Here is a 576,716-nt window from a genome sequence, read left to right as displayed (position 1 = left end):
TGTACTTTTGTCCAACTCTCCCATTTTTCTGCCATGTTGCCTATTTTTCATTAATTTGCAAGAGTTGTTTATATATTCTTTCAATGAGCTGTTTGATACTTACAGTGTAAACTGCTGATCACTTTTTTTGTGGTGGTTTATGATAAAGTATTCCATTTTAAGTTCCTAAACATCAATATTCTCTTTAAAGCTTAGGGCTATTTATTCATTTTTTTGGTGACACATTACAATTTTATTTCATTTTCTTACTTTTAAAGTTGAGGTAAAATTCATACAACATTACATAAAATTCACACAAAACAAACCATTTTAAAGCAAACAATTCAGGGGCATTTAGTATTTTCACAATGTTGTGCAAACACTGTCTCTATCAAAACATTCATCACATATTCATCGCCCCAAAAGAAAACCCCATACTCACTGAGGAGTTACTCCCCACCCCCCTTATTGTTAGGGCTGAATAATATTCCATTGTACATATACACCACAATTTGTTTATCCATTCATGTGTTGATGGACGTTTGGGTTAACTTTCTGATTATTGTGAATAGTGCTGCTATGAACATTCAATAAGTTTTTGTGTAGACAGATGTTTTAAATAATCTTGGGTATACACATAAGAGTGGAATTGCAGGGTCATGTGGTAACTTCATGCTTTCCAAGTTGGCTGCACTATTCTACATTTCCACTACCAATGAATGAGGATTCCAATTTCTCCACATTTTTGCCAACACTCGATACTGTCTGCCTTTTTAATATATCCACCCATATAGGTGTAAAGTGCTATCACATTGGGTTTTTTTTTTAAACATCTTTATTGGAGTATAATTGCTTCAGAATGCTGTGTTAGTTTCTGCTTTATAACAAAGTGAATCAGCTATACATAAACATATATCCCCATATCTCCTCCCTCTTGCGTCTGCCTCCCACACTCCCTCTCCCACCCCTCTAGGTGGTCACAAAGCACTGAGCTGATCTCCCTGTGCTGTGCGGCTGCTTCCCACTAGCTATCTATTTTACATTTGGTAGTATATATAAGTCCATGCCACTCTCTGACTTCGTCCCAGCTTACCCTTCCCCCTCCCCTTGTCCTGAAGTCCATTCTCTACGTCTGCGTCTTTATGCCTGTCCTGCCTCTAGGTTCTTCAGAACCTTTTTTTTTTTTTTTTAGATTCCATATATATGTGTTAGCATACAGTATTTGTTTTTCTCTTTCTGACTTACTTCACTCTGTATGACAGACTCTAGGTCCATCCACCTCACTACAAATAACTCAGTTTTGTTTCTTTTTATGGCTGAGTAATATTCCACTGTATATATGTGCCACATCTTTATCCATTCATCTGTCGATGGACACTTAGGTTGCTTCCATGCCCTGGCTATTGTAAATGGAGCTGCAATGAACATTGTGGTACATGACTCTTTTTGAATTATAGTTTTCTCAGGGTATATGCCCAGTAGTGGGATTGCTGAGTCATATGGTAGTTCTATTTTTAGTTTTTTAAGGAACCTCCATATTGTTTTCCATAGTGGCTGTATCAATTTACATTCCCACCAATAGTGCAAGAGGGTTCCTTTGTCTCCACACCCTCTCCAGCATTTATTGTTTGTAGATATTTTGATGATGGCCATTCTGACCAGTGTGAGGTGATACCTCATTGTAGTTTTGATTTGCATTTCTCTAATGATTAGTGATGTTGAGCATCCTTTCATGTGTTTGTTGGCAATCTGTATATCTTCTTTGGAGAAATGTCTATTTAGGTCTTCTGACCATTCTTGGATTGGGTTGTTTGTTTTTTTGATATTGAGCTGCATGAGCTGCTTGTGTATTTTGGAGATTAATCCTTTGTCAGTTGCTTCATTTGCAAATATTTTCTCCCATTCTGAGGGTTGTCTTTTCGTCTTCTTTATGGTCTCCTTTGCTGTGCAAAAGTTTTTAAGTTTCATTAGGTCCCATTTGTTTATTTTGGTTTTTATTTCCATTTCTCTAGGAGGTGGGTCAAAAAGGATCTTGCTGTGATTTATGCCATAGAGTGTTCTGCCTATGTTTTCCTCTAAGAGTTTGATAGTGTCTGGCCTTACATTTAGGTCTTTAATCCATTTTGCGTTTATTTTTGTGTGTGGTGTTAGGGAGTGTTCTAATTTCATTCTTTTCCATGTAGCTGTCTATTTTTCCCAGCACCACTTATTGAAGAGGCTGTCTTTTCTCCATTGTATATTCTTGCCTCCTTTATCAAAAATAAGGTGATCATAGGTGTGTGGGTTTATCTCTGGGCTTTTTATCCTGTTCCAATGATCTATATTTCTGTTTTTGTTCCAGTACCATACTGTCTTGATTACTGTAGCTTTGTAGTATAGTCTGAAGTCCAGGAGCCTGATTCCTCCAGCTCCATTTTTCTTTCACAAGATTGCTTTGGCTATTTGGGGTATTTTGTGTTTTTATACAAATTGTGAAATTTTTTGTTCTAGTTCTGTGAAAAATGCCATTGGTAGTTTGATAGGGATTGCTTTGCATCTGTAGATTGCTTTGGTTATTATAGTCATTTTCACAATGTTGATTCTTGCATTTCAAGAACATGGTATATCTCTCCATCTGTTTGTATCATCTTTAATCAGTGTCTTATAGTTTTCTGCATACAGGTCTTTTGTCTCCTTAGGTAGGTTTATTACTAGGTATTTTATTCTTTTTGTTGCAGTGGTAAATGGGGATGTTTCCTTAATTTGTCTTTCAGATTTTTCATCATTAGTGTATAGGAATGCAAGAGATTTCTGTGCATTAATTTTGTATCCTGCTACTTTACCAAATTCATTGATTAGCTCTAGTAGTTTTCCGGTAGCATCTTTAGGGTTCTCTATGTATAGTATCATGTCATCTGCAAACAGTGACAGCTTTACTTCTTTTCTGATTTGGATTCTTTTGATTTCTTTTTCGTATCTGATTGCTGTGGCTAAATCTTCCAAAACTATGTTGAATAATAGTGGTGAGAGTGGACAACCTTGTCTTGTTCCTGATCTTAGAGGAAATGCTTTCAGTTTTTCACCATTGAGAATGATGTTGGCTGTGGGTTTGTCATATATGGCCTTTATTATGTTGAAGTCAGTTCCCTGTATGCCTACTTTCTGGAGGGTTTTTATCATAAATGGGTGTTGAATTTTGTCGAAAGCTTTTTCTGCATCTATTGAGGTGATCACATGGTTTTTCTCCTTCAATTTGTTAATATGGTTTATCACATTGATTGATTTGCATATATTGAAGAATCCTTGCATTCCTGGGATAAACCCCTCTTGATCATGCTGTATGATCCTTTTAATGTGCTGTTGGATTCTGTTTGCTAGTATTTTTTTTTAATAAATTTATTTATTTATTTTTGGATGCATTGTGTCTTTGTTGCTGTGCTCAGGCTTTTCTCTAGTTGTGGCGAGGGGGTCTACTTTTCGCTGCGGTGCGCGGGCTTCTCAGTGTGGTGGCTTCTCTTGTTGTGGAGCACAGGCTCTAGGTGTGCAGGCTTCAGTAGTTTTGGCTCACGGGCTCTAGAGTGCAGGCTCTCTAGTTGTGGCACATGGGCTTAGTTGCTGTCCATCATGTGGGATCTTCCCGGACCAGGGCTCGAACCCACGTCTCCTGCACTGGCAGGCAGATTCTCAACCACTGTGCCACCATGGAAGCCCTGTTTGCTAGTATTTTGTTGAGGATTTTTGCGTCTATGTTCATCAGTGTCATATTGGTTTTTAACTTTTTTATTTCCTTGGGACTTCCCTGGTGGCAGAGTGGTTAAGAATCTGCCTGCCAATGCAGGGGACACGGGTTCGAGCCGTGGTCTGGGAAGATCCCACATGCTGCAGAGCAACTAAGCCTGTGCACCACAACTACTAAACCTGCACTCTGGAGCCTGTAAGCCACAACTACTGAGCCTGCATGCCACAACTACTGAAGCCTGCGTGCCTAGAGCCTGTGCTCTGCAATGAGAAGCCACCACAATGAGAAGCCCGTGCACCTCAACGAAGTGTAGCCCCCGCTCGCCGCAACTAGAGAAAGCCTGCACACAGCAACAAAGACCCAATGCAGCCAAAAATAAATAAATAAAAACAATAATAATATGTGAATAAAATTTGTATTTCCGTAATGTCTGCTGTTGTTGAGAATCTTTCCATGTGCTTATTCGCCATTTATATACCTTCTTTGGAGAAATGTCTACTCAGATCCTTAGCCCATTTTAAATTGGATTATTTATTTGTTATTGATTTGTAAGAGAGTTCTTTATATATTCCAGATACACATCCCTAAGATACAGGATTTGAAAAAAATTCCTATTGTGTGCATTTCCTTTTATCTTTCTTGATAGTGTCTTTTGAAACCCAAAGCTTTTACTTTTGTTTGATGAAGTACAATTTATCAATTTTTTTCTTTGGTTGCTTGTGCTTTAGTTGGCATATTTAAGAAAACATTGCCCAATCTGAAGATTTACATCTGTTTTCTCAAAGCTTTATAGTTTTACTTCTTACATTTATGCCTATGATCTATTAATTTGTGTGTATGCTGTGAGATAAGGGTCCAACTTCATTCTTTTGCATGTGGCTATTCAATTGTTCTTAGCACTATTTGCCCATTGAATTTTCTTGGCACCCTTGTTGAAAACCAATTGACCATAAATGTATGAATTTTTTCTGGACACTTAATTCTATTTCATTTATCTCTATGTCTATTCTTATGCCAGTACCACAGAATCTTCATTACTGTAGCTTTATGGTATATTTTGAAATGTGGTAATGTGGAGTCCTCCAACTTTTTGGGTCCTTGAGACTGGCCCTTCCTCACTGAATGGTCTCAGCACTCTTGTCAAAAATCATTTGATCTTATATGTGAGGGTTTATTTCTGGGTTGTCTATTCTGTTCCATATATATATATATATATATATATATATCTTTATGCCAGTACCACACTGGTTTTTTTGGTTTGTTTGTTTTTTAATTAATTAATTAATTTATGGCTGTGTTGGGTCTTCGTTACTGTGCAAGGGCTTTCTTCTAGTTGTGGCAAGCAGGGGCCACTCTTCATCGTGGTGTGCGGGCCTCTCACTATCGCGGCCTCTCTTGTTGCGGAGCACAGGCTCCAGACGCGCAGGCTCAGTAATCGTGGCTCACGGGCCCAGTTGCTCCGCGGCATGTGGGATCTTCCCAGACCAGGGCTCGAACCCGTGTCCCCTGCATTGGCAGGCAGATTCTCAACCACTGCGCCACCAGGGAAGCCCCACACTGTTTTGATTATTGTAACTTTTTAGTATATTTTGAAATCAGGGATGGTGATTTCTCTAGTTTTGGTCTTCTTTTTTCAAGATTTTTTTGGCTATTTGGGGTCCCTTGAGATTTCATATGAATCTTATTTCTGCAAAAACCTCTGTTGGGTTTTTGACAGGGATTGCATAAAATCTATAGATCTCTTTGGCAAGCATTTACCTATTACCAACATTAAATTTTTCAATTCATGAACATAGCATGTCTTTCCATTTATTTGTGTCTTCTTTAATTTCCTTCATCAATATTTTATACTTTTCAGTGTACTAGTCCTTCACCTCCTTAATTAGGTTTATTTCTAAATATTTTACTATTTTTGGTGCTATTTATTGTAAGTGGAATTGTTTCTCAATTATCTTTCAAATTGTTCATTGTTAGTGTAGAGAAATCTGATTTTTGTGTTGATTTTTTATCCTGCAACTTCACTGAACTTATTTAATGCTTTCCTTTGCTGTGCAAAACTTTTAAGTTTAATTAGGTCCCATTTATTTCTTTTTGCTTTTATTTCCATTCCTCTAGGAGAGGGATCTAAAAAATTATTGCTGTGATTTATGTCAAGGCGTGTTCTGCCTATGTTTTCCTCTAGGACTTTTATAGTATCCAGTCTTATGTTTAGGTTTTTGATCTGTTTTGAGCTTATTTTTGTATATGGTGTTAGAGAATGTTCTAATTTCATTCTTTTACATGTAGCTGTCCAGTTTTCCCAGCACCTCTTGTTGAACAGACTGCCTTTTCTCCACTGTATATTCTTGCCTCCCATGTCATAGATTAATTGATCATAAGTGCATGGGTTTATTTCCGGGCTTTCTATCCTGTTCCATTGATCTATATGTCTGTTTTTTGTGCCAGTACCATACTGTTTTGATTGCTGTAGCTTTTCTGAAGTCAGGTAGTGTCATTCCTCCAGCTCTGTTCTTCTTTCTCAAGATTGCTTTGGCTATTCAGGATCTTTTGTGTTTCCATAGAAGTTAAAAATTTTTTTGTTCTCGTTGTGTGAAAAATGCCATTGGTAATGTGATAGGGATTGCATTGAACCTGTACATTTCCTTGGGTATTGTGGTCATTTTAACAATATTGATTCTTCCAATCCAAGAACAGTAGATCTTTCCATTTGTTTGTGTCATCTTCAATTTCTTTCATCAGCATCTTATAGTTTTTGGAGTACAGGTCTTTTGCCTCCTTAGGTAGGTTTATTCCTAGGTATTTTATTCCTTTTTATGCAATAGTAAATGGGATTGTTTCCTTAATTTCTCTTTCTGGTATTTTATTGTTAGTGTATAGGAATGCAACAGATTTTTGTATATTAATTTTGTATCCAGCACTTTATCGCTGAGGTCTAGGAGTTTTCTGGCAGCATCTTTAGGATTTTTTATGTATAGCATCATGTCATCTGCAAACAGTGACAGTTTTACTTTTTCTTTTCCAATTTGGATTCCTTTTATTTCTTTTTCTTCTCTGATTTCTGTGACTAGGACTTCCAATACTATATTGAATAAAATTGGCGAGAGTGGGCATCCTTGTCTTGTTCCTGAACTTAGAGGGAATGCTTTCAGTTTTTCACTGTGAGTATGATGTTAGCTGTGGGTTTGTCATATATGACCTTTATTATGTTGAGGTATATTCCCTCTATGCCCACTTTCTGAAGAGTTTTTTTATCATAAATGGTTGTTGAATTTTGTCAATTTTTTTTCTGCATCTTTTGAGATGATCATATGGGTTTTATTCTTGAATTTGTTAATGTGGTGTATCACATTGATTGATTTGTGGATATTGAAAAATCTTTGAATCTCTGGGATAAATCCCACTTGATCATGATGTATCATCATTTTAATGTATTGCTGGAGTTGGTTTGCTAGTATTCCATTGAGGATTTTTGCATCTATGTTCATCAGTGATATGGGCTTGTAATTTTCTTTTTTTGTGATATCGTTGTCTGGTTTTGCAATCAGGGTGATGGTAGCCTCATAGAATGAGTTGGGAAGTGTTTCTTCCTCTGCAATTTTTTGGAATAGTTTCAGAAGGATATCTGTGAAGTCTTCTCTAAATGTTTGGTAAAATTCACCTGTGAAGCCATCTAGTCCTGAACTTTTGCTTGGTGGGAGTTTTTAAATTACTGATTTAATTTTATTACTGGTGATTGCTCTGTTCATATTTTCTATTTCTTCCTGGTTCCGTCTTGGGAGATTGTACCTTTCTAAGAATGTGTCCATTTCTTCTAGGTTGTCCATTTTATTGGCATATATTGAATAGTTGCCTGTAGTAGTGTCTTATGGTCCTTTGTACTTCTGTGTGTTTTTCATTTCTAATTTTAAGGATTTGGGCCCTCTCCCTTTTTTGTCCTGATAGGTCTGGCTAAAGATTTGTCAGTTTGTTTAACTCTTCAAAGAACCAGCTTTTAGTTTTATTAATCTTTTCTATTGTTTTTTTAGTCTCATTTATATCTGCTCTGACCTTTATGATTTCTTTCTTTGTACTAACTTTGGATTTTGTTTGTTCTTTCTCTAGTTGCTTTAGTTGTAACATAAGGTTGTTTATTTGACATTTTTCTTGTTTCCTGTGGTAAGTTTGTATCACTATAAGCTTCCCTCTTAGAACTGCTTTTTTGTGTCCCATAGGTTTTGGATCATCATGTTTTCATTTTCATTTGTCTCTAGGTATTTTTTGACTTCCTCTTTGATTTCTTCAGTGATCCATTGATTGTTTATTAGCATGTCATTTAGCCTTCACATGTTTGTGTTTTTTGCAGTTTTTTTGCTTATAGTTGATTTCTAGCCTCATAGTGTTGTGGTCAGTAAAGATGCTTGATATGATTTCAGTTTTCTTAAATTTACCAAGGCTTGCTCGGTGGCCCAGCATGTGATCTATCCTGGAAAATGTTTCATGTGCACTTGAAAAAGGCTGCTGCTTTTGGATGGAATGCTCTATAAATATCAATTAAGTCTATGTGGTCTCATGTGTCAGTTTCCTTTAGTACATTCACAATATTGTGCAACCAGTACCTATAAGTTCCAAAACATTTTCATCACCTCAAAAAACACCACATACCCACTGCACAGTCACTTCCATTCTCCCCTATTCTAACTCCTCATAACCATCCGTCTTCTGTGTCTATATGTTTACCTATGGCTATTTCATATAAATGGAATTGTAAACTACATCATCTTTTGTGTATGACTTCTTTCATTTAGCATAGCTTTTATTTTTATATATTTATTTATTTTGTTTATTTTTATTTTTGGCTACATTGGGTCTTTGTTGTTGTGCATGGGCTTTTCTCTAGTTGTGGCGAGTGGGGGCTACTCTTCATTGCAATGCACGGGCTTCTCATTGTGGTGGCTTCTCTTGTTGTGGAGCATGGGCTCTAGGCATGCGGGCTTCAGTAATTGTGGTGCACAGGCTTAGTTGCATCCATGGCATGTGGGATCTTCCTGCACCAGGGCTCGAACCCGTGTCCCTGCATCGGCAGGTGGATTCTTAACCACTGCACCACCAAGGAAGGCCCTAGCTAGCTTTTAACTATTCACCCACATTGTAGCATTTATGAGTACTTCATTCCTTTTTATGGCTGAATAACATTTCATTGTATGTATATATTACAATTTGTTTATCCATTTATCTGTTGATGGACATTTGGGTTGTTTCCATCTTTTGGCTATTATAAATAATACTGCTGTAAAGATCTGTGCTCAGGTTTTGGTTTGAACCCCTGTCTACAATTAGTTTGAGTCTATAGTTAGGAATGGAATTGCTGGGTTGTATGGAGTTGTTTTTAACTTTTCAAGGAACTGTCAAACTGTTTTTACGCAATGACTGAACCATTTTATACTGCCTACAGCAATGTACAAAGGTTCCAATTTCTGCACATCCTTACCAACACTTGTTATTTTTTTCTTTCTTTTTTTAAAAATTTTAGCCATCCTAGTGGGTGTGAAGTGGTATCTCATTGTGGTTTTGATTTTCATTTTCCTAATGACTAATGATGTTGAACAGTTTAAATGTTGGAGAAATGTCTATTCAAGTCTTTTGCCCATTTTTTAATAGAGTTGCTTTTTGTTGTTGAGTTATGAAAGTTATTTATATATTCTGGATACCAAACATTTATCAGGTATGTGATTTGCAAATATTTTCTTCTATTCTATAAGGTTATCTTTTCACCTTTTGATAATCTCATTTGGTGCACAAAAGTTTTTAATTTTGATGAAGTTCAATTTTTTCATCCTCAATAATATTAACAGCTAATTTCTCATCAGAAACCATGGAGGCCAGATGCAGTAGTATTGCAGGAAAATGGGGCATAAGAGGATGGTCATGTCTCAGGTCTCAGGTGAGTTCCTGGGATGGACTGCCAAGAAAGGGTCCCTGGCTTCACGCAGGAAACAATTCAAGAGCAAGCCATAGTAAAGTGAAAGTGAGTTTATCTAAAGTGATACACCTTCAACAGACAGAACGCAGGCCATCTAAGAAAGTGAGAGTGGCCCCGAGGTATGGGGTTGTTAGTTTTATGGGCTGGGTAATTTCATAGACGACTAACAAGTGGGAGGATTATTCCAACTGTTTTGGGGAAGAGGCAGGGATTTCCATGACATGGGCCACTGCCCACTTTTTGGCCTTTTATGGTCAGACTTGGAACTGTCATGGCACCTGTGGGTGTGTCACTTAGCATGCTAATGTATTACAATGAGCATATAATGAGGCTCAAGGTCTACTGGAAGTTGAACCTTCTGCCATCTTGGACCTAATCAGTTCTAACCATGTTTTGTCGTATCCCATTCTTCTCAAGGGCTATGTCATTCTTTTAATGGTTGTGCCCTGCCTCCTTCCATCTTGTCTCAGTATGAGGATATATTCAAGTGCTGAGAGGAAAAAAAGCTTGTCAAATGAAGTATTCTATATCCAACAAAACTATTCTTCAAAAATGAAGAAAAATTAACATATTTTGAGCTATACAAAAACAAAGAATTCATTGGTAACAGACCTACCTCACTAAAGGGGTGACATTAGCAAAAATGTCAGAGTAGATAGTTCCAGGGGCCTACCCCTCAATAGAAACACTGAAAAATCGAGTAAAAATGATAAGAATCAACTTAGTTAGAATTGTTGAAAACAGAGGTTCATAGCAACCAAGAGAAGGCTGAATCAAGAAAAGGTCAACTTTAAAATGGTAGGAAAGCATTGCAACATTTTTACTTGTACTTGACCTACACCCTTTATCAGCTTGGCAGTGGTCTTGAGAAAAGAAGCTTTCATTCCCAGCATGGGACCCTGGTCCCTGGTTCTAGAGGGAGCAGAGAAGCCCTTATTTGCAAAGAATAGTGTTTGTCTGCTTTGACCTGTCTTGTATACTACCTGAAAGACTGATAGAAGGTGCCTGTCTGTTTCATCTAATTTGGAATTCTCTCAGGCCAAATAATTGGCTACACAGATGGCATTCTTCAGAAACATTGTAAGGCAAATGAACAAACTTCTTCAGCCCAGGGCAAAGGATTACAGTTGAGGAAAATAATAAATATGCAAAAGCCTGGGAAGAAAAGCTAGGGAAAGACTTCCTTTGGGAAATTAGGGCTTTCAAAAGTGCCTGTGTATAGTGGGTAATTTGGAAAGACATGCATATAACCTAGGCATGACACATGCTCAGAAAAGACCTGAGAAGATTCTGAGCTTTCATCTCTGGCTGATCTCTAGGCTCAGCACAAACAGGAAGTGAAGGTGAAGGCAGAGTTGTAATTGGCCTGGCTATGCAATAAAGGAGTGCCTAAACACAGAATCAATCTGAGAAAACTGGGAGAAGTTTTTATTTTCCTTTTTTTATTCTTTGGCATTAGGGGACTTTTAGCTTCCTAGCAACTTTTCAAACCCTTATGAACATCTCATTACCCAGTTTTTCCTTTTACACTATTTGGCTGGTCTATTGTTTGCCCCCACTATTATTCACTGCCTCAGGTCACTGCAAATGTAAACAATTGCCTGTAGTTATTCTTGACAAACACCCCCAAAGAAGGCTTTTCACACTGAGCTCTAAGGTCAAATAAAGTTAGTCCTCAAAGCAGGGTTTCCAGGGAACCACTAGTCAGATCAAGTCATGATAATTCTCTGGTAATGGAGCTTTGAAAAATCTCCAAACTTGTTCTGATCCTTCCAGTGGCTGGCAGGCTGCTGGTTTTCACTGTGATTGGGGGCTGTTAGTTTTCAAAGCTACCATGGATCTGGAGAGTGGAGGATGGAACTCGTGCAAGTTAAAACACAACAAAACAAACTTGAAAGTTTTTGCACAGCAAAGGAAAACATAAAGAGAACAAAAAGACAAGCTATGGACTGGGAGAAAATATTTGCAAATGATGAGACTGACAAGGGCTTAATTTCCAAAATACACAAACAGCTCCTACAAGTCAATAACAAAAAAACAAGCAACCCAATCAAAAACTGGGCAGAAGATCTAACTAGATATTTCTCCAAAGAAGACATACAGATGGCCAACAGGCACATGAAAAGATGCTCAACATCATTAATTATTAGAGAAATGCAAATCAAAACTACAATCACGTCACACCAGTCAGAATACCCATCATTAAAAAGTCTACCAATATAAATGCTGGAAAGGTTTTGAAGAAAAGGGAAACCTCCTACACTGCTGGTGGGAATGTAAATTGGTACAGCCACTATGTAAAACAATATGGAGGTTCCTTAAAATACTAAAAATAGAGTTACCATATGATCCAGCAATCCCATTCTTGGGCATATATACAGAGAAAACTGTAATTCAAAAAGGTGCATGCACCTCAATGTTCATACCAGTACTATTTACAGTAGCCGAGACATGGGAGTGACCTAAATGTCCATCGACAGATGAATGGATAAAGATGTGGTATGTATGTATATGTATGTGTATATATATATATATATATATATATACATATACATACTTATAATGGAATATCACTCAGCCATAAAAAAGAGTGAAATAATACCATTTGCATCAACATGGATGGGCCTAGAGATGATCATACTAAGTGAAATAAGTCAGACAAGAGAAAGACAAATATCATATGCAATCACTTATATGTGTAGTCTAAAACATGATACAAATGAACTTATTTACAAAACAGAAATAGACTCACAGACATAGAAAACAAACTTATGGTTACCAAAGGTGAAAGTGGGGGGTGGGGAGGGATAAATTAGGAGTTTGGGATTAGCAGATACAAACTACTATATGTAAAATAGATAAATAACAAGGTCCTACTGTATAGCACAGGGAACTATATGCAATATCTTGTAATAAACTATAATGGAAAAGAAAAAAAATAAACTGTTGGAATGAAAAAAAGATAACAAAGTATTTTTACTGAGATTCAGTAATCTTCCTTGAATAGACAGTCCTTGGCTTTCTGCAGATCTTTGCTTAATTTCCAGAGTTCTGAGAAAACATGATTGTGACAAATTTGGGGGCCAGTTTTCTCAGTTCTTTTATAGAAAAGGGAGTTTTCTGACATTCTTACTCTGCCATTTTCATTGATATCACTCATTCTCCTGTGTCCTTTCACTATGTTCCCATCAATAATCATTTCATTACTTTCTGGCACTATGGGATGTTCCAGCTCATTTTTTACTTGAACTCCCCCAGTATGGAATCAGCCACTATTCCAAGGAGGCTTTGTTCCTATTATTAAAACACACACACACAAAATATAAATTAGCTAAAAATACCCCTGTATATTGGTCCTTCAATAGTCTTTTTCAACATAGCAGGCTGATTTTTAGCTGAAAGTCCAGCAGCACCAAACTCAAATTTTTACATATACAATTGCCTTAAATATAGCCAAAATAAGTTTACTTTCACCTTTTAGAGACTGCCTGCTTTGCATGCCCCATGAAACTGCACCCAACATTAGCTAGCCATAGATAAGATGAATCCTGGGATATAAAAAGCCCCAAGCTGCTGCTGCTCTTTGGAGCTCTCTGAACCAGAGACTCTCCATCTTGCTGCTAAGCAACATCACCTAAACACCTCTCTAATTTCTCTCTCCCCCACGAGTTTCCTTGCCCTCTTCCCCTTCTGGGTGCTGGTGGTGCTGTCTCTGGAAGGTCTCCTGTTGCGAGGGACTTTCTCTCTCGGGCAACCTCTCAAAGTAATGCCCAACTAAAGCTTGCCATGTGCTACTGCCATCCCATGGTTTTGTCTTTTCCTTGATCACCACTCCCCCCACCAAACTTCGAACTCATAACAAGTGGCACTGAATACAAAAATTTGGTTATGATCAAGGAATTGGTATGGGGTCTACCCAGTCAGTAGGACAATCAATTGGCAATTTGATCCTGAATAGTCTTAAGTGGTTGGGACTCAAAATTTGGAATGCCTCTGCAACAATTTGGTTGGAATCACTCCTGTGTACTGCTCTCTACATTTTTCACAGTCTCCTCCTCTGTCTCATTAGCCTAGCCAAGAGGTAGCACCAGTATCTGAGTGCACCCACACTATTAGAACTGACTTTTGGGGTTAGAAACACTGAGTCATCCAGAGACAGATGGTTAGCCCATCTGCCTGGGTCCCCCACTGGGCAGGCAGGGGACACTGTAAGACCTATAGGCTTGGATAGAAAAAAGGGGAGGGATGCACCCCTCTGGACTGAGGGTGGGCTCCCCTAACCCTGGCCCCATCACAGTAGAAGCTTCCCATAGTGGGTTGGTAGTTTGGAGTACTCTGAGATAAGAGAATGTCTTCATCCCTGGTGACTGCTATGGCAGGTAAAGAAACTGATAAGGCAGAGGTGGAGGCTGGATGTCAGGTGGGGAGACACCTTTGCAAGCAGCTAGCATGCCTCTTCTCTTGTGATAATCTATCATGCTGTTATGGATGTTGTCATTCTAGCCCCTCCCCAGTGCTTGGGCTGAGCTGGCTAAAGCATTACTCAAAGGACCAAAGTCAAGGAAGTTTATAGCCCAGCCCTTCCCAGGACCCTGAAGGAGATGGACACCTTGCTGAGCAGATGATCCAAACCACAAGATATGTGTTAGGGCTTGCTCACCGCTGCTTCTCACCCAGGCACTGCCTGGAGAGGAGGCAAGATCCCAAAGTCCCAGGGCAGACCCAATGGAGGGGAGGAACCTGGGGAGACTGACTGGAGCCCTGGAGAGGAAGATGCAGCACAGTGTCCTCCTGATAGTGACTGGGATAATTTACCCTCTGCTTTGTTGGTAATCACCTGCAAAGTAATACAGACAGAGAAGACAAAAGGGAAGGGCCAAGGGGGGCCCCTTCCCTTGTTTGAAGGAGGAGACACATTCACTCCCTTGTCCTGAGGCCCAGTCTCTCCTTTGAAAGACCCTGCCCAGGAACCAAATGAAAAAGGGCTTCCTGGCTGTCTAGAATGTATCTGGCGGGGAGCAAGATTCACCTAACAGGGGCTGCCATAGTATGGGATGTAAAATGGTATCCCAGTAAAGGATCCCACACAATTAGTGTGGAAGGTGGGAATGACCCCCAGAGGTGGCTTTGGACCCTGGTCCATATGTATTTTGTGGGTGTGGAGTTTCATGGCTTGTCAGGCCACCTGCCCTACATTAGGCCTCATAACAGCCTGGCAGATTGTCAATGGAAAATGTTAGCTGAGGCCAAAGATCGCCTCTGCCAGTTGGGGACATTGGAGTGGGCCTGTCAGGCAACAGATGATGTGCATCATGATGACTTGGCAAGTTGACGGAGGCTGAATTGAGTCCTGAGTCCACCCAGTTGTTTCTCAGGGGTGCCCCCTCACAAATAAAAGTCCTCTTTACTGACAATGACGGTGAATGCTGAAACAATTCAAGAGGCCGTACCAGCCCTACACTTAATAGAAGCTCTTGAGAGACAAACTCAGAGTCAAGTTCCTGTTAATTCTACAGCAATATCCTGCCCGGCCTAAAAATTACACCAACAGTGAGGCTGCCCCCATTCTAGGCCAAACAAGCCACCTACAACCATACCTAAATATGAACCCCAAGATGACAAGAGATATTGTGTTGGAACCTAAGGGACAGGGGGTGCCAGTTTGGATGGTCTCTAGAAAATCAGTAAGCAATTACAATACTAAGGTTAAGTTACAGTTGATGACAGGCATCACCTTTGGGGTCATCCCCACCTTCTGTGCCTAACCCTGATCTCTACCAGTGGCAGGGACCTACCCCACATAGGGATCCCACCATCATGGAAGCAGTCCCCTTCTGGCAAACAACCACCTACATTAACCGTGGTTTGGGCTCAGAAATGAACAATGCTGGTGGCTCTGTTGGACACAGATGCCCAAATCTCCCTAATCCCAGGAAGCACTCTTTCCCTAAAGGGACACCTCGAGGAGGTGACAGCCTTGGGAGGAGGATTGATAATGGTTAATTACCAACTTTATTAAAATTGGCCCAGTTTTGCTAAAAAGATGTTTCTATTCTTGTTTCCTCCAAGACGCCCTATTTTTCCATTATTAGAATACACCTCCCTCATGCTGACTTAAAAAAATGCACAACGTGAGAGTTGCGAGTTAAGTTTTATTTGGGGGAAAATGAGGACTGCAGCTCGGGAGACAGTGTTTCAGATAACTCTGAGAAACTGCTCCAAGGAGGCGAGGGGAGGAGCCAGGATAAATAGGAGTTTGGCAACAAAGGGCAGGTAGTCAGGAACATCAAAAGATTATTGTTAATTAAAGAAAACCAGATATCTCAAGTTAAGGAATTTAGCGCTCTTCTACATATGGGAAGATGCAAGAATCTGGGCTCACTGAAATCATTCCTTTGACATGCACCTCAGCTATCTGGGGCCAGTATCCTGTATTTTCACATCCTGAGTTTCCTCAGGGCTCATCGCAGGGAGTGGCTGCAGTCTGATGGCTGCTAGATGGCAGGTATTCTTTTCAGCCCTGAGTTTCCTCAGGGCTCACCGGCTCACATTGGAGGGTTGCAGTCTTTGATCACTGTGACATCCTTTGTTTATTGATATGGCAGGAAATATTCCGTTTATAAATATTCCATTCCATTTATAAATATTCCATTTATCACTCAGCAGCAGGTAACCTCAGGAAACAAGCCTAAGGCTTTTATGCTATTGGTTGGTATCATTCAGTGGGAACAAATTAATCTTCCCTACCAGTACAGGTGATAAATATGTCACAGTACTAGCTAGCTAAGGTAAGGCACTGAAGGATAAGGGGCTATCAGAGCTGACCTAGGTAAGAAGGGATATTGATTCCCACCATCTCACTTTTCAGTTACCTTGTATTTCCAGTGCTTAAAGCCACTACTGATGACTGGAGGTGAAGTATAGATTATAGAAAGTTGAACAAGGCTATTTTCTTTATTAGGGTACCTCTACCATCCTTGCCTTGATGGATGACATTCATAACAACATGGGTAAATTGTTTGGAATTATAGACTTGGGTAACATGATCTATTCAGTAAAAATTTTGCAGTCAACCACAATTCACCTTCTCCTTTGAGGCTCAAGAATATACCTTTACCTGATTACCTATTGAGTTCTTAAATAGCCCTGCAATTACACAAGGGCTTTGCAGCCAGGGCTTGGATGCCTGCCCGACACTTCCATCAGAAACTCAGCTTTGGCGTTATATGGATGACATCCTCCTCATTGGACTTGCCCAAGACTATGTCTCATAGGCCAGTACAGCCATGAGTGAACAACTCACTGACGGGATGGACAAGTATCCCCCTAAAGTACAAGGCCCCTCCTAGTCTATTAAAATGTTAGGTTACATTTACAATTCAGAAGAGTGAACTATCCCCAATCCAGTAAGAGACAAGCTCCTAGCACTTTAATTTCTCACATTGCTAAAGGGATCCAACTAACATTTGGTAGGAACGTTCATTCTGGCACCAACGCATTATTTCCCCCAGTAGTCACTGTCCCCTGTCTTATCAAGTTACCTGTAAGTTTTTCACTTTTCAGTGATCAAAGCTGAAGTTCTTACTGGGGCAGAGAAAATTACCCTATGAACCAAGATTTCTGTTATGACCTGGGTAATGGTAAAAGCTCCCTGTAGAAGTGGATCTGAATCAGAAGTCTCCTTGTTAAAATGGAAATGGTATCTACAGCACTGGGCAGAACTCATACCTACTGTAGTGTTATGCTCTACGAGGAAACAGCCACATATCCTGCCACTCAGGTTAACTTGATGAAACTGCAGAAATGCCTCCACCCTTTGCCCAAGGGGGGCTAAAGGGAAGATGGTCAGCACTCTTAAAACAAGAAAACCAATAGTCATTTTTTACCAGTGGAGTGAACAGTGGGTTTAAGGGAGCCACACAATGGCAGCTGCAGCCTATCTCCCCTATTCAAATACTCCAATTTCCATATATGCAATACTCCTAGCAATGGAGTATTCCCTTGACAAAAACTTTCTTAAGGTTTGTATTTTCACAGATATGTTCCTGGTTGGTGGCTAACAGGCTAAGTACTTGATTGGGACTTTGACAAAATCAGGGCTGGAAAATACAAGGCCAAGACATTTGGGGTAAAGAGATATGAGGGAAAAATAGCTACACTGGTTCCCATTCTACCAAGCTGGGTGCACCATATCTTGGCTCATACTAAGCAAGACATGTAAGAGGCATAATACAACAACAAAGCTGACAAACTAACCAATCCACCAAAACAGGAAGGAAAGTCCCAGAATTTTGTCCCTTCTACCAGTGGGCACATGAGAGATCAGGGCATTTGGGCATCATGGAGTGACAAAAATGGATTGTTAATAGATGAGCTGACCCAAAAGAGAGGCATTTACAAAAAGCCACTGGGTATTGTACCATATGCCAGAAATTTAGATACTGGGCCTACCACATCAGAGGAAAAGTTTGCAGAGAAGGGCCACATCAGAACTTGCAAATCAATTTCATTGTGCCTCTCTCCCACTGAATTTGCCTTAACAATGGTAGTTACCTACACAGGCCTTCTACTGCCTTACCCATGCAAGGCATCAACCTCTGCTAATGTCACTGAGGTGTAAACAAAGCAGCTTTTACAACCTTTCGGAGTGGCACAAGCTAAAAAGTCAGATCAAGGCTCCCACTTCACCATGAAGCAAATGCAATAATGAGCATTATGAAATGACATTACAAAATAACAGTGGTAGGTATCACATAAATACATAAAGGGCTTTTAAAACAAGGGCTGTTGAGAGAACTTGGAGGACAACTGTCTCCCAAGTGGTCAAAAAAGCTACCCATTCTCCTGAGATTACATTAAATCCACACTCCCTGATTACATTAAATTCATGGAATCTATAGCATAACTATACCATATTTAAATTCACAGCAACTGAGGGAACCACCAACAGAGACGCTGCAACCTCTAATGGTGTATACACCTGCATCAGAAACAACACAATGACCAGTTTTCACAGATATGGTAGCTCTAACGTTGCTGCCCACAGCAAAGGAACATCCCGCTCAGTACCTGCACCGTTCCCTTCTCCCTCATAGAAAATACAGAGCCTGACCACTTCCCCCTTGATCCTGATAAGAGCCTGATGTGGACCACTGGCTCTGGGGCCATTCTCAGCCTGAGTTTGCTCATCGTCAGCGAGAGCCAAGCAAACTACCCACACCACTTGGATAGGCTGCCCACATACTTTGTGGAACCAACATGGACCTGATCCTGACACCCAGGAGGTGTAACTAATCACCCTCAGACTGGGTACTAGCACTTGGATGACACTCAGGGGACCATCACTATCCTATAGCTGGCTGCAGACAACCTCAGGCTTTAATCTCTACTCTATTGCTGTGTCCCTTCCTTACCTGAGAAGTTCCTACCCACACCCACTCCATGTCCTTGGCATTCACATCACAGAAAGAAACACAATATGGGTTAGACTGGGGGAACCACACCATTGGCTCTTTGGGTTGGTCAATCAGCACTGAGGCTGGCACTCCTCCTCCTATCTCTACTACTGCTGGCAATAGTCCTCTGGATAAGCTAGACTCTGTGATACCACTTGTGACTTATAGGTGCCTTCTAAGCCCTATAGACCAACTTTAACTTCAAATCAGATGAAACCCACTATTATTAACTAGTGCCATTAAAAAATAGAGCAATGGCCATTACCTATTGAGTCTCATCTAAAAAATGCCCAGATATAGTGTGCACTCAAATTACAACCAGGATGCTCGGGATTGGTACAATCAAATGAAAAACTCTGTAATTCAGAGACTATACCAACGAACCTTATGGGATTATGGAGATAAAAGTATACCTCCTGCTAATCCCTGAGATGATGATAAATATAAACCCTGACAACAATGTATACCCTTACAGTTATTGGCCTCTCTTTCTTTTATTTTTTTCTTTGAAAGTGATAATTGCAAGGAGTGGTAAGATCAATAGACAGGTTTTTTTCAGGTGTTTTTTTAAAAAATTATTTATTTTTGGCTGTGTTGGGTCTTCGTTTCTGTGCGAGGGCCTTCTCCAGTTGCGGCAAGCGGGGGCCACTCCTCATCGTGGTGCGCGGGCCTCTCACTATCGTGGCCTCTCTTGTTGCGGAGCACAGGCTCCAGACACGCAGGCTCAGTAGTTGTGGCTCACGGGCCCAGTTGCTCCACGGCATGTGGGATCCTCCCAGACCAGGGCTCGAACCCGTGTTCCCTGCATTAGCAGGCAGAGTCTCAACCACTGCGTCACCAGGGAAGCCCTGGCCTCTCTTTCTATTCTTTACAATGATCTCTCTCCTTCACCACTATGAGCTTCATTTATTGAGGTGGAAAGAAATTGCGCTAACCAAGTGGCCATGGGCACGTAACCATGGACCTCTTCCTTGGATACTGATCAATATATTCAAGGAAGGCAATGTGTACAATATAATGTTACCTAAGCTAAGGCATGTCTAGGAAATTAGAAACTGGCTTGAGAATGCTCCATAACCTAACCTCCTCACATACCAACTGCAAATTTTATGTACCACTCAGTAGGGGTGGGCTCTACAATAATTGCAATACTGGCTGCCCACAGTGAATAATCATATCTCTTGGGTATTATAGCAGACAATTCTCATGAAAAGCATATTTGATCATATTGATAGAGAAATCTAACTGCTCTCTGCATGGGAGTTTCTCTACCCAACTATTTTCTATCCAACTACTTGCTTCAGCTATTACAGAATTTTCTAGACCTATCAAAACCACCATTAATAAGTACTTGGGAAATATTTGAGGGTAATTTCTGCCCAATCTTATTGTTCTGGGGGTAATTTCTGCCCAATCTTATTGTTCTGGGACCTTATTTTAGAAACCTACATAAAGGCATCCAATCAGAAGAGAAGAAGTAAAACTGTCTCTATTTGCAGATGACATGATATTATATTTAGAAAACCTTAAAGACTCCACCAAAACACTGTTAGAATAAACAAATTCAATAAAGTTGCAGGATACAAAATCATTATACAAAAATCATTGCATTTCCATACACTAATAATTAGCTATCAGAAAGAGAAATTAAGCGCTTCCCTGGTGGCGCAGTGGTTGAGAATCTGCCTGCCAATGCAGGGGACACGGGTTCAAGCCCTGGTCTGGGAAGATCCCATATGCCGTGGAGCAACTAGGCCCGTGAGCCACAACTACTGAGCCTGTGCGTCTGGAGCTTGTGCTGCGCAACAGGAGAGGCCGCGACAGTGAGAGGCCCGCGCACCACGATGAAGAGTGGCCCCCGCTCACTGCAACTAGAGAAAGTCTTCACACAGAAACGAAGACCCAACACAGCCAAAAATAAATAAATAAATAAATAAATTTTTAAAAAAAAGAAAGAGAAATTAAGAAAACAATCCCATTTACAATTGCATCAAAAAGAATAAAATACCTAGGAATAAATTTATCCAAGAAGATGAAAGATCTGTACACTGAAAACTATAAGAAATTGATGAAAGACATTAAAGAAGACACAAATAAATGGGAGTGTATATCATACTCATGGATTGGAAGAATTAATATTGTTAAAATGTCCCTACTACCCAAAGAAATCTATAGATTCAGTGCAACACAATCAAAATCCAATGGTTTATTTTTTCACAGAAATAGAACAAACAATCCTAAAATTTATATGAAACCAAAAAGACTCTGAGTATCCAAAGCAATCTTGAGAAAAGAACAAAGGTAGAGGCTTTTCTGATTTCAAACTATAGTACAAAGCTCTAATAATCAAGACTGTATGATACTGGCAAAAAAATAGACACATGCACCAACTGAACAGAATAGAGAGCCTAGAAATAAACCCACACGTATATTGTCAGTTAACTGATGATAGAGGAATCAAGAATATACAATGGGATAATATAGTCTCTTCAGTAATGGTGTCAGGAAAACTGGACAGCCACAGGCAAAAGAATGAAGCTCGACCACACTATCTTACACCATACACAAAAATTAACTCAAAATGGATTAAAGACTTGACTATCAGACCTGAAACCATAAAAATCCTAGAAAAAAGCGTAGATGGGAGGTAACTTCCTTCACATAGCTCTTAGCAATGTTTTTGTGGATCTGAATACAAAGGCAAGGGAACTAAAAGTAAAAATAAACAAATGGGACTACATCAAACTAAAAAGCTTCTGCACAGTAAAGGAAACCATCAACAAAATCAAAAGGCAACCTAAAAGATGGGAGAAAATACTTGCAAATCATATCTAAAAAGGGATTAATATTCAAAATACATAAAGAATACATACAACACTATGAAGTAATATGAAACAAGAACAAAATAAAAAATAATCTGATTTTTAAAATGGGCAGAGGACCTGAATACAGTTTTCCAAAGAATACATACAACTGTCCAACAGATATATGAAAAGGTGCTCAACATCATTAATCATCAGGAGAATGCAAATAAAAACCACAAAGAGATAGCACCTGACACCTGTTAGAATGGCTCTTCTCAGAAAGACAAGAAATAACAAATGTTGGTGAGGATGTGAAGAAAAAGGAAAACTTGTATACTGTTGATGGAAATGTAAATTGGTACAGCCTCTGTGGAAAAAAAGTATGAAGGTTCCTCAAAAAATTAAAAATAGAACTACCATATGATCCAGCAATCTCACTTCAGGGTATTTATCTGAAGGAAATGAAATCACTATATCAAAGAGATACCTGCATCCCCACGTTCATTGCAGCATTATTCACAATAGCCAGGACATGAAAACAACCTAAGTGTCTATTCATGGATGAATGGATAAAGAAAATGTGATATATATGTATATGTATGTATATGTGTGTATATATATATATATATATACACATACATACATACATACACACATACATACATATATATGAAGTATAATATAATATAAATATATGTATAATGGAATATTATTCAGCCATAAAAAAGAAGGAAATTCTGCTATTTGCGACAACATGGATGGACCTCAAGGGCATTATGCTAAATGAAATAAGTCAGAGAAAGACAAATGCTATATAATCTCAATTATATGTGGAATCTAAAACAAAATCAAAAACCAAAAAAACCCCAGAACTCATAGATAACAGGAAACAGATTCGTGGTTGCCTGAGGTGGGGGGTTGGGGTGGGAGTGGGGGAATTGGGTGAAGGTGGTCAAAAAGTACAAACTGGAAAGTTATAAGATAAATAAGCCCTAGAAATGTAATTTACTGCATGATGACTTAGCTAACAATATTGTATATTTGAAAGTTGTAAAGACAGTAGATCTTAGAAGTTCTCATCACAAGAAAAAGAATTGTAAACTATGTGTGGTGATGGATGTTAACTAAACTTATTGCGGTTATCATTTTGTAATATATACATATATCAAATCATTATGCTGTACACCTAAAGTGAATACAATATTATATGTCAATTATATCTCAATTTTTAAAAAACCTAAAAATCCCACCTTACAGAATATAGAAACAATAATGAAAAGACAAGTAGCAAAGCTAACCTGGGAGGAAATTTATTGGTGTAGTCACAACACCACCTCCCAAGGGGCCACTATGAAAGCTGTTCTAACGTCTGCCCTAGGAAGGTTTGGATACCATGGAGCAGAGGGTCCCACAGTGAAACACAGCAAACTTGTAATAAATAGGGATAGAATTGGGACAAATGTATAATACAATTGATGTCTGCTTTTAGAAATAATTTGGCCCACTTGGGAGGATCCCATATGTGAGTGCCCCATGGTTCAGGAACTAATTTGGTGCATGTCTAAATTAACTTTTTATCAGACTGCTGAGAGTATCTGTGAAACCTATCCCATGTCCATGGGCACACACTGATGCTACTTATTATGGCAGTCAGCAGGAAACTCAATCACTAATGCTCACCAATCTCAACGAGAAGGAATATACAATTGCCCACCAAACCAAATCTGCATACAGCCTTAGCCACAGCAATACATTTGTATGCAGATCTAACTGCATGCTGGGTTAGATTCCTACAACCTGATTTTAGTACACAGCATAACGGCCAAACTCTCCTATAAACCTCACCCATCAAGATGAGCCTCTTCCCTTCACCATTAACATCCAACAACAGCATCAACATCCAACGAATTTATGTGAGGCTTGCCACATAAATGTGTAGACAGTGGTGGGCTAAGCACATAACCCATTAGTTGACCCAGGTGCTGAGTGTGAGGTAGAGAACATTCAAGTCTGTTCGACCATGACATTGTATGCTCCTATTCACACCACTTGGAATTGCACTAAGCTGTGCGAATATACCTTTCCTACAAACACAGAGCATATAGGCAGCAGAGGGAGGCTGGAGGACCTGAAAGAGAATCAAATAGTCTCCCCTATCACAAGCTTCCTCCCACCCAACACTGCAAAGTTTTCCCTGCACTTGAATTTGGCTGAAAATTCCAGTAGATTTTTACTCAGCAGCAGAACATCCCAAGTCCTTGTTTTCACAAGCCACACTAGCCACAGCTCTCCAATGACACAAACGAGCTCTGCTAATAGTCCCCCTGGCACTAATCACTCTAGGTTCACTAACTCTGGAAATAGAACAGCATATGTGTGGGACACTTCACAAAGAAACACAGATAGCCATGTCCAAGGAATTATCCACAGAAATGAAACAAATGGCCCAGGGATTAGAACTCTTGGCTGAATCTCAGTGTACTTTAGGGACCATGGCATTAGACAACTGCATAGCCCTAGATTATTTATTAGCTGTTAAAATGGGGGTGTGTTTGTGTCTGTGCACTTCCTCACATATCTTGCTGCATGTGAGTCATAACACTTACCACGTTTTAAAGATAGCCAGGGACATGTATCAAAGGAGTCATAATGTCACTCTATTAACTAAATTGATTGAACAAGTCAAAATCTTCTCCTTTTCTGATCTATTCTCCTGACTTCCCCCCACTAAGTGGGTCAACTGGCTGAAAATGGGCTTTGAAATGGGCTTTATGCCCTTGTAGGATTTTGGGCATTTAGAATGCTTTATTGCTGGCTGCAGACTCAGACATTACAAAGTTATACACAACTTAGATTATAAAACAACATGGAGCCAGGGGATATATTATTGTATAAATGAGCCAAAGATGTCCCTGTATATTGGTCCCTATGCTGTTTACTTTTTTTTCTTTCTTTTTATTTATGTATTTATTTATTAATATTTTCTTTTTATCTATTTATTTATTTGGCTGCGTTGGGTCTTGAGTTGTTGCTGTGCGTGGGCTTTCTCTAGTTGCGGTGAGCGGGAGGCTACTCTTCGTTGCAGAGCACAGGCTCAAGGTGCTCAGGCTTCAGTAGTTGTGGCTCTTGGGCTCAGTAGTTGTGGCTCACAGGCTTAGTTGCTCCACGGCATGTGGGATCTTCCCGGATCAGAGCTCGAAACCGTGTCCCCTGCATTGGCAGGCGGATTCTTAACCACTGTGCCACCAGGGAAGTCCCATGCTGTTTACTTCTTAACAGCAGGCTGAGACCTCTAGCTCAAAGAGTGATGGTATCAAACTCAAATTTTTACAAATTGAATTGCTTTTTTTTTTTGGCCGCGCCACCATGCATCTTGCGGTATCTTAGTTTCCCTACCAGGGATCTAACCTGGGCCCTCAGCAGTGAAAGTGCTGAGTCCTAACCAGGGAATGCCCCCAATTGCTTTAAATATAGTCCAAATAAGCTCATTCTTAGCTACTTATAGCCTGTCTTCTTCATAAAACCTGTGAAACTATACCCAACATGTGCTAGCCATAGATAAGACTAGTCCTGGGGCTGTAAAAGACCCCAAACTGCTGCTGTTCTTCAGAGCTCTTTGATCCAGAAACTCCCTGTTATGAGCTCAGTCGTGTCCCCCCAGATTTATATGTTGAAGTCCTAACCCTCAGCACCTCAGAATGTAACTATATTTGGAGATATGGTCTTCAGTGAGGTTATTAAAGTAAAATGAGCTCATTAGGGTAGATCTAATCCAATCTGACTGGTATCCTTACAAGAAGAGGAGATAAGGACACAAACACAGACATGCACAGAGGAAAGCCCATGCGAGGACACAGGGAGATATCCATCTGCAAGCCAAGGAGAGAGGCCTCAGGAGAAACCAGCCTGCTGACACACCTGAACCTCCCACTCTCTAAAACTGAGAGAATGAATGTCTGTTGTTCGAGCCACCCAGCCTGTAGTATTTTGCCACAGTAGCCCAAGCAAACGAGTACACTCCCCATCTTGCTGCTGAGCAACATCACCTAGACACTTAAGCCCCCTCTCCAGTTCCCCTCTCACGCAGGAGTTCCTTTGCCCTGTTTCTCTTCTGGGTGGTGGTCCCATGCCACAGCCTCCAGCAGGCCTCCTGCTGTGAGGGACGTCCCTTCTCATGCAACCCATCAAGCACTGCCCAAATAAAGCTCATTGTGTGCTACTGCTATCTTGTGGTCATGTCTTTTATCAGCCTCTAAATCTTTGAGTTTATCTCTATCTCTATCTATCTCTATCTCTGTATCAGCTTTTTTGGATACACGTGTATACATTTCTACTGCAGGTGGTTTAAATCTAGCTAAGCAGATCATTATACCTGAGATCCAAGAGTAATGACTCACTCTATGAGTGTTGAGATCGTCCATAAAGTCATTTCTCAGCCCAGAAGCTCCACTTGTTGCTTATTCCCAGTAATAGTAACCACAGCAATTGCATGTAATGAATGCTTACAATATATTAGATATTGTGCTAACAGATTTATATGTGATATCACAAGAAGACATCACAACAGTCTTCTGAGTCAAGTACTATTATTTCCACTGTACAATTAAAAAATCTAAGCAACTTAAGGTATACATGAAGGTATACAAATATTAGCTAACTTGCCTAGTATTAAACAGCAATATCTGGCAGAATCCATGTCTGTTTGACTGCAGAGCCTAAACAAGTAATAAAGACATGGAACTTAATCCAAGGACTTTCAAGAAGTGAGTCGCATTTGGTCTGCAGTCACCCAGCAAATATATCATGAGAGACTGCTAAGAATATATATTTGAATAGCATGTATCTTTAAACATGAGATTGGTAGATTAGTCATGGCTAAACAGGAATATATATCCAAACCCATAAGTCACCTTGACATGCGTTCCGATTGCTGGATCCTTTCTTTGTCCTATAAGCACATTTCAAAGTAGAACTATGGAGTTTTAGTTTCAAAGAATTTAAAGCTGCAAGGGGTCTTAGACATGATCTAGTCCAGTCCTCACATTATAGCTTTGCACAAACCAAGGCCTAGGAATGGAAATAGACTTGTCTAGTGACCCAGGATGTTAGTAGAAGAGCTAGACATAGAATCTGAGCTCCATTATATAGTAATAAAAATAATAATTATAACAAAATTAATTATAATACTAGCTATTACCATTTGGGGGTACCTGCAATATGCCCTGTACATATACTGTCTTATTTAATCCTTAAAGCAGTCTTTTGATATAGGTATCTTTATCTCTATCTTGATTAAAAGAAAAGAGTTTCTAAATCCAGGATCACATAGGTAATACATGATAAAACCTAGATCTGAATCAAGGTCCCTTATAGAATCAAGATTCTAAGGTTTTCCTACTATAACATTATTTTCAAACTAACTTTTGCCTCAACTGTTATTCATGCTATGAAAACTATAGGAAAATAATTGAAAATGACATCAATGAGAAAAGAACAGGATTAAGACAAATATGTATATTCCACCATCAATATCAGAAAGAGTTCTACAATGGCTAAGCTTTATTCTGATCTCAAGGAAAGTTTGAATGGAAATAATGTATGCACTGCATATTACCACTTCAAGTTGTAAAGATACGGAATCATCTGGAAATAACGACGACTTAGTGTCTCTTTTGTAGGAGATACCTGTTGATTCTCTTCTAGACATTCCATTTTTATCTTCAATTCTATAGTCTTTTTTCTTTTTTGACTTGTCCCAGTGGTTTTTAAATAATGCTTTCTTGGGTCACACAGAGATAACAGAAGGAGACACAGATGTGTTTTGTACTGAAACTTTTCCAGGAGCTCCTCATCTACAGTGGCACTGGTCACCAGAAGGACATTTGAGGAAAATAGCCAGTTGTCTTCTGAAGCTTTCCCCAAAATTTCCTCAAGGCTGCTTTCTCTTTATCGATCTCCCTGAACCGGATATTTAAAGCCTTCTGGAGTTTTTGAATGTGGAGCTTGGTCCTCTTCTCCTCTCCAAGGTTGTACACAAGGGCCTTCCGCAGGTATACAGGATCTCCTGTTTTTATGGTGCTCTTCTTCATTGTGTAACTCATTCCACCCATGTTCAAACTCTGGCAGAGGAGGTTCAAGCTAGGAGAGTGGGACTGCCTGTAAATGTCTCAGTAAAATGATTCTCCTGTGGTTTGGAATATTAGAACCATGGCACCATGGGAGCAGAGACTCACAGAATCTTGGAGCTGAATGGCATCAGAGATCCACTTAGCTCAAACCCTTATATTTATTGATAAGAAGAAGTTTTTAAGCTTGCATGTATTCTTAGTTTAGAAATAGGAATGAATATTTCAATAGACCAGAATGGCATCAGGATGACTGCTGCCATTCTGTGCTTACACTTATGTCTAATGGTAAGTGACTTTAGGTGCTCAAAATCAGGACCACAATGTTTATGGACAAAGAAAAAGAGAAAGTAGATTCAATAGTTCAGTTTAGTTTTTGAAGCTATTTGTCATTTCTTTACATATCCAGTTGAAGTTGCCAAATAATTGAGATTTTTGTCATTTGTCTAGGTATTAGATTAGACTTAAGGATAAGAACTTCCTCATGAAGTGTCTACTTTTCATACAAGAGAGGACAGGAAACAGGAAAATATACACGTGTGCCAAAAAAACCCCACAGAAAATATAAACTAAAAACTAATGAGATGACGGAGATGGGAAGGGGCAAGTGGAAAGGATGGGGAAATGGGAATAGAGGAATAGGAATAGGAAGGGGGACACTGCTTTGAGTATAATGTTTAACTGTTCTTACAGTTAGAAATATGTTAATTTTTATGTGTTCAAAAATAATTAAAATAAAAAAGGATTAGGGTGTGGTACCCCACACTTTTTAATGTGTATTCTAGGATTGAGTAAGGAGTGAATATATTATGGATAATGAGACCCACGTTCTCTCTGTTGGAGAAAGAAACTACAAATAAAAGAAGAAGGCTATAATGTACTCTGTGGTGCTGGATTAGAATTAGAGATAGCAGTATGAAATTATGGTTCTATCAATCAGTGTGAATTTATGGTTCTATGAATCAGATGAATCCATGGTTCTGTGAATCAGTATGCATTCATGATTTGATGAATCAGATGAATCCATGGTTCTAAGAATCAGTATGAATTCATATGAAGAATGGCTCACTAGAAACTCTGGTCTCCAAACATGCCTTAGAGACTTGGGACTTTGTGACTCTCCCCAACGTGACTTGAGCCCCATTTACTCCTAGCCTCAAAATTCTGGAATTCGTAGATAACAGGTTTAATGTCCCCCTCTTTCGGTTTTAGCTATTATTTTCACCTGAGCCTCGATTATGTTATTTTATTCCTTTTAACCTCATTATGAGCAACACATATATAGTTCTTCCAGACCACTTTAGTTGGGAGCAGAAAACCTGAACAATGTGGAATGTTCCTAAGTAGCACATTTTTTTCCTAACAGGAGAATTTTACTAATTTTCTTTTTTAAATTGAGTTATAATTGGCTATTACATTATATTAGTTTCAGATGTACAACATAATGATTCCATATTTGTATATATTGTGAAATGATAACCACAATAAGTCTAGTTAATATCCATCCCCATACACAGTTACAATACTTTTTTCTTGTGATGAGGACTTTTAAGATCTACTCTCTTATCAACTTTCAAATATTCAATATAGTATTATTAACTATAGTCACCATGCTGTACATTACATCCCCATGATTTATTTATTTAATAACTGGAAGTTTGTACCTTCTGACCCCCTTCATCAATTTCACCCACCCAAAACCTCTGCCTCTGCCAACCATCAATCTGCTCTCTGTATTTATGAGCTCAGTTTTGTTGTTGTTGTTTTTTATGTCATTTTGTCCTGTTTTTAGATTCCACATATAAGTGACATTATATAGTATTTGTCTTTCTCTGACTTATTTCACTTAGCATAATGCCTTTAAGGTCCATCTAGTTGTCTCAAATGGCAGGATTTCCTTCATTTTTATGGCTGAATAATATTTCATTGTATATACATACCACATTTTCTTTATCCATCCATCTATTGATGGACACTTGTTTCCATGTCCTGGCAATTGTGAATAATGCTGCAATGAACATAGGGGTGCAGATATCTCTTTGAGATAGTGATTTAATTTTCTTTCAATAAATACCCTGAAGTAGGATTGCTGAATCATATGGTAGTTCTATTTTTAATTTTTTGAGGAACCTCCATATTGTTTTCTATAGTGGTTATACCAATTTACATTCCCACCAACAGTGCATAAGGGTTCCCTATTCTCCACATCCTTGCCAACACTTGTTACTTTAATTTTTTAATTAAAAAATTTTAAATTGAAGTATAATTGACTTACAACACTATGTTAGTTCCAGATGCACAACACAGTGATTCAATATTTCTATACATTACAAAATGATTAGCAGGATAAATCTAGCTACTGTTTGTCACCATACAAAGATATTACAACATACTAACTATATTCCCCATGCTGTATGTTTCATCACCATGACTCATTTATTTCATAACTGAAAGTTTGTACCTCTTAATCTCCCTCACCTATTTCACTCAACCCCCCCACCACATCCCCTTCTGGCAACCACCTGTTTGTTCTCTGTATCTATAACTCTGTTTCTGTCTTCTGTTTGTTCATTTGTTTTATTTTTTAGATTCCACATATAAGTGTAATCATACAGTATGTCTTCCTCTGTCTGACTTATTTCACTTATTTTCACTTATTTCACCTATACCCTCTAGGTCCATCTATGTTGTCACAAATGGCAAGATTTCATTCTTTTTTTAATGGTGAGTAACATTCCATTGTGTATATATAACACATCTTCTTTATCTATTCATCTGTTGATGGACACTTTGGTTGTTCCCATATCTTGGCTATTATAAATAATGCAGCAATGAACATAGGGTGCGTATGTCTTTTTGAATTAATGTTTGTTTTCTTCAGAAAAATACCCAGAAGTGGAACTGCTGTATCATATGATAGTTCTATATTTAATTATTTTGAGGAACCTCCATACTGTTTTCCATAGTTGTTGTACCAATTTACATTCCCACCAACAGTGCACAAAGGTTTCCTTTTCTCCACATTCTTCATAATAGCCATTCTTTTTTTTTTTCCATAATAGCCATTCTAGTAGGTATGAGGTGATACCCTGTGGGCTTTTTATTTATTTATTTTTTTGTATCTCCCTACTAATTAATGATACTAAGTACCTTTCATGTATCTGTTGGCTACTTGTATGCCTTCTTTGGAAAACTGTCAAGATGGAAAACTGTCTATTCAGGTATCTGCACATTTTTTAATCAGATTACTTCTTTTTTTGCTAGTTGTATGAGTTCCTTATATATTTTGGATATTAACTCCTTATCAGATAGATGGTTTGCAAATATTTTCTCCCATTGTGTAGGCTGCCTTTGCATTTTGTTGATTGTTTATTTGGCTGTGCAAAAGCTTTTTAGTTTGATGTAGTCCCACTTATTTATTTTTGTTTTTGTTGCCTTTGCTTTTGGTGTCAAATCCAAAAAATCATCGCCAAGACCAATGTCAAGGAGCTTACTGCCTATGTTTTTTCCTAGGAGTTGTTATGGTTTCAGGTCTTACTTCAAGTCTTTAATCCATTTTGAGTTAAACTTATGTATGGTGTAAGATAGCAGTCCAGTTTCATTTTTTGTTTTTGTTTTTTGCATGAGGCTGTTCAGTTATCCAACACCATTTATTGAAGAGACTGTCCTTTCCCCATTGTATATGCTTATCTCCTTTGTCATAAATTAATTGACTACATATGGGTGGGTTTATTTCTGGGCTCTCTATTTTGTTCCATTGGTATAGGTATCTGTGTTGATGCCAGTACCATACTGTTTTCGTTACTATAGGTTTGTGATAAAGTTTGAAATCAGGACGTGTGAGTCCTCCAACTTTGTTCTTCTTCCTCAGGACTGCTTTGGCTATTCAGGGCCTTTTGTGGTTCCAAACAAATTTTAGGATTATTTTTTCTAATTATGTGAAAAATGCCATTGGAATTTTGAGAGGGCTGGCACTGAATCTATAAATGGCTTTGGGTAGCACAGAAATTTTAACAGTTTTATTCTTCCTTCCCATGAAAATAGGATCTCTTCACATTTATTTTGTGTCATCTTCAATTTCCTTTATCAATGTCATGTAATTTTCACTGCACAGAACTTTCACCCCCTTGGTAAATTTTGCCAAATTATTTCATTGTTTTTGATATTGTTGTAAAGAGGATTGTTTTCTTTGTAGCTTTTTCAGGTATTTGGTTGCTTGTGTATAGAAACAAAGCTAATTTTTGTATGTTGATTTTGTATCCTGCAACTTTGTTTATTAGTTCTAACAAGCTTATTTGGTGGAGTCTTTAGGATTTTTCTATATACAAGATCATATCATGTACAAACAGAGACAATCTTACTTCTTCCTGTCCAATTTGGATGTCTTTTATTTCTTTTTCATGCTTAATTGCTCTGGTGAGGACTTCTAGTACTATGTTAAATAGGAATGATGAGAGTGGATGTCCTTGTCTTGTTCCCAATCTTAGAGGAAGAGCTTTTAAACTTTCACCATTGAGGATGATGTTAGCTGTGAGCTTTTCATATATGATTTTTATTACTTCTATACTCAATTTGTGAAGAGTATTTTTTTTTAATCATGAAAAGATGTTGTATTTTCTCAAATGCTTTGTCTGTATCTATTGATATGGTCATTGACTTTATCTTTCATTCTAGTAAGGTGATGTATTACATTTATTCATTTGCATATGTTGAACCATCCTTGCATCCCAGGCATACATAAATCACACTTGATCATAGGGCATGATCCTTTTAATGTATTGTTGAATTTGATTTGCTATTTTATTTTGAGAATTTTTGTATCTATATTCATCAGGGAAATTGTCCTGTAGTTTTCTTTTCTTGTAGTATCTATGACTAGCTTTGGTATCAGGGTTATGGTGGGCTTGTAAAATGAGTTTGGGTTGTTCCCTCCACTTTAATTTTTTTGTAAGAGTTTGAGAAGTATTGGCATTAATTCTTTAAATTATTGGTAGAATTCACCAGGGGAATCTGGGCTTTTCTTTTGGAGAGGTTTTGGATTACTGATTTAATCTCCCTACTTGTTAATTGGTCTGATCAGATTTTCTAAGTCTTCATCATTCATTCAAGATGCCTTCATCTTGGTTGGTTGTATGTTTCTAGGAATTTATTTCTTCTAGGTTATACAAAACACTGGCATATAATTATCCATAGTAATCTCTTTTGATCCTTTGATTTTCTGTGATATCTGTTCTGTGTTATCTGATTTTCTGTTTTATTGTGTTATAATGTCTCCTCTTTCGTTTCTAACTATTTGAGTCTTTTTCGTTTTCTTAGTCTAGCTAAAAGTTTGTCAATTTTATTTTTTTAAAAACATTTCTTAGTTTTACTGATCTTCCTATTGTTTTACTGGTCTATATGCCATTTATTTCTGCTCTGAACCTTGTTATGTCCTTCCTTTTGCTAACTTTAGATTTGGCTTGTTCTTCTTTTTGTAATTCCTTGAGCTGTAAAGTTGACATTTTTTTGTTTGAGAAGCAAGTATATTTCCTGCTGTTGGATGGAATGTTCTATATATGTCTATTAAGTCCATTTGGTCTAAAGTATAGACCATCAAATAAAGTATATTTCCTTACTGATTCTCTGTCTGGACAACCTATCCTTTGTTGAAAGTGGTGTATTGACACACTCTACTATAATTATATTGTCTATTTCTCCCTTCTGATCTGTATTATTTGCTTAATATATTTAAGTTGGGCGCATATATATTTGTGATTGTTATATCCTCTTGGTGAGTTGGCCTCTATCTTTATACAATGACCTTCTTTTTCTCTTGTTACAGCTTTTTTTCTTATTGAAGTATAGTTGATTTACAATAATGATTTACAATATTGTGTTAGTTTCAGGTGTACAGCAAAGTAATTTGGATATATATATATATATATATTCTTTTATTTTATTATTTTCCATTATAGATTACTACAAGATATTGAATATAGTTCCCTGTGCTATACAGTAAGTCCTTGTTGTTTCTTGTTACAGCTTTTAAACTTTTCTTTGTCTCATGTTACAGTCTATTTTGTCTAATATAAGTATAGCTATCCTGCTTTCTTTTGTTTTCCATTTGCATGAAATATCTTTTTTCCATCTCTTCAATTTCAGTCTATATGTATCCTTGAAGCTGAAGTGATTCTCTTGTAGCAGCATATGTCTTTGATTGGATAATTTAATCCATTTACATTTAGAGTAATTTTGATGGATATGCCATTTTTTTAACATCTTTACTGAAGTATAATTGCTTTACAATGTTGTGTTAGTTTCTGCTGTACAACAAAGTGAATCAGCTATATATATATACATATATCCCCATATCCCCTCCTCCCTCTTGAGCCTCCCTCCCACCCTCCCTATCCCACCCCTCTGGGTGGTCACAAAGCATCGAGCTGATCTCCCTGTGCTATGCAGCAACTTTCCACTAGCCACCCCTTTTACATTTAGTAGTGTATATATGTCAATGCTACTCTCTCACTTCATCCCAGCTTCTCCTCCCCACCCATGTCCTCGAGTCTGTTCTCTACATCTGCATCTTTATTCCTGCCCTGCCACTAGGTTTAGCAGTACCGTTTTATTAGATTCCATATATATGCATTAGCATATGGTATTTGTTTTTCTCCTTCTGACTTACTTCACTCTGTATGACAGACTCTAGGTCCATCCACCTCATTACAAATAACTCAATTTCGTTCCTTTTTACGGCTGAGTAATATTCCATTGTATATATGTGCCACATCTTCTTTCTTCATTCATCTGTCAATGGACATTTAGATGGCTTCGATGTCCTGGCTATTGTAAATAGTGCTGCAATGAACACTGTGGTACATGTGTCTTTTTGAATTATGGTTTTCTCAGGGTATATGCCCAGTAGTGGGATTGCTGGGTCATATGGTAGCTCTATTTTTAGTTTTTTAAGGAACCTCCATACTGTTCTCCATCGTGGCTGTATCAATTTACATTCTCACCAACAGTGCAGGAGGATTCCCTTTTCTCCACACCCTCTCCAGCATTTATTGTTTCTAGATTTTTTGGTGATGTCCATTCTGATTGGTGCGAAGTGATACCTCATTGTAGTTTTGATTTGCATTATCTCTAATGATTAGTGATGTTGAGCATCTTTTCATGTGTTTGTTGGTAATCTGTATGTCTCCTTTGGAGAAATGTCTATTTAGGTCTTCTGCCCATTTTTGGATTGGGTTGTTTGTTTTTTGATATTGAGCTGCATGAGCTGCTTGTATATTTTGGAGATTAATCCTTTGTCAGTTGCTTCATTTGCAAATATTTTCTCCCATTCTGAGGGTTGTCTGGGTATGCCATATTATTAACATTTTCTTGCTCTTTTGTAGTTCCCTTGTTCCTTTCTTCCTCTCTTGCTGTCTTCCTTTGTGAAATGATTTTCCATTATATATGCTGTGATTCTCTTTATCTTTTGTGTATCTACTGTAGGTGTTTGCTTTGCAGTTACAATGAGGCTTACACAAAACATCTTATAGATAAAAAGTTTATTTTGAGCTGATAAAAACTTAAGTTTGATCTCATAAAATCCTATCCTTTTACTTTTTCCTCTCTTATATTTTCAATGTCACAATTTACCTCTTTTTATATTGTTTGTTCATTAACAAATTATTATAGTGTTTTTACTAGAGTTGAAGTCATTAATACGCTACCATATTATAGTGTTAGAATGGCCTGAATTTGACTACATATTTATCTCTACCAGTGTGTTGTATATTTTCATATGTTTTCATGTGACTCACTAGCATCCTTTCATTTCAGCTTGAAGAACTCCTTTCAGCATTTCTTGTAAGGCAGATCTAGTGGTGATGAGTTTTCTCAGCTTTTGTGTGTTTGGGGAAGTCTTTATCTCCTTCATTTTTAAAGGACATCTTTGCTGGATAAAGTATTCTTTGTTGGCAGTTTTTTCTTTCTTCACTTTGAATTTATCATCTCACTCTCTCCTAGTCTGTTTCTGCTGAGAAATCTGATGATAGCCCTTTGGGTGTTCCCTTGTAGGTGATACGCTTCTTTTCTCTTGCTGCTTTTAAGATTCTCTCTAAATATAATCTAACCCAACCTACAAAATAAAACTGATGTTTTGACAGTTTTATTATAATGTGTCTTGGAGGAGATCTTTTTAGAGTCGAATTTCTTTGGGTACCTATGGGCTTCATGGACTTGGATGGCCAAATTTCTTCCCACATTTGGGAAGTTATCTACTATTATATCTTTAAATAAACTTTCTGCCCCCTTCTCACTCTTCTCCTCTGGGACTATAATAATTATTAGGTTACTTCTCTTGATGGTATCACAAAATACATGTAGGCTTTCTTCACTCTTTTTTATTCTATATTCGTTTTTTTTCTCCTCTGACTGGATAATTTCAATGGTCCTGTCTTCTACTTCATATAATCCTCTGCTTGATCCATTCTGATGTTGATGCTCTATTGCATTTTTCATTTCATTCATTGCATTCTTCAGCTCCTTAATTTATTTTGATTCTTTTTATGATTTCTATCTCGTTTTCTTGATTTTTTGAATTGTCTTTTTGTGTTTTCTTGTAGCTCACTGAGCTTCCTTAAAAAGCTAATTTGAATTCTTTATGAACTAAATCACATATCTCCATGTCTTTGGGATTTGTTATTGGAAGATCATTGTGATCCTTTTGTGCCATCATGTTTCCTTGAGTTTTCATGTTCCTTGGAGACTTGTGTTGCTGTCTTCACATCTGAACTATCAGTCACTTCTTTTGGTCTTTGAGAAATGCCTTCCGTTAGCCCTGCTAGGGATTCTGTGGCTTCCTTAGACATTCTGTGGGTATGCTTCACACTTATTCCTTCTTGTGACATTATTAAGCTTGTATGCCTTCCCTCAATCCTGCAATGCACCAGGCTGGGCTTTTGCTTTCCCAAGAGCAGTGCTAAATGCTTAAGAGAGACCTGGGTCTCTCTCAGGTCTGCAGACTCAGGCTGGCTTTCTACATATGCTCATTAGTCATCTGCAAAACCCTGTTCTCTAAACTGTTAGGAGACTGCACAGAGAGCCAACCAAGGAGTGGAAGTGTGTGGGGGTGATGTGTGTGTAGCACTGTAAATACCCATGGGGCAATTGGGGTAATACATGGGTGAGTGGTCCAGCAGCTTGTTGGTGGGTCTCCCAATGGAGTCTGTGGTGTGGTTAGTAGAATCCACATCCCTTTGATACCATCTGAGCCCTAGCTGATGTGCTACCTACTCACCACCCCCCCGTCACGCAGCTCATGACTCAGTTACTCTGGATGGGGCAAGAGAAATAATGTTCTTCTTTGGGAGCTTCCTGCACAGCAGGGTAAGCTGAGTGCTCACTTACACACCCTCACTCTCCCCCAAGGGAGAAATCATGGGCCAAGAAGGGCTCTCTCTTTGCCTTAAACTGTGATTCTTTGGAGGAGGGGTGACACAGGTAAAGTCTTAATTGTTCCTCTTATCTTCCCCAATGTATTCAATCTTGGATTATTTTGCTCCAACAGTGTGCCAGAGCTTCTTCACTGGAAACCTGGATTCTCACAAAGACTCTTTTATTGTGGGTGATTATCTAAGCCACTGTTCTCCAGGGGCTCTTGGACCATGGCCAAGAGGAGCTGGAGCTGGAACACAGGCCACTTCAGGGTCCACAGCTGGACCAAGGTCTGTATGCCCATTACTGGATACACAAGTATGTGAGACTCCTCTCTGGCCACTTGTTGTTTGGTGCTGGATTCCACAGCTCCCACAAAAACACTTTTGTCTATGGACAGATGCCCAATTGTTATTGAGAGTGGGATATGATGAGGGACAACTTATTCGACCTTCTTGTTGATGTCACTTCTTGTAGGCTGCTGTTAAAGAAAAAAAGTATTCTGATTTTTATTATAGATAGTAAGGAACTCCTTATTCAGGACTGTTGGAATGGACGTCAATATTATTTCAATAGGGGAAAGTGACTGGGATCATCTATGAACACAAAAAGGAAAAGTGGCGATTTATAGCCAAGGAGCAGGTTGAGGGGTCAGTGGGTAGAAATTACTGGGAAGGTGGAGTACTTTTTGCTAAACTAATCTAGCAGAATTTTTGATGAAGGGAGGCCAGAGTGATCAGACATCACTTGGAGGATGGTGGGGGAGGAAGAATTTGGTCATATATCAAGGGTGATCAAATATGGAGGATTCTGGCTAAACTGATTTGACAGGATTCTTGATAAAACTAGGCAATGCAAAGATGGACACAGAATCCCAAAGTCAGGACCTAGTTGAGAAGAGGGTTCAGAGGAGCCTGACTAAAGTTTGGTTAAAAAAGGAATCTTTGCAACTAGAGATTATCATAATAAGTGAAGTAAGTCAGAAAGACAAATACCATATGATATCACTTATATGTGGAATCTAAAATATGACACAAATGAACCTATCTACAAAACAGAAATAGACTCACAGACATAGAGAACAGAATTGTGGTTGCTGAGGGGGAGGGGGTTGGGGGAGGGATGGAGTGGAAGGTTGGGGTTAGCAGATGTAAGCTATTATGTATAGAATGGATAAACAACAAGGTCCTACTGTATAGCACAGAGAACTATATTCAATATCCTATGATAAACCATAATGGAAAAGAATATAAAAAAGAATGTATATATATATATATATATATATATATATAGCTGAATCATTTTGCTGTACCACAGAAATTAATACAACATTGTAAATCAACTATACTTTAATAAAAAAAATAAAAATAAAGAAAAAAAGAAAAAAAAAGAATCTTTGTCACTGCTCAACTGAGTCTCCCCATTCTGTAAGAGATTGCATTGGCCTGTCCTTTTAGAGGGTGTCCCTGGCAAAGAGTCCAGGTGTCTGTCTCAGGTGCACTATAGGAACCCACTGGGTTCATCATGGGGTGCTCTCATGGAAGCCATGGCACACAAAAGAGCTTAAATGTTGCTTGAAGGCAAATTTTTCTGTTGTTGCTTAAGTTGCTTCTGTTGCATTTCATACTTCAATACAGTAGAGTATAAGGTATCCCATTGATGAAGACTGGTGGCTCAGTGTTTAATGAAAAAGGGAAAGGGTGTTAAAGAAAAAATAATATTCTAACTTTTAAACAAGAAAATTATTCATGACGCTTGTTAAAGAAGGGTAAGACTTTATTCAAGGGGGACCATCACAATGGTTGTAGGGACCACTGCAATAGGGTCTTGAAGTGGCAGGTGGAGAGACTGGGCTTAATTTTGAATATAGCATGGGTAAGTAGGGATTTATACCCAAGGAGCAGCGTGTGGGTCAGTGGATGGAAAACTACTAAGAGGAACATCAGTGGTAAGGGGTTTCTGGCTAAGCTTACCTAACAGGATTCTTGCTAATGGCAGGCTTGGGTAATCAGACATCACCAGGAGAGTGGTGGAGAATGAGGAACCTAATTAGATATCCAGGGTGATCAGATATCAAGGCTGGGGGATTCTGGCCACACTGATGTGGCAAGATTCTTGCTAAAATCAGACAATGCAGATAGGAATATAGAAGAAAGCCTAGTTGGAAAGTTTAGGGGAGCCTAATAGAGTTTGGTCAAGGTAAGAAGCTTTGTCAAAGAGAAGGAGCACTTCATTCTCATTCCCCCTAAGACAGCTGAGGAGGTTTATCAACTGATTTGAGATTACAGATCTCCTGCTTGGAATCTCCTAAGTGCTGCTGCCCATTAGCATGCTAAAAGTCTCCTAATCAAAACCACACTGTCACAAAATCAGGATGCCACAACCACTGCTCTCTTGGATGTGGACCCTGGGCCCTCTAAAGTTGACTGGGACACCCTAGAAAGGGAGGCCACCGCTTGCAGCAGGGGTCACTCAGGACCACTAGGACACCTAAAGAAAGAAAAAAAGGGGAAAATGGCTGGGGACAGAAAGGAGACCAAAATGAGAAGAAAAAAGATAGAAAAAATTCTACACACCTAAGGTACAAGCCATTCTAAAAATTTTTGTTTGTAAAAAAACAATAAATCTTACCTCAGTTTGGTTCCCTGGAATTGTCTTTGCGTCAGAGTTTTGTGAGCAGGATGTTTTCTTTAAAAAAGAACTGGGAAAAACAAAAAAAGGGAGCATCATTGGGCTGAGTAGAAATCAGACTCAGGTTCCCAAACAGTTTCACTGGATCTAATGTGCAGTCATAGGGCTAAAAATTAATTCTTGATAGAATTGTCTTCAGGCTGATTTGTCCCTTGCTTGATTTGGCCACTGGATATGAAGCCTATCCAGGGAGAGATAAAAATTGGCAGGGCACTGTGTATAGCTCAAGCAACCCTAAGGGACCAGCAGCCAAAGCTGTCTTCCAACAGCACATCAGCAACCAGTAAAGTAGGTACTTTGCTGAGACAGGATCTAGGTTGCAGGTGCCAGTATTCTACAGAGTCCACCCCATACACCTTGAATCCTTTTTTTTTTTAAATAGTTATGAATTACTCTTTATTTATTCATGGAAAGGTATTTTATTTTAAATATAACAGTGTATACATGTCAATCCCAAGCTTCCAATCTATCCCTCCCCCCCACCCTTCCCCCTGGTAACCATAAGTTCATTCTCTAAGTCTGTGAGTCTGTTTCTGTTCTGTAAATAAGTTCATTTTTGTCATTCTTTTAGATTCTGCAAATAAGCGATATTATATGATATTTGTCTTTCTCTGTCTTACTTAACTTAGTATGATAATCTCCAGTTCCATCCATTTTAATTTTCATCCTGAGGGTGGGAGAAAAATGTGCATGTTCAGGTTGTGGGAGTTGTGTGTGTGTGTGTTCAAGATAGTGTGTCTGTCTGTGTGCACACTTCAGGTTGGCAGTGTGTGAAAATGGGATTTGAGGGGCTATGTATACATTAAGGAAGCTTGAAATCTCCTGTTTGTGGTGGGGTTGAGGGTATGTATGAAGGTATATGTGAAGGTTCTTGTGGGTTATGTTGCAAGCTAGAGTTTGGGTGGTTTATGTGAATATTCAGACTGTAGGGAGAGTGCATGTGTATCTGAGGAGGGTAAGGCTATGTGAAATACATGTTGAATTCTGCTGGGATAGGGTATGTGTGAATTCATAGCTTGTGAAGGTTTTATGCATGTATTTGAGAAGGCTAGGATGACATATATATGCATTTGGGGATGGGGATTGGTGTGTCTATGTGTATTTGGGTCATGTAAGGTTCTAGATGTGTGTATTTTTAACTATAGGGAGTTGGGGATGCATATTTTGGGAGTTTTGAGGGGATGTGGGTGTGTGTGTGTATTTTGGGGGCTGAATGGTTGTATCTATTCTGAGTCCAGCTGGGTGTGATAGGCATTTTTCCAGAGTATTAATATATTGTATGTTTATATGGGTGGAGTTTGGAGGTATGTGTGAATGTATGTGTGTGTGAGCATGTGTATGTGTGGAATGTAGTGTTTTCTATGCTTTGGTATGTGGGGTATGCTGGAGTATCCAATGTAACAAATAATTCAGTGACTTCCAACAACAAAGGTTTGTTTCTCATTTATGTTTCATATCCTCCATTGGTTAGTTTTAGATTGGTTCCCTGTCCTCTTCACCTTGGATCTAGATGGATGAAGCAGCCCCATCTGGAACAGCAACAGAGGGGAATGTGTCTTATCAGAAGTTATACATGGCATTTTCACTCACATTTTATTGGCCGGAGTAAGTTACATGGCTACACCTGAGTTCAACTGGGTGGTATGTATACTCTCTTAGACAGAAACACCACAGAAAGGGGCAGTACATATTCTTCTTAATGATACAGTCTACCACATTGTGTCTGTTCAGAGCCTGTTCCTTTGCTGTGTGTGTATTTTGCTAAGGAGTATGAGGAAGCTAAGGGCAAATGTGTTTAGGTGTGTAAAGGCCAATGTATGATTAAGGCCACATTGTCACGTGTGGGTTGTTTCATAACAGATTTGTGGCTTCACATCTGGGGAGGTGAATGTTTGGGTTGAGTGTTGTTCAAGTGCTCTATATCCTTATTGAGCTTCTAACCATTACTGAAAGTGCAGTGTTGAAGTCTACTCACATTGTAGAGCTGTCTATTTCTCCCTTCAATTATGACAATGTTTGCTTCATATATATGGGAGCTTTGCTGTTTGTTGCACATATAATTGTAATATCTTCCTGTTGGATTGACTTTTATCATTATATAATGTCCTTCTTGCCTCTTTTTTATTTTTAATTTTTAATTTTAATTAATTAATTAATTTATTTATGGCTGTGTTGGGTCTGTTTCTTTGTGAGGGCTTTCTCTAGCTGTGGCAAGTGGGGGCCACTCTTCATTGCGGTGCACGGGCCTCTCACTATCGCGGCCTCTCTTGTTGTGGAGCACAGGCTCCAGATGCGCAGGCTCAGTAATTGTGGCTCACGGGCCCAGATGCTCCACAGCATGCGGGATCTTCCCAGACCAGGGCTCGAACCCGTGTCCCCTGCATTGGCAGGCAGATTCTCAACCACTGTGCCACCAGGGAAGCCCCCTTCTTGTCTCTTGTTACAATTTTTTTTTAACTAAAGTCTATTTTGTCTGATATTAGTATAACCACCTCTGCTCTCTTTTGATATTTGCATGGAATATCTTTTTCCATCCTTTGAACCTATTTGTGTCTTTAGGTAGGTGAGTCTCTTGTAGAGAGCATGCAGTTATATCCTGTTTTGTTTTTTTAAATCCACTCTGCCAGTCTATGTCTTTTGATTGCAGAGTTTAACACATTTACATTTATAGTAATTAGTGTTGGTGAAGGACTTAACTGTTGCCATTTTATTTGTTGTCCTTAAGTCTTATAGAATATTTTGTCCCTTATTTCCTCCATTAATGCCTCCCCTTGTGTTCAGTTAATTTTTGTAGTAACACGTTTGGATTCTCTTCTCATTCCCTTTTGTGTATATTCTATAGATATTATCTTTGTGGTTAACATTGGGGATGTTATAACATTCTAAAGTTATAACTATTTAAAATTCATACCAAACCAATTTTGATCACATAAAAAAACTTTACTCCTTTACATCTCTGCCCCCCCTTTATTTTATTGATGTTGTAAGTTGCATCTTTATATACTGTGTACCTACTAACATATTTATAAATATATTTTATGCTTTTGTCTTTTAAATCCTGTAGAATAAAAAGTGGAGTTACAGGCTCAAATGACAAAGTAATGATTTTTATATTTGCCCATATATTTACCTTTATGGGAGAACTTTATATTTTCATATGGCTTCTAGTTATTGTCTAGAATCCTTTAATTTGATCTTGAATGACTTTAGAATTTTTTTTAGGGCAGGCCTAGTGGTAATGTATTCCCTCAGGTTTTATCTGGAATGTCTTAATTTCTCCCTCATTTCTGAAGGATAGTTTTGCCAGATATAGAAATTTTGGTTCACAATTTTTCTTTCTGCATTTTATCAGCATTTTAGTAAATATATAATCCCACTACTATATGGACTGTGTAAGAGTCCTGCCAAGAAATCTGCTAATATTCTATTGAGGATCCCTTGTATGTGCTGAGTCACTTTTCTCCTGCTGCTTTCAAGAGTCTCTTGTTGCCTTTGTCTTTTGACAGTTTGATTATAAAGTGTCTCACTGTGAGTCCCTTTTTGTCCTACTTGGAGTTGGTTGAGCCTCTTGTATTTCTATATCCATGCATTTCCTCAAGTTTAGGAAGTTTGGGGTGATTATTTCTTCAAATAATCTCTCTGACCCTTTTTCTTTCTCTTGCTCTTCTCCTTTAAGATCCCCATAATGTATATATTAGTCTGTTTGATGGTATCCCATACATCCCTTAGACTCTGTTCACCTTTATTTTCTTATTTCTCAGATTCAATAATTTCAAGTGACCTGTATTCAAGTTCACTGATTCTTTCTTCTGCCTGTTGGCATCTGTTTTTGAACTCCTTTAGTGAGTTTTTCAATTCAGCTACTGAATTTTTAGATCCAGAATTTGGTTTTCTTTATAATTTCTCTTTGTCAATGTTCTCATTTTGTTTATATACTGTTCCCCTGATTTCCTTTAGTTCTTTATCCATGCTCTCCTTTTTGCTCTTTGAGAATATTTAAGACAGTTATTTTCAAGATTTTTCAGGGACAATTTGTGGATATTTATATTGTTTTCTTAAATGGGCCTGAAAGTATGTTGGTATTAAAGGAAAAAAAGTTTGAAATCTAAGGAGAAAAAAGCTTATCTGTGGAAAATTCTCCCAAGTATTAGGTCATCAGATGTGTAAATCTGTAAGCTACATATTTGGTTTGAATATCTTCCCAGTCAAAACAGAAGTTTTAACCTGTACTTATTAATGCAATAAACACACACACACACTTACTTTTTGAAAATCAGAATGCCTATGTTTGTAGGATAAAGACTTCTGGCAGTACTACAGTGATTCCATTTGTGTATGAAGTCACACATTTTATAAGCCCAACATAATGGGCTCTATCTTAGGGTATCTGATATTTGCTAGCATAATGAAGTCTAACAGTTTCCTATAAAAGAACAGAAAATTGACCACTTATATGAAATTAGCTGAAATCCTGTAGCTAATAAATGAAATAATTTTGATAGGGTTTTTCTTAAATTTGACAACAATCCCAAAATTTTCCATAACATTACCACTAATGATTTGTGAAGCTAATGAATTTTCTATGCCACCTATAATAAACACAGTCAAGCATGACATCAGAATCTATTTTCTCTATAGAAAAAAAAAAAAACCCTGCAAACTTACTTTCAAATGAGAACCAATCAAAGAATAAGCAGCCATTGAAGTATAGAAAAATATATTACAGAATACACTAGACAATTAATATAAACATTATGGTATTTTATATACTTTGTGATATTTCTGTAGTTTTCAAAACTTTCTTAAATATGTAATTCATGAAAAGAGGAACCAAGATGGCAGAGTAGAAGGACGTGCTCTCACTCCCTCTTGCGAGAACACCAGAATCACAACTAGCTGCTGGACAATCATTGACAGGAAGACACTGGAACTCACCAAAAAAGATACCCCACATCGAAAGACAAAGGAGAAGCCACAATGAGACGGTAGGAGGGGCGCAATCAGATTAAAATCAAGTCCCATAACTGGTGGGTGGGTGACTCACAGACTGGCGAACACTTATACCACAGAAGTCCGCCCACTGGAGGGAAGGTTCTGAGCCCCATGTCAGGCTTCCCAACCTGGGGGTCCGACAACGGGAGGAGGAATTCATAGAGAATCAGACTTTGAAACCTAGTGGGAATTGATTGCAGGACTTTGACAGGACTGGGGGAAACAGAGACCCCACTCTTGGAGGGCGCACACAGAATAGCGTGCGCATTGGGACCCAGGGGAAGGAGCAGTGACCCTGGGGGAGACTGAACCAGACCTACCTGCTAGTGTTGGAGGGTCTCCTGCAGGGGCGGGGGCTGGCTCTGTTTCACCGTGGGGACAAGGACACTGGCAGCGGAGGTTCTGGGAAGTACTCCTTGGTGTGAGCCCTCCCAGAGTCTGCCATTAGCCCCACCAAAGAGCCCAGGTAGGCTCCAGCGTTGGGTTGCCTCAGGCAAAACAACCAACAGGGAGGGAACCCAGCCACACCCATCAACAGTCAAGTGGATTAAAGTTTTACGGAGCTCTGTCCGCCACAGCAACAGTCAGCTCTACCCACCACCAGAGCCTCCCATCAAGCCTCTTAGATAGCCTCAACCACCAGAGGGCAGACAGCAGAAGCAAGAAAAACTATAATCCTGCAGCCTGTGGAACAAAAACCAGATTCACAGAAAGATAGACAAGATGAAAAGGCAGAGGGCTACATACCAGATGAAGGAACAAGATAAAACCCCAGAAAAAGAACTAAATGAAGTGGAGATAGGAAACCTTCAGGAAAAAGAATTCAGTATAATGATAGTGAAGATGATCCAGGACCTCGGAAAAAGAATGGAGGCAAAGATCGAGAAGATGCAAGAAATGTTTAACAAAGACCTAGAAGAATTAAAGAACAAACAAACAGATATGAACAATACAATAACTGAAATGAAAACTACACTAGAAGGAATCAATAGCAGAATAACGGAGGCAGAAGAACGGATAAGTGACCTGGAAGACAGAATGGTGGAATTCACTGCTGTGGAACAGACTAAAGAACAAAGAATGAAAAGAAATGAAGACAGCCTAAGAGACCTCTGGGACAACATTAAACGCAACAACATTCGCATTATAGGGGTCCCAGAAGGAGAAGAGAGAGAGAAAGGACCAGAGAAAATATTTGAAGAGATTATAATCGAAAACTTCCCTAACATGGGAAAGGAAATAGCCACCCAAGTTCAGGAAGCACAGAGAGTCCCATACAGGATAAACCCAAGGAGAAACACACCGAGACACACAGTAATCAAATTGGCAAAAATTAAAGACAAAGAAAAATTATTGAAAGCAGCAAGGGAAAAATGACAAATAACATACAAGGGAACTCCCATAAGGTTAACAGCTGATTTCTCAGCAGAAACTATACAAGCCAGAAGGGAGTAGCATGATATACTTAAAATGATGAAAGGGAAGAACCTACAACCAAGATTACTCTACCCAGCAAGGATCTCATTTAGATTTGATGGAGAAATCAAAAGCTTTACAGACAAGCAAAAGCTACGAGAATTCAGCATCACCAAACCAGCTCTACAACAAATGCTAAAGGAACTTCTCTAAGTGGGAAATACAAGAGAAGAAAAGGACCTACAAAAACAAACCCAAAACAATTAAGTAAATGGTCATAGGAACATACATATCGATAATTACCTTAAACGTGAATGGATTAAATGCTCCAGCCAAAAGACACAGGCTTGCTGAATGGCTACAAAGACAAGACCCATATATATGCTGTCTACAAGAGACCCACTTCAGACCTAGGGACACATACAGACTGAAAGTGAGGGGATGGAAAAAGATATTCCATGCAAATGGAAATCAAAAGAAAGCTGGAGTAGCTATACTCATATCAGATAAAATAGACTTTAAAATAAAGAATATTACAAGAGACAAGGAAGGACACTACATAATGATCAAGGGATCAATCCAAGAAGAAGATATAACAATTATAAATATATATGCACCCAACATAGGAGCACCACAATACATAAGGCAACTGCTAACAGCTATAAAAGAGGAAATCGACAGTAACACGATAATAGTGGGGGACTTTAACACCTCATTTACACCAATGGACAGATCATCCAAAATGAAAATAAATAAGGAAACAGAAGCTTTAAATGACACAATAGACCAGATAGATTTAATTGATATTTATAGGACATTCCATCCAAAAACAGCAGATTACACGTTCTTCTCAAGTGAGCACGGAACATTCTCCAGGATAGATCACATCTTGGGTCACAAATCAAGCCTCAGTAAATTTAAGAAAATTGAAATCATATCAAGCATCTTTTCTGACCATAATGCTATGAGATTAGAAATCAATTACACGGAAAAAAACGTAAAAAACACAAACACATGGAGGCTAAACAATACGTTACTAAATAACCAAGAGATCACTGAAGAAATCAAAGAGGAAATCAAAAAATACCTAGAGATAAATGACAATGAACACACGATGATCCAAAACCTATGGGATGCAGCAAAAGCAGTTCTAAGAGGGAAGTTTATAGCTATACAAGCCTACCTAAAGAAACAAGAAAAATCTCAAGTAAACAATCTAACCTTACACCTAAAGGAACTAGAGAAAGAAGAACAAACAAAACCCAAAGTTAGCAGAAGGAAAGAAATCATAAAGATCAGAGCGGAAATAAATGAAATAGAAACAAAAAAAACAAGAGCAAAGATCAATAAAACTAAAAGCTGGTTCTTTGAGAAGATAAACAAAATTGATAAGCCATTAGCCAGACTCATCAAGAAAAAGAGGGAGAGGACTCAAATCAATAAAATTAGAAATGAAAAAGGAGAAGGTACAACAGACACCGCAGAAATACAAAACATCCTAAGAGACTACTACAAGCAACTCTATGCCAATAAAATGGACAACCTGGAAGAAATGGACTAATTCTTAGAAAGGTATAACCTTCCAAGACTGAATCAGGAAGAAACAGAAAATATGAACAGACCAATCACAAGTCATGAAATTGAAACTGTGATTAAACATCTTCCAACAAACAAAAGTCCAGGACCAGATGGCTTCACAGGGAATTCTATCAAACATTTAGAGAAGAGTTAACACCTATCCTTCTCAAACTCTTCCAAAAAATTGCAGAGGAAGAAACACTCCCAAACTCATTCTATGGGGCCACCATCATCCTGATACCAAAACCAGACAAAGATACTACAAAAAAAGAAAATTACAGACCAATATCACTGATGAATATAGATGCAAAAATCCTCAACAAAATACTAGCAAACAGAATCTAACAACACATTAAAAGGATCATACACCACGATCAAGTGGGATTTATCCCAGGGATGCAAGGATTCTTCAATATACGCAAATCAATCAATGTGATACACCATATTAACAAATTGAAGAATAAAAACCATATGATCATCTCAATAGATGCAGAAAAAGCTTTTGAAAAAATTCAACACCCATTTATGATAAAAACTCTCCAGAAAGTGGGCATACAAGGAACCTACCTCAACATAATAATGGCCATATACGACAAACCCACAGCAAACATCATTCTCAATGGTGAAAAACTGGAAGCATGTCCTCTAAGATCAGGAACGAGACAAGGATGTCCACTCTCACCACTATTATTCAACATAGTTTTGGAAGTCCTAGCCACAGCAATCAGAGAAGAAAAAGAAATAAAAGGAATACAAATTGTAAAAGAATAAGTAAAACTGTCACTGTTTGCAGATGACATGATACCATACATAGAGAACCCTAAAAATGACACCAGAAAATTACTAGAGCTAATCAATGAATTTGGTAAAGTTGCAGGATACAAAATTAATGCACAGAAATCTCTTGCATTCCTATAAAATAATGATGAAAAATCTGAAAGAGAAATTAAGGAAACACTCCTATTTACCACTGCAACAAAAAGAATAAAATACCTAGGAATAAACCTACCTAGGGAGACAAAAGACCTGTATGCAGAAAACTATAAGACACTGATGAAAGAAATTAAAGATGATACCAACAGATGGAGAGATATACCATGTTCTTGGATTGGAAGAATCAATATTGTGAAAATGACTATACTACCCAAAGCAATCTACAGATTCAATGCAATCCTTATCAAATTACCAATGGCATTTTTTACGGAGCTAGAACAAATCATCTTAAAATTTGTATGGAGACACAAAAGACCCCGAATAGCCAAAGCAGTCTTGAGGGAAAAAAACGGAGCTGGAGGAATCAGACTCCCTGACTTCAGACTATACTACAAAGCTACATTAATCAAGACAATATGGTACTGGCACAAAAACAGAAACATAGATCAATGGAACAAGATAGAAAGCCCAGAGATAAACCCACGCACCTATGGTCAACTAATCTATGACAAAGGAGGCAAAGATATACAATGGAGAAAACACAGTCTCTTCAAGGAGTGGTGTTGGGAAAACTGGACAGCTACATGTAAAAGAATGAAATTAGAACACTCCCTAACACCATACACAAAAATAAACTCAAAATGGATTTGAGACCTAAATGTAAGACCGGACACTATAAAATTCTTAGAGGAAAACATAGGAAGAACACTCTTTGACATCAATCACAGCAAGATCTTTTTTGATCCACCTCCTAGAGTAATGGAAATAAAAACAAAAATAAACAAATGGGCCCTAATGAAACTTCAAAGCTTTTGCACAGCAAAGGAAACCATAAACAAGATGAAAAGACAACCTTCAGAATGGGAGAAAATATTTGCAAACGAATCAACAGACAAAGGATTAATCTCCAAAATATATAAACAGCTCATTCAGCTCAATATTAAATAAACAAAAAACCCAATCCAAAAATGGGCAGAAGACCTAAATAGACATTTCTCCAAAGAAGACATACAGATGGCCAAGAAGCACATGAAAAGCTGCTCAACATCACTAATTATTAGAGAAATGCAAATCAAAACTCCGGTGAGGTATCACTTCACACCAGTCAGAATGGGCATCATCAGAAAATCTACAAACAACAAATGCTGGAGAGGGTGTGGAGAAAAGGGAACCCTCTTGCACTGTTGGTGGGAATGTAAATTGATACAGCCACTATGGAGAACAGTATGGAGGTTCCTTAAGAATCTAAAAATAGATTTACCATATGATCCAGCAATCCCACTACTGGGCATATACCCAGAGAAAACCATAATTCAAAAAGACACATGCACCCCAATGTTCATTGCAGCACTATTTACAATAGCCAGGTCATGGAAGCAACCTAAATGCCCATCGACAGACAAATGGTTAAAGAAGTTGTGGTACATATATACAATGGAATATTACTCAGCCATAAAAAGGAACGAAATTGAGTCATTTGCTGAGCCGTGGATAGATCTAGAGACTGTCATACAGGGTGAAGTATGTCAGAAAGAGAAAAACAAATATCATATATTAATGCATGTATGTGGAACCTAGAAAAATGGTACAGATGAGCCAGTTTGCAGGGTAGAAGTTGAGACACAGATGTAGAGAACGGACATATGGACACCAAGGGGGGAAAACTGCTGTGGGGTGCGGATGGTGGTGTGCTGAATTGGGCGATTGGGATTGACATGTATACACTGATGTGTATAAAATTGAAGACTAATAAGAATACGCAGTATAAAACAAACAAAGAAAACAACTAATACTAAACTTTCATTGGGTTATTTGTATGGAAATATGTTAATATAAATGTTTCAGACATTACATGAAATTTCAAAAAAAAATATGTAATTCATTGTGATTTATTTTCTTGTTATAGACATTCATAAGCAGAGGTAATTTTGTACCTATTTTGTCTTCTTTTATTTAAAGGGTTTCCCTTAAAACTCTGTAAGCATCAAGGCCTATAGAGTTTTGGACATCACTGACATGTTCCCTGGACTAAGTTAGTTTACCTGTGTAATCCTAGTCCGAGGAGGAGGTGGGTTTCTCAGAGAAACAAACATGCAATACCCATCACTGCCATGGGAACATGAACTCACTGAAGATTAGGAGAGTGGCAATAGCTCCTGGCCTGCAGTAGCATATATTTACTAAGACTTTCTACTGTTTAAATGAATTAGCTACTGCTGTGTAATAAAGTACTACAAACACTTGATGGCCAAAGCAACAACCACTTATTTAGCTCCTGAGTGGCTCTGTTGATCTGGGCCAGGTCCAGCTAATTTTGGATAGGCTGCTGGTGCTTCTGCATCAGCCATCCAGTGGGCCAAAAGTTGGCTGGTTTAGGATGGTCTCAGCTGTGATGACTCATCTCCACTCATCTTCCAGGTAGTCAGTCTCTCATCCTCTAGGAGGCTAGCCTGAGTGTTCATATGGTAGTTGGGTAGGTTCCAGGAGAGAGAACAAATCACATGGGGCTTCTTGAGACCTGGATTCAGAACTGACCATCACTCTTCTGTTGCATTCTGTCAGCCTAAGCAAGCAGATGTCTCTCCTTTCCCTAAAGCAGTTAAGGAACACCCTGGTAAAGGAGACCCAGCATCTTTGACAAATTTGATGGTGACCCTTTGCTATTGGCCTGAATTGACAGTGGGAGATACTACCATGGCAATACCAATGAGGATGTAGAGATTCCAGAATGGCAGAAACCAAGAGGCAGCACTTAATTATCAGTGGGAAGGTGGATATAGTTACATAATACAGCAGTGCAAGAGTGGTTACCAAGTACCTTGACCTTTGGATTGTATAACAGTGGCTACTTTGTCATAGTGTCCCTAGGGGCAAGGTAAATGTAGAGCACACTAGCATTTCTTTAATTGCATGATACTGGCTCCTCCCCTAGTATACAGAATTCGTGTCAGTTCACAGACACACAAACCAATCAATGAGGGGACTGTTGACTGTTTTTCCTATCTGAAGAAAAACATGGTAATACCAGTGTGTGCGTGTGTGTGTGTGTATTCTCCTATTTCCCAAAGGTTGTTGAAGTTATTATTCAGAGTAACTGTGGGGATGGGGAATATGAAGACTCTTCAAAGCCTCCATAAACCCAATCTGTGTATAGCCCCAGCTCCACAATGTATAAGTGGGATAGATGTGGGAATAGATGCTGCAGAATCCTCACACTGATCTTCAAACTTGTAGAGTAAGAGCTATTTCAATAGAAAGAGCCAAGTGGAAACCCTGGAAACTGACATTTTAGCCAAAACAACAACTCAGAAAGAATAATGCACTTCAGGAGGATTTACTGAGATTAATGCCAGAAGAGTCATAAAAGATGTAGTGGTAGTAGTCTCCATCATATTCCTTTTCCATTTATGACCCTTGCAAAACCAGAAGAATCATAATGGATAACAGTAGTCTGCTATAACAAAGTATGGTAGTCTCAATTTATAACTTCTATGCTGAGTGTTGAATCGTTGCTAAAAGACATCTACCAAATTCAGACACTTAGTATGTGGTGTTGACCTGGTGATCACATTACTTTCCATTCTCATTAATGAAGAGGCTGGGCTTCCCTGGTAGCGCAGTGGTTAAGAATTCGCCTGCCAATGCAGGGGACACGGGTTCGAGCCCTGGTCCGGGAAGATCCCACATGCTGCGGAGCAACTAAACCCGTGTGCCACAACTACTGAGCCCGCATGCTGCAACTATTGAAGCCCACGCGCCTAGAGCCCATGCTCCGCAACAAAGAGAAGCCATCACAGTGAGAAGCCCATGCACTGCAACGAAGAGGAGCCCCCGCTCACCGCAACTAGAGAAAGCCTGCGTGCAGCAATGAAGACCCAATGCAGCCAAAAATAAATAAATAAATAAATAAATGTATTTATTTTAAAAAAAAAGAGGCTCATGAGCAGTTGGCTTTTTCATGGGAAAACAGAAGTATACATTCATTGTCTTGCCAGGGGCCCATGTTAACATTCTTGCTCTTTGTCACATATAGTTCACAGGGACCTTGACTTTATGCAGAAATACCACAACAGTCCACAATAATATCAAAATCTTGATTGGACCTGGTGAACAAGAGTGACAAACAACTCAGATGCCCTAGTAATTTACATTTGAGTTTAGCTGATCAGTAGGGCTGCCTTAGGCTGACTCTGTCTCTCAGCTGAGGTCACTGCTTCTCTCAAGGCAACCTTCTGCACATGAATTTCACCTTCTGTGTTCCAGCAACCCTCAGTGCTCCTCCTCACTTTGGTCTTGGAGTTAGCAATAGCTCCACAGGTACAAGTTCTGGGTGTATCACTATCTCTTGTTTGTTTCCCTACCTCCTGCTCACACATTTAAAAGTTCCTGTATTAAACCCTCATAAGTTGCCTGAAGTATCCCATCTGTACTCTGCTAGGACCTTGGTGGGACATGTCCCAGTGGTTGGAAATTCTCAGGAGAGAATATTTTCTCAATTCACCTATAAGGGATGACAGCTTTCCATGTATGGAAAGTCTACGTATGTCTCTGTCTTGGCCTCCCAATTTCACATAGGTCTCAATGTTTGTACTGTGTCTTTTTGTACTGCAGTCTTTTAAAGTTCAGCTGTGGGGTTCTAAAGTAAAATGCTTTAGTTTTTGCTTATTTTCATGGATTCATAATCACAGGTGACTTTGATTACTTGCAGCAATTAACTCTGAAGGATTCAGAGGATTTTCCTCTCAAACCAGCCCCAGTCTGAATTCAAAATACTAACCTCCCTCCCCCATATACTCTCATATTCCTTAGATTGAAATTCTATTATGGTATGTTTGTTTGCTACCTTTATCTCCATCTAATTAATACTCTGCCCAGGATTAGAGCAAATGTTTCTTACTACTCTTACTCCACAATGCCAGCTGAAGTGTCTTTTTCTGATCCATAGAAGGCAGTTTTTTCCTAATACAGTTAACATAATTATTCTGGGCTTGCCAATCAAAATCTACTACACCTAGAATGATGAGACAAAATTTACTTCATTTTTTACCATAACACATTTTCAAAGAGTACATCACCAGAAAATTGTGTCCAGTTTTTTCTTGACATAGCACACTCTATGCTCACATCATCATGTCTGGCTTTGGATATGTAGCTGCAGACAGAAGGGACATCATCACCAATGGGGAAACAGGCATGCAGCTGGTTCTATTACCAAACATATAAAGCAAAGGTTGGACAGAGATATAGCTAACGTTGGAAAAACCTGACAAGCCTATGCTTAATTGGCTCACTCTTGGATTTGGATTTGAATACATGAATTATCTGAGAGGGTATCACTGCATTTTTAATCTCAGGAGGGACTGAGATAATAAAGGCACCCAAGTTATAACTCTGCCCGGAGTCTTGAGTTCTGTCTGATTTGAAAGGTTCTCTGGTTCATCAATTATGAAAGAGGATTTTCACCAAAAATGGCTTTCTGTTTGTGTCAAGGCTATTCAGAGAATGTTATAATTATCTATTTTCCAAAACTACTCAATTGACAGATAAGTGGAACAACTAAAACCGAACTATTTTTGTTATCCAAGATTGTTTTTCATTTTTAAATTTGTATATTTTCCTAAATATTTATAACTAAGGTATAGAGTATAACACAAGAAAATTAGTTTTTTAATCCCTTAAAAATATACATTAACAGGTATCTAGGACCCAAACAAAAATGTAGGCCAAATATACACAATTGTGGAATTTTAAGCAATATTTAAGGAACAGCAGTTAGATGCTAATTACACTTCATAAAGTCAGGCTGATCAAATATGCCTTCCTTGGGTCTCATGGATGTACAGGCCTAACATTAGGTCTGTTGTATTATTTTAAAACATTTCCCCTTGGCGCTTTAACATTAACGAGGTATGATCACAGCACTTCTCAGTATGATACACTGGCCCTGAAGGTAAGTGACAGACCTGCCAACTGCTGACTGCCAACTGGCAAGTGGTGGTGAGAGCTAGAGTGTGAATCCTGGCTCTAGCACTCACTTGCTGAGTGACTTCAGACAAATGATTTCCATCTGAGGCTCAGTTAAAATATTAAATATGTACTTTATTTCTTGTAGAACTTTTGAATGACTAGTATGGTACTAAGCTAGGTGCTGGGGTTCCACACGAAAGTCTCAGTTTTGTCTTTATGAGGCTTGTGGTAAAGGAGAAAGAAACAAATAATCACAAACACACATAATTACAATATGTGATTGGTTCTATAAAGGCAAAACATAGCATGCTATGTGAGACCATAACAAGGACAGTGAATTATAATTGTGGGTGCCATGGAGAAAGTCTTCTAAGAAAGTCATAACTAAGCTACAGCATGAAGAATAAGGAAAAGTGAGACCAGCACAGTGGTCAGGAGCAGTAGTCCAAGCAGGGGCCAGAGATGTGAAGGGTCTGATGGGAACATCATGTTCTTGAAGGAACTGGAGGGAGGTCAGTGTGACTGAAGCACAGACGAAGATACCAAAGAACAAGGCTGTAGACATTGGCTGGGCCTCATCAGCCATTATAAGGATTTTTAAAGAATCTTAAATGCAAAGGAGATCCTTCTTGGGCTTTTAAGCAGGGGTGTGAAATGATTTGAATTGCACTTTAAAAACCTCACTCTGGGCCCTACAGAAAGGATAGATGGCAATGGAAAAGGAAGGACTTTGGGAAAGACAGTAAAGAGCCTGGGAAAGCAGTGTAACTCCAGGTGAGAAGTGATGACTGAGAATTTTTCAGACTGTATGAAAATACATGAATCCTTGAGAAAGAGCACAAAAATTATCAAAAATGTGAAATAAAAATTGTACATCTTTTAAGATTCAGAGCACCAAAGGCAAAGGAGAATTTTTAAAAATAGAAGAAAGCATATGAGTAGTAATCAATTGCATTCTTATATACAGCAAAAAAACTAAACAGATTTTTAAAAAGATAGTATTTATAATGACAAATACTATCAATATATTAATTATATACACGACACAGAATAAATTTAATAAAACTTGTGAAAAAATAAAACTTCAGTGAGACATGTTAAATAAAAATTAGATAACTGTTAATTATATATATGTATGTATATATATATATATATAATTAACATATAATATGTATGTGTGTATATATATATATATATATATAACTATGGATGGGAAGAAAATGTCATAAAGATGTCAACTCCCAAATATAACCATATAGGCAATGCAATTTCAATAAAAATAATGACAAGGATTTTTATGAAAATTCCAAAGCACATATTAAATTTCTTATGAAAGATAAAGAAGCCAAACATAGCCAAGACAGTTTTGAAGAAGAGCAAGGCAAAATTCAGTGTAGAAGGGGCATGTTTTAAAGTTTAATAAGTTTTGATAGGCAATAATGTAGCAAAGATAGGGGTGAGATAAGAGAAGAGAATAAAAAATACGCAACATAATCACAATCATATGGAAATTTGATATATGACTAAGGTGACACTGAAGATAATTTGGCGAAAGAATGGATATGCTAGAGTCAAGACGGCGTACTAGGAGGACACGGAATTCACGTCTCCTCACAACCAGGGTACCTACCAGGCACCGGTGGGGGACCACAGACACCTAAAGGGAAGGTAGGAACCCCCAACGACCGAGTAGGACACGGGGAATGGGGGGAGTGAAGGGGGAGAAGTGGAGGCGAGACAGGACTGGCACCCCTGAGGGGTGGCTCGGGGAGGGGAAGGGATCCCATGCCCGAAGGGGGAAATTGGGGAACCATTGGGAAGGCAGAGGATCAAAAGGGAGTATGGCCAGGTTTCCCCTGCCCACTTGGACCCCCAGGAACCTGTTGGGATCCTGGGCCTGATCCTCTGCCCACCTAGACCCCCTCCAGCCACGCAGGCCCTGAGGGAGTGGGAGGGAGGGAAGGGGGAGAAAAAGTAAAGGCTGGAGCTCCAGGACTGGCACTCTGAGTGGTGGCTGTAGTTTCTACACCCAGCGGGACCCACCTACAGTTAGGGGTCCAGCGGTGACAGGGGAGACCGTAGGGGAGGGGCACAAAGGAACAGAAGGGAATGCAGCCAGTGCTTTCCCTGTCCACTTAGGCACCAGGAACCCTGTTGGGTTCCCAGGCCTAATGCTATACCCTCAGAGCCTCCCTCCTGCCATGCAGAGCACAAGCCCCACCCCTACATCCCCACCCAGGGCCCTACTTCTACACTTGGAGAACCCCTCCAACGAGCTGGGCCTAAACCCCACACACACACTCTCACTCAGGGACCTACCTCCAAACTCCGGAACACCACACTCCAGAGGCCCTCTCACCTTCTGTGCAGGTCCTAAGCAGAGGCCCGGCCCCATGCTTGAAGGTCGCCCCACCTAGGCCCCATCCAATGCTCAAACGTAACCCCCCCACCTGCCTAGGTCCTGCCCCACCAAAAACCACACCCCTGCCTAACTTCCACCCCTGCTTAAACTCCGCCCCCATAGCCAAGGCTTTTTTTTTTCCCCCCTCTTTTAGATTGGGGTCCTATTTTACCTTGTTGATTCATTGTTGATTCTTTTATATTTTTATTTTTCCTAATACATCTTTTATTTTTCTAATTTTATTTTATTCTTTATACTTTGTTAGTGTTCTCTCCTTTTGGCTTGCCACCCCCCCCCTTTTGTTTTCTTTTTTCTGTTGTGGTTTTATTTTACCTTGTTGCAGTTGTTTCAAATGTAGTTTTATTTTTCCTAATATATTTTTTATCTTTCTAATTTTATTTTGTTTTTTATTCTTTGATATTGTACTGCTCTTTTTTTTCTTTTTTTCTTCTTTTTTTTTTTCCCTCACCATGAAGCTTGCAGAATCTTGATTTCCAGGCTGGAGGTGAGGCTCAAGCTCCTGAGGTGGGAGCTCTGAGTCCAAACTGCTGGGCTAACAGAGAACCTCAGACCCCAGAGAATATCAATTGGGGTGAGGCCTCCCAGAGGTCCTCATCTCAGGACCAAGACCCAGCTCTATCCAACTGTCTGTAAACTCTAGTGCTGGACGGCTCAGGCCAAACAACCAGTAAGACAGGAATACAGCATCACCCCCCCCCCAAAAAAAAGAAATGACAAAAAAATTTGTTACAGACAAAGGAGCAAGGTAAAAACTTACAAGACCAAATAAGTGAAGACGAAGTAGGCAACCTACCTGAAAAAGAATTCAGAGTAATGACAGTAAACATGATCCAAAATCTCGGAAAAAGAATGGAGAAAATAAAAGAAACATTTAACAAGGATCTAGAAGAACTAAAGAGCAAACAAATAGTGATGACCAACACAATCACTGAAGTTAAAAATACTCTAGTAGGAATCAATAACAGAATAACTGAGGCAGAAGAACGGATAAGTGAGCTGGAAGACAAAATGGTGGAAATAACTGCCAGGGAGCAGAATAAAGAAAACAGAATGAAAAGAATTGAGGAGAGTCTCAGAGACCTCTGGGACAACAATAAACGCACCAACATTCGAATGATAGGGGTCCCAGAAGAAGAAGAGAAAAAGAAAGGGTCTGAGAAAATATTTGAAGAGATTATAGTTATAGAAAACTTCCCTAACATGGGAAAGGAAATAGTCAATCAAGTCCAGGAAGCACAGAGAGTACCATACAGGATAAACCCAAAGAGAAACCCACCAAGACACATATTAGTCAAATTATCAAAAATTATTTTCAAAGAAGAAATATGAAAAGCAGCAAGGGAAAAGCAACAAATAACATACAAGGGAATCCCCATAAAGTTAACAGCTGATCTTCCAGCAAAAACTCTGCAAGCCAGAAGGGAGTGGCAGGACATATTTAAAGTGATGAAAGGGAAAAACCTACAACCAAGATTACTCTACCTAGCGAGGATCTCATTTCAATTCGATAGAGAAATTAAAACCTTTACAGATAAGCAAAAGTTAAGAGAATTCAGCATCACCAAACCAGCTTTACAACAAATGCTAAAGGAACTTCTCTAGGCAAGAAAAACACAAGAGAAGGAAAAGACCTACAAAAAAAACCCCGAAACAATTAAGAAAATGGTCATAGGAACATACATATCGATAATTACTTCAAATGTAAATGGATTCAATGCTCCAACCAAAAGACACAGACTGGCTGAATGGATACAAAAACAAGACCTGTACATATGCTGTCTACAAGAGACCCACTTCAGACCTAGGAACACATACAGACTGAAAGTGAGGGGATGGAAAAAGATATTCCATGCAAATGGAAATCATAAGAAAGCTGGGGGCTTCCCTGGTGGGTCAGCGGTTAAGAATCCACCTGCCAACGCAGGGGACACAGATTCGATCCCTAGTCCGGGAAGATCCCACATGCCACAGAGCAACTAAGCCTGTGAGCCACAACTACTGAGCCTGCGCTCTAGAGCCCATGAGTCACAACTACTGAGCTCACGTGCTACAACTACTGAAGCCCACACACCTAGAGGCCGTGCTCCGCAACAAGAGAAGCCACTGCAATGAGAAGCCTGTGCACCACAAGGAAGAGTAGCCCATGCTCGCTGCAAATAGAAAAAGCCTCTGCACAGCAAGGAAGACCTAAAGCAGCCAAAAATAAATAAACTAATTTTTTAAAAAAAGAATATTTGACATTGTAACATTTAAAATATTTAGGGCTTCCCTGGTGGCACAGTGGCTAAGAATCCACCTGGCAATGCAGGGAAAACAGGTTCAAGCCCTGGGCCGGGAAGATCTCACATGCCACGGAGCAACTAAGGCTGTGTGCCACAACTACTTAGCCTGCACGCTAGAGCCCGTGAGCCACATCTACTGAAGCCCACGTGCCTAGAGCCTGTGCTCTACAACAAGAGAAGCCACCGCAATGAGAAGTCCGAGCACTGCAATGAAGAGTAGCCCCCGCTCGCCACAACTAGAGAAAGCCCATGCACAGCAACAGAGACCCAACTCAGCCAAAAATAGGAAAATAAATTAATTAATTTAAAAATATAATATTTTTTAAAAAAGCAAGCTAGAGTAGCAATTCTCATATCACACAAAATAGACTTTAAAATAAAGACTATTACATGAGACAAAGAAGGACACTACATAATGATCAATGGATCAATCCAAGAAGAAGATATAACAATTGTAAATATTTATGCACCCAATATAGGAGCACCTCAATACATAAGGCAAATGGTAACAGCCATAAAAGTGGAAAACATCAGGAACACAATCATAGTAGGGAACTTTAACACCCCACTTTCACAAAAGGACAGGTCATCCAAAATTAAAATAAATAAGGAAATACAAGCTTTAAAGGATACATTAAACAAGATGGACTTAATAGATATTTATAGGGCATTCCATCCAAAACCAAGCAAATACACTTCTCAAGTGCTCATGGAAAATTCTCCAGGATAGACCATATTTGGGTGACATATCAAGCCTTGGTAAATTTGAGAAAATTGAAATCTTATCAAGTATCTTTTCTAATCACAATGCCATGAGACTAGACACCAATTACAGGAAAAAAATTATAAAAAATACAAACACAAGGAAGCTAAACAATACACTACTTAATAACCAAGAGATCACCGAAGAAATCAAAGAGGAAATCAAAAAATACCTAGAAACAAATGACAATGAAAACACGACGGGCCAAAACCTATGAGATGCAGCAAAAGCCGATCTAAGAGGGAAGTTTATAGCAATACAATCCTACCTCAAGAAACAAGAAACATCTCAAATAAACAATGAAACCTTACAACTAAAGCAATTAGAGAAAGAAGAACAAAAAAACCCCAAAGTTAGCAGAAGGAAAGAAATCATAGAGATCAAATCAGAAATAAATTAAAAAGAAATGAAGGAAACGATAGCAAAGATCAATAAAACTAAAAGCTGGTTCTTTGAGAAGATAAACAAAGTTGATAAACCATTAGCCAGACTCATCACGAAAAAAAAGGGAGAAGACTCAAATCAATAGAATTAGAAATGAAAAAGGAGAAGTAACAACTGACACTACAGAAACACAAAGGATCATGAGAGATTACTACAAGCAACTATATGCCAATAAAATGGACATGCTGGAAGAAATGGACAAATTCTTAGAAAAGCACAACCTTCCAAGACTGAACCAGGAAGAAATAGAAAATATAAACAGACCAATCACAAGCACTGAAATTGAGACTGTGATTAAAAATCTTCCAACAAACAAAAGCCCAGGACCAGACGGCTTCACAGGTAAATTCTATCAAACATTTACAGAAGAGCTAACACCTATCCTTCTCAAACTCTTCCAAAATATAGCAGAGGGAGGAACACTCCCAAACTCATTCTACGAGGCCACTATCACCCTGATACCAAAACCAGACAAAGATGTCACAAAGAAAGAAAACTACAGGCCAATATCTCTGATGAACATAGATGCAAAAATCCTCAACAAACTACCAGCAAACAGAATCCAATAGAACATTAAAAGGAACATACACCATGATCAAGTGGGGTTTATCCCAGGAATGCAAGGATTCTTCAATATATGCAAATCAATCAATGTGATACACCATATTGGCAAAATTGAAGGATAAAAACCATATGATAATCTCACTAGATGCAGAAAAAGCTTTTAACAAAATTCAACACCCATTTATGATAAAAACCCTCCAAAAAATAAGCATAAAGGGAACCTACCTCAACATAATAAAGGACATATATGACAAACCCAAAGCCCACATCATTATCAATGGTGAAAAACTGAAACCATTTCCTCTAAGATCAGGAACAAGGCAAGGTTGCCCACTCTCACCACTATTATTCAACATAGTTTTGGAACTTTAAGCAACAGCAATGAGAGAAGAAAAAGAAATAAAAGGAATCCAAATCGGAAAAAGAAGTAAAACTGTCACTGTTTGCAGATAACATGATACTATACATAGAGAATCCTAAAGATGCCACCAGAAAACTACCAGAGCTAATCAATGAATTTGGTAAAGTAGCAGGATACAAAATTAATGCACAGAAATTTTCTGCATTCCTATACACTAATAATGAAAAATCTGAAAGAGAAATTAAGGAAACACTCCCATTTACCATTGTAACAAAAAGAATAAAATACCTAGGAATAAACCTACCTAAGGAGACAAAAGACCTGTACGCAGAAAACTATAAGACACCGATGAAAGAAATTAAAGATGATACAAACAGATGGAGAGATATACCACGTTCTTGGATTGGAAGAATCAACATTGTGAAAATGACTCTACTACCCCAAGCAATCTACAGGTTCAATGCAGTCCCTATTAAACAACCAATGGCATTTTTCACAGAACTAGAACAAAAAATTCCACAATTTCTATGGAAACAGAAAAGACCCCAAAGAGCCAAAACAATCTTCAGAAAGAAAAACGGAGCTGGAGGAATCAGGCTCCCAGACCTCAGACTATACTACAAAGCTACAGTAATCAAGACAGTATGCAACTGGCACAGAAACAGAAATAAAGATCAATGGAACAGGATAGAAAGCCCAGAGATAAACCCACGCACATACGGTCACCTTATCTTTGATAAAGGAGGCAAGATTATACAATGGAGAAAAGACAGCCTCTTTAATAAGTGTTGCTGGGAAAACTGGACAGCTAGATGTAAAAGAATGAAATTGGAACACTTCCTAACACCATACACAAAAATAAACTCAAGATGGATTAAAGACCTAAATGTAAGGCCAGACACCATCAAACTCTTAGAGGAAAACATAGGCAGAACACTCTATGACATATATCACAGCAAAAGAAATGGAAATGAAAACAAAAATAAACAAATGAGACCTAATGAAACTTAAAAGCTTTTGCACAGCAAAGGAAAGCATAAATCAGAGAAAAGGCAACCCTCGGAATGGGACAAGATATTTGCAAATGAAGCAACTGACAAAGGATTAATCTCCAAAATATACAAGCAGCTCATGCAGCTCAATATCAAAAAAAACAAACAACCCAATGTAAAAATGGGGTGAGGACCTAAATAGACATTTCTCCAAAGAAGATATACAGATTGGCAACAAACACATGAAAAGATGCTCAACATCACTAATCATTAGAGAAATGCAAATCAAAACTACAATGAGGGGGCTTCCCTGGTGGCGCAGTGGTTGAGAATCTGCTTGCCAATGCAGGGCACGCGGGTTCGAGCCCTGGTCTGGGAGGATCCCACGTGCCGCGGAGCGGCTGGGCCCGTGAGCCACAATTACTGAGCCTGCGCGTCTGGAGCCTGTGCCCCGCAACGGGAGGGGCCGCGATGGTGAGAGGCCCGCGCGCCGCGATGAAGAGTGGCCCCCGCTTGCCACAACTAGAGAAAGCCCTCGCAGAGAAACGAAGACCCAACACAGCCAAAAAAAATAAATAAATAAACAAAGTAAACAATGCCTTAAAAAAAATTCTTTAAAAAAAACTACAATGAGGTATCACCTCACACAGGTTAGAATGGCCATCATCAAAATATCTACAAACAATAAATGATGGAGAGGGTGTGGAGAAAAGGGAACCCTTTTGCACTGTTGGTGGGAATGTAAATTGGTGCAGCCACTATAGAGAACAGTATGGACGTTTCTTTAAAAACTAAAAATAGGGGCTTCCCTGGTGGCGCAGTGGTCGAGAATCTGCCTGCCAATGCAGGGGACACGGGTTCGAGCCCTGGTCTGGGAAGATCCCACATGCCGTGGAGCAACTAGGCCTGTGAGCCACAACTACTGAGCCTGCGCGTCTGGAGCCTGTGCTCCACAACAAGAGAGGCCACGACAGTGAGAGGCCCGTGCATCGCGATGAAGAGTGGCCCCCGCTTGCCGCAACTAAAGAAAGCCCTCGCACAGAAACGAAGACCCAACACAGCCAAAAAAAATAATAAATAAAAAATAAAATTTTTTAAAAATTAAAAAAAAATTAAAACAAAAATTTACCCTTATATCCTTTTAAAAAAAAAAAAAACTAAAAATAGAACTACCATATGACCCAGCAATCCCACTACTGGGCATATACCGTGTGAAAACCATAATTCAAAAAGAGTCATGTACCACAATGTTCACTGCAGCACTATTTACAATAGCCAGGACATGGAAGCAACCTAAGTGTCCATTGACAGATGAATGGATAAAGAAGATGTGACACATATACACAATGGAATATTGCTCAGCCATAAAAAGAAACGAAATTGAGTTATAGTGAGGTGGATGGACCTAGAGTCTGTCATACAGAGTGGAGTAAGTCTGAAAAAGAAAAACAAATACTGTATGGTAACACATATATATGGAATCTAAAAAAAAAAATATGGTTCTGATGAACCTAGGGGCAGGACCGGAATAAAGACACAGACATAGAAAATGGACTTGAGGACATGGGGAGGGGGAAGGGTAAGCTGGGACAAAGTTAGAGAGTAGCATTGACATATATATACTACCAAATGTAAAATAGATAGCTAGTGGGAAGCAGCTGCATGGCACAGGGAGATCAGCTTGGTTCTTTGCGACCACCTAGAGTGGTGGGATAAGGAGGGTGGGAGGGAGTCGTAAGAGGGAAGGGACATGGGGATATGCGTATGCATATAGCTGATTCACTTTGTTACACAGCAGAAATTAACAAAACACTGTAAAGTAATTATACTCCAATAAAAAGTTTTAAAAAAAAAAGAATGGATATGCTATATTTGGAATTATGTCCTCCTGATGAATTGATCCTTTTTTGTTTAATAAGGTTTTTTTAAAATAAATTTATTATTATTATTTTTTTAAATTTTTGGCTGTGTTGGGTCTTCGTTGATGTGTGTGGGCCTTCTCTAGTTGTGGTGAGTGGGGGCTACTCTTTGTTGTGGGGCACAGGCTTCTCATTGTGGTGGCTTCTCTTATTGCGGAGCACTGGCTCTAGGCACGTGGGCTTCAGTTGTTTTGGCACACAGGCTCAGCAGTTGTGGCTCGTGGGCTCTAGAGCGCAGGCTCAGTAATTGCAGCACACAGGCATAGTTGCTGCATGGCATGTGGGATCTTCCCAGACCAGGGCTCAATCCCATGTCCCCTGCACTGGCAGGTGGATTCTTAACCACTGCTCCACCAGGGAATTCCCTGTATTGATCCTTTTCTCATTTGAATTATATCTTTTTTTTTTATAATACTCCTTAACTGGAGATTACTTTTTCTAATAAACCACTATAATTTTCTAAGAAAAAAAAAAGAATGGATATGTTAGGGGTTTTAAACACTGGCTATGCATTTAATTCAACTGGGGAGTTTATAAAATAATTTCCCAGCCTCAGCTCAAAATCACAGACCTTGAAATAGGGAAAAGACTGAAGGTTTATGTTATATCAAAAATTTAATGCAGTTATTCAGCCAAAGAGACGATTTTCAAAAGTGAACACAGAGGCCAAGGGTTCAACTTCTAAGAATGGTGAAGTAACAGGTAATTTTAAACAATAAACACACTGAAAATGACTAAAAAATGATACAGAATTTTTTTTTCAGAATATTTTAAAATCTGTTGTGAAGGAGAAGAATGTTCTAGAGGTATATTCCAAGAGCCTAACTTTTTTTTTTACCTGTAGAAAAAAAAGAATTTACCAATTCTATAAATGGCAGCAAAAAAACCTGAGGAGAAACCTGAGGAACTGATATATTAATGGAACTAACATATAAAAACTGATGTTAAAATCCTCACAAAGGAGAAGGCCCTTGTAAACCATGGAATGGCTATACACCATGGGTTAGGATAAGTGGAAAACAACCCAGCTTACACAGAGATTAAAACCCAGCTTTTAATCATCTCAATCTCTTATTGGACTAAGAAGATTGGAGGTTACTAGTGCCTGAGTATCCTTCCAGAATCAACTATAAATCCAAATTCCCTATTCAACTTTCCAAAACCAATTTCTAGTATTCAAACAAAAATAACCAGATATAAGAAAAGACAATATCCAAATAACCCAAAACAAACAAAAAGACCTTTGAAACAAAATCAGAGATACAGATAATGAAATAACTATGCATGTATATAAAGTAAATGTCCTTAATATTATTTGAATAATTAAAATGTAAGATTGTAATATTCCATTGTATATATGTACCACATCTTCTTTTACCCATTCCTCTGTCTATGGACATTTAGGTTGATTCCATGTCTTGGCTATTGTAAACAGTGCTTCAGTGAACATTTGGCTGCACATATCCTTTTGGACCATATTTTTCTCTGGATATATATACAATGGAATATTACTCAGTCATTAAAAAGAATGAAATAATGTCATTTGCAGCAACATGGAAGGACCTAGAGATTGTCATATTGAGTGAAGTAAGTCAGATAGAGAAAGAGAAATATCGTATGATATCCCTTATATGCGGAATCTAAAAAGAAACGATACAGATGAACTTACTTACAAAACAGAAACAGACTCACTAACTTAGAGAACGAACTTATGGTTACCAGGGTGGAAGGGTGGGGGAAAGGGATAATTAGGTAGTTTGGGATTGACATGTACACACTGCTATATTTAAAACAGATAACCAACAGGGACATACTGTATAGCACAGGGAACTCTGCTCAATGTTATGTAGCAGCCTGGATGGGAGGGGAGTTTGGAGGAGAATGGATACATGTATATGTATGGCTGAGTCGCTTTGCTGTGCATCTGAAACTATCACAACATTGTTAATTGGCTATACTCCTATATAAAATAAAAAGTTTAAAAAAATCAATAAAATAAAATTTACATGAAAAAGTAAAAAAAAAAAAGTAAGATTATAATCTAGGGCAGAGAATCCAGCAGAATTCCCAGGCTTGAAAAATATAACTTAAATTACAAACTCATTAAATGAGTTTCACTTCAGATTAGATACTGCCAAAGAGAGAATGAAGTGTTCTAGAACAGTGCCTCTCAAAGTTTGGGCAAATCACAGCAACATAAGCATCAGCAAAGAGCTAAAAAGAAGTGCACATTTTAAGGCCCCACCCCAGAAGTACTAATTGAGAATTATGAAGGTGGACCCAGGAATAAACTTTATCAAGATCTGGTGATGAAGAATTCTGGGAAGGCTTGGATGGGAAATTGTGCTTAACTTCAGTCAATTTCAGCTCTTAGCATAGTAGCAATTATCCATCCCCCACCCCCAGCCACATGGCAGGCAACTGTGCACATCTCCTGAAGCAGCTTGTACACAGCTTGTGGGAGTCAGGGTGGGAAAAAAGGATCCTATGCTCCAAATATTAGGGACCTGTGCTCTGATTTCTGATTGCTGCTTCTGATCACAGAGGTGCAGTCAAAGAAGTCAGTGGCCATTTTTGTTGTACCTACCGTAACTGTTACAAACCCCTCCCCCTCCAGCTAAAGTAACTTCCATGGGATATAAAGGGCCAGTACCTTTTCTTTCCCCCTCTTCATTTTTCTACTTTTCCCCTTTTAGGAGACATTAAGACACTCAAAAACAACTTCAAATATGGGGAAAACTAGAAATGCCCAGGAAAAGTTGCAGACTAAGAAAAGACCTGAGAAGAACTAAAGTTTACACCTCAGGCTGATCCTTGCCACAGAGACAGTCTACAACAATAAAATAAACAAACAAGACAATAACAAAAAAAGCAAACCATGGGGGAGGGAGAGAATCTGATATTCTGAGTTACAACCTCATTAGATTCAAATAGCCAGTATTCAATAAAAAATCAAAGAGCATACAAAGAGACAGGAAAGTATGGCTAATTCAAAGGAAAAAATACGTTAACAGAAACTGTCCCTGAAAATGACCTGATGGCAGACCTACTAGACTAAGACTTTTAAAAAACTGTCTTAAAGGTGTTCAAAGAACTAAAGGAAGACATGGGGAAAGTCAAGAAAATAATGTGTTAACAAAATGGAAACATAAATATAGAGAAATGAAACCTAAAAAGAGACCAAACACTAAATTCTGGAGCTGAAAAGTACAATAAATTAGATGAAAAATTCACTAGAGGGATTCAAAGGCAGATTTGAGTAGGCAGAAGAAAAAATCAGTGAAATTGAATATAAGACAATGGAAATTATTGAGGTTGAGGAACAGAAAGAAAAAAGATTTTAAAAAGCAAACAGACCCTAGGAATACCCTAGGAGACCCTAAGAGAACCCTAAGAGAACTATGGGACACCAACAGAAAGACCAACATACACATCATGCAAGCCCCAGAAGGAGAAGAGAGAAAAAGGGGCAGAGAGAATATGTGAAGAAATAGTGGCTGAAAACTTCCTAATTTGATGAAAGTCATGAATATAAACAGTCAAGAAATTCAATGAACTCCAAGAGACCCACAATGAAATAAAATAAGACCCCCATCGAGACACATTATAATCAAATATTTGGAAGACAAACACAAAGAGCAAATCATGAGGGGAGCAAGAGAGAAGTGAATACTAGGGATCACATACTAGGGATCCTCAACAAGATTAGTGGCAAATTTCTCATCAGAAACTTTGGAGTCCAGAAGACAGTGGGCTTGTATTTAAAGTGCTAAAAGAAAAAAAAAAACCTGTCAATTCAGAATCCTAAATTCAGGCAGAATCCAATTTAAGCAAAACTGTCTTTGAATAGTGAGGGATAAATCAAGATTTTCCCAGATAAACAAAAGCTGAGTGAGTCTGTGACCATTAGATCTGCCTGAAAAAAATGCTCAAGGGAGTCTGCAAGGTGAATCAAAAGGACATTGGACAATAATTTGAAACCATATACAGAAATAAAGATATCTATAAAGGTAAATACATGGGCAATTATAAGAGCCAGTAGTATACTTTTTAAAAATTTCTTGGCTGTGTCACGCAGTATGTGGGATCTTAGTTCCCTGACCAGGGTTTGAACCCATGGCCCCTGCAGTGGAAGCATAGAGTATTAACCACTGGACTGCCAGGGAGGTCCCAAGAGCCAGTAGTTTTTTAACAATGGTTTATAACTGTATTTTTTGTTTGCTAAAAAAACCCCCCAAAAACAAAAATTAATATGTTTAAAAAAAATTAACATAAAAGCTATTATTACTGTACCTTATTTTCTATATAACTCAGGAGACTAATGCATTTAAATCATTTGTTTGGGAGCACACAATGTATAAAGATGTAATTTTGTGATATCTACAACCAAAAGGGATGGGAATGGAGTTGTAAAGGAGCAGAGTTTTTATATGTTATTGAAGTTCAGCTGCTATAAATTCAAATTTGCATGTTATAACTTTATGATTAAATGTAATCCCCATGGCAACCACAAAGAAAATACCTACAGATTATAAACAAAAGAAAATTTACAAGGAATTTAAACATCTCACTGTGAGAAAACCCAACTAAACGCAAAAGAAGTCAGGAATGTAGTCAATGAGGAATGAAAAAGCTGTAGGGCATATAGAAAACATTAGTACAATTACAGAAGTAAGTCCCTGCTTACCAGTAATTACTTTAAAGGTAAATGGATTAAATTCTCCAATCAAAAGATAGAGATTGGCAGAAGAGATAAAAATACATTACCCACCTATATGCTGTCTACAAAAGACTCACTTGATATCCAAAAACACAAACGGTTTGAAAATAAAAGGATGGAAAATGATAGTCCATGCAAACAGTAACTAAAAGAATGCAGGAGTGGCTATACTTATATCAAACTAAATATACTTTAATCAAAAAAGTTTACAAGAAATAATGAAGGCTACTATATATTAATAAAGGCCCAATGCAGCAAGATGTAACAATTATAAACAATTATGCACCTAATGACAGACCATTGAAATACATGAAGCAAAAACTGACTGAATAGAAGGGAGAAATAGACAATTCTGCCGTAATAGTTGGCGATATTAATCCTGCTCTTAAATAAAGGATAGAACAGCCAGACAGAAGACAAGTAAGGAAATAGAGAACTTAACACAATAAACCATTTATATCTAATAGACATATACAGAACACTCCTTCCAACAACAACTGCACACACGTTTTTCTCAAGTGCACATAGGACATATGCCAGGGTAGACCATATGACAGGCAACAAATCAATTCTCAAGATTTTAAAAAAGATAAGTATCGTACAAAATATCTTCTCTGACCACAATGGAATGAAGTTAGAAATCAATAACATAAAGAACACTGGAAAATTCACAAAACTGTGGACATTAAATAATACACTTTTAAGTAATCAGTGAATCAAAGAAGAAATCACAAGGAAATTAGAAAATACTTAGAGATAAATGAAAACAAAACACAACATACCAAAACCTATGGATGCAGCAAAAGTGGTGGTAAGAGGGAAATTTGTTAAATTAAAAAAGAAATTTCTTGAATCAACAATCTAACTTTACAACTTTAAGGAACTATAAAAAGAATGAACTAAATCCAAACCTAGCAGAAGGAAGGAAATACTAAAGATTAGAGCATAGGTAAATGAAATAGAGAATAGAAAAATGGAGATAATCAATGAAACCAAAAGTTGATTCTTTGCAAAACGTCAACAAAATTGACAAATCTTTAGCTAGATGGACTAAAAAATAGAAGACTCAGATTGCTAAAATCAAAAGTGAAAGTGGGGACAATACTCCTAAATCTACAGAAATAAAAAGGATTACAAGAGAGAACTATGAACAATTTTATGTGAACCAATTGGATAACACACATAAAATGGACAAATCCCTAGAAAAACAAAACCTACCAAGACTACATCACACACAAAAAGAACAATCTGAAAAGGATCAGCCATGATGGTAGAGTATAAAGACTCTGAGTTCACCCACTCTCACAGGCACACCAAAATTTAAATTATTTACAGAACACCTATCAAAAAGACCAGAACCTACCAGAAAAGAGCCTCTACAAAGAAAGATATGAAGAAGGAACCACAACTAGGTGGGTAGAAGGGGTTAAGTGGTGGTATAGTCAAGACCCATACCCGTGGGTGGGTGACCCACAAACTGGAGAATAATTATAATTGAAGAGGTTATCTCCAAAGAGTGAGTGGTCTGAGCCCCACATCAGACTCCTCCACCCGGGGGTCCCAGAACATTTGGCTTTGAAGGCCAGCAGGACTTAACTTTGGGAGACCCAGAGGGCTGTGGGAAATAGAGACTCCATTACTAAAGGGCACACACAAAATCACATGCTACAAGATCCAAGGCAGAAGCAGTAATTTGAAAGGAGCCTGGGTCAGACCTACCTGCTGATCTTGGAGAGTCTCCTAGAGAGGCAGAAGGCAAGTGGAACTCACCCTGGGAATACAGACATTGACAGAAACTACTTTTGAGAGCTCATTCTACTACATGGACACCAGTACTGATAAGTACCATTATGGAATACTCCCTCTAGCTTATTAGCCTCAAGAACCAACCTCCAACTCCACCCCCTGCCCATCTAACAGCCTGTAGGCACCAGCACTGGGATGCCTCAGGCAAAGTATTAACTGGGCAGGACACAGCCCCACCCACCAGCAGACAGGCTGCTTTAAGAACCCCATAGCCCATAGCTACCCCTGGACATGGACCTGCCCTCCAGAGGGCCCAGAACCTGGCTTCCCACACAAGTGCACAGACACTAAACCTAGGACCCCCAATGCCCTGCAGTCAGAGACCCTGGGACCGAGCTGTGTGCACCAGAATGCAGGCACCAGCCAGAGAATCTACAGCCCTGGCCGTCAGCAAGCCTGCTTTAGCTTTGGGACCAACCTCACCCACCAGTAGGTGGACACTGACCCCACGGCAACTGTACTCCTGCAGCCTATGGACCCAGCTCACATACCAGCAGGCCTGCACTGGCCCTCAGACTGGCTGGGCCCAGCTGCATCCAGCTTCCAGCCACCACAAGCTTCAGGACACCTCAAACCCTGAAATCAGCTGTGTCAGGAACCAGCTCAACCCACCAGCAGTCCAACACCAGCTCTGGGAACCCTGGGCCCTGCAGCCAAACTCCATGTCCCAGCATTAACCCTAGGACCTGGCTTCATCCATCAGAGGGTAAGCACAGGCTCAGGATCACCTGGACACTGACTCCACCCGCCAGGAAGCCAGCACTAGCCCTAGAATCCCCCAGGGTTCAGCAACTAGCTGCCTCATGACCTGGCCCTGCCAACCAGAAGCTGGCAGCCTCCACACAAGGTAGGGCTTGGCAACCAACCATACTGGGGGCCAGCCAAGCCTACTAGACTGCCCATTAGTAGTCAGCCCAACACAACAGAAGGACCTATGCAGCCCACATAGGCAGCAGCCCTAGAGCATATAGCTTTGGTGACCAGAGGGGAGCACACCGCTGGGATGCATAGGATGTCTCCTACAAAAGGCCACTTCTCCAAAGTTGGGAAATGTAACCAACTTAACAGATAAACAGAAATAAAAACAGGAAGTTAGGCAAAATGAGGTGACAGAGGAACATATTCCAAATGAAAGCACAAGATTAAAAACCCAGAAGAAAAACCAAGTGGAGAAAAGTAATCTACCCAAGAAAGAGTTCAAGGTAACAATTGTAAAGATGATCGAAGAAGAGAAGAGAAAAACGGATGAACAGAGTGAGAAGAAATAGACATTGTTAACAAAGAGAAAACATAAAGAACAATCAAAGAGAGATGAAGAATACAGTAACTAAAATAAATACACTAGAAGGAATCAGCAGTAGAATAAATGATACAGAGGAATGGATCAGTGAGCTGGAAGACAGAGTAGTGGAAATCACTGATGCTGAACAGAGAAACGAAAAAGGAGCAAAAAAAAATTAGATGGTCTAAGAGACCTCTAGAACAACATCAAATGTACCAGCATTCACATTATAGAGGTCCCAGATGGAGGAGAGAGAAAGGGGCAGAGAATGTATTTGAAGACATAACTGCTGAAAACTTCTCTAACCTGGGAAAGGAAACAGACTTTCAAGTCCAGGAATCAGAGTCCCAAACAGGATCAACCCAAAGAGGACCACACCAAGACAAATTGTAACTAAAATGGCAAAAAAATAAAGATAAAGAGAGAATATTAAAAGCAGCAAGGGAAAAGCAACGAGTTACATACAAGGAAACATTCATAAAGCTATCAGCTGACTTCAGCAGAAACTCTGCAGACCTCACGGGGAGTGACATGATATATTTAAAGTGATGAAGGGAAAAACCTACAACCAAGAATACTCTACCCAGCAAGACTCTCATTCAGATTTGATGGAGAGATTAAAAAAGTTTTACAGACAAGCAAAACCTAAGAGTTCAGCACCACTAAACCAGCTTTACAAGAAATGTTTAAAGGATTTCTCTAAACAAAAAAGAAAAGGCGACACTAGAAACATGAAATTATGAAAGGCTAGACCAACAATAAGAACTTAAGGGATACACAAAAAATTAGATGTAAAATATGATGTCAAAAACAGTTATCGTGAGAAGAGGGTAAAAATGCAGAGTAATTTAAAAGTGTTTGAAATTAAGAGATCAACACATTTTTAAAATCATTTATACATATAGAGTTCTATATACAAAACTTGTGGTAACCATAAAACAAAAATCTATAATTGACACATGCCCAGAAAAAGGAAAGGAATCAAAATAGAACACTAAAGACAGTCATCAGATAACATGAGCAGAGAGAAAATAAGAAAAAAAACAAAAAAGAACCACAAAACAACCCAAAACAATTAACAAAATGGCCATAAGTGCATACATATCAATAATTACTTTAAACATAAATGGACTAAATGCTTTAATCAAAATATATAGAGTAACTGAATGGATATAAAAACAATACCCACGTACATGCTACCTACAAGAAACTCACTTCAGATTTAAAGACACACAGACTGAAAATGAAAGGATGTAAAAAAGTATTCCAGGCCAATGGAAACCTAAAGAAAGATGGGGTAGCAATACTTATATCAGACAAAATAGACTTTAAATCAAAGATTGTTACAAGAGACAAAAAAGGACATTTCATAACGATCAAGGGAGCAATCCAAAAAGAATAACAATTGTAAAGATATATGCACCCAATATGAGACAATCTAATTAACTAAAGCAAGTATTAACAGATATAAAAGGAGAAATTGACAGTAACGCAATAATATTAGGGGACATTAACTGCTCACTTACATCAACAGATCATCCAGACAGAAAATCAGTATGAAAAACCAGGCCTCCAGGCCTTATATGACACATTAGACTAGATAGACTTAATGGATATATACAGAACATTCCAACCCAAAGCATCAGGATACACATCCTTTTCAAGTGCACATGGAACATTCTTCAGGGTAGATCACATGCTGGACCACAAAACAAGTCTTGGTACATTTAAGAAAATTGAAATCATATCAAGCGTCTTTTCACACCATAAGGCTATGGCACTAAAAATCAACTCTAAGAAAAAAACTGCAAAAAATGCAAACATGTGAAGGCTAAATGATATGCTACTAAACAACCAATGGATCACTGAACAAATCAAAGAAGAAAGTTTTAAAAACACCTGGAGACAAATGAAAACAAAAACACAACGATCCAAAATCAATGGGACACAGCAAAAGCACTTCTAAGAGGGAAGTTTAGAATGACACAAGCTTACCTTGGGAAACAAGAAAAATCTCAAATAAACAACCTAACCTTACACCTAAAGGAACCAGGACAAGAAGAACAAACAAAACCCAAATGTAGTAGAAGATCAAGGCAGAAATAAGTGGTATAGAAACTAATAAAACAGAAAATGAAACTGAAAATGAAACAATGAAATTAATAAAACAGAAAACTAATAAAATGAAACAATGAAACTAATAAAACAGAAAACTAATAAAATGAAACAATGAAACTAATAAAACAGAAAATGAAACAGAAAATGAAACTAATAAAACAGAAAATGAAACAGAAAATGAAACAATGAAACTAAGAACCGGTTCTTTGAAAACATAAACAAAATGGATAAACCTTTACTCAAACTCATCAAGAAAAAGAGAGGGCACAAATCAATAAAATTAGAAATGAAAAAGAAGTTATAACCAACACCACAGAAATAAAAAGAATCTTAAGCAATTACTACAAATATGTATTTGTCCAATAAAATGGACAACCTAGAAGAAATAGACAAATTCCTAGAAATGTGTAATCTCCTTGAAAACATAAACAGACAAATTACCAGTAATGAAATTGAATCAGTCATTTTAAAACTCCCACAAACAAAAGTCCAGGAACAGATGGCTCACAGGCAAATTCTACCAAACATTTAGAGAAGAGTTAACACTTATTTTTCTCAAACTATTCCAAAACCTGAGGAGGAAGAAAGGCTTCCAAACTCATGTTAGGAAGCCAGCATCACCCTGATAACAAAACCGGAGAAAGATATCACAAAAAAAGAAAATTACAGGCCAATATCACTGATGAACATAGATGCAAAAATCCTTAATAAAATTTTAGCAAACCAAATCCAATGATACATTAAAAGGATAATACACCATGGCCAAGTGGAATTTATCCCAGGGATACAAGGATGGTTCAATATCTGAAAATAAATCAATATGATGCACCATATTAAAAAATTGAATAGTAAAAAACATATGGTTATCTCAGTTAATGCAGAAAAAGCTTTTGACAAAATTCAGCATCCATTTATGATTAAAACTTCAGAAAGTGAACTTAGAGGGAACACACCTCAACATAATACAGGCCATATATGACAAACCCACAGTTAACGTCATACTCAATGGTGAAAACCTGAAAGCTTTTCCTCTAAGATCAGGAACAAGACAAAAACGCCCACTCTTGCCACTTTGATTCAACATAGTATTAGAAGATCTAGCCACAGCAATCAGAAAAAAGAAAGAAATAAAAGGAATCCAAATTGGAAAAGAAGAAGTAAACCTGTCACTGTTTGCAGATAACATGATAATATACATAGAAAATCCTAAAGGCATCATGAAAAAACTACTAGAGCTCATCAATGAATTCAGTAAAGTTGCAGAATACCAAATTAATATACAGAAATCTGTTGATATCTGTTGATATCAGAAAGGGAAATTAAGGAAACAATCCCATTTACAATCACATCAAAAACAAAAAAGTACCTAGAAATAAAACTACCTAAGTATGTAAAAGACCTGTGCTTGGAAAACTATGAGATACTAATGAAAGAAATAGAAGATGACACAAACAAATGGAAAGATATATCATGTTCATGGATTGGAAAAATTAATATTGTGACAATGACCATACTATCCAAGGCAATCTACAGATTCAATGCAATCCCTATCAAAGTAACAATGAAATTTTTCACAAAACTAGAACAAATAATTTAAAAATTTCTATGAAAACACAACAGACCTCTAAATAGCCAAAACAATCTTGAGAAAGAAGAACACAGCTGGAGTTATCACACTCCCTGACCTCTGAATATGCTATAAAGCTACAGTAATCAAAAGAGCATGGTACTGGCACAAAAACAGTCACAGAGATCAATGGAACAGAATAGGAAGCCCAGAAATAAATCCACATACTTGTGGTCAATTAATCAATGATAGAGGAGGCAAGAATATTTAATGGAGAAGAGACAGTCTCTTCAATAAGTGGCGCTTGTAAAACTAGACATCTACATATAAAAGAATGAAATCAGAACTTTTTCTCACACCATATACAATAAATTCAAAACAAATTAAATAATTAAACATAAGACTAGAGACCATAAAAATCCTAGAAGAAAACATAGGCAGAACACTCTTTGACATAAATAGTAGCAATAATTTTTTGCATATGTCTCCTAAGGCAATGGAAGTAAAAGCAAAAATAAACAAATTGGACCTAATTAAACTTAAAAGCATTTGCACAGCAAAGGAAATCATCGACAAAACAAAATGACAAAAAAACAAAAATATAACATACTGAATGGGAGAAAATATTTGCAAATGATATGACTGATAAGCAGTTAATATCCATAATATATAAACAGCTTGTACAATACTGAAAAAACAATCTGATTAAAAAATGGGCCAAAGACCTCAATAGACATTCTTCCAAAGAAGAAATACACATGGCCAATAGGTACATGAAAAGATACTCAAAATCACTAACCTTTAGAGAAATGTAATCAAAACCAGAATGACTTCCAATACTATGTTAAATAAAAGTGGTGAGAGTGGGTGGTTTTGTCTTGTTCCTGATCTTAGAGGAAATGTCTTCAGCTTTTCACCATTGAGTATGATGTTAGCTGTGGGTTTGTCATATATGGCCTTTATTATGTTGAGGTATGTTCCCTCTAAGTTCACTTTCTGGAGAGTTTTTATCATAAATGGATGTTGAATTTTGTCAAAAGCTTTTTCTGCATTAATTGAGAGGACCATATGTTTTTTCATCTTCAATTTGTTAATATGGTGTATCACATTGATTGATTTGTGGATATTGAAAAATCCTTGCATCCCTGGAATAAATCCCACTTGATCATGGTGTGTGAACCCTTTAATGTATTGTTGGATTCAGTTTGCTAATATTTTATTAAGGATTTTTGCGTCTATGTTCATCAGTGATATTTGCCTGTAATTTTCTTGTGATATCTTAGTCTGGTTTTGGCATCAGGGTGATGGTGGCCTCATAAAATGAGTTAGGAAGTCTTCTTTCCTCTGCAGGTTTTGGAATAGTTTGAGAAGGATGAGTGTTAAGTCTTCTCTAAATGTTTGGTAGAATCACCTGTGAAGCAATCTGTTCCTGGACTTTTGTTTGTTGGGAGTTTTAAAATTACTGATTCAATTTCACTACTGGTAATTTCTTCCTGGTTCAGTCTTGGGAGACTGTACATTCCTAAGAATTTGCATATTTCTTCTAGATTGTCCATTTTAATGTCCACTTTAATACTTGTTTGCAGTAGTTTCTTATGATCTTTTGTATTTCTCTGGCATCGGTTGTAACTTCTCCTTTTTCATTTCTGATTTTATTGATTTGGGCCCTCTTCCTTTTTTGTTGATGAGTCTGGCTAAAGTTTTATCAACGTTGTTTATCTCTTCAAAGACCAGCTTTTAGCTTCATTGATGTTTTCTATATCACCTCACACCTGTCAGAATGGCTATCAGCAAAAAGAACACAAGTAACAAATGTTGGCGAGGATGTGGAATAAAGGGAACCCTTGTACGCTGTTGGTAGGAATGTAAATTGGTGCAGCCACTGTGGAAAACAGTATGGCAGTTCCTCAAAAAATTAAAAATAGAGCTACCATATGATCCAGCAATTCCACTCCTGGGTATACAACCCAAGAAAAGGAAAACACTAATTTTAAAAGATAACATGCACCTCTATATTCATAGCTGCATTATTTACAATAGCCAAGATGTGGAAGCAACCTAAGTGTCCATCAACAGATGAATGGATAAAGAAAATATGGCATATGTATACAATGTAATATTATTCACCCATAGAAAAGAATGAAATCTTGCCATTTGCAACAACATGGATAGAGCTGGAGTGTATTATGAAGTAAGTGAAGTAAGTCAGACAGAGAAAAACAAATACTGTGTGTTATCACTGTGACATGGAATCTAAACATAAAACAAATGAATGAAAATAACAAAACAGAAATATATGCACAGATACAGAGAAGAAACTAGTGAAGAAACTAGTGATTACCTAATCACTAAGAAACTAGTGATTACCTACCTAGAGAGAAGGGGGGAGGGGCAAGATTAAGGTAGGGGATTAAGAGATACAAACTAATATGTATAAAATAAATAAGCTACAAGAATATTGCACAGTACAGGGAATATAGCCAATATTTTAAAATAAATATAAATGGAGTATAATCTGTAAATATGTTTAATAACTATGTTGTACACTTGAAACCAATATGATATTGTAAATCAACTATATCACAACTAAAAAAAAGAAAAAAAAAAAACGGGGTGGTGGGGGTTCCCTGGCAGTCTAGTGGTTAGGATTTGGTGCTTTCACTGCCATGGCCTGGGTTCAGTCCCTGGTCAGGGAACTGAGATCCTGCAAGGCACGCAGCACAACCAAAAACAAACAAACAAAAAGGTATCTAGAGGTAAATTCATACACCTCTCCCCCAAAAAAGATACAGACAATCAGAACTCTAAGTAGTAAGGAGACTGAATCAATAATCAAAAATCTTCCAAAAAAGAAAAGCCCTGGACCTGATGGCTTCACTGGTAAATTATACCAAACATTTAAAGAAGAACACTAATCCTTCTCAAACTTTTCCAAATAATTGAAGAGGAGGAAACACATCCTAATTCATTCTGTGAGGCCAAAATAACCCTGATACTAAAGCAAGACAAACACTATAAGAAAACTACAGATCAATAACCTTTACAAACATTGGTGCAAAAATCCTCAAGAAAATACTAGTGAACAGAATTTAGCATATATTGGAAGAACTTTACCCCATGACCAACTGGGATTTATTCCTGGAATTCAAGGATGCTTCAACAAACAAAAATCAACCAATATGCCACATCAACAAAATGAAAGAAAAAACACACGAACATCTGAATGATGCAGAAAAGTCATTTAGCAAAATTCAACAGCCTTTCATGATTAAAACCCTCAACAAAATAGGAATAGAAAGAAAGTACCTCCACATAATAAAAGCTATACATGAAAAACCCACAGCCATCGTAATTCTTAATGGTGAAAAACTGAAAGCGTTTCCTCTCAGATCAGGAACAAGGCCAGGATGCCCACTTTCACCACGTCTATTCAACATAGTACTGGAAGTTTTAGCCAGAGCAATTAGGCGAGAAAAAGAAATTAAAGGCTTCTAAATTGGAAAGGAAGAATTAAAATTATCTTTGTTTGCAATTAATATGATCTTATATCTAGAAAACCCTAAGATTCCACATCAAAAAAGTTAGAACTAATAAATGAATTCAGCAAAGTGGCAGGATATAAAGTCAACACACAAAAATCAGTTGCATTTCTATGCACAAGCAGTGAGCAATTTGAAAAAGAAAAAATTTTTAAACCCATTTACAATAGCATCAAAAAGAATAAAATACTTAGGGATTAGTTTAACCACAAAAGTGAAAGATTTGCAAAATGAAAACTACAAAACATTGCTAAAAGAAATAAAAGAAGACATAAATAAATGGAAATACATCCCAGTTTCATGGACTGAAAGACTTAATATTGTTAAAATGTCACTATTACCCAAAGTTATCCACAGATTCAATGCAATACTTATCAATATCCCAAAGATATTTTTGCAAAAATAGAAAAAAACCTAGCCTAAAATTCATATGGAATTTCAAGGGACCTCAGACAGCCCCAAAAAATCTTGAAAAAAACAAAACTGGAGGGCTCACACTTCTTGGTTTCAAAACCTATTACAAAGCTACAGTAATCAAAACAATATAGTATTGGCATAAAGACAGACATATAGAGCAATGGAGTGGATTACAGAGATCAGAAATAAATACATATACAATCAAATGATTTTTGACAAGAATACCAAGACCATTTAACGGGTAAAGGGTAGTCTTTCCAACAAATGGTGCTGTTGAAAATGGATATACACATACAAAAGAATGACATTTGATCCTTACCTAACACCATATACAGAATTGACTCAAAATGGAGCAAGAACATAAATATAAGACCTAAAACAACAAAACTCTTAGAAGAAAACACAAGACAAAAGCTTCATGATATTTGATTTGGTAATGACTTCTTAGAGAACAATGAGTACTGACAATGATGTGGTGAAATTGGCACCCTTGTGCACTGTCAGTGGGAATTTAAAATGGTACAGCTACAATGGAAAAAAGTATGGAGGTTCCTCAATAAATTAAAAGTAGAATTACCATATTACCTAGAAATTCCACTTCTGGGTATATACTAAAAACAAAGTAGGGTCTTGAAGAGATATCTGTACACTCACATTCCTAGCAGCATTATTCATATTATTTAAAACATGGATGTAACTCAAGTGCCCATTAAATGAGGAATGAATAAGCAAGATGTGGTATATACTTACAATGGAATATTTCGTTGTTTTATTCTAAAAACTTCCTTTTTAGGAAGGAAATTCTGTAATATGCTGCAACATAGACAAACCTTGAATACATTATGTTAAGTGAAATAAACCAGTAACAAAAAGACAAAAACTATATGAGTCCACTGATATGAGGCATTTACAGTAGTCAAAATCAAAAAGACAGAACATATAATGGTGGTTGCCAGAGGCTGGGGGAATGGAGAAGTTGAGTTGTTTAATAAGTATACAGTTTCAGATTTACAATGAAAAGAGTTATAAGGATGGATGGTGGAGATGGCTGCACAACAATGTGAATGTATTTAGTACCACTGAACTGAATGCTTACAAATTATTAATATGGTAAACTTTATGTTAGATATATATTTAACTCAATAAAAAAGAAAGGTTAAAAAAAAGAAAGGAAAAAAAAGAGACATCACTGAAAGCTAACATGAAACAAAGCTGTGTCTGGGTCCCAGTCTGCATCCCGTCTGGGTTTGCTGGCATCACAGAAACCCATCTGGGTACTTGGCAAGTTTGAGAACAGGATGTGGGCACCTGTAGGAAAGTTCAATGTGTTCATGACAAATGCTTCCCTGCCACTTGGAAGGGCACCACACATTGGGTATAATGAATTAAATGGTGCCCCCACTGAATATGTCCATGTTCTAATCCCTGGAACCTGTTAGTGTGACCTTATTTTGGAAAAGGGTCTTCGCATATGTAATTATATCAAAAACTAATTTGCAATCATTCTAGATTATCCAGGTGGGCCCTAAATCTAATGACAAGTGTCCTTATAATAAGAGGAGAAGACACAGACAGAAAGGAGGAGAAGGACCATGTGAAAATGGAGGCAGAGATTGGAGTGCGCAGCCACAAGCCAAGGAATGCCAACAGCCATTCGCTGAAGTTGGAAATTGCAAGGAAAGGAATCTTTTCTAGAGTCTCCAGAGAGATCGTGGCCCTGCAAACACCTTGATTTTGGACTTCTGGCCTCCAAAACTGTGAGAAAATAAATTTCTGCTCTTTTAAGCCAAAAAAGAAAGAAAGAATGGCTGATACCTTCCCAATCTGGGGAGAGAAGATTTGGACATACAAGTTCATGAAGCTAATAGGTCAACACCAAATATCAACCCAAAATGATCTTCTCTAAGACACACTATTAAAAAACTGTGTAAAATCAAAGACAAAGACAGAATTTTTTAAACTGTCAAGAGAAAAACAAACCCTCACATAATAAAGGAACCCCCAATAAGGCTATCAGTGGATACTCAGTGGAAACCTTGCAAGCGAGGAGAGAGTGGGATGAAAAATTCAAAGCGCAGAAAGAGAAACACTGCCAAAGAAGTTTATCCAGCAAAGCTATCTTTCAGAAACGAAGAAGAGATGTTTGTTCTCAAACAAAAGCTGAGGGAGCTATTCTACACTAGACCTGCCTCACAAAAAATGCTGATAGGATTTCTTCAAGCTGAAAGGAAATAACGGTAATTACTAACATGAGAACATATGAAAATATAAAACATTCTGGTAAAGGTATGTATATAGACAAATTCAGAATACTGTAATATTGTAATACAGTGTTGTGTTAATCACTTTAGTATAAAGGTTAAAGGACAAAATTATTAAAAATGACAATAATATTAATTTGTAAAAATATACAATATACAAAGAGGTAAATTTTGACATGAAAAACATAAAATGTGGGGTCGGGGAGTAAAAGGGTAGCATTTTGGTATGCAATTGAAGTTAAGTTGTCATCAACTTAAAATAAACTGTTACATCTATGTTTTATGTAAGGTTCATGGTAACCACATAGCAAAAACCTACAATAGATACATAACAGTTAAAGAGAGAAGAATCAAAGCTTACATTACAGGAAATCATCAATTCACAAAGAAAGCAAGAGAGGAAGAAAGAACAATGGAATTACAAAAGAGTCAGAAAAATATTAATAAGATGGCATTAGTAAGTCCTTACCCATCAACAGTTATTTTAAATATAAATGGATTAAATTCTCCAGTCAAAAGACAGAGGAGCTGGATTTTTTTTAAAAAAAGATCCAACTAAATGCTCCCTACAGAAAACTCACTTCAGATTCAAAGACACATACAGACTGAAAGTGAAGGGAAAAAAAAATATTTCCTGAAAATGCAAACAACATGAGACCATGGATAGCTATACTTATATCAGACAAACGACTTTACTTAATTCTTTTAACATTTTTATTGGAGTATAATTGCTTTATAATGATGTGGTAGTTTCTGCTGTATAACAAAGTGAATCAGCTATACATATACATACATCCCCATATCTCCACCCTCTTGCACCTCCCTCCCACCCTCCCTATCCCACCCCTCTAGATGGACACAAAGCACCGAGCTGATCTCTCTGTGCTATGTGCCTTCTTCCCACTAGCTATCTATTTTACATTTGGTAGTGTATATATGTCCATGCCACTCTCTCACTTCTTCCCAGCTTACCCTTCCCCCTCCCCATGTCCTCAAGTCCATTCTCTATGTCTGCATCTTTGACAAAGAGACTTTAACTCAAACACTGTAACAAGAGACAAAGAAGATCATTACATAATGATAAAGGGGTTGATTCACCAAGAGAATATAACAATCGTAAATTCATATGCACCCAACATTGGAGCACCCAAATATATTAACAGTGAAGAAGGCAGAAATAGACAACAATACAATAATAGTAGAAGACTTTACTATCCCACTTTTAACAATGAACAGACCATATAGACAGAAAATCAATAAGGAAACACTGGACTCAAACTATACCTCACGCCAAATGGACCTAACAGACATATGCAGAATATTCCATCCAAGAGCAGTGGAATACATATTCTTCTCCAGTGCACATGGAACATTCTCCAGGATAGATCATATGCTAGCTCACAAAACAATTCTCAGCAAGTTTAAGAAGACTGAATTGATACCAAACAACTTTTCAAACCATGACGGTATGAAACTAGAAATCAATTAACAGTAGAAAAACTGAAAAACTCAGAAATATGTGGAAATTAAACAGCACACTCTTCAACAACCAGTGGGTCAAAGAAGAAATCAAAACAGAAATAAAATATCTTAAAACAAATGAAAATGGAAACACAACACACTAAAACTTATGGGAAGCAGCAAAAGCAGTTCTAACAGAAGTTTGTAACAATATATGACTATGTTAAGAAAAAATAAATATCTCAAATAAACAACCTAACTTCACACATCAAAAAATTTAAAGAAAAGAACAAACTACACCAAAAGTTAGCAGAGGAAAGGAAACAACAAAAATCAGAGCAGAATCAAATGAAATAGAGACCAGAAAAACAATAGAAAAAAATTGAACAGCACATTAAAAGGATCATACACTATGATCAAGTGGAATTTATCCCTGTGCTGCAAGGATGGTTCAACATATGCAAATCAATAATTGTGATACACCACACTAATAAAATGAAAGATAAAAATAATATAATCATCGCAATACATGGGGAAAGAACATTTGATGAAACAAAATATCCTTTCATGATAAAAAAAAAAAAACTCTTCACAAATTGAGTATAGAATACGGGTCATATTCAACAATCCTACAGCTAAAATCACACTCAAGAGTGGAAGGGTGAAAGCTTTTCCTCTAAGATCAGAAACAAGAAAACAAAACAAGGGTACCCAGAGTGGCACCACACATATTCAACATGATACCAGAAGTCCCAACCAGAGAAGTCAGGCAAAAATAAGAAATAAAAGGCATGCAAATCAGAAAGAAAGGAGTAAATCTGTTTGCAGATTTATGATCTCATAGATAAAAAATCCTGAAGACTCCATCAAAAACTGTTAGCACTAATTTTTAAAATTCAGTAAAGTTCCAGGATACAAAAATCAACATCCAGATATCAATTGCATTTCTATACACTAGCAACCAAATATCTGAAAAAGAAATAAAGAAAACAATCTTATTTATAATAGCATCCAAAATAATTAAATACTTAGGAACAAATTTAACCAAGGAGGCAAAAGATCTGTACACTGCAACTATACGACTTTGATGAAAGAATGTGACAGACACAAATAAATGGAAAGATACCCCATGTTCATGGATCAGAAGAATTAACATTGTTAAAATATCCACATTACCCAAGGCCATCTACAGATTCAATGTCATTCCTATCAAAATTCCAAGGGCATTTTTCACAGAAATAGAAAAAACAATCCTAAAATTCAAATGGAACCACAAAGACCACGAAAAACCAAAGCAATCTTGACAAAGAATAAACAAAGCTGGAGTTACCACACTTCCTGTTTTCAAACCTTATTACAAAGTTATAGTAATCAAAAGAGTATGGCATAAAAACAGACACATAAAACAATGGAACAGAGTAGACAGCCCGGAAATAAACCCACACATATACAGTCAATTATTATTTGACAAGGGAGCCAAGCATACTCACTGGGGAAAGGATAGTCTCTTCAAATAATGGTGTTAGGAAAACTGGATATCACGTGTAGAAGATGAAGCTGGACTCTTAACTTACACCACTCACAAAAATTACCTCAAAATAGATTAAAGACATAAACATAAGACCTGAAACTGTAAAACTCCTAGAAGAGAACATAGGGTAGAAGCTCCTTGACATTTGTCTTAGTGATATGACATCAAAAGCACAAACAACAAAACAAAAATTTAAAAATGGGACTACATCAAACTAAAAACCTTCTGTACAGCAAAGAAACAATTCACAAAATGAAAAGGCAACATATGGAATGAGAGTAATATTTGTAAACAAACTAATAAGGGGTTAATATCCAAAATACATAAGAAATTCATTTAACCCAACAGCAAAAAACCAAGCAATTCAATTTAAAAATGGACAGAAGATCTAAATAGACAGTTTTCCGAAGAACACATATAAATGACCAACAGGTGTATGAAAAGATGCTCAACATCAATAATCATTAATGAAACACAAATCAAAACCACAATAAGATATCACTTCAAACCTATTAGAATGGCTATCATAAAAAAGACAAAAGATAAAAGTGGAGGAAAAGGAATGCTTGTACACTGTTGGTGGGAATGTAAATTGGTACAGCCATTATGCAAAACAGTATGCTCAAAAAATTAAAAAGAGAACTACCATATGATCCAGCAATCCCACTTCTGGATATATAGCCAAAGGAAATGGAATAAAATTACTATCTCAAAGAAATATCTGCACTCCCATATTCACTGAAGCATTATTCACAATAGCCAAGTTATGGAAACAACCTTAGTGTCCATCAACAGAAGAATGGTTAAAGAAGATGTGACAAATATATCTATATATATAGATATACACACAATGGAATATTATTTAGCCAAGAAAAAGAATGAAATCTTGCCTTTTGAGCAACATGGATTGACCATGAGGGCATTATGCTAAGTGAAATAAATCAGAAAGACAAATACTGTGTGCTATCACTTATACATGGAATGTAAAAAAGCTGAAACTCACAGAAACAGAGTAGGATGGTAGTTGCCAAGGTCTAGGAATTGGGGGAAATGGGGAGATGTTGATCAAATGGTGGAAACTTCCAGTTATAAGATGAATAAGTTCTGGTCATCTAACGTACAGCATGGCGACTACAGTTAACTATAATGTATCATATACTTCAAAGTTGCTAAGAGAGTAGATCTCAAATGGCTTAACCACACACACACAAAGGTAACTGTGTGAAGGAATGGAAAAGTTAACTGACCATACTGTGGTAATCATTTTGCAATTATGTATGTGTAGCAAATCATCACATTGTATACCTTAAACTCACTCAATGTTATATGTTAATTATTTCTCCATGAAGATGGAAAACAAAACAAAACTGCAGTCCACCATTGTTCGCTTAGTTGATCAGACTGGCATCCCAACACAGTCTATTGGAGGAAGCCTCCCCTCACTCACTTTTGGGAGAAGCCTCTGCCTTGTATGTTAACTAGTTATTCTAGTCACTCCTAGAGTCACCAGCCTAAAAAGCAGGTATGTTGATCTCAGACAAAAAGAGACTGATGAGATGAATCTGTCCTGGCTAAGGTGCCAACTAGTGAATTATAGCCTTTTCAGACCTATACTATAGCACCTTTAAGTTACAGAAGGAGCTGAGAAGGACCTTAAGGACTACTCCTTCAAGATCCTATAACAATTTAAGTTGGAATACAGCATATGGTAGACACAGCACAAAGTGGCAGCAGCCAAAGTGCAAATGCACCAAGAACTAACAGTGCCTTCTTAGGCAGAACTTGCTGTGTGGTAAAATCAGTTAGAAAGCCAAGAGCAGCCCAGAGGTGGCCCCTCCATTGAACACTTGAGTCGTTCTGCTCACTGTGCCAACTGTTCTAAAATTATGTCCAGGATTTAATTTACGGAGGTGACCAAGTGATGATACAGAGAGGCCAATGCCTTTGAAACTCATTAGTTACATTTCCTGAAAGAAGGGGACATGCAACACCACACAGGGCTAGTGGGTAAGTACCAGGTTTGGTCAGGAGGCAGAAGTAGGAACAAGGAGAAAGCCTATGCCAGAGCGTTTATTGGAATTTTGACAGAAAATGTAAGGGAGGGCAGAGTAAACAATTTAGGATTGCTTAGTTTGAATAATTCTGGTGGGTTTTAGGCTATAGGTGTGGTCCCTAGTTGCCTGGTACCTGACCCTGGGACATTTTAGGTCAGGGGAAATATTGGCTTAGTGTGTAAGTTAGATAAATGGGGTAATTGGGGCTCTAGACCCCAGACTGGTTGGTTGATTTGCATATGAAAGACAAGCTCCCAGAGAGCCCTTTGCTAGCCCAGTGTGGGGCAGTCTCTCCCTGGCCAGACAGCTTTTTAAGGTGTCAAAACATCACAAAATACAGAAAATGAAAACTTGATTAATACACAGCTGCTGCTCTACATGGCCGTTTGTCCACCAGGCTCACTCATCTCAAGACCCATATGCCAGGACCACACAAATGCTGAAGGAGTGTGAATCTGCCTAGGTACAGACACCCTGAACCCATCTGCACGAAGAGGGGCCAGAAATCATCAACATTTATGGGGATTCTTTGGCCCTAGAGAATGGACCAACTCTAAAAATAGAGTTACCATGTGATCTTGCAATCCCACTCCTGGGCATATATCCAGAGAAAAGTCTAATTTGAAAAGATACATGCACTCCAATGTTCATAGTAGCACTATTAACAATACCAAGACATGGAAACAACGTAAGTGTCCATCAACAGATGAATGGATAAAGAAGATGTGCTATTTATATGCAATGGAATATTACTCAGTCATAAAAAGAGAATGAAATAATGCCATTTGCAGCAACATGGATGGACTGAGAGATTATCATACTAAGTGAAGTAAGTCAAACAGAGAAAGATAAATATCATTTGATATCACTTATATGTGGAATCTAAAAAAAAAGATACAAATGAACTTATTTATGAAACAGAAATAGATCCACAGACATAGAAAACAAACTTATGGAACCAAAAGGGAAAGGAGGGGAGGGATAAATTAGGAGTTCAGAACTAACATATACACACTACCATATATATAATAGATAATCAACAAGGACCTACCATATAGCACAGGGAACGATACTCAATATTTTGTAATAACCTGTAAGGGAAAAGAATCTGAAAAGAATCACTTTGCTGTACACCTGAAACTAACACAACATTGTAAATCAACTATACTTCAATAAAAAAAATACAATGCTTCCTTTGGAATTTTCCTGAAGGTCAATGACCAGTTGGTATCTTTACTGTGCATTGGCAGGAGGTTATCTTAACCCATGAACTGATTATTTTGCTATCGATGAATAGAAAATTTAGTCCATACATAACAATTTTTTAAAAAGAGACAATTTATTTTTTTAAATATTTATTTATTTATTTGTTTGTTTGTTTGTTTGGCTGTGTCAGGTCTTAGTTGCTGTGTGCAGGATCTTCGTTGCGGCATGCGGGATCTTTAGTTGTGGCATGCGAGAATCTTTTAGTTTCGGCATGTGGGATCTAGTTCCTTGACCAGAGATCGAACCTGGGCCCCCTGCATTGGGAGCGTAGAGTCTTAACCACTGGACCACCAGGGAAGTCCCAAGACAATTTATTTAAGAAACTGACAATTCGTCCTTATCGTTTTGAGTGCAATTTGAATCCACCCTCACTTCTAAATTCCACTGCCACTTACTTATTGTGAGTCACTTCACCAACCAGAACAATTACTGTGATCCCCAATTCCACTCTTTCAATCTTGCAGTAGTGCCTCAGCTCAGCTTCTAAAACTGCCATTTTCTTGTTTAAAACCTTGCCTGGGAAACTGTCCAGCTACAGATTGTAATGGTGACCACCTGAATCTGAATCTCTTCAACCTTCCAAACCAGAAGATCAACAATGACAAGTAAAACAACACAAATAAAGAACACTAATAAAATTACTATTGGCCGTACTTTAGATATACTAGGGTACAGAGAATACCACGAACTTCTAATTATTTACAAGTAGAGAAATGAAAAACAAGTTTCAACAGGCTCTCATTGAGACAGGCCTGGGACCTGGGACCTTTTGCTGCAGTGCTGCAATGCTTGCACCTGGACAAACCTCTCCTCAAGCAAAAAAATACAAAGAAACTATAAGGGGCTAAAGATAACTGCATGCATGCGCAGTTGGGACAAATTATGTACAAAAGATACAAAAAGAACAAAAAACCTCCCTACTGTCATTTCTGAAGACCTAGGAGCAAAAAAACAGGGTGTCCGGAGCAAAAGCAGGGTACTGAGCACGCCCCCTGCACTCAACACCACCAGAGGGGTGGACAAAACACTTAAGCCACCCCTCTGGCCCGACCCCTGGACACCCCCTATGCTCACCCCATATAAAGAACCAGCTCACTTCCCCCCCACCAAGTGAGCAAGTGAGCAAGGGAACCGGTAACTTGTTCTGACTCCCCACTGCTGCAGCAGGGGCCCCAATAAAGCCTTGCCTGAATTTCTTGTCTGGCCTCTAGTCAATTTCTGTTTATTGAGGAAGGCCAAGAACCCTGGTCGGTATCATCATGGCTGGTAAAAGTCTACAGGCATGAAGAATGAGGGAAGGCGAACTTAAGAGATTCTGTGAAAAAGAAAAGTGGAACAGAAGATGCAGATAAAGATAGACAAAATCACTTCCAGAAAGTGAGATTACAAGAGTAAGTGTCAAAATGTTAAACACAAGTTGAAGAGTTGTCAATTTCTGGCATCAGCTATAAGAATTGGGCTTGAAAGTAAGCAGAACTCTAGGTATTAGCCTTTGGGAAGCATTGCTTCTTGGGGGAGAATCTGCCAAATGGAGAAGTGGTGGCAGTGAAAAGAAAGAAGGAAGAAAAAGGAAGAAGTAAAAGTTAAGGATCCTACAGAAACCAAAGACAAACATGTCACACCACCTCTCCTCTCTTTCTGCCGCCATCCCAACCATTACCAACATAATCAAAAATTTTAAATGCATTTGAAAATACTGGTAAAAGAGGGCACTCTTACACGAGGAAAATTATCAACAAAAAGCCTAGGATTGAAAAAAAATTAACTCAATTCAACATAAAGTACTACAAAAAGTAAATAGAAAATTCAAATTAAAATATTTCCTGTGATAGATATTCTTTCCAAAAATTAGTAAGGGAGCAGAAGAATACTGTAACAAACTTCTAAATTGAATTAAATATTCATAAACAAGCAATTAGTTTTAAAACAATAAGTTTTTTAACATTGAATGCATGCATTGAATCAGCAATTTTAAAAACTAATGACAAAAAAGGACAAAACACACAAAAAATTCAATGAAAGTCAATCAAGTTCAGAAAACGAATTGAAGAAAAAGACAAATTCCACCAGGGAAGGAAGAACAAATTAGAGGGTGCCCAAGAGAGTACAGATTGGAATAAAATTTTAATAAGGGACTTTGAGGAAAGGCAGGAAGACAACCAAGAGAGTACATCTGAGATTTTTTTCAAAGAGTAAAAATGTTTAAGGAGAAAGTGGATGAAATGCCAGGCAGGCAAGAAAAAAAAATCTGATCTTTATATAATTAGAGTTACTAGAAATGAAAAAGAAACACAACAGAAATAAATATTGATATTTAAATCTGTAAGGCAAGAAAACTATCTGGAAATAAAAGATAACTTAAATTGACATGTTGAGAGGGCCTACCTTGTACCCAGGAAAATGATTCAAAAACAAATCACTTTGAGAAACGCGTTAGTAAAATGACTCTAAGGAAAAAAATCATCAGGTCCTCTAAACAAAATAATCAAATTACCTATAATGAGAAGAATATTAGTCTAGCACCAGCCTCTCAAGAGCAGCATACAATGCAAAGCAACAGTGGAACAGCATTTTCAAAATATTCCATAGAACAAAAGTTACCCAAGGTTTTTATATTCAGCCAAGCTGCCTTTAACGTATCAAGTCTATAAGTAAACAGTTTCGACTGTGCAAGAACCCAGGGACTATTGTGCAGGTGAGTCATTCATGAGGAATCTACAATAGGATGAGCTCATGTCAACAGCACACACTGAGGAAACCTTGGTAAATGATTGCTGGTGATTATTTAACATATTTAATTGTAAATCAAATACTAACACAAGAGTAGGGTAATGGGTGAGAGAATAGTGTTTAATTGTTACATGTTCCGAGTATGTGGAAAGAATTCCATTAAAAATGGGAGGAGAAGAGAGGGAGAAGAGTGAAATTTGAAAAAGGTAACTGACTGTTGTATATATGAGTGTCAGTGAGTACCATTTAAAACTGACAGACTAGATAGCAAAAGCTTTTTAAGAAAAAGGAAAATTAAGGGCACTGTAACAGGTATACATATAAAGAGTACTTAGAACAAAACAGAATCTAAAAACCTAATAAAATAATAAAAGGATATTTTGTTATATTTATTGTAAATAAAGCATATCAATTATAGCATAAAATAATATGTCAGAATTGAAACAAAATGTACTTGTAACATTAAAAGTACATGGGCAAGGGAAAAAAAAAAAAAGAATGCACCAACTTGATCGACCAGGGTCAAGGCACAAATACCAAGGCCCACAGCCCCTGAATGCCCCACTCAAAATTCTCATAGAGTCTCCCATACACGTACGCACTGATGCCTGAATATTCTTACTTCACACACACACACACACACACACACACACACACACACACACACACACACACACCAGTGATAAATGCTGATGAATGCTTAATAAAATGCTTTCCAAGGGCAGGTAGGAAAGCTTTGATTTACGGAGCTTCACAACTTACCTGGTGTAACTATTCTCAGCATGACTAATTTCAACCTGACGTCACAGAGCTGGGAAGAGATATGCACCATTGACTATACCAAGCTAGTACGGGCCAGTTCCAGCACACCCTATCCCCTTTCATGTGAATATGTGCACACAGTCTGACTGCACCCTGAGTAACACCCTGAACTCTCACCCCAAATATACAAACAAAACCACACTACATATCTCCAGAACATATCTCAGAACATACAATCTTTCATATACACTAAACACACCCATACAACTGCTACCTGAAACCTGAATGTACATACAAAACACCTCTCACTACCTGATTTTTACACAAAACCACTCACCTTGAATGTGCTCAAATACCAACATATGCAACCAACACACTACCTGTATATTCACAACAAATAACCTCTAGACACATAGGCTCTCAAAAAACACCAAGTATACAGTTGTTTCATGAACCACCAAAAAAATACCCACACACAATCCCACAGCCCCAAAATACATATACTCCACAATTCCTGAACACACAACCTATACAGCCTCTCTGTTTCCAAATACATACACTGAAGCTCTCCCATATCTCAGAATACACACCCCGTAAGCCCCATGAACCTAAAGACACACACACAGGCACAAAACAACCAAACTTACCAAATATATACAGGACCATCCCACGAACATTGAAAATACACATATAAGCAACTCCACCAAGTTCTTCAACCAGTACATTCCAGAAGTGACACAAAGAGGATCCCTGAATACTTTAATACACACACAAAGCCCTTATGCACACTCTCATAAACTAACCATGAACATACACCCCTCATGCTCAGATACATACAAGACACAAAAACACCAACAATCCCTCAACTGTAGCTACTATACACTCATGACCTCCACACACTCATGGACACACACACCAGCAAATATTCCCAATCTCTAAATATATATATCCCCCCAAACACTATACATCATCCTTACATTTCCAGAATCCAACATTACCACCACAATCCCCAAACATTTCCAAACACAAAAATCCCAGCATTCCGGGAAACCACTGTGACCATTTCTGACAACCTCAAACCCTATGAATTCACCCATGCCCTGATGGATATACACACAAACCAGTACACACTCCTAAGACACATGGACACATCTCCAGCATATCATATATAAATACACATAAAACCCCTTCCAAGTCCCAAATTACACATCTTAAACCTCCATACCCCTAAATACTTACTTAGAACCATATCATATATTTCCAGTACCAATAAATTCTCTCATTCTCCTGTATACACATAACTCCATTACTATATCAACACAAAAATACTCACTTCCAGATACAAATAACCCCCAATGAAAAATGTAAACACATACTCTAGTAAATATTCATCTAATCGGCTACGCTCCTTGAATACACACACAAACTCAACATACATGTTTCTCACCACAAGCCCCAAATATACCCCCAGTTACTCAGCATACTACACATATGGAAATATACCAACCTATAACCAAAAATAAACATAAGGCTTCACACTATCTGCATATACATAATCCCACACTCCCAAATACTCACACTGAAATAACACCACCTGCTTCCAGAACACAGATTCATATAAACCCCACACCAAACAACACATTCATATGCACATATACATTATACCACCAGTCCCATAAAATAGTCTTAAACCTGCCCTCACACACCCCAAAACACACAATTCCTGAAAACCACCAAAAGAAACGCACATAATACAGCATGCCCTAAATATACAAATGATCCCTCTACATTTCAAAAATAGGCAAAACACATGACCCTACACCAAAAGTAATAAACACAAGTACTTTTTCCAACTTTTCCACTATGTACACGCAGCTAACCCTTCAAAACCCACCATCAGACACGCATTTCTAACATGCTGGGAGAAAACACACAAATAAACGCACATTCCCAAAGTCTTACACTACAAATACATAACCCAAACAACTTGACTACATCTGAATTACATCACAAACCCTCTACATAAACTCAAATACATCCACTCTCACAACAACACACTCATGTCTTCCACTTAACCCCAAATATCCACACAGACATCACCAACCCACAAATACAAATACACTACTCAGATTCTCACCAACTCCATAAATACACAAATAAACCTCACGCCAGGAATTCATGGAAACACATTCCCAATAGACTCCCAAATAATGATATACATAAAACCACCCACTGCCCATGAGGTCCTACAATCCCTGGAAGATCTACAAATACGCATATACAACATGACACTTCCAGATACACATAAACACCCACAACTCCCCAACTGCCAAAAACAAGGATGTAACTTCTTAATATCCTTAAATACGGACACTGAACTCCAACAAGCCACAAACGCACATATATGTAATTCACACTACAAACACACCCACACAGTACTTTCACAACCTCAGAATACAAACATAAACTACCTTAAGCCCCATACGCACCTGCAGTGGTGTGTCATCAAGCAAAGCCTTAATAACCTGAATCAGCACTCCCTAAAGAAATGTGGAGATATATACCATATAATTAATTTTAAAGATATAATGGATGTGTGCACATAATTTACAAATAACTTAAAATGTACTCTATTCTTCACTGTAAATTCTATATACCGAATTGATTCTTACCTAATCCTTTCGTTGATTTTTGCTGAACTTTTGCATCACCAGCCAAACTATGCTTGCAATTCCGTCATGATCTGAGAGTATCAGACTACGAATAAACGCTTATTGTTAGATTCAGGAAACTTACTCCTCTCATTGACAAAAGAGTACAGTTTGAACATAAGTGTTGATTGATATTTTTATGTTAAAAAGTTACTAGTGAAGCTGTGAGGGTGTTCGCTAGATCTTCACTCATATTCCAGTGACCTGAGCTACACCTTTGGAACCAGATGAGGGTTTTCAACTCGCAAGAACTCCCTCTAGCTTTTGTACTCTTCAGAACGCGCAGACTAGAACGGCACCTGTTTAATAGCTCGCACACACTACTTACCCCCCACTGTAGGCCCCGCAATCACTGAACCCTTCATGCAGCCGGCTCCCCAGTGGAGCCAATAACCCTGGGGTAAACCCCTCAAGGGAATCGAGCTCTATGGGGGCGTGAATCCACATTGTGGGGAGTCTCCTTACACGGACAAGGGCACAAATAACCCACAGGGTGAACACCAGCGCAGAGCGGTGACACCTGAGGGGTGAAAAGTCCCCGTACCCCTTACCTCAGGGTTCCTGGAATTGACTCTCAAGGCCGCCATGACAGGCCCCGCCCCCGCCGGACTGCCGTTGGGGCCCCACCCTCCGCACTCGCGCATGCGCTCCTGTCTTCCGGAGCCAACTGCCCCAACAGACGCCAGGAGCTGTTGGAGGACGGCGGTCCGCGTGCCTGAGAGCCCCGCCCCAGTGGGCGTGCGCAGGCGTGCGCAGGCGTGCAGGCGCGGGGAGCGCGGGGATCTGTTCCAGGAGGTCTCTGCAGGAGAGGAGAGAAATGCAGGGTCGGGCACGCTACGGAGCATCTCTGGCGACGCTCCTCGCCGGGAACCTTCGTGACGGTGTCTTCTTAAAACCAGCTCTTGTGAGATGTGCACTCGTGATTTTTCTATTGCACACCTGAAACCCATGCACTTAGCTACAAAGAGTTCTGGAGAGCTCCGCTCTAAGCACAGTAGCCTCAAATTGGGGCAAGTGCTTTCATGCCCTTTGGACTGCACTTCCTTGGTTCTTGTTTATGCCTTTCAAAAAACAGTAGGTCCTTTTTCCTAGCAAGCCTGAAGTTTCCGTTAAAGAACAATTCTAGCAAAGAATTCAGACCTGGGAAACACTCTTAAGATACTGTCTCCTGACTCCGTTCCTAGAGTTTTTCCAAACGCATTTACTCTACTAGAATATTTTTTCTCAGTGTATTTAATACATGGAGGTTTTTCAATAAATGTTGATTCACAGGTGTTTCCTTTGTACGGTTTTTTTTTTTTTTTTTTTAAATAACTTTGAGAGAGAGTGGACAATCTGGGCCAATTTCAACACAGCAGGTAGTATGGGAACAATTTTCCTTTCCCTCCCTCCTTTTTTGTAATATCTTGCAGACTTTCAGTTGGCATTAAAAACAACAACAACAACAAAAATAGTAGCGGGATCAACTTACTGACCTGACTTTGTAATACTTCCCAAAGAAACTTCAATCATCAGGTCCTCTTTCTGGTCAATTGCAAGATTAGAGCATTTCTCACTCAACAGGATGCCTCTGAAGACCCCTCACATCTAACAGCACTAAGCGCCTCCAAGTGCACAGACTTGAAAACTCCACAAGACACAAACATGGTATCTCTTCATTTCTTTAATGTTTCGTGATTGAGTGGAAGATGAACTGTCTTCTGAGGCTTGTGATGCATGTCCAGAGTTGTTTTTTCTCAGTAGTCAATGCCTGCCCGCAGCCTCTGTGCAGGAATAGTCAGAGATCATGATCCAGAGGACTTTTAGATACTCCCTTCTGTGACTGCTCTTCCCAAATTACATTTGGGCTAATTTGATTATCTCTGTCCCTGGGGTGTAGGATTTTGAAGTATTACAAAAGTGATTGCAGAATTGGGACTGGCTAATTTTTGCACAGCGCAATTTTTGTATCAGTGGCCTTGAGAAGAGTCCTTCAAATACTGTATCAGAATTATGAGTGAGAATCTTGTAAATAATTGGTTGAATGACTGAACAAAGGGAGGAAGCAACAAGGAAGCCTGCCTTTCTCGAGTGCCTGGGTACAATATTTTGCCTCACCATCCCTCTAGTGTGAAGTTATTGGTTGACAATCATTTAAGTTTTCCTTCATTATAAAAGCTCCAGTACTGACCGATATTCCCAAATTGTTTATTTTTTTCAGTCCCCAAGAGGAGTTTCTTTAGATATAAAGTTCACCATGATGTTGCTTGAAATATTCTCACCTTATCTTCTCATCTTCTTTTGAGTCAATTTTTCCTGACAAGGGGCAAGGAACTTCTTAAGCACCAACAGGAGTCTCTTTCACACTGTGGAACAGTCCTTCTAAACCTCTGTTTCCTTCCAACACCCTACAATCAGTAGGAGTTGTACTGCTGCTACAGCAGTGAGTGAATCTCGTCTCCCAAGAGATTTGGTTGCCATCCTCTGAGGTTTTCAGCCTTCATCTCCCTTGACAAGTTTCCTAACAGTCCTCTCCTCTCACAACACAAAACACAAATACTCTTTCATATCATTTTGATAGTGTTAAACTGACTGACATGGATTCTCAATATGAAAAAAATAATCAAACAAGTTTTTTAAAAGGAATGCTACCATGATTCCCGTGCAGATGGGACCATATGCAATGATGAGGCCTAGATTCTAAAGAGCAAGGGTAAGAAATGCAGACAGGAAATTAACAAACTTGTAAGCAGGGCTTGCAGGCTAGGATTTAGATGGAAGTGGGTTTGTCTGAATGGGGATTGGTAACTGGTAGATAAACTCTTGGCATTGTGTCAAAGTGCACATCCATTTCATGGGTAGAGGATTTTTAACACCTAGAAAAACCAGGGCTCTAGGATGTTTAGTCCCTTTACCATAAGGAAAGAGAAAAAGATTTTCTGCCTTCTTGTTCCTTACTTCTGTCCTTACCCCTACTAAGCCAAGATATTCAGTGCTTATATGATGGCTCTTCCAAATCCATTTCATCCAAAGAGCCTGCAGATTTTATGTATGTTTACAGTTGTGTTTTCTGCTGGAGCCAATGTGCACACTTGAGTCTCTTTACTCCAAGTTCTCTTTCTCATAAAGATGAGTAACTAATAATAGCTTGGTATGTTTATACTTTCTTGGTAGTGTTGCCAGATAAAATACAGATTTCAAGTTAAATGTAAATTTCAGATAAACAGGGAAAGAATTTGCAGTAAAACTATGTCCAAAATTTGCATGGGACACCGTTATACTAAAAACGAATTCATTGTTTATGTGAAATTCAAAAATCAAAATCAGTTAGGCATTTGTTATTTTTCTTTGCTAGATCGAGCCACCCTATTCTTTCAGGTACTTTGAAATGTAAGAGACTGTAGAAATTCTTGTTCTAGGAATCTAGTGCAGAAACAGAGGAGCCACGATACCCATACAATCATTGGAAATATCCTCAGATATATTAGAACATATATGAAATTTCAACTAGAAAAAAAAATGAAGGCATTTTTAAAAATGAAAACAGATTGCCTTCGTTTTTAGTTGCATGGCGTATCCCTGGAAAGATTTTAATGAAACAGGTAACACTGGTTTCCTCCGGGAAAGAGGTGGGAGGAGGACTCGCCACTGCATATTCCATTTTGCACAATTTAATTTTGAACCATGAGACGGTGTTGCTCGCTTAAAATATTATACTAAAATCATTTAAAAGGTAAAAAACTAAATCTTTTACAACCATGGAATACTATGAGAAAGACATTTAGTGAATTCTGGTCTTGGACATGGGGGCTGCATGACGGTTTTTTGATGGACGGGGGCTTTCCAGCACAAAGGATCATTAGTAAGGCTGGTCCTGCTGGATGTTGGTTGGAGCACAAGGACCACTCCCTTAGGAGTGATGTACATACAGCAGTCAAAGACACTGGATCTGCTGAGACAATCCTAATTTCAAATACTCAGTTCCATGTGGCCATAAATACCCAAGTGTTTATCAGACTAACAGTCCTGAATTTTGATCAGAAAGTCTAGTCTCTGTTGAAGTAAGTCAAGAGCCAGGTAGGAAGCAGAGTGTGTTGAGGGACACAAAACTAGGTTGATGGAAAAAGAAGTGAAAGGAAGGGACCGTCAAGTCCAACCTCGGTGCCGTGAATCAAAAAAACAGTCTATAAACTGCGTAAAGAGGCACACGCCAATTGTGTTGCCACTGTGTGAGGTGGAAGGAACTTCCGGTTCTTGCCTACCTGCCAGAGCCCTCGTGGAATGTCTCCCCACCCCCACCCTACCCAGACCCACGTGCCCTCTGCCCCTCCCCCACTGCAGAATGTTTCAGCCACATTCTACTGTTATGACTCAAACCTGCCCCTCCTTCAGTTGGATCCTGAGCGTCTGTTGAAGCAGGTCACTCTCTGGGTCCTGGTCTTGACTTTTCTCATTGAGGCTACCAGGCAGCAGTAGTCCGTGCCCAAGGCTGCAGGATGGCTTCAGAAGGAGGTAAGCCTATAGGCTGGGGGTGTGTTCTCAGAGACCCTGCCATCCCTCACATCCTTCGGGTTCACACGTGACACTTCATGGTGGGCACACAGTTGGACTGAAGTAGAGGGAGAAGAGAGCACTGGACACACGAGGACATTTCACCTGGGGAGACTGGGGAGCCTGAAGAAACCTGAGACTGCACTGGGGAGGAGGGGTCATTGGAGGTGGATCAAGAGGAATTGCCCTGGCTATGGAGAAAGGATGGCAGCAGGCAGGTTGATTCTTTCTAGAAGGGAGACAAGCCACTTTGAAACGTGTGTGTAAGGATGTGTGTGATGTCCTGGTGGTGACACAGGGAGGGTCATGAGGAAAGCCTAGACGTGTCTTGTGTTCCTGAGGCACCTGAAGCTTGCCTCACCATATCTTTCTAAGGGATTTGAACAGGAGCATACTGTATCTAAGGGGGCCGTGGGGAGAGATGGTCTTGGTGAGAAAACTATTCAGTGGGGCTGTGTGTGGCCACACCTGCAGTGAAGTGTCCTCTCCGAGAGCTAGGCAGGAGGTTACTCTAACTGCCGCAGCCCACACCTCGTCCACTCCTCCCAGCCCAGAGCTCACTTCTCAGTTCAGGCAACTGTTGCTTGGGATTCAACAGGGGATGGGCAACCGTGTAACTTCAGCCAAGATAGGGCTCAGGTTCCTGAGTTGCTCTGAATTGTTCTTCCTTTTGTGGAATCGCAGTACTTCAGACCTACTTGATCTCGTCCAGTATCTCATGGTGGACCCTCAGGCTGCCTTGAGAGGAAGAGTTTGTTCATATTTCCTGTCACTCCTTCATGGACAGGGGACAGATGTGGAGTGGGGTTGTTTCGGGTGGAATGTCTGTGAAGGCTGCTTCCTCTTTTAAAGGGGAAAGGAGTGTAGCCCAGGGGCAGGAAGACGATCTTCTGTGTTATTATTAAACGTCCTATGACACCTGTTCTGGTTAATTAGGTGCACCGTGGTGTGTACCTTGTTCTCCTGAACAGGGATGTGATCCAGACAACTTGATCGCCATGGCAACTGGCTTCTGCCTGCTTCTCAGATTGTCTTTCCGTTATTGGGAGCTGGAGGGGGAAGGACCACAGGCGGTCTGTAGTCCCATGACCAATGTAACATGACAATTCCCTGGCCCTTGTTTAATCCTCTGCAGCCATCACTGGCTGTGAAATGACAGAATCTAAGGGACACGTGCCTACTTCTCACACACCACTCCCCCCACCCCCGCCTCCTAGGAACAGAACTCCTGAGTGATGACAGTGACTCTGGGCACTGGGGAGGGGGTGACAGGACCTGGCCCATGTTACGTGTCTGCTGTGGGTTGTTCTGAGATGCAGGTGCATTCTGGGCCAGTGTTATGGGTTTGCATCAGGATTCCATTAGAGAGATATTTTCCAGCATTTTGTTTTGTTTTGTGAGGCTAGGAAAGAAAGAGGGGATTTCTACTGAGCATCAGGAAAAGGAGGACTGAGGAGGAGGTGGGGCCCTAATATTTTACACAATACCTGTCCACAAAGGGCCTTTGGGTGCCTAGAACTTACCTTGGAGAAGGTCCCTACCTGCTAGTATGCCGGCTGAGGGGCATTTCTCACAGAGCGGATGTCCACACAGTTCCAGATCTTGGGAGACAGCCTGTGAGGCTTCGGTGCCAGGGGGTGCCTTAGGGAGGCTCTCCAAGTCAGTGCTTGCTGAGGCGATTTCTTCTCGGCAGACAGGGGTCAGGGACCTTGGTGGATGGGCGCGGGGTCACCAGTGGAATAATTCTCAACTGGAGGTCAGGGCATGAAAATCACTTGAAGACATTTGCACGCTGCACAGTTTCCCTTGTCCAAGTGTCCCTGACCTGTGGAGATTTACACTCTGATGCCACAGAAAGCCTCAGTCCCACTTGCCCATTCTCCTCCTCCATTCACTCCTTTCCTTTGCCTCCACAGCATGGCCAGTGCTGGGAACGGATGTGACCATGAACCCCGGTGCCTCCTTGTCTACTTTCACGGCAGTGCCCTTCCCTCCACCCACTCCTGGCGCCCAGCACCGGCCACCCTGGCAGCAGCACCTGCCACGTCCCATCACCCCAGCATTCCCTCCTGGCAGCAGCCTGCTGCTGCCAGCTTTCCCCAGGACGCCTTTGGTGGCTAATGGTGGCCGTGGCCCCAGTGCCCCTGGGGCTTGCAACCTCACTGTCCAAGTCAGGTCACAAGGGAGGACAGTGGAGGCCCCCCAGACTCAGACCTTTGTCGTTACTCAGGCCCCCCTCAACTGGAGCGCTCCAGGGGCCCTCAGCAGGAGTGCTGCATGTCCTGCACCCGAATTCATAGCAACCCCTGTGATGGGGACCGTTGTGACTGCTCCAGCTGTTGGAGTTAGTCAGGCTGGCAAGGGAGGCTGGACCCCAGGCTTTCCTCCTCAAGCGCCACCACCAGCTGCCCAGCTGGCCCCTATCATTCGCCCAGTGAACTCTGGGCCATGGCCACATGGCACTTCCAGGGAGGGCCGCCTGGCCACCAACCAGTCCAATGCCTCGCAGGATGGCTCCTCTAACCCCCAGAGAGAGTACAGTAACTTCCTACGTTGGCAGCACATCAAGCCCCTGGCCCGGGGACACTTTCGCCTGAGTCCTGATGCAGAAGCTTTTTCCTGCTTTCTCATGTGAGTGAACGCTCAGGGGGTCCTGAGCTTATGGGAGCTTTTAGATAAAGAGGAACTGGGGATGGACTCGCACGTTAGGTTTCTAGGGCTACTGGAAGGAAGGTGTGAGGGCGATGTCCATGCTATGAGAGGGCACATTGTCGGTCACATGGGTGGGCCTGCCAGTCCGTGACATCAGGACTGAAATGTGCCCTATTTCAACTGGCCCCACCACCCTGTGAGTCTGGCCAGCTTGCTCTTCCATGATTCTCATGGTAATATGGACTGAAGACTTGCAGTCAGAGAGGGTCGTGGTGTAAGGTGAGGAGCCAAGGAGTGGATGCCGCACTCTCCTGTGGTGCCGTGTCCTTCATACAGGACTTGAGCGTACATGGCCAGGGGAGGTCACTTCAGAGGAGGGGGAGGAGCGCGGGGCCCAGGAGGGCGCTTTATGCATGCCTCCACTTCGTTGTGGAGAATTCCACGAGGAACAGGGTGATGGTAGAGCTCTCCTAAGGGCGTGGGCTCTCTCCCACTAGAGTTGTGAGCCTGGCAGGCATTTCCATCCTAAACCTCCGGTCCCTCGTAAAAAGGGGACAATTACACTTCACTCAGAGGACTGTGCAGAAGACACCTTGGGCTAATCTATGAAGTGTTAGCATATTGCTTGGCACATGCCATGCCTCATTGATGATGATGATTTTTATTATGAAAATGCAGCCTTGAGGATGAAAAGAGCTCCCCAAGGCACAGTGTCCCAGCTCTAGCCTGGGAGTGGATGGTCATCCTTGAGTGAGTGTGAGGCGGTGACAGCAGTGGCCGGGAAGGCTTGTCTTTGCCCTCCCAGACGCCCGCCTCTCACCCTCCTGTTGCTCAGTCATTCTGGGTTGAGTGATGTGTGGTCCACATGGGCGGGTGGGGTCAGGCAGGTGGGGGCTGGGCTGGGCCCGGAGACTGACCCCGAGGGCTTACAGCCCAGTGCTTCGATCCGTGGCCCGCCTGAATCCCACCATGCTGCTGGAGGAGGGACTGCGGAGGGCCGTGCAGGAATGGCGGCGCTTGAGCAACCTTGACCGGATGATCTACTACAAGAGGGCGGAAAAGTGAGTCAGCGTCCTGGGCCCAGGGGCTGCGTGGAGGGTGAGGCGAGTGGGTGAAGGCAGGGTCCGGCCGTGGGGGTGCTCATCAGAGAGGACAGAGGAGAAGGGCTGTCACCCAGCACAGGGTCCCCGCAGCCCAGGGGCCCTACTGTCCCCCAGAAACCTCTCCCTCACCTTGAGAGTTTGAGACTTCTGTCCTTCCTCCACCAGGAGCTCTGCCCTCCTCTGATTTTGACCTACCCTTGCCTTGACATGAAGGTCTCAGGACGGGGCAGGGTGAAGCTGTGAGTCCAGTAGGGGTCCAACTCCGGCCATATGGGCTGGGCCGGGGAAAGAGCTCCACCCGCCAGCCTGCTGCTTCCTTAGTGGTGGGTGGCTGGCGGCCGCTAACATAGATTTGGGACCACCTCTCCTCATGAAAAGTGCCCTGAGTGGGTACCCTGGCATCCCTGAAGAAGCTGGGGAAGCCACCTGTCGTCGGCCCAAGGGTCTCCGGCCCTTCCAGTGTTTGCTCCATGGTAATCCCCTTGGTTTATGAAACAAAAGCAAACAAACGAGCGCCTCTCAGAGGAAGGGAAGGCCTCTCCTCTAAGCTCAGCATCCACATCGTCCAGCCTCTCCTGGGCCCTGTCTCCAGGTCTATGTTCCAGGAGGCTCAGTCCTAGCCCAGGGTCCTGGATTCGGGCAAGGACCCCTGTGGGGAACACATGCCTGTTCCAGCCTCTGGCTGTCAGCCCTTCATGTGGTTCTGGATGGGGACGGGGGCATGAGAAGGGTGCCCCCTGGGTCAGCCATGTGTCCCGTTGACCTGGTTCAATTCAGAGACCTGGGTCTATGCTGTTGAATGCCCTCCAGTGCTGGTGAGGCAGGAAGGGTCCCAGATCTTGTTATCACTTCCAGGAGCAGCTCTCTGCTGTGGACAGCACCTCACAGGGCCTTGACGGCCCCAAGGCACATCCTCTCCCAGTGCCTCATTCTTGGCTGCCTTTGTTGGGCTCCAGAACCCAGGCCTTTTTCTCAGGGTGGCCTGTGCCTCCGTCACCCCCCAGGTTCATGGAATTTGCAGCCGAGGAGGAGACACACATTCAGCATTTGCAGTGGATGCAGTGCGCGCAGGACCTGCCTCCTCCAGCCCCACCGAAGCTGGATGCTCGGGGGCCCCCAGCCCCGAAAGTGGGCCTTCAGCCAGGCACCCAGCTTCCCACTGGAGCTGAAGGCACAGGTAACAGGGGCCTAGGGTTGGCCACCGTCCCCATGTGGATCCTTTTCTTTCAAGACAGGGGCATTGGTCTTTCAACCAAAACAGCCATCGAGGCGGGGGGGTGGGGTGGGGTGGGGTCTCAGCTGCCCTTTGTCACTACGGGGTATTGACTTGGTCAGTTTTGTAACTCCTCTCACACCTCCCTGTCAAAGGACCCCACACTAAGTCTGCCTAAGAAGAGGGCTTGATGGGGAGACCCCTAGAAAATTGGAGGTTCCCCACTCCCTTACTTGTGACTCTCTTAGATGACCCCCTAACCTCCCCTCTCCAACTGTGCATGAGGTTTCAGATGGTCCTGACCCCTCCCACACCCACATCAACGTCCCCCAAACAATGCCCTCACCAACGTGCGCTCGGTGGTCAGGAGGTGGACCAGGAGTCCCTCACCTTCCTTCCCTTCCTCCTGCTCTGCCTCAGCCTGTGCTCCCAGGATGTCCGGCCCCAGGGCCCAGCCCTCGCACCCGAAGCCACACAGATCCCAGCGGAACCCGGAGCACAAGGCGCCCAAGGAGATTCCCCCTGAGGCTGTGAGGGAGGATGTGGACAGGATGGAGGCGCTGGTGGGGCCCGTCCACTCAGCCCCAGGCAAGTCACATGCAGAATGTGGAAAGGACGGAAATGAGCTGAAGCAGGAAGAGGACGACACCTACTTGGACCCGTGTCTCTTGAGCTACACTGACGAGCTGCGTTCCCGGGAACACTCTGTCACCAAGGTAGGCTGGGCCTGGAGCCTGGGGTCTACAAGATGCCAGGGCATGGAACTCTCGGCACCCAAGATCTGGGTTCTGCTCAGGCCGATGGGACTTAAGCTCAGCTCCTTGTTCCTGAGCCTGGTGTTCGGGGAGGTTTACGTAGATGTATGTGTGTATATGTTTGTGTCTGTGTGTATGCCTTTGTGTGTCTGTGTATGTGCTCTTTTGTGTGTGACTGTGTATGTGCATGTGTGTGTGTGTGTGTGTGTGTGTGTGCTGACCATCTCCGCCTTGTGGAGGAGAGTGGGGGTGGGTCTCTGCTTTTCACTTTCCCTCCTGGTCTTCTTGTGTCACAGGCCACTCCTGGCCAAGGATGCTCACAGCCTCTTCTTTCTGTCCGAGGTGGAGGCAGTCATTCACCCTCGATTCCCGGCAGAATTGTTTTCCCCGGACCCACAGCTGGATGTCTTGGCCCTTGCTGAGGAGCTGAAGCAGGAGGAAGGACTCACCCCTGAAGAAGTGAGCCAGGGGAGGGAGAGGGACACTTAGGGAGCCAGGGGAGGGGGGACCCCAGGTGATCCAGGGGACAGGGGAAACCAGGTGGCCCAGGGGAGCCAGAGGAGGGAGGGATCGCAGGTAGAACAGGGGAGACAAGGGACACCCAGGAAGACCAGGGCACGGAGGGACCCCAGTGAGCAGGGGAGAGCTAGGGCCCCAGAACAGGAGGCCCACATGGCTCTGTCCGTCCCTTCCCTGCCTCGGAGGCCTGGCATGGGGAAGGGCCCTCTCTGGGGTGGGTGCAGCGCAGGGTGATAGGAAGGAGAGGATGGGGAGCCGGGAGCGGAGGGAAGGACACACAGCTGGGAATAAGGTGCAGGAGGATGGCAGGAATGCCACCGTGTCTGTATTTGGAGTCTAGTCCTGAGGTCACCCGTCCCCTCCTCCCCGCCAGGGCCATTGTCCCACTGCCCAGTGCTCCTCCTCTCACACGTGCGCGTGGAGCCGTCACTGTCCTCCTCCCTCCTACCAGCTGGTGCAGAAACAACTCCTGGCCTTGAAAGAGGAGGAAGGTGGGCCGGCAGCCCCGAGCCACAGTGCACCCGGAATGGGCTCAAGTCCATCTGAGTCCCACGACGGCCAAGGTGCCCAGAGGCACGACCAAGACCGCCATCGAGGGGTCAGTGATGAAGCCTGCCCAGCAGAGATTGATGTTGAGGCTCTTCATAGGCCCATCCGAACAGACACTGGCCCGTTCGTGCTCAGAGTCTTTGTTCCCTGTCAAGGACGTCAGGAGGTCTCTCCATTCCGGGCCGGACGGCCCTCCCCTCCCCAGGGTCAAAGGCGCACTGGCCCTCTACTGGGACCCAGGGATGCGTCTGTTCTCAGAGAGGCGTCTCCTGTTCGGGAGGCCCGAGGGCCCAGGGACGCGTCCAGTGAGGACGAGGAGGAGCTCCCCAGCCTGGCCTTCCTCTTTGCCTCTCCGCAGAGCCTGCCGCCTTGCGGGCTGTCCCAGAGTCCTGCCCCTGCCTCAGGCCTGGCCTCCCGTGGAGGTTGCGGGGCCCAGAGTGCTCCCCAGGCCCCCTCCCCTCAGAGAAGAGGCCCCAGCCCAGCTCCACCAGCCGCTCCCAAGTCGAGCAAGCGGGCTCTGTGTGGGCGCCCAGCCGCTGCTGAGAAGCTGTCCATCCCCGGGGCTGGCCACGGGGTCTCTAAGAGGCCAGCCTTGGCTCTGGGGCTGGCTCGCCCCTCACAGCCGAGAAAGAGAAAGCGTGACCCATTTGTCACAGGGAAGAGGAGGAAGAAGAGGAAGCACTGCAGCCAGTAGGGAACAGCCGGGCCGGCCCTCCAGGGCGAGCCCCCCAGGGCGGCCCCCAGGGGAGCCTAGGGGCTCCTCCTCACCCCAGAGCTGATCCTGGGATTGTGGGGGGTTAGGGAGGTGGGGGAGGTGGGTGTGGGCAGGACCTTTGGAGTGATGTATGAAAATTGTGAATAAAGATAGTTTTGGTGGGAAATGCTCTCAGGCCACTGTCATCTTCTTCGTGTGGAGCTGCTCCGCAGAGAGCGATCCTGAGAGGAAGGAAGGGTGAGGGAGGTCACAGGAGCTATGGATCTACAGGTGGCCAAACCTTTCCTCCACATAGACAAGGACTCATCACGCTGCCCCTGGGAACGCACAGCTCTCACTTTCCCCAGGGACCCCCTCACCATCCCCTTTTCTAAAGCCTGCTTGGCTAGGGGCCTTCTGGGGCATGTGTACCATCTTCTGCATCCCTGAACCGTCTGGGGAGGGAGAGCTGCTTTTGTGCCTCTCAGCCCTCTGGACACTAACCAGTTTCTAGGACGGAGCCTGGAGACGGCCTTTGTCTTTATGGAGCTGCTCTCTGCTTCCCTGAAGTGGCCAGGCGATGGCGCTGGGGTGACCCTCCGCTCATCCAGGGTTTCCTGTGTGGGTGGCCTGACCAGAGAGGAAAAGTCTTGGCCATGGGGACAGGACTGTCTGCCTCGTCATAGCGGGAGCGTTCTCTAGTCCCACTGGGATTATTGCAATGTGGAGAGTGGTTAAGGCAGCTACCTCTTAATCCCAGTGAGGATGCAACGAGGGGAATGGGCGCGGGGAAATTCATGGGGCACCCGTTACAGGTGTGTCTAAGGGAAACGACAGTTGGGCCCCTTTGTGGAACTTGTGGGATTTCTGTGCAGCAGCATCTCTTTCAACTGAGGGAGGAGGACCCATCTGGCTGTGGCTGTGGGGACTGGCCTTAGGGGCCTAGGGGTGTGCAAAGACACCCCAGAACTACTGTCCCTTCCCTTTCCACCCATGGCTGGACATGTGTGTGTATTGGTAACAACACTGATTTGTATTCCCATAGAAAACTGTTCCTCCTGACAAACTATGACCGTGTTTCACAAGAACAGCTTGCTCACAGGGGCAGCAGGGGTGGGGGAGAGGTGTCTGTGGCCCCAGATCTGGGTGGGAGCTGGGATCCATGCTGAGGAGTGTGGAGGCCTCAGTCACCGTCCTGCGGTTGCCGGCAGAGACTTCGAATCATCAGAGCAGGGGAAATGACCCGCTCATAAGGGTGAGACGAGCAAACAATGAGGGGCAGGGAGCAGACCCCTGCTGTCTCCCTGAACTGCCCCCCGTCGCAGCCTGCTTAGCCCCCGTCATGGCCTGTGCTGGCCCACCTCTGAAGCCCCTTCCTCCTAATGCACTCAGATGCTCTGATCCTTTGTGGACCCGCCCTGGGCCTCACCCCCCCTTCCCTGCTGGCCAAAGCCTCTTCTCCCGGTTCTGAGTTCTGATTCCTTCCCCAGGACCCAGGCGGGGGTTGGGACAGCAGAGACTCCCTAATTCTCCCTCCTCCTCCCTGAGATCTTGACAATCACCTTTGTATGTTTCTATGATTTTAACTACTGTAGATACGTCATGTGAGTGGCTATGATATGTCCTTTGATGAGTGGCTTATTTCACTTAGCATAATGTCTTAGAGGTTTATCCATGTTGTAGCATGAGACATGGTTTCCTTTTATTTCAAGGAAGGAAATATTTCCTTGTGTTTTTAGACCCGCATTATCCCTTCATCTGTTGATGGACATTTGGGTTTCTTCACGTCTTGGGTATTTTGGATAATGCTACGACGAATGTGGGTGTGCAAATATCTCTTTGAGATCCTGCTTTGAATTCTTTTGGATACATACCCAGAAGTGGGACTGCTGGATCACATGGTAGTTATATTTTTAATTTTTTGAGGAAACTTCATATTGTTTTCCGTAAGGGTTGTCCCATTTTACACCTCTCACCAACAATGAGAAAGATAGCCACCATCAAGAACTTGGTATATGTCCATCTTATAAAAATGTTTATGCTTTTAGCAGAGCTGTAGATAATCAAAATTATGTATAATAACAATATTTTTGGTTATATATGGTGTCATGTAAATCATATTGCTTTTGGCTTCTTCTTTCAACATTCTCACTTTAAGAAAAATGGATATATTAGATGTTCTTTAATTTTTAATTATTTATAATTTTGCATTGTATGCATACATTAAAAATAATTTATCAGTTCCCTTGTTGGTGAACTTTTATAAATTATAATGTGACAGGGTAATCAGTTCCAGAGGAAAAGTTTTTCCTTTCAGAACTTTGAGTATTTATTGCATCGAATATGGCTTTTGTTACTGTTTTTTTCAAATTATGCCATCAATACACCCTTTCATGGTGGGTGATCAGTTTCCTTGCTAATTGTTTTTTGGAAGACTGTCTGTTGTCTTTTGTGTTCTCCAGTTTCTTGACGTGTGATTAGTTTCAGGTTAAAAAAATGTATCCTCCATGTGATCTATTTTGCTTCATTCACTGATAATACACATTCTTCATCTCATCTAGAACATAATATTATCTTTTTCATATGTTACTTCTACTCATTCTCTCCTGTCTCTACTTCTAGAACCCTGGATATATGTATATTAGACCATCTTATATATTCTCTGTGTCTTCATCAGCTTGGACGGCTATAACAAAATGCCATAGACCTGGTGGCCTGAAAAACAGACGGTAATTTCTTAACAGTTCTGAAGGTTGGAAGTCCAAGATCAAGGTGCCATATTCAGTTCCTGGTGAGAGCTCTCTTCCTACTTTTCAGATGGTTGTCTTCTTACCGCGTCCTCACGTGGCAGAGAGAAAGAGGGATCTCTCTTGTGTCTTTTCTTTTAAGGGCACTAAACCCATTATGAAAGCTCCATTCCCATGCCCTAATTACCTCCCAAAGGCCCTGTCCCCAAATACATTGAAGGGTAGGGCTTCAACATAAGAATTGGTGGGGGGGATATACGTCCATAGAATTCTGCCCCTGGTACCCAAAATTCGTGTCCTTATTGTATGCAAAATACATTCATTCTATCCCAACAGCCTCAAAAGCCTTAACTCATTCCAACATCAACTGCAAAATTTAAAGTCCAAAGTCTGATCTAAACACCATCTAAATCACATATGGGTGAAACTGGAGGTCCTATTCATCCTGAGGCAAAATTCCTCTGTAGCTGTAAATCTGTGACCCAAACAAGTTAAGTGTTTCCAAATACGATGCTGGGACTGGCATAGAATAGACAGCCCTACTCCAAAAGGCAGAAACAGGAAAGAAGGAAGGGGTGACAGTTTCCAAGCTAGTCCAGAGCCTAGCAAGGCCAATCCCATTAGATCTTAAGGAACGAGAATAACCCTCTTTAGTTTGATGCTTTGCCCTCCAGGCCCGCTGGGGTGGCAGCATCATCCCCACAGCTCGGTGGGGCAGCCCCACTCCTTCAGCTTGGTGGGGTGCCACCCACACTGCAGCTCTCTGTAGGGCCCCCACCTACACCATGACTCTCTGTGAGGGCGACAATCTCACACTTTGAAACTGAGGCCCCCTGGGCCTGTGGTGGGATTGACAGACCCGATGACCTCGGAATCACCTTTGGGGTCCTTCTTCCCTTTTCGTCAAGAGGAGTACACATTCACAGCCAAATGGCTCTAGTCTCCCATTCTGTAGAATCCAAGAATTCTGACAGCCTTCCTCATTCTGCCTGGCTTTCTCTGTCCCCTTTAGTTCCAACTGGCAGTGTCCCTTCTCTACTCCTGGCCTCTGCTGAGATGACTAATTAAATTAATATCACACCTATGATCTCTTCTTCAAAGGGTTGCTCAGCTGCACCCTTAGAGTTTCTTCAGAACAAGCTTTCTCACTTTCAAATATGGATAGGCTGAGAAGTTTCCAAATCTCTAAGTTCTGATTTCTTTTTGCTTAACAATTTGGTCTTCAATTTATCTTTCTCCTGATGTGTTTTACTAGGAGCGGTGATGAGGAACCAAGCTACGTCTTCCAAACTTTGTTCAGAGATCTCCTCAGATGAATATTCAATTTCATCACTTACAAGGTCTACCTTCCCCAAAACGCTAGAACACAGTTCAGTCAAGTTCTTTGCCACTTTATAATAAGAATTGCCTCTCCTCCAATTTCTAATAATGTGTTCCTCATTTCTGTTGGAGACCTCACCAGAATAGCATCTAACGTCCATATTTCTATCTGTTCATGATTATTTCTGTATTCTCTACAAAGATGGAGACTTTCTCTCCAGTGTGCCTCTTTGCTTTCTGAGCCATCACCAGAATCACTTTTAATAGGTATAGGCTGAAAGGACTTTATGGCGATTTCAGCTCTTTTTTAGCATGCACTTCAAATCTCTTTCAGCCTTTACCTACTATCCAATTCCAAGGCCACTTCCACATATTTAGGTATTTGCTACTTCTTGGTACTAAAATATGTCTTAGCTCAAAGGGCTATAACAAACTACAGCAGACTGGGTGGCTTAAACAAAAGACGTATATTTCTCACAGTTCTGGAGGCTGCAAAGTCCAAAATCAAGCCACCAGCAGACTCTAGGTCCATAGATTTCTCATTCATAATTTCTGACCGTTTCTTTTCTGTGCTACATTTTAGCTAATTTTTCACATCTATCATCCGTGTCATCCACTTCCTCTTTATCAGTATCTGATCTAACTTTTTCCCACTCCCTTTGATATACAGATGTGTGATGTTTGTATGTTGAATTTCATCATCCACTATAAAATATTCAATTTCAATGGTCAAGATTTACTAACATAAATCATTTTTACTGTTGAAGACAGAACATTCTTAACTGGAACTGGCACTGTTAATACAAGTGTATGATAGTGAATACAAGCCCAACTAGTACAGTTTGGTGCTACTCCTTGATTTGGGTTAAGGTGCCAGCACTTCTGCCACCTTTGCTTTTGCACCATCAGTACCTATGTCAACACAATTGTTCCAGAGTAAATCATGAGATTAAAAAAGTTTCACCAACAGTTTGAATATTACAGCATCATGTTGTTTGTGATCAAGCGTGAAGATCGTCAATATTATCTAGTGCTGGTACTAGACAAATTCAAGGAAAACGGCAAACCCAGTCACTTTTTGTTTCCTTTTCCATGTGAAAAGCTGTAAGCAACATGTTTTTGCCCTTTAAAGGGCTCCTATGTCTCTGTTTAAAATATTCCATTCCTCTCTCTCTGTTTTCAAATTCATTAATTGATTTATTTGTTTTTAGCTGCGTTGGGTCTTCGTTGCTGTGCGCAGGCTTTCTCTAGTCGCGGTGAGCAGGCTTCTCATTGCGGTGGCTTCTCTTGTTGCGGAGCACGGGCTCTAGGCGCGCGGGCGTCAGTAGTCGTGGCACACGGGCTCAGTAGTCGTAGTTCGTGGGCTCTAGAGCGCAGGCTCAGTAATTGTGGAGCACGGGCTTAGTTGCTCAGCGGCATGTGGGATCTTCCCAGACCAGGGATCAAACCCATGTCCCCTGCATTGGCAGGCGGATTCCCAACCACTGCGCCACCAGGCAAGTCCCAATTCCTCTCTCTTTAAACATAAAGTGATTGGACTTAAAGCAGTGCTTAAAGTTTACCGGTACTATACTCCTTGTTCAAAATTGCTCTGTGGCATAAGCCACAATGCAGTGAATTGTTGACACCTCCAAATCCCAGGGAGGCCCCTGAGTGCTCTCTCAGGAGGAAATTGAGGTCAGGTGTATCTGATGGCCTGTGTGCTCTCTGTGCTTCTGGTGATATGTGGGGGCTTTCAGGTGAGTGCAGTGGGTAGACTCATGGACTCTTAGTCTTGGCTGGGGGAGACAGCACTGTCGGGTTTATGTTTCCACATTTGCCTCCTTTTGTGTTGCCTTTCTCCCAGTTGCATTTAGCCTGATGAGAGGGAAGGAGGAGATGTCGGTAGCTGGGCAGGTGGTTCTCCAGGAGCAAATGTCAGGGACGGTTGTGTGGGCAAGATCCCTAGGCCCCGTCCTGGCAATCTTGCTGTGCACTGAGCAGTCCAGATGAATCGGGTCCTTGGCCAGAAGTCCATGAAACTTTTGGCAATCTGGGCAAAATTTGGGATCTGAGGATGGGCTCAGAAATTTCAGCAAGGATTTGGCGGTATCTTACCCTCGGGCTGTTTAAGAGCCCCTGGTTTTGAATGGCATGAAGCACCAGAGAGCCTTTGATCACATTCTATACAGCTGTCCTGTGTGTGGCCCTCCAGCAGCAAACCTTCTCTGCTGTGACCTCAGGGCAGGCCCCATTCCCCCCCACCCCCACCCCCGAGGCTCCTGCCCTGTGAAACACGAGGGTGTAACGCAGGCTGCTTGTCAGTGCTTGGCTCCTGGCTTGCCTGACGCAAAGGATGGAGCATCTGTTCACCTTGTGCGGGTGCCCTTCCCAGAATCAATGGGCTCACAGCCCAGACATTTATGCTGAGTCTGGGGGCAGCTGTGCCCTGAGAAGCCATGTCTTGTCACATGGCCCAGGGAGCACCTCCTCAACAGACCACACTTATCATATGGGCCTCCTGCTCTTGTGCCCTCTTGTTTTGTTCTGAGGCAGGTGGTTGTGATGGCCAGTACTGTGGGGTCTTGTGATCTCAGAGCAGACACTGGAGGCTGACTGACCCCACAGAGGTGGACAAGGATGTGGGCTCAGGCGATGGGTCCTTTCTTGGGTTTCTGCCTCTCCTCCCTGACTCCTGACCCTTGCTCTCAAAAGCTCACCTTTCTGTTGTAGTTGCCTCACCAGGGGGCAGTGATGGGCTTTGCCCCCGCTGAACTATACCCTCGGGGTAGGTGGCCACAGCCTGGCTTGTCACACACTGGGGAAATCCTACACTGGGGAAGTCAGGATTGTGCCTTGCTGGGCTTGGAACCCAGGTAGAAAGGTAGATGGTGTGGGTCTGAGGGACTGATGCCCCAGCCCCAGGGCAGGTGACTTCTCCTGGGAGAGGTTGCCCATGGCCCCCTTTGGCCCCTCGACCCTGCAGAGGTGCTGATACACGCCCGCTGCAGGCCACAGCCTCTGTGCATAGGATCTGCCCCAGTATCACATGAGAAGCCGGGGCCAGGAGCCTCGCTCTCTCGGAGAGCAGCTGGTCATCCCACACTGAGGGGCGTCTTCTCGGACACAGGGCCCATAGCTGACCTGTAACTGACATATGGACTCTGCCCTGGGCTTTACCCCTGAATTTACCTCCATTCTTGTCTCCTGTCTCACGGCCCCTGCCTTTTCCCCCAGACACCGAGATCTCCAGGCTTGGGTGGAGTATGGCATGTTGTCAAGCTCAGTGGTGTCCACCTCACCAGCCCACTGGAATCAAGCCCCAGGGAGCCTTTCAGAGAGCAAGACCAAGGACTTTAAGAAGACTACGGTTAATGTTAAGGAGCAGAGATTGTAAGATGAGGAATTTCACTAGTGTTTTTCAATCCGTAAGAAGAAGGAAATAGAAATTGCAGAATTGAAACTTGCACAGACATCAAGAAATAATAGTTTACAGGCCTCAAGAAATAATAGTTTAACAAATACCCCATTCACAGAATCAAGGAAATGAGCACCATCCACAGGGTGTGCAAAGGAGGTGCCTAATCCCAGGAGCAGCATGGCCACGGCTCGGCTGAGAGCGAGGCATGTGCTGGGCAAGCTTTTGTATGTAATGTTCACCAAAGGGAACCTTGGCCAGTGATACCAGGGAAAGGCTATCATGGTGAAGGCCCACTCATCTCCACCACCCTCAACTTGAATCCAAGTATTGGCTGAAGAAACAGACTTGACAGAGACTTTGGCCACCTGGCCTGGGTTCTCCCTACAAAATGTCATGTTCCTCCAAGAACAGGGCAAGGAGTCACAGTTGTCCGAATCACAGACGGCATATCTTAACGGTACAGCTATTACAAAGTTGCACCTTTGTTTGAAGGGAATTGTTACGTGGTGGGTAGGGAGTGATGTGTTCCAGGGAGGATTTGGGCCCTCTGGCTTGCAGGTGACCCTCTTATCAGACAGGGCAATTCTGCCAATAACTCATCACTGCCTTCATTCCTCAGGTGGTAGGGATACAAAAGGATTAAAAGGGGTGCGGGCAGAGGACAGCCCTCACTGACAGCACAGAGCCATCACCTACTGTCTCCTCAACTCCTCTGCCCATATAGCCACCGAGGGTGCCAGCTGCTGGCGTTCACAGCAGCTGTTGATAGCACACCATCATCCAAGGAGTTCTTGAGCACCAACTTTGCACTACTCAGCAGCATAATGGAGAAATCAAGGATGGTCCATGGAAATAGCTAAGGGTCTTGTTTTAGGGCAAACGAGCTTATTCTGCAATATGTGCTTCTTAGTTAATTGGGGTTCGAATGTCCTTTCTTGTATGAAATGATGTTGATAATGTTTGAAAAATAAAAGGTTGGCCACCCCATGAGAAACTATGCTCTTATCTGAGTGGGGTTGGGGAGCAAGAGGGAGTAATGAAAATTTTGGTTGTTGAAGTAGTGACAGGGCAGGGCTAACTTGTTCAAGACTGCCTCCCTGCAGGAGGAAGGCCGGCCTTCCTCAAGACTTCATGGACACTACCCATAGCCAGGGCTTAAGGCTGTCATAGCTGGTGACTCAGCCATGGGCCTACTGAGCAATACAGCTGCAACCGCAGCTTGGCTCAGCCCTGACCAGCAGGAGAGAGGCTGGGCCTCCCTCAGCCTGACTGCTCGTTCCATGGAGAGGGACTGGACCTGGGTCCTGTGTGTCCCAGTGCTGGTCCTAGTTCCTGCCCACACGGGACCTGGGCTTCCCTGATTCTGCAATATAAACACCAGAGCCCAAAGTTTGGGTCCCTCTCCTGGACCCTGGATCCCTACTGGATCCCTGTGTGCTGGCCCAGAACAAAGTGTGCAGTGGGGACCCACAAACTCCCCACTATTCCTGTGACTGTGAACTGCCCCTGAAAAACATGGCTCCAGCAGCCAGGGTTACATATTTTTAGGGAACTCTCTTATGGTTACAAGTGCAAAAGACTGAGAACTACTATGTAAAACTAATATTTGAAAACTTCACTCCAGTGATATTTGAAGAACCTCTATAAAATAACTAAACAAACATAATCGCATTTTATTCCACTGTGTCCACAGTCTAAGCTTTAAATTGTATAAAAATGAGAACGAGAAGTAGAATGCCTCCAAACATTTGGAAATTAAGATGCACACTTCTAAATAATCCATGGTTAAAGAGGAATTTCAAGGAAAATTTTTAAGATAAATAGAACTGAGTGAAAATGAAAATACAACACATAAAATGTGGAAGGATCCAGATAAAACATTATTAAGAGGAAAACGAATGGCACTAAATGCTTATAATAGAAAAGAGGGAAGGTCTCAGATCAATAATCTAAGCTTTCACACACGGAAACGGGAAAAAAAATTGCACAATAAAATCAACACATGAAGAAGGCAGCAAATAACAATACACTCTGATCAACTGGAGTCTATTCTCGGAACACAAGCTTGGTTTACTATTCAAAAATCATCAGCGTAATTTGCCATATTAATAGATTGAAGAAGAAACTCTACATGGCCACATCAATTAATGAAGAAAAAGCATTTGATGAACTTCAACACACATTCATGTCAGAAACTCTCAGGAATAGAAGGGCTCTACTTCAACCCAGTAAAGAATATCTACAAAAAACCGACAGTGAACATCATACTTAATGGTGAGAGAATGAATGTTTTCCTCCTAAATTCAAAAGAAGGCCAGAATGTCCTCTTTCATCTCTCCTTTTCAACTTAGTACTGTAGGTACTAGCCAGTGCAGCATGGCAAGAAAAAGAAAGAAAGACACACAGATTAGAAAGGAAGAAATATTACTGTCCATACTCATGGATAGCATGACTGTCTGCATAGAAAATCCCAAGAAATCTCTAAGAAGCAATTAATAAGCGGCAATTACTTTAACAAAGTCTCAGGATACAAGATCAACACAAAAACATTAGTCATATTTCCAAATATTAACAATGAACAACTGGAAACCAAAACTAAAAACACAATGCCGGGGCTTCCCTGGTGGCGCAGTGGTTGAGAATCTGCCTGCCAATGCAGGGGACACGGGTTTGAGCCCTGGTCTGGGAAGATCCCACATGCCGTGGAGCGACTAGGCCCGTGAGCCACAACTACTGAGCCTGTGCGTCTGGAGCCTGTGCTCTGCAACAAGAGAGGCCGCGACAGTGAGAGGCCCGCGCACCGCGATGAAGAGTGGCCCCCACTCGCCACAACTAGAGAAAGCCCTCGCACAGAAACAAAGACCCAACACAGACAAAAAGAAAAAAAGAAAAATTAAAAAAACAACAACAACACAATGCCATACACAATGCTTCCAAAACATGACATATTTGATTATAAATATTTTAATAGAGGATCTGTAGGATACAACCAAACAAGACCTAAATCAATGGAGAGACATATCGCATTCATGGATTGGAAGACTCAACATAATAAAAGGTCAACTTCCAACAGAATTTTTTTGTCAACATGGACAAGCTTATTCTAAAATGTATGAACAAAAGGTAAAGGCAAAGGAACCAGAATAAGTAAAACAATTTTGAGAAAGCAGAATATAGTTAGAGGATATTAAGACCTACTGTAAAGCTATAAGTAAGACAGTGTGGTATTGGTGGAAGGATAGATACATAGTTCAATGAATAGGATAGAGAATACAGAAATAGACACATGCCAATACAACAAACTGTTTTTTTTTTACATAAGTTAAAAAGCGATATAAAAAGCAAAATCTCTAGTCCTTATAATAACCCTAAAAGGAACACAAATCTGTTAAATGACTAAGCAAGACCATACAGTTAGTGGCAGCACCAGAATCAGAACACAGGTCTACCTACTCTTGCTATGACTGAGCCTCTTCCTCTACATCTCCTAAATGTCACTCTGAGTTGAAGAGGGGAAAGAAATGGGAGACCACCGTGATGCCACATCCCTGTGCTTTAACCAGTATGTTTCCTTTATATACTGGACCATCTAGTTCAGATTTTATTTGAAGCAAGTTTTGGCTTGCTTCAGTATGTATTTCATTTTCTATTTATCACCCTCTTTCATTCATGGCAGACAGGCTCTAGAGGTCCTGAGAATGTCTGAAACAAAGAATGCTATAAAACACCTTAGTAACTCTCGAAAATGCTAAGTGGACCCTGAATCAAAACTTCAAGTTTCAGAGAACTTACAGCCACTAACGATCTGCAAAACAAACAAATAAACAAACAAACAACCCCACACCCTAGCAACTCTCAACCTTGGATCAAACTACAATATGTTGGAAGAGGTATTACTGAAAAGAGCTTGAAAGGGCAGCCTAAAAGGCAGAGGGTACAGAACATGGGCCATGTCCCTGTAAAGGGGACATGGTTCATAATATTGTGAATCAAGGGGCTGGTTCACAATACTGGTTATGATGTTCAAAACTGTCAATCAAAGAGAGGTGCATTATTATATATTTGCTTGTTGCTATTGCTTTTCTGATTAGAAGATACAGAGTCACTTTAGGTAACTTCCATTTAATTTAATATTTACTTTCATTTTATATCCAGGTCACATTTTCTACATTAAAATATAATCATGCTGACTCCCCCCACCCCCTATACCCTCAGAGAACAAAAGTGAAGAACTTTACACAACTTGAAAGAAAGATGGAATGCACAGAGAAGTTGCTACTGCACCCAAGTAACAAAGAACACAGAGAGACCAAGCAGTAGACATGTCAGAAGTGCACAGAAGACAGCTCAGGGCTCGCAGCAGGAAGGAGGAGGAATCAAAAGACTAAAGCTTTTAAATGCTATCACTTGTGCCACAAGATTACCCTGAAAAGGCAGATAGGTCAGAAAGCAGGACCAAATAGGGGATTTTCCAAAGGCTGCTATCTAACAGAGTTTAAAATATCCATAGATTATATATATATATAAAAGATTCCATACACAGAAGAGCTTTCTCTTCCCCACCTTGCCTTTAGCATCCGGTCAACACTTTAGAAACTTAAAACCACTGTTAGCATGTCCGAATGTAGAACCGATATAGGTTTTTTCTTTCTTAAAAAATTGTATCCCAACTCTTTCCAACCAAGAATTCTATTAATTATTTTCATTATGATTCCTCTGCATGGAAACCCAGTAAGGGATCATCAAGACAGGGCATCTCACTACTATCAGATCAATGCCAGTTGGGCAAAAGCTGCATGATTCTGTGTTACTCAGAGGGAGGGAGAACAGTAAGACACAGGAGTTGAAACTTATCCGCACCAAAGAGGAAAAGGAAACTCCTTTTCTAACCTATTCATTAAATAGGAAACAGCAGGTGGACAGGAAAAGCCATCTGCTTAGAGCAGACCCAGAGGCACACCAAAGTCTAAAAACAAGCGCTCAGGAAAGCGTCTCGGCTCGGAGAGGAAGCGTCTTTCAGACCCTATCTTGTCCCTAGTTTGGAGATCAAAGCATTGTAACTTCAGATAGTGATACTCTGGAGGGGGTGGACAGGGAAGGTCTGAGAGACCCAAATAATGAGGACACTAGGCAGCTAACTACACCACTACGTACAAATACACACATCAGTAAGAAAACTTCACCTCCAACCCTCAGCTACTTTAAACAAAGCACTGCAGTTCCAGGTTTTCGGAACAGGGGATATTTTAAAGTCTGTTAGCAGTTTAAAACATTGCAACACTGGCACAATATGTTACCTATTCTTTGTTTTTAATTACAGGGTAACACAGTAAACTCCAACACAAAGGTGGGGATGGGGGAGTGCAAAAGGAATAAAGAAAACAGAACCAGTATTTCACAAGAGCATCGAGCCAGCGATGAAGTAGCAGCTAATGCTTTGCAGAGTCTCGAGGGTAGAATTCGCTCAAGGTGCTCTGAGGGATTCTCTTCAGCATTTCTTTGGGGAAGATTCGGAGCAGTTGCCAGCCAATGTCCAAAGTCTCATAGACAGTGCGGTTTTCCTAAGGACCTTACAAAAAATTGAGATTAGATGAATAAAGGCCAACTACTTCCAACTTATCAGCGTTATTCAAAATTTATTGTTATGGGTCTAGCACTGTGAGCATGAAGTATAAAAAAGAGACACAAAGCAGTCAGGTCTCCCAGGACTGGATGTGACCAAATGTGGAAATGAGGGTCTAGACAGTAAGTACCCCTGGGAATCAGAGAAAAGGGAGAAAGCCCGCAGGCGAGACGTTGGGCGCGTGCGTGCGTGCGTGTGTGTGTGTGTGTTTAACAACGGGCGGGATCTAAAAACACTCCACGGAATAATGGCAACTAGACCCAGAGTTTTGTCCAGAGAGTAGTGAGAAAAGCAGTTTCCCAGCAACACAGGCTGACCTGAAGGAGGCTAGTACAGATACTTAGAAGGCCTTAAATGCCGATTAAGCACCTGAATAGGTCCACGTGAAAGTTTTCAAACTTGCTATTGCTATTATTATTTTTAATAGCAGAATCATTCTTATCCTGCAAATAAATCTCATTTTCTAACTAAGGAGTTAGAGTGGCTAGAGTTCTGCATTCTTTTCTCTACCAGAATAATTTTTATCTTTTTAAGATATTAAGGTTCTGCATAAATTTTTTTTTTTTTTTTTTTTTAGAAAACCCAACAATCATATGTTCTGGGGATTTTAATGGTACTTAAAAAATGTATCACACAAATAGAAAAGTGCACAAATCCTAAGTGTGCAGCTGATGCATTATTCCAAAATAAACTCATCGTTTGTAAGTATCACTGAGGTCAAAAATAGAGTTTACCAGCATTAGCAGGGGTGGCAGGGAAGAGACCAAACAAAACAGCTTGAAAGCCCTACACATGCTATGTAATAAAAACCATTATAGACTTTTTAACAGAAGGACAATCAATAAAATTAATACTAAATTTACCCCGGCAATGGCACATAGAGAGTCAGGGAGACTGGTGAAGATGCTGGCACTAACAGCCAAGGATGATGGGACAAAGGCCTGGACTAGGTCTTGGGACACAAAGAGTGGTCAGAGATCAGCAGCTTCAACATCGCCCAGGAACTTGTCAAAATACAGGCTCTCTGGCCCCACCCACACCTACCGAATCAGAATCTGCACTTCAACAAGATCCCTGGTAGGTTCAAAAGCATATTCAACTTTGAGAAACACTGGCCTAAGTTTTTTTAATAGGAATGAAAAGAGAACAGGATAAGATGTTTCAAAGGAGAACAATGCAAATTAGCAAATATTTGATGACTGGAGAATAAATGAAGAGGCTTAAGAATGCCCAATTCCTGAGCTTGGGCTAACTAGGGTAATGGTCATGCCAGAGGTAGACAGAAATTGAAAAGGGAATTGCTAGGCAGGTGGTCAGTTGGGAAAAGACTTTGGTTCTCACCACGCTGAGCCAGAGAGGATGGTGGCATAAACACAGGCTTCCTAGCTGGAGATGTGGGATTAGAGCTTCAGAAAGAGGGTAAAGGCTCATACATAGCAAGTTAGTCATCAGCATAGGGGAAAAAAAGCACAGAAAGAACAGGTAATGAAGCCTTTGGGAACATTAACAATTAAGAAGCAGGAAGATAAGAAATCAGGAGGATGAAAACAGAGGGACTGGGAAAGTCCAAAACCCCCAAAGCCAGAGGAGAGCATTGCAGAGAGGTTAAGAGCGAGGAGAAGTGGCAATGGAGGTAGGAGAGCAGAAGGCCGGTTGTAAGGAAGATATAAAATAAGACAGGAGCTAAATAAATGGATAAAGAAATTGAAGGTAGAAGGGAAGGAACCAGAGGGCTAAGAACAAAGACATGGCAGGCGGCTGGAAGAACCTCTTCTCTAATCAGAAGGAAAATTGTATGGAGACCAATGTAAATTCTCTCAGACTAGGAAAGAAGTCCTCAAAACTACATATGATGCTGTTTCTATTCATAGGAAAATAGTAATCTTACCCTGAGCAATGAAGTTCCTCTCAAACTTCTGCAGAAATTCCAAGTAAAGCACATCATCTGAGGTAAGGGCTTCTTCTCCAACTACGGCTTTCATGGACTGCACATCCTTACCAATAGCATAGCATGCATACTAAAGAGAAAAAAAGGTTTACATGAACCTTTATAAATGGTAACGGTACTCTGGGCATTATAAGTGTATTGCTGTAGCTATCTTCACAGTATTTCACATTATTTCCAAACATAATTCACATATGCAAGTATTGGAAAGACTTTATTATACGGCAGTCTCACTAAGGAAGGAGTCTTCAGGCATGCAATACATAGACATTACTAACACTCTACAAAAAATACACTCCCTCAATATATCAATGAGCTTCCATTTTGTAGAGCATTTAAAAATCACAACTTACGCAATAGGAGAAATCCATCTCTAAATTCTATTCAAAAAAAAATATCTGGGTTATCAGTAGGTTTATTTATCATTTCTACTTTAAGGTCAAATGTATTTTTCTTTAATTATGCTTGGTATACAATCTCAGGACTATAGAAACCAAGGATTTCATAGAATATACACAGCTGTATCCCTTAGCGTTCTGGTGATTGCCTAATATGTTAAACAAAAAATTAGTTGGAATAGTCTTTCAGAAATACTCTATAATAAAGGTTACTAATAAAAACTTAATCGTCTTATGCCTTTTTTATTTAAAAACTACCTCATACAGCATTAGAGGTGGGTTTCAAGCATGTGATCTTTAATCTTTGTCATGAGCAGTTATCCTTATGAAAAAGACTGTTTGGCTCTAATGAATGTTTCTGTATTCCAGTATTCTATATTATATATTCTATATTAAAATTCTACTTTGATGGGGGGAGAAGAAAAGTGATATGGAAGAAAGACAAGAGGTATAAGACAGCAGCATGAACTGAGAAAGTACTCATTTCTTTAAACACAATCCTGGAGAAAACATACGTACCAGCTGGTTAGATACATCGGCGTGATCCTTTCTGGTCATACCTTCTCCAGTAGCAGACTTCATTCACCGAGACAACGAGGGCAGCACATTAATAGGCGGGTAAATCTTGGGTAAAAGGGGAAGGGGGAAAATATTATATTTAAGTACAAAATTCAAGCTTTACTGGTAGTAAAGGAGGATTTTGAAACTCATTTTTATTGCTTAAATTGCATAAAACTGCTACATTTGTTTCCTAGATGATTCCTAATATCTCTTCCTGGTAAGAAAAGGGAGTAAGAAACATTTTACAGGTTAAGATTTCTTTTTGAGAATCAAATCCAAAAAGTAAAATCTACAAAACAGTACAAGATTCTATTAAAAAACTGAATTTTCAACATCTGCCTACAATAGCAAATCCAAATGGTCTTCTGAACTCTGACTCATAAAATCACACATAAAAAGATTAACAATAATTTCACCTAAAAGCTGATATCAGAAGCTGGCATCTACTAAAGAACCAATAAAAAATCTGTTTTTGATTTTTCAGTCATAAAAAAGAATGAAATCTTGCTGTTTGCAACATCACGGATGGACCTTTAGGGCACTATGCTAAATGAAATAAGCCAGACAGAAAAAGATAAATACCATATCATCTCACATATATGGGACCTTAAAAAACAAACAAAAAAATGTCAAGCTCACAGATAGAGAACAGACTGGTGGCTGCCTGAGGCAGGGGATGAGTGAGCCAAATGGGTGAGGGACGTTAAAAGGTACAAACTTCCAGTTATAAAATGAGTAAGTCATGGGGATGGAACTTTCACAGCATGGTGACTATGTACGTTAATAATACCGTATTGCATATTTAAAGGTAGCTAGAAGAGTGGCTCTTCAAAATTCTCATCACAAGAAAAAAAGTGTTGTAACTATGTGAGGTGGTGGATGTTAAGTGGACTTATTGTGGTGATCACTCTGCAACATATACAAACATCAAATCATGACATTGTACACCTGCGACCAATGTAATGTTACGTCAATTATACCTCAATTAAAAAAATTTTAACAATAAAAGACAAAGAAAAAACTCTGAAAAATCTGTTCTTGTATTAATAACAAAAGTGTGTGTGTTTAACAACGGGTGGGATCTAAAAACACTCCACGGAATAATGGCAACTAGACCCAGAGTTTTGTCCAGAGAGTAGTGAGAAAAGCAGTTTCCCAGCAACACAGGCTGACCTGAAGGAGGCTAGTACAGATACTTAGAAGGCCTTAAATGCCAATTAAGCACCTGAATAGGTCCACGTGAAAGTTTTCAAACTTGCTATTGCTATTATTATTTTTAATAGCAGCATCATTCTTATCCTGCAAATAAATCTCATTTTTTAACTAAGGAGTTAGAGTGGCTAGAGTTCTGTATTCTTTTCTCTACCAGAATAATTTTTATTATTATATATATTATTATTATATGTGACCTGGAGGGAGCCACTCACTCTTTGAGACCTTGTTACAGGGAAGAACCAAATCTGACTACACGGTGGATCTGTTTCTTTGACTTTAACCTTTGCCTTCCGCTGCTTTTGTTCACTAAAAGGATACTGTCTGTACATAATGGCCTGCCTCGGGGAACCCTATTCCTCTGCCTGAATGTTAAACCAAAGTGCCTTTGTTCAGGGAAACATATGGACTCTGCCCACCTGTGGATGGCTGCAATTAAAAAGAAATTAACACATCCCCTCCCTGAGGCTGGCCATTCCAGGGGATATTCGCAAAACTTATGGCCCTTTTACTTTACCTCCTCATCTCCTCCCCATCTCTGTGCTATAAAAGAAACTGGCATCCAAACCCCGATAAGATGGTTATTTTGAGACTTTAGTCCGCCGTCTTCTCGGTCTGCTGGCTTTCCGAATAAAGTCGTATTCTTTCCCTCAATGCGTCATGTCTGATTTACTGCCCTGTCGTGCGGCAAGCACAGCAAGCTTGGACTCGGGAACAACCTTCGTTTATCCGGATGCGGGTGCTTTGTACCAGGTGAACTCTAAAGTTTTCCCTTCTGTAGATAAGGTTACCTCAACACGTTCCAGAAGGTAAAAGAATAATCTCTCCTTCTGCTTGATTAAAGTAAGCAAACATCTACCTAAAGTGCACTTAAAATATTTGCTTTCCAGACATTTATGTAATATATTCCGCCATGAAAATCTCAAGTTGTGGTCAATGTGTTGGAAAAAGTATGCATTTAGTATTTCCAGTTTGGGTTTATGGCCTCTTGGTGGAAGCAAGTCAGGAGAGTCAAAAGCAGAAAGAGATAACCATCTCCGTGTGTCCCACCACCTTCTCCTACAGCAAGAGGGAACCCACCTGCCCCATGGCTGAGCACAACTACACCACACAGGAACTCACAGCGCCTGGCCCTGAAATCATCCGAAACCCAGGGCCAATGCAGATCTGTGAAACTGGGTCCTAAATGCTGCTTTTAATTGACATGCTTTTGTTATCTGTATTGTTTAGACAGCTGCAACGTAAGCATGATAGAAACATTGTTGAAATCAAGTCTTTTTCAAACACATGGCTAAAGATATAGGCTTTTACTTTTTTTTTTTTTCCCTCCTGCTTGAAATATTATTAATCTAGGATGGAACACAGCTCACCCTTCCTGTGCAGCAAAAGTACAGCTCAAGTTTCTCAATACTCTTTCTTTCCCAATCTTTCTAAATGATCAGGAAGAAAACATTTTAGAAGACATCTGGGAACACATCTTTTGTGGCAAAGATGTTGAAAACAGAGAAAAAGTCAGAAAAAAATTACTTCCAATGACATCAAGACCGTATTTTGAAATTGTTACCGACCAGGGTTCTTGGCGTCCTTAAACAATAAAAATTGATCAAAGGCCAGACAAGAAATTCAGGCAAGGCTTTATCGGGGCCCCTGCTGCAGCAGGGGGGAGCGAGAACAAACAACAGGTTCCTTTGCTTGCGTGCTCCCTAAGCGGGGGCGAGCTTGCTGCTTATATGGCAGTGGTCCCCAAACCTTTTTGGCACCAGGGACCAGTTTCATGGAAGACCATTTTTCCACGGACCGGCAGGGGCTGGGGTGGGGGGATGTTTCAGGCAGTAATGTGAGCGATGGGGAGCAGGAGATGAAGCTTTACTCGCTCCCCTGCCACTCACCTCCTGCTGTGCAGCCTGATTCCTACCAGGCTGCGGCCTGGGGGTTGGGGACCCCTGTTATATGGCGTGAGGGCAGGGGTGTGTCCAGGGGTCGGGCCAGAAGGGTGGCTTAGGTGGTTTGCCCACCGCTTAGGTGGTGTTGTGTGCAGGGGGCACGTGCAGTACCCTGCTTTTGCTCTGGGATCTTCAAAAGCGGCAGTTGGGTTTTTTGGTCTCTTTGTATCTTTTGTCCAGAATTTGCCCCAACTGGGCGAGCACGTCGTTATTTTTAGTCCCATACAGTTTCTTTGTTATTTTGTTGCTCGAGGAGAGGTGTGTCGAGGTGCAAGCACTGCAACACTGCAGCAAAGGGCCCCAGGTCCCAGCAAAGGGTCCCAGGTCCCAGCCTGTCTCAAAATCAATATATGGCTGTTGAAAACAATACTAGAACACTGCAAATAAAAGTATGTTATTTGATACATGGCACAAATTTAGTTCTGACAAATGAATTGGCTTCTAAACTTCAAGAGTAACACAAAAGAAGAAAATGAAGTATGGTTAGTGTTATTAAGGAATGCCTCAAAGGAGTGCTGGGTAGTGGGCATATTCTATTAGCAGCTTCAAGGAATTAAATAAATTAATGAACTTAAAGGAATTAAAGTATTTAACTGTGAGTCTAGACTGTTTCAGGACTACTGGGAGAATAGCACTAATCCAGTGGCCTCCTGTATATGTTGAAAATAGTAATATGCAAATTGGGTCATTTGTACAAAATTTAGGAAGATTTCTCATTAAGAAGTTCCATTGACTTAAAGTGATACCAATATGTGTTTAGTTCAACATTAAACTACTTCAAATGGTAGGGAATTCCTTTAACCTACTGTTATGTTGAAGCCCTAACCCCCAGTACCTCAGAATGTGACTGTATTTGGAGAAAGGGTCTTTAAAGAGGTGATTAAGGTAAAAGGAGGCCATTAGGGTGGGTCCTAATCCAATCTGACTGGTGTCCTTACTAGAAGAGGAAATCTGGACACAGAGAAGCACCAGGGAAGTGTGCACACGGAGGAAAGACCATGTGAGGACACAGCAAGAAGACAGTCATTTGTCAGCCAGGGAGAGAGGCCTCAGAAGAAACCAACCCTGCCAACACCTCGATCTGGGACTTCTAGCTACCAGAACTGTGAGAAAATAAATTTCTGTTGTTTAACCATCTGAATGTGTCATTTTGTTACTGCAGCCCGAGGAAAATAATACTCTTAGCTTCTGGATTGGCCTGTGGTGGCCTTGCTGAGTGACTTGGATCGGTGAGTCCCTTACGGCTCAGCCACAATCCGTTATACTCATGACCCTCAGGGTCTCACAAGGTTTGTATGCTAGGTGGGTGCCATGTTCGCTACCACTCTCTAAGTCTGCCTTATTTCCAAAGTAGTTTAAGTTTCTCCTCAGACCATCACTGACCAGTCTAGTTCTGGCAAGCAGAAGGCACTCGGTGGCATTGTTGAAATTCAGGAAGTTTTCAAGTTTAATTGTGTCTGCCAGTTGAATTCCCGGAAGAGTATGTGTCTGAGAAGGACCACGATGGTACCTCCTAGCTAACTCAGACCATCCTTAACCACATTCCACACCGTCCGTGCCTAACAGACACTTGTTCACTGACTCAATTTTCAGGGCCAATTGGTCATTTCTAGGCCTTTCCATTCTTTCCAGCGCAGGCTCCTTGTTTTCTCCTATAGAGAGGGCCAGTTCAGAGGTGTCCTCTATGAGTCATCGCTCTTAAGGACTCAGGGAAATTACCCTGAGTCCTTATTTTTGAAATGTGGCATCACTTATTTTTGAAATGGGACAGATTAAGCGCCTTACTAGGGAATGACCATTTCTTAGGTAATGAATGAAGGGCCTTGGTCGTGCCCTCCTCGGGAGCAGAGCCTCCAGAGCTTCAGAAGGACTTGGTGTGTTCTGTCCACCTTAGCGCAGGACCATGCTGGTATTTTCATGTAAGAAACTAAGGGTGTTAAATGAGATCATCTTATTAAAATAATAGAATATAAGATTGAAGGTAAGAAAGACTGAAGGAAAGGAAGAAAAAAAATCAGAACCAAAAGAGATAACAGTGATAACATCCGCAGGCCTGAGTCACCATCCTGAGAAAGGCTTGCTGGTGTCTAGGCACCTGAATTTTGGGAGGGCTTTCACCACTCCCAGAATTGATAAGAGTGGCTCACTGCTGCCTAAGATGTTTATGCAAACAATGTGGTTGGTGCTGAACACTTGCTTTCCTTCTGGAATCTGGGATTTTGATATGTACCAGGGAGGGGGTGCCTACATGACCATCCCCCATAAAAGCCTGGGCTCCTAGGCTGAGGCTAAGCTCCCCTGGTTGGCAACATTTCACACATGTTGTCCTCATGGCTGGAGGACTTAAGCGTGTCCTGTGTGGTTCCACTAGCAGAGGACTCGAGGGAGCTTGCCTCTGGTTTCCTCCAGACTTTGGTCCACTTGCCTTTTCCTTTGTTGACTGTACTTTGTGTCCTGCTGCTGTAATAAATCACAGCTGTGAATATAACGCTAGGCTGATTCCTATGAGTCCTTCCAGTGAATCATGGAGCCTGGGAGTGGCGTGGCGGACCCCAATACAGGAGTGATCACGGAGAACTGCCAGAGGCAAAGAACCCAGAGTGGAATGCAGCCTGGAGACATTCCCTATAGGACACAAGTCACCTCCATGAGAACTGCACAGAACAAGCTCTTAACATAGCGTCCTCCTTTCCACCTGTCACAGATGGGCCTTTCATAATAACAGGAGATCTCTTCTGCATTTCCACACTTTCAAAACAATCACAGGTCACAGGAAGACGCGTGACACAACATACTTATATATTCCAAGCGCTTTATCTAGTAACAGGGCAACTCTACGAGGCTTTCTCAAGATTTGGCTCTTTCGGTGATTTCATTGCTTCTGAGAATGAGATTATTATCTTGCGCTCAATAAAACATACAAACAAATAAATGTGTTAATGTCTGTAGTAACTGTTAGATTTGGGTAGACTAGTATAGGCTATGTGTGGTAGGATTAATTCTTAGATTTGCCAAAGTCCAAAAGAAGAGAACCAGGTAGGCATCAAACTTCACACTTGTCATCACAAGAAAAAGAATGTGTAACAATGTGAAGTGATGTTTGTTAACTAAACTTATTGTGGTAATCATTTCACAATATATACATACATCAGATCATTACGTTGTACACTTTAAACTTACACAGTGTCATGTGTCAATTACATCTCAATAAAACTGGAAAATAAATTTCACGCTAATGGTAGACATCTTGAACAAAAATTCCATTTTTAAATAATTTGTGAGGAAGAGTGAAAGCCACTGAACAATTAAACCCTTCTGAGACGTTCCGTATGGATTTTTAACCTCTTTCAAGAGGCTAACTGTCCATTTTAATATTAGGGAAAAGTAGACAATCCTGCAACAGTGGAATGAAAAATTCCTCCATTCAAAAGTTTCTTCTCAAATCAGAATATTTAGATTTATCCTACACTATGTTTGTAAGGGAAACATACTATCACAAGATTTTGCTCTCCTTTATGCAAAAAATAGTAGCTCTCTTACAGTGTTTGTCACAATTCCGATTTCAGAGGAAGTGTTAACTTAAATAGGATTTAGCCAAATATGTTTAAAAATAGGTCAAGATCGGGACTTCCCTGGTGGTCCAGTGATTAAGACTTTGCCTTCCAATGAAGAGGGTGCAGGTTCAATCCCTGGGCAGGGAGCTAAGATCCCACATGCCTCAGGGCCAGAAAAGCAAAACAGAAAACAGAAGCAATATTGTAACAAGTTCAATAAAGACTTTAAAAATGGTCCACATCAAAAAGCTCTTTAAAAAAAATATGTCAAGATCAAACAGCTGTTTTGAAACTAATTGTGTATTTAAAGCTGTTTTGGTAGTTTTAGTGACAAAATAGAGATGCTTTTTTCTCAGCATTTTAAATTTGAGTTAGCAATACTGTTAAACCAAAATGATTAGGGTCATATGGTTCACACTGTAATTTCAAAATTAACTCTTACACAAGAGAAGTTAATCTTAGAATAGGACAAAGAAATATATATTTGAAAACTAAGTTTAAGTAAATGTGAAATAAGTCCTTTGCAACATATAATTGCCATTTCCTAAGAAAAGTAAAAGGCTGTGTGTTAGTCAGAGCAGAGGTAAGACAATTCTCCATGGGTTTCTCACATTTCTGCACATCTTACAAACAGAAGCACCGACAGCCCTTTATTCTCAGCTATCTTTCCAAGGATGTTTAGATAGAAAACAGCCTTGTAAGATAATGTCTTCTTCCAGAGGTAAGGGCAAGCATGCTTACCTCCCAAAAGATTCTGATTCCCTGAACTCTTGTCTTATAACCCACTGTGTGTGCAGGCATCCATCCGGGCCTATCCACACAGCCCCTGTGTGACTCAGGGTCAAGGAGAACCAAGGCAAATATTCGGATGCCCATGCTGGCTGCAGTGGTTTATGAGTAACCAAGTAAGTAATAGAGTCCTTTGTTTCTGACCCATAAGTCTTCTGTCTTCTACCTGCATCCATGGAAAACGGCAGCTTAACTTGTTGCAAATAGGGCAAAATCTCAGATACTCCAAAGTTCTGCATGGAAAGATTAAAGTTCATCTCTCAGAAGACTTACTATAGAATGCATATGAAAAGGTCTATGACTAAATAATCTATTTATTTCAGGTCACTATGCAAATATTTATATATTTTAACATATTGATCTGCTCAATATGTTAAAATATATATGTATGTTTGTGCTCTTTTGTTTTTTATTGATGCATGATTAGAAATTCTTCTTTGTTTCCTTTTTAAAAATGGTATGTATTGCATTGTTTTTTGATAGAAAATAACAATGAAAAAAAATGTAGTCTGTGGTCTCACTAGTCAGAAAATCCCTGGTGACATAAAAAATAAATAATAGACATAGGCACACTTGGCTAGAAAATTCAAATAGTACAGAAAAGCTTAAAGAACACAGAAGCCACTCTTTCCCCCAGCACCAACTTAACCATTTTTATGGTTTATTAAAATTGTCTGGGCTTCCCTGGTGGCGCAGTGGTTGAGACTCTGCCTGCCGATGCAGGGGACACAGGTTCCAGCCCTGGTCTGGGAAGATCCCACATGCCACAGAGCAACTAGGCCCGTGAGCCACAACTACTGAGCCTGCGCGTCTGGAGCCTGTGCTCCGCAACAAGAGAGGCCGCGATAGTGAGAGGCCCGCGCACCGCGATGAAGAGTGGCCCCCGCTCGCCGCAACTGGAGAAAGCCCTCGCACAGAAACGAAGACCCAACACAGCCAAAAATAAATAAATAAATAAATAATTAAAAATGAATATCTGCTTAAAAAAAAATTGTCTTTTGCTTCTGCATTTACTGCTTCCCATAAATCCTTTCTTTTCAGATTTTCTGGTAGGAAACTCCACAATCTAAGACAGGGAAGGCATCAGGTTCCTGGTTTAGGCACGGCGGCCACCATCCCTCTGCCATGAGATCCTTCTCATCATTAACAATGTTCTAGGGAAGCTGCAGCTTAGGTTCCAGGCACTGGGGGAAACGTAAGCAAATACTTCCTCCTTCCTCTTCCCAACAGGGAAGTGTGCTGGGCCCACAAGACTCCAGTCCCTGTCACCTGGGGACACCCTCCCCTTTTCTCTTCCAAAAGGGAAAGAGAAAAAGATCTACCATGGCCATAGTTAATCTTCTGAAGAGCAGATCAGGAGCTTATTTTTGCTTTAACCATTTAGAAGCAGGATCAACTGAAGTCACTATTGTGAACTGATTACCATTCATTTTTAATTAAAATGTGACATAATAAAAAGCACGCATCTCGTTAACTATACGTCACATTTGCTCAGCTCTAAATTTTGCTACACCATATTCTATTCATGTAATTTCAGTCTTTGAGTTTGTTTCTGCAGTAAAATTTCCACCTACATAAAATTTTACAGAATTGAAGAAACATGTTATGTGTACAGCCAGATCTTTATCATTTCGAAATGTTTATATCCATACTTCAGTATGCTTTGATGATCTTATTTTTAACCTCAGAGTACAGGTTGGACTCTTTAGATATGCAGATTAATCTATGATCTTGTGATTTCAGAGTCACAGGCAATGATGGTATCATTCACCAACCAATTGCTAGTGTCAGGAAGCAGACTTTTCTTCTGCCCTATTAGGTTTAGTAATTAGGGGCCTGCAAATTAAAATGACAAAAGATAGTTTAACAGGAGAAGAAGTTTATTCATATATATGGGAGCTAACAAGAGAAGTAACTATCTCACTAAATGTTTAAAGTTAGAGGTTTATATATCTAACTTAGCAGAGAAAAAGAAAGTGGAAGAAAGGACTTCTATTCTTTTAGAAGAATAAATGAACGATAAGTAATTTTGTGATTATTTTGTGTCTGCACGTTCAAGGGGTCTTTCCTTCTTCTATGCGAATCTCCCCAGAGAGGGGATTTGTGGTAGGTTTACTCTTGATTTCTCTCCTGGGAGTAGACCTGTCTTGAAGAGGGAATCATAGAAGCCTCATTTCTCAGAAATGTCTGCTTTTAGTCAAATAAGGAAAGCTCTTTCTGCATCTGTTGATTCCCAAATGTTTTGAGATTAAAATAATCTCCATACCAACTCTGAGGGTCCAACTGGGTCTCTAGGCATTCCTCCCTATATGTCCTCACTTGTAATGCTGTGAGGCAGTGCCTACTCTACCTTGTACAGATAAGGAAACTGGCTCAGAAGGACTCAGTTACCTGCCTCTGGTGAACAGCTAGCCAGTTTCAGAGCTGGATTATTACAAGGGACATCTGAATCCATAGCCCAGCCTCTTAGCCCTTTGAGACATGATCACTCAAGAGATCTTACAGGGCTTCCCTGGTGGTGCAGTGGTTAAGAATCCACCTGTCAAGGCAGGGGACACGGGTTCGAGCCCTGGTCCGGGAAGATCCCACATGCCGCAGAGCAACTAAGCCCGTGGGCCACAGCTACTGAGCCTGTGGGCCACAACTACTGAAGCCCACATGCCTAGAGCCCGTGCTCCGCAACAAGAGAAGCCACTGCAATGAGAAGCCCGTGCATTGCAACGAGTAGTCCCCGCTGGGTGCAACTAAAGAAAGCCCATGAGTGGCAACAAAGACCCAACACAGCCAAAAATAAAATAGAACAACAACAACAAACGTTTAAAAAAAATAAGAGAGATCTTAGAGCTCATGTGATCCAACCCTCTTTATGCTATTGAAGAAATTTGTTTACCTCACTGTCAATCACTAAATGGGGGGTCTTGGACAATTTTCTCAGCCCATTTGTGTCCCGGTTTTTCCATCTGTAAAATGATTACAGTATTCACTTCAGAAGCATGCTTTGAGGAACAGTGCCAGGCACATAGTAAGTGCTAAGCATCTGCTCTTATTATTATTTACTTTATAGACATCAACGCATTCTTAGAAAATATTCCGAGACTAAGTGTACAGAGTAAAACATGTAAATCATCTCTTACCCACCTGCCCACCCTCTTCCCAGGGGTCACCATCAGTGGATGTGTTTCTAGTCCTTTACCATCATAGTCATACATATTTTTAATCTGTGCACTCATGAGCTGTCTTCATGCATTTTAACAGAAATGGAATCATATTTTGCAAATTATTCTCCAACCTCCTGTTTCCATTTAAACCACTCAAGTCTTATAGATCTTTCCATGTCAGAACATCTCAGTGTTGCTCATTCTTTTTTAACAGCTGCATGGTGTTATACTGAATGGACTTAAAATGATGTACCCTTCTGATACTGATAAGCTTCTAGGCAGTTGTGGGGCTTTTGGTTTTGTTTTTCTCATGTAGCTAGACAAGCTCTTAGTGATTAGACATGTGGAAAAGCTAAAGAGAGCATGTTGTTCCAGAAAAGTTCACATTAATATACAGCAGAGACTCTTCTCTCATGATCGGCTTCGTGTCTCTCCAGCTCTGATAGATAATATCATCTAAACAAACATTTGGGGTTTTTTTTTTTACCCATTTCTAGTGGGGCTGCACTTTTGGTTCCCTAACAACTTGCAGCTTCTGATCTGGGCAGAGTGAAGAACAAAAATAAAGGTGATGGTGGAGCTTGTGCCTAGGATGACACCCACTGGACTGAGATAATGAAACAGCCACTGAATGAGGCACGTTTGACCCTGGGGATGTCAGAGGTTTCTAAGGGAGCTTTTAATGGGCTAGTATCACAGGGTCACTTTTTAAAAACAGGTTCTACTTAAGTTGGACTGCATCTTTCTGCATGTTTCTTTCTACCATCCTAGTTTCCTTCCAAACCAACGGGATGACAAACCATGCTACAATAACATGAACATGTCGGTTTACATGAGGGAGTAGGGAGTTTACCCTTATCTGGGGAATTCTGAAATAGAGACTCCTGGAGGCACTATTTCTACCTGAATGTTTTGCACACTGCTAACTAATCACTTCTTAACTGCATGAGAGAGGAGTTTTTCTATGTACCATTTCAAATCAGAATCCGATGGTATTTTACCATTAGGCAACAAAAGATCATCAGTTTCCAAAATTTAGTGAAATTTACAATAATTGAAAAAAAATTTTGTGCTAGCAAAAGTATCCAAGAGAGAAGAATCCAAGCCAGGAGCAAAGACATTATCAAATTATTCATGAAATAATAATGATAATGATGTTGTGTGTTTGTGGAGAGCTTCCCATAAATGACGCCCTGAGCCAAGCACTTGGCTTAGATCACCTCACTTAATTGTCTCGACAGCGTAATCACTCTCACCTAAATATGAATTCAATCAGTCTGACTGGTTGAAATGCAAGGAAGAGTTCACTGATGTTCCCTGGTTTATAAAGAAAACTGCTTGTTATTACTTCTCTTCTGGATTATTTCACAGACATTAGATCGAAGTTTTAGAAGAAAATTCCCCATTTTAGTTGAGCAGATCTTCCCATGTGTTTATCATGTCTTAGCTATAAAAATTTCAGAAGTGCAAATATATAATGTAATATAATATACTCTTTACAAATAAGTAAAAGCAAAGATTTATCTCATTCACAAAAATGCTAAAAAAGCAAGATAGCAGAATTAATGCTTTAAACTTAACACCTGACTACTACAGGCTACTACAGATGAATAAACGTCTATAGAAGACAAACTACAGGGACTCCCCTGGTGGCGCAGTGGTTAGGAGTCCGCCTGCCAATGCAGGGGACACGGGTTTGAGCCCTGATCCACGAAGATCCCATGTGCTGCAGAGCAACTAAGCCCGTGCACCACAACTCTGAGCCTGTGCTCTAGAGCCCGCAAGCTCTGCAACATGAGAAAGCCACCGCAATGAGAAGCCCGCGCACTGCAACGAAGAGTAGCCCCCGCTCGCCTCACTATAAAGAAGGACTATATGATGAACAGCATCAAATTTATAATCACTGGGCAAACCATGAGGTACGATTTGAAATATACTAGAAATGGTCAGTGTCTTTCAAAATATCCCTTCTAGTCTTCCCCATAGTGTCGAAGGGGCCACCATGGCATTGAAATATTGATTTACTGTGAATCTCAAAGACTTTTCAATCTTAAAAAGTGTCTTTCTGAAATGGAACTACCCTTTGTGGCATTCTTTTTTTTAAAAAATTAATTAATTAATTATTTTTTAAAATAGATCTTTATTGGAGTATAATTGCTTCACAATACTGTGTTAGTTTCTGTTGTACAACAAAGTGACTCTTTTAAGTCAGGGTCTCTCATCCGTTTATTCATCCAACAATATTACTTGAACCACAATTGCCAGCAGGCGCCGTGTAAGGCTCTGAAGAGGATGGGAGACAGAGGCAGAGCTTTCCTAGGAAAGCTCACATTTTCACCTCCTTTATTCTCACCTGAGAGCAGCTGACACAGAAAGAGCAGGAGAAAATGTTGATGTCTGAGTAGGTAAGAGGGAAAGGACAGAACACTCTCTTTGACCGCCTTACTATGAGCTGCCATGGGCTGGCTCTGTGGACAGAACATAAAACATGTGGCAAGACTGTGCTGGGGTAAGTGGTTTCTACATGGACTATTTCTAAGACAGTGTTATGCTCTTACAATTTCTCACTTTCATTGTATAACTGTCTCTGCTCTGAGTACATTTCAGAGAAAAATCTTAGGTGAGCATTCAAGTAAAGCAATGAAAATGTACTGCAGTGTGACCAAGTGGGTATTTTAGCGATTTATAATTGTGCCTCTAACATATAAAATGCTCTACACTTCACAAGTTGGACTTGTTAGGAGGCAGATAAATTCATGAATGTGTGCAGTCTCTATTATATTTCTATCCTGGACTATTTTTCTTAAAGATTTTTATAGCTGCATAGGAGGTGATTTTAAGAAAAATACTTTGACTACTTTTTTCATGTTAAATACTCACTACAAATATTGTAGGAATATTCAAAGATAGAATTCTCCTGTTCACCTCCTGTCTTGAAGAAGCTTTTACTTTGTGTTTTTGAGTGACATAAAGTCTCTTTGACTTTGTGTTTGAAAGTGACATAAGTGTGGTTAGGTGTCCTGATACAAGGATGGCATTTTCGGTTCCGTGCCTGTCTCTCAAAGGTTCAATGAAGCACAGAGGAGCAGGTGACTTCCTTACTGTTTCTGTGTGGGCTCTGCCTGTCCCATCACTGAGTCTGCCTGTCATCCTCGTGCAGATGGGCAGGCAGTTTACAGGCCCCATGGGGTCTGTGTCCTGGTTTCAATGTTGGACCCATTAGGAGAGCCCTGGGGGACCACATGAGTTGCCCGCAGGGTCCTACCTGAGCTCAGGGGAGCAAAGGGGGAGATTGAGGGCAGTGAGAGCTCTCAGCACCGCTGCCCCTGGGCTCCCTCCCTGGAGGTAGTGATGAATGCCCAGACCTAAGAGCCTTCTGTCCATGTTTGCTGCCCATATAAACTTAGTGAGGCAGTGATGAATTTGTGGAGAAAACAATATTTTTTTAAGTCCAAAGAACTAAATTAGAGTTCCTGACCTGTTGTGATTCCAACTTTGTATACATCTCTTAATCTCCATGAACCTCCATTTTTCTGCGCAAAAGAGAGGTAACAGTGATTGCCCTGACTACCTCCACGATGGAAGATGTATTGGTGTTTTCCGTACAATGAAAAACTATACAGGAGTTCCATGGCCGACGGTTTGTAGAATGAGGCAAGGTAGAATAAAAACAGTGACAGAAGGAACAAAAACAGAAAGACGGGGTGTTCTTTTCTTTTAAACAATAATGAATTCACTGAGGAGTCTGAAAAGCTCCAGGAGCTGGGTGCTGCAGAGCCCAGCGGACACCATGGAAACCTCAGCGGGATGTCCAGTGTTTCAATGTTGCATCACCGTTAACTAATAGGAAGCCAGTTTCCTCTCCCTAACTTTCGGAGAACTAAGGATTGTATATTTTGGAAAATAAGGTTGAAAATGAGAATAAAGAGTGAAGATGATTGGATTGTAAATTTTTTTTTAAATTTCCTATTTTCCTGCTGCCTCAACACCCAGGGGACCAGGTGCGTGGGTGTGCCCAGGCTGCTTCCTGCCGCAAGATTCCCTTTTTGCCCTCCCCGACTGTGACCTAGACATTCCAAGAAACAATGAAATCTCCTCAAGCCTTGTTTCTGCTCCACCCAGACTTGCCCAAGGTCCTCACTCTCTCTCGACTCCCCACCTGCTAGGTGGCTGCTGAATGGTGAGGTGCGCCCTGTCTTCTCCTCTAGGACCTGTGAGTATAATAAACCCTGTAATTTCTTCTGCAGAAATATTGCAGTGGCCCTTAAAGACCCTACAGGGGGGACTTACTCCCCCATTTACAATGATACTGGCAGCAAATGGAATTTTAATTCCAAATGTATGTAGTTTGGGAAAGCTAGATGATTTCCTATACAGACTATCTAGAAGGTTCTGTTGGCTCCTAGACACCCAATAAGCTATTAGAGAGTCTGCTTCCTGGACCTTGGCTCACAATAGCTCAGTTTCTCAGGCCCCATCTTTATTTTCATTCTCCCCATTTACACTGGCGCTTATGACTGTCAGCCATGGTTTATGACTAATAAAACCCTATTGTGTAAAATGCACTAGAGTGAGGACCTTGCACAACAGGTGATTTAGGCATAAGAAGCTATCCTTCTGCTATATTCTTTTAAAATACTGAATCATTTTTTAAAACATGAATTACAAGCTGTCAGGCATGTCAGTCATGCACACGCAGATATGCAACTAAAACTGTACAGGTGTATCCCTCAGATTGTTTAGTGCTTAGAATTTATTTTTGAAAGACATTTTGTGCTAAGTGAATGTAATCTAACATATAATTTTGGTATGTTTTACGAAAGGGACAATCATACTTCTCATTATTATCATTTAATTAATACGAAAAGAGTTAGTTTGGCTTTTGCTCAATTTTGAATGTGATTTTTAAATCTCATTTTATTAATTTAGATGAACTATAGAACTATGGGGGCTTCCCTGGTGGCGCAGTGGTTGAGAATCTGCCTGCCAATGCAGGGGACACGGGTTCGAGCCCTGGTCCGGGAAGATCCCACATGCCGCGGAGCAACTGGGCCCGTGAGCCACAACTACTGAGCCTGCGCGTCTGGAGCCTGTGCTCCGCAACAAGAGAGGCCGTGGTAGTGAGAGGCCCACGCACCGTGATGAACAGTGGCCCCCGCTTGCCGCAACTAGAGAAAGCCCTTGCACAGAAATGAAGACCCAACACAGCCATAAATAAATAAATAAATAAATAAATAAATAAATAAATAATAAATAAAATTAAAAAAAAAAAAGAACTATAGTATATCATAGTATCAGCAATTCAGAAATCCTCAATGCAGTTTAACTTTCAACCTGTTCCAGGAGGATTTAAGGGCATCATAATGTCCCAGGGCTGTAAAAATTTGCTTGTGGATGTAGTAACCATACGCTTATCTCACATACAACTTTTCAGTCTTAGAATTAATGGTTTTTGTGAATTAAAAATTATTCTGCAAAAATTAGCATAACTGTCCTTGCCTTTAAGCATCACTCTGGTGAGCTGGTATTAGGAATCATGAGAAGAAACTTGTATCAACCCTGCCCCCCACCACTGGTTAAACTACAATATGCTCTATACACCGTGAATCACTTCTTTTAAGAAAGTTATCTTATGAGATGGCAGCTGCTTATACCTGGAAATGTAGAAAATACTTCACTCACAACGTTTACGGAGACTAACTGATGAGGAAACACCCACGGCAGAGACAAATGAGACGGAGCTGTGCGCTCAGGGATGCACGGGCTGGGATGCAGGAACCGAAACTAGCACCAAGTGGCCCCTGACCTGACGTGATTCTGCAGGGAATTGCAGCAGATACGTTTGCTGGGAAATCAGGCAACGCTCAAGGAGGAGGAGGCTGCAGATTTGTAATTTAATAACGAGGAATTTAAACTGTTGCCACAAGAGGAGGGGCATTTCTGGTAGAGCAAACCTCCATGCAGAGGCCTGGACTTGGAAGAAGGCGGCACACTCTCCGGACAAGCAGGATGCTGGGCGGAACTTGGCTGAAGTTTAGGAAACAGGATGGTGAGAAGAGTCTGGGGAGTCAGGTCAGGGCCACTCTGTGAGGGGCCCTGAGTGTGAGAGTAAGGAAGGGAGACCGCAGTCCCCAGGCAAGGGGGTGCCCAGGGAGGCACGGGGGAGAGGGGGGCATATGCCCACCTTCTCTGGGGGAAGATGCCTCCCCTCTCCCCAGGCCCCACAGGGGTGGGAGGCGAGGCTGGGGGATTTGCTTCAGAACACAGACGGGAATCTACTGTTATAGACTGTATCTGAAATGAAGAAAATTAGTAATCAGTAAGGAGTTAAAATAGAGATCATTTCATTTGGAATTAGACAAATCCTTAAAAGGTGCTACATACACATGGAAGTTCATTTATCTTCTGGTGCTGAGTCAGGTTTTGGTTTTAGTTTTGTTTGTTTTCCCTTTTTTCTAACCAGCCACAATGAAATCAGGGCTGGGGTAGAGTTCTCAGTAGCAGTGACTGCATTCCGGAGGGAGGGGCAGTGAGCAGGGTCTCACCTCCTCGCCTCGATGCAGCTCACCGAGCTCTCAGGGAGGAGGGCGAGCTCCCTGCCGTCTTCCGCGGTCCCGAGCCCTCGTCCTTCTCCAGCCCGAGGTCAGAGAGGTGAGCGGTCCCTCCTTCCTCAAGGGCACAGCCCTGCCTTCCCCTCCTCAGGAGTGTCTCCTGGGATGAGCCCTGGGTGTGGGGCCCTGAGAGGCTGCCCCCGGCAGCTCCCTGCAGTACTAAGGCCTCCTCCCAGCGTTTGCCAGCAGCTTCCGTGCTGGTGCTTGTTAGGGCTGCTGGGCTGGGAGGACGTGACCCACAGAAATGTGTCATTTAGTGAATCCACAAAGTGGCATCACTCAGCCCGGGTTGTTAGGATCACGTCCAGATGGCCCTCAGGAAACATCTGATAGAAATTGGTAAGTGTAGGTCACCTGAAATGCACCTAGAGAGAGGAGATCCTGGGGCAGGGAAGGGCTTAGGGGACGGCAGAGCCAATGATAGCCAGACACAGGATAAGATAAGGCCTGGGTGGGTCAACAGGGAGACATTAGATGAAGTCATTAAGGGAGCTCAGGGTCAGGTCTGGTTTCTAACTGTGATACTAATTTTTTATCAAATCAAACCCTGGCCATGTACTTCCTATGTGGAGTGAAGGCTGCCTTAGAAACTGGCATGTTTTTATATCTACAGTACTTCTCTCACTTCCTGAACAAGTATTGGCCTGGGAGCACGTCAGTACCCTTTATTTTTGTGGGGTGTCCAGGCATGCAGTGTTCCATTTCCAGCAGCATCGGGAGAGACTGACACCACCCTCAGCAGAGGGAGCAGAGCTGTGTTTGAGGGGAAGCATCTCCAGTTATACAAGGTCAACTGGTTCTCTGTAAAAAGTGACAGTGTCCACGTGCAGTCCTAAGGGCCCTTTTATCCATCACACATGACAGGTTGGCAGAGTAAAGACTCTTTTCTTCCAGCACTGACGAGAATATGTTCCTGTTTTGATTTAAGTACATAACCAGAAACAGACTAAAAAGGCATTATAGAAACTATAGAAATGAGTCAAAGATCTACAACAACCAAGCGAACGCACCATCAAAAAATGTCACATTTAAAAGGGTAGGAAACCTGTGGCATTTTTTAGTCACTTTTTAGTGCAGCTTGAGGAAAGTGGCAGCCAGATCCCCAGCCCCCTTTTGCAAACCTGAGAGAGAGCAGACTGATCTGCAATGTTCTAACCTGTCTGTGGGCTGCCTAAGGACTGGTCTTTTGACACCTAACTCAGAGTTCAGACAAACAAAAATGGCTCAGATCTCAGAATAAGGGAGCCATGGGAAGCAGCGGGTATGATTTGTAAAAACGGTTGCAAAGGTAACTATAGACCCACAGACACCAAGGACAAGAGATTACTGATTGAGGAGTACAATAGGACAGCTAAGGCCCCAAGAGTAAGCAAGAGTGAGACTCTTAGAAAAGCAAGACATTTAAAAGCAGATGTATAAATAGGAGAACTGGGGGAAAAAAACACACGCACTGGTCCAGAGACAACACAGGTCTGAAAAGACCCTAAGACATCACATTAGGCTGATTACAAAGGTCTTCCCCTGTGTAGAGCAAGTATAAGAAGACTGGGAGAGGTGGCTGTTTTTTAAAATGCCCAGTTTTCAACAAAAGATCACCAGGCATACAAAGAAACAGTAAAACTAGGCTCATTCAAAGGAACAAAATAAATATCCAGACACCATACCTCAAGAAACAGGTTTTGGACTTACTGGAAAAAGATTTTAGAACAACTATCTCATGTAAGCTCAAAACGTTAAAGGAATACACCAACAAAGAACTAAAGGAAATCAAGAAAACAATGAAATGAAAATGAAAATGAAAGCACAACTTACCAAAACTCATGGGATGCAGGGAAAGCAGTACTTAGAGGAAAATATAATGTAAAAGCTTACATTGAAACAGAAGAAACATATCACAATCAGCCACCTAACCTTACACCTTAAGGGACTAGAAAAAGAAGAACAAATTAAATTGAAAGCTCAAAGAAGGAAGGAAATAATAAAGATTAGAGCAGAGATAAACAAAGAGAGACTAGAAAAACAATAGAAAAAATCCATGAAACCAAGAGTCTGGTTCTCTGAAAATCAACAAAATTGACAAATCTTTAGCTAGATTGACTAAGGAAAATTAAAAAAAGACGACTCAAATAATTGAAATCAGAAATAAAGACAAAGACATGGCTACATATTTAACAGAAATAAAAGGATTATAAGAGATTACTATGAACTGTACACTAAAAAACTGGATAATCCAGGTGAAATGGATGAATTCCTAGAAACACATAACTTACCAAAACTAAATCAAAAAGAAACAGAAAATTTGAATAGACCTAGTAAGGAGATTTAATTGGTAACCAAAAGTTTCCTGGCAGAGAAAAGCCTTGGACCAGATGACTTCATGGATGAATTCTACCAAATATTTAGAAGAACTAAGAAGAACCAACACCAATCCTCTCAAACTCTTACAAAACTTAAAGGAGAAGGAACACTCTCTAACTCATTCTGAGGCCAGCATTTCTCTGATACCAAAGCCACATAGACACTACAAGAAAAGACAACTGTAACCAACATCCCTTATAAACAATGATGCAAAAATCCTCAACAAAATACTGGTAAATCAAATTTAGCAGCATATTAAAAGGATTATGCACCATGACCAAGTGGGATTTATTTCTGGAATGCAAGGGTGGTTCAATATATAGAAAACCAGCAATGTCATATACAGTATTAATAAAATGAAGGGGAAAAGCACAGGATCATCTCAACTGATACAGAAAGAGCACTTGACAAAAGTCAGCACACTTACATGATAAAAGCACTCAAGAGACTAAGAATAGAAGAAACTACCTCCACATAATAAAAAGCCATATATGAAAAACCCACACTGAACATGATAATTTTTGGTGAAGGTTGAAAGCTTTTCCTCTAAGATCAGGAACAAGACAAGGATGCTAGATTTTGTCACTTCTGTTCAACATAATACTGGAAGTCCTAGCCAGAGAAATTAGGCATGAAAGACATCCAAATTGTAAAGTAAGAAGTAAAATTATCTCTGCAGACAACATGATTTTATATGTAGAAAACCCTAAAGATCCACCCCCCCCCCAAAATTGTTAGAACTAATCAGGGAACAATGTTTCGGGATACAAAATCAAAACACAAAAATCAGTTGCAATTCAATACACTAGTAAGGAACAATCCAAAAATAAAATTAAGAAAGCAATTCCATTTACAACATTATCAAAAAGAATAAAATACTTTGGAATAAGCTTAGTCAAGGAGGCAAAAGACTTGTACTCTGAAAACTACAAAACATTGCTAAAAGAAATTAAGGACACAAATAAATGGAAAACCATTCTGTGTTCATGGATTAGAAAACTTAATATTTTTAAGATGTCAATGTTTCACAAAGTGATCTACAAATCATTTTCAACAAGGGTACCATGTATTCAGAAAGGACAGTCTTTTCAACAATTGGTGCTGGGAAAATTGGATATTCACATGTAAAGGAATAAAATTGGACCCTTACCTTACACCATATACAAAAATTAACTCAAAATGGACCAAAGTCCTAAACATAAGACCTAAAACTATAAAACACTTAGAAGAAAACATAGTATAAAAATTTCATCACATTGGATTTGGCAATGATTTCTTGGATATGAAACCAAAAGTACAGACAACATAAGCCAAAATAGATAACAATATAACATATAGCTATAAATGCTTACATTGAAAAAGAAGAAATATCAAAACATAACAACAGAATTTAAAACTTGGATACATCAAAGAACATTATCAACAGAGTGAAAAAGGCAACCAATGGAACAAGAGAAAATATTTGCAAATCATATATATGATAAGGGGTTCACATCCAGAATATATAAAGAACTTTGTACATCTCAACAACAAAAAAATCAATCTGATTTTAAAATGCACAAAGTACTGCAATAAACATTTATCTAAAGAAGATACACAAATGCCCAATAAGCACAGAAAAAGATGTTTGTTAGGGAAATACAAATCAAAACCATAGTAAGATACTACTTCACTCCCTTTAGATTGGCTATATATTTTTTTTTAATGGAAAATAAGATGTGTCGGCAAGGATATATAGGAAACTTCGTGCACTGCTGGTAGGAATGTAAAACAGTGCAGCCACTTGCAAGACCGTTATGGCAGTTCTTCAAAAAATTAAAAATAGAATTACCATATGATCCAGCAATTTCACTTCTGGGTATATATCCAAAAAAGTTGAAAGAAGTGTCTCAAGGAGATATCTGTACACTCATGTTCACAGCAACATTATCCACCATAGCCAAAAGGTGGAAACAATCCAAATATCTACCAACAGATGAATGGATTAAAAAAATCTGGGATATACATACAGTGGAATATTATTCAGCCTTAAAATGAAGGAAATTCTGACACATGCCACCGAATGGATGACCCTTGAAAACATTAAGTGAAATAAGCTAGTTACAAAAGAACAAAAATTATATGATTCCACTTATATGAGGTATCTAGTCAAATTTCTAAAGCCAGTAAAATGGTGATTGCCAGCGCCTGGAGAAAGAAAGGAAATGGGGAGTTAGTTTTTAATGGGTAGCAAGTTTCAGTTTGGGACGATGAAAGAAGTTCTGATGGATGCACTTGGAGGGCATTGTGCTGAATGAAAGAAGTCAGACAGAGAAAGACAAACACTGTATGATATTACTTACACGTGGAATCTAAAACCTATAACAAACTAGTGAATATAACAAAAAAGAAGCAGACTCACAGATATAGAGAACAAACTAGTGGTTCCCGGGGGGAGGGGGGCAAAAAAAGGGTGGGGAGTGGGAGGTACAAGCTATTGGGTGTAAGAGAGGCTGCAAGGACGCATTGTACGACACGAAGAATATAGCCAATATTTTGTAATCACTGAAAATGGAGTGTAACCTTTAACAATTGTATACAAAATATACACAGTAAATATTAGTTGTTTTACCTCTCAAAAAAATTCTGAAGATGAATAGTGGGGTGATAGAGACACAACAATGTGAGTGTACTTAATGCCACTTAAAATACTTCAAAGGGTAAATTATATGTTATGTATATTTTACCACAAGAAAAATTTAAACAAAGTAAAAGTGCATTTTCATTTAGGTGAAATGTTAGCAATGAGACCCAGACTGATACAATGAGAAACAGAAAGTTTCCTGCCTATGAACTCCCTGTGGTACTGGGAAACTCTACTCGTCCCAGCCACTGCTGCAGATTTCCTGGGCACTCTGGGTGGGTGCCACCACGCCCACCCTCAATTTCATGTCAGTGACACAAAGTCCATTGCGACTGTACCTTGTTTGGTGTCACGCGGTGGCAGGACAGGACAGGACAGAATTTCTCAGTTCTTACCAGGGAATATAGTCATCATCAACTTCACACAGTGAGAGTCTCAAATTGCCCACAATCTTATCTAGCTCTTGCCAGCAGGAACACCTTTTTTATCTTAAGGTAATGAACTCTGAATCATTAATACAAATCAAGAGCTGAACGACGGAAAGTTACACACCCATGATTCAATCAAGATAAACGCCGAGAGGCCACGTGCTCCCACCCCCTGTGATTTGGATGCTTATATTACCCAGCTATGATGAGCGAGCCAGTTCTGACTGAAACTGCTTCCCACTGAAAACGGGTAGCGGAAAGTCTCCCAGGAGATTGTCTGTTAGGCAGCTTCCCCACTGTTTCTTGGGGAACACAGTGCAGTAAACAGATCATCTCAGGGGGCTGTCAAATAGACAAAACAGGAGTGAAGGTAACAAAATCAGCCCTTAGCTAACAACGTAAACTGGCATTAAGAAGAAGAAAATGGGGATTGAAAGAAAAGTGTTACTTGAAAGTAATAAAGCCAAAATCAGGAGAAAAAAGCAGAAAGCAAAACCAAAGTAAGTGTAAATGAGAAAATAAATTAAAATGAAATTTGAAAATGACCTAACAACTTTCTAATAGAGAGAAGTGAATCCAGTCAAGCTCTTCAGGCTCCAACCTGGAGGCAGGTAAAGTGAGGTGTGAACAATCAAGGCCACTTGCTTCTGTTCTGCAGGTGACAGCTGAGCTAGGACCCTTACCTGTGCACCTCTCCCCTGCATCCTCCTTTCATCCTTTCTCCCCTTCCCTGGTTGATTCTGGGCCTAAGGTAGTTCTTGAGGACCAGGCATTGGGTTCAGATCGATTTAGAGAATAATATACATCTTGATGCATCTTGAGGGCTTCCTATGACTGAGGAAAGGACCAGTAAAGGACAAAGACTCAGGAAAAACTGATGCTCAGAGAGGTTGTGTCCAGATAAGAGGGCAGAAAAGCAAAGCCTGGCCTGGAACTGCTCTGTCTCTCATTTCCCTGAACCAAGACGCCCCAGGTCGTGAGCTGAGCAAGTCCACACCCCTTTAGGAAGCAGGGAATGCGTTTTGTCCAACGCTGAACTCCTCATCGCTGGCTTCCAAACCTGGCAGGAACATCTGTGTCTATTCTACATCTCACTCCCAGTAGGGAGACAGAATTCACAAAGGCACCAAACAATCCAGCATCTTTGTTTCTATGTGGAACCTTGAGCAAAGATGGCAGATCCCTAAGAACAGAGCCACAGCCTGGGCTGGGACAACAGCAAAACCACAGCACATAGGTGTCCATTCAGGATCCTGAGGTCAGCAGTTCTCCAGGTCTTTTCTGACCACTGCCCTTGGGTGCACCCTCACCTCCTAAACCCAGCCCTAAGGTGACCCAGACTTGCCTCTGCCCCACCAAGAACACGATTGCATTGTAAAGTCTTCCTCCCTCTCATCCTCTCTTTCTTCTGTGTGCTCTGGGAATCTATCTCACTGCACGTAATTAATAATAATAATAATAAACAGGAAAATAAAGGGCTACTTCAATCATACCTTAGAATATTCCAGAGTAACACAGAAATTGACCATTGTGTAACTCTGAGCCTCAGTTTCTTCGTCTGTAAAATGAAGACACTCAGGGAGAAAGATTAAATGATATGATGCACCTCAACTGCTTAAAACCATGCCTGGCTCACAATAAACACTCAGTAAACGTCAGACACCAACCACGGTTCTTCACCTTGACACAAACTCCAGCCTCCCTTTCTAGATGCCACTCCTTGTAGTACTCAGGGGTGTTGTTTGCTCATTTTCTCACATTCCATTTGCCTTGGTGTCCAGAGCATTTCTTATCAATTTCTCATCAATTCCAGATTAATCTTCTTCCCTTACAAAAAGTGGGCACAACAAACAAAATGAGAAAGTGCCTCTTTTCCTTTATGATAAGCATCGTTTGACTATAGCCACCTCTGTCCTTCCAGGCCACTGTCATGTTCACGTTGAGATATATTGGAGTTCTTACTCCGGAACCTGTGAATGTGAACTTATTTGGAAATCTGGTCTTTGCAGAAGTCATCAAGTTAAGATGAGGTCATGACAGTGGACCCTAATCCAATATGACCTGGGTCCTTACAAGAAGAGAAGAGACATGCACAGAGGGAAGATGAAATAAAGACACAGAGGGAGAACACCCCATGACAGTGGAGGCAGAGATTGGAGTGATGATCTACAAGCCAAAGAACTCCAAGAATTACTGACAACATCATAAACTAAGAGAATGACCTGGAAGAGATTCTCCCGAGACCCTTGCCCTGCCCATGCCCTGCCAAGACACTGATTTTGGACTTCCAGCCTCCAGAATTATGAGAATAAATTTCTGTTGTTTTAAGCCCCTCATTTTCCAGTACTTTGTTACAGCAGCCCTAGGAAACTCATACAGGGAGAGATTTAATTCCTTTCAGTTTAAAGGTGCCCTGTACTGTTTGACAGGGGAGGGTTTTCAAAAGACCCTAGATATCACAGTCAGGTTCCTTTAATAAGTGACTCATGTATTTATTATTTATTTAATCTAAGGATAGAAAACTTATTGGCGATGTAATTCACTGACCATTTCACTTATTATTACTTGGGTATATATGGATGAAAAAGTGTTGCCACAGTAATTTTGCATTCCATTCTGACGATATTTTTTGGTAACTCTCAAATTTTCTTCCAATATGTAGGAGCTTTTCCTATGTCTGAATTTTCCATCAGTGGGAACTTTAGCTAATAAAGCATTTGCTGCAGCATACACAAGAGCTCCCCAGGGATCTCTTTCCACTGCTCAAGTGATTTTTCTCTTCTCTCTCTTCTAAAAAAGAAGGATACTGAATCATTAAAATGTTCAAAGCTCTGAGAGGAAGATAAGCCATTCAGGTTGAATGATTAAGAACATTAAAAAAACACAAAAGAGAAGGCAGGAGTTCAAATCCAAATAAACTTCATTTGTCTAATGCACATCAAACATTATTTATTTTGAACTTCTCTCCCTTGGCCATAGCTGTAGTGTGAGGCTAAGTTCTGGTATTTCCACCACCTGCCCTTCTTCTTTCTTATGCACAGCTCCTTCTAGAAAAATGCCCTGACCTTCGACTCTTCTTCAAAACTGCTCTTCCTTAGCTCTTAACTGATCCCTCCTCAAGGACAAAGTGAAAGGTAGAGTATGCCAATAAAATAAGCAGAGGTTTTCAAGCATACCACAGGGTAATTGGGAAAATGACTGGAAGATGAGTCATGTGCTTCAGGTCCGGAGCTCACCCTATAGGTATTTAGGGTGCATGGCAGACAGATGCACTCCTGTCCATGCATCCAAACCAATGTAATATAATCTCAGAGACAGCTTATCCTTTTATTTTTTTTTTTTATTTTATTTTTTTTAAATTGAACTGATTGATTTTATCCTTTTTTTAAAAAATAAATTTATTTATTTATTTTTGGCTGTGTTGGGTCTTCGTTTCTGTGCGAGGGCTCTCTCCAGTTGCGGTGAGCTGGGGCCACGTGGGCCTCTCACCATCGCGGAGCACAGGCTCCAGACACACAGGCTCAGTAGTTGTGGCTCACGGGCCCAGTTGCTCCGCAGCATGTGGGATCCTCCCAGACCAGGGCTCGAACCCGTGTCCCCTGCATTGGCAGGCAGATTCTCAACCACTGCGCCACCAGGGAAGCCCTAGCTTACCCTTATATATGCCAGAAGAAAGCCACCTCACCATAAAACTCTTAGAAGAGAACATAGGCAAAACATTCTCTGACGTAAATAGTACCAATGTTTTCTTAGGTCAGTGTCCCAAGGCAATAGAAATAAAAGCAAAAATAAACAAATGGGACCTAATCAAACACACAAGCTTTTGTACAGTAAAGGAAACTATAAACAAAATGAAAAGACAACATACGGACTGGGACAAAATATTTGCAAATGATGCAACCAACAAGGGCTTGATTTCCAAAATATACAAACAGCTCATACAACTCAATAACAACAACAACAACAAAACCCAATTGAAAAATGGGCAGAAAACCTAAATAGACATTTCTCCAAAGAAGACAAACAAATGGCCAACATGCACATGAAAAGATGTTCAACACTGCTAATTGTTAGAGAAATGCAAATCAAAACTACAATGAGGTACCACCTCACACCAGTCAGAATGGCCATCATTAAAATGTCTACAAATAACAAATTCTGGAGAGGGTATGGAGAAAAGGGAACCCTCCTACGCTGTTGCTGGCAATGTAAACTGGTGCAGCCACTCTGGAAAACAGTATGGAGGTTCCTGAAAAAACTAAAAATAGAGTTGCCATATGATCCTGCAATCCCCCTCCTGGGCATATATCAAGAGAAAACTATAATTAGAAAAGACACATGCACCCCGATGTTCATTACAGCACTATTTACAATAGTCAAGACATGGAAACAACCTAAATGTCTATCGACAGATGAATGGATAAAGAAGACGTGGTACACATATGCAATGGAATACTACTCAGCCATAAAAAGCATGAAATAATGCCATTTGCAGCAACACAGATGGACCTAGAGATTATCACATTAAGTGAAGTAAGTCAGACAGAGAAAAAGAAATATCAGATGCTATCACTTCTATGTGGAATCTAAAATACAACACAAATGAATTTATCTAGGAAACAGAAACAGACTCACAGACATAGAGAACAGACTTGAAGTTGCCAAGAGTGAGGAGGGCTGGGGGAGAGATGGATTGGGAGTTTGGGATTAGCAGATGCAAACTGTTATATATAGAATGGATAGACAACAAGGTCCTACTGTATAGCACAGGGAACTATATTCAATATCCTGTGATAAAACATAATGGAAAAGAATATGAAAAAGAATGTGTATATATACATAACTGAATCACTTTGCTGCATGGCAGAAATGAACACAACATTGTAAATCAACTCTATTTCAATCAAATTAATTTTTAAAAAAGAAGAAAGTCACCCAAAAAGGTTTTCCTTAAGTTGAAATAGTACTTACTCTTATCTATATCATCTAAAAGCCTGTATTAGGAATATATTCACTGTGGAAATGACTTAGAATCTACTTACATGAAGGAAACTTAAGTCTAAATCCCAATTTGAGCTGAAAATCTCAAGTAAGTAATGAGTATATTTTTTATGTTTAATAAAAAGGCCATATAAATGGTTTGACTTCTAACAGTTAGTACACAGATCTTATATTTGACATAATTTAGGTCGAGTGTATAATTTGGGAAACAAGATCAGCACAAAAGCACCATGAAAGAGAAAAGACGATAACTGAAAGCATTCCAAACACCAGCACAGAGAGACTGAGCGTCGTATAGTTCATGGTCATCCAGAAAGACATCTGAGAAATGGCACCATTTTGGAAGCTGTTCACGTGGCAGAGACACGGCTTAGTGAATACTGCCTCGGTTTCCCATGAACCTCCCTATGTGCTACAGGTAATGCAAAGGGTCCAGGACGGATGATGCTGCAGGCAGTGGGCTGCCTTAGAGGATCGAGCACCACGCTCGGGGGATTCACTGCTCTTGTAATGAGAAGATGCAGACCTGCTCCTTGCCTGGGGGAGGCTGGCCTCTCATCTCTCAGGCCTGCTGTTTCTCTAGCACATCCTTAGAATGGCCTGGATAAAATGCAGCTAGAGCCTTCACTCTTAGCCTATCTAGAAAGAGCACACAAGCACTCAGGGTCCATGTGGATTGCATCTCCCCACATATCTTGAGGCTATTTCAGTGGGTAAGGGAAACACTATTTAGGGGAGGATGCAGAGAAATTGGAACCCTTGTGGAAATGCAAAATGGTGCAGCCACTATAAAAAACAATATGAAGGTTCCTCAAAAAAAGTAAAAATAGAATTAGCATAATAAGCAATATCATCATCAGCATAATAAGCTCCAGCAATTCCTCTGCCGGGTATATGTCCAAAACAACTGAAATCTGGATCTTGAAGGGATATTTGTATACCCATGTTTATCACAGCATTATTCGCAATAGCCAACAGGTGCAAACAACCCAATTGCCCGTAGATGGATGAATAGATCTCTTAGTCCATTCAAGTTGATATAACAAAATACCACAGACTGGGTGGTTTACAAACAATAGAAATTTATTGCTCACAGTTCTAGAGGCTGACAGTCTGAGGTCAGGGTGCCAGTAAGTTTGGGTGAGGGCCCTCTTCTGGGTCTCAGACTTTTTTTTTTTTTAATTTAATTAATTTATTTATTTATGGCTGTGTTGGGTCTTCATTTCTGTGCGAGGGCTTTCTCTAGTTGCGGCAATTGGGGCCACTCTTCATCACGGTGCGCGGGCCTCTCACTATCGCGGCCTCTCTTGTTGCGGAGCACAGGCTCCAGACACGCAGGCTCAGCAATTGTGGCTCACGGGCCTAGTCGCTCCGCGGCATGTGGGATCTTCCCAGACCAGGGCTCGAACCCGTGTCTCCTGCATTGGCAGGCAGACTCTCATCCACTGCGCCACCAGGGAAGCCCTGGGTCTCAGACTTTTGTTGCATTCTCTCATGTTGGAATCAGGTAGGGATCTCTCTGGAGCCTCTTTATGAGTCACTAAGCCCTTTCTTAGTGGAAGACTTAGTCACTTCCCAAAACCCCCTACCTACTAATACTATCACCTTAAGGGGTTAGGATTTCAACGTATGAATTCTGGTGGGATACAAACATTCAGACCATAGCAACTGATAAACAAAATCTGGGATATACATACAATAGAATATTATGCAGCCCTAAAAAGAAGGAAATTCTGTCATGTGCTAATAATATGGATACTCAAGGACATTATGCTACTTGAAATAAACCATCACGAAAGGACAAATACTGTATGATTTCACTAATATGAAGTATCTACGGTAGTCAAAATCATTGAAACAGATAGTAGAGAGATGGTTGCCAAGGGCTGAGGGGATGGGGGAGGGAAATTTGTGTTTAGTGGGTTTAAGTTTGCTTTACAAGATGAGAAAGATCTAGAGATCTATTCCACAACAATGTGAATATACTTAACACCACTGAACCGTACACTTAAAAATGGTAAGGATGGTAAATTTAATGTTATGTTTTTTTTACCACACTTAAAAAACTATTTTGTATTTCCTTTGCTTTTTTTCCTCTAATCCTTTCAAAACCTGGTATTGAATTGAACAGCAATATACGCATGTAGTTTAAAAATACCATTCATCGCGTACTCATGGCATATCTTTACCCAAAATGAGAAATGCTATTAATAATTTATCTTGTATGCTTCCAGAAATAGTCTATATATATTTACATGCACATATACGTATATGTTCATCTTGGAAATTTCTAATGGAAGCACAATAAATACATCCCTTTTCCTAGCTGTAAAAAAAAAATGTTTCTTAAATCTCATTATGAATAAATGCATTTGATAATCTTGTACACATGAAACTTATATAATGTTTTAAACCAGCGTTACCTCAAATAAATAAACAGATCAATTAATTAAATAACCTCATTGTTTTCAAAGGAATGAATTCCATATAATACTATATTATTCCATAAAATGGAGTATCGTAATTTCTTTGTGTTCACCTATTGCCAGAAAACTGGATCTTGACTGTAAACAATGCACTTAGTTTTCTTACAGGCACTTTCTGTGCACCTCTGAGTGTTCCTGTGGGACTAACTCCTAGAAGTGGAATTGTTACTTGGTGTAGACGATATATTGACAGGACTTAAAAGCATTACTCCTTTTGGGCTGTCATCTTCAGCGCTCTAAATAGCGGGTGCTTTTGAACACTTAAGTTTATAGAAATTGTCCTCCAAGGACGTGCATAATGCTGTGATGAACATGGGTGTACAAACATCTCTTCAAGATCCCGCTTTGGGTATATGCTTTGGGCATATCCCCATCTTATGCCATTTTATGCTCCTACCAGCACTGTCTGAGAGTGCTTGCTTCCCATGCCCTGAGGAAGAGGATCCCCATCCTGTATCATCACTTTATTCACCTCCAACATGAATCCTCTCTACTGTGCTAAGGTGGTTTGAGTGTGGGCCCTGCAGCCAGACAGCTAGGGTTCAAATCCTTGTTACATCACTAACTAGTTCTGTGATTTGAGGATAGTGAACTTGAACTTTTCATGCCTCAGTGTCCTTTTCTGTAAACTGGGCATAAGAGGGCTGTTGTGAGGATGTGTTTAATAAATATGTATAAAGCGCATGAAGCAGTGTCAGGCACTCACTAAGTGCTCAGTATAACACTTCTTATTGGTTTAATAGTTTTCTTTAAATTGATTCTCTTTTTAACCTTAGTTTTATGCTAAATGCTATGTAATAATATCATAGATCAGATGTATACTATCTATATCTTATTCTGAAAGACATCAAATTACATGCATACATTTAAAATGAAAAGAAAGTTTTTCTAGGACACAGTTTGAAAAGGACTGTCCTAAGCAAGAGTATTAGCAAAGGTTTTGTGGAGTTCAAGTGGGAGAGGTTACATTGTATCACACTGATGTTGTAATTTTCATTTCTTCATACTGAATCCGTACATCATACCTTAAATAGATACAAAGTGGACTAGACCAGGGGTAAGCAACCTAAACCCAGAACCAGCTGGCTGTGTGGCTTTTTAAATAAAGTTTTATTGGAACACTGCCACACTCGTTCATTTACATATTGCTTCTGGCTACTTTCACACAACAGCAGAGTTGAGCAGTCACAACAGAGACTGCATGGTCTACAAAACCAAAAATATTTATTATCTGTCCCTTTATAGAGAAAGTTGGCTGGCCCCTGGTCTAAACCAATATTTCTCTCTGTCTGAGACCCTTAAACATGCTTGAACAGCATCCAGCTTCTCAACTGCTGCCCTAGTCTTAGCCACTCTGAAAGTTTGAGGTTTGCTGATGAGAAATTCTCAACATCTCAGAGTTTTGAGACTGTGATATTAATATTAAAAAAAGTACTCAAAGCCTGTCTTCCTGTTTTGCAAAATTTTTAAATTTCATCATTGCTTTTGTCTATACAAATATATAAAATGTGGTCTGCATCAAAGGCAGAAAATTGTTCTAAGTGTTAAGTGGCATAGGACTGCAGAGTGCAGAAACCATAGGAGTTATCAAGGGCTGTGAACACAGCAGTGCTCTAAACACTCCACCTCTGCTGTGGGCCATTTTCGCAAGATCCCAATTAGTTTGGTACCAAACCACTTGAGTCTTTTATGTCAAAACAACAGACCCAGGAAATCACCCATGAATAGCCTGAAGTACATAACCATATCTGTGCCTTCTGTACATTTACATTATGTGTGCAAATTGTAGAATTTGTAGACTTTGACTGTCGTTCCCTATGAGACCCACTATTAGTACAACATCCTATGACGCTAAGCTGCCAGAACTGCAGTCACGAGGAAGAATTTCCATGAAACCCTGGTGAGATGCTCCCTGGGCTGTCCTGCCTTCCACCTTCCTAAAACTTGGCTCTGCAGCACTTCCTTTCAATGAGTCTGCTGCCGGAGCACCTTTTTTGGTAAAAATTCACTTTTTCCATCATTTACTTTTCTTGATCAAAAACAATACTTTTGCCATCTCCCAAATGAATAAAAAAGTCTACTTCTAAAGCTATTTCCCCCACAACTCTGCCATACTCTGTTCATATTACTGTTTAAGATTTACCTTTTTCATAAAATATATCCTAATTTCCATATATCTCTAATAACACCACTTCTGGAACTACTTCATTCCAGGAAAAGTAAAACTGTAATTTGTAAGATGTCTCAAGAGTTGCTATTTATCCTGCTGCATATTTAAAATTCTACTCACCACCACACCCCTCCCTCCCAACCTGATAACACCTGGCAATTCAAATGAGCAAAATCGTTACTTTTGCAAAGCAATAAAGTAGGTACAAAGGATATCAGGATAAACAAGCTGTAGCCCCTGATGCCAGAATTGATGTGAAATAAGCACGAGGTGAATAAATATGGCAAAAGAAAAGTAATACTTGAGAAATAAAAATGAAAAATCCTAGGAGTAGAAAAAGAAGGGCGTGTCTACACAATTTTAGTACAGAGTAAAAGGGATTTGAGTGAAGGTTTTCAAGTTGGGAAGGATTGTAATCGACAAATGGAAGGAAGGACGCTCCACACCCACCGAATGCAGCTGACCCTGGCAAGAGGCAGTTGTTACTGGATCCTGGGTTTCCAGGGACCCATCGGTTACTTTGTGGTAGCAGCTCAGGTGTCTCATTCACTTCTCTGCCTCAACCTTTTCAGCTGCTCTGAGAGTTTTCGACAGACCAAATCCAGCTTTTATCTCTATTGTCACTGAGACCTGCAATGAAGGGCAAATGGAACCACCTCTCTCTCAGGTTCAGTAGGGCATCGTCCTTGTACAACTTTGTGGGGAAGAAGTGTTAAGCCTCTTGTTACACTTAGGCTTGGCACCGAAAGCCTCCCATCACACAAGCAGCATCACACAGTTGGCTAAGTTTTCACTTAACTAACCATCTGGGTTGAGGTCTGTTTGAGAACAGCAACTTTTCCTTAACTCAATCTAACAACTCCTTATTGAGAATCTGTTATAGGCCTGGCCCTCTGAGGAGATTAATCCCTGACCTAATGGCTCTCAGAGCCCAGAAGGGGGAAGACATGTACAGAAAATTCAACTGTGGTCCACAATGGTAAGTGCAATCAACAAGACTGTCCATGGTACAAAGTCACTGCCTCGGGGATCAATGCGCTTGACGTAATGAGGTGAATGGTTAGGAAGGAGAGGGCCGTGTCCCTGACAAGGCCAAGTACATGGAAGAGATCGATACAGAATCATTGAAATGCTGCTCCTATTCTGCCCAAAACCACCCAGACTCAGAGCCAAACTTGAAATCGGCAAGCCTGGAGCTGGCACAAGCCTCAGACAGCCAAGGCACACTCTGCAGACCCTTCTTTGCAACCTCTTACCTGATGTGGTAGGATGGACCCTTCTTTGCAACCTCCTACCTGATGTGGGGCTTGGCTCTGTTGAGTCATCAACTCATTAGCAATAAATGTATTAACCTAGACCTGAAATAAACCAACATATATTTAAATGACTGAATTAGCAGGAATCTCTGTCAAGAGAATTTCCGCTCCTTCTACCAATAGAGCTTCACACTTAGCAGAGTGTCTGCTTCCTTATGTACAAACCCTCCTTATCTCTGAGTCCAGTTTTTCTTATTATGATTTGACACTGTTCTTATCCCTCTTTATTCTGAAACTACACAGTCATATGATCTTTCTATTTATACCAAGTAAACGTAATTCTTTTAAACCTGAATCCAATATTCTTTATTAATTTGATTATGCAATATTTCAAACATCCCCCCAAAACAGATATGCATGTACTGATAATCTAGATTTATTTTAACAAGGTAAATATTTTGCCATATGTGCATCAGCTCTTTCTCTTAAATAAATGAAGTGGTGCAGGTATAACAAACAGTCCCCTTCCCAACCCCCATGCTTCCAGTATTTCCGTGTCTTTTTTCTGCCCTGCAAATTTGGGGTAACCTTTGTTGCTCTCTTAGAGCACTGTGAGATTGTTGTGAATCTTTCAATACAATATTAATTAGCCTTATTAATTAGTCTACTTGGTGTTCTAGGTTGGAAATGATCTAGAGAAGAACAAAGGTTCAAACGATTTGCTATGTCTATTTTATATTCATTTAAGGACCTACTGCTACCTATTTTTCAAGGCGAAAGAAATCTATTAAATAGAATTATTTATACTAGAACTTATGTTTATTTCAAGTAATTTCTTTTCTTATTTTTCTCAAATATATTTTGCCAGTCCTTTCCTAGAAGAATGCCTTTTTCACACAAAGGGCCTGCGTAGGAAGAAAAATGCACTTAAATTCTAAGTTTAATTCAATGCATTTTGAATAACAATTTCCATCTTAAATTCATAAAGGATATAACTTCTGAATTAGAGTTCTGATGAGTTTTTAATAGGAAGAATAAACTCCTAATGAATGCAGAGTACAGCGATTCAGGAAATATTATAGTTCTCAAAGATAGGACTAACTTTAACCACTTGATTGTTATTCACTGATAACAATGAGAAAATACCTGGGCTCCGCCCCCCTAGGTTGGTGACTATCAGGGAGAAAGAGGGTGTCTTGCAGTCAGAGGGCACTGGAGCAAGCTTCCTGAGGCCCTGTTACAGAGAGCATCACCTGTTCAGGCTAACACGTGCGTGGGATAAGCTGCATCCTAGAGCAGGCGGCACAGTCTCCTCTGATCCAGGCAGCTGGAGGATAGTTAAGGGGCAAAACAATTTCCCCCACAGATGGGACTTGGTTCATCCCAGTCAGTGCTTCTCACAATCTAGCTTGTACTGGAATCCCCTGCTCATCTTGTTAAAATGCAGATTCTATTCAATAGGTTGGGGTGGGGGCTGAGATTCCATATTTGTATCAAGATCCCGGGTGATGCTGCTGGTCCGTAGGTTACATGTTGAGTAGCAGGACTCATAGCAATCTAGGTCCTTTAATTCATAGAGAAAAAAGGAAGGCGAGGAGTAGAAAGATAAGATGTATACGAAGAGGAAAGCAGAGAAATAGAAAAGAAAGCAAAAGGTCATGGAGAGAGAGTGAAAGAGAGAGAGAGAGAGAGAGAGAGAAAGAACAGGAAATTTGATAATATGGCCCTCCCAGCATCCCTCCCTTCTAAGTGCCCCCATTAGGGTGGACATCAAGTCTTTACATGGCCCCACCCCCCAATCCAGGGGCTTCGGTGCTAAGTGTAGGGTGGCCTGGGAGCCGTCCTGATCAGATCAGCTCTTCACAGGTGGTGAGATCTGAGACTCCCCTCAGCCAGAGCCAAGTAAGTCCGAGCATTTCCTCAGATTTTTGAACCAATATAGGAAAATGAATGCCAGAAGCTAATCCACAGAAGGCACAGGGCAGGGCTGCCTCTTAGTTACAGCCATTCCAGAGACCCAGCTAAATCCTCCCCTTCTCCGTGTGCTCGGATTCCCAAACTACCTAGACTGATTCAAGTGGATTTTCTAGAATTTGTAACAATACAGATAGAAGAGGGATATAGGGGAAAATGGAGAGAGAAGAGAGAAATAAGGAGAAAAGTATTTAATGAAAGGTGAAAAAATAGATAAGGAAAGAATAGAAGGATAGAGGAGAAGAGGGAGAAATAGTAAGGAGATGAGAATGAAGACAAAGTATTGATAAAATAGAAGAAAAAACACCCAGGAATTGCAGGAGGAAAGGTCCCCATGGCCAATAGGGACCCAGTGGTCCCTGGGCCCGATAAGCCTCAACAGAGGACACCATTGCAGTGGACACCATTAGGCACAGTCTCCCGAGAGGAGAGGGGGGTATTGGCCTGGCTCTCATTGAGTCAGCCCATTGTTCCCAAACAACTGGAACGGGGAGGGAGGAGAGACAGAGTCAGGGCAGGCAGGTGGTCTGGGAAGGACAAGGCTTGCTAGAGGGTCCCAAGAAGACCAAATAGGTGCCCAGGAGGGTGGTGATGGAGCTGCCCCAACACCCCTCTAGAATACTGCCAGTGCTCTAGGCTGCCCACTCATAGACCTCTCCTGCCCACCAGGGATGCTCACAGACCCAGACTCAGAGCAGGACAGTGGTTGGCGCCCACACCTCTCCCCAGCCTGGTCCAGAGGCCCCCAGGGAGCTCAGAGCTCACATTAGCTTGCAGGTAAGAATCCTGGTTCGCAAGGGCTGCCCCACAAAATTCTTGTAATGAATCTCAGAGTCACAGTAGATTGATGTAAGTGTTGGCTGACATATTCTCAGGGAAACAGTAGAAAATAAACATTAGTGAGCTCTGTCAGTGATCACTGATCTGCTGCACTGCTCACTGCAATGCTGTTCTATGATCCTCAGCGTCCTAAGACTCTGGCCACTTCCTGATTTAGTTGGGCTGAAGTTGCAAACTCATCTTCTAAGTCCTATGGACGTTTAGCACCAAGCTTGGTCAAGCCACCTGGTTTACTAAATGACCGATATAAACCATGATTGTTCACATCGTATAGGAAATGCACCCCTTCTAAACTTGTTCAAACAGTGATACTTCTTCCACTACATTTCAAGTGAGGACATTTACTCTGCACATCAAAAGAGTTTGTATGTCCTGAGATGTAGTGCATCCCTTGGTGAGAGATGGTGATGCCTTTTCTGTCATGTAAGACACATGCCTATATTTCCATTTAAATAAAACCCTTTTGGAATGTATTTCACAGATCTGAGTATTTGTTTAATTTTTTTGGTTATTTTCACATAGAAATCCCGTTCAGCCATGGAAGCAGTCACTCATTAAGAAAAAATATTAAAGTGGAACATATCACCAGTGAAGAACATAATTTCTTGTTTTAAGAAAGTCAATTTGGATAACTAACCTTCAGTAACTGGACCTGCAGTCCTCAAATCCTTTAGTCAAAGACTCTGTGGCCAGCCATGTCTCAATTTTATAATTTTGAGAATTTAGAGAGGTATACATTGCATTTCACATATTAATTAATATTCCATGGCAGACATGTGGCAAAGCATATGGACAACTTGCCCAAAGTAACATAAGTAAAGATCTTCTGTCTTATTATCATCTCATGTCCATTTTCAGTAAGCAGTTAGGATAGACCTTTTTCTCAGAGTTTTCAGAATTTGGAAAGAGTTAACATGTATTAGCGGACAGAGTTAGCACAGACAGCAGATAGACCCAGAAGAACAAGAAAAGTCACTTAAAATAATTATGACAGGGAGAACATCCACAAAACTTTTAAGGCCAGAGAAGGAGTGCTTGATTTGGACTTTCTTATAAAAGTAGAAGGAGGCTTCCTGAGAAGAAAGCCAATACACAGTCTTTCTTGCTGGGGGTCAAGGTTACATCAGCGAGGCCACAAGCTGGGGACACTGCTGTGGGTGAGAGCTACACTAGTGATGGCGGGGCAGCAGCCTCTCAGGGGGGACACCTGTGACACACCAACTGCGAGCAGGTGCTCAGATACCCCTGCAACATGACTTCATATGACTCTGGAAAACATCTTCAGATCCAATGAGAAACGTGTTTGCTAGGAAAGGATACCAAATGCATTAAGAAAAAAAAAATCAGAGATGTATAAATACAGTGGGGTGGGCAGAAAGGCCTCAAAGATGTCCAGGCCCTAAAGAAAGGAACTGTGAATATGTTACTTTGCATGGCAAAAGGGACTCTGCAGATGGGATTATGGTTAGGAAGACTGTCCTGGATTACCCAAGTCGATCCAGTCTAACCACATGAGCCCTTAAAGTAGAGGACTTTCTCCAGCTAGAAGAAGAGGAAATCAGAGAGGTGCAGCAGAAGGAGAACAAGAACAAAGAGCGATTTAAAGATGAAAGGGACTTGACCCCCTGCTGCAAGAACAGGCCACACAGAAAGCATAAGGGATGTGGGAAACCTCTAGGAGCAAAGACCAGCCCCCAGCTGGCAACCTACAGGAGATCAGTGTCTCAGTCCTACACCCACAAGGAAGTGCGTGAGTGTGTATGCAGAAGCATCAGGAGGGCAGTCCTGACTGCTGCCCTCTGAAAGGCCTGCTTGCAAGGCTGGCCCATTCCCAAGACTCTAATGAGAAAGGTGGCTTACTGTGCCTAATGTTTGCTCAAACACTGTGGTTCATACTCAGTACCTGCCTTCCTTCTGGGAGCCTGGGATTTTGTTACACGCAAGGCAGAGGGTGCCTACATGACCAGCCCCCAGTACATGAGCTCAGCTGGTTGGTAATATTCCATGTGGGTTTCTATAACTCACTGCTGGGCGATTAAGCTAGTCCCGTATGACTTCCCTGGGAGAGGACTCTAGAAACCTGCGCCTGATTTCCTCTGCGCTTCACCCCAAGCACCCTCTTCCTTTGCTCATTTTGCTCTGTGTCCTTTCACTCTGCTAAATCATAGCTGTATGACTACACACTGGTCCTGTGAATCCTCCCAGCAAATCATGGAACCTGGGGAAGGTTCTGGGAATCTCCAGACACCTTGAAGGACAAGTCTTCCCCAGAGCCTCCAGGAAAAATGCCTTAAGCAGAGAACCCAGCCAGGTCTACTGTACTTTAGACCTACAGAACTATGACATAATAACTCTGTCTTGTATTAGGTCACTAAATCCATGAAAATGTGTTAAAGCAGTGATAGGAAATTAAGTAAATGGCACCATGAATAAACATATTACTTTCACTAATGAAGAGTATAATATCTCAAGGACATTTTTTAAAATCTTAAATTCATTCTCAAGTTAACATCAGCAATTCATATCTAAAACAACCACGTGAAGAAGGGGTAGAACCTCTGGTAAGGTGTATGGTTGATTTTTAAGAGCAGCTGACATTTTGTGAGAGGTCTGGAAAGCAGCCAAACCAGCCCAATCTTTTTAAAGAAACTGTGAGGATAATGTCAGAATCATCCACTAGTGTGATTTACTGCTGTCAATGCCAGTTGTGTATAGTCGGGCCCAGATTAGGAGATGAATTCACTTAACCCACGGTGGTGCACGCAGAAGATGTGAGGATCTTCCACTCATTCGTTTTAATTCAGCAAACATTTACCAACGTGCTCGGCCCCAGGCACCATGAAGTGCTGGGGACACAGGGAGGGATGCAAGCTCAGCAGGAGTGTAAGGCAGGCCACTTTACCCATGTTTATTGTGTGATAGGATGGATAGGATTGAGGGGTCCACTTCTGTCCTCACCTGCATGATCTAGGGTTAATAATGCCATTATATTCTTGACCCTACTTCCCCAAGGGTGCCTGACCTTTAAAGAAATCAGCAGAGGGTGATGCTTACATATGATTCCTCTCCAACCTGCTTAACTAAAAACAAGAATTGTTAGAGTTGCTCAATCAAATGGGATTGGAGTGGGGCAAAAATATGAACCTTAATTAATACAATGAAGAATAAGTAGGCATTAACTATTAGTTAACTAATTTTGAAAAATAATATTTAATTTTGAACAAAAGTTCTCTATGTAAGTAGATGTTTCATTAAGCTTTAACTCACTTAAGCAATATTGACCTTAACCCTGCTTTGGAATTGGTGTTCTTAGAATAAGCACAACATTAATATCTGCTTCGGATCATACACATGGCAATTACTTGTTTGGAAACCTTAGGTCAGCCAGCCCTAAAAACACTCACATAGCCCTTCCCACTTTGTTCTTTTATCTAGTATTAGACAACTAACTAGTTTTTCTTGATTCAATTTGCATCAACATTTATTGACTAACTAATAAAAGCTCCAGGGATAAGAAATTAAGTAGACCACAATCTATTAAGTTATAATAAGTTACAGAGTTCTAAGGAAATTCAAATGAGGGCAGTTTGTTACACAACGAATATTATCATTTTGTTGCCTGTTACTTTTATAGATAAGCTATGTGCTAAGACATAACGGCTTTTTAGTTGACAATTTTCTTCTTACTCTGACAATTAAGAAAAAAAATTTCTTAAGTTATACAACATTCTTAGCCTAAATTAAATGGAAGATACACTGTGTATTTTTTATTGTGGTAAGATATACATAACAAAAAGTTTAGCATTTTAGCCACTTTTAAGTGTACAGTTCTGGACATTAACATTCACATTGTTGTGCAAACATCACCACCTTCCATCTCAAGAACTTTTTCATCTTCTCAAACTGAAACTTTGTCTCCATTAAAACACTTACAGTCCATTACTCCCTTCCCCTGGCTCTTGGCAACCATCTAAATTATATTTTTAAGAAGAAGAAAAAAGTAATTTCTTCTCCACCTGGTGAATCTTCTTCAGGCCACACCCCATCAGCCAATTGCAAACCTGCTGCAGACCTTTACAACACTCTACTTTTAGAGCTTCTCATTCAGAGCAGACTGTGATTTAAAGATATGAAATGCTAAATATAGAATAAATTACATAAATTTTAATATTCAAAAAGTTAAGCAAACAAAATTTAATTCTTCTGAAAGAAGCATGGATATGTAATCAGAAGTAGAAACTATGTCACTGATGTAAAATAGTTATGATTCCAAAGAATCCTAGGGATCTATTGTCCATAAATTACAAGGGGCCACATGGTGCCCAAGTTCCTGTTGGAGCAGGAACTCAACATATCCCTCAACAAGTCCTCCACAGAGAGACTCTCCATTACATCTATTTTTACATGTTCAGGGTCTTTCAGAAATTTCAGTTTATCAGAGGGCACAGAGAAAATGAATTTGCTTTATTTAAAAATGCTGAGGCAATATAAACTATTGTGTTTGTTATCAAACAAAAATAAAATCAGTCGTATGTGACTTTATTTATTCCTTAGACTTCACACTATTTAAAGGAATAATGGGAAGACATTTCCAATATTTCCCTACATTATAAAATTGTTTTACTTATTTCATAAATTAGCCATGGACGGTGTATTCTGGAACGTCACATGTGGCTTACATTCAGTGGAAACATTTTCAAGTAACTTAGGAGGCTCTGGTTCTATACTTGATCTGACAGATGGGCAGCAACATGCAGTAACTGGCATAATTCATACTCCGACAGACTGCTTTTCAATAAAGCACATACCCAGATGCTTTCCTCTCGTCGATATTGCTTCCAGTTCCTCCCGCCATCGCTGAACATCAGGAGGTAGCTGGTCACCCAGTCGGAGCTCCCGTATCCTCCCTGGGTGGCCACAGCTGTGACCTCCATTCTTTCTCCAAGGTCAATCTGCAGCCACTGGTATTTATTTGACACAAGGGGAGACCAGACACCAGCTCCTTTTTGTGGGAATAAAAAGAAGAAAACCGGTAAAGACAGAGAAATCTTTGAAATCTATATTAACCTGTAAGAATGGGGTCATAAATAAGATTTATGAAAATCATAGTTTCAAATTCTGCATTATATAATGCCTCAGAATTATACAAACACACTCACATACACATACACCAACACAAAATAAAAACGCAGGTTAAATGTAAATGGATGAAGCCTATATTAATTGTTTTGTTTCTTAGTTCATAACCCCTTACTCTCTGGTATTGGGGTGTCCCGCTAAGTGAAATTGCTTAATGTAATAGGTGGACAACTAAACACCATGCCATTACATCAGTGCTTGGAACTAGTGTCGTTACTGGCTTCAATGCATGACTTGCCCTTTGTTGGACATAAACAAAGGGCAAACTTTCCTTTGTTGGAAAATAACAAACTTTCCTTTGTTGGAAAATAAAGCTAGAAAACCTTAATTCTGGATTCCCAGCATGAGGAAGTACAATGTTGAATGTTGGGATAACAAAGATGGCTATGGCATAGCCCTACACTCATGGTGCTTACAGACTCATAGGAGAAGCAGACATTTCAAAGAACAATTTGAAATGCAATATGGGAGGGGTGGAGGTGAAAGTGACTTCTGTGCAGGGAGGGAGAGTTCTAAAAAGTCAGCAAGGAGGGTGAGCGAGAACCCAGAGGAAGTGAATGGGGAGGAGTTTCTCAGGTATTCAAGACAATAGGCGCAGAGTGGAAATTACTGTGCTTTGTTTTCTCCAGTGCCTGTGAGACACCGAAGAATTAGAGATACCTGTGAATGTATTATTGATATATTTTGTTCTTCTAGTTTAACAGAAACATGAGTTTTGAATTTGGATTTAGATGTCATATTAAATTTTCTGAATTTAAATTATTATGCAATATAAAAATTGGGAAACAGGTTTGAAATGCATTCTGGAACTGATATTTTGCTAATTATCCATGTCTAGAAAACACAGTGTCATGTAAACAGTCCTAAACACAAAAAAACTAGCTTTAAAAACAATTTTCCCCATTGTCCTGACATCTAATTTGAGGCTCTCATAATAAGGTCTGACACTTTAGACAACATTTATTATCTTTTTTATTAGGGGCTATTATTAACATCCATGTCCTGTTTACAAAAGCTGTTACGACCAAGTACATGTCAGGAGGTGTGTGACATGGTTACAAGACAGCTCAAAGGAAAATGGAAGTGGAGTGCTTACGTCAGGGTGTGGAGGTGAAACTAGCAAGTGGGCACGTCTGTTGCTTCACTATGTCCTCCGCTAACGGCACTACGTGTATAACCCTTAGCAAAATTTAAAGCTTACAAATTCTTTAAAACTCAAATTCTTTCTAAGATTTCCTCATTTCCTGCAATCTTTATTCCAAAATTTCCTCTCAACCACAAGCACAATGTCTTTTCCTTTGATCCACATCTTAAACATGCCACAACTCTGGCTGTTCTGTAATGCATTATTAAACTTTTTATTTTGAAATAATTTCAGATTTACAAACGAGTTGCAAAAATGGGATAGGGAGTTCCTGTCTACTTTTTACTCAGTGTGTCCTAATGTTAATATCTGACATCACCATGGTATTTTGATCAAAACTAAGCTATTAACACTGGTACAATGGTAACAAAACGACAAACTTTCTTTTGATGTCTCCAGTTTTTCCACTAACTCCCTTTTTCTGTTCCAGGATCCCACATTGCTTTTAGTCACCTTGTCTCCGTAGTGTCTTCCAACCTGTGATAGTTTTCAGTCTTTCTTTGTCTTTAATAACAAGATTGATCACCACCCAACACCTCCCTGCTACTTCTACTGATTTGTGCAAAGGTCCCATCTAATGTTTGATGAATGATAAGTCCTTCTGGGTTCTAGCTGAGGGTTAACTAACAGTCCCAAGTAACATTACTCTGCAACTGCCTGTAATTTTATAATAATTGCCAAAAGAAGTCAGAAATTAGGTGTTGGCTTTTAGCTGATCACTTTAACTTAAAGGTTCTACATTTGAAGTTTTATATGAATCAGTTTCAATCTCTGCGAAACTGCTAAATGTCCTGTATTCTTAGTATCAAGGTTGTAAAGAATGTACTGAAGATACTTCTTCTTTTTGCATTTCACAATCTTTCTCTGTCATCTTTAATCTCTCTTGAAGCGGGAAGTATTATCAACACGGGTACCACATGGACAGAAATGCAACAGAGTAAAAAGCATCGGCATGCTTCCAGCATCTGCCCTGGGACCAGCCTCTCCCACAGATGCAGCCACGTCTCTGTCAACCACTCTTCACCATCTGCAGGTAATCAGCCTTGAACATTTCATATTCCTTACCTGTGGTGAGAAGGTGCTACTGGTATGCAAATTAAGCTATCTGATTAAGTAGGTACTCTGATAAAGTAATGAAACTGCAGAATTCCCTGTGCTGCAAAGCAATTCATTTCAGCTGGGTAACACAGCCACGGCGTAATCCCCAGACCGCTGTAGGGTGATGATGTTGAATTACTGTGCATTCGCCCATGCACGCAGTCCACCGGGGTAGATGCCCTTTTTTCTAATGACTGGAAAAAGTGGGAAATGCACAAATGTAACCTGAGGACTGTTAGGGAGCCCCGAACAGTTTTACTGACGGGTAAGGGAGATCACTGTTCTGTAATGGAAAACAAAACAAAATACACTGAAACATTAAAGTGGGTACGCTTGAGCACAGCCGCCCCACCAGCTCTTAGCTGCAGAGCAGTGGTTCTGAAACTGATCAGCCTGCATTATTCAATGTTGCAAATCTTCAGTAAATTCCCCCTGGGAACCAACACCCCCTGAAACAGAGCCCAGGGATTTGCAATTACTGTTTTGGAGTCACCAGCGCTGAACCCACAAGAAAGGCACTTGCCCTCCCACCCAGCTCTTCCCCTGACCACACCACAGACTGTCTTTTTCCATTGTCACCGTCCTGTCTCCTGCCTCAGCCCCTTAGTTGAATAAAGTGTCACAATTCATACAAAGGAAAACATGTCCAGAGGGTCTGACTTGCACAGAACAAGGTTCCACAGCTTAGGACACTGAACACAAAACATCCCTCCCAGCAAAGTGTGATAGGTATGCTTTAGGGCTGCAATGAGAATTCAACAAGAAGCTGTCTGTGTTAGAGCATCTAGCACAATACTTTCTCTCCCACACACGATCGCAAGACGGGAGACAGTCATGGTGAAAGAGGGGTGACATCCAGAGTGTGGGGCATTGCAGTCTTTTCATTACTGAATGGCCCGTTACCTGCCACTTTATACTAGATAAAGGAGAGAAAATGAGGAAAGCCAAAGCTTGTCACAAGCATGTGATGTGTTCAGGACCCTCCCAGATGCTCTAAGTGCTACCTCACAACTCCTCCATGCACCCGGCAAGTGGGACGGGTGTTACAGTCTCTGCTTTGCAGACAAGCAAAAAACAATCATTTTAGGTTTGGGTTTGGGTGAGGGTATTTTATAAAAGCTTAGCTCCCTTTTCATTCTCTACCCCTTCTAAGAACATATCCCTGTGATTTGTCAGTTATTCAGTATTGTTTGCTTATCAATACCAGACTGTCTTTTATAGTGATATACTGGCAGATATATTGGAAGGTTTCTGTCTCTAGTTATCCCTGCGTGATTGTTTCCCCCCCCCCTTTCGTTGGCTCAGACACAGGCAGTGACTTGTGTCTTTGGGGAGAGGAAAGGCTGAACAGGCCCTTCTCAGCGAGGGCCTTAATTATTCTGGTCACTGATCAAGATGAAAATGACCCCTGCCCCTGGTGGTCACGGGGCATGCACTGTCATAATGAGTGTCAGCTTTGTGCAGAGGGGGAAATTACCCAGAGGTGGAAACTACCCAGAGGTGAAAAGGAGAATAGCTCATGCCTTCTTCAAGTTGGAACAAGGTCCAGAGCAGAAAGATACCAAAGGGAGCAAAGTCAAGTGGGATAATCTGAAGTGAACAGACTAACCTATCTCCAGGGCATCTAAATGTCAAGCAAGTAAATGGCTAAATTGAAATTGTAACCACGGGAAGTTTCCCTCCAAGATCTTCATTACATTGTCTCAAATGGGAGCTCATCAAGCTCTGTGTATTTCTTTCCTCACTTAAATGCATCTTAATTCACAGAAAACTCATTCCAGATTCCAGGCGGGGCTGGGTGAGTGGGGAGAGGGTGAGATAAGCAGGAGTAACAGATGTTCCCAGGAAAAAGGGGCCATAGGGCGGCAGGCCCTGGGGATGCTCCCTGACTATCCCACTCAGAGATCTCTGGGATTTATATATTGGTGTTTTTGTCACAACCCTGCCTACATTGCTGAGGGAAATTTAATAAGCATTTGCTCCAGCTCTGATTTCTTAAGGAGCAATTCCAACTATCTACATATACCATTTCTGGCTATCAGGATGTAAAAAATGCAGAAATCCTCCCTCTGGACCTGTCTAGGTAACCTCTGATTCCCTTTCTGCTGTGCTTCCTGCAGTCTGCTAGCAGCCTGAGCAGGAGACAACAGGTAGCTTTCCAAAAACTGCATCCATAATGAAAAAAATCACACAGAGCTGCCTAATTGTAAAACAGATTCCTGTACTAAATGCAGACATACCCTATAATGGTTTTGTAAACAGACAATTTAAAATTAAATAAAAAATAAGTGTATACTTGTTAATTTGTGATTCAAATTAAATGCCAGTGATATTAAAGAAAAAAAGTACAGTGTGACTGTTCACACGTGACTCCCTTAAGTTCTGTGTGCAGTGTCCCGAGGGACAACTTTCAATGCCCTTGGCAATTAACATTCATCACTGCAGCTCTTTCTGCATAAAATAAACAAAAATCCATTGCTACTGTGTGTTTTGTTTTGCTTCTCTCATAGACACTCCTGACCAAGTTTTAAAGAAACACACAGTAGCGAGGCATTCAGATCTGAGTTGATCTCAGGCTTTGCAGTTCTTATGTGTTTGAAGTTCTGTATTGACAAGACTATAAGATGATTTTGCTCATTTCTCACCTTAGAAATAAAATACAAATTGCCCAGCAAGCCTATAAACCATCCGAACATGTACTAAATACCTCATTCATGACTGAGTAAAATGTATGACCAAGTTTATTTGTGCATCTCCCGTGAAATCTTCATGTTAATGAGAGATGCAGCTCTGAGATCTGGTCTAATTCTATAAAAGCATCATTGTGCATCTTTCAGAGGCCCCCTGAGTTATTCAGAACAGATATGATTCCAGATCATTGTTGAGGCCACTCAGAATAGCTGCATCTCCCTCTGACATGTAGAGAGCAGTGGGGAATCCAGGATGCCCAGAAGGGCAGGAGGCCAGGCGCTCTGCTCCAAGGCCCCCACCACTCCCCAGGGACACACCGTTACTCTTCTTAAGGCAAGAGCTCCTTTTTCTTTTTAATTAAATTCAGTGTAGGATCATGTCAGGAAATGCAAGGGTGACATGCTTAGAAAGAAAACCATGAGTACTAAATTATCCATCCATACTTGACTGCTCAGTTAGCCAGAAGCCTTTGGAAAAAAAGTCCATTGATGGTAAAACTTACATTTTCTTTAGTGATGTTATGTAGCTGAATTCATTACAATTTGTAAGCACACTGTGGAAGCCTTGGATAAAAAGAGATATGTACAGACGAGCTGCTATATAAAATAGAGTGGTAAAATGAGAATGCAAAAAGGATGAGGTCTGAGCATCACAAAATGTAAATACTACTGACAAAGATGCATTTTTTGGGGGGTAGGCATTCATCCCCAGCAAAGTATGGCATTATTTTGTGTCGGAGAAAAGCCTGCTCCACTGGATTTCCTTGGAGGAAACATGGCAACAAGGGAAGAGTCTACTGCAAGGATCACAGGACAGAGAGAACAGGGAACCCCTGAAATACCATCTTCCAGTCAGCCCCTAGTCCAGAAGCTCCTCATTAATGTTCAGAGCAAAGGTGGGAGTAGCTGACCACAGGGTCCACTGAGATATTCCATTAGCCTTTGCTACTGGCTGTGGTCTTCCTGGACCAGTCTCTGTGCCACAAGTTAAACCAGAAGTTCAAGACTCCTGTGTGCTTTGATCATTAGTGATCCCAGATGCCTCATGAAAGGTTGCTAATTGAACCTCACCCCTTTGGCAGGATTGAAGGTCACCTCACTTGTTACGTCTTTCATCAGTGACTCCAAACAAGAAAAAGGGAATATCCCTACAAGAGGCAATGTAATTGCATTGGATGAGTAAAGCAGTATGTAATGGGATAAAATATATCTCCATAGGGATGCCAATAATATTTATTAAAAGTGGAGTAAACAAAGACATCATGGTGTATGTCAAGGATACATACTGTTAAATAAATAACGTTCATGAACATTTTTGTATATTATACATGATATAAAAGTGATTACTTTGGAAAAGAACAGAGTGGAATTTGCTAGACAACTATTTTTGAATTTGGATAGTGCTTAGAAGGGCTTCCACGTATCTTTTGGGAAGTTGCCAAGTACGTCATAGGCAGTACTTACTTTTGGAAAAATACTATGGCAAAATTGTGGCCACCATAAGATACTTACTGGGCAGATAATAAACACAGACATAATTTTGCAAGGATAAACTGTTGTGTTTTTCATTCCTCTCCGGTAAATCCTGTTAGCCGGTGATCATTATCCCATGAAGCCCTAGCGAAGCCAGGGAGGGCAAAGACCAACTAAGAAAATAGGAAACAGGACGTGTGATGTCTCCCTCTTTGGCAGGAAGAAGAGATGGGAACCCAGACGATCGTGGGAAAGAGAGGAAATGGAGGAAGGGTAAAAGGTGGTGGGAGGGTGATTCAGACACCTTGCTCAGGAGCGAAGTCCCAGGGGGATCAGAAAAGTGAGAGGAATAAGCAAGCTGTGGAAAGGCTTTGTCTTGGCTTCCATTTGGAATTTTGGGAGATCACCTTGTAGGGGGCTGTGTAGTCATTACTAATGGTTGCCAACTATTTCCCTTCTTCTACCTTCCAGGCACTTGGAGGATTGCGATTTCCACGCCCCCTGGTGGTTGGGTGGGGCTATGTGACCAGCTCTGGCCAACAAGCTCTGAGTGGAAGTGATAGGTTACTTCTGGACTAAACTGCCAGGACAAAACCATTTGACGATCTTTTTCCCCTTGGTATGGTGAACCAGACTGCCCACAGGCCATCAAAAAGGGGCACAGAAGTGAGATGAGAGTCTGAACAGAAGGTCAACTTGGCAAAGGCAAATTAAACCTGTAACCAAGGCTGCTCAGGCTGGAAACCAAATGAGACTCATGGTCAGGCTTCAGGGAGGTAAGAAGTGACATCGTAAAGATCCCGGAAGGAACAATGACCTGTTCCCTGGGAACACGGTCTTACCAAGAGGTAAGTCCGCCACAGGCTTCAGGAGCAGGTGCCAAGTAACCCTCAGCGTTAAAAGCAGACAAACTCCCTTCAGCAGATAGCAAGGAGCTGAGCCGCAACGTGAGAAGCCCCACCATCCAGCTCCATGAGGGCACCAGCCCTTCTGTAAACCCAAACACTGTCTTGGAAAGAAGCAGGAACAAAGAAATCTGAGCATCCCTGGAAGATGCTCACCCATTCAAAAGAGTCCACTGAATCCAAAAGAGACTGAGGATTGCCTTATTCTGGGGGTAGTGCTATAATTTGGGCTACTTGGTAGAGAGAAATGACAACATTGCCTCCCTGAAGGTTGTTGACAACGCTGAAAAACACGTTTGGTTTGTTCTGGTTTGTCTCATCTAGCATCTTAGGTTCTATGGAGGTAACCTGGAGACTCCAGACCTTGAAAAGGACCATGGGAAAATCTGAGCAGATGAGTTCTGTGTGACAACTGTACGGCAGGGTCTGCACGAACCCTGGGATTTGGGGGCTTCTCCTCTCACATGCTACCATCATGCCGTGATTTAATAAAGTTGCCTGGTCACCAAGACAGTGCTCTGTGCTTTAGTACATGGGTGTATTTTACATGGATGCTATTACATTTGGCCTGTCCACTGCACTCAATACCCACAGTTGCATCTGCAGGATCATTTGTTAAGAAAAATCGGAAAAAGAATGTGTCTTGGCCCTAATAGGTCTAAAAACTTTTAGGAAGCACAGATAAACAGAATGAAAAATCTGACATCCAGAGGCAAAAAGTCCCCAGTACATTCATATGCCTTTATAAAAATCTGGTTTGCAAGCCCTTTTATTGCCATCTGAATTGCTCAGACTAGTATTTGGGAATACTGACCAGTTCTACCAGGCACCTAGCCTGTGAATAAAAGATAGAAAGACTGGAGAACTACGATTTTAAGAAAAAATATGAGGGACAAGTTTATTATTATAAGATTTGCATCAAACATTTTTGATGTATTCAGTAATATTCTGATTTATATCAGGAGTTGATATACGTCTAGATATTTTAAATTATTATTCACTCTTTCCATTTTCTAACATTTCTTTGTAAAAAACAGTGAATTTTACATCATAGCTTATTTGGGATATTGCAGAGTCCAAATAATCAGACGTTCCAGGTTATAAGAAAATATTTAGTGTCTGATGCCCAGGCCTAAGCATTTTCTCCTAATCGAATCATGTGTATTTATTTCCTGCTAAAACCTGGAGTATTAACTTGTACTAGTAAATGTACTTCCTAAAGTGAGAAATAAATATCTTAACGCTGAGAATTGTTGCTAATATGCTCAGCCATCAATTGTATTGGGAGCATTAGACAAAATCTTTCCTGGCTCCACCAACACATAAGTCTGTTGTGAGGAAATATGATCAATGTCTCGGTACGGGAAAGGTGAAGAATTACAAAGAGAAAAGAAAACATCCAGTCAGTTCAGCTTGTCTCCATCTACTTTCTGTTTGCAATACACAATATAGTAATCTGATATGCCATTTTTGATCAAGTTAAATTTAAAGCAGTCTCATTTGCACTGTCAGTGATGAGTGGCTTGCCGCATTAGAGGGCGTGATTTTCAGCATCTGGGCCACGAATGGAGTTGTCCCTCTTTCTGGGGATGATTGTTTATGCAAGCACTTTGGGGGAACAAAAAAGGAGAACAAAATGTGTGTACACTTCCTCCTAATCAAACTCAATCAGCTCTGGCCAGACCACTCATCTCACCACCACGCCTGAGGTGACTAAAGAGGACACGTCACGTGGCTAAAAAGAACATGTTCTCCGGAGTTGGAAAGCAGCATCTGAAATGCTAAAGCCAGTTTCATGAAGGGTCACCTACAGTAACAATAATTGTAAAAACAAAAGGTTATTTTCACATGCAAGATCTAGAATGAAAGTCCAGCGTGGTTTAATCTAAGGTAGTTTTTTTACTTTGGTTTTGGTTTTTTAACTTTTGTTTTGAATAAACTTGGATAAACTGCATAAAGTTCATTTAGGAGATTTTTGAGAAGAAAAAAATGAAGTCAGTATTATAGCATGTTCTTATTTAGAATACACAGATTTCAGCAATCTTGATTTTATATGAGAAATATTAGGTCACTTGTAATTCTAGGAAATATCAATTTAATATTGATGGAAACAAATTCAGCTAATATGAATATTCAAACCCAATTTGACTGTAAAGATGTAAAGCTTCAAGAACTTTACATTTTTATCTAATGGCATCAATTTTCTTGAATAGGTAGGTATATGAATACATGTACGTGTCTGTGGTTTACCCCTTAAAAAAAATCCATCAGTTCAGAAAAATTATACATTCAGGCATTTCCAGTAATTTGTGTTTCTCTGTATAAAAAGGTAAGGTGTATGACCTCAGAGGGGATACTTTGTTAAATGTATTATCTGGAACCCAATCCCAGACTTCAAAATGGGAATGCTAGAGGAACCAGACTAGAAATTTCAAAAGTAAACTCCAGGAGCACTTAGTCCAATGTTGAGTGATGATACTAGCCCATTACTATCTCTACAATAACCAACACTTCCATTAGGGAGCTCACAGAAAACACTGGCAAACAGGTGGTAACATGCTCAGGAATCATGGTTTTCAAAGATGCAAGGTCTGCATCTCTCTGCTTTGGCCCACCTGTCCCTAGAAACGCCTGGATCCCTCCTAACTTCTCTGCTCATTCCTCTTAATATCCTTCATAGACTTCTTTCTTCTATTTATTGCAAAGTCTTTTCTAAGAAATATTTTACTACTTTTCATAAATTAATAGAAAACAAAATAAATACATAAACTGCATAAGTAAAAAATATGTAAAAGAGAAAACATGAAATGTGCAATAAGTTCTAGTCAATTAATTAACATTTGTTATGTGTTGAATCAGTGAAGTACTTTAAAATCATAAAATGCCTTAAAGTTTGAATTATTTGGCTTTGGGGGGTTAGACAGTGGGTCAAATTTATATATATGCACACACATACAATCAAAAATTATGTATAGACTATTCTCTTACTACCTTTATGTATCAGGTAGATGAATTGATCAGCTGCTATGTATAAAGTTCTTGGTGGAAGCTGTGATATTTGAGACATTTCTAATTCTTAATGAACATTCTAGAAGCGCAATGCCTTATGGGCAAAATAAGAAACTAGGGGTGTAAGACAGACCACCTTCTTTAAAACTTCCAAATACCACAACACAGACCAAGGAAATTTTAACCATACAATCAGGGAGTCGAACATGATTTTCCTCACTAGATCATACACAAAATATTCCAAAAAGCTAAAACTACTATATATGAAGAATCATCGCCCTCATTATATTCATCCACATTTCATACTATCCACATTTTACATCATAATCATCTAAACTAAAGTGAACTAATATGTTCTCCAGCATTTACCAAGGCAAAGGAGATGTCAATAAAGACTCTGGGATGCTGGCTTTTAACAGAAAACACATATAGATAATCCTTCAGAAGGAATATTGATAAATTGTGCTGTCTAAAGCATGCTTTAGAAATGGGTCTGAAATCAGGTGGTAATATCTAGGGATATTTAGTGAAATGTACACTATATGCAATCAGAGTAGCAACAACCATGAAAAAGAAACCCTCATCAGTTGATTGCCACTCTTAAAATAATTAATTTAAATTTGCAAAGAGAGTAGTTTAAATATAAAAGATAAGCTTTGTACTTACCATTTTATAATGATGGCTTATAATATTCTGAGTTATTAGTTTTTTAATTAAATATAATGGAAATAAGTTCATCTTAAGCTTCAGGATTTTCCCTTCTAATGTTTATAAACTTCCCAGTGCCACCATATTGATAGCACTGGAGGCCTGAATCATAAAGATACTCTACACATGCAAATTAGAAACACAACACACAAGCCCCTCGGGCCTCTTTAAACTAATTAAATATGGCTTATTTAGTTTTTACAATTTTAGGGAAACCACTGGAAAGTTTAGATGTTAAGCTGATATTAGAATAACCGCCAGACCGAAAATGGGTAATTTGATAACTGATCTCATTGAAATCTGGTTTCAATGAGAATATATTTTTACTGGGGTGCTAAAAATGATTATGAATGATGCTTTGAGGAGTAAATATCTGGCCACAAAATGCTTTTTCCTGGGAAAAGACCATGAAGGTGGACAAATAATGGACATGCCTTCCCATCCTGAGCTCACTGAATTTCTTCACCTGTGTTCTTACTCTTCCCTGCCAATCTATTTGATCACTTACTAGGTTCCCAAATTTGATCCTTAAGGACACAGTAAAGTTCAAGCTAGACTTTAACTCTGATCTTAGAAATGTCAAAGAAAGGGAGGAAAACACTCAATTCCTTAGTAGTATCTCCAGAATTTACAGCAGTGCGTTTACATGGGACACAGTTAATTTTAACTTTTACTTTCTGAATTCATCTTTCCTTTAAAAAATCTATCCCTTAAAGCAGTAGCAAAACAAAAGCAGAAATAGAGACACAGACGTAGAGAACAAATGTATGGATACCAAGGGGGAAAGGGGTGGGGTGGGAGGAATTAGGAGACTGGGATTGACATATATACATTATTGATACTATGTATAAAATAGACAACTGATGGGAACATACTGTATAGCACAGGGAGCTCTACCTAATGCACTGTGGTGACCTAAGTGGGAGGGAAGTCCAAAAGGGAGGGGATATCTGTATGGGTACGGCTGATTCATTTTGTTGTGCAGTGGAGGCTAACACAACATTGTCAAGCAACCATACTCCAATAAAAGTTAATCAAAAAAAGTAGCAAAGCATTTGAATTTGAAGTGTATGTATTCACTTATTTAATCCACTGAATTAGTATTTGTGCAATAGAAGAGGTAATTCACTCGACAACATTCAAGTAGCAAAAATGGACCTTTCCAAAAAGTAAGTCATTAACTCCCTTCCCACTAATAGGAAGGGAATCTTTATTTTCAGTAGCAGCCTTCACCTGGTCTCCTCCCAGGCCAAGTCCTGGGAATGGAGTCATTTTCCCATGACATCCTTTGGCAGCTTCACATCTTCCAAACATCAGGCTTCCCCAGTGGCTGCAGCACTGGCTCCTTCTTGTGTTGTTGTAGTTATTCATGACCAGCGCACTTGACTAGTCACCCTTCTGTCGCCGGTCCTAAAACTAAAAAGGGATGATAACCCTGGAAAAAATCTAGACTCCAATAATTCCCTTCTCATAAATCTTATTGATGATCATTTGCTGGCAATCAATAGGGAAGGAAGATATCAAAACAAACCAAAAACTGGATCATAAGCAAGAAGAAAGCTAGCAGAGGAATACTAGCAGATACGATGAACCTGCTGCTTTCTTCAGTTTCATTAAACCCAATATAATTAATTTTTGACCTATAAGAAGGAATATGAACTAAAAATGAAAATAATTCTCTCTGGGAAAGAATCAGGGTGGATTGACAAGAAGACAGCTGCAGACTCACCGTCTCTGCGATTAAGGCTTGCGAAGCCAGGGCCGTGGCTGCTGGACCGCTCTGAGGAGCTGCTGAAGGAAGCCCGGGCCAGGGCAGACGCCAGAGGAGCGTCACCGCTATCTGGGGGGAAACACCACGTGCGGGTTAATACACTGATTAAAGCTTTCCTGTCCTCTCTTCCTCTCTTCTTCCTTCCCTTTTACTTTCCTTTCCTTCCTGTTTCCCTGCCACCCTCCCTTCTCTTCTTCCTTAATTTCCTTTCTTTTTAGTTAACAGGCTAGGAAAATGCTAGAGCCTGTGGCAAACATCAGTCTTGATCAGAGGTGTGTTAGTAAACGTTGAACAACAGGCTCTTAAGGAAAATTAAAAACCCTGATTGGTAGCATTTGCCACTTTCCATGGTGTAAATACTCGTACCATGGCCAATTCAAAGCTAGCAGCGTGATGTCACTGACCAGGAAGTTGGAAAAAGAATCATTATATAGTATTTTCACCACGCAGACACAAGGTATGTAAATAACCTCAAGAGCACTGATAACAGCAAGATGGCATAAAATAAAGTAGCAAGTGGTGAGTTTTCAGAATGTATTACTTTTGTTTTAATATGATTTAATTAATTATGTTTATATAATTTAATTTTTAATAATGATTGTATTTTCATGCAAAATTCATGAAAAGTTAATGATTGGCTCTTGCTAGCTGCTAAAAATTGGTTCCAGCACATCACTCCTAAATGGGAAAATATTAAAAGTATTTTCTTGAAAAATAGAAAGAACACTTTCACAGACACCACTGTTTCTACTGAACATTGCACTGAAAGTCCTATCAGTACGTAAGAGAAAATTTAAAAATTAAAAGCACAAAATTGGCTAAAAAAGAGCAACCGTTATCGTTTCCAGATGATATGATTATGGAGGTAGAAATTCTGAAAGTCATTGGCTAGCTTAACAATTCATTATACAAAAGCTGATAGTATTTCTAAACTTATCCATAGTTAGAAATTAAATTAAATAGAATAGCAAATACTAACAAAACATATAAAGTATCTAAGAATGAATCTTACAGAATTTGCAGGACATTTATGGAGATTATTATAAAAATTGTATTGAAAGACATTAAAGAAAAACTACAGAAATTCAGACTACAATGATTGCAAATAGGAAGACTACTTTTAAGGTACTGGTTTTCCCTAGCTTGATCTAAAGATTCATTAGAAGTTCAATCAAAGCTCAGGAGGGTTTTTCACAGAACTTGAAGCAGTGAACCACACAGCTCAGGGGTTCTTAACATGTGGTACAAATATGATATAGGGGGTCTGTTGAGATGAATAGAAAAAAATTACATCTTTATTTTCACTAACCTCTAGCTAAAATTTAGCATATTCTTCAGTCACAAATGTAGACAAACCAGACTATATTCACCAGTGCCCGTGCATATGTTACCAACATAAGTTACAGATATTTTAATAGCAATCGTTGTCACAGACATCTAGAAATATTGTTTATGGTCCCCTTTACTTCAAAATAACAGTATTTATTAAAGTCACCACTAGATCTTGTTTTTGAATGCGCTAATAACTAAGAAGACACTATGTTACAATTTCTAGTACATTGATATCAGCATTTCAATATAACTATTTACTTTGTAACCCTATGTATACATTTTATGCATTTACAAGCATTGCTGTGAGAAGGGGTCAGGCTTCAGCAAAGTGCCCGAAGGGTCCTTGGCACAAGGAAGAGCAAAGAAGCTCCCGTTGTGAGTGTGTGCACTGCAAGTACAAAGCTGTTGAGACATTACTGGGGCATTATTAGCCATTCAGAAAATTCCAGAAGATTGGGATCATCCACAATCCACAGTCAGCTGTGCTAACTCAAATGTTAACGTGACAATTTCTCAGGGGACAATTTCTCTGCCTGTTGAGCAGACCAGGCCTGCATCATTCCCCCTTTAGGTAAAGGGGTCCCAGGGATCTAAGTAACCTGCTCAAAGTCACAGAGCTGGTTGAGGCTAAGTGAAGATTATCTCCATCAACTGTTTAGCTTGGGAAGCCTGCTCCTTTCCCAGCCTCTCCCACCCGCCCCAGCACGGCTTCCTTTCTGAGTCTCCCCAGAAGCTCCCCACTCAGTCCCCTCTGCTCACATCTTTCTCATCTCACCGTACTGGGGTCTCTCCTTTCTGGGTTGGAAACAGTGAGGACCAAGTGTAGATTCTGGAGCCAGACAGGGTGTGGGCATGACATTTACCAAGCTGCCTACTCTTGGGAAGTCACTGGCCCTCCCTAAGCCTCAGTTACCTCATCTGTACAATGAGGATGTCACACAACTGAATCACACAACTGGACAAAGGGGAATCACACAATTCATAGGGTTTCTATGAGGATTAATAGTGTTTGCTTTTATTATTTTCAGTAGGGTAAGACAAGTCATCACATAAGTTTCTTCAAAATATTCTATAAGGACGTTTTCCCTATAGAGAGATATAGAAGGCAGCATTCAACGTTCCAAGCCATATTCTCATTTTTTATTCTTTCCTCAAAAGAAGGCATATGAATCTTAGTCTTTAAAAAAAAAAAAAAAAAGAGTAAGATGTACTCGCTCTTATGAAGTCATCTTTGCCTTTGAGAAACAATTTTAAAAGTGATCATTTTCTTTACAACCCTAATTGGTTGTTCCAATTCACTTCCACACAGTCAAATTTGAGAATGCACGTGATCAAAAAACGTGACCAGGTCCAATAAGGTACTTGGAAAAGAGCGGCTCTGTGTTTGGACAGTGTTTTCAGTACATTCACTGTGTTTTTAACTAAATTACGTTCAAGTAAGGTGAAGTCTCAGATGCCACCCAAAAATCTCCTTCACCATTGTTTTCAATCTGAAATGTCTATATTTTATACTACGATTCCTGGAGCCAAAATTGTGAAGACACAATTTAATTTTCTTTTTCTGGAATCATTAAAAAATATTTGATTGCCACTGAATATTATTCTTATCAATAGTCTGATACATACTATTTCTATCCAAAAAAAAAAAGATGAACCCTGAAATGCTTCAAAGCTACAACAATTATTCATAAATAATTGTTTTTAACAAACGAGATGGCAAAACAACTGAAAAGTACAACTATTTACCACTTAGGGGGAAAATGAGGTGAGTACAAGTAATAATCTTGTAAGAATTAACAAATGAAAATAGGCAGATAATATTACAGTTCAATAGGCTAAAGCAAGTTTATTTCTCTTCATAATAACACTCATATTAATAAGAAATTATTCTATGAAATAATCTCAGTTTTGAAATGCACTTATTCCTTCAAAAGTTCAAATGTACTCAGAAGCTCAAATGTTCTCAGAAAAGCTTAGGAACTCTAAAGGGAAACTGATGATCCATTGTAACGTGTCTTATAGAAAATACAAACACACCGTAATTGTTCATGATTTATGTATGATTCAGATCAGAGTGCTCGGAACATCCTTGTGTGCATGCTTCTATAATAAGTTCTTATCTACTAAATGAGCAAACATTGTCTCAGTAGTTGTACCTATTGTAACATCATTTTAATCAATGGCCTATTGTTTGTCCTGCCAACAGAACAGCTTTATACTGAAATTATTAAACAATATTTCAGCTTCTGTTTTTAAAAATTATATATATATTCTTTTCTCCAGGTAAAATCTTAGAAATTTGGAACTTCCCATAGCTGGGGAAAACATAGTTGCCTTAATCCTCTCAATCTAAGTGACACTATCTGAGTGTTTTCCAGACCCTTGACCTCCTCCTAAAACTACTTAAATCTACCCCCTCCATAAATAAAAAACAGTCCCAGACAAACCTCTTTGGATTACTACAGCTCCTTGGTGATGCATGCTCTTAGTTTCTTCAGAACTTTCAAATCCAGTTTATACACAACTGTATATAAATGGCATCTTTTCAATATGCATTATGTTCTAAAGTAGACTAAAAATTCCTTAGCAAAGAAAATGTCACTTTACTGAATTCACTGATGAGCTCTAGTAGTTATCTGGTAGCACCTTTAGGATTTTCTATGTCTAATATATCATCTGCAAACAGTGACAGTTTTACTTCTTTCTTTTCCAATTTAGATTCCTTTTCTTTTTCTTCTCTGTTTGCCACAGCTAGGACTTCCAAAACTATGTTGAATAAAAGTGGTGAGAGTGGACATCCTTGTCTTGCTCCTGATCTTAGAGGACATGCTTTTAGATTTTCACTGTTGAGTATGATGTTAGCTGTAGGTTAGTTGTATATGGTCTATATTATTTTGAAGTATGTTCCCTCTAGGACCCTTTCTGGAGAGCCTTTAATCATAAATAGGTGTTGAATTTTGTCAAAAGCTTTTTCTGCATCTATTGAGATGATCATATGGTTTTTATTCTTTAACTTGTGGTGGTGTATCACAGCCATTGATTTGCAGATACTGAAAAATCCTTGCATCCCTAGGATAAATCCCACTTGATCATAGTGTATGATCCTTTTAATGTATTGTTGGATTTGGATTGCTAGTATTTTGTTGAGGACAGATGAATGGATAAAGAAGATGTGCTACCTATATACAATGGGATATTACTCAGCCATTAAAAAGAATGAAATAATGCCATTTGCAGCAACATGGATGGACCTGGAGATTATCATACTAAGTGAAATAAGTCAGACGGAGAAAGACAAATATCTATTAAAAAATTTAAAACAATAATTCAAATAATTATTTTAATAATATAATAATAACCTTCCAAAACAGAAAGCACAAAGTCCAGAGGGCTTCCCTGGTGAATTCTGCCAAACATTTAAGGAAGAAATCATGCCATGTCTCCATAATCCCTTTTAGAAGATAGAAACAGAGGAATACTTTTTAACTTATTCTATGAGGCTAATAGTACCATAATACCAAAACCAATCACAGATATTACAAGAAATGAAACCTACAGACCAATATTTCTCACGAACACAGATGCAAAATCCTCAACAAAATATTAGCCATCAAATCCAACAATGTATAAGAAGAATTACAGGGACTTCCCTGGCAGTCCAGTGGTTAGGACTCCATGCTTCCACTGCAGGGGGCCCGGGTTCAATCCCTGGTGAGGGAACTAGGATCCCACAAGCCACACGGTGTGGCCAAAAACAAAATAATAAAGTAAAATAAAATAAAAATTTTAACAGATTTTTAAAAAATAGAAGAAGAATTACATACTGAAACAAGTGGAATTTGTCCCAGGTATTCAGGGCTGGTTCAACATTCAAAAATCAGTTTATGTAATCCATCACATCCACAAGCTAACAAAGAAAAATCACATGGTGCTATCAATAGATGAAGAAAAGCATCTGACAAAATCCAACACCCATCCATGGCAAAAACTCTTGGTAAACTAGGAATAGAGTTGAACTTTCACAAATTGATAAAGAATATCTACTGAAAACTTACAGCTAACACCACACTTAATGGTGAGAAACTGGAAACTTTCCCCACTAAGATCAAGACTAGGCAAAGATTTTCCCTCTCACCACTCCTTTTCCACATCCTACTAGAAGTCTTAGTTAATGCAATTAGACAAGAAAAGGAAATAGAAGGGATACAGATTAGGAAAGAAATGTCTTTGTTATGGATGACAAGATCATCTATGCAAAAACTCCTGGAACTAATAAGTGGTTATAGCAAGGTCACAGGATACAAGGTTAAAATACAAAAGTCAATTGTTTTTCTATATACCAGCAATGATCAAGTGGAATTAGGAATCTGAAACACTATGCTATTTACATTAGCACCTAAAAAATATAAAATACTTAGGTATAAATCTAACAAAATATGCATGAGATCTATATGAGGAAAACTACAAAACTCTGAGCAATTAATCGAGGAAGAACTAAATAAATGGAGAGATACTCCATGTTCATGGACAATACTCAATATTGATTGTCAAGATTTCAGTTTTTCCCAATTGATCTATAGATTCAAGGCAATCTCAATCAAAATTCAAGCAAGTTATTTTGTGGATATCAACAAACTGATTCTAAAGTTTATGTGGTAAAGCAAAAGACCCAGAATGGCCAAAACAATATTGAAGAAGAACAGAGTGGTAGGAATGACACTACCTGATTTCAAGACTTACCATAAAGGTACAGTAATTAAGACAGTGTATTGGCAAAAGAACTGGCAAATAGATCAGTGAAACAGAACAGAGAGCCCTGAAGTAGACCTACACAAATATAAGCAATTGACCTTTGACAAAGTAGCGAAGGCAATACAATAGAGCAAAGATAGTCTTTTCAATAAGTGGTAATGGAACAAATGGACTTCCATAAGCAAAAACGTGAATCTAGACACAGACTTTTTACCCTTCACAAAAATTAATTCAAAATGGTCCACAGATCTAACGGTAAAGCACAAAACTATAAAACTCCTTGAAGATAACATAGGAGAAAATCTAGATGAACTTGTGTTCTGCAAAGACTTTGTAGATACAAAGCCACGATCCATGAAGAAAAGAACTGATAAGATGGACTTTATTAAAATTAAAAATTTCTGCCCTGCAAAAGACAGTCAAGAGAATGAAAACACAAGCCATAGGATGGGAGAAAATATTTGCAAAATACACATCGAACAAATGACTTTGATCCAAAATATGCAAAGAACTCAAACTTACCAATAAGAAAACAAACAACTCCAATTAAAAAATGGTCCTAAGCTGACTTTAACAGACACTTCACCGAAGAAGATATACAGATGAGAAAGAAGCATATGAAAAGATGCTCCACATCATATGTCTTCAGAGAAATGCACATTAAAACAACAATGAGATACCACTACACTCCTATGAAAATGGTCAAAATCTGGAACACTAATGACACCAAATGCTGGCAAGGATGTAGAGCAACAGGAACTCTCATTGGTGGTGGGAATGCAAAATGGTGCAGCCTTTTTGGAAGACTGTTTGGCCGGTTCTTACAAAACTAAACATATTCCTACATGCAATCCAAAATCTGTTCCTTGGTATTTACCCAAAGGGGTTGAAAACTTATGTCTACACAAAAACAGGCACAAAAATGTTTATAGCAGCTTTAATCATTAAACTCCAACACTTGGAAGCAACCAAGACACCTTTAGTAGGGAATGGATAAACAAACTGTGGTACATCCATATAGTGGAACATTAGTAATAAAAAGAAATGATCCATCAAGCCATGAAAAGACACAGAAGAAACCCAAATGCATATTACTAAGTGAAAGAAGCCAGTCTTTAAACGCTACATACCATACGATTCTAGCTATATGATATTCTGGAAAAAACAGAAGTGTGAAGCCAGTAAAATGATCAGTGGTTGCCAGTGTTTAGATGGGAGAGAGGAATGAATAAGAGGAACACAAGTGATTTTAAGAGCAGTGAAACTATTCTGTACGGTAATATAATGCTGGATACATGTCATTATACATTTGTCCAAACCCACAGAATGTACAACACCGAGAGTGAAACATCAACTATGGACTTGGGGTGACTATCATGTGTCAGCACAGGTTCACCAATTGTAAAATAAACAAAGTATCAACACCACTCTGGAGAAGGATGCTGGTAATGGCAGAGGCTAAGCATGTGTGAGGGAAGGGGGTATATGGGAAATCTCTGTACTTTCTGCTCAATTTTACAGAAACCTAAAACTGCTCAAAAAATAAAGTTTATTTTTAAAAAAGGGCAGGAGGGCTTTCTCTTTATCAACTACCCTGAGCATTCACTTAAAAATAAGTGCTATGATTTAAATAACTTACTGAGAAAGAAGAGAAACTTTCAGGGTTTTTTTCCCCCAGTTATACATCCTGGAGCCCATTTATAAAACTTAATTCTATCCCTTCATGGTTTTAAAATTGTGCAAGGGTGTGTGACTCTACCAGCCTTCAGAGGAATCAAATATCTGGAGGGAGAATGGTTGTAGTTTTTCATGGATTGTCCTGCTTCAGCACCCTAAGCAGACAAGGATTTAGACCTGTTTTAAAGGTCAATTTTAATTATCCCAATTATTATTCACTCATGACTGCTGAAAAATTATATTCGACAAAAGGAACAGATTCCCAGTGGTGGGAGTGTTTCTAAAATTATAACTTGTGCCAGTTTAATGAATCATACTGCTTCTCATACAGGAACAGCACTTTTTTTTTAAAAAAGAACCACTATTTATCTTTATTTCTTCAGCTTCTATCACAGTGCCTGGCACATGGTAAGCATTTGACAAATGTTTGCTGAATTAAATTGATCACAAGTCCGAGAGCAACTTTCTTAAATCTCCATATCTAAGTTATATTTCAACCCTGACATATATTGAGCTTAAAACATTGAAACAGCCAAGTTCATCCTAACAGAAAAATCATGCGGTCTTAATTTCCAGGCTGGGTGTGGGGTAGGTATGTGATAGTGGGACCCAGGAAAATATAGATAGAGAAGAGGGGTTCTCACTAATAGGAAGGGACTGCCAATGAAGTATTCATTTCAGAAGGCCTTCTCATTCCTGCTTAAACAGGGCATGTCAGTAAAATTCAGCAATCCAACACACTCAGATATTTTTCAAAAATAATTCACAAATGGAAAGATGAGAACATGTCTGTGTTAGAAGTAACATCTCTAGATTTATCAAGATTGTATAATTTTGTGCAATGAAATTCAGGGGAGAAATAGACACAGCAGTTTTTCAGACACTGATACCCAAGGGGCAATTCCCCATCCCTGCCCCTGAAATTCTGATTTAGTGAGAGGATTTATTTATGTACTTAAGGCAGACACATTCTGTTCTTCAGAGAAGGAAATGTACAACACTCGGGACAGGAGCTGAGCGATCTCTGCAGTGGATGAAAACCTCAACTGTGCCAGGAGAGACCCTCAACGTGGCCACCAGGAGTGTGCACTAAATTGCAGTTTTCATATGAGTAGCCCTGGTATCTGTATTAGGTTCTGTGGTTATTAAACCAGATTTGGAGAGTTGGGCAGTGTAAAAGACATACTTTCAAAAATCTGAAGCCCTATCACGCTAGTGCCCAGAAAGATGCACTTGGGAAACTCAGCTGTTGACTCATATTAGTATTGATATTACTTTAAATATTTAGTTTAAAAAGACTTTCACTATCCATAGCTCATTAACTGGAAAACTTCCTTGCTTGTATATAAATCTGAAATATCCATTTAAGGGGCAAAGTCTAATATTCCACACAACTTACTCAAATTGTTGAAATAGTCACAAAGCAATGAAATATGCAGTTTTGGGGTGACGTCAGTATCATGATAGTATGAATCGTTCCTTTTTTCTCTCTCTCCTTTGATTTACAACTATTAGGACGTCCATAACCAGAAAAAAAAAAAAAGCACCTATCCACAGCATACAACGACATCCAAGAGATCCATCCACCTGTGCATCCAAAGTGGGTGGATTGGACCATGGAGTAGGTAGCAGGGATTGAGGTAAGTGGCTGCAGAGCTGGTGGCAGGAGGCTGTGACAGCACAGAAGGCGGCTGCTGTTCTGGCAGCGAGCCAGCACCACCTTTCTGGCAGAGGAGCTGGAGGATGAAGGCAGTGACTGGAAGTCTGCCCAGCCACGTGTGTTACAGCTGGCGGGACCAGTTGCTCTCTCTGAGGAGAGACTGCAGTGAATGGGCAGAGGGAAAGGAAAGGTAAGTAGACAGACAAAGAGAACTGAAGTAAAATGTCTCCTGCTGTCTGCCCCTGGAGGCAAGGGGACCAGCCACCCAAGGACCCCTGGGACACCGCCCCCATCCCAACTTGAGGATACCTCTACCAGGCCATGGACACCCACAAAGCCCCAAGTGCTAAGTACACACACCTCCCCCCTGCGCCCACATTCTGCCACCACGCGTTGTTTTTGTTGTTGTTGTTGTTGCTTTGTTTTAACTGTGTGGGTTCCCAATCTTAGAAGCCGCTAGTTAACGCTGGTAAGAGAAACCAAAAACTTGTGCCATAGCGCCACCTTCTGGAAAGGAAGGCTCCTAACTGCCAACTTGTTGCATTCTTAGGATCAAAGTAAACAAAGTCTTACCTAAATAAAAATGGTGTTCCATTTTTTATTTAGGGAATCATGGTAATAGGGTATCGCAAAAAAAAGCAAGACAATTTTCCAGTAGCCAAACCCAAAGGTATGGAATATTGTGATCTAACTGATAAAGAGTTTTAAATAGCTGTTATGAAGAAATTCAATAGAAAACTCATAAAGGCAATGCAATGATATTAGGAATGAAAATAACAAGCACAAGGAATACTTTACCAAAGAGATTAAAATTCTAAAAAAGAATCAGACAGATTTCTGGAGCTGAAGAACTCAATAAATGAGATAAAGAATGCATTACAATGCACTGGAAATAGAGCAAATCAGGTAGAAGAGGAATTAGCAAGCTCAAGGATAGAAATATAGAAATAATTCAGGTGGAAGAAAAGAGAGAGCTAAGATTTTTAAAAAGCGAAGCCTATGAGAAATATCTGATTCTATTGGAAAGGGAAACGTAAGAATAATGGGCATCCCAGAAGGAGAAGAGAGTGGGAAGGGGACAGAGTTTATTTAAAGAAATAATAGCTGAGAAATTCCCAAATCTGGGGAAGGGATGAATATACAGATCCACGAAGCTAACAGAATATCTTGTTATCTCATCACAAACAGACCTCCAAAACACATTTTAATGAAGCTGTCAAAATTCAATTATAAAGAAGCAATTTTAAAGGCAGCCAGGGGGGGGAAAAAAAAAAAAGACAGCAACCTACAGACGTACCCCCATTAGGCTACAGTAGATTTCTCAGCAGAAACTTTGAAGGTCAGGAGATAGATAGTGGAATGACACATTCAAAATATTGAAAGATAAAAATTTCCATCTAAGAATATGTGGCAGTTATCCTTCAGATATAAAGGAGAATTAAAGCCTTTCCCAGACAAACTAAAGCTGAGGGAGTTTACCACCACTAGATCTGCCTTATGAGAAATGTTGAAAGGAGCTCTTCAAGCTGAAACAAAAAGACAAAAGTACACAAAACTCTGATTAAGATGATAAATACTCATAATTAGAATACTGTAAATCTTTTCTAGAACACTATATTAAATTCTTAACTATAATATAATGGTTAAAGTAAAAGAGCATTAAAAATAGCTATAGATACTACAACCTGGTGATGAAATCACAGCATAGAGATCATTTCTAACATTAAAAATATAAAAGGGGAAGAGTAAGCAGATGAAACCTTTATAGGTGAATGAAGATAAACTGGCATCAGCAGGAAAGGGGCTATTTTACCTGTATGATGTTTTATGTAAACTTCATGGTAACCACAAGCAAAAATCTAGAGCAGAAACATAAACATAAAAAAGGGGAGAGTGAGCAAATCACCATGGAAAACCACCAACTTATAAGGGCAGACAGAAAGAGAAGAAAAAAGGAACAACAGAGAGACAAAATAAGCAGAAGGCCAAAGATAAAATGGCAATAGTAAATTCTTACATATCAATAATCACCCCTAAATGTAAGCAGATTGAACTCACCGATCAAAAGGCACATAGTGGGTGGATGGCTGAAAAAACAAGGTCCAACTCTATGCTCTCTACAGAAGACTCATTTCAGCTCTAAAGGCACATAGGCTCAAAGTGAAAGGATGGAAGATGATATTCCAAGCAAATAGAAATGAAAAGAAGGTGGGTATAGCCATCCTTGTATCAGACAAAACACACTTCAAGCCAAAAAAGGTAAGAAGACACAAAGAAGGTCAGTACAGGGGTCACTACATCAAGAAGATATAACAATAATAAATATGTACGTTCCCAAAACCTGATCACTGAAATATACAAGTATGTAATCATAGATATTAAGGAACAAATAGACAACAATGCAGTCATTGCAGGAATTTCAATACCCCACTATCAGCAATGGATAGATTGTCTTGACAGAAAATCAACAAAGAAAAGTTGGACTTGAACCACACCTTCGAACAAATGGATTTAATAGACACATATAGAATATTCCTTCCAACAGTAGCAGAACACACATTCTTCTCAAGTGCACATAGAACATTCAGGCTGGATCATATGATAGGTCACAAAACAAATCTTAGCAAACTTAAGAAGACTGAAATCATATCAGCTATCTTCTGTGACCACAATTGGTATGAAACTAGAAGTCCACAACAAGAGGAAGATGAGAAGATCTACAAACATGTGGAAAGTAAACACACGTCGAAACAACCATTGTGTCAAAGAAGAAATCAAAAGGAAATAAAAAATATCTCAAAACAAATGAAAATGAAAACACAACATATCAAATATCATGGCATGCAGCAAAAGCAGATCTGGGTGGAAAGTTTATAGCAATAAATACATTACGATGTTAGAAAAATCTCAAGTAAACAACCTAACTTTAGACCTCAAGGAACTAGAAAAAGAAGAAAAAATTAAGCCCAAAGTTAGCAGAACTAAGGAAATAGTAAGTATCAGAATGCAAATAAATGAAATAGAAACCAGAAAAACAATAGAAAGGATCAAGGAAACTACAAAATGTTTCTTCAAAAAGATAAACAACATTGACAAACCTTTAGTTAGACTCAGGAAAAAAAAGAAGAGTCAAATAAATAAAATTAGAGATGAAAAGAGAAGACATTACAACTGATACTACAGAAATACATAGAATCATAAGAGACTACTATGAACAATTATATGCCAATGGATTATACAACCTAAAAGAAATGGATACATTTCTAGAAACACACAACCTACCATGACTGAATCAGGAAGAAATAGAAAGTAGGAACAGACCAATAATGAGTAAAGACACTGTATCAGTCATTTAAAAATTCCCAACACAGAAAACTCCAGGACCAGAAAACTCCCCTGGATAATTCTACCAAACATTTAAAGAAGTAATACCAATCCTCCTCAAACTCTTTCAAAATATTGAGGGGGAGAAAACACTTCCAAACTTGTTCTGTGAGGCCAGTATTACCTTGATACCAAAGCCAGATAAGGATACCACAAGAAAAGCAAACTATAAACCAGTATCCCTGATGAACATAGGTGCAAAAATTCTCAACAAAATATTAGCAAACCAAATTCAAGAACACATTAATAGAAGTATATACGATGACCAAGCGGAATTTACTCCTAGGATGAAAGGATGGGTCAACGTATGCAAATCAATAAATCCAACACATCACATCAATAAAAGAAAAAATAAAAATCACATGATCTTTTCAATAGAGAAAGAAAAAGCATTTGACATAAAACAACATCCTTTCATAATAAAAACCCTTAACAGACTGGGTATAGAAGGAACATACTTCAACATAAAGGCCATGTATAACAAACACAAGGGTAACATTATACCTGATGGAGAGAAATGGAAAGTGTTTCCTCTGAGACCAGGAACAAGGCAAGGATGCCCAGTCTCACTGTTCTTCTTCAATATAGTACTGGAAGTCCTAGCTAGAGCAATTATGCAAGACAAAGAAAGAAAATAGATCCAAATCAGAAATGAAAGAGTAAAACTGTCAGTATTTGCTGATGATATGATTGAATATATAGAAAATCCCAAAGAATCAGCCAAAAAACTATTGAAATTAATCAACAATTTCAGTAAATTGGCAGGATACAAAGTCAACGTACAGAACTCAATTTCATTCCTCTACACTAATGATAACGCATCTGAGAAAGAAATAAAGAAAACCATCCCTTTCACAATAGCATCAAAAACAATAAAATACTTAGGAATAAATTTAACCAAGGAAGTGGAAGATCTGTACAATTAGAACTGCAAAACTGCTGAAAGAAATCAAGGACACCAACAAATGGAAAGACACAAACAAAATCAAAGAAATTGAAGACACAAACAAATGTTCATGGATCCAAAGAGTTAATATTGTTAAAATATCAATAGTTCTAAAGCCATCAACAAATTGAACATAGTCCTCACCAAAATACCAAAGGCATTCTTCACAGAAATAGAAGAAACAATCCTAAAATGTGTGTGGAACCACAAAAGACCTCAAACAGCCAAAGCAATCTGGAGAGAAAAGAGCAAAGCCAGAGATACCACACTTCTGGATTTCAAGCTGTACCACAAAACCATAGTAGAAAAACAGTATTGTACTTGGGGGGAAAAAAGACAAATTGACCAACGGAACAGAATAGAGAGCCCAGAATTAAACCCTGGCATATACGGTCAACTAGTATTCAACAAGGAAGCCAAGAATACCCGGTGGAGAAAGGATAGCCTCTTCAACAAATGGTGCTGCAAAAATTGGAGAAACATATGAAGAACACTGAAAGTAGACCCCTATCTCACACCACTCACAATAATTAACTCAAAATGGGTCAAAGACTTAAACATAAGACCTGATGCCATAAGAATCCTAAAAGAAAATGTTAGGGGAGAAGTTTATTGATATTGGTCTTGGCAATCATTTGGTGGGCATGATGCCAAAAGAACAAACAATAAAAGAAAATAATCAAAACATGGGACTACATCAAACTCAAGAGCTTCTGCACATCAAAAGAATAAATTAATTAACAAAATGAAAAGACACCCTACAGAATGGGAGAAAAATTTTGCAAACCATTTATCGAATAAGTGATTAATATCCAAAATATATAAGGAACTCAGTCAACTCAATAACAAACAACAAACAATCTGGTTAAAAGATGGGAAGAAGAAGTAAATAGTCATTTCTCCGAAAAGGACATCAAAATGGCCAAGAGACACATGAAAAGATGCTCAACATCACTAATCCTAAGTGGACTGCAAATCAAAATCACAGTGAAACATTACCTCACACCTGTGAGAATGGCTATCATCTAGAAGACAAGGACCAACAGATGCTGGTGAAGATGTGGGAATGTAAATTAGTCTAACAACTATAGAAAGCAAGATGGAAGCTCCTCAAAAAATTAAAAGTAGATCTATCATATACTCCAGGTATTCCACTTCTGGGTATACAACCAAAGAAAATGAAAATAGGATTTTGAAAAAATATACGCACTCCCATGTTTATCACAGCATTACGCACAATAGCCAAGATACGGAAACAACCCAAAAGACCATCAGTGGATGAATGGGTAAAAAAATATGTGGTATACATACACCGTGGAATGTTATTCAGCCATGAGAAAGGAAGAGATCCTCCCATTTGCTACAACATTATGCTAAGAGAGTAAGTCAGATAGAGAAAGACAAGTACTGTATGATGTCACTTACATGTGAAATCTAAAAGTTAAACCTGTGAAAAACAGAATAAAACGCTGGTTACCAGGGACAGGGACAAGAGGGATGGTCTCCAAGGGTACAAACTTGTAAGAATTGGTAAATGAGCCATGAAGATCTAATGAACAGTATAATAAATAGACAGTAATACTGTACTATAATTATATATAACGTGATCATGTGTATTATAATTATATAATGTGATATTACTTCAGCAATCACATTAACAATATATAAATGTATCAAAGTAACATACTGTATACCTTAAACATATGCAATGTTACAAGTCAAATTTACTCAATAAAAAAGTGTGCAATTTTATATTTTTCTGTTCATACATTGTTCACGTGAATTACCAAATTACTGTAATTGCCAAAATCACATAATTTTCTTCTACAAATGTTGCTGCTATATAAGTTGCTTCATGGAGCAAGGACCTAAGAAATTTTTTTTTTTTTAATTTATTTTTGGCTGTGTTGGGTCTTCGTTTCCGTGCGAGGGCTTTCTCTAGTTGCGGCAAGCGGGGGCCACTCTTCATCGCGGTGCACAGGCCTCTCACTATCGCGGCCTCTCTTGTTGCGGAGCACAGGCTCCAGACGCGCAGGCTCAGTAGTTGTGGCTCACAGGCTTTGTTGCTCCGCGGCATGTGGGATCCTCCCAGAGCAGGGCTCGAACCCGTGTCCCCTGCATTGGCAGGCAGATTCTCAACCACTGCGCCACCAGGGAAGCCCCCTAATAAATATTTTTTGAGTGAATAATTTATTTTGAAACTTTAGAGATTTTTTTTATCCTTCAATTTTCTCCACTAAAAATTGGAGACAAAATTATGTATTTCTTTCTGTATTATATGATTGTAGAAGAGTTAAAAACTGCTGCACAAATTTTTTAAAAACCTGTGATGAACATGAAAGGGTTAGATGTTCCTTTATATTTATAGGTGTGCTTCTTCTAAAAGTCCATGTAACTTTAAAAACTTACAAAATTTAACAAAAAAATAACACCTATACTATAATATTTCATCCATAAATACTATAACAATTGTTAAAATTTTAGGACAAGATTTAAGTTACACAAGAAGTTTTTACACTATGTTTGGTAATTTGGGCATTTTCATTGGAAAACATTTAAAATAAAATAACCAACATACTCCAAAGCTAAAGATTCACTGCTTTGTGGTAGAATGAGAAAAGAGAATACACATCATTGCAAAGAAATGTGTATTTGGTGCTTTAAATAATCAACTGGGAGTTTCAGAAAGCTTGTCTAACTAGGATAAAACTCCATTCATACGCTGTCTTGCAATTTGGAAATACTTTCCTTTTGTCCATCCATCCCTCCTCCTCCCACCCTCTCCTTCTTCCTTGTCTTCCTCCTTTCCTCTCTTCCTTCTTTTCTCCAAGATATTCAACAGGGGACAGTTGTCAAAAAGATGTTCATAGCTAAAGGCAGCAAGTACAATCAATCCATTCAAAGCACAAGTACCTGTTAATGATCCCTCCATAAAATACCCCTTTTCTCATTTTGCCAGAGGGGAAAAAAAACAAGACAGTAACTTCTTTGTAGAGTTCCAAGAATATACACAAAATATATAGGGGAAAAAGGAAAATTTTATATTTTAGAATTTGGATCCAAATGACACCTAAAGTTTTAAAACAATTAATTCCTGGTAAATATTTTCAGCTTTAATCTACTGAGGTACACTATTACAATATAGCATTGCTGTTTAATGTAATGTTTACCTAAAAATTATTTAATTATTAATAGCAACAGTTCACTGAAAACTTGGGTCTCTGACCAAAAAGTCTCCATAAAACAATCATTATGTTTAATTGTTCATGTTTATTCAAAAATACAGGCCACTGCTGTTACAAGAGTAGAAAACCCAATCATTTTAGGAAGTGTGTGTGTGTGTGTGTGTGCGCATGCACACGCATGCGTGCACGCACATATTGAACAAGTAAATAAAAAATTAGATTACTCTTGAATAAAGCAGGGCATTCTCAGGTATCTCATTAGATACATATATAAAGATAAAATAACTATTTGGACGTGAAAACAAAGACTATTACAAGAGACAAAGAAGGACACTACATAAAGATCAAGGAATCAATCCAAGAAGAAGATATAAAAATTGTAAATATTTATGCACCCAACATAGGAGCACCTCAATACATAAGGCAAATGCTAACAGCCATAAAAGGGGAAATCAACAGTAACACAATCATAGTAGGGGACTTTAACACCCCTCATTCACCAACGGACAGACCATCCAAAATGAAAATAAATAAGGAAACACAAGCTTTAAATGATACACTAAACAAGATGGACTTAATTGATATTTATAGGACATTCCATCCAAAAACAACAGAATACACTTTCTTCTCAAGTGCTCATGGAACATTCTCCAGGATAGATCATATCTTGGGTCACAAATCAAGCCTCGGTAAATTTAGAGAAAATTGAAATCATATCAAGTATCTTTTCCGACCACAACGCTATGAGACTAGATATCAATTACAGGAAAAAATCTGTAAGAAATATAAACACATGGAAGCTAAACAATACACTACTTAATAACCAAGAGATCACTGAAGAAATCAAGGAAGAAATCAAAAAATACCTAGAAACAAATGACAATGAAAACACGATCACCAAAAACCTATGGGATGCAGCAAAAGCAGTCCTAGAGGGAAGTTTATAGCAATACAATGCTACCTCAAGAAACAAGAAACACCTCAAATAAAAAACCTAACCTTACACCTAAAGCAATTACAGAAAGAAAAACAAAAAAACCCCCAAAGTTAGCAGAAGGAAAGAAATCATAAAGATCAGATCAGAAATAAATGAAAAAGAAAGGAAGGAAACAATAGCAAAGATCAATAAAACTAAAAGCTGGCTCTTTGAGAAGATAAACAAAATTGATAAACCATTAGCCAGACTCATCAAGAAAAAAAGGGAGAAGACTCAAACCAACAGAATTAGAAATGAAAAAGGAGAAGTAACAACTGACAATGCAGAAATACAAAGGATCATGAGAGATTACTGCAAGCAGCTCTATGCCAATAAAATGGACAACCTGGAAGAAATGGACAAACTCTTATTAAAGCACAACCTTCCAAGGATGAACCAGGAAGAAATAGAAAATATAAACAAACGAAACACAAGCATTGAAATTGACACTGTGATTAAAAATCTTCCAACAAACAAAAGCCCAGGACCAGATGGCTTCACAGGGGAATTCCATCAAACATTTAGAGAAGAGCTAACACCTATCCTTCTCAAACTCTTCCAAAATATAGCAGAGGGAGGAACACTCCCAAACTCATTCTACGAGGCCACCATCATCCTGATACCAAAACCAAACAAAGATGTCACAAAGAAAGAAAACTACAGGCCAATATCACTGATGAACATAGATGCAAAAATCCTCAACAAAATACCAGCAAACAGAATCCAACAGCACATTAAAAGGATCATAAACCACGATCAAGTGGGGTTAATCCCAGGAATGAAAGGATTCTTCAATATACGCAAATCAAACAATGTGATACACCATACTAACAAATTGAAGGATAAAAACCATATAATCATCTCAATAGATGCAGAAAAAGCTTTCAACAAAATTCAACACCCATTTATGATAAAAACCCTCCAGAAAGTAGGCATAGAGGGAACCTACCTCAACATAATAAAGGTCATATATGACAAACCCACAGCCAACATCTTTCTCAATGATGAAAAACTGAAACCATTCCCTCTAAGATCAGGAACAAGACAAGGGTGCCCACTCTCACCACTATTATTCAACATAGCTTTGGAAGTTATAGCCACAGCAATCAGAGAAGAAAAAGAAATAAAACGAATCCAAATCGGAAAAGAAGCAGTAAAGCTGTCCCTGTTTGCAGGTAACATGATACTATACATAGAGAATCCTAAAGATGCTACCAGAAAACTACTAGAGCTATTCAATGAATTTGGTCAAGTAGCACAATACAAAATTAATGCACAGAAATCTCTTGCATTCCTATACACTAATGAGGAAAAATCTGAAAGATAAATTAAGGAAACACTCCCATTTACCACTGCAACAAAAAGAATAAAATACCTAGCAATAAACCTACCTAGGGAGACAAAAGACCTATATGCAGAAAACTATAAGACACTGTTGAAAGAAATTAAAGATGATACAAATAAATGGAGAGATATACTATGTTCTTGGATTGGAAGAATCAACATTGTGAAAATGACTATACTACCCAAAGCAGTCTACAGATTCAATGCAATCCCTATCAAACTACCACTGGCATTTTTCACAGATGTAGAACAAAAAATTTCACAATTTGTATGGAAACACAAAAGACCCCAAAGAGCCAAAGCAATCTCGAGAAAGAAAAACGGAGGTGGAGGAATCAGGCTCCCTGACTTCAGACTATACTACAAAGCTACAGTAATCAAGACAGTATGGTACTGGCACAAAAACAGAAATATAGATCAATGGAACAGGATAGAAAGCCTAGAGATAAACCCAAGCACATACAGTCACCTTATTTTTGATAAAGTTGGCAAGAATATACAATGGAGAAAAGACAGCCTCTTCAATAAGTGGTGCCGGGAAAACTGGACAGTTACGTGGAAAAGAATGAAATTAGAACACTCCCTAACACCATACACAAAAATAAACTCTAAATGGATTAAAGACCTAAATGTAAGGCCAGACACTATCAAACTCTTAGAGGAAAACATAGGCAGAACACTCTATGACATAAATCACAGCAAGATCCTTTTTGACCCACCTCCTAGAGAAATGGAAATAAAACAAAAATAAACAAGTGGGACCTAATGAAACATAAAAGCTTTTGCACAGCAAAGGAAACCATAAGCAAGATGAAAAGACAACCCTCAGAATGGGAGAAAGTATTTGCAAATGAAGCAACTGACAAAGGATTAATCTCCACAATTTACAAGCAGCTCATGCAGGTCAATATCAAAAAAACAAACAACCCAATCCAAAAATCGGCAGAAGACCTAAACAGACATTTCTCCAAAGAAGATATACAGATGGCCATGAAACACATGAAAGAATGCTGAACATCATTAATCATTAGAGAAATGCAAATCAAAACTACAATGAGATATCATCTCACACCAGTCAGAATGGCCATCATAAAAAAATCTACAAACAATAAATGCTGGAGAGGGTGTGGAGAAAAGGGAACACTCTTGCAATGTAAATTGATACAGCCACTATGGAGAACAGTATGGAGGTTCCTTAAAAAACGAAAAACAGATCTACCATATGACCCAGCAATCCCACTACTGGACATATACCCTGAGAAAACCATAATTCAAAAAGAGTCATGTACCACAATGTTCATTGCAGCTCTATTTACAATAGCCAGGACATGGAAGCAACCTAAGTGTCCATCGACAGATGAATGGATAAAGAAGATGTGGCACATATATACAATGGAATATTATTCAGCCTAAAAAAGAAACGAAATTGAGGTATTTGTAGTGAGGTGGATGGATCTAGAGCCTGTCATACAGAGTGAAGTAAGTCAGAAAAAGAAAAACAAATACCGTATGCTAACACATGTATATGGAACCTAAAAAAAAAAAAGAATGGTCATGAAGAACCTAGGGGCAAGACGGGAAAAAAGACGCAGACCTACTAGAGAATGGACTTGAGGATACGGGGAGGGGGAAGGGCAAGCTGGGACAATGTGAGAGAGTGGCATGGACATATATACACTCCCAAATGTAAAACAGATAGCTAGTGGGAAGCAGCTGCATAGCACAGGGAGATCAGCTCGGTGCTTTGTGACCACCTAGAGGGGTGGGATAGGGAGGGCGGGAGGGAGGGAGACACAAGAGGGAAGAGATATGGGGGATATGGGGATATATGTATACGTATAGCTGATTCACTTTGCTATAAAGCAGAAGCTAACACACCATTGTAAAGCAATTATACTCTAAAAAAGATGATAAAAAAAATGTCCATATTTGCAAAAAAAAAAAAAAAAAGATACAATAGCTATTTGGTATTATTTTCACAAGGTACAACTAAACATTTCTTTAAAAATTTTTCTGAAGAGGGTGTTTTTTTCTCTTTCTGTACAAAACTTCCAAACTGTGCTGGTGTACAGCACTCATGTCAAATAGAAGGTGAAACATTTTAATTCCGCAGCAAGTGGAAATTAAAAATTCACAGAATTTGTTGAATTATACCAGGTATGGAAATGGTCTTCTCTTTCGTAAACCTGACTATATGTATATTATACATAAGACTACATATAAGCATTATATAAGATTCTAGAACTTAAAATTAGTTTATAAAAGATACAAATCTGTTAACCTAAAAGGAACTCCAGATTTTTATAGAAAATTCATGATAAGATCCAATTTCATTCTATTTAAAAATCTGAGAAATCGACAAATATTTTAATCACTTACAGGAAAATGTTTCAGTTATTTATCAGCAACAATAATTGGTGGAAGTTTCTATGTATAATAATAGTAAGATGTTAAGGACATGAATTATATTGTGTCACCGAAATCCACCCAGTGGTGCTACTCATCATCCTTAACAGTTTTCACAGGTCTGCTTCCACAAGCCAACAGTAGTCTATAAAAAAAATAGATTGGGTAAAAAAATCCCCATGCTTAAACAGCCTCATACACCTATTCTAAAGTACAAACAAACTTTCACTGTTTAACCAAGAATATTCTCACTATCAGATGAAAGAACAATGAATGAAAAAACATGCAATCATATTAAAACATGAAACAGAAAACAGGACTTTTTCTGAGGAGGAAAATCAGTTTCATGATTTTGAAAAGCACACAAAATATCACATTTAATTTATTTTCTACTGATCATCCTTCTATTTATAACGCAGTACTTTATCTCAATTTTTAAACAATGTCCATGGTTAAATTCTACTTATGTCTCAAAGAACATTAGCAAGATTTTAGTCTCCCTCTTCATCCTCTCCACTCATGTTTTACGATGGTTTAAATAATAGTTTCTCTTTAAAAAGTTATTTTCCTTCAGAACTTATACTTGTTTCTATATTTCTTTTTGCTTCTTGTATTACAGCTCTGCTGAAGTTAAACTAGCTCTCATTCCATTATAGCAAATAAGTTTATATCATCATTATTTTTGGTGGTTTAAAATGTGACCATGTTTCTAGGTGTTTTTTTTTAAATTATTGTTTTCCATTCATCTAACTCAGCACAATATGAGCTTTTATAAGTGAGATACATTATTGCTTTTCAGTTTTAAGAAATTTTATTTTTATGTTACTAATTCTTTTAAATTTATTGAAACTGGTTTTATGGTTAAGTAAAAATGTAAATATTCCACATGTAATTGAAAAGCCTGCATAATATTTTCTAACTGTTATATATATATCCTTAAAATCAAAGTTGGAAATAATTTATTCAAATCTCTATATCCTTATCACTTCATTTTATTTTATTTTATGCTTATTTGTCTCTTTTTCTCAGTTATTTTCTCCTCCCCTCTCTTCTTCCTTTCTGTTGAACAGACTGAAATCTACCCCAATCCCATTCCATTTTTCCTACTGGTTTGAAATGTATATGTCTTATTACTCTTCTTTAAGTGGTCATCCTTAAAATTTTACACTGCATTCTGCTGAACAATTTAACAAAGTCTAAAATTAAACAAAATAACGCAGGGACCTTAGAATGCTTTAAGTCTGGTAAGCCTTTTCCAACTATATTTTCAATTGTTCACTTAGATTTATCTTGTCTTCTTCCTTTGAATTCCATCAACTTCATAAAGATGTTGTTGTACAAACAGCTTTATTACCGTTCAAATATGTGATTATACCTGAGGACCTGCCATTTGTTTCTAGCTACTAGATTATAAGTACTCATAACTGCCCTCTGTAATAATTTTCTTTCTTGCTAAGTATATCCATTAACACTTCTTTAGTGAAGGTTAATTGGCCTTAAATGCTCTTTGATTTTATATTTCTGTGAACGGCTTTATCGTACCTTCATTCTTCAAAGAGAAAGAAAGAGAAAGTCAATGAGTCTACAATTCTTGGTTGGTAATTATTCCCTCTCAGAACTTGAACAGTTCTTGTCTCTGATTTTGTTTGTTTATTTGTTATACTTATCTTTTATCTGCTTTTAACATCTCTTGATTCTGGTGTTCTACAGTTCCAATATAAAGTGTTGTTTTGGGTGGGAATTTATTTTCCTTTGTATCACTAGGGATTTGAGAGGTTTCCTGAATCTAAACATTGGTGACTCTCTTCAATTCTGAACAATTCCCATAGATTATCTCTTAAGTATTTCTTTTTCCCACATGCTCTTCCTTCTACAACTCAGATCAGATACAAAAATCAGTCACTTTACCCTGTCCCCTAACCTGGCTTTCATATTTTCCATCTCTTCATCTCTCTGTGGTGCATGCTGGTTATTTATTTCAAATGTGTCTTCTAATTTGTTGAGTCTCTCTTCATCTGTGTCTAATCTGCTGTTTCAGCATTCACTAAATTCTTTATTTCAGTGATTACATTTTTCATTTCTCAATACTACTCTTTTTCAATTCTACTTGATCATTTTGATAGTCTCTTATTCTTTCCATTCTTCTACTCTTTTCTTTATACATATAAAACAAATTTTATATCCTAAATCTATTTCAATATATACATTTATTTTGGTCTAATTCTGTAGTTTATTATTTCTGATGATTCTTCCTCTTGCATTTTATGTTTTTATTTTTATTGTGAGCATATGTTTCCTGGAAATGGATCTGTAAGAGCCTAGATGACTATATTCAACAGGAAGACAAGACATGGAGAGAAAGTGCCAGAAGTAGAGGGAGGGGTAACTGAAAGTCCTGATGGAAGAATGCCAGTGTAGCTAGGTGGTGGTTGTAGTTTAGGGTCAGTTAAAGGAGGGACTAGGAACAGTAAGTGAAGGGAAGGGACCTTTCAAGGAATAAATGTGTGTGTGTGTGTGTGTGTGTGTGTGTGTGTGTGTGTGATGTGAGGGAAGGTTCGAAAATCTTTACCCAGAAAAGCAATATCATCAGGTAAGTGGTCTTTAGAAAGATTATTCTGGGAGCAGAATAGCAAATGGATCAGAAGGAGTTGAGGTAGAGACAGGAAAATCATGAAGACAACAATAGTAAATGCCAGAGATTTACAGGGTTTGAATAAGTCAGTGATGGGATGACTGAAGAAAAGGGGACATGAGAAAATTCAAGAGATGGGGCTAAACCTAACCTTTCACAATCAAACAGTAATGCTCTCTTTCCAAGGATCCACACCAAAGTTTTCATAACCATTCTAAGTGAGATGACATTCCAAAGCATACAAAATATGTTTGACTTGGACACTAACACTCATTTCACTATCATAAATGTCAAACAACCCATATTGATGGTCAGATACTATATGTCTTAGAAGACTTCATAAAAAACAGCCAGATAACAAGCAGTATATGTTTCAGGAGCATATTGTCTTGATCTGGGGAGTCCTTTTCAGCTAATGGAAAAATATATAAAACCGAAAGAAGTCAAAGTTGCTAGTGACAATTTAATCCAAATAGCTTAATCTGAAAAGCTTTATTGCTTAGAGAGATATAATATTACAGAAAGCTGAAACATATCAATGTACTGTTAGAGTTTCTAATTCTATGACATAAACTTATTTTTAAATATTCTTCTTTTGTAATATTGTCTTAATCTTGCAGTATTAGTGATAATACTTTGAATAATGGAAATACCCAGTATAAATGCCTTTCCCTAAAATTCCTTATCTGATTATTCTACCCAAAGTCATGGACCAAAGTCACATTTCTGATTTTACACTTGAGATCAACAGGAGCAATAGTAATGGCTAAAATTCACTGAGGACTTACTATGTTCCAGGCATTATTTATATATATTAATTAATTTAATCTTCATAACAAGTCTATGAGATGGGTTATAATTATTACTTATATTTTTGGAGACAAGGAAACTGAGACACAGAAAGGATAAGCAAATTACCCAGGGTCACACAGCTGGCATTAATCAGTGGAAGCAGAAACCTAATCCAAACATTCCTTTCATAACCACTCCACTCCACTGCCTATCTGAAAGTGTGACTCATTATGTTAGTACATCTTGTTGAATTTTATAGTTTTATGCTGTTTGAAGGAGTGCTGCTGGAATCATCTTCATTTATACACCTCCACTGGGCCCTTCTATGTAATTCTGAAAATACGAACGATCTTTGTTTGAAAATAGAGGTAGTCTTTAAGTGATAGCATGTGCATTTTGTCATGCCTTTGAGCTAGCTAGTCATAAAACTTCTCAAAGATAGTAACAGGTTTTGTTGACAATAATGGCCAGCCATAAACAGACTCAGAAATGCCTCACCCTAGACCAGGGGGTCAAGTCTGCAAGCACAATGGGAGCTTCCACTTGATATTGCAGGTTACTGGACACAGAGTCCATGGTTCTCACTCCCAGAGGCAGCTGTGACCCAAATGAATTTAGCCTCATGGGTGTCAAGGAGACAACTGGACACCTACACTGAAGTGCAATGGCCACCTGTGCACCTGCAGGCCCTCTGCCCTGATGTGCAGTGAGCCTTTCCCACCTGGATTAGATGCTGCTTCCAGTATCAGGTAGACACTGTGAACCAGGCTTGTGGAGAATGCCAATTACACACTGCCCCCAGGCACCTCTGTTTCAGGCTCCTCCTGAATATGGAGCCTTGCTGAGATCAGACTTGATCAAGATCTCCCTAGATAACAGTCATCTTGCCTAATAATACCTGCCAGAAGGCCTCCTCTTTGCTGCTTGTTGGTCTTTGGTAGTTCCCCTGACACCTGGCCTTTTCAAGCTCTCCCTCAGGGCTTCCCAGCAACTTTTAGAACAGGCACCATGCTTTTTATCAAAGCCTTGGGTCAGAAGTTATGTCAGGCATTTTCCTACTGGAAGAAAACAAAACACTCAAAATCAGCCAATGGATCTTTCCATGAACAAATCAGTTGGCTAGTAGAGAGCTCAGGGATAGTCACATAAAAATTCATTTTTATTAGGCCACCTAAAAAATGATTATAAAATACACAGGGAGATTCTGCAGATATTCTATATACCTTCAAGGTAGCATATTTAAAATATATTAATTTCTCCATTTATTTGGTACTTACTGAGTACCATCAGCAAAGCACTGCAGGAACAAAGAAGCGTGATTCTGTTTTCAGGAAGTTTAAAATCTGATTAAGGAGGGAGACATGTAACCAAGCATCTGTTCTATGAAGCCAGTAAGAGCCTGAAAGCTAGTGCTTTTCATAATAGGTGTTAAACTAATTACCTAAATGGATTGTGCATTTTGCTTTCTTGTCAAAGTGATGCAGTCAAAGCACCTGGTCAAGGATCAAGTTGCAATCACTTCCTGGCTCCACCACTGGTCATGAGGGCCAACCTTTCCTGTCACAGTAGCTGGATAAGAGCAGTCACAACACAGACAAAACAGTGGAAGTCAGATCTGGGGATCTTGCTGGATGTTTGGGGAAAGAGAATCATTCACCTTTTTACTTATCCAACAAATATGTATTGAGAACCCACTGTCTTCCAGGACCATCCCTGTGCTCTGGGGATTAGGAAGTAGGAATAACAACAAAAAAGAAAGAGGAAGTCTCTGCTTTCTTGGAGCTTGAGTTGAGGGAATAAACAAATAAATACATGCTTAGTGCTTCAGGGTAATAAGGACCAAAGTCCAAATAGAGGAAAGCATTCTCTCTACCACTGTGATTAGGAAGGTCGACCTTGGACATGAAGCTACCAAGCAGATTCCTGCCTGAGCATCAAGCTGACACTGGGAAGACAGAGCGGAAACATGAAGAGAGGCTGATCCTGATGGCACAGCCTCATCTGGATCTAACCTTGCCTGAAATGCAATGATGTGAACCAACAATTCCCCGTTTTGTTGAAGTCACTTGCCAATACCCCAGTCCTTCACACTCCCATTTCTTATTACTCCACATAGAATCAAACAACCATTAAGTCCTGAAAGTGTTCTTTGTGTGCAGTGTCACTTTTTCATTCTCACTGCCATCCTCCCACTTCAGTCCCTCTTACACCTGGGAAATGGAATAACAGTGGAAGACCTCAGGGGGATGGATCCCACAGGAAGTAGTGAAGGAGGAAGGACACCTCTTTGGCTGGCCAAATCCACGCAAGTCAACCCAGGAAGTCATTCGGCATCACCTCCATCTAAGAAAATGGAAGAAGATGCTCATGAAGGCTCTGGGCATGTTGATGCTGGGGGTTGGCAAGGAGGCCTTGGGAGGGTGGGTAAGCCAGTCTCATCCCTAGGGAATTGGGATGGTGATTAAGATACAACATATGTCCTTTTCATGCTCAAATGCGCAATAGCCTGCAGGATGTATCTTCCCACTCCTGCTTCACCTTGCAGCAATATTCATGAGGAAAAGGAACTTTTCCTAGGCAAACATGCAGCCTATCTTCCAACAAATGAATCCTATCACTTAGAAGAAGAACAAGTGAAATCAGTCCATAGCGATGCAAATCTCCCAAAGATCAGGTTTTCAGGTTTCTTAAAATAGATCAGTAGTTCATCATGACAAAAGAATAGTAAATAATTATGATCCAAAATTTGTTCTTCTAAACTGGAAAATCAATATTATGTTTGTTAACCTTGTACCATAGTTCAAAATAGATCATTTGACTTACCTCTAATAGGTAACTGACTCTGAGATCTGTCAATTCTACTGTGTTCTATGCCAGAAAAAATATTTTTCAGAAATGTTCCTTGTCACTTTAAGAAAGCAAAGAGTAATTTGGCGTTTGCTCCCTTAAACTCTCTTATACGTACCTTAACTAAACTCTAGTCAACATATCCTCTTTCAGTCCCCCAATTTTTTTAACCCCTCGCGATGACGGCATGGTTCACACCATAGAAAAGGATGTGCTCTGAAATGTCAAGGCTCACAGGTTTTCCTATCGGAACTTCTGTGAATCGAGACTTCCCTGGTGGAGTAGTGGTTAAGAGTCCGCCTGCCAATACAGGGAACACGGGTTCGATCCCTAGTCCAGGAAGATCCCACATGCCGCGGAGCAACTAAGCCCACGCACCACAACTACTGAAGCCCTTGCGCCTAGAGCCCATGCTCCGAAACAAGAGAAGGCACCTCAATGAGAAGTCCGCGCGCCACAACAAAGAGTAACCCACGCTGGTCGCAACTAGAGAAAGCCCGTAGCCTCAGTGCCGCCATGAAGACCCAACACAGCCAAAACTTAATGAATGAATTAATTAATTAAAAAAAGAAAACTGCCATGAATTAACACAACGTTGCAGAGAAGCCTAAGAATCACAGACACACAGCAGCTAGCCAGCTTGGTGACTTTACACAGCTATATCTTTCTTTTTAGGTTGTATTATTATACTTTTAGTGTATAGCCATGTCCTTATTCTCAAGTTTCTGATCATCAAAGACACAGCAAACGCAAAGCTATATGACAAATCCTTAATTTTGATAATCTCCAAACATTTGAACAGATGTCTATAGAAACATATTATTTTTCTTACATCAGCCAAATCTGAGACATTAAAATAGTTAACAGTTCTTAAAATATTTTCTTCCATAATAGAAGTTTATATTAAAATTACTTTCTTTGACCTGAATCAAATTACTGAATTATTTTCGCATGCTAATCAGATTCCCTTTATTATATCTACTCGCCTTTAAATCAAAATCCTACCAGCCATTCCTTAGAACTGTAGTAACAGGAACCAGGACCTGGCAAGGCCTCAGAGGCAGGTTAAGTGCTGCTGGTTCTAACGGTGGCTGCACAGCAATATCCTAGAACACAAAACCCCTCCGACACGTGAAGCCAATAGTTTCAACTGGGCTTCAACTGGGTCAGGGCAGATGGCTTTGTATTTCCTGATTGCTCACATGCTCAGAAATCCAAAGTGGAGAATATCCGTTCTGCATGGTAACAAGTAAGAAATAGCTCAGTCCCACGTAACTGGATCGTCACCTAATCCAATCTGTGCCTCTCTTACAACTATTGACAGTGGTTTTTAATTCCTTCAGCAGCTCTCTCTACCCAACCTGCCTCCCTTAAGACACACAAACATACGTACACACACATGGTTCATTCTGCCACTTCTCCCACCAATTCACCACTCCGAGGAAGAGTGTATTTAGCTTAACTTTATCAAGCTCTTTGGCTGCCTGAGGATTTAGAAATGTTAAAATAAAAACTAATTACAACCTTGAGAACTGCAGGTGGCACCTGGTCTTATGTCTCAAGGCAGCAGGTCGCTCCTGCATCATCCAAGCAGCAATGTCACTGCTTGCTCCTAAGCTCCAGAGAAACCCTCTGTTGGGTCTCGAACACCCCAAGTAATGAGATGCTACTGAAACGAGCATGTGGGGACCCTAGGTCTATGCCACAGCGTTAAGTGGCTTCTGAGGTTATCGAAACTGCCACTGATGCCAAACAAGGTTCACCAGCCCCTTCCTCCCACAGTGGTCCAGTGAACACGTGGCATAAAAATTCCTTCTCCACAGGTGACAGCCACTAAGGCCAGAGATGGAACCACAGGTGATACAACTTAGGAACACATAAATTTAAATATCTGATACACCATTTACCATATCCCTAAAATGACTCATCCGAAAGGATCATATTTGCCAGTTTAAAAAACAAACTTTTTTCAAGTTTCTCTCCATGAGTTAGCTATAACTAGCACATCCTCCATGAGTATCTTTTCCTGATGTACTACCGAGTAAAAACTTAATAAAAGCCATAGCCTAGATAAAATATATCATTTTTTCATTTGTGATTAACAGCCTTGGAGGGAGGTTTTTTTTTAAACTGGTCCATTAAACGGGCATATATTTAAATAAAAATTATATAGTTTCTAACTTTAAACTACTCAAAATTTCAAGTACTTTATGTTTCAATTCTATTTCAAATCAGTACACTGAAAATACCCATTACCTGGAAACTAAGGAGAATATTTTTATTTTTTATGGCGAGCCAGACTCCCTATATTATTATTGAAAAGTAAAGTTTCTAATGAACCGGAAAGGACATTTATTGTAAAGCAACACTCAAACTAAGCGCATGTATTATCACACAAGGTTATGTGTACACCTACCAGACATGTGCAATCTCTATCTCAAAGCATTATTTTCAAAAAGTTAAAAACACAACACGTACAAATATAGAACAAATGCATGCCAAAGAATCATAAACTCATTAATGACTAATCCAGTAAAAGAGCATTTTGAGAAACTAGGAATTTACAGGCATTTATAGAAGAATATTAGAATGAGATTGCTAGGTTACCAAAAAACTGATCAATGTCCTACAGGGCAATAAAACCTTTGTAGTTACCATATGTACCTGAAAAAAAAAAAAAAAAGAAATCATCAATTTCAGCGTCTAAACTCCAATGAAATGGTAAATGACCAAGTCAGACATGGGTGCATTCTTCTAGGAAATTAAACAATCACGTGGGCCTATTAAACAATGTTCCTGCATAATGTCAAAAGGTCACTCTATCATACCCTCTCTTTTTTTAACTTTTTATTTTACATTGGAGTCTAGTTGATTTACAATGTTGTGTTAGTTTTTACAGTATTTACAAGTTGTGTATAACTTTAATTAGCACACAGATTTTAACCTTATGCCATAGAACTCAAACTGGAAGAAACAAGTATGATATTTTGAAGGAACGTATTACATATGGTTCCCTGCCTCTCAGAAATAGGTAGACAGGGCTTCCCTGGTGGCGCAGTGGTTGAGAGTCTGCCTGCCAATGCAGGGGACACGGGTTCGAGCCCTGGTCTGGGAAGATCCCACATGCCGCGGAGCAACTGGGCCCGTGAGCCACGACTGCTGAGCCTGCGCGTCTGGAGCCTGTGCTCTGCAACAAGAGAGGCCGCGACAGTGAGAGGCCCGTGCACCGCGATGAAGAGTGGCCCCCTCTCGCCGCAACTGGAGAAAGCCCTCGCACAGAAACGAAGACCCAACACAGCCAAATATAAATAAATAAATAAATAAACTTCTAAAAAAAAAAAAAAAAAATAAGAAATAGGTAGACATAAATAATTCAGTTTTTAAAAGTTATTCAATATGATGCAACAGAGCCTATAGCAATCAGCACCGCAACGGGCCCCAGGTAGGCAGATTGAGTGGGGACACTTTGGAAGTTACTCTGAAGAACTTTGTATGTTGAAGCCAAGCCTTTAAAGGCTCTGAAAAGTTAAGTGGGGAGAAGATCCAGAGGTTAATTGCATATTTGTTTTTCAGGATTAGAATTAGAATTGCAGGTACACCCTGGATCTATTCATTCCAAATTGTTTGAACTCTTTTATACTTTTATAAGTATACTTTTATATTCAAATTCTGATTTTGTTTTAAAGGGAAAAATTCAAATTCAAATTTGCTCAGTTAATTGAGATTTTTGTCAGTGAATATGTCCTTTATTTAGTACTCTTGAATGATTTGGGGTTTATTTTCCAAATCAACTCAAAGGAGCAGACATTCTTGAGCTCCAGTCTTCTCCCCAGAACAGGCTTTCAGGCGTGGGAGGGTCACTGATAATGTGGCTTTAGGGTCATTTTGTTTGTTTGTTTGCTTAAAGAGTCTCCCCCAGTTGCATAAGCTTCAGGACCCTCACAGCTCTAGCCTTGCCTGTCACTCTGTGTTGATAGTCACATGGACTTTGTAAGTTTTTTTGGAGAAAAAAATGTTGTTGTTTTCCCGAAGTTTTCAAAAATATTCTGACCTCAGTATTTCGGGAAGTTTATTCAAATATGATTTTTTTTAAAAAACGGTCCGTTTACCAGTTTGTTGAAGACTCTTTCCAACAAGTCCAAGCTCCAGTGCTTACTAAATACCTCTCTCCGTATTCTATGCTCATTTTCCCTAACATGTTTCACTGAATCACGAATGGATTCCCCATTCACCTGCTCCAGGGGCACATCTTCTGATAGGCTCCCTCCCTAAACCAAGGAACATATTACATATGGTCTAATGCCTTTCAGAAATAGGTAGACATAAGTAATTCAATCTAAATATCAACCAAAATACTGACATTTTCTTATTCAGATTATATCTCTTCTTCCTCCCCAAAGATCTGAAAATTCATAAAGAAACAGCAGATTCACAGGGATAATCCTGATTAACTTGGAGGATTCGACTCACTCTAGAAAACCACTAAGCACACTATTGAGACAAAAAGAAGCCTGCACCAATTAAAACAGTAGCAGGATTTTAGTCCATATTACCCAAGGTGAAAACTTCTTTATGGACTGTATTGTCTTAGCACACATGGCATTACTTGAGATTGACTGTGCTCACATAGCAATAGAATATGTTGATGACACTTAGCAACTAATTACAAAGAATCTGTGCCCATTGAAATGACAGGAGTTCTGACAAACAATACCCTTGAGAAGAGACATTGGATAAACACACTATTAGACATTCACTTAAATCAATTCTCACGATTTTATACTTCTTAGCAGTTGTAGCATTATGTTCAGTTCCTCCATTCTGCAATTCATGTATTTTTATACCAAATTCTTAAGGTTAATCATGTTATTGGGTTAGGATAATTTATACAACAAGTGTCTCACTATTATACTGTGTATGTTATTTTTCTTTTCAAAGAATAATATTGTGTGATAATATCTATTAGAGGATCATATTAATAAACTTTCATTAAAGATGATACAGTAACACTTTAGCACATTAGGAGCCACTGCTCCAGTGAAGAAAGGATTCAAATCTGATACAAATCTTCAAATTGAGGTGCTAATATATTTGCCTAGATCAAGCACTAGGTATTACATGAAGAGCACATGTTTGTCTCCCATGCTGGCCAACAAAATGGGCTTGATCTGCTCCCCCAACCAAGGGCAGAGACCTCTCATACATATGCAGGACATAACAGGGAGGAGACATTGTTGGATAAAAACAAATCCTGATTACCACTCCTAGAACAGTGATTCAAGTTGTGTGCCCCACCTGCAGTGGGCCAGAAATACATCTTTTATTCTCACAACAAGAAGGGCACTTTTGACAGGGGAAGGAAACAAAAGAAGACTTCTAGAGAAAATTACAAGTACTGAGATTTAACAAGGTGCGGATGAGTGTGTAACACTCGCTAAATTGAACCCCTGGGTCTACAAATATCATCATTTACGTCAAATAATCACCATCAACAGCGGCTGAAATGTCTAACACTGGCTTCAGTCCTTTTCAGAGACTTCAGTCCTTTTTCTTTTCACTGGGGAGTAGAGTTAGGGAGGACAGCAGCTACTAGCTATAGCTGGTACTTTACTTATATGGGGAAAATAATTCAGCTGTAAATTAACTTCCAATTGTGTTGTTCCTTAATCGGGAAAGAGTGAACATTACTCCTCAAAGTGACATGCGATCCAGGAGACAGATTTACAATAGTAAATATGCAATCAAAATACTGACATTTTCTTATTCAGATTATATCTCTTCTTCCTCCCCCCCCCCCAAAAAGATCTGAAAGTTCATAAACAAATAGTAGATTCACAGGGATAATCCTAAAACAGAGAGCTACTGCCCTCTTCCACTTGTGGCTCATGGTAGGAAGTGAGCAAACCAACCACTGTCTGCACAACAACTTCTGGAAAACAGGGCTCTAACTTGGAATCTATATTCTAACTTTCCTCTTGCATTCCATTTAAGAGGATAACTCCATTAGAATAACACTTTCATCTTGACTAAATACAAAGAGTTCTAGAAGGCAGACCAAGTAGAGATGCACAATTTTTAAATATCAGGTCCTAGAGGATGCTGTCCATTCAACTTGTTTTATCTTCAAAAAGACAGAGAATAAGAGAAAAAAAAAAAAAGCCCATGTTTTTGGCTATTTAGAAACATTACTCTCGCCCTGTGTAGACTCCTCCTGACTTAAAATTTCCCATTAATTATAAAGATTCATGTCAACACATGGATAATTTCTGAGATGTCAAATGTTTCAACCAAGTCCTGTATGAGAGTATGTCTTATGCCAGAACCTCACCCAGGTTGACACCCCCCCGCCCCCCGTCTGACTAATTTACTACTGAGAACCAGTTGTAAATAGAGGAAAAATGTCACTGTATCCTTTTGGGGAGAAGATCTTTACCTTTTTAAAAATTTACATACAGTTCTCATTATTTTATCAGGGCTCAAGAATATTTCATTTTTGTTAGTTTTAAAGTCTTGTCTGAAAAGATTACTTGAGTTCTTAAAACACTTCTTAGGAATAAAAGGTTAGCGATCAAAAGACTTGAGCAAATGCTGGTGTTCGTGATTTCTTGTTGGTAGCCTAAATCCCATCCTGCTGGCAAACTCCTCTTTAGAATTTCTCAAATGATGGGACAGGACTAAAAGAACCCTCTACCTTGATTTATGTAGTAACAAATTTCAAATATGGGTTTGAAATACCTTGCTTGTATATACATCTACACATACAAACAAACACCTCCCAAATATTGGAGAGTTAAGGAAAAATCCAATTGGTCAAATTAGCTAATCTAGACTATAATAAGATTCATTCACCATTACTTCTACTGCTACAAAGGATACTGTCAAATGAGATTAGCAAGCAATTATCAAACACAGTTTGTGTACCCTCTATGAATCTTTAAGTCTGCAAAGACATTTAAATATATACTTGACACTTGAACAACTATAGTAGCCAGCTTTGCGGTGATCAAGGACTCTATAGTATCTAAAATGTTCTTAGCCATGCAAATTTACATAGGTACTTTTAACTTACTGAACTTTTCATCAGAGTACTAAACACATCTAAATAAAACAGAGGCTGAAAAGTGAAAACTAGCATTGACATTTGAAGAGTCAGCCAGAGACCCAGACGAACTGAGCTTAGAGATATATTCAATTCAGAAAAGGATATCTGCCTGGAGATTCAGACATGGAGCACCTCAGAGCATGTGACTCTTAAAAAAGATGCTCAGTATGAAGAACATGATACCTCTGTGGATTTCAGGGAATAAAATACAAACAGAAAATAAAGAAATATCAAAATAACTGATCTTGCAATATCCTGTAATCACAACTAAGGAGACAAGAAAGGCAGCACAGCACTCTGCTTCTCTGATAAGGGAAGGATTTTTGAAGCCATGTTTCCTTTAAGTAAGAGTGACCTCTGGTGACTTTTTAATTGCACCTCAGTGTACTATGTTAAATTATTCTACAATTCTTTTATACTAGCAAATCATTTAGTACTACATTTTTAGTTTCTTAGCAAAGTGATAAATGCTTTACTGCAGGACCTAAGGATTTCATGTAAATGCCTCCATTTTAATTAATTCATGGAAATTGTGCCCAAAGCTAAATTAAAATTCTGTCTGAAACACGGGGCAGTATTTTCTTAAAGGAGACTAAGGCTCATTTTCAGGAGTGACTCGTATAATATGGCATTAAATGAGCTGATACTAAATGATGACAACACAAACTTATCACAGCCTCGGGGCATATATGGATGAATGCTGGAAGGGTAACTATTTGTACAATATGCTTTTCACTTTAGCACAAACTTCCTGGTAAGGGCAGAGTTCCCCAGCCCACCCCACCCCCAGCAGCAAGGTCGGTTTCTAACATGCCTACTAGCACTTGCTTGAAATGCATAATAGCTTGCCTTACTCCCTACAACCTGATTTTTAAAAAATTCTTGAGGGGGATGGGGTGTGGATGTAGGACTAAGGGGGCTTTCTTCCAATCCCTCAAGGAAAGAAAAGCCCTATGATGGAGATTTCAATCTGAATAACACTTCGAAAACTTTTTCCGATTTCCAGATTAAAATGCCTTGAGGTCGGCTGAATCAATTTGGCTAGCAACTTTAGATCAGACTCACATTGCCAGTCCAGAACTGAGAGGTTAATACATCTTCACTGAACCAACAAAATGAGAAACACAGCACATCACAATATACAAGCATGTGCACTTGCAAATGAACCTGAATGGCAGGGTATGTTTTTCCTGTAAGCAAAAGCCTTCTAATTCTGAGGGGTCGATCCTTCTCGTAATTCTGCGGACTCACCAGGTTTGCCGCCTGGGCTCTGCTGCGGAGCCTGCCCGCCGCTGCAGCGCCCGACTTCTTGGTACCCGATTCCGCAGGGCGCCGACTGCAAACATCTACGCTAATGCAGGACCCGGCCAGGTCGGCCAACGATTTCCTTTCTGACATAAATCCTGCAAAATGTATTCATAGTAAAAAGAAATAAATGACATATTGGCATGCTCTTCTCTCCTCATCTCCTGCTATTCTCTCTCTCTGGTCTCTCTCCGCCTCAATATTCTCATGCTAATTTTAGGTTTTACTAGAACTTGAGCTTTCTCAATGAATATTCAAAACAACAGCACACAGACAAAATTCAGCTCACAGACAAGTCAAAACAGGCTTTGTGTATTACAGACTTGACAAGTGGAAAAACCATTGTAAACCATCCTATCCAAGCGTTGGGACTTCGCGATGTTTTTTAAATGCCTCATTTTCAGAAGCAGACCAGTGATTCCATTTGTAAAATTCAATTATTTTTTTTAAAAAACACGAATTCTCAGTTGACAGTATAAGTTTTAAAAGATTTGCTGTACTCACATGTATTCCCTGCTGCTAATGTACTCCAGGGCTGGGCAGACAAAAGAAAGAGCATCCTGAGACAGGCTCCCGCGGCGGAGTCCATGTTCACAGTCGCCGGGGCTCCCCACCCCAAAACCCAAGGTGTCCAGACAGCTGCTCTGAGCCGGAGTCTGCAAGCTCCCTCCCGCTCGGGGTAGCTAGCGCTCCCTCCTCCGGGCTCGGCGAACCCGCGCAGCTGGCGGGGCGGGAGCCCCAACCTGCAGCCACACCCCCACCCCCACCCCCACCCCCACCCGCTCCCGCCGCGCTGCGAGCTCCACGCGTCCCGGGCGCGCCTGGCGGTGGCGGGAGGAAGTGCGAGTCAAGTCGGTGAAGGTCTTCAACCTGCGCTCGCTCCGAATCCGAATCCGTGGTCCTAGATCCTTCACGGGCAGGTTTCCCACTCTGAACAGCTGAGCAGTTCAGTGGACTTCAGTCTGAGACCGAGCTTCACCACGCTGATGATGCTTGAGCATTAACACCGATGCTAGGAAAAATGTGAGTTTCTTTTTTTTTGGTTGAAAAGAAGTTAGGACAAGTAACTAACCCGGTTTGAAGAAAATATTTACATGTACTGAGAACTGTTGTAAAAAAGACTGCTTTTGTTTTCTCAACTCATTTAATGATTCATATTTAAAAATAAAAACCTAAAGAACCGGGCTTCCCTGGTGGCGCAGTGGTTGAGAGTCTGCCTGCTAATGCAGGGGACACGGGTTCGAGCCCTGGTCTGGGAAGATCCCACATGCCGCGGGGCGGCTGGGCCCGTGAGCCACAATTACTGAGCCTGCGCGTCTGGAGCCTGTGCTCCGCAACAAGAGAGGCCGCGATAGTGAGAGGCCCGCGCACCGTGATGAAGAGTGGCCCCCGCTTGCCACAACTAGAGAAAGCCCTAGCACAGAAACGAAGACCCAACATAACAATCAATCAATTAATCAATAAAAAAACATAAATCTTAAAAAAATAAAAAAAAACCTAAAGAACCTTATTATGGTAATCATTTCGAAATATATACGGTTATATATACAGTGTTATGTGTCAAAATACATCTCAATAAAGCTGGAAAAAATTAAAAAATAATTAATTAAAACACCGACCCGACTTCTACTATAATGTCAGCATTTTATTATGTATATTCCTACTTGGAGATTTGAGAATTGTGGTCAGCAGATATATAAAACTAAAAACTGGCATCCTGGGAGAAGGAATCTTACTCCAAATAGCATCAGGGAAGTGACCTTATGTTAAGTAGGTAAATTGAATACACTTAATTGAAGAATGAAGAGTTTTGAATCAACTTCTATATACTGTATGTGTATTCCTTTCCATTCAAATTCTTTAATACAACTACCCAAAAGTTCATATTGAAAAATGATGGAATATAAAAGGCATCTTAAATAAATAAATAAATGGATAGATAAATAAATGGATAGACAGATAGGCAGATAAATAGATAAATTGTTTCAGAGTATACAGATAGAGGCCTGATGGCCCATGAAGGAAGAAGGATTTCAAGATCCATGACCTTGAGGTAAGTCACATGGCCTCCTCTACTTCCTAAAGAGGCTGCCAGCAGATGTAAATGAAGGAGGTATGAGCATGGCATCACTAGGATCAATACTCTCCTAAAACTGTGACCAGACTCATGACAAATGTGCTGAGACTTAGGAACAGTGTCCAGGCATTCTTGCACCATCCAAAGTGATCAGAATATGAAAGTAACTTTAACCTTGAGTAGGGCATTATATGCCTGAGAACAAAGCAGAAAAGCTGTTTTTATTATTTCTATTCTGCAACCTGGGTAAAAAACAAAAACAGGAATAGAAAACATAAATAGCTTGGCAAGGCCACAGAATTTACAAGTAGAATTTGACCCAAATATGTAGATCCTGATCCCAACTTTCCAGCTTTCTCCACTCCTACTCAGGGCCCCTGGGAATCAGGAACTCTTCCCACCCACCCCATCAATCAGCAGTCCCGGGAAACACTGAGCAAAGCTTGCTCGGAGGGTGCATTTAGAACCTTGAAAAAAGCCACAAGCGGTAGAGTGACCTTCATTTATTAGTCAGACATTTTCCTAGTGCCTAATACATGTCCCAGAACCTGAATATGGTATTTCTAATTTTTAAAGCAAATATAAATTAATGATTTACATTGTCTAATATTTTTTAAAGCCTATACAACAGACAGTCTGTGTGTGTGTGTGTGTGTAATCTAAATAAATGGTCACAGCATTCCTTTGAAGTAAATGTTACTCTGCCCATTTAATGGATAGACAGACTAACCTCAGAGAGTTTAATGGATGTGTCACAAAGCAAGCCAGACTTGGACCAGGTCAGCTGAGCTCTGAAACCCCTTCTCACTGGCCCTCAGGTCTCTGAAACAGAAAAGTTGTCACCTGGGAAAACTCTATTCAGTTGTTCATGGGAAATCCATTTAAAATGGGTTAGAAGGCGCCTCAATAATTGATGTCAATTAAAACCAAAAAGGACAATGCTGGTAAATTACTTGAGCAGACATTCAGGATGGATTTTCCAAGTCAGAGATGAAACAGCCCACCAGGGATTGAGATTTGCAGGCAGATGTCCTTGTGCAGTGCACAGCATTGACCACTGGACAGCACTGGGGCTATTACATGATCTTCCAAGACAAGGGCAGCCCCAGGTGAGGAGGCTTGAAGAGACCAGGCAAAGCAGGGCCCAAAGCAGGGACTTGCTAGCAGACAGCTGAGGCGACTCCTGGTTTTACCCCTTTCCAGCTGCCTTCTTTCGCTGGAGACTTCGTGGCTTTGTGCTTCACTTTTCTTGTTTGTAGAATGGTGATGATAGCCAGTCATAGAGCCATTATGAAATTACAGGCCTGAAACCCCCACAAAGGGATGGAAACTGCTGAGCATTCCACGTACCAGCCCCAGAGCTGCCCTGGGAGTTGGTACCCACCCGTGAGACCCCCGGCAGCTGCTCAGCATCTGTGATCCTCAGCTTCGTTGTCTGTTTCATAAGATAATAGAAGTCTTACCAGCAGAGAACTGATCCAAGGGTTACAGGAGAAAATGAATGTCAAGTACTTAACACCATGCTCATCCACAGGGCGCTGGATCAGGTAGGCTGATGCTAGAGCTCCAGGCTCAGAGGAGAAAGGATGCCTAATGGGACCGCCAAGGCCTCCAAGCTAACTCCCTGCAGGCCAGGGGCAGTCCGCTGCATTCTGTGACCTGTTTCCACAGCCCTTTGCTCTTTTATGTAAGAAAGATGACAGATAATCAGCAAGGACCTACTGAATAGCACAGGGAACTCTACTCAACATTCTGTCATAATCTATATGGGAAAAGAATCTGTAAAAGAATGGATACATGTATATGTGTAACTGAATCACTTTGCTGTACAACTGAAACTAACACAATATTGTAAATCAGCTATACTCCAATATAAAATTAAATTAAATTTTAAAAAATCAAAACAAAGGAAAGGTGAAGATCTTGCACATTTCTATAAGTGATGATTCAAACCCCACAAATCACGCACGCGCATATATGTATGTGTCTGCAGAGTTCACACCAAACACAAAAGAGAACTTGAAATCAGCACACGTCGCAAGTAAAAGACAAGAAATCAACTTCCGATGTTCAGAAGTGTGTGGACCCTCATATGTGTAAGTGCAGACAGGCTGCCTAGGAAAGTATATTCTAAGTGAAACTACACCCTTGGCATTTCCTGACCAAAGTCTTCTGTTTTCCTGCTCACCTGGGAGCAGTCTGTGCACTCAGGATTCCCTACCGAGAAGAGGAAGGATCAACTCACCCCACCCGAATGAAATCCTTTCTCAATGCTCTCCATAGATCAAAACATGACTCCATTCATTTTTCTTCTTTATTCAGCAGTTTTCTCCCTGTAAATTATTTCTGCGTGTTTTATCTAAATCTGGGAATACATTTAACTTTACTCTTGTAATGGGAACAGATTTATCATTAAATCCTCTGAAAGAACACTGTGAATAAAATATAATAGTATTTCTATTAGGAGTCATTTTCCCCATAAGCCCCCAGGCAACAAATCCTGAAGAACAATTATGGAGAGACAGACTGCAGGAAGAAGAATTGTCACATGTGTGATAAAAAACACACTGCACGGTGTCTTTGCAGGTTATCTCTGATGAGCTATGTTCCCTATAACTAGCCCTTGGAAGCCCTGGTTTTAACAACCAAAGGATCATGCATCTAATTACATAAAATCTCAGCTAGAGAATAGTCAGCCTCATATTGTTACCCGAAAAACTAGGTTCGCCTCTTGGTGGGTGTCGAGCCAAAAGACACAACCAAGACAAAGAGTGAGAGAAGGAAGGATTTGTTACTTGCAGCAAGTAAGTAGACCACCAGGGATCTTTCCCAAAGCAGTGTCTCCCCAAACAGCAAAACTGGGGAAGTTTTAAGCTAAGGGTACATGTATATTCATGAAAGGACTTGGGAGGTAGGCAGAGTCCAGGCTTTAGTTGATTGAAATCCGGAGGATCAGAAAAGGTCAACGCCATCATCCCTTAGGTTCCCTCTGACCTGGTGGTTGAGTGCTTCAGGCTCATCTTTACCATGGAAACAGAACTGGAAGTCTTTACAACTGATACATTATTACTAGTGCTACTTCTCTTGCCTGATAACAGTCAGCATTCTTGTTTTCCCTTAAGATCCTTAATTACTGAGACCTGTTCAAGGGCAAGCACTCTGGCCAGGCTTAGATCACAAAATGGCTTGTACTAAATTAATAGGTGTTCTCTTATGTCCAGAAAGCCATGCCTGGTTTTCTTTCTCCATAGACCCCCTACCTTATCTGCTTATAATATTTCTTTCCAATTCAGCCCGTTTCAACCCAGGAGGACTTTTCGGGACTAACAAACACTGGTATCTAAGATAGAACAAACCACAACTAAGAACTTGAAGTATAAAAGCAATACTGCATGGTATTTCCAAAAGTGCTTAATAAACATTTCACAGGATTGCGCATAAACAACACACTTTTCCTGACATTCTGGCACAAGTAGAATCAGAGAGGCTTAACGTTAAAATGAAGTGCAGAGCCAGCTGTCCAGCATTCTACCCAATTCAAGCACCACAGTCTCCAATATCATCTTGCACACATGTCCACTGATGGCAGCAGCTGAGGTGCATACATATAGAGAAAAGGGAGATTCTAGAACTTCCTTCTATCATATCACAAAGAAGGATAAATTCACAGAATCAACTACATGAGTGTCCAGGAAAAAAAATTCTTTTTTTTTTTTAAACTTTTTAAATTGAGATATATTATACCCTTTAAACAAAATTTCTAATTTTATGAAAGGCATAAAAGGTCACAATTTTTCTTTACTTCTTTGGGGTAGGAAGAGGGAGGCAGAGTTGAGTGGATCCTTAAAAGTCCTTTTCTAATTTAAAATTAAAATCAACATCTGATCTTGACCTAAGAATTTTTCTATTGAGGTATAATTGACATAGAACACTATATTAGTCTCAGGTGTACAATTCAATGATTTGACATTTGTGTGTATTGCAAAATGAACATCACAGTAAGTCTGGTTACCATCAATCACCATACACAGTCACAGATTTTTTTCTTTCTTCTTGTGATGAGAACTTTTAAGATTTACTTGCAGCAACTTGTAAATATGCAATACAGTATTAATAACTATATTCACCATGCTATACATTACATCCCTGTGGCTTATTTATTTTATAACTGGAAATTTGTACCTTTTGAACCCCCTTCACTCATGTCACCTACTTCCCACCCCCATCCCCACCCCCCCAGTCTGGCAACCAACTATCTCTTCTCTGTATTTATGAGCTCCTTTTTTTTCTTTTTAAGATTACTCATATAAGTGAGACCATAGGTTATCTTTCTCTAACTTATTTCACTTAGCATAATGCTCTCGAAGTCCCTCCATGTTGTCACAAATGGCAAAATTTCCTTTTTCTTAATGGCTCAATAGTATTCCAGTGTGTGTATCACATTTTTTTAGCCATTCCCCCATCAATGAACACTGAAGTTGTTCCCATGTCTCAACTATTGTAAATAATTCTGTAATAAACATGGGTGTGCATATATCTTTTGGAGTTAGTGTTTTCATTTTCTTTGTACAAATACACAGAAGTGAAATTGCTGGATCATATGGTAGTCCCAGTTTTGATCTTTTGAGGAAACTCCATGCTATTTTCCATACTGTCTGTACCAATTTACATTCCCACCAAGAGTGCACAAGTGTCTCCTTCTCTCCACATCCTTGCCAACACTTGTTATTTCTTATCTTTTGATGATAATCATACAAACAGGTGTGAAGTGATATCTCATTGTGGTTTCGATTTGCATTTCCCTGATGATTAGTGACGTTGAGCATCTTTTCCTATACCTGTTGGTCAACTTTGGAATGTGTTCTTTGGAAAAATGTCTATTCAGATCCTTTGCCCATTTTTAATTAGATTGTTTGTTTGCTATTGAGTTGTGCGAGATCTTTATATATTAAATATATTAGATATTAGCCCATTATCAGATACATGATTTGCAAATATTTCTCCCATTCAATTGGTTGCCTTTTCATTTTGATGGTTTCCTTTACTGTACAAAAGCTTTTTAGTTTGATGTAGTCTCACTTGTTTATTTTTACTTTTATTGCCTTTGCTTTTGGTGTCATATCCAAAAAATCATGGCCATGACCAATGTCCAGGAGCTTACCGTATATGTTTTCTTCTAGGAGTTTTATGATTTCAGGTCTTAAATTCAAGTCTTTATTCCATTTTGAGTTAATTTTTGTATGGTGTAAGGTAGTAGTCTAGTTTTATTCTTTTGCATGTGGCTGTCCAGTTTTGCCAACACCATTTGTTGAACAGACTGTCCTTTCCCCATTGTATATTCTTGGCTCCTTTGTGATAAATTAAGTGACCATATATGTGTGCGTTTATTTCTGAGCTCTCTATTCTGCTCCATTCATCAATGTGCCTGTTTTTATACCAATACCATACCATAGTTTTGTAATATAACTTAAAATCAGGAAGCATGATGCTTCCAGCTTTGTTCTCTCTTAAGATTGCTTTGCTTATTCAGGGTGTTTTGTGGTTCCTTACACATTTTAGGATTTTTTTGCTCTGTTTCTGTGTAAAATGCCATTGGAATTTTGATAGGGATTGAATTGAATCTGTAGATTGCTTCTGGTAGTATGGACAGTTTAACAATATTAATTCTTCTAATCTTTGAGCCACAGAATATCTTTCCATTTATTTGTGTCTTCTTCAGTTACTTTCATCAGTGTCTTATAGATTTCAATGTACAGGTCTTTCACCTCCATGGTTAAATTTATTCATAGGTATTTTATTCTTTTGATGCAATTGTAAGTGGTATTGTCTTATTACTAGCATATAGAAATGCAACCAATTTTTGTATATTGATTTTGTATTCTGCAACATTACTAAAGTTGTTTCTTAGTTCTAACAGTGTTTTTTTGGTGGAGTCTTTAGGGTTTTCTATATATAATATCATGTCATCTGCAAATATTGACAATTTTACTTCTTCCTTTCCAGCTGGGTGCTGCTGATTTCCTTTTTTTTTTTTGCCTAATTACTCTGACTAGGACTTCTAATACTATGTTGAATAAAAGTGGCGAGAGTGGGCATCTTTCTCTTATTCTTGATCTTAGAGGAAAAGCACAGAGTATGACATCAGCTATGGGCTTCTCATATACGGCCTTTATTGTGTTATAACCAATTTGAGTTTATTGCACAGAATTGAATCTAAATTCAACCATAAGCATTTTCATGATTATCATTAAAAGTCTTTTTAAATTGAAAACAAGACTGAGAACTCGTAATAGTGCTGGTTAATTAAAAAAATACACCCTTAAGGATTAAGTTTATTCCATAATTCCAGTGATATTTTTTTAGGCTGAAGTACTGATGAATGAAGTACTCCAATGTAGAGGAATCTTGAAAATACTCTGAGTGAAATTAGTTAGTCATAAGGAACCATATATTATATGAGCCCATTGATATGAAATGTCAAAAAGGACAAACCTATAGAGACAGAAAGTAGATGAGTGTTTGCTTGGGGCTGTGGGACATGGGACACTTGTAGGCTAGAAAAAGAAAGATTTCTTTTTTTGGAAATTGATAAAATTTCCAAAATTTTTTTTATCAATAAAATTGATAAAATAGATTGTGGAGATGAATGCACAACTCTGTGAATATACAAAAAAACAACTGAATTGGACACTTTAAGTAGGTGAATTGTACAGTAGGTGAATTATATCTCAAAGCTGTTTTTAAAAAGGAATACAGAAACTCTAGAAAAACATTGAATCCATTGACATCTACTTTACCACACTATTCCAAATAGAAATGTAACTGAAAAATGGGAGTTCAAAAACATAAGCAGCAATATCCGTTATTTACTGCCATAATCATGCTGTGAATCAACCAGAAACCTCAGTGGCAGACACCACTTTACTGAGCTCAGGGGTCTCAAGACCACACTCTTGGCTCAGCAGGTGTTCTGGTCTCCTGCGCACCTGCCTTGGGGAGGCTGTTGTCCGCTGATGGAGAATGGCCCCATCTGAGATGACTGGACTTGTGTATCATTGCGCAGCAAACAAAGCCAGGCACCTCTCACCGCGGTGGCACAGAACTAAGAGAAGAAGCAGAAAAATACAAGTCTGTTCTGATCTTCGTGTGTCACATCAGCTGGCATTCCATTGACCGAAGTAAATCTCATAACCTAACTCGGGATCAAGGGGTCGGGAGAACAGATTCTGCCTCTTCAGTAAAAGGAGCTGAAAAGCCATGTGTCAAAGAGGGTGAATCCAGGAGCGTGAAGAATGAGGACCATTTAGACCTCAGTCTCTGCCCAGCACAGGGTATTCGTGATGGAAGAAAACTCAGCAGAAATTAAATATTTGCCATCTGGCAGCTTCACTTTCTCGCCATTTTCACTTAAAATTGTATCAGAGGGCTTCCCTGGTGGCGCAGTGGTTGAGAATCTGCCTGCTAATGCAGGGGACACGGGTTCGAGCCCTGGTCTGGGAAGATCCCACATGCTGCCCAGCAACTAGGCCCGTGAGCCACAACTACTGAGCCTGCGCGTCTGGAGCCTGTGCTCCGCAACAAGAGAGGCCACGATAGTGAGAGGCCCGCGCACCGCGATGAAGAGTGGCCCCCGGTTGCCGCAACTAGAGAAAGCCCGTGCACAGAAACGAAGACCCAACATAGCAATCAATCAATCAATCAATTAAAAAAAAAAAAGACTCCTCATTTCCTCCTCTTCCCCTTTAAAAAAGAAAAAAAATTGTATCAGAAACTTTGAAATATCTTTCTGTTTCATCTTGATTTAGATAATAGAAACATTTAACAGTTTTGTAATTTAGCTCAAATAATGGCTGCATAATTCAAGTAGATTCAAAAGCAAATAGAATCTAACTTATAATAGCAAGTTTTGATATAAATGCCACTGGATGATACTGTGAGTATGTGACATGAGCTGGATGACTTGCTTTTTAATTATAGGAACTTTTAGCTTTTGCAAAGATAACTACTTTTTAAAATGCTTTTCTAGATGTTCTTGTCTTACCACAGAAATACATTCTTATATGTACATGTATAATTCGCATAGAGAAGTGTTAATAACAACTCCCTACACACACACACACACACACACACACACACACACTTCCATTGCTCTATTGTTATGTCATTGACATAACTGATGAAAACTAGTTTCCTTCATGTCCATACACACACTTATAGGATTAGGTTCATTTTCCTTGTATTGTAATTACAATATGATGTTATTCCTCAGCTTGAACTAGATTAAAATTTTGCATTTGTATTTTTCATTTCCATGTGGAAAATGAAATCTTATTTTTGCCTGTCAGTCTAAAACCACTTTGAATCGTAAATTGGTCTCCTATGGTAAACCTTTAAGACCTCTTTTTTTTGTTGCTGTAACCTTTTCTACATGGTGGACTTTATTAGTTACATTAATTAAATAACAAATGCCCACCTTATTGAGCTGGGTATGCTTTAATCCACAGGCACAAATCAAAAGAAAGAAATGATTATAACATTAGAGTTAAAAAACAAAAAGCTTTGGTTGATTTTTTGGTAAAGAATGGTTGAAAAGGAACCTAAAGTCGTTCCTTTACTTGAAGGCTTAAGTAATTGTACCTGCCAGGTAATAGACGAGAGGGACGCCTCTCACTTACCACCCCCTTTTGTGTGTTTCAATTACTGGGAAGGTTAATGGTGCTGAACAGCTGAGGTATGAAGGCACCTTTCATTATCTTCCCCATCAGAAGTCCCCAGAGCCCGTTCACCTTCCCTCGTGTTTATGGGAAAAGACACAGTGTTCTCTCACAGCCCAGAGTACATGAGAACCAACTTCTCACAGCCTGGCAGATCTTTGCCAACATTTTCTGGAAAATAATTCTGCCCCTTTCAGAGCCAGCGTGCAATGTAAGTTGAACTCAAATACCAACATCGTTTAGAATGACTGAAATAATACCTTGATCTTGTGACTTGTATAGTCTCATTCTTCTAAATTTTAACTTTAATGATGCTTATTTATTAAGCAAGTACAGAGGATATGGGCAGAATTTTTCTTTGAATATTTTACATTGAATGAATTGAAATAATTGGGATGTTAAAGGACTAGGGAATGATAATGAACATGTATGCACTGAAGCATTTACTCTGTACTAGGTAGGTTCTCTTCTGTATCATATCATAATGCCACCAAACATTAAAATTTAAAACAATTTATAGGTGTCCCTTTAAGACCCCTCCTCTCTGAATATCGTCCTCCATGTTGACTCCATCAGGATTCACTTACCTAGAAACAATAGGTAACCTGTGACCAGGGCAGATGTTCAGGGAATGGAAAGGAAATTACGGCTCCACCAAACCTCTCTTGCACAAGTACAGATGTGTTTGTATTTAGCCTGAGACAAAAACTTTGTTCCTTTTCCTTCATTATTGTTCCTAACATGCAACAAAGGCAATTGTAGGAAAGGCAGTGTGGCCCTAAATTCCCCCTCAGCTGATCTTTAAGAACTTCAGACATTTTCCAAAGAAGATTTTGATCTAGGGAAGGACATCAAGCTCCAAATTAAGGTGGAATATGTGGGAAAAGGGTCACTGGGATAGGGTTGCCAGGTAAAATACACCATGCCCAGATAAATTTGAATTTCATATAAATATATAGTTTGGGAGACATACTTACAATCAACAAATATAAATCTGGCAACTTATTTAACATTGCACTGTACCATACAGATGGCAGATGATTTTAGAAAGGAGGGTCATGGGGATATAAAAAAAGAATGTGAAACTCAGAGTTTTTTCTAGGGTAAGGGTCAACAAACTGGCATGAGGTCCAAATCTGCTTTGTTCCTGTCTAAACAATGTTTCATTGAAACACTGCCACACCCATTCATTAAGTACAGTCCAAGGCTGCTTTCACTCTGCAGTGGAAGCGTTCAGTAGTTGCAGGCCCACAGAGCCTAAATATTTACTATCTGGCCCTTTAACCAAATAATAAAAATTAAAAAGTCCCAGTTAAACTGCTAAAATTACAATTGTCATTCTAAATACTCACTATTTCCCCTCTCTGATGAAAGGCTTCTTTCCATAGGCATGCCTGATATGATAAAGCTGAAAATATGTAGGCTTTTAAATAAATAATATTATTCTACTCAATGGATTTAAACATAAGGCAATATTGTCACTTCAAGAAAAATAAAAAGAGCTTTGAGAATTTTTTCCATATGTCCACATTTGTGTTTCACAACTCCAGACCACCTAATGCAAACTTTCATTTCTCAGCAAAATGAAGCAGAGGATATTACAAAAGACTCAGCGATGTCAAATCCAGCCACCAGTTAGATCTTCCAATTTTCAGTACAACATTTCCTGCCAGATGTGGCTCAATGTGGCTTAAAGAAGCAATTGTTTAATTCTCATGTGGAGAACTATTGTTCTGGAAGAATGAGGGCATTATAGGATTAATCTCCAAGTAGTAAGAAGAAAAGCTAGGTTTACAAACTCTGTATGACTCTGTATGTGCCAGTGAGTAGCTGGAAGTAAGCGTTCTATTGGAAGATAGGATTTTGTTCCTCAGGAAACCAGCACACTCCTGGGACCCTGGGTTGAAGCCATTTGATGGGTGGATAGCATGAGAAAGGTCTGGCAACCAAAGTCACCCCATGCTGCTGATGCAGACGGCTGGCAGAGACAAGATAAAGTTCACACAGTCACTTGAGGCTTTAAAACCTAGTCTGCAAACGAAAAGTAGAGAAGAAAATTCTATTTCTAATCTACCAGTGAAAGATGTGCATTTCATTTTCAGATTATGAAAGTATCGAAGGAGAAAGGCTGTGCTGTCATGAGTGACAGTGCCTCGGCCGCCAGGACTCCAATGATAAGTGAGAGTGAGCCCAGACTACTGCCAACGCCGTGGCCAGAGACGGAAGAACACACGGGGAGGGGTTTCCTAATTGTGGATGGTAAATAACCCTGCATACAAATCCTCCAAGCCACGATCTGGGTAGTGTATTAGAGCAAAGAAGTAACAAAGAAAACAGGCAGGTTGACATTGAGGAGAGAGGACCAAATCAGTTTCAATAGACTTGAGGCTCTGTGGACGTAGGGAAGGAGACGGTACAGAGCCCAACAGGATAGGAGACAAGGAAGGCGTTGGAGCTCTGCTCCTCACCAGAGCTCTCTAAATCTCAGTATCCACATTTTTTAAAAAATTTATTTATGTTTATTTATTTTATTTTTGGTTGCCTTGGGCTCGTGGGCTTTCTCTAGCTGCGGCAAGCGGGAGCTACTCTTTCTTGCGGTGCGCAGGCTTCTCATTGCGGTGGCTTCTCTTGTTGCACAGCACGGGATCTAGGCGCGGGCTTCAGTAGTTGTAGCTTGCAGGCTTAGCTGCTCCGCAGCGTGTGAGATCTTCCCAGACCAGGGCTCGAACCCGTGTCCCCTGCATTGGCAAGCGGATTCTTAACCACTGCGCCACCAGGGAAGCCCTCAGTATCCACATTTTTAATATGAGAATAAAATCACGTGTATTTTATAAAAACACTTCCTGGAAAATGGTCACGGCTAGAAATATCATGAGACTTCAATAAATGGCTTATATTTATAATTACTAACAGAAATAAATACAAGAATCTAATAAGAATATGTTTTATAACCTAATGCATTTTGGATCACTCATTTCTATCCCAAAGATTTAATCTATACCACCGTGGTCTCTAAGCTGTAGTTTATATTATGTTTGCCGCGAGTTGCTGTGACCAAATGTTACTGTTTTTAGTCCTATAGTTCCTGTAGTTTCTTGTTGCAGTGTTACAAACTAATGTTTCCCAAAAGTAATTTTTGTATGAATAAACAAATAAAAGTGAGAAGCACTCCTATGAAGCCCTTATTAAATATTAAAGGATAAACAGTTCTAATTTAAAAATAAAAGAATTATAATTTTAAGTGCAAATTTGACTAATTGTGCTTTTCAAAAGCTACTGTCAAATATTTTTCACAACAGTTAAGTCTTAAGTTATGATAAAAATATTCCCTGTGAAATCACACCTGACAAAATGAACCCTAATAAAGTATAATATCTCCTATCTAAACACATTCTTAAATAATTATTTCAATTTAAAATAAAGAAATTATCAGATTGGGTTGGAATTTGTCAGTTGGTTATCTCTCCATGAAGCACCGCTAAGTTTTTTAAACCTCCATCAGCGAGTGAGAACACCACCTTGGCAGAATCTTAGCAGTTATCAGAAGCAGGAGTTGTGGGAACATATTTACAAGATTAGGGGTCTGAACTCCAATGGTTTAAGGTGGATTTTCAAGATGGGAATCTGACTGGGTTTGGGCAAAACTCATGACATAATAGTTTTGATTTTGTGCTACAAAGGCAACTCAGTAGAGAAAAGATCGTCTGTTCAACAAATAGTCCTGGAGCAATTTGATCCTTGTGTAAACAAAAAATAAATTTTCATTCATATCTCACACTTTATACCAAAGTTAGCTCAAAATGGATTGTAGACCTAATTGTAAAACCTAAAATTATACAACTTTTACAAGAAAACATAGGAGAAAATCTTTGTGACCTTGGGTTAGGCAAATATTTTTTTGATATGACACTAAAATCACAATACATAAAAGAAAAAAATCAATCAACTGGACTTCATCATGATAAAAATGTCTGCTCTTTGAAAAAAGCATTCACAGTGAAGAAAATCGAAATAGGAGCCATGGACTGGAGAAAATACTTGTAAGTAACATATTTGATAAAGAACTTGTATCTATAAAGAACATAATAAAGAACTCTTAAAACCCAATAATAAGATTTGAACAAACCAAGAAGAGATTGAATTAGTGATCAAAAATATCCCAACAAAAAAGTCCAGAACCAGATGACTTCACTGGTAAATTCTACCAAACATTCAAAGAAGAATTAATATCAATCCTTTTCAAAATTTTCCAAAAAATGAAGTGGAAACACTTTGAAACTCAGTTTAGGAGGCCAGCATTACCCTGATACCAAAACCAGAAAAGGATGCCAAAAAAATAAAATCAATAAATGGCTCATATAATTACTAATAAAAATAAATGCAAGAATCTAATAAGAACATGTTTTATAACCTAATCATTTTGGATCACCTATTTCTTTCCCAAAGATTGAATCCCTGATGAACAGTAAATATAGATGCAAAAATCCTCAACAACACATTAGCAAACAAGATTCTACAGTAATTAATAGAATCACATACCTGAGCAACTGGGATTTATTCTAGGGATGCAAGGATTGTTCAATATCCACAAATCAATCAATGTGACACACTGCATTAACAAATTGAAGGATAAAAATCATATGACCATCTCAATAGACGCAGAAAAAAAGCACTTGACACAATTCAACATCCATTTAAGAAAAACTCTCAACAAAATGGGCATAGAGGGACCATACCTCAACATAATAAAGGGCTTATATAACAAGTCCACAGCTAACATCATACACCATGGTGGAAAGCTGAAAGATTTTCCTTTGAGATCAGGATCAAGACAAGGATGCCCACACTTTTATTAACCAAGGAGGTGAAAGACCTGTACACTGAAAACTATGACATTAATGAAAGACGTTGAAGAGGAAACAAAGAAAAAGATATTTTGTGCTCATGGGTTGGGAAAATTAATATTGTTAAAATGTCCATACTACTCAAAGCAATCTACAGGTTCAGTGCAATCCTCATCAAAATTTCAATGGTATTTTTCACATACATAGAACCAAAAATTCTAAAATTTGTATGGAATCACAAAAGACCCCAAATAGCCAAACCAGTCTTGAGATAGAAGAACAAAGCTGGAGGCATCATGCTCCCTGATTTCAAATTATATTACAAAGCTATAGTAATCAAAACTATGATATACATTGGTATAAAAAAAAGATACATTGATTAATGGAACAAAATAGAGAGACCAGGAATAAACCCACATGTATATGGTAAATTAATTTGTAACAAAGGAGCCAAGAATATACAATGGGGAAAGGACAGTCTTTTTAAGAAATGGTGCTGGGGAAACTGGACAACCACACGGAAAAGAATAAAACAAGACCAGTGTCTTCCGCCATACACAGAAATTAACACAAAATAGATTAAAGACTTGAATGTAAGCCCTGAAACCAGGCTTCCATAAAACTCCCAGATGAAAACATAAAAAAAATCCTTCTTAACAAGGATCTTGGCAATGATTTTTTTGGATATGACACCTAAAGCACAAACAACAAAATAAAAAACAAACAAGTGAGTCTATATCAAATTAAAAAGCTTCTGAGCACCAAAGGAAATAATAAACAAAATGAAAAGGCAACCTATGGAATGGGAAAAAATATTTGCGAACCACACATTTGATTAGGAGTTAATATCCAAAATATGTAAGGAACTCATGCAACTGAATAGCAGAAAAGTCAAATAATCCAATTAAAAAATGAACAAAGAATCTGAAAAGACATTTTTCCAAAGAAGGTATTCAAATGGCCAACAGGTAGCACATAAAAGATGCTCAATATCACTAATTACTGGGAAATGGGAATCAAAACCACAAGGAGATATCACTTTACACCTGTTAGTATGGCTATCACCAAAAACATAAGAGATAAGCATTGGCAAGAATGTGGAATAAAGGGAACCCCTCTGCACTCTTGGTGGGAAAGTAAATTGGTATAGCCATTGTGAAAAGCAGTATGAGGTTACTCAAAAAATTAAAACTGGAACTCCCATGGGATCCAGCAATTCCACTTCTGGGTTTTTAGACAAAGAAAATAAAAACAATAACTCGAAAAGATATATGCACCCCCATGTTCATTGCAGCATTATTTACTATAGCCAAGATATGGAAACAAAGTGTCCACTGATGAATGAATGTATAAAAAAAATGTATATATACACAATGAAATATTATTCAGTCATAAAAAAAGAAAGAAATCTTGACATTTGAGATAACATGGATGGACCTTGAGGGCATTAAGTTAAGAAAAATATGTAAGATAGAGAAAGACAAATACCATATGATCTTACCTATATGTGGAATCTAAGGAAAACAGAAACAAACAAATAAACAAAACAAGGTTATAGATTTAGAGAACAAATTAGTGGTTGCCAGAGGTGGGGGATGGTGGTATGCATGAAATAGGTAAAGGGGATCAAAAGGTACAAACTTGCAGTTATAAAATAAATAAGTCATTAGAATGTCAACTACAGCACTGAGACTATAGTTAATAATACTGTATAGCATATTTGAAAGTTGCTAAGAGTGTAAATCTTAAAAGTTGTCAATACAAGAAAAAACAATTTTGTAACTATGTATGGTGACGGATGTTAACTAGAATTATTGCAATGATCATTTTGCAATATATACAAATTTTGAATCATTATGTGTACCCCTGAGACTAATATAATGTTGTGTGTCATTATACTTTAATTTTTTAAAATAATAATGCAAATTTAAAAACCCACCTTTTGAAAAAGTGGCCAAAAATTTTGAATAGACACTTTACCAAAGATATATGTAACACAATTTAGCACATAAAAAGCTATTCTATATGATAGTCATTAGGGAAATGCAAACAAAAGTCACAATGGTATTCTTCTACACACCTGTTAGATGGCTAAAATTAAAAAGATTAATGACAGCAAATGTTTTATTTATAATGCCTAACCTGGAAACAACACAAATATTTATCAGTAAGGGAAAGGATAAACAAATTGTGGTAAATCCCTATAGTAGAATAGTCGATAATAAAAATAAATACATTATAGATAAGTGCAAGAATGTGGATTAATTACATGATAATTATGCAGTGGAAGAAACCAGGCAAAAAACAATATATACTGTACGACTCTATTTATATAAAATTCTCTATGCAAATTAACCTGATGTCTAATGGCATCATGTCTAATGGTCAGTTGATGGGAAGAGCAAAGAGGGGTGGGAGGGCAAGTTTATAAAGGAACAATAAAAATCTTTGGGGAGGGCTTCCCTGGTGGTGCAGTGGTTGAGAATCTGCCTGCCAATGCAGGGAACATGGGTTCGAGCCCTGGTCTGGGAAGATCCCACATTCTGCGGAGCAACTGGGCCCATGAGCCACAACTACTGAGCCTGCGCGTCTGGAGCCTGTGCTCCGCAACAAGAGAGGCCACGATAATAAGAGGCCCGCGCACCGCGATGAAGAGTGGCCCCCACTTGCCGCAACTGGAGAAAGCCCTCGCACAGAAACGAAGACCCAACACAGCCAAAAATAAATAAATTAAAAAAAAAAATGCCACCTCAAAAAATGCCACTTTGGCATAAATATGGTTTTGAGCTGAAAGCAACTGAAAATCAGCAGATGCAGGAAGAAATCTTCCCTCCCCTTTTCTCCCTAAAAGCAGGGCATGAATTTTCCCTGAGACCGGGGCCCCCCTCTCACGAACCAGGAAGAAGAGAGTGACTCTTGTCACCAAAGGTGGAGAATGGGCACTGAGGTGAGTCTACATAAACAAACCTTATGAAAATAGCGCTTATCTCCCATCAGGTTCCCCATATATTTCCTACTCACTTTCCTCCAAACCCCCTTTCCTTTCTTAAAAATGGAATCTAAGCCCCCAAGTCTAACTACTTCTTTGAGTTTCACTTCCTTCCTGTTGGACTCTTTCACACAGAAAATATTAATTAAAATAATTTATGTTTTTTCTTCCATCATTCTGTCGTTTGTCAGTTTACTTTGCAGGCCCCTACGAATAAACCTAAGAGGGTAGAGGAAAGAAATTTCCTCTCAGACATCAGCAATGAAGGGGAAAAAATGTTTTAGTGGTGACATGGGAATGAACTTTGGAGTTGGTCAAATCATCACAATGGTCACATCAGTCATCTATGCTGAGCAACCCTCCCTTGTCTTGTCCTGCCTCTATTTCTCATGGTATCTGGTAGCAGCACTGCAGTGCCCAGCAATGTCATGAGCTCTCTCCAAGGTGAGGCCTATATGCAGATATTATTTTATAAACTATTTCCAGAATCTTGTTCAAGGTAAAACCATACAATTCATGTTCTAAGTTCGAAGGCAGCTCAGCTCACAGAGAAGACCTTTGAGAAAGCACAACATGCTTACGGGTCTCTGGCATGGTATCAATGTCAGCCTCTAGACTGTGTCAAAAGCAATTCTGCACTCCCTCGTATTGACCAAACATGGGTAAAATACCTCTTCTGGTGCTTCCTTCTCTCTGATGATGTAGCTACCTGGGAGCCTGTAAGAACTCACTAATACTATGCTTTCTAAGAGCAGTTTCTGCTCTCACTCAAAATTGTATAGTTTTTCTTTAATCATGTGGATAGCTTCAAGATTAGTTTTTTGGTTTTTGGTATTTTTTACAATGGGATAACTTGATACTATATCTGAGAATACCCTTCCCAGTAATTCTAGTCTCCTTGACATCAGTAAGATACAGAAGAGAAAAACCTTTGTAAAATGGTGTTAAGGAAAATTATCCAAAAGCCTGAAAAAAACTAAAGGGACTTTTGCCTGTTCTTTCTTAGTTATGCTAGGGTTTGATTATCAGGCCTGCCTGCGGATTATCTGAATCTCTAGGCATGTACCTTTGCATCTTTGTTTAACTTGTTATTTACTATTGATAAAGGTATGCTGTAATTCTGAAGGAGTTGATGTTAATTTGTACCTTGATTTCTGTCAGATAGCAATACAAATAATGTCTGTTCAGTAGGGATGCAAATCATTCCTTTCTGATGGAAAATACAATTTCCAAAATTCAGAATGTTAGCTGATTTTCCCTACAGAACATTAGCTATTTTTTATCTAAAATCAGTAATCCTATTTAAGAATTCTTCCAGCTACTCGAAAAGCTTCTACCCCATTTAGTTGTTTTGAATCAGCACTACCATCATGCCAGTTCTCTTATTAATGGGTTCATTAAATCTGTGCCATATACTCATTTTACATTTGCATGAGAGTCATGAGTTTAATTTATGAAAATGATACTTGGACAAGGAGCAATTGTGAGTAGCACAATGTGCACCAGTCAACAAACCATGGGCACACAAAGTAAGGGCTACCTGCATGGACATACACACCAAAACACCGGTCACTTTCAAACAGTATCTCTGCTATCTTTTCCCTGCTTTTATTTGGGTTCATAAGAGCTCAGATTTCCCAATATCTAGTAGATATGTTAAGTTTCTCTGTTAAAAATATATAGGCTTATATTTGTTTTAAGCTCATATATTATTTTTAATCAAAATTTTGGACTCTGCCCTTTTCCATAGGATAGTTAGTGCCTAGTGATTTGAGGGTGGGTCTGATAACAGGCTCCTATCCAAAGCTGAGATTTATTCTGGAAAGTTTAAGCCTGCAGCTCCATACTGTAGGTGTCCTTACACCTACAACACTGAGGTGTCCTTACTCACCACCACCTCCCTGCCCTGCTTGTTCCCGCTGTCTGCCTGCAGAGAACCTGGGGAGAACCTCCACCACTGCCCCACTCTTCCTTCTTTTTGGTCTTCCCCCTTACTTGGGGAGATTGCTTGTACACTTCTGCTTTTCCTTCTCCCTTCCCTTTGCCCCTCTTTTACCAAGTCTAATCATACTCCTTTGATGGGACTATTTCCCTTGCAATCAACTTCATTGCAATTGTTTTGATTAGTGGTTATTGGCACCATTCCCCTATCAAAAAGAACTAATCAAACACCTGACCTGGTGGGTGGGGATCAATTCCACTATGATGAGCAAAGGAGAGCTGAGAGGACACTGATTTCATAAATGTACTCGTGAATGTTTTAGTTATAAAGAGTTTTGTGTCCCTATACCGTTTAGTAATTGTAGGCCTGTGAAACTGAATTTTCAATTAACAAAAACTCTGCATTGTTCAATTCAAAGGATATGTTCTACTTACTATTTTGTACCAGAACAAATGTTGAACTGGCACCAAAGATGAATGACACATCCTACCAGCCCTCAACGAGGTCACAGTCCAATGGAGTTGATAGGCATGTACATATAACATGCAAGATTTCTTTTATAAATATTGCAGAGGTATAAACCAGGTGAAATTAAGGCATAATTAGGGAGAAACACATGATTTAAGAATCTCAAAAGGCTTACCGGGGGCATTACATTTTATTTTATGATTATTTTATTTTAATGAAGTCCTGTTGCATTTTATATTGAGTTCTATGATCCATTTAATGTATATGAAAAGTCTAAGGTCTTTGTCTAGATTCATTTTTTTTTTTTTTTGCATGAAGTTGTCCAGTTGTTCCAGCACCAAAATTACACACGGAGAAACAGACAATCTCAATAGGCCTGTATCTATTAAAGGATTTGAAACTATAATTAATAACCTGCCAAAAAGAAAGCACTAGGGCCAGATTGGTTCACTGGTGAATTTTAACAAATATTTTAGGGAAAATGTATGCTTATTCTCTGAAAATAGAACTAGAATGAATACTTTCTAACTCATTCTATGAAACCAGCATTATCCTAACACCAAAAGCATACAAAGCATTACCAAAAAAAGGAAAAATTCAGACAAATGAATATAGTTGCAAAAATCCTGAACAAAATATTAGTCAATCAAATCCAACTATGTATGAACAGAATTATACACCATGAGCAAGTGGGATTTATTCCAGGTATACAAGGCTGGTTCAACATAAGAAAACCAACTAGTGTAATTCATCATATAAACAGGTTAAAGAAGAAAAACTAGATGGTCCTATTAATAGATACAGAAAAAGCATTTGACAAATGCAGCATTCATTCATGACAAAAACGTTCAGTAAACTAGAAATAGAAGGGAACTATTGCAACTTAATAATGAGAATTTACAAAACACCTACAGCTAATGTAATATTTACTAGTGAGAAACTAGATGCTTTCTCAGTAAGATTAAGAACAAGGCAAGGGGGCTTCCCTGGTGGCGCAGTGGTTGAGAATCTGCCTGCTAATGCAGGGGATACGGGCTCGAGCCCTGGTCTGGGAAGATCCCACATGCCGCGGAGCAGCCAGGCCCGTGAGCCACAACTACTGAGCCTGCGCGCCTGGAGCCTGTGCTCCGCAACAAGAGAGGCAACGATAGCGAGGGGCCCATGCACCGCGATGAAGAGTGGCCCCAGCTTGCCGCAACTGGAGAAAGCCCTCGCACAGAAACGAAGACCCAACACAGCCAAAAATAAATAAATAAATAAATAAATAAAAAAGAACAAGGCAAGGATATCGCCTCTTAACACATTTTTTCAACATTGTCCTAGAATTCACAGCTGATATAATTAGACAAAAAAAGGAAATTAAAAGTATATAAATTGGAAAGGAAGAAATAAAACTGTTTTTGTAGATGACATGATCATCTATGTAGGAAATCTCACAGAATCAACAAAAACTTTGAGAACTAATAAGCAATTATAGCAAGGTTGCAGGATACATTTTTCACATATACAAATTCATTGCTTCCCTGTACACCAGCAACGTACAACTGGGTTTTCAAATTAAAAACACAATATCATTAACACCCAAAAATGAAATACTTAGGTATAAGTCGAAGAAAATATGTGTAATATCTATATGAGGAAAAACTACAAACCTGTGATGAAAGAAATCAAATAATTTAAATAAATGGAGAGATACATGTTCACGTATAGGATGATCAAAATTGTTAAGATGTCAGTTCTTCCCAACTTGATCTACAGATTTAATTAATCCCAATCAAAATCCCAAGTGATCTTGTGGATATTGACAAACTGATTCTAAAGTTTGTAAAAACCCAGAATGGCTGACACAGTATTGAAGGGAGAGAACAAAGTTGGAGGATTAACATTACCCAAAATCAAGACTTACTATAAAGTTAACAGTAATCAAGACAGTGTGGTATGGGCAAAAGAATAGACAAATAGATCAATGGAACTGAATAGAAAGCCCAGAAACAGACCAAGACATATACAGTCAACTGATTTTGACAAAGGAACAGAGGCAATATGATGAACAAAGATAGTCTTTTCAACAAACAATGTTGGAATAACTAGACATCCACATGCAAAAAAAAAAAAAACAAGTGAATTTAGAAACAAACCTTACACCTTTCACGAACATTAAGTGAAAATAGAGCACAGACCTAAATATAAAACACAAAGCTCTAAAACTTCTGGAAGATAACATGGAAGAAACTCTTCCAACTCTACAACACTCTGGAAGAGGCAAAACTAGGGAAACACTAAAAAGATTAGGGGTTGCCAGGAATTAGGGACAAGAGAGGAATGATGAACAGGTAGATTACAAGAATTTTTAGGGCAGTGAAACTATTATGTATGAGATTGTAATGGTCAATACATGTCATTATACATTTATCCAAACCTATAGAACGTACAACACAAATAGTGAACTCTAATGTAAAACTTAATTAACAACAATATATCAGTATTGGTTCATCAATTGTAAAAATGTACCACTAATGCAAGATGTTAATAATTGGGGAAAAGGGAATGGGGCGTTGGCAGGAGAATCGAATAAATGGAATCTCTATATCTGCTTAATATTTCTGTAAACCAAACACTGCTCAAAAAAAAGTTTCTAATTAAAGAAATAGTGGCAGAGAGAGTTGTAGATTTGTAGCAAGGTGCTGATTCATGAAGGTTTTAGAGATTTAACAAAAATGCAGTAAGTGATTGCTTAGGGCTAGGAGGCTTGTGGGGATAGTAGGGTGATAGGTATGGGATTTCTTCTTGAGGTGACAAAAATGTTTTAAAATTAACCGTCGTGATCACTGCACATATCTGTGAATATACTAAAAACGACTGAATTTTACACTCTAAATGGATGAGTTATAATCATATGTGAATTATATCTTAATAAATCTGGCTAAAAAATTAAATGGCCTAGATCTGTGTTATTAAATTAAATAAACAGCACTTAACAGTTTTTCTATAGCTGAAGTGTATGCTGTAAGGTTCTAACATATGACTTCTTCCCAGGAAGTCAATAATGTTTAAAAGTATAAAATTTCAGAGTTAATATCAATTTTTTACAGAATTCAATGACAAGAGAATCACAGATGCAAGGGCCAAGAGCCATTAAAATAGTTTCCTTCCAGATCACGGACTAATGAATACGATTTCCAAATGTCAATATTGATGACATGGAAAAGTATACACTATTCATTTGGAGTGAAGCTGTCAGCATTTCTTTTTGAATGAAAACGATGACAAAACCCTCTTCCCCAAACACACACGTACAAATGCCGAAGAGTGCATCCTCCTTCGTGAAGCTACCAACTCAGCAGCCTTCAATGAAGGGCATACAAAAGATGGAGCGCACTACAAATATCCATTGTTGCCACCACCTCAGTAACAGAGGAGTGGCTTTATCATCGGAAGTAATCGAAAGAAAGAAAGAACAGATGGACGTCTGGTTTATGGGGACTCACACAGAAAGCGTCACCAGAGGTGGACGGCTTGCCCCGGATAGAAATTAGGTGTTAGAAAGAGGGAACATGAGCGCAACAGAGAGGAAGACGGTTTGGAGAAGGGATGCTCAATTATTTTATTCGGTTGTTTTATTTTGTGATATATGTCTGACAAACCGATTGCATAGAATTGCATTCTCTTACTGAGTGAAACTAATGAGTGTAATTATTTTAAATTGAGGCTATCTTATAAAAAAGCTGAAGAACTCGGGGGCTTCCCTGGTGGCACAGTGGTTGACACTCTGCCTGCTAATGCAGGGGACACGGGTTCGAGCCCTGGTCTGGGAAGATCCCACATGCCGCGGAGCAACTAGGCCCGTGAGCCACAATTACTGAGCCTGCGCCTCTGGAGCCTGTGCTCCATCCGCAACAAGAGAGGCCACGATAATGAGAGGCCCGCGCACCGCGATGAAGAGGGGCCCCGGCTCGCCGCAACTAGAGTAAGCCCTCGCACAGAAACGAAGAACCAACACAGCCAAAAATAAATAAATTAATTAATTAATTAAAAAAAAAAAAAAAGAAAACCCCAAACATGATAAATATCAATACAAAGAAAACCAAGCCTGGGCACATCATACTCAGATTACTGATGAGTAAAGATAAGGAGAAAATCTTTAAAATATCCAGAAAATAAAAGACACAACACATACAGAGGAACAAAAAAAAAAAAAAAAAAAGGCTGAAGAACTAAAACCAAAAAAAATGATTTCTTTTGATTCTTTTAAAATATCCTACGAAAAGCTAGCTTTTAATAGGGACTTTAGATCGCTGTTATTTGGGGTATTTTGTACACTCTCTTCTATAGTTTCTAATTCACCTCTCTTTCATCAAGTGAAAAATCACATTTCATTGTACTTGTACTCCATTTGTTCTCCATATAACATCTTCCCACCCTTGTTTTAGTATTATCTAAGATCTTGGGAGATTTCAATCAAAAACATGTGGATGATTTTGGACTCTAAGCTTGGAGCATCCACCAATTATGTTTGAATTCACGAGACTGAAATAGCTATTGGCAATAGTGTAACCAAGAGAGGAGATCCCTTCTTACACCTCACACATGTACATTTCACATGAGTGCCTTTACTGTAGCTTTATGACAAAGATGTTTAACCACCTGGCAATTAAAAAACAAAACACTCTGGTGCTCTAAATTCTTGTCATATTCTTCAAACTTACTGTCCTAAAAATATTTGTATAAACAACTGAATTTCAAAGGCATATTTTTAAAAGCTTTCTTATTATATATGCATATAGATCAACTTCTTAAACACTGTAAGCTGTAAGATGGAAGAATTTCTGCATCTAAGTGCATGCTTCTTTTCTTAGACATATTTGCACAATCATTGCAGGCTCCAATTGATGGTGCTCCTGAATGCAAGTTCCCTATAAGGTAAAATTCAGTTTCCTGTACTTCATTCCTATAATCTATAAATATTGAAATGATGTAACTAGAAGGTAAGTTCATTTAAAAATTTAACTAAATTATTTTTGTAGCAGATTGAATATTGTTTATTAGCATATATATTTTAAGGCACTGACTTACATAGGAATGATTCCCGGGGTGAAAACATGCATGTGATGTTTTAGAGAATAAAACAAAATTATTTTTATAACATATGTATATATATATAAATGCATATATTAGCCAATATCCATTTGTAAACCTTTATTCTATTCAAACTTAATACTCCACTTCCAAAAAGATATGTCCATGTAAAGTTGATAAAGTTCACCTCTTAAAATATGTCTATGTTTAAAAGAAATAAAGGTGCACTATACACCAAATTCTGTTATTTAAATTTGTATTTCATATATAAATTGGACTACACTGCATTATGTAATACTCCATAGGTACTGAATAACTAATAAAAACTAAAAATAGTATTTATCTAGATGATATTATTGACCAGAAGGTATGTCCTGGATTATTATAAATATTTCAAGAGGAGGAGGATTATCTATAAAACCTTTTTCATCTGAAGTCCTGGGTCTTATGATATAGATAGAACTTTATCTAAACATGTAGAGTTTCCTGATTTCCTTTGAAGAAATCAGTAAGAAACTCTTTGAAAAGAAGAAAAAAACAAAACAAAACAACAAAAGCAAGGGGCGCTCAAAGTCAGCTTGAAACAATAAACCTCGGCGGCAAGTCCCCAACTCCTGGGCGCCCGTTCAGGGCCCCAGCGGTGACCCGTGCTCACATCAGCGGAGGCGCCAGCAGAGCCGAGCCCGGGACGCCAGCCCACCGCTCGGACCTCACAAACCAGACGGCTTCGTCTAACGTTGGGAAACTGCGGAATCTCTCAGCAGCGCTGAGCGGGGCGGCAAGGAGACGAACTCAGGCTTCACACCAGGGAGCTCTGAGAGGAGGGACTAAACGCGCGACCGCGACAGCTCAGGCCGAGAGCCCAGAGGAAAGCTGTCCCCCAGGGAGCCCCCTCCCCTCCCGGCAGGACCCCGCCGCTCCGGAGTCTCTTTACCTTGGATTTCCCGGTCCCAGGAGCGGCCGGCGAGGCCACCCCGTCGTGAACAGGCTCCTGCAAAACACAACGAAAGCCAGCCGGTCACATGCGGCTGTGCGGACCCCGGCGGGCGGGGAGGGCAGGCGGGGAGGGGCGATGGTCCCTCGGCCCCCGGGATCACGCGTTACCTCCATGGCCACCCGCTGCCCGCACTTCCGCCCGCCGCCTCCCACGGAGCCCCGCCGCGGGTAAAAGGTCGCGCTTCTCCGCCGGCCCCGCCCCCGCGTCTCCAAGGCCGCGGCCCGGCGGCGCTTCCGCTTCCGCCTCCGGAGGTGGCTCCCCGCGCGCTCCGCCTCGCCCCCGGGCCGGCCCGCGATGGGGCGGGGCGTGGAGGGGCGGGCCCGTGGGCGGGGCCCGGCGCGCCACCAGGGCAGTGGGGGGCCCGGCCCCTCCTGGGAGGGTAGGGCGTTGTGGGATCGCGCGCGCTCAGGCGGCCGACCTAGTCTCCTGTCCCCTCACCTGTCCCCTTAGCTGTCCCATCTCCTGTTCCCTCTACTGTCCCTCACCTGTCCTATCTCCTGTCCTCCTGTGCCCTCAGCTGTCCCCTCAGCCCCCCTCAGTTCCCCCAGAGGCCCTTAGCCTCGGAACGGGCGCGTGGCTGTGCCCTGCGGCTGCAGGAGGCCGAGGGGACGAGGCGCAGCTGTTCCTGAGGCGAGTGGGTGACCGCAGAGCGGGAGCGCTGTCCCGCCTGGCAGCCTGGACGCCGGCCCTCCTCTTGGACGGTGAGTAGTCCCGGCGCCCAGCCCCGCTCCGGGTGGACGGGCGGGTTGGGGACCTGTGCTGACACTGCCTTTCGTGGCCGGTAGCTCTTTCTTTGAGCGGGACTGAGGAAACAGGCCCGAGTGGGGGGACGCTGGCCGGGGGAGGGAGGCGGCCTGGGGGCCCCCGCCCGGTGGGGACGGGCGGCGCCAGGATGGTCCGGGGCGAAGACGTGCTGCCGCAGCCGGTGCCTCCCCTCCGCTCCGTGAGCCACCAGCCTGGCACTGGCTGTCACTTGTCACGCCCTGACGCAGGTTGTGGGATGAAGTTTGCCAGTTTGGGGAAAGGATCCCCCTGCAGTGAGCTGGCTTCGGAAAATGCCCGTAAATCTGGACACTGGGCGGGGTTGTAAAATGAGTGACTTTCCTCGGGACTAGAGAAATAGTCTCAGACAGCTTTTTGGAAAAATCACGAGTAATTCGTGAAAGCCACCAAAGTTCTCAATGTTTACATGGCAGTGAATACCGTTAAGGAAGAGTGACTAAATGCGTTGGCAGGTCGTGTTGGTGAAACTCGAGACTTTGAGCACCTTTTGGAGAAAAAGAGGACTTTCTGTTGCCCTCTCTCCATCTAGTCCGTTGCCTTGTATATATAGTCATGCATTGCACTGCATGAAGACTTAATTGAATCTATGAATTAATTGATACAGAAACCAATCAGCAGGACAGAACCTAAGATCACTGGTCATTTTCTTCTGGGTTTTGAGGCAACTTAGAACTGAGACTACAGGGATTTTGTTGTATCTATTAACATCAAGGACGTTATAGCATTTGTTTTTTCCCTTCCAGTATGGGATCCAGGCTAGAATCAGGTTTTGCATTTAATTGTCACATCTGCTTAGGCTTCTTTAATCTGGAACATTTCCACAGCCTTTCTTTGTCTTTTATAAAATGGACCGAAATTTTGACCAAAATTTTGGTCAAATTTTGGACATTTTTGACATTTTATAAAAGAAAACCAAAAAAAGCCCCCAAACAACCGAACTCATAGATACAGAGAAGAGATTGGTGTGGCAGAGGCAGGGTGTGGGAGTGGGCAAAATGGGTGAAGGGGGTCGAGAAGTACAAACTCTGATTTATGAAGCAAATAAGTCCGGGGGATGTTGTGCGCAGCATGGTGACTACAGTTAATAATACTCTACTGTATACTTGAAAGTTGCTAAGAGAGTCGATCTTAAAAGTTCTCATCACAAGAAAGAAATGATGGATATTTACTAGACTTATTGTGATGATCATTTCTCAATACATGCAAATATCAAATCATTATATTGTACACCTGAAACTAATGTTATATGTCAATTATATCTCAATTAAAAAAGGAATAAGAAATTTGGCAAAAAAAAAAAAAAGCAAGGGGCGAGTTAAAACAGTTTATGTTGCTCTTTGTTTTACTAGATCTTATTTAATTTAAAATCAATTTGAAATCTCTAGTAATATGTAATGTTTACTTAAGTAGAAGCAATTAGACAAATAGTGTTTTCAGTACAGATGTACCCAGCCACTCTGATAATTCATTTTAAAGACACCTTAAGATAATAGGCTGAGATTTCCAAATAGATTTAGTTACAGGAGGGCTGGCTAACAAAGTCACTTCTAAAAGTTTGTGCCCTGATATTACAAACACCAATATAAAATATTGCCTATTATCTTTAGATCTCAATTTTGCATTAAGTTTTGGATGTATAACTGTAAAAAGCAACTTTATAATTCAGTGGTATTTGGGGGCAAACTTAATAATATTTTTTCCAGAAAAAGATATAATGGAAGCAAAAAATCTCTATTCAATTGGAATTTTTAAATTTTAGTCACAAAATTAATAGAGGCACATAGTTTAAAAAGTCAAATAGCACTAAAATGTTTACTTTGAAAATTAGCTTTTCACAGAAGCTGTGGAACTTGGGCAAGTCATTTACCTGTCTGTGCTTCAGCTTCCTCATCTGTAAAATGGGGATAATAATATGTCAGATTCACAGAGGTGCTGTGAGGATTAAATGAATTAACGCATGTGAAAGACTTGGTACAATGCCTGGCCATAGCAGGATCTTTATAGATTCAACTATTATTATTACTGTTCCCACCCTCAGAAGTAATCGTCTCGATTCCCATAAACAGTCTCTGTCTCTTTCAGAACAGAATTTTTCCTCCTACTCTCAATTAAATGTAAATCTGTTTGAGGGGAAGCACAGGATATGCATTCATATTTAGTTGAAGTTAAAATTTCAAAATTTGGAACACATCTACCTGATTCCTTTTTCTCATCCTTCTTGATAGAATATGGAATGTTTGTTTTCCTGTTTATCTAATCCAAAATATTCAAAACACTTTCAAGGTCTGTAGAGAACAGACTTGTGGTTGCCATGTGGGGGGGTGGGGGGAAGTACTGGGAGTTTGGGATTAGCAGATGCAAACTAGTATATATAGGATGGATAAACAACAAAGTGCTACCATATAGCACAGGGAACTATATTCAGTATCCTGTGATAAACTGTAATGGAAAAGAATATGAGAAAGAATGCATATATATATATATATATGCGTATATATATATACATATACATATATATATATATATATATAAAACTGGATTACTGTGCTGTATAGCAGAAATTAACACAACACTGTAAAGTCAACTATACTTCAAGAAAATAAATTAAAACAAAAAACTCTTTCAGGGTCTGAATAATAATCATCTTTCAGAATTGAGCCTGAATTTACAGCTGGACTTACACATATATCTTTCTATCTCAAAATATATTTTATAGAGGTAAGTCATTGTCTCAGTTTTTGTCATTACTTATAAGCTTATGTTTTGATAGAGTTTATATGGAAATACCATGTGGCATAACTGCCTATTTCACACCCTAGGAGGTGGGAAGGGTATAAGGACTCATCATCGACCCAGATTCTCATCTGATTCAACTAATTGGCATTTCAGTCTCACAAGCAACATTTGAAATTTTTATTGCAAGGAACTAATGGGATGAAGAACAACACAAGTAATCCAATCAAATAAAGGCATCTGCTGGAGTGGGATCCCAGGGTCCCACCCCACAGCTTTTTATGGAGAATTTTGTTTTCATGGAAAGGCCAGAATTCCCTAGGGGTGGAGTTTCATGGTCAGAAAGTAAAGAAAAACCTCTGTGTATTATTAATATCAACACACAAAATAATACAACTGCATTACACATTTCTCAATTTAGAATAAGGATAGCATGTATGAACATGTTTTGGGAAGGTTATTGAAATTCTCTAAATCACTTTGATATCCTTAAGTTTGTTAAGGCATTTATCAAAACTCCACAAGAACAGAACTCTTCTTTGTTGCTTGAGTCAATAAAAATCTGACTCAACTTCTATTTTAGGTCTCAGATTTTTAATAGAGTAAACCAGGATTTCCTTCGTAATGAAACTACAAGGCCTGCACTATACTGCAATTCAGTAAACTCTGAATTATAAATGCTAAAATTCCTCTTGACAGTAAGGAGTAGCATAATTCTTTGTTGGGAGCAACATTATTGGACAATTTTTCTTAAGAAACGGAGAATTTATTAAAGCATCTTATGGGCTCACAGAATCAATAAGAGGCTGAAGGACTGGGCTTGGGAAATAAGTAGAAACCAAATACCCCTGGATCAAGGGTGGGAGTGGGTGAGGGGACAGGACCATATTTGCCTTTTGGTTGGACCCTGCTGCCCCCTTTATTTTTGCCTGTTCAGGACCAACCAAGAGCTAACAATCCTCTTATTTTTAGTTTTTTTTGAGGAACCTCCCCTACTTCTGGGTATATAGTTAATGGAATTGAAATCAGGATCTCATTAAGATTTCTGCACTCCTACATTCACTGCAACAATATTATTCACAATAGCCAAGATGTGGAAGCAACCTAAATGTCCATCAACAGACGAATGGTTAAAAGATATGTGAGATATATATAATGGACTATTATTCAGTGTTAAAAAAGAAGGAAATCCTGCCATTTGTGACAACATGAATGAATGTGGAAAAATTATGCTAAGTGAAATAAGTCAGACACAGAAGGACAAATACTACATGATACCACTTACGTGAGGGATCTAAAATCGTCAAATCACAGAAGCACAGAGTAGAATGGTGGTTGGCAGGGGCTGAGGGGAGGGGGAAAAGAGAAGGTGTTAGTTAAAGGGAACAAAGTTCCAGTTATGCAAGATGAATAAGTCCTAGAGATCTTCTGTACAGAATAGTGCCTCTGGTTAGTAACACTGTACGTGCTCTTAAAAATTTGCTAAGGGGATAGATCTTACGTTGTGTTCTTATCCCAAAATAATAATAAGAAGAAGAAGAAGAAGAAGGAGAAGAAAAAGGGTGGAAGAAAAGAACAACAACCTGCTTAACACTGAGTGCAGGTCACAGCCCCACTCTCAGCTGCAGGTGAAGTGGTTTCCACAGTAGCAGGAAACACGCTGCCTCTCAATAGGAAATCACATCTGGGTTAATTCCGCAGAGTCAGGGGCGGGTGGGTGCTGGACAGTCGAAAAATAACAAGCACAGTTTCCCAGATTTACATCTATTCATGTACATGAAACAGGCTGGGACCTGGGAGCCTTTGCTGCAGTGCTTGCACCTGGACAAATGTCTCTTAGAGCAACAAAATGCAAAGAAACTATAAGGGACTAAAAATAACTGCGTGCATGCACAGTTGGGGCAAATTCTGGACAAAAGATACAGAAAGACCAAAAAAGCCCAACTGCCACTTCTGAAGAGCTAGAAGCAAAAACGGGGGTCGGGAGCAAAGGCTGGGTTCTGCGCATGCCCCCTGCACTCAGCACCACCAAAGGGGTGGGCAGACCACCTAAGCCACCCCTCCGGCCCAACCCCGGGACACACCACTACCTCCCCCCCATATAAGGAACCAGCTGCCCCCACCCCCACCCCCAGGAAGCGAGCAAGGGAACCTGTTGCTTGTTCTCGCTCCCCCTGCTGCAGCAGGGGTCCCAATAAAGCTTTGCCTGAATTCCTTGTCTGGTCTCTGATCAATTTCTATTGATTAAGGAGGCCAAGAACCCTGGTCAGTAACATACACACTTCAAATTCCAGAAATTGTAAGTCTTGCTGAACACAATTCTCTTTCAGATAAGGAAGGGTACCACCCACTCACCAAAGGCAGAAAACCTCAAGTCTCTGCATCCAGCCCCAATCCTAGGGTCTCTGGATGTTGTCTAATCCTCCTCTAAGATGGTCACAGGCACATCTACATCATCAGAAACCCACAGAGTAATGGTGAATGTAACCATCACTATAGTGGTCTGTATAAAATGGTCTGACAAGGGAAAGGAATGGGGGAGGAAAATGAGTTATGGAGCATGGAAGGAAACGTGTAGGCATGTGCTTCTGCATCATTCGTGATACTGTGACGTCCCTCAGCCACTCTCTGCTCCATGGTCACCTTGTTCTCAGCCAGCACCAGGCTCATTGGTGTCTTCACCTGGTGACATGATCCAGACCTTCATTTCTGAAGGAACTGAGACCTTCACAGCCCAGCCAATGTGGTGTTGTTGCCTCTTGAATTTTCATAAGATATAGATGTAGGGAGGCAGGACACAAGATCCCTTTGATCATCAGAAAGGATTTCTCCCACCCATCTCATAACACTTTTTTCCCAGCTTGCCTAGTGATCAGCAGAGCCCAGGATGCCAGGGGCAGCATCAGCTTTAATTCAGGGAGCCACTGTTGTGCCAGCTGGTGGACGCATCCCTCCTATGGGTCAGACCATCTCTAAGTAATCAGAGTCGTCACTTAGTGACAGGAAGAAAAGGGTTTGTAAGCAGGTCATTAAATGGTTCACAAGTGAAAGTGGAAGTGTTCACTAGTTCAGAAGAATAGTCAGGTCCTATAAAACAACGTGTCATAGAAATCGTCAAGATGTATATATACACACTACAATATATAAAATAGATAACCAATAAGAACTTACAGTATAGCACAGGGAACTCTACTCAATACTCTGTAATGACCTATATGGGAATAGAATCTAAAAAAGAGTGAATACATGTATATGTATGACTGATTCACTTTGCTGTACAGCAGAAAGTAACACAACGTTGTAAATCAATTATACTCCAATAAAAATTAATTAACAAAAATAAATGATACCAATCAAAAAAAAAAAGAAAAAGATGTGACCCAGGGTACTGCTTCTGCCACTGAAGAGCTCTAGCTCAGCTGCCCTGGACCCATCCATATAGCTGGACAGGCCATTGCTCCTGCCTGCTGTGGTGCCCCCCTCCCCCAAGAACTCCACAACTGCAATCACAACAATAAAATCCGACTGCTTCTTAATCTTTTCCCCACTGTTTCACGACTCTCAGTCTTGGGTTGCAGGATCCCAGTGGCTGAGCCCAAGGTTCAGGCCCTCACACTGGCTGCCAGGGGCACCAAGAAGGGGAATCTGCTCCCTTCATTCATTGTCATTCTGAATGAGTTGATACACCTAATCGTTGTATTTTCATGTCTTCCCAGAAGAAAGCTGTCAAGGAACAGGCTATTGTAAACAAATTCTATTTAGAGTATAATTGAAGAACCAAATTAAAAAAAGAATCCTAAGCTTCAGTTAAATAAATAAATAATAAACACATACATACATATGTACATACATCAAAAGAAGAAGAGAACGTAACAGTTTATCCTCCAACTGACACATGAATACATTCCTTACTCTCAGCAGGTTCATAGAAGCAAACAGGGACCCCTGAGAGACTCAGGCCCTGTGCTCTCATTTTCCTTTTTAGTGCCGATGAAACAGACTCCAAAGTGCTCACATGGTTAATTATTGGCAGAACTAGACTGAAGATGCCACACTAAATATTGAGCTTCCTGGGAACACCATCCAAGCCTTACACATCCACCGCAAGTCACACGGTGCCTGTCACATAGTAAGCCCTAAATATTTTGTACTAACTGACCGAGTCCACACACTTTCCAATATATTAAGCTTTATGTACCTCCATTAATAAGCATTTCACAGTTAAGGATTGAATTTTAGACTTCCATTCCCCTCATCTCCTTAATTCCATGCTAACTGAAAGATAGCACCTTGAGAACACAGGAATTCTAGACATTCTGGTGATTCAAGTCATGTTGCAAAAGCAGAATTGTTGCAGGTTTTTTTCCTTCCTCAAATAATACTTGGCACAGAAAAAGCACACGGAGGCAGCACACTGCATTTTCCCCTGCCAGCAGCTCGCTCATGGAGCATCTACTCATGAAAACACAATTTTTAAAATTTATTTATTTATTTTATTGAAGTATAGTTGATTTACAATGTTGTGTTAGTTTTAGGTGTACAGCAAAGTGATTCAGTTATACATACATATATATATATATATATATATATGCACATATACATATATATGTTCTTTTGCAGATTTTTTCCCATATAGGTTATTACAAAATATTGAGTGTTTTCCCTGTGCTGTACAGCAGGTCCTTATGAAAACATTTTAATACCCAGATAGATAACCACTTATAGGTATTACGAGGATACCATTCAAAATAGGGAACAGTAAGTGACTCCTTCACATTAGGTCAGGCAGAGTTTTCTCATTTACTTTTTAAGTGGTTTTTATTGATTTTGTTTTGTTTTGTTCTGTTTTATTTTGCCTAAGAACTAGTGGGACAGAATCATTGAATGCGTAAGCTGAAAGGACTCTGGACCAGTCCTCTAATGGAACAGATGAAGAGAACTCACCCAGAGACCAAGGACCTGGCCAGCACTCCTATCCCAGGGCTTTATCACCACCACACATGGTCTCGGGGACCACGTTCATTGAATGCCTACCACTTGGTCTGTATCATATTTGATTTTACAGAGAAATAACAGTCACCTTTTCCTCCCTATTGCAGAAGGTATTCTTGTGACTTTGATAGTGAGAATGCATTTAAGGAACATTTTTAAAGCACATCTTTCCAAATGCGAATATGAATATGTGGATGTTTTTGGTCTTGTACATTCAATAATATGAAACTACAGTGACTGAAAGAGTATAACTAAAGTAGGAAAGAACACTCTCTTTTCTCCCTAAAAATGTGTCAGAATCATTGCGCTTATAAAAGCCTGGAATCCCAAAAGTCATTGATGAAACATATGATTGGGATAGCTCCAATTAGATACTTTCTAAAATAGTTTTCTTTCCTCTTTCTCAAGTATTTTAAGCTACAGAGAAGCTCCTTAACTGTAATAGGGTTCATTGAAGACTGACTCTTCAGAGCTGAGCAGAGCCCAGGCTGCCCTCAAGCGCATGTGTGGGAGAGATGCTCTCAGTTCAAGGCAGGCTCTCTGTGCCCTGAAATCTGGCTAAAGCTGCACAGTGCTACGAAGACAACTTGTGAGGAAAGAGCGGGGAGTGTGCAGGAAAGCAACAGAGCCTGGCTCTCAGGGAAGATCACGGTACAGGGGCCAAATAGTCTGGGTTGGGCCTGGTCCCCAGTCCCCAGCAAACTTGGAAACACCACGAAATCACTTCAGAGTCTCTCAAACAATATGTCACTGTGAAGTCTTTAAATTCTATACCAGCTCTGTAACTCTATTTTCATCGCTTAATCCAGGGGTCCCCAACCCACTGTGCGAGGCCTGTTAGGAACCAGGGGGCACAGCAGGAGGTGAACAGTGGGTGAGAGAGAGAGAGAGAGAAGCTTCATCCGTTGCTCCACACTGCTTGCATTACCACCTGAATCACGCCCGCCACTGTAGCTCACATTACTGCCTAAACCATCCCCCCTGCTTCCGTGGAAAAAACTGTCTTCCACGAAACTGGTCCCTGGTGCCAAAAAAGTTGGGGACCGCTGGAATCGGTTTGCCACAATTTACCATGTAACCTCTTGTAATTCTCATTAGGTTTCAGCAGCTTTGGACTTGTCACTTACCTTGACATCGGAGCTCTACAAAATTGTCTAAATTAATGAAAAATTCCATAGAGCATGATATCACGTATCTTAAGAGACTGCCTTTCTGTTAATGTTATTCATTGGCTACTAGACTTATCTACCTGTGGTTAACCTATCTCAAAAGTTAGCAAATATTATTCAGCAGAAACGAATGTTTCTAATACAGTGTGTCAAAAATTACATGAAATTTTCCCCACGATATAGTCCCTAATACAATTTTTGCTTCTCTTATTATGTTACAAATGATAAAATGACTGCCTGAAAGTTGAAGTTGTCTTGAAGAGTTTAGCACCCTCAAAAAAACACTTCTATATAGACTTTTTCTTATTTGAACACATTACTTTTTTTAATGGTTTCTTCTGAAATAAGTATAAACTGACAGGAAGTTGCAAAAATAGGACAGTAAAGCCCCAAGTAATCTTCATCCGGTTTTCCTAATTGGTTACATTTTATGTAACAATAGGGTACTATCAAAGCTGGGAAATTGACATTGCTACAAGGTATATGTGTGCCACATTATCACATGTGTTGCCACCACCAAGATCAAGATACATAACTGTTCCATCACCACAAAGATCTCCCTCCTGTTACCCCGATATATAGTCACACTTACCTTCCTCCCACCCTGGCCCCCATGCACCATCCCTAAAACTTGGCAACCACTTATCTGTCTCCTTCTTTGTCATCTTGAGAATGCTATATAAATGTATTCATATAATATGTGACCTTCAAACACCAACCTCAAATGTTGGCTTTTTTCACCCAGCATGTTTTTTGAGATCCATCCAAGTACTTGCATGTATCAGTAGTTAATCCTTTTTACTGTTAAGTAGTGTTTCATAGTATTAATGTACCACGGTTTGTTTAACCATTCACTTATTCTAGAACATTTTTATTGTTTCTAGTTTGGGACTATTACAAACAAAGCTGCTAGAAACAATCATGTAGAGATATTTGCATGGACATAAAATTTAATTTCTCTGGGATGAACGTATATGATACTTTTGAACATTTTTGGAAAACCAGTGTATATAATTATGTTGTTCTGTTGCTTCTTATGTCACTGAAAGAAAAGGATGAACTTGGTGATTTGAACTCCCAGCTCAAGTGCCACATAAATGACCATGTGCCCTGAAGGAGACCACTGTCTCCTGTAGCTACAGGGCTGCAAATCAAGCACAGAACCTCATCGTGCAACTGGTTGAATTACAATGCAAGTTGAACTCCCAGTTTTGAAGGGCATCTACTGTTGAATCAATGTGAGGGCATTGATTGGGAAAGAACTGGATCTTATAAGTTGGGATGGGGACCTGTGGGAAGATCCTGATGAAGCTGGGGATATTGAGCCCCTAAACTGTGATGAATCTTTTATCACCAGTGGTATTGGCCTCCCCAGCCCCAGCAGAGATGGCTTCCTCAACCCTAGTGGAAGCGGCCTCTCTACATACAGGGTATCAGCCTTTCCATCTCCTTCTGAGAGGATTAACCCTGCATTGCCTGAGGAAAGGGTCATAGCCTCCCCTGACGCAATTGTCATGTAACATAATTATTAGTCTCCTCAGGACCCACCCCTACCACCCCACCTTACTTCTGGACCTTTAACTAGACTCAAGCTCAGCAGGTCCCTAAAGGTGGGATACAATCTGTGACTCATGAGGAAGTGCATTACATTCCAAAATAATGACTTCCATTTTCTAAGTTACACAGACAAAATCTTGGGAAATGTCTGGGAATAAGTACTAAAGGTGTGGGAAAATGGAAGAAGGAATTCCTTATAAGGTTGAAGGAGGCTGAATGTATGGGCTCACTAAATAGGGCTTCTGCATTTACTGTTGCAGCTTGAGGAATTAGAAAGGGCTCTAGCAGTTTTGTTGGTTGGTTGGCTGAAACATAGGCCAAAAGGTGGCCCCCCATGAGTACCCTGGAAATGCTGGACTTGCCTCAGTTTAAGCTAGAGAAGAACTTCAGAGGCTTAGGGATAGAGGAATGTTAGAGTAGATTTGTCACTTAAAACCTGCTCACCTGACTGGGGGGTTCCAGAAGTTTTACCTTCCATCAGTAGTGTGAGGAATAAATCTATGAGGGGATCCCCAATATCCTTTGTGGACAAAGAATGTCACCTGCCATACCAGTAAACAAAGGATCTTGCAGCCACCAAGCCACCAGCCACTGCAGCCACCCCTGATAGTGCACCCTGAGGGGATTTAAGATGTAGAAAAACAGGATACTGGCCCTAGATAGTTTAGGTGCATATCAAAGGAATAATTGTATTAAGCCCAGATTCTTACATCTTCCCATACATAGAAAGTGTTAAAATCGTTAACTTGAGATGTCTGGTTTTCCTTTAATTAGCAGGAAAGTTTTGATGTTTGATTACTTGGGTTTTTTTGGCAAAACTCCTATATATTCTGTTTCTCTTTGGAACTGTCCCCAGAGCTATCTGAGAGGCTGTATCCCAGGCTTAAGTCCTCAGTTAGGTTCCAAATGCAACATAATTTTCAACTCTTAAGTTGCGCATTTTTTTTCAGTTGACACCTTGAATACTCTACGGTTGCTTTCTCTGTAGATCAGACCTCACAGTGGGAAATGCAGTCACTGCATTGGGAAACCTAAATGCAAAGAGGGTAATTGAATCCTGAGGTGGTAGGGGCCAAGTGACAATATTCAACCACTGAAGGCAAAGTGGACATGGTTACCTTAATGTACAGCAGAGTCAAAGCAGCAATCAGAATAGTCTGACTCATGCTGACTTACGGTGTTGATTAATTGATCATGGTGTTCCTAGAAGTGAAATAGATAGGAAGCCTACTAAATTTGTACTTCTCTGTATAAGCAGAAAAGTTCTAGGTCAAGTGAATAAAAGTCGAACCTAAATCATAAAAACAGAGAGTCACATCCCTTCAGTACATTCCTAGACATGAGCCAGTTTATGGATCCCGAACCCCTGGAATGAAGGAGAGGCTGGGCCCCATTGAGGAAGGACCCCAGTGCACTCTGAAAGTTTATACTGTCAATTCTTGCCCCAGCCTTCCCCAGAATGATGTTTGGCATTTTACCAGAGTAACTGTGCATTGGGGAAAAGGAAATTATTAGACCTTTTGGGGAAGAACTGACTCTGGCTTTGAAATGATACAAATTCCAAGAGACCTAAAACATTGCAGGGGCCCAAAAGTCAGAGTAGAGGTTATGGAAGTCAAGCGACTAATGGAGTTTTAGCTCAGTTCTGTCTCACCATGGGCCCAATGGTTCTCCAAACCAATCATGTGGTTATTTCTCCAGTTCTGGAATGTATACTTGGTATAGACATATTTAGCAGCTGGCAGATTCTCCACATTTGTTCCCTGACCTGTGGAGGGAGGGTTATTATGATGGGAAAGACGAAGTAAAAGCCAGGAGAACTGCCTCTACCTAGGAAAACAATACATAAAATTTAATACCACATTCATGGAGGGACTGCAGAGATTACGGCCAGCATCAAGGACTTGAAGGAGGCAGGGGTGGTGATTCCTACAACATCCTATCTGGCCTGTGCAGAAGAGAGATGGATCTTGAGAATGACAGTAGATTATCATAATCTTAACCAGGTGGTGACTCCAATTGTAGCTGTTGTTGCAGATGTGGTTTCATTGCTTGAGAAAGTTAACACTCACCCTGGTAAATGGTATGTAAGTATATGGATTTGGTCTGGAAAATGCCTTTTTATCCATCCCTGTCCATTAGGCCCACCAGAAGCAGATTGCTTTCAGCTGGCAAGGCCAGTAATACACCTTCACTGTCCTACCTCATGAGTATATCAACTTTCCAGCCTGATGCCATTATTTAGTTTGCTAGAAAATACACCTGACTCTCCCTTCCATAAGATATCACACTGGTCTATTACACTGCTGACACTATGCTTGTTGGATCTAGTGAACGAGCAGTAGCAACTACTCTAGGTTTGTTGGTAAGGTATTTATGTGTCAGAGGACAGAAAATAGATAAGACAAAATGCCATGGCCTCCTACATCAGTGAGATTTCTAGGGGCCCAGTGGTATGAGCCATGTCAAGATATCCCTTCTAAGGTGAAGGATAAGTTGTCGTCTCTGACACCTCCTACAACCAAAGCACAGGCACAGCTCTTAGTGATTTCTTTGGGTTTTGGAGGCAACATATTCCTCATCTGGATGTGTTACTCCAGACTTTTTAATGAAGTGACTCCAAAAGCTGCTAGTTTAGGCTGGAACCCAGAACAAGAGAAGGCTGTGTAACAGGTCCAGGCTGCAGTGCAAGCTGCTTTGCCACTTGGGCCATAAGATCCAGAAGACACAACGGTGTTGACGTGTCTGTGGCAAATAAGGATGCTGTCTGGAGCCTCTTGAAGGCCCGCATAGGTGAATCAAAGCACAGGCCTTAAGAACTGTGGAGCAAGGCCCTTCCATCATTTTGGTAACTAGTCTCCTTTTGAGAAACAAGAGGTCTGCTACTGAACTTTGTAGAGACTGAACACTTAACCTTGGGCCATCAAGTTACCATGTGACCTGAGCCGCCCACCATGAACTAAGTGGTATCTTAACCACCAAGCCATAACAGAGGCCATGCACAGCAGCACTCCATCGTCAAATGGATGTGGTATATATGTGATCAGGCCAGAGCAGGTCTTGAAGGCACAAGTAAGTTCCATGAAGAAGGAGCTCAAAGGCCCACAGTCCTCACTTCTGCTACACTACCTTTTCTCTCCCAGCCTGCACCTATGACGTCAAGGGGACTTCCCTACTATTAATTGACGGAGGGAGACTCAGGCAGGCCTGGTTTACAAATGGTTCTGCACAATATGCAGGCACTACCCAAAAGTGGATAGCTACTGCCCTCAGCCCCTCTCTGAGACATCTCTGAAGGACAGTGGTGAAAAGAAATCCTCCCAGTGGGCAGAACTTGAGGCCATGCACCTGGCTGAGGGAGAAACACTTGGAAGGAGAAATGGTCAGACACGCTGGGTGGTCAGGAATTGAAAAAAGCATGACTGGAAAGTTGGTCATAAAGAAAATTGGGGAAGAGGTATGTGAACAGATTTCTCTGAATAGTTGAAAAACATGAAGATATTTGTGTCTCATGTGAATGCTCATCATCAAAGGGTGATCTCAGCAGAGGAGGATTTTAATTCTCAAGTAGATAGGATGACCTGTTCTGTGCAGACCAGTCAGCCTCTTTCCCCAGCCACCCCTGTCATTGCCCAATGGGCTCATCAACAAAGTGGCCATGGTGACAGGGACGCAGGTTACGCATGGGCTCAGCAATATCGACTTCCACTCATCAAGGCTGACCTGGCTACAGCCACTACTGAATTCCCAATCAAAAAGAATCAACCAGCAGCAGAGACCAACAGTGGGCCCTCAATATGGTGTTATTCCCCGGGTGATCAGCCAGCTAGTCAGTGGCAGACTGATGACACTGGACAGCTTTCATTGTGCAAGGGGCAGTATTTTGTTCTTATTGGAATAGACATTTGCTCTGGGTACAGATTTGCCTTTCCTGCATACGTCACTTCTGCGTAACTACCATCCATGATCTTACAGAATGACTTATCATTGTCATGGGATTCTGCAAGCATTGCTCAAGATCAAGGAATACATTTCACAGCAGATGAAGTGAGGCAATGGGCCCTTGGAATTCACTAGTCTTACCTGAAGCAGCAGGCTGGATAGAATGGTGGAATGGCCTTCTGAAGACTCAGTTACAGGGCTGGCTATGTGACAATACCTCTGCTTGTCCCAGGGCAAGGTTCTCCAGAGGGTTGTATATGCTCTGAATTGGAGTCCAATATATGGTCCTCTTTCTTCCATAGCCAGGATTCTCGGGTCCAGGAATTTTAAGGGACAAAAATGAGAAGAGTTATTTTCAACTCTTCAGTATTATCCCTAGTGACCCACTATCAAATTTTTGCTTTTTGTTCCTGTGACCTTATGCTCTGCTGGTCTGAGTTCCAAAGGGGAAAATGCTTCTACCAGGAGACACAGCAATGATTCCAAAGAACTGGGAGTTAAGACTAACACCCAGCTACCTTGGGCTCCTCATGCCTCTGAATCAACGGACAAAGAAGGAAAGGAAGGTGTTTGTTGATACAAGGATACTACTTGCGGACTACTCTTCCACACGGAAGTAAGGAAAAGTGTAACTGGATATAGTAGATCGCTTAAGGCATCCCTTAGTATTACCATGTTCTTTGATTAAGCTCAGTGGAAAACTACAACAACCCAGTCTAGGCAGGGCTACTAATGACCCAGACTATTCAAGAAGGAAGGATTTGGTCACCCACCAGGGAAGAACCACCATCTGCTGAGGTGCTTGCTGAAGATAGAAAGAATACAGAATGGGTAGAAGAAAGTAGTTACAAAGACCAGCTATAACTGACCACTTACAGAAACCAGGACTGTAATTGTCATGAGTACACCATTTTTTTTTGCTATGAATATATTTGTGTTAAGTGTGTATTTGTTTTTTCTCTCTCATATTCCCTTATTATGTAACATGAGTTGTATTGATTTTATATCATAATATGTAAGTACTCTTAATTTTACATTATAGTACTTTAAGTTATATCACAAGGATTTACCTCCTCTTCTGGGGATAGGGTTAGTGTATTTTGATTGGACTCAGAATTGTTGTATCATATTAAGTGGAATTAAGACCTTGTTATTGTCTTATTTGGGGATTAAGTAAGATTTGAGGAGATGCATATGGGTGTCATGTTGACACAGGGTCGACTTGTGATGATTAGTTTCATGTGTCAACTTAACTGGCTATGGGGGACCCAGATTAACAATTATTTCTGGGTATATTTTGTGAGGGAATTTCCAGGTGAAATTAGCATTGAAACTGGTGGACTCAGTAAAGTTGATTGCCCCCCCCCCAATGTGGGTGGACATCATCCAGTCTGTTGAGGGCTTGAATAGAACAAGAGCTGGGGGAAGGAAGAATTTGCCCCTTTTTCCTGCCTCATGGTGTGAGGTGAGATATTTCATCTTCTCCTGACCTCAGACTGGAATTTATATCACCACCTCCCCTGGTTCTCAGGCCATTGGACTAGGATTGAATTATATCACTAGCTTTCTGGGGTCTCCAGCTTACAGATGGCAGACTGTGGGATTTCTCAGCTTCCATTATCATAAGAGCTAATTCCCTGTTACAAACACATGCATGTATTCTATAGGTTCTGCTTCTTTGGAGAATTCTGACTAATACAACATGTATCCACCACTGTAATATCACACAGAATACTTTTACTGACCTAAGAATCCCCTGGGTTCCACCTATTCAACCTACTCTTCCCTTCCTCCTCCCAAACCCCCAACAACCACTGATCTTTTTACGGTCTCCATAGCTTTGCCTTCTAAAATATCACATAGTTAAGAATTATACAGTACGTAGCCCTTTCAGATTGGTTTATTTCACCTAGTAATATGCATTTAAGTTCCTCCATGTCTTTTCATGGGTAGTTTATTTCCTTTTATTGCTGAATAATATTCCATTGTATGAATGTGGAACAGGTTTTTGTTTGTTTGTTTGTTTTTAATCCATCCATCTATGGAAGGGCACCTTGGTTGCCTCTAATTTTTGGCAATTATGAATAAAGCTGCCACAATCATTCATGTGCAGGCTTTTGTATGGACGTAAATTTTCAGCTCTTTGGGGTATATACCAAAGAGCTTGATTGCTGCATTTTATGGTAAATGTATATTTACTCTTTTATTAAACTGCCAAACTGTCTTCCAAAGAGTCTGTACCATTTTGCATTCCCTACAGCGATCATGAGAGTTCCTATTGCTCTGCATCCTCACCAGCATCTGGTGTTGTCAGTGTTCTGAATTTTTGTCCTCTTCATAGCTGCATAGTGGTTTCTCATTGTTGTTTTAATTTGCAGTTCTCCAAACACATAAGGTGTTGAGCATCTTTTCATATGCCTATTTGATATTTTATATCTTCTTTACTGTGGTGTCAGTTTAGATTTTTTGTCCACTTTTAATCAGGTTGTCCTCTTTTTTTAGTGGTAAGCAGTAAGTGTTCTTTGTATATCTTCATACCAATCCTTTATCTGATTTGTCTTTTACAAATTTTTTCTCCCCATCTATGACTTGACTTCCCATTCTCTTGATATTCATATCTTTTTAAAGTTTTTTTTCTTTTCTTTGTGTGTTTATTTTGAATAATGTATATTGCTTTTTGTTCAGTTAACTAATTCTTTTCTGCAATGTCTAATCTACTGTTAATTCTATCCAATGTACTTTTAATCTCAGCTATTTTAGTTTTAATCTCTAAAACTTTGATTTGCTTTTTAAAAAATACCTTCCTTTACATGTCCAATCCCTCCTGTAGCTTCTTGAAAATATGAAATATAATTATAATATCTACTTCAGTTTTGTTGTCTACTAATGCTTTAATTTTTCTATTTCTGGGTCAGTTTTAATTAGGCTTTTTTTTCCCTTCATTGTGGTTCTATATTCCTGCTTCTTGATATACCTGGTAATTTTTTTATTGGATGACAGTCACTGTAGATTTTCCTTTTCTGGTGCTAAATATTTTAGTGTTTCTGTACATATTCTTGAACTTTGTTCTGGGATGCAGTTAAATTACTTAAAAATAATTTTATCCTTCTGAGTCTTGCTTTTAAGCTTTTTAGGTGGAACCCAAGTAATGTTTAGACCATGTTAAGTTTTTCCCCACATTTCAGGATTGAAAACTATTCTGAATACTCATGTATTAAACAGTTTTCCATTCTAGCTGGGAAGACCAGGCTTTCTTTTTTTTTTTTTCCCTTTGTGAGTGTTAAGAACTTGTTCCTTCTGATACATCCAGGTGGTTCTTTCCCTGCCATGAGTAGTGTTCTTACATGCATATGCCCATCTGTACTCATAGGCCTCTGTAACCTAGTTTCCATTCACCTATCCTGCTTCTCATCCCTTCATTCACTCTTCCACATTCACAGTGGGGCTTGTTTAATTTCTAGAACAAGCCTGACTCTTTGCACACAATTTTTATTGCTTCTGCTTAGAATGTGCTTCCTCAGCCTGGCTTGACTGGCTCCAAAATGGCATTCAACTCTGAACAGGAATATCACCTTTTCTTATGCAAGTAAGGTTCCCCAATTTTCTCTCAAACACTGTTTCTTGCCTTCAAATCATTTTGAGATTCAAAAAAACTTGTTCATGTGTTTTTTAAAATTTTGCTTGCCTAGGCTATCTTACCCAGGAGTTGATAACTACATGGGGACAGAAACTCTAGAAAAGAGATAATTTAAGGATGAGCTTTCTTTATTCGTCATATTTTATACTGTTAGAAGAATGAGGCTAGCAACTGAATTCTGTCCCCCCAAAATTCATATATTCAAGCTCTAACAAAGTGATGGTATTTGGAGATGAGGCCTTTGGCAGGTAATCAGATTAAATGATGTCATGAGGATTAGGCTCTATTAGTGCCCCTATAAGAGGAAACCAGAGAGTTTTTTCTGTCTCTCTCCACCACGTGAGGACACAGTGAAAAGACAGTTGTCTGCAAGCCAGGAAGAGAGCCCTCACCAGGCACTGAATTGGCCAGCACCGTGATCTTAGACTTCCAAGCCTCTAGAACTGTGAGTTGTTAAAGTCACCAAGCCTATAGTATTATGTTATGGCAGCTTGAGCTATAAGAGTACTAAATGGAAGAGACATGGAGGAACCCTAAACACATATTGCTAAATGAAAGAGGCCAAACAGAAATAGATACATACTGTATGATTTCAGCTATATGACATCCTGGAAAAGGTAGGGCACTTAAACTATTCTGTATGATACTGTAATGGTCAATGCCTGTCATACGTTCGTCAAAACCCATAGGATACACAACAGAGTAAATTGTAATGTAAACTATGGATATTAGTTAATAGGAATGTATGGACTTTGGCTCATCAATTGTAAAAAAATGCCCCACATTAATGCAAGACGTTAATAATAGGGGAAACTTTGGTTTGGGGAATAGATGTGAGGGGGTGTATGAGAACTCTATACTCTGCTCAAATTCTCTTTAAACTTAAAACTACTCTAAATATAGTCTACCAATTTATTTAAACAAAATAAATCTAAGTTGCCTCATCATATTGTGAGGTTATTACCATCTTACAGTTTTTCTATTTGACCTACTTCTTTAATGTTCATTTCTATCTTCTTTTATCCTTGTAAAAAATATATCAAATGTTTTGTACTATTTCACCTCCCAGCCTATTATCTTTTTAGCTATATGTCTTTCACAAACTTTCATTGGAAACTACATTAGATATCCTTGACTTATTACACTCCATGCCCATTACTATTTTCACCACCTCCCTAGTAATGCTTGAACCTTTGCTATGACCCATTGTCACCTCTGGACAAATAGTTTCTGCTCTATTTTCTGTCTTCTGTCCTTCTGGGCCACTTCTATCTACCATCATTACCCAAAGAACTGACTTGACAGATTCTATATGCCAGTGTGTAAGACTTGCAGTGTTTTAAGAAGTATCCCAACTTCATGATGATGATTTGGGGTCATTACCAAAGCACTCGGGATCATACATATTATTTTAAGGTAGTTTTATAGGACAACGCACATTGGTATTTTCCTCCTATTAACAGACTAGGAAACTGTGGGTTGATCTGCAGCTATTTTGATTAAGAAAGCAGGATATGAACTCTGCTTCTTTGCTGGGGTACTTGGCACTGCTCCTTCTCTTGCTGGGACATATTTTGCGCCTTTACAGCCTGGCATCTAGGCGTCCTGATCAGACTAATGTTTGGCTTTATTGGATACGCTGACCAGTCTGATTGATATTCTGGTACGTACAGGGTACTTGGTCATGGTTGCTCACCTCTGAACCTCAGCTTCATCACCTGCAAAGTGCAACTAATAGCACACCCGCTTTGTGGGGTTTTTATGGATTTGGCAAGCGTCATAGTGCCTGGCACGTGCTAGAGACTCAGGTGATGCAGTAATTACCCAAATTTGCATTTTCAGTGGATCCTTCCCACCTGGAGAAGGTGACTCACGGCCTTGGGGGAGGAAGAGCAGGACAAACAGCAAGGGCAGCATGGGCCAAGGCAAGGAGGTGAGAACTGACATGCAGGGGGGCCTCATGCTGGTATCACCAGAGGGCCCAGAGTGAGCCAGGATGTGGGGAGAGACTGGCCGGTCAGTAAGACCAGGCCAAGAAGGGCCGTGTGAGGGGGCTTAGCTTTTACCTTGTGGTAGAGGCCATCCAAAGCAGAAAGTGGAAGATGGGTAGGTATAAACTTCTCCCTTAGGAATTGTCCTCGGGGTCTGTTTATCTCTTGGCAGGGTCCGTTCAATGAGTTGGCCCCTCCAGCACATTCTAGAGAGGACTGGCCATGTCTGACCCTCTGGAGATACAGCCCTGACCTCCTGGCCACCTCACTGAGGAGAGGGCTCATGGGGGAATCAGCCTCACTCTGCATCTGTCCACCAGTCCTGCACCCTGGACTCCAGGACCACTCACTTGCAAGAGACACATCCAGCTGCCAGAGGAAGTGACATTTCCTGACTCATCTGGCTAAGAATGAGCAGAGTATTGCTGACCATTGCAGGGGAGTAGCTGCCACAGAAGATCAGGATGGGTCCAAGCCATAGAAGATCAGAAGGAACAAAGGTCAGTCTACGTGGGAGTTCACATGGGCGCCTCACAGTCACCAACATGCCCTCGAGTTTCCCTTCCAGCCCAACACACACTCCACCTGCCCACAGTCACCTGTGCCACCATCACACAGCCCCACAGAGCTCCAAACATCCTCAAACACACAAACTCCCTACCTATAAGCAGATGCCTGTGTGCCCAGAACTCTCCTGCACCAATATACATGCACTACAAACCCCAATAAAATCACAGCCACAGTCTTGAATACAAAAACACACCCCCAACGGCCCCCGATAATCAAACACCTAAATCCTCATATCCCACAAAAATCCACCCAACCCCATATAACCCCCCAATGCAAACACACAAACCCTTCAACAATAGCCAAATACATCCAAACCAAACTCACATACTTCTTAATATAAGACACAACCCCCCAAATCCAAATATAACACATACAGTCCCCCCACAGCTGTGAACATCCACGTATGTACAATGCCTCAGAAGCTGAGACAAACACAAAATACCATCAGAGAGACACAATGTTTCCAACCTTCTCCTAAATACTCCCCCCACAACACATGATGAACTCACACCCCCAATACAAACATACACCCATCTCCCTCTTGAGATACTATAAACAGCCTCTGTCACATCCCCTGATTATACACACACAGTTAGCAACCCCAATTTACACTGAAAACCCCAATCTCTGCAAATTCCTCCACACCAAAAATACACTCCCTAAACTCTTACCCTACAGGATGAGCATATGTATAACCCCTATACTCTGAATACACACAGATCCAACACACAAAACATTAAAATGCGTACCCTTACCTCTTCTCAAATGCCTGCACACACAGCCTCAAAACACCCAGAACCAGCCCCACCACCCAGCCGCACCATGCTACACCAACCGTACACTCATAAAGGCACTCAGGCCCCTCATCTCTCCCCAGATCACACATACACAGTCTCTACACAGCTTTACTATTACCCCAAACCGTCCTATACCCCAAACATACATCCATGAGCTCCCCACACAGCCCTAACCCATGACAGAGGCAGCTCTACCAGGGGCATCATGGCACCCCGAGCGGGGAAATGCCGCTGAGGTAAGTGCCTCCTATGTTGCTGCAATTCTTGCTGCTGTTGCAAATCATCCCTTGACCCCACCGAGGCTGACTGGGACACCCTAAACGGGAAGTGGCAGCATATGAGTCAGGGAAGAGGAAAACTCCCTTCCAGGTATTCCCTGTCACCATCCATTGCACCAAAACATCGGATGACCAGCATGAACAAGAAACAGAGACATGTAACTATACCATGATAGAAATGCAAATTTTTCTAGAAAACATTTCTCCAAGGGAAGGGGGAGAACTGTGTTCCCCCTAATTATAAAGCCATGCTGTTACAATTCATAGAAACGTCAGATACAGTAGAACAGGCATTGGACTGCATCCATGTTGTAGCTAGATATGAGAAAGATAATTTTTCTGAAGCCCCAAATCTCGCTTGCCAGTAAAGGCACATGGGCCCCGCTGCCCCATCGGCCAGGAACCTAACAGAGGACCCTTAAGGGATATAGGGACTTCTGGGACCCTTATTGGTCTCCACCAAGGGGTGGTGCTTTCACACAGCTCCATCCTTCATGGGATGACTAACAGACCTCCCTGTATTGGCAGCTCTGGAGATCGGGGTCCGTAATGACGTAACCCTGGGACAGCCCAAGCACAAGGTAGAAATTTTTGCTCAGGCGTTACAGACTCTTCAGCAGACTGGAGTGATGGGCAGCTGTCACCTCTCCGAATCCTGTACCCTGACCTCTGCCAAGGCCTCTGCCTTAGGGACCTGGCAGATCCCTGGAGCGTGGCCCTCCTCTGGGACAACTGCCCATTTACTTCTCTAATTATCCTTGGGACACACATAAACAACTTTTCTCATGGCTCTCATTGACAACTGGAGCTCAAATTACAGTGCTTCCTGGGAAACCCTCCAATTATAAGCAAGGGCCACACGTTAGATTACAACGCATAATAGTCAGGGGAGTGGAAAGCATTCAGCTCCCATTGACTGTCACTACTGAAACAATCTTTATTAAAAATCTTGTAGTGGTGGTAGCCCCTTTGGCCCTACCCTTTCCCGGTACAGCTATGGATGCCCTGATGTACCGCAACGCCATTTGGAACAAACCCAAATCCCTGGTCTTCCTGGTGGAAGCTGAATATTGGGAGCCCATAAGACTGCCACCTAAGACAGTAAATATCCCCCAATAACATGTATGACAGGGGGGGGCTGTGGGATTGCAGCCCAAAATTCAAAATTTAGGACAAGAAGAAGTCATTAAACACACCATTTCTCCTTTTCAATTCCCCCATTTGGCTGCTATTAAAGCCTGCTATTAATGAGTGGCGCCTTATAAGCAACTACGGAAATATCAATGCTGATCCCCACTATTAAGGCTCCCATTTCCAACACTGTCCAGTTAATTAAGGATATCCAAAGGGCTCCAGGGAATTACTTTGCTGTGACAATCTAGCTATTATGTTCTATTCAGTACCAGTTATTGAGGAGTCCCAGCTGCAGTCTACTTTTACTGCAGAAGGCACCCAGTATGCTTTAACCCGTCTGCCTACTGGCTATCTTAACAGCCCAGCTATTGCCCACAGTCTTTGCTGGCAAGACCTGGTGTCCCCTTGCACCGTCTGGCACTATACTGATGTTCTAATCCAGAGCCCCTCAGGAGATTGGTGCACGAGGCCCTAACATGGTTGGTGACCCATCTATAACATACAGGTGGGCTACTGCCCCACAGAAAATTCAAGGACTGTCCACAACTGTTAAATTTCTGGGCATTAACTGATCCTTTAAAATCCAGGAAGTTCCTCTTGCAGCTAAACCTCAGCTGTTAACTATTCAGCTCCCCAACACACTATAGCAAGCCCAACTCGTCTTACTTAGGTCTCTTCACACTTCGGAGGCAACAAATACCACACTTGTCCATCATTCGTAGACCCATTTATGCAGCCACGTACAAACCCTTCACATTTTACTGGTGAAGAGCTAAATAATAAGCTTTATAGCAGGCACAAAGGTCAATTAGTCAAGCCCTCCCACTGGTTCCCCCTGGCTGCTCCTTCTGGGCTGAGAATGGACTATGTGTCCCGGAGCCTTTGGACTAACACAGCTCCTCCTAGCTGCCTGTGGGCTTCTGGACCAGACGGCTGCTCTCTACACCACTACACCCCCTCAGAACCGATTTGGGAACTGGTTCGTTGGTTTTGGTCTTGGTTTGGTGTGCACTGATGCCAGAATTTGCTTGCGTCTTTTGCATTTTGGTGTACACAATGGGAAACACTCCATCTACCCTGAAGGAGAGCCCTTTGGGGCCTATATTAGATAAATGGGTGAAACCTAGCCCTGAGCCTATGACTAAGAAACACATGATATACTATTGTAATAGGGTGCGGACCCAAAATATAGGATCAGAAGGGCGATAGCCCCTGAATGGCTCACTCAAATTTTATAGGATCTCGCAGTTACAAGTGTTTTGCAAAACAGCAAGCTGCACCGGCAGTTGTTCCAACTGCCCACCCTCCCCCCATGCCGCCATCATATTCACCACCTCCTGTTTCCCCTACCCACGGGGATCAAATAGAAGTTTCTGTGTTAACCCCCAGAGCACAGGAGCCTGATTTAGTATCACCATCTAAGACTCCACAGACCACCCAATTTGGACCAGGAGCCACTTCCACAGCAGGGCAATTTCCCTTGTGCTGACATCCTATAGGAGGCCAGGCGACGCCCTTGGACTTGAGGCGTCTATTCTAATTTCCCCACAGGAGCCCCAGGGAACTTTGACAGTGGGGAACGAGTTGATTGACTCTCCAATAGATACCACTCCCCAAACCCTCCCTGTTTATCTTAAGAGGCTTGTAAATATTAAACAAAGGGGAAACAAAGTCATCCTAGGAAAAACTTGCCTGTATCTTTGAGATGCAAATGTCCTTTCTGGTCTTCTCAGGAACCCTCATCTCTGCCATCTTTTTAAAATGCATCTTTTTAAAAGAGGGTAAAGTAATTTAGAAATTGACTTATCAAGGATAAATAAAAAACCTAAGTGTCTTTTCTGTAATAATTCAGCCATCTAGACAAGTGAGTTTGATTTTTTCCATCTGTCAGAAACCTAATTTGAATCCAACCTCTTTTTGTAAACAGATGGGTTTCACATGGCTGTACCTGACTCCCTGCTGAAATTTGGAAATGACAACTATGACGTCTCTGTATGTTTGTGTCCTTGTATGTGTCTTTGTCTTTGGATAACATTGCTGAGGTGGATTTGTGGATGAGCTCTATTTAATTGGCTTAAAGAAAAGTGAGCACTTACAAACCAAACTATTCTAAATACAAGAGAAATTGAGCTAAATGAGCTTCAGGTTCATGTGAACTGGGAAATATTCAGTATTAATTAAGACCTGGTATTAACGTTCGTTTGTTGATCTAATTAATATAGACATGCTGTTAGAGTCATCAACATTAAGTATAATACTTTTATTGTGCCTAGGTTTACTATAAGCTAAATAAAATCTTGTTATATCTATTGCAAATTTGTCAGCAAGGAAATAACCTGATGTGAAGAAACTTTTAAGGAAAGAAAATGCAAATGAAATAAGAGCTTTAGGTGAACTTTTTAAAATACTTATCCTTTAGGAAGGTCTATCTAAAATTAGTCTCTCCAGATATTTGACCACTTGAAAGTCAGAATTGTGCTAAAATAAGTGACAGAAGTTTTATGGAAAGTGGACCCTGAAAAAAAGAGTTCTGTACGTGGTCAGGATTGACTAAGTTTAAAATAAGTGTAATTGAGTAAATAAATTTTAAAAGTAAGCTGGTGCAAAACTTGAATTTCGCTTTTCTCTCTGTTAAGAAGACAAGGTTTCTTAAGATTTTGGACTGCCTTTGATAACAGATTTTAAGTTTTTCTACCTTTTAAGAGATCTGTTCTGTACTTGCCTTTGAAATCTTTTATTGTTACTTTGGCTAACTGAATAACTATTGTTTCACAGTGACATGTGATCCTATCTGACAGTTTTAAACCCTTTTCTTATTTTTCGGACAAAACTTCCCGAATCAAATTATAATGAAGTTCCTTTGAGCTCTAGCTAACTTTGGGGTGCTTCAAAGGGCCCCTGAAACACCCCCAAAGAGAGATATTAACTAATTAGGTTGACTTGGTATGTTGAATTACACGGGAAGTGTTGTCAAATAAGCAATAAATCTTCTTAGGTTATATTGTATGCCAAATGATACAGGTATTCTACAGATTATATGGAGTTCCTAAAATTTGGTATGCCCTGATAAAATGTTACCAGTCAGAATTCTCTTTATTATCTGAAAGTGCTGCATGTCACCGCAGTAACCACGTTACTTTGTCAATTGCATCGTAATCAGATTTAAACGTGCCTTCTCTTTGTTTCTTTTCAAGTAGCCAAATGTATGTCTCAGCCCACTCATCTTTGTAAAAATAGACATAGAAGTCTTTCAAATGCTGTTTTAGCAGGAAGTTACTGATGCGTATGTGCCATTTACAGTGATTCTGTATATACTCCCCAGCTTCAAAAACACTTAGAACTGCTGCTGTGGTTTCTGGAAGAGTCAGTTGTTGGTTCCTCAATTACATCTGTGCAGCTCGGGTCTGAGTTTTTAAAGAATAGTTAACTTTTAAAGAAGTTTCTTTATCAAAAGAGCAGTTTGAGTTATAGCCATGGTTTTTGCTGGGTTAACATTGGCTTCAGTTAAATCGTTTCAATTATAAAGTAAGTATAACTATGGTGAAGAAGCTTGTCTCATTTTAAAATGCTGAATCACATTTTATTTCTTGAATTAATGCGATAGAAACGTCAAAATTCCGGACCACTGGAATATGCCAACTTTTTTGTTTTGGGGTTGTGTGTATAGTTTTTGTTGTGCTGATTTGTTTGCTTGTTTTTTAAAGAAACGGAAACTGCTATGTCTGCTAGTGGAAGAAAATGCTTTGTTTTGCTCTGAAGATTCTGAAATTATTCAGGCATATCGTGGTTCATAGATTACAAAGAATAATGCTAGTTAAATGCCAATGAACTATTTTTACTCTTTTTATACGAAATGTACAAATTTCTGGGGGGTGGTGGTGATGGTGGCAGCGGTGCCTCTTACTACCTTATGTAAAACACTTGAACATTTTTATCAATATTGCCATCATCTGTTTAATAGTCCAGTATATTTTCTCAACGTGTTTACCTAAAGTTGTATGGAATGACATAATAAGCAATAAAATCTGGATTACACCCCCCCCCCCAAAAAAAAGTGCCTTCTTAATTCTTTCGTCATTGTACACAGTTATGGTATCACTCTGATGCCTTTGCAAAAATGCTTCCTCTTCAAGAAGATTTATAGAAGGGACCTTTGGATAAATACAAGTTTCTGGTTTTCAGACCATAAAGGTGAACTGGGTAAGATCTTGAAGAATTCTAATGGGAAACCTGATGGCTTCATAAAGCTGTTAACAAAAACGATTAGTTGCACATGACTGGGTAAACTGGTGACTATGGTTATAATTTTTATGGTTTCTATCTGAAAAATGACTGCTTTAAATCTGTGTTTTCCAGGTGTAAGCAAAAGTCTCCCCTTAAACTAATTATGACTTACAGTAATTTGTTAAATTATACCCTTGTATGCAGAATTGAAACATTTATCTTTTTCTCTCTACCTGGTTGATCCTGCCAGTAGCGTATGCTTGTCTCAAAGATGAAGCCGTGCATGTCTAAGTATGCACTGCTGGTACACTGAAACAGCGGATGGCTCACTAACTCAGTTATGGTACCTCTGGTCGCTCACCATTGCAACTGGATTACAAATAGTTATACTGCTCATTGTTCTTTGTTTCCAGATTGTTTGCTCTTTGTGTCTCCCTGCTGCACTGTGTCTTTGTTAACGTTACTAGCTGCATTACTTATATCCTGTCTATTTTATAAGATTGGTGTCTCTTACAGTACCCAGTATGTAACCAGGCCTCCAACAATACTTCTATGGCTAAACATCTTGAGGAAATAGATCACATTTATAACATAAAATAATTGTAATAGTGTGATTCTAGGTATGGGAGGAAGCAACAAGGGAAAATGTCTCCTGGATCATAATTAGATAGAGGATCCAGAGGATCTTTAATTATCAATAGAGCCTAATCCAAAAACTAGCACCTGGAGTGGCATATCAAGCATTCTTCCCTGACCTGGGATGAGCCTCCCAGCACCGTGGGACAAAATTTGATCCTGAAATGTCTCCCAGATATTGGTCAAAATCCTGACCAAGAGGAGAGGATCTGAGAAATGGAATATTGCCTGACACATCAGTCATTAGCGATTGCAGCCCTCCAACGTGAGCCGGTGAGCCCTGACGAAACTCAGGATATGAGAATATAGGATACAGGCCCCGGGTAGCTGAGGTACATATCAAATGAATGATTTCAGTGAGCCCAGACTCTTGCATCTTCCCATACATAGAAAACTGCTAAATTCCTTAACTTGAGACGCTGCTTCCCAGGCTTGAAGCTCTCAAAATTCCCATCAAATAGATCATAACTCTCAACTTTTAGGCTGAGAATATTTTTTTAAGGCTACAGGTGTAAAGGAGACACTTTCCAGAGAGGAACAACAACAAAAAAAACAACGTTTGGAACACTGGCACCGATGGTGGACACTCCCAGAAAGTTCCATCTGACGAAGCAATTAGAAGGGCCGTCACCCCTTCTTTTTCCACAAGACTGTGGAATGGACATTGACAGTAGGGAATTGTAACAGGGAGGAGCCAAATCTGACTACACGTTGGATCTGTTTCTTTGACTTTAACCTTTGCCTTCCGCTGCTTTTGTTCACTAAAAGGATACTGTCTGTACATAATGGCCTGCCTCCGGGAACCCTGTTCCTCTGTCTGAATGTTAAACCAAAGTGCCTTTGTTCAGGGAAACATACGGACTCTGTCCACCTGTGGATGGCTGCAATTAAGAAGAAATTAACACATCCCCTCCCTGAGGCTGGCCATTCCAGGGGATATTCGCAAAGCTTATGGCCCTTTTACTTTACCTCCTCATCTCCTCCCCATCTCTGTGCTATAAAAGAAACTGGCATCCAAACCCCAATAAGATGGTTATTTTGAGACTTTAGTCTGCCATCTTCTCGGTCTGCTGGCTTTCCGAATAAAGTCATATTCCTTGCCTCAACACCTCATCTCCGACTTATTGGCCTGTCGTGCGGCAAGCACAGCAAGCTTGGACTTGGTAACATCTTTACTCAGGACACGGTGTCACAAAATGGGACATTGTTTTCTGTTTCTTTGTTTTGTTTTTGTGTTTTGTGTTTGTTTTTGTTTGGGGCTGGACCACGTGGCTTGTGGGATCTTAGTTCCTCGACCAGAGATCGAACCCACGCTCCCTGCAGTGGAAGCTTGGAGTCCTAAGCAATGGCCTACCAGGGAATTCCCATGGGACACTGTTACCTTGCAGTCATGGTCCTCACCTTTGTGAGACAGAGGTAGTAGTGTAGCAGGATTGAGAACGTTGTAAAGTTTAAGATAAAGATTAGGTGGTGAAAGCAGGATTTCACAGGAAGTGAATCTAGTGACACTTGCAGTGAAACGTTGTCAATTCAGAGTTAAGAAGACTGTGGACAATGTGTGGAATTTGCAAATAAACTTCATTTTCTAAAGTCAAATCTGCCAAGGCTTCCACTAAATTTGCAGTTGTGGCTATAACCTTAAGACAACTGAGATAGCCATAAGCAACTGACTCAAGTTGCATGCTATAATAGGCAAAAGGCCTATGTTTACTACCATGCTCACATAGTTCCGCGGGGCCTGATTATGCCATTCATGCACAAATCAAGTAAAAGGTTCTGAATAACCTAAAGTTAATCTATTAGGTAGAGATCTCTTTGCTAACTTAAAAGGGCTAATATATTTTGCCTGCAGTGGAGATCTCACCTTAAAGTTTCCGGATCAACCTGAACCTGATCATTTGGGTAACCCTAAGGCAGGCAGCTCTTGCAGTGCTTGTTTTAGCCTTATAAAAGCCTGCTTATGTTTATCTTCCCAAGCAAAGGATTCAGGGACTAAATCTTTAATAAGTTCATAGAGTGGAAGAGGTAACAGAGAAAAATTTGGAACCCAGAGCTTGCAATAACCAGCTAAACCTAGAAATCCACAATGCTAGCACTTAGTTGTGAGTCTAGGAAGTTCCTGTATCAGCCTAATTCTCTCTGGAGATAGCTGAATTCCTTCAGTGCTTAGATTATGTCCTAGGTAATGAACAGTATCTAGAGATAATTGTAATTTTTCCTTTGTGTTCTTTGTCAGCTAACTGTTGCAGGAAATAAATGGAATCTTTTATGCATGCCTTATGGAATCTTTACAGTAGCTGAGTACAGCAGGAGGTTATCTCCATATGGTAAAAAGGTTGATTTCTCAGGGAACTAGAGGGTACTTAAATCTTGGTGAAGTACTTGGGAGAAAAAAGAAGGGGTCCCAGTGAACCCTTGAGGCATAAAAGTGCAGGTATATTGTTGATTGTTCCAAGTAAAGGCATATAGATATTGGCTGTTGGGTCTCCGGGATGCTGAAGAAAGGTGAACAAAGGTCTCCAACAGTAAACCATTCCAAGTCAGTTGAAACTTGTGACAGAAGGGTGGCTAGGTTTGGAACAACAGGAAAACAGGGAATAACTATTTTTATTAACAGCTCCCAAGTCCTGGACAAATCGCCATCCTGCCAGGTTTCCAACCAGGCAAGATTGGCATGCTGCAGGGACGAGTACAGGAATGACTACCTCCCGGGAAATTAAGTCTTCTACAATAGGTGTGAGACCTTGTATGACCGCAGGCTTTAATAGTTGTTGAGGAAACCTAGGGAGAGGTTTAGCTACACCTATCTGAATCTTTATAGGTTTGCATTTTTTTATTCTTCTGATGTTAACACTGTCAGAAGTAGCCCCCAAATTTGCAGGCATCTCCACCAAATTAGAGAACTTGTGCTGAACTTCCTCTTTTATGTCCAGGACAGATTGTAAGGAACATAAATAATCAGGTTCAGGTTGATCAGGAAACTTTAAGGTGAGATCTCCACTGGAGGCAAAATGTACTGACTATTTTAAGTTAGAAAAGAGATTTCTACCGAATAGATTAACTGGGGCTATATTGCATAGCAAAAAGGAATCTTGGTTGAGATAAAAATTCTCTCTGAACTTTATTAGGTACTCCCACTATGGAAACATCCTCTTGACTCAGAGGGACCTGTTGTTCTTTGAGGGTGGGATTTAGAGTAGAAAGCACAGCTCTGGTTCGGGCTACGGATAGGGTGTTAAAGGGTTAGGTAATTATGTTTACAGTTAGGGTTAGGGTTTAATGTAGATTTCAAAGTAAAATATGAGAGTGGGGTTTAAAGTAGAAAGCATAGCTCCAGTATCAACTAAAATTTGGCAGTTTTTCATCAATTTTCATTCTATTTTCCTCTGGGCTGTTTAAGGTAATTGCTGGTAATAGTTTACCAGAGAACCTCTGGAATTCTGCCAACTAGGGGAGAGGGTCATGGGGGGGCCCTCCCTTTGAGACAGATATGAGAGCATTTGTGAAGAGTTTGCATAGCACCTTTGAGGACACCTTTTTGTCCAGTGTCCTCACTGATTACAAATGAAACATTAACTTTGGGTCATCGAATTGATCATGGACCCCTAGGAGGTTGTAATGGGGGAGGCCTAGGTGTTATTTTGTGTCTCCTGCCTTAGAGCTGTTGTAACTGTAAGGCTATGAGCTTGGTGGATTTCTGTTTGTGACCTTGCTCCAAGGTCCTTTCAAAATGCTCAGCTATAGTCAGGAGTTCAGTCAGGCCTACAGCCTCCCAGCCTATTTTCTGCCCTTTTATCAATCCACTAATCTCAGAAGATAATCCATTTACAAAGAGGGCAGTTAAAGTAGGCTGAGTGGCCTTTTTATTGCTTGGAACCCCAAATGCTGTAAAAAGAGAGCCTACAAACTGGCTGGAAAGTCTTCCACAGATTCACCCCTCTTTTGTTTGTATGAGTGAATAACAGGCCAATCATTATTAGGCCAATTAATAATAGACCAAGTGTGAGCAGGGAAGATTTTAGGAATAGCTTATAAAAGGTTAGTTGTTATTCTGCAAGCCTTTTTAGGTTGAGGATCTTGAATATCATCCTAGGGATTATGTCATTTTGCTTCCCGCGTCCATTCTGGGGCTTCCCCCAGTCCTACCAACATGTGTACAAGTGGATAAAGATCTAGCAGTTTGGGGACATAGGCCGTGACAGTGACTCTAAATTCTTCAAAAAATGTTGGGGGTTCCTCCCTAGGTTTAGAGAATTCTTTGACTATAGCTCTCAGTTCAGTCTTTGACCAAGGGGTAAAGGACACCTGAGGGGGCTCACCTGCAACCTCAGCTAGTTTTACTTTAAATGGCAATTGTTAAATATTCTCTTGGGAATAGAAAAGTATTTCAGACAGAAAATGAGTAAAACAAGAGTACTCAGGTGAAAAAGGAAAGGGGGGGACAGTAGGAGTTAAATCTCCAGTCACATCCGTCCTATGGTCTTTTGTTTCAGGTACCTTTTTTCTCTTTAATTTTTCATTAGCTTTTTGTTTTAAGTCTCTAAACGAAGCTATTTTGGAATCTTGAAACCTTCTGTAAACTTTTACATACCAATTAAAGCAGGCATCTCATTCTCCCTGTCCAATTTGGGAACCCTTGCTCTCTAGTGTTTTCCTTAAATGAACAATCTTGTCTAACTGGAACATTCCCCACAATGACCACTGTAATTCTAGATCAATATTAGTATAATTTTGCCATCTTTCTAAATATCTACAGCCTCCAGGACCATAGTTCTCAAATATAAAATAAGCAGGTGTGCCAGAAGCTGGCATTCTCAACTCTTTGGTGATAAAGGATCTCATTTCCTTAGCTAGCCTTTGTCAACCCAAAAGAACACACAAAAGAACTGCGCCTTAATATATCAGCAGTAACAAAGAGATGTTACTATGTCCTGGCCAAAAGAAGGCCTGGTATGCACCACCACCAATTCCCAGGGATCCCTGGACTGAGGAAAAAGATCCAACCAGCAAATCCCAAGGAATGGGGACTGCAAACTGATGCCTAACAAAATGGAGAACTATAGCCGCCACCAACAGTTCCAAGCATGGAAACTGAGGGCTGATTCCAAACAGATGGGGAAGTGCAGACTACACTGCCAGCAGTGCCCAATGTGGAATCCAGGGAACAAAATTAGGGGCTAGGGTTTACCACTCAAAAATATACTGGCAATAACCAAGAGATGTTACTGTGTCCTGGGAATTTCCCTCTGAAAGGCTAGGGGTTTGGCCTCAGGGAGAATCCTCTACCAGCCAAACTGACCTGCCCTGTAAAGGAAAGCCAGTTAGATTGCGAGCACAAACTCAATCAAAGAGAATGGAGCTCAAACCAAGAGGAGCTTACCAACAACCTTCAGGAATGGCAAGAAAGACAGTGAACTCAAAGGAGTTGTGGGCACCACACCTGTTTCTCCTCGTCCCAAATGTTATCAGAAATTTGCTTCAGATCCCATCACTGCCACCAATATATTTATCTTTTTCTTTTTAAAAAGATAAGCAATTAATCATAAAATCATCCTGTTAGCAGGAGGAATCATAAGAGTGGATTTTAGAAAAGTGCACATACATATTTTTATACAGAACATTTCCGGAGGGATACATATTAAACTGTTAGTGGCCACCTCTGAATGCCACTGATGTATTAAAAAACAAAATTTAACTGAGTAAATTTGAAGATTTACTTTGAATTTTGAATAAATTTGCTTTATTAAACGATTCATGAATCAGGCAGCATCTCATCTGATAGAAAGGGAGATACTCCAACGGGTTACACAACATGGAAGGCTTTTTGTTTTTTGGCCACGCCACATGGCATGTGGAAATCTTAGTTCCCTGACCAGGGATCGAACCCATGCCCCGTGCATTGGAAGAGCAGAGTCTTAGCCCCTGGACCACCAGGGAAGTCCCAGAAGGTTTTTAAAGTAAAGAGGGTGGGACAAGGAAAGAAAGTCATCATCAAGGGAAAAAATGAAAGTTCACTGGAGGAAAGTGAAACTTCAGGTGACAATGGCTTCTCATTGGCTGAACTGCGTAATTTTCTATTAGCTATTTCTATTTTCTATTTCTTGTTGCTGGCCAGGAAGGAAGTCTTCCCTCCTCCAGCTGGGGTAGTAAAGTGGTTGCACTTCCTGTTTGGTGTCAGTAAATGACCTCTTCCTGTTGGGGTAATTGATGATGAGTGACACGGCATGAGAGCTCCCTCTACGGGCCTTCCAGACTCCAATTCTAGTTGAGGTTTCCTTTTGTTAACATTCACAGCATGTTTTATTGGCAGGAGGATTCACAATGAGGGAGAAAAGGCCACAAGACTCACCATAAAGAAGGCTCAGAAATTCCTGGGTGGGTCCAAGGGAGGCACAAGGTGGCTGTGGGGTCAGCTGGTGGCCACAATGATCACATGGTTCCATCTGATGGGTTTGCAGCTCGATGTGGAATAGTGAATAAAAGGGTCAGTTCATCCTATCAGAGAAACATGAAACTGAGATAAGCTTCCCACTGCTGGAAGCATCTTGAGCCTTCAGAAAAGAACAGAGAACATGTCTAAAGGGTTTGGGAACATCAGAGTCATATATCCTCAGAGTGGGACTCCCCAGGCTCTCCAGGTCTCAGTCCCCAACTCTCCCTCAGGGACAAAGCCTCCCCACCTCTGTCCTTGTCAGCTCACTGATCCCTAGAGGTCCTGCCTATCCCTGAGGACTTAGGTTTCCACGGAGACAGGTTGGTTGAGACCTAGTGATACAGTTGACCAGCCTGAAACGCAACAGTTCCCACCACCCTGGGGCAGTTGGGCTCAGGGACACGTGGCTCTGGATCCCATGTGGAGGGTGTTCTTGCACGTCAGCTGTGCCCCAGAAGAGCCAGTAACGCCTGTAGCTGTCCAACTGATTCTCAGGGTATTTTCCTGGGAGAGCCCTTGGTCATCTGACCTCGTATCCAGGAAGCCCCGTGACTTTCTGACTGCTGCCTGTCACGCCAACAACACACCTGAGAAGGTTCTGCTCTGCATGGCCATCTGTCCTCCAGCCCCCCCCTTCTAGGGACCCGGATGCTAGGACCACACAAATGCTGAAGGAGTGTCCACCTGCCTAAGGTACAGACACCGCTGTATCCATCTGCATGATTTCTACTGGGAATCAACAACATTTATGGGGATTCTTTGGCCCTAAAGAACAGACCAACCTGATAGAAGCAATGCAATGATTCACAATTACCAGGGTCAATGCACATATACAGGGGCCCATAGCCCCAGATGCCCCACTCACAATTCACATGGGTGTCCCATACGTACCCACCGATGCCCAAATATTCTTGCTTCATACATACATACATCCAAACACGCACAACAGTGGTGTGCTGGTAAGTGCTAAAAAACTCTCCGAGAAAGGTGGGAAAGACTTCACTTATGCTATCTACATGGTATAAATATTCCCAGCATGACCAATTGCAATCTACCCACTTGCCATCACTGAACACAGAGCTGGGAAGAGATATGCACCATTGACTATCCCAAGATAGTATGAACCAGTTCCAGCACATCCCATACCTTTTCCTATGAATTTGTGCACACAATCCACTTACACCCCAAGTAGAACCCTCAACCCCCACCACAGATATATAACCAAAAGGATACCACATATACATATGTGTTTGTACATATACATATATATATATATATCCTGAACACACACGTACATTTCTACCCTCACCCTGAATAAATACACAAACAGACCACCTCTTACTACCTAAATTTTTACAGACGAAACCTTACTCACCCTGAATATTCACATTCCACTCTCACAACTATATATACACACACAACATGGGCCTGAAAACAAACACGTGCAACCAATATGCCATCCAGATGTACACACTGAGTACCTAAACACACAGGCTCACCAAGTACACAACTGTCTCATGTGCAACCCAAAAAAGACCCATATGCAGTCCCACAGCCCTAAAATACATATACTCCAGGATTCCTGCATACACACATAACCTACACCGTCTACTGGTTTCCAAACACACAAACTAAACTCTCACATCCCCCAGAATACATACCCCAGAAGCCCCAGGAACTGAAAAACACACACAGCCACAAATAACCTATACTTATTAAATACAGCTGACCCTTGAACAGCTTGGGGGTTAGGGCGCCAACCCTCCATGCAGTGGTTCTGCATCCATGGATCGTGTAGTAGTCCTGTAGTATTTACTGGAAAAAAAATCCACTAGAAGTGGACCCGTGTGGTTCAAACGTGTGTTGTTCAAGGGTCAACTGTACATATAAGTCCACCTCACTAATACTGAGAACACACATACAAGCAACACCACTAAATTCTTCAGGCATTACATTTGGAAATAGACACATAGAGGACTCTAAGCCTCCTGATATACTCACAAATACACACACCCACAAACTACTCATGACTATACACCCCAAATGCTCAGACACACTCAAAACAGAAAAACACCGACAACCTCTGCAGTCTTACTAATATACATACACAATTCTCACACACCTATGGACACACACATGCAAATATTCCCAAGCCCTGAACATACAGATCCCCTCCCAAACACTATACATTATGCTACCTCTCCAGAATACAAGCTCCCCACCACTACCCCAACATATAAACTGTATATGTGTGGGGGGGTGTTTATATATATATATTTCTACCCTCACCCTGAATATATAGACAGACCACCTCTTGCTCCTACCAAACACATGTATAAACACCCTAGCATTCTCCAAAGAAATACACTTTGAATACTCCTAACAACTCCATACCTTATGAACAAACTTTGATAATGCATGAACCTGATGATGGACACACACACAGATTAGAATACACAAGTAAGATACATGCAAGTATCTCCAGCAAACCATTTATGAAACAACTTCCGTATATCAAATTATCCCTAGCTATTAGGAGCCAGCTCACACATATGCAAATACTAACAAATACCCGTATCACATATTTCTAATATATAGAAATGCAATTGTCCAACTTCCCTGTAGAAACATAGAACCCCACCTCTTTATCAGATACACATATACTCACTTCCCAAAATACATACGCTTAAGAGGCTCCTACTGAAAATTACAAATGCACAGCCTCAGCAAATGTTCCTCCAAGTGGCCATGCCCCTTGAATACACACACAAACTCATTGAACACATAACTCTCCACAAGTCCCAAATAGAACCACAGTTACCCAGAACACTACAAATATGCAATAATATCACCCTATATGCCCTTTGTTCCAAATACACATACAGTACCACACTACTGGCATATACATAACCCCACATTCCCAACCTCTCACACACAATTAACTCTGCCATCTTGCAGAATACAGAATCATACAAACACAACATACCTACATATACAACATCCACCAGTCCCAGAAAATAGTCACAGACTTGCCCTCTACACATCCAAATATACGTAGACAGCTCCTGAAAATGCACACAAACACCCCATAACCATACAACATGCCCTGAATACACAAATGATCATCCTATATTCCCCAAATATACAAAATAAACAGACTGGACACCCAAAGTAATATACACCGCTACTTTTCCTGACATTGCCCTTATGCATATGAAGATAATCCTTCCAAATCCACCATTAGACACACATAAATCCCCAAATTCATGGGTGATAAAAACACATGTAAACATAGTCCCCAAACACCAAATTACAAACACCTAACCACCAACTCCTTGAGTATGCCTGCGTCACATCTCAACACCCTCCAAGTACAACACTCACTCTTACACACTCTCACAAAAACACAGGCATGACCTCCCTTCAGACACAAACATCCACAGACAAAACCAACCCACACCTTTGACTACATATCAGATTCCCACCAACCAATTAAATATGTACAGACCCCATCTATGCTTGCAAATCAATCATGATTTGACATCAGACTACAAATACATGTTTACTACCACATTCAGCAAAGTTGCTCCCATCACTGACAAAAGAATGCAGTTTGGACATAAGTGTTGATTGATGTTTTTATGATAAGAAGGAAGACACTAGTGAAACCATGAGTGTGTTCCTTCGATCTTCACTCATTTTCCAATCACCTGAGCTACACCTTTGGAACCAGATGAGGGTTTTCAACTCGCAAGAACATCCCTCTAGCTTTTGTACTCTTCAGAACGCGCAGCCTAGAACGGCACCTGTTTAATAGCTCACACACACTACTTACCCCCCACTGTAGGCCCCGCAATCACTGAACCCTTCATGCAGCCGGCTCCCCAGTGGTGCCAATAACCCTGGGGTAAACCCCTCAAGGGAATCGAGCTCTATGGGGGCGTGAATCCACATTGTGGGGAGTCTCCTTACACGGACAAGGGCACAAATAACCCACAGGGTGAACACCAGCGCAGAGCGGTGACACCTGAGGGGTGAAAAGTCCCCGTACCCCTTACCTCAGGGTTCCTGGAATTGACTCTCGAGGCCGCCATGACAGGCCCCGCCCCCGCCGGACGGCCGTTGGGGCCCCACCCTCCGCGCTCGCGCATGCGCTCCTGTCTTCTGGAGCCGAGCCAACTGCCCCAACAGACGCCAGGAGCTGTTGGAGGACGGCGGTCCGCGTGCCTGAGAGCCCCGCCCCAGTGGGCGTGCGCAGGCGTGCGCAGGCGTGCAGGCGCGGGGCACGCGGGGATCTGTTCCAGGAGGTCTCTGCAGGAGAGGAGAGAAATGCAGGGTCGGGCACGCTACGCAGCATCTCTGGTGACGCTCCTCGCCGGGAACCTTCGTGACGGTGTCTTCTTAAAACCAGCTCTTGTGAGATGTGCACTCGTGATTTTTCCATTGCACACCTGAAACCCATGCACTTAGCTACAAAGAGTTCTGGAGAGCTCCGCTCTAAGCACAGTAGCCTCAAATTGGGGCAAGTGCTTTCATGCCCTTTGGACTGCAGTTCCTTGGTTCTTGTTTATGCCTTTCAAAAAACAGTAGGTCCTTTTTCCTAGCAAGCCTGAAGTTTCCGCTAAAGAACAATTCTAGCAAAGAATTCAGACCTGGGAAACACTCTTAAGATACTGTCTCCTGACTCCATTCCTAGAGTTTTTCCAAACGTATTTACTCTACTAGAATATTTTTTATCAGTGTATTTAATACATGGAGGTTTTTCAATAAATGTTGATTCACAGGTGTTTCCTTTGTACGGTTTTTTTTTTTTAAAATAACTTTGAGAGAGAGTGGACAATCTGGGCCAATTTCAACACAGCAGGTAGTATGGGAACAATTTTCCTTTCCCTCCCTCCTTTTTTGTAATATCTTGCAGACTTTCAGTTGGCATTAAAAACAACAACAACAAAAATAGTAGCGGGATCAACTTACTGACCTGACTTTGTAATACTTCCCAAAGAAACTTCAATCATCAGATCCTCTTTCTGGTCAATTGCAAGATTAGAGCATTTCTCACTCAACAGGATGCCTCTGAAGACCCCTCACGTCTAACAGCACTAAGCGCCTCCAAGTGCACAGACTTGAAAACTCCACAAGACACAAACATGGTATCTCTTCATTTCTTTAATGTTTCGTGATTGAGTGGAAGATGAACTGTCTTCTGAGGCTTGTGATGCATGTCCAGAGATGTTTTTTCTCAGTAGTCAATGCCTGCCCACAGCCTCTGTGCAGGAATAGTCAGAGATCATGATCCAAAGGACTTTTAGATACTCCCTTCTGTGACTACTCTTCCCAAATTACATTTGGGCTAATTTGATTATCTCTGTCTCTGGGGTGTAGGATTTTGAAGTATTACAAAAGTGATTGCAGAATTGGGACTGGCTAATTTTTGCACAGTGCAATTTTTGTATCAGTGGCCTTGAGAAGAGTCCTTCAAATACTGTATCAGAATTATGAGTGAGAATCTTGTAAATAATTGGTTGAATGACTGAACAAAGGGAGGAAGCAACAAGGAAGCCTGCCTTTCTCGAGTGCCTGGGTACAATATTTTGCCTCACCATCCCTCTAGTATGAAGTTATTGGTTGAAAATCATATGAGTTTTCCTTCATTGTAAAAGCTCCAGTACTGAGCGATATTCCCAAACTGTTTATTTTTTTTCAGTCCCCGACAGGAGTTTCTTTAGATATAAAGTTCACCATGCTGTTGCTTGAAATATTCTCACCTTATCTTCTCATCTTCTTCTGAGTCAATTTTTCCTGACAAGGGGCAAGGAACTTCTTAAGCACCAACAGGAGTCTTTTTCACACTGTGGAACAGTCCTTCTAAACCTCTGTTTCCTTCCCCAACACCCCACAATCAGTTGGAGTTCTACTGCAGCTACAGCAGTGAGAGAATCTCGTCTCGCAAGAGATTTGGTTGCCATCCTCTGAGGTTTTCAGCCTTCATCTCCCTTGACAAGTTTCCTAACAGTCCTCTCTTCTCACAACACAAACCACGAATACTCTTTCATATCATTTTGATGGTGGTAAACTGACTGACATGGATTCTCAATATGAAAATAATAATCAGACAAGTTTTGTAAAAGGAATGCTACCATCATTCCCATGCAGATGGGGCCATATGCAACGATGAGCCTAGATTCTAAAGAGCAAGTGTATGTAATGCAGACAGGAAATTAACAAACTTGTAAGCAGGGCTTGCAGGCTAGGATTTAGATGGAAGTGGGCTTGTCTGAATGGGGATTGGACACTGGTGGATAAACTCTTGGCATTGTGTCAAGGTGCACATCCATCTCATGGGTAGTGGACTTTTAACACCTAGAAAAACCAGGGCTCTAGGATGTTTAGTCCCTTTAACATAAGGAAAGAGAAGAAGATTTTCTGCCTTCTTGTTCCTTACTTCTGTCCTTACCCCTACTAAGCCAAGATTTTCAGTGCTATATGATGGCTCTTCCAAATCCATTTCATCCAAAGAGCCTGCAGATTTTGTGTATGTTTACAGTTGTGTTTTCTGTTGGAGCCAAGATGCACACTTGAGTCTCGTCACTCCAAGTTCTCTTTCTCATAAGGATGAGTAACTGATAATAGCTTAGTATGTTCTAATTTTTTGGTAGTGTTGCCAGATAAAATACAGATTTCGAGTTAAACATAAATTTCAGATAAACAGGGAAAGAATTTGCAGTAAAACTATGTCCAAAATGTTGCATGGGACAAAGTTGTACTACAAATGAATTCATTGTTTATGTGAAATTCAAAAGTCAAATTCAGTTAGGCATTTGTTACTTTTCTTTACTAGATCGAGCCACCCTATTCTTTCAGGTCTTTGAAATGTAAGAGACTAGAAATTGTTGTTCTAGGAATCTAGTGCAGAAACAGAGGAGCCACGATACCTGTACAAAGACAATCATTGGAAATATCCTCAGATATATAGGAACATATATGAATTTTCAAGTAGAAAATAAAATGAAGGCATTTTAAAAAATGAAAACAGATTGCCTTCGTTTTTAGTTGCATGACGTATCTCTGGGAAGATTTTAATGAAAGAGATAACACTGGTTTCCTCCGGGAAAGAGGATTGGGTTGACAGGGGAAAGAGGTGGGAGGAGGACTCGCCACTGCATATTCCATTTTGCACAATTTAATTTTGAATCATGAGAAGGTGTTACTCGCTTAAAATATTACACTAAAATCATTTAAAAGGTAAAAAACTAAATCTTTTACAACCATGGAATACTATGAGAAAGACATTTAGTGAATTCTGGTCTTGGACATGGGGGCTGCATGACGGTTTTTTGATGGACGGGGACTTTCCAGCACAAAGGGTCATTAGTAAGGCTGGTCCTGCTGGATGTTGGTTGGAGCACAAGGACCACTCCCTTAGGAGTGATGTATATACAGCAGTCAAAGACACTGGATCTGCTGAGACAATCCTAATTTCAAATACTCAGTTCCATGTGGCCATAAATACCCAAGTGTTTATCAGACTAACAGTTCTGAATTTTGTTCAGAAAGTCTAGTCTCTGTTGAAGTAAGTCAAGAGCCAGGTAGGAAGCAGAGTGTGTTGAGGGACACAAAACTAGGTTGATGGAAAAAGAAGTGAAAGGAAGGGACCGTCAAGTCCAACCTCGGTGCCGTGAATCAAAAAAACAGTCTATAAACTGCGTAAAGAGGCACACGCCAATTGTGTTGCCACTGTGTGAGGTGGAAGGAACTTCCGGTTCTTGCCTACCTGCCAGAGCCCTCGTGAAATGTCTCCCCACCCCCACCCTACCCAGACCCACGTGCCCTCTGCCCCTCCGCCACTGCAGAATGTTTAGATTCAAACCTGTCCCTCCTTCACTTGGATCCTGAGCGTCTGCTGAAGCAGGTCACTCTCTGGGTCCTGGTCTTGACTTTTCTCATTGAGGCTACCAGGCAGCAGTAGTCCGTGCCCAAGCCTGCAGGATGGCTTCAGAAGGAGGTAAGCCTATAGGCTGGGGGTGTGTTCTCAGAGACCCTGCCATCCCTCACATATTTTGGGTTCACACGTGACACTTCACGGTGGGCACACAGTTGGACTGAAGTAGAGGGAGAAGAGAGCCCTGGACACACGAGGACATTTCACCTGGGGAGACTGGGGAGCCTGAAGAAACCCGAGACTGCACTGGGGAGGAGGGGTCATTGGAGGTGGATCAAGAGGAATTGCCCTGGCTATGGAGAAAGGATGGCAGCAGGCAGGTTGATTCTTTCTAGAAGGGAGACAAGCCACTTTGAAACGTGTGTGTAAGGATGTGTGTGATGTCCTGGTGGTGACACAGGGAGGGTCATGAGGAAAGCCTAGACGTGTCTTGTGTTCCTGAGACACCTGAAGCTTGCCTCACCATATCTTTCTAAGGCATTTGAACAGGAGCATACTGTATCTAAGGGGGCCGTGGGGAGAGATGGTCTTGGTGAGAAAACTGTTCAGTGGGGCTGTGTGTGGCCACACCTGCAGTGAAGTGTCCTCTCCGAGAGCTAGGCAGGAGGTTACTCTAACTGCCGCAGCCCACACCTCGTCCACTCCTCCCAGCCCAGAGCTCACTTCTCAGTTCAGGCAACTGTTGCTTTGGATTCAACAGGGGATGGGCAACCGTGTAACTTCAGCCAAGAGAGGGCTCAGATTCCTGAGTTGCTCTGAATTGTTCTTCCTCTTGTGGAATCGCAGTACTTCAGACCTACTTCATCTCGTCCCATATCTCATGGTGGACTCTCAGGCTGCCTTGAGAGGAAGAGTTTGTTCATATTTCATGTCACTCCTTCATGGACAGGGAACAGATGTGGAGTGGGGTTGTTTCGGGTGGATTGTCTGTGAAGGCTGCTTCCTCTTTTAAAGGGGGAAGGAGTGTAGCCCAGGGGCAGGAAGACGATCTTCTGTGTTATTATTAAACGTCCTATGACACCTGTTCTAATTAATTAGGTGCACCGTGGTGTGTACCTTGTTCTCCTGAACAAGGATGTGTTCCAGACAACTTGATCGCCATGGCACCTGGCTTATGCCTGCTTCTTAGATTGTCTTTCCGTTATTGGGAGCTGGAGGGGGAAGGACCACAGGCGGTCTGTACTCCCACGACCAATGTAACATGACAATTCTTTGGCCCTTGTTTAATCCTCTGCAGCCATCACTGGCTGTGAAATGACAGAATCTAAGGGACACGCGCCTACTTCTCAGACCCCCCCCAACCCGCACTGCCTCCTAGGAACAGAACTCCTGAGTGATGACAGTGACTCTGGGCACTGGGGAGGGGGTGGCAGGACCTGGCCCATGTTACATGTCTGCTGTGGGTTGTTCTGAGATGCAGGTGCATTCTGGGCCAGTGTTAAGGGTTTGTATCAAGATTCCATTAGAGAGCTATTTTCCAGCATTTTGTTTTGTTTTGCGAGGCTAGGAAAGAAAGAGGGGATTTCTACTGAGCATCAGGAAAAGGAGGACTGAGGAGGAGGTGGGGCCCCAATATTTTACACAGTGCCTGTCCACAAAGGGCCTTTGGGGGCCTAGAACTTACCTTGGAGAAGGTCCCTACCTGCTAGTACGCCGGCTGAGGGGCATTTCTCACAGAGCGGATGTCCACCCAGTTCCAGGTCTTGGGAGACAGCCTGTGAGGCTTAGGTGCCAGGGAGTGCCTTAGGGAGGCTCTCCAAGTCAGTGCTTGCTGAGGCGATTTCTTCTCGGCAGACAGGGGTCAGGGACCTTGGTGGATGGGCGCGGGGTCACCAGTGGAATAATTCTCAACTGGAGGTCAGGGCGTGAAAATCACTTGAAGACATTTGCACGCTGCACAGTTTCCCTTGTCCAAGTGTCCCTCACCTGTGGAGATGTACACTCTGATGCCACAGAAAGCCTCAGTCCCACTTGCCCATTCTCCTCCTCCATTCACTCCTTTCCTTTGCCTCCACAGCATGGCCAGTGCTGGGAACGGATGTGACCATGAACCCCGGTGCCTCCTTGTCTACTTTCACGGCAGTGCCCTTCCCTCCACCCATTCCTGGCGCCCAGCACCGGCCACCCTGGCAGCAGCACTTGCCACCTCCCCTCACCCCAGCATTCCCTCCTGGCAGCAGCCTGCTGCTGCCAGCTTTCCCCAGGACGCCTTTGGTGGTTAATGGTGGCCATGGCCCCAGTGCCCCTGGGGCTTGCAACCTCACTGTCCAAGTCAGGTCACAAGGGAGGCCAGTGGAGGCCCCCCAGACTCAGACCTTTGTCGTTACTCAGGCCCCCCTCAACTGGAGCATTCCAGGGGCCCTCAGCAGGAGTGCTGCATGTCCTGCACCCGTATTCATAGCAACCCCTGTGATGGGGACCGTTGTGACTGCTCCAGCTGTTGGAGTTAGTCAGACTGGCAAGGGAGGCTGGACCCCAGGCTTTCCTCCTCAAGCTCCACCACCAGCTGCCCAGCTGGCCCCTATCATTCGCCCAGTGAACTCTGGGCCATGGCCACATGGCACTTCCAGGGAGGGCCGCCTGGCCACCAACCAGTCCAACGCCTCGCAGGATGGCTCCTCTAACACCCAGAGCGTGTACAGTAACTTCCGACGTTGGCAACACCTCAAGACCCTGGCCCGGAGACACTTTCACCGGAGTCCTGATGCAGAAGCTTTTTCCTGCTTTCTCATGTGAGTGAACGCTCAGGGGGTCCTGAGCTTATGGGAGCTTTTAGATAAAGAGGAACTGGGGATGGACTCGCACGTTAGGTTTCTAGGGATACTGGAAGGAAGGTGTGAGGGCGATGTCCATGCCATAAGAAGGCACATTGTCGGTCACATGGGTGGGCCTACCAGTCCGTGACATCAGGACTGAAATGTGCCCTATCTCAACTGGCCCCACCACCCTGTGAGTCTGGCCAGCTTGCTCTTCCATGATTCTCATGGTAATATGGACTGAAGACTTGCAGTCAGAGAGGGTCGTGGTGTAAGGTGAGGAGCCAAGGAGTGGATGCCGCACTCTCCTGTGGTGCCGTGTCCTTCATACAGGACTTGAGCGTACATGGCCAGGGGAGGTCACTTCAGAGGAGGGGGAGGAGCGCGGGGCCCAGGAGGGCGCTTTATGCATGCCTCCACTTCGTTGTGGAGAATTCCACGAGGAACAGGGTGATGGTAGAGCTCTCCTAAGGGCGTGGGCTCTCTCCCACTAGACTTGTGAGCCTGGCAGGCATTTCCATCCTAAACCTCCGGTCCCTCGTAAAAAGGGGACAATTACACTTCACTCAGAGGACTGTGCAGAAGACGCCTTGGGCTAATCTATGAAGTGTTAGCAGATTGCTTGGCACATGCCATGCCTCATTGATGATGGTGATTTTTATTATGAAAATGCAGCCTTGAGGAGGAAAAGAGCTCCCCAAGGCACAATGTCCCAGCTCTAGTCTGGGAGTGGATGGTCATCCTTGAGTGAGTGTGAGGCGGTGACAGCAGTGGCCGGGAAGGCTTGTCTTTGCCCTCCCAGACGCCCGCCTCTCACCCTCCTGTTGCTCAGTCATGCTGTGTTGAGTGATGTGTGGTCCACATTGTCGGGTGGGGTCAGGCAGGTGGGGGCTGGGCTGTGCCCAGAGACTGACCCCGAGGGCTTACAGCCCAGTGCTTCGATCCCTGGCCCGCCTGAAGCCCAGCATGACGCAGGAGGAGGGACTGTGGAGGGCCGTGCAGGAATGGCGGCGCTTGAGCAACCTTGACCGGATGATCTACTACAAGATGGCGGAAAAGTGAGTCAGCGTCCTGGGCCCAGGGGCTGCGTGGAGGGTGAGGCGAGTGGGTGAGGGCAGGGTCTGGCCGTGGGGGTGCTCATCAGAGAGGACAGAGGAGAAGGGCTGTCACCCAGCACAGGGTCCCCATTGTCCTCCAGAAACCCCTCCCTCACCTTGAGAGTTTGAGACTTCTGTCCTTCCTCCACCAGGAGCTCTGCCTTCCCCTGATTTTGACCTACCCTTGCCTTGATATGAAGGTCTCAGGACGGGGCAGGGTGAAGCTATGAGTCCAGTAGGGGTCCAACTCCGGCCATATGGGCTGGGCCGGGGAAAGAGCTCCACCCGCCAGCCTGCTGCTTCCTTAGTGGTGGGTGGCTGGCGGCCACTGACATAGATTTGGGACCCCCTCTCCTTATGAAAAGTGGCCTAAGTGGGTACCCTGGAATCCCTGAAGAAGCTGGGGAAGCCAGCTGTCGTCAGCCAAAGGGTCTCCGGCCCTTCCAGTGTTTGCTCCATGGTAATCCCCTTGGTTTAAGAAACAAAACCAAACAAACGAGTGCCTCTCAGAGGAAAGGAAGGCCTCTCCTCTAAGCTCAGCATCCACATCGTCTAGCCTCTCCTGGGCCCTGTCTCCAGGTTTATCTACCAGGACTCTCATTCCCAGCCCAGGGTCCTGGATTCGGGCAAGGACCCCTGTGGGGAACACATGCCTGTTCCAGCCTCTGGCTGTCAGCCCTTCATGTGGTTCTGGATGGGGACGGGGGCATGAGGAGGGTGCCCCCTGGGTCAGCCATGTGTCCCGTTGACCTGGTTCAATTCAGCGACCTGGGTCTATGCTTTTGAATGCCATCCAGTGCTGGTGAGGCAGGAAGGGTCCCAGACCTTGTTATCACTTCCAGGAGCAGCTCTCTGCTGTGGACAGCACCTCACAGGGCCTTGACGGCCCCAAGGCACATCCTCTCCCAGTGCCTCATTCTTGGCTGCCTTTGTTGGGCTCCAGAACCCAGGCCTTTTTCTCAGGGTGGCCTGTGCCTCCGTCACCCCCCAGATTCATGGAATTTGCGGCCGAGGAGGAGACGCACATTCAGCATTTGCAGTGGATGCAGTGCGCGCAGGACCTGCCTCCTCCAGCCCCACCGAAGCTGGATGCTCGGGGGCCTCCAGCCCCCAAAGTGGGCCTTCAGCCAGGCACCCAGGTTCCCACTGGAGCTGAAGGCACAGGTAACAAGGGCCTAGGGTTGGCCACTGTCCCCATGTGGATCCTTTTCTTTCAAGACAGGGGCATTGGTCTTTCAACCAAAACAGCCACCGAGGCGGGGGTTGGGGGGGTGGGGTCTCAGCTGCCCCTTGTCACTACGGGGTATTGACTTGGTCAGTTTTGTAACTCCTCTCACACCTCCCTGTCAAAGGACCCCACACGAAGTCTGCCTAAGTAGTGGACTTGAAGGGGAGACCCCTAGAAAATTGGAGGTCCCCCATTTCCTTACTTGTGACTCTCTTAGATGACCCCCTAACCTCCCCTCTCCAACTGTGCATGAGGCTTCAGATGGTCCTGGCCCCTCCCACACCCACATCAATGTCCCCCAAACAATGTCCTCACCAACGTGCGGTAGGTGGTCGGGAGGTGGACCGGGAGTCCCTCACCTTCCTTCCCTTCCTCCTGCTCTGCCTCAGCCTGTGCTCCCAGGATGTGCGGCCCCAGGGCCCAGCCCTCGCACCCAAAGCCACACAGATCCCAGCGGACCCCGGAGCCCAAGGCGCCCAAGGAGATTCCCCCTGAGGCTGTGAGGGAGTATGTGGACATCATGGAGGCGCTGGTGGGGCCCGTCCACTCAGCCACTGGCGAATCAGATGCAGAATGTGGAGAGGATGGAAATGAGCTGAAGCAGGAAGAGGACAGCACCTACTTGGACCCGGGTCTCTTGAGCTACATTGACAAGCTGTGTTCTCAGGAAGACTTTGTCACCATGGTAGGCTGGGCCTGGAACCTGGGGTCTACAAGATGCCAGGGCATGGAACTCTCAGCACCCAAGATCTGGGTTCTGCTCAGGCCGATGGGACTTAAGCTCAGCTCCTTGTTCCTGAGCCCGGTGTTAGGGGAGGTTTACGCAGATGTATGTGTGTATATGTTTGTGTCTGTGTGTATGCCTTTGTGTGTCTGTGTATGTGCATCTGTATATGTGCTCTTTTGTGTGTGACTGTGTATGTGTGTGTGTGTGTGTGTGTGTGTGTGTGTGTGCTGACCATCTCCGCCTTGTGGAGGAGAGTGGGGGTGGGTCTCTGCTTTTCAGTTTCCCTCCTGGTCTTCTTGTGTCACAGGCCACTCCTGGCCAAGGATGCTCACAGCCTCTTCTTTCTGTCCAAGGTGGAGGCAGTCATTCACCCTCGATTCCCGGCAGAATTGCTTTCCCCAGACCCACAGCTGGATCTCTTGGCCCTTGCTGAGGAGCTGGAGCAGGAGGAAGGACTCACCCCTGAAGAAGTGAGCCAGGGGAGGGAGAGGGACACTTAGGGAGCCAGGGGACTCCAGGGGAGGGGAGACCCCAGGTGATCCAGGGGACAGGGGAAACCAGGTGGCCCAGGGGAGCCAGAGGAGGGAGGGATCGCAGGTAGAACAGGGGAGACAAGGGACACCCAGGAAGACCAGGGCACGGAGGGACCCCAGTGAGCAGGGGAGAGGTAGGAACCCAGAACAGGAGGCCCACATGGCTCTGTCCATCCCTTCCCTACCTCGGAGACCTGGCATGGGGAAGGGCCCTCTCTGGGGTGGGTGCAGCGCAGGGTGATAGGAAGGAGAGGATGGGGAGCCGGGAGCGGAGGGAAGGACACACAGCTGGGAATAAGGTGCAGGAGGATGGCAGGAATGCCACCGTGTCTGTATTTGGAGTCTAGTCCTGGGGTCACCCGTCCCATCCTCCCCGCCAGGGACATTGTCCCACTGCCCAGTGCTCCTCCTCTCACACGTGCGTGTGGAGCCGTCACTGTCCTCCTCCCTCCTACCAGCTGGTGCAGAAACGACTCCTGGCCTTGAAAGAGGACGAGGGTGGGCCGGCAGCCCCGAGCCACAGTGCACCCGGAATGGGCTCAAGTCCATCTGAGTCCCACGCCGGCCAAGGTGCCCAGAGGCACGACCAAGACCGCCATCGAGGGGTCAGTGATGAAGCCTGCCCACCAGAGATTGATTTTGAGGCTCTTCATAGGCCCATCCGAGCAGACACTGGCCCGTTTGGGCCCAAAGTCTTTGTTCCCTCTCGAGGACGTCAGGAGGTCTCTCCATTCCGGGCCGGACGGCCCTCCCCTCCCCAGGGTCAAAGGCGCACTGGCCCTCTACTGGGACCCAGGGATGCGTCTGTTCTCAGAGAGGCGTCTCCTGTTCGGGAGGCCCGAGGGCCCAGGGACGCGTCCAGTGAGGATGAGGAGGAGCTCCCCAGCCTGGCCTTCCTCTTTGCCTCCCCGCAGAGCCTGCTGCCTTGCTGGCTGTCCCAGAGTCCTGCCCCTGCCTCAGGCCTGGCCTCCCCTGGAGGTTGGGGGGCCCAGAGAGCTCCCCAGGCCCCCTCCCCTCAGAGAAGAGGCCCCAGCCCAGCTCCACCAGCCGCTCCCAAGTCGAGGAAGCGGGCTCTGTGTGGGCGCCCAGCCGCTGCTGAGAAGCTGCCCATCCCCGGGGCTGGCCACGGGGTCTCTGCGAGGCCAGCCTTGGCTCTGGGCCTGGCTCGCCCCTCACAGCCGAGAAAGAGAAAGCGTGACCCTTTTGTCACAGGGAAGAGGAGGAAGAAGAAGAGGAAGCACTGCAGCCAGTAGGGAACAGCCGGGCCGGCCCTCCAGGGCGAGCCCCCCAGGGCGGCCCCCAGGGGAGCCTAGGGGCTCCTCCTCACCCCAGAGCTGATCCTGGAGGATGTGGGGGGAAGGGAGGGAGGGCAGGTCCAGCAGGGCGGGGAGGGGAAGTGCGATTGTGGGGGGTTAGGGAGGTGGGGGAGGTGGGTGTGGGCAGGACCTTTGGAGTGATGTATGAAAATTGTGAATAAAGATAGTTTTGGTGGGAAATGCTCTCAGGCCACTGTCATCTTCTTCGTGTTGAGCTGCTCCATAGAGAGCGAACCTGAGAGGAAGGAAGGGTGAGGGAGGTCACAGGAGCTATGGATCTACAGGTGGCCAAACCTTTCCTCCACATAGACAAGGACTCCTCAGGCTGCCCCTGGGAACGCACAGCTCTCACTTTCCCCACGGACAGACTCATCATCCCCTTCTCTAAAGCCTGCTTGGCTAGGGGCCTTCTGGGGCATCTGTACCATCTTCTGCATCCCTGAACCGTCTGGGGAGGGAGAGCTGCTTTTGTGCCTCTCAGCCCTCTGGACACTAACCAGTTTCTAGGATGGAGCCTGGAGACGGCCCTTGTCTTTATGGAGCTGCTCTCTGCTTCCCTGAAGTGGCCAGGCGATGGCGCTGGGGTGACCCTCCGCTCATCCAGGGTTTCCTGTGTGGGTGGCCTGACCAGAGAGGAAAAGTCTTGGCCATGGGGACAGGACTGTCTGCCTCGTCGTTCTCTAGTCCCACTGGGATTATTGCAATGTGGAGAGTGGTTGAGGCAGCTACCTCTTAATCCCAGTGAGGATGCAACGAGGGGAATGGGCGCGGGGAAATTCATGGGGCACCCGTTACAGGTGTGTCTAAGGGAAACGACAGTTGGGCCCCTTTGTGGAACTTGTGGGATTTCTGTGCAGCAGCATCTCATTCAACTGAGGGAGGAGGACCCATCTGGCTGTGGCTGTGGGGACTGGCCTTAGGGGCCTAGGGGTGTGCAAAGACACCCCAGAACTACTGTCCCTTCCCTTTCCACCCATGGCTGGACATGTGTATGTATTGGTATCAACACTGATTTGTATTCCCATAGAAAACTGTTCCTCCTGACAAACTGTGACCGTGTTTCACAAGAACAGCTTGCTCACAGGGGCAGCAGGGGTGGGGGAGAGGTGTCTGTGGCCCCAGATCTGGGTGGGAGCTGGGATCCATGCTGAGGAGTGTGGAGGCCTCAGTCACCGTCCTGCGGTTGCCGGCAGAGACTTCGAATCATCAGAGCAGGGGAAATGACCCGCTCATAAGGGTGAGACGAGCAAACAATGAGGGGCAGGGAGCAGACCCCTGCTGTCTCCCCGAACTGCCCCCCCTCCCAGTCTGCTTAGCTTCCGTCACAGCCTGTGCTGGCCCACCTCTGAAGCCCCTTCCTCCTAAAGCACTCAGATGCTCTGATCTTTTGTAGACCTGCCCCGGGCCTCACCCCCCTTCCCTGCTAGCCAAAGGCTCTTCTCCATGTTCTGAGTTCTGATTCCTTCCCCAGGACCCAGGCAGGGGTTAGGACAACAGGGACTCCCTGAACATGACCCCTACACCATCAGCATGCAAAACTGGGGCCGCAGGCTTCCGCAGGTGGCATGGCTCTCTGCTGGACCCTGCAAAGAGCTTGGAGAAGAAAGGGGCTCATGTCTCTCCACCTCCACTAATCTGTAGGTCAGCCTCACAGGTCCTCCTCTGTCCAGGTGGGCAGCACATATGTGCTCCCAGCCCTCCTTGACCCTTTGTGAAAGAAAGTTTTTGCAGCTCAGTAGTCTATTAGTCAAGGTGTCTCAGGGCTTGTTCCTTTTGAAGCCCTACAGGAGAATCTGTTTCCTTTCCCTTTCTGTCTTCTAGAGGCTGCCTGCATTCCTTGGAATTAGTCCCTTCTTCCATCTTCAAAGTGCATCACTTTAATCTCTGCTTCCCTCATCACATGGTCTCTCCAACTCTGACTCTTCCTGTGTCCCTCCTATACAAATCTTTGTGTTTATATATAGCCCACCCAGAAAATTTATGATAATCTCTTCATCTCAAGAGTTTTTACTTAGTCACAGCTGCAAAGTCCTTTTTTCCATACAAGGTGACATTCACATATTGTCATAGGAGGGGTTAAACACGGACCTTTTTGGGGAACCGTAATTTACCCTACTAGAAGAAATCCACAAGAATACCTACCATCAGAATCCACATGAATAACAGACTATGACCAAGTGGAATTTATTCCAGGGATGCAAGCCTGGTTCAATGGTAAAAAATCATCAATGTAATCTACCATATTGAGTCTAAAGGAACACATACTGTCACACCAATTAATACAGAAAAGGCAGTTAACGAAATTCAACACCCATTCATATTAAAAATGCTCAGTAAACTAGGAATAGAAGGTCACTACCTCAACCTAATAAAGAACATCTACAAAAAACCTACTTCTAACATCACATGAAATGGTGAAAGAATGAATGTTTTTCCCTGAGTTCAAAAACAAGGTTAGAATGTCCACTCTCATCTCTTAGTATTCAATGTAGTACTTTAGATTCTACTTAGTGTAGTACAGCAAGAAAAGGAAAACAGAGGCATACATATTAGAAAAGAAGAAATACAATTGTCATTATTTACAGATGACATAATTGTCTACATAGAAAATTCCAAGGAATGTATAAGAAAACTCATAATAAATTATAATAACTTGCTTTAGCAGGATCTCAGAATATAAGATCTATATGTAAACATTAATACACAACATTGATCATATTTCCATATACTAGTAACAAACTGAACGATAGAAAACCAAAATTTAAAACGTAGTAAATAGGTTCCAGTTCAAGGTGGCAACATGGGAAGATCCTGAACCCACCTCCTCCCGCAAACACACCAAATCTACAGCTACATATGGAAAACTTTCCTCTGAAAAAAACTAAAAGATGGTGGAGCAACCCCTTCACATCAAGAAAACCAGAGGGAAACCACATCAAAACAGGTAGGAAAGGCTGAGACACAATTTTTCCATAAATCCCATCCCTGGTGTGGAGACACACAATCAAGAAGGAGCTCAAAACCTGGAGCTTCTCCCTGAGAGGTGAAGGGTTTGGACCCCACACTGGGCACTCCAACTTTTAAGGCTGGCACCTGAGAGATAGACCCCCAAAACATCTGACTTTGAAGACCAACAAGGCACATCCCATGAGACCCACAGGGCTGTGGTGAACTGAGGAACAGCTCTTAAAGGGCCTGTGCACAGACTCACCTGCCCCAGGGCCAAGTGCAGAAGCAGCCCTTTGAAAAGCACTCTGACTTTTTGTGAAAGAGACTCACTTCCCAATTTTAAAGCATTAATCTGAGGAACAGGGGCCTGCTGGAATACTCCCCAGGGACAGAGGCTGGCGGGTGCCATCTTCCTGCTCTCTCTCTGCCTTGATAAAGCTGAAAGGTGCCATCTTTTTCCCCCTTTTCCCTTTCCTGCAGGTGACAACTTTGTGCTCCAGCCAGCTGGCTCCTTCTTCCCTGCTCTTCCTCTGTCTTGCTATATATATATTTTTTTCTTCTTCTTCTTTTTCTTTTTTTCTTTTCCCTTTTCCCCTTCATTCAGATGGTGTCATCTTTGCACTCTTCCCACCGCCTCACTCCAGCCAGTAAGCATCATCTTCACACTTTCCTTCTGATGTGCTCCAGAGAGCCAGAATCTCCAAGACGGGAGATCCCACTTTTGTGGCCTCCACTCAGGGGATGCTCCTTGATCACCTGGCTCTAGAGGCCAGGAGGGATCTCTTTTCTGCATCCCATGGGACTGTAACAATTGGAGAGACAGTTCTTGGCAGGATACCACCCCCAGGATGTACCACTACACATCAGACTGAGACACAGTCCCAGCCTTTACATGAAAAAGGCCTATTTGCTAGTAGGGACAAGACTTAAGAGCAGGCTTCAGGTTCAGCACACATCTAGAGGTTACGGATGTGCTCTCAAGGAAGGTAGGCTGGGGGTACCATCTTTCCACCCTCACTCTGCCTTACTACAGTTCACTGGTATCTCCCAGAATGGAGCTTGTACACTTATCTGAAGCCCTGTTTTCTTGTGACTGCTCCCCAGGGAATATCTTCAGATTGCTTGCTTCTGGGGCCCAGCAAGGCTTACACTTGCAATCTCACAGGACTGAATATATTTGCATTCTTTAAAAGCTGTTACCAAATTGTCTGGCTTCCTATCAACCTGAATCTAGGTGCTGACTGAGATCCTCCAGTTTGGGATGCTCACTGGTCTTGGCACACCCTCAACTGCTGGGAGGGTGTGCCAAGTCTATTAAAAATAAACTGCTTAGACAATCACAAAGGTTTGAGAGGCAACCAAGAGTAGACAGCGTTAAATGACAAGGTTCATCTGTCATACAGCTCTTCAAGACTGGGAGATGTGACTATTGCACTTAATGCGTAGAAACCAACACAGAGAGTCAAGCAAAATGAAGAAAGAGAGGACTATACTCCAAAAAAAGAACAAGATAAAACCTCAGGAAAAAATCTTAATGAAATGAACATAAGTAATTTACTTGATAAAGAGTTCAAAGTTATGGTCATAAAAGTGCTCACTGAACTCAGAAGGAAAATGGATGAAAACAGTGAGAACTTCAACAAAGAAATAGAAGATATAAGAAAGTTCCAAATAGAAGTCACAGAACTGGAGAACGCAATAACTGAACTTAGAAATACAGTAGATGAAGCACAAGAAAGAATAGGTGAACTCAAAGACAGGTCAGAGGAACTCATCCAATCAGAGAATAAGGAAGAAAAAAGAATGAAAATAATTAATATAGCTTAAGGGATTTATGGCACATCAAATGGAATAACATTCACCTTATAGGAACTCCAGAAGGAGAAGAGAAAAAGGGGCAGAAAACATTTGTAGAAATAATATCTGAAAACTGTTCCTAACCTGGGGAAAGAAACAGACATCCAGATACAGGAAGCCCAGAGAGCTCCAAAGCAGATCAACCTAAAGAGATCCATACCAAGAAATATTAAAATTAAAATGTCAAAGTTAAAGATAACAAGGGAATCTTAAAATCACCAAGAGAAATACAACTTGTTACATACAAAAGAACTTCCATAAGACTATCATCAGATTTTTTAGCAGATATGTTACAACTCAGAAGGGAGTGGCACAATATATTCAAAGTGCTGCAAGAAAAATCTTTCCAACCAAGAATACTTCACCCAGCAAATACTTCACCCAGTTATATTCAGAACTGAAGGAGAGATAAAAGAGTTTTCCAGATGACTAAACGTTAAAGGAGTTCATCACCACTAATTCAGCCTTACAAGAATTGTTAAAAGAACTTCTTTAAGCTGAAAAGAAAGGCCGCTAATTAGTAACAAGAAAACACATGAAAGTATAAATCTCACCAGTAGAGGTAAGTGTGTATCGTAAAGGTAGTGGATTAATGAATTATAAAGCTGTATGAAGGTTAAAAGACAAAACTCGTAAAAAGACTTATAATTAAAATAATTAGTTAAGGGATATACAACATAAAAACATGTAAAATATGTCATCAAAAACATAAAATGTGAGGAGGGAGGAGTAAAAACTTTGACCTATAGAATGCATTCAAACTTAAGTTGTTATCAACTTAAAATAGACTGTTAAAAATATAAGTTGTTATATGTGAGCTTCATGGTAACCACCAAGCAAAAACCTAGAGTAGATGCACAAAAGATAACAAGAAAGGAATCTAAACATACAACTAAAGAAAGTCATTAAGCCGCTAAGGAAGAGAGCAAGAGAAGAAAGGAACAGAGAAATCACAAAATAGCCAGGAAACAATTAACAAGATGGCAATAAATACATACTTATCAATAATTATTTTAAATGTAAATGGACTAAAGGCTTTAATCAAAAGACATAGGGTGGCTGAATGGATTAAAAAAGAAGACCCATCTATATGTGGCCTATAAGAAACTCACTTCAGAGCTAAAGACACACACAGACTGAAATTGAAGGGATGGAAAAAGATATTCCATGCAAATGGAAACCAAAAGAAAGCTGGGGTAGCTATCTATAATTATATCAGAAAAAATAGACTTTAAAACAAAGACTGTAACAAGAGACAAAGAAGGACATTACATATGGATAAAAGGGTCAATCCAATAAGAGTATATAACATTTGTAAATATTTATGCATCCAACATAGGAGCACCTAAATAAATAAAGCAAATATTAATAGGCCTCAAAGGAAAAATAGCAATACCATAATAGTACGGGACTTGAGTATCGTACTTACATCAACAGATATATCATCCACACAGAAAATCAATAAAGAAAGATTGGCTTTAAATGACATGTTAGATCAGATGGATTTAACATATATATATAACATTCCATCCAAAAGCAACAGAATATACATTCTTCTCAAGTACACATGGAACATTCTCCAGGATAGATCATATGTAAAGCGAAAACCAAATCTTAACAAATTGAAGAAGATTTAAATTATATCAAGCTCCTTTTCTGACTACAATGGTATGAAATTAGAAATTGATTACAAAAAGAAAACTGGAAAATTCACAAACATGTGGAGAGTAAACAACAAATTCCACAATACAGTAAAATGGTCATCTAACATGATCCAGTGAGATTTATTCCTAGGATGCAAGGATGGTTCAATATCTGCAAATCAATCAATGTGATATACCACATTAACAACTTGAAGAATGAAAATCATATGCTCCTCTCAATAGATGCAGAAAGACTTTTGAGAAAACTCAACATCAATTTATTATAAAAACTCTCAATGAAGTGGGTATAGAGGGAGCATACCTCAACATAATAAAGACCATATATGACAAGCCCACAAATAACATCATATTCAACAGTGAAAAGCTGAAAGCTTTTCCTCTAAGATCAGAAACAAGACAAAGACGACCACTGAAGTCCTAGCCAGGGCAATTATGCAAGGAAAAGAAATAAAAGGCATCCAAACTGGGAAGAAAGAAGTAAAACTGCTACTATTTGCAGATGACATGACACAATATATAGAAAACCCTAAAGACTCCATCGAAAAACTGTCAGAACTAATAAATGAATTGAGTAAATTTGCAGGATATAAAATCATTATACAGAAGTATGTCACATTTCTACACACTAATAACAAACTAACCAAAAGAGAAGTTAAGAAAACAATCCCATTTACAATTGTATCATAAAGAATAAAATAAGAATAAATTTAACCAAGGAAGTGAAAGACCTGTACACTGAAACTACAAGGCATTGATGAAATAAATTGAAGAAGACACAAAGATACCCCATGCTCATGTATTGGAAGAATTGATATTATTAAAATGTCCATACTCCCCAAACAATCTACAGATTCAATAAAACTCAATCAAAATTCCAGTGACATTTTTCACAGAAACAGAACAAACAATTCTAAAATTTGTATGGAACCACAAAAGGCCCTGAAGACCTTGAGAAAGAAGAAGAAAGCTGGAAAATGCATGCTCCCTGATTTCAAACTATATTACAAAGCTATAGTAATCAAAACAGTATGGTATTGGTATAAAGGGAGACACATATCAATGAAAAAGATAGAGAGCCCAGAAATAAACCCATTCATATATGGTCAATGAATTTACAACAAAGGAGCCAAGAGTATACAATAGATAAAGGACAGTCTCTTCAATAAATGGTGTTAGGAAAACTGGACAGCCACATACAAAAAATGAAACTGGACCAGTATCTTACACCATACACAAATTCAACTCAAAATGGATTAAAGACTTGAATGTAAGACCTGAAACCATAAAAACTCCTAGAATAAAACATAGGCAGTAAGCTCCTTAACATCAATCTTGTCAATGATTTTTGTTTTTTCTTTTTGGGATTTGACACCAAAAGCAAGGGCAACTAAAGCAAAAATAAACAAGTGGAAGTACATCAAACTAAATAGCTTCTGCACAGCAAAGGAAACCATCAATAGAGTGAAAAGGCAACCTAGTGAATAGGAGAAAATATTTGCAAATCATCTACCCAATAAGGGGTTAATATCCAAAGCATGTAAAGAATTCATACAACTCAAAAACAAACAAAAAAATTCCAATTAAAAAATAAGCAGAGGATCTGAAAAGACATTGTCCAAAGACGATATACAATTGGCTAACAGGTACACAAAAAGATGCTCAACATCATTAGTCATCAAGAAATTGCAAATCAAAACCACAATGAGGTATCACCTTATACCTGTTAGAATGGCTATTATCAAAAGCGAAGAAATAATAAGTGTTAGCAAGGATAGGGAGAAAAGGGAAACTTTGTGCACTGCTTGTGGGAATGTAAATTTGTGTAGCCATTATGGAAAACAGCATGGAGTTTCCTCAAAAATTAAAAATAGAACTACCATATAATTCAGCAATTCCACTTCTGGGTATTTAGCCAAAGAAAATAAAAATGCTAACTTGAAAAGATATATGCAACCCTATGTTCATTGCAGCCTTATTTACAATAGCCGAACTATGGAAACAACCAAAATGTCCAGTGATGAATAAATGGATAAAGAAAATGTGAGGTATCTATATATATATAATGGAATATTATTCAGTCATAAAGAAGAATAAAATCTTGTCACTTGTGACAGCATGGATAGACCTTGAGGGTGTTATGCTAAGCAAAATAAGTCACACACAGAAAAACAAATACTGTATGATCTCACATATATGGAATAATGAAAACAAACAAAACAGACTCACAGATACAGGGAACAGTTTGGTGGTTGCTGGAAGTGGGGCATGAGGAAGGTGGGCAAAAAGGCTGGAGGTAGTCAAAACATACAAACTTCCAGTTATAAAATTAATATTATAAATCATGTGGATGTAATGTAAAACACGGCAACTCTAGTTAAAAATACTGTACTGCATATTTGAAAGTTTCTAAGGGAATAAATCTTCAAAGTTCTTATCACAAGAAAAAAATTGTAACAATATATGATGGTGGATGTTAACTAGACTTATTGTGGTCGTAATTTTGCAACATATAGAAATATTGAATCATTATGTTGTCCACTTGAAACTAATATAATGTTGTATGTCAGTTATACCTCAGTTTAAGAAAAATAAAAAGTGCTACAAATAAATATAAATAAATAAATGTATACAATAACTGCCTTCAAACTGAGATGTTTAATATAAATGGTTAAAAAATGTAGATCTGTATAATGAAACCTACAAAACTCTGATGAAAACAATTAAACAAGTGGTAAAAAAAAAAAAAGTACAGAGGCATATTATTTTCATGGATTGGAAGACTCAATATGGTAAAATATTAATTCTTCCCAAATTGATCTGTAGGTTTAAATGCAATTCCTATCAACTCCCAACAGGTTTTTTTTGGTCACAATAGACAAGCTTATTCTAAAATTTATATCAAAAGTTAAAGGAAGAAAGATGGCAGCAAAATGATGGTCTAGGAAGTTTCAAACTCTCGTTTCCCTACAGAAACATTCAAAACAAAAACTAATCAGAAGCTTCTAAACCAACTCTGTAAGAGCTCTGGAAAATCATCAAAGGTTTCCACAGCCAAGCAAATGCCCAATTGGAAAAAATCATCGCCAAAGAGATAGGAAAGTTTTGTGGCCATTTACCTACTCTTGTTCCACTCCTCCCAACATAACAGTGGTCTTAGTCTTGAGCCAGCAGCAGCCTGGTTTCCAGTTCTCCAATTCCAACTGGTTGGAGCAGAGTAGACCTTATTTACAAATTATTGTGTACCACTATTCCAACCTGTCAGGGGGAAAACCGAAAGCCTGAAAGCCTGAAGCAAGATGCTCTTGTCTGTTTTGCATAACACAGAACACAGAAAAATGGCAGGTGCTACTTGTAAAGCTACAAGGCAACTCTAAATGACAAGACGCTTGGGTCAAGAGATTCTGGGTGGAGAAATATAATAGACCATTTAAAGCCCAAGGTAGAAGCTGGAAGTGAGACTATTTGGGAAATTAGGACTTTCAAAGCAGCCTGTATGCAGGGGAATTTAGAAAGCCACACGCAGGGCCAGGCATGACATGCTCAGAAAAGTCCTGAGAAGGCCTCAAGCTTTCACCTCAGGCTAATCCCTAGGCTCAGAGCAAGCCTAGCTAAGTGGTGAACAAGGACCCCAGCACAGAGCCAATCTGCCGTAATTGGTGGTGGCTGTTCCCTCTTTTTACATGTTTTTATTTATTATTTCAGCTCCTAGACTTCAAGGAAATCTCCATCAGAAAAAAAGCTGGGGGGCTGGAGTCAAGGTGGCAGAGTAGGAGGATGCAGAGTTGGCGTCTCCTCACAACTAGGACACCTACCAGGTGTTGGTGGGGGACCTCGGACACCTAAGAGGACTGGAGGAACCCCTGAGTGACCCAGTAGGACATGGAGGGAGGGAAGGGGAAGGAGAAGTGGAGGCCAGATGGGACTGGAGCCCCTGAGGGGCAGCTGGAGGAGGGGAGGGATTCCCATGCACAGAGGGGCCCATTCACAACGAGGGGAACAACAGGGACAGGGAGAGACCCTCAGGGGATTGGAGGACCAGAAGGAAATGCGGCCTGCATTTCCCCCCACCCAGTGGGCCTCGGGGAGCCTGCAGATCCCAGGCCTGATGCTCCACACGACAAGGCCCCTTCTGGTCGCACTGAGCCTAGGCCCAGCACACCCCCCCCCCCCCGCCCACCCAGGGCCTTTTCCTTTCCCATGTTAGGGAAGTTTTCAACTATAATCTCTGCAATATTTTCTCAGACCCTTTCCTTTTCTCTTCTTCTTCTGGGACCAGTATAATTAGAATGTTGGTACGTTTAGTGTTGTCCCAGATGTCGCTGAGATTGTCTTCAATTCTTTTCATCCTTTTTTCTTTATTCTGCTCCTCAGGAGTTATTTCCACCATTTTGTCTTCCAGATCACTTATTCGTTCTTCTGCCTCAGTTATTCTGTTACTGATTCCTTCTAGTGTATTTTTCACTTCAGTTATTGTGTTGTTCATCTCTGTTTGTTTGTTCTTTAGTTCTTCTAGATCTTTGTTGAACATTTCTTGTATCTTCTCAATCCATACCTCTAGTCTATTTCCACGATTCTGGATCATCTTTACTATCATTACTCTGAATTCTTTTTCAGGTAGATTGCCTATTTCCTCTTCATTTATTTGGTCTTGTAAATTTTTACCTTGCTCCATCATCTGTGACATATTTTTTTGCTGTCACTTTTTTTTTTTTTTTAATGAGTGGGATTTTGTTCCTCTGTTATTGATTGTTTGGCCTGAGGCTTCCAACACTGGAGTTTGCAAGCTGTTGGGTAGAGCTGGGTCTTGGTGCTGAGATGAGGACCTCTGGGAGACCGCACTCTGATGAATATTCCACGGGGTCTGAGCTTCTCTGTTAGTCCAGTGGTTTGGACTCAGAGCTCCCACTGCAGGAGCTTTGGCCTGACCGCCGGCTCGTGAACAAAGATCCCACCTTCGTGGTTCTTTTGTGAATAAGGACACTCCAAACCTAAAAGGTCATTATTTTCTGCTGGGTTCTGCCTCCACTGGGTTCCACCTCTGCTGGGTTCTGCTGGAGCAAACTATCTTTTAATAGTTTTGGTGAATTTAGCACATGACTTCAATTCCTCTCCATTCCCCAAACACAGACTCACTCCCTCTGCTCATCTCTAGAGAAGTCTGCAGACCTTTTGTGCTGCCCATCAGGTCTGGCCCCACCCCCTGTCCCTTTGGACTCACCACACCACACATGGGCCCATGCTCCAGGAACCTAGGGTGGCCTGCTCTCGGCTCCTTTTGTTTTAACTTGCATCAGATGTCAGAGGATGGTGCTTTTGGTTGCCTTACAACTCTCTTGGGGGGTGCTTCCTTGCCTAATTTCATTTAATCTTTACAATAAGCCCACAAGTTTAGAAATCACTTGATTGCAAGTGACCACAATCTCATGCACACTATCTGAAGCCAAAAGCAGAGGGGTTTCCTAGGAGACAAAGTGACAGAGATAGCCTCCCCATGCTTGGAGTAGCAGAATGATGTCTCAGACCTAAAGGTACCCTCTCTGTACCTTCAGAGCTGCCTGAAGCACCATCTCTACTTCTCAGAGCAGCTGTCACATCCTCCTGGTTCCACGTGTTCCCTTTACTTGCTCATGACCCCAGCAGGACAGTCCCTAAAATGCAGCCTTCACTCCAGGAGTTCCCTAACCTTCTGGTTCTGACCATCTCGGTCCTGGTATCTCTGGTTCTTGATTTTGGTGTCTCTAATGTGTTCAGCCCAAATAAGGTCACACTTCCTCTGAATACATGTGCCCTGATCAAGTCATCTGTGTCTGGAGTAGAGGGAGAAGTGTTTCATGTTAAGAATAGGGAATGTGTTAGTGACAGCTGAATTTTCTAAGGAATGAGAAGCACCAAGAGGTAAGTGTGTAGGAGGAAAATATAAGTTCTGTTCAGCCAGTGAGGTAGATAGTGCATTTATTCTTAGTTTATAGGTACAGAAACAGACTTAGAAGGTTCAGTAGCCAACCCAAAGCCACTACACAATGGCTTAGCCTTCATAGAGACCAAGAATGTATGTGTATACGTGTGATTTAGGGAAATGGAGATTTAGGTGTGTTTAGTGTACAATACATATATATGATATATATCTATATATGTATTCTATCTCTAAGGCTTTCTTTGGTCTACCTGGATATGCAGATAGGCAGAAGGGCTCAGGGGCTGCAGAGAACTGAGTGCTGCATGCAAGTACAGGGAGAGAATTTCATGGATATGTTTCTTCTTGAAGGGAAAGTATGTTCAATGCATTTGACATTGGCCGATTGCATGTGGTTCTACAAAGGAAAACAGGCTGGACAGCATAGTGACTATGAGCCTGGGTTGGAAGCCTGATACTGCCCTGGGCCAGCTCTGTGACTTCAGAAAAAAATACCTAATGTCTGTGTGTGCATCTGTTTCCTCAAGTGAGCATGAGTAACATAATGCCTAGACCACAAAGATTGTTAATGCAGACTAAACAAAGTAATATTTGCAAAGTACTTAGAACCTTGCCCAGCACATAGTAAGCACCATAAGTGTATGCGGAAGAAAACCAGAGCAAAAGATATCTTTCCTTCTCTCTTTGTCTCAGGAGAGATTCATCTTCTCTTTCTGTCTCATTTAATGTTTGAAGTTCATCCTACAATCTTACAAATAACTTTTTAACCTGACTCCCTCTTCCTAGTCACAATAACCCTTTGATTTAACATTCTTACTGGGAACTATAATAGAAAACGTTTTTGCATTGGGATAGGTATATTATTTTTCGTGTACTACCTCCTTATTACATTTTGTTTCTGTTATTCAGAAGTCAACATGAGTAGACTGAGAAAGAAAGTTCTTGTCTACTATCCAAAAGTAGCTTAGAACTGAATTATGTTCCATGTCTAGTTAACATCTCAATAACTCAATAACCTTATTAAGCCAATCTTTTGTTTTTTGTTTTTTGTTTTGTTTTGTTTTTAAACATCTTTATTGGAGTATAATTGTTTTCATTGTTGTGTTAGTTGCTGTTGTATAACAAAACGAATCAGCTATACTTATACATATATCCCCATATATCCTCCCTCTTGTGTCTCTTTCCCACCCTTCCTATCCCACCCCTCTATGTGGTCACAAAGCACGGAGCTGATCTCCCTGTGCTATGCAGCTGTTTCCCACTAGCTATCTATTTTACGTTTCGTAGTGTATATAAGTCCATGCCACTCTCTCACTTCGTCCCAGCTTACCCTTCCCACTCCCCGTGTCCTCAAGTCCATTCTCTACGTCTGCATCTTTATTCCTGTCCTGCTCCTAGGTTGTTCAGAACCATTTTTTTTTAAAATTCGATTCCATATATATGTGTTAGCATACGGTATTTGTTTTTCTCCTTCTGACTTACTTCACTCTGTATGACAGACTCTAGGTCCATACACCTCACTATAAATAACCCAATTTCATTTCTTTTTATGGCTGAATAATATTCCATTGTATATATGTGCCACATCTTCTTTATCCATTCATCTGTCGATGGACACTTAGGATGCTTCCATGTCCTGGCTATTGTAAATAGAGCTGCAGTGAACACTGTGGTACATGAATCTTTTTGAATTATGGTTTTCTCAGGGTATATGCCCAGCAGTGGGATTGCTGAGTCGTATGGTAGTTCTATTTTTAGTTTTGTTTTTTTTTAACATCTTTATCGGCGTATAATTGCTTTACAATGGTGTGTTAGTTTCTGCTTTATAACAAAGTGAATCAGTTATACATAAACATATGTTCCCATATCTCTTCCCTCTTGTGTCTCCCTCCCTCCCACTCTCCCTATCCCACCCCTCTAGATGGTCACAAACCACCTAGCTGATCTCCCTGTGCTCTGCGGCTACTTCCCACTAGCTATCTGTTTTACGTTTGGTAGTGTATATATGTCCATGCCACGCTCTCACTTTGTCACAGCTTACCCTTCCCCCTCCCCATATCCTCATGTCCGTGCTCTAGTAGGTCTGTGTCTTTATTCAAGTCTTACCCCTAGGTTCTTCATGACCTTTTTTTTTTTTTCTTAGATTCCATATATATGTGTTAGCATACGGTACTTGTTTTTCTCTTTCTGACTTACTTCACTCTGTATGACAGACTCTAGGTCCATCCACCTCACCACAAATAACTCAATTTCGTTTCTTTTTATGGCTGAGTAATATTCCATTGTGTATAAGTACCACATCATCTTTGTCCATTCATCTGTTGATGGACACTTAGGTTGCTTCCATGTCCTGGCTATTGTAAATAGAGCTGCAATGAACATTTTGGTACATGACCCTTTTTGAATTGTGGTTTTCTCAGGGTATATGCCCAGTAGTGGGATTGCTGGGTCGTATGGTAGTTCTATTTGTAGTTTTTTAAGGAACCTCCATACTGTTCTCCATAGTGGTGTATCAATTTATATTCCCACCAACAGTGCAAGAGGGTTCCCTTTTCTCCACACCCCCTCCAGCATTTATTGTTTCTAGATTTTTTGATGATGGCCATTCTGACTGGTGCGAAATGATATCTCATTGTAGTTTTGATATGCATTTCTCTAATGATTAATGATGTTGAGCATTCTTTCATGTGTCTGTTGGCAATCTGTATATCTTCTTTGGAGAAATGTCTATTTAGGTCTTCTGCCCATTTTTGGATTGGGTTGTTTGTTTTTTTGTTATTGAGCTGCATGAGCTGCTTGTAAATTTTGGAGATGAATCCTTTGTCAGTTGCTTCATTTGCAAATATTTTCTCCCATTCTGAGGGTTGTCTTTTGGTCTTGTTTATGGTTTCCTTTGCTGTGCAAAAGCTTTTAACTTTCATTAGGTCCCATTTGTTTATTTGTGTTTTTATTTCCATTTCGCTAGGGGCTGGGTCAAAAAGGATCTTGTTGTGATTTATGTCATAGAGTGTTCTGCCTATGTTTTCCTCTAAGAGTTTGATAGTGTCTGGCCTTACATTTAGGTCTTTAATCCATTTTGAGTTTATTTTTGTGTATGGTGTTAGGGAGTGTTGGAATTTCATACTTTTACATGTACCTGTCCAGTTTTCCCAGCACCACTTATTGAAGAGGCTGTCTTTTCTCCACTGTATATGCTTGCCTCCTTTATCAAAGATAAGGTGACCATATGTGCATGGGTTTATCTCTGGGCTTTCTATCCTGTTCCATTGATCTATGTTTCTGTTTTTGTGCCAGTACCATACTGTCTTGATTACTGTAGCTTTGTAGTATAGTCTGAAGTCAGGGAGCCTGATTCCTCCAGCTCCGTTTTTCATTCTCAAGATTGCTTTGGCTATTCGGGGTCTTTTGTGTTTCCATACAAATTTTGAAATTTTTTGTTCTAGTTCTGTGAAAAATGCCAGTGGTAGTTTGATAGGGATTGCATTGAATCTGTAGATTGCTTTGGGTAGTAGAGTCATTTTCACAATGTTGATTCTTCCAATCCAAGAACATGGTATATCTCTCCATCTATTTGTATCATCTTTAATTTCTTTCAGCAGTGTCTTATAATTTTCTGCATACAGGTCTTTTGTCTCCTTTAGGTAGGTTTATTCCTAGATACTTTATTCTTTTTGTTGCAATGGTAAATGGGAGTGATTTCTTAATTTCACTTTCAGATTTTTCATCACTAGTGTATAAGAATGCCAGAGATTTCTGTGCATTAATTTTGTATCCTGCTACTTTACCAAATTCATTGATTAGCTCTAGTAGTTTTCTGGTAGCATCTTTAGGATTCTCTCTGTATATTATCATGTCATCTGCAAACAGTGACAGCTTTACTTCTTCTTTTCTGATTTGGATTTCTTTTTCTTCTCTGATTGCTGTGGCTAAAACTCCCAAAGCTATGTTGAATAATAGTGGTGAGAGTGGGCAAACTTGTCTTGTTCCTGATCTTAGTGGAAATGGTTTCAGTTTTTCACCATTGAGGACGATGTTGGCTGTGGGTTTGTCATATATGGCCTTTATTATGTTGAGAAAAGTTCCCTCTATGGCTACTTTCTGCAGGGTTTTTATCATAAATGGGTGTTGAATTTTGTCAAAAGCTTTCTCTGCATCTATTGAGATGATCATATGGTTTTTCTCCTTCAATTTGTTAGTATGGTGTATCACGTCGATTGATTTGTGTATATTGAGGAATCCTTGCATTCCTGAAATAAACCCCACTTGATCATGGTGTATGATCCTTTTAATGTGCTGTTGGATTCTGTTTACTAGTATTTTGCTGAGGATTTTGCATCTATGTTCATCACTGATATTGGCCTGTAGTTTTCTTTCTTTGTGACATCTTTGTCTGGTTTTGGTATTAGGGTGATGGTGGCCTCGTAGAATGAGTTTGGGAGTGTTCCTCCCTATGCTATATTTTGGAAGAATTTGAGAAGGATAGGTGTGAACTCTTCTCTAAATGTTTGATATAATTTGCCTGTGAAGCCATCTGGTCCTGGGCTTTTGTTTGTTGGAAGATTTTTAATCACAGTTTCAATTTCAGTGCCTGTGATTGGTCTGTTCATATTTTCTATTTCTTCCTGGTTCAGTCTCGGTAGGTTGTGCATTTCTAAGAAATTGTCCATTTCTTCCAGGTTGTCCATTTTGTTGGTATAGAGTTGCTTGTAGTAATCTCTCATGATCCTTTGTATTTCTGCAGTGTCAGTTGTTACTTCTCCTTTTTCATTTCTAATTCTATTGATTTGAGTCTTCTCCCTTTTTCTCTTGATGCACCTGGCTAATGGTTTATCAATTTTGTTTATCTTCTCAAAGAACCAGCTTTTTGTTTTATTGATCTTTGCTATCGTTTCCTTCATTTCTTTTTCATTTATTTCTGATCTGATCTTTATGATTTCTTTCCTTCTGCTAACTTGGGGTTTTTTTTTTGTTCTTCTTTCTCTAATTGCCTTAGGTGCAAGGTTAGGTTGTTCATTTGAGACGTTTCCTGTTTCTTAAGGTACGATTGTATTGCTATAAACTTCCCATTAGAACTGCTTTTGCTGCATCCCATATGTTTTGGGCCGTCGTGTCTCCATTGTCATTTGTTTCTAGGTATTTTTTGATTTCCTCTTTGATTTCTTCAGTGATCACTTCGTTATTAAAGTAGTGTATTGTTTATCCTCCACGTGTTTGTATGTTTTACAGATCTTTTCCTGTCATTGATATCTAGTCTCATAGCTTTGTGGTCAGAAAAGATACTTGATACGATTTCAATTTTCTTAAATTTACCAAGGCTTGATTTGTGACCCAAGATATGATCTCTCCTGGAGAATGTTCCATGAGCACTTGTGAAAAATGTGTATTTTGTTGTTTTTGGATGGAATGTCCTATAAATATCAATTAAGTCCATCTTGTTTAATGTATGATTTAAAGCTTGTGTTTCCTTATTTATTTTCATTTTGGATGACCTTTCCATTGGTGAAAGTGGGGTGTTAAAGTCCCCTACTATGATTTTGTTACTGTCGATTTCCCCTTTTATGGCTGTTAGTATTTGCCTTATGTATTGAGGTGCTCCTATGTTGGGTGCATAAATATTTACAATTATTATATCTTCTTCTTGGATCAATCCCTTGATCATTATGTAGTGTCCTTCTTTGTCTCTTGTAATAATCTTTATTTTAAAGTCTATTTTGTCTGATATGAGAATTGCTACTCCAGCTTTCTTCTGATTTCCATTTGCATGAGATATCTTTTTCCATCCCCTCACTTTCAGTCTGTATGTGTCCCTAGGTCTGAAGTGGGTCTCTTGTAGACTGCATATATACGGGTTTTGTTTTTGTATCCATTCAGCCAGTCTGTGCCTTTTGGTGGGAGCATTTAAACCATTTACATTTAAGGTAATTATCGATATGTATGTTCCTATTCCCATTTTCTTAATTGTTTTGGGTTTGTTATTGTAGGTGTTTTCCTTCTCTTGTGTTTCTTGCCTAGAGAAGTTCCTTTAACATTTGTTGTAAAGCTGGTTTGGTGGTGCTGAACTCTCTCAGCTTTTGCTTGTCTGTAAAGGTTTTAATTTCTCCATCAAATCTGAATGAGATACTTGCTGGGTAATCTTGGTTGTAGGTTTTTCTCCTTCATCACTTTAAATATGTCCTGCCACTCCCTTCTGACTTGCAGAGTTTCTGCTGAAAAATCAGCTGTTAACCTTATGGGGATTCCCTTGTGTGTTACTTGTTGTTTTTCCCTTGCTGCTTTTAATATGTTTTCTTTGTATTTAATTTTTGATAGTTTGATTAATATGTGTCTTGGCGTGTTTCTCCTTGGATTTATCCTGTTTGGGACTCTCTGTGCTTCATGGACGTGATTAACTATTTCCTTTCCCATATTAGGGAAGTTTTCAAATATAATCTCTTCAAATATTTTCTCAGTGCCTTTCTTTTTCTCTTCTTCTTCTGGGACCCCTGTAATTCAAATGTTGGTGCGTTTAATGTTGTCCCAGAGGTCTCTGAGACTGTCCTCAGTTCTTTTCATTCTTTTTTCTTTATTCTGCTCTGCAGTAGTTATTTCCACTATTTTATCTTCCAGGTCACTTATTTCTTCTTCTGCCTCAGCTATTCTGCTATTGATCCCTTCTAGAGTATTTTAAATTTCATTTATTGTGTTGTTCATCATTGCTTGTTTCCTCTTTAGTCCTTCTAGGTCCTTGTTAAATGTTTCTTACATTTTCTGTATTCTATTTCCAAGATTTTGGATCATCTTTACTATCATTATTCTGAATTCTTTTTCAGGTAGCCTGCCTATGTCCTCTTCATTTGTTAGGTCTGGTGTGTTTTTACCTTGCTCCTTCATCTGCTGTGTGTTTTTCTGTCTTTTCATTTTGCTGATCTTACTGTGTTTGGGGTCTCCTTTTCACAGGTTGCAGGTTCCTAGTTCCCGTTGTTTTTAGTGTCTGTCCCCAGTGGCTAAGGTTGATTCAGTGGGTTGTGTAGGTTTCCTGGTGGAGGGGAGTAGTGCCTGTGTTCTGGTGGATGAGGCTGGATCTTGTCTTTCTGTTGGGCAGGTCCACATCTGGTGGTGTTTTGGGGTGTCTGTGGCCTTATTATGGTTTTAGACAGCCTCTCTGCTAATGGATGGGGCTGTGTTCCTGTCTTGCTAGTTGTTTGGCATAGGGTGTCCAGCACTGTAGCTTGCTGGTCGTTGAGTGAAGCTGGGTCTTGGTGTTGAGATGGAGATCTCTGGGAGATTTTCGTCGTTTGTTATTACGTGGAGCTCTAAGGTCTCTTGTGGATCAGTGTCCTGAAGTTGGCTTTCCCACCTCAGTGGCACAGCCCTGACGCCTGGCTGGAGCACCAAGAGCCTGTCCTCCACACGGCTCAGAATAAAAGGGAGAAAAAATAGAAAGAAAGAAAGAAAGAGGGTAAAATAAAATAAAGTTATTAAAATAAAAAAATGTTATTAAAAAAATTTTTAAAAAGTAAAAAAAAAAAAAAAACCAAAAAAAAAAAAAAAACGGATGGACAGAACCCTAGGACAAATGGTTAAAGCAAAGCTATACAGACAAAATCTAACACGGAAGCATACACATACACACTCACAAAAAGAGGAAAAGGGGAGAAAATAATCTGTCTTGCTCCCAAAGTCCACCACCTCAATTTGGGATGATTCGTTGTCTATTCAGGTATTCCACAGATGCAGGGTACATCAAGTTGACTGTGGAGATTTCATCCGCTTCTCCTGAGGCTGCTGGGAGAAATTTCCCTTTCTCTTCTTTGTTCGCACAGCTCCTCGGATTCAGCTTTGGATTTGAACCTGCCTCTGTGTGTAGGTCGCCTGAGGATGTCTGTTCTTCGCTCAGACCGGACAGGGTTAAAGGGGCAGCTGATTTGGTGGCTCTGGCTCACTCAGGCCCGGGGGGAGGGAGGGGTACAGATGCGGGCGAACCTGCGGCGGCAGAGGCTGGCGTGACGTTGCTCCAGCCTGAGGCGCGCCGTGCGTTCTCCCGGGGAAGTTGTTGCTGGATCACGGGACCCTGGCAGTGGCGGGCTGCACAGGCTTCCGGGAGGAGAGGTGGGGATAGTGACCTGTGCTCACACACAGGCTTCTTGGTGTCGGCAGCAGCAGCCTTGGCGTCTCATGCCCGTCTCTGGGGTCCGCGCTGATAGCCGCAGCTCGTGCCCGTCTCTGGAGCTCCTTTAAGCAGCGCTCTTAATCCCCGCTCCTCGCGCACCAGGAAACAAAGGGGCAAGTAAAAGTCTCTTGTCTCTTCGGCAGCTCCAGACTTTTCCCGGACTCCCTCCCGGCTAGCTGTGGTGCGCTAACCCCTTCAGGCTGTGTTCATGCTGCCAACCCCAGTCCTCTCCCTGGGATCCGACTGAAGCCCGAGCCTCAGCTCCCAGCCCCCCGCCCGCCCCAGCGGGTGAGCAGACAAGCCTCTCGGGCTGGTGAGTGCTGGTCGGCACCGATCCTCTGTGCGGGAATCTCTCCGCTTTGCCCTCTGCACCCCTGTTGCTGTGCTCTCCTCCGTGGCTCTGAAGCTTCCCCCCTCTGCCACCCACAGTCTCCGCCCGCGAAGGGGCTTCTAGTGTGTGGAAACCTTTCCTCCTTCACAGCTCCCTCCCACTGGTGCAGGTCCTGTCCCTATTCTTTTGTCTCTGTTTTTTCTTTTTTTCTTTTGCCCTACCCAGGTACGTGGGGAATTTCTTGCCTTTGGGGAGGTCTCAGGTCTTCTGCCAGCGTTCAGTGGGTGTTCTATAGGAGCACTTCCACGTGTAGATGTATTTCTGATGTATCTGTGGGGAGGAAGGTGATCTCCGCATCTTACTCTTCCGCCATCTTCTCAAAAATCTCCAATCTTTTGTTGGTGGGCACTTGAGTTGCTTCTATGTCTTGGTTATTGTAAATAGTGCTGCTATGAACATTGGGGTGCATGTGTCTTTTTGAATTAGAATTTTCATTTTTTCTGGATATATACCTAGGAGTTGAATTGCTGGATCGTTTGTAGTTCTATTTTTAGTTTTTAAGGAAACTCCATACTCTTTTCTATAGTGGCTGCACCAATTTACATTCCCATCTACAGTGTACAATTCCCTTTTCTCCCCATCCTCTCTAGCATTTATTATTTATAGACTTTTTGATGATATCCATTATCTTTGGCCACTTCTTAAAAAGGCATCAGGTGATATATCCTTATGCTTCTTGGAGTAATGAGATTTCTCAGCCAGTTTCCTGCACATAGGTGGTTGGGGCACAAGGATTGTTTTATGTCTCAAAATAAATGCTTTTTTTTTTTTTAGCACAGGTTGATGACCTCTTTTAATAATATGACTCTAACAAAAATCTTACTCAATTTAACTTTCTTTCCAACTTGATTCCAGTCAGCTCCATGTGTCAACAGACATGCCCGTGGTAACTAGAAATAAATTTCCTCCCATACACTTACCTTTCTCTCATCTTATGTCATTCAGAATATAATCAGGAGACAAAACCACACCATTAATTTAAACATATATATATATGTTGTTATGTAAGAAAAAGAGAGTTAAATACTGAAAGGGTAAAAGAGTGCTAGAACAAGGAGTCTGGTGCACAAAAATAGGACTGTGCTGTAGTGATCAGATGGTGTCCTCCCCAGAGCATCTTACTTTCAATGAACTTATTCAGACAAATAATTGGTTAGGTTGCAGTGATTTCTTTTTGTGTTGGCTGAGGTAAACTGGCCAGATCATGCCCACACAAGTTATATTTAAAGGATGGAAATTAATTGGAATTGCGTACAGAAGACTTTAATTATTCCAGGAAGTAAAAAGCACTGTATTTGGGTATTTAAACATATTCACTCTTGATAGTTTTTTGTTCTGTTTATTGGAAAGAAATATTGGTGATATTTCTAGAATAATGGCATGAGGAGCTTATCAAATCCTCTTCCTGAAAAGCAATGATAAAACTGGACAAAATTATCAAAAGCAACAATTCCAGGACTCTAAAAACTGACTATGGTATCAGTAAATTGAGAAGTGCTTATTGAAGTAAAAACAAAAATAACAAAAAAACCCCTACTAAACCTTGAGCAATAACAGTGGGAGTCTGTGGCATTATTGCCTGTGTCAGTTCTTACCACCACCCCCTTCCCTGGTTCCATGAGCAACAGTAGTTCTGCCAGGGTGGGGCAAGCTGTGAAAATCAGAAGTTTACTGCTGAAGAGGTCTGACTTGATTTGGAACAGAACTCTAGATACCCAATACCTTTGGTCATTGTCAGAAAGCAATTTTGGTGGAAACCAATGAGGAATGGCAACATTGCAGGTAGTATGAAGTCATGATGTTAGTTGAGGTTAACAGCAGACTGGCAGACTAACCAAAAATTTAACAGAAAAATCCCCACAATGAGACCACTAGAGTGGGCCATAATAAACTCCCACATGTCCTTGGTGGTCTGGATGTGTGAACACATGTGTAAGGCTGCATACATGCTGGGAAAAAATTGGAGACAACCTTAGCTATCTACACATTCCTGGCTGAATGTAAGCTTATGTGCAGGCATGGGGGAGACAGGGTGGTGTCCAATAGAAAATAAAAGCTAGAAAGACTAGCAAAAGCTAGCAAACTTGAATTCTGAATACATTCTGCATCCCACATACAGATACACTGGGAAAGGATGGAAACCTTACTGATGGAAAGTGTTTTAGTGTAAACATTTTCAATTGACTGCTAAGCTATGCTGACACAGGGTTAACCCCGAAAAAGATAGGGTTACCTAAAAATAAGAATTTTAAAAATTAAAAATCTGAACAGAGACATCAGCAGGGAGACAGATATCATATAATTAATTTAGGTATATTTTTGAAAAGAAGAAACAGCCACAAATCTGAGAGGTAGGAGGAGGCATATCAGAATACAGAATTGCTGTAATATTTTTTCTAAAATGCTTAATTTTCAACAAAAAACATTAGGAGACAAGAAATTGAAACCCATAAAATAGAAACTGCATGGGCTCTAGATATTGGATTTAGCAGACGAAAACTTGAAAACATCTATTATAAATATGTCTAAAAAAAAAGAGAAGGGAACCATGTTTAAAGAATTTAAGAAAAGTATGATGGTAATGACCCACTGAATAGAAAATATTAATAAAAGGATAGCAATTATTTTAAAAAAGAACCAAGTAGAAAGTCTGTAGTTGAAGGTTTCAAAAATGAAAATTTTTAAATTCACTAATTTCAACAGAAGATTCAAGACGACAGAAGGAAGAATAAATGAACTTGAAGATAGATTAATAGGAATTATCCAATCTGAAAAATAGAAAGAGAAATAAATGAAGAAAAATGAACAGACTCTCAGAGAGTCATCAGACATATTAATATATGCATAATGGGAATCCCAGAAGGAAAGCAGAGGAAGAAATGGGTAAAAAAAATTTTAAGAAATAATAGCCAAATTTTTTCAAATTTGATGAAAAATAATAATATAATAAAACCACAATGAGGCATCACCTCACACTGGTCAGAATGGCCATCATCAAAAAATCTACAAACAATAAATGCTGGAGAGGGTGTGGAGAAAAGGGAACCCTCTTGCACTGTTGGTGGGAATGTAAATTGATACAGCCACTATGGAGAACAGTATGGAGATTCCTTAAAAAACTAAAAATAGAAACTACCACATGACCCAGCAATACCACTACTGGGCACATACCCTAAGAAAACTGTAATTCAAAAAGAGACATGTACCACAATGTTCATTGTAGCACTATTTACAATAGCCAGGACATGGAAGCAACCTAATTGTCCATTGACAGGTGAATGCATAAAGAAGATGTGGCACATATACACAAGGGAATATTACTCAGCTATAAAAAAGAAATGAAATTGAGTTATTTCTGAGAGGTGAATGGACCTAGAGTCTGTCATACAGAGTGAAGTAAGTCAGAAAGAGAAAAACAAACATTGTATGCTAACACATATATATGGAATCCAAAAAAAAAAAAATGGTTCTGATGAACTTACGAGCAGGACAGGAATAATGACACAGACATAGGGAATGGACTTGAGGACATGGGGTGGGAAGGGTACGCTGGGATGAAGTGAGAGAGTAGCACGGACATATATACACTACCAAATGTAAAATAGATAGCTAGTGGGAAGCAGCTGCATAGCACAGGGAGATCAGCTAGGTGCTTTGTGACCACCTAGAGGGGTGAGATAGGGAGAGTGAGAAGGAGGCACAAGAGGGAGGGGATATGGGGATATATGTATACATATAGCTGATTCAATTTTTTATATAGCAGAAACTAACAAAACATTGTAAAGCAATTATACTCCAATAAAGATGTTAAAAAAATTAATCTAAAATTCAAGAGACCCAACATACACCAAGTAGGATCAAAGAAATCTGTATCTGGACATATCAAATCAAAGATAAAGACCAAGAGAGAATCTTGAAAGCAGCAGGAGAAAAAAAACTTATCTTACATAAAGGAACAACATTCCAATTAATAGCTGGCTTCTCATTAGAAAAAAAAAAAAAAATGGAGGACAGTGAGATAAAATACTCAAAGTGCTAAAAGGAAAAATCTGTCAACCAAGAATTCCATACCCAGTCAAACTATCCTTCAAAATGAAGTTGAAATAAGGGTATTTTCAGATTAACAAAGACTGAGATAATTCATTGCTGGCAATCTTGCCTTATAAGAAATACTAAAGAAAGTCTTTCCATATGAAAGAAAAGGATATAGGATGTTAAATCAAATTTACAGGGGGAAATAAAGAGCAAGGAAATGGTAAATATAAGGGTAACTGTAAAAGACTGCATAAATATATTTCCCTATCCTTTACTAACTGAATTAAAAAGGTTAAAGAATGTATAAAGTTTAAATTAAAATATTGTATTGATGATATATCATAGAGATGTAATAAAAATGACAATAACAGCACAAAGGAGGGAAAGTTAATGGAACTATATTGGATGAGTTTCTCTATTACCAAACTTAATAATCTAAAGTAGATTCGGGTAAATTAAGATGCACAGTGTAATGATTATAGCAACTATGATGGTTAATCTTTGTGTCAATTTTACTGCACTACAGGGTGCCCAGATTAAACATTATTTCTGGGTGTGTCTGTGAGGGTGTTTCTGGGTGAAATCAGCATTTGAATCGGTGGACTCAGTAGACTGCCCTCCCCAGGGTGGGTGAGCATCATCCAACCTGTTGAGGGCCTGAATGGAACAAAAGGCAGAAGAAGGAAGAATTTGCCTTTTTTTCTTTCTTATTTGCCTGGTTGAGTTGGGACATTGGTCTTCTTCTGCCCCTAGACTGGGATTTACACCATTGCCTCCCCTGGTTCTTAGACCTTCAGACTCAGGCTGAAATTATACCACCGGTTTTCCTGGGTCTCCAGCTTGCAGATGGCAGATCATGGGACTTCTCAGTCTCCATAATCATGTGAGTCAACCCCTCATAATAAAAATCAATCTCTCTCTCTCCCTCTTCTCTCCCTCTCTCCTGATTCCTATTGGTTCGGTTTCTCTGGCGAACCCCAACTAATACAGCAACCACTATGTAAGTAACTGAAAATACAGCTACAAAATCAACAAAGGAATTAGTAGGGCACAATAAAAAAATTTATATAGTGGAAAAGAAAGAAGTAGAGAAGTGAAAGTGTTACCAACCAGTGTTCTTGCCCTCCTTAATCAATAGAAAATGATAAGAGGCCAGACAAGAAATTCAAGCAAGGCTTTATTGGAGCCCCTGCTGCAGCAAGGGGGGAGCCAGAACAAACAACAGTTTCCCTTGTTAACCTGCTCCCTGAGGGGGGGGCGAGCTGGTTCCTTATATGGGGGTGAGGGTAAGGTTGTGTCCAGGGGTTGGGCCAGAGGGGTGGCTTAGGTGGTTTGCCCACCCCTTTGTGATGTTGTGTGCAGGGGGCATGCACAGTACCCTGTTTTTGCTCCCAACCCCCTGTTTTTTCTCCTGGCTCTTCAGAAGTGGCATTTGGGCTTTTTTGGTCTTTTTGTATTTTTTGTCCATAATTTGTCCCAACTGAGCATGCACGCAGTTATTTTTAGTCCCTTATCGTTTCTTTGTATTTTTTGGCTTGAGGAAATGTTTGTCCAGATGCAAACACTGCAGCACTGCTGCAAAGGGTCCCAGGTCCCAGCCTGTCTCATTTCCCTCTGAGAGACTCTACACCCTTATTCTTAAGGGGTGAGGGGCCAAAGGTCTCTTCTTTTGAAACTTCTTCCTGCTGGACAGGGTCTGCAGACCCTAGCCTACCCTAGAGGTATAGAAATCCCTTGCTGACTGTTCCAAGGACCTGTAGGGAGCTGGGCCACTCTCCACTGGAATGGGCTGAATTCCTTGAGCCCTCATGAGTCTTCCTTCAAACTGTTAGAGCCTAGAAGACACAAACTTAACCAAAAAGTTAAACAAACAAGGGCTAGAAAGAACAACAATAGCCACTAAAGGGTCTGGAAAGGGCAGGAACCAGGTTAACTTTGGGAGGGCTTCTTTTTTTCTTCTTCTTCTTTTTTAACTGTTGACCAGACAGTGGAGGCAATATCGCCCCTGTTGAAATTGTGAAGCCACTCTGCCTGGGTGTATATTTCCTTAATATTAACCGTTACCTGTCCTGTCACATTGATCCATGTGTAACAGGAAGTATTAGTTAACCAAGTGCAGCAGGAAGTATTAGTTATCACACAAGCTCCATCTTGTTCTGCAAGACAAAAGCCAGACAATTGTCAAGAACTGCATCAGCCAAGGAAAAAACAGAGGTTCCAAGTCTTGTTAAGGCTTCAAATAGGAGTCCAACCCACTACATCATTTTACTTACCTGTCGATGGTGCCTATCTTTTGAATAGGTATCTCAGATTTTCCACTGACTCAGAGGTGTATTGTTCTTCGGTTGTGACCTGTGGGGTTTCTGGAGGTAAAACTTTAGTGTGGACAAATATACGCAACTAGATATATATCCCTTGAAGTTTGACAGCAGTAGGGGTGGCTAAAATTACTTTATAAGGGCCCTTTCATCTTGGCAATTGTTGGTCTTTGGGGCACCCCCCTTTCCATGTTTTAAGAAGAACTTAGTCCCCAGGGTTTATTTGTGAAGGAACTGCTCCTTCCTCTGTATCTTTAGTGGGAGCTGACAGTGCCTTGTGAGCATAATCCTGGATTGCCTTCTGAACTTGTTCTAGATTAATAATATCTCAGGGTCAGGTTCACTTCCTCGTCTGATAGAACATCAGTAGTAAGAAAAGGCCTCCCATAGGTCATTTCAAATGGGCTAAGCCTCAGACCACTCCTGGGGGCTACACAGACCCTGAAGAGTACAATAGGAAGCAAGTTGGTCCAGGGTTCATGAGTTTCTTGGCAGACCTTTGCTAAGGTTTTCTTTATTTTTTTAAAAATATTTATTTATTTACTTATTTGTTTCTTTATTTATTTGGCTGTGCTGGGTCTTAGTTGCTGCCTATGGGATCTTTGCTGTGGCATGCAGGATCTTTAGTTTTGCGGCATGCGGGAATCTCTTAGATGTGGCATGCGGGATCTAGTTCCCCAACCAGGGATTGAACCCAGGCCTGCTGCATTGGGAGCAAGGAGTCTCAACCACTGGACCACCAGGGAAATCCCACTAAAGTTTTCTTTAAAGTATTGTTCATTTTCTCTACCTTCCCTGAAGACTGAGGGTGCCAAGAAGTGGCTTGTAGTCTATCCCTAGGGCCGTTGTGAGCCCCTGTGTGATTTTGGCTATAAAAGAGGGCCCGTTATCACTCTGGAGGGACTTTGGAAATCCAAACTGAGGAATTATTTCTTCTAAAAGGGACTTACACACTTCCATGGCCTTTTCAGATCGGGTGGGAAAGGCTTCAACCCATCCTGTGAAAGTATCAACAGACACCAGAAGGTATTTATATCCTGATCGTGAGGGCATTTGCGTGAAATCTAACTGCCAGTCTTCCCTCAGGCATGTCCCCCGGCATTGAATTGGCCTGAGTAACGAAGAGGGGAGTAGATAGGTCTGTGGGTTATTAGGGGCACATAAATTCCAGGCAAGCATTACTTGTTTTATTGTTCTTTTAAGCTCCTTCCCTGAAAAAGCCTTTTGCATCAAGTCCCATAGTGCACCCCTCCCATAGTGGGTGGCATCATGTAAGCTCTTAGTGAGTTTCCATTGTTGGGCCTCAGGGATTAGCACCCTATCCTCCTTTCTATACCAGCCTGTGCTTCCTTGCTCATAGCTCCATTTCTCAGAATTTTCTTGTTCCTGTGGGGAATAGTGGGGGAGCTAGGGAGTTCAGGGAGCCAATCACTAGGGCCATAACTTGTTCAGGTTCCTGCAATCGAGCTGTCTGTTTTGCAATTTGATCAGCTTTGCTGTTCCCTTGGCTAACAAAAGGCCCCTCCCTGTGATGGCCCCTACAGTGGACTACTGCTACCTAGGTCGGGAGCTGCGCTGTTTCTAAAAGAGTCAAAATCAAATCTTTATGTTTTAGGGGGGAACTTCTAGCGATTACCATTCCTCTTTCTTTCCAAATGGCAGCATAAGCATGGAACACATGGAACCCATACTTAAAGTCAGTAAAAATATTTAATTTCTTATCCTTCCCTAATTGCAAACTCTCGTTAAGGCAATTAGTTCAGCCTTTTGGGCTGATGTCTGGGGTGGCTGGGCCTTGGCTTCTATGACTTCATCTAGGCAAACTATGGCATACACCACCTTTCAGTTTACCATTTCTACAAAACTGCTCCCATCAGTAAACCATTCGACCTCAGGGCTGTCTAGAGGCTCATCTAGAAGATCAGACCTACTGGAGTAAGTTTGTTCTATGGTCTCTATACACTGATGCAATAAGTCTCCACTCTTGACCACTGGAAGCAGAGTTTATGGGTTTGGGGTTTGACACACCTTTAAGGTAATGTTGGGGGCGTCCATTAGGAGGGCCTGTTATTTTGTTAACCTTCCTCCAGTCAATCAATGTCCTTTGACTTCCAGCACAGATTGTACCTGATGAGAGGTTAACACATCTAAATGTTGTCCCAGGGTGAGCTTGGAAGACCCATTAACTAACAGGGCTGTGGCTGCTACTGCCCGCAGGCAGCTTGGCCATCCCAGGGCCACTGAGTCCAGTTGTTTTGAAAAGTAAGCCCCCTGTTCTCTGATCTGGTCCCAGCTTTTGGGTCAGAACTCCTAGTGCTATCCCTGACTTCTCGTGAATGTATAGGGTAAAGGGTTGGTCCAAATTTGGAAGCTCCAGTGCTGGTGCTCTACTTAATTCAGTCCTTAGAGTCTCAAAGGCCCACTAGTGGTCCTTATTCCATTGAAGGGGTTCTCTTTCTTCTCCCTTTAGAGCCTCATAGAGGGGTTTTGCTATAAGGCCATAATTTGGAATCCAGACACAACAGAACACAGCCATCCTGAGAAAGCCTCGAAGTTGCCTCTTTGCGGTTGGAGATGGTAATGCACTAATTGCTGTTTTTTGACCTATGGCCAGGGCTTGTGCCCCTGGGGTCAAAACAAATCCTAAATATTGAACCCACTGCTGTGAGATCTGAGCCTTTGTTGGAGAGACTTTATATCGCCTTTCTGCCAGAAAATTTAGGACCCTAATGGTATTTTGATCTGAATCTTGTTCGGTCTCACTACTTATCAATAAATCATCAACATATTGCAGCAGAGTTCCCTTCTCAAGGCTCAGTTCCCTCAGTTCCCTTGCTAACGTGTTTCCAAAAGATGGGGGCTGTCCCAAATCGCTGAGGAAGCACTGTTCACGTATACTGGGTGGCCTCCAGGGTGTCAGGGTCCCTCCATTCAAAGGCAAAAAGTATTGAGACTCAGGATGTAGAGGAATACAGAAAAGTGCATCTTTGAGGTCCAAAACAGAGAAATACTGGGTGCTCCCTGGCACTTGGGTGAGGAAGGTGTATGTGTTTGGCACCAATGGGTGAATAGGGATGAGTGCCTCATTCACTGCTTGTAAGTCTTGCACAAACCAAAACTCCCCATTAGGCTTCTGAATGGGGAGGATCGGGGTGTTGCAAGGGGATTGGCAGGGCCTAATGAGTCTGTGTTTTAGGAACTTGCTGAGCAGCAGTTGGATTCCCCTCAGGGCCTCAGGCTTTAAAAGATCTTTTCCAGGGGTATTTTGCCCCAGGCTTTAACTTTATGTTTATTGGGGGAACAGGTTTTGCCCTTCCTGGCACTGAGGTATCCCAAACTGCAGGATCTACTTGTTCCCTAATTTCTTGGGGAATGTCTTGGGGAATATTTTGATGACCAGCAGGTGGGTCATCTGGGGCTACTAACAGATGCATTCTCTGCTTGAATTCTCTACCTCCTAAGAATATACTAGCTCTTAACTTATTTAGCAAATCTCTTCTGAGGAGGAGGACAGGGCATTCTGGCATATACAAAAAGGAGTGAATAATAATAATGGACCTGACTCTGTGGGCAAGGGGAGATGTAAATCACCTTACCTTTGGCTGTCTATCAACTCCTGTCACAGTACAGTCTCTGTTGGAGAGGGGGGCAGCTGGCCAAGTCAGAACAGAGCAGGTGGCTCCAGTGTCTACAAGAAATTCAGTTCTCCTACCTGCCACATCGAGGTTGACCCGAGGCTCTGCTGGAGTGATGAGGATGGATCGAGTGGGATCTGGAGCTGGGAAGGCACTCAGGCTCCATCAGTTGGTGTGCAGGAATCTCTCATTGGAGAGAATTGTAAGGACCTGGGGCCAGTCAAGTTTGCCCCTTAGGTGTCTCACAGGAAAGCGCTCAGGACATTCCCCCTTCCAGTGCCCCGCCTTCCAACAAAAGGCATACTTGTTCGAGCCCAGGCAGCTTCTTGGCAGTCTGTCCAGGCTTCTTGGCCCTCCAGCGTCCCTTCGAGATGGTGGGTGGATCAGAGCAGCCAAAAGTTGTGTTTTCTTTTTTAGCCTCTTATCCTTATTGGACTCCTCCATTAAGTCGCGGTTGTTATAGACCTTGAAAGCCTCCTCTACCAAGGTTGACAGTGGGGTTTGGGGCCCACACTCAAGCTTTTGTAATTTTCTCCTGATAATCAGGAGTAGCCTGGGTGATAAAATTCATGGCCAATAGTGTCCTCCCTTCTGTGGACTCACGGTCTGTACTGGTGTACTTCCTGAATGCCTCTGTCACTCGGCTCAGGAAGACTGTTGGGTTTTCATCTTTGTCCTTTGCAACTTCTCGGACCTTATCATAATTTACAGGCTTCACCATACACCTTTTCAGTCCTTCTGATAGACAAGTCATGTAATGCCTCATCCTAGCCTGACCTACCTGATCTTCATAGTCCCAGTGTGGGTCATGTTCTGGGACTGGATCCCCACCCACCTGAAAAATTTGGCGGTGTGGATTGGTGGCCAATAGGCCATCTGAGTGTTACCTGGCCTTTCTCAGTATACGCTCCCTTTCATCTGGGGTGCAACAGTAGGCCAGAATAACCATGATGTCCTGCCAGGTGAGAGAGAATGTCAACCCCAGCCTGATAAATTCGTCCCTAAACTTGTCAGGGTCCTCTGAGAACCTGTCAAAATTCTCCTTACAAATTCCTAAGTCTCTCATTGAGAAGGGGACATGCACTCCAGTAGTGCTTCAGTTTCCATCAGCTGATTCCTGAAGGGGTAAAGGCCTTGTGGGGCAGAGGTGGGGGCTAACTTTGAACCTGATCCTGGGCGACAGGAAGTTCCACTACGAGTTACCCTGGAGGGACTAGTCTCTCCCTCCTGGGGCGACGGAGGATATAAAGGGACATAAGGAGGCAGAGATTGGGATTGGTCAGAGGGACCCGGAGAAGTAGGTGGCTCCGGAGGAGTAGGTGGCTCCGGGGAAGCAGGTGAAGCTTGGTTTCCCCCCTGAGAGTCGGAGAAAGCTAGAAGGGGATCATTTAAGATGTCGGGAGTGTTTCTGATTCCCCAGGCTTTTGATTACAGGAGACCCATAGAGCGGGGTTTTGGTAAAGGACCATGAAGGTTTATTTTGGGGGGTGGGGGCAGCCCCATGTGGTTTGTGGGATTTTAGTTCCCCGACCAGGGATCGAACACATGCCCTCAGCAGTGACAGCTCAGAATTCTAACCACTGGACCGCCAGGGAATTCCCAGGACCATGAAGGCTTGAACATACAGAGCCTCAGTCCATTTTCCTGTCCTGCAACAGCAGAGATCCAATTGCAACACGGTATTATAGAGACCCATTTTCAGACCATTTTTCTCCATTCCCCGACTTATACAAGGGCCAGGCAATGTTACAATAGAGTTTAAACGTTTCCCTTTTCAGCCCGTCTATTTTGAAAGTTTCCAATTTTTAAGGATACTCTCCAGAGGTGTTTCTTCTGGCTTAGAAGAGGATCATCCCATGTTGATAACATGCAACCGAGAAAAAGTGCTCCTAGAAATGAAGTCCAGTGTCCCAGAGACATTTACCAGGAGGCTTTTGTCCTATAACGTTTCCCTATGCTGGGGGTATTCCTCGAGTTTGAGCATCTATAAAACCTAGGATGTGGGCTGCTTGGAAGTGGCCACCCAATAGGTGATCTGTAACAAGGTATGGGCTGCCAAGGCCTTGAGTGAAAGGGGTCCTAGAGGTGCAAAAAAGGAACTCCTGGAGGAATTGGAGTTGGGTGCAATGGAAAATGCCATTGGGGTCAGGACCTAAGGGCCTACGTTGGGAGTATTCCCACAGGGGATTTTTTTTGGACATAGAATAAGGTGAGAGACTAGACAGCAGAAAAACCTAAAACTCTTTCCCCTATCTGTATGACAGCTATGATAAAACTGGGGAGAGCCTGATGATTCCATCTGACACAGGCAACAATGAGTTTAGACAATGTTTCCCATGTAATTTTTTTTTTAATATTTTATCTATCTATCTATCTATTTATTTATTTATTTATTTATTTATTTATGGCTGTGTTGGGTCCCCGTTTCTGCGTGAGGGCTTTCTCCAGTTGCGGCAAGTGGGGGCCACTCTTCATCGCGGCGCGCGGGCCTCTCACTACCGCAGCCTCTCCTGCTGCAGAGCACAGGCTCCAGACGCACAGGCTCAGTAGTTGTGGCTCACGGGCCCAGTCGCTCCACGGCATGTGGGATCCTCCCAGACCAGGGCGTGAACCCGTGTCCCCTGCACTGGCAGGCAGACCCTCAACCACTGCTCCACCAGGGAAGCCCCCCCATGTAATTTAACACACCAAATGAACCCAATTAGTTTAGGATCTCTCTTTGGGAGGCTCCAGGGCCCCCATGAAGCATCCCAAAGTTAACTGGAAGTCAAAAGAATTTCAATTAGAATTTGATATTTGGGAAATCTGTCAAAAATTTCCAAAAGTTTTAAACCATCCAGTCAAATAGAATCATAGGCTGCTGTGAAACAATTATTCCTTGAGCTAAGGTGAAAAAAAAAAAAAAGGATTCCAAAAGTAAATGCAGATCACTTAAAGGCACAGAAACTCACACACTCTGTTATCAAAAGGAGAATTCGAGGAAATCTTTGTTCTCTTATGAGAGAAAGAAACCAAATCCAGTCTTATATCAGCCTACTCTTGGTAAAATCCAGTTACCTAATTAAATTTAATCCAACCTTAGAAAATTCCAACCACATAAAACATTCTCTTCTCAGTGTTCCTTTTCTGCAAATCTTCTGTAACTTTGTGTAGCCATATTTTGTCCCTTCTTTTTTCCATTCAGAAATAACCAGCTGTAGGACAAAATCACATTTTTCCATTTAACGAAATACATTTCCATTCCACATACCTTCTTTTCTGAAAGCACACATCTTACCTTCCTTATGTCACAATGAAATGTCTTTTACATTAGCATTCCCTGATTGGAATATCCCATAAACTCTTGGGAAGATCCCATGTATCTTCCCAAAGCACAATTTCTTTCCTTAATGTGATGTAAGATATGTGTCTAATAAACCCAAACATCCTTACTTTCCCTCTCACAAGAAAACAAAAGTAGGTAAATTTAGACCTGTTTAGCAATTGATGTTCCAATATTTCATCTTATTTGAAACGGCCTGGATACTCAATGGATTCCCATCATTTAACTTAATTTAGTTTCAAGTTACCAAAATTTGGAGGGACTGTTCTAGATGGACATTTTGAAAACATGATTATTCCCATTGAGTTTACTAAAAAGCTCTTATCCAGTTATATTTACTTAAAAGTTTAATCATATCAGGTTATTTTCCTTGCTAACAGATTTTATCACAGAAACAATACGCACTTATTGACTTCCAGTAACCCTAGGTAGGATAGAAGTATTATACTTAATGTTGATAATACAGACAGGTCTGTATTAATTAAACCCACAAGCTTAAGCCACACAAGTTAATTTTTACAAAATCAGAGATCTCTTAGTTTTCCTGCTTGAATTTAAAAAGGTCTCTTTTTTTCCCTCACTCTGGGGGACTACAGATGGATCAGGGAGTCCCTGAGAGTCCAGGCAGAATAGTTACATTGCAAAGGCAGAGGAGAGAGGTGCAAGCCCCTCTCTTCCTTTTTTTGTTCTTTAAAATCCCACTATGTAACCCAAGGCTGGAGTCGAGTCTCAGACAATGTGGGATCCGTTTGTATTTCAGGGTTTAAGAGCTTCACCATGCCCACAATGTTAGCAGAGACTTGTAGGAGCAGTTGGACAGACAAAACTCATAAAACAAAGATACCAATGACAAAAACTTAGACACAAACAAGAAGTTTTCAGGATAAAGGGGATGGGAGTGCAGGTATAAGGACCAAGGGAGAGGTAAAGGGAGGAGGGACAGAAAAGACTGTAAAAGAGAAAGAGAAAGAGAGAGATTGCCATTTCAACCTGACCCTGCAGTTGTCTCTTCAGGCACCAACCTGCAAGCTTTCAGAAAGGGCCACTGAAGGAGGGTGCACCCTGTCCACTGCCCACCGGGGTGATCGAGCCTGGAAACCAGACAGTTGTATTTCATCTGTAGGAACCTAATCCACAGGTGGGACTCTCACCCATGCATACACCAGTTTATAGAAATCTGCTGTAGCACTGCAGCAAAGGGTCCCAGGTCCCAGCCTGTCTCAAAAGTGGGGGGAAAGATAAGAGACATACAGAAAACAAATACCAAAGTGGAAAATGTAATTCCAACCATATCAATAATCACATTGAATGTGAATAGATGAAACAAAGTTAAAGACAAAGATTGATAGACCATATTTGAAAAGCAAGGTCCTTAAAATATAGTCTCTAAGAAGTGGAGGAAAGAAAGGTGGGAAGGAAAGAAGGGGAAAAGAAAAAAAAGAAGGTAGGAGAGAAAGAAGAAATTAAAGGCATCCAACTTTAAATGGCAGAATTCGAACTTTTATTACAGAGGACATGATCCTATGTGTTAGAAAACACCAATGATCCCACCAAAACAAGATACAACAAAACAAAACAGACTAGAATGAATAAACAAGTTTAAGAAGGTCACAGGAAACATTTCTTATAAAAATAAATTTCATTTCTATATACTAAGTACAAAAATATGAAAAGGAAATTAACAAAATGATTTCATTCACAGTAGCATGGAAAAGAATAAAATACTTAGAAATAAATTTAAGAAAGAGCTGCAAGATCTGTACACTGAAAACTACAAAACATTGCTGAGAGAAATTAAAGATCTATATAAACAGAAACATTTCTTTTTCATAGATCAGGAGACTTCATATTATCAAGAAAGCAATTCTCGGACTTCCCTGGTGGTGCAGTGGTTAAGAATCCTCCTGCCAATGCAGGGGACACAGGTTCGAGCTCTGGTCCAGGAACATCCCACATGTCCCGGAGCAACTAAGCCCATGAGGCACAACTACAAGCCAGCGCTCTAAAGACGGTGAGCCACAGCTACTGAGCCGTGTGCCACAACTACTAAAGCCCACGTGCCTAGAGCCCATGCTCCACAACAAGAAAAGCCACCACAATGAGAAGCCTGCACGTTGCAACCAAGAGTAGCCCCCACTCACCACAACTAGAGAAAGCCCACACGCAGCAACGAAGACACAAAGCAACCAAAAATAGATAAATAAATAAATAAATACATAAATAAATTTTTGAGTAAAAAAAAGAAAGCAATTCTCCTCAAATTGATCTATAAATTCAATGCAGTCCCTGTGAATATTCTAGCAGGCTCTTTTTGTGTAGAATTTGACAGCTGATCCTAAAATTCATATGGAAATGCAAAAGATGCAGAATAGCCTAAACAGTTTGGCAAAAGAATAAAGCTGGAGAACTTTCACCACCTGACGTCAAATTTTACTATAATACGTATTAATCTAGACAGTGGGTTTCAGGCACAAGGAAAGGAATACAGTTCAATGGCACAGAATTAAGAGTCCAGAAATAAAACAATTTTTATTATGAATTGATTTTCAACAGAGGTCCCAAGACAATTCAATACAAGAAAGACTAACCTTTCTTTTTTTAACCAAGGAAAGGTGCAGGGATAAATGGATATCCACAGGAAAAACCCAAAGCAAAGAAACAGAAACTTACATCACACTAGACAAAAATGAACTAAAACTTGATCACAGATCCACATGTAAGAAACAACCCCTAACATTTCTCAAAGAAAACATAGAAGAAACTCTTCATGATCTATTAGATATAACATCAAAAACATGATCCATACAAGAAAAGATTAGTAAATTAGACTTCATCAAAATTAAAAACTTTTGCTCTTTGAGCACCACTGTTGAAAGAATGAATAAACAAGCTACAGACTTGGAGAAAATCTTGCAAATCACATATCTGATAAAGAACGGGATCTTGCCGTTTGCAACAACATGGATGGACCATGAGGGTATTATGTTAAGTGAAGTACGTCAGACAAAGGCAAGTACTGTATGATTACACTTATATATGCAATCTAAAAAATAAAACAAATGAAGAAACCTAACAAAACAGAGACAGAGTTATAGATACAGAGAACAAACAGGTGCTTGCCAGACGGGAGAGTGTTGGGGGAAAGAAAGCAACAGGTGAGGGAGATGAAGAGGTACAAAATTTCAGTTGCAAAATAAATGAGTATGAAATGTACACTGTGGGGAATATAGTCAATAATTATGTGATATATTTGTATGGTGACATATCATAACTATACTTATCATTTTGAAATGTACAGAAATAACCAATCACTATGTTGTGTAACAGGAACTAACATAGCATTTCATTGTACATCAATTCTACTTCAAAAACAAACAAATTCATAGGAAAGGAGATCGGATTTGTGGTTACCAGAGGCCGGAGATTGGGGGAGGGAGAACTGGTTAGCTGCAGTCAAAGGTACAAACTCCCAGTTATGCGATAAATAAGTACTAGGGATGTAATGGACAACATGATAAATATAATTAACACTGCCGTATGTTATACATGACAGTTGATAGAGTAAATCCTAAGAGTTCTCATCACAAGGAAAAATTTTTTTTTCCATTTCTTTAATTTTGTATCTATGTGGGATGATGGATGTTCACTAAATTTATTCTGATGATCATTTCATGATGCATGGAAGTCAAATCATTATGCTATACACCTTAAGCTTAAAAAAATTTAAAAAAAGAAAGGATGGACCTCAGTTAATATTAATGTCTCAATATTGGCTCACTAGTTGTGACAAATGTGCCATAGTAATATAAGATCTTAATATTAGGGGAAAGTGGGTGAGGGGGATCTTGGAACTCCTTGTACTGTCTTTGCAACTTTTTCATAAATCTAAAACAAAAAGTTTATTTAAATATAAATAAATAAATAAATTTTAAAAAATGTACAGAAAGTTATTGAATTGTCCCTTGTATAATAATAAGTGAACTTCATGGTATATAAATTATATCTTAGTAGAGTTGTTTAAAAGGTTATGAAGAAGGTCAGGGTGGGCTGAGGGCTGGGCTGAGGCGGGGTCAGGGCAAGGTCAGGCAGGGCCAGGCTGGGGTCAGGCGGGAGTCAGCAACCCTGGCAATGGGCACGGAGGCGTGGATCGCCCAAGGCCGAGGCCAGCCTGTGGCCCTTCTCTGGCTGCTGCTGCTGCTGCCCGTGGCCACCCGGGAGCTGCGAGGGTCCCCGGCCACGGCCACGGCCGCCCCCGGCTGGGCTCCAGGCGCGGGCGGAGCGGTGGAGGGCAGCGCTCCGACTCCGGAAGCGCAGCGGTTGGCCCCGGGAGCCACAGGTGCGTTGGGGCCTCTGTTGAGGGCGGAAACGGCCTAAACTGCAGGGCCTGAGGGGGCCGGCTGTGACCAGGGCCTGGGTGCCCTGAGTCACTGAATTTCATCTTTTCTCTGCCCTGGCCAACAACCAGGCAGCCCAGAGACCCCCTCAACACAGGTGGGTCACCGACTCCCCACTGTGGAGCCTCTGGGTGGGAAGTGCCTCTGTGGGACTGTGGGACCTCTGTGGGACTGTGGAAGTGGGGACATAGCAGGGTCTGACCCTGAGGCTGGGTGGCTGGGTGGAGGAAAGCACCAGGACTGATGAACGAGTGGCCCTGAGTCCAGGGCCGCGGGTCTCATTCCCCTCCGTGAGGCCCTGGGAGCGCAGGCCCTAGACCAAGATGCCCGCTCTCAGGGGGCCTGGGCACACCCCCTGCCCTCCCAGGTGTGAGTCCTAGAGCCAGGGCTGTCTTCATTAGCCCACTCCCTCTTCTTTTAGAAATGTAGGATCCTGAGTCAGAGAGGGGGAATGACTTTCCCCAGCTCACACAGCACCACAGACTGCAAATCTCCCTCCCTAAGACACCGGGGTGACATGGAGGAGGCACAGGCCCTTAGAAGCCATGATCTTGAGCAAGTAATGTTGGCAACTTCTGAGACCTTTAGCTCTTTGATCTACAAGAGTAGGCATTGAGGTGTGCTAGTTGAGGGAAATAAGGTCTGTGACGTGCCCAGCCCTTGGCAGCCTCACTCGGGGATGTCCTTCTCCCTGCAGATGCTGCTGTGAGCTGCTGTGGCTACCTTAGGTCCCCCCTTGCCCCATCCCACCAGACCTCTGGGTCCTCATCCCCACAGGGCTTGCTCTGTCCAGTTCTCAGGGGCAGCCAGTGAAAGTAGAGTCCAGGTAGCGCTGTCATTTTGGCTAGGCCACTGGACGCTTGGCCTTGGTTTTCCCATCTATGAAGTGGACAGGGCCTTCCTGGTAGTGGCATTTGGGGTACTACTAGTGTCTCTATCGTAGGTGGCAGGGGAGTCTCCACAGTGTGTGGGAAGCCCAAGGTGATGGGGAAGATCTACGGTGGCCAGGACGTGGCGGCTGGCCAGTGGCCATGGCAGGCCAGCTTGCAGTACCAGGGCTCGCACGTCTGTGGAGCTGTCCTCATTAACTCTCACTGGGTCGTTTCCACTGCCCACTGCTTTCTGAAGTAAGTCCTCCTTCCAGGGTGCCAGCACAGGCACTGGCAGGCGAGGGGGACATGGGGGAAGAGGAGAAGAGGGGTGATGGGCACCCCACGTCAGCTCCTCTGGGCTTTTCTCTGGGGCAGTCTGTGGCCTTCAGATGCATGTCATTCCTGCCTTTGGCCTGTGTACCCTCCACCTGGACTGGCCTCCTTGCTCACCTGCTCAGACCCGCCTCATGCTCTGCCATCCGCCCCTGTGCCTGTCCTTCAACACAGATGTGCCTCAGGAGAGTGGCAGTGTCCGTCCTGGCTGCCGTGCGGTGTGGACCCATCTCAGATCACAGCTTCCTCTGAACGTCCCCACATTTCCAGGTGTCAGATTCTAGGCGGGGACCTGGGGCCGCGTGTCTGGCCAGCAGCTGGGCAATTCTTCTTATTCCTCCTGCACAGCTGTGTGCCCAGGAGGAGTCATGGCCGCCGGTGTGCGTTGTGGGGAGCCATGGTGCCAGGCTGCACAGGAGGGAATTGGGGCTCCCTGGGAGAGTGACATTGCTGCTCAGGGGTCTAATTCCCCTGGCCGTCCTGGGCCTGGCTCAGTGCCTGGGTCTGAACAGATGCGGAGGGGTCCCCAGGGAGTTGGGGCATCACAGCCCAGGTCTGGGAGCTGGAACTTTCGGAGCTTAGAGTCCTATTGGCGCCTGCTCCATACGACGATCCATGCAAGCCCCTTTGTGACATCAGGGGTGGCAAGTCCCCACCTCACCCTGTCTCCATCCTGTCACAAGAGAAGGCCCAACATGGGTGAGAAGGGCAGATGCATGGGCTGGGGGTTCCGGACAAGGGCTATGCAGAGCGAGGGGCTTGCTGGAGGGGAAGGGTTTGGGCAAGGGGAGCATGAGGGGGTCTCCAGGTGGATGAGCCATGCAAACAGTCAGGGAGGTGGGAAGTTTCAGCACCTGTGTTCAGGGAACAAGGCAAGGTTCTGTTTCCTGCACTCATTTGCTCATTTATTTAACAAATCTTTTGTGAGTCCTTATAACTAAGTGGAGAAGCAGCCCTTGGGCAGGAAGGTGTTTAAAGAAAGGAGAGGTCAGGAAGAGTGTGGGGCCAGAAGGTGGACTGTAGGGAGTCTTGGGAAGGGTAAAGTTAGAGCTGGGATTGAGCCAGAACTCCTCCGGTGTACAATCAAAGACCTTCATTTGATATGCCACCAAGGATCTTTCCAGCACAAGGATTCAATGCTCCTCTGATTCTAGTGTGTGATGGAGAAGCCGTGTGTCTGAGGTTGTAAGTAGAATAGCAATTAGCCCCAAGAAAGAAGGACTCCTGAACGCTAGAAATGGGGAGATAAAAGCTGTCTAGCATCATGTGGGGTAGAGGCCTGTGGGCAGTTAGATGAGGATGCAGGGAAAGAGCTAGCCCACACGCAGAGATGACGGTGACAATGTGCCCTCTTCCTCCAGAAAATCTCACGCCCCGGAGAACTACCGGGTTCTGTTAGGAAGCACCCAGCTGCACCAGCACACCCAGCACACCCGAGAGATGTCACTGAGCCGGATTATCATGCACCCAGACTTTGAGAAGTTACATCCCTTCGGGAGTGACATAGCCATGTTGCAGCTGCTCTTTCCTGTGAATTTCACCTCCTACATCATCCCCGCCTGCCTCCCAGTCCCTGGCATGCAGCTACCCAGTAACTCATCCTGCTGGATAACTGGCTGGGGGATGCTCAACGAAGAAAGTGAGAGGGTGTAGGAGAGTTGGGTTGGGGGCAGATGAGGGTGGGGAGGAGGAAGGGGAGAAGGACAAAGGAGGGAAGAAGGGAGGTGTGGCTCCTCCTGAGGGGTCCCCAAGCAAAGAGGCACTGGACCCTGGCCCACTAAGCGTCATTTCTAGAGGAGTGGACCATTCTAGTTCTAGTTCTGAAAGTGTGTGACTGTAAAGCTTCAGTGTTCCCTAAGTGCAAAGGTTTACACTGAAAGTCTGGGAATCTTTGACTTTTGGAATCAAGATTCTGGGTTCTTGAAGTCTTTCTGGTTCTGGATTCCAAGGTTTTAATCAACCATGGATCTGAGATGACTTGATTCAACTCAAAGGTCATGCTTGGGGCCTGGTCCATTGCAGGCCACTGACAAACAAACACCCTGATTTCCCATTGCCACAAGAGGAGCTTGGGAAAAGTGGAAGGAAAACACACGTACGACTTCTGACCTCTGAGCCTGCCTGATGAAGTTAGAATGATTATGACTTAAGAGTGTTTCACTCTCTGAACCTCAGTTTGCTCTTCTCCCAACGCAGCTCAGCTATCTACTTTGGAAGCTTGTTAGGTGCACTGCATAACGCAGGAAAAAAATTATGTTTTTTAAGATTGAAAGAGGAGAAATGTAGGCAAAGACTTATGAGCCAGAGTCTTTATTAAAGAAAGGAGTATTTATGGTTGGGGGAAATGCTTATGGTGCAAAATTAAGGGGAAAAAGAATATATATTTTAATTATTTGTAGGGTCATAATTTGGTACCGTGTTTCTCAACAGAGGTGCTACAGGCATTTTGAACAGACCCTGTCTTCATTGCGTGGGATGTGCCAGCATCCCTGGCCCTTGCCTACTAGTATGTCATGAACACTCCCTAATCATAGGACAAACAACCAGGTTCCCAGCATTCTCACACCACATACACAACACATACACACCACATTTCTCACACACACACACACACACACACACACACACACACACAGACTGTTCCTCCTTGAGGACAGAAACCCTGTCTTTCTTGTTTTAATATCCCAGCCTGTGGCCCGGGCAGGGCCAGGCACCTTGTAAGTACCCCACTGCTGCCACCCTGGTCCTATAGACCATAATTGCTTGCCTGTACCTCCAGACTGGTCTCTGAGATCCCACCCTGTGTGCTATACTTTAGTCTCCACATAGCTGTCTGAGTGTTTTCTTTAAAGCAGGAGTCATGCCAGTTCCCTGCTCATTACCCTCAGTGCCTTCTCATTTATACCTAGAAAAAAGTCGTAACTCCCTGCCTTGGCTCTCAGGCCCTGTGTAATGTTGGCCCCAATTCCTCTCTGCTCATCTCCTACTACATCCCTCACCCACACCATCCCAGCCAGCAGGCCTCCTTCCTGCTTGAAAACGCCAAGGCCATCGCCACCTCAGGGCCTTCACCTTGGCTGCCTCCCTGGCCTCACTCGCTCTCCCTGCTAACCTTGGCATGACTCACTTCTTTACATGTACACCTCAGCTGCTCCTCTGAGGAGTTTTACTTGATCATATGAGCTAAAACAGGCAACCTCTAATAGCATATGTCCCTGTTTTATTTCCTTTACACCACTTATTAGATCTAAAACAATTCTACTTATTTACTTCATTTACCCTGTTGATATGAAAAGCTCAGCTTCCCTGTACACCAGTGCTAAATAGAATCTTGGAGACAGAGTTTTGGGTGAAGTAGAAAAGGATAGCTTTATTACTTTGCCAGGCAAACGGGGACACAGTGGGCTCCTGCCTCGAAAAACTGTGTCTCTACTTGGAGAGGATAGTGAGAAGTTTCATAGTAATGGTTCAAAGAGGGCATGATCAGCTCTTGGACGTTCTGCTGATGAGGTGGGGGTGAGGTAAGTAAGAGTCAGCATCATCAACCTTCAGGTTCCAACTGGTCTGGGGTCTACATGCTTGTGGGCAGCACACCATTGTTAATCATTAACTTCTCCCACCTGGAGGGGGTTTCAGTATCTGCAAAACAGCTCAAAGAAATTGTTTTGTATATCCATTGTTGGGGAGCCAGGACCTTGCCCCAAGGCTGCACTGTGTTTCTCTTGACTGTTTCTCACTGGTCTCGCATCCCCTCCCTTCCCTGATTAACAACTGCTTGAATCTGCCCGTTGGAACTCAGAGAAGGTCATGGAGGATGAATGAAGTCTATTTCCTGTAATCAAAGAAATGGGGGACACAGAAAGCCTTTGTGCCCAGGAGCCCCTCAGGCCCTGCTCGGTATCCCTGTCTCCCCCAACTAAGAATGTTCCTGTGTATCATTAGTGTCTAAAAGATACTGAACACAAGGACAGAGGAATAAATGAGTGATTGGATGAGAGGGTGGATGGGTGAAGGGTAGGTGGGAGGATGAGTGGGTGGAAGGAAAGATGGGTGGGTGGGTGAAAGGATGGTAGGCAGAGATAGTTGGAGTGAGTGGAGATGGATCAAAAGATGGGTAAATGGGCAAATGGATGGAAGCGTGAGTGGATGAATGGGACATGAGGAAAGAGGAAAGATAGGTAGATGGATAGAGGAATTGGTGGATGGATGGAAAGGTTAATGATAGACAGATGGAGAGTGGATGGGATGGTCTGTGAAAGGGTAGGTATGTTGGTGAATGGTTGCTAAGCACCACTGAGTGGCATGTGTTGGTGGGATTTGCCTTTTTCCTTTGTAGAATAGGAGAGGTGTGGTCTATTGCTATGAGGGAGGTGGAGGGAATAGGATGAGTTTGGAAAAGTTTGAGAAAAGGGGGAGGGCTTACTAGGCATAGGTAGAAGACTGAAACAGTGCTGAAGGCTCAACTGTGCTGAGAAAAGTCCATGTTGAAGTGGTGAACAGTAAGGCAGAGTAGCCTGTAGCTAAGCCACAGCACCCTTCGCTGATTTCCTCCTTATCCTCGCAGCGCCTCTGCCCGAACCCTTCCATCTCCAGGAGGGTAAGGTGGGCTTCATTGAGAACAAGTTTTGTAATATATTTTACGGACTTAGAAAAGGCAAGAACTTCTCCGTGCATGAGGACATGCTGTGTGCTGGGGCCTTCTCGACAGGAAAGGCCATCTGCCAAGTGAGTAAGGTCATTTCTGTTCTTCCCTTGCCTGTTCTCAGGGCCTCAGTTTCCCTAGGGGAGGGGCTGTGTTGCCTCTACTGTCTTTGTGGAGACCCCTGGGACTTCCCATTTCCTCCCTCCACATGTCTTCCTGGGCTCAATTCCTTGGCAGTGTCCCCCAGGATAGCCCCTTCCTAAGCCCCTTGCACATAAGGGCATCTACTGGCAGCACCCTCAAACAGCATCTTTTTATGAGGCATACCTTAAAGTTTTTATTTAAGTATAACATACATACAAAAGAATCTATTCATGCTGTTTTCATAAGTTGGATGAACTTTCACATAGTTACGCAACAGATGACCAATACCCCAGAGGTCCCACTCACACCTCCTTCCTATCACCAACACCCAACAGAAACCGCCATCTTCACTTTTGACAACTTAGATTAGATTCTGAATGTTCCAAAAATAGAATTTATTTCCAGTTGTCAATCTTTCGTGTCTTTATATTTGTGAGATTCATCCAAACTGTTAAATGTAGTTATAGTTTGTTGAGTCTCATTGCTCTACAGGACTCTATTGTGTGAATTGAATTCTATGATCAGTTCTACTCTTGATGGGTATTTTAGAGGTTTCCAAGTTTTTCATTTCATTTCACTTCCAAATATTTTATCTTCTATTTCACAGAAACCCTTGAGTAGAATTGTTGAATTAAAAGGTATGTGTATATTCAGCTTTGGCAGATATTTCCTAACAACATCTCCAAAGTGGTTGCACTTCATTCCAGCAGTGGATGCGAGTTTAACATTTATTTATTTTATTTATTTATTTTCCTCATTTTTTTTTTTTGCTGTGTCGTGTCTTAGTTGCACCACAAGGGATCTTTGCTGAGGCATGCGAGATCTTTCGTTATGGTGCGCGGTCTCCTCCGGTTTCTCTCTGGTTGTGGTTCTCAGGCTTCTCTCTAGTTGTCGTGTGTGGGTTTTCTCTCTCTAGCTGTTGTGCGTGGGGCTCCGAAGTGCATGGGCTCTGTAGTTGTGGCATGCAGGTTCTCTTGAGGTGCACGAGCTCATTAGTTGCGGCACGCTGGTTTAGTTGCCCCCGCGGCATTTGGAATCTTAGTTCCTCAACCAGGGATTGAACCTGCGTCCCCTGCATTGGAAGACAGATTTTTTACCACTGGATCACTAGGGAAGTCCTGGATGAGAGTTTATATCCTCGCCAACACTTTGCACTTTCCATCTTTTCTCATTTTGATAGCTTATGGTGGTTTGCATGTCCCTGATGACAAGGTAAATGTACTTTCATATGTTTATTGTCATTGGATATCTTCTCTAAAGTTTCCCTTCAAGATTTTCCCCCCTCTCACTTTTCTGTTGGGTTGTCTTCTTTTCCTTTAGGGGCTCTTTGTGTACTTTTACATATTACAGGTATGAGTCCACTGTTGGATATTTGAATTGTAAACATTTCTTTCCTCTCTCTGTAATGCCCAATTTTAGAGGTGGGCAAACAGGTCCGGAGAGGGAAAGTAGCTACCCTAAAATAAGGCAGCACAACCTGGTCCCCCGTATTCTGACTCCAAGCCTAACCTGACCTTCACCATATCCGCCTCAGGGCCCAGCCTCCCAAGCTGGCATCATGTGTGGAGCTCTTGCATAGATGGCATTGTGGAGTGGAGGGGAGAGTATTAGGGTTCTGGAGTTAGAGACACTGCTCTGCCCTGAAGGTCTTTTCACTTTCTGAGCCCATGTCCTCATTTATACTGTAGGATTCTGAGGCCTCCTTCATGGGATTGTCGAAAGGATGGTGTAGTGGGTTGGATAGTGTCCCCTACATTTGTAACCATCTGGAGTCTCAGAAAGTGACCTGATTTGGAAATAGGTCTTTGCAGATGTGATTAGCTAAGAATCTCGAGATGAAACCATTTTGAATTTAGAGTGGGCTGAGGGATAGACAGAGAGGTACTTGATTTCAGACTTCTGGTTTCCAGAACTGTGAGAAGAGAAATTTCTGTTGTTTTTCTAGTGACCCAGTTTGTGGTAATATGCTTTGGCACCCCAGGAAATGCACACAGGAGGGATGGGATGCGCCTGGTCCTTGAGAAGGCCTCACGGACAGCTGTTTTCACGGCAGCCCAGTGGAGCTGCTGAGCCAGAGGGAAGAAGCTCGGCCACCTGCCCTCCTGGTAGGAGGTAGACCCAGCTTTCTTGGTTCCCAGTGCACAACCCATGGCTGTCTGGCTTGGGCCGTTGTTCTCACAGAGTCAGCTGCACCTGCAGGTGAAATAAAGGGCTGAGTCCCCCGAGTCCCCATCTGGCTGTCACCGTAGACCTCCCTTCCAGCCTGCAGAGGTCATGGCCATGGAGTTCAGGGCCGGAGCCCTTTGTCTGCTTGCCTGCTGGACATCCATTCTGCCTCTTGACCCCACCCCCTCTCGTTTCTCCCCAGGCTGAGGACACCATTGAGCTGGACACCCAGGAGCCCCAGCACATGGCCCCTCCTGCCCCCCTTAGCCTTTCAGTCACCACAGCCTGTCTGAGAGGTTCCATCTAGATTCATCTTCTGTCACATGCCTGCTCTGGTCCCCAACCTCCAACCGGGGCTCTCTTCTCTCACTGAAGTGCCCTCCCCCAGCACAGGACACCCAGAAACAAGTCTCAGGAGAGACAGACCCCAGGAGCACTCAGTGCTCAGACTGTGGGGCAGGACAGACCTGGGTCCAGTCTTCAGTCTGTAATGTAGTGATTATGACCTTAGATAACCCGTGAAATGGGGTTGCTAACGGCCTCCACTTAATAAGGTCCTTATAGAAGATTCAGTACTGTGCCTGGCATTCAGTAGGTGCTTAACACCTGCTGGCTTTCAATCTCCTGGCCTGGTCTGCCTCCCTCTATCTGGATTGTACCTGTTCTTCTGGGCCTGTCTTAGACCTGTCCTCTCACCCAAGGTAGAATTCATTGCTCTGGCCCTGCCCAACACACACACACACACACACACACACACACACACACTGTTTGCTGCGTGTCTTCAGTAGTGCAAAGTGCAGCTCACTTTGCATGGGATACATTAGTGTTGGGCCTTCCTCTGCCTTCTGAGAACTCCCCAGGGGCTAGGAGGCTATTGGAGCCCTTCCCATCTCCCTCGGACTGGCCCAGAATCCATCATAATATGGACAACCACATGGCTCATCTGCACGAATCCCTGAGGCCTGGAGTGGACAGGGACCAGGCCTTCCCTGGCCTTGAACAGCTTGGGGTGGGTACACTGTGGGGAAGGCCAAGGGCACCCCAGCTAGGGAGCACAGAGGCACATTCCCAATCTCCAAGAAGACCCCATGTATGACTTTCTTGGGTCTGCGGTGACAAATCACCTCAAAGTGGGTGGCTAAAACAACAGAACTTTATTCTCTTACATTTCTGGAGGTCAAAAGTCTAAAGTCAAGGTGTTGGCCGGGCTGGTTCCTTCTGGAGACTCTAGGGGAGAATGTTTTCTTGCTTTTGCTAGCTTTTTCGAGGCCGCCAGCATTCCTTGGCTCATGATCCCTTCCTCTGTCCCCAAAGCACATTGCTCCTACCTCTGCTTCTGTCATCACATCTCCTCCTCTGACTCTGACCTCCTGCCTCCCTCTTTCCTCATGAGAATCTTTCTGATTACATTGGGTCCACCCAGATAATCCAGGATAGTCTTCCTATTTCAAGATGCTCAACTCCATCACAGCTGCAGAGTCCCTTTTGCCACATAAGGTAACATAGCCAAAGGGTCCAGTGATGAGGATGGGCATCTTTGAGGGTTATTTTTGGCCAGCTACACCATGTACCCTTCTCTCTCCTTCAAGCCGCCACTTCCCCCACCCCCTCCTCAGCTGGAGATCTTCTCATTTCACTGAGAACGCCAAAGCAATCAATCAGCCTAGAGCCCATTCATCTTGCCAGCCCCACCCTAGCATCTTCCATCTCTCCTGAGCCTCATGGCCCATCCCAGCCAGTCTGTCCTGGAGCTCTGGGTGCCCAAAGGCTCTCCTGCTAGGTGTGGTGGTACCTCAGTGGTAGAGCTCCAGCCGGAGGGATGGCCAGAGGCAGGGAGTGCGGCCATACCTAGACAGGTGTGGACGCTGGGAAGACACTTTCTTGAGGCCTCCCATGATCATCCTGGGAAGGGAGTTCCTGTGCAGGGTCCTGGCTGCAGCCACTGGCTTCCCAGTGTTCATGTGCATACGAGTCCATCTGTGCTCACCTGCCAGTGAGGGTTCAGGATATCTGGGCAATGCCAGGATTGGAAAGAACTTCCACTGAACCCTTTGAATGGCATCTAGTCCATATTGGATATGTGCTAAATGGGAAATTTACCACATTACCATGGGTTAGGAAGGCTGGGGCGGGTGCATTGCGAGGCCTCCTGGGATCCCGATGGCTGCACAAGGACTCTGTGTCAGGCATATTGGTAGGAAGGATGACTAGAGCATTGCTTCAAGGCTTATTGCCAGGCCACTAAGTCCTGAGTCAGCTAAGCAGAAAGGAGACACCAGGCTCCAACTGCTGGAGGTCTGTGGACATCTTGGGCCAGGCTGGCCTGGTCTCCTACACAGAAGAGAGCAGTGTCATGTGGGTTTGGGGGGCAGTGAGTTGGGCCCCTTCAGACTGTGGAGAGCGGGAGCATGGGGGTGGGTGAGGAGGGTGCTGGAAGTCGACTCTAGGAGCAGAGGTCTGAGGACTGCCAGCCTGCACCTCAGCTCACAGCCTGGCTTCGGGCCTCCTCTCTCTCTTTCCCACTCACTCTGCTAGACCTGCCACATTCAACAGCCCTCTATGCTGCAGGCTGGAAGCCCCATCCTCAAGGCCTGGGTCATGTACTCCAGTCCAACTCAATTGTCCCGCACTCTGGGAACTTCCCTCTACCTCTGTGGGGAGCTGGTCCTTGTTCCTCCATATCCCACGAGTGATGGTTCTTTACTTTGGGAAAGATCCTTACTCCCTTGTACTACAGACACCTGGCAAAATGTCTTACTTCCTATTAAAGGCTGAATTATGCCCCCCCCCAAAATACATATGTTGAAGTCCTAACCCCAGTACCTCAGAATGTGACATTTTTTTTTTTGGTTGCACCATGCAGCATGTGGGATCTTAGTTCCCCTACCAGGGATGGAACCCGTGCCCAATGCAATAGAAACGTGGAGTCTTAAACCCCGGATCTCCAGAGAAGTCCCCAGAATGTGACTTTATTTGGAGTAGAGCTTTTAAAGAGATAATTGAGTTAACATGAGGTCGCTAGGGTAGCCCCTAATCCAATATGATTGGTGCTGTTATAGGAAGGGAGAATTTGGACACAGAAACACACAGAGGGAAGACAATGTGAGGACACAGGGAGAAGATGGCCATCTATCAGCCAAGGAGAGAGACTTTAGACTTCTGGGCTCCAGAACTGTGAGGTGATAAATTCCTCTTGTTTAAGCCACATTGCCTGTGGTATTTGTTATGGCAGCTGGAGCTGACATATCCTTCCTCTGAAGGCCTGTGCACCCCCATGGCAGGAGTGGTGTCTGCAAGTGAAGACATCTTTCTCTCTCCCCAGCTGGACTCCTTCAGTGTCCTCACTCCTGCTTTCCTCCTGGGATAGTCTCCCTGCCCGGTCCTGTTTCCTTGTCCACGGAGTCAGACAACAGACCTCAAGGGAAAGGGTGAGTGCTGAGGATCACGGCGGGCAATAGGGCCCCAAGACAGGAGCAAGATGACTCTTTCATTAGTTTGTATTTGTTTTTTTCATGCTTGGTTTGTGGGGTGGCAGCAGTTGGACAGGAAAGCGAAGAAGGGACCACTGAAAGGTGATGGGGCTGCGGGAGGGGAGAGGCAGAAGGTTCCAGCGAGGAGACTGGGCCCTGAGGCAGAGAGCAAGAGCAGAGGGGCTTGGGGGATCACTGCAGGGCTTTCCATACGGCCCCAAGCATGAACAACAGCAGGGGCCAGCTCTGTGGAGGCACAAAGGCTGTGCCAGGCCCAGGCGAGCCCGCAGCCTGCAGAGTCTGGTATGGAAACAGGGCCTGAGGACGAGCGGACGTGGGCTCAGGGAGAGGTGTGAGTCTCTGGATCTCGACGATCCAGTCGGTGAAGTAGGTGACGTTGGTGAAGATGCTGGGGTAAATGGGATGACGGCAGTCAAAGCCCCAGCTGGACAGCCCCATCAGAACCCAGGCACTGGCGAAGTCACAGACGAGGGGCCCCCCGGAATCGCCCTAGGAAAGAGATGGGAGTTCATGTGGGTGACTGAGCCAGGTCTGAGAAGACCAGGTAGCAAGGTGGGCTTATGAGTCTCTGCCATCCAGGCTCACTCAGGTGCACCTCTGTGAAAGTCCCAACACCAGCGTCCCACTGCCGAGCAGCCCTGTTAGGCCATGTGGGCAGGCAGAGGAATCGCGCTACAGGACGTTCCTGATTGACCCTCGGGACCATCACTGATCTAAACCTGTCAACATGTGGGCCTCTGTGCCCAGCGAGGTCCTGGTGGTCCGGGACGGGCACTATCCAAGGCCGAGAAGGGGCAGCTGCACCATAGGGCCCAAGAGAGCTGCTCTGTGAGGAAAGCCTGGCCAGCTACAGCTGCGTCAGTCCCCAGCTCTTGCAGTACCCTGAACTGCAGCAGCATGTGCCCACGTGGGTCCTCCTCCTTTTTCATTCATTTAGTTAGGCCTTTAATTTTTCTCTCAACTTCTTGGTTGAACATTTTCAGAAAATGCCCATACCCAGGCGCGGTGGAGGCAGCCTGTTTTGCTCGGGGAGAAGATGGGGGTCCCCAGAAAGCTGCTGGAGTCCTAAAATGCTGTCAGGGCAGGACAATCTGCTTGGAATTCCCCTCACTCATCAGCCAGGAGAAGGTCCCATCCTTGGGGGTGGGGGGGGGGGGAGCGGGGGCCGTAGCCACGCCTGCTGCTCCTCCACTCACCGGTCCAACACGCACATCCAGCATCCAGGGCAGCCTCCGCCTTTGGGCACAGCGGCGAAATGACAAGCCTCCTCTCTTGCGGTGCTTTTGTAAATAAGCCAATTAGCCTGCCATTGTCAGATGTGACATGTGGAAACAAGCCATGGAAGGGACAGGACAGGAAGGGAAGGGCACTTCATAGGGTGGAGGCACAAAGCTTTCCTGTGCTGAGACTCCAGGCAAGAAACAACCTAACTTTCTGATGCAGGAGAAGGGGGAGCAGTAAGTGCAGACGAGGAGAGGAGGGTTGAGCCAGGTGGGGGGGAGGAAGAGCAGTGATGTGTGCGGAGCAAGGGGGATAGATGGGACATGGGGTCACAGGGCCTTATGGTGGGGTGTTAGAATTGACCCCCATGGAGAACTGTCTAGGTTATGTCTAGCACCTGGATCACTCTGGTGCTGTGTGGAGAATGAACCAGTTGGGAGGTAGCTACAGGAGGGAAGGTGAGAGATTACTGATGGGGAGGGGCCAGGGCAGTAAGAAACAGTCAGATTTGGGGCAATATGTTGAAGGAGGCAACAGGACCTTTCAAATCTGAGCCTTTCTCACCAACCAGGGAGGAACTGCAGAGGGGAAGCAGCAGGCTGAGCACGGAGCCCTGGGGTCTCCAGCATTTAGAGGTGGGAGGGGAGGGGACCAGGTGCACAGCAGAGTAGCTGGCTAGTCCTGGTGCCCAGGAAATGGGAGTGAGACTTGCTGAAGTGCTGAGTGAGAGGAGGACTCAGGTCCACAGGTGGCTCTGGCAAGAACAGGCTCTTGGGGATGTTGGTCATGTGGCTCTGGTGGCACATTGGCGACACTCCTGGGTGGAGTGGGTTAGATTCAGTGCTGCTGTGAGTCTTTTGGGGAAGGAAGGCAGAGAAACTGGGCAATTGCAGGCGGGAGAGTGCTGTTGCACGTTTACACAGGAGCCAGGAAAGAGGGAGACAGAAGACGTGGAGCAGGAGAGCCTTTGGGCACCCAGAGCTCCAGGACAGACTGGCTGGGATGGGCCATGAGGCTCAGGAGAGATGGAAGATGCTAGGGTGGGGCTGGCAAGATGAATGGGCTCTAGGCTGATTGATTGCTTTGGCGTTCTCAGTGAAATGAGAAGATCTCCAGCTGAGGAGGGGGTGGGGGAAGTGGCGGCTTGAAGGAGAGAGAAGGGTACATGGTGTAGCTGGCCAAAAATAACCCTCAAAGATGCCCATCCTCATCACTGGACCCTTTGGCTATGTTACCTTATGTGGCAAAAGGGACTCTGCAGCTGTGATGGAGTTGAGCATCTTGAAATAGGAAGACTATCCTGGATTATCTGGGTGGACCCAATGTAATCAGAAAGATTCTCATGAGGAAAGAGGGAGGCAGGAGGTCAGAGTCAGAGGAGGAGATGTGATGACAGAAGCAGAGGTAGGAGCAATGTGCTTTGGGGTCAGAGGAAGGGGCCATGAGCCAAGGAATGCTGGCGGCCTCGAAAAAGCTAGCAAAAGCAAGAAAACATTCTCCCCTAGAGTCTCCAGAAGGAACCAGCCCGGCCAACACCTTGACTTTAGACTTTTGACCTCCAGAAATATAAGAGAATAAAGTTCTGTTGTTTTAGTCACCCACTTTGAGGTGATTTGTCACCGCAGACCCAAGAAAGTCAAACACGGGGTCTTCTTGGAGATTGGGAATGTGCCATCATCACCTCGGCTCTTCCCCTCTCTGCTCCCTAGCTGGGGTGCCCTTGGCCTTCCCCACAGTGTACCCACCCCAAGCTGTTCAAGGCCAGGGGAAGGCCTGGTCCCTGTCCACTCCAGGCCTCAGGGATTCGTGCAGATGAGCCATGTGGTTGTCTATATTATGATGGATTCTGGGCCAGTCCGAGGGAGATGGGAAGGGCTCCAATAGCCTCCTAGCCCCTGGGGAGTTCTCAGAAGGCAGAGGAAGGCCCAACACTAATGTATCCCATGCAAAGTGAGCTGCACTTTGCACTACTGAAGACACGCAGCAAACAGTGTGTGTGTGTGTGTGTGTGTGTGTGTGTTGGGCAGGGCCAGAGCAATGAATTCTACCTTGGGTGAGAGGACAGGTCTAAGACAGGCCCAGAAGAACAGGTACAATCCAGATAGAGGGAGGCAGACCAGGCCAGGAGATTGAAAGCCAGCAGGTGTTAAGCACCTACTGAATGCCAGGCACAGTACTGAATCTTCTATAAGGACCTTATTAAGTGGAGGCCGTTAGCAACCCCATTTCACGGGTTATCTAAGGTCATAATCACTACATTACAGACTGAAGACTGGACCCAGGTCTGTCCTGCCCCACAGTCTGAGCACTGAGTGCTCCTGGGGTCTGTCTCTCCTGAGACTTGTTTCTGGGTGTCCTGTGCTGGGGGAGGGCACTTCAGTGAGAGAAGAGAGCCCCGGTTGGAGGTTGGGGACCAGAGCAGGCATGTGACAGAAGATGAATCTAGATGGAACCTCTCAGACAGGCTGTGGTGACTGAAAGGCTAAGGGGGGCAGGAGGGGCCATGTGCTGGGGCTCCTGGGTGTCCAGCTCAATGGTGTCCTCAGCCTGGGGAGAAACGAGAGGGGGTGGGGTCAAGAGGCAGAATGGATGTCCAGCAGGCAAGCAGACAAAGGGCTCCGGCCCTGAACTCCATGGCCATGACCTCTGCAGGCTGGAAGGGAGGTCTACGGTGACAGCCAGATGGGGACTCGGGGGACTCAGCCCTTTATTTCACCTGCAGGTGCAGCTGACTCTGTGAGAACAACGGCCCAAGCCAGACAGCCATGGGTTGTGCACTGGGAACCAAGAAAGCTGGGTCTACCTCCTACCAGGAGGGCAGGTGGCCGAGCTTCTTCCCTCTGGCTCAGCAGCTCCACTGGGCTGCCGTGAAAACAGCTGTCCGTGAGGCCTTCTCAAGGACCAGGCGCATCCCATCCCTCCTGTGTGCATTTCCTGGGGTGCCAAAGCATATTACCACAAACTGGGTCACTAGAAAAACAACAGAAATTTCTCTTCTCACAGTTCTGGAAACCAGAAGTCTGAAATCAAGTACCTCTCTGTCTATCCCTCAGCCCACTCTAAATTCAAAATGGTTTCATCTCGAGATTCTTAGCTAATCACATCTGCAAAGACCTATTTCCAAATCAGGTCACTTTCTGAGACTCCAGATGGTTACAAATGTAGGGGACACTATCCAACCCACTACACCATCCTTTCGACAATCCCATGAAGGAGGCCTCAGAATCCTACAGTATAAATGAGGACATGGGCTCAGAAAGTGAAAAGACCTTCAGGGCAGAGCAGTGTCTCTAACTCCAGAACCCTAATACTCTCCCCTCCACTCCACAATGCCATCTATGCAAGAGCTCCACACATGATGCCAGCTTGGGAGGCTGGGCCCTGAGGCGGATATGGTGAAGGTCAGGTTAGGCTTGGAGTCAGAATACGGGGGACCAGGTTGTGCTGCCTTATTTTAGGGTAGCTACTTTCCCTCTCCGGACCTGTTTGCCCACCTCTAAAATTGGGCATTACAGAGAGAGGAAAGAAATGTTTACAATTCAAATATCCAACAGTGGACTCATACCTGTAATATGTAAAAGTACACAAAGAGCCCCTAAAGGAAAAGAAGACAACCCAACAGAAAAGTGAGAGGGGGGAAAATCTTGAAGGGAAACTTTAGAGAAGATATCCAATGACAATAAACATATGAAAGTACATTTACCTTGTCATCAGGGACATGCAAACCACCATAAGCTATCAAAATGAGAAAAGATGGAAAGTGCAAAGTGTTGGCGAGGATATAAACTCTCATCCAGGACTTCCCTAGTGATCCAGTGGTAAAAAATCTGTCTTCCAATGCAGGGGACGCAGGTTCAATCCCTGGTTGAGGAACTAAGATTCCAAATGCCGCGGGGGCAACTAAACCAGCGTGCCGCAACTAATGAGCTCGTGCGCCTCAAGAGAACCTGCATGCCACAACTACAGAGCCCATGCACTTCGGAGCCCCACGCACAACAGCTAGAGAGAGAAAACCCACACACGACAACTAGAGAGAAGCCTGAGAACCACAACCAGAGAGAAACCGGAGGAGACCGCGCACCATAACGAAAGATCTCGCATGCCTCAGCAAAGATCCCTTGTGGTGCAACTAAGACACGACACAGCAAAAAAAAAAAATGAGGAAAATAAATAAATAAAATAAATAAATGTTAAACTCGCATCCACTGCTGGAATGAAGTGCAACCACTTTGGAGATGTTGTTAGGAAATATCTGCCAAAGCTGAATATACACATACCTTTTAATTCAACAATTCTACTCAAGGGTTTCTGTGAAATAGAAGATAAAATATTTGGAAGTGAAATGAAATGAAAAACTTGGAAACCTCTAAAATACCCATCAAGAGTAGAACTGATCATAGAATTCAATTTACACAATAGAGTCCTGTAGAGCAATGAGACTCAACAAACTATAACTACATTTAACAGTTTGGATGAATCTCACAAATATAAAGACACGAAAGATTGACAACTGGAAATAAATTCTATTTATGGAATATTCAGAATCTAATCTAAGTTGTCAAAAGTGAAGACGGCGGTTTCTGTTGGGTGTTGGTGATAGGAAGGAGGTGTGAGTGGGACCTCTGGGGTATTGGTCATCTGTTGCATAACTATGTGAAAGTTCATCCAACTTATGAAAACAGCATGAATAGATTCTTTTGTATGTATGTTATACTTAAATAAAAACTTTAAGGTATGCCTCATAAAAAGATGCTGTTTGAGGGTGCTGCCAGTAGATGCCCTTATGTGCAAGGGGCTTAGGAAGGGGCTATCCTGGGGGACACTGCCAAGGAATTGAGCCCAGGAAGACATGTGGAGGGAGGAAATGGGAAGTCCCAGGGGTCTCCACAAAGACAGTAGAGGCAACACAGCCCCTCCCCTAGGGAAACTGAGGCCCTGAGAACAGGCAAGGGAAGAACAGAAATGACCTTACTCACTTGGCAGATGGCCTTTCCTGTCGAGAAGGCCCCAGCACACAGCATGTCCTCATGCACGGAGAAGTTCTTGCCTTTTCTAAGTCCGTAAAATATATTACAAAACTTGTTCTCAGTGAAGCCCACCTTACCCTCCTGGAGATGGAAGGGTTCGAGCAGAGGCGCTGCGAGGATAAGGAGGAAATCAGCGAAGGGTGCTGTGGCTTAGCTACAGGCTACTCTGCCTTACTGTTCACCACTTCAACATGGACTTTTCTCAGCACAGTTGAGCCTTCAGCACTGTTTCAGTCTTCTACCTATGCCTAGTAAGCCCTCCCCCTTTTCTCAAACTTTTCCAAACTCATCCTATTCCCTCCACCTCCCTCATAGCAATAGACCACACCTCTCCTATTCTACAAAGGAAAAAGGCAAATCCCACCAACACATGCCACTCAGTGGTGCTTAGCAACCATTCACCAACCTACCTACCCTTTCACAGACCATCCCATCCGCTCTCCATTTGTCTATCATTAACCTTTCCATCCATCCACCAATTCCTCTATCCATCTACCTATCTTTCCTCTTTCCTCATGTCCCATTCATCCACTCACGCTTCCATCCATTTGCCCATTTACCCATCTTTTGATCCATCTCCACTCACTCCAACTATCTCTGCCTACCATCCTTTCACCCACCCATCCATCTTTCCTTCCACCCACTCATCCTCCCACCTACCCTTCACCCATCCACCCTCTCATCCAATCACTCATTTATTCCTCTGTCCTTGTGTTCAGTATCTTTTAGACACTAATGATACACAGGAACATTCTTAGTTGGGGGAGACAGGGATACCGAGCCAGGGCCCTGAGGGGCTCCTGGGCACAAAGGCTTTCTGTGTCCCCCATTTCTTTGATTACAGGAAATAGACTTCATTCATCCTCCATGACCTTCTCTGAGTTCCAACGGGCAGATTCAAGCAGTTGTTAATCAGGGAAGGGAGGGGATGCGAGACCAGTGAGAAACAGTCAAGAGAAACACAGTGCAGCCTTGGGGCAAGGTCCTGGCTCCCCAACAATGGATATACAAAACAATTTCTTTGAGCTGTTTTGCAGATACTGAAACCCCCTCCAGGTGGGAGAAGTTAATGATTAACAATGGTGTGCTGCCCACAAGCATGTAGACCCCAGACCAGTTGGAACCTGAAGGTTGATGATGCTGACTCTTACTTACCTCACCCCCACCTCATCAGCAGAACGTCCAAGAGCTGATCATGCCCTCTTTGAACCATTACTATGAAACTTCTCACTATCTTCTCCAAGTAGAGACACAGTTTTTCGAGGCAGGAGCCCACTGTGTCCCCGTTTGCCTGGCAAAGTAATAAAGCTATCCTTTTCTACTTCACCCAAAACTCTGTCTCCAAGATTCTATTTAGCACTGGTGTACAGGGAAGCTGAGCTTTTTGTATCAACAGGGTAAATGAAGTAAATAAGTAGAATTGTTTTAGATCTAATAAGTGGTGTAAAGGAAATAAAACAGGGACATATGCTATTAGAGGTTGCCTGTTTTAGCTCATATGATCAAGTAAAACTCCTCAGAGGAGCAGCTGAGGTGTACATGTAAAGAAGTGAGTCATGCCAAGGTTAGCAGGGAGAGCGAGTGAGGCCAGGGAGGCAGCCAAGGTGAAGGCCCTGAGGTGGCGATGGCCTTGGCGTTTTCAAGCAGGAAGGAGGCCTGCTGGCTGGGATGGTGTGGGTGAGGGATGTAGTAGGAGATGAGCGGAGAGGAATTGGGGCCAACATTACACAGGGCCTGAGAGCCAAGGCAGGGAGTTACGACTTTTTTCTAGGTATAAATGAGAAGGCACTGAGGGTAATGAGCAGGGAACTGGCATGACTCCTGCTTTAAAGAAAACACTCAGACAGCTATGTGGAGACTAAAGTATAGCACACAGGGTGGGATCTCAGAGACCAGTCTGGAGGTACAGGCAAGCAATTATGGTCTATAGGACCAGGGTGGCAGCAGTGGGGTACTTACAAGGTGCCTGGCCCTGCCCGGGCCACAGGCTGGGATATTAAAACAAGAAAGACAGGGTTTCTGTCCTCAAGGAGGAACAGTCTGTGTGTGTGTGTGTGTGTGTGTGTGTGTGTGTGAGAAATGTGGTGTGTATGTGTTGTGTATGTGGTGTGAGAATGCTGGGAACCTGGTTGTTTGTCCTATGATTAGGGAGTGTTCATGACATACTAGTAGGCAAGGGCCAGGGATGCTGGCACATCCCACGCAATGAAGACAGGGTCTGTTCAAAATGCCTGTAGCACCTCTGTTGAGAAACACGGTACCAAATTATGACCCTACAAATAATTAAAATATATATTCTTTTTCCCCTTAATTTTGCACCATAAGCATTTCCCCCAACCATAAATACTCCTTTCTTTAATAAAGACTCTGGCTCATAAGTCTTTGCCTACATTTCTCCTCTTTCAATCTTAAAAAACATAATTTTTTTCCTGCGTTATGCAGTGCACCTAACAAGCTTCCAAAGTAGATAGCTGAGCTGCGTTGGGAGAAGAGCAAACTGAGGTTCAGAGAGTGAAACACTCTTAAGTCATAATCATTCTAACTTCATCAGGCAGGCTCAGAGGTCAGAAGTCGTACGTGTGTTTTCCTTCCACTTTTCCCAAGCTCCTCTTGTGGCAATGGGAAATCAGGGTGTTTGTTTGTCAGTGGCCTGCAATGGACCAGGCCCCAAGCATGACCTTTGAGTTGAATCAAGTCATCTCAGATCCATGGTTGATTAAAACCTTGGAATCCAGAACCAGAAAGACTTCAAGAACCCAGAATCTTGATTCCAAAAGTCAAAGATTCCCAGACTTTCAGTGTAAACCTTTGCACTTAGGGAACACTGAAGCTTTACAGTCACACACTTTCAGAACTAGAACTAGAATGGTCCACTCCTCTAGAAATGACGCTTAGTGGGCCAGGGTCCAGTGCCTCTTTGCTTGGGGACCCCTCAGGAGGAGCCACACCTCCCTTCTTCCCTCCTTTGTCCTTCTCCCCTTCCTCCTCCCCACCCTCATCTGCCCCCAACCCAACTCTCCTACACCCTCTCACTTTCTTCGTTGAGCATCCCCCAGCCAGTTATCCAGCAGGATGAGTTACTGGGTAGCTGCATGCCAGGGACTGGGAGGCAGGCGGGGATGATGTAGGAGGTGAAATTCACAGGAAAGAGCAGCTGCAACATGGCTATGTCACTCCCGAAGGGATGTAACTTCTCAAAGTCTGGGTGCATGATAATCCGGCTCAGTGACATCTCTCGGGTGTGCTGGGTGTGCTGGTGCAGCTGGGTGCTTCCTAACAGAACCCGGTAGTTCTCCGGGGCGTGAGATTTTCTGGAGGAAGAGGGCACATTGTCACCGTCATCTCTGCGTGTGGGCTAGCTCTTTCCCTGCATCCTCATCTAACTGCCCACAGGCCTCTACCCCACATGATGCTAGACAGCTTTTATCTCCCCATTTCTAGCGTTCAGGAGTCCTTCTTTCTTGGGGCTAATTGCTATTCTACTTACAACCTCAGACACACGGCTTCTCCATCACACACTAGAATCAGAGGAGCATTGAATCCTTGTGCTGGAAAGATCCTTGGTGGCATATCAAATGAAGGTCTTTGATTGTACACCGGAGGAGTTCTGGCTCAATCCCAGCTCTAACTTTACCCTTCCCAAGACTCCCTACAGTCCACCTTCTGGCCCCACACTCTTCCTGACCTCTCCTTTCTTTAAACACCTTCCTGCCCAAGGGCTGCTTCTCCACTTAGTTATAAGGACTCACAAAAGATTTGTTAAATAAATGAGCAAATGAGTGCAGGAAACAGAACCTTGCCTTGTTCCCTGAACACAGGTGCTGAAACTTCCCACCTCCCTGACTGTTTGCATGGCTCATCCACCTGGAGACCCCCTCATGCTCCCCTTGCCCAAACCCTTCCCCTCCAGCAAGCCCCTCGCTCTGCATAGCCCTTGTCCGGAACCCCCAGCCCATGCATCTGCCCTTCTCACCCATGTTGGGCCTTCTCTTGTGACAGGATGGAGACAGGGTGAGGTGGGGACTTGCCACCCCTGATGTCACAAAGGGGCTTGCATGGATCGTCGTATGGAGCAGGCGCCAATAGGACTCTAAGCTCCGAAAGTTCCAGCTCCCAGACCTGGGCTGTGATGCCCCAACTCCCTGGGGACCCCTCCGCATCTGTTCAGACCCAGGCACTGAGCCAGGCCCAGGACGGCCAGGGGAATTAGACCCCTGAGCAGCAATGTCACTCTCCCAGGGAGCCCCAATTCCCTCCTGTGCAGCCTGGCACCATGGCTCCCCACAACGCACACCGGCGGCCATGACTCCTCCTGGGCACACAGCTGTGCAGGAGGAATAAGAAGAATTGCCCAGCTGCTGGCCAGACACGCGGCCCCAGGTCCCCGCCTAGAATCTGACACCTGGAAATGTGGGGACGTTCAGAGGAAGCTGTGATCTGAGATGGGTCCACACCGCACGGCAGCCAGGACGGACACTGCCACTCTCCTGAGGCACATCTGTGTTGAAGGACAGGCACAGGGGCTGATGGCAGAGCATGAGGCGGGTCTGAGCAGGTGAGCAAGGAGGCCAGTCCAGGTGGAGGGTACACAGGCCAAAGGCAGGAATGACATGCATCTGAAGGCCACAGACTGCCCCAGAGAAAAGCCCAGAGGAGCTGACGTGGGGTGCCCATCACCCCTCTTCTCCTCTTCCCCCATGTCCCCCTCGCCTGCCAGTGCCTGTGCTGGCACCCTGGAAGGAGGACTTACTTCAGAAAGCAGTGGGCAGTGGAAACGACCCAGTGAGAGTTAATGAGGACAGCTCCACAGACGTGCGAGCCCTGGTACTGCAAGCTGGCCTGCCATGGCCACTGGCCAGCCGCCACGTCCTGGCCACCGTAGATCTTCCCCATCACCTTGGGCTTCCCGCACACTGTGGAGACTCCCCTGCCACCTACGATAGAGACACTAGTAGTACCCCAAATGCCACTACCAGGAAGGCCCTGTCCACTTCATAGATGGGAAAACCAAGGCCAAGCGTCCAGTGGCCTAGCCAAAATGACAGCGCTACCTGGACTCTACTTTCACTGGCTGCCCCTGAGAACTGGACAGAGCAAGCCCTGTGGGGATGAGGACCCAGAGGTCTGGTGGGATGGGGCAAGGGGGGACCTAAGGTAGCCACAGCAGCTCACAGCAGCATCTGCAGGGAGAAGGACATCCCCGAGTGAGGCTGCCAAGGGCTGGGCACGTCACAGACCTTATTTCCCTCAACTAGCACACCTCAATGCCTACTCTTGTAGATCAAAGAGCTAAAGGTCTCAGAAGTTGCCAACATTACTTGCTCAAGATCATGGCTTCTAAGGGCCTGTGCCTCCTCCATGTCACCCCGGTGTCTTAGGGAGGGAGATTTGCAGTCTGTGGTGCTGTGTGAGCTGGGGAAAGTCATTCCCCCTCTCTGACTCAGGATCCTACATTTCTAAAAGAAGAGGGAGTGGGCTAATGAAGACAGCCCTGGCTCTAGGACTCACACCTGGGAGGGCAGGGGGTGTGCCCAGGCCCCCTGAGAGCGGGCATCTTGGTCTAGGGCCTGCGCTCCCAGGGCCTCACGGAGGGGAATGAGACCCGCGGCCCTGGACTCAGGGCCACTCGTTCATCAGTCCTGGTGCTTTCCTCCACCCAGCCACCCAGCCTCAGGGTCAGACCCTGCTATGTCCCCACTTCCACAGTCCCACAGAGGTCCCACAGTCCCACAGAGGCACTTCCCACCCAGAGGCTCCACAGTGGGGAGTCGGTGACCCACCTGTGTTGAGGGGGTCTCTGGGCTGCCTGGTTGTTGGCCAGGGCAGAGAAAAGATGAAATTCAGTGACTCAGGGCACCCAGGCCCTGGTCACAGCCGGCCCCCTCAGGCCCTGCAGTTTAGGCCGTTTCCGCCCTCAACAGAGGCCCCAACGCACCTGTGGCTCCCGGGGCCAACCGCTGCGCTTCCGGAGTCGGAGCGCTGCCCTCCACCGCTCCGCCCGCGCCTGGAGCCCAGCCGGGGGCGGCCGTGGCCGTGGCCGGGGACCCTCGCAGCTCCCGGGTGGCCACGGGCAGCAGCAGCAGCAGCCAGAGAAGGGCCACAGGCTGGCCTCGGCCTTGGGCGATCCACGCCTCCGTGCCCATTGCCAGGGTTGCTGACTCCCGCCTGACCCCAGCCTGGCCCTGCCTGACCTTGCCCTGACCCCGCCTCAGCCCAGCCCTCAGCCCACCCTGACCTTCTTCATAACCTTTTAAACAACTCTACTAAGATATAATTTATATACCATGAAGTTCACTTATTATTATACAAGGGACAATTCAATAACTTTCTGTACATTTTTTAAAATTTATTTATTTATTTATATTTAAATAAACTTTTTGTTTTAGATTTATGAAAAAGTTGCAAAGACAGTACAAGGAGTTCCAAGATCCCCCTCACCCACTTTCCCCTAATATTAAGATCTTATATTACTATGGCACATTTGTCACAACTAGTGAGCCAATATTGAGACATTAATATTAACTGAGGTCCATCCTTTCTTTTTTTAAATTTTTTTAAGCTTAAGGTGTATAGCATAATGATTTGACTTCCATGCATCATGAAATGATCATCAGAATAAATTTAGTGAACATCCATCATCCCACATAGATACAAAATTAAAGAAATGGAAAAAAAAATTTTTCCTTGTGATGAGAACTCTTAGGATTTACTCTATCAACTGTCATGTATAACATACGGCAGTGTTAATTATATTTATCATGTTGTCCATTACATCCCTAGTACTTATTTATCGCATAACTGGGAGTTTGTACCTTTGACTGCAGCTAACCAGTTCTCCCTCCCCCAATCTCCGGCCTCTGGTAACCACAAATCCGATCTCCTTTCCTATGAATTTGTTTGTTTTTGAAGTAGAATTGATGTACAATGAAATGCTATGTTAGTTCCTGTTACACAACATAGTGATTGGTTATTTCTGTACATTTCAAAATGATAAGTATAGTTATGATATGTCACCATACAAATATATCACATAATTATTGACTATATTCCCCACAGTGTACATTTCATACTCATTTATTTTGCAACTGAAATTTTGTACCTCTTCATCTCCCTCACCTGTTGCTTTCTTTCCCCCAACACTCTCCCGTCTGGCAAGCACCTGTTTGTTCTCTGTATCTATAACTCTGTCTCTGTTTTGTTAGGTTTCTTCATTTGTTTTATTTTTTAGATTGCATATATAAGTGTAATCATACAGTACTTGCCTTTGTCTGACGTACTTCACTTAACATAATACCCTCATGGTCCATCCATGTTGTTGCAAACGGCAAGATCCCGTTCTTTATCAGATATGTGATTTGCAAGATTTTCTCCAAGTCTGTAGCTTGTTTATTCATTCTTTCAACAGTGGTGCTCAAAGAGCAAAAGTTTTTAATTTTGATGAAGTCTAATTTACTAATCTTTTCTTGTATGGATCATGTTTTTGATGTTATATCTAATAGATCATGAAGAGTTTCTTCTATGTTTTCTTTGAGAAATGTTAGGGGTTGTTTCTTACATGTGGATCTGTGATCAAGTTTTAGTTCATTTTTGTCTAGTGTGATGTAAGTTTCTGTTTCTTTGCTTTGGGTTTTTCCTGTGGATATCCATTTATCCCTGCACCTTTCCTTGGTTAAAAAAAGAAAGGTTAGTCTTTCTTGTATTGAATTGTCTTGGGACCTCTGTTGAAAATCAATTCATAATAAAAATTGTTTTATTTCTGGACTCTTAATTCTGTGCCATTGAACTGTATTCCTTTCCTTGTGCCTGAAACCCACTGTCTAGATTAATACGTATTATAGTAAAATTTGACGTCAGGTGGTGAAAGTTCTCCAGCTTTATTCTTTTGCCAAACTGTTTAGGCTATTCTGCATCTTTTGCATTTCCATATGAATTTTAGGATCAGCTGTCAAATTCTACACAAAAAGAGCCTGCTAGAATATTCACAGGGACTGCATTGAATTTATAGATCAATTTGAGGAGAATTGCTTTCTTTTTTTTACTTAAAAATTTATTTATTTATTTATTTATCTAATTTTGGTTGCTTTGTGTCTTCGTTGCTGCGTGTGGGCTTTCTCTAGTTGTGGTGAGTGGGGGCTACTCTTGGTTGCAACGTGCAGGCTTCTCATTGTGGTGGCTTCTCTTGTTGTGGAGCATGGGCTCTAGGCACGTGGGCTTTAGTAGTTGTGGCACACGGCTCCGTAGCTGTGGCTCACCGTCTTTAGAGCGCTGGCTTGTAGTTGTGCCTCATGGGCTTAGTTGCTCCGCGACATGTGGGATGTTCCTGGACCAGAGCTCGAACCTGTGTCCCCTGCATTGGCAGGAGGATTCTTAACCACTGCACCACCAGGGAAGTCCGAGAATTGCTTTCTTGATAATATGAAGTCTCCTGATCTATGAAAAAGAAATGTTTCTGTTTATATAGATCCTTAATTTCTCTCAGCAATGTTTTGTAGTTTTCAGTGTACAGATCTTGCAGCTCTTTCTTAAATTTATTTCTAAGTATTTTATTCTTTTCCATGCTACTGTGAATGAAATCATTTTGTTAATTTCCTTTTCATATTTTTGTACTTAGTATATAGAAATGAAATTTATTTTTATAAGAAATGTTTCCTGTGACCTTCTTAAACTTGTTTATTCATTCTAGTCTGTTTTGTTTTGTTGTATTTTGTTTTGGTGGGATCATTGGTGTTTTCTAACACATAGGATCATGTCCTCTGTAATAAAAGTTCGAATTCTGCCATTTAAAGTTGGATGCCTTTAATTTCTTCTTTCTCTCCTACCTTCTTTTTTTTCTTTTCCCCTTCTTTCCTTCCCACCTTTCTTTCCTCCACTTCTTAGAGACTATATTTTAAGGACCTTGCTTTTCAAATATGGTCTATCAATCTTTGTCTTTAACTTTGTTTCATCTATTCACATTCAATGTGATTATTGATATGGTTGGAATTACATTTTCCACTTTGGTATTTGTTTTCTGTATGTCTCTTATCTTTCCCCCCACTTTTGAGACAGGCTGGGACCTGGGACCCTTTGCTGCAGTGCTACAGCAGATTTCTATAAACTGGTGTATGCATGGGTGAGAGTCCCACCTGTGGATTAGGTTCCTACAGATGAAATACAACTGTCTGGTTTCCAGGCTCGATCACCCCGGTGGGCAGTGGACAGGGTGCACCCTCCTTCAGTGGCCCTTTCTGAAAGCTTGCAGGTTGGTGCCTGAAGAGACAACTGCAGGGTCAGGTTGAAATGGCAATCTCTCTCTTTCTCTTTCTCTTTTACAGTCTTTTCTGTCCCTCCTCCCTTTACCTCTCCCTTGGTCCTTATACCTGCACTCCCATCCCCTTTGTCCTGAAAACTTCTTGTTTGTGTCTAAGTTTTTGTCATTGGTATCTTTGTTTTATGAGTTTTGTCTGTCCAACTGCTCCTACAAGTCTCTGCTAACATTGTGGGCATGGTGAAGCTCTTAAACCCTGAAATACAAACGGATCCCACATTGTCTGAGACTCGACTCCAGCCTTGGGTTACTTAGTGGGATTTTAAAGAACAAAAAAAGAAGAGAGGGGCTTGCACCTCTCTCCTCTGCCTTTGCAATGTAACTATTCTGCCGGGACTCTCAGGGACTCCCTGATCCATCTGTAGTCCCCCAGAGTGAGGGAAAAAAAGAGACCTTTTTATATTCAAGCAGGAAAACTAAGAGATCTCTGATTTTGTAAAAATTAACTTGTGTGGCTTAAGCTTGTGGGTTTAATTAATAGAGACCTGTCTGTATTATCAACATTAAGTATAATACTTCTATCCTACCTAGGGTTACTGGAAGTCAGTAAGTGCGTATTGTTTCTGTGATAAAATCTGTTAGCAAGGAAAATAACCTGATATGATTAAACTTTTAAGTAAATATAACTGGATAAGAGCTTTTTAGTAAACTCAATGGGAATAATCATGTTTTCAAAATGTCCATCTAGAACAGTCCCTCCAAATTTTGGTAACTTGAAACTAAATTAAGTTAAATGATGGGAATCCATTGAGTATCCAGGCCGTTTCAAATAAGATGAAATATTGGAACATCAATTGCTAAACAGGTCTAAATTTACCTACTTTTGTTTTCTTGTGAGAGGGAAAGTAAGGATGTTTGGGTTTATTAGACACATATCTTACATCACATTAAGGAAAGAAATTGTGCTTTGGGAAGATACATGGGATCTTCCCAAGAGTTTATGGGATATTCCAATCAGGGAATGCTAATGTAAAAGACATTTCATTGTGACGTAAGGAAGGTAAGATGTGTGCTTTCAGAAAAGAAGGTATGTGGAATGGAAATGTATTTCGTTAAATGGAAAAATGTGATTTTGTCCTACAGCTGGTTATTTCTGAATGGAAAAAAGAAGGGACAAAATATGGCTACACAAAGTTACAGAAGATTTGCAGAAAAGGAACACTGAGAAGAGAATGTTTTATGTGGTTAGAATTTTCTAAGGTTGGATTAAATTTAATTAGGTAACCGGATTTTATCAAGAGTAGGCTGATATAAGACGGGATTTGGTTTCTTTCTCTCATAAGAGAACAAAGATTTCCTTGAATGCTCCTTTTGATAACAGATTGTGTGAGTTTCTGTGCCTTTAAGTGATCTGCATTTACTTTTGGAATCCTTTTTTTTTTTTTTTTTTCACCTTAGCTCAAGGAATAATTGTTTCACAGCAGCCTATGATTCTATTTGACTGGATGTTTTAAAACTTTTGGAAATTTTTGACAGATTTCCCAAATATCAAATTCTAATTGAAATTCTTTTGACTTCCAGTTAACTTTGAGATGCTTCATGGGGCCCCTGGAGCCTCCCAAAGAGAGATCCTAAACTAATTGGGTTCATTTGGTGTGTTAAATTACACACCAATGGGAAACATTGTCTAAACTCATTGTTGCCTGTGTCAGATGGAATCATCAGGCTCTCCCCAGTTTTATCATAGCTGTCAAACAGAGAGGGGAAAGGGTTTTAGGTTTTTCTGCTGTCTAGTCTCTCACCTCATTCTATGTCCAAAAAAAAATCCCCTGTGGGAATACTCCCAACGTAGGCCCTTAGGTCCTGACCCCAATGGCATTTTCCATTGCACCCAACTCCAATTCCTCCAGGAGTTCCTTTTTTGCACCTCTAGGACCCCTTTCACTCAAGGCCTTGGCAGCCCATACCTTGTTACAGATCACCTATTGGGTGGCCACTTCCAAGCAGCCCACATCCTAGGTTTTATAGATGCTCAAACTCGAGGAATACCCCCAGCATAGGGAAACGTTATAGGACAAAAGCCTCCTGGTAAATGTCTCTGGGACACTGGACTTCATTTCTAGGAGCACTTTTTCTCGGTTGCATGTTATTCAACATGGGATGATCCTCTTCTAAGCCAGAAGAAACACCTCTGGAGAGTATCCTTAAAAATTGGAAACTTTCAAAATAGACGGGCTGAAAAGGGAAACATTTAAACTCTATTGTAACATTGCCTGGCCCTTGTATAAGTCGGGGAATGGAGAAAAATGGTCTGAAAATGGGTCTCTATAATACCGTGTTGCAATTGGATCTCTGCTGTTGCAGGACAGGAAAATGGACTGAGGCTCTGTATGTTCAAGCCTTCATGGTCCTGGGAATTCCCTGACGGTCCAGTGGTTAGAATTCTGAGCTGTCACCGCTGAGGGCATGTGTTCGATCCCTGGTCGGGGAACTAAAATCCCACAAACCACATGGGGCTGCCCCCACCCCCCAAAATAAACCTTCATGGTCCTTTACCAAAACCCCGCTCTATGGGTCTCCTGTAATCAAAAGCCTGGGGAATCAGAAACACTCCCGACATTTTAAATGATCCCCTTCTAGCTTTCTCCGACTCTCAGGGGGGAAACCAAGCTTCACCTGCTTCCCCGGAGCCACCTACTCCTCCGGAGCCACCTACTCCTCCGGGTCCCTCTGACCAATCCCAATCTCTGCCTCCTTATGTCCCTTTATATCCTCCGTCGCCCCAGGAGGGAGAGACTAGTCCCTCCAGGGTAACTCGTAGTGGAACTTCCCGTCGCCCAGGATCAGGTTCAAAGTTAGCCCCCACCTCTGCCCCACAAGGCCTTTACCCCTTCAGGAATCAGCTGATGGAAACTGAAGCACTACTGGAGTGCATGTCCCCTTCTCAATGAGAGACTTAGGAATTTGTAAGGAGAATTTTGACAGGTTCTCAGAGAACCCTGACAAGTTTAGGGACGAATTTATCAGGCTGGGGTTGACATTCTCTCTCACCTGGCAGGACATCATGGTTATTCTGGCCTACTGTTGCACCCCAGATGAAAGGGAGCGTATACTGAGAAAGGCCAGGTAACACTCAGATGGCCTATTGGCCACCAATCCACACCGCCAAATTTTTCAGGTGGGTGGGGATCCAGTCCCAGAACATGACCCACACTGGGACTATGAAGATCAGGTAGGCCAGGCTAGGATGAGGCATTATATGACTTGTCTATCAGAAGGACTGAAAAGGTGTATGGTGAAGCCTGTAAATTATGATAAGGTCCGAGAAGTTGCAAAGGACAAAGATGAAAACCCAACAGTCTTCCTGAGCCGAGTGACAGAGGCATTCAGGAAGTACACCAGTACAGACCGTGAGTCCGCAGAAGGGAGGACACTATTGGCCATGAATTTTATCACCCAGGCTACTCCTGATTATCAGGAGAAAATTACAAAAGCTTGAGTGTGGGCCCCAAACCCCACTGTCAACCTTGGTAGAGGAGGCTTTCAAGGTCTATAACAACCGCGACTTAATGGAGGAGTCCAATAAGGATAAGAGGCTAAAAAAGAAAACACAACTTTTGGCTGCTCTGATCCACCCACCATCTCGAAGCGACGCTGGAGGGCCAAGAAGCCTGGACAGACTGCCAAGAAGCTGCCTGGGCTCGAACAAGTATGCCTTTTGTTGGAAGGCGGGGCACTGGAAGGGGGAATGTCCTGAGCACTTTCCTGTGAGACACCTAAGGGGCAACCTTGACTGGCCCCAGGTCCTTACAATTCTCTCCAATGAGAGATTCCTGCACACCAACTGATGGAGCCTGAGTGCCTTCCCAGCTCCAGATCCCACTCGATCCATCCTCATCACTCCAGCAGAGTCTCGGGTCAACCTCGATGTGGCAGGTAGGAGAACTGAATTTCTTGTAGACACTGGAGCCACCTGCTCTGTTCTGACTTGGCCAGCTGCCCCCCTCTCCAACAGAGACTGTACTGTGACAGGAGTTGATAGACAGCCAAAGGTAAGGTGATTTACATCTCCCCTTGCCCACAGAGTCAGGCCCATTATTATTATTCACTCCTTTTTGTATATGCCAGAATGCCCTGTCCTCCTCCTCAGAAGAGATTTGCTAAATAAGTTAAGAGCTAGTATATTCTTAGGAGGTAGAGAATTCAAGCAGAGAATGCATCTGTTAGTAGCCCCAGATGACCCACCTGCTGGTCATCAAAATATTCCCCAAGACATTCCCCAAGAAATTAGGGAACAAGTAGATCCTGCAGTTTGGGATACCTCAGTGCCAGGAAGGGCAAAACCTGTTCCCCCAATAAACATAAAGTTAAAGCCTGGGGCAAAATACCCCTGGAAAAGATCTTTTAAAGCCTGAGGCCCTGAGGGGAATCCAACTGCTGCTCAGCAAGTTCCTAAAACACAGACTCATTAGGCCCTGCCAATCCCCTTGCAACACCCCGATCCTCCCCATTCAGAAGCCTAATGGGGAGTTTTGGTTTGTGCAAGACTTACAAGCAGTGAATGAGGCACTCATCCCTATTCACCCATTGGTGCCAAACACATACACCTTCCTCACCCAAGTGCCAGGGAGCACCCAGTATTTCTCTGTTTTGGACCTCAAAGATGCACTTTTCTGTATTCCTCTACATCCTGAGTCTCAATACCTTTTTGCCTTTGAATGGAGGGACCCTGACACCCTGGAGGCTACCCAATATACGGGAACAGTGCTTCCTCAGCGATTTGGGACAGCCCCCATCTTTTGGAAACACGTTAGCAAGGGAACTGAGGGAACTGAGCCTTGAGAAGGAACTCTGCTGCAATATGTTGATGATTTATTGATAAGTAGTGAGACCGAACAAGATTCAGATCAAAATACCATTAGGGTCCTAAATTTTCTGGCAGAAAGGCGATATAAAGTCTCTCCAACAAAGGCTCAGATCTCACAGCAGTGGGTTCAATATTTAGGATTTGTTTTGACCCCAGGGGCACAAGCCCTGGCCATAGATCAAAAAACAGCAATTAGTGCATTACCATCTCCAACCGCAAAGAGGCAACTTCGAGGCTTTCTCAGGATGGCTGTGTTCTGTTGTGTCTGGATTCCAAATTATGGCCTTATAGCAAAACCCCTCTATGAGGCTCTAAAGGGAGAAGAAAGAGAACCCCTTCAATGGAATAAGGACCACTAGTGGGCCTTTGAGACTCTAAGGACTGAATTAAGTAGAGCACCAGCACTGGAGCTTCCAAATTTGGACCAACCCTTTACCCTATACATTCACGAGAAGTCAGGGATAGCACTAGGAGTTCTGACCCAAAAGCTGGGACCAGATCAGAGAACAGGGGGCTTACTTTTCAAAACAACTGGACTCAGTGGCCCTGGGATGGCCAAGCTGCCTGCGGGCAGTAGCAGCCACAGCCCTGTTAGTTAATGGGTCTTCCAAGCTCACCCTGGGACAACATTTAGATGTGTTAACCTCTCATCAGGTACAATCTGTGCTGGAAGTCAAAGGACATTGATTGACTGGAGGAAGGTTAACAAAATAACAGGCCCTCCTAATGGACGCCCCCAACATTACCTTAAAGGTGTGTCAAACCCCAAACCCATAAACTCTGCTTCCAGTGGTCAAGAGTGGAGACTTATTGCATCAGTGTATAGAGACCATAGAACAAACTTACTCCAGTAGGTCTGATCTTCTAGATGAGCCTCTAGACAGCCCTGAGGTCGAATGGTTTACTGATGGGAGCAGTTTTGTAGAAATGGTAAACTGAAAGGTGGTGTATGCCATAGTTTGCCTAGATGAAGTCATAGAAGCCAAGGCCCAGCCACCCCAGACATCAGCCCAAAAGGCTGAACTAATTGCCTTAACGAGAGTTTGCAATTAGGGAAGGATAAGAAATTAAATATTTTTACTGACTTTAAGTATGGGTTCCATGTGTTCCATGCTTATGCTGCCATTTGGAAAGAAAGAGGAATGGTAATCGCTAGAAGTTCCCCCCTAAAACATAAAGATTTGATTTTGACTCTTTTAGAAACAGCGCAGCTCCCGACCTAGGTAGCAGTAGTCCACTGTAGGGGCCATCACAGGGAGGGGCCTTTTGTTAGCCAAGGGAACAGCAAAGCTGATCAAATTGCAAAACAGACAGCTCGATTGCAGGATCCTGAACAAGTTATGGCCCTAGTGATTGGCCCCCTGAACTCCCTAGCTCCCCCACTATTCCCCACAGGAACAAGAAAATTCTGAGAAATGGAGCTATGAGCAAGGAAGCACAGGCTGGTATAGAAAGGAGGATAGGGTGCTAATCCCTGAGGCCCAACAATGGAAACTCACTAAGAGCTTACATGACGCCACCCACTATGGGAGGGGTGCACTATGGGACTTGATGCAAAAGGCTTTTTCAGGGAAGGAGCTTAAAAGAACAATAAAACAAGTAAGGCTTGCCTGGAATTTATGTGCCCCTAATAACCCACAGACCTATCTACTCCCCACTTCGTTACTCAGGCCAATTCAATGCCGGGGGACATGCCTGAGGGAAGACTGGCAGTTAGATTTCACTCAAATGCCCTCACGATCAGGATATAACTATCTTCTGGTGTCTGTTGATACTTTCACAGGATGGGTTGAAGCCCTCCCCACCCGATCTGAAAAGGCCATGGAAGTGTGTAAGTCCCTTTTAGAAGAAATAATTCCTCAGTTTGGATTTCCAAAGTCCCTCCAGAGTGATAACGGGCCCTCTTTTATAGCCAAAATCACACAGGGGCTCACAACGGCCCTAGGGATAGACTACAAGCCACTTCTTGGCACCCTCAGTCTTCAGGGAAGGTAGAGAAAATGAACAATACTTTATTTATTTTTATTTATTTATGGCTGTGTTGGGTCTTCGTTTCCATGCGAGGGCTTTCTCTAGTTGCGGCAACGGGGGCCACTCTTCATCGCGGTGCGCGGGCCTCTCACTATCGCGGCCTCTCTTGTTGTGGAGCACAGGCTCCAGACGCGCAGGCTCAGTAATTGTGGCACACGGGCCTAGTTGCTCCGTGGCATGTGGGATCTTCCCAGACCAGGGCTCGAACCCGTGTCCCCTGCATTGGCAGGCAGACTCTCAACCACTGCACCACCAGGGAAGCCCGAACAATACTTTAAAGAAAACTTTAATGGCATTTCCCTGGTGGTCCAGTGGTTGAGACTCCTTGCTCCCAATGCAGCAGGCCTGGGTTCAATCCCTGGTTGGGGAACTAGATCCCGCATGCCACATCTAAGAGATTCCCGCATGCCACAAAACTAAAGATCCTGCATGCCACAGCAAAGATCCCATAGGCAGCAACTAAGACCCAGCACAGCCAAATAAATAAAGAAACAAATAAGTAAATAAATAAATATTTTTTAAAAAATAAAGAAAACCTTAGCAAAGGTCTGCCAAGAAACTCATGAACCCTGGACCAACTTGCTTCCTATTGTACTCTTCAGGGTCTGTGTAGCCCCCAGGAGTGGTCTGAGGCTTAGCCCATTTGAAATGACCTATGGGAGGCCTTTTCTTACTACTGATGTTCTATCAGATGAGGAAGTGAACCAGACCCTGAGATATATTATTAATCTAGAACAAGTTCAGAAGGCAATCCAGGATTATGCTCACAAGGCACTGTCAGCTCCCACTAAAGATACAGAGGAAGGAGCAGTTCCTTCACAAATAAACCCTGGGGACTAAGTTCTTCTTAAAACATGGAAAGGGGGGTGCCCCAAAGACCAACAATTGCCAAGATGAAAGGGCCCTTATAAAGTAATTTTAGCCACCCCTACTGCTGTCAAACTTCAAGGGATATATATCTAGTTGCGTATATTTGTCCACACTAAAGTTTTACCTCCAGAAACCCCACAGGTCACAACCGAAGAACAATACACCTCTGAGTCAGTGGAAAATCTGAGATACCTATTCAAAAGATAGGCACCATCGACAGGTAAGTAAAATGATGTAGTGGGTTGGACTCCTATTTGAAGCCTTAACAAGACTTGGAACCTCTCTTTTTTCCTTGGCTGATGCGGTTCTTGACAATTGTCTGGCTTTTGTCTTGCAGAACAAGATGCAGCTTGTGCCATAACTAATACTTTCTGCTGCACTTGGTTAACTAATACTTCCTGTTACACATGGATCAATGTGACAGGACAGGTAACAGTTAATATTAAGGAAATATACACCCAGGCAGAGTGGCTTCACAATTTCAACAGGGGCGATATTGCCTCCACTGTCTGGTCAACAGTTAAAAAAGAAGAAGAAGAAAAGAAGCCCTCCCAAAGTTAACCTGGTTCCTGCCCTTTCCAGACCCTTTAGTGGCTATTGTTGTTCTTTCTAGCCCTTGTTTGTTTAACTTTTTGGTTAAGTTTGTGTCTTCTAGGCTCTAACAGTTTGAAGGAAGCCTCATGAGGGCTCAAGGAATTCAGCCCATTCCAGTGGAGAGTGGCCCAGCTCCCTACAGGTCGTTGGAACAGTCAGCAAAGGATTTCTATACCTCTAGGGTAGGCTAGGGTCTGCAGACCCTGTCCAGCAGGAAGAAGTTTCAAAAGAAGAGACCTTTGGCCCCTCACCCCTTAAGAATAAGGGTGTAGAGTCTCTCAGAGGGAAATGAGACAGGCTGGGACCTGGGACCCTTTGCAGCAGTGCTGCAATGCTTGCATCTGGACAAACATTTCCTCAAGCAAAAAAATACAAAGAAACTATAAGGGACTAAAAATAACTGCGTGCATGCTCAGTTGGGACAAATTATGGACAAAAAATACACAAAGACCAAAAAGCCCAAATGCCACTTCTGAAGAGCCAGGAGAAAAAACAGGGGGTTGGGAGCAAAAACAGGGTACTGTGCATGCCCCCTGCACACAACATCACAAAGGGGTGGGCAAACCACCTAAGCCACCCCTCTGGCCCAACCCCTGGACACAACCTTACCCTCACCCCCATATAAGGAACCAGCTCGCCCCCCCCTCAGGGAGCAGGTTAACAAGGGAAACTGTTGTTTGTTCTGGCTCCCCCCTTGCTGCAGCAGGGGCTCCAATAAAGCCTTGCTTGAATTTCTTGTCTGGCCTCTTATCATTTTCTATTGATTAAGGAGGGCAAGAACCCTGGTTGGTAACACTTTCACTTCTCTACTTCTTTCTTTTCCACTATATAAATTTTTTTATTGTGCCCTACTAATTCCTTTGTTGATTTTGTAGCTGTATTTTCAGTTACTTACATAGTGGTTGCTGTATTAGTTGGGGTTCGCCAGAGAAACCGAACCAATAGGAATCAGGAGAGAGGGAGAGAAGAGGGAGAGAGAGAGATTGATTTTTATTATGAGGGGTTGACTCACATGATTATGGAGACTGAGAAGTCCCATGATCTGCCATCTGCAAGCTGGAGACCCAGGAAAACCGGTGGTATAATTTCAGCCTGAGTCTGAAGGTCTAAGAACCAGGGGAGGCAATGGTGTATATCCCAGTCTAGGGGCAGAAGAAGACCAATGTCCCAACTCAACCAGGCAAATAAGAAAGAAAAAAAGGCAAATTCTTCCTTCTTCTGCCTTTTGTTCCATTCAGGCCCTCAACAGGTTGGATGATGCTCACCCACCCTGGGGAGGGCAGTCTACTGAGTCCACCGATTCAAATGCTGATTTCATCCAGAAACACCCTCACAGACACACCCAGAAATAATGTTTAATCTGGGTACCCTGTAGTGCAGTAAAATTGACACAAAGGTTAACCATCATAGTTGCTATAATCATTACACTGTGCATCTTAATTTACCCGAATCTACTTTAGATTATTAAGTTTGGTAATAGAGAAACTCATCCAATATAGTTCCATTAACTTTCCCTCCTTTGTGCTGTTATTGTCATTTTTATTACATCTCTATGATATATCATCAATACAATATTTTAATTTAAACTTTATACATTCTTTAACCTTTTTAATTCAGTTAGTAGAGGATAGGGAAATATATTTATGCAGTCTTTTACAGTTACCCTTATATTTACCATTTTCTTGCTCTTTATTTCCTCCTGTAAATTTGATTTAACATCCTATATCCTTTTCTTTCATATGGAAAGACTTTCTTTAGTATTTCTTATAAGGCAAGATTGCTAGCAATGAATTATCTCAGTCTTTGTTAATCTGAAAATACCCTTATTTCAACTTCATTTTGAAGGATAGTTTGACTGGGTATGGAATTCTTGGTTGACAGATTTTTCCTTTTAGCACTTTGAGTATTTTATCTCACTGTCCTCCTTTTTTTTTTTTTTTTTTTTTCTAATGAGAAGCCAGCTATTAATTGGAATGTTGTTCCTTTATGTAAGATAAGTCTTTTTTCTCCTGCTGCTTTCAAGATTCTCTCTTGGTCTTTATATTTGATTTGATATGTCCAGATACAGATTTCTTTTGATCCTACTTGGTGTATGTTGGGTCTCTTGAATTTTAGATTAATTTTTTTAACATCATTATTGGAGTATAATTGCTTTACAATGTTTTGTTAGTTTCTGCTATATAAAAAATTGAATCAGCTATATGTATACATATATTCCCATATCCCCTCCCTCTTGTGCCTCCTTCTCACTCTCCCTATCTCACCCCTCTAGGTGGTCACAAAGCACCTAGCTGATCTCCCTGTGCTATGCAGCTGCTTCCCACTAGCTATCTATTTTACATTTGGTAGTGTATATATGTCCGTGCTACTCTCTCACTTCATCCCAGCGTACCCTTCCCACCCCGTGTCCTCAAGTCCATTCTCTATGTCTGTGTCATTATTCCTGTCCTGCTCGTAAGTTCATCAGAACCATTTTTTTTTTTTTTTGGATTCCATATATATGTGTTAGCATACAATATTTGTTTTTCTCTTTCTGACTTACTTCACTCTGTATGACAGACTCTAGGTCCATTCACCTCTCAGAAATAACTCAATTTCATTTCTTTTTTATAGCTGAGTAATATCCCATTGTGTATATGTGCCACATCTTCTTTATGCATTCATCTGTCGATGGACAATTAGGTTGCTTCCATGTCCTGGCTATTGTAAATAGTGCTACAATGAACATTGTGGTACATGTCTCTTTTTGAATTACAGTTTTCTTAGGGTATGTGCCCAGTAGTGGGATTGCTGGGTCATGTGGTAGTTTCTATTTTTAGTTTTTTAAGGAATCTCCATACTGTTCTCCATAGTGGCTGTATCAATTTACATTCCCACCAACAGTGCAAGAGGGTTCCCTTTTCTCCACACCCTCTCCAGCATTTATTGTTTGTAGATTTTTTGATGATGGCCATTCTGACCAGTGTGAGGTGATGCCTCATTGTGGTTTTGTTATATTATTATTTTTCATCAAATTTGAAAAAATTTTGGCTATTGTTTCTTAAAATTTTTTTTACCCATTTCTTCCTCTGCTTTCCTTCTGGGATTCCCATTATGCATATATTAATATGTCTGATGACTCTCTGAGAGTCTGTTCATTTTTCTTCATTTATTTCTCTTTCTATTTTTCAGATTGGATAATTCCTATTAATCTATCTTCAAGTTCATTTATTCTTCCTTCTGTCATCTTGAATCTTCTGTTGAAATTAGTGAATTTAAAAATTTTCATTTTTGAAACCTTCAACTACAGACTTTCTACTTGGTTCTTTTTTAAAATAATTGCTATCCTTTTATTAATATTTTCTATTCAGTGGGTCATTACCATCATACTTTTCTTAAATTCTTTAAACATGGTTCCCTTCTCTTTTTTTTTAGACATATTTATAATAGATGTTTTCAAGTTTTAGTCTACTAAATCCAATATCTAGAGCCCATGCAGTTTCTATTTTATGGGTTTCAATTTCTTGTCTCTTAATGTTTTTTGTTGAAAATTAAGCATTTTAGAAAAAATATTACAGCAATTCTGTATTCTGATATGCCCCCTCCTACCTCTCAGATTTGTGGCTGTTTCTTCTTTTCAGAAATATACCTAAATTAATTATATGATATCTGTCTCCCTGCTGATGTCTCTGTTCAGATTTTTAGTTTTTAAAATTCTTATTTTTATGTAACCTTATCTTTTTAGGGGTTAACCCTGTGTCAGCATAGCTTAGTAGTCAATTGAAAATGTTTACACTAAAACACTTTCCATCAGTAAGGTTTCCACCCTTTCCCAGTGTATCTGTATGTGGGTTGGAGAAGGTATTCAGAATTCAAGTTTGCTAGCTTTTGCTAGTCTTTCTAGCTTTTATTTTCTATTGGACACCACCCTGTCTCCCCCATGCCTGCACATAAGCTTACATTCAGCCAGGAATGTGTAGATAGCTAAGGTTGTCTCCAATTTTTTCCCAGCATGTGTGCAGCCTTACACATGTGTTCACACATCCAGACCACCAAGGACATGTGGGAGTTTATTATGGCCCACTCTAGTGGTCTCATTTGGGGGATTTTTCTGTTAAATTTTTGGTTAGTCTGCCAGTCTGCTGTTAACCTCAACTAACATCATGACTTCATACTACCTGCAATGTTGCCATTCCTCATTGGTTTCCACCAAAATTGCTTTCTGACAATGACCAAAGGTATTGGGTATCTAGAGTTCTGTTCCAAATCAAGTCAGACCTCTTCAGCAGTAAACTTCTGATTTTCACAGCTTGCCCCACCCTGGCAGAACTACTGTTGCTCATGGAACCAGGGAAGGGGGTGGTGGTAAGAACTGACACAGGCAATAATGCCACAGACTCCCACTGTTATTGCTCAAGGTTTAGTAGGGGTTTTTTTTGTTATTTTTGTTTTTACTTCAATAAGCACTTCTCAATTAACTGATACCATAGTCAGTTTTTAGAGTCCTGGAATTGTTGCTTTTGATAATTTTGTCCAGTTTTATCATTGCTTTTCAGGAAGAGGATTTGATAAGCTCCTCATGCCATTATTCTAGAAATATCACCAATATTTCTTTCCAATAAACAGAACAAAAAACTATCAAGAGTGAATATGTTTAAATACCCAAATACAGTGCTTTTTACTTCCTGGAATAATTAGTCTTCTCTACGGAATTCCAATTAATTTCCATCCTTTAAATGTAACTTGTGTGGGCATGATCTGGCCAGTTTACCTCAGCCAACACAAAAAGAAAGCACTGCAACCATAACCAATTATTTGTCTGAATAAGTTCACTGAAAGTAAGATGCTCTGGGGAGGACACCATCTGATCACTACAGCACAGTCCTATTTTTGTGCACCACACTCCTTGCTCTAGCACTCTTTTACCCTTTCAGTATTTAACTCTCTTTTTCTTACATAACAACATATATATATATGTTTAAATTAATGGTGTGGTTTTGTCTCCTGATTATATTCTGAATGACATAAGATGAGAGAAAGGTAACTGTATGGGAGGAAATTTATTTCTAGTTACCATGGGCATGTCTGTTGACACATGGAGCTGACTGGAATCAAGTTGGAAAGAAAGTTAAATTGAGTAAGATTTTTGTCAGAGTCATATTATTAAAAGAGGTCATCAACCTGTGCTAAAAAAAAGCATTTATTTTGAGACATAAAACAATCCTTGTGCCCCAACCACCTATGTGCAGGAAATTGGCTGAGAAATCTCATTACTCCAAGAAGCATAACGATATATTACCTGATGCCTTTTTAAGAAGTGGCCAAAGATAATGGATATCATCAAAAAGTCTATAAATAATAAATGCTAGAGAGGATGGGGAGAAAAGGGAATTGTACACTGTAGATGGGAATGTAAATTGGTGCAGCCACTATAGAAAAGAGTATGGAGTTTCCTTAAAAACTAAAAATAGAACTACAAACGATCCAGCAATTCAACTCCTAGGTATATATCCAGAAAAAATGAAAATTCTAATTCAAAAAGACACATGCACCCCAATGTTCATAGCAGCACTATTTACAATAACCAAGACATAGAAGCAACTCAAGTGCCCATCAACAAAAGATTGGAGATTTTTGAGAAGATGGCGGAAGAGTAAGATGCGGAGATCACCTTCCTCCCCACAGATATATCAGAAATACATCTACACGTGGAACTGCTCCTATAGAACACCCACTGAACGCTGGCAGAAGACCTCAGACCTTCCCAAAGGCAAGAAACTCCCTACGTACCTGGGTAGGGCAAAAGAAAAAAAGAAAAAACAGAGACAAAAGAATAGGGACAGGACCTGCACCAGTGGGAGGGAGCTGTGAAGGAGGAAAGGTTTCCACACACTAGAAGCCCCTTCGCGGGCAGAGACTGCGGGTGGCGGAGTGGGAAGCTTCAGAGCCACGGAGGAGAGCGCAACAACAGGGGTGCAGAGGGCAAAGCGGAGAGATTCCCGCACAGAGATTCCGTGCCGACCAGCACTCTCCTGGAGGAGAGGCTTGTCTGCTCACCCGCCGGGGCAGGCAGGGGCTGGGAGCTGAGGCTCGGGCTTCGGTCGGATCCCAGTGAGAGGACTGGGGTTGGCAGCGTGAACACAGCCTGAAGGGGTTAGCGCACCACAGCTAGCCGGGAGGGAGTCCGGGAAAAGTCTGGAGCTGCCGAAGAGACAAGAGACTTTTTCTTGCCCCTTTGTTTCCTGGTGCACGAGGAGAGGGGATTAAGAGCGCTGCTTCAAGGAGCTCCAGAGATTGGCGCGAGTCGGGGCTATCAGCGCGGACCCCAGAGACGGGCATGAGACGCCAAGGCTGCTGCTGCCGACACCAAGAAGCCTGTGTGTGAGCACAGGTCACTATCCCCACCTCCCCTCCTGGGAGCCTGTGCAGCCCACCACTGCCAGGGTCCCGTGATCCAGCGACAACTTCCCCGGGAGAACGCACGGCGTGCCTCAGGCTGGAGCAACGTCACGCTGGCGTCTGCCGCCGCAGGTTCGCCCGCATCTGTACCCCTCCCTCCCCCCGGGTCTGAGTGAGCCAGAGCCACCAAATCAGCTGCTCCTTTAACCTTGTCCGGTCTGAGCGAAGAACAGACGTCCTCAGGCGACCTACACACAGAGGTGGGTCCAAATCCAAAGCTGAATCCCAGGAGCTGTGCGAACAAAGAAGAGAAAGGGAAATTTCTCCCAGCAGCCTCAGGAGAAGTGGATGAAATCTCCACAGTCAACTTGATGTACCCTGCATCTGTGGAATACCTGAATAGACAACGAATCATCCCAAATTGAGGTGGTGGACTTTGGGAGCAAGATAGATTATTTTCTCCCCTTTTCCTCTTTTTGTGAGTGTGTATGTGTATGCTTCCGTGTTAGATTTTGTCTGTATAGCTTTGCTTTAACCATTTGTCCTAGGGTTCTGTCCATCCGTTTTTTGTTTTTTTTTTTTGGTTTTTTTTTTTACTTTAAAAATTTTTTTTAATAATATTTTTTTATTTTAATAACTTTATTTTATTTTACCCTCTTTCTTTCTTTCTTTCTTTCTATTTTTTCTCCCTTTTATTCTGAGCCGTGTGGAGGACAGGCTCTTGGTGCTCCAGCCAGGCGTCAGGGCTGTGCCACTGAGGTGGGAAAGCCAACTTCAGGACACTGATCCACAAGAGACCTTCCAGCTCCACGTAATAACAAATGACGAAAATCTCCCAGAGATCTCCATCTCAACACCAAGACTCAGCTTCACTCAACGACCAGCAAGCTACAGTGCTGGACACCCTATGCCAAACAACTAGCAAGACAGGAACACAGCCCCATCCATTAGCAGAGAGGCTGTCTAAAACCATAATAAGGCCACAGACACCCCAAAACACCACCAGATGTGGACCTGCCCACCAGAAAGACAAGATCCAGCCTCATCCACCAGAACACAGGCACTCCCCTCCACCAGGAAACCTACACAACCCACTGAACCAACCTTAGCCACTGGGGACAGACACCAAAAACAACAGGAACTACGAACCTGCAACCTGTGAAAAGGAGACCCCAAACACAGTAAGATCAGCAAAATGAAAAGACAGAAAAACACACAGCAGATGAAGGAGCAAGGTAAAAACACACCAGACCTAACAAATGAAGAGGACATAGGCAGGCTACCTGAAAAAGAATTCAGAATAATGATAGTAAAGATGATCCAAAATCTTGGAAATAGAACACAGAAAATGTAAGAAACATTTAACAAGGACCTAGAAGGACTAAAGAGGAAACAAGCAATGATGAACAACACAATAAATGAAATTAAAAATACTCTAGAAGGGATCAATAGCAGAATAGCTGAGGCAGAAGAACAAATAAGTGAACTGGAAGATAAAATAGTGGAAATAACTACTGCAGAGCAGAATAAAGAAAAAAGAATGAAAAGAACTGAGGACAGTCTCAGAGACCTCTGGGACAACATTAAACGCACCAACATTCGAATTATAGGGGTCCCAGAAGAAGAAGAGAAAAAGAAAGGCACTGAGAAAATATTTGAAGAGATTATAGTTGAAAACTTCCCTAATATGGGAAAGGAAATAGTTAATCACGTCCATGAAGCACAGAGAGTCCCAAACAGGATAAATCCAAGGAGAAACACGCCAAGACACATATTAATCAAACTATCAAGAATTAAATACAAAGAAAACATATTAAAAGCAGCAAGGGAAAAACAACAAATAACACACAAGGGAATCCCCATAAGGTTAACAGCTGATTTTTCAGCAGAAACTCTGCAAGTCGGAAGGGAGTGGCAGGACATATGTAAAGTGATGAAGGAGAAAAACCTACAACCAAGATTACCCAGCAAGTATCTCCTTCAGATTTGATGGAGAAATTAAAACCTTTACAGACAAGCAAAAGCTGAGAGAGTTCAGCACCACCAAACCAGCTTTACAACAAATGCTAAAGGAACTTCTCTAGGCAAGAAACACAAGAGAAGGAAAACACCTACAATAACAAACCCAAAACAATTAAGAAAATGGGAATAGGAACATAAATATCGATAATTACCTTAAATGTAAATGGATTAAATGCTCCCACCAAAAGGCACAGACTGGCTGAATGGATACAAAAACAAAACCCGTATATATGCTGTCTACAAGAGACCCACTTCAGACCTAGGGACACATAGAGACTGAAAGTGAGGGGATGGAAAAAGATATCCCATGCAGATGGAAATCAGAAGAAAGCTGGAGTAGCAATTCTCATATCAAACAAAATAGACTTTAAAATAAAGATTATTACAAGAGACAAAGAAGGACACTACATAATGATCAAGGGATTGATCCAAGAAGAAGATATAATAATTGTAAATATTTATGCGCCCAACATAGGAGCACCTCAATACATAAGGCAAATACTAACAGCCATAAAAGGGGAAATCGACAGTAACAAAATCATAGTAGGGGACTTTAACACCTCACTTTCACCAATGGAAAGGTCATCCAAAATGAAAATAAATAAGGAAACACAAGCTTTAAATCATACATTAAACAAGATGGACTTAATTGATATTTATAGGACATTCCATCCAAAAACAACAAAATACACATTTTTCACAAGTGCTCATGGAACATTCTCCAGGAGGGATCATATCTTGGGTCACAAATCAAGCCTTGGTAAATTTAAGAAAATTGAAATTGTATCAAGTATCTTTTCTGACCACAACGCTATGAGACTAGATATCAATTACAGGAAAAGATCTGGAAAAAAAATACAAACAAATGGAGGATAAACAATACACTACTTTAATAACGAAGTGATCACTGAAGAAATCAAAGAGGAAATCAAAAAATACCTAGAAACAAATGACAATGGAGACACGACGACCCAAAACCTATGGGATGCAGCAAAAGCAGTTCTAATGGGAAGTTTACAGCAATACAATCCTACCTTAAGAAACAGGAAACATCTCAAATGAACAACCTAACCTTGCACCTAAAGCAAGTAGAGAAAGAAGAACAAAAAAAAACCCCAAGTTAGCAGAAGGAAAGAAATCATAAAGATCAGATCAGAAATAAATGAAAAAGAAATGAAGGAAACGATAGCAAAGATCAATAAAACAAAAAGCTGGTTCTTTGAGAAGATAAACAAAATTGATAAACCATTAGCCAGGCGCATCAAGAGAAAAAGGGAGAAGACTCAAATCAATAGAATTAGAAATGAAAAAGGAGAAGTAACAACTGACACTGCAGAAATACAAAGGATCATGAGAGATTACTACAAGGAACTCTATGCCAATAAAATGGACAACCTGGAAGAAATGGACAGATTCTTAGAAATGCACAACCTGCCGAGACTGAACCAGGAAGAAATAGAAAATATGAACAGACCAATCACAGGCACTGAAATTGAAACTGTGATTAAAAATCTTCCAACAAACAAAAGCCCAGGACCAGATGGCTTCACAGGCAAATTATATCAAACATTTAGAGAAGAGTTCACACCTATCCTTCTCAAATTCTTCCAAAATATAGCATAGGGAGGAACACTCCCAAACTCATTCTACGAGGCCACCATCACCCTAATACCAAAACCAGACAAAGATGTCACAAAGAAAGAAAACTACAGGCCAATATCAGTGATGAACATAGATGCAAATCCTCAGCAAAATACTAGCAAACAGAATCCAACAGCACATTAAAAGGATCATACACCATGATCAAGTGGGGTTTATTTCAGGAATGCAAGGATTCCTCAATATACGCAAATCAATCGACGTGATACACCATACTAACAAATTGAAGGAGAAAAACCATATGATCATCTCAATAGATGCAGAGAAAGCTTTTGACAAAATTCAACACCTATTTATGATAAAAACCCTGCAGAAAGTAGCCATAGAGGGAACTTTTCTCAACATAATAAAGGCCATATATGACAAACCCACAGCCAACATCGTCCTCAATGGTGAAAAACTGAAACCATTTCCACTAAGATCAGGAACAAGACAAGTTTGCCCACTCTCACCACTATTATTCAACATAGCTTTGGAAGTTTTAGCCACAGCAATCAGAGAAGAAAAAGAAATCCAAATCAGAAAAGAAGTAAAGCTGTCACTGTTTGCAGATGACATGATAATATACAGAGAGAATCCTAAAGATGCTACCAGAAAACTACAAGAGCTAATCAATGAATTTGGTAAAGTAGCAGGATACAAAATTAATACACAGAAATCTCTGGCATTCTTATACACTAGTGATGAAAAATCTGAAAGTGAAATTAAGAAAACACTCCCATTTACCATTGCAACAAAAAGAATAAAGTATCTAGGAATAAACCTACCTAAGGAGACAAAAGACCTGTATGCAGAAAATTATAAGACACTGCTGAAAGAAATTAAAGATGATACAAATAGATGGAGAGATATACCATGTTCTTGGATTGGAAGAATCAACATTGTGAAAATGACTCTACTACCCAAAGCAATCTACAGATTCAATGCAATCCCTATCAAACTACCACTGGCATTTTTCACAGAACTAGAACGAAAAATTTCACAATTTGTATGGAAACACAAAAGACCCCAAATAGCCAAAGCAATCTTGAGAATGAAAAACGGAGCTGGAGGAATCAGGCTCCCTGACTTCAGACTATACTACAAAGCTACAGTAATCAAGACAGTATGGTACTGGCACAAAAACAGAAACATAGATCAATGGAACAGGATAGAAAGCCCAGAGATAAACCCATGCACATATGGTCACCTTATCTTTGATAAAGGAGGCAAGCATATACAGTGGAGAAAAGACAGCCTCTTCAATAAGTGGTGCTGGGAAAACTGGACAGGTACATGTAAAAGTATGAAATTCCAACACTCACTAACAGCATACACAAAAATAAACTCAAAATGGATTAAAGACCTAAATGTAAGGCCAGACACTATCAAACTCTTAGAGGAAAACATAGGCAGAACACTCTATGACATAAATCACAAGATCCTTTTTGACCCAGCCCCTATAGAAATGGAAATAAAAACACAAATAACTAAATGGGACCTAATGAAAGTTAAAAGCTTTTGCACAGCAAAGGAAACCATAAACAAGACCAAAAGACAACCCTCAGAATGGGAGAAAATATTTGCAAATGAAGCAACTGACAAAGGATTCATCTCCAAAATTTACAAGCAGCTCATGCAGCTCAATAACAAAAAAACAAACAACCCAATCCAAAAATGGGCAGAAGACCTAAATAGACATTTCTCCAAAGAAGATATACAGATTGCCAACAGACACATGAAAGAATGCTCAACATCATTAATCATTAGAGAAATGCATATCAAAACTACAATGAGATATCATTTCACACCAGTCAGAATGGCCATCATCAAAAAATCTAGAAACAGTAAATGCTGGAGGGGGTGTGGAGAAAAGGGAACCCTCTTGCACTGTTGGTGGGAATATAAATTGATACAGCCACTATGGAGTACAGTATCGAGGTTCCTTAAAAAACTACAAATAGAACTACCATACGACCCAGCAATCCCACTACTGGGCATATACCCTGAGAAAACCACAATTCAAAAAGGATCATGTACCAAAATGTTCATTGCAGCTCTATTTACAATAGCCAGGACATGGAAGCAACCTAAGTGTCCATCAACAGATGAATGGACAAAGAAGATGTGGCACATATACACAATGGAATATTACTCAGCCATAAAAAGAAACAAAATTGAGTTATTTGTGGTGAGGTGGTTGGACCTAGAGTCTGTCATACAGAGTGAAGTAAGTCAGAAAGAGAAAAACAAATACCGTATGCTAACATATATATATGGAATCTAAGAAAAAAAAAAAAGGTCATGAAGAACCTAGGGGTAAGTCTTGAATAAAGACACAGACCTACTAGAGCATGGACATGAGGATATGGGGAGGGGGAAGGGTAAGCTGTGACAAAGTGAGAGAGTGGCATGGACATTTATACACTACCAAACGTAAAACAGATAGCTATTGGGAAGTAGCCGCATAGCACAGGGAGATCAGCTAGGTGGTTTGTGACCATCTAGAGGGGTGGGATAGGGAGGGTGGGAGGGAGGGAGACACAAGAGGGAAGAGATATGGGAACATATGTTTATGTATAACTGATTCACTTTGTTATAAAGCAGAAACCAACACACCATTGTAAAGCAATTATACGCCGATAAAGATGTTAAAAAAAAAACAAAACTAAAAATAGAACTACCATACGACTCAGCAATCCCACTGCTGGGCATATACCCTGAGAAAACCATAATTCAAAAAGAGTCATGTACCAAAATGTTCATTGCAGCTCTATTTACAATAGCCAAGACATGGAAGCATCCTAAGTGTCCATCGACAGATGAATGGATAAAGAAGATGTGGCACATATATACAATGGAATATTACTCAGCCATAAAAAGAAATGAAATTGAGTTATTTATAGTGAGGTGTATGGACCTAGAGTCTGTCATACAGAGTGAAGTAAGTCAGAAGGAGAAAAACAAATACCGTATGCTAACACATATATATGGAATCGAATTTTTTAAAAAAATGGTTCTGAACAACCTAGGAGCAGGACAGGAATAAAGACGCAGATGTAGAGAATGGACTTGAGGACACGGGGAGTGGGAAGGGTAAGCTGGGACGAAGTGAGAGAGTGGCATGGACTTATATATACTATGAAACGTAAAATAGATAGCTAGTGGGAATCAGCCGCATAGCACAGGGAGATCAGCTCCGTGCTTTGTGACCACATAGAGGGGTGGGATAGGAAGGGTGGGAAGGAGACACAAGAGGGAAGATATATGGGGATATATGTATAAGTATAGCTGATTCATTTTGTTATACAACAGCAACTAACACAACAATGAAAACAATTATACTCCAATAAAGATGTTTAAAAACAAAACAAAACAAAAAAAAAAAAACAAAAGATTGGCTTAATAAGATTATTGAGTTATTGAGATGTTAACTAGACATGGAACACAATTCAGTTCTAAGCTACTTTTGGATAGTAGACAAGAACTTTCTTTCTCAGTCTACTCATGTTGACTTCTGAATAATAGAAACAAAATGTAATAAAGAGGTAGTACACAAAAACTAATATACCTATCCCAATGCAAAAACGTTTTCTATTATAGTTCCCAGTAAGAATGTTAAATCAAAGGGTTATTGTGACTAGGAAGAGGGATTCAGGTTAAAAAGTTATTTGTAAGATTGTAGGATGAACTTCAAACATTAAATGAGACAGAAAGAGAAGATGAATCTCTCCTGAGACAAAGAGAGAAGGAAAGATATCTTTTGCTCTGGTTTTCTTCAGCATACACTTATGGTGCTTACTATGTGCTGGGCAAGGTTCTAAGTACTTTGCAAATATTACTTTGTTTAGTCTGCATTAACAATCTTTGTGGTCTAGGCATTATGTTACTCATGCTCACTTGAGGAAATAGATGCACACAGACATTAGGTATTTTTTTCTGAAGTCACAGAGCTGGCCCAGGGCAGTATCAGGCTTCCAACCCAGGCTCATAGTCACTATGCTGTCCAGCCTGTTTTCCTTTCTAGAACCACATGCAATTGGCCAATGTCAAATGCATTGAACATACTTTCCCTTCAAGAAGAAACATATCCATGAAATTCTCTCCCTGTACTTGCATGCAGCACTCAGTTCTCTGCAGCCCCTGAGCCCTTCTGCCTATCTGCATATCCAGGTAGACCAAAGAAAGCCTTAGAGATAGAATACATATATAGATATATATCATATATACGTATTGTACACTAAACACACCTAAATCTCCATTTCCCTAAATCACACGTATACACATACATTCTTGGTCTCTATGAAGGCTAAGCCATTGTGTAGTGGCTTTGGGTTGGCTACTGAACCTTCTAAGTCTGTTTCTGTACCTATAAACTAAGAATAAATGCACTATCTACCTCACTGGCTGAACAGAACTTATATTTTCCTCCTACACACTTACCTCTTGGTGCTTCTCATTCCTTAGAAAATTCAGCTGTCACTAACACATTCCCTATTCTTAACATGAAACACTTCTCCCTCTACTCCAGACACAGATGACTTGATCAGGGCACATGTATTCAGAGGAAGTGTGACCTTATTTAGGCTGAACACATTAGAGACACCAAAATCAAGAACCAGAGATACCAGGACCGAGATGGTCAGAACCAGAAGGTTAGGGAACTCCTGGAGTGAAGGCTGCATTTTAGGGACTGTCCTGCTGGGGTCATGAGCAAGTAAAGGGAACACGTGGAACCAGGAGGAAGTGACAGCTGCTCTGAGAAGTAGAGATGGTGCTTCAGGCAGCTCTGAAGGTACAGAGAGGGTACCTTTAGGTCTGAGACATCATTCTGCTACTCCAAGCATGGGGAGGCTAGCTCTGTCACTTTGTCTCCTAGGAAACCCCTCTGCTTTTGGCTTCAGATAGTGTGCATGAGATTGTGGTCACTTGCAATCAAGTGATTTCTAAATTTGTGGGCTTATTGTAAAGATTAAATGAAATTAGGCAAGGAAGCACCCCCCAAGACAGTTGTAGGGCAACCAAAAGCACCATCCTCTGACATCTGATGCAAATTAAAACAAAAGGAGCAGAGAGCAGGCCACCCTAGGTTCCTGGAGCATGGGCCCATGTGTGGTGTGGTGAGTCCAAAGGGACAGGGGGTGGGGCCAGACCTGATGGGCAGCACAAAAGGTCTGCAGACTTCTCTAGAGATGAGCAGAGGGAGTGAGTCTGTGTTTGGGGAATGGAGAGGAATTGAAGTCATATGCTAAATTCACCAAAATTGAAGTCATATGCTAAATTCACCAAAACTATTAAAAGATAGTTTGCTCCAGCAGAACCCAGCAGAGGTGGAACCCAGTGGAGGCAGAACCCAGCAGAAAATAATGACCTTTTAGGTTTGGAGTGTCCTTATTCACAAAAGAACCGCAAAGGTGGGATCTTTGTTCACGAGCCGGGGGTCAGGCCAAAGCTCCTGCAGTGGGAGCTCTGAGTCCAAACCACTGGACTAACAGAGAAGCTCAGACCCCGTGGAATATTCATCAGAGTGCGGTCTCCCAGAGGTCCTCATCTCAGCACCAAGACCCAGCTCTACCCAACAGCTTACAAACTCCAGTGTTGGAAGCCTCAGGCCAAACAATCAATAACAGAGGAACAAAATCCCACTCATTAAAAAAAAAAAAAAAGTGACAGCAACAAAATATGTCACAGAAGAAGGAGCAAGGTAAAAGCTTACAAGACCAAATAAATGAAGAGGAAATAGGCAATCTACCTGAAAAAGAATTCAGAGTAATGATAGTAAAGATGATCCAGAATCGTGGAAATAGACTAGAGGTATGGATTGAGAAGATACAAGAAATGTTTAACAAAGATCTAGAAGAACTAAAGAACAAACAAACAGAGATGAACAACACAATAACTGAAATGAAAAATACACTAGAAGGAATCAGTAACAGAATAACTGAGGCAGAAGAACGAATAAGTGATCTGGAAGACAAAATGGTCGAAATAACTCCTGAGGAGCAGAATAAAGAAAAAAGGATGAACAGAATTGAAGACAATCTTAGAGACATCTGGGACAACATGAAACGTACCAACATTCTAATTAAACTGGTCCCAGAAGAAGAGAAAAGGAAAGGGTCTGAGAAAATATTGCAGAGATTATAGTTGAAAACTTCCCTAACATGGGAAAGGAAAAGGCCCTGGGTGGGGGGGGCGGGTGTGCTGGGCCTAGGCTCAGTGCGACCAGAAGGGGCCTTGTCGTGTGGAGCATCAGGCCTGGGATCTGCAGGCTCCCCGAGGCCCACTGGGTGGGGGGAAATGCAGGCCGCATTTCCTTCTGGTCCTCCAATCCCCTGAGGGTCTCTCCCTGTCCCTGTTGTTCCCCTCGTTGTGAATGGGCCCCTCTGTGCATGGGAATCCCTCCCCTCCTCCAGCTGCCCCTCAGGGGCACCAGTCCCATCTGGCCTCCACTTCTCCTTCCCCTTCCCTCCCCCATGTCCTACTGGGTCACTCAGGGGTTCCTCCAGTCCTCTTAGGTGTCCGAGGTCCCCCACCAACACCTGGTAGGTGTCCTAGTTGTGAGGAGACGCCAACTCTGCATCCTCCTACTCTGCCACCTTGACTCCAGCCCCCCAGCTTTTTTTCTGATGGAGATTTCCTTGAAGTCTAGGAGCTGAAATAATAAATAAAAACATGTAAAAAGAGGGAACAGCCACCACCAATTTCGGCAGATTGGCTCTGTGCTGGGGTCCTTGTTCACCACTTAGCTAGGCTTGCTCTGAGCCTAGGGATTAGCCTGAGGTGAAAGCTTGAGGTCTTCTCAGGACTTTTCTGAGCATGTCATGCCTGGCCCTGCGTGTGGCTTTCTAAATTCCCCTGCATACAGGCTGCTTTGAAAGTCCTAATTTCCCAAATAGTCTCACTTCCAGCTTCTACCTTGGGCTTTAAATGGTCTATTATATTTCTCCACCCAGAATCTCTTGACCCAGGCATCTGTTCATTTACAGTTGCCTTGTAGCTTTACAAGTAGCACCTGCCATTTTTCTGTGTTCTGTGTTATGCAAAACAGACAAGAGCATTTTGCTTCAGGCTTTCAGGCTTTCAGTTTTCCCCCTGACAGGTTGGAATAGTGGTACACAATAATTTGTAAATAAGGTCTACTCTGCTCCAACCAGTTGGAATTGGAGAACTGGAAACCAGGCTGCTGCTGGCTCAAGACTAAGACCACTGTTATGTTGGGAGGAGTGGAACAAGAGTAGGTAAATGGCCACAAAACTTTCCTATCTCTTTGGCGATGATTTTCTCCAATTGGGCATTTGCTTGGTTGTGGAAACCTTTGATGATTTTCCAGAGCTCTTACAGAGTTGGTTTAGAAGCTTCTGATCGGTTTTTGTTTTGAATGTTTCTGTAGGCAAACAAGAGTTTGAAACTTCCTAGACCATCATTTTGCTGCCATCTTTCTTCCTTTAACTTTTGATATAAGTTTTAGAATAAGCTTGTCTATTGTGACCAAAAAAAACCTGTTGGGAGTTGATAGGAATTGCATTTAAACCTACAGATCAATTTGGGAAGAATTAATATTTTACCATATTGAGTCTTCCAATCCATGAAAATAATATGCCTCTGTACTTTTCTTTTTACCACTTGTTTAATTGTTTTCATCAAAGTTTTGTAGGTTTCATTATACAGATCTACATTTTTTAAACATTTATATTAAACATCTCATTTTGAAGGCAGTTATTGTATATATTTATTTATTTATATTTATTTGTAGCACTTTTTATTTTTCTTAAGCTGAGGTATAACTGACATACAACATTATATTAGTTTCAAGTGGACAACATAATGATTCAATATTTCTATATGTTGCAAAATTATGACCACAATAAATCTAGTTAACATCCACCATCATATATTGTTACAATTTTTTTCTTGTGATAAGAACTTTTAAGATCTATTCTCTTAGAAACTTTCAAATATGCAGTACAGTATTTTTAACTAGAGTTGCCGTGTTTTACATTACATCCACATGATTTATAGTATTTATTTTATAACTGGAAGTTTGTATGTTTTGACTACCTTCAGCCTTTTTGCCCACCTTCCTCACGCCCCACTTCCAGCAACCACCAAACTGTTCCCTGTATCTGTGAGTCTGTTTTGTTTGTTTTTCATTATTCCATATATGTGAGATCATACAGTATTTGTTTTTCTGTGTGTGACTTATTTTGCTTAGCATAACACCCTCAAGGTCTATCCATGCTGTCACAAGTGGCAAGATTTTATTCTTCTTTATGGCTGAATAATATTCCATTATATATATATATATATATATATATATATATATATATATATATATATATACACACACATATATATATATATATACATACACACACATATATATATATATATCTCACATTTTCTTTATCCATTTATTCATCACTGGACATTTTGGTTGTTTCCATAGTTCGACTATTGTAAATAATGCTGCAGTGAACATAGGGTTGCATATATCTTTTCAAGTTAGCGTTTTTATTTTCTTTGGCTAAATATCCAGAAGTGGAATTGCGGAATTATATGGTAGTTCTATTTTTAATTTTTGAGGAAACTCCATGCTGTTTTCCATAATGGCTACACAAATTTACATTCCCACAAGCAGTGCACAAAGTTTCCCTTTTCTCCCTATCCTTGCTAACACTTATTATTTCTTCGCTTTTGATAATAGCCATTCTAACAGGTATAAGGTGATACCTCATTGTGGTTTTGATTTGCAATTTCTTGATGACTAATGATGTTGAGCATCTTTTTGTGTACCTGTTAGCCAATTGTATATCGTCTTTGGACAATGTCTTTTCAGATCCTCTGCTTATTTTTTAATTGGAATTTTTTTGTTTGTTTTTGAGTTGTATGAATTCTTTACATGCTTTGGATATTAACCCCTTATTGGGTAGATGATTTGCAAATATTTTCTCCTATTCACTAGGTTGCCTTTTCACTCTATTGATGGTTTCCTTTGCTGTGCAGAAGCTATTTAGTTTGATGTACTTCCACTTGTTTATTTTTGCTTTAGTTGCCCTTGCTTTTGGTGTCAAATCCCAAAAAGAAAAAACAAAAATCATTGACAAGATTGATGTTAAGGAGCTTACTGCCTATGTTTTATTCTAGGAGTTTTTATGGTTTCAGGTCTTACATTCAAGTCTTTAATCCATTTTGAGTTGAATTTGTGTATGGTGTAAGATACTGGTCCAGTTTCATTTTTTGTATGTGGCTGTCCAGTTTTCCTAACACCATTTATTGAAGAGACTGTCCTTTATCTATTGTATACTCTTGGCTCCTTTGTTGTAAATTCATTGACCATATATGAATGGGTTTATTTCTGGGCTCTCTATCTTTTTCATTGATATGTGTCTCCCTTTATACCAATACTATACTGTTTTGATTACTATAGCTTTGAAATATAGTTTGAAATCAGGGAGCATGCATTTTCCAGCTTTCTTCTTCTTTCTCAAGATTTTCAGGGCCTTTTGTGGTTCCATACAAATTTTAGAATTGTTTGTTCTGTTTCTGTGAAAAATGTCACTGGAATTTTGATTGAGTTTTATTGAATCTGTAGATTGTTTGAGGAGTATGGACATTTTAATAATATCAATTCTTCCAATACATGAGCATGGGGTATCTTTGTGTCTTCTTCAGTTTATTTCATCAATGTCTTATAGTTTCAGTGTACAGGTCTTTCACTTCCTTGGTTAAATTTATTCTTATTTTATTCTTTATGATACAATTGTAAATGGGATTGTTTTCTTAACTTCTCTTTTGGTTAGTTTGTTATTAGTGTGTAGAAATGTGACATACTTCTGTATAATGATTTTATATCCTGCAAATTTACTCAATTCATTTATTAGTTCTGACAGTTTTTCGATGGAGTCTTTAGGGTTTTCTATATATTGTGTCATGTCATCTGCAAATAGTAGCAGTTTTACTTCTTTCTTCCCAGTTTGGATGCCTTTTATTTCTTTTCCTTGCATAATTGCCCTGGCTAGGACTTCAGTGGTCGTCTTTGTCTTGTTTCTGATCTTAGAGGAAAAGCTTTCAGCTTTTCACTGTTGAATATGATGTTATTTGTGGGCTTGTCATATATGGTCTTTATTATGTTGAGGTATGCTCCCTCTATACCCACTTCATTGAGAGTTTTTATAATAAATTGATGTTGAGTTTTCTCAAAAGTCTTTCTGCATCTATTGAGAGGAGCATATGATTTTCATTCTTCAAGTTGTTAATGTGGTATATCACATTGATTGATTTGCAGATATTGAACCATCCTTGCATCCTAGGAATAAATCTCACTGGATCATGTTAGATGACCATTTTACTGTATTGTGGAATTTGTTGTTTACTCTCCACATGTTTGTGAATTTTCCAGTTTTCTTTTTGTAATCAATTTCTAGTTTCATACCACTGTAGTCAGAAAAGGAGCTTGATATAATTTAAATCTTCTTCAATTTGTTAAGATTTGGTTTTCGCTTTACATATGATCTATCCTGGAGAATGTTCCATGTGTACTTGAGAAGAATGTATATTCTGTTGCTTTTGGATGGAATGTTATATATATATGTTAAATCCATCTGATCTAACATGTCATTTAAAGCCAATCTTTCTTTATTGATTTTCTGTGTGGATGATATATCTGTTGATGTAAGTACGATACTCAAGTCCCGTACTATTATGGTATTGCTATTTTTCCTTTGAGGCCTATTAATATTTGCTTTATTTATTTAGGTGCTCCTATGTTGGATGCATAAATATTTACAAATGTTATGTACTCTTATTGGATTGACCCTTTTATCCATATGTAATGTCCTTCTTTGTCTCTTGTTTTAAAGTCTATTTTTTCTGATATAATTATAGATAGCTACCCCAGCTTTCTTTTGGTTTCCATTTGCATGGAATATCTTTTTCCATCCCTTCAATTTCAGTCTGTGTGTGTCTTTAGCTCTGAAGTGAGTTTCTTATAGGCCACATATAGATGGGTCTTCTTTTTTAATCCATTCAGCCACCCTATGTCTTTTGATTAAAGCCTTTAGTCCATTTACATTTAAAATAATTATTGATAAGTATGTATTTATTGCCATCTTGTTAATTGTTTCCTGGCTATTTTGTGATTTCTCTGTTCCTTTCTTCTCTTGCTCTCTTCCTTAGCGGCTTAATGACTTTCTTTAGTTGTATGTTTAGATTCCTTTCTTGTTATCTTTTGTGCATCTACTCTAGGTGTTTGCTTGGTGGTTACCATGAAGCTCACATATAACAACTTATATTTTTAACAGTCTATTTTAAGTTGATAACAACTTAAGTTTGAATGCATTCTATAGGTCAAAGTTTTTACTCCTCCCTCCTCACATTTTATGTTTTTGATGACATATTTTACATGTTTTTATGTTGTATATCCCTTAACTAATTATTTTAATTATAAGTCTTTTTACGAGTTTTGTCTTTTAACCTTCATACAGCTTTATAATTCATTAATCCACTACCTTTACGATACACACTTACCTTTACTGGTGAGATTTATACTTTCATGTGTTTTCTTGTTACTAATTAGCGGCCTTTCTTTTCAGCTTAAAGAAGTTCTTTTAACAATTCTTGTAAGGCTGAGTTAGTGGTGATGAACTCCTTTAACGTTTAGTCATCTGGAAAACTCTTTTATCTCTCCTTCAGTTCTGAATATAACTGGGTGAAGTATTTGCTGGGTGAAGTATTCTTGGTTGGAAAGATTTTTCTTTCAGCACTTTGAATATATTGTGCCACTCCCTTCTGAGTTGTAACATATCTGCTAAAAAATCTGATGATAGTCTTATGGAAGTTCTTTTGTACGTAACAAGTTGTATTTCTCTTGGTGATTTTAAGATTCCCTTGTTATCTTTAACTTTGACATTTTAATTTTAATATTTCTTGGTATGGATCTCTTTAGGTTGATCTGCTTTGGAGCTCTCTGGGCTTCCTGTATCTGGATGTCTGTTTCTTTCCCCAGGTTAGGAAAAGTTTTCAGATATTATTTCTACAAATATTTTCTGCCCCTTTTTCTCTTCTCCTGGAGTTCCTATAAGGTGAATGTTATTCCATTTGATGTGCCATAAATCCCTTAAGCTATATTAATTATTTTCATTCTTTTTTCTTCCTTATTCTTTGATTGGATGAGTTCCTCTGACCTGTCTTTGAGTTCACCTATTCTTTCTTGTGCTTCATCTACTGTATTTCTAAGTTCAGTTATTGCGTTCTCCAGTTCTGTGACTTCTATTTGGAACTTTCTTATATCTTCTATTTCTTTGTTGAAGTTCTCACTGTTTTCATCCATTTTCCTTCTGAGTTCAGTGAGCACTTTTATGACCATAACTTTGAACTCTTTATCAAGTAAATTACTTACGTTCATTTCATTAAGATTTTTTCCTGAGGTTTTATCTTGTTCTTTTTTTGGAGTATAGTCCTCTCTTTCTTCATTTTGCTTGACTCTCTGTGTTGGTTTCTACGCATTAAGTGCAATAGTCACATCTCCCAGTCTTGAAGAGCTGTGTGACAGATGAACCTTGTCATTTAACGCTGTCTACTCTTGGTTGCCTCTCAAACCTTTGTGATTGTCTAAGCAGTTTATTTTTAATAGACTTGGCACACCCTCCCAGCAGTTGAGGGTGTGCCAAGACCAGTGAGCATCCCAAACTGGAGGATCTCAGTCAGCACCTAGATTCAGGTTGATAGGAAGCCAGACAATTTGGTAACAGCTTTTAAAGAATGCAAATATATTCAGTCCTGTGAGATTGCAAGTGTAAGCCTTGCTGGGCCCCAGAAGCAAGCAATCTGAAGATATTCCCTGGGGAGCAGTCACAAGAAAACAGGGCTTCAGATAAGTGTACAAGCTCCATTCTGGGAGATACCAGTGAACTGTAGTAAGGCAGAGTGAGGGTGGAAAGATGGTACCCCCAGCCTACCTTCCTTGAGAGCACATCCGTAGCCTCTAGATGTGTGCTGAACCTGAAGCCTGCTCTTAAGTCTTGTCCCTACTAGCAAATAGGCCTTTTTCATGTAAAGGCTGGGACTGTGTCTCAGTCTGATGTGTAGTGGTACATCCTGGGGGTGGTATCCTGCCAAGAACTGTCTCTCCAATTGTTACAGTCCCATGGGATGCAGAAAAGAGATCCCTCCTGGCCTCTAGAGCCAGGTGATCAAGGAGCATCCCCTGAGTGGAGGCCACAAAAGTGGGATCTCCCGTCTTGGAGATTCTGGCTCTCTGGAGCACATCAGAAGGAAAGTGTGAAGATGATGCTTACTGGCTGGAGTGAGGCGGTGGGAAGAGTGCAAAGATGACACCATCTGAATGAAGGGGAAAAGGGAAAAGAAAAAAAGAAAAAGAAGAAGAAGAAAAAAATATATATATAGCAAGACAGAGGAAGAGCAGGGAAGAAGGAGCCAGCTGGCTGGAGCACAAAGTTGTCACCTGCAGGAAAGGGAAAAGGGGGAAAAAGATGGCACCTTTCAGCTTTATCAAGGCAGAGAGAGAGCAGGAAGATGGCACCCGCCAGCCTCTGTCCCTGGGGAGTATTCCAGCAGGCCCCTGTTCCTCAGATTAATGCTTTAAAATTGGGAAGTGAGTCTCTTTCACAAAAAGTCAGAGTGCTTTTCAAAGGGCTGCTTCTGCACTTGGCCCTGGGGCAGGTGAGTCTGTGCACAGGCCCTTTAAGAGCTGTTCCTCAGTCCACCACAGCCCTGTGGGTCTCATGGGATGTGCCTTGTTGGTCTTCAAAGTCAGATGTTTTGGGGGTCTATCTCTCAGGTGCCAGCCTTAAAAGTTGGAGTGCCCAGTGTGGGGTCCAAACCCTTCACCTCTCAGGGAGAAGTTCCAGGTTTTGAGCTCCTTCCTGATTGTGTGTCTCCACACCAGGGATGGGATTTATGGAAAAATTGTGTCTCAGCCTTTCCTACCTGTTTTGATGTGGTTTCCCTCTGGTTTTCCTGATGTGAAGGGGTTGCTCCACCATCTTTTAGTTTTTTTCAGAGGAAAGTTTTCCATATGTAGCTGTAGATTTGGTGCGTTTGTGGGAGGAGGTGGGTTCAGGATCTTCCTATGTTGCCACCTTGAACTGGAACCTATTTACTACGTTTTAAATTTTGGTTTTCAATCGTTCAGTTTGTTACTAGTATATGGAAATATGATCAATGTTGTGTATTAATGTTTACATATAGATCTTACATTCTGAGATCCTGCTACAGCAATTTATTATAATTTATTATGAGTTTTCTTATACATTCCTTGGAATTTTCTATGTAGACAATTATGTCATCTGTAAATAATGACAATTATATTTCTTCTTTTCTAATATGTATGCCTCTGTTTTCCTTTTCTTGCTGCACTACACTAACTAGAATCTAAAGTACTACATTGAAAACTAAGAGATGAGAGTGGACATTCTAACCTTGTTTTTGAACTCAGGGAAAAACATTCATTCTTTCACCATTTCATGTGATGTTAGAAGTAGGTTTTTTGTAGATGTTCTTTATTAGGTTGAGGTGGTGACCTTCTATTCCTAGTTTTCTGAGCATTTTTAATATGAATGGGTGTTGAATTTCGTTAAATGCCTTTTCTGTATTAATTGGTGTGACAGTATGTGTTCCTTTAGACTCAATATGGTAGATTACATTGATGATTTTTTACCATTGAACCAGGCTTGCATCCCTGGAATAAATTCCACTTGGTCATAGTCTGTTATTCATGTGGATTCTGATGGTAGGTATTCTTGTGGATTTCTTCTAGTAGGGTAAATTACGGTTCCCCAAAAAGGTCCGTGTTTAACCCCTCCTATGACAATATGTGAATGTCACCTTGTATGGAAAAAAGGACTTTGCAGCTGTGACCAAGTAAAAAATCTTGAGATGAAGAGATTATCATAAATTTTCTGGGTGGGCTATATATAAACACAAAGATTTGTATAGGAGGGACACAGGAAGAGTCAGAGTTGGAGAGACCATGTGATGAGGGAAGCAGAGATTAAAGTGATGCACTTTGAAGATGGAAGAATGGACTAATTCCAAGGAATGCAGGCAGCCTCTAGAAGACAGAAAGGGAAAGGAAACAGATTCTCCTGTAGGGCTTCAAAAGGAACAAGCCCTGAGACACCTTGACTAATAGACTACTGAGCTGCAAAAACTTTCTTTCACAAAGGGTCAAGGAGGGCTGGGAGCACATATGTGCTGCCCACCTGGACAGAGGAGGACCTGTGAGGCTGACCTACAGATTAGTGGAGGTGGAGAGACATGAGCCCCTTTCTTCTCCAAGCTCTTTGCAGGGTCCAGCAGAGAGCCATGCCACCTGCGGAAGCCTGCGGCCCCAGTTTTGCATGCTGATGGTGTAGGGGTCATGTTCAGGGAGTCCCTGTTGTCCTAACCCCTGCCTGGGTCCTGGGGAAGGAATCAGAACTCAGAACCTGGAGAAGAGCCTTTGGCCAGCAGGGAAGGGGGGTGAGGCCCAGGGCAGGTCTACAAAAGATCAGAGCATCTGAGTGCTTTAGGAGGAAGGGGCTTCAGAGGTGGGCCAGCACAGGCTGTGACGGAAGCTAAGCAGACTGGGAGGGGGGGCAGTTCAGGGAGACAGCAGGGGTCTGCTCCCTGCCCTCATTGTTTGCTCGTCTCACCCTTATGAGCGGGTCATTTCCCCTGCTCTGATGATTCGAAGTCTCTGCCGGCAACCGCAGGACGGTGACTGAGGCCTCCACACTCCTCAGCATGGATCCCAGCTCCCACCCAGATCTGGGGCCACAGACACCTCTCCCCCACCCCTGCTGCCCCTGTGAGCAAGCTGTTCTTGTGAAACACGGTCATAGTTTGTCAGGAGGAACTGTTTTCTATGGGAATACAAATCAGTGTTGATACCAATACACACACATGTCCAGCCATGGGTGGAAAGGGAAGGGACAGTAGTTCTGGGGTGTCTTTGCACACCCCTAGGCCCCTAAGGCCAGTCCCCACAGCCACAGCCAGATGGGTCCTCCTCCTTCAGTTGAACGAGATGCTGCTGCACAGAAATCCCACAAGTTCCACAAAGGGGCCCAACTGTCGTTTCCCTTAGACACACCTGTAACGGGTGCCCCATGAATTTCCCCGTGCCCATTCCCCTCGTTGCATCCTCACTGGGATTAAGAGGTAGCTGCCTCAACCACTCTCCACATTGCAATAATCCCAGTGGGACTAGAGAACGCTCCCGCTATGACGAGGCAGACAGTCCTGTCCCCATGGCCAAGACTTTTCCTCTCTGGTCAGGCCACCCACACAGGAAACCCTGCATGAGCGGAGGGTCACCCCAGCGCCATCGCCTGGCCACTTCAGGGAAGCAGAGAGCAGCTCCATAAAGACAAGGGCCGTCTCCAGGCTCCGTCCTAGAAACTGGTTAGTGTCCAGAGGGCTGAGAGGCACAAAAGCAGCTCTCCCTCCCCAGACGGTTCAGGGATGCAGAAGATGGTACAGATGCCCCAGAAGGCCCCTAGCCAAGCAGGCTTTAGAGAAGGGGATGATGAGTGGGTCCCTGGGGAAAGTGAGAGCTGTGGGTTCCCAGGGGCAGCCTGAGGAGTCCTTGTCTATGTGGAGGAAAGGTTTGGCCACCTGTAGATCCATAGCTCCTGTGACCTCCCTCACCCTTCCTTCCTCTCAGGTTCGCTCTCTGCGGAGCAGCTCCACACGAAGAAGATGACAGTGGCCTGAGAGCATTTCCCACGAAAACTATCTTTATTCACAATTTACATACATCACTCCAAAGGTCCTGCCCACACCCACCTCCCCCACCTCCCTAACCCCCCACAATCGCACTTCCCCTCCCCGCCCTGCTTGTCCTGCCCTCCCTCCCTTCCCCCCACATCCTCCAGGATCAGCTCTGGGGTGAGGAGGAGCCCCTAGGCTCCCCTGGGGGCCGCCCTGGGGGGCTCGCCCTGGAGGGCCGGCCCGGCTGTTCCCTACTGGCTGCAGTGCTTCCTCTTCTTCTTCCTCCTCTTCCCTGTGACAAAAGTGTCACGCTTTCTCTTTCTCGGCTGTGAGGGGCGAGCCAGGCCCAGAGCCAAGGCTGGCCTCGCAGAGACCCCGTGGCCAGCCCCGGGGATGGGCAGCTTCTCAGCAGCGGCTGGGCGCCCACACAGAGCCCGCTTCCTCGACTTGGGAGCGGCTGGTGGAGCTGGGCTGGGGCCTCTTCTCTGAGGGGAGGGGGCCTGGGGAGCTCTCTGGGCCCCCCAACCTCCAGGGGAGGCCAGGCCTGAGGCAGGGGCAGGACTCTGGGACAGCCAGCAAGGCAGCAGGCTCTGCGGAGAGGCAAAGAGGAAGGCCAGGCTGGGGAGCTCCTCCTCGTCCTCACTGGACGCGTCCCTGGGCCCTCGGGCCTCCCGAACAGGAGACGCCTCTCTGAGAACAGACGCATCCCTGGGTCCCAGTAGAGGGCCAGTGCGCCTTTGACCCTGGGGAGGGGAGGGCCGTCCGGCCCGGAATGGAGAGACCTCCTGACGTCCTCGAGAGGGAACAAAGACTTTGGGCCCGAACGGGCCAGTGTCTGTTCGGATGGGCCTATGAAGAGCCTCAAAATCAATCTCTGGTGGGCAGGCTCCATCACTGACCCCTCGATGGCGGTCTTGGTCGTGCCTCTGGGCACCTTGGCCGGCGTGGGACTCAGAAGGACTTGAGCCCATTCCGGGTGCACTGTAGCTCGGGGCTGCCGGCCCACCCTCGTCCTCTTTCAAGGCCAGGAGTCGTTTCTGCACCAGCTGGTAGGAGGGAGGAGGACAGTGACGGCTCCACGCGCACGTGTGAGAGGAGTAGCACTGGGCAGTGGGACAATGTCCCTGGCGGGGAGGAGGGGACGGGTGACCCCAGGACTAGACTCCAAATACAGACACGGTGGCATTCCTGCCATCCTCCTGCACCTTATTCCCAGCTTTGTGTCCTTCCCTCCACTCCCGGCTTCCCATCCTCTCCTTCCTATCACCCTTCACTGCACCCACCCCAGAAAGGGCCCTTCCCCATGCCAGGCCTCCGAGGCAAGGAAGGGACGGACAGAGCCATGTGGGCCTCCTGCTCTGGGGCCCTACCTCTCCCCTGCTCACTGGGGTCCCTCCGTGCCCTGGTCTTCCTGGGTGTCCCTTGTCTCCCCTGTTCTACCTGCGATCCCTCCCTCCTCTGGCTCCCCTGGGCCACCTGGTTTCGCCTGTCCCCTGGATCCCCTGCGGTCCCCCCTCCCCTGGGGTCCCCTGGCTCCCTGATTGTCCCTCTCCGTCCCCTGGCTCACTTCTTTAGGGTTGAGTCCTTCCTCCTGCTCCAGCTCCTCAGCAAGGGCCAAGAGATCCAGCTGTGGGTCTGGGGAAAGCAATTCTGCCAGGAATCGAGGGTGAATGACTGCCTCCACCTCAGACAGAAAGAAGAGGCTGTGAGCATCCTTGGCCAGGAGTGGCCTGTGACACAAGAAGACCAGGAGGGAAAGTGAAAAGCAGAGACCCACCCCCACTCTCCTCCACAAGGCGGGGATGGTCAGCACACACACACACACACACACACATGCACATACACAGTCACACACAAAAGAGCACATATACAGATGCACATACACAGACACACAAAGGCATACACACAGACACAAACATATACACACATACACCTGCGTAAACCTCCCCTAACACCAGGCTCAGGAACAAGGAGCTGAGCTTAAGTCCCATCGGCCTGAGCAGAACCCAGATCTTGGGTGCTGAGAGTTCCATGCCCTGGCATCTTGTAGACCCCAGGTTCCAGGCCCAGCCTACCATGGTGACAAAGTCTTCCTGAGAACACAGCTTGTCAATGTAGCTCAAGAGACACGGGTCCAAGTAGGTGCCGTCCTCTTCCTGCTTCAGCTCATTTCTGTCCTTTCCACATTCTGTATCTGATTCGCCTGTGGCTGAGTGGACGGGCCCCACCAGCGCCTCCATGATGTCCACATACTCCCTCACAGCCTCAGGGGGAATCTCCTTGGGTGCCTTGGGCTCCGGGGTCCGCTGGGATCTGTGTGGCTTCGGGTGCGAGGGCTGGGCCCTGGGGCCGGACATCCTGGGAGCACAGGCTGAGGCAGAGCAGGAGGAAGGGAAGGAAGGTGAGGGACTCCCGGTCCACCTCCTGACCACCGACTGCACGTTGGTGAGGGCATTGTTTGGGGGACGTTGATGTGGGTGTGGGAGGGGTCAGGACCATCTGAAGCCTCATGCACAGTTGGAGAGGGGAGGTAAGGGGGTCATCTAAGGGAGTCACAAGTAAGGAAGTGGGGAACCTCCAATTTTCTAGGGGTCTCCCCTTCAAGCCCACTACTTAGGCAGACTTCGTGTGGGGTCCTTTGACAGGGAGGTGTGAGAGGAGTTACAAAACTGACCAAGGCAATACCCCGTAGTGACAAAGGGCAGCTGAGACCCCACCCCCCCGACCCCCCGCCTCGGTGGCTGTTTTGGTTGAAAGACCAATGCCCCTGTCTTGAAGGAAAAGGATCCACATGGGGACAGTGGCCAACCCTAGGCCCCTGTTACCTGTGCCTTCCGCTCCAGTGGGAACCTGGGTGCCTGGCTGAAGGCGCACTTTCGGGGCTGGGGGCCCCCGAGGATCCAGCTTCGGTGGGGCTGGAGGAGGCAGGTCCTGCGCGCACTGCATCCACTGCAAATGCTGAATGTGCATCTCCTCCTCGGCCGCAAATTCCATGAACCTGGGGGGTGACGGAGACACAGGCCACCCTGAGAAAAAGGCCTGGGTTCTGGAACCCAACAAAGGCAGCCAAGAATGAGGCACTGGGAGAGGATGTGCCTTGGGGCCGTCAAGGCCCTGTGAGGTGCTGTCCACAGCAGAGAGCTGCTCCTGGAAGTGATAACAAGATCTGGGACCCTTCCTTCCTCACCAGCACTGGAGGGCATTCAACAGCATAGACCCAGGTCGCTGAATTGAACCAGGTCAACGGGACACATGGCTGACCCAGGGGGCACCCTCCTCATGCCCCCGTCCCCATCCAGAACCACATGAAGGGCTGACAGCCAGAGGCTGGAACAGGCATGTGTTCCCCACAGGGGTCCTTGCCCGAATCCAGGACCCTGGGCTGGGAATGAGAGTCCTGGAAGGTAAACCTGGAGACAGGGCCCAGGAGAGGCTGGATGATGTGGATGCTGAGCTTAGAGGAGAGGCCTTCCTTTCCTCTGAGAGGCACTCGTTTGTTTGGTTTTGTTTCTTAAACCAAGGGGATTACCATGGAGCAAACACTGGAAGGGCCGGAGACCCTTGGGCTGACGACAGCTGGCTTCCCCAGCTTCTTCAGGGATTCCAGGGTACCCACTTAGGCCACTTTTCATAAGGAGAGGGGGTCCCAAATCTATGTCAGTGGCCGCCAGCCACCCACCACTAAGGAAGCAGCAGGCTGGCGGGTGGAGCTCTTTCCCCGGCCCAGCCCATATGGCCGGAGTTGGACCCCTACTGGACTCACAGCTTCACCCTGCCCCGTCCTGAGACCTTCATGTCAAGGCAAGGGTAGGTCAAAATCAGGGGAAGGCAGAGCTCCTGGTGGAGGAAGGACAGAAGTCTCAAACTCTCAAGGTGAGGGAGGGGTTTCTAGAGGACAGTAGGGCCCCTGGGCTGCGGGGACCCTGTGCTGGGTGACAGCCCTTCTCCTCTGTCCTCTCTGATGAGCACCCCCACGGCCAGACCCTGCCCTCACCCACTCGCCTCACCCTCCACGCAGCCCCTGGGCCCAGGACGCTGACTCACTTTTCCGCCATCTTGTAGTAGATCATCTGGTCAAGGTTGCTTATGCGCCGCCATTCCTGCACGGCCCTCCGCAGTCCCTCCTCCTGCGTCATGCTGGGCTTCAGGCGGGCAAGGGATCGAAGCACTGGGCTGTAAGCCCTCGGGGTCAGTCTCTGGGCACAGCCCAGCCCCCACCTGCCTGACCCCACCCGACAATGTGGACCACACATCACTCAACACAGCATGACTGAGCGACAGGAGGGTGAGAGGTGGGTGTCTGGGAGGGCAAAGACAAGCCTTCCCGGCCACTGCTGTCACCGCCTCACACTCACTCAAGGATGACCACCCACTCCCAGACTAGAGCTGGGACATTGTGCCTTGGGGAGCTCTTTTCCTCTTCAAGGCTGCATTTTCATCATAAAAATCACTATCATCAATGAGGCGTGGCATGTGCCAAGCAATCTGCTAACACTTCATAGATTAGCCCAAGGAATCTTCTGCACAGTCCTCTGAGTGAAGTGTAATTGTCCCCTTTTTACGAGGGACCGGAGGTTTAGGATGGAAATGCCTGCCAGGCTCACAAGTCTAGTGGGAGAGAGCCCACGCCCTTAGGAGAGCTCTACCATCACCCTGTTCCTCGTGGAATTCTCCACAACGAAGTGGAGGCATGCATAAAGCGCCCTCCTGGGCCCCGCGCTCCTCCCCCTCCTCTGAAGTGACCTCCCCTGGCCATGTACACTCAAGTCCTGTATGAAAGGAGACGGCACCACAGGAGAGTGCGGTATCCACTCCTTGGCTCCTCACCTTACACCATCACCCTCTCTGACTGCAGGTCTTCAGTCCATATTACCATGAGAATCATGGAAGAGCAAGCTGGCCAGACTCACAGGGTGGTGGGGCCCGTTGAGATAGGGCACATTTCAGTCCTGATGTCACGGACTGGTAGGCCCACCCATGTGACCGACAATGTGCCTTCTCATAGCATGGACATCGCCCTCACACCTTCCTTCCAGTATCCCTAGAAACCTAACGTGCGAGTCCATCCCCAGTTCCTCTTTATCTAAAAGCTCCCATAAGCTCAGGATCCCCTGAGCGTTCACTCACATGAGAAAGCAGGAAAAAGCTTCTGCATCAGGACTCCGGTGAAAGTGTCTCTGGGCCAGGGGCTTGAGGTGCTGCCAACGTCGGAAGTTACTGTACACGCTCTGGGTGTTAGAGGAGCCATCCTGTGAGGCGTTGGACTGGTTGGTGGCCAGGCGGCCCTCCCTGGAAGTGCCATGTGGCCATGGCCCAGAGTTCACTGGGCGAATGATAGGGGCCAGCTGGGCAGCTGGTGGTGGAGCTTGAGGAGGAAAGCCTGGGGTCCAGCCTCCCTTGCCAGCCTGACTAACTCCAACAGCTGGAGCAGTCACAACGGTCCCCATCACAGGGGTTGCTATGAATACGGGTGCAGGACATGCAGCACTCCTGCTGAGGGCCCCTGGAGCGCTCCAGTTGAGGGGGGCCTGAGTAACGACAAAGGTCTGAGTCTGGGGGGCCTCCACTGGCCTCCCTTGTGACCTGACTTGGACAGTGAGGTTGCAAGCCCCAGGGGCACTGGGGCCACGGCCACCATTAGCCACCAAAGGCGTCCTGGGGAAAGCTGGCAGCAGCAGGCTGCTGCCAGGAGGGAATGCTGGGGTGAGGGGACGTGGCAGGTGCTGCTGCCAGGGTGGCCGGTGCTGGGCGCCAGGAATGGGTGGAGGGAAGGGCACTGCCGTGAAAGTAGACAAGGAGGCACCGGGGTTCATGGTCACATCCGTTCCCAGCACTGGCCATGCTGTGGAGGCAAAGGAAAGGAGTGAATGGAGGAGGAGAATGGGCAAGTGGGACTGAGGCTTTCTGTGGCATCAGAGTGTACATCTCCACAGGTGAGGGACACTTGGACAAGGGAAACTGTGCAGCGTGCAAATGTCTTCAAGTGATTTTCATGCCCTGACCTCCAGTTGAGAATTATTCCACTGGTGACCCCGTGCCCATCCACCAAGGTCCCTGACCCCTGTCTGCCGAGAAGAAATCGCCTCAGCAAGCACTGACTTGGAGAGCCTCCCTAAGGCACCCCCTGGCACCTAAGCCTCACAGGCTGTCTCCCAAGACCTGGAACTGGGTGGACATCCGCTCTGTGAGAAATGCCCCTCAGCCGGCGTACTAGCAGGTAGGGACCTTCTCCAAGGTAAGTTCTAGGCCCCCAAAGGCCCTTTGTGGACAGGCACTGTGTAAAATATTGGGGCCCCACCTCCTCCTCAGTCCTCCTTTTCCTGATGCTCAGTAGAAATCCCCTCTTTCTTTCCTAGCCTCGCAAAACAAAACAAAATGCTGGAAAATAGCTCTCTAATGGAATCTTGATACAAACCCTTAACACTGGCCCAGAATGCACCTGCATCTCAGAACAACCCACAGCAGACATGTAACATGGGCCAGGTCCTGCCACCCCCTCCCCAGTGCCCAGAGTCACTGTCATCACTCAGGAGTTCTGTTCCTAGGAGGCGGCGCGGGTTGGGGGGGTCTGAGAAGTAGGTGCGTGTCCCTTAGATTCTGTCATTTCACAGCCAGTGAAGGCTGCAGAGGATTAAACAAGGGCCAAAGAATTGTCATGTTACATTGGTCGTGGGAGTACAGACCGCCTGTGGTCCTTCCCCTTCCAGCTCCCAATAATGGAAAGACAATCTAAGAAGCAGGCATAAGCCAGGTGCCATGGCGATCAACTTGTCTGGGACACATCCTTGTTCAGGAGAACAAGGTACACACCACGGTGCACCTAATTAATTAGAACAGGTGTCATAGGACGTTTAATAATAACACAGAAGATCGTCTTCCTGCCCCTGGGCTACACTCCTTCCCCCTTTAAAAGAGGAAGCAGCCTTCACAGACAATCCACCCATAACAACCCCACTCCACATCTGTCCCCTGTCCATGAAGGAGTGACATGAAATATGAACAAACTCTTCCTCTCAAGGCAGCCTGAGAGTCCACCATGAGATATGGGACGAGATGAAGTAGGTCTGAAGTACTGCGATTCCACAAAAGGAAGAACAATTCAGAGCAACTCAGGAATCTGAGCCCTCTCTTGGCTGAAGTTACACGGTTGCCCATCCCCTGTTGAATCCAAAGCAACAGTTACCTGAACTGAGAAGTGAGCTCTGGGCTGGGAGGAGTGGACGAGGTGTGGGCTGCGGCAGTTAGAGTAACCTCCTGCCTAGCTCTCGGAGAGGACACTTCACTGCAGGTGTGGCCACACACAGCCCCACTGAATAGTTTTCTCACCAAGACCATCTCTCCCCACGGCCCCCTTAGATACAGTATGCTCCTGTTCAAATCCCTTAGAAAGATATGGTGAGGCAAGCTTCAGGTGCCTCAGGAACACAAGACACGTCTAGGCTTTCCTCATGACCCTCCCTGTGTCACCACCAGGACATCACACACATCCTTACACACACGTTTCAAAGTGGCTTGTCTCCCTTCTAGAAAGAATCAACCTGCCTGCTGCCATCCTTTCTCCATAGCCAGGGCAATTCCTCTTGATCCACCTCCAATGACCCCTCCTCCCCAGTGCAGTCTCAGGTTTCTTCAGGCTCCCCAGTCTCCCCAGGTGAAATGTCCTCGTGTGTCCAGTGCTCTCTTCTCCCTCTACTTCAGTCCAACTGTGTGCCCACCGTGAAGTGTCACGTGTGAACCCGAAGGATGTGAGGGATGGCAGGGTCTCTGAGAACACACCCCCAGCCTATAGGCTTACCTCCTTCTGAAGCCATCCTGCAGGCTTGGGCACGGACTACTGCTGCCTGGTAGCCTCAATGAGAAAAGTCAAGACCAGGACCCAGAGAGTGACCTGCTTCAACAGACGCTCAGGATCCAAGTGAAGGAGGGACAGGTTTGAATCTAAACATTCTGCAGTGGCGGAGGGGCAGAGGGCACGTGGGTCTGGGTAGGGTGGGGGTGGGGAGACATTCCACGAGGGCTCTGGCAGGTAGGCAAGAACCGGAAGTTCCTTCCACCTCACACAGTGGCAACACAATTGGCGTGTGCCTCTTTACCCAGTTTATAAACTGTTTTCTTCATTCACGGCACCGAGGTTGGACTTGATGTTCGCTTCCTTTCACTTCTTTTTCCATCAACCTAGTTTTGTGTCCCTCAACACACTCTGCTTCCTACCTGGCTCTTGACTTACTTCAACAGAGACTAGACTTTCTGATCAAAATTCAGGACTGTTAGTCTGATAAACACTTGGGTATTTATGGCCACATGGAACTGAGTATTTGAAATTAGGATTGTCTCAGCAGATCCAGTGTCTTTGACTGCTGTATGTACATCACTCCTAAGGGAGTGGTCCTTGTGCTCCAACCAACATCCAGCAGGACCAGCCTTACTAATGACCCTTTGTGCTGGAAAGCCCCCGTCCATCAAAAAACCGTCATGCAGCCCCCATGTCCAAGACCAGAATTCACTAAATGTCTTTCTCATAGTATTCCATGGTTGTAAAAGATTTAGTTTTTTACCTTTTAAATGATTTTAGTGTAATATTTTAAGCGAGTAACACCTTCTCATGGTTCAAAATTAAATTGTGCAAAATGGAATATGCAGTGGCAAGTCCTCCTCCCACCTCTTTCCCCTGTCAACCCAATCCTCTTTCCCGGAGGAAACCAGTGTTATCTCTTTCATTAAAATCTTCCCAGAGATACGTCATGCAACTAAAAACGAAGGCAATCTGTTTTCATTTTTTAAAATGCCTTCATTTTTTTTCTAGTTGAAAATTCATATATGTTCCTATATATCTGAGGATATTTCCAATGATTGCCTTTGTACGGGTATCGTGGCTCCTCTGTTTCTGCACTAGATTCCTAGAACAAGAATTTCTACAGTCTCTTACATTTCAAAGCACCTGAAAGAATAGGGTGGCTCGATCTAGTAAAGAAAAGTAACAAATGCCTAACTGAATTTGACTTTTGAATTTCACATAAACAATGAATTCATCTGTAGTACAACTTTGTCCCATGCAACATTTTGGACATAGTTTTACTGCAAATTCTTTCCCTGTTTATCTGAAATTTATGTTTAACTCGAAACCTGTATTTTATCTGGCAACACTACCAAAAAATTAGAACATACTAAGCTATTATCAGTTACTCATCCTTATGAGAAAGAGAACTTGGAGTGACGAGACTCAAGTGTGCATCTTGGCTCCAACAGAAAACACAATTGTAAACATACACAAAATCTGCAGGCTCTTTGGATGAAATGGATTTGGAACAGCCATCATATAGCACTGAACATCTTGGCTTAGTAGGGGTAAGGACAGAAGTAAGGAACAAGAAGGCAGAAAATCTTCTTCTCTTTCCTTATGTTAAAGGGACTAAACATCCTAGAGCCCTGGTTTTTCTAGGTGTTAAAAGTCCACTACCCATGAGATGGATGTGCACCTTGACACAGTGCCAAGAGTTTATCCACCAGTGTCCAATCCCCATTCAGACAAGCCCACTTCCATCTAAATCCTAGCCTGCAAGCCCTGCTTACAAGTTTGTTAATTTCCTGTCTGCATTACATACACTTGCTCTTTAGAATCTAGGCTCATCATTGCATATGGCCCCATCTGCATGGGAATGATGGTAGCATTCCTTTTACAAAACTTGTCTGATTATTATTTTCATATTGAGAATCCATGTCAGTCAGTTTACCACTATCAAAATGATATGAAAGAGTATTCGTGGTTTGTGTTGTGAGAAGAGAGGACTGTTAGGAAACTTGTCAAGGGAGATGAAGGCTGAAAACCTCAGAGGATGGCAACCAAATCTCTTGGGAGATGAGATTTTCTCACTGCTGTAGCTGCAGTAGAACTCCAACTGATTGTGGGGTGTTGGGGAAGGAAACAGAGGTTTAGAAGGACTGTTCCACAGTGTGAAAAAGACTCCTGTTGGTGTTTAAGAAGTTCCTTGCCCCTTGTCAGGAAAAATTGACTCAGAAGAAGATGAGAAGATAAGGTGAGAATATTTCAAGCAACAGCATGGTGAACTTTATATCTAAAGAAACTCCTGTCGGGGACTGAAAAAAAATAAACAGTTTGGGAATATCGCTCAGTACTGGAGCTTTTACAATGAAGGAAAACTCATATGATTTTCAACCAATAACTTCATACTAGAGGGATGGTGAGGCAAAATATTGTACCCAGGCACTCGAGAAAGGCAGGCTTCCTTGTTGCTTCCTCCCTTTGTTCAGTCATTCAACCAATTATTTACAAGATTCTCACTCATAATTCTGATACAGTATTTGAAGGACTCTTCTCAAGGCCGCTGATACAAAAATTGCACTGTGCAAAAATTAGCCAGTCCCAATTCTGCAATCACTTTTGTAATACTTTAAAATCCTACACCCCAGGGACAGAGATAATCAAATTAGCCCAAATGTAATTTGGGAAGAGTAGTCACAGAAGGGAGTATCTAAAAGTCCTTTGGATCATGATCTCTGACTATTCCTGCACAGAGGCTGCGGGCAGGCATTGACTACTGAGAAAAAACAACTCTGGACATGCATCACAAGCCTCAGAAGACAGTTCATCTTCCACTCAATCACGAAACATTAAAGAAACGAAGAGATACCGTGTTTGTGTCTTGTGGAGTTTTCAAGTCTGTGCACTTGGAGGCGCTTAGTGCTGTTAGACGTGAGGGGTCTTCAGAGGCATCCTGTTGAGTGAGAAATGCTCTAATCTTGCAATTGACCAGAAAGAGGATCTGATGATTGAAGTTTCTTTGGGAAGTATTACAAAGTCAGGTCAGTAAGTTGATCCTGCTACTATTTTTGTTGTTGTTGTTGTTTTTAATGCCAACTGAAAGTCTGCAAGATATTACAAAAAAGGAGGGAGGGAAAGGAAAATTTTTCCCATACTACCTGCTGTGTTGAAATTGGCCCAGATTGTCCACTCTCTCTCAAAGTTATTAAAAAAAAAAAAAAAAAACCGTACAAAGGAAACACCTGTGAATCAACATTTATTGAAAAACCTCCATGTATTAAATACACTGAGAAAAAATATTCTAGTAGAGTAAATGCGTTTGGAAAAACTCTAGGAACGGAGTCAGGAGACAGTATCTTAAGAGTGTTTCCCAGGTCTGAATTCTTTGCTAGAATTGTTCTTTAGCGGAAACTTCAGGCTTGCTAGGAAAAAGGACCTACTGTTTTTTGAAAGGCATAAAGAAGAACCAAGGAACTGCAGTCCAAAGGGCATGAAAGCACTTGCCCCAATTTAAGGCTACTGTGCTTAGAGCGGAGCTCTCCAGAACTCTTTGTAGCTAAGTGCATGGGTTTCAGGTGTGCAATGGAAAAATCACGAGTGCACATCTCACAAGAGCTGGTTTTAAGAAGACACCGTCACGAAGGTTCCCGGCGAGGAGCGTCGCCAGAGATGCTGCGTAGCGTGCCCGACCCTGCATTTCTCTCCTCTCCTGCAGAGACCTCCTGGAACAGATCCCCGCGCGCCCCGCGCCTGCACGCCTGCGCACGCCCGCGCACGCCCACTGGGGCGGGGCTCTCTGGCACGCGGACCGCTCCTGGCGTCTGTTGGGGCAGTTGGCTCGGCTCCGGAAGACAGGAGCGCATGCGCGAGCGCGGAGGTTGGGGCCCCAACGGCCGTCCGGCGGGGGCGGGGCCTGTCATGGCCGCCTCTGGAGTCAATTCTAGGAACCCTGAGGTAAGGGGTATGGGGACTTTTCACCCCTCAGGTGTCACCGCTCTGCGCTGGTGTTCACCCTGTGGGATATTTGTGCCCTTGTCCGTGTAAGGAGACTCCCCACAATGTGGATTCACGCCCCCATAGAGCTCGATTCCCTTGAGGGGCTTACCCCAGGGTTATTGGCACCACTGGGGAGCCGGCTGCATGAAGGGTTCAGTGATTGCGGGGCCTACGGTGGGGGGTAAGTAGTGTGTGTGTGCTATTAAACAGGTGCCGTTCTAGGCTGCGCGTTCTGAAGAGTACAAAAGCTAGAGGGACGTTCTTGCGAGTTGAAAACCCTCATCTGGTTCCAAAGGTGTAGCTCAGGTGATTGGAAAATGAGTGAAGGTCGAAGGAACACACTCATGGTTTCACTAGTGTCTTCCTTCTTATCATAAAAACATCAATCAACACTTATGTCCAAATTGCATTCTTTTGTCAGTGATGGGAGAAACTTTGCTGAATGTGGTAGTAAACATGTACTTGTAGTCTGATGTCAAATCATGATTGATTTGCAAGCATAGATGGGGTCTGTACATATTTAATTGGTTGGTGGGAATCTGATATGTAGTCAAAGGTGTGGGTTGGTTTTGTCTGTGGATGTTTGTGTCTGAAGGGAGGTCATGCCTGTGTTTTTGTGAGAGTGTGTAAGAGTGAGTGTTGTACTTGGAGGGTGTTGAGATGTGACGCAGGCATACTCAAGGAGTTGGTGGTTAGGTGTTTGTAATTTGGTGTTTGGGGAATATGTTTACATGTGTTTTTATCACCCATGAATTTGGGGATTTATGTGTGTCTAATGGTGGATTTGGAAGGATTATCTGCATATGCATAAGGGCAATGTCAGGAAAAGTAGTGGTGTATATTACTTTGGGTGTCCAGTCTGTTTATTTTGTATATTTGGGGAATGTAGGATGATCATTTGTGTATTCAGGGCATGTTGTATGGTTATGGGGTGTTTGTGTGTGTGCATTTTCAGGAGCTGTCTATGTATATTTGGATGTGTAGAGGGCAAGTCTGTGACTATTTTCTGGGACTGGTGGATGTTGTATATGTAGGTATGTTGTGTTTGTATGATTCTGTATTCTGCAAGATGGCAGAGTTAATTCTGTGTGAGAGGTTGGGAATGTGGGGTTATGTATATGCCAGTAGTGTGGTACTGTATGTGTATTTGGAACAAAGGGCATATAGGGTGATATTATTGCATATTTGTAGTATTCTGGGTAATTGTGGTTCTATTTGGGACTTGTGGAGAGTTATGTGTTAAATGAGTTTGTGTGTGTATTCAAGGGGCATGGCCACTTGGAGGAATATTTGCTGAGGCTGTGCATTTGTAATTTTCAGTAGGAGCCTCTTAAGCGTATGTATTTTGGGAAGTGAGTATATGTGTATCTGATAAAGAGGTGGGGTTCTATGTTTCTACAGGGAAGTTGGACAATTGCATTTCTATATATTAGAAATATGTGATACGGGTATTTGTTAGTATTTGCATATGTGTGAGCTGGCTCCTAATAGCTAGGGATAATTTGATATACGGAAGTTGTTTCATAAATGGTTTGCTGGAGATACTTGTATGTATCTTACTTGTGCATTCTAATCTGTGTGTGTGTCCGTCATCAGGTTCATGCATTATCAAAGTTTGTTCACAAGGTATGGAGTTGTTAGGAGTATTCAAAGTGTATTTCTTTGGAGAATGCTAGGGTGTTTATACATGTGTTTGGTAGGAGCAAGAGGTGGTCTGTCTATATATTCAGGGTGAGGGTAGAAATATATATATATAAACACCCCCCCACACATATACAGTTTATATGTTGGGGTAGTGGTGGGGAGCTTGTATTCTGGAGAGATAGCATAACGTATAGTGTTTGGGAGGGGATCTGTATGTTCAGGGCTTGGGAATATTTGCATGTGTGTGTCCATAGGTGTGTGAGAATTGTGTATGTATATTAGTAAGACTGCAGAGGTTGTCGGTGTTTTCCTGTTTTGAGTGTGTCTGAGCATTTGGGGTGTATACTCATGAGTAGTTTGTGGGTGTGTGTATTTGTGATTTGTGAGTATATCAGGAGGCTTAGAGTCCTCTGTGTGTCTATTTCCAAATGTAATGCCTGAAGAATTTAGTGGTGTTGCTTGTATGTGTGTTCTCAGTATTAGTGAGGTGGACTTATATGTACAGTTGACCCTTGAACAACACACGTTTGAACCACACGGGTCCACTTCTAGTGGATTTTTTTTCCAGTAAATACTACAGGACTACTACACGATCCATGGATGCAGAACCACTGCATGGAGGGTTGGCGCCCTAACCCCCAAGCTGTTCAAGGGTCAGCTGTATTTGATAAGAATAGGTTATTTGTGGCTGTGTGTGTTTTTGAGTTCCTGGGGCTTCTGGGGTATGTATTCTGGGGGATGTGAGAGTTTAGTTTGTGTGTTTGGAAACCAGTAGACGGTGTAGGTTATGTGTGTATGCAGGAATCCTGGAGTATATGTATTTTAGGGCTGTGGGACTGCATATGGGTCTTTTTTGGGTTGCCCATGAGACAGTTGTGTACTTGGTGAGCCTGTGTGTTTAGGTACTCAGTGTGTACATCTGGATGGCATATTGGTTGCACATGTTTGTTTTCAGGCCCATGTTGTGTGTGTATATATAGTTGTGAGAGTGGAATGTGAATATTCAGGGTGAGTAAGGTTTCGTCTGTAAAAATTTAGGTAGTAAGAGGTAGTCTGTTTGTGTATAATTCAGGGTGAGGGTAGAAATGTACGTGTGTGTTCAGGATATATATATATATATATATATATATATATATATATATATATGTATATGTACAAACAGATATGTGTATGTGGTATCCTTTTGGTTATATATCTGTGATGGGAGTTGAGGGTTCTACTTGGGGTGTAAGTGGATTGTGTGCACAAATTCATAGGAAAAGGTATGGGATGTGCTGGAACTGGTTCATAGTATCCTGGGATAGTCAATGGTGCATATCTCTTCCCAGCTCTGTGTTCAGTGATGTCAGGTGGGTAGCTTGAAATTGGTCATGCTGGGAATATTTATACCACGTAGAGAGCATAGGTGAAGTCTTTCCCACCTTTCTCGGAGAGTTTTTTAGCACTTACCAGCACACCACTGATGTGCGTGTTTGGATGTATGTATGTATGAAGCAAGAATATTTGGGCATCGGTGGGTACGTATGGGACACCCATGTGAATTGTGAGTGGGGCATCTGGGGCTATGGGCCCCTGTATATGTGCATTGACCCTGGTAATCGGGAATCATTGCATTGCTCCTATCAGGTTGGTCTGTTCTTTAGGGCCAAAGAATCCCCATAAATGTTGTTGATTCCCAGTAGAAATCATGCAGATGGATACAGGGGTGTCTGTACCTTAGGCAGGTGGACACTCCTTCAGCATTTGGGTGGTCCTAGCATCTGGGTCCCTAGAAGGGGGGGCCTGGTGGACAGATGGCCATGCAGAGCAGAACCTTCACAGGTGTGTTGTTGGCGTGACAGGCAGCAGTCAGAAAGTCACGGGGCTTCCTGGATAGGAGGTCAGATGACCAAGGGCTCTCCCAGGAAAATACCCTGAGAATCAGTTGGACAGCTATAGGCGTTACTGGCTCTTCTGGGGCACAGCTGACGTGCAAGGACACCCTCCACATGGGGTCCAGAGCCACGTGTCCCTGAGCCCAACTGCCCCAGGGTGGTGGGAACTGTTGCGTATCAGGCTGGTCAACTGTATCACTAGGTCTCAACCAACCTGTCTCCGTGGAAATCTAAGTCCTCAGGGATAGGCAGGACCTCTAGGGATCAGTGAGCTGACAAGGACAGAGGTGAGGAGGCTTTGTCCCTGAGGGAGAGTTGGGGACTGAGACCTGGAGAGCCTGGGGAGTCCCACTCTGAGGAGATATGACTCTGATGTTCCCAAACCCTTTAGACATGTTCTCTGTTCTTTTCTGAAGGCTCATGATGCTTCCAGCAGTGGGAAGCTTATCTCAGTTTCATGTTTCTCTGATAGGATGAACTGACCCTTTTATTCACTATTCCACATCGAGCTGCAAACCCATCAGATGGAACCACGTGATCATTGTGGCCGCCAGCTGACCCCACAGCCACCTTGTGCCTCCCTTGGACCCACCCAGGAATTTCTGAGCCTTCTTTATGGTGAGTCTTGTGGCCTTTTCTCCCTCATTGTGAATCCTCCTGCCAATAAAACATGCTGTGAGTGTTAACAAAAGGAAACCTCAACTAGAATTGGAGTCTGGAAGGCCCATAGAGGGAGCTCTCATGCCGTGTCACTCATCATCAATTACCCCAACAGGAAGAGGTCATTCACTGACCCCAAACAGGAAGTGCAACCACTTTACTACCCCAGCTGGAGGAGGGAAGACTTCCTTCCTGGCCAGCAACAAGAAATAGAAAATAGAAAGAGCTAATAGAAAATTCCACAGTTCAGCCAATGAGAAGCCATTGTCACCTGAAGTTTCACTTTCCTCCAGTGAACTTTCATTTTTTCCCTTGATGATGACTTTCTTTCCTTGTCCCACCCTCTTTACTTTAAAAGCCTTCTGGGACTTCCCTGGTGGTCCAGGGGCTAAGACTCTGCTCCTCCAATGCACGGGGCATGGGTTCGATCCCTGGTCGGGGAACTAGGATTTCCACATGCCATGTGGCGTGGCCAAAAAACAAAAAGCCTTCCATGTTGTGTAACCAGTTGGAGTATCTCCCTTTCCATCAGATGTGATGCTGCCTGATTCATGAATCGTTTAATAAAGCCAATTTATTCAAACTTCAAAGTAAATCTTCAAATTTACTCAGTTAAATTTTGTTTTTTAATACATTGGTGGCATTCAGAGGTGGCCACTAACAGTTTAATATGTATCCCTCCGGAAATGTTCTGTATAAAAATATATATGTGCACTTTTCTAAAATCCACTCTTATGATTCCTCCTGCTAACACGATGATTTTATGATTAATTGCTTATCTTTTTAAAAAGAAAAAGATAAATATATTGGTGGCAGTGATGGGATCTGAAGCAAATTTCTGATAACATTTGGGACGAGGAGAAACAGGTGTGGTGCCCACAACTCCTTTGAGTTCACTGTCTTTCTTGCCATTCCTGAAGGTTGTTGGTAAGCTCCTCTTGGTTTGAGCTCCATTCTCTTTGATTGAGTTTGTGCTCGCAATCTAACTGGCTTTCCTTTCCAGGGCAGGTCAGTTTGGCTGGTAGAGGATTCTCCCTGAGGCCAAACCCCTAGCCTTTCAGAGGGAAATTCCCAGGACACAGTAACATCTCTTGGTTATTGCCAGTATATTTTTGAGTGGTAAACCCTAGCCCCTAATTTTGTTCCCTGGATTCCACATTGGGCACTGCTGGCAGTGTAGTCTGCACTTCCCCATCTGTTTGGCATCAGCCCTCAGTTTCCATGCTTGGAACTGTTGGTGGCGGCTATAGTTCTCCATTTTGTTTGGCATCAGTTTGCAGCCCCCATTCCTTGGGATTTGCTGGTTGGATCTTTTTCCTCAGTCCAGGGATCCCTGGGAATTGGTGGTGGTGCATACCAGGCCTTCTTTTGGCCAGGACATAGTAACATCTCTTTGTTACTGCTGATATATTAAGGCGCAGTTCTTTTGTGTGTTCTTTTGGGTTGACAAAGGCTAGCTAAGGAAATGAGATCCTTTATCACCAAAGAGTTGAGAATGCCAGCTTCTGGCACACCTGCTTATTTTATATTTGAGAACTATGGTCCTGGAGGCTGTAGATATTTAGAAAGATGGCAAAATTATACTAATATTGATCTAGAATTACAGTGGTCATTGTGGGGAATGTTCCAGTTAGACAAGATTGTTCATTTAAGGAAAACACTAGAGAGCAAGGGTTCCCAAATTGGACAGGGAGAATGAGATGCCTGCTTTAATTGGTATGTAAAAGTTTACAGAAGGTTTCAAGATTCCAAAATAGCTTCGTTTAGAGACTTAGAACAAAAAGCTAATGAAAAATTAAAGAGGCAAAAGGTACCTGAAACAAAAGACCATAGGACGGATGTGACTGCAGATGTAACTCCTACTGTCCCCCCCCTTTCCTTTTTCACCTGAGTACTCTTCTTTTACTCATTTTCTGTCTGAAATACTTTTCTATTCCCAAGAGAATATTTAACAATTGCCATTTAAAGTAAAACTACCTGAGGTTGCAGGTGAGCCCCCTCAGGTGTCCTTTACCTCTTGGTCAAAGACTGAACTGAGAGCTATAGTCAAAGAATTCTCTAAACCTAGGGAGGAACCCCCAACATTTTTTGAAGAATTTAGAGTCACTGTCACGGCCTATGTCCCCAAACTGCTAGATCTTTATCTGCTTGTACACATGTTGGTAGGACTGGGGGAAGCCCCAGAATGGACGCGGGAAGCAAAATGACATAATCCCTAGGATGATATTCAAGATCCTCAACCTAAAAAGGCTTGCAGAATAACAACTAACCTTTTATAAGCTATTCCTAAAATCTTCCCTGCTCACACTTGGTCTATTATTAATTGGCCTAATAATGATTGGCCTGTTATTCACTCATACAAACAAAAGAGGGGTGAATCTGTGGAAGACTTTCCAGCCAGTTTGTAGGCTCTCTTTTTACAGCATTTGGGGTTACAAGCAATAAAAAGGCCACTCAGCCTACTTTAACTGCCCTCTTTGTAAATGGATTATCTTCTGAGATTAGTGGATTGATAAAAGGGCAGAAAATAGGCTGGGAGGCTGTAGGCCTGACTGAACTCCTGACTATAGCTGAGCATTTTGAAAGGACCTTGGAGCAAGATCACAAACAGAAATCCACCAAGCTCATAGCCTTACAGTTACAACAGCTCTAAGGCAAGAGACACAAAATAACACCTAGGCCTCCCCCATTACAACCTCCTAGGGGTCCATGATCAATTCGATGACCCAAAGTTAATGTTTCATTTGTAATCAGTGAGGACACTGGACAAAAAGGTGTCCTCAAAGGTCCTATGCAAACTCTTCACAAATGCTCTCATATCTGTCTCAAAGGGAGGGCCCCCCCATGACCCTCTCCCCTAGTTGGCAGAACTCCAGAGGGTCTCTGGTAAACTATTACCAGCAATTACCTTAAACAGCCCAGAGGAAAATAGAATGAAAATTGATAAAAAACTGCCAAATTTTAGTTGATACTGGAGCTATGCTTTCTACTTTAAACCCCACTCTCATGTTTTACTTTGAAATCTACATTAAACCCTAACCCTAACTGTAAACATAATTACCTAACCCTTTAACACCCTATCCCTAGCCCTAACCAGAGCTGTGCTTTCTACTCTAAATCCCACCCTCAAAGAACAACAGGCCCCTCTGAGTCAAGAGGATGTTTCCATAGTGGGAGTACCTAATAAAGTTCAGAGAGAATTTTTATCTCAACCAAGATTCCTTTTTGCTATGCAATATAGCCCCAGTTAATCTATTCGGTAGAAATCTCTTTTCTAACTTAAAAGGGTCAGTACATTTTGCCTCCAGTGGAGATCTCACCTTAAAGTTTCCTGATCAACCTGAACCTGATTATTTATGTTCCTTACAATCTGTCCTGGACATAAAAGAGGAAGTTCAGCACAAGTTCTCTAATTTGATGGAGATGCCTGCAAATTTGGGGGCTACTTCTGACGGTGTTAACATCAGAAGAATAAAAAAATGCATACCTATAAAGATTCAGATAGATGTAGCCTAACCTCTCCCTAGGTTTCCTCAACAACTATTAAAGCCTGCGGTCATACAAGGTCTCACACCTATTGTAGAAGACTTAATTTCCCGGGAGGTAGTCATTCCTGTACTCGTCCCTGCAGCATGCCAATCTTGCCTGGTTGGAAACCTGGCAGGATGGCGATTTGTCCAGGACTTGGGAGCTGTTAATAAAAATAGTTATTCCCTGTTTTCCTGTTGTTCCAAACCTAGCCACCCTTCTGTCACAAGATTCAACTGACTTGGAATGGTGTACTGTTGGAGACCTTTGTTCACCTTTCTTCAGCATCCCGGAGACCCAACAGCCAATATCTATATGCCTTTACTTGGAACAATCAACAATATACCTGCACTTTTATGCCTCAAGGGTTCACTGGGACCCCTTCTTTTTTCTCCCAAGTACTTCACCAAGATTTAAGTACCCTCTAGTTCCCTGAGAAATCAACCTTTATACCATATGGAGATAACCTCCTGCTGTGCTCAGCTACTGTAAAGATTCCATAAGGCATGCATAAAAGATTCCATTTATTTCCTGCAACAGTTAGCTGAGAAAGAACACAAAGGAAAAATTACAATTATCTCTAGACACTGTTCATTACCTAGGACATAATCTAAGCACTGAAGGAATTCAGCTATCTCCAGAGAGAATTAGGCTGATACAGGAACTTCCTAGACTCACAACTAAGTGCTAGCATTGTGGATTTCTAGGTTTAGCTGGTTATTGCAAGCTCTGGGTTCCAAATTTTTCTCTGTTACCTCTTCCACTCTATGAACTTATTAAAGATTTAGTCCCTGAATCCTTTGCTTGGGAAGATAAACATAAGCAGGCTTTTATAAGGCTAAAACAAGCACTGCAAGAGCTGCCTGCCTTAGGGTTACGCAAATGATCAGGTTCAGGTTGATCCGGAAACTTTAAGGTGAGATCTCCACTGGAGGCAAAATATATTAGCCCTTTTAAGTTAGCAAAGAGATCTCTACCTAATAGATTAACTTTAGGTTATTCAGAACCTTTTACTTTATTTGTGCATGAATGGCATAATCAGGCCCCGCGGAACTATGTGAGCATGGTAGTAAACATAGGCCTTTTGCCTATTATAGCATGCAACTTGAGTCAGTTGCTTATGGCTATCTCAGTTGTCTTAAGGTTATAGCCACAACTGCAAATTTAGTGGAAGCCTTGGCAGATTTGACTTTAGAAAATGAAGTTTATTTGCAAATTCCACACATTGTCCACAGTCTTCTTAACTCTGAATTGACAACGTTTCACTGCAAGTGTCACTAGATTCACTTCCTGTGAAATCCTGCTTTCACCACCTAATCTTTATCTTAAACTTTACAACGTTCTCAATCCTGCTACACTACTACCTCTGTCTCACAAAGGTGAGGACCATGACTGCAAGGTAACAGTGTCCCATGGGAATTCCCTGGTAGGCCATTGCTTAGGACTCCAAGCTTCCACTGCAGGGAGCGTGGGTTCGATCTCTGGTCGAGGAACTAAGATCCCACAAGCCACGTGGTCCAGCCCAAAACAAAAACAAACACAAAACACAAAAACAAAACAAAGAAACAGAAAACAATGTCCCATTTTGTGACACCGTGTCCTGAGTAAAGATGTTACCAAGTCCAAGCTTGCTGTGCTTGCCGCACGACAGGCCAATAAGTCGGAGATGAGGTGTTGAGGCAAGGAATATGACTTTATTCGGAAAGCCAGCAGACCGAGAAGATGGCGGACTAAAGTCTCAAAATAACCATCTTATTGGGGTTTGGATGCCAGTTTCTTTTATAGCACAGAGATGGGGAGGAGATGAGGAGGTAAAGTAAAAGGGCCATAAGTTTTGCGAATATCTCCTGGAATGGCCAGCCTCAGGGAGGGGATGTGTTAATTTCTTCTTAATTGCAGCCATCCACAGGTGGACAGAGTCCGTATGTTTCCCTGAACAAAGGCACTTTGGTTTAACATTCAGACAGAGGAACAGGGTTCCCGGAGGCAGGCCATTATGTACAGACAGTATCCTTTTAGTGAACAAAAGCAGCGGAAGGCAAAGGTTAAAGTCAAAGAAACAGATCCAACGTGTAGTCAGATTTGGCTCCTCCCTGTTACAATTCCCTACTGTCAATGTCCATTCCACAGTCTTGTGGAAAAAGAAGGGGTGACGGCCCTTCTAATTGCTTCGTCAGATGGAACTTTCCGGGAGTGTCCACCATCGGTGCCAGTGTTCCAAACGTTGTTTTTTTTGTTGTTGTTCCTCTCTGGAAAGTGTCTCCTTTACACCAGTAGCCTTAAAAAAATATTCTCAGCCTAAAAGTTGAGAGTTATGATCTATTTGATGGGAATTTTGAGAGCTTCAAGCCTGGGAAGCAGCGTCTCAAGTTAAGGAATTTAGCAGTTTTCTATGTATGGGAAGATGCAAGAGTCTGGGCTCACTGAAATCATTCATTTGATATGTACCTCAGCTACCCGGGGCCTGTATCCTATATTCTCATATCCTGAGTTTCGTCAGGGCTCACCGGCTCACGTTGGAGGGCTGCAATCGCTAATGACTGATGTGTCAGGCAATATTCCATTTCTCAGATCCTCTCCTCTTGGTCAGGATTTTGACCAATATCTGGGAGACATTTCAGGATCAAATTTTGTCCCACGGTGCTGGGAGGCTCATCCCAGGTCAGGGAAGAATGCTTGATATGCCACTCCAGGTGCTAGTTTTTGGATTAGGCTCTATTGATAATTAAAGATCCTCTGGATCCTCTATCTAATTATGATCCAGGAGACATTTTCCCTTGTTGCTTCCTCCCATACCTAGAATCACACTATTACAATTATTTTATGTTATAAATGTGATCTATTTCCTCAAGATGTTTAGCCATAGAAGTATTGTTGGAGGCCTGGTTACATACTGGGTACTGTAAGAGACACCAATCTTATAAAATAGACAGGATATAAGTAATGCAGCTAGTAACGTTAACAAAGACACAGTGCAGCAGGGAGACACAAAGAGCAAACAATCTGGAAACAAAGAACAATGAGCAGTATAACTATTTGTAATCCAGTTGCAATGGTGAGCGACCAGAGGTACCATAACTGAGTTAGTGAGCCATCCGCTGTTTCAGTGTACCAGCAGTGCATACTTAGACATGCACGGCTTCATCTTTGAGACAAGCATACGCTACTGGCAGGATCAACCAGGTAGAGAGAAAAAGATAAATGTTTCAATTCTGCATACAAGGGTATAATTTAACAAATTACTGTAAGTCATAATTAGTTTAAGGGGAGACTTTTGCTTACACCTGGAAAACACAGATTTAAAGCAGTCATTTTTCAGATAGAAACCATAAAAATTATAACCATAGTCACCAGTTTACCCAGTCATGTGCAACTAATCGTTTTTGTTAACAGCTTTATGAAGCCATCAGGTTTCCCATTAGAATTCTTCAAGATCTTACCCAGTTCACCTTTATGGTCTGAAAACCAGAAACTTGTATTTATCCAAAGGTCCCTTCTATAAATCTTCTTGAAGAGGAAGCATTTTTGCAAAGGCATCAGAGTGATACCATAACTGTGTACAATGACGAAAGAATTAAGAAGGCACTTTTTTTTGGGGGGGGGGTGTAATCCAGATTTTATTGCTTATTATGTCATTCCATACAACTTTAGGTAAACACGTTGAGAAAATATACTGGACTATTAAACAGATGATGGCAATATTGATAAAAATGTTCAAGTGTTTTACATAAGGTAGTAAGAGGCACCGCTGCCACCATCACCACCACCCCCCAGAAATTTGTACATTTCGTATAAAAAGAGTAAAAATAGTTCATTGGCATTTAACTAGCATTATTCTTTGTAATCTATGAACCACGATATGCCTGAATAATTTCAGAATCTTCAGAGCAAAACAAAGCATTTTCTTCCACTAGCAGACATAGCAGTTTCCGTTTCTTTAAAAAACAAGCAAACAAATCAGCACAACAAAAACTATACACACAACCCCAAAACAAAAAAGTTGGCATATTCCAGTGGTCCGGAATTTTGACGTTTCTATCGCATTAATTCAAGAAATAAAATGTGATTCAGCATTTTAAAATGAGACAAGCTTCTTCACCATAGTTATACTTACTTTATAATTGAAACGATTTAACTGAAGCCAATGTTAACCCAGCAAAAACCATGGCTATAACTCAAACTGCTCTTTTGATAAAGAAACTTCTTTAAAAGTTAACTATTCTTTAAAAACTCAGACCCGAGCTGCACAGATGTAATTGAGGAACCAACAACTGACTCTTCCAGAAACCACAGCAGCAGTTCTAAGTGTTTTTGAAGCTGGGGAGTATATACAGAATCACTGTAAATGGCACATACACATCAGTAACTTCCTGCTAAAACAGCATTTGAAAGACTTCTATGTCTATTTTTACAAAGATGAGTGGGCTGAGACATACATTTGGCTACTTGAAAAGAAACAAAGAGAAGGCACGTTTAAATCTGATTACGATGCAATTGACAAAGTAACGTGGTTACTGCGGTGACATGCAGCACTTTCAGATAATAAAGAGAATTCTGACTGGTAACATTTTATCAGGGCATACCAAATTTTAGGAACTCCATATAATCTGTAGAATACCTGTATCATTTGGCATACAATATAACCTAAGAAGATTTATTGCTTATTTGACAACACTTCCCGTGTAATTCAACATACCAAGTCAACCTAATTAGTTAATATCTCTCTTTGGGGGTGTTTCAGGGGCCCTTTGAAGCACCCCAAAGTTAGCTAGAGCTCAAAGGAACTTCATTATAATTTGATTCGGGAAGTTTTGTCCGAAAAATAAGAAAAGGGTTTAAAACTGTCAGATAGGATCACATGTCACTGTGAAACAATAGTTATTCAGTTAGCCAAAGTAACAATAAAAGATTTCAAAGGCAAGTACAGAACAGATCTCTTAAAAGGTAGAAAAACTTAAAATCTGTTATCAAAGGCAGTCCAAAATCTTAAGAAACCTTGTCTTCTTAACAGAGAGAAAAGCGAAATTCAAGTTTTGCACCAGCTTACTTTTAAAATTTATTTACTCAATTACACTTATTTTAAACTTAGTCAATCCTGACCACGTACAGAACTCTTTTTTTCAGGGTCCACTTTCCATAAAACTTCTGTCACTTATTTTAGCACAATTCTGACTTTCAAGTGGTCAAATATCTGGAGAGACTAATTTTAGATAGACCTTCCTAAAGGATAAGTATTTTAAAAAGTTCACCTAAAGCTCTTATTTCATTTGCATTTTCTTTCCTTAAAAGTTTCTTCACATCAGGTTATTTCCTTGCTGACAAATTTGCAATAGATATAACAAGATTTTATTTAGCTTATAGTAAACCTAGGCACAATAAAAGTATTATACTTAATGTTGATGACTCTAACAGCATGTCTATATTAATTAGATCAACAAACGAACGTTAATACCAGGTCTTAATTAATACTGAATATTTCCCAGTTCACATGAACCTGAAGCTCATTTAGCTCAATTTCTCTTGTATTTAGAATAGTTTGGTTTGTAAGTGCTCACTTTTCTTTAAGCCAATTAAATAGAGCTCATCCACAAATCCACCTCAGCAATGTTATCCAAAGACAAAGACACATACAAGGACACAAACATACAGAGACGTCATAGTTGTCATTTCCAAATTTCAGCAGGGAGTCAGGTACAGCCATGTGAAACCCATCTGTTTACAAAAAGAGGTTGGATTCAAATTAGGTTTCTGACAGATGGAAAAAATCAAACTCACTTGTCTAGATGGCTGAATTATTACAGAAAAGACACTTAGGTTTTTTATTTATCCTTGATAAGTCAATTTCTAAATTACTTTACCCTCTTTTAAAAAGATGCATTTTAAAAAGATGGCAGAGATGAGGGTTCCTGAGAAGACCAGAAAGGACATTTGCATCTCAAAGATACAGGCAAGTTTTTCCTAGGATGACTTTGTTTCCCCTTTGTTTAATATTTACAAGCCTCTTAAGATAAACAGGGAGGGTTTGGGGAGTGGTATCTATTGGAGAGTCAATCAACTCGTTCCCCACTGTCAAAGTTCCCTGGGGCTCCTGTGGGGAAATTAGAATAGACGCCTCAAGTCCAAGGGCGTCGCCTGGCCTCCTATAGGATGTCAGCACAAGGGAAATTGCCCTGCTGTGGAAGTGGCTCCTGGTCCAAATTGGGTGGTCTGTGGAGTCTTAGATGGTGATACTAAATCAGGCTCCTGTGCTCTGGGGGTTAACACAGAAACTTCTATTTGATCCCCGTGGGTAGGGGAAACAGGAGGTGGTGAATATGATGGCGGCATGGGGGGAGGGTGGGCAGTTGGAACAACTGCCGGTGCAGCTTGCTGTTTTGCAAAACACTTGTAACTGCGAGATCCTATAAAATTTGAGTGAGCCATTCAGGGGCTATCGCCCTTCTGATCCTATATTTTGGGTCCGCACCCTATTACAATAGTATATCATGTGTTTCTTAGTCATAGGCTCAGGGCTATGTTTCACCCATTTATCTAATATAGGCCCCAAAGGGCTCTCCTTCAGGGTAGATGGAGTGTTTCCCATTGTGTACACCAAAATGCAAAAGACGCAAGCAAATTCTGGCATCAGTGCACACCAAACCAAGACCAAAACCAACGAACCAGTTCCCAAATCGGTTCTGAGGGGGTGTAGTGGTGTAGAGAGCAGCCGTCTGGTCCAGAAGCCCACAGGCAGCTAGGAGGAGCTGTGTTAGTCCAAAGGCTCCGGGACACATAGTCCATTCTCAGCCCAGAAGGAGCAGCCAGGGGGAACCAGTGGGAGGGCTTGACTAATTGACCTTTGTGCCTGCTATAAAGCTTATTATTTAGCTCTTCACCAGTAAAATGTGAAGGGTTTGTACGTGGCTGCATAAATGGGTCTACGAATGATGGACAAGTGTGGTATTTGTTGCCTCCGAAGTGTGAAGAGACCTAAGTAAGACGAGTTGGGCTTGCTATAGTGTGTTGGGGAGCTGAATAGTTAACAGCTGAGGTTTAGCTGCAAGAGGAACTTCCTGGATTTTAAAGGATCAGTTAATGCCCAGAAATTTAACAGTTGTGGACAGTCCTTGAATTTTCTGTGGGGCAGTAGCCCACCTGTATGTTATAGATGGGTCACCAACCATGTTAGGGCCTCGTGCACCAATCTCCTGAGGGGCTCTGGATTAGAACATCAGTATAGTGCCAGACGGTGCAAGGGGACACCAGGTCTTGCCAGCAAAGACTGTGGGCAATAGCTGGGCTGTTAAGATAGCCAGTAGGCAGACGGGTTAAAGCATACTGGGTGCCTTCTGCAGTAAAAGTAGACTGCAGCTGGGACTCCTCAATAACTGGTACTGAATAGAACATAATAGCTAGATTGTCACAGCAAAGTAATTCCCTGGAGCCCTTTGGATATCCTTAATTAACTGGACAGTGTTGGAAATGGGAGCCTTAATAGTGGGGATCAGCATTGATATTTCCGTAGTTGCTTATAAGGCGCCACTCATTAATAGCAGGCTTTAATAGCAGCCAAATGGGGGAATTGAAAAGGAGAAATGGTGTGTTTAATGACTTCTTCTTGTCCTAAATTTTGAATTTTGGGCTGCAATCCCACAGCCCCCCCCTGTCATACATGTTATTGGGGGATATTTACTGTCTTAGGTGGCAGTCTTATGGGCTCCCAATATTCAGCTTCCACCAGGAAGACCAGGGATTTGGGTTTGTTCCAAATGGCGTTGCGGTACATCAGGGCATCCATAGCTGTACCGGGAAAGGGTAGGGCCAAAGGGGCTACCACCACTACAAGATTTTTAATAAAGATTGTTTCAGTAGTGACAGTCAATGGAAGCTGAATGCTTTCCACTCCCCTGACTATTATGCGTTGTAATCTAACGTGTGGCCCTTGCTTATAATTGGAGGGTTTCCCAGGAAGCACTGTAATTTGAGCTCCAGTTGTCAATGAGAGCCATGAGAAAAGTTGTTTATGTGTGTCCCAAGGATAATTAGAGAAGTAAATGGGCAGTTGTCCCAGAGGAGGGCCACGCTCCAGGGATCTGCCAGGTCCCTAAGGCAGAGGCCTTGGCAGAGGTCAGGGTACAGGATTCGGAGAGGTGACAGCTGCCCATCACTCCAGTCTGCTGAAGAGTCTGTAACGCCTGAGCAAAAATTTCTACCTTGTGCTTGGGCTGTCCCAGGGTTACGTCATTACGGACCCCGATCTCCAGAGCTGCCAATACAGGGAGGTCTGTTAGTCATCCCATGAAGGATGGAGCTGTGTGAAAGCACCACCCCTTGGTGGAGACCAATAAGGGTCCCAGAAGTCCCTATATCCCTTAAGGGTCCTCTGTTAGGTTCCTGGCCGATGGGGCAGCGGGGCCCATGTGCCTTTACTGGCAAGCGAGATTTGGGGCTTCAGAAAAATTATCTTTCTCATATCTAGCTACAACATGGATGCAGTCCAATGCCTGTTCTACTGTATCTGACGTTTCTATGAATTGTAACAGCATGGCTTTATAATTAGGGGGAACACAGTTCTCCCCCTTCCCTTGGAGAAATGTTTTCTAGAAAAATTTGCATTTCTATCATGGTATAGTTACATGTCTCTGTTTCTTGTTCATGCTGGTCATCCGATGTTTTGGTGCAATGGATGGTGACAGGGAATACCTGGAAGGGAGTTTTCCTCTTCCCTGACTCATATGCTGCCACTTCCCGTTTAGGGTGTCCCAGTCAGCCTCGGTGGGGTCAAGGGATGATTTGCAACAGCAGCAAGAATTGCAGCAACATAGGAGGCACTTACCTCAGCGGCATTTCCCCGCTCGGGGTGCCATGATGCCCCTGGTAGAGCTGCCTCTGTCATGGGTTAGGGCTGTGTGGGGAGCTCATGGATGTATGTTTGGGGTATAGGACGGTTTGGGGTAATAGTAAAGCTGTGTAGAGACTGTGTATGTGTGATCTGGGGAGAGATGAGGGGCCTGAGTGCCTTTATGAGTGTACGGTTGGTGTAGCATGGTGCGGCTGGGTGGTGGGGCTGGTTCTGGGTGTTTTGAGGCTGTGTGTGCAGGCATTTGAGAAGAGGTAAGGGTACGCATTTTAATGTTTTGTGTGTTGGATCTGTGTGTATTCAGAGTATAGGGGTTATACATATGCTCATCCTGTAGGGTAAGAGTTTAGGGAGTGTATTTTTGGTGTGGAGGAATTTGCAGAGATTGGGGTTTTCAGTGTAAATTGGGGTTGCTAACTGTGTGTGTATAATCAGGGGATGTGACAGAGGCTGTTTATAGTATCTCAAGAGGGAGATGGGTGTATGTTTGTATTGGGGGTGTGAGTTCATCATGTGTTGTGGGGGGAGTATTTAGGAGAAGGTTGGAAACATTGTGTCTCTCTGATGGTATTTTGTGTTTGTCTCAGCTTCTGAGGCATTGTACATACGTGGATGTTCACAGCTGTGGGGGGACTGTATGTGTTATATTTGGATTTGGGGGGTTGTGTCTTATATTAAGAAGTATGTGAGTTTGGTTTGGATGTATTTGGCTATTGTTGAAGGGTTTGTGTGTTTGCATTGGGGGGTTATATGGGGTTGGGTGGATTTTTGTGGGATATGAGGATTTAGGTGTTTGATTATCGGGGGCCGTTGGGGGTGTGTTTTTGTATTCAAGACTGTGGCTGTGATTTTATTGGGGTTTGTAGTGCATGTATATTGGTGCAGGAGAGTTCTGGGCACACAGGCATCTGCTTATAGGTAGGGAGTTTGTGTGTTTGAGGATGTTTGGAGCTCTGTGGGGCTGTGTGATGGTGGCACAGGTGACTGTGGGCAGGTGGAGTGTGTGTTGGGCTGGAAGGGAAACTCGAGGGCATGTTGGTGACTGTGAGGCGCCCATGTGAACTCCCACGTAGACTGACCTTTGTTCCTTCTGATCTTCTATGGCTTGGACCCATCCTGATCTTCTGTGGCAGCTACTCCCCTGCAATGGTCAGCAATACTCTGCTCATTCTTAGCCAGATGAGTCAGGAAATGTCACTTCCTCTGGCAGCTGGATGTGTCTCTTGCAAGTGAGTGGTCCTGGAGTCCAGGGTGCAGGACTGGTGGACAGATGCAGAGTGAGGCTGATTCCCCCATGAGCCCTCTCCTCAGTGAGGTGGCCAGGAGGTCAGGGCTGTATCTCCAGAGGGTCAGACATGGCCAGTCCTCTCTAGAATGTGCTGGAGGGGCCAACTCATTGAACGGACCCTGCCAAGAGATAAACAGACCCCGAGGACAATTCCTAAGGGAGAAGTTTATACCTACCCATCTTCCACTTTCTGCTTTGGATGGCCTCTACCACAAGGTAAAAGCTAAGCCCCCTCACACGGCCCTTCTTGGCCTGGTCTTACTGACCGGCCAGTCTCTCCCCACATCCTGGCTCACTCTGGGCCCTCTGGTGATACCAGCATGAGGCCCCCCTGCATGTCAGTTCTCACCTCCTTGCCTTGGCCCATGCTGCCCTTGCTGTTTGTCCTGCTCTTCCTCCCCCAAGGCCGTGAGTCACCTTCTCCAGGTGGGAAGGATCCACTGAAAATGCAAATTTGGGTAATTACTGCATCACCTGAGTCTCTAGCACGTGCCAGGCACTATGACGCTTGCCAAATCCATAAAAACCCCACAAAGCGGGTGTGCTATTAGTTGCACTTTGCAGGTGATGAAGCTGAGGTTCAGAGGTGAGCAACCATGACCAAGTACCCTGTACGTACCAGAATATCAATCAGACTGGTCAGCGTATCCAATAAAGCCAAACATTAGTCTGATCAGGACGCCTAGATGCCAGGCTGTAAAGGCGCAAAATATGTCCCAGCAAGAGAAGGAGCAGTGCCAAGTACCCCAGCAAAGAAGCAGAGTTCATATCCTGCTTTCTTAATCAAAATAGCTGCAGATCAACCCACAGTTTCCTAGTCTGTTAATAGGAGGAAAATACCAATGTGCGTTGTCCTATAAAACTACCTTAAAATAATATGTATGATCCCGAGTGCTTTGGTAATGACCCCAAATCATCATCATGAAGTTGGGATACTTCTTAAAACACTGCAAGTCTTACACACTGGCATATAGAATCTGTCAAGTCAGTTCTTTGGGTAATGATGGTAGATAGAAGTGGCCCAGAAGGACAGAAGACAGAAAATAGAGCAGAAACTATTTGTCCAGAGGTGACAATGGGTCATAGCAAAGGTTCAAGCATTACTAGGGAGGTGGTGAAAATAGTAATGGGCATGGAGTGTAATAAGTCAAGGATATCTAATGTAGTTTCCAATGAAAGTTTGTGAAAGACATATAGCTAAAAAGATAATAGGCTGGGAGGTGAAATAGTACAAAACATTTGATATATTTTTTACAAGGATAAAAGAAGATAGAAATGAACATTAAAGAAGTAGGTCAAATAGAAAAACTGTAAGATGGTAATAACCTCACAATATGATGAGGCAACTTAGATTTATTTTGTTTAAATAAATTGGTAGACTATATTTAGAGTAGTTTTAAGTTTAAAGAGAATTTGAGCAGAGTATAGAGTTCTCATACACCCCCTCACATCTATTCCCCAAACCAAAGTTTCCCCTATTATTAACGTCTTGCATTAATGTGGGGCATTTTTTTACAATTGATGAGCCAAAGTCCATACATTCCTATTAACTAATATCCATAGTTTACATTACAATTTACTCTGTTGTGTATCCTATGGGTTTTGACGAACGTATGACAGGCATTGACCATTACAGTATCATACAGAATAGTTTAAGTGCCCTACCTTTTCCAGGATGTCATATAGCTGAAATCATACAGTATGTATCTATTTCTGTTTGGCCTCTTTCATTTAGCAATATGTGTTTAGGGTTCCTCCATGTCTCTTCCATTTAGTACTCTTATAGCTCAAGCTGCCATAACATAATACTATAGGCTTGGTGACTTTAACAACTCACAGTTCTAGAGGCTTGGAAGTCTAAGATCACGGTGCTGGCCAATTCAGTGCCTGGTGAGGGCTCTCTTCCTGGCTTGCAGACAACTGTCTTTTCACTGTGTCCTCACGTGGTGGAGAGAGACAGAAAAAACTCTCTGGTTTCCTCTTATAGGGGCACTAATAGAGCCTAATCCTCATGACATCATTTAATCTGATTACCTGCCAAAGGCCTCATCTCCAAATACCATCACTTTGTTAGAGCTTGAATATATGAATTTTGGGGGGACAGAATTCAGTTGCTAGCCTCATTCTTCTAACAGTATAAAATATGACGAATAAAGAAAGCTCATCATTAAATTATCTCTTTTCTAGAGTTTCTGTCCCCATGTAGTTATCAACTCCTGGGTAAGATAGCCTAGGCAAGCAAAATTTTAAAAAACACATGAACAAGTTTTTTTGAATCTCAAAATGATTTGAAGGCAAGAAACAGTGTTTGAGAGAAAATTGGGGAACCTTACTTGCATAAGAAAAGGTGATATTCCTGTTCAGAGTTGAATGCCATTTTGGAGCCAGTCAAGCCAGGCTGAGGAAGCACATTCTAAGCAGAAGCAATAAAAATTGTGTGCAAAGAGTCAGGCTTGTTCTAGAAATTAAACAAGCCCCACTGTGAATGTGGAAGAGTGAATGAAGGGATGAGAAGCAGGATAGGTGAATGGAAACTAGGTTACAGAGGCCTATGAGTACAGATGGGCATATGCATGTAAGAACACTACTCATGGCAGGGAAAGAACCACCTGGATGTATCAGAAGGAACAAGTTCTTAACACTCACAAAGGGAAAAAAAAAAAAAGAAAGCCTGGTCTTCCCAGCTAGAATGGAAAACTGTTTAATACATGAGTATTCAGAATAGTTTTCAATCCTGAAATGTGGGGAAAAACTTAACATGGTCTAAACATTACTTGGGTTCCACCTAAAAAGCTTAAAAGCAAGACTCAGAAGGATAAAATTATTTTTAAGTAATTTAACTGCATCCCAGAACAAAGTTCAAGAATATGTACAGAAACACTAAAATATTTAGCACCAGAAAAGGAAAATCTACAGTGACTGTCATCCAATAAAAAAATTACCAGGTATATCAAGAAGCAGGAATATAGAACCACAATGAAGGGAAAAAAAAGCCTAATTAAAACTGACCCAGAAATAGAAAAATTAAAGCATTAGTAGACAACAAAACTGAAGTAGATATTATAATTATATTTCATATTTTCAAGAAGCTACAGGAGGGATTGGACATGTAAAGGAAGGTATTTTTTAAAAAGCAAATCAAAGTTTTAGAGATTAAAACTAAAATAGCTGAGATTAAAAGTACATTGGGGGCTTCCCTGGTGGCGCAGTGGTTGAGAATCTGCCTGCCAATGCAGGGGACACGGGTTCGAGCCCTGGTCTGGGAAGATCCCACATGCCGCGGAGCAACTGGGCCCGTGAGCCACAACTGCTGAGCCTGCGCGTCTGGAGCCTGTGCTCCGCAACAAGACAGGCCGCTACAGTGAGAGGCCCGCGCACCGCGATGAAGAGTGGCCCCCACTTGCCGCAACTAGAGAAAGCCCTCGCACAGAAACGAAGACCCAACACAGCCATAAATGAATGAATAAATCAATAAATAAATAAATAAAAAAATTAAAAAAAAAAAAAAAAAAAAAAAAAAAAAAAAAAAAAAGTACATTGGATAGAATTAACAGTAGATTAGACATTGCAGAAAAGAATTAGTTAACTGAACAAAAAGCAATATACATTATTCAAAATAAACACACAAAGAAAAGAAAAAAAACTTTAAAAAGATATGAATATCAAGAGAATGGGAAGTCAAGTCATAGATGGGGAGAAAAAATTTGTAAAAGACAAATCAGATAAAGGATTGGTATGAAGATATACAAAGAACACTTACTGCTTACCACTAAAAAAAGAGGACAACCTGATTAAAAGTGGACAAAAAATCTAAACTGACACCACAGTAAAGAAGATATAAAATATCAAATAGGCATATGAAAAGATGCTCAACACCTTATGTGTTTGGAGAACTGCAAATTAAAACAACAATGAGAAACCACTATGCAGCTATGAAGAGGACAAAAATTCAGAACACTGACAACACCAGATGCTGGTGAGGATGCAGAGCAATAGGAACTCTCATGATCGCTGTAGGGAATGCAAAATGGTACAGACTCTTTGGAAGACAGTTTGGCAGTTTAATAAAAGAGTAAATATACATTTACCATAAAATGCAGCAATCAAGCTCTTTGGTATATACCCCAAAGAGCTGAAAATTTACGTCCATACAAAAGCCTGCACATGAATGATTGTGGCAGCTTTATTCATAATTGCCAAAAATTAGAGGCAACCAAGGTGCCCTTCCATAGATGGATGGATTAAAAACAAACAAACAAACAAACAAAAACCTGTTCCACATTCATACAATGGAATATTATTCAGCAATAAAAGGAAATAAACTACCCATGAAAAGACATGGAGGAACTTAAATGCATATTACTAGGTGAAATAAACCAATCTGAAAGGGCTACGTACTGTATAATTCTTAACTATGTGATATTTTAGAAGGCAAAGCTATGGAGACCGTAAAAAGATCAGTGGTTGTTGGGGGTTTGGGAGGAGGAAGGGAAGAGTAGGTTGAATAGGTGGAACCCAGGGGATTCTTAGGTCAGTAAAAGTATTCTGTGTGATATTACAGTGGTGGATACATGTTGTATTAGTCAGAATTCTCCAAAGAAGCAGAACCTATAGAATACATGCATGTGTTTGTAACAGGGAATTAGCTCTTATGATAATGGAAGCTGAGAAATCCCACAGTCTGCCATCTGTAAGCTGGAGACCCCAGAAAGCTAGTGATATAATTCAATCCTAGTCCAATGGCCTGAGAACCAGGGGAGGTGGTGATATAAATTCCAGTCTGAGGTCAGGAGAAGATGAAATATCTCACCTCACACCATGAGGCAGGAAAAAGGGGCAAATTCTTCCTTCCCCCAGCTCTTGTTCTATTCAAGCCCTCAACAGACTGGATGATGTCCACCCACATTGGGGGGGGGGCAATCAACTTTACTGAGTCCACCAGTTTCAATGCTAATTTCACCTGGAAATTCCCTCACAAAATATACCCAGAAATAATTGTTAATCTGGGTCCCCCATAGCCAGTTAAGTTGACACATGAAACTAATCATCACAAGTCGACCCTGTGTCAACATGACACCCATATGCATCTCCTCAAATCTTACTTAATCCCCAAATAAGACAATAACAAGGTCTTAATTCCACTTAATATGATACAACAATTCTGAGTCCAATCAAAATACACTAACCCTATCCCCAGAAGAGGAGGTAAATCCTTGTGATATAACTTAAAGTACTATAATGTAAAATTAAGAGTACTTACATATTATGATATAAAATCAATACAACTCATGTTACATAATAAGGGAATATGAGAGAGAAAAAACAAATACACACTTAACACAAATATATTCATAGCAAAAAAAAATGGTGTACTCATGACAATTACAGTCCTGGTTTCTGTAAGTGGTCAGTTATAGCTGGTCTTTGTAACTACTTTCTTCTACCCATTCTGTATTCTTTCTATCTTCAGCAAGCACCTCAGCAGATGGTGGTTCTTCCCTGGTGGGTGACCAAATCCTTCCTTCTTGAATAGTCTGGGTCATTAGTAGCCCTGCCTAGACTGGGTTGTTGTAGTTTTCCACTGAGCTTAATCAAAGAACATGGTAATACTAAGGGATGCCTTAAGCGATCTACTATATCCAGTTACACTTTTCCTTACTTCCGTGTGGAAGAGTAGTCCGCAAGTAGTATCCTTGTATCAACAAACACCTTCCTTTCCTTCTTTGTCCGTTGATTCAGAGGCATGAGGAGCCCAAGGTAGCTGGGTGTTAGTCTTAACTCCCAGTTCTTTGGAATCATTGCTGTGTCTCCTGGTAGAAGCATTTTCCCCTTTGGAACTCAGACCAGCAGAGCATAAGGTCACAGGAACAAAAAGCAAAAATTTGATAGTGGGTCACTAGGGATAATACTGAAGAGTTGAAAATAACTCTTCTCATTTTTGTCCCTTAAAATTCCTGGACCCGAGAATCCTGGCTATGGAAGAAAGAGGACCATATATTGGACTCCAATTCAGAGCATATACAACCCTCTGGAGAACCTTGCCCTGGGACAAGCAGAGGTATTGTCACATAGCCAGCCCTGTAACTGAGTCTTCAGAAGGCCATTCCACCATTCTATCCAGCCTGCTGCTTCAGGTAAGACTAGTGAATTCCAAGGGCCCATTGCCTCACTTCATCTGCTGTGAAATGTATTCCTTGATCTTGAGCAATGCTTGCAGAATCCCATGACAATGATAAGTCATTCTGTAAGATCATGGATGGTAGTTACGCAGAAGTGACGTATGCAGGAAAGGCAAATCTGTACCCAGAGCAAATGTCTATTCCAATAAGAACAAAATACTGCCCCTTGCACAATGAAAGCTGTCCAGTGTCATCAGTCTGCCACTGACTAGCTGGCTGATCACCCGGGGAATAACACCATATTGAGGGCCCACTGTTGGTCTCTGCTGCTGGTTGATTCTTTTTGATTGGGAATTCAGTAGTGGCTGTAGCCAGGTCAGCCTTGATGAGTGGAAGTCGATATTGCTGAGCCCATGCGTAACCTGCGTCCCTGTCACCATGGCCACTTTGTTGATGAGCCCATTGGGCAATGACAGGGGTGGCTGGGGAAAGAGGCTGACTGGTCTGCACAGAACAGGTCATCCTATCTACTTGAGAATTAAAATCCTCCTCTGCTGAGATCACCCTTTGATGATGAGCATTCACATGAGACACAAATATCTTCATGTTTTTCAACTATTCAGAGAAATCTGTTCACATACCTCTTCCCCAATTTTCTTTATGACCAACTTTCCAGTCATGCTTTTTTCAATTCCTGACCACCCAGCGTGTCTGACCATTTCTCCTTCCAAGTGTTTCTCCCTCAGCCAGGTGCATGGCCTCAAGTTCTGCCCACTGGGAGGATTTCTTTTCACCACTGTCCTTCAGAGATGTCTCAGAGAGGGGCTGAGGGCAGTAGCTATCCACTTTTGGGTAGTGCCTGCATATTGTGCAGAACCATTTGTAAACCAGGCCTGCCTGAGTCTCCCTCCGTCAATTAATAGTAGGGAAGTCCCCTTGACGTCATAGGTGCAGGCTGGGAGAGAAAAGGTAGTGTAGCAGAAGTGAGGACTGTGGGCCTTTGAGCTCCTTCTTCATGGAACTTACTTGTGCCTTCAAGACCTGCTCTGGCCTGATCACATATATACCACATCCATTTGACGATGGAGTGCTGCTGTGCATGGCCTCTGTTATGGCTTGGTGGTTAAGATACCACTTAGTTCATGGTGGGCGGCTCAGGTCACATGGTAACTTGATGGCCCAAGGTTAAGTGTTCAGTCTCTACAAAGTTCAGTAGCAGACCTCTTGTTTCTCAAAAGGAGACTAGTTACCAAAATGATGGAAGGGCCTTGCTCCACAGTTCTTAAGGCCTGTGCTTTGATTCACCTATGCGGGCCTTCAAGAGGCTCCAGACAGCATCCTTATTTGCCACAGACACGTCAACACCGTTGTGTCTTCTGGATCTTATGGCCCAAGTGGCAAAGCAGCTTGCACTGCAGCCTGGACCTGTTACACAGCCTTCTCTTGTTCTGGGTTCCAGCCTAAACTAGCAGCTTTTGGAGTCACTTCATTAAAAAGTCTGGAGTAACACATCCAGATGAGGAATATGTTGCCTCCAAAACCCAAAGAAATCACTAAGAGCTGTGCCTGTGCTTTGGTTGTAGGAGGTGTCAGAGACGACAACTTATCCTTCACCTTAGAAGGGATATCTTGACATGGCTCATACCACTGGGCCCCTAGAAATCTCACTGATGTAGGAGGCCATGGCATTTTGTCTTATCTATTTTCTGTCCTCTGACACATAAATACCTTACCAACAAACCTAGAGTAGTTGCTACTGCTCGTTCACTAGATCCAACAAGCATAGTGTCAGCAGTGTAATAGACCAGTGTGATATCTTATGGAAGGGAGAGTCAGGTGTATTTTCTAGCAAACTAAATAATGGCATCAGGCTGGAAAGTTGATATACTCATGAGGTAGGACAGTGAAGGTGTATTACTGGCCTTGCCAGCTGAAAGCAATCTGCTTCTGGTGGGCCTAATGGACAGGGATGGATAAAAAGGCATTTTCCAGACCAAATCCATATACTTACATACCATTTACCAGGGTGAGTGTTAACTTTCTCAAGCAATGAAACCACATCTGCAACAACAGTTACAATTGGAGTCACCACCTGGTTAAGATTATGATAATCTACTGTCATTCTCAAGATCCATCTCTCTTCTGCACAGGCCAGATAGGATGTTGTAGGAATCACCACCCCTGCCTCCTTCAAGTCCTTGATGCTGGCCGTAATCTCTGCAGTCCCTCCATGAATGTGGTATTAAATTTTATGTATTGTTTTCCTAGGTAGAGGCAGTTCTCCTGGCTTTTACTTCGTCTTTCCCATCATAATAACCCTCCCTCCACAGGTCAGGGAACAAATGTGGAGAATCTGCCAGCTGCTAAATATGTCTATACCAAGTATACATTCCAGAACTGGAGAAATAACCACATGATTGGTTTGGAGAACCATTGGGCCCATGGTGAGACAGAACTGAGCTAAAACTCCATTAGTCGCTTGACTTCCATAACCTCTACTCTGACTTTTGGGCCCCTGCAATGTTTTAGGTCTCTTGGAATTTGTATCATTTCAAAGCCAGAGTCAGTTCTTCCCCAAAAGGTCTAATAATTTCCTTTTCCCCAATGCACAGTTACTCTGGTAAAATGCCAAACATCATTCTGGGGAAGGCTGGGGCAAGAATTGACAGTATAAACTTTCAGAGTGCACTGGGGTCCTTCCTCAATGGGGCCCAGCCTCTCCTTCATTCCAGGGGTTCGGGATCCATAAACTGGCTCATGTCTAGGAATGTACTGAAGGGATGTGACTCTCTGTTTTTATGATTTAGGTTCGACTTTTATTCACTTGACCTAGAACTTTTCTGCTTATACAGAGAAGTACAAATTTAGTAGGCTTCCTATCTATTTCACTTCTAGGAACACCATGATCAATTAATCAACACCGTAAGTCAGCATGAGTCAGACTATTCTGATTGCTGCTTTGACTCTGCTGTACATTAAGGTAACCATGTCCACTTTGCCTTCAGTGGTTGAATATTGTCACTTGGCCCCTACCACCTCAGGATTCAATTACCCTCTTTGCATTTAGGTTTCCCAATGCAGTGACTGCATTTCCCACTGTGAGGTCTGATCTACAGAGAAAGCAACCGTAGAGTATTCAAGGTGTCAACTGAAAAAAAATGCGCAACTTAAGAGTTGAAAATTATGTTGCATTTGGAACCTAACTGAGGACTTAAGCCTGGGATACAGCCTCTCAGATAGCTCTGGGGACAGTTCCAAAGAGAAACAGAATATATAGGAGTTTTGCCAAAAAAACCCAAGTAATCAAACATCAAAACTTTCCTGCTAATTAAAGGAAAACCAGACATCTCAAGTTAACGATTTTAACACTTTCTATGTATGGGAAGATGTAAGAATCTGGGCTTAATACAATTATTCCTTTGATATGCACCTAAACTATCTAGGGCCAGTATCCTGTTTTTCTACATCTTAAATCCCCTCAGGGTGCACTATCAGGGGTGGCTGCAGTGGCTGGTGGCTTGGTGGCTGCAAGATCCTTTGTTTACTGGTATGGCAGGTGACATTCTTTGTCCACAAAGGATATTGGGGATCCCCTCATAGATTTATTCCTCACACTACTGATGGAAGGTAAAACTTCTGGAACCCCCCAGTCAGGTGAGCAGGTTTTAAGTGACAAATCTACTCTAACATTCCTCTATCCCTAAGCCTCTGAAGTTCTTCTCTAGCTTAAACTGAGGCAAGTCCAGCATTTCCAGGGTACTCATGGGGGGCCACCTTTTGGCCTATGTTTCAGCCAACCAACCAACAAAACTGCTAGAGCCCTTTCTAATTCCTCAAGCTGCAACAGTAAATGCAGAAGCCCTATTTAGTGAGCCCATACATTCAGCCTCCTTCAACCTTATAAGGAATTCCTTCTTCCATTTTCCCACACCTTTAGTACTTATTCCCAGACATTTCCCAAGATTTTGTCTGTGTAACTTAGAAAATGGAAGTCATTATTTTGGAATGTAATGCACTTCCTCATGAGTCACAGATTGTATCCCACCTTTAGGGACCTGCTGAGCTTGAGTCTAGTTAAAGGTCCAGAAGTAAGGTGGGGTGGTAGGGGTGGGTCCTGAGGAGACTAATAATTATGTTACATGACAATTGCGTCAGGGGAGGCTATGACCCTTTCCTCAGGCAATGCAGGGTTAATCCTCTCAGAAGGAGATGGAAAGGCTGATACCCTGTATGTAGAGAGGCCGCTTCCACTAGGGTTGAGGAAGCCATCTCTGCTGGGGCTGGGGAGGCCAATACCACTGGTGATAAAAGATTCATCACAGTTTAGGGGCTCAATATCCCCAGCTTCATCAGGATCTTCCCACAGGTCCCCATCCCAACTTATAAGATCCAGTTCTTTCCCAATCAATGCCCTCACATTGATTCAACAGTAGATGCCCTTCAAAACTGGGAGTTCAACTTGCATTGTAATTCAACCAGTTGCACGATGAGGTTCTGTGCTTGATTTGCAGCCCTGTAGCTACAGGAGACAGTGGTCTCCTTCAGGGCACATGGTCATTTATGTGGCACTTGAGCTGGGAGTTCAAATCACCAAGTTCATCCTTTTCTTTCAGTGACATAAGAAGCAACAGAACAACATAATTATATACACTGGTTTTCCAAAAATGTTCAAAAGTATCATATACGTTCATCCCAGAGAAATTAAATTTTATGTCCATGCAAATATCTCTACATGATTGTTTCTAGCAGCTTTGTTTGTAATAGTCCCAAACTAGAAACAATAAAAATGTTCTAGAATAAGTGAATGGTTAAACAAACCGTGGTACATTAATACTATGAAACACTACTTAACAGTAAAAAGGATTAACTACTGATACATGCAAGTACTTGGATGGATCTCAAAAAACATGCTGGGTGAAAAAAGCCAACATTTGAGGTTGGTGTTTGAAGGTCACATATTATATGAATACATTTATATAGCATTCTCAAGATGACAAAGAAGGAGACAGATAAGTGGTTGCCAAGTTTTAGGGATGGTGCATGGGGGCCAGGGTGGGAGGAAGGTAAGTGTGACTATATATCGGGGTAACAGGAGGGAGATCTTTGTGGTGATGGAACAGTTATGTATCTTGATCTTGGTGGTGGCAACACATGTGATAATGTGGCACACATATACCTTGTAGCAATGTCAATTTCCCAGCTTTGATAGTACCCTATTGTTACATAAAATGTAACCAATTAGGAAAACCGGATGAAGATTACTTGGGGCTTTACTGTCCTATTTTTGCAACTTCCTGTCAGTTTATACTTATTTCAGAAGAAACCATTAAAAAAAGTAATGTGTTCAAATAAGAAAAAGTCTATATAGAAGTGTTTTTTTGAGGGTGCTAAACTCTTCAAGACAACTTCAACTTTCAGGCAGTCATTTTATCATTTGTAACATAATAAGAGAAGCAAAAATTGTATTAGGGACTATATCGTGGGGAAAATTTCATGTAATTTTTGACACACTGTATTAGAAACATTCGTTTCTGCTGAATAATATTTGCTAACTTTTGAGATAGGTTAACCACAGGTAGATAAGTCTAGTAGCCAATGAATAACATTAACAGAAAGGCAGTCTCTTAAGATACGTGATATCATGCTCTATGGAATTTTTCATTAATTTAGACAATTTTGTAGAGCTCCGATGTCAAGGTAAGTGACAAGTCCAAAGCTGCTGAAACCTAGTGAGAATTACAAGAGGTTACATGGTAAATTGTGGCAAACCGATTCCAGCGGTCCCCAACTTTTTTGGCACCAGGGACCAGTTTCGTGGAAGACAGTTTTTTCCACGGAAGCAGGGGGGATGGTTTAGGCAGTAATGTGAGCTACAGTGGCGGGCGTGATTCAGGTGGTAATGCAAGCAGTGTGGAGCAACGGATGAAGCTTCTCTCTCTCTCTCTCTCACCCACTGTTCACCTCCTGCTGTGCCCCCTGGTTCCTAACAGGCCTCGCACAGTGGGTTGGGGACCCCTGGATTAAGCGATGAAAATAGAGTTACAGAGCTGGTATAGAATTTAAAGACTTCACAGTGACATATTGTTTGAGAGACTCTGAAGTGATTTCGTGGTGTTTCCAAGTTTGCTGGGGACTGGGGACCAGGCCCAACCCAGACTATTTGGCCCCTGTACCGTGATCTTCCCTGAGAGCCAGGCTCTGTTGCTTTCCTGCACACTCCCCGCTCTTTCCTCACAAGTTGTCTTCGTAGCACTGTGCAGCTTTAGCCAGATTTCAGGGCACAGAGAGCCTGCCTTGAACTGAGAGCATCTCTCCCACACATGCGCTTGAGGGCAGCCTGGGCTCTGCTCAGCTCTGAAGAGTCAGTCTTCAATGAACCCTATTACAGTTAAGGAGCTTCTCTGTAGCTTAAAATACTTGAGAAAGAGGAAAGAAAACTATTTTAGAAAGTATCTAATTGGAGCTATCCCAATCATATGTTTCATCAATGACTTTTGGGATTCCAGGCTTTTATAAGCGCAATGATTCTGACACATTTTTAGGGAGAAAAGAGAGTGTTCTTTCCTACTTTAGTTATACTCTTTCAGTCACTGTAGTTTCATATTATTGAATGTACAAGACCAAAAACATCCACATATTCATATTCGCATTTGGAAAGATGTGCTTTAAAAATGTTCCTTAAATGCATTCTCACTATCAAAGTCACAAGAATACCTTCTGCAATAGGGAGGAAAAGGTGACTGTTATTTCTCTGTAAAATCAAATATGATACAGACCAAGTGGTAGGCATTCAATGAACGTGGTCCCCGAGACCATGTGTGGTGGTGATAAAGCCCTGGGATAGGAGTGCTGGCCAGGTCCTTGGTCTCTGGGTGAGTTCTCTTCATCTGTTCCATTAGAGGACTGGTCCAGAGTCCTTTCAGCTTACGCATTCAATGATTCTGTCCCACTAGTTCTTAGGCAAAATAAAACAGAACAAAACAAAACAAAATCAATAAAAACCACTTAAAAAGTAAATGAGAAAACTCTGCCTGACCTAATGTGAAGGAGTCACTTACTGTTCCCTATTTTGAATGGTATCCTCGTAATACCTATAAGTGGTTATCTATCTGGGTATTAAAATGTTTTCATAAGGACCTGCTGTACAGCACAGGGAAAACACTCAATATTTTGTAATAACCTATATGGGAAAAAATCTGCAAAAGAACATATATATGTATATGTGCATATATATATATATATATATATATGTATGTATAACTGAATCACTTTGCTGTACACCTAAAACTAACACAACATTGTAAATCAACTATACTTCAATAAAATAAATAAATAAATTTTAAAAATTGTGTTTTCATGAGTAGATGCTCCATGAGCGAGCTGCTGGCAGGGGAAAATGCAGTGTGCTGCCTCCGTGTGCTTTTTCTGTGCCAAGTATTATTTGAGGAAGGAAAAAAACCTGCAACAATTCTGCTTTTGCAACATGACTTGAATCACCAGAATGTCTAGAATTCCTGTGTTCTCAAGGTGCTATCTTTCAGTTAGCATGGAATTAAGGAGATGAGGGGAATGGAAGTCTAAAATTCAATCCTTAACTGTGAAATGCTTATTAATGGAGGTACATAAAGCTTAATATATTGGAAAGTGTGTGGACTCGGTCAGTTAGTACAAAATATTTAGGGCTTACTATGTGACAGGCACCGTGTGACTTGCGGTGGATGTGTAAGGCTTGGATGGTGTTCCCAGGAAGCTCAATATTTAGTGTGGCATCTTCAGTCTAGTTCTGCCAATAATTAACCATGTGAGCACTTTGGAGTCTGTTTCATCGGCACTAAAAAGGAAAATGAGAGCACAGGGCCTGAGTCTCTCAGGGGTCCCTGTTTGCTTCTATGAACCTGCTGAGAGTAAGGAATGTATTCATGTGTCAGTTGGAGGATAAACTGTTACGTTCTCTTCTTCTTTTGATGTATGTACATATGTATGTATGTGTTTATTATTTATTTATTTAACTGAAGCTTAGGATTCTTTTTTTAATTTGGTTCTTCAATTATACTCTAAATAGAATTTGTTTACAATAGCCTGTTCCTTGACAGCTTTCTTCTGGGAAGACATGAAAATACAACGATTAGGTGTATCAACTCATTCAGAATGACAATGAATGAAGGGAGCAGATTCCCCTTCTTGGTGCCCCTGGCAGCCAGTGTGAGGGCCTGAACCTTGGGCTCAGCCACTGGGATCCTGCAACCCAAGACTGAGAGTCGTGAAACAGTGGGGAAAAGATTAAGAAGCAGTCGGATTTTATTGTTGTGATTGCAGTTGTGGAGTTCTTGGGGGAGGGGGGCACCACAGCAGGCAGGAGCAATGGCCTGTCCAGCTATATGGATGGGTCCAGGGCAGCTGAGCTAGAGCTCTTCAGTGGCAGAAGCAGTACCCTGGGTCACATCTTTTTCTTTTTTTTTTTGATTGGTATCATTTATTTTTGTTAATTAATTTTTATTGGAGTATAATTGATTTACAACGTTGTGTTACTTTCTGCTGTACAGCAAAGTGAATCAGTCATACATATACATGTATTCACTCTTTTTTAGATTCTATTCCCATATAGGTCATTACAGAGTATTGAGTAGAGTTCCCTGTGCTATACTGTAAGTTCTTATTGGTTATCTATTTTATATATTGTAGTGTGTATATATACATCTTGACGATTTCTATGACACGTTGTTTTATAGGACCTGACTATTCTTCTGAACTAGTGAACACTTCCACTTTCACTTGTGAACCATTTAATGACCTGCTTACAAACCCTTTTCTTCCTGTCACTAAGTGACGACTCTGATTACTTAGAGATGGTCTGACCCATAGGAGGGATGCGTCCACCAGCTGGCACAACAGTGGCTCCCTGAATTAAAGCTGATGCTGCCCCTGGCATCCTGGGCTCTGCTGATCACTAGGCAAGCTGGGAAAAAAGTGTTATGAGATGGGTGGGAGAAATCCTTTCTGATGATCAAAGGGATCTTGTGTCCTGCCTCCCTACATCTATATCTTATGAAAATTCAAGAGGCAACAACACCACATTGGCTGGGCTGTGAAGGTCTCAGTTCCTTCAGAAATGAAGGTCTGGATCATGTCACCAGGTGAAGACACCAATGAGCCTGGTGCTGGCTGAGAACAAGGTGACCATGGAGCAGAGAGTGGCTGAGGGACGTCACAGTATCACGAATGATGCAGAAGCACATGCCTACACGTTTCCTTCCATGCTCCATAACTCATTTTCCTCCCCCATTCCTTTCCCTTGTCAGACCATTTTATACAGACCACTATAGTGATGGTTACATTCACCATTACTCTGTGGGTTTCTGATGATGTAGATGTGCCTGTGACCATCTTAGAGGAGGATTAGACAACATCCAGAGACCCTAGGATTGGGGCTGGATGCAGAGACTTGAGGTTTTCTGCCTTTGGTGAGTGGGTGGTACCCTTCCTTATCTGAAAGAGAATTGTGTTCAGCAAGACTTACAATTTCTGGAATTTGAAGTGTGTATGTTACTGACCAGGGTTCTTGGCCTCCTTAATCAATAGAAATTGATCAGAGACCAGACAAGGAATTCAGGCAAAGCTTTATTGGGACCCCTGCTGCAGCAGGGGGAGCGAGAACAAGCAACAGGTTCCCTTGCTCGCTTCCTGGGGGTGGGGGTGGGGGCAGCTGGTTCCTTATATGGGGGGGAGGTAGTGGTGTGTCCCGGGGTTGGGCCGGAGGGGTGGCTTAGGTGGTCTGCCCACCCCTTTGGTGGTGCTGAGTGCAGGGGGCATGCGCAGAACCCAGCCTTTGCTCCCGACCCCCGTTTTTGCTTCTAGCTCTTCAGAAGTGGCAGTTGGGCTTTTTTGGTCTTTCTGTATCTTTTGTCCAGAATTTGCCCCAACTGTGCATGCACGCAGTTATTTTTAGTCCCTTATAGTTTCTTTGCATTTTGTTGCTCTAAGAGACATTTGTCCAGGTGCAAGCACTGCAGCAAAGGCTCCCAGGTCCCAGCCTGTTTCATGTACATGAATAGATGTAAATCTGGGAAACTGTGCTTGTTATTTTTCGACTGTCCAGCACCCACCCGCCCCTGACTCTGCGGAATTAACCCAGATGTGATTTCCTATTGAGAGGCAGCGTGTTTCCTGCTACTGTGGAAACCACTTCACCTGCAGCTGAGAGTGGGGCTGTGACCTGCACTCAGTGTTAAGCAGGTTGTTGTTCTTTTCTTCCACCCTTTTTCTTCTCCTTCTTCTTCTTCTTCTTCTTCTTATTATTTTGGGATAAGAACACAACGTAAGATCTATCCCCTTAGCAAATTTTTAAGAGCACGTACAGTGTTACTAACCAGAGGCACTATTCTGTACAGAAGATCTCTAGGACTTATTCATCTTGCATAACTGGAACTTTGTTCCCTTTAACTAACACCTTCTCTTTTCCCCCTCCCCTCAGCCCCTGCCAACCACCATTCTACTCTGTGCTTCTGTGATTTGACGATTTTAGATCCCTCACGTAAGTGGTATCATGTAGTATTTGTCCTTCTGTGTCTGACTTATTTCACTTAGCATAATTTTTCCACATTCATTCATGTTGTCACAAATGGCAGGATTTCCTTCTTTTTTAACACTGAATAATAGTCCATTATATATATCTCACATATCTTTTAACCATTCGTCTGTTGATGGACATTTAGGTTGCTTCCACATCTTGGCTATTGTGAATAATATTGTTGCAGTGAATGTAGGAGTGCAGAAATCTTAATGAGATCCTGATTTCAATTCCATTAACTATATACCCAGAAGTAGGGGAGGTTCCTCAAAAAAAACTAAAAATAAGAGGATTGTTAGCTCTTGGTTGGTCCTGAACAGGCAAAAATAAAGGGGGCAGCAGGGTCCAACCAAAAGGCAAATATGGTCCTGTCCCCTCACCCACTCCCACCCTTGATCCAGGGGTATTTGGTTTCTACTTATTTCCCAAGCCCAGTCCTTCAGCCTCTTATTGATTCTGTGAGCCCATAAGATGCTTTAATAAATTCTCCGTTTCTTAAGAAAAATTGTCCAATAATGTTGCTCCCAACAAAGAATTATGCTACTCCTTACTGTCAAGAGGAATTTTAGCATTTATAATTCAGAGTTTACTGAATTGCAGTATAGTGCAGGCCTTGTAGTTTCATTACGAAGGAAATCCTGGTTTACTCTATTAAAAATCTGAGACCTAAAATAGAAGTTGAGTCAGATTTTTATTGACTCAAGCAACAAAGAAGAGTTCTGTTCTTGTGGAGTTTTGATAAATGCCTTAACAAACTTAAGGATATCAAAGTGATTTAGAGAATTTCAATAACCTTCCCAAAACATGTTCATACATGCTATCCTTATTCTAAATTGAGAAATGTGTAATGCAGTTGTATTATTTTGTGTGTTGATATTAATAATACACAGAGGTTTTTCTTTACTTTCTGATCATGAAACTCCACCCCTAGGGAATTCTGGCCTTTCCATGAAAACAAAATTCTCCATAAAAAGCTGTGGGGTGGGACCCTGGGATCCCACTCCAGCAGATGCCTTTATTTGATTGGATTACTTGTGTTGTTCTTCATCCCATTAGTTCCTTGCAATAAAAATTTCAAATGTTGCTTGTGAGACTGAAATGCCAATTAGTTGAATCAGATGAGAATCTGGGTCGATGATGAGTCCTTATACCCTTCCCACCTCCTAGGGTGTGAAATAGGCAGTTATGCCACATGGTATTTCCATATAAACTCTATCAAAACATAAGCTTATAAGTAATGACAAAAACTGAGACAATGACTTACCTCTATAAAATATATTTTGAGATAGAAAGATATATGTGTAAGTCCAGCTGTAAATTCAGGCTCAATTCTGAAAGATGATTATTATTCAGACCCTGAAAGAGTTTTTTGTTTTAATTTATTTTCTTGAAGTATAGTTGACTTTACAGTGTTGTGTTAATTTCTGCTATACAGCACAGTAATCCAGTTTTATATATATATATATATATGTATATGTATATATATATACGCATATATATATATATATATGCATTCTTTCTCATATTCTTTTCCATTACAGTTTATCACAGGATACTGAATATAGTTCCCTGTGCTATATGGTAGCACTTTGTTGTTATCCATCCTATATATACTAGTTTGCATCTGCTAATCCCAAACTCCCAGTACTTCCCCCCACCCCCCCACATGGCAACCACAAGTCTGTTCTCTACAGACCTTGAAAGTGTTTTGAGTATTTTGGATTAGATAAACAGGAAAACAAACATTCCATATTCTATCAAGAAGGATGAGAAAAAGGAATCAGGTAGATGTGTTCCAAATTTTGAAATTTTAAATTCAACTAAATATGAATGCATATCCTGTGCTTCCCCTCAAACAGATTTACATTTAATTGAGAGTAGGAGGAAAAATTCTGTTCTGAAAGAGACAGAGACTCTTTATGGGAATCGAGACGATTACTTCTGAGGGTGGGAACAGTAATAATAATAGTTGAATCTATAAAGATCCTGCTATGGCCAGGCATTGTACCAAGTCTTTCACATGCGTTAATTCATTTAATCCTCACAGCACCTCTGTGAATCTGACATATTATTATCCCCATTTTACAGATGAGGAAGCTGAAGCACAGACAGGTAAATGACTTGCCCAAGTTCCACAGCTTCTGTGAAAAGCTAATTTTCAAAGTAAACATTTTAGTGCTATTTGACTTTTTAAACTATGTGCCTCTATTAATTTTGTGACTAAAATTTAAAAATTCCAATTGAATAGAGATTTTTTGCTTCCATTATATCTTTTTCTGGAAAAAATATTATTAAGTTTGCCCCCAAATACCACTGAATTATAAAGTTGCTTTTTACAGTTATACATCCAAAACTTAATGCAAAATTGAGATCTAAAGATAATAGGCAATATTTTATATTGGTGTTTGTAATATCAGGGCACAAACTTTTAGAAGTGACTTTGTTAGCCAGCCCTCCTGTAACTAAATCTATTTGGAAATCTCAGCCTATTATCTTAAGGTGTCTTTAAAATGAATTATCAGAGTGGCTGGGTACATCTGTACTGAAAACACTATTTGTCTAATTGCTTCTACTTAAGTAAACATTACATATTACTAGAGATTTCAAGTTGATTTTAAATTAAATAAGATCTAGTAAAACAAAGAGCAACATAAACTGTTTTAACTCGCCCCTTGCTTTTTTTTTTTTTTGCCAAATTTCTTATTCCTTTTTTGAGATATAATTGACATATAACATTAGTTTCAGGTGTACAATATAATGATTTGATATTTGTATGTATTGCGAAATGATCATCACAATAAGTCTAGTAAATATCCATCATTTCTTTCTTGTGATGAGAACTTTTAAGATCGACTCTCTTAGCAACTTTCAAGTATACAGTAGAGTATTATTAACTGTAGTCACCATGCTGCGCACAACATCCCCCGGACTTATTTGCTTCATAAATCAGAGTTTGTACTTCTCGACCCCCTTCACCCATTTTGCCCACTCCCACACCCTGCCTCTGCCACACCAATCTCTTCTCTGTATCTATGAGTTCGGTTGTTTGGGGGCTTTTTTTGGTTTTCTTTTATAAAATGTCAAAAATGTCCAAAATTTGACCAAAATTTTGGTCAAAATTTCGGTCCATTTTATAAAAGACAAAGAAAGGCTGTGGAAATGTTCCAGATTAAAGAAGCCTAAGCAGATGTGACAATTAAATGCAAAACCTGATTCTAGCCTGGATCCCATACTGGAAGGGAAAAAACAAATGCTATAACGTCCTTGATGTTAATAGATACAACAAAATCCCTGTAGTCTCAGTTCTAAGTTGCCTCAAAACCCAGAAGAAAATGACCAGTGATCTTAGGTTCTGTCCTGCTGATTGCTTTCTGTATCAATTAATTCATAGATTCAATTAAGTCTTCATGCAGTGCAATGCATGACTATATATACAAGGCAACGGACTAGATGGAGAGAGGGCAACAGAAAGTCCTCTTTTTCTCCAAAAGGTGCTCAAAGTCTCGAGTTTCACCAACACGACCTGCCAACGCATTTAGTCACTCTTCCTTAACGGTATTCACTGCCATGTAAACATTGAGAACTTTGGTGGCTTTCACGAATTACTCGTGATTTTTCCAAAGAGCTGTCTGAGACTATTTCTCTAGTCCCGAGGAAAGTCACTCATTTTACAACCCCGCCCAGTGTCCAGATTTACGGGCATTTTCCGAAGCCAGCTCACTGCAGGGGGATCCTTTCCCCAAACTGGCAAACTTCATCCCACAACCTGCGTCAGGGCGTGACAAGTGACAGCCAGTGCCAGGCTGGTGGCTCACGGAGCGGAGGGGAGGCACCGCCTGCGGCAGCACGTCTTCGCCCCGGACCATCCTGGCGCCGCCCGTCCCCACCGGGCGGGGGCCCCCAGGCCGCCTCCCTCCCCCGGCCAGCGTCCCCCCACTCGGGCCTGTTTCCTCAGTCCCGCTCAAAGAAAGAGCTACCGGCCACGAAAGGCAGTGTCAGCACAGGTCCCCAACCCGCCCGTCCACCCGGAGCGGGGCTGGGCGCCGGGACTACTCACCGTCCAGGAGGAGGGCCGGCGTCCAGGCTGTCAGGCGGGACAGCGCTCCCGCTCTGCGGTCACCCACTCGCCTCAGGAACAGCTGCGCCTCGTCCCCTCGGCCTCCTGCAGCCGCAGGGCACAGCCACGCGCCCGTTCCGAAGCTAAGGGCCTCTGGGGGAACTGAGGGGGGCTGAGGGGACAGCTGAGGGCACAGGAGGACAGGAGATAGGACAGGTGAGGGACAGGAGAGGGAACAGGAGATGGGACAGCTAAGGGGACAGGTGAGGGGACAGGAGACTAGGGCGGCCGCCTGAGCGCGCGCGGTCCCACAACGCCCGACCCTCCCAGGAGGGGCCGGGCCCCCCACTGCCCTGGTGGTGCGCCGGGCCCCGCCCACGGGCCCGCCCCTCCACGCCCCGCCCCATCGCGGGCCGGCCCGGGGGCGAGGCGGAGCGCGCGGGGAGCCACCTCCCGAGGCGGAAGCGAAAGCGCCGCCGGGCCGCGGCCTTGGAGACGCGGGGGCGGGGCCGGCAGAGAAGCGCGACCTTTGACCGCGGCGGGGCTCCGTGGGAGGCGGCGGGCGGAAGTGCGGGCAGCGGGTGGCCATGGAGGTAACGCGTGATCCCGGGGGCCGAGGGACCACCGCCCCTCCCCGCCTGCCCTCCCCGCCCGCCGGGGTCCGCACAGCCGCATGTGACCGGCTGGCTTTCGTTGTGTTTTGCAGGAGCCTGTTCGCGACGGGGTAGCCTCGCCGGCAGCTCCTGGGACCGGGAAATCCAAGGTAAAGAGACGCCGGAGCGGCGGGGTCCTGCCGGGAGGGGAGGGGGCTCCCTGGGGGACAGCTTTCCTCCGGGCTCTCGGCCTGAGCTGTCGCGGTCGCGCGTTTAGTCCCTCCTCTCGGAGCTCCCTGGTGTGAAGCCTGAGTTCGTCTCCTTGCCGCCCCGCTCAGCGCTGCTGAGAGATTCCGCAGTTTCCCAGCGTTAGACGAAGCCGTCTGGTTTGTGAGGTCCGAGCGGTGGGCTGGCGTCCCGGGCTCGGCTCTGCTGGCGCCTCCGCTGATGTGAGCACAGGTCACCGCTGGGGCCCTGAACGGGCGCCCAGGAGTTGGGGACTTGCCGCCGAGGTTTATTGTTTCAAGCTGACTTTGAGCGCCCCTTGCTTTTGTTGTTTTGTTTTGTTTTTTTCTTCTTTTCAAAGAGTTTCTTACTGATTTCTTCAAAGGAAATCAGGAAACTCTACATGTTTAGATAAAGTTCTATCTATATCATAAGACCCAGGACTTCAGATGAAAAAGGTTTTATAGATAATCCTTCTCCTCTTGAAATATTTATAATAATCCAGGACATACCTTCTGGTCAATAATATCATCTAGATAAATACTATTTTTAGTTTTTATTAGTTATTCAGTACCTATGGAGTATTACATAATGCAGTGTAGTCCAATTTATATATGAAATACAAATTTAAATAACAGAATTTGGTGTATAGTGCACCTTTATTTCTTTTAAACATAGACATATTTTAAGAGGTGAACTTTATCAACTTTACATGGACATATCTTTTTGGAAGTGGAGTATTAAGTTTGAATAGAATAAAGGTTTACAAATGGATATTGGCTAATATATGCATTTATATATATATACATATGTTATAAAAATAATTTTGTTTTATTCTCTAAAACATCACATGCATGTTTTCACCCCGGGAATCATTCCTATGTAAGTCAGTGCCTTAAAATATATATGCTAATAAACAATATTCAATCTGCTACAAAAATAATTTAGTTAAATTTTTAAATGAACTTACCTTCTAGTTACATCATTTCAATATTTATAGATTATAGGAATGAAGTACAGGAAACTGAATTTTACCTTATAGGGAACTTGCATTCAGGAGCACCATCAATTGGAGCCTGCAATGATTGTGCAAATATGTCTAAGAAAAGAAGCATGCACTTAGATGCAGAAATTCTTCCATCTTACAGCTTACAGTGTTTAAGAAGTTGATCTATATGCATATATAATAAGAAAGCTTTTAAAAATATGCCTTTGAAATTCAGTTGTTTATACAAATATTTTTAGGACAGTAAGTTTGAAGAATATGACAAGAATTTAGAGCACCAAAGTGTTTTGTTTTGTTTTTTAATTGCCAGGTGGTTAAACATCTTTGTCATAAAGCTACAGTAAAGGCACTCATGTGAAATGTACATGTGTGCGGTGTAAGAAGGGATCTCCTCTCTTGGTTACACTATTGCCAATAGCTATTTCAGTCTCGTGAATTCAAACATAATTGGCGGATGCTCCAAGCTTAGAGTCCAAAATCATCCACATGTTTTTGATTGAAATCTCCCAAGATCTTAGATAATACTAAAACAAGGGTGGGAAGATGTTATATGGAGAACAAATGGAGTACAAGTACAATGAAATGTGATTTTTCACTTGATGAAACAGAGGTGAATTAGAAACTATAGAAGAGAGTGTACAAAATACCCCAAATAACAGCGATCTAAAGTCCCTATTAAAAGCTAGCTTTTCATAGGATATTTTAAAAGAATCAAAAGAAATCATTTTTTTTGGTTTTAGTTCTTCAGCCTTTTTTTTTTTTTTTGTTCCTCTGTATGTGTTGTGTCTTTTATTTTCTGGATATTTTAAAGATTTTCTCCTTATCTTTACTCATCAGTAATCTGAGTATGATGTGCCCAGGCTTGGTTTTCTTTGTATTGATATTTATCATGTTTGGGGTTTTCTTTTTTTTTTTTTTTTTTAATTAATTAATTTATTTATTTATTTTTGGCTGTGTTGGTTCTTCGTTTCTGTGCGAGGGCTTACTCTAGTTGCGGCGAGCCGGGGCCCCTCTTCATCGCGGTGCGCGGGCCTCTCACCGTCGCGGCCTCTCTTGTTGCGGAGCACAGGCTCCAGAGGCGCAGGCTCAGTAATTGTGGCTCAGGGGCCTAGTTGCTCCGCGGCATGTGGGATCTTCCCAGACCAGGGCTCGAACCCGTGTCCCCTGCATTAGCAGGCAGAGTGTCAACCACTGTGCCACCAGGGAAGCCCCCGAGTTCTTCAGCTTTTTTATAAGATAGCCTCAATTTAAAATAATTACACTCATTAGTTTCACTCAGTAAGAGAATGCAATTCTATGCAATCGGTTTGTCAGACATATATCACAAAATAAAACAACCGAATAAAATAATTGAGCATCCCTTCTCCAAACCGTCTTCCTCTCTGTTGCTCTCATGTTCCCTCTTTCTAACACCTAATTTCTATCCGGGGCAAGCCGTCCACCTCTGGTGACGCTTTCTGTGTGAGTCCCCATAAACCAGACGTCCATCTGTTCTTTCTTTCTTTCGATTACTTCCGATGATAAAGCCACTCCTCTGTTACTGAGGTGGTGGCAACAATGGATATTTGTAGTGCGCTCCATCTTTTGTATGCCCTTCATTGAAGGCTGCTGAGTTGGTAGCTTCACGAAGGAGGATGCACTCTTCGGCATTTGTACGTGTGTGTTTGGGGAAGAGGGTTTGGTCATCGTTTTCATTCAAAAAGAAATGCTGACAGCTTCACTCCAAATGAATAGTGTATACTTTTCCATGTCATCAATATTGACATTTGGAAATCGTATTCATTAGTCCGTGATCTGGAAGGAAACTATTTTAATGGCTCTTGGCCCTTGCATCTGTGATTCTCTTGTCATTGAATTCTGTAAAAAATTGATATTAACTCTGAAATTTTATACTTTTAAACATTATTGACTTCCTGGGAAGAAGTCATATGTTAGAACCTTACAGCATACACTTCAGCTATAGAAAAACTGTTAAGTGCTGTTTATTTAATTTAATAACACAGATCTAGGCCATTTAATTTTTTAGCCAGATTTATTAAGATATAATTCACATATGATTATAACTCATCCATTTAGAGTGTAAAATTCAGTCGTTTTTAGTATATTCACAGATATGTGCAGTGATCACGACGGTTAATTTTAAAACATTTTTGTCACCTCAAGAAGAAATCCCATACCTATCACCCTACTATCCCCACAAGCCTCCTAGCCCTAAGCAATCACTTACTGCATTTTTGTTAAATCTCTAAAACCTTCATGAATCAGCACCTTGCTACAAATCTACAACTCTCTCTGCCACTATTTCTTTAATTAGAAACTTTTTTTTGAGCAGTGTTTGGTTTACAGAAATATTAAGCAGATATAGAGATTCCATTTATTCGATTCTCCTGCCAACGCCCCATTCCCTTTTCCCCAATTATTAACATCTTGCATTAGTGGTACATTTTTACAATTGATGAACCAATACTGATATATTGTTGTTAATTAAGTTTTACATTAGAGTTCACTATTTGTGTTGTACGTTCTATAGGTTTGGATAAATGTATAATGACATGTATTGACCATTACAATCTCATACATAGTAGTTTCACTGCCCTAAAAATTCTTGTAATCTACCTGTTCATCATTCCTCTCTTGTCCCTAATTCCTGGCAACCCCTAATCTTTTTAGTGTTTCCATAGTTTTGCCTCTTCCAGAGTGTTGTAGAGTTGGAAGAGTTTCTTCCATGTTATCTTCCAGAAGTTTTAGAGCTTTGTGTTTTATATTTAGGTCTGTGCTCTATTTTCACTTAATGTTCGTGAAAGGTGTAAGGTTTGTTTCTAAATTCACTTGTTTTTTTTTTTTTTTGCATGTGGATGTCTAGTTATTCCAACATTGTTTGTTGAAAAGACTATCTTTGTTCATCATATTGCCTCTGTTCCTTTGTCAAAATCAGTTGACTGTATATGTCTTGGTCTGTTTCTGGGCTTTCTATTCAGTTCCATTGATCTATTTGTCTATTCTTTTGCCCATACCACACTGTCTTGATTACTGTTAACTTTATAGTAAGTCTTGATTTTGGGTAATGTTAATCCTCCAACTTTGTTCTCTCCCTTCAACACTGTGTCAGCCATTCTGGGTTTTGACAAACCTTAGAATCCGTTTGTCAATATCCACAAGATCACTTGGGATTTTGATTGGGATTAATTAAATCTGTAGATCAAGTTGGGAAGAACTGACATCTTAACAATTTTGATCATCCTATACATGAACATGTAGTATCTCTCCATTTATTTAAATTATTTGATTTCTTTCATCACAGGTTTGTAGTTTTTCCTCATATAGATATTACACATATTTTCTTTGACTTATACCTAAGTATTTCATTTTTGGGTGTTAATGTAAATGATATTGTGTTTTTAATTTCAAAACCCAGTTGTACGTTGCTGGTGTACAGGGAAGCAATTAATTTGTATATGTGAAAAATGTATCCTGCAACCTTGCTATAATTGCTTATTAGTTCTCAAAGTTTTTGTTGATTCCGTGAGATTTCCTACATAGATGATCATGTCATCTACAAAAACAGTTTTATTTCTTCCTTTCCAATTTATATACTTTTAATTTCCTTTTTTTGTCTAATTATATCAGCTGTGAATTCTAGGACAAGGTTGAAAAAATGTGTTAAGAGGCGATATCCTTCCCTTGTTCTTTTTTATTTATTTATTTATTTATTTATTTTTGGCTGTGTTGGGTCTTCGTTTCTGTGCGAGGGCTTTCTCCAGTTGCGGCCAGCGGGGGCCACTCTTCATCGCGGTGCATGGGCCCCTCGCTATCGTTGCCTCTCTTGTTGCGGAGCACAGGCTCCAGGCGCGCAGGCTCAGTAGTTGTGGCTCACGGGCCTGGCTGCTCCGCGGCATGTGGGATCTTCCCAGACCAGGGCTCGAGCCCGTGTCCCCTGCATTAGCAGGCAGATTCTCAACCACTGCGCCACCAGGGAAGCCCCCTTGCCTTGTTCTTAATCTTACTGAGAAAGCATCTAGTTTCTCACTAGTAAATATTATATTAGCTGTAGGTGTTTTGTAAATTCTCATTATTAAGTTGCAATAGTTCCCTTCTATTTCTAGTTTACTGAACGTTTTTGTCATGAATGAATGCTGGATTTGTCAAATGCTTTTTCTGTATCTATTAATAGGACCATCTAGTTTTTCTTCTTTAACCTGTTTATATGATGAATTACACTAGTTGGTTTTCTTATGTTGAACCAGCCTTGTATACCTGGAATAAATCCCACTTGCCCATGGTGTATAATTCTGTTCATACATAGTTGGATTTGATTGACTAATATTTTGTTCAGGATTTTTGCAACTATATTCATTTGTCTGAATTTTTCCTTTTTTTGGTAATGCTTTGTATGCTTTTGGTGTTAGGATAATGCTGGTTTCATAGAATGAGTTAGAAAGTCTTCATTCTAGTTCTATTTTTAGAGAATAAGCATACATTTTCCCTAAAATATTTGTTAAAATTCACCAGTGAACCAATCTGGCCCTAGTGCTTTCTTTTTGGCAGGTTATTAATTATAGTTTCAAATCCTTTAATAGATACAGGCCTATTGAGATTGTCTGTTTCTCCGTGTGTAATTTTGGTGCTGGAACAACTGGACAGCTACATGCAAAAAAAAAAAAAGTGAATCTAGACAAAGACCTTAGACTTTTCATATACATTAAATGGATCATAGAACTCAATATAAAATGCAACAGGACTTCATTAAAATAAAATAATCATAAAATAAAATGTAATGCCCCCGGTAAGCCTTTTGAGATTCTTAAATCATGTGTTTCTCCCTAATTATGCCTTAATTTCACCTGGTTTATACCTCTGCAATATTTATAAAAGAAATCTTGCATGTTATATGTACATGCCTATCAACTCCATTGGACTGTGACCTCGTTGAGGGCTGGTAGGATGTGTCATTCATCTTTGGTGCCAGTTCAACATTTGTTCTGGTACAAAATAGTAAGTAGAACATATCCTTTGAATTGAACAATGCAGAGTTTTTGTTAATTGAAAATTCAGTTTCACAGGCCTACAATTACTAAACGGTATAGGGACACAAAACTCTTTATAACTAAAACATTCACGAGTCCATTTATGAAATCAGTGTCCTCTCAGCTCTCCTTTGCTCATCATAGTGGAATTGATCCCCACCCACCAGGTCAGGTGTTTGATTAGTTCTTTTTGATAGGGGAATGGTGCCAATAACCACTAATCAAAACAATTGCAATGAAGTTGATTGCAAGGGAAATAGTCCCATCAAAGGAGTATGATTAGACTTGGTAAAAGAGGGGCAAAGGGAAGGGAGAAGGAAAAGCAGAAGTGTACAAGCAATCTCCCCAAGTAAGGGGGAAGACCAAAAAGAAGGAAGAGTGGGGCAGTGGTGGAGGTTCTCCCCAGGTTCTCTGCAGGCAGACAGCGGGAACAAGCAGGGCAGGGAGGTGGTGGTGAGTAAGGACACCTCAGTGTTGTAGGTGTAAGGACACCTACAGTATGGAGCTGCAGGCTTAAACTTTCCAGAATAAATCTCAGCTTTGGATAGGAGCCTGTTATCAGACCCACCCTCAAATCACTAGGCACTAACTATCCTATGGAAAAGGGCAGAGTCCAAAATTTTGATTAAAAATAATATATGAGCTTAAAACAAATATAAGCCTATATATTTTTAACAGAGAAACTTAACATATCTACTAGATATTGGGAAATCTGAGCTCTTATGAACCCAAATAAAAGCAGGGAAAAGATAGCAGAGATACTGTTTGAAAGTGACCGGTGTTTTGGTGTGTATGTCCATGCAGGTAGCCCTTACTTTGTGTGCCCATGGTTTGTTGACTGGTGCACATTGTGCTACTCACAATTGCTCCTTGTCCAAGTATCATTTTCATAAATTAAACTCATGACTCTCATGCAAATGTAAAATGAGTATATGGCACAGATTTAATGAACCCATTAATAAGAGAACTGGCATGATGGTAGTGCTGATTCAAAACAACTAAATGGGGTAGAAGCTTTTAGAGTAGCTGGAAGAATTCTTAAATAGGATTACTGATTTTAGATAAAAAATAGCTAATGTTCTGTAGGGAAAATCAGCTAACATTCTGAATTTTGGAAATTGTATTTTCCATCAGAAAGGAATGATTTGCATCCCTACTGAACAGACATTATTTGTATTGCTATCTGACAGAAATCAAGGTACAAATTAACATCAACTCCTTCAGAATTACAGCATACCTTTATCAATAGTAAATAACAAGTTAAACAAAGATGCAAAGGTACATGCCTAGAGATTCAGATAATCCGCAGGCAGGCCTGATAATCAAACCCTAGCATAACTAAGAAAGAACAGGCAAAAGTCCCTTTAGTTTTTTTCAGGCTTTTGGATAATTTTCCTTAACACCATTTTACAAAGGTTTTTCTCTTCCGTATCTTACTGATGTCAAGGAGACTAGAATTACTGGGAAGGGTATTCTCAGATATAGTATTAAGTTATCCCATTGTAAAAAATACCAAAAACCAAAAAACTAATCTTGAAGCTATCCACATGATTAAAGAAAAACTATACAATTTTGAGTGAGAGCAGAAATTGCTCTTAGAAAGCATAGTATTAGTGAGTTCTTACAGGCTCCCAGGTAGCTACATCATCAGAGAGAAGGAAGCGCCAGAAGAGGTATTTTACCCATGTTTGGTCAATACGAGGGAGTGCAGAATTGCTTTTGACACAGTCTAGAGGCTGACATTGATACCATGCCAGAGACCCGTAAGCATGTTGTGCTTTCTCAAAGGTCTTCTTTGTGAGCTGAGCTGCCTTCGAACTTAGAACATGAATTGTATGGTTTTACCTTGAACAAGATTCTGGAAATAGTTTATAAAAGAATATCTGCATATAGGCCTCACCTTGGAGAGAGCTCATGACATTGCTGGGCACTGCAGTGCTGCTACCAGATACCATGAGAAATAGAGGCAGGACAAGAATACCAAGGGAGGGTTGCTCAGCATAGATGACTGATGTGACCATTGTGATGATTTGACCAACTCCAAAGTTCATTCCCATGTCACCACTAAAACATTTTTTCCCCTTCATTGCTGATGTCTGAGAGGAAATTTCTTTCCTCTACCCTCTTAGGTTTATTCGTAGGGGCCTGCAAAGTAAACTGACAAATGACAGAATAATGGAAGAAAAAACATAAATTATTTTAATTAATATTTTCTGTATGAAAGAGTCCAACAGGAAGGAAGTGAAACTCAAAGAAGTAGTTAGACTTGGGGGCTTAGATTCCATTTTTAAGAAAGGAAAGGGGGTTTGGAGGAAAGTGAGTAGGAAATATATGGGGAACCTGATGGGAGATAAGCGCTATTTTCATAAGGTTTGTTTATGTAGACTCACCTCAGTGCCCATTCTCCACCTTTGGTGACAAGAGTCACTCTCTTTTTCCTGGTTCGGGAGAGGGGGGCCCCGGTCTCAGGGAAAATTCATGCCCTGCTTTTAGGGAGAAAAGGGGAGGGAAGATTTCTTCCTGCATCTGCTGATTTTCAGTTGCTTTCAGCTCAAAACCATATTTATGCCAAAGTGGCATATTTTGAGGTGGCTTTTTTTTTTTTAATTTATTTATTTGTGGCTGTGTTGGGTCTTCGTTTCTGTGCGAGGGCTTTCTCCAGTTGCGGCAAGTGGGGGCCACTCTTCATCGCGGTGCGCGGGCCTCTTATTATCGTGGCCTCTCTTGTTGCGGAGCACAGGCTCCAGACGCGCAGGCTCAGTAGTTGTGGCTCACGGGCCCAGTTGCTCCGCGGCATGTGGGATCCTCCCAGACCAGGGCTCGAACCCATGTTCCCTGCATTGGCAGGCAGACCCTCAACCACTGCACCACCAGGGAAGCCCTCCCCAAAGATTTTTATTGTTCCTTTATAAACTTGCCCTCCCACCCCTCTTTGCTCTTCCCATCAACTGACCATTAGACATGATGCCATTAGACATCAGGTTAATTTGCATAGAGAATTTTATATAAATAGAGTCGTACAGTATATATTGTTTTTTGCCTGGTTTCTTCCACTGCATAATTATCATGTAATTAATCCACATTCTTGCACTTATCTATAATGTATTTATTTTTATTATCGACTATCCTACTATATGGATTTACCACAATTTGTTTATCCTTTCCCTTACTGATAAATATTTGTGTTGTTTCCAGGTTAGGCATTATAAATAAAACATTTGCTGTCATTAATCTTTTTAATTTTAGCCATCTAACAGGTGTGTAGAAGAATACCATTGTGACTTTTGTTTGCATTTCCCTAATGACTATCATATAGAATAGCTTTTTATGTGCTAAATTGTGTTACATATATCTTTGGTAAAGTGTCTATTCAAAATTTTTGGCCATTTTTTCAAAAGGTGGGTTTTTAAATTTGCATTATTATTTTAAAAAATTAAAGTATAATGACACACAACATTATATTAGTCTCAGGTGTACACATAATGATTCAAAATTTGTATATATTGCAAAATGATCATTGCAATAATTCTAGTTAACATCCGTCACCATGCATAGTTACAAAATTGTTTTTTCTTGTATTGACAACTTTTAAGATTTACACTCTTAGCAACTTTCAAATATGCTATACAGTATTATTAACTATAGTCTCAGTGCTGTAGTTGACATTCTAATGACTTATTTATTTTATAACTGCAAGTTTGTACCTTTTGATCCCCTTTACCTATTTCATGCATACCACCATCCCCCACCTCTGGCAACCACTAATTTGTTCTCTAAATCTATAACCTTGTTTTGTGTATTTGTTTGTTTCTGTTTTCCTTAGATTCCACATATAGGTAAGATCATATGGTATTTGTCTTTCTCTATCTGACATATTTTTCTTAACATAATGCCCTCAAGGTCCATCCATGTTATCTCAAATGTCAAGATTTCTTTCTTTTTTTATGACTGAATAATATTTCATTGTGTATATATACATTTTTTTATACATTCATTCATCAGTGGACACTTTGTTTCCATATCTTGGCTATAGTAAATAATGCTGCAATGAACATGGGGGTGCATATATCTTTTCGAGTTATTGTTTTTATTTTCTTTGTCTAAAAACCCAGAAGTGGAATTGCTGGATCCCATGGGAGTTCCAGTTTTAATTTTTTGAGTAACCTCATACTGCTTTTCACAATGGCTATACCAATTTACTTTCCCACCAAGAGTGCAGAGGGGTTCCCTTTATTCCACATTCTTGCCAATGCTTATCTCTTATGTTTTTGGTGATAGCCATACTAACAGGTGTAAAGTGATATCTCCTTGTGGTTTTGATTCCCATTTCCCAGTAATTAGTGATATTGAGCATCTTTCATGTGCTACCTGTTGGCCATTTGAATACCTTCTTTGGAAAAATGTCTTTTCAGATTCTTTGTTCATTTTTTAATTGGATTATTTGACTTTTCTGCTATTCAGTTGCATGAGTTCCTTACATATTTTGGATATTAACTCCTAATCAAATGTGTGGTTCGCAAATATTTTTTCCCATTCCATAGGTTGCCTTTTCATTTTGTTTATTATTTCCTTTGGTGCTCAGAAGCTTTTTAATTTGATATAGACTCACTTGTTTGTTTTTTATTTTGTTGCTTGTGCTTTAGGTGTCATATCCAAAAAAATCATTGCCAAGATCCTTGTGAAGAAGGATTTTTTTTATGTTTTCATCTGGGAGTTTTATGGAAGCCTGGTTTCAGGGCTTACATTCAAGTCTTTAATCTATTTTGTGTTAATTTCTGTGTATGGCGGAAGACACTGGTCTTGTTTTATTCTTTTCCGTGTGGTTGTCCAGTTTCCCCAGCACCATTTCTTAAAAAGACTGTCCTTTCCCCATTGTATATTCTTGGCTCCTTTGTTACAAATTAATTTACCATATACATGTGGGTTTATTCCTGGTCTCTCTATTTTGTTCCATTAATCAATGTATCTTTTTTTTAATACCAATGTATATCATAGTTTTGATTACTATAGCTTTGTAATATAATTTGAAATCAGGGAGCATGATGCCTCCAGCTTTGTTCTTCTATCTCAAGACTGGTTTGGCTATTTGGGGTCTTTTGTGATTCCATACAAATTTTAGAATTTTTGGTTCTATGTATGTGAAAAATACCATTGAAATTTTGATGAGGATTGCACTGAACCTGTAGATTGCTTTGAGTAGTATGGACATTTTAACAATATTAATTTTCCCAACCCATGAGCACAAAATATCTTTTTCTTTGTTTCCTCTTCAACTTCTTTCATTAATGTCATAGTTTTCAGTGTACAGGTCTTTCACCTCCTTGGTTAATAAAAGTGTGGGCATCCTTGTCTTGATCCTGATCTCAAAGGAAAATCTTTCAGCTTTCCACCATGGTGTATGATGTTAGCTGTGGACTTGTTATATAAGCCCTTTATTATGTTGAGGTATGGTCCCTCTATGCCCATTTTGTTGAGAGTTTTTCTTAAATGAATGTTGAATTGTGTCAAGTGCTTTTTTTCTGCGTCTATTGAGATGGTCATATGATTTTTATCCTTCAATTTGTTAATGCAGTGTGTCACATTGATTGATTTGTGGATATTGAACAATCCTTGCATCCCTAGCATAAATCCCAGTTGCTCAGGTATGTGATTCTGTTAATTACTGTAGAATCTTGTTTGCTAATGTCTTGTTGAGGATTTTTGCATCTATATTTACTGTTCATCAGGGATTAAATCTTTGGGAAAGAAATAGGTGATCCAAAATGATTAGGTTATAAAACATGTTCTTATTAGATTCTTGTATTTATTTTTATTAGTAATTATATGAGCCATTTATTGATTTTTTTTTTTTGGCATCCTTTTCTGGTTTTGGTATCAGGGTAATGCTGGCCTCCTAAACTGAGTTTCAAAGTGTTTCCACTTCATTTTTTGGAAAATTTTGAAAAGGATTGGTATTAATTCTTCTTTGAATGTTTGGTAGAATTTACCAGTGAAGTCATCTGGTTCTGGACTTTTTTGTTGGGATATTTTTGATCACTAATTCAATCTCTTCTTGGTTTGTTCAAATCTTATTATTGGGTTTTAAGAGTTCTTTATTATGTTCTTTATAGATACAAGTTCTTTATCAAATATGTTACTTACAAGTATTTTCTCCAGTCCATGGCTCCTATTTCGATTTTCTTCACTGTGAATGCTTTTTTCAAAGAGCAGACATTTTTATCATGATGAAGTCCAGTTGATTGATTTTTTTGTTTTATGTATTGTGATTTTAGTGTCATATCAAAAAAATATTTGCCTAACCCAAGGTCACAAAGATTTTCTCCTATGTTTTCTTGTAAAAGTTGTATAATTTTAGGTTTTACAATTAGGTCTACAATCCATTTTGAGCTAACTTTGGTATAAAGTGTGAGATATGAATGAAAATTTATTTTTTGTTTACACAAGGATCAAATTGCTCCAGGACTATTTGTTGAACAGACGATCTTTTCTCTACTGAGTTGCCTTTGTAGCACAAAATCAAAACTATTATGTCATGAGTTTTGCCCAAACCCAGTCAGATTCCCATCTTGAAAATCCACCTTAAACCATTGGAGTTCAGACCCCTAATCTTGTAAATATGTTCCCACAACTCCTGCTTCTGATAACTGCTAAGATTCTGCCAAGGTGGTGTTCTCACTCGCTGATGGAGGTTTAAAAAACTTAGCGGTGCTTCATGGAGAGATAACCAACTGACAAATTCCAACCCAATCTGATAATTTCTTTATTTTAAATTGAAATAATTATTTAAGAATGTGTTTAGATAGGAGATATTATACTTTATTAGGGTTCATTTTGTCAGGTGTGATTTCACAGGGAATATTTTTATCATAACTTAAGACTTAACTGTTGTGAAAAATATTTGACAGTAGCTTTTGAAAAGCACAATTAGTCAAATTTGCACTTAAAATTATAATTCTTTTATTTTTAAATTAGAACTGTTTATCCTTTAATATTTAATAAGGGCTTCATAGGAGTGCTTCTCACTTTTATTTGTTTATTCATACAAAAATTACTTTTGGGAAACATTAGTTTGTAACACTGCAACAAGAAACTACAGGAACTATAGGACTAAAAACAGTAACATTTGGTCACAGCAACTCGCGGCAAACATAATATAAACTACAGCTTAGAGACCACGGTGGTATAGATTAAATCTTTGGGATAGAAATGAGTGATCCAAAATGCATTAGGTTATAAAACATATTCTTATTAGATTCTTGTATTTATTTCTGTTAGTAATTATAAATATAAGCCATTTATTGAAGTCTCATGATATTTCTAGCCGTGACCATTTTCCAGGAAGTGTTTTTATAAAATACACGTGATTTTATTCTCATATTAAAAATGTGGATACTGAGGGCTTCCCTGGTGGCGCAGTGGTTAAGAATCCGCTTGCCAATGCAGGGGACACGGGTTCGAGCCCTGGTCTGGGAAGATCTCACACGCTGCGGAGCAGCTAAGCCTGCAAGCTACAACTACTGAAGCCCGCGCCTAGATCCCGTGCTGTGCAACAAGAGAAGCCACCGCAATGAGAAGCCTGCGCACCGCAAGAAAGAGTAGCTCCCGCTTGCCGCAGCTAGAGAAAGCCCACGAACCCAAGGCAACCAAAAATAAAATAAATAAACATAAATAAATTTTTTAAAAAATGTGGATACTGAGATTTAGAGAGCTCTGGTGAGGAGCAGAGCTCCAACGCCTTCCTTGTCTCCTATCCTGTTGGGCTCTGTACCGTCTCCTTCCCTACGTCCACAGAGCCTCAAGTCTATTGAAACTGATTTGGTCCTCTCTCCTCAATGTCAACCTGCCTGTTTTCTTTGTTACTTCTTTGCTCTAATACACTACCCAGATCGTGGCTTGGAGGATTTGTATGCAGGGTTATTTACCATCCACAATTAGGAAACCCCTCCCCGTGTGTTCTTCGGTCTCTGGCCATGGCGTTGGCAGTAGTCTGGGCTCACTCTCACTTATCACTGAGCCTCTGATTGGAGTCCTGGCGGCCGAGGCACTGTCACTCATGACAGCACAGCCTTTCTCCTTCGATACTTTCATAATCTGAAAATGAAATGCACATCTTTCACTGGTAGATTAGAAATAGAATTTTCTTCTCTACTTTTCGTTTGCAGACTAGGTTTTAAAGCCTCAAGTGACTGTGTGAACTTTATCTTGTCTCTGCCAGCCGTCTGCATCAGCAGCATGGGGTGACTTTGGTTGCCAGACCTTTCTCATGCTATCCACCCATCAAATGGCTTCAACCCAGGGTCCCAGGAGTGTGCTGGTTTCCTGAGGAACAAAATCCTATCTTCCAATAGAACGCTTACTTCCAGCTACTCACTGGCACATACAGAGTCATACAGAGTTTGTAAACCTAGCTTTTCTTCTTACTACTTGGAGATTAATCCTATAATGCCCTCATTCTTCCAGAACAATAGTTCTCCACATGAGAATTAAACAATTGCTTCTTTAAGCCACATTGAGCCACATCTGGCAGGAAATGTTGTACTGAAAATTGGAAGATCTAACTGGTGGCTGGATTTGACATCGCTGAGTCTTTTGTAATATCCTCTGCTTCATTTTGCTGAGAAATGAAAGTTTGCATTAGGTGGTCTGGAGTTGTGAAACACAAATGTGGACATATGGAAAAAATTCTCAAAGCTCTTTTTATTTTTCTTGAAGTGACAATATTGCCTTATGTTTAAATCCATTGAGTAGAATAATATTATTTATTTAAAAGCCTACATATTTTCAGCTTTATCATATCAGGCATGCCTATGGAAAGAAGCCTTTCATCAGAGAGGGGAAATAGTGAGTATTTAGAATGACAATTGTAATTTTAGCAGTTTAACTGGGACTTTTTAATTTTTATTATTTGGTTAAAGGGCCAGATAGTAAATATTTAGGCTCTGTGGGCCTGCAACTACTGAACGCTTCCACTGCAGAGTGAAAGCAGCCTTGGACTGTACTTAATGAATGGGTGTGGCAGTGTTTCAATGAAACATTGTTTAGACAGGAACAAAGCAGATTTGGACCTCATGCCAGTTTGTTGACCCTTACCCTAGAAAAAACTCTGAGTTTCACATTCTTTTTTTATATCCCCATGACCCTCCTTTCTAAAATCATCTGCCATCTGTATGGTGCAGTGCAATGTTAAATAAGTTGCCAGATTTATATTTGTTGATTGTAAGTATGTCTCCCAAACTATATATTTATATGAAATTCAAATTTATCTGGGCATGGTGTATTTTACCTGGCAACCCTATCCCAGTGACCCTTTTCCCACATATTCCACCTTAATTTGGAGCTTGATGTCCTTCCCTAGATCAAAATCTTCTTTGGAAAATGTCTGAAGTTCTTAAAGATCAGCTGAGGGGGAATTTAGGGCCACACTGCCTTTCCTACAATTGCCTTTGTTGCATGTTAGGAACAATAATGAAGGAAAAGGAACAAAGTTTTTGTCTCAGGCTAAATACAAACACATCTGTACTTGTGCAAGAGAGGTTTGGTGGAGCCGTAATTTCCTTTCCATTCCCTGAACATCTGCCCTGGTCACAGGTTACCTATTGTTTCTAGGTAAGTGAATCCTGATGGAGTCAACATGGAGGACGATATTCAGAGAGGAGGGGTCTTAAAGGGACACCTATAAATTGTTTTAAATTTTAATGTTTGGTGGCATTATGATATGATACAGAAGAGAACCTACCTAGTACAGAGTAAATGCTTCAGTGCATACATGTTCATTATCATTCCCTAGTCCTTTAACATCCCAATTATTTCAATTCATTCAATGTAAAATATTCAAAGAAAAATTCTGCCCATATCCTCTGTACTTGCTTAATAAATAAGCATCATTAAAGTTAAAATTTAGAAGAATGAGACTATACAAGTCACAAGATCAAGGTATTATTTCAGTCATTCTAAACGATGTTGGTATTTGAGTTCAACTTACATTGCACGCTGGCTCTGAAAGGGGCAGAATTATTTTCCAGAAAATGTTGGCAAAGATCTGCCAGGCTGTGAGAAGTTGGTTCTCATGTACTCTGGGCTGTGAGAGAACACTGTGTCTTTTCCCATAAACACGAGGGAAGGTGAACGGGCTCTGGGGACTTCTGATGGGGAAGATAATGAAAGGTGCCTTCATACCTCAGCTGTTCAGCACCATTAACCTTCCCAGTAATTGAAACACACAAAAGGGGGTGGTAAGTGAGAGGCGTCCCTCTCGTCTATTACCTGGCAGGTACAATTACTTAAGCCTTCAAGTAAAGGAACGACTTTAGGTTCCTTTTCAACCATTCTTTACCAAAAAATCAACCAAAGCTTTTTGTTTTTTAACTCTAATGTTATAATCATTTCTTTCTTTTGATTTGTGCCTGTGGATTAAAGCATACCCAGCTCAATAAGGTGGGCATTTGTTATTTAATTAATGTAACTAATAAAGTCCACCATGTAGAAAAGGTTACAGCAACAAAAAAAAGAGGTCTTAAAGGTTTACCATAGGAGACCAATTTACGATTCAAAGTGGTTTTAGACTGACAGGCAAAAATAAGATTTCATTTTCCACATGGAAATGAAAAATACAAATGCAAAATTTTAATCTAGTTCAAGCTGAGGAATAACATCATATTGTAATTACAATACAAGGAAAATGAACCTAATCCTATAAGTGTGTGTATGGACATGAAGGAAACTAGTTTTCATCAGTTATGTCAATGACATAACAATAGAGCAATGGAAGTGTGTGTGTGTGTGTGTGTGTGTGTGTGTGTGTGTGTGTAGGGAGTTGTTATTAACACTTCTCTATGCGAATTATACATGTACATATAAGAATGTATTTCTGTGGTAAGACAAGAACATCTAGAAAAGCATTTTAAAAAGTAGTTATCTTTGCAAAAGCTAAAAGTTCCTATAATTAAAAAGCAAGTCATCCAGCTCATGTCACATACTCACAGTATCATCCAGTGGCATTTATATCAAAACTTGCTATTATAAGTTAGATTCTATTTGCTTTTGAATCTACTTGAATTATGCAGCCATTATTTGAGCTAAATTACAAAACTGTTAAATGTTTCTATTATCTAAATCAAGATGAAACAGAAAGATATTTCAAAGTTTCTGATACAATTTTTTTTCTTTTTTAAAGAGGAAGAGGAGGAAATGAGGAGTCTTTTTTTTTTTTAATTGATTGATTGATTGATTGCTATGTTGGGTCTTCGTTTCTGTGCACGGGCTTTCTCTAGTTGCGGCAACCGGGGGCCACTCTTCATCGCGGTGCGCGGGCCTCTCACTATCGTGGCCTCTCTTGTTGCGGAGCACAGGCTCCAGACGCGCAGGCTCAGTAGTTGTGGCTCACGGGCCTAGTTGCTGGGCAGCATGTGGGATCTTCCCAGACCAGGGCTCGAACCCGTGTCCCCTGCATTAGCAGGCAGATTCTCAACCACTGCGCCACCAGGGAAGCCCTCTGATACAATTTTAAGTGAAAATGGCGAGAAAGTGAAGCTGCCAGATGGCAAATATTTAATTTCTGCTGAGTTTTCTTCCATCACGAATACCCTGTGCTGGGCAGAGACTGAGGTCTAAATGGTCCTCATTCTTCACGCTCCTGGATTCACCCTCTTTGACACATGGCTTTTCAGCTCCTTTTACTGAAGAGGCAGAATCTGTTCTCCCGACCCCTTGATCCCGAGTTAGGTTATGAGATTTACTTCGGTCAATGGAATGCCAGCTGATGTGACACACGAAGATCAGAACAGACTTGTATTTTTCTGCTTCTTCTCTTAGTTCTGTGCCACCGCGGTGAGAGGTGCCTGGCTTTGTTTGCTGCGCAATGATACACAAGTCCAGTCATCTCAGATGGGGCCATTCTCCATCAGCGGACAACAGCCTCCCCAAGGCAGGTGCGCAGGAGACCAGAACACCTGCTGAGCCAAGAGTGTGGTCTTGAGACCCCTGAGCTCAGTAAAGTGGTGTCTGCCACTGAGGTTTCTGGTTGATTCACAGCATGATTATGGCAGTAAATAACGGATATTGCTGCTTATGTTTTTGAACTCCCATTTTTCAGTTACATTTCTATTTGGAATAGTGTGGTAAAGTAGATGTCAATGGATTCAATGTTTTTCTAGAGTTTCTGTATTCCTTTTTAAAAACAGCTTTGAGATATAATTCACCTACTGTACAATTCACCTACTTAAAGTGTCCAATTCAGTTGTTTTTTTGTATATTCACAGAGTTGTGCATTCATCTCCACAATCTATTTTATCAATTTTATTGATAAAAAAAATTTTGGAAATTTTATCAATTTCCAAAAAAAGAAATCTTTCTTTTTCTAGCCTACAAGTGTCCCATGTCCCACAGCCCCAAGCAAACACTCATCTACTTTCTGTCTCTATAGGTTTGTCCTTTTTGACATTTCATATCAATGGGCTCATATAATATATGGTTCCTTATGACTAACTAATTTCACTCAGAGTATTTTCAAGATTCCTCTACATTGGAGTACTTCATTCATCAGTACTTCAGCCTAAAAAAATATCACTGGAATTATGGAATAAACTTAATCCTTAAGGGTGTATTTTTTTAATTAACCAGCACTATTACGAGTTCTCAGTCTTGTTTTCAATTTAAAAAGACTTTTAATGATAATCATGAAAATGCTTATGGTTGAATTTAGATTCAATTCTGTGCAATAAACTCAAATTGGTTATAACACAATAAAGGCCGTATATGAGAAGCCCATAGCTGATGTCATACTCTGTGCTTTTCCTCTAAGATCAAGAATAAGAGAAAGATGCCCACTCTCGCCACTTTTATTCAACATAGTATTAGAAGTCCTAGTCAGAGTAATTAGGCAAAAAAAAAAAAGGAAATCAGCAGCACCCAGCTGGAAAGGAAGAAGTAAAATTGTCAATATTTGCAGATGACATGATATTATATATAGAAAACCCTAAAGACTCCACCAAAAAAACACTGTTAGAACTAAGAAACAACTTTAGTAATGTTGCAGAATACAAAATCAATATACAAAAATTGGTTGCATTTCTATATGCTAGTAATAAGACAATACCACTTACAATTGCATCAAAAGAATAAAATACCTATGAATAAATTTAACCATGGAGGTGAAAGACCTGTACATTGAAATCTATAAGACACTGATGAAAGTAACTGAAGAAGACACAAATAAATGGAAAGATATTCTGTGGCTCAAAGATTAGAAGAATTAATATTGTTAAACTGTCCATACTACCAGAAGCAATCTACAGATTCAATTCAATCCCTATCAAAATTCCAATGGCATTTTACACAGAAACAGAGCAAAAAAATCCTAAAATGTGTAAGGAACCACAAAACACCCTGAATAAGCAAAGCAATCTTAAGAGAGAACAAAGCTGGAAGCATCATGCTTCCTGATTTTAAGTTATATTACAAAACTATGGTATGGTATTGGTATAAAAACAGGCACATTGATGAATGGAGCAGAATAGAGAGCTCAGAAATAAACGCACACATATATGGTCACTTAATTTATCACAAAGGAGCCAAGAATATACAATGGGGAAAGGACAGTCTGTTCAACAAATGGTGTTGGCAAAACTGGACAGCCACATGCAAAAGAATAAAACTAGACTACTACCTTACACCATACAAAAATTAACTCAAAATGGAATAAAGACTTGAATTTAAGACCTGAAATCATAAAACTCCTAGAAGAAAACATATACGGTAAGCTCCTGGACATTGGTCATGGCCATGATTTTTTGGATATGACACCAAAAGCAAAGGCAATAAAAGTAAAAATAAACAAGTGAGACTACATCAAACTAAAAAGCTTTTGTACAGTAAAGGAAACCATCAAAATGAAAAGGCAACCAATTGAATGGGAGAAATATTTGCAAATCATGTATCTGATAATGGGCTAATATCTAATATATTTAATATATAAAGATCTCGCACAACTCAATAGCAAACAAACAATCTAATTAAAAATGGGCAAAGGATCTGAATAGACATTTTTCCAAAGAACACATTCCAAAGTTGACCAACAGGTATAGGAAAAGATGCTCAACGTCACTAATCATCAGGGAAATGCAAATCGAAACCACAATGAGATATCACTTCACACCTGTTTGTATGATTATCATCAAAAGATAAGAAATAACAAGTGTTGGCAAGGATGTGGAGAGAAGGAGACACTTGTGCACTCTTGGTGGGAATGTAAATTGGTACAGACAGTATGGAAAATAGCATGGAGTTTCCTCAAAAGATCAAAACTGGGACTACCATATGATCCAGCAATTTCACTTCTGTGTATTTGTACAAAGAAAATGAAAACACTAACTCCAAAAGATATATGCACACCCATGTTTATTACAGAATTATTTACAATAGTTGAGACATGGGAACAACTTCAGTGTTCATTGATGGGGGAATGGCTAAAAAAATGTGATACACACACTGGAATACTATTGAGCCATTAAGAAAAAGGAAATTTTGCCATTTGTGACAACATGGAGGGACTTCGAGAGCATTATGCTAAGTGAAATAAGTTAGAGAAAGATAACCTATGGTCTCACTTATATGAGTAATCTTAAAAAGAAAAAAAAGGAGCTCATAAATACAGAGAAGAGATAGTTGGTTGCCAGACTGGGGGGGTGGGGATGGGGGTGGGAAGTAGGTGACATGAGTGAAGGGGGTTCAAAAGGTACAAATTTCCAGTTATAAAATAAATAAGCCACAGGGATGTAATGTATAGCATGGTGAATATAGTTATTAATACTGTATTGCATATTTACAAGTTGCTGCAAGTAAATCTTAAAAGTTCTCATCACAAGAAGAAAGAAAAAAATCTGTGACTGTGTATGGTGATTGATGGTAACCAGACTTACTGTGATGTTCATTTTGCAATACACACAAATGTCAAATCATTGAATTGTACACCTGAGACTAATATAGTGTTCTATGTCAATTATACCTCAATAGAAAAATTCTTAGGTCAAGATCAGATGTTGATTTTAATTTTAAATTAGAAAAGGACTTTTAAGGATCCACTCAACTCTGCCTCCCTCTTCCTACCCCAAAGAAGTAAAGAAAAATTGTGACCTTTTATGCCTTTCATAAAATTAGAAATTTTGTTTAAAGGGTATAATATATCTCAATTTAAAAAGTTTAAAAAAAAAAAGAATTTTTTTTCCTGGACACTCATGTAGTTGATTCTGTGAATTTATCCTTCTTTGTGATATGATAGAAGGAAGTTCTAGAATCTCCCTTTTCTCTATATGTATGCACCTCAGCTGCTGCCATCAGTGGACATGTGTGCAAGATGATATTGGAGACTGTGGTGCTTGAATTGGGTAGAATGCTGGACAGCTGGCTCTGCACTTCATTTTAACGTTAAGCCTCTCTGATTCTACTTGTGCCAGAATGTCAGGAAAAGTGTGTTGTTTATGCGCAATCCTGTGAAATGTTTATTAAGCACTTTTGGAAATACCATGCAGTATTGCTTTTATACTTCAAGTTCTTAGTTGTGGTTTGTTCTATCTTAGATACCAGTGTTTGTTAGTCCCGAAAAGTCCTCCTGGGTTGAAACGGGCTGAATTGGAAAGAAATATTATAAGCAGATAAGGTAGGGGGTCTATGGAGAAAGAAAACCAGGCATGGCTTTCTGGACATAAGAGAACACCTATTAATTTAGTACAAGCCATTTTGTGATCTAAGCCTGGCCAGAGTGCTTGCCCTTGAACAGGTCTCAGTAATTAAGGATCTTAAGGGAAAACAAGAATGCTGACTGTTATCAGGCAAGAGAAGTAGCACTAGTAATAATGTATCAGTTGTAAAGACTTCCAGTTCTGTTTCCATGGTAAAGATGAGCCTGAAGCACTCAACCACCAGGTCAGAGGGAACCTAAGGGATGATGGCGTTGACCTTTTCTGATCCTCCGGATTTCAATCAACTAAAGCCTGGACTCTGCCTACCTCCCAAGTCCTTTCATGAATATACATGTACCCTTAGCTTAAAACTTCCCCAGTTTTGCTGTTTGGGGAGACACTGCTTTGGGAAAGATCCCTGGTGGTCTACTTACTTGCTGCAAGTAACAAATCCTTCCTTCTCTCACTCTTTGTCTTGGTTGTGTCTTTTGGCTCGACACCCACCAAGAGGCGAACCTAGTTTTTCGGGTAACAATATGAGGCTGACTATTCTCTAGCTGAGATTTTATGTAATTAGATGCATGATCCTTTGGTTGTTAAAACCAGGGCTTCCAAGGGCTAGTTATAGGGAACATAGCTCATCAGAGATAACCTGCAAAGACACCGTGCAGTGTGTTTTTTATCACACATGTGACAATTCTTCTTCCTGCAGTCTGTCTCTCCATAATTGTTCTTCAGGATTTGTTGCCTGGGGGCTTATGGGGAAAATGACTCCTAATAGAAATACTATTATATTTTATTCACAGTGTTCTTTCAGAGGATTTAATGATAAATCTGTTCCCATTACAAGAGTAAAGTTAAATGTATTCCCAGATTTAGATAAAACACGCAGAAATAATTTACAGGGAGAAAACTGCTGAATAAAGAAGAAAAATGAATGGAGTCATGTTTTGATCTATGGAGAGCATTGAGAAAGGATTTCATTCGGGTGGGGTGAGTTGATCCTTCCTCTTCTCGGTAGGGAATCCTGAGTGCACAGACTGCTCCCAGGTGAGCAGGAAAACAGAAGACTTTGGTCAGGAAATGCCAAGGGTGTAGTTTCACTTAGAATATACTTTCCTAGGCAGCCTGTCTGCACTTACACATATGAGGGTCCACACACTTCTGAACATCGGAAGTTGATTTCTTGTCTTTTACTTGCGACGTGTGCTGATTTCAAGTTCTCTTTTGTGTTTGGTGTGAACTCTGCAGACACATACATATATGCGCGTGCGTGATTTGTGGGGTTTGAATCATCACTTATAGAAATGTGCAAGATCTTCACCTTTCCTTTGTTTTGATTTTTTAAAATTTAATTTAATTTTATATTGGAGTATAGCTGATTTACAATATTGTGTTAGTTTCAGTTGTACAGCAAAGTGATTCAGTTACACATATACATGTATCCATTCTTTTACAGATTCTTTTCCCATATAGATTATGACAGAATGTTGAGTAGAGTTCCCTGTGCTATTCAGTAGGTCCTTGCTGATTATCTGTCATCTTTCTTACATAAAAGAGCAAAGGGCTGTGGAAACAGGTCACAGAATGCAGCGGACTGCCCCTGGCCTGCAGGGAGTTAGCTTGGAGGCCTTGGCGGTCCCATTAGGCATCCTTTCTCCTCTGAGCCTGGAGCTCTAGCATCAGCCTACCTGATCCAGCGCCCTGTGGATGAGCATGGTGTTAAGTACTTGACATTCATTTTCTCCTGTAACCCTTGGATCAGTTCTCTGCTGGTAAGACTTCTATTATCTTATGAAACAGACAACGAAGCTGAGGATCACAGATGCTGAGCAGCTGCCGGGGGTCTCACGGGTGGGTACCAACTCCCAGGGCAGCTCTGGGGCTGGTACGTGGAATGCTCAGCAGTTTCCATCCCTTTGTGGGGGTTTCAGGCCTGTAATTTCATAATGGCTCTATGACTGGCTATCATCACCATTCTACAAACAAGAAAAGTGAAGCACAAAGCCACGAAGTCTCCAGCGAAAGAAGGCAGCTGGAAAGGGGTAAAACCAGGAGTCGCCTCAGCTGTCTGCTAGCAAGTCCCTGCTTTGGGCCCTGCTTTGCCTGGTCTCTTCAAGCCTCCTCACCTGGGGCTGCCCTTGTCTTGGAAGATCATGTAATAGCCCCAGTGCTGTCCAGTGGTCAATGCTGTGCACTGCACAAGGACATCTGCCTGCAAATCTCAATCCCTGGTGGGCTGTTTCATCTCTGACTTGGAAAATCCATCCTGAATGTCTGCTCAAGTAATTTACCAGCATTGTCCTTTTTGGTTTTAATTGACATCAATTATTGAGGCGCCTTCTAACCCATTTTAAATGGATTTCCCATGAACAACTGAATAGAGTTTTCCCAGGTGACAACTTTTCTGTTTCAGAGACCTGAGGGCCAGTGAGAAGGGGTTTCAGAGCTCAGCTGACCTGGTCCAAGTCTGGCTTGCTTTGTGACACATCCATTAAACTCTCTGAGGTTAGTCTGTCTATCCATTAAATGGGCAGAGTAACATTTACTTCAAAGGAATGCTGTGACCATTTATTTAGATTACACACACACACACACACAGACTGTCTGTTGTATAGGCTTTAAAAAATATTAGACAATGTAAATCATTAATTTATATTTGCTTTAAAAATTAGAAATACCATATTCAGGTTCTGGGACATGTATTAGGCACTAGGAAAATGTCTGACTAATAAATGAAGGTCACTCTACCGCTTGTGGCTTTTTTCAAGGTTCTAAATGCACCCTCCGAGCAAGCTTTGCTCAGTGTTTCCCGGGACTGCTGATTGATGGGGTGGGTGGGAAGAGTTCCTGATTCCCAGGGGCCCTGAGTAGGAGTGGAGAAAGCTGGAAAGTTGGGATCAGGATCTACATATTTGGGTCAAATTCTACTTGTAAATTCTGTGGCCTTGCCAAGCTATTTATGTTTTCTATTCCTGTTTTTGTTTTTTACCCAGGTTGCAGAATAGAAATAATAAAAACAGCTTTTCTGCTTTGTTCTCAGGCATATAATGCCCTACTCAAGGTTAAAGTTACTTTCATATTCTGATCACTTTGGATGGTGCAAGAATGCCTGGACACTGTTCCTAAGTCTCAGCACATTTGTCATGAGTCTGGTCACAGTTTTAGGAGAGTATTGATCCTAGTGATGCCATGCTCATACCTCCTTCATTTACATCTGCTGGCAGCCTCTTTAGGAAGTAGAGGAGGCCATGTGACTTACCTCAAGGTCATGGATCTTGAAATCCTTCTTCCTTCATGGGCCATCAGGCCTCTATCTGTATACTCTGAAACAATTTATCTATTTATCTGCCTATCTGTCTATCCATTTATTTATCTATCCATTTATTTATTTATTTAAGATGCCTTTTATATTCCATCATTTTTCAATATGAACTTTTGGGTAGTTGTATTAAAGAATTTGAATGGAAAGGAATACACATACAGTATATAGAAGTTGATTCAAAACTCTTCATTCTTCAATTAAGTGTATTCAATTTACCTACTTAACATAAGGTCACTTCCCTGATGCTATTTGGAGTAAGATTCCTTCTCCCAGGATGCCAGTTTTTAGTTTTATATATCTGCTGACCACAATTCTCAAATCTCCAAGTAGGAATATACATAATAAAATGCTGACATTATAGTAGAAGTCGGGTCGGTGTTTTAATTAATTATTTTTTAATTTTTTCCAGCTTTATTGAGATGTATTTTGACACATAACACTGTATATATAACCGTATATATTTCGAAATGATTACCATAATAAGGTTCTTTAGGTTTTTTTTTATTTTTTTAAGATTTATGTTTTTTTATTGATTAATTGATTGATTGTTATGTTGGGTCTTCGTTTCTGTGCTAGGGCTTTCTCTAGTTGTGGCAAGCGGGGGCCACTCTTCATCACGGTGCGCGGGCCTCTCACTATCGCGGCCTCTCTTGTTGCGGAGCACAGGCTCCAGACGCGCAGGCTCAGTAATTGTGGCTCACGGGCCCAGCCGCCCCGCGGCATGTGGGATCTTCCCAGACCAGGGCTCGAACCCGTGTCCCCTGCATTAGCAGGCAGACTCTCAACCACTGCGCCACCAGGGAAGCCCGGTTCTTTAGGTTTTTATTTTTAAATATGAATCATTAAATGAGTTGAGAAAACAAAAGCAGTCTTTTTTACAACAGTTCTCAGTACATGTAAATATTTTCTTCAAACCGGGTTAGTTACTTGTCCTAACTTCTTTTCAACCAAAAAAAAAGAAACTCACATTTTTCCTAGCATCGGTGTTAATGCTCAAGCATCATCAGCGTGGTGAAGCTCGGTCTCAGACTGAAGTCCACTGAACTGCTCAGCTGTTCAGAGTGGGAAACCTGCCCGTGAAGGATCTAGGACCACGGATTCGGATTCGGAGCGAGCGCAGGTTGAAGACCTTCACCGACTTGACTCGCACTTCCTCCCGCCACCGCCAGGCGCGCCCGGGACGCGTGGAGCTCGCAGCGCGGCGGGAGCGGGTGGGGGTGGGGGTGGGGGTGGGGGTGTGGCTGCAGGTTGGGGCTCCCGCCCCGCCAGCTGCGCGGGTTCGCCGAGCCCGGAGGAGGGAGCGCTAGCTACCCCGAGCGGGAGGGAGCTTGCAGACTCCGGCTCAGAGCAGCTGTCTGGACACCTTGGGTTTTGGGGTGGGGAGCCCCGGCGACTGTGAACATGGACTCCGCCGCGGGAGCCTGTCTCAGGATGCTCTTTCTTTTGTCTGCCCAGCCCTGGAGTACATTAGCAGCAGGGAATACATGTGAGTACAGCAAATCTTTTAAAACTTATACTGTCAACTGAGAATTCGTGTTTTTTAAAAAAAATAATTGAATTTTACAAATGGAATCACTGGTCTGCTTCTGAAAATGAGGCATTTAAAAAACATCGCGAAGTCCCAACGCTTGGATAGGATGGTTTACAATGGTTTTTCCACTTGTCAAGTCTGTAATACACAAAGCCTGTTTTGACTTGTCTGTGAGCTGAATTTTGTCTGTGTGCTGTTGTTTTGAATATTCATTGAGAAAGCTCAAGTTCTAGTAAAACCTAAAATTAGCATGAGAATATTGAGGCGGAGAGAGACCAGAGAGAGAGAATAGCAGGAGATGAGGAGAGAAGAGCATGCCAATATGTCATTTATTTCTTTTTACTATGAATACATTTTGCAGGATTTATGTCAGAAAGGAAATCGTTGGCCGACCTGGCCGGGTCCTGCATTAGCGTAGATGTTTGCAGTCGGCGCCCTGCGGAATCGGGTACCAAGAAGTCGGGCGCTGCAGCGGCGGGCAGGCTCCGCAGCAGAGCCCAGGCGGCAAACCTGGTGAGTCCGCAGAATTACGAGAAGGATCGACCCCTCAGAATTAGAAGGCTTTTGCTTACAGGAAAAACATACCCTGCCATTCAGGTTCATTTGCAAGTGCACATGCTTGTATATTGTGATGTGCTGTGTTTCTCATTTTGTTGGTTCAGTGAAGATGTATTAACCTCTCAGTTCTGGACTGGCAATGTGAGTCTGATCTAAAGTTGCTAGCCAAATTGATTCAGCCGACCTCAAGGCATTTTAATCTGGAAATCGGAAAAAGTTTTCGAAGTGTTATTCAGATTGAAATCTCCATCATAGGGCTTTTCTTTCCTTGAGGGATTGGAAGAAAGCCCCCTTAGTCCTACATCCACACCCCATCCCCCTCAAGAATTTTTTAAAAATCAGGTTGTAGGGAGTAAGGCAAGCTATTATGCATTTCAAGCAAGTGCTAGTAGGCATGTTAGAAACCGACCTTGCTGCTGGGGGTGGGGTGGGCTGGGGAACTCTGCCCTTACCAGGAAGTTTGTGCTAAAGTGAAAAGCATATTGTACAAATAGTTACCCTTCCAGCATTCATCCATATATGCCCCGAGGCTGTGATAAGTTTGTGTTGTCATCATTTAGTATCAGCTCATTTAATGCCATATTATACGAGTCACTCCTGAAAATGAGCCTTAGTCTCCTTTAAGAAAATACTGCCCCGTGTTTCAGACAGAATTTTAATTTAGCTTTGGGCACAATTTCCATGAATTAATTAAAATGGAGGCATTTACATGAAATCCTTAGGTCCTGCAGTAAAGCATTTATCACTTTGCTAAGAAACTAAAAATGTAGTACTAAATGATTTGCTAGTATAAAAGAATTGTAGAATAATTTAACATAGTACACTGAGGTGCAATTAAAAAGTCACCAGAGGTCACTCTTACTTAAAGGAAACATGGCTTCAAAAATCCTTCCCTTATCAGAGAAGCAGAGTGCTGTGCTGCCTTTCTTGTCTCCTTAGTTGTGATTACAGGATATTGCAAGATCAGTTATTTTGATATTTCTTTATTTTCTGTTTGTATTTTATTCCCTGAAATCCACAGAGGTATCATGTTCTTCATACTGAGCATCTTTTTTAAGAGTCACATGCTCTGAGGTGCTCCATGTCTGAATCTCCAGGCAGATATCCTTTTCTGAATTGAATATATCTCTAAGCTCAGTTCGTCTGGGTCTCTGGCTGACTCTTCAAATGTCAATGCTAGTTTTCACTTTTCAGCCTCTGTTTTATTTAGATGTGTTTAGTACTCTGATGAAAAGTTCAGTAAGTTAAAAGTACCTATGTAAATTTGCATGGCTAAGAACATTTTAGATACTATAGAGTCCTTGATCACCGCAAAGCTGGCTACTATAGTTGTTCAAGTGTCAAGTATATATTTAAATGTCTTTGCAGACTTAAAGATTCATAGAGGGTACACAAACTGTGTTTGATAATTGCTTGCTAATCTCATTTGACAGTATCCTTTGTAGCAGTAGAAGTAATGGTGAATGAATCTTATTATAGTCTAGATTAGCTAATTTGACCAATTGGATTTTTCCTTAACTCTCCAATATTTGGGAGGTGTTTGTTTGTATGTGTAGATGTATATACAAGCAAGGTATTTCAAACCCATATTTGAAATTTGTTACTACATAAATCAAGGTAGAGGGTTCTTTTAGTCCTGTCCCATCATTTGAGAAATTCTAAAGAGGAGTTTGCCAGCAGGATGGGATTTAGGCTACCAACAAGAAATCACGAACACCAGCATTTGCTCAAGTCTTTTGATCGCTAACCTTTTATTCCTAAGAAGTGTTTTAAGAACTCAATCTTTTCAGACAAGACTTTAAAACTAACAAAAATGAAATATTCTTAAGCCCTGATAAAATAATGAGAACTGTATGTAAATTTTTAAAAAGGTAAAGATCTTCTCCCCAAAAGGATACAGTGACATTTTTCCTCTATTTACAACTGGTTCTCAGTAGTAAATTAGTCAGACGGGGGGCGGGGGGGTGTCAACCTGGGTGAGGTTCTGGCATAAGACATACTCTCATACAGGACTTGGTTGAAACATTTGACATCTCAGAAATTATCCATGTGTTGACATGAATCTTTATAATTAATGGGAAGTTTTAAGTCAGGAGGAGTCTACACAGGGCGAGAGTAATGTTTCTAAATAGCCAAAAACATGGGCTTTTTTTTTTTTTCTCTTATTCTCTGTCTTTTTGAAGATAAAACAAGTTGAATGGACAGCATCCTCTAGGACCTGATATTTAAAAATTGTGCATCTCTACTTGGTCTGCCTTCTAGAACTCTTTGTATTTAGTCAAGATGAAAGTGTTATTCTAATGGAGTTATCCTCTTAAATGGAATGCAAGAGGAAAGTTAGAATATAGATTCCAAGTTAGAGCCCTGTTTTCCAGAAGTTGTTGTGCAGACAGTGGTTGGTTTGCTCACTTCCTACCATGAGCCACAAGTGGAAGAGGGCAGTAGCTCTCTGTTTTAGGATTATCCCTGTGAATCTACTATTTGTTTATGAACTTTCAGATCTTTTTGGGGGGGGGGGGGGGGAAGAAGAGATATAATCTGAATAAGAAAATGTCAGTATTTTGATTGCATATTTACTATTGTAAATCTGTCTCCTGGATCGCATGTCACTTTGAGGAGTAATGTTCACTCTTTCCCGATTAAGGAACAACACAATTGGAAGTTAATTTACAGCTGAATTATTTTCCCCATATAAGTAAAGTACCAGCTATAGCTAGTAGCTGCTGTCCTCCCTAACTCTACTCCCCAGTGAAAAGAAAAAGGACTGAAGTCTCTGAAAAGGACTGAAGCCAGTGTTAGACATTTCAGCCGCTGTTGATGGTGATTATTTGACGTAAATGATGATATTTGTAGACCCAGGGGTTCAATTTAGCGAGTGTTACACACTCATCCGCACCTTGTTAAATCTCAGTACTTGTAATTTTCTCTAGAAGTCTTCTTTTGTTTCCTTCCCCTGTCAAAAGTGCCCTTCTTGTTGTGAGAATAAAAGATGTATTTCTGGCCCACTGCAGGTGGGGCACACAACTTGAATCACTGTTCTAGGAGTGGTAATCAGGATTTGTTTTTATCCAACAATGTCTCCTCCCTGTTATGTCCTGCATATGTATGAGAGGTCTCTGCCCTTGGTTGGGGGAGCAGATCAAGCCCATTTTGTTGGCCAGCATGGGAGACAAACATGTGCTCTTCATGTAATACCTAGTGCTTGATCTAGGCAAATATATTAGCACCTCAATTTGAAGATTTGTATCAGATTTGAATCCTTTCTTCACTGGAGCAGTGGCTCCTAATGTGCTAAAGTGTTACTGTATCATCTTTAATGAAAGTTTATTAATATGATCCTCTAATAGATATTATCACACAATATTATTCTTTGAAAAGAAAAATAACATACACAGTATAATAGTGAGACACTTGTTGTATAAATTATCCTAACCCAATAACATGATTAACCTTAAGAATTTGGTATAAAAATACATGAATTGCAGAATGGAGGAACTGAACATAATGCTACAACTGCTAAGAAGTATAAAATCGTGAGAATTGATTTAAGTGAATGTCTAATAGTGTGTTTATCCAATGTCTCTTCTCAAGGGTATTGTTTGTCAGAACTCCTGTCATTTCAATGGGCACAGATTCTTTGTAATTAGTTGCTAAGTGTCATCAACATATTCTATTGCTATGTGAGCACAGTCAATCTCAAGTAATGCCATGTGTGCTAAGACAATACAGTCCATAAAGAAGTTTTCACCTTGGGTAATATGGACTAAAATCCTGCTACTGTTTTAATTGGTGCAGGCTTCTTTTTGTCTCAATAGTGTGCTTAGTGGTTTTCTAGAGTGAGTCGAATCCTCCAAGTTAATCAGGATTATCCCTGTGAATCTGCTGTTTCTTTATGAATTTTCAGATCTTTGGGGAGGAAGAAGAGATATAATCTGAATAAGAAAATGTCAGTATTTTGGTTGATATTTAGATTGAATTACTTATGTCTACCTATTTCTGAAAGGCATTAGACCATATGTAATATGTTCCTTGGTTTAGGGAGGGAGCCTATCAGAAGATGTGCCCCTGGAGCAGGTGAATGGGGAATCCATTCGTGATTCAGTGAAACATGTTAGGGAAAATGAGCATAGAATACGGAGAGAGGTATTTAGTAAGCACTGGAGCTTGGACTTGTTGGAAAGAGTCTTCAACAAACTGGTAAACGGACCGTTTTTTAAAAAAAATCATATTTGAATAAACTTCCCGAAATACTGAGGTCAGAATATTTTTGAAAACTTCGGGAAAACAACAACATTTTTTTCTCCAAAAAAACTTACAAAGTCCATGTGACTATCAACACAGAGTGACAGGCAAGGCTAGAGCTGTGAGGGTCCTGAAGCTTATGCAACTGGGGGAGACTCTTTAAGCAAACAAACAAACAAAATGACCCTAAAGCCACATTATCAGTGACCCTCCCACGCCTGAAAGCCTGTTCTGGGGAGAAGACTGGAGCTCAAGAATGTCTGCTCCTTTGAGTTGATTTGGAAAATAAACCCCAAATCATTCAAGAGTACTAAATAAAGGACATATTCACTGACAAAAATCTCAATTAACTGAGCAAATTTGAATTTGAATTTTTCCCTTTAAAACAAAATCAGAATTTGAATATAAAAGTATACTTATAAAAGTATAAAAGAGTTCAAACAATTTGGAATGAATAGATCCAGGGTGTACCTGCAATTCTAATTCTAATCCTGAAAAACAAATATGCAATTAACCTCTGGATCTTCTCCCCACTTAACTTTTCAGAGCCTTTAAAGGCTTGGCTTCAACATACAAAGTTCTTCAGAGTAACTTCCAAAGTGTCCCCACTCAATCTGCCTACCTGGGGCCCGTTGCGGTGCTGATTGCTATAGGCTCTGTTGCATCATATTGAATAACTTTTAAAAACTGAATTATTTATGTCTACCTATTTCTTTTTTTTAGAAGTTTATTTATTTATTTATTTATATTTGGCTGTGTTGGGTCTTCGTTTCTGTGCGAGGGCTTTCTCCAGTTGCGGCGAGAGGGGGCCACTCTTCATCGCGGTGCACGGGCCTCACTGCCGCGGCCTCTCTTGTTGCGGAGCACAGGCTCCAGACGCGCAGGCTCAGCAGTCGTGGCTCACGGGCCCAGTTGCTCCGCGGCATGTGGGATCTTCCCAGACCAGGGCTCGAACCCGTGTCCCCTGCATTGGCAGGCAGACTCTCAACCACTGCGCCACCAGGGAAGCCCTGTCTACCTATTTCTGAGAGGCAGGGAACCATATGTAATACGTTCCTTCAAAATATCATACTTGTTTCTTCCAGTTTGAGTTCTATGGCATAAGGTTAAAATCTGTGTGCTAATTAAAGTTATACACAACTTGTAAATACTGTAAAAACTAACACAACATTGTAAATCAACTAGACTCCAATGTAAAATAAAAAGTTAAAAAAAGAGAGGGTATGATAGAGTGACCTTTTGACATTATGCAGGAACATTGTTTAATAGGCCCACGTGATTGTTTAATTACCTAGAAGAATGCACCCATGTCTGACTTGGTCATTTACCATTTCATTGGAGTTTAGACGCTGAAATTGATGATTTCTTTTTTTTTTTTTTTTCAGGTACATATGGTAACTACAAAGGTTTTATTGCCCTGTAGGACATTGATCAGTTTTTTTGTAACCTAGCAATCTCATTCTAATGTTCTTCTATAAATGCCTGTAAATTCCTAGTTTCTCAAAATGCTCTTTTACTGGATTAGTCATTAATGAGTTTATGATTCTTTGGCATGCATTTGTTCTATATTTGTACGTGTTGTGTTTTTAACTTTTTGAAAATAATGCTTTGACATAGAGATTGCACATGTCTGGTAGGTGTACACATAACCTTGTGTGATAATACATGTGCTTAGTTTGAGTGTTGCTTTACAATAAATTTCCTTTCCGGTTCATTAGAAACTTTACTTTTCAATAATAATATAGGGAGTCTGGCTCGCCATAAAAAATAAAAATATTCTCCTTAGTTTCCAGGTAATGGGTATTTTCAGTGTACTGATTTGAAATAGAATTGAAACATAAAGTACTTGAAATTTTGAGTAGTTTAAAGTTAGAAACTATATAATTTTTATTTAAATATATGCCCGTTTAATGGACCAGTTTAAAAAAAAACCTCCCTCCAAGGCTGTTAATCACAAATGAAAAAATGATATATTTTATCTAGGCTATGGCTTTTATTAAGTTTTTACTCGGTAGTACATCAGGAAAAGATACTCATGGAGGATGTGCTAGTTATAGCTAACTCATGGAGAGAAACTTGAAAAAAGTTTGTTTTTTAAACTGGCAAATATGATCCTTTCGGATGAGTCATTTTAGGGATATGGTAAATGGTGTATCAGATATTTAAATTTATGTGTTCCTAAGTTGTATCACCTGTGGTTCCATCTCTGGCCTTAGTGGCTGTCACCTGTGGAGAAGGAATTTTTATGCCACGTGTTCACTGGACCACTGTGGGAGGAAGGGGCTGGTGAACCTTGTTTGGCATCAGTGGCAGTTTCGATAACCTCAGAAGCCACTTAACGCTGTGGCATAGACCTAGGGTCCCCACATGCTCGTTTCAGTAGCATCTCATTACTTGGGGTGTTCGAGACCCAACAGAGGGTTTCTCTGGAGCTTAGGAGCAAGCAGTGACATTGCTGCTTGGATGATGCAGGAGAGACCTGCTGCCTTGAGACATAAGACCAGGTGCCACCTGCAGTTCTCAAGGTTGTAATTAGTTTTTATTTTAACATTTCTAAATCCTCAGGCAGCCAAAGAGCTTGATAAAGTTAAGCTAAATACACTCTTCCTCGGAGTGGTGAATTGGTGGGAGAAGTGGCAGAATGAACCATGTGTGTGTACGTAGGTTTGTGTGTCTTAAGGGAGGCAGGTTGGGTAGAGAGAGCTGCTGAAGGAATTAAAAACCACTGTCAATAGTTGTAAGAGAGGCACAGATTGGATTAGGTGACGATCCAGTTACGTGGGACTGAGCTATTTCTTACTTGTTACCATGCAGAACGGATATTCTCCACTTTGGATTTCTGAGCATGTGAGCAATCAGGAAATACAAAGCCATCTGCCCTGACCCAGTTGAAGCCCAGTTGAAACTATTGGCTTCACGTGTCGGAGGGGTTTTGTGTTCTAGGATATTGCTGTGCAGCCACCGTTAGAACCAGCAGCACTTAACCTGCCTCTGAGGCCTTGCCAGGTCCTGGTTCCTGTTACTACAGTTCTAAGGAATGGCTGGTAGGATTTTGATTTAAAGGCGAGTAGATATAATAAAGGGAATCTGATTAGCATGCGAAAATAATTCAGTAATTTGATTCAGGTCAAAGAAAGTAATTTTAATATAAACTTCTATTATGGAAGAAAATATTTTAAGAACTGTTAACTATTTTAATGTCTCAGATTTGGCTGATGTAAGAAAAATAATATGTTTCTATAGACATCTGTTCAAATGTTTGGAGATTATCAAAATTAAGGATTTGTCATACAGCTTTACGTTTGCTGTGTCTTTGATGATCAGAAACTTGAGAATAAGGACATGGCTATACACTAAAAGTATAATAATACAACCTAAAAAGAAAGATATAGCTGTGTAAAGTCACCAAGCTGGCTAGCTGCTGTGTGTCTGTGATTCTTAGGCTTCTCTGCAACGTTGTGTTAATTCATGGCAGTTTTCTTTTTTTAATTAATTAATTCATTCATTAATTTTTGGCTGTGTTGGGTCTTCATTGCGGCACTGAGGCTACGGGCTTTCTCTAGTTGCGACCAGCGTGGGTTACTCTTTGTTGTGGCGCGCGGACTTCTCATTGAGGTGCCTTCTCTTGTTTCGGAGCATGGGCTCTAGGCGCAAGGGCTTCAGTAGTTGTGGTGCGTGGGCTTAGTTGCTCCGCGGCATGTGGGATCTTCCTGGACTAGGGATCGAACCCGTGTTCCCTGTATTGGCAGGCGGACTCTTAACCACTACTCCACCAGGGAAGTCTCGATTCACAGAAGTTCCGATAGGAAAACCTGTGAGCCTTGACATTTCAGAGCACATCCTTTTCTATGGTGTGAACCATGCCGTCATCGCGAGGGGTTAAAAAAATTGGGGGACTGAAAGAGGATATGTTGACTAGAGTTTAGTTAAGGTACGTATAAGAGAGTTTAAGGGAGCAAACGCCAAATTACTCTTTGCTTTCTTAAAGTGACAAGGAACATTTCTGAAAAATATTTTTTCTGGCATAGAACACAGAATTGACAGATCTCAGAGTCAATTACCTATTAGAGGTAAGTCAAATGATCTATTTTGAACTATGGTACAAGGTTAACAAACATAATATTGATTTTCCAGTTTAGAAGAACAAATTTTGGATCATAATTATTTACTATTCTTTTGTCATGATGAACTACTGATCTATTTTAAGAAACCTGAAAACCTGATCTTTGGGAGATTTGCATCGCTATGGACTGATTTCACTTGTTCTTCTTCTAAGTGATAGGATTCATTTGTTGGAAGATAGGCTGCATGTTTGCCTAGGAAAAGTTCCTTTTCCTCATGAATATTGCTGCAAGGTGAAGCAGGAGTGGGAAGATACATCCTGCAGGCTATTGCGCATTTGAGCATGAAAAGGACATATGTTGTATCTTAATCACCATCCCAATTCCCTAGGGATGAGACTGGCTTACCCACCCTCCCAAGGCCTCCTTGCCAACCCCCAGCATCAACATGCCCAGAGCCTTCATGAGCATCTTCTTCCATTTTCTTAGATGGAGGTGATGCCGAATGACTTCCTGGGTTGACTTGCGTGGATTTGGCCAGCCAAAGAGGTGTCCTTCCTCCTTCACTACTTCCTGTGGGATCCATCCCCCTGAGGTCTTCCACTGTTATTCCATTTCCCAGGTGTAAGAGGGACTGAAGTGGGAGGATGGCAGTGAGAATGAAAAAGTGACACTGCACACAAAGAACACTTTCAGGACTTAATGGTTGTTTGATTCTATGTGGAGTAATAAGAAATGGGAGTGTGAAGGACTGGGGTATTGGCAAGTGACTTCAACAAAACGGGGAATTGTTGGTTCACATCATTGCATTTCAGGCAAGGTTAGATCCAGATGAGGCTGTGCCATCAGGATCAGCCTCTCTTCATGTTTCCGCTCTGTCTTCCCAGTGTCAGCTTGATGCTCAGGCAGGAATCTGCTTGGTAGCTTCATGTCCAAGGTCGACCTTCCTAATCACAGTGGTAGAGAGAATGCTTTCCTCTATTTGGACTTTGGTCCTTATTACCCTGAAGCACTAAGCATGTATTTATTTGTTTATTCCCTCAACTCAAGCTCCAAGAAAGCAGAGACTTCCTCTTTCTTTTTTGTTGTTATTCCTACTTCCTAATCCCCAGAGCACAGGGATGGTCCTGGAAGACAGTGGGTTCTCAATACATATTTGTTGGATAAGTAAAAAGGTGAATGATTCTCTTTCCCCAAACATCCAGCAAGATCCCCAGATCTGACTTCCACTGTTTTGTCTGTGTTGTGACTGCTCTTATCCAGCTACTGTGACAGGAAAGGTTGGCCCTCATGACCAGTGGTGGAGCCAGGAAGTGATTGCAACTTGATCCTTGACCAGGTGCTTTGACTGCATCACTTTGACAAGAAAGCAAAATGCACAATCCATTTAGGTAATTAGTTTAACACCTATTATGAAAAGCACTAGCTTTCAGGCTCTTACTGGCTTCATAGAACAGATGCTTGGTTACATGTCTCCCTCCTTAATCAGATTTTAAACTTCCTGAAAACAGAATCACGCTTCTTTGTTCCTGCAGTGCTTTGCTGATGGTACTCAGTAAGTACCAAATAAATGGAGAAATTAATATATTTTAAATATGCTACCTTGAAGGTATATAGAATATCTGCAGAATCTCCCTGTGTATTTTATAATCATTTTTTAGGTGGCCTAATAAAAATGAATTTTTATGTGACTATCCCTGAGCTCTCTACTAGCCAACTGATTTGTTCATGGAAAGATCCATTGGCTGATTTTGAGTGTTTTGTTTTCTTCCAGTAGGAAAATGCCTGACATAACTTCTGACCCAAGGCTTTGATAAAAAGCATGGTGCCTGTTCTAAAAGTTGCTGGGAAGCCCTGAGGGAGAGCTTGAAAAGGCCAGGTGTCAGGGGAACTACCAAAGACCAACAAGCAGCAAAGAGGAGGCCTTCTGGCAGGTATTATTAGGCAAGATGACTGTTATCTAGGGAGATCTTGATCAAGTCTGATCTCAGCAAGGCTCCATATTCAGGAGGAGCCTGAAACAGAGGTGCCTGGGGGCAGTGTGTAATTGGCATTCTCCACAAGCCTGGTTCACAGTGTCTACCTGATACTGGAAGCAGCATCTAATCCAGGTGGGAAAGGCTCACTGCACATCAGGGCAGAGGGCCTGCAGGTGCACAGGTGGCCATTGCACTTCAGTGTAGGTGTCCAGTTGTCTCCTTGACACCCATGAGGCTAAATTCATTTGGGTCACAGCTGCCTCTGGGAGTGAGAACCATGGACTCTGTGTCCAGTAACCTGCAATATCAAGTGGAAGCTCCCATTGTGCTTGCAGACTTGACCCCCTGGTCTAGGGTGAGGCATTTCTGAGTCTGTTTATGGCTGGCCATTATTGTCAACAAAACCTGTCACTATCTTTGAGAAGTTTTATGACTAGCTAGCTCAAAGGCATGACAAAATGCACATGCTATCACTTAAAGACTACCTCTATTTTCAAACAAAGATCGTTCGTATTTTCAGAATTACATAGAAGGGCCCAGTGGAGGTGTATAAATGAAGATGATTCCAGCAGCACTCCTTCAAACAGCATAAAACTATAAAATTCAACAAGATGTGCTAACATAATGAGTCACACTTTCAGATAGGCAGTGGAGTGGAGTGGTTATGAAAGGAATGTTTGGATTAGGTTTCTGCTTCCACTGATTAATGCCAGCTGTGTGACCCTGGGTAATTTGCTTATCCCTTTCTGTGTCTCAGTTTCCTTGTCTCCAAAAATATAAGTAATAATGATAACCCATCTCATAGACTTGTTATGAAGATTAAATTAATTAATATATATAAATAATGCCTGGAACCTAGTAAGTCCTCAGTGAATTTTAGCCATTACTATTGCTCCTGTTGATCTCAAGTGTAAAATCAGAAATGTGACTTTGGTCCATGACTTTGGGTAGAATAATCAGATAAGGAATTTTAGGGAAAGGCATTTATACTGGGTATTTCCATTATTCAAAGTATTATCACTAATACTGCAAGATTAAGACAATATTACAAAAGAACAATATTTAAAAATAAGTTTATGTCATAGAATTAGAAACTCTAACAGTACATTGATATGTTTCAGCTTTCTGTAATATTATATCTCTCTAAGCAATAAAGCTTTTCAGATTAAGCTATTTGGATTAAATTGTCACTAGCAACTTTGACTTCTTTCGGTTTTATATATTTTTCCATTAGCTGAAAAGGACTCCCCAGATCAAGACAATATGCTCCTGAAACATATACTGCTTGTTATCTGGCTGTTTTTTATGAAGTCTTCTGAGACATATAGTATCTGACCATCAATATGGGTTGTTTGACATTTATGATAGTGAAATGAGTGTTAGTGTCCAAGTCAAACATATTTTGTATGCTTTGGAATGTCATCTCACTTAGAATGGGTATGAAAACTTTGGTGTGGATCCTTGGAAAGAGAGCATTACTGTTTGATTGTGAAAGGTTAGGTTTAGCCCCATCTCTTGAATTTTCTCATGTCCCCTTTTCTTCAGTCATCCCATCACTGACTTATTCAAACCCTCTAAATCTGGCATTTACTATTGTTGTCTTCATGATTTTCCTGTCTCTACCTCACCTCCTTCTGATCCATTTGCTATTCTGCTGCCAGAATAATCTTTCTAAAGACCACTTACCTGATGATATTGCTTTTCTGGGTAAAGATTTTCGAATCTTCCCTCACACACACACACACACACACACACACACACACACACACACACATTTATTCCTTGAAAGGTCCCTTCCCTTCACTTACTGTTCCTAGTCCCTCCTTTAACTGACCCTAAACTACAACCACCACCTAGCTACACTGGCATTCTTCCATCAGGACTTTCAGTTACCCCTCCCTCTACTTCTGGCACTTTCTCTCCATGTCTTGTCTTCCTGTTGAATATAGTCATCTAGGCTCTTACAGATCCATTTCCAGGAAACATATGCTCACAATAAAAATAAAAACATAAAATGCAAGAGGAAGAATCATCAGAAATAATAAACTACAGAATTAGACCAAAATAAATGTATATATTGAAATAGATTTAGGATATAAAATTTGTTTTATATGTATAAAGAAATAAAAGAGTAGAAGAATGGAAAGAATAAGAGACTATCAAAATGATCAAGTAGAATTGAAAAAGAGTAGTATTGAGAAATGAAAAATGTAATCACTGAAATAAAGAATTTAGTGAATGCTGAAACAGCAGATTAGACACAGGTGAAGAGAGACTCAACAAATTAGAAAACACATTTGAAATAAATAACCAGCATGCACCACAGAGAGATGAAGAGATGGAAAATATGAAAGCCAGGTTAGGGGACAGGGTAAAGCAATTGATTTCTGTATCTGATCGAGTTCTAGAAGGAACAGCATGTGGGAAAAAGAAATACTTAAGAGATAATCTATGGGAATTGCCCAGAATTGAAGAGAGTCACCAATGTTTAGATTCAGGAAACCTCTCAAATCCCTAGTGATACAAAGGAAAATAAATTCCCACCCAAAACAACACTTTATATTGGAACTGTAGAACACCAGAATCAAGAGATGTTAAAAGCAGATAAAAGATAAGTATAGCAAATAAACAAACAAAATCAGAGACAAGAACTGTTCAAGTTCTGAGAGGGAATAATTACCAACCAAGAATAGTAGACTCATTGACTTTCTCTTTCTTTCTCTTTGAAGAATGAAGGTACGATAAAGCCATTCACAGAAATATAAAATCAAAGAGCATTTAAGGCCAATTAACCTTCACTAAAGAAGTGTTAATGGATATACTTAGCAAGAAAGAAAATTATTACAGAGGGCAGTTATGAGTACTTATAATCTAGTAGCTAGAAACAAATGGCAGGTCCTCAGGTATAATCACATATTTGAACAGTAATAAAGCTGTTTGTACAACAACATCTTTATGAAGTTGATGGAATTCAAAGGAAGAAGACAAGATAAATCTAAGTGAACAATTGAAAATATAGTCGGAAAAGGCTTACCAGACTTAAAGCATTCTAAGGTCCCTGCGTTATTTTGTTTAATTTTAGGCTTTGTTAAATTGTTCAGCAGAATGCAGTGTAAAATTTTAAGGATGACCACTTAAGAGTAATAAGACATATACATTTCAAACCAGTAGGAAAAATGGAATGGGATGGGGGTAGATTTCAGTCTGTTCAACAGAAAGGAAGAAGAGAGGGGAGGAGAAAATAACTGAGAAAAAGAGACAAATAAGCATAAAATAAAATAAAATGAAGTGATAAGGATATAGAGATTTGAATAAATTATTTCCAACTTTGATTTTAAGGATATATATATAACAGTTAGAAAATATTATGCAGGCTTTTCAATTACATGTGGAATATTTACATTTTTACTTAACCATAAAACCAGTTTCAATAAATTTAAAAGAATTAGTAACATAAAAATAAAATTTCTTAAAACTGAAAAGCAATAATGTATCTCACTTATAAAAGCTCATATTGTGCTGAGTTAGATGAATGGAAAACAATAATTTAAAAAAAATACCTAGAAACATGGTCACATTTTAAACCACCAAAAATAATGATGATATAAACTTATTTGCTATAATGGAATGAGAGCTAGTTTAACTTCAGCAGAACTGTAATACAAGAAGCAAAAAGAAATATAGAAACAAGTATAAGTTCTGAAGGAAAATAACTTTTTTACTAGAAACTATTATTTAAACCATCGTAAAACATGAGTGGAGAGGATGAAGAGGGAGACTAAAATCTTGCTAATGTTCTTTGAGACATAAGTAGAATTTAACCATGGACATTGTTTAAAAATTGAGATAAAGTACTGTGTTATAAATAGAAGGATGATCAGTAGAAAATAAATTAAATGTGATATTTTGTGTGCTTTTCAAAATCATGAAACTGATTTTCCTCCTCAGAAAAAGTCCTGTTTTCTGTTTCATGTTTTAATATGATTGCATGTTTTTTCATTCATTGTTCTTTCATCTGATAGTGAGAATATTCTTGGTTAAACAGTGAAAGTTTGTTTGTACTTTAGAATAGGTGTATGAGGCTGTTTAAGCATGGGGATTTTTTTACCCAATCTATTTTTTTTATAGACTACTGTTGGCTTGCGGAAGCAGACCTGTGAAAACTGTTAAGGATGATGAGTAGCACCACTGGGTGGATTTCGGTGACACAATATAATTCATGTCCTTAACATCTTACTATTATTATACATAGAAACTTCCACCAATTATTGTTGCTGATAAATAACTGAAACATTTTCCTGTAAGTGATTAAAATATTTGTCGATTTCTCAGATTTTTAAATAGAATGAAATTGGATCTTATCATGAATTTTCTATAAAAATCTGGAGTTCCTTTTAGGTTAACAGATTTGTATCTTTTATAAACTAATTTTAAGTTCTAGAATCTTATATAATGCTTATATGTAGTCTTATGTATAATATACATATAGTCAGGTTTACGAAAGAGAAGACCATTTCCATACCTGGTATAATTCAACAAATTCTGTGAATTTTTAATTTCCACCTGCTGCGGAATTAAAATGTTTCACCTTCTATTTGACATGAGTGCTGTACACCAGCACAGTTTGGAAGTTTTGTACAGAAAGAGGAAAAAACACCCTCTTCAGAAAAATTTTTAAAGAAATGTTTAGTTGTACCTTGTGAAAATAATACCAAATAGCTATTTTATCTTTTTTTTTTTTTTTTTTTGCAAATACGGACATTTTTTTTATCATCTTTTTTAGAGTATAATTGCTTTACAATGGTGTGTTAGCTTCTGCTTTATAGCAAAGTGAATCAGCTATACGTATACATATATCCCCATATCCCCCATATCTCTTCCCTCTTGCGTCTCCCTCCCTCCCGCCCTCCCTATCCCACCCCTCTAGGTGGTCACAAAGCACCGAGCTGATCTCCCTGTGCTATGCAGCTGCTTCCCACTAGCTATCTATTTTACATTTGGGAGTGTATATATGTCCATGCCACTCTCTCACATTGTCCCAGCTTGCCCTTCCCCCCTCCCCGTATCCTCAAGTCCATTCTCTAGTAGGTCTGCGTCTTTTTTCCCGTCTTGCCCCTAGGTTCTTCATGACCATTCTTTTTTTTTTTAGGTTCCATATACATGTGTTAGCATACGGTATTTGTTTTTCTTTTTCTGACTTACTTCACTCTGTATGACAGGCTCTAGATCCATCCACCTCACTACAAATACCTCAATTTCGTTTCTTTTTTAGGCTGAATAATATTCCATTGTATATATGTGCCACATCTTCTTTATCCATTCATCTGTCGATGGACACTTAGGTTGCTTCCATGTCCTGGCTATTGTAAATAGAGCTGCAATGAACATTGTGGTACATGACTCTTTTTGAATTATGGTTTTCTCAGGGTATATGTCCAGTAGTGGGATTGCTGGGTCATATGGTAGATCTGTTTTTCGTTTTTTAAGGAACCTCCATACTGTTCTCCATAGTGGCTGTATCAATTTACATTGCAAGAGTGTTCCCTTTTCTCCACACCCTCTCCAGCATTTATTGTTTGTAGATTTTTTTATGATGGCCATTCTGACTGGTGTGAGATGATATCTCATTGTAGTTTTGATTTGCATTTCTCTAATGATTAATGATGTTCAGCATTCTTTCATGTGTTTCATGGCCATCTGTATATCTTCTTTGGAGAAATGTCTGTTTAGGTCTTCTGCCGATTTTTGGATTGGGTTGTTTGTTTTTTTGATATTGACCTGCATGAGCTGCTTGTAAATTGTGGAGATTAATCCTTTGTCAGTTGCTTCATTTGCAAATACTTTCTCCCATTCTGAGGGTTGTCTTTTCATCTTGCTTATGGTTTCCTTTGCTGTGCAAAAGCTTTTATGTTTCATTAGGTCCCACTTGTTTATTTTTGTTTTATTTCCATTTCTCTAGGAGGTGGGTCAAAAAGGATCTTGCTGTGATTTATGTCATAGAGTGTTCTGCCTATGTTTTCCTCTAAGAGTTTGATAGTGTCTGGCCTTACATTTAGGTCTTTAATCCATTTAGAGTTTATTTTTGTGTATGGTGTTAGGGAGTGTTCTAATTTCATTCTTTTCCACGTAACTGTCCAGTTTTCCCGGCACCACTTATTGAAGAGGCTGTCTTTTCTCCATTGTATATTCTTGCCAACTTTATCAAAAATAAGGTGACTGTATGTGCTTGGGTTTATCTCTAGGCTTTCTATCCTGTTCCATTGATCTATATTTCTGTTTTTGTGCCAGTACCATACTGTCTTGATTACTGTAGCTTTGTAGTATAGTCTGAAGTCAGGGAGCCTGATTCCTCCACCTCCGTTTTTCTTTCTCGAGATTGCTTTGGCTCTTTGGGGTCTTTTGTGTTTCCATACAAATTGTGAAATTTTTTGTTCTACATCTGTGAACAATGCCAGTGGTAGTTTGATAGGGATTGCATTGAATCTGTAGACTGCTTTGGGTAGTATAGTCATTTTCACAATGTTGATTCTTCCAATCCAAGAACATAGTATATCTCTCCATTTATTTGTATCATCTTTAATTTCTTTCAACAGTGTCTTATAGTTTTCTGCATATAGGTCTTTTGTCTCCCTAGGTAGGTTTATTGCTAGGTATTTTATTCTTTTTGTTGCAGTGGTAAATGGGAGTGTTTCCTTAATTTATCTTTCAGATTTTTCCTCATTAGTGTATAGGAATGCAAGAGATTTCTGTGCATTAATTTTGTATTGTGCTACTTGACCAAATTCATTGAATAGCTCTAGTAGTTTTCTGGTAGCATCTTTAGGATTCTCTATGTATAGTATCATGTTACCTGCAAACAGGGACAGCTTTACTGCTTCTTTTCCGATTTGGATTCGTTTTATTTCTTTTTCTTCTCTGATTGCTGTGGCTATAACTTCCAAAGCTATGTTGAATAATAGTGGTGAGAGTGGGCACCCTTGTCTTGTTCCTGATCTTAGAGGGAATGGTTTCAGTTTTTCATCATTGAGAAAGATGTTGGCTGTGGGTTTGTCATATATGACCTTTATTATGTTGAGGTAGGTTCCCTCTATGCCTACTTTCTGGAGGGTTTTTATCATAAATGGGTGTTGAATTTTGTTGAAAGCTTTTTCTGCATCTATTGAGATGATTATATGGTTTTTATCCTTCAATTTGTTAGTATGGTGTATCACATTGTTTGATTTGCGTATATTGAAGAATCCTTTCATTCCTGGGATTAACCCCACTTGATCGTGGTTTATGATCCTTTTAATGTGCTGTTGGATTCTGTTTGCTGGTATTTTGTTGAGGATTTTTGCATCTATGTTCATCAGTGATATTGGCCTGTAGTTTTCTTTCTTTGTGACATCTTTGTTTGGTTTTGGTATCAGGATGATGGTGGCCTCGTAGAATGAGTTTGGGAGTGTTCCTCCCTCTGCTATATTTTGGAAGAGTTTGAGAAGGATAGGTGTTAGCTCTTCTCTAAATGTTTGATGGAATTCCCCTGTGAAGCCATCTGGTCCTGGGCTTTTGTTTGTTGGAAGATTTTTAATCACAGTGTCAATTTCAATGCTTGTGTTTCGTTTGTTTATATTTTCTATTTCTTCCTGGTTCATCCTTGGAAGGTTGTGCTTTAATAAGAGTTTGTCCATTTCTTCCAGGTTGTCCATTTTATTGGCATAGAGTTGCTTGCAGTAATCTCTCATGATCCTTTGTATTTCTGCATTGTCAGTTGTTACTTCTCCTTTTTCATTTCTAATTCTGTTGGTTTGAGTCTTCTCCCTTTTTTTCTTGATGAGTCTGGCTAATGGTTTATCAATTTTGTTTATCTTCTCAAAGAGCCAGCTTTTAGTTTTATTGATCTTTGCTATTGTTTCCTTCCTTTCTTTTTCATTTATTTCTGATCTGATCTTTATGATTTCTTTCCTTCTGCTAACTTTGGGGGTTTTTTTGTTTTTCTTTCTGTAATTGCTTTAGGTGTAAGGTTAGGTTTTTTATTTGAGGTGTTTCTTGTTTCTTGAGGTAGCATTGTATTGCTATAAACTTCCCTCTAGGACTGCTTTTGCTGCATCCCATAGGTTTTTGGTGATCGTGTTTTCATTGTCATTTGTTTCTAGGTATTTTTTGATTTCTTCCTTGATTTCTTCAGTGATCTCTTGGTTATTAAGTAGTGTATTGTTTAGCTTCCATGTGTTTGTATTTCTTACAGATTTTTTCCTGTAATTGATATCTAGTCTCGTAGCGTTGTGGTCGGAAAAGATACTTGATATGATTTCAATTTTCTCTAAATTTACCGAGGCTTGATTTGTGACCCAAGATATGATCTATCCTGGAGAATGTTCCATGAGCACTTGAGAAGAAAGTGTATTCTGTTGTTTTTGGATGGAATGTCCTATAAATATCAATTAAGTCCATCTTGTTTAGTGTATCATTTAAAGCTTGTGTTTCCTTATTTATTTTCATTTTGGATGGTCTGTCCGTTGGTGAATGAGGGGTGTTAAAGTCCCCTACTATGATTGTGTTACTGTTGATTTCCCCTTTTATGGCTGTTAGCATTTGCCTTATGTATTGAGGTGCTCCTATGTTGGGTGCATAAATATTTACAATTTTTATATCTTCTTCTTGGATTGATTCCTTGATCTTTATGTAGTGTCCTTCTTTGTCTCTTGTAATAGTCTTTGTTTTCACGTCCAAATAGTTATTTTATCTTTATATATGTATCTAATGAGATACCTGAGAATGCCCTGCTTTATTCAAGAGTAATCTAATTTTTTATTTACTTGTTCAATATGTGCGTGCACGCATGCGTGTGCATGCGCACACACACACACACACACACTTCCTAAAATGATTGGGTTTTCTACTCTTGTAACAGCAGTGGCCTGTATTTTTGAATAAACATGAACAATTAAACATAATGATTGTTTTATGGAGACTTTTTGGTCAGAGACCCAAGTTTTCAGTGAACTGTTGCTATTAATAATTAAATAATTTTTAGGTAAACATTACATTAAACAGCAATGCTATATTGTAATAGTGTACCTCAGTAGATTAAAGCTGAAAATATTTACCAGGAATTAATTGTTTTAAAACTTTAGGTGTCATTTGGATCCAAATTCTAAAATATAAAATTTTCCTTTTTCCCCTATATATTTTGTGTATATTCTTGGAACTCTACAAAGAAGTTACTGTCTTGTTTTTTTTCCCCTCTGGCAAAATGAGAAAAGGGGTATTTTATGGAGGGATCATTAACAGGTACTTGTGCTTTGAATGGATTGATTGTACTTGCTGCCTTTAGCTATGAACATCTTTTTGACAACTGTCCCCTGTTGAATATCTTGGAGAAAAGAAGGAAGAGAGGAAAGGAGGAAGACAAGGAAGAAGGAGAGGGTGGGAGGAGGAGGGATGGATGGACAAAAGGAAAGTATTTCCAAATTGCAAGACAGCGTATGAATGGAGTTTTATCCTAGTTAGACAAGCTTTCTGAAACTCCCAGTTGATTATTTAAAGCACCAAATACACATTTCTTTGCAATGATGTGTATTCTCTTTTCTCATTCTACCACAAAGCAGTGAATCTTTAGCTTTGGAGTATGTTGGTTATTTTATTTTAAATGTTTTCCAATGAAAATGCCCAAATTACCAAACATAGTGTAAAAACTTCTTGTGTAACTTAAATCTTGTCCTAAAATTTTAACAATTGTTATAGTATTTATGGATGAAATATTATAGTATAGGTGTTATTTTTTTGTTAAATTTTGTAAGTTTTTAAAGTTACATGGACTTTTAGAAGAAGCACACCTATAAATATAAAGGAACATCTAACCCTTTCATGTTCATCACAGGTTTTTAAAAAATTTGTGCAGCAGTTTTTAACTCTTCTACAATCATATAATACAGAAAGAAATACATAATTTTGTCTCCAATTTTTAGTGGAGAAAATTGAAGGATAAAAAAAATCTCTAAAGTTTCAAAATAAATTATTCACTCAAAAAATATTTATTAGGGGGCTTCCCTGGTGGCGCAGTGGTTGAGAATCTGCCTGCCAATGCAGGGGACACGGGTTCGAGCCCTGCTCTGGGAGGATCCCACATGCCGCGGAGCAACAAAGCCTGTGAGCCACAACTACTGAGCCTGCGCGTCTGGAGCCTGTGCTCCGCAACAAGAGAGGCCGCGATAGTGAGAGGCCTGTGCACCGCGATGAAGAGTGGCCCCCGCTTGCCGCAACTAGAGAAAGCCCTCGCACGGAAACGAAGACCCAACACAGCCAAAAATAAATTAAAAAAAAAAAAATTTCTTAGGTCCTTGCTCCATGAAGCAACTTATATAGCAGCAACATTTGTAGAAGAAAATTATGTGATTTTGGCAATTACAGTAATTTGGTAATTCACGTGAACAATGTATGAACAGAAAAATATAAAATTGCACACTTTTTTATTGAGTAAATTTGACTTGTAACATTGCATATGTTTAAGGTATACAGTATGTTACTTTGATACATTTATATATTGTTAATGTGATTGCTGAAGTAATATCACATTATATAATTATAATACACATGATCACGTTATATATAATTATAGTACAGTATTACTGTCTATTTATTATACTGTTCATTAGATCTTCATGGCTCATTTACCAATTCTTACAAGTTTGTACCCTTGGAGACCATCCCTCTTGTCCCTGTCCCTGGTAACCAGCGTTTTATTCTGTTTTTCACAGGTTTAACTTTTAGATTTCACATGTAAGTGACATCATACAGTACTTGTCTTTCTCTATCTGACTTACTCTCTTAGCATAATGTTGTAGCAAATGGGAGGATCTCTTCCTTTCTCATGGCTGAATAACATTCCACGGTGTATGTATACCACATATTTTTTTACCCATTCATCCACTGATGGTCTTTTGGGTTGTTTCCGTATCTTGGCTATTGTGCGTAATGCTGTGATAAACATGGGAGTGCGTATATTTTTTCAAAATCCTATTTTCATTTTCTTTGGTTGTATACCCAGAAGTGGAATACCTGGAGTATATGATAGATCTACTTTTAATTTTTTGAGGAGCTTCCATCTTGCTTTCTATAGTTGTTAGACTAATTTACATTCCCACATCTTCACCAGCATCTGTTGGTCCTTGTCTTCTAGATGATAGCCATTCTCACAGGTGTGAGGTAATGTTTCACTGTGATTTTGATTTGCAGTCCACTTAGGATTAGTGATGTTGAGCATCTTTTCATGTGTCTCTTGGCCATTTTGATGTCCTTTTCGGAGAAATGACTATTTACTTCTTCTTCCCATCTTTTAACCAGATTGTTTGTTGTTTGTTATTGAGTTGACTGAGTTCCTTATATATTTTGGATATTAATCACTTATTCGATAAATGGTTTGCAAAATTTTTCTCCCATTCTGTAGGGTGTCTTTTCATTTTGTTAATTAATTTATTCTTTTGATGTGCAGAAGCTCTTGAGTTTGATGTAGTCCCATGTTTTGATTATTTTCTTTTATTGTTTGTTCTTTTGGCATCATGCCCACCAAATGATTGCCAAGACCAATATCAATAAACTTCTCCCCTAACATTTTCTTTTAGGATTCTTATGGCATCAGGTCTTATGTTTAAGTCTTTGACCCATTTTGAGTTAATTATTGTGAGTGGTGTGAGATAGGGGTCTACTTTCAGTGTTCTTCATATGTTTCTCCAATTTTTGCAGCACCATTTGTTGAAGAGGCTATCCTTTCTCCACCAGGTATTCTTGGCTTCCTTGTTGAATACTAGTTGACCGTATATGCCAGGGTTTAATTCTGGGCTCTCTATTCTGTTCCGTTGGTCAATTTGTCTTTTTTCCCCCCAAGTACAATACTGTTTTTCTACTATGGTTTTGTGGTACAGCTTGAAATCCAGAAGTGTGGTATCTCTGGCTTTGCTCTTTTCTCTCCAGATTGCTTTGGCTGTTTGAGGTCTTTTGTGGTTCCACACACATTTTAGGATTGTTTCTTCTATTTCTGTGAAGAATGCCTTTGGTATTTTGGTGAGGACTATGTTCAATTTGTTGATGGCTTTAGAACTATTGATATTTTAACAATATTAACTCTTTGGATCCATGAACATTTGTTTGTGTCTTCAATTTCTTTGATTTTGTTTGTGTCTTTCCATTTGTTGGTGTCCTTGATTTCTTTCAGCAGTTTTGCAGTTCTAATTGTACAGATCTTCCACTTCCTTGGTTAAATTTATTCCTAAGTATTTTATTGTTTTTGATGCTATTGTGAAAGGGATGGTTTTCTTTATTTCTTTCTCAGATGCGTTATCATTAGTGTAGAGGAATGAAATTGAGTTCTGTACGTTGACTTTGTATCCTGCCAATTTACTGAAATTGTTGATTAATTTCAATAGTTTTTTGGCTGATTCTTTGGGATTTTCTATATATTCAATCATATCATCAGCAAATACTGACAGTTTTACTCTTTCATTTCTGATTTGGATCTATTTTCTTTCTTTGTCTTGCATAATTGCTCTAGCTAGGACTTCCAGTACTATATTGAAGAAGAACAGTGAGACTGGGCATCCTTGCCTTGTTCCTGGTCTCAGAGGAAACACTTTCCATTTCTCTCCATCAGGTATAATGTTACCCTTGTGTTTGTTATACATGGCCTTTATGTTGAAGTATGTTCCTTCTATACCCAGTCTGTTAAGGGTTTTTATTATGAAAGGATGTTGTTTTATGTCAAATGCTTTTTCTTTCTCTATTGAAAAGATCATGTGATTTTTATTTTTTCTTTTATTGATGTGATGTGTTGGATTTATTGATTTGCATACGTTGACCCATCCTTTCATCCTAGGAGTAAATTCCGCTTGGTCATCGTATATACTTCTATTAATGTGTTCTTGAATTTGGTTTGCTAATATTTTGTTGAGAATTTTTGCACCTATGTTCATCAGGGATACTGGTTTATAGTTTGCTTTTCTTGTGGTATCCTTATCTGGCTTTGGTATCAAGGTAATACTGGCCTCACAGAACAAGTTTGGAAGTGTTTTCTCCCCCTCAATATTTTGAAAGAGTTTGAGGAGGATTGGTATTACTTCTTTAAATGTTTGGTAGAATTATCCAGGGGAGTTTTCTGGTCCTGGAGTTTTCTGTGTTGGGAATTTTTAAATGACTGATACAGTGTCTTTACTCATTATTGGTCTGTTCCTACTTTCTATTTCTTCCTGATTCAGTCATGGTAGGTTGTGTGTTTCTAGAAATGTATCCATTTCTTTTAGGTTGTATAATCCATTGGCATATAATTGTTCATAGTAGTCTCTTATGATTCTATGTATTTCTGTAGTATCAGTTGTAATGTCTTCTCTTTTCATCTCTAATTTTATTTATTTGACTCTTCTTTTTTTTCCTGAGTCTAACTAAAGGTTTGTCAATGTTGTTTATCTTTTTGAAGAAACATTTTGTAGTTTCCTTGATCCTTTCTATTGTTTTTCTGGTTTCTATTTCATTTATTTGCATTCTGATACTTACTATTTCCTTAGTTCTGCTAACTTTGGGCTTAATTTTTTCTTCTTTTTCTAGTTCCTTGAGGTCTAAAGTTAGGTTGTTTACTTGAGATTTTTCTAACATCGTAATGTATTTATTGCTATAAACTTTCCACCCAGATCTGCTTTTGCTGCATGCCATGATATTTGATATGTTGTGTTTTCATTTTCATTTGTTTTGAGATATTTTTTATTTCCTTTTGATTTCTTCTTTGACACAATGGTTGTTTCGACGTGTGTTTACTTTCCACATGTTTGTAGATCTTCTCATCTTCCTCTTGTTGTGGACTTCTAGTTTCATACCAATTGTGGTCACAGAAGATAGCTGATATGATTTCAGTCTTCTTAAGTTTGCTAAGATTTGTTTTGTGACCTATCATATGATCCAGCCTGAATGTTCTATGTGCACTTGAGAAGAATGTGTGTTCTGCTACTGTTGGAAGGAATATTCTATATGTGTCTATTAAATCCATTTGTTCGAAGGTGTGGTTCAAGTCCAACTTTTCTTTGTTGATTTTCTGTCAAGACAATCTATCCATTGCTGATAGTGGGGTATTGAAATTCCTGCAATGACTGCATTGTTGTCTATTTGTTCCTTAATATCTATGATTACATACTTGTATATTTCAGTGATCAGGTTTTGGGAACGTACATATTTATTATTGTTATATCTTCTTGATGTAGTGACCCCTGTACTGACCTTCTTTGTGTCTTCTTACCTTTTTTGGCTTGAAGTGTGTTTTGTCTGATACAAGGATGGCTATACCCACCTTCTTTTCATTTCTATTTGCTTGGAATATCATCTTCCATCCTTTCACTTTGAGCCTATGTGCCTTTAGAGCTGAAATGAGTCTTCTGTAGAGAGCATAGAGTTGGACCTTGTTTTTTCAGCCATCCACCCACTATGTGCCTTTTGATCGGTGAGTTCAATCTGCTTACATTTAGGGGTGATTATTGATATGTAAGAATTTACTATTGCCATTTTATCTTTGGCCTTCTGCTTATTTTGTCTCTCTGTTGTTCCTTTTTTCTTCTCTTTCTGTCTGCCCTTATAAGTTGGTGGTTTTCCATGGTGATTTGCTCACTCTCCCCTTTTTTATGTTTATGTTTCTGCTCTAGATTTTTGCTTGTGGTTACCATGAAGTTTACATAAAACATCATACAGGTAAAATAGCCCCTTTCCTGCTGATGCCAGTTTATCTTCATTCACCTATAAAGGTTTCATCTGCTTACTCTTCCCCTTTTATATTTTTAATGTTAGAAATGATCTCTATGCTGTGATTTCATCACCAGGTTGTAGTATCTATAGCTATTTTTAATGCTCTTTTACTTTAACCATTATATTATAGTTAAGAATTTAATATAGTGTTCTAGAAAAGATTTACAGTATTCTAATTATGAGTATTTATCATCTTAATCAGAGTTTTGTGTACTTTTGTCTTTTTGTTTCAGCTTGAAGAGCTCCTTTCAACATTTCTCATAAGGCAGATCTAGTGGTGGTAAACTCCCTCAGCTTTAGTTTGTCTGGGAAAGGCTTTAATTCTCCTTTATATCTGAAGGATAACTGCCACATATTCTTAGATGGAAATTTTTATCTTTCAATATTTTGAATGTGTCATTCCACTATCTATCTCCTGACCTTCAAAGTTTCTGCTGAGAAATCTACTGTAGCCTAATGGGGGTACGTCTGTAGGTTGCTGTCTTTTTTTTTTTTTCCCCCCCCTGGCTGCCTTTAAAATTGCTTCTTTATAATTGAATTTTGACAGCTTCATTAAAATGTGTTTTGGAGGTCTGTTTGTGATGAGATAACAAGATATTCTGTTAGCTTCGTGGATCTGTATATTCATCCCTTCCCCAGATTTGGGAATTTCTCAGCTATTATTTCTTTAAATAAACTCTGTCCCCTTCCCACTCTCTTCTCCTTCTGGGATGCCCATTATTCTTACGTTTCCCTTTCCAATAGAATCAGATATTTCTCATAGGCTTCGCTTTTTAAAAATCTTAGCTCTCTCTTTTCTTCCACCTGAATTATTTCTATATTTCTATCCTTGAGCTTGCTAATTCCTCTTCTACCTGATTTGCTCTATTTCCAGTGCATTGTAATGCATTCTTTATCTCATTTATTGAGTTCTTCAGCTCCAGAAATCTGTCTGATTCTTTTTTAGAATTTTAATCTCTTTGGTAAAGTATTCCTTGTGCTTGTTATTTTCATTCCTAATATCATTGCATTGCCTTTATGAGTTTTCTATTGAATTTCTTCATAACAGCTATTTAAAACTCTTTATCAGTTAGATCACAATATTCCATACCTTTGGGTTTGGCTACTGGAAAATTGTCTTGCTTTTTTTTGCGATACCCTATTACCATGATTCCCTAAATAAAAAATGGAACACCATTTTTATTTAGGTAAGACTTTGTTTACTTTGATCCTAAGAATGCAACAGGTTGGCAGTTAGGAGCCTTCCTTTCCAGAAGGTGGCGCTATGGCACAAGTTTTTGGTTTCTCTTACCAGCGTTAACTAGCGGCTTCTAAGATTGGGAACCCACACAGTTAAAACAAAGCAACAACAACAACAACAAAAACAACGCGTGGTGGCAGAATGTGGGCGCAGGGGGGAGGTGTGTGTACTTAGCACTTGGGGCTTTGTGGGTGTCCATGGCCTGGTAGAGGTATCCTCAAGTTGGGATGGGGGCGGTGTCCCAGGGGTCCTTGGGTGGCTGGTCCCCTTGCCTCCAGGGGCAGACAGCAGGAGACATTTTACTTCAGTTCTCTTTGTCTGTCTACTTACCTTTCCTTTCCCTCTGCCCATTCACTGCAGTCTCTCCTCAGAGAGAGCAACTGGTCCCGCCAGCTGTAACACACGTGGCTGGGCAGACTTCCAGTCACTGCCTTCATCCTCCAGCTCCTCTGCCAGAAAGGTGGTGCTGGCTCGCTGCCAGAACAGCAGCCGCCTTCTGTGCTGTCACAGCCTCCTGCCACCAGCTCTGCAGCCACTTACCTCAATCCCTGCTACCTACTCCATGGTCCAATCCACCCACTTTGGATGCACAGGTGGATGGATCTCTTGGATGTCGTTGTATGCTGTGGATAGGTGCTTTTTTTTTTTTTCTGGTTATGGACGTCCTAATAGTTGTAAATCAAAGGAGAGAGAGAAAAAAGGAACGATTCATACTATCATGATACTGACGTCACCCCAAAACTGCATATTTCATTGCTTTGTGACTATTTCAACAATTTGAGTAAGTTGTGTGGAATATTAGACTTTGCCCCTTAAATGGATATTTCAGATTTATATACAAGCAAGGAAGTTTTCCAGTTAATGAGCTATGGATAGTGAAAGTCTTTTTAAACTAAATATTTAAAGTAATATCAATACTAATATGAGTCAACAGCTGAGTTTCCCAAGTGCATCTTTCTGGGCACTAGCGTGATAGGGCTTCAGATTTTTGAAAGTATGTCTTTTACACTGCCCAACTCTCCAAATCTGGTTTAATAACCACAGAACCTAATACAGATACCAGGGCTACTCATATGAAAACTGCAATTTAGTGCACACTCCTGGTGGCCACGTTGAGGGTCTCTCCTGGCACAGTTGAGGTTTTCATCCACTGCAGAGATCGCTCAGCTCCTGTCCCGAGTGTTGTACATTTCCTTCTCTGAAGAACAGAATGTGTCTGCCTTAAGTACATAAATAAATCCTCTCACTAAATCAGAATTTCAGGGGCAGGGATGGGGAATTGCCCCTTGGGTATCAGTGTCTGAAAAACTGCTGTGTCTATTTCTCCCCTGAATTTCATTGCACAAAATTATACAATCTTGATAAATCTAGAGATGTTACTTCTAACACAGACATGTTCTCATCTTTCCATTTGTGAATTATTTTTGAAAAATATCTGAGTGTGTTGGATTGCTGAATTTTACTGACATGCCCTGTTTAAGCAGGAATGAGAAGGCCTTCTGAAATGAATACTTCATTGGCAGTCCCTTCCTATTAGTGAGAACCCCTCTTCTCTATCTATATTTTCCTGGGTCCCACTATCACATACCTACCCCACACCCAGCCTGGAAATTAAGACCGCATGATTTTTCTGTTAGGATGAACTTGGCTGTTTCAATGTTTTAAGCTCAATATATGTCAGGGTTGAAATATAACTTAGATATGGAGATTTAAGAAAGTTGCTCTCGGACTTGTGATCAATTTAATTCAGCAAACATTTGTCAAATGCTTACCATGTGCCAGGCACTGTGATAGAAGCTGAAGAAATAAAGATAAATAGTGGTTCTTTTTTAAAAAAAAAGTGCTGTTCCTGTATGAGAAGCAGTATGATTCATTAAACTGGCACAAGTTATAATTTTAGAAACACTCCCACCACTGGGAATCTGTTCCTTTTGTCGAATATAATTTTTCAGCAGTCATGAGTGAATAATAATTGGGATAATTAAAATTGACCTTTAAAACAGGTCTAAATCCTTGTCTGCTTAGGGTGCTGAAGCAGGACAATCCATGAAAAACTACAACCATTCTCCCTCCAGATATTTGATTCCTCTGAAGGCTGGTAGAGTCACACACCCTTGCACAATTTTAAAACCATGAAGGGATAGAATTAAGTTTTATAAATGGGCTCCAGGATGTATAACTGGGGGAAAAAAACCCTGAAAGTTTCTCTTCTTTCTCAGTAAGTTATTTAAATCATAGCACTTATTTTTAAGTGAATGCTCAGGGTAGTTGATAAAGAGAAAGCCCTCCTGCCCTTTTTTAAAAATAAACTTTATTTTTTGAGCAGTTTTAGGTTTCTGTAAAATTGAGCAGAAAGTACAGAGATTTCCCATATACCCCCTTCCCTCACACATGCTTAGCCTCTGCCATTACCAGCATCCTTCTCCAGAGTGGTGTTGATACTTTGTTTATTTTACAATTGGTGAACCTGTGCTGACACATGATAGTCACCCCAAGTCCATAGTTGATGTTTCACTCTCGGTGTTGTACATTCTGTGGGTTTGGACAAATGTATAATGACATGTATCCAGCATTATATTACCGTACAGAATAGTTTCACTGCTCTTAAAATCACTTGTGTTCCTCTTATTCATTCCTCTCTCCCATCTAAACACTGGCAACCACTGATCATTTTACTGGCTTCACACTTCTGTTTTTTCCAGAATATCATATAGCTAGAATCGTATGGTATGTAGCGTTTAAAGACTGGCTTCTTTCACTTAGTAATATGCATTTGGGTTTCTTCTGTGTCTTTTCATGGCTTGATGGATCATTTCTTTTTATTACTAATGTTCCACTATATGGATGTACCACAGTTTGTTTATCCATTCCCTACTAAAGGTGTCTTGGTTGCTTCCAAGTGTTGGAGTTTAATGATTAAAGCTGCTATAAACATTTTTGTGCCTGTTTTTGTGTAGACATAAGTTTTCAACCCCTTTGGGTAAATACCAAGGAACAGATTTTGGATTGCATGTAGGAATATGTTTAGTTTTGTAAGAACCGGCCAAACAGTCTTCCAAAAAGGCTGCACCATTTTGCATTCCCACCACCAATGAGAGTTCCTGTTGCTCTACATCCTTGCCAGCATTTGGTGTCATTAGTGTTCCAGATTTTGACCATTTTCATAGGAGTGTAGTGGTATCTCATTGTTGTTTTAATGTGCATTTCTCTGAAGACATATGATGTGGAGCATCTTTTCATATGCTTCTTTCTCATCTGTATATCTTCTTCGGTGAAGTGTCTGTTAAAGTCAGCTTAGGACCATTTTTTAATTGGAGTTGTTTGTTTTCTTATTGGTAAGTTTGAGTTCTTTGCATATTTTGGATCAAAGTCATTTGTTCGATGTGTATTTTGCAAATATTTTCTCCCATCCTATGGCTTGTGTTTTCATTCTCTTGACTGTCTTTTGCAGGGCAGAAATTTTTAATTTTAATAAAGTCCATCTTATCAGTTCTTTTCTTCATGGATCGTGGCTTTGTATCTACAAAGTCTTTGCAGAACACAAGTTCATCTAGATTTTCTCCTATGTTATCTTCAAGGAGTTTTATAGTTTTGTGCTTTACAGTTAGATCTGTGGACCATTTTGAATTAATTTTTGTGAAGGGTAAAAAGTCTGTGTCTAGATTCATGTTTTTGCTTATGGAAGTCCATTTGTTCCATTACCACTTATTGAAAAGACTATCTTTGCTCTATTGTATTGCCTTCGCTACTTTGTCAAAGGTCAATTGCTTATATTTGTGTAGGTCTACTTCAGGGCTCTCTGTTCTGTTTCACTGATCTATTTGCCAGTTCTTTTGCCAATACACTGTTTTAATTACTGTACCTTTATGGTAAGTCTTGAAATCAGGTAGTGTCATTCCTACCACTCTGTTCTTCTTCAATATTGTTTTGGCCATTCTGGGTCTTTTGCTTTACCACATAAACTTTAGAATCAGTTTGTTGATATCCACAAAATAACTTGCTTGAATTTTGATTGAGATTGCCTTGAATCTATAGATCAATTGGGAAAAACTGAAATCTTGACAATCAATATTGAGTATTGTCCATGAACATGGAGTATCTCTCCATTTATTTAGTTCTTCCTCGATTAATTGCTCAGAGTTTTGTAGTTTTCCTCATATAGATCTCATGCATATTTTGTTAGATTTATACCTAAGTATTTTATATTTTTTAGGTGCTAATGTAAATAGCATAGTGTTTCAGATTCCTAATTCCACTTGATCATTGCTGGTATATAGAAAAACAATTGACTTTTGTATTTTAACCTTGTATCCTGTGACCTTGCTATAACCACTTATTAGTTCCAGGAGTTTTTGCATAGATGATCTTGTCATCCATAACAAAGACATTTCTTTCCTAATCTGTATCCCTTCTATTTCCTTTTCTTGTCTAATTGCATTAACTAAGACTTCTAGTAGGATGTGGAAAAGGAGTGGTGAGAGGGAAAATCTTTGCCTAGTCTTGATCTTAGTGGGGAAAGTTTCCAGTTTCTCACCATTAAGTGTGGTGTTAGCTGTAAGTTTTCAGTAGATATTCTTTATCAATTTGTGAAAGTTCAACTCTATTCCTAGTTTACCAAGAGTTTTTGCCATGGATGGGTGTTGGATTTTGTCAGATGCTTTTCTTCATCTATTGATAGCACCATGTGATTTTTCTTTGTTAGCTTGTGGATGTGATGGATTACATAAACTGATTTTTGAATGTTGAACCAGCCCTGAATACCTGGGACAAATTCCACTTGTTTCAGTATGTAATTCTTCTTCTATTTTTTAAAAATCTGTTAAAATTTTTATTTTATTTTACTTTATTATTTTGTTTTTGGCCACACCGTGTGGCTTGTGGGATCCTAGTTCCCTCACCAGGGATTGAACCCGGGCCCCCTGCAGTGGAAGCATGGAGTCCTAACCACTGGACTGCCAGGGAAGGCCCTGTAATTCTTCTTATACATTGTTGGATTTGATGGCTAATATTTTGTTGAGGATTTTGCATCTGTGTTCGTGAGAAATATTGGTCTGTAGGTTTCATTTCTTGTAATATCTGTGATTGGTTTTGGTATTATGGTACTATTAGCCTCATAGAATAAGTTAAAAAGTATTCCTCTGTTTCTATCTTCTAAAAGGGATTATGGAGACATGGCATGATTTCTTCCTTAAATGTTTGGCAGAATTCACCAGGGAAGCCCTCTGGACTTTGTGCTTTCTGTTTTGGAAGGTTATTATTATATTATTAAAATAATTATTTGAATTATTGTTTTAAATTTTTTAATAGATATTTGTCTTTCTCCGTCTGACTTATTTCACTTAGTATGATAATCTCCAGGTCCATCCATGTTGCTGCAAATGGCATTATTTCATTCTTTTTAATGGCTGAGTAATATCCCATTGTATATAGGTAGCACATCTTCTTTATCCATTCATCTGTCCTCAACAAAATACTAGCAATCCAAATCCAACAATACATTAAAAGGATCATACACTATGATCAAGTGGGATTTATCCTAGGGATGCAAGGATTTTTCAGTATCTGCAAATCAATGGCTGTGATACACCACCACAAGTTAAAGAATAAAAACCATATGATCATCTCAATAGATGCAGAAAAAGCTTTTGACAAAATTCAACACCTATTTATGATTAAAGGCTCTCCAGAAAGGGTCCTAGAGGGAACATACTTCAAAATAATATAGACCATATACAACTAACCTACAGCTAACATCATACTCAACAGTGAAAATCTAAAAGCATGTCCTCTAAGATCAGGAGCAAGACAAGGATGTCCACTCTCACCACTTTTATTCAACATAGTTTTGGAAGTCCTAGCTGTGGCAAACAGAGAAGAAAAAGAAAAGGAATCTAAATTGGAAAAGAAAGAAGTAAAACTGTCACTGTTTGCAGATGATATATTAGACATAGAAAATCCTAAAGGTGCTACCAGATAACTACTAGAGCTCATCAGTGAATTCAGTAAAGTGACATTTTCTTTGCTAAGGAATTTTTAGTCTACTTTAGAACATAATGCATATTGAAAAGATGCCATTTATATACAGTTGTGTATAAACTGGATTTGAAAGTTCTGAAGAAACTAAGAGCATGCATCACCAAGGAGCTGTAGTAATCCAAAGAGGTTTGTCTGGGACTGTTTTTTATTTATGGAGGGGGTAGATTTAAGTAGTTTTAGGAGGAGGTCAAGGGTCTGGAAAACACTCAGATAGTGTCACTTAGATTGAGAGGATTAAGGCAACTATGTTTTCCCCAGCTATGGGAAGTTCCAAATTTCTAAGATTTTACCTGGAGAAAAGAATATATATATAATTTTTAAAAACAGAAGCTGAAATATTGTTTAATAATTTCAGTATAAAGCTGTTCTGTTGGCAGGACAAACAATAGGCCATTGATTAAAATGATGTTACAATAGGTACAACTACTGAGACAATGTTTGCTCATTTAGTAGATAAGAACTTATTATAGAAGCATGCACACAAGGATGTTCCGAGCACTCTGATCTGAATCATACATAAATCATGAACAATTACGGTGTGTTTGTATTTTCTATAAGACACGTTACAATGGATCATCAGTTTCCCTTTAGAGTTCCTAAGCTTTTCTGAGAACATTTGAGCTTCTGAGTACATTTGAACTTTTGAAGGAATAAGTGCATTTCAAAACTGAGATTATTTCATAGAATAATTTCTTATTAATATGAGTGTTATTATGAAGAGAAATAAACTTGCTTTAGCCTATTGAACTGTAATATTATCTGCCTATTTTCATTTGTTAATTCTTACAAGATTATTACTTGTACTCACCTCATTTTCCCCCTAAGTGGTAAATAGTTGTACTTTTCAGTTGTTTTGCCATCTCGTTTGTTAAAAACAATTATTTATGAATAATTGTTGTAGCTTTGAAGCATTTCAGGGTTCATCTTTTTTTTTTGGATAGAAATAGTATGTATCAGACTATTGATAAGAATAATATTCAGTGGCAATCAAATATTTTTTAATGATTCCAGAAAAAGAAAATTAAATTGTGTCTTCACAATTTTGGCTCCAGGAATCGTAGTATAAAATATAGACATTTCAGACTGAAAACAATGGTGAAGGAGATTTTTGGGTGGCATCTGAGACTTCACCTTACTTGAACGTAATTTAGTTAAAAACACAGTGAATGTACTGAAAACACTGTCCAAACACAGAGCCGCTCTTTTCCAAGTACCTTATTGGACCTGGTCACGTTTTTTGATCACGTGCATTCTCAAATTTGACTGTGTGGAAGTGAATTGGAACAACCAATTAGGGTTGTAAAGAAAATGATCAGTTTTAAAATTGTTTCTCAAAGGCAAAGATGACTTCATAAGAGCGAGTACATCTTACTCTTTTTTTTTTTTTTTTTAAAGACTAAGATTCATATGCCTTCTTTTGAGGAAAGAATAAAAAATGAGAATATGGCTTGGAACGTTGAATGCTGCCTTCTATATCTCTCTATAGGGAAAACGTCCTTATAGAATATTTTGAAGAAGCTTATGTGATGACTTGTCTTACCCTACTGAAAATAATAAAAGCAAACACTATTAATCCTCATAGAAACCCTATGAATTGTGTGATTCCCCTTTGTCCAGTTGTGTGATTCAGTTGTGTGACATCCTCATTGTACAGATGAGGTAACTGAGGCTTAGGGAGGGCCAGTGATTTCCCAAGAGTAGGCAGCTTGGTAAATGTCATGCCCACACCCTGTCTGGCTCCAGAATCTACACTTGGTCCTCACTGTTTCCAACCCAGAAAGGAGAGACCCCAGTACGGTGAGATGAGAAAGATGTGAGCAGAGGGGACTGAGTGGGGAGCTTCTGGGGAGACTCAGAAAGGAAGCCGTGCTGGGGCGGGTGGGAGAGGCTGGGAAAGGAGCAGGCTTCCCAAGCTAAACAGTTGATGGAGATAATCTTCACTTAGCCTCAACCAGCTCTGTGACTTTGAGCAGGTTACTTAGATCCCTGGGACCCCTTTACCTAAAGGGGGAATGATGCAGGCCTGGTCTGCTCAACAGGCAGAGAAATTGTCCCCTGAGAAATTGTCACGTTAACATTTGAGTTAGCACAGCTGACTGTGGATTGTGGATGATCCCAATCTTCTGGAATTTTCTGAATGGCTAATAATGCCCCAGTAATGTCTCAACAGCTTTGTACTTGCAGTGCACACACTCACAACGGGAGCTTCTTTGCTCTTCCTTGTGCCAAGGACCCTTCGGGCACTTTGCTGAAGCCTGACCCCTTCTCACAGCAATGCTTGTAAATGCATAAAATGTATACATAGGGTTACAAAGTAAATAGTTATATTGAAATGCTGATATCAATGTACTAGAAATTGTAACATAGTGTCTTCTTAGTTATTAGCGCATTCAAAAACAAGATCTAGTGGTGACTTTAATAAATACTGTTATTTTGAAGTAAAGGGGACCATAAACAATATTTCTAGATGTCTGTGACAACGATTGCTATTAAAATATCTGTAACTTATGTTGGTAACATATGCACGGGCACTGGTGAATATAGTCTGGTTTGTCTACATTTGTGACTGAAGAATATGCTAAATTTTAGCTAGAGGTTAGTGAAAATAAAGATGTAATTTTTTTCTATTCATCTCAACAGACCCCCTATATCATATTTGTACCACATGTTAAGAACCCCTGAGCTGTGTGGTTCACTGCTTCAAGTTCTGTGAAAAACCCTCCTGAGCTTTGATTGAACTTCTAATGAATCTTTAGATCAAGCTAGGGAAAACCAGTACCTTAAAAGTAGTCTTCCTATTTGCAATCATTGTAGTCTGAATTTATGTAGTTTTTCTTTAATGTCTTTCAATACAATTTTTATAATAATCTCCATAAATGTCCTGCAAATTCTGTAAGATTCATTCTTAGATACTTTATATGTTTTGTTAGTATTTGCTATTCTATTTAATTTAATTTCTAACTATGGATAAGTTTAGAAATACTATCAGCTTTTGTATAATGAATTGTTAAGCTAGCCAATGACTTTCAGAATTTCTACCTCCATAATCATATCATCTGGAAACGATAACGGTTGCTCTTTTTTAGCCAATTTTGTGCTTTTAATTTTTAAATTTTCTCTTACGTACTGATAGGACTTTCAGTGCAATGTTCAGTAGAAACAGTGGTGTCTGTGAAAGTGTTCTTTCTATTTTTCAAGAAAATACTTTTAATATTTTCCCATTTAGGAGTGATGTGCTGGAACCAATTTTTAGCAGCTAGCAAGAGCCAATCATTAACTTTTCATGAATTTTGCATGAAAATACAATCATTATTAAAAATTAAATTATATAAACATAATTAATTAAATCATATTAAAACAAAAGTAATACATTCTGAAAACTCACCACTTGCTACTTTATTTTATGCCATCTTGCTGTTATCAGTGCTCTTGAGGTTATTTACATACCTTGTGTCTGCGTGGTGAAAATACTATATAATGATTCTTTTTCCAACTTCCTGGTCAGTGACATCACGCTGCTAGCTTTGAATTGGCCATGGTACGAGTATTTACACCATGGAAAGTGGCAAATGCTACCAATCAGGGTTTTTAATTTTCCTTAAGAGCCTGTTGTTCAACGTTTACTAACACACCTCTGATCAAGACTGATGTTTGCCACAGGCTCTAGCATTTTCCTAGCCTGTTAACTAAAAAGAAAGGAAATTAAGGAAGAAGAGAAGGGAGGGTGGCAGGGAAACAGGAAGGAAAGGAAAGTAAAAGGGAAGGAAGAAGAGAGGAAGAGAGGACAGGAAAGCTTTAATCAGTGTATTAACCCGCACGTGGTGTTTCCCCCCAGATAGCGGTGACGCTCCTCTGGCGTCTGCCCTGGCCCGGGCTTCCTTCAGCAGCTCCTCAGAGCGGTCCAGCAGCCACGGCCCTGGCTTCGCAAGCCTTAATTGCAGAGACGGTGAGTCTGCAGCTGTCTTCTTGTCAATCCACCCTGATTCTTTCCCAGAGAGAATTATTTTCATTTTTAGTTCATATTCCTTCTTATAGGTCAAAAATTAATTATATTGGGTTTAATGAAACTGAAGAAAGCAGCAGGTTCATCGTATCTGCTAGTATTCCTCTGCTAGCTTTCTTCTTGCTTATGATCCAGTTTTTGGTTTGTTTTGATATCTTCCTTCCCTATTGATTGCCAGCAAATGATCATCAATAAGATTTATGAGAAGGGAATTATTGGAGTCTAGATTTTTTCCAGGGTTATCATCCCTTTTTAGTTTTAGGACCGGCGACAGAAGGGTGACTAGTCAAGTGCGCTGGTCATGAATAACTACAACAACACAAGAAGGAGCCAGTGCTGCAGCCACTGGGGAAGCCTGATGTTTGGAAGATGTGAAGCTGCCAAAGGATGTCATGGGAAAATGACTCCATTCCCAGGACTTGGCCTGGGAGGAGACCAGGTGAAGGCTGCTACTGAAAATAAAGATTCCCTTCCTATTAGTGGGAAGGGAGTTAATGACTTACTTTTTGGAAAGGTCCATTTTTGCTACTTGAATGTTGTCGAGTGAATTACCTCTTCTATTGCACAAATACTAATTCAGTGGATTAAATAAGTGAATACATACACTTCAAATTCAAATGCTTTGCTACTTTTTTTGATTAACTTTTATTGGAGTATGGTTGCTTGACAATGTTGTGTTAGCCTCCACTGCACAACAAAATGAATCAGCCGTACCCATACAGATATCCCCTCCCTTTTGGACTTCCCTCCCACTTAGGTCACCACAGTGCATTAGGTAGAGCTCCCTGTGCTATACAGTATGTTCCCATCAGTTGTCTATTTTATACATAGTATCAATAATGTATATATGTCAATCCCAGTCTCCTAATTCCTCCCACCCCACCCCTTTCCCCCTTGGTATCCATACATTTGTTCTCTACGTCTGTGTCTCTATTTCTGCTTTTGTTTTGCTACTGCTTTAAGGGATAGATTTTTTAAAGGAAAGATGAATTCAGAAAGTAAAAGTTAAAATTAACTGTGTCCCATGTAAACGCACTGCTGTAAATTCTGGAGATACTACTAAGGAATTGAGTGTTTTCCTCCCTTTCTTTGACATTTCTAAGATCAGAGTTAAAGTCTAGCTTGAACTTTACTGTGTCCTTAAGGATCAAATTTGGGAACCTAGTAAGTGATCAAATAGATTGGCAGGGAAGAGTAAGAACACAGGTGAAGAAATTCAGTGAGCTCAGGATGGGAAGGCATGTCCATTAATTGTCCACCTTCATGGTCTTTTCCCAGGAAAAAGCATTTTGTGGCCAGATATTTACTCCTCAAAGCATCATTCATAATCATTTTTAGCACCCCAGTAAAAATATATTCTCATTGAAACCAGATTTCAATGAGATCAGTTACCAAATTACCCATTTTCGGTCTGGTGGTTATTCTAATATCAGCTTAACATCTAAACTTTCCAGTGGTTTCCCTAAAATTGTAAAAACTAAATAAGCCATATTTAATTAGTTTAAAGAGGCCCGAGGGGCTTGTGTGTTGTGTTTCTAATTTGCATGTGTAGAGTATCTTTATGATTCAGGCCTCCAGTGCTATCAATATGGTGGCACTGGGAAGTTTATAAACATTAGAAGGGAAAATCCTGAAGCTTAAGATGAACTTATTTCCATTATATTTAATTAAAAAACTAATAACTCAGAATATTATAAGCCATCATTATAAAATGGTAAGTACAAAGCTTATCTTTTATATTTAAACTACTCTCTTTGCAAATTTAAATTAATTATTTTAAGAGTGGCAATCAACTGATGAGGGTTTCTTTTTCATGGTTGTTGCTACTCTGATTGCATATAGTGTACATTTCACTAAATATCCCTAGATATTACCACCTGATTTCAGACCCATTTCTAAAGCATGCTTTAGACAGCACAATTTATCAATATTCCTTCTGAAGGATTATCTATATGTGTTTTCTGTTAAAAGCCAGCATCCCAGAGTCTTTATTGACATCTCCTTTGCCTTGGTAAATGCTGGAGAACATATTAGTTCACTTTAGTTTAGATGATTATGATGTAAAATGTGGATAGTATGAAATGTGGATGAATATAATGAGGGCGATGATTCTTCATATATAGTAGTTTTAGCTTTTTGGAATATTTTGTGTATGATCTAGTGAGGAAAATCATGTTCGACTCCCTGATTGTATGGTTAAAATTTCCTTGGTCTGTGTTGTGGTATTTGGAAGTTTTAAAGAAGGTGGTCTGTCTTACACCCCTAGTTTCTTATTTTGCCCATAAGGCATTGCGCTTCTAGAATGTTCATTAAGAATTAGAAATGTCTCAAATATCACAGCTTCCACCAAGAACTTTATACATAGCAGCTGATCAATTCATCTACCTGATACATAAAGGTAGTAAGAGAATAGTCTATACATAATTTTTGATTGTATGTGTGTGCATATATATAAATTTGACCCACTGTCTAACCCCCCAAAGCCAAATAATTCAAACTTTAAGGCATTTTATGATTTTAAAGTACTTCACTGATTCAACACATAACAAATGTTAATTAATTGACTAGAACTTATTGCACATTTCATGTTTTCTCTTTTACATATTTTTTACTTATGCAGTTTATGTATTTATTTTGTTTTCTATTAATTTATGAAAAGTAGTAAAATATTTCTTAGAAAAGACTTTGCAATAAATAGAAGAAAGAAGTCTATGAAGGATATTAAGAGGAATGAACAGAGAAGTTAGGAGGGATCCAGGCGTTTCTAGGGACAGGTGGGCCAAAGCAGAGAGATGCAGACCTTGCATCTTTGAAAACCATGATTCCTGAGCATGTTACCACCTGTTTGCCAGTGTTTTCTGTGAGCTCCCTAATGGAAGTGTTGGTTATTGTAGAGATAGGAATGGGCTAGTATCATCACTCAACATTGGACTAAGTGCTCCTGGAGTTTACTTCTGAAATTTCTAGTCTGGTTCCTCTAGCATTCCCATTTTGAAGTCTGGGATTGGGTTCCAGATAATACATTTAACAAAGTATCCCCTCTGAGGTCATACACCTTACCTTTTTATACAGAGAAACACAAATTACTGGAAATGCCTGAATGTATAATTTTTCAGAACTGATGGATTTTTTTTTTAAGGGGTAAACCACAGACACGTACATGTATTCATATACCTATTCAAGAAAATTGATGCCATTAGATAAAAATGTAAAGTTCTTGAAGCTTTACATCTTTACAGTCAAATTGGGTTTGAATATTCATATTAGCTGAATTTGTTTCCATCAATATTAAATTGATATTTCCTAGAATTACAAGTGACCTAATATTTCTCATATAAAATCAAGATTGCTGAAATCTGTGTATTCTAAATAAGAACATGCTATAATACTGACTTCATTTTTTTCTTCTCAAAAATCTCCTAAAGGAACTTTATGCAGTTTATCCAAGTTTATTCAAAACAAAAGTTAAAAAACCAAAACCAAAGTAAAAGAACTACCTTAGATTAAACCACGCTGGACTTTCATTCTAGATCTTGCATGTGAAAATAACCTTTTGTTTTTACAATTATTGTTACTGTAGGTGACCCTTCATGAAACTGGCTTTAGCATTTCAGATGCTGCTTTCCAACTCCGGAGAACATGTTCTTTTTAGCCACGTGACGTGTCCTCTTTAGTCACCTCAGGCGTGGTGGTGAGATGAGTGGTCTGGCCAGAGCTGATTGAGTTTGATTAGGAGGAAGTGTACACACATTTTGTTCTCCTTTTTTGTTCCCCCAAAGTGCTTGCATAAACAATCATCCCCAGAAAGAGGGACAACTCCATTCGTGGCCCAGATGCTGAAAATCACGCCCTCTAATGCGGCAAGCCACTCATCACTGACAGTGCAAATGAGACTGCTTTAAATTTAACTTGATCAAAAATGGCATATCAGATTACTATATTGTGTATTGCAAACAGAAAGTAGATGGAGACAAGCTGAACTGACTGGATGTTTTCTTTTCTCTTTGTAATTCTTCACCTTTCCCGTACCGAGACATTGATCATATTTCCTCACAACAGACTTATGTGTTGGTGGAGCCAGGAAAGATTTTGTCTAATGCTCCCAATACAATTGATGGCTGAGCATATTAGCAACAATTCTCAGCGTTAAGATATTTATTTCTCACTTTAGGAAGTACATTTACTAGTACAAGTTAATACTCCAGGTTTTAGCAGGAAATAAATACACATGATTCGATTAGGAGAAAATGCTTAGGCCTGGGCATCAGACACTAAATATTTTCTTATAACCTGGAACGTCTGATTATTTGGACTCTGCAATATCCCAAATAAGCTATGATGTAAAATTCACTGTTTTTTACAAAGAAATGTTAGAAAATGGAAAGAGTGAATAATAATTTAAAATATCTAGACGTATATCAACTCCTGATATAAATCAGAATATTACTGAATACATCAAAAATGTTTGATGCAAATCTTATAATAATAAACTTGTCCCTCATATTTTTTCTTAAAATCGTAGTTCTCCAGTCTTTCTATCTTTTATTCACAGGCTAGGTGCCTGGTAGAACTGGTCAGTATTCCCAAATACTAGTCTGAGCAATTCAGATGGCAATAAAAGGGCTTGCAAACCAGATTTTTATAAAGGCATATGAATGTACTGGGGACTTTTTGCCTCTGGATGTCAGATTTTTCATTCTGTTTATCTGTGCTTCCTAAAAGTTTTTAGACCTATTAGGGCCAAGACACATTCTTTTTCCGATTTTTCTTAACAAATGATCCTGCAGATGCAACTGTGGGTATTGAGTGCAGTGGACAGGCCAAATGTAATAGCATCCATGTAAAATACACCCATGTACTAAAGCACAGAGCACTGTCTTGGTGACCAGGCAACTTTATTAAATCACGGCATGATGGTAGCATGTGAGAGGAGAAGCCCCCAAATCCCAGGGTTCGTGCAGACCCTGCCGTACAGTTGTCACACAGAACTCATCTGCTCAGATTTTCCCATGGTCCTTTTCAAGGTCTGGAGTCTCCAGGTTACCTCCATAGAACCTAAGATGCTAGATGAGACAAACCAGAACAAACCAAACGTGTTTTTCAGCGTTGTCAACAACCTTCAGGGAGGCAATGTTGTCATTTCTCTCTACCAAGTAGCCCAAATTATAGCACTACCCCCAGAATAAGGCAATCCTCAGTCTCTTTTGGATTCAGTGGACTCTTTTGAATGGGTGAGCATCTTCCAGGGATGCTCAGATTTCTTTGTTCCTGCTTCTTTCCAAGACAGTGTTTGGGTTTACAGAAGGGCTGGTGCCCTCATGGAGCTGGATGGTGGGGCTTCTCACGTTGCGGCTCAGCTCCTTGCTATCTGCTGAAGGGAGTTTGTCTGCTTTTAACGCTGAGGGTTACTTGGCACCTGCTCCTGAAGCCTGTGGCGGATTTACCTCTTGGTAAGACCGTGTTCCCAGGGAACAGGTCATTGTTCCTTCCGGGATCTTTACGATGTCACTTCTTACCTCCCTGAAGCCTGACCATGAGTCTCATTTGGTTTCCAGCCTGAGCAGCCTTGGTTACAGGTTTAATTTGCCTTTGCCAAGTTGACCTTCTGTTCAGATCCAGTCAGACTCTCATCTCACTTCTGTGCCCCCTTTTGATGGCCTGTGGGCAGTCTGGTTCACCATACCAAGGGGAAAAAGATCGTCAAATGGTTTTGTCCTGGCAGTTTAGTCCAGAAGTAACGTATCACTTCCACTCAGAGCTTGTTGGCCAGAGCTGGTCACATAGCCCCACCCAACCACCAGGGGGCGTGGAAATCGCAATCCTCCAAGTGCCTGGAAGGTAGAAGAAGGGAAATAGTTGGCAACCATTAGTAATGACTACACAGCCCCCTACAAGGTGATCTCCCAAAATTCCAAATGGAAGCCAAGACAAAGCCTTTCCACAGCTTGCTTATTCCTCTCACTTTTCTGATCCCCCTGGGACTTCGTTCCTGAGCAAGGTGTCTGAATCACCCTCCCACCACCTTTTACCCTTCCTCCATTTCCTCTTTTTCCCACGATCGTCTGGGTTCCCATCTCTTCTTCCTGCCAAAGAGGGAGACATCACACGTCCTGTTTCCTATTTTCTTAGTTGGTCTTTGCCCTCCCTGGCTTCGCTAGGGCTTCATGGGATAATGATCACCGGCTAACAGGATTTACCGGAGAGGAATGAAAAACACAACAGTTTATCCTTGCAAAATTATGTCTGTGTTTATTATCTGCCCAGTAAGTATCTTATGGTGGCCACAATTTTGCCATAGTATTTTTCCAAAAGTAAGTACTGCCTATGACGTACTTGGCAACTTCCCAAAAGATACGTGGAAGCCCTTCTAAGCACTATCCAAATTCAAAAATAGTTGTCTAGCAAATTCCACTCTGTTCTTTTCCAAAGTAATCACTTTTATATCATGTATAATATACAAAAATGTTCATGAACGTTATTTATTTAACAGTATGTATCCTTGACATACACCATGATGTCTTTGTTTACTCCACTTTTAATAAATATTATTGGCATCCCTATGGAGATATATTTTATCCCATTACATACTGCTTTACTCATCCAATGCAATTACATTGCCTCTTGTAGGGATATTCCCTTTTTCTTGTTTGGAGTCACTGATGAAAGACGTAACAAGTGAGGTGACCTTCAATCCTGCCAAAGGGGTGAGGTTCAATTAGCAACCTTTCATGAGGCATCTGGGATCACTAATGATCAAAGCACACAGGAGTCTTGAACTTCTGGTTTAACTTGTGGCACAGAGACTGGTCCAGGAAGACCACAGCCAGTAGCAAAGGCTAATGGAATATCTCAGTGGACCCTGTGGTCAGCTACTCCCACCTTTGCTCTGAACATTAATGAGGAGCTTCTGGACTAGGGGCTGACTGGAAGATGGTATTTCAGGGGTTCCCTGTTCTCTCTGTCCTGTGATCCTTGCAGTAGACTCTTCCCTTGTTGCCATGTTTCCTCCAAGGAAATCCAGTGGAGCAGGCTTTTCTCCGACACAAAATAATGCCATACTTTGCTGGGGATGAATGCCTACCCCCCAAAAAATGCATCTTTGTCAGTAGTATTTACATTTTGTGATGCTCAGACCTCATCCTTTTTGCATTCTCATTTTACCACTCTATTTTATATAGCAGCTCGTCTGTACATATCTCTTTTTATCCAAGGCTTCCACAGTGTGCTTACAAATTGTAATGAATTCAGCTACATAACATCACTAAAGAAAATGTAAGTTTTACCATCAATGGACTTTTTTTCCAAAGGCTTCTGGCTAACTGAGCAGTCAAGTATGGATGGATAATTTAGTACTCATGGTTTTCTTTCTAAGCATGTCACCCTTGCATTTCCTGACATGATCCTACACTGAATTTAATTAAAAAGAAAAAGGAGCTCTTGCCTTAAGAAGAGTAACGGTGTGTCCCTGGGGAGTGGTGGGGGCCTTGGAGCAGAGCGCCTGGCCTCCTGCCCTTCTGGGCATCCTGGATTCCCCACTGCTCTCTACATGTCAGAGGGAGATGCAGCTATTCTGAGTGGCCTCAACAATGATCTGGAATCATATCTGTTCTGAATAACTCAGGGGGCCTCTGAAAGATGCACAATGATGCTTTTATAGAATTAGACCAGATCTCAGAGCTGCATCTCTCATTAACATGAAGATTTCACGGGAGATGCACAAATAAACTTGGTCATACATTTTACTCAGTCATGAATGAGGTATTTAGTACATGTTCGGATGGTTTATAGGCTTGCTGGGCAATTTGTATTTTATTTCTAAGGTGAGAAATGAGCAAAATCATCTTATAGTCTTGTCAATACAGAACTTCAAACACATAAGAACTGCAAAGCCTGAGATCAACTCAGATCTGAATGCCTCGCTACTGTGTGTTTCTTTAAAACTTGGTCAGGAGTGTCTATGAGAGAAGCAAAACAAAACACACAGTAGCAATGGATTTTTGTTTATTTTATGCAGAAAGAGCTGCAGTGATGAATGTTAATTGCCAAGGGCATTGAAAGTTGTCCCTCGGGACACTGCACACAGAACTTAAGGGAGTCACGTGTGAACAGTCACACTGTACTTTTTTTCTTTAATATCACTGGCATTTAATTTGAATCACAAATTAACAAGTATACACTTATTTTTTATTTAATTTTAAATTGTCTGTTTACAAAACCATTATAGGGTATGTCTGCATTTAGTACAGGAATCTGTTTTACAATTAGGCAGCTCTGTGTGATTTTTTTCATTATGGATGCAGTTCTTGGAAAGCTACCTGTTGTCTCCTGCTCAGGCTGCTAGCAGACTGCAGGAAGCACAGCAGAAAGGGAATCAGAGGTTACCTAGACAGGTCCAGAGGGAGGATTTCTGCATTTTTTACATCCTGATAGCCAGAAATGGTATATGTAGATAGTTGGAATTGCTCCTTAAGAAATCAGAGCTGGAGCAAATGCTTATTAAATTTCCCTCAGCAATGTAGGCAGGGTTGTGACAAAAACACCAATATATAAATCCCAGAGATCTCTGAGTGGGATAGTCAGGGAGCATCCCCAGGGCCTGCCGCCCTATGGCCCCTTTTTCCTGGGAACATCTGTTACTCCTGCTTATCTCACCCTCTCCCCACTCACCCAGCCCCGCCTGGAATCTGGAATGAGTTTTCTGTGAATTAAGATGCATTTAAGTGAGGAAAGAAATACACAGAGCTTGATGAGCTCCCATTTGAGACAATGTAATGAAGATCTTGGAGGGAAACTTCCCGTGGTTACAATTTCAATTTAGCCATTTACTTGCTTGACATTTAGATGCCCTGGAGATAGGTTAGTCTGTTCACTTCAGATTATCCCACTTGACTTTGCTCCCTTTGGTATCTTTCTGCTCTGGACCTTGTTCCAACTTGAAGAAGGCATGAGCTATTCTCCTTTTCACCTCTGGGTAGTTTCCACCTCTGGGTAATTTCCCCCTCTGCACAAAGCTGACACTCATTATGACAGTGCATGCCCCGTGACCACCAGGGGCAGGGGTCATTTTCATCTTGATCAGTGACCAGAATAATTAAGGCCCTCGCTGAGAAGGGCCTGTTCAGCCTTTCCTCTCCCCAAAGACACAAGTCACTGCCTGTGTCTGAGCCAACGAAAGGGGGGGGGGGAAACAATCACGCAGGGATAACTAGAGACAGAAACCTTCCAATATATCTGCCAGTATATCACTATAAAAGACAGTCTGGTATTGATAAGCAAACAATACTGAATAACTGACAAATCACAGGGATATGTTCTTAGAAGGGGTAGAGAATGAAAAGGGAGCTAAGCTTTTATAAAATACCCTCACCCAAACCCAAACCTAAAATGATTGTTTTTTGCTTGTCTGCAAAGCAGAGACTGTAACACCCGTCCCACTTGCCGGGTGCATGGAGGAGTTGTGAGGTAGCACTTAGAGCATCTGGGAGGGTCCTGAACACATCACATGCTTGTGACAAGCTTTGGCTTTCCTCATTTTCTCTCCTTTATCTAGTATAAAGTGGCAGGTAACGGGCCATTCAGTAATGAAAAGACTGCAATGCCCCACACTCTGGATGTCACCCCTCTTTCACCATGACTGTCTCCCGTCTTGCGATCGTGTGTGGGAGAGAAAGTATTGTGCTAGATGCTCTAACACAGACAGCTTCTTGTTGAATTCTCATTGCAGCCCTAAAGCATACCTATCACACTTTGCTGGGAGGGATGTTTTGTGTTCAGTGTCCTAAGCTGTGGAACCTTGTTCTGTGCAAGTCAGACCCTCTGGACATGTTTTCCTTTGTATGAATTGTGACACTTTATTCAACTAAGGGGCTGAGGCAGGAGACAGGACGGTGACAATGGAAAAAGACAGTCTGTGGTGTGGTCAGGGGAAGAGCTGGGTGGGAGGGCAAGTGCCTTTCTTGTGGGTTCAGCGCTGGTGACTCCAAAACAGTAATTGCAAATCCCTGGGCTCTGTTTCAGGGGGTGTTGGTTCCCAGGGGGAATTTACTGAAGATTTGCAACATTGAATAATGCAGGCTGATCAGTTTCAGAACCACTGCTCTGCAGCTAAGAGCTGGTGGGGCGGCTGTGCTCAAGCGTACCCACTTTAATGTTGTTTCAGTGTATTTTGTTTTGTTTTCCATTACAGAACAGTGATCTCCCTTACCCGTCAGTAAAACTGTTCGGGGCTCCCTAACAGTCCTCAGGTTACATTTGTGCATTTCCCACTTTTTCCAGTCATTAGAAAAAAGGGCATCTACCCCGGTGGACTGCGTGCATGGGCGAATGCACAGTAATTCAACATCATCACCCTACAGCGGTCTGGGGATTACGTCGTGGCTGTGTTACCCAGCTGAAATGAATTGCTTTGCAGCACAGGGAATTCTGCAGTTTCATTACTTTATCAGAGTACCTACTTAATCAGATAGCTTAATTTGCATACCAGTAGCACCTTCTCACCACAGGTAAGGAATATGAAATGTTCAAGGTTGATTACCTGCAGATGGTGAAGAGTGGTTGACAGAGACGTGGCTGCATCTGTGGGAGAGGCTGGTCCCAGGGCAGATGCTGGAAGCATGCCGATGCTTTTTACTCTGTTGCATTTCTGTCCATGTGGTACCCGTGTTGATAATACTTCCCGCTTCAAGAGAGATTAAAGATGACAGAGAAAGATTGTGAAATGCAAAAAGAAGAAGTATCTTCAGTACATTCTTTACAACCTTGATACTAAGAATACAGGACATTTAGCAGTTTCGCAGAGATTGAAACTGATTCATATAAAACTTCAAATGTAGAACCTTTAAGTTAAAGTGATCAGCTAAAAGCCAACACCTAATTTCTGACTTCTTTTGGCAATTATTATAAAATTACAGGCAGTTGCAGAGTAATGTTACTTGGGACTGTTAGTTAACCCTCAGCTAGAACCCAGAAGGACTTATCATTCATCAAACATTAGATGGGACCTTTGCACAAATCAGTAGAAGTAGCAGGGAGGTGTTGGGTGGTGATCAATCTTGTTATTAAAGACAGAGAAAGACTGAAAACTATCACAGGTTGGAAGACACTACGGAGACAAGGTGACTAAAAGCAATGTGGGATCCTGGAACAGAAAAAGGGAGTTAGTGGAAAAACTGGAGACATCAAAAGAAAGTTTGTCGTTTTGTTACCATTGTACCAGTGTTAATAGCTTAGTTTTGATCAAAATACCATGGTGATGTCAGATATTAACATTAGGACACACTGAGTAAAAAGTAGACAGGAACTCCCTATCCCATCTTTGCAACTCGTTTGTAAATCTGAAATTATTTCAAAATAAAAAGTTTCATAATGCATTACAGAACAGCCAGAGTTGTGGCATGTTTAAGATGTGGATCAAAGGAAAAGACATTGTGCTTGTGGTTGAGAGGAAATTTTGGAATAAAGATTGCAGGAAATGAGGAAATCTTAGAAAGAATTTGAGTTTTAAAGAATTTGTAAGCTTTAAATTTTGCTAAGGGTTATACACGTAGTGCCGTTAGCGGAGGACATAGTGAAGCAACAGACGTGCCCACTTGCTAGTTTCACCTCCACACCCTGACGTAAGCACTCCACTTCCATTTTCCTTTGAGCTGTCTTGTAACCATGTCACACACCTCCTGACATGTACTTGGTCGTAACAGCTTTTGTAAACAGGACATGGATGTTAATAATAGCCCCTAATAAAAAAGATAATAAATGTTGTCTAAAGTGTCAGACCTTATTATGAGAGCCTCAAATTAGATGTCAGGACAATGGGGAAAATTGTTTTTAAAGCTAGTTTTTTTGTGTTTAGGACTGTTTACATGACACTGTGTTTTCTAGACATGGATAATTAGCAAAATATCAGTTCCAGAATGCATTTCAAACCTGTTTCCCAATTTTTATATTGCATAATAATTTAAATTCAGAAAATTTAATATGACATCTAAATCCAAATTCAAAACTCATGTTTCTGTTAAACTAGAAGAACAAAATATATCAATAATACATTCACAGGTATCTCTAATTCTTCGGTGTCTCACAGGCACTGGAGAAAACAAAGCACAGTAATTTCCACTCTGCGCCTATTGTCTTGAATACCTGAGAAACTCCTCCCCATTCACTTCCTCTGGGTTCTCGCTCACCCTCCTTGCTGACTTTTTAGAACTCTCCCTCCCTGCACAGAAGTCACTTTCACCTCCACCCCTCCCATATTGCATTTCAAATTGTTCTTTGAAATGTCTGCTTCTCCTATGAGTCTGTAAGCACCATGAGTGTAGGGCTATGCCATAGCCATCTTTGTTATCCCAACATTCAACATTGTACTTCCTCATGCTGGGAATCCAGAATTAAGGTTTTCTAGCTTTATTTTCCAACAAAGGAAAGTTTGTTATTTTCCAACAAAGGAAAGTTTGCCCTTTGTTTATGTCCAACAAAGGGCAAGTCATGCATTGAAGCCAGTAACGACACTAGTTCCAAGCACTGATGTAATGGCATGGTGTTTAGTTGTCCACCTATTACATTAAGCAATTTCACTTAGCGGGACACCCCAATACCAGAGAGTAAGGGGTTATGAACTAAGAAACAAAACAATTAATATAGGCTTCATCCATTTACATTTAACCTGCGTTTTTATTTTGTGTTGGTGTATGTGTATGTGAGTGTGTTTGTATAATTCTGAGGCATTATATAATGCAGAATTTGAAACTATGATTTTCATAAATCTTATTTATGACCCCATTCTTACAGGTTAATATAGATTTCAAAGATTTCTCTGTCTTTACCGGTTTTCTTCTTTTTATTCCCACAAAAAGGAGCTGGTGTCTGGTCTCCCCTTGTGTCAAATAAATACCAGTGGCTGCAGATTGACCTTGGAGAAAGAATGGAGGTCACAGCTGTGGCCACCCAGGGAGGATACGGGAGCTCCGACTGGGTGACCAGCTACCTCCTGATGTTCAGCGATGGCGGGAGGAACTGGAAGCAATATCGACGAGAGGAAAGCATCTGGGTATGTGCTTCATTGAAAAGCAGTCTGTCGGAGTATGAATTATGCCAGTTACTGCATGTTGCTGCCCATCTGTCAGATCAAGTATAGAACCAGAGCCTCCTAAGTTACTTGAAAATGTTTCCACTGAATGTAAGCCACATGTGACGTTCCAGAATACACCGTCCATGGCTAATTTATGAAATAAGTAAAACAATTTTATAATGTAGGGAAATATTGGAAATGTCTTCCCATTATTCCTTTAAATAGTGTGAAGTCTAAGGAATAAATAAAGTCACATACGACTGATTTTATTTTTGTTTGATAACAAACACAATAGTTTATATTGCCTCAGCATTTTTAAATAAAGCAAATTCATTTTCTCTGTGCCCTCTGATAAACTGAAATTTCTGAAAGACCCTGAACATGTAAAAATAGATGTAATGGAGAGTCTCTCTGTGGAGGACTTGTTGAGGGATATGTTGAGTTCCTGCTCCAACAGGAACTTGGGCACCATGTGGCCCCTTGTAATTTATGGACAATAGATCCCTAGGATTCTTTGGAATCATAACTATTTTACATCAGTGACATAGTTTCTACTTCTGATTACATATCCATGCTTCTTTCAGAAGAATTAAATTTTGTTTGCTTAACTTTTTGAATATTAAAATTTATGTAATTTATTCTATATTTAGCATTTCATATCTTTAAATCACAGTCTGCTCTGAATGAGAAGCTCTAAAAGTAGAGTGTTGTAAAGGTCTGCAGCAGGTTTGCAATTGGCTGATGGGGTGTGGCCTGAAGAAGATTCACCAGGTGGAGAAGAAATTACTTTTTTCTTCTTCTTAAAAATATAATTTAGATGGTTGCCAAGAGCCAGGGGAAGGGAGTAATGGACTGTAAGTGTTTTAATGGAGACAAAGTTTCAGTTTGAGAAGATGAAAAAGTTCTTGAGATGGAAGGTGGTGATGTTTGCACAACAATGTGAATGTTAATGTCCAGAACTGTACACTTAAAAGTGGCTAAAATGCTAAACTTTTTGTTATGTATATCTTACCACAATAAAAAATACACAGTGTATCTTCCATTTAATTTAGGCTAAGAATGTTGTATAACTTAAGAAATTTTTTTTCTTAATTGTCAGAGTAAGAAGAAAATTGTCAACTAAAAAGCCGTTATGTCTTAGCACATAGCTTATCTATAAAAGTAACAGGCAACAAAATGATAATATTCGTTGTGTAACAAACTGCCCTCATTTGAATTTCCTTAGAACTCTGTAACTTATTATAACTTAATAGATTGTGGTCTACTTAATTTCTTATCCCTGGAGCTTTTATTAGTTAGTCAATAAATGTTGATGCAAATTGAATCAAGAAAAACTAGTTAGTTGTCTAATACTAGATAAAAGAACAAAGTGGGAAGGGCTATGTGAGTGTTTTTAGGGCTGGCTGACCTAAGGTTTCCAAACAAGTAATTGCCATGTGTATGATCCGAAGCAGATATTAATGTTGTGCTTATTCTAAGAACACCAAGTCCAAAGCAGGGTTAAGGTCAATATTGCTTAAGTGAGTTAAAGCTTAATGAAACATCTACTTACATAGAGAACTTTTGTTCAAAATTAAATATTATTTTTCAAAATTAGTTAACTAATAGTTAATGCCTACTTATTCTTCATTGTATTAATTAAGGTTCATATTTTTGCCCCGCTCCAATCCCATTTGATTGAGCAACTCTAACAATTCTTGTTTTTAGTTAAGCAGGTTGGAGAGGAATCATATGTAAGCATCACCCTCTGCTGATTTCTTTAAAGGTCAGGCACCCTTGGGGAAGTAGGGTCAAGAATATAATGGCATTATTAACCCTAGATCATGCAGGTGAGGACAGAAGTGGACCCCTCAATCCTATCCATCCTATCACACAATAAACATGGGTAAAGTGGCCTGCCTTACACTCCTGCTGAGCTTGCATCCCTCCCTGTGTCCCCAGCACTTCATGGTGCCTGGGGCCGAGCACGTTGGTAAATGTTTGCTGAATTAAAACGAATGAGTGGAAGATCCTCACATCTTCTGCGTGCACCACCGTGGGTTAAGTGAATTCATATCCTAATCTGGGCCCGACTATACACAACTGGCATTGACAGCAGTAAATCACACTAGTGGATGATTCTGACATTATCCTCACAGTTTCTTTAAAAAGATTGGGCTGGTTTGGCTGCTTTCCAGACCTCTCACAAAATGTCAGCTGCTCTTAAAAATCAACCATACACCTTACCAGAGGTTCTACCCCTTCTTCACGTGGTTGTTTTAGATATGAATTGCTGATGTTAACTTGAGAATGAATTTAAGATTTTAAAAAATGTCCTTGAGATATTATACTCTTCATTAGTGAAAGTAATATGTTTATTCATGGTGCCATTTACTTAATTTCCTATCACTGCTTTAACACATTTTCATGGATTTAGTGACCTAATACAAGACAGAGTTATTATGTCATAGTTCTGTAGGTCTAAAGTACAGTAGACCTGGCTGGGTTCTCTGCTTAAGGCATTTTTCCTGGAGGCTCTGGGGAAGACTTGTCCTTCAAGGTGTCTGGAGATTCCCAGAACCTTCCCCAGGTTCCATGATTTGCTGGGAGGATTCACAGGACCAGTGTGTAGTCATACAGCTATGATTTAGCAGAGTGAAAGGACACAGAGCAAAATGAGCAAAGGAAGAGGGTGCTTGGGGTGAAGCGCAGAGGAAATCAGGCGCAGGTTTCTAGAGTCCTCTCCCAGGGAAGTCATACGGGACTAGCTTAATCGCCCAGCAGTGAGTTATAGAAACCCACATGGAATATTACCAACCAGCTGAGCTCATGTACTGGGGGCTGGTCATGTAGGCACCCTCTGCCTTGCGTGTAACAAAATCCCAGGCTCCCAGAAGGAAGGCAGGTACTGAGTATGAACCACAGTGTTTGAGCAAACATTAGGCACAGTAAGCCACCTTTCTCATTAGAGTCTTGGGAATGGGCCAGCCTTGCAAGCAGGCCTTTCAGAGGGCAGCAGTCAGGACTGCCCTCCTGATGCTTCTGCATACACACTCACGCACTTCCTTGTGGGTGTAGGACTGAGACACTGATCTCCTGTAGGTTGCCAGCTGGGGGCTGGTCTTTGCTCCTAGAGGTTTCCCACATCCCTTATGCTTTCTGTGTGGCCTGTTCTTGCAGCAGGGGGTCAAGTCCCTTTCATCTTTAAATCGCTCTTTGTTCTTGTTCTCCTTCTGCTGCACCTCTCTGATTTCCTCTTCTTCTAGCTGGAGAAAGTCCTCTACTTTAAGGGCTCATGTGGTTAGACTGGATCGACTTGGGTAATCCAGGACAGTCTTCCTAACCATAATCCCATCTGCAGAGTCCCTTTTGCCATGCAAAGTAACATATTCACAGTTCCTTTCTTTAGGGCCTGGACATCTTTGAGGCCTTTCTGCCCACCCCACTGTATTTATACATCTCTGATTTTTTTTTTCTTAATGCATTTGGTATCCTTTCCTAGCAAACACGTTTCTCATTGGATCTGAAGATGTTTTCCAGAGTCATATGAAGTCATGTTGCAGGGGTATCTGAGCACCTGCTCGCAGTTGGTGTGTCACAGGTGTCCCCCCTGAGAGGCTGCTGCCCCGCCATCACTAGTGTAGCTCTCACCCACAGCAGTGTCCCCAGCTTGTGGCCTCGCTGATGTAACCTTGACCCCCAGCAAGAAAGACTGTGTATTGGCTTTCTTCTCAGGAAGCCTCCTTCTACTTTTATAAGAAAGTCCAAATCAAGCACTCCTTCTCTGGCCTTAAAAGTTTTGTGGATGTTCTCCCTGTCATAATTATTTTAAGTGACTTTTCTTGTTCTTCTGGGTCTATCTGCTGTCTGTGCTAACTCTGTCCGCTAATACATGTTAACTCTTTCCAAATTCTGAAAACTCTGAGAAAAAGGTCTATCCTAACTGCTTACTGAAAATGGACATGAGATGATAATAAGACAGAAGATCTTTACTTATGTTACTTTGGGCAAGTTGTCCATATGCTTTGCCACATGTCTGCCATGGAATATTAATTAATATGTGAAATGCAATGTATACCTCTCTAAATTCTCAAAATTATAAAATTGAGACATGGCTGGCCACAGAGTCTTTGACTAAAGGATTTGAGGACTGCAGGTCCAGTTACTGAAGGTTAGTTATCCAAATTGACTTTCTTAAAACAAGAAATTATGTTCTTCACTGGTGATATGTTCCACTTTAATATTTTTTCTTAATGAGTGACTGCTTCCATGGCTGAACGGGATTTCTATGTGAAAATAACCAAAAAAATTAAACAAATACTCAGATCTGTGAAATACATTCCAAAAGGGTTTTATTTAAATGGAAATATAGGCATGTGTCTTACATGACAGAAAAGGCATCACCATCTCTCACCAAGGGATGCACTACATCTCAGGACATACAAACTCTTTTGATGTGCAGAGTAAATGTCCTCACTTGAAATGTAGTGGAAGAAGTATCACTGTTTGAACAAGTTTAGAAGGGGTGCATTTCCTATACGATGTGAACAATCATGGTTTATATCGGTCATTTAGTAAACCAGGTGGCTTGACCAAGCTTGGTGCTAAACGTCCATAGGACTTAGAAGATGAGTTTGCAACTTCAGCCCAACTAAATCAGGAAGTGGCCAGAGTCTTAGGACGCTGAGGATCATAGAACAGCATTGCAGTGAGCAGTGCAGCAGATCAGTGATCACTGACAGAGCTCACTAATGTTTATTTTCTACTGTTTCCCTGAGAATATGTCAGCCAACACTTACATCAATCTACTGTGACTCTGAGATTCATTACAAGAATTTTGTGGGGCAGCCCTTGCGAACCAGGATTCTTACCTGCAAGCTAATGTGAGCTCTGAGCTCCCTGGGGGCCTCTGGACCAGGCTGGGGAGAGGTGTGGGCGCCAACCACTGTCCTGCTCTGAGTCTGGGTCTGTGAGCATCCCTGGTGGGCAGGAGAGGTCTATGAGTGGGCAGCCTAGAGCACTGGCAGTATTCTAGAGGGGTGTTGGGGCAGCTCCATCACCACCCTCCTGGGCACCTATTTGGTCTTCTTGGGACCCTCTAGCAAGCCTTGTCCTTCCCAGACCACCTGCCTGCCCTGACTCTGTCTCTCCTCCCTCCCCGTTCCAGTTGTTTGGGAACAATGGGCTGACTCAATGAGAGCCAGGCCAATACCCCCCTCTCCTCTCGGGAGACTGTGCCTAATGGTGTCCACTGCAATGGTGTCCTCTGTTGAGGCTTATCGGGCCCAGGGACCACTGGGTCCCTATTGGCCATGGGGACCTTTCCTCCTGCAATTCCTGGGTGTTTTTTCTTCTATTTTATCAATACTTTGTCTTCATTCTCATCTCCTTACTATTTCTCCCTCTTCTCCTCTATCCTTCTATTCTTTCCTTATCTATTTTTTCACCTTTCATTAAATACTTTTCTCCTTATTTCTCTCTTCTCTCTCCATTTTCCCCTATATCCCTCTTCTATCTGTATTGTTACAAATTCTAGAAAATCCACTTGAATCAGTCTAGGTAGTTTGGGAATCCGAGCACACGGAGAAGGGGAGGATTTAGCTGGGTCTCTGGAATGGCTGTAACTAAGAGGCAGCCCTGCCCTGTGCCTTCTGTGGATTAGCTTCTGGCATTCATTTTCCTATATTGGTTCAAAAATCTGAGGAAATGCTCGGACTTACTTGGCTCTGGCTGAGGGGAGTCTCAGATCTCACCACCTGTGAAGAGCTGATCTGATCAGGACGGCTCCCAGGCCACCCTACACTTAGCACCGAAGCCCCTGGATTGGGGGGTGGGGCCATGTAAAGACTTGATGTCCACCCTAATGGGGGCACTTAGAAGGGAGGGATGCTGGGAGGGCCATATTATCAAATTTCCTGTTCTTTCTCTCTCTCTCTCTCTCTCTCTTTCACTCTCTCTCCATGACCTTTTGCTTTCTTTTCTATTTCTCTGCTTTCCTCTTCGTATACATCTTATCTTTCTACTCCTCGCCTTCCTTTTTTCTCTATGAATTAAAGGACCTAGATTGCTATGAGTCCTGCTACTCAACATGTAACCTACGGACCAGCAGCATCACCCGGGATCTTGATACAAATATGGAATCTCAGCCCCCACCCCGACCTATTGAATAGAATCTGCATTTTAACAAGATGAGCAGGGGATTCCAGTACAAGCTAGATTGTGAGAAGCACTGACTGGGATGAACCAAGTCCCATCTGTGGGGGAAATTGTTTTGCCCCTTAACTATCCTCCAGCTGCCTGGATCAGAGGAGACTGTGCCGCCTGCTCTAGGATGCAGCTTATCCCACGCACGTGTTAGCCTGAACAGGTGATGCTCTCTGTAACAGGGCCTCAGGAAGCTTGCTCCAGTGCCCTCTGACTGCAAGACACCCTCTTTCTCCCTGATAGTCACCAACCTAGGGGGGCGGAGCCCAGGTATTTTCTCATTGTTATCAGTGAATAACAATCAAGTGGTTAAAGTTAGTCCTATCTTTGAGAACTATAATATTTCCTGAATCGCTGTACTCTGCATTCATTAGGAGTTTATTCTTCCTATTAAAAACTCATCAGAACTCTAATTCAGAAGTTATATCCTTTATGAATTTAAGATGGAAATTGTTATTCAAAATGCATTGAATTAAACTTAGAATTTAAGTGCATTTTTCTTCCTACGCAGGCCCTTTGTGTGAAAAAGGCATTCTTCTAGGAAAGGACTGGCAAAATATATTTGAGAAAAATAAGAAAAGAAATTACTTGAAATAAACATAAGTTCTAGTATAAATAATTCTATTTAATAGATTTCTTTCGCCTTGAAAAATAGGTAGCAGTAGGTCCTTAAATGAATATAAAATAGACATAGCAAATCGTTTGAACCTTTGTTCTTCTCTAGATCATTTCCAACCTAGAACACCAAGTAGACTAATTAATAAGGCTAATTAATATTGTATTGAAAGATTCACAACAATCTCACAGTGCTCTAAGAGAGCAACAAAGGTTACCCCAAATTTGCAGGGCAGAAAAAAGACACGGAAATACTGGAAGCATGGGGGTTGGGAAGGGGACTGTTTGTTATACCTGCACCACTTCATTTATTTAAGAGAAAGAGCTGATGCACATATGGCAAAATATTTACCTTGTTAAAATAAATCTAGATTATCAGTACATGCATATCTGTTTTGGGGGGATGTTTGAAATATTGCATAATCAAATTAATAAAGAATATTGGATTCAGGTTTAAAAGAATTACGTTTACTTGGTATAAATAGAAAGATCATATGACTGTGTAGTTTCAGAATAAAGAGGGATAAGAACAGTGTCAAATCATAATAAGAAAAACTGGACTCAGAGATAAGGAGGGTTTGTACATAAGGAAGCAGACACTCTGCTAAGTGTGAAGCTCTATTGGTAGAAGGAGCGGAAATTCTCTTGACAGAGATTCCTGCTAATTCAGTCATTTAAATATATGTTGGTTTATTTCAGGTCTAGGTTAATACATTTATTGCTAATGAGTTGATGACTCAACAGAGCCAAGCCCCACATCAGGTAGGAGGTTGCAAAGAAGGGTCCATCCTACCACATCAGGTAAGAGGTTGCAAAGAAGGGTCTGCAGAGTGTGCCTTGGCTGTCTGAGGCTTGTGCCAGCTCCAGGCTTGCCGATTTCAAGTTTGGCTCTGAGTCTGGGTGGTTTTGGGCAGAATAGGAGCAGCATTTCAATGATTCTGTATCGATCTCTTCCATGTACTTGGCCTTGTCAGGGACACGGCCCTCTCCTTCCTAACCATTCACCTCATTACGTCAAGCGCATTGATCCCCGAGGCAGTGACTTTGTACCATGGACAGTCTTGTTGATTGCACTTACCATTGTGGACCACAGTTGAATTTTCTGTACATGTCTTCCCCCTTCTGGGCTCTGAGAGCCATTAGGTCAGGGATTAATCTCCTCAGAGGGCCAGGCCTATAACAGATTCTCAATAAGGAGTTGTTAGATTGAGTTAAGGAAAAGTTGCTGTTCTCAAACAGACCTCAACCCAGATGGTTAGTTAAGTGAAAACTTAGCCAACTGTGTGATGCTGCTTGTGTGATGGGAGGCTTTCGGTGCCAAGCCTAAGTGTAACAAGAGGCTTAACACTTCTTCCCCACAAAGTTGTACAAGGACGATGCCCTACTGAACCTGAGAGAGAGGTGGTTCCATTTGCCCTTCATTGCAGGTCTCAGTGACAATAGAGATAAAAGCTGGATTTGGTCTGTCGAAAACTCTCAGAGCAGCTGAAAAGGTTGAGGCAGAGAAGTGAATGAGACACCTGAGCTGCTACCACAAAGTAACCGATGGGTCCCTGGAAACCCAGGATCCAGTAACAACTGCCTCTTGCCAGGGTCAGCTGCATTCGGTGGGTGTGGAGCGTCCTTCCTTCCATTTGTCGATTACAATCCTTCCCAACTTGAAAACCTTCACTCAAATCCCTTTTACTCTGTACTAAAATTGTGTAGACACGCCCTTCTTTTTCTACTCCTAGGATTTTTCATTTTTATTTCTCAAGTATTACTTTTCTTTTGCCATATTTATTCACCTCGTGCTTATTTCACATCAATTCTGGCATCAGGGGCTACAGCTTGTTTATCCTGATATCCTTTGTACCTACTTTATTGCTTTGCAAAAGTAACGATTTTGCTCATTTGAATTGCCAGGTGTTATCAGGTTGGGAGGGAGGGGTGTGGTGGTGAGTAGAATTTTAAATATGCAGCAGGATAAATAGCAACTCTTGAGACATCTTACAAATTACAGTTTTACTTTTCCTGGAATGAAGTAGTTCCAGAAGTGGTGTTATTAGAGATATATGGAAATTAGGATATATTTTATGAAAAAGGTAAATCTTAAACAGTAATATGAACAGAGTATGGCAGAGTTGTGGGGGAAATAGCTTTAGAAGTAGACTTTTTTATTCATTTGGGAGATGGCAAAAGTATTGTTTTTGATCAAGAAAAGTAAATGATGGAAAAAGTGAATTTTTACCAAAAAAGGTGCTCCGGCAGCAGACTCATTGAAAGGAAGTGCTGCAGAGCCAAGTTTTGGGAAGGTGGAAGGCAGGACAGCCCAGGGAGCATCTCACCAGGGTTTCATGGAAATTCTTCCTCGTGACTGCAGTTCTGGCAGCTTAGCGTCATAGGATGTTGTACTAATAGTGGGTCTCATAGGGAACGACAGTCAAAGTCTACAAATTCTACAATTTGCACACATAATGTAAATGTACAGAAGGCACAGATATGGTTATGTACTTCAGGCTATTCATGGGTGATTTCCTGGGTCTGTTGTTTTGACATAAAAGACTCAAGTGGTTTGGTACCAAACTAATTGGGATCTTGCGAAAATGGCCCACAGCAGAGGTGGAGTGTTTAGAGCACTGCTGTGTTCACAGCCCTTGATAACTCCTATGGTTTCTGCACTCTGCAGTCCTATGCCACTTAACACTTAGAACAATTTTCTGCCTTTGATGCAGACCACATTTTATATATTTGTATAGACAAAAGCAATGATGAAATTTAAAAATTTTGCAAAACAGGAAGACAGGCTTTGAGTACTTTTTTTAATATTAATATCACAGTCTCAAAACTCTGAGATGTTGAGAATTTCTCATCAGCAAACCTCAAACTTTCAGAGTGGCTAAGACTAGGGCAGCAGTTGAGAAGCTGGATGCTGTTCAAGCATGTTTAAGGGTCTCAGACAGAGAGAAATATTGGTTTAGACCAGGGGCCAGCCAACTTTCTCTATAAAGGGACAGATAATAAATATTTTTGGTTTTGTAGACCATGCAGTCTCTGTTGTGACTGCTCAACTCTGCTGTTGTGTGAAAGTAGCCAGAAGCAATATGTAAATGAACGAGTGTGGCAGTGTTCCAATAAAACTTTATTTAAAAAGCCACACAGCCAGCTGGTTCTGGGTTTAGGTTGCTTACCCCTGGTCTAGTCCACTTTGTATCTATTTAAGGTATGATGTACGGATTCAGTATGAAGAAATGAAAATTACAACATCAGTGTGATACAATGTAACCTCTCCCACTTGAACTCCACAAAACCTTTGCTAATACTCTTGCTTAGGACAGTCCTTTTCAAACTGTGTCCTAGAAAAACTTTCTTTTCATTTTAAATGTATGCATGTAATTTGATGTCTTTCAGAATAAGATATAGATAGTATACATCTGATCTATGATATTATTACATAGCATTTAGCATAAAACTAAGGTTAAAAAGAGAATCAATTTAAAGAAAACTATTAAACCAATAAGAAGTGTTATACTGAGCACTTAGTGAGTGCCTGACACTGCTTCATGCGCTTTATACATATTTATTAAACACATCCTCACAACAGCCCTCTTATGCCCAGTTTACAGAAAAGGACACTGAGGCATGAAAAGTTCAAGTTCACTATCCTCAAATCACAGAACTAGTTAGTGATGTAACAAGGATTTGAACCCTAGCTGTCTGGCTGCAGGGCCCACACTCAAACCACCTTAGCACAGTAGAGAGGATTCATGTTGGAGGTGAATAAAGTGATGATACAGGATGGGGATCCTCTTCCTCAGGGCATGGGAAGCAAGCACTCTCAGACAGTGCTGGTAGGAGCATAAAATGGCATAAGATGGGGATATGCCCAAAGCATATACCCAAAGCGGGATCTTGAAGAGATGTTTGTACACCCATGTTCATCACAGCATTATGCACGTCCTTGGAGGACAATTTCTATAAACTTAAGTGTTCAAAAGCACCCGCTATTTAGAGCGCTGAAGATGACAGCCCAAAAGGAGTAATGCTTTTAAGTCCTGTCAATATATCGTCTACACCAAGTAACAATTCCACTTCTAGGAGTTAGTCCCACAGGAACACTCAGAGGTGCACAGAAAGTGCCTGTAAGAAAACTAAGTGCATTGTTTACAGTCAAGATCCAGTTTTCTGGCAATAGGTGAACACAAAGAAATTACGATACTCCATTTTATGGAATAATATAGTATTATATGGAATTCATTCCTTTGAAAACAATGAGGTTATTTAATTAATTGATCTGTTTATTTATTTGAGGTAACGCTGGTTTAAAACATTATATAAGTTTCATGTGTACAAGATTATCAAATGCATTTATTCATAATGAGATTTAAGAAACATTTTTTTTTTACAGCTAGGAAAAGGGATGTATTTATTGTGCTTCCATTAGAAATTTCCAAGATGAACATATACGTATATGTGCATGTAAATATATATAGACTATTTCTGGAAGCATACAAGATAAATTATTAATAGCATTTCTCATTTTGGGTAAAGATATGCCATGAGTACGCGATGAATGGTATTTTTAAACTACATGCGTATATTGCTGTTCAATTCAATACCAGGTTTTGAAAGGATTAGAGGAAAAAAAGCAAAGGAAATACAAAATAGTTTTTTAAGTGTGGTAAAAAAAACATAACATTAAATTTACCATCCTTACCATTTTTAAGTGTACGGTTCAGTGGTGTTAAGTATATTCACATTGTTGTGGAATAGATCTCTAGATCTTTCTCATCTTGTAAAGCAAACTTAAACCCACTAAACACAAATTTCCCTCCCCCATCCCCTCAGCCCTTGGCAACCATCTCTCTACTATCTGTTTCAATGATTTTGACTACCGTAGATACTTCATATTAGTGAAATCATACAGTATTTGTCCTTTCGTGATGGTTTATTTCAAGTAGCATAATGTCCTTGAGTATCCATATTATTAGCACATGACAGAATTTCCTTCTTTTTAGGGCTGCATAATATTCTATTGTATGTATATCCCAGATTTTGTTTATCAGTTGCTATGGTCTGAATGTTTGTATCCCACCAGAATTCATACGTTGAAATCCTAACCCCTTAAGGTGATAGTATTAGTAGGTAGGGGGTTTTGGGAAGTGACTAAGTCTTCCACTAAGAAAGGGCTTAGTGACTCATAAAGAGGCTCCAGAGAGATCCCTACCTGATTCCAACATGAGAGAATGCAACAAAAGTCTGAGACCCAGGGCTTCCCTGGTGGCGCAGTGGATGAGAGTCTGCCTGCCAATGCAGGAGACACGGGTTCGAGCCCTGGTCTGGGAAGATCCCACATGCCGCGGAGCGACTAGGCCCGTGAGCCACAATTGCTGAGCCTGCGTGTCTGGAGCCTGTGCTCCGCAACAAGAGAGGCCGCGATAGTGAGAGGCCCGCGCACCGTGATGAAGAGTGGCCCCAATTGCCGCAACTAGAGAAAGCCCTCGCACAGAAATGAAGACCCAACACAGCCATAAATAAATAAATTAATTAAATTAAAAAAAAAAAAAGTCTGAGACCCAGAAGAGGGCCCTCACCCAAACTTACTGGCACCCTGACCTCAGACTGTCAGCCTCTAGAACTGTGAGCAATAAATTTCTATTGTTTGTAAACCACCCAGTCTGTGGTATTTTGTTATATCAACTTGAATGGACTAAGAGATCTATTCATCCATCTACGGGCAATTGGGTTGTTTGCACCTGTTGGCTATTGCGAATAATGCTGTGATAAACATGGGTATACAAATATCCCTTCAAGATCCAGATTTCAGTTGTTTTGGACATATACCCGGCAGAGGAATTGCTGGAGCTTATTATGCTGATGATGATATTGCTTATTATGCTAATTCTATTTTTACTTTTTTTGAGGAACCTTCATATTGTTTTTTATAGTGGCTGCACCATTTTGCATTTCCACAAGGGTTCCAATTTCTCTGCATCCTCCCCTAAATAGTGTTTCCCTTACCCACTGAAATAGCCTCAAGATATGTGGGGAGATGCAATCCACATGGACCCTGAGTGCTTGTGTGCTCTTTCTAGATAGGCTAAGAGTGAAGGCTCTAGCTGCATTTTATCCAGGCCATTCTAAGGATGTGCTAGAGAAACAGCAGGCCTGAGAGATGAGAGGCCAGCCTCCCCCAGGCAAGGAGCAGGTCTGCATCTTCTCATTACAAGAGCAGTGAATCCCCCGAGCGTGGTGCTCGATCCTCTAAGGCAGCCCACTGCCTGCAGCATCATCCGTCCTGGACCCTTTGCATTACCTGTAGCACATAGGGAGGTTCATGGGAAACCGAGGCAGTATTCACTAAGCCGTGTCTCTGCCACGTGAACAGCTTCCAAAATGGTGCCATTTCTCAGATGTCTTTCTGGATGACCATGAACTATACGACGCTCAGTCTCTCTGTGCTGGTGTTTGGAATGCTTTCAGTTATCGTCTTTTCTCTTTCATGGTGCTTTTGTGCTGATCTTGTTTCCCAAATTATACACTCGACCTAAATTATGTCAAATATAAGATCTGTGTACTAACTGTTAGAAGTCAAACCATTTATATGGCCTTTTTATTAAACATAAAAAATATACTCATTACTTACTTGAGATTTTCAGCTCAAATTGGGATTTAGACTTAAGTTTCCTTCATGTAAGTAGATTCTAAGTCATTTCCACAGTGAATATATTCCTAATACAGGCTTTTAGATGATATAGATAAGAGTAAGTACTATTTCAACTTAAGGAAAACCTTTTTGGGTGACTTTCTTCTTTTTTAAAAATTAATTTGATTGAAATAGAGTTGATTTACAATGTTGTGTTCATTTCTGCCATGCAGCAAAGTGATTCAGTTATGTATATATACACATTCTTTTTCATATTCTTTTCCATTATGTTTTATCACAGGATATTGAATATAGTTCCCTGTGCTATACAGTAGGACCTTGTTGTCTATCCATTCTATATATAACAGTTTGCATCTGCTAATCCCAAACTCCCAATCCATCTCTCCCCCAGCCCTCCTCACTCTTGGCAACTTCAAGTCTGTTCTCTATGTCTGTGAGTCTGTTTCTGTTTCCTAGATAAATTCATTTGTGTTGTATTTTAGATTCCACATAGAAGTGATAGCATCTGATATTTCTTTTTCTCTGTCTGACTTACTTCACTTAATGTGATAATCTCTAGGTCCATCTGTGTTGCTGCAAATGGCATTATTTCATGCTTTTTATGGCTGAGTAGTATTCCATTGCATATGTGTACCACGTCTTCTTTATCCATTCATCTGTCGATAGACATTTAGGTTGTTTCCATGTCTTGACTATTGTAAATAGTGCTGTAATGAACATCGGGGTGCATGTGTCTTTTCTAATTATAGTTTTCTCTTGATATATGCCCAGGAGGGGGATTGCAGGATCATATGGCAACTCTATTTTTAGTTTTTTCAGGAACCTCCATACTGTTTTCCAGAGTGGCTGCACCAGTTTACATTGCCAGCAACAGCGTAGGAGGGTTCCCTTTTCTCCATACCCTCTCCAGAATTTGTTATTTGTAGACATTTTAATGATGGCCATTCTGACTGGTGTGAGGTGGTACCTCATTGTAGTTTTGATTTGCATTTCTCTAACAATTAGCAGTGTTGAACATCTTTTCATGTGCATGTTGGCCATTTGTTTGTCTTCTTTGGAGAAATGTCTATTTAGGTTTTCTGCCCATTTTTCAATTGGGTTTTGTTGTTGTTGTTGTTATTGAGTTGTATGAGCTGTTTGTATATTTTGGAAATCAAGCCCTTGTTGGTTGCATCATTTGCAAATATTTTGTCCCAGTCCGTATGTTGTCTTTTCATTTTGTTTATAGTTTCCTTTACTGTACAAAAGCTTGTGTGTTTGATTAGGTCCCATTTGTTTATTTTTGCTTTTATTTCTATTGCCTTGGGACACTGACCTAAGAAAACATTGGTACTATTTACGTCAGAGAATGTTTTGCCTATGTTCTCTTCTAAGAGTTTTATGGTGAGGTGGCTTTCTTCTGGCATATATAAGGGTAAGCTAGGGCTTCCCTGGTGGCGCAGTGGTTGAGAATCTGCCTGCCAATGCAGGGGACACGGGTTCGAGCCCTGGTCTGGGAGGATCCCACATGCTGCGGAGCAACTGGGCCCGTGAGCCACAACTACTGAGCCTGTGTGTCTGGAGCCTGTGCTCCGCGATGGTGAGAGGCCCACGTGGCCCCAGCTCACCGCAACTGGAGAGAGCCCTCGCACAGAAACGAAGACCCAACACAGCCAAAAATAAATAAATAAATTTATTTTTTAAAAAAAGGATAAAATCAATCAGTTCAATTTAAAAAAAATAAAATAAAAAAAAAAAATAAAAGGATAAGCTGTCTCTGAGATTATATTACATTGGTTTGGATGCATGGACAGGAGTGCATCTGTCTGCCATGCACCCTAAATACCTATAGGGTGAGCTCCGGACCTGAAGCACATGACTCATCTTCCAGTCATTTTCCCAATTACCCTGTGGTATGCTTGAAAACCTCTGCTTATTTTATTGGCATACTCTACCTTTCACTTTGTCCTTGAGGAGGGATCAGTTAAGAGCTAAGGAAGAGCAGTTTTGAAGAAGAGTCGAAGGTCAGGGCATTTTTCTAGAAGGAGCTGTGCATAAGAAAGAAGAAGGGCAGGTGGTGGAAATACCAGAACTTAGCCTCACACTACAGCTATGGCCAAGGGAGAGAAGTTCAAAATAAATAATGTTTGATGTGCATTAGACAAATGAAGTTTATTTGGATTTGAACTCCTGCCTTCTCTTTTGTGTTTTTTTAATGTTCTTAATCATTCAACCTGAATGGCTTATCTTCCTCTCAGAGCTTTGAACATTTTAATGATTCAGTATCCTTCTTTTTTAGAAGAGAGAGAAGAGAAAAATCACTTGAGCAGTGGAAAGAGATCCCTGGGGAGCTCTTGTGTATGCTGCAGCAAATGCTTTATTAGCTAAAGTTCCCACTGATGGAAAATTCAGACATAGGAAAAGCTCCTACATATTGGAAGAAAATTTGAGAGTTACCAAAAAATATCGTCAGAATGGAATGCAAAATTACTGTGGCAACACTTTTTCATCCATATATACCCAAGTAATAATAAGTGAAATGGTCAGTGAATTACATCGCCAATAAGTTTTCTATCCTTAGATTAAATAAATAATAAATACATGAGTCACTTATTAAAGGAACCTGACTGTGATATCTAGGGTCTTTTGAAAACCCTCCCCTGTCAAACAGTACAGGGCACCTTTAAACTGAAAGGAATTAAATCTCTCCCTGTATGAGTTTCCTAGGGCTGCTGTAACAAAGTACTGGAAAATGAGGGGCTTAAAACAACAGAAATTTATTCTCATAATTCTGGAGGCTGGAAGTCCAAAATCAGTGTCTTGGCAGGGCATGGGCAGGGCAAGGGTCTCGGGAGAATCTCTTCCAGGTCATTCTCTTAGTTTATGATGTTGTCAGTAATTCTTGGAGTTCTTTGGCTTGTAGATCATCACTCCAATCTCTGCCTCCACTGTCATGGGGTGTTCTCCCTCTGTGTCTTTATTTCATCTTCCCTCTGTGCATGTCTCTTCTCTTCTTGTAAGGACCCAGGTCATATTGGATTAGGGTCCACTGTCATGACCTCATCTTAACTTGATGACTTCTGCAAAGACCAGATTTCCAAATAAGTTCACATTCACAGGTTCCGGAGTAAGAACTCCAATATATCTCAACGTGAACATGACAGTGGCCTGGAAGGACAGAGGTGGCTATAGTCAAACGATGCTTATCATAAAGGAAAAGAGGCACTTTCTCATTTTGTTTGTTGTGCCCACTTTTTGTAAGGGAAGAAGATTAATCTGGAATTGATGAGAAATTGATAAGAAATGCTCTGGACACCAAGGCAAATGGAATGTGAGAAAATGAGCAAACAACACCCCTGAGTACTACAAGGAGTGGCATCTAGAAAGGGAGGCTGGAGTTTGTGTCAAGGTGAAGAACCGTGGTTGGTGTCTGACGTTTACTGAGTGTTTATTGTGAGCCAGGCATGGTTTTAAGCAGTTGAGGTGCATCATATCATTTAATCTTTCTCCCTGAGTGTCTTCATTTTACAGACGAAGAAACTGAGGCTCAGAGTTACACAATGGTCAATTTCTGTGTTACTCTGGAATATTCTAAGGTATGATTGAAGTAGCCCTTTATTTTCCTGTTTATTATTATTATTATTAATTACGTGCAGTGAGATAGATTCCCAGAGCACACAGAAGAAAGAGAGGATGAGAGGGAGGAAGACTTTACAATGCAATCGTGTTCTTGGTGGGGCAGAGGCAAGTCTGGGTCACCTTAGGGCTGGGTTTAGGAGGTGAGGGTGCACCCAAGGGCAGTGGTCAGAAAAGACCTGGAGAACTGCTGACCTCAGGATCCTGAATGGACACCTATGTGCTGTGGTTTTGCTGTTGTCCCAGCCCAGGCTGTGGCTCTGTTCTTAGGGATCTGCCATCTTTGCTCAAGGTTCCACATAGAAACAAAGATGCTGGATTGTTTGGTGCCTTTGTGAATTCTGTCTCCCTACTGGGAGTGAGATGTAGAATAGACACAGATGTTCCTGCCAGGTTTGGAAGCCAGCGATGAGGAGTTCAGCGTTGGACAAAACGCATTCCCTGCTTCCTAAAGGGGTGTGGACTTGCTCAGCTCACGACCTGGGGCGTCTTGGTTCAGGGAAATGAGAGACAGAGCAGTTCCAGGCCAGGCTTTGCTTTTCTGCCCTCTTATCTGGACACAACCTCTCTGAGCATCAGTTTTTCCTGAGTCTTTGTCCTTTACTGGTCCTTTCCTCAGTCATAGGAAGCCCTCAAGATGCATCAAGATGTATATTATTCTCTAAATCGATCTGAACCCAATGCCTGGTCCTCAAGAACTACCTTAGGCCCAGAATCAACCAGGGAAGGGGAGAAAGGATGAAAGGAGGATGCAGGGGAGAGGTGCACAGGTAAGGGTCCTAGCTCAGCTGTCACCTGCAGAACAGAAGCAAGTGGCCTTGATTGTTCACACCTCACTTTACCTGCCTCCAGGTTGGAGCCTGAAGAGCTTGACTGGATTCACTTCTCTCTATTAGAAAGTTGTTAGGTCATTTTCAAATTTCATTTTAATTTATTTTCTCATTTACACTTACTTTGGTTTTGCTTTCTGCTTTTTTCTCCTGATTTTGGCTTTATTACTTTCAAGTAACACTTTTCTTTCAATCCCCATTTTCTTCTTCTTAATGCCAGTTTACGTTGTTAGCTAAGGGCTGATTTTGTTACCTTCACTCCTGTTTTGTCTATTTGACAGCCCCCTGAGATGATCTGTTTACTGCACTGTGTTCCCCAAGAAACAGTGGGGAAGCTGCCTAACAGACAATCTCCTGGGAGACTTTCCGCTACCCGTTTTCAGTGGGAAGCAGTTTCAGTCAGAACTGGCTCGCTCATCATAGCTGGGTAATATAAGCATCCAAATCACAGGGGGTGGGAGCACGTGGCCTCTCGGCGTTTATCTTGATTGAATCATGGGTGTGTAACTTTCCGTCGTTCAGCTCTTGATTTGTATTAATGATTCAGAGTTCATTACCTTAAGATAAAAAAGGTGTTCCTGCTGGCAAGAGCTAGATAAGATTGTGGGCAATTTGAGACTCTCACTGTGTGAAGTTGATGATGACTATATTCCCTGGTAAGAACTGAGAAATTCTGTCCTGTCCTGTCCTGCCACCGCGTGACACCAAACAAGGTACAGTCGCAATGGACTTTGTGTCACTGACATGAAATTGAGGGTGGGCGTGGTGGCACCCACCCAGAGTGCCCAGGAAATCTGCAGCAGTGGCTGGGACGAGTAGAGTTTCCCAGTACCACAGGGAGTTCATAGGCAGGAAACTTTCTGTTTCTCATTGTATCAGTCTGGGTCTCATTGCTAACATTTCACCTAAATGAAAATGCACTTTTACTTTGTTTAAATTTTTCTTGTGGTAAAATATACATAACATATAATTTACCCTTTGAAGTATTTTAAGTGGCATTAAGTACACTCACATTGTTGTGTCTCTATCACCCCACTATTCATCTTCAGAATTTTTTTGAGAGGTAAAACAACTAATATTTACTGTGTATATTTTGTATACAATTGTTAAAGGTTACACTCCATTTTCAGTGATTACAAAATATTGGCTATATTCTTCGTGTCGTACAATGCGTCCTTGCAGCCTCTCTTACACCCAATAGCTTGTACCTCCCACTCCCCACCCTTTTTTTGCCCCCCTCCCCCCGGGAACCACTAGTTTGTTCTCTATATCTGTGAGTCTGCTTCTTTTTTGTTATATTCACTAGTTTGTTATAGGTTTTAGATTCCACGTGTAAGTAATATCATACAGTGTTTGTCTTTCTCTGTCTGACTTCTTTCATTCAGCACAATGCCCTCCAAGTGCATCCATCAGAACTTCTTTCATCGTCCCAAACTGAAACTTGCTACCCATTAAAAACTAACTCCCCATTTCCTTTCTTTCTCCAGGCGCTGGCAATCACCATTTTACTGGCTTTAGAAATTTGACTAGATACCTCATATAAGTGGAATCATATAATTTTTGTTCTTTTGTAACTAGCTTATTTCACTTAATGTTTTCAAGGGTCATCCATTCGGTGGCATGTGTCAGAATTTCCTTCATTTTAAGGCTGAATAATATTCCACTGTATGTATATCCCAGATTTTTTTAATCCATTCATCTGTTGGTAGATATTTGGATTGTTTCCACCTTTTGGCTATGGTGGATAATGTTGCTGTGAACATGAGTGTACAGATATCTCCTTGAGACACTTCTTTCAACTTTTTTGGATATATACCCAGAAGTGAAATTGCTGGATCATATGGTAATTCTATTTTTAATTTTTTGAAGAACTGCCATAACGGTCTTGCAAGTGGCTGCACTGTTTTACATTCCTACCAGCAGTGCACGAAGTTTCCTATATATCCTTGCCGACACATCTTATTTTCCATTAAAAAAAAATATATAGCCAATCTAAAGGGAGTGAAGTAGTATCTTACTATGGTTTTGATTTGTATTTCCCTAACAAACATCTTTTTCTGTGCTTATTGGGCATTTGTGTATCTTCTTTAGATAAATGTTTATTGCAGTACTTTGTGCATTTTAAAATCAGATTGATTTTTTTGTTGTTGAGATGTACAAAGTTCTTTATATATTCTGGATGTGAACCCCTTATCATATATATGATTTGCAAATATTTTCTCTTGTTCCATTGGTTGCCTTTTTCACTCTGTTGATAATGTTCTTTGATGTATCCAAGTTTTAAATTCTGTTGTTATGTTTTGATATTTCTTCTTTTTCAATGTAAGCATTTATAGCTATATGTTATATTGTTATCTATTTTGGCTTATGTTGTCTGTACTTTTGGTTTCATATCCAAGAAATCATTGCCAAATCCAATGTGATGAAATTTTTATACTATGTTTTCTTCTAAGTGTTTTATAGTTTTAGGTCTTATGTTTAGGACTTTGGTCCATTTTGAGTTAATTTTTGTATATGGTGTAAGGTAAGGGTCCAATTTTATTCCTTTACATGTGAATATCCAATTTTCCCAGCACCAATTGTTGAAAAGACTGTCCTTTCTGAATACATGGTACCCTTGTTGAAAATGATTTGTAGATCACTTTGTGAAACATTGACATCTTAAAAATATTAAGTTTTCTAATCCATGAACACAGAATGGTTTTCCATTTATTTGTGTCCTTAATTTCTTTTAGCAATGTTTTGTAGTTTTCAGAGTACAAGTCTTTTGCCTCCTTGACTAAGCTTATTCCAAAGTATTTTATTCTTTTTGATAATGTTGTAAATGGAATTGCTTTCTTAATTTTATTTTTGGATTGTTCCTTACTAGTGTATTGAATTGCAACTGATTTTTGTGTTTTGATTTTGTATCCCGAAACATTGTTCCCTGATTAGTTCTAACAATTTTGGGGGGGGGGGTGGATCTTTAGGGTTTTCTACATATAAAATCATGTTGTCTGCAGAGATAATTTTACTTCTTACTTTACAATTTGGATGTCTTTCATGCCTAATTTCTCTGGCTAGGACTTCCAGTATTATGTTGAACAGAAGTGACAAAATCTAGCATCCTTGTCTTGTTCCTGATCTTAGAGGAAAAGCTTTCAACCTTCACCAAAAATTATCATGTTCAGTGTGGGTTTTTCATATATGGCTTTTTATTATGTGGAGGTAGTTTCTTCTATTCTTAGTCTCTTGAGTGCTTTTATCATGTAAGTGTGCTGACTTTTGTCAAGTGCTCTTTCTGTATCAGTTGAGATGATCCTGTGCTTTTCCCCTTCATTTTATTAATACTGTATATGACATTGCTGGTTTTCTATATATTGAACCACCCTTGCATTCCAGAAATAAATCCCACTTGGTCATGGTGCATAATCCTTTTAATATGCTGCTAAATTTGATTTACCAGTATTTTGTTGAGGATTTTTGCATCATTGTTTATAAGGGATGTTGGTTACAGTTGTCTTTTCTTGTAGTGTCTATGTGGCTTTGGTATCAGAGAAATGCTGGCCTCAGAATGAGTTAGAGAGTGTTCCTTCTCCTTTAAGTTTTGTAAGAGTTTGAGAGGATTGGTGTTGGTTCTTCTTAGTTCTTCTAAATATTTGGTAGAATTCATCCATGAAGTCATCTGGTCCAAGGCTTTTCTCTGCCAGGAAACTTTTGGTTACCAATTAAATCTCCTTACTAGGTCTATTCAAATTTTCTGTTTCTTTTTGATTTAGTTTTGGTAAGTTATGTGTTTCTAGGAATTCATCCATTTCACCTGGATTATCCAGTTTTTTAGTGTACAGTTCATAGTAATCTCTTATAATCCTTTTATTTCTGTTAAATATGTAGCCATGTCTTTGTCTTTATTTCTGATTTCAATTATTTGAGTCGTCTTTTTTTAATTTTCCTTAGTCAATCTAGCTAAAGATTTGTCAATTTTGTTGATTTTCAGAGAACCAGACTCTTGGTTTCATGGATTTTTTCTATTGTTTTTCTAGTCTCTCTTTGTTTATCTCTGCTCTAATCTTTATTATTTCCTTCCTTCTTTGAGCTTTCAATTTAATTTGTTCTTCTTTTTCTAGTCCCTTAAGGTGTAAGGTTAGGTGGCTGATTGTGATATGTTTCTTCTGTTTCAATGTAAGCTTTTACATTATATTTTCCTCTAAGTACTGCTTTCCCTGCATCCCATGAGTTTTGGTAAGTTGTGCTTTCATTTTCATTTTCATTTCATTGTTTTCTTGATTTCCTTTAGTTCTTTGTTGGTGTATTCCTTTAACGTTTTGAGCTTACATGAGATAGTTGTTCTAAAATCTTTTTCCAGTAAGTCCAAAACCTGTTTCTTGAGGTATGGTGTCTGGATATTTATTTTGTTCCTTTGAATGAGCCTAGTTTTACTGTTTCTTTGTATGCCTGGTGATCTTTTGTTGAAAACTGGGCATTTTAAAAAAACAGCCACCTCTCCCAGTCTTCTTATACTTGCTCTACACAGGGGAAGACCTTTGTAATCAGCCTAATGTGATGTCTTAGGGTCTTTTCAGACCTGTGTTGTCTCTGGACCAGTGCGTGTGTTTTTTTCCCCCAGTTCTCCTATTTATACATCTGCTTTTAAATGTCTTGCTTTTCTAAGAGTCTCACTCTTGCTTACTCTTGGGGCCTTAGCTGTCCTATTGTACTCCTCAATCAGTAATCTCTTGTCCTTGGTGTCTGTGGGTCTATAGTTACCTTTGCAACCATTTTTACAAATCATACCCGCTGCTTCCCATGGCTCCCTTATTCTGAGATCTGAGCCATTTTTGATTGTCTGAACTCTGAGTTAGGTGTCAAAAGACCAGTCCTTAGGCAGCCCACAGACAGGTTAGAACATTGCAGATCAGTCTGCTCTCTCTCAGGTTTGCAAAAGGGGGCTGGGGATCTGGCTGCCACTTTCCTCAAGCTGCACTAAAAAGTGACTAAAAAATGCCACAGGTTTCCTACCCTTTTAAATGTGACATTTTTTGATGGTGCGTTCGCTTGGTTGTTGTAGATCTTTGACTCATTTCTATAGTTTCTATAATGCCTTTTTAGTCTGTTTCTGGTTATGTACTTAAATCAAAACAGGAACATATTCTCATCACTGCTGGAAGAAAAGAGTCTTTACTCTGCCAGCCTGTCATGTGTGATGGATAAAAGGGCCCTTAGGACTGCACGTGGACACTGTCACTTTTTACAGAGAACCAGTTGACCTTGTATAACTGGAGATGCTTCCCCTCAAACACAGCTCTGCTCCCTCTGCTGAGGGTGGTGTCAGTCTCTCCCGATGCTGCTGGAAATGGAACACTGCATGCCTGGACACCCCACAAAAATAAAGGGTACTGACGTGCTCCCAGGCCAATACTTGTTCAGGAAGTGAGAGAAGTACTGTAGATATAAAAACATGCCAGTTTCTAAGGCAGCCTTCACTCCACATAGGAAGTACATGGCCAGGGTTTGATTTGATAAAAAATTAGTATCACAGTTAGAAACCAGACCTGACCCTGAGCTCCCTTAATGACTTCATCTAATGTCTCCCTGTTGACCCACCCAGGCCTTATCTTATCCTGTGTCTGGCTATCATTGGCTCTGCCGTCCCCTAAGCCCTTCCCTGCCCCAGGATCTCCTCTCTCTAGGTGCATTTCAGGTGACCTACACTTACCAATTTCTATCAGATGTTTCCTGAGGGCCATCTGGACGTGATCCTAACAACCCGGGCTGAGTGATGCCACTTTGTGGATTCACTAAATGACACATTTCTGTGGGTCACGTCCTCCCAGCCCAGCAGCCCTAACAAGCACCAGCACGGAAGCTGCTGGCAAACGCTGGGAGGAGGCCTTAGTACTGCAGGGAGCTGCCGGGGGCAGCCTCTCAGGGCCCCACACCCAGGGCTCATCCCAGGAGACACTCCTGAGGAGGGGAAGGCAGGGCTGTGCCCTTGAGGAAGGAGGGACCGCTCACCTCTCTGACCTCGGGCTGGAGAAGGACGAGGGCTCGGGACCGCGGAAGACGGCAGGGAGCTCGCCCTCCTCCCTGAGAGCTCGGTGAGCTGCATCGAGGCGAGGAGGTGAGACCCTGCTCACTGCCCCTCCCTCCGGAATGCAGTCACTGCTACTGAGAACTCTACCCCAGCCCTGATTTCATTGTGGCTGGTTAGAAAAAAGGGAAAACAAACAAAACTAAAACCAAAACCTGACTCAGCACCAGAAGATAAATGAACTTCCATGTGTATGTAGCACCTTTTAAGGATTTGTCTAATTCCAAATGAAATGATCTCTATTTTAACTCATTACTAATTACTAATTTTCTTCATTTCAGATACAGTCTATAACAGTAGATTCCCGTCTGTGTTCTGAAGCAAATCCCCCAGCCTCGCCTCCCACCCCTGTGGGGCCTGGGGAGGGGGGAGGCATCTGCCCCCAGAGAAGGTGGGCATATGCCCCCCTCTCCCCCGTGCCTCCCTGGGCACCCCCTTGCCTGGGGACTGCGGTCTCCCTTCCTTACTCTCACACTCAGGGCCCCTCACAGAGTGGCCCTGACCTGACTCCCCAGACTCTTCTCACCATCCTGTTCCCTAAACTTCAGCCAAGTTCCGCCCAGCATCCTGCTTGTCCGGAGAGTGTGCCGCCTTCTTCCAAGTCCAGGCCTCTGCATGGAGGTTTGCTCTACCAGAAATGCCCCTCCTCTTGTGGCAACAGTTTAAATTCCTCGTTATTAAATTACAAATCTGCAGCCTCCTCCTCCTTGAGCGTTGCCTGATTTCCCAGCAAACGTATCTGCTGCAATTCCCTGCAGAATCACGTCAGGTCAGGGGCCCCTTGGTGCTAGTTTCGGTTCCTGCATCCCAGCCCGTGCATCCCTGAGCGCACAGCTCCGTCTCATTTGTCTCTGCCGTGGGTGTTTCCTCATCAGTTAGTCTCCGTAAACGTTGTGAGTGAAGTATTTTCTACATTTCCAGGTATAAGCAGCTGCCATCTCATAAGATAACTTTCTTAAAAGAAGTGATTCACGGTGTATAGAGCATATTGTAGTTTAACCAGTGGTGGGGGGCAGGGTTGATACAAGTTTCTTCTCATGATTCCTAATACCAGCTCACCAGAGTGATGCTTAAAGGCAAGGACAGTTATGCTAATTTTTGCAGAATAATTTTTAATTCACAAAAACCATTAATTCTAAGACTGAAAAGTTGTATGTGAGATAAGCGTATGGTTACTACATCCACAAGCAAATTTTTACAGCCCTGGGACATTATGATGCCCTTAAATCCTCCTGGAACAGGTTGAAAGTTAAACTGCATTGAGGATTTCTGAATTGCTGATACTATGATATACTATAGTTCTTTTTTTTTTTTGATTTTATTTATTATTTATTTATTTATTTATTTATTTATTTATGGCTGTGTTGGGTCTTCATTTCTGTGCAAGGGCTTTCTCTAGTTGCGGCAAGCGGGGGCCACTCTTCATCACGGTGCCTGGGCCTCTCACTACCACGGCCTCTCTTGTTGCGGAGCACAGGCTCCAGACGCGCAGGCTCAGTAGTTGTGGCTCACGGGCCCAGTTGCTCCGCGGCATGTGGGATCTTCCCGGACCAGGGCTCGAACCCGTGTCCCCTGCATTGGCAGGCAGATTCTCAACCACTGCGCCACCAGGGAAGCCCCCATAGTTCTATAGTTCATCTAAATTAATAAAATGAGATTTAAAAATCACATTCAAAATTGAGCAAAAGCCAAACTAACTCTTTTCGTATTAATTAAATGATAATAATGAGAAGTATGATTGTGCCTTTCGTAAAACATACCAAAATTATATGTTAGATTACATTCACTTAGCACAAAATGTCTTTCAAAAATAAATTCTAAGCACTAAACAATCTGAGGGATACACCTGTACAGTTTTAGTTGCATATCTGCGTGTGCATGACTGACATGCCTGACAGCTTGTAATTCATGTTTTAAAAAATGATTCAGTATTTTAAAAGAATATAGCAGAAGGATAGCTTCTTATGCCTAAATCACCTGTTGTGCAAGGTCCTCACTCTAGTGCATTTTACACAATAGGGTTTTATTAGTCATAAACCATGGCTGACAGTCATAAGCGCCAGTGTAAATGGGGAGAATGAAAATAAAGATGGGGCCTGAGAAACTGAGCTATTGTGAGCCAAGGTCCAGGAAGCAGACTCTCTAATAGCTTATTGGGTGTCTAGGAGCCAACAGAACCTTCTAGATAGTCTGTATAGGAAATCATCTAGCTTTCCCAAACTACATACATTTGGAATTAAAATTCCATTTGCTGCCAGTATCATTGTAAATGGGGGAGTAAGTCCCCCCTGTAGGGTCTTTAAGGGCCACTGCAATATTTCTGCAGAAGAAATTACAGGGTTTATTATACTCACAGGTCCTAGAGGAGAAGACAGGGCGCACCTCACCATTCAGCAGCCACCTAGCAGGTGGGGAGTCGAGAGAGAGTGAGGACCTTGGGCAAGTCTGGGTGGAGCAGAAACAAGGCTTGAGGAGATTTCATTGTTTCTTGGAATGTCTAGGTCACAGTCGGGGAGGGCAAAAAGGGAATCTTGCGGCAGGAAGCAGCCTGGGCACACCCACGCACCTGGTCCCCTGGGTGTTGAGGCAGCAGGAAAATAGGAAATTTAAAAAAAAATTTACAATCCAATCATCTTCACTCTTTATTCTCATTTTCAACCTTATTTTCCAAAATATACAATCCTTAGTTCTCCGAAAGTTAGGGAGAGGAAACTGGCTTCCTATTAGTTAACGGTGATGCAACATTGAAACACTGGACATCCCGCTGAGGTTTCCATGGTGTCCGCTGGGCTCTGCAGCACCCAGCTCCTGGAGCTTTTCAGACTCCTCAGTGAATTCATTATTGTTTAAAAGAAAAGAACACCCCGTCTTTCTGTTTTTGTTCCTTCTGTCACTGTTTTTATTCTACCTTGCCTCATTCTACAAACCGTCGGCCATGGAACTCCTGTATAGTTTTTCATTGTACGGAAAACACCAATACATCTTCCATCGTGGAGGTAGTCAGGGCAATCACTGTTACCTCTCTTTTGCGCAGAAAAATGGAGGTTCATGGAGATTAAGAGATGTATACAAAGTTGGAATCACAACAGGTCAGGAACTCTAATTTAGTTCTTTGGACTTAAAAAAGTATTGTTTTCTCCACAAATTCATCACTGCCTCACTAAGTTTATATGGGCAGCAAACATGGACAGAAGGCTCTTAGGTCTGGGCATTCATCACTACCTCCAGGGAGGGAGCCCAGGGGCAGCGGTGCTGAGAGCTCTCACTGCCCTCAATGTCCCCCTTTGCTCCCCTGAGCTCAGGTAGGACCCTGCGGGCAACTCATGTGGTCCCCCAGGGCTCTCCTAATGGGTCCAACATTGAAACCAGGACACAGACCCCATGGGGCCTGTAAACTGCCTGCCCATCTGCACGAGGATGACAGGCAGACTCAGTGATGGGACAGGCAGAGCCCACACAGAAACAGTAAGGAAGTCACCTGCTCCTCTGTGCTTCATTGAACCTTTGAGAGACAGGCACGGAACCGAAAATGCCATCCTTGTATCAGGACACCTAACCACACTTATGTCACTTTCAAACACAAAGTCAAAGAGACTTTATGTCACTCAAAAACACAAAGTAAAAGCTTCTTCAAGACAGGAGGTGAACAGGAGAATTCTATCTTTGAATATTCCTACAATATTTGTAGTGAGTATTTAACATGAAAAAAGTAGTCAAAGTATTTTTCTTAAAATCACCTCCTATGCAGCTATAAAAATCTTTAAGAAAAATCGTCCAGGATAGAAATATAATAGAGACTGCACACATTCATGAATTTATCTGCCTCCTAACAAGTCCAACTTGTGAAGTGCAGAGCATTTTATATGTTAGAGGCACAATTATAAATCGCTAAAATACCCGCTTGGTCACACTGCAGTACATTTTCATTGCTTTACTTGAATGCTCACCTAAGATTTTTCTCTGAAATGTACTCAGAGCAGAGACAGTTATACAATGAAAGTGAGAAATTGTAAGAGCATAACACTGTCTTAGAAATAGTCCATGTAGAAACCACTTACCCCAGCACAGTCTTGCCACATGTTTTATGTTCTGTCCACAGAGCCAGCCCATGGCAGCTCATAGTAAGGCGGTCAAAGAGAGTGTTCTGTCCTTTCCCTCTTACCTACTCAGACATCAACATTTTCTCCTGCTCTTTCTGTGTCAGCTGCTCTCAGGTGAGAATAAAGGAGGTGAAAATGTGAGCTTTCCTAGGAAAGCTCTGCCTCTGTCTCCCATCCTCTTCAGAGCCTTACACGGCGCCTGCTGGCAATTGTGGTTCAAGTAATATTGTTGGATGAATAAACGGATGAGAGACCCTGACTTAAAAGAGTCACTTTGTTGTACAACAGAAACTAACACAGTATTGTGAAGCAATTATACTCCAATAAAGATCTATTTTAAAAAATAATTAATTAATTAATTTTTTAAAAAAAAGAATGCCACAAAGGGTAGTTCCATTTCAGAAAGACACTTTTTAAGATTGAAAAGTCTTTGAGATTCACAGTAAATCAATATTTCAATGCCATGGTGGCCCCTTCGACACTATGGGGAAGACTAGAAGGGATATTTTGAAAGACACTGACCATCTCTAGTATATTTCAAATCGTACCTCATGGTTTGCCCAGTGATTATAAATTTGATGCTGTTCATCATATAGTCCTTCTTTATAGTGAGGCGAGCGGGGGCTACTCTTCGTTGCAGTGCGCGGGCTTCTCATTGCGGTGGCTTTCTCATGTTGCAGAGCTTGCGGGCTCTAGAGCACAGGCTCAGAGTTGTGGTGCACGGGCTTAGTTGCTCTGCAGCACATGGGATCTTCGTGGATCAGGGCTCAAACCCGTGTCCCCTGCATTGGCAGGCGGACTCCTAACCACTGCGCCACCAGGGGAGTCCCTGTAGTTTGTCTTCTATAGACGTTTATTCATCTGTAGTAGCCTGTAGTAGTCAGGTGTTAAGTTTAAAGCATTAATTCTGCTATCTTGCTTTTTTAGCATTTTTGTGAATGAGATAAATCTTTGCTTTTACTTATTTGTAAAGAGTATATTATATTACATTATATATTTGCATTTCTGAAATTTTTATAGCTAAGACATGATAAACACATGGGAAGATCTGCTCAACTAAAATGGGGAATTTTCTTCTAAAACTTCGATCTAATGTCTGTGAAATAATCCAGAAGAGAAGTAATAACAAGCAGTTTTCTTTATAAACCAGGGAACATCAGTGAACTCTTCCTTGCATTTCCACCAGTCAGACTGATTGAATTCATATTTAGGTGAGAGTGATTACGCTGTCGAGACAATTAAGTGAGGTGATCTAAGCCAAGTGCTTGGCTCAGGGCGTCATTTATGGGAAGCTCTCCACAAACACACAACATCATTATCATTATTATTTCATGAATAATTTGATAATGTCTTTGCTCCTGGCTTGGATTCTTCTCTCTTGGATACTTTTGCTAGCACAAAATTTTTTTTCAATTATTGTAAATTTCACTAAATTTTGGAAACTGATGATCTTTTGTTGCCTAATGGTAAAATACCATCGGATTCTGATTTGAAATGGTACATAGAAAAACTCCTCTCTCATGCAGTTAAGAAGTGATTAGTTAGCAGTGTGCAAAACATTCAGGTAGAAATAGTGCCTCCAGGAGTCTCTATTTCAGAATTCCCCAGATAAGGGTAAACTCCCTACTCCCTCATGTAAACCGACATGTTCATGTTATTGTAGCATGGTTTGTCATCCCGTTGGTTTGGAAGGAAACTAGGATGGTAGAAAGAAACATGCAGAAAGATGCAGTCCAACTTAAGTAGAACCTGTTTTTAAAAAGTGACCCTGTGATACTAGCCCATTAAAAGCTCCCTTAGAAACCTCTGACATCCCCAGGGTCAAACGTGCCTCATTCAGTGGCTGTTTCATTATCTCAGTCCAGTGGGTGTCATCCTAGGCACAAGCTCCACCATCACCTTTATTTTTGTTCTTCACTCTGCCCAGATCAGAAGCTGCAAGTTGTTAGGGAACCAAAAGTGCAGCCCCACTAGAAATGGGTAAAAAAAAAACCCCAAATGTTTGTTTAGATGATATTATCTATCAGAGCTGGAGAGACACGAAGCCGATCATGAGAGAAGAGTCTCTGCTGTATATTAATGTGAACTTTTCTGGAACAACATGCTCTCTTTAGCTTTTCCACATGTCTAATCACTAAGAGCTTGTCTAGCTACATGAGAAAAACAAAACCAAAAGCCCCACAACTGCCTAGAAGCTTATCAGTATCAGAAGGGTACATCATTTTAAGTCCATTCAGTATAACACCATGCAGCTGTTAAAAAAGAATGAGCAACACTGAGATGTTCTGACATGGAAAGATCTATAAGACTTGAGTGGTTTAAATGGAAACAGGAGGTTGGAGAATAATTTGCAAAATATGATTCCATTTCTGTTAAAATGCATGAAGACAGCTCATGAGTGCACAGATTAAAAATATGTATGACTATGATGGTAAAGGACTAGAAACACATCCACTGATGGTGACCCCTGGGAAGAGGGTGGGCAGGTGGGTAAGAGATGATTTACATGTTTTACTCTGTACACTTAGTCTCGGAATATTTTCTAAGAATGCGTTGATGTCTATAAAGTAAATAATAATAAGAGCAGATGCTTAGCACTTACTATGTGCCTGGCACTGTTCCTCAAAGCATGCTTCTGAAGTGAATACTGTAATCATTTTACAGATGGAAAAACCGGGACACAAATGGGCTGAGAAAATTGTCCAAGACCCCCCATTTAGTGATTGACAGTGAGGTAAACAAATTTCTTCAATAGCATAAAGAGGGTTGGATCACATGAGCTCTAAGATCTCTCTTATTTTTTTTAAACGTTTGTTGTTGTTGTTCTATTTTATTTTTGGCTGTGTTGGGTCTTTGTTGCCACTCATGGGCTTTCTTTAGTTGCACCCAGCGGGGACTACTCGTTGCAATGCACGGGCTTCTCATTGCAGTGGCTTCTCTTGTTGCGGAGCACGGGCTCTAGGCATGTGGGCTTCAGTAGTTGTGGCCCACAGGCTCAGTAGCTGTGGCCCACGGGCTTAGTTGCTCTGCGGCATGTGGGATCTTCCCGGACCAGGGCTCGAACCCGTGTCCCCTGCCTTGACAGGTGGATTCTTAACCACTGCACCACCAGGGAAGCCCTGTAAGATCTCTTGAGTGATCATGTCTCAAAGGGCTAAGAGGCTGGGCTATGGATTCAGATGTCCCTTGTAATAATCCAGCTCTGAAACTGGCTAGCTGTTCACCAGAGGCAGGTAACTGAGTCCTTCTGAGCCAGTTTCCTTATCTGTACAAGGTAGAGTAGGCACTGCCTCACAGCATTACAAGTGAGGACATATAGGGAGGAATGCCTAGAGACCCAGTTGGACCCTCAGAGTTGGTATGGAGATTATTTTAATCTCAAAACATTTGGGAATCAACAGATGCAGAAAGAGCTTTCCTTATTTGACTAAAAGCAGACATTTCTGAGAAATGAGGCTTCTATGATTCCCTCTTCAAGACAGGTCTACTCCCAGGAGAGAAATCAAGAGTAAACCTACCACAAATCCCCTCTCTGGGGAGATTCGCATAGAAGAAGGAAAGACCCCTTGAACGTGCAGACACAAAATAATCACAAAATTACTTATCGTTCATTTATTCTTCTAAAAGAATAGAAGTCCTTTCTTCCACTTTCTTTTTCTCTGCTAAGTTAGATATATAAACCTCTAACTTTAAACATTTAGTGAGATAGTTACTTCTCTTGTTAGCTCCCATATATATGAATAAACTTCTTCTCCTGTTAAACTATCTTTTGTCATTTTAATTTGCAGGCCCCTAATTACTAAACCTAATAGGGCAGAAGAAAAGTCTGCTTCCTGACACTAGCAATTGGTTGGTGAATGATACCATCATTGCCTGTGACTCTGAAATCACAAGATCATAGATTAATCTGCATATCTAAAGAGTCCAACCTGTACTCTGAGGTTAAAAATAAGATCATCAAAGCACACTGAAGTATGGATATAAACATTTCGAAATGATAAAGATCTGGCTGTACACATAACATGTTTCTTCAATTCTGTAAAATTTTATGTAGGTGGAAATTTTACTGCAGAAACAAACTCAAAGACTGAAATTACATGAATAGAATATGGTGTAGCAAAATTTAGAGCTGAGCAAATGTGACGTATAGTTAACGAGATGCGTGCTTTTTATTATGTCACATTTTAATTAAAAATGAATGGTAATCAGTTCACAATAGTGACTTCAGTTGATCCTGCTTCTAAATGGTTAAAGCAAAAATAAGCTCCTGATCTGCTCTTCAGAAGATTAACTATGGCCATGGTAGATCTTTTTCTCTTTCCCTTTTGGAAGAGAAAAGGGGAGGGTGTCCCCAGGTGACAGGGACTGGAGTCTTGTGGGCCCAGCACACTTCCCTGTTGGGAAGAGGAAGGAGGAAGTATTTGCTTACGTTTCCCCCAGTGCCTGGAACCTAAGCTGCAGCTTCCCTAGAACATTGTTAATGATGAGAAGGATCTCATGGCAGAGGGATGGCGGCCGCCGTGCCTAAACCAGGAACCTGATGCCTTCCCTGTCTTAGATTGTGGAGTTTCCTACCAGAAAATCTGAAAAGAAAGGATTTATGGGAAGCAGTAAATGCAGAAGCAAAAGACAATTTTTTTTTAAGCAGATATTCATTTTTAATTATTTATTTATTTATTTATTTTTGGCTGTGTTGGGTCTTCGTTTCTGTGCGAGGGCTTTCTCCAGTTGCGGCGAGCGGGGGCCACTCTTCATCGCGGTGCGCGGGCCTCTCACTATCGCGGCCTCTCTTGTTGCGGAGCACAGGCTCCAGACGCGCAGGCTCAGTAGTTGTGGCTCACGGGCCTAGTTGCTCTGTGGCATGTGGGATCTTCCCAGACCAGGGCTGGAACCCGTGTCCCCTGCATCGGCAGGCAGAGTCTCAACCACTGCGCCACCAGGGAAGCCCAGACAATTTTAATAAACCATAAAAATGGTTAAGTTGGTGCTGGGGGAAAGAGTGGCTTCTGTGTTCTTTAAGCTTTTCTGTACTATTTGAATTTTCTAGCCAAGTGTGCCTATGTCTATTATTTATTTTTTATGTCACCAGGGATTTTCTGACTAGTGAGACCACAGACTACATTTTTTTTCATTGTTATTTTCTATCAAAAAACAATGCAATACATACCATTTTTAAAAAGGAAACAAAGAAGAATTTCTAATCATGCATCAATAAAAAACAAAAGAGCACAAACATACATATATATTTTAACATATTGAACAGATCAATATGTTAAAATATATAAATATTTGCATAGTGACCTGAAATAAATAGATTATTTAGTCATAGACCTTTTCATATGCATTCTATAGTAAGTCTTCTGAGAGATGAACTTTAATCTTTCCATGCAGAACTTTGGAGTATCTGAGATTTTGCCCTATTTGCAACAAGTTAAGCTGCCGTTTTCCATGGATGCAGGTAGAAGACAGAAGACTTATGGGTCAGAAACAAAGGACTCTATTACTTACTTGGTTACTCATAAACCACTGCAGCCAGCATGGGCATCCGAATATTTGCCTTGGTTCTCCTTGACCCTGAGTCACACAGGGGCTGTGTGGATAGGCCCGGATGGATGCCTGCACACACAGTGGGTTATAAGACAAGAGTTCAGGGAATCAGAATCTTTTGGGAGGTAAGCATGCTTGCCCTTACCTCTGGAAGAAGACATTATCTTACAAGGCTGTTTTCTATCTAAACATCCTTGGAAAGATAGCTGAGAATAAAGGGCTGTCGGTGCTTCTGTTTGTAAGATGTGCAGAAATGTGAGAAACCCATGGAGAATTGTCTTACCTCTGCTCTAACACACAGCCTTTTACTTTTCTTAGGAAATGGCAATTATATGTTGCAAAGGACTTATTTCACATTTACTTAAACTTAGTTTTCAAATATATATTTCTTTGTCCTATTCTAAGATTAACTTCTCTTGTGTAAGAGTTAATTTTGAAATTACAGTGTGAACCATATGACCCTAATCATTTTGGTTTAACAGTATTGCTAACTCAAATTTAAAATGCTGAGAAAAAAGCATCTCTATTTTGTCACTAAAACTACCAAAACAGCTTTAAATACACAATTAGTTTCAAAACAGCTGTTTGATCTTGACATATTTTTTTTAAAGAGCTTTTTGATGTGGACCATTTTTAAAGTCTTTATTGAACTTGTTACAATATTGCTTCTGTTTTCTGTTTTGCTTTTCTGGCCCTGAGGCATGTGGGATCTTAGCTCCCTGACCAGGGATTGAACCTGCACCCCCTTCATTGGAAGGCAAAGTCTTAATCACTGGACCACCGGGGAAGTCCCGATCTTGACCTATTTTTAAACATATTTGGCTAAATCCTATTTAAGTTAACACTTCCTCTGAAATCGGAATTGTGACAAACACTGTAAGAGAGCTACTATTTTTTGCATAAAGGAGAGCAAAATCTTGTGATAGTATGTTTCCCTTACAAACATAGTGTAGGATAAATCTAAATATTCTGATTTGAGAAGAAACTTTTGAATGGAGGAATTTTTCATTCCACTGTTGCAGGATTGTCTACTTTTCCCTAATATTAAAATGGACAGTTAGCCTCTTGAAAGAGGTTAAAAATCCATACGGAACGTCTCAGAAGGGTTTAATTGTTCAGTGGCTTTCACTCTTCCTCACAAATTATTTAAAAATGGAATTTTTGTTCAAGATGTCTACCATTAGCGTGAAATTTATTTTCCAGTTTTATTGAGATGTAATTGACACATGACACTGTGTAAGTTTAAAGTGTACAACGTAATGATCTGATGTATGTATATATTGTGAAATGATTACCACAATAAGTTTAGTTAACAAACATCACTTCACATTGTTACACATTCTTTTTCTTGTGATGACAAGTGTGAAGTTTGATGCCTACCTGGTTCTCTTCTTTTGGACTTTGGCAAATCTAAGAATTAATCCTACCACACATAGCCTATACTAGTCTACCCAAATCTAACAGTTACTACAGACATTAACACATTTATTTGTTTGTATGTTTTATTGAGCGCAAGATAATAATCTCATTCTCAGAAGCAATGAAATCACCGAAAGAGCCAAATCTTGAGAAAGCCTCGTAGAGTTGCCCTGTTACTAGATAAAGCGCTTGGAATATATAAGTATGTTGTGTCACGCGTCTTCCTGTGACCTGTGATTGTTACTTGAAAGTGTGGAAATGCAGAAGAGATCTCCTGTTATTATGAAAGGCCCATCTGTGACAGGTGGAAAGGAGGACGCTATGTTAAGAGCTTGTTCTGTGCAGTTCTCATGGAGGTGACTTGTGTCCTATAGGGAATGTCTCCAGGCTGCATTCCACTCTGGGTTCTTTGCCTCTGGCAGTTCTCCGTGATCACTCCTGTATTGGGGTCCGCCACGCCACTCCCAGGCTCCATGATTCACTGGAAGGACTCATAGGAATCAGCCTAGCGTTATATTCACAGCTGTGATTTATTACAGCAGCAGGACACAAAGTACAGTCAACAAAGGAAAAGGCAAGTGGACCAAAGTCTGGAGGAAACCAGAGGCAAGCTCCCTCGAGTCCTCTGCTAGTGGAACCACACAGGACACGCTTAAGTCCTCCAGCCATGAGGACAACATGTGTGAAATGTTGCCAACCAGGGGAGCTTAGCCTCAGCCTAGGAGCCCAGGCTTTTATGGGGGATGGTCATGTAGGCACCCCCTCCCTGGTACATATCAAAATCCCAGATTCCAGAAGGAAAGCAAGTGTTCAGCACCAACCACATTGTTTGCATAAACATCTTAGGCAGCAGTGAGCCACTCTTATCAATTCTGGGAGTGGTGAAAGCCCTCCCAAAATTCAGGTGCCTAGACACCAGCAAGCCTTTCTCAGGATGGTGACTCAGGCCTGCGGATGTTATCACTGTTATCTCTTTTGGTTCTGATTTTTTTTCTTCCTTTCCTTCAGTCTTTCTTACCTTCAATCTTATATTCTATTATTTTAATAAGATGATCTGATTTAACACCCTTAGTTTCTTACATGAAAATACCAGCATGGTCCTGCGCTAAGGTGGACAGAACACACCAAGTCCTTCTGAAGCTCTGGAGGCTCTGCTCCCGAGGAGGGCACGACCAAGGCCCTTCATTCATTACCTAAGAAATGGTCATTCCCTAGTAAGGCGCTTAATCTGTCCCATTTCAAAAATAAGTGATGCCACATTTCAAAAATAAGGACTCAGGGTAATTTCCCTGAGTCCTTAAGAGCGATGACTCATAGAGGACACCTCTGAACTGGCCCTCTCTATAGGAGAAAACAAGGAGCCTGCGCTGGAAAGAATGGAAAGGCCTAGAAATGACCAATTGGCCCTGAAAATTGAGTCAGTGAACAAGTGTCTGTTAGGCACGGACGGTGTGGAATGTGGTTAAGGATGGTCTGAGTTAGCTAGGAGGTACCATCGTGGTCCTTCTCAGACACATACTCTTCCGGGAATTCAACTGGCAGACACAATTAAACTTGAAAACTTCCTGAATTTCAACAGTGCCACCGAGTGCCTTCTGCTTGCCAGAACTAGACTGGTCAGTGATGGTCTGAGGAGAAACTTAAACTACTTTGGAAATAAGGCAGACTTAGAGAGTGGTAGCGAACATGGCACCCACCTAGCATACAAACCTTGTGAGACCCTGAGGGTCATGAGTATAACGGATTGTGGCTGAGCCGTAAGGGACTCACCGATCCAAGTCACTCAGCAAGGCCACCACAGGCCAATCCAGAAGCTAAGAGTATTATTTTCCTCGGGCTGCAGTAACAAAATGACACATTCAGATGGTTAAACAACAGAAATTTATTTTCTCACAGTTCTGGTAGCTAGAAGTTCCAGATCGAGGTGTTGGCAGGGTTGGTTTCTTCTGAGGCCTCTCTCCCTGGCTGACAAATGACTGTCTTCTTGCTGTGTCCTCACATGGTCTTTCCTCCGTGTGCACACTTCCCTGGTGCTTCTCTGTGTCCAGATTTCCTCTTCTAGTAAGGACACCAGTCAGATTGGATTAGGACCCACCCTAATGGCCTCCTTTTACCTTAATCACCTCTTTAAAGACCCTTTCTCCAAATACAGTCACATTCTGAGGTACTGGGGGTTAGGGCTTCAACATAACAGTAGGTTAAAGGAATTCCCTACCATTTGAAGTAGTTTAATGTTGAACTAAACACATATTGGTATCACTTTAAGTCAATGGAACTTCTTAATGAGAAATCTTCCTAAATTTTGTACAAATGACCCAATTTGCATATTACTATTTTCAACATATACAGGAGGCCACTGGATTAGTGCTATTCTCCCAGTAGTCCTGAAACAGTCTAGACTCACAGTTAAATACTTTAATTCCTTTAAGTTCATTAATTTATTTAATTCCTTGAAGCTGCTAATAGAATATGCCCACTACCCAGCACTCCTTTGAGGCATTCCTTAATAACACTAACCATACTTCATTTTCTTCTTTTGTGTTACTCTTGAAGTTTAGAAGCCAATTCATTTGTCAGAACTAAATTTGTGCCATGTATCAAATAACATACTTTTATTTGCAGTGTTCTAGTATTGTTTTCAACAGCCATATATTGATTTTGAGACAGGCTGGGACCTGGGACCCTTTGCTGGGACCTGGGGCCCTTTGCTGCAGTGTTGCAGTGCTTGCACCTCGACACACCTCTCCTCGAGCAACAAAATAACAAAGAAACTGTATGGGACTAAAAATAACGACGTGCTCGCCCAGTTGGGGCAAATTCTGGACAAAAGATACAAAGAGACCAAAAAACCCAACTGCCACTTTTGAAGATCCCAGAGCAAAAGCAGGGTACTGCACGTGCCCCCTGCACACAACACCACCTAAGCGGTGGGCAAACCACCTAAGCCACCCTTCTGGCCCGACCCCTGGACACACCCCTGCCCTCACGCCATATAACAGGGGTCCCCAACCCCCAGGCCGCAGCCTGGTAGGAATCAGGCTGCACAGCAGGAGGTGAGTGGCAGGGGAGCGAGTAAAGCTTCATCTCCTGCTCCCCATCGCTCACATTACTGCCTGAAACATCCCCCCACCCCAGCCCCTGCCGGTCCGTGGAAAAATGGTCTTCCATGAAACTGGTCCCTGGTGCCAAAAAGGTTTGGGGACCACTGCCATATAAGCAGCAAGCTCGCCCCCGCTTAGGGAGCACGCAAGCAAAGGAACCTGTTGTTTGTTCTCGCTCCCCCCTGCTGCAGCAGGGGCCCCGATAAAGCCTTGCCTGAATTTCTTGTCTGGCCTTTGATCAATTTTTATTGTTTAAGGACGCCAAGAACCCTGGTCGGTAACAATTTCAAAATACGGTCTTGATGTCATTGGAAGTAATTTTTTTCTGACTTTTTCTCTGTTTTCAACATCTTTGCCAGCAAAAGATGTGTTCCCAGATGTCTTCTAAAATGTTTTCTTCCTGATCATTTAGAAAGATTGGGAAAGAAAGAGTATTGAGAAACTTGAGCTGTACTTTTGCTGCACAGGAAGGGTGAGCTGTGTTCCATCCTAGATTAATAATATTTCAAGCAGGAGGGAAAAAAAAAAAAAGTAAAAGCCTATAACTTTAGCCATGTGTTTGAAAAAGACTTGATTTCAACAATGTTTCTATCATGCTTACGTTGCAGCTGTCTAAACAATACAGATAACAAAAGCATGTCAATTAAAAGCAGCATTTAGGACCCAGTTTCACAGATCTGCATTGGCTCTGGGTTTCGGATGATTTCAGGGCCAGGCGCTGTGAGTTCCTGTGTGGTGTAGTTGTGCTCAGCCATGGGGCAGGTGGGTTCCCTCTTGCTGTAGGAGAAGGTGGTGGGACACACGGAGATGGTTATCTCTTTCTGCTTTTGACTCTCCTGACTTGCTTCCACCAAGAGGCCATAAACCCAAACTGGAAATACTAAGTGCATACTTTTTCCAACACATTGACCACAACTTGAGATTTTCATGGCGGAATATATTACATAAATGTCTGGAAAGCAAATATTTTAAGTGCACTTTAGGTAGATGTTTGCTTACTTTAATCAAGCAGAAGGAGAGATTATTCTTTTACCTTCTGGAACGTGTTGAGGTAACCTTATCTACAGAAGGGAAAACTTTAGAGTTCACCTGGTACAAAGCACCCGCATCCGGATAAACGAAGGTTGTTCCCGAGTCCAAGCTTGCTGTGCTTGCCGCACGACAGGCCAGTAAATCAGACATGACGCATTGAGGGAAAGAATACGACTTTATTCGGAAAGCCAGCAGACCGAGAAGACGGCGGACTAAAGTCTCAAAATAACCATCTTATCGGGGTTTGGATGCCAGTTTCTTTTATAGCACAGAGATGGGGAGGAGATGAGGAGGTAAAGTAAAAGGGCCATAAGTTTTGCGAATATCCCCTGGAATGGCCAGCCTCAGGGAGGGGATGTGTTAATTTCTTTTTAATTGCAGCCATCCACAGGTGGACAGAGTCCGTATGTTTCCCTGAACAAAGGCACTTTGGTTTAACATTCAGGCAGAGGAATAGGGTTCCCCGAGGCAGGCCATTATGTACAGACAGTATCCTTTTAGTGAACAAAAGCAGCGGAAGGCAAAGGTTAAAGTCAAAGAAACAGATCCACCGTGTAGTCAGATTTGGTTCTTCCCTGTAACAAGGTCTCAAAGAGTGAGTGGCTCCCTCCAGGTCACATATAATAATAATATATATAATAATAAAAATTATTCTGGTAGAGAAAAGAATACAGAACTCTAGCCACTCTAACTCCTTAGTTAAAAAATGAGATTTATTTGCAGGATAAGAATGATGCTGCTATTAAAAATAATAATAGCAATAGCAAGTTTGAAAACTTTCACGTGGACCTATTCAGGTGCTTAATTGGCATTTAAGGCCTTCTATCTGTACTAGCCTCCTTCAGGTCAGCCTGTGTTGCTGGGAAACTGCTTTTCTCACTACTCTCTGGACAAAACTCTGGGTCTAGTTGCCATTATTCCGTGGAGTGTTTTTAGATCCCACCCGTTGTTAAACACACACACTTTTGTTATTAATACAAGAACAGATTTTTCAGAGTTTTTTCTTTGTCTTTTATTGTTAAAATTTTTTTAATTGAGGTATAATTGACGTAACATTACATTGGTCGCAGGTGTACAATGTCATGATTTGATGTTTGTATATGTTGCAGAGTGATCACCACAATAAGTCCACTTAACATCCACCACCTCACATAGTTACAACACTTTTTTTCTTGTGATGAGAATTTTGAAGAGCCACTCTTCTAGCTACCTTTAAATATGCAATACGGTATTATTAACGTACATAGTCACCATGCTGTGAAAGTTCCATCCCCATGACTTACTCATTTTATAACTGGAAGTTTGTACCTTTTAACGTCCCTCACCCATTTGGCTCACTCATCCCCTGCCTCAGGCAGCCACCAGTCTGTTCTCTATCTGTGAGCTTGACATTTTTTTGTTTGTTTTTTAAGGTCCCATATATGTGAGATGATATGGTATTTATCTTTTTCTGTCTGGCTTATTTCACTTAGCATAGTGCCCTAAAGGTCCATCCATGATGTTGCAAACAGCAAGATTTCATTCTTTTTTATGACTGAAAAATCAAAAACAGATTTTTTATTGGTTCTTTAGTAGATGCCAGCTTCTGATATCAGCTTTTAGGTGAAATTATTGTTAATCTTTTTATGTGTGATTTTATGAGTCAGAGTTCAGAAGACCATTTGGATTTGCTATTGTAGGCAGATGTTGAAAATTCAGTTTTTTAATAGAATCTTGTACTGTTTTGTAGATTTTACTTTTTGGATTTGATTCTCAAAAAGAAATCTTAACCTGTAAAATGTTTCTTACTCCCTTTTCTTACCAGGAAGAGATATTAGGAATCATCTAGGAAACAAATGTAGCAGTTTTATGCAATTTAAGCAATAAAAATGAGTTTCAAAATCCTCCTTTACTACCAGTAAAGCTTGAATTTTGTACTTAAATATAATATTTTCCCCCTTCCCCTTTTACCCAAGATTTACCCGCCTATTAATGTGCTGCCCTCGTTGTCTCGGTGAATGAAGTCTGCTACTGGAGAAGGTATGACCAGAAAGGATCACGCCGATGTATCTAACCAGCTGGTACGTATGTTTTCTCCAGGATTGTGTTTAAAGAAATGAGTACTTTCTCAGTTCATGCTGCTGTCTTATACCTCTTGTCTTTCTTCCATATCACTTTTCTTCTCCCCCCATCAAAGTAGAATTTTAATATAGAATATATAATATAGAATACTGGAATACAGAAACATTCATTAGAGCCAAACAGTCTTTTTCATAAGGATAACTGCTCATGACAAAGATTAAAGATCACATGCTTGAAACCCACCTCTAATGCTGTATGAGGTAGTTTTTAAATAAAAAAGGCATAAGACGATTAAGTTTTTATTAGTAACCTTTATTATAGAGTATTTCTGAAAGACTATTCCAACTAATTTTTTGTTTAACATATTAGGCAATCACCAGAACGCTAAGGGATACAGCTGTGTATATTCTATGAAATCCTTGGTTTCTATGGTCCTGAGATTGTATACCAAGCATAATTAAAGAAAAATACATTTGACCTTAAAGTAGAAATGATAAATAAACCTACTGATAACCCAGATATTTTTTTTTGAATAGAATTTAGAGATGGATTTCTCCTATTGCGTAAGTTGTGATTTTTAAATGCTCTACAAAATGGAAGCTCATTGATATATTGAGGGAGTGTATTTTTTGTAGAGTGTTAGTAATGTCTATGTATTGCATGCCTGAAGACTCCTTCCTTAGTGAGACTGCCGTATAATAAAGTCTTTCCAATACTTGCATATGTGAATTATGTTTGGAAATAATGTGAAATACTGTGAAGATAGCTACAGCAATACACTTATTAATGCCCAGAGTACCGTTACCATTTATAAAGGTTCATGTAAACCTTTTTTTCTCTTTAGTATGCATGCTATGCTATTGGTAAGGATGTGCAGTCCATGAAAGCCGTAGTTGGAGAAGAAGCCCTTACCTCAGATGATGTGCTTTACTTGGAATTTCTGCAGAAGTTTGAGAGGAACTTCATTGCTCAGGGTAAGATTACTATTTTCCTATGAATAGAAACAGCATCATATGTAGTTTTGAGGACTTCTTTCCTAGTCTGAGAGAATTTACATTGGTCTCCATACAATTTTCCTTCTGATTAGAGAAGAGGTTCTTCCAGCCGCCTGCCATGTCTTTGTTCTTAGCCCTCTGGTTCCTTCCCTTCTACCTTCAATTTCTTTATCCATTTATTTAGCTCCTGTCTTATTTTATATCTTCCTTACAACCGGCCTTCTGCTCTCCTACCTCCATTGCCACTTCTCCTCGCTCTTAACCTCTCTGCAATGCTCTCCTCTGGCTTTGGGGGTTTTGGACTTTCCCAGTCCCTCTGTTTTCATCCTCCTGATTTCTTATCTTCCTGCTTCTTAATTGTTAATGTTCCCAAAGGCTTCATTACCTGTTCTTTCTGTGCTTTTTTTCCCCTATGCTGGTGACTAACTTGCTATGTATGAGCCTTTACCCTCTTTCTGAAGCTCTAATCCCACATCTCCAGCTAGGAAGCCTGTGTTTATGCCACCATCCTCTCTGGCTCAGCGTGGTGAGAACCAAAGTCTTTTCCCAACTGACCACCTGCCTAGCAATTCCCTTTTCAATTTCTGTCTACCTCTGGCATGACCATTACCCTAGTTAGCCCAAGCTCAGGAATTGGGCATTCTTAAGCCTCTTCATTTATTCTCCAGTCATCAAATATTTGCTAATTTCCATTGTTCTCCTTTGAAACATCTTATCCTGTTCTCTTTTCATTCCTATTAAAAAAACTTAGGCCAGTGTTTCTCAAAGTTGAATATGCTTTTGAACCTACCAGGGATCTTGTTGAAGTGCAGATTCTGATTCGGTAGGTGTGGGTGGGGCCAGAGAGCCTGTATTTTGACAAGTTCCTGGGCGATGTTGAAGCTGCTGATCTCTGACCACTCTTTGTGTCCCAAGACCTAGTCCAGGCCTTTGTCCCATCATCCTTGGCTGTTAGTGCCAGCATCTTCACCAGTCTCCCTGACTCTCTATGTGCCATTGCCGGGGTAAATTTAGTATTAATTTTATTGATTGTCCTTCTGTTAAAAAGTCTATAATGGTTTTTATTACATAGCATGTGTAGGGCTTTCAAGCTGTTTTGTTTGGTCTCTTCCCTGCCACCCCTGCTAATGCTGGTAAACTCTATTTTTGACCTCAGTGATACTTACAAACGATGAGTTTATTTTGGAATAATGCATCAGCTGCACACTTAGGATTTGTGCACTTTTCTATTTGTGTGATACATTTTTTAAGTACCATTAAAATCCCCAGAACATATGATTGTTGGGTTTTCTAAAAAAAAAAAAAAAAAAAAAATTTATGCAGAACCTTAATATCTTAAAAAGATAAAAATTATTCTGGTAGAGAAAAGAATGCAGAACTCTAGCCACTCTAACTCCTTAGTTAGAAAATGAGATTTATTTGCAGGATAAGAATGATTCTGCTATTAAAAATAATAATAGCAATAGCAAGTTTGAAAACTTTCACGTGGACCTATTCAGGTGCTTAATCGGCATTTAAGGCCTTCTAAGTATCTGTACTAGCCTCCTTCAGGTCAGCCTGTGTTGCTGGGAAACTGCTTTTCTCACTACTCTCTGGACAAAACTCTGGGTCTAGTTGCCATTATTCCGTGGAGTGTTTTTAGATCCCGCCCGTTGTTAAACACACACACACACGCACGCACGCACGCGCCCAACGTCTCGCCTGCGGGCTTTCTCCCTTTTCTCTGATTCCCAGGGGTACTTACTGTCTAGACCCTCATTTCCACATTTGGTCACATCCAGTCCTGGGAGACCTGACTGCTTTGTGTCTCTTTTTTATACTTCATGCTCACAGTGCTAGACCCATAACAATAAATTTTGAATAACGCTGATAAGTTGGAAGTAGTTGGCCTTTATTCATCTAATCTCAATTTTTTGTAAGGTCCTTAGGAAAACCGCACTGTCTATGAGACTTTGGACATTGGCTGGCAACTGCTCCGAATCTTCCCCAAAGAAATGCTGAAGAGAATCCCTCAGAGCACCTTGAGCGAATTCTACCCTCGAGACTCTGCAAAGCATTAGCTGCTACTTCATCGCTGGCTCGATGCTCTTGTGAAATACTGGTTCTGTTTTCTTTATTCCTTTTGCACTCCCCCATCCCCACCTTTGTGTTGGAGTTTACTGTGTTACCCTGTAATTAAAAACAAAGAATAGGTAACATATTGTGCCAGTGTTGCAATGTTTTAAACTGCTAACAGACTTTAAAATATCCCCTGTTCCGAAAACCTGGAACTGCAGTGCTTTGTTTAAAGTAGCTGAGGGTTGGAGGTGAAGTTTTCTTACTGATGTATGTATTTGTACGTAGTGGTGTAGTTAGCTGCCTAGTGTCCTCATTATTTGGGTCTCTCAGACCTTCCCTGTCCACCCCCTCCAGAGTATCACTATCTGAAGTTACAATGCTTTGATCTCCAAACTAGGGACAAGATAGGGTCTGAAAGACGCTTCCTCTCCGAGCCGAGACGCTTTCCTGAGTGCTTGTTTTTAGATTTTGGTCTGCCTCTGGGTCTGCTCTAAGCAGACGGCTTTTCCTGTCCACCTGCTGTTTCCTATTTAATGAATAGGTTAGAAAAGGAGTTTCCTTTTCCTCTTTGGTGCGGATAAGTTTCAACTCCTGTGTCTTACTGTTCTCCCTCCCTCTGAGTAACACAGAATCATGCAGCTTTTGCCCAACTGGCATTGATCTGATAGTAGTGAGATGCCCTGTCTTGATGATCCCTTACTGGGTTTCCATGCAGAGGAATCATCGTGAAAATAATTAATAGAATTCTTGGTTGGAAAGAGTTGGGATACAATTTTTTTAAGAAAGAAAAAACCTATATCGGTTCTACATTCGGACATGCTAACAGTGGTTTTAAGTTTCTAAAGTGTTGACCGGATGCTAAAGGCAAGGTGGGGAAGAGAAAGCTCTTCTGTGTATGGAATCTTTTATATATATATATAATCTATGGATATTTTAAACTCTGTTAGATAGCAGCCTTTGGAAAATCCCCTATTTGGTCCTGCTTTCTGACCTATCTGCCTTTTCAGGGTAATCTTGTGGCACAAGTGATAGCATTTAAAAGCTTTAGTCTTTTGATTCCTCCTCCTTCCTGCTGCGAGCCCTGAGCTGTCTTCTGTGCACTTCTGACATGTCTACTGCTTGGTCTCTCTGTGTTCTTTGTTACTTGGGTGCAGTAGCAACTTCTCTGTGCATTCCATCTTTCTTTCAAGTTGTGTAAAGTTCTTCACTTTTGTTCTCTGAGGGTATAGGGGGTGGGGGGAGTCAGCATGATTATATTTTAATGTAGAAAATGTGACCTGGATATAAAATGAAAGTAAATATTAAATTAAATGGAAGTTACCTAAAGTGACTCTGTATCTTCTAATCAGAAAAGCAATAGCAACAAGCAAATATATAATAATGCACCTCTCTTTGATTGACAGTTTTGAACATCATAACCAGTATTGTGAACCAGCCCCTTGATTCACAATATTATGAACCATGTCCCCTTTACAGGGACATGGCCCATGTTCTGTACCCTCTGCCTTTTAGGCTGCCCTTTCAAGCTCTTTTCAGTAATACCTCTTCCAACATATTGTAGTTTGATCCAAGGTTGAGAGTTGCTAGGGTGTGGGGTTGTTTGTTTGTTTATTTGTTTGTTTTGCAGATCGTTAGTGGCTGTAAGTTCTCTGAAACTTGAAGTTTTGATTCAGGGTCCACTTAGCATTTTCGAGAGTTACTAAGGTGTTTTATAGCATTCTTTGTTTCAGACATTCTCAGGACCTCTAGAGCCTGTCTGCCATGAATGAAAGAGGGTGATAAATAGAAAATGAAATACATACTGAAGCAAGCCAAAACTTGCTTCAAATAAAATCTGAACTAGATGGTCCAGTATATAAAGGAAACATACTGGTTAAAGCACAGGGATGTGGCATCACGGTGGTCTCCCATTTCTTTCCCCTCTTCAACTCAGAGTGACATTTAGGAGATGTAGAGGAAGAGGCTCAGTCATAGCAAGAGTAGGTAGACCTGTGTTCTGATTCTGGTGCTGCCACTAACTGTATGGTCTTGCTTAGTCATTTAACAGATTTGTGTTCCTTTTAGGGTTATTATAAGGACTAGAGATTTTGCTTTTTATATCGCTTTTTAACTTATGTAAAAAAAAAACAGTTTGTTGTATTGGCATGTGTCTATTTCTGTATTCTCTATCCTATTCATTGAACTATGTATCTATCCTTCCACCAATACCACACTGTCTTACTTATAGCTTTACAGTAGGTCTTAATATCCTCTAACTATATTCTGCTTTCTCAAAATTGTTTTACTTATTCTGGTTCCTTTGCCTTTACCTTTTGTTCATACATTTTAGAATAAGCTTGTCCATGTTGACAAAAAAATTCTGTTGGAAGTTGACCTTTTATTATGTTGAGTCTTCCAATCCATGAATGCGATATGTCTCTCCATTGATTTAGGTCTTGTTTGGTTGTATCCTACAGATCCTCTATTAAAATATTTATAATCAAATATGTCATGTTTTGGAAGCATTGTGTATGGCATTGTGTTGTTGTTGTTTTTTTAATTTTTCTTTTTTTCTTTTTGTCTGTGTTGGGTCTTTGTTTCTGTGCGAGGGCTTTCTCTAGTTGTGGCGAGTGGGGGCCACTCTTCATCGCGGTGCGCGGGCCTCTCACTGTCGCGGCCTCTCTTGTTGCAGAGCACAGGCTCCAGACGCACAGGCTCAGTAGTTGTGGCTCACGGGCCTAGTCGCTCCACGGCATGTGGGATCTTCCCAGACCAGGGCTCAAACCCGTGTCCCCTGCATTGGCAGGCAGATTCTCAACCACTGCGCCACCAGGGAAGCCCCGGCATTGTGTTTTTAGTTTTGGTTTCCAGTTGTTCATTGTTAATATTTGGAAATATGACTAATGTTTTTGTGTTGATCTTGTATCCTGAGACTTTGTTAAAGTAATTGCCGCTTATTAATTGCTTCTTAGAGATTTCTTGGGATTTTCTATGCAGACAGTCATGCTATCCATGAGTATGGACAGTAATATTTCTTCCTTTCTAATCTGTGTGTCTTTCTTTCTTTTTCTTGCCATGCTGCACTGGCTAGTACCTACAGTACTAAGTTGAAAAGGAGAGATGAAAGAGGACATTCTGGCCTTCTTTTGAATTTAGGAGGAAAACATTCATTCTCTCACCATTAAGTATGATGTTCACTGTCGGTTTTTTGTAGATATTCTTTACTGGGTTGAAGTAGAGCCCTTCTATTCCTGAGAGTTTCTGACATGAATGTGTGTTGAAGTTCATCAAATGCTTTTTCTTCATTAATTGATGTGGCCATGTAGAGTTTCTTCTTCAATCTATTAATATGGCAAATTACGCTGATGATTTTTGAATAGTAAACCAAGCTTGTGTTCCGAGAATAGACTCCAGTTGATCAGAGTGTATTGTTATTTGCTGCCTTCTTCATGTGTTGATTTTATTGTGCAATTTTTTTTCCCGTTTCCGTGTGTGAAAGCTTAGATTATTGATCTGAGACCTTCCCTCTTTTCTATTATAAGCATTTAGTGCCATTCGTTTTCCTCTTAATAATGTTTTATCTGGATCCTTCCACATTTTATGTGTTGTATTTTCATTTTCACTCAGTTCTATTTATCTTAAAAATTTTCCTTGAAATTCCTCTTTAACCATGGATTATTTAGAAGTGTGCATCTTAATTTCCAAATGTTTGGAGGCATTCTACTTCTCGTTCTCATTTTTATACAATTTAAAGCTTAGACTGTGGACACAGTGGAATAAAATGCGATTATGTTTGTTTAGTTATTTTATAGAGGTTCTTCAAATATCACTGGAGTGAAGTTTTCAAATATTAGTTTTACATAGTAGTTCTCAGTCTTTTGCACTTGTAACCATAAGAGAGTTCCCTAAAAATATGTAACCCTGGCTGCTGGAGCCATGTTTTTCAGGGGCAGTTCACAGTCACAGGAATAGTGGGGAGTTTGTGGGTCCCCACTGCACACTTTGTTCTGGGCCAGCACACAGGGATCCAGTAGGGATCCAGGGTCCAGGAGAGGGACCCAAACTTTGGGCTCTGGTGTTTATATTGCAGAATCAGGGAAGCCCAGGTCCCGTGTGGGCAGGAACTAGGACCAGCACTGGGACACACAGGACCCAGGTCCAGTCCCTCTCCATGGAACGAGCAGTCAGGCTGAGGGAGGCCCAGCCTCTCTCCTGCTGGTCAGGGCTGAGCCAAGCTGCGGTTGCAGCTGTATTGCTCAGTAGGCCCATGGCTGAGTCACCAGCTATGACAGCCTTAAGCCCTGGCTATGGGTAGTGTCCATGAAGTCTTGAGGAAGGCCGGCCTTCCTCCTGCAGGGAGGCAGTCTTGAACAAGTTAGCCCTGCCCTGTCACTACTTCAACAACCAAAATTTTCATTACTCCCTCTTGCTCCCCAACCCCACTCAGATAAGAGCATAGTTTCTCATGGGGTGGCCAACCTTTTATTTTTCAAACATTATCAACATCATTTCATACAAGAAAGGACATTCGAACCCCAATTAACTAAGAAGCACATATTGCAGAATAAGCTCGTTTGCCCTAAAACAAGACCCTTAGCTATTTCCATGGACCATCCTTGATTTCTCCATTATGCTGCTGAGTAGTGCAAAGTTGGTGCTCAAGAACTCCTTGGATGATGGTGTGCTATCAACAGCTGCTGTGAACGCCAGCAGCTGGCACCCTCGGTGGCTATATGGGCAGAGGAGTTGAGGAGACAGTAGGTGATGGCTCTGTGCTGTCAGTGAGGGCTGTCCTCTGCCCGCACCCCTTTTAATCCTTTTGTATCCCTACCACCTGAGGAATGAAGGCAGTGATGAGTTATTGGCAGAATTGCCCTGTCTGATAAGAGGGTCACCTGCAAGCCAGAGGGCCCAAATCCTCCCTGGAACACATCACTCCCTACCCACCACGTAACAATTCCCTTCAAACAAAGGTGCAACTTTGTAATAGCTGTACCGTTAAGATATGCCGTCTGTGATTCGGACAACTGTGACTCCTTGCCCTGTTCTTGGAGGAACATGACATTTTGTAGGGAGAACCCAGGCCAGGTGGCCAAAGTCTCTGTCAAGTCTGTTTCTTCAGCCAATACTTGGATTCAAGTTGAGGGTGGTGGAGATGAGTGGGCCTTCACCATGATAGCCTTTCCCTGGTATCACTGGCCAAGGTTCCCTTTGGTGAACATTACATACAAAAGCTTGCCCAGCACATGCCTCGCTCTCAGCCGAGCCGTGGCCATGCTGCTCCTGGGATTAGGCACCTCCTTTGCACACCCTGTGGATGGTGCTCATTTCCTTGATTCTGTGAATGGGGTATTTGTTAAACTATTATTTCTTGAGGCCTGTAAACTATTATTTCTTGATGTCTGTGCAAGTTTCAATTCTGCAATTTCTATTTCCTTCTTCTTACGGATTGAAAAACACTAGTGAAATTCCTCATCTTACAATCTCTGCTCCTTAACATTAACCGTAGTCTTCTTAAAGTCCTTGGTCTTGCTCTCTGAAAGGCTCCCTGGGGCTTGATTCCAGTGGGCTGGTGAGGTGGACACCACTGAGCTTGACAACATGCCATACTCCACCCAAGCCTGGAGATCTCGGTGTCTGGGGGAAAAGGCAGGGGCCGTGAGACAGGAGACAAGAATGGAGGTAAATTCAGGGGTAAAGCCCAGGGCAGAGTCCATATGTCAGTTACAGGTCAGCTATGGGCCCTGTGTCCGAGAAGACGCCCCTCAGTGTGGGATGACCAGCTGCTCTCCGAGAGAGCGAGGCTCCTGGCCCCGGCTTCTCATGTGATACTGGGGCAGATCCTATGCACAGAGGCTGTGGCCTGCAGCGGGCGTGTATCAGCACCTCTGCAGGGTCGAGGGGCCAAAGGGGGCCATGGGCAACCTCTCCCAGGAGAAGTCACCTGCCCTGGGGCTGGGGCATCAGTCCCTCAGACCCACACCATCTACCTTTCTACCTGGGTTCCAAGCCCAGCAAGGCACAATCCTGACTTCCCCAGTGTAGGATTTCCCCAGTGTGTGACAAGCCAGGCTGTGGCCACCTACCCCGAGGGTATAGTTCAGCGGGGGCAAAGCCCATCACTGCCCCCTGGTGAGGCAACTACAACAGAAAGGTGAGCTTTTGAGAGCAAGGGTCAGGAGTCAGGGAGGAGAGGCAGAAACCCAAGAAAGGACCCATCGCCTGAGCCCACATCCTTGTCCACCTCTGTGGGGTCAGTCAGCCTCCAGTGTCTGCTCTGAGATCACAAGACCCCACAGTACTGGCCATCACAACCACCTGCCTCAGAACAAAACAAGAGGGCACAAGAGCAGGAGGCCCATATGATAAGTGTGGTCTGTTGAGGAGGTGCTCCCTGGGCCATGTGACAAGACATGGCTTCTCAGGGCACAGCTGCCCCCAGACTCAGCATAAATGCCTGGGCTGTGAGCCCATTGATTCTGGGAAGGGCACCCGCACAAGGTGAACAGATGCTCCATCCTTTGCGTCAGGCAAGCCAGGAGCCAAGCACTGACAAGCAGCCTGCGTTACACCCTCGTGTTTCACAGGGCAGGAGCCTCGGGGGTGGGGGTGGGGGGGAATGGGGCCTGCCCTGAGGTCACAGCAGAGAAGGTTTGCTGCTGGAGGGCCACACACAGGACAGCTGTATAGAATGTGATCAAAGGCTCTCTGGTGCTTCATGCCATTCAAAACTAGGGGCTCTTAAACAGCCCGAGGGTAAGATACCGCCAAATCCTTGCTGAAATTTCTGAGCCCATCCTCAGATCCCAAATTTTGCCCAGATTGCCAAAAGTTTCATGGACTTCTGGCCAAGGACCCGATTCATCTGGACTGCTCAGTGCACAGCAAGATTGCCAGGACGGGGCCTAGGGATCTTGCCCACACAACCGTCCCTGACATTTGCTCCTGGAGAACCACCTGCCCAGCTACCGACATCTCCTCCTTCCCTCTCATCAGGCTAAATGCAACTGGGAGAAAGGCAACACAAAAGGAGGCAAATGTGGAAACATAAACCCGACAGTGCTGTCTCCCCCAGCCAAGACTAAGAGTCCATGAGTCTACCCACTGCACTCACCTGAAAGCCCCCACATATCACCAGAAGCACAGAGAGCACACAGGCCATCAGATACACCTGACCTCAATTTCCTCCTGAGAGAGCACTCAGGGGCCTCCCTGGGATTTGGAGGTGTCAACAATTCACTGCATTGTGGCTTATGCCACAGAGCAATTTTGAACAAGGAGTATAGTACCGGTAAACTTTAAGCACTGCTTTAAGTCCAATCACTTTATGTTTAAAGAGAGAGGAATTGGGACTTGCCTGGTGGCGCAGTGGTTGGGAATCCGCCTGCCAATGCAGGGGACATGGGTTTGATCCCTGGTCTGGGAAGATCCCACATGCCGCTGAGCAACTAAGCCCGTGCTCCACAATTACTGAGCCTGCGCTCTAGAGCCCACGAACTACGACTACTGAGCCCGTGTGCCACGACTACTGACGCCCGCGCGCCTAGAGCCCGTGCTCCGCAACAAGAGAAGCCACCGCAATGAGAAGCCTGCTCACCGCGACTAGAGAAAGCCTGCGCACAGCAACGAAGACCCAACGCAGCTAAAAACAAATAAATCAATTAATGAATTTGAAAACAGAGAGAGAGGAATGGAATATTTTAAACAGAGACATAGGAGCCCTTTAAAGGGCAAAAACATGTTGCTTACAGCTTTTCACATGGAAAAGGAAACAAAAAGTGACTGGGTTTGCCGTTTTCCTTGAATTTGTCTAGTACCAGCACTAGATAATATTGACGATCTTCACGCTTGATCACAAACAACATGATGCTGTAATATTCAAACTGTTGGTGAAACTTTTTTAATCTCATGATTTACTCTGGAACAATTGTGTTGACATAGGTACTGATGGTGCAAAAGCAAAGGTGGCAGAAGTGCTGGCACCTTAACCCAAATCAAGGAGTAGCACCAAACTGTACTAGTTGGGCTTGTATTCACTATCATACACTTGTATTAACAGTGCCAGTTCCAGTTAAGAATGTTCTGTCTTCAACAGTAAAAATGATTTATGTTAGTAAATCTTGACCATTGAAATTGAATATTTTATAGTGGATGATGAAATTCAACATACAAACATCACACATCTGTATATCAAAGGGAGTGGGAAAAAGTTAGATCAGATACTGATAAAGAGGAAGTGGATGACACGGATGATAGATGTGAAAAATTAGCTAAAATGTAGCACAGAAAAGAAACGGTCAGAAATTATGAATGAGAAATCTATGGACCTAGAGTCTGCTGGTGGCTTGATTTTGGACTTTGCAGCCTCCAGAACTGTGAGAAATATACGTCTTTTGTTTAAGCCACCCAGTCTGCTGTAGTTTGTTATAGCCCTTTGAGCTAAGACATATTTTAGTACCAAGAAGTAGCAAATACCTAAATATGTGGAAGTGGCCTTGGAATTGGATAGTAGGTAAAGGCTGAAAGAGATTTGAAGTGCATGCTAAAAAAGAGCTGAAATCGCCATAAAGTCCTTTCAGCCTATACCTATTAAAAGTGATTCTGGTGATGGCTCAGAAAGCAAAGAGGCACACTGGAGAGAAAGTCTCCATCTTTGTAGAGAATACAGAAATAATCATGAACAGATAGAAATATGGACGTTAGATGCTATTCTGGTGAGGTCTCCAACAGAAATGAGGAACACATTATTAGAAATTGGAGGAGAGGCAATTCTTATTATAAAGTGGCAAAGAACTTGACTGAACTGTGTTCTAGCGTTTTGGGGAAGGTAGACCTTGTAAGTGATGAAATTGAATATTCATCTGAGGAGATCTCTGAACAAAGTTTGGAAGACGTAGCTTGGTTCCTCATCACCGCTCCTAGTAAAACACATCAGGAGAAAGATAAATTGAAGACCAAATTGTTAAGCAAAAAGAAATCAGAACTTAGAGATTTGGAAACTTCTCAGCCTATCCATATTTGAAAGTGAGAAAGCTTGTTCTGAAGAAACTCTAAGGGTGCAGCTGAGCAACCCTTTGAAGAAGAGATCATAGGTGTGATATTAATTTAATTAGTCATCTCAGCAGAGGCCAGGAGTAGAGAAGGGACACTGCCAGTTGGAACTAAAGGGGACAGAGAAAGCCAGGCAGAATGAGGAAGGCTGTCAGAATTCTTGGATTCTACAGAATGGGAGACTAGAGCCATTTGGCTGTGAATGTGTACTCCTCTTGACGAAAAGGGAAGAAGGACCCCAAAGGTGATTCCGAGGTCATCGGGTCTGTCAATCCCACCACAGGCCCAGGGGGCCTCAGTTTCAAAGTGTGAGATTGTCGCCCTCACAGAGAGTCATGGTGTAGGTGGGGGCCCTACAGAGAGCTGCAGTGTGGGTGGCACCCCACCAAGCTGAAGGAGTGGGGCTGCCCCACCGAGCTGTGGGGATGATGCTGCCACCCCAGCGGGCCTGGAGGGCAAAGCATCAAACTAAAGAGGGTTATTCTCGTTCCTTAAGATCTAATGGGATTGGCCTTGCTAGGCTCTGGACTAGCTTGGAAACTGTCACCCCTTCCTTCTTTCCTGTTTCTGCCTTCTGGAGTAGGGATGTCTATCATATGCCAGTCCCAGCATCGTATTTGGAAACACTTAACTTGTTTGGGTCACAGATTTACAGCTACAGAGGAACTTTGCCTCAGGATGAATAGTACCTCCAGTCTCACCCATATGTGATTTAGATGGTGTTTAGATCAGACTTTGGACTTTAAATTTTGCAGTTGATGTTGGAATGAGTTAAGGCTTTTGAGGCTGTTGGGATAGAATGAATGTATTTTGCATACAATAAGGACACGAATTTTGGGTACCAGGGGCAGAATGCTATGGACGTATATCCCCCCCACCAATTCTTATGTTGAAGCCCTACCCTTCAGTGTATTTGGGGACAGGGCCTTTGGGAGGTAATTAGGGCATGGGAATGGAGCTTTCATAATGGGTTTAGTGCCCTTAAAAGAAAAGATACACGAGAGATCCCTCTTTCTGCCACGTGAGGACGCGGTAAGAAGACAACCATCTGAAAAGTAGGAAGAGAGCTCTCACCAGGAACTGAATATGGCACCTTGATCTTGGACTTCCAACCTTCAGAACTGTTAAGAAATTACCGTCTGTTTTTCAAGCCACCAGGTCTATGGCATTTTGTTATAGCCGTCCAAGCTGATGAAGACACAGAGAATATATAAGATGGTCTAATATACATATATCCAGGGTTCTAGAAGTAGAGACAGGAGAGAATGAGTAGAAGTAACATATGAAAAAGATAATATTATGTTCTAGATGAGATGAAGAATGTGTATTATCAGTGAATGAAGCAAAATAGATCACATGGAGGATACATTTTTTTAACCTGAAACTAATCACACGTCAAGAAACTGGAGAACACAAAAGACAACAGACAGTCTTCCAAAAAACAATTAGCAAGGAAACTGATCACCCACCATGAAAGGGTGTATTGATGGCATAATTTGAAAAAAACAGTAACAAAAACCATATTCGATGGAATAAATACTCAAAGTTCTGAAAGGAAAAACTTTTCCTCTGGAACTGATTACCCTGTCACATTATAATTTATAAAAGTTCACCAACAAGGGAACTGATAAATTATTTTTAATGTATGCATACAATGCAAAATTATAAATAATTAAAAAATTAAAGAACATCTAATATATCCATTTTTCTTAAAGTAAGAATGTTGAAAGAAGAAGCCAAAGGCAATATGATTTACATGACACCATATATAACCAAAAATATTGTTATTATACATAATTTTGATTATCTACAGCTCTGCTAAAAGCATAAACATTTTTATAAGATGGATATATACCAAGTTCTTGATGGTGGCTATCTTTCTCATTGTTGGTGAGAGGTGTAAAATGGGACAACCCTTACGGAAAACAATATGAAGTTTCCTCAAAAAATTAAAAATATAACTACCATGTGATCCAGCAGTCCCACTTCTGGGTATGTATCCAAAAGAATTCAAAGCAGGATCTCAAAGAGATATTTGCACACCCACATTCGTCGTAGCATTATCCAAAATACCCAAGACGTGAAGAAACCCAAATGTCCATCAACAGATGAAGGGATAATGCGGGTCTAAAAACACAAGGAAATATTTCCTTCCTTGAAATAAAAGGAAACCATGTCTCATGCTACAACATGGATAAACCTCTAAGACATTATGCTAAGTGAAATAAGCCACTCATCAAAGGACATATCATAGCCACTCACATGACGTATCTACAGTAGTTAAAATCATAGAAACATACAAAGGTGATTGTCAAGATCTCAGGGAGGAGGAGGGAGAATTAGGGAGTCTCTGCTGTCCCAACCCCCGCCTGGGTCCTGGGGAAGGAATCAGAACTCAGAACCGGGAGAAGAGGCTTTGGCCAGCAGGGAAGGGGGGGTGAGGCCCAGGGCGGGTCCACAAAGGATCAGAGCATCTGAGTGCATTAGGAGGAAGGGGCTTCAGAGGTGGGCCAGCACAGGCCATGACGGGGGCTAAGCAGGCTGCGACGGGGGGCAGTTCAGGGAGACAGCAGGGGTCTGCTCCCTGCCCCTCATTGTTTGCTCGTCTCACCCTTATGAGCGGGTCATTTCCCCTGCTCTGATGATTCGAAGTCTCTGCCGGCAACCGCAGGACGGTGACTGAGGCCTCCACACTCCTCAGCATGGATCCCAGCTCCCACCCAGATCTGGGGCCGCAGACACCTCTCCCCCACCCCTGCTGCCCCTGTGAGCAAGCTGTTCTTGTGAAACACGGTCATAGTTTGTCAGGAGGAACTGTTTTCTATGGGAATACAAATCAGTGTTGATACCAATACATACACATGTCCAGCCATGGGTGGAAAGGGAAGGGACAGTAGTTCTGGGGTGTCTTTGCACACCCCTAGGCCCCTAAGGCCAGTCCCCACAGCCACAGCCAGATGGGTCCTCCTCCCTCAGTTGAACGAGATGCTGCTGCACAGAAATCCCACAAGTTCCACAAAGGGGCCCAACTGTCGTTTCCCTTAGACACACCTGTAACGGGTGCCCCATGAATTTCCCCGTGCCCATTCCCCTCGTTGCATCCTCACTGGGATTAAGAGGTAGCTGCCTCAACCACTCTCCACATTGCAATAATCCCAGTGGGACTAGAGAACGCTCCCGCTATGACGAGGCAGACAGTCCTGTCCCCATGGCCAAGACTTTTCCTCTCTGGTCAGGCCACCCACACAGGAAACCCTGGATGAGCGGAGGGTCACCCCAGCGCCATCGCCGGGCCACTTCAGGGAAGCAGAGAGCAGCTCCATAAGACAAGGGCCGTCTCCAGGCTCCGTCCTAGAAACTGGTTAGTGTCCAGAGGGCTGAGAGGCACAAAAGCAGCTCTCCCTCCCCAGATGGTTCAGGGATGCAGAAGATGCTACAGATGCCCCAGAAGGCCCCTAGCCAAGCAGGCTTTAGAGAAGCGGATGGTGAGGGGGTCCCTGGGGAAAGTGAGAGCTATGTGTTCCCAGGGGCAGCCTGAGGAGTCCTTGTCTATGTGGAGGAAAGGTTTGGCCACCTGTAGATCCATAGCTCCTGTG

At 41.2% G+C, this 576,716-nt stretch overlaps 7 protein-coding genes and 3 long non-coding RNA genes across 17 annotated transcripts; 6 read left to right on the top strand and 4 right to left on the bottom strand.

Moving 5' to 3' along the window:
- Window positions 1-99,469: 99,469 nt before the first annotated feature.
- LOC132367763 (NUT family member 2G-like) lies at window positions 99,470-115,336 on the top strand. The gene is made up of 10 exons (XM_059926352.1): window positions 99,470-99,485; window positions 101,441-102,155; window positions 103,109-103,237; window positions 104,284-104,472; window positions 104,941-105,208; window positions 105,590-105,706; window positions 106,218-106,737; window positions 112,923-112,992; window positions 114,293-114,448; window positions 115,201-115,336. The coding sequence occupies exons 1-10, from the start codon at window positions 99,470-99,472 to the stop codon at window positions 115,334-115,336; spliced, it is 2,316 nt and encodes a 771-aa protein (XP_059782335.1).
- Window positions 115,337-122,027: 6,691 nt separating this feature from the next.
- Window positions 122,028-279,795, bottom strand: LOC132366901 (contactin-associated protein-like 3). Of its 5 annotated transcripts, none has more exons than XR_009503585.1 (7): window positions 279,725-279,795; window positions 275,583-275,728; window positions 240,728-240,784; window positions 177,302-177,412; window positions 164,215-164,408; window positions 122,962-123,066; window positions 122,028-122,117 (listed from the first exon to the last, which is right to left on the bottom strand). XR_009503585.1 is itself a non-coding variant. In XM_059924355.1 (6 exons), exons 2-6 carry the CDS (start codon window positions 275,674-275,676, stop codon window positions 144,777-144,779), a joined length of 495 nt encoding a protein of 164 aa, XP_059780338.1. In that variant the 5' UTR covers window positions 275,677-275,728; window positions 279,725-279,795; the 3' UTR covers window positions 144,063-144,776. The 5 variants fall into 5 exon arrangements, 1 of the variants encoding a protein (XP_059780338.1); XR_009503584.1 differs by lacking the exon at window positions 122,028-122,117 and adding an exon at window positions 213,630-213,781 and having other exon boundaries at window positions 122,978-123,066; XR_009503587.1 differs by lacking the exons at window positions 122,028-122,117; window positions 122,962-123,066 and adding exons at window positions 176,806-176,988; window positions 213,630-213,781 and having other exon boundaries at window positions 164,335-164,408.
- Window positions 140,237-148,007, top strand: LOC132366903 (uncharacterized). The gene is made up of 2 exons (XR_009503589.1): window positions 140,237-140,310; window positions 147,689-148,007. It is a non-coding gene; the product is annotated as an uncharacterized LOC132366903 (long non-coding RNA).
- On the top strand, window positions 241,108-249,407 carry LOC132366902 (uncharacterized). The gene is made up of 2 exons (XR_009503588.1): window positions 241,108-241,491; window positions 249,168-249,407. It is a non-coding gene; the product is annotated as an uncharacterized LOC132366902 (long non-coding RNA).
- A 3,857-nt stretch (window positions 279,796-283,652) lies between the features above and the next one.
- LOC132367758 (NUT family member 2D-like) lies at window positions 283,653-294,862 on the top strand. Its single transcript, XM_059926348.1, has 8 exons — window positions 283,653-283,668; window positions 285,623-286,337; window positions 287,291-287,419; window positions 288,450-288,573; window positions 289,138-289,371; window positions 289,767-289,883; window positions 290,405-290,924; window positions 294,816-294,862. The coding sequence occupies exons 1-8, from the start codon at window positions 283,653-283,655 to the stop codon at window positions 294,860-294,862; spliced, it is 1,902 nt and encodes a 633-aa protein (XP_059782331.1).
- A 963-nt stretch (window positions 294,863-295,825) lies between these two features.
- On the top strand, window positions 295,826-338,354 carry LOC132367756 (tryptase beta-2-like). The gene is made up of 7 exons (XM_059926346.1): window positions 295,826-295,971; window positions 319,511-319,565; window positions 329,508-329,832; window positions 330,834-331,017; window positions 332,457-332,734; window positions 335,660-335,820; window positions 338,250-338,354. Exons 1-7 carry the CDS (start codon window positions 295,826-295,828, stop codon window positions 338,352-338,354), a joined length of 1,254 nt encoding a protein of 417 aa, XP_059782329.1.
- A 3,355-nt stretch (window positions 338,355-341,709) lies between these two features.
- LOC132367754 (putative serine protease 47) lies at window positions 341,710-360,096 on the bottom strand. The gene is made up of 6 exons (XM_059926344.1): window positions 360,085-360,096; window positions 353,722-354,046; window positions 352,537-352,720; window positions 350,820-351,097; window positions 347,736-347,896; window positions 341,710-342,027 (listed from the first exon to the last, which is right to left on the bottom strand). Exons 1-6 carry the CDS (start codon window positions 360,094-360,096, stop codon window positions 341,710-341,712), a joined length of 1,278 nt encoding a protein of 425 aa, XP_059782327.1.
- A 713-nt stretch (window positions 360,097-360,809) lies between these two features.
- Window positions 360,810-399,960, bottom strand: LOC132367750 (NUT family member 2G-like). Its single transcript, XM_059926341.1, has 9 exons — window positions 399,945-399,960; window positions 397,277-397,991; window positions 396,194-396,322; window positions 394,959-395,147; window positions 394,225-394,492; window positions 393,717-393,833; window positions 392,676-393,195; window positions 387,619-387,811; window positions 360,810-361,056 (listed from the first exon to the last, which is right to left on the bottom strand). The coding sequence occupies exons 1-9, from the start codon at window positions 399,958-399,960 to the stop codon at window positions 360,810-360,812; spliced, it is 2,394 nt and encodes a 797-aa protein (XP_059782324.1).
- A 3,848-nt stretch (window positions 399,961-403,808) lies between these two features.
- LOC132366899 (contactin-associated protein-like 3) lies at window positions 403,809-561,971 on the top strand. Of its 4 annotated transcripts, none has more exons than XR_009503580.1 (7): window positions 403,809-403,883; window positions 407,916-408,061; window positions 443,208-443,264; window positions 506,588-506,698; window positions 519,604-519,797; window positions 560,932-561,036; window positions 561,882-561,971. XR_009503580.1 is itself a non-coding variant. In XM_059924354.1 (6 exons), the coding sequence occupies exons 2-6, from the start codon at window positions 407,968-407,970 to the stop codon at window positions 539,231-539,233; spliced, it is 495 nt and encodes a 164-aa protein (XP_059780337.1). In that variant the 5' UTR covers window positions 403,809-403,883; window positions 407,916-407,967; the 3' UTR covers window positions 539,234-539,957. The 4 variants fall into 4 exon arrangements, 1 of the variants encoding a protein (XP_059780337.1); XR_009503582.1 differs by lacking the exons at window positions 560,932-561,036; window positions 561,882-561,971 and adding exons at window positions 470,241-470,392; window positions 507,012-507,194 and having other exon boundaries at window positions 519,604-519,683; XR_009503581.1 differs by lacking the exon at window positions 403,809-403,883 and adding an exon at window positions 404,077-404,106.
- On the bottom strand, window positions 434,593-442,888 carry LOC132366900 (uncharacterized). Its single transcript, XR_009503583.1, has 2 exons — window positions 442,502-442,888; window positions 434,593-434,832 (listed from the first exon to the last, which is right to left on the bottom strand). It is a non-coding gene; the product is annotated as an uncharacterized LOC132366900 (long non-coding RNA).
- Window positions 561,972-576,716: the final 14,745 nt, after the last annotated feature.

The sequence above is a fragment of the Balaenoptera ricei genome, chromosome 6, assembly GCF_028023285.1.
Source record: "Balaenoptera ricei isolate mBalRic1 chromosome 6, mBalRic1.hap2, whole genome shotgun sequence".
NCBI lineage: Eukaryota > Metazoa > Chordata > Mammalia > Artiodactyla > Balaenopteridae > Balaenoptera > Balaenoptera ricei.
The sequence above is the reverse complement of the archived record's forward strand: the minus strand, read 5'-3'. Positions and strand labels throughout refer to the sequence as shown.

Excerpts from the sequence above, each read along its gene's own strand:
- LOC132367756 (XM_059926346.1), top strand. The coding sequence starts at position 295,826 with ATGGATGAAAACAGTGAGAACTTCAACAAAGAAATAGAAGATATAAGA. Across the intron at positions 295,972-319,510 it reads ATAGGTGAACTCAAAGACAG|ATCGGGTGGGAAAGGCTTCA; the intron begins GTCAGAGGAACT and ends TGGCCTTTTCAG. Across the intron at positions 329,833-330,833 it reads GTTGGCCCCGGGAGCCACAG|GTGGCAGGGGAGTCTCCACA; the intron begins GTGCGTTGGGGC and ends TCTCTATCGTAG.
- LOC132367758 (XM_059926348.1), top strand. Across the intron at positions 287,420-288,449 it reads TACTACAAGATGGCGGAAAA|ATTCATGGAATTTGCGGCCG; the intron begins GTGAGTCAGCGT and ends GTCACCCCCCAG. Across the intron at positions 289,372-289,766 it reads AGGAAGACTTTGTCACCATG|GTGGAGGCAGTCATTCACCC; the intron begins GTAGGCTGGGCC and ends TTTCTGTCCAAG.
- LOC132367763 (XM_059926352.1), top strand. Across the intron at positions 106,738-112,922 it reads AGGCCTGGCCTCCCGTGGAG|TTGCATTTAGCCTGATGAGA; the intron begins GTTGCGGGGCCC and ends CCTTTCTCCCAG. Across the intron at positions 114,449-115,200 it reads AATGTTAAGGAGCAGAGATT|CCACCGAGGGTGCCAGCTGC; the intron begins GTAAGATGAGGA and ends CTGCCCATATAG.
- LOC132366901 (XM_059924355.1), bottom strand. The coding sequence starts at position 275,676 with ATGGAACCATGTGATCATTGTGGCCACCAGCTGACCCCACAGCCACCT. Across the intron at positions 177,413-240,727 it reads CTGGGACCGGGAAATCCAAG|ATAGCGGTGACGCTCCTCTG; the intron begins GTAAAGAGACTC and ends GTTTCCCCCCAG. Across the intron at positions 144,816-164,214 it reads GACGAGAGGAAAGCATCTGG|GCGCTGGCAATCACCATTTT; the intron begins GTATGTGCTTTA and ends TTCTTTCTCCAG.
- LOC132367754 (XM_059926344.1), bottom strand. Across the intron at positions 351,098-352,536 it reads ACTGCCCACTGCTTTCTGAA|AAAATCTCACGCCCCGGAGA; the intron begins GTAAGTCCTCCT and ends CTCTTCCTCCAG. Across the intron at positions 342,028-347,735 it reads CAGGAAAGGCCATCTGCCAA|GGCGATTCCGGGGGGCCCCT; the intron begins GTGAGTAAGGTC and ends TCTCTTTCCTAG.
- LOC132366899 (XM_059924354.1), top strand. The coding sequence starts at position 407,968 with ATGGAACCACGTGATCATTGTGGCCGCCAGCTGACCCCACAGCCACCT. Across the intron at positions 443,265-506,587 it reads CTGGGACCGGGAAATCCAAG|ATAGCGGTGACGCTCCTCTG; the intron begins GTAAAGAGACGC and ends GTTTCCCCCCAG. Across the intron at positions 519,798-539,194 it reads GACGAGAGGAAAGCATCTGG|GCGCTGGCAATCACCATTTT; the intron begins GTATGTGCTTCA and ends TTCTTTCTCCAG.
- LOC132367750 (XM_059926341.1), bottom strand. Across the intron at positions 396,323-397,276 it reads GCTTTTTCCTGCTTTCTCAT|CCCAGTGCTTCGATCCCTTG; the intron begins GTGAGTGAACGC and ends GAGGGCTTACAG. Across the intron at positions 393,196-393,716 it reads AAGGACTCAACCCTAAAGAA|CTGGTGCAGAAACGACTCCT; the intron begins GTGAGCCAGGGG and ends CCCTCCTACCAG.